This window comes from Dendronephthya gigantea, unplaced genomic scaffold, assembly GCF_004324835.1.
Source record: "Dendronephthya gigantea isolate DGI-Jeju-01 unplaced genomic scaffold, DenGig_1.0 000043F, whole genome shotgun sequence".
Lineage (NCBI taxonomy): Eukaryota > Metazoa > Cnidaria > Anthozoa > Malacalcyonacea > Nephtheidae > Dendronephthya > Dendronephthya gigantea.
Genome location: NW_021163053.1, coordinates 905,031 through 1,353,909, shown reverse-complemented (window position 1 = coordinate 1,353,909; position 448,879 = coordinate 905,031). Strand labels below are relative to the sequence as shown.

Sequence of the window (448,879 nt, the reverse complement as noted above, 5' to 3'; positions counted from 1 at the left end):
CTACGACTGCTACGCTTGCTACGACTGCTACGCTTGCTACGACTGCTACGCTTGCTACGACTGCTACGCTTGCTACGACTGCTACGCTTGCTACGACTGCTACGCTTGCTACGCTTGCTACGACTGCTACGCTTGCTACGCTTGCTACGCTTGCTACGACTGCTACGCTTAATACGCTTGCTACGCTTTTTGCTACGCTTGCTACGCTTGCTACGACTGCTACGCTTGCTACGCTTGCTACGACTGCTACGCTTGCTACGCTTGCTACGCTTGCTACGCTTGCTACGCTTGCTACGCTTGCTACGCTTGCTACGCTTGCTACGCTTGCTACGCTTGCTACGCTTGCTACGCTTGCTACGCTTGCTACGCTTGCTACGCTTTCTACGCTTGCTACGCTTTCTACGACTGTTACGCTTGCTACGCTTGCTACGACTGCTACGCTTGCTAGGCTTGCTACGACTGCTACGCTTGCTACGCTTGAAAAGCTTGCTACGCTTGCAACGCTTGCTACGACTGCTACGCTTGCTAAACTCGCTATGTTAGTGCTGTAAAAACATTTACGCCTATCTTATAGTATTTAAAACCCGGCAATAAACAAGTGTGACAAAACAGTCTGACAAAATATTTGCAGCGAAGATTCATTTTGAACGACCTCTTGTATAATTCAATTTTTCATAATTAGCATCTATTAATTATTAACAAGTGTTAGACCAATCACGAAAGACTTTCTGAGCACTGCGAGCTGACTCGTGGTTGGACACGCCCACTTAATCTAATCATGACGTCACATCCAGTTGGCGGGGCTTATTTCGCTACCTCCTTACCCTTTGACTTTCAACTTCTGATTTTTTGTGGGCGTGGTCGGAAACGCCCACTGAATGTAACTATGACGTCACTTCTGGTAGGTGGGGCTTATTTCGCTACTTCCTTATGCTTTAACTTTCAACTTCGATTTTTTTTGGGCATAGTCAGACACGCCCACTTAACCTAATTATGACTTCACTTTTGGTAGGCGGAGCTTAATTCGCTACTTCCTTACGCTTTGACTTTCACCTTCCGATTTTTTGTGGGCTTGGTTAGACACACCCACTGAATCTAAATATGACGTCACTTCCCGTAGTGTCAGGGCTTATTTCGCTACTTCCTTACGCTTTGACTTTCAACTTCCGATTTTTTGTGGCCGTGATCAGACACGCCCACTGAATCCAATTATGACGTCACTTCCAGTAGGCGGGGCTTATTTCGCTACTTTTTTACGCTTTTCAGTTTTTTTCTCCACATTCAGATTCAGAATCACTTTTTTCCAGAGATTCATTCTTGGAAGGATTCACTTTTTTCTCGAGATTCATTTTGGATTCAGTTTTTTTCTCCACATTTAGATTCAGAATCACTTTTTTCTGGAGATTCATTCTTGGAAGGATTCACTTTTTTTCTCTAGATTCATTTTTGGATTCACTTTTTTCTCAAGATTCAAATTGGGATTGGAAATTTTTCTCGAGATTCATTTTGGATTCAGTTATTTTCTCCAAATTCAGATTCGGAATCACTTTTTTCTCGAGATTCATTCTCGGAAGGACTCACTTTTTTCTCGAGATTCATTTTTGGATTCACTTTTTTCTCGAGATTCATTTTTGGATTCACTTTTTTCTCAAGATTCAAATTGGGATTGGAAATTTTTCTTGAGATTCATTTTGGATTCAGTTATTTTCTCCACATTCAGATTCGGAATCACTTTTTTCTCGAGATTCATTCTCGGAAGGATTCACTTTTTTCTCGAGATTCATTTCTGGATTAACTTTTTTCTCCAGATTCAAATTGGGATTCAATTTTTTCTCGAGATTCATTTTCGGTTTCACTTTTTTCTCCAGATTCATTTTCAGATTCGAATTTTTTCTCGAGATTCATTTTGGATTCAGTTTTTTTCTCCGATTCATTTTTGGATTCACTTTTTTCTCAAGATTCATTTTTGGATTCACTTTTTTCTCGAGATTCATTTTTGGATTCACTTTTTTCTCAAGATTCATTTTTGGATTCACTTTTTTCTCGAGATTCATTTTTGGATTCACTTTTTTCTCAAGATTCAAATTGGGATTGGAAATTTTTCTCAAGATTCATTTTTGGATTCACTTTTTTCTCAAGATTCAAATTGGGATTGGAAATTTTTCTCAAGATTCAAATTGGGATTGGAAATTTTTCTTGAGATTCATTTTGGATTCAGTTATTTTCTCCACATTCAGATTCGGAATCACTTTTTTCTCGAGATTCATTCTCGGAAGGATTCACTTTTTTCTCGAGATTCATTTCTGGATTAACTTTTTTCTCCAGATTCAAATTGGGATTCAATTTTTTCTCGAGATTCATTTTCGGTTTCACTTTTTTCTCCAGATTCATTTTCAGATTCGAATTTTTTCTCGAGATTCATTTTGGATTCAGTTTTTTTCTCCAATTCAGATTCAGAATCACTTTTTTCTCGAGATTCATTCTCGGAAGGATTCACTTTTTTCTCGAGATTCATTTTTGGATTCACTTTTTTCTCTAGATTCAAATTGGGATTGGAAATTTTTCTCGAGATTCATTTTGGATTCAGTTATTTTCTCCAATTCAGATTCGGAATCACTTTTTTCTCGAGATTCATTCTCGGAAGGATTCACTTTTTTCTCGAGATTCATTTTGGATTCAGTTTTTTTCTCCACATTTAGATTCGGAATTACTTTTTTATCCAGATTCATGCTCGGAAGGATTCACTTTTTTCTCGAGATTCATTTTTAGATTCACTTTTTTCTCCACATTCGGATTCGGAATCACTTTTTTCCCGAGATTCATTCTCGGAAGGATTCAATTTTTTCTCAAGATTCATTTTCGGTTACACTTTTTCTCCAGATTCATTTTCAGATTCGAATTTTTTCTCGAGATTCATTTTGGATTCAGTTTTTTTCTCCACATTTAGATTCGGAATTACTTTTTTATCCAGATTCATGCTCGGAAGGATTCACTTTTTTCTCGAGATTCATTTTTGGATTCACTTTTTTTCTCCACATTCAGATTCGGAAAAATTTTTTTCCTGAGATTCATTCTTGGAAGGATTCATTTTTTTCTCGAGATTTTTCTCCAGATTCAAATTGGGATTCAATTTTTTCTCGAGATTCATTTTCGGTTTCACTTTTTTCTCCAGATTCATTTTCAAATTCGAATTTTTTCTCGAGATTCATTTTTGGAAGGATTCGCTTTTTTCTCGAGATTCATTTTTGTATTCACTTTTTTTCTCCAGATTCAAATTGGGATTCACTTTTATATCGAGATTCATTTTTGGATTAAATTTTTTTTCTCCAGATTCAAATTTTGATTAAATTTTTCTCGAGATTCATTTTCGGTTTCACTTTTTTCTCCAGATTCATTTTCAGATTCGAAATTTTTCTTGAGATTCATCTTTGATTCAGTTTTTTTCTCCAAGAATGAATCTCGGGAAAATTTTTTTTCCGAATCTGAATTGGAGAAAAAAAGTGAATCAAAAAATGAATCTCGAGAAAAAAGTGAATCCCTCCAAGAATGAATTTCGTTAAAAAAATTATTCCGATTCTGAATTGGAAAAAAAAACTGAATCGAAAATGAATCTCAAGAAAAAATTCGAATCTTAAAATGAATCCGGAGAAAAAAGTGAAACCAAAAATGAATCTCGAGAAAAATTTAATCAAAGTTTGAATCTGGAGAAAAAAAGTAGATTAAGTGGAGTGTCTGACCACGCCCACAAAAAATCGGAGGTTGAAAGTCAAAGCTAAGGAAGTAGAGAAATAAGCGCCGTCCCCCAGAAATGACGTCATAATTAGTTCAGTTCTGATTTTTGTATAGTTCACTAACAGTTCAGTTCTGATTTTCATACAGCTCTCACAGTTCAGTTCTGATTTTCGTACAGTTCACACAGTTCAGCTCTTATTTTCGTACAGCTCAAACACAGTTGAGTTCTGATTTTTGTACACTTCACACAATTCAGTTCTGATTTTCGTACAGTTCAACACAGTTCAGTTCTGATTTTTGTATAGTTCACTAATAGTTAAGTTCTGATTTTCGTACATTTCACACACAGTTCAGTTCTGATTTTCGTACAGTTCACACACAGTTCAGTTCTGATTTTCGTACAGTTCAACACAGTTCAGTTCTGATTTTTGTATAGTTCACTAACAGTTCAGTTCTGATTTTCGTACAGTTCACACACAGTTCAGTTCTGATTTTTGTATAGTTCACTCACAAATCAGTTCTGATTTTCGTACAGTTCACATACAGTTCAGTTCTGATTTTTGTATAGTTCACTCACAGTTCAGTTCTGATTTTCGTACAGTTCACATACAGTTCAGTTCTGATTTTTGTATAGTTCACTCACTGTTCAGTTCTGATTTTCGTACAGTTCACACACAGTTCAGTTCTGATTTTCGTACAGTTCGCACAGTTCAGCTCTTATTTTCGTATAGTTCACTAACAGTTCAGTTCTGATTTTTGTACAGTTCACACACAGTTCAGTTCTGATTTTCGTACAGTTCACTAACAGTTCAGTTCTGATTTTCGTACAGTTCACACACAGTTCAGTTCTGATTTTCGTACAGTTCACACAGTTCAGTCTTACCATTTTGACCGCTTTTGGATTGTTCCAAAAACCAACTAAATGTGCTTAAAATGAACAATATTAATCTTAGGAAGCCATTTTCAGCATCTTAAAACAGTTTTTGAAAAGTTCAGAAAGTGGTCAAAATTGACTAAAATGGTAAGGTCGCCCAGTATATTTCACTTTCATTGACCGTGCCTCTTAACTCAAATACTTTTACATAACTTACTACTTCTAAACATGCTGAATCTGAATCCGAGAGTTCCCGCTCCTTAGACCCGCAGTATTTTTGTAAAATTCTTGTTTATTTGACGAAATTTCAAAAATCGCCCGCCATTTTGTTTATTATTCCCAGTGAACTCTTATAAGAGTTCTCTGATAAGAGTCTTTTTAGAGTTCACTGATTATTCCTCGATGCTTTGCATTAAATTCCATCCCTCAAATGTGTGTTTACTCTTTTCCATTCCCTTCAATTTTCGGCCGCGTTGTCATTTAGAACGATGACAAGGTATTTTTAGGTGGGAGTAATATAAATTAAAAAAAATCCAAGATGGAAAGCACTTACAGTGCTGGTAGTGATGTTTTGCATCGAGTATGTGTCATTCATTTCGACGGTAAAGACGGAGAGCTTAAAGAATTAACTAGTGAAACCGTGAAAAAAATTTTGGAAAGAAGAAAGGAGTGGTTAAGTCTGCCATCCTCGTATAAAGCGTTCACTGAAGTCGCCAAAAAGTCGCTCGAGTTCATTCATGACGATTTAAACCCGGAAAATATTGCGAAAACATATTGCTTTCATTCTGCCTGTTATCAAAGTTTCACAGACAAAAGTAAACTCGATAGGGCCAAAACTACGTTGATTAATGCTGCCATCGCAGCGTGTGGCCGATGACAATACTCAGAACTGTCCAAGACCAGAAAAAGTGACCCGAACTACTCGACAATCTTTTCCTGCTCGATCATCAAATGTATTGCCCGAGATTTGTCTAATATGTAAACGGCATGGGCCGATCTACATCACAGACAAGGTATATATAGTTTTAAGTGTTTTTGTTATATTATTTTATTTACTCCAAAGTACTTTCATTAAATAGTGTCTCTTAAAAACACGATACAGTACGGTTGTGAGGCTCGGAGACAGGATTTGAGGGGATTAAGGCTTAAGAATGCGTCCTCAGTTTTTCCGTCACTTCAATTTTTTCCCGAATACATACTGAATTGAGGAACATCGGGGGGGGGGGTCGAGTTTTGGTTATTTTCTCAAATCCCCACTAACAAAATTCTCATCAGACTCAAATACTCATATTTGCAGGTAACAAAAAAACGTGTTAAACAGGAGTTAACATTGGCTCAAACTGTGACGGCTGGAAGATTGGAGGAGGCGGCGTTGTTAAGGAATGACGAAAGCATTCTCATTCATATCCGTGGGAGAGACTGTGTTGCTATTGAAGCAAGGTACCACAAACGTTGTTACCTGACGTACACGACATGCCTTTTAAAAAAAAAGGTAATCGTTGGCCCAACCTTGTATGACAAAGCATTTGATGAGTTTTGCTTAGAAGTAATCGACAAGAGAATTATCAAGAATAAAGAAGTTCTTTTACTTGGCAATTTGTTAAAGAGATTTATCTGCTGTGTACAAGAAATTGAAAAAGTTGATGTGCCCTACAAAGCTTCTAGGCTTAGAAAGAGAATCGAAAGGCGTTACCCATACCTAGTTTTCCATCGCTCGAAAACTATGAATAAAGGGACTCTGGTCTACGATGATAGTCTGACGGCAGGTGATGTAGCGGATGACATGACGACAAGACAGAGTGATTCTGATACCGAAGAAGATGAAGAAGATGATTACGATAATGACGGTGAAAATGACCACAGCAAACTCGGAAAAGATGGTGAACATGAAGATGAAAGAACGACACCTTCACTACCAAGCTGTTCTCTACAGATATTGTTCACTGTCGCCTTGGAAATTAGAAAGCTTCTGGATGAATGTAAAGGCGTAGATTCTGATTGGCCGCCCGACTCTCATGACCTGACTTTAGCGTTAGCAACTGCATCAATTCCAGTAAAGCTTCACAATTTTTTAGCGTGGTGTCTCCGGTTCTCGTGCGAACCGGTTGAAAATGAAACGGTAACAATCAGTCCTATCGAGAGAGCGAAAATTGTATCAATAGCACAAGACATGGTATATGCGGAAGCAAAAGGAAGGAAACAAACCCACAAGTCATTAGCCCTTGGAATTGCAGTGCGACAGATAACCGGGTCAATTCAACTACTCAGAATACTACACGGTTTGGGACATACCACATCAACATCCACCGTCTACAAACACGACACTGCGCTAGCTTTAGCCAGTAGCAAAGGGCAGGAAATTATAATACCACGGAATATCACCCCGGAAATATTTGCCACTCTCGTTTGGGACAACAATGATTTCAACGAAGAAACAGTTTCAGGTAAAGGAACTACGCACGTTGCAAATGGAATTATTTTGCAGAATGCAGACGTCAGATTGGGGGATAAAGTCACAGTGAGTAAGAAGAACCGCACCGTTAAAGCACCAGAAACCAATATCATTCCTTACACTAGCCGTGAGAAAGGAACTATATCCCTTCGAAGTCACAGTTCCGACATTTCACTTGAAGAAGAAAGCTATCGACATGAGCAAGACGCGGCAAGGAATGCTGATTTTGTGCACATGTTAGCTAGAAAGTACGCCTCTGACCAAGGGGGTAATCTACCAGGCTGGACAGGATTCAACACACAAGTTCTTAAAGATGTCCCAAAGGTTACCAAAATTGGCTACTTGCCAGTCATCGATGCACCAGTTACTGACATAGCAACAGTTAACACCATACTCCGACACAGTGTTTCTATCTGCACACGCCTACAACTGCCTGAAATCGTGTTAGTATTCGACGAAGCCCTATATGCCAAAGCTCAACAGATAAGATGGAAGGATGAAGAGTTAAATAATCGACTTGTAATTCGACTTGGTGACTTCCACACAATAATGTCATTTTGCAGTGCTATAGCTAAAATTTTCCAAGACGCAGGACTACAAGTAAGTTTCAGTTACGTTTTCACTTGTCCCTATTTGTCAGCATGTGTGCATGTATGTGTTTCTGTTGGTGTGTCTTTGTAAGTAAATGTGTCAGTCATATTTGGGTCAAATATATCCAATGATGTCATTTTATGTTGGTACAATTTCAGGACATTATGATCGAATCAGAGCTGGTTGCATCGGGATCTGTGAATGGCGTGCTGTCTGGAAAACATTACAACCGTTCTATAAGGGCTCATAAAATCATCTATGAGGCGATGGAAAGGTTACGTTTTCAAGCCTTTGAGAAATCTTTACCAACTACAGAAGATAGTCCACTCCACGCGATTGGTGTTAGTGTGCAAGAAGATTCGGAAAGGGAGATGTTTATGGATATCTGCACCAGTAATATTGTCATCGATGCAAAAACGAAGTACGAGCTGTTCATTAAGAAGCGAAGCAAAGAAAATCCGCTGTTTGCATTCTGGTCTAAATATATCGACATGGTACAGCTGCTTCTACTTTACATCCGAGCGACTAGAACATCAGACTGGACACTACATCTCAGTTCTTTAAGATCTATGATCCCCTGGTTTTTCGCCGCAGATCGCGTTAATTATTCCCGGTATGCACCATGCTATTGGCTAGAAATGATGTGCCTCGAGGAAACTCACCCATGTAAGTGTATCTATTTTTATGTTGCATTTTAAACAATTTGTCTTATCTGATGAGCTGCAGCTTTTGTCGCAAATAATGTATTTTGTACCCCCATATAGTATAATAAGTAAGTGGACTGCAAATCGCAAATGTCAGTGTGTCTTAGTCGTTCAATGTCTGTGTATTTTGTCTTTCAATTTTTGTTTTGTATTACCTCTTTGGTAGATGTGGCCGCAAACATTAAAGATAATTGGACCGTTCAAAGACAAGAGGCATATGCATTCTCAGGCGTAGCATGTGATCAAACTATTGAACAGACCCTGAACAGGTTAGAATTCTTCACATATAAAACAGAGAAAATTTTTTAATTTTGAAGGCTACATTTCTTTTGTGCAGGGATTCGAAAATGAAAGGTGGTTTAGTAGGAATGACGTTGAACAAAGGAGCTGTGCATCGTTGGCTAATGGGACAAGCAGAGAGGAGTGCAATTACCAGAGAGTGTGAAGCCATGGCAAATGTAACAAAATTTAAAAGGTAACTTAATATTTCAATGTTGCATTACTATTGTCTTAACATGCTCACCTCGTTTTTTTCCTCTCCGAGTGATTTAGCCACTAAATTTACTTACATGAATTTATTTTATTATGACATGAATTTTACAAATATATTTATAATTACTCTTTTTTACCCACGACTAGAAAAGATTTGGACAAAACAAGGATAGAAGCAAGTGAAAAAGCGGTACTGGATGTAACCCTAACGATTGAAGCCATGATAAACCCCTTCGAGGACGACCACGGTGTATTATTGCATTTAGCAAGCGGAACTGTTGCCACATCTGCAGTAGCGAATGACATGGGATCTAGTAAGCCTTACCATTTTGGTCAATTTTGACCACTTTTTCAACTTTTCAAAAAGTGTCTCAAAATGCTCTAAAATGACACAGTTCAGTTCTGATTTTCGTACAGTTCACACAGTTCAGCTCTTATTTTCGTACAGCTCGAACACAGTTGAGTTCTGATTTTGTGAGGAGTCAAACACAAAAAACAATTGTGTTACATGCATAAAAAACTGTGAATATATATACTTCTCACAGTAACATGCATTGTGACTATTAGGTTCACCGTCATAATCTAAAACGTCTGAGAGTTCATTTCGACATGTTGAAGTAAAATTCATTGCATAAAAACCACGACTCACGCAGCACAAGAAACGTCTTCGGAGAAACCACCGTTTGAATCAACACGAAAAAAATGGCCATATTGATCTGTAAGATACAATTGAGAAAAGAATGAATATTTACCACAACACATCAATACTGCTTTACACAGTGAGACAAGAATAACGTTTATTATACTTATTTTTGAGTAAACTAATATAGCAAGTTCAGTGGTTCTTACTACTTGAGGGTGTCAACCTTGGAATCTGGAATCTCGAGTCTTGAATCCATTTTCTTCTTGGGTATTGTATTTCAAACCTCTTCCCAATAAAAAGACTTCACTGCAGCTCATTCTATACGCTTCTCTGGAATAAATCTCTTTCTTCGCCTCGGGGGTGGCCATAGACTAGGCTTTAATCAGAATTTTTTTTCTATTTCGAGTCTTGCTTTGGCTCCTATTTGTCGGCATCACAGAAATCAATATGAAAAAGATGTTAGTAACCTTACCTTGAGGCTAATCATCACCCCTGAAACGAGACAAAAGTAGTATGACATAGGGAGTTAGTAACCCTAAAAAAGAATTGTTAGTAAGACTATAAACTACCCTAGAAAAGAGACAAAAATAGTATGAAATAAGTTAGTACCCTAAATAAGAGAACAGATGTGTTAGTGTTCTAAAAGAGAAAAATGGAATTAGTATTTTAAAAGAGGAAATGGAGTTAGCATTCTAAAAAAAAAATGAAGTTAGTATATCCTAAAAAAGAAAATGGAGTTAGCATTCTAAAAAAGAAAATGAAGTTAGTATTCTATAAAAAGAAAATGGAGTTAATATTCTAAAAAAGAAAATGGAGTTAGTATATCCTAAAAAAGAAAATGGAGTTAGCATTCTAAAAAAGAAAATGGAGTTAGCATTCTAAAAAAGAAAATGGAGTTAGCATTCTAAAAAAGAAAATGGAGTTAGTATTCTAAAAAAGAAAATGGAGTTAGTATTCTAAAAAAGAAAATGGAGTTAATATCCTAAAAAAGAGAAAAGAGGTGTTAGTTGAAGAAGTTAGCCACGATCGAAGTTTGTGCCATCCATCTTCATAGCTTCAGCATCCTTAAACTACGCTTGTTTTACTTTATATTAACAAGGTTTATATGCATATGTCCAGTTGCCTGGATCGTTTGTCTACATTTTGACTACCCTGAAAAAAAGGTGCGTTACTAACTACCCTGAAATGGAAAGTCCTAGTTATTTCTAGTTACATTTTTGTTTTAAGAAGCCATATCCTATAAAATTATAGCTTTCTTTTTTAACTACAGTATTTCTATTAACAGCAATTTTTCATTTACAAAAACCTTTATCACTTACTTGCAATAGATTCTTTTTTACTTACCACAAAATATTTTGCTATATGGATTTTTAACATTTTTTTTCATTTTTCCTCCTTTTTTCTCTTATGTCATAAAAGCTTTGGTATATCCATCCATTCCTCCTTTAAAAAACACTATCTCATCACAACTTAAATCAAGGCAAGCTTCTATTTACTTTATATTTACAACGTTTATGTAACTGTCCTGGCTTATGTTTTATATTCCAATCTTATTTTATATATTTACAATTGTTCATGAAGTTAGCCATATTTCTTATAATCCGAAAGACTTTTATTCTTGTATTTACTTTATATTTACAATGTTCATGAAGTTAGCAATATTTTCTAGACTACGAAATTCATGGGGCCCAACCCTTCATGCCTATGTATGATAGCCGCGCTTATTGTACGTTTGACTATATTTATTATAGTCCGAAAGAGATTTATTCTTGTATTTACTTTATATTTACAATGGTCGTGAAATTAGCAATATTTCTTACAGTCCGAAATTCATGGGGCCCAACCCTTCATGCCTATATATATTAATATGATAGCTGCGTATTGTACGTTTGACTATATTTCTTATAGTCCGAAAGAAACTTATTCTTGTATTTACTTTATATTTACAAATGAATGTTCATGAAGTTAGTAATATTTCTTACAGTCCGAAATTCATGGGGCCCAACCCTTCATGCCTATATATAACCGCTCATTGACCGAACCGCTTATTGACCGAAGTCACCGGTACCGAACTGCGTTTGACCGCCGCTTATCGACCGAACTGCGTTTGACCGAACTAATTCCGCTTTTAAGAATTCCTAAGGGGCCCCCACAAATACAAATAAACACAAACTTTGAAAGCCAGGTCATCTACTTCGTAGTCGCACTGTAATCATCGTTTTTTTTTGCATAGCGTTGCTGTTGGTCGGCGTTGCTGTTGGTCGTCGTTTCTGCTGTTCGTCGTCGTGCGGTCGTCGTTCACATATCGCTTTTCGTAGATAATATTTTATCCTCGCGTTTTTTGCATAACATTGCGGTTGGTCGTAGGCAATACCCTCGTTCTTTGCATAGCATAGCGATGCTGTTTGCATGGTCATCCTTTTGTACGCTGTTCGGTTGTCGTTTTTATATTTAGGATCCACCGTCTTTCTCAATTAAACGTCGTCTCTTTGACTCAGACGAACTCAGACGACACTCTACGAGTCGCTTCGGACCTCGTGTTTTAAAACTGTTCGATTATAAAGTCAGTTTATATCCTTTATCAAATTCGATTGTAAGTCAAATTACGTTGTATCGACTGGGTATAATTGCATCCATGTTTTTGGAATTGGTCTGCTCAATGGTCTGGTTTGGCTAAGATGAAGTCACAAAAAGTTCACGTTTGATGCATGTGCAAACTGCAAACCTGCAAAAGAATAGGAAAATAGCTATATTTAGCTCTTAAATCAAATTCTCCTTTCTACATTCTTTTATACTTCGCAGGCTGGTCAGAACTTAGTATAATGATGTAAACAGGGGTTTGGTCTGCCCCATGAAATTACCCATGCATGCATTTTTTATTATTTGGAACATTTTACAATCCATTTCAATCCTGGGTAATTTCAGAAAGTCCGTTATCCCTTTCTAGTATTTCGTATTTAGGTGTTGCCAGTTTATGCTTTTACGTCCTTATTTTTCACTTTAATCTAACCCCAGGACATTTTTTATCTTTTTAACTAAAGCGATAAGGGTCGAAATTTGTAAAACATGCAGACCGGCCTTTTTCATTTTGATAGTGCAACAATCTTGCCGGCCAAAATTGCCGTACATATAGTCCTGTCTCGTGTTTTAGCAGATGGGTTTTGACTAGTGCTTGTTTTATTAATATACGCAAAATCTGGCCTGAATCTGGTTCGAAAGCGAACATTAGGGAGCGGCATAGCTTAATTTAGTTCTCAAGTTGGATCAAACCATCAACAACTTTAAATATACTTACATCAGTAAAATAGCGGCGACGTCCTTTGTTGAGATTCCAGGAGGCGATCTCGAATGGTTGTTTAATTTTTAAGCACATCCTTATTTTGAAAGTCACCTTAACAAGCAGCTTCGCTGTCAGATTTCAAACGAGCAATCGTCTATTAAGAGAAAACGTAAATTGAATATAAAGAATACAGGAAAAATACAGGTGCGAATAAGGATCTAACTACTATAAAACATCTATAACAGACCTAACAAAGATGAAATACTCACCAGTTCATTTGAAGATTTCCCTGGAGAAGAGAGATAGCAGTTCTCAAACCCATCACAGCGCGCATTTCAAAAACGCCTGTTCCTTGCAATGTACTCTTGTCAAGTGAATAAACTTGACTTTGGGAATTAGAATTCAGTATGCATGTATGCATGGAGGGTCTGGAATGTGTGCATTTCATTGGCTAAGCAGCATCATCGGTGAAAATGAACGCAGGTGGTTGGTTGGATATTTAAAATTGACCAATCGACGGAGTGAAGTCAACTCGATCGAGGCTAACGATATTAGCTATTGTCAAAATGAATAAACAACAACTAAGAAATTAGAGCGCATTTAAAACAATAGGTAATGAGAGATCTGAAGAGATTATGATAGATTATCTATTGTTCTTATTCTATTATCTATTGTTCTCATTCGGCTCATAATTGAAGCACGATGCTTAAAAAAGGCTTACTCATGCCAATTGCATACAATCTAAAAAGATTATAAACAGCATAGAATAGTCCGTTACAATCATACTAACGTTATATTTCATCCCTGTTTAGACAATCGATTGATTGGTACACCACAGATAAAATTGCTACCCATACCCAATTTTATCCATGGTCAGGCTACCAATACGAAAGCCGAGCATGGATTTTACCTACGCCGCATCAATAAATTGAGTGTAGTGTAAACAGATGTAAATTAAGTAGCTAATTCAATGACCACTTGGCAAATATGATAAAATTTGGCAAATACAGGGTGTCTCAAAAAAAACGCAACCACTTAAATATGCAGGAACATTAATACAGCTCTAAAGCGCAATAGATAAGCACCTCTGGGAATTGAAAATGGCTCTTAATCCTTCATTTAAAATGCTAAAAGTAATTTTAGCTGAACTATGGTGCAAACCCGAACAATATTAATATTCTTGCATATTTAAGTGGTTGCGTTTTTTTTGAGATACCCTGTAAAATAAAATTTGCCAAAATGTTTTGATCAAATTCAATTCCGATTATCGTTGACATATAGAATATGACTAAGAGTGTCTGACTCGTCCCCAGTCGTTTACCTAAGGCGCGGTTGATGATGGGGCGCGATCCTTTGCGTCATTAATTTTCATCCCTTTGTTACGGACTGTGGAAGAGTCAGTGAGAGTGTCATCTACAGCACAAGAGTAGAACAAATATTTCGCAAATACATGTACGCTTACGAACCTATTTTTCCTTGGAATTTTTTTGTGTTCAAATGTATTTTCATTAAGGAATGTAAATTCACTATTTGAACCAAATTTTGAAATGTCGACAAATTGACAAAAATTACTATCTTTCCTTTGGTTCCCCTGTTATCAATTTTACTGAATTTTTTTTCATATAAAGTAAAATATTAAATGAATTGATAAAGTCCTACTCAACAATTGGCAACGTGAGACAAGTTTCAAATTAACTCAAAATTATTCCAAAATTTTAAATTGCATTATTTCATGAAAACAGTGCATTTAAATAGGATAAAATCATTTAAAATCTGGATAAAGTCGGTTTTGTGCGACAAAAAGAAAAGTCGTCATTTTCCTTTCACAGCAAAAATTCCAAAGGATCTTAAAAAAAATTAGATCGAAGGTCCTGATTTCAAATCCTTTGATCTCCTGGTTAACCGTAATGATTTTAGGTCGAGTAAATCATTTGACCACGACATATTAGAGATCATTACTATATAATAAACGAACTAAACTATGAAATTAATTTGGAAAGTCTCGCAGTCAGGCGGTTGTCTGACCTGCAACGTTGAGACGACTAAATTCCTAAAGATAGGTTCATCCCATCACGTCCTGAACATCACAAGTCAAGGAGAGAGATTTGTGAGAAAATCGGAAATCTTTGCAGCTTTGCACCCCCTTCCTAAACTTAACTTTCGCCAGTGTCAAGGTTGACCCAGCTTTAGTGAATTAGTGGGAAAGAAAGCTGGGAAAGAAGCATTTTTCATAATTTTCAACTCACCATGATGAGAACTTGCGTGAACCGGTGAACGCACGTTTGTCAATCACTGGCATATACTATCTAGTACAGGTCGGTGGACTGAGACACTTATTGAATAAAGAAGAAACCGGAGTTTGACACATAAAGATGAGGTGTAAATGTTAAAAAAAAGATAATTTAACAAATCACAATACTTCATAACAACTACATGTTATAATACAAACAACAATTATTAAGTTCAATTTAGTTTGTCTATATTAAGATACAAGTTTTGAAGAAGTGAAGGGATTAAAACCATCTGTCATATAAACCCTTAGAGCTTTTTAAATGCTAAAATGAATGATACACCGATTCCCTAGTCTCTAGAACCCCAAGATTTGTAGATGATCCCACAATTCATATGGGGAAAAACAATTGATTTAGAAAAAAATATAGCAAAAATGCTAACATGAAAATGGTTTAGAGTATTGAAGAGTAAACATGTCAGGCAACGTACATCAATTATGTATTTCCCTGACAGAATTTCTGATTTCCCTGACAGAACTTCAGACTTCTGCATGTTACTCTAATACTCAGTGCTGTTAACAAACAAAATAACTAAAAGTGCTTTAAATTTCTTTTAACAAAAGAAAAACACTTTAAAAACTTTTTAGCCCCCTAAAAATAGACAAACTTAATTATGCTTAACCCTCTTTGTCCATAATAATTTCAATGTACTAATTATGTTGAGAAAAAGTTTTCTAAAACTGTTCTTTAGACTACAAACTAGTTTCTTTCAAACATTCCCAGTTTAGATTTTCCAAGCATTTCTCATCATCAAGTCGAAGTAGACATCCTCATCTATTGATGCACTAACACCACTGTAATAATTCAGAAATTCTTCACTGGTCACCTGGAATAAGATTTTAAAATGCATGTTATATCACTTATATATATATATATATAAATATATATATATATATATATATATATATAATATATATATTATATATATATATATTTTTTTTTTTTTAAACCTGCATTGTTAAATGAACTATTTTCATATATTAATAAACAAGTACATCATAAAGTATACAAAAACTGGTAGAAATTTAAAGAATTACCTTTCCATCCTTTTCTTCAGGTGCTTCAAAAGTGCTTAGGAAATGTTTAAAACATTCTGCTTCAGTCCACTCTCCATTGATAAACTTTGGATGTTTTCTGGCATTGTACACACTGCAATTTGATATGAAATAAAGGAATATCAGCCTAAGACAATTCAAGTTGATAAGTTCACTGCAACTACTTGTAGGTATATAATCAATTGCAATTATCACTACTCTGGTCAACACTTGCAGTATAGTGTCTTCATCAGGGGTAATCATGAAAATTCAGAGTAAACCTGTCTATGAACTTACCCCTTTAGGTCGTCAACAGTAATTACTCCATCTCCAGTCTTATCTAATTTCGCAAATGCTTGCTTTACTATATTCAACCGGCTTTCACTCATTGGAGGCTAAATTAAAAGTATCATATCAGAGTTAGTGTCACAATACACTAATTTAAATATGGCTTTGCCAAATGCTAGTCACTGCCACCTAATAATATTGCTATACCATACTAGTAACAGTCAGAAATTTACAGTTTTAAATACTACTCTTGCAAATCAAAATAATGCTAATGCTAAAATGCAGCTTTGTGGCATTAACTATTAATTTTAGGTTCTGGACAAAAACATTGGCTGAATATTATGATGTACTCACAATTTACTCACTACCATACATTATTTTATGGTTGTCAATATTGGTGAAATATTGCCATGTGCTTTATTACCTCCCTCAGAGGAGTAAGGACAACCAATTTACTTACATAGGAAAACAAAATTTCCTGCAGACTTGTGATAACAAAGATCAAACTTAGATAGGGTTTTATAAAACCTCTTTGTGTTTTCAAATGCAAGTACTATCTTAAATATTAAATATGCTGATTATATATAATAAATGCTGGCCATTTCAAAAAACAAAATTGAAAAGTGAGTAAAAATTTGCGTTTAAATGTAAACTTATTCATTATATTATTATTTTATTATTACAGTGAGGACCACGAAATGCAAGAAATAGTTACAAAATATTACGCTTCGTAAAATATCTGGAATGAAAGCCACGCTAGCAATAATAAGCCATTAAATCTCTTGATGCTGAACATCTTTTCAAATGTTAATGAGCATTTAGCTTAAAAAATAGGGCGTAACATTGTGGCAAGACATAATATATTGAAATAAAGACACGGAAAATGCCTAAGTTTTTAGCTTACTCTTAATGCCAAGAGGAACTCGTTTATATCCACACTTCCACTTCCATCTTTATCAAATGCTGCAAAAGCTTGTTGCGCGTGCTGTTAAAAATTGCAAAACAAAATATTTGACAATTATCTTTTGCCTTCTCTTGCTGTGTTGCATGGACAAATAGACTTTTCGTAACGACCTTACGGTTACCTCTTTGTCCAAAGCAACGCCATAGTCGTGTAATCCTTTCTCAAACTCGTCAAAGTTCAGAGATTTGCTTCCATCATCATCCATAATCCTAAAAGTTCTATTTTAAAAGCAAACACGAGAATTCCATTTATCATCTTCGAATAAAATATACAAAGTAGTTTCACAACAGCAATACCTACCTTCCTAATCCTTTGATACCAGACGAACCTCTCGATAGGCAGGCATACCGTAGCTTTTCAACAGGATCCGTTGTTTCAATAACCAACTGACGATATTTTCTTCGCATTTCTTCCTCGGGATCATCGTGTGCACCTCTGCGACGCGCCATATTATCTTTGTAGTTATTCACGAGTATGTATGCGGATACTGCAGTGTAAACTCTGCAGTGCTTTGCGTAATGAGTAACCTCACACGTATCAAACACAGCAAACCCAAGACACGACCCTGACTTAGAATCTGCACTGATCTGCAATTTAACTGGATGGCACATACAATAGTTCATTTTGTTTTACAACTGACTTTGGAATACCATATCGTCGAAATATCACCAGAATTCTGCGCCTGTCTTTCATGATCTAATAAATGCAACAGCACCTCAAAATTCATCAATTGTGTCATCAATTTGCGAAAAGATCAGGTATCACTGGGACGCTGCACCAGGAAACCTACATCTTTGAACATTACCTGTTATAAAGTGGAGCTGGACGATGCAATTGATAGATAAAAAGATATAAATCTACGACTATAAAGATATAAAAAAATATCTACGAATAGGATTTTAAAGATTTTAAAAAGTTGATTGCACAAAAAGACTGCGACATAAGTGTCGTTTTTGGACGCTTCTAAGTGTATTTTTAAAAATTAAAATTGATGTTTTCACAAATGGACAGTGGTATTAAAAAATACCACTGTAATCATTATACATTTCAATCTGGAGCTGGGAGTTTTCCTGCAAGATACTAATAACGTGGATCGGTATAAGGGCAAAAAATCAAATAAATAATCTCTGTTCCATAACGAAGTATAATTTTTTTCATAAGATTTAAAATTAATGCATTAATTGTAATATCATAGTTTAGAATACTGTATATATTTACATACGTGCTGCCAAAAACGCAATAAAAAGCCAATGATGCAATATGTACGTACAGAAGCGATATTCCCTACTGTTTAGTTTCCAATATCCCCATACCATGCATGCAGCAGACATTACGTAAAGTCGTGACTAGTCTGAGACCTTTCATTTATATAATGCTCATTTCTATGCTGCGAATTTGTCTGAAAAAAAAAGTGAAAACTGAGAACCTCGCTGTCCTCGCGTTTGTCCAAAATTCTCACATTTTTCTTCAAGCGAATACTGGGACACGACACCAGACGGCCCAGAGCATTGAACTGTCCAGAGTGACCAATGACTATACAGACATACACTCATATAGTGACAATACAGTGACTACACTGTTGTGTATATTCAACATAGCCCCACAGACACAGTCTATCAATAGCCAAACTCGCAAGTCAAATTCTCCGTGCTGAAATTTGTCGAGTGCAGGCTTCAGGACAAATATGAAATATCTAAAATCTAAATTCTAAAAGCATGTGTCGTAGGCACTCAGAAACTAGCGAAGACCTTTCCTACTCTTTACTTTAGCAACTTTAGCAGCATCATTTATTGCCTGCATCAAACAAACTCGTTACCATGTAACATGAGTGTGTGATTGACTATCTTACGTATCTTATCTGATCTGGTTAATATACCCTGAGTGTTTTATTTCTGACCTCGCGAATTGCAAAAGTACATTACTGTTTCTGGATGCAATAGATATAAAGGTCCTAAGAAGTAATAGATAAGATATATATATACTGTACATCATATATTAGTAAATTTGTTATATTGGTATCCCTAGCTTATCTTGAGCTTTCCTGAAATCCCCTACCAATTAATTAACAGACTAGAGTATGCAGTGGGACCAGGAACATTTGGTAGTTGAATTGTCTTTCATAATCTATTTAAGTTTGTAAGCATTCCTCATCATAAGATCAAAGTAAGCATCATTGTCAATAGAAGCACTGACACCACTGTAATAGTTGAGAAATTCATCCATTGTGATCTACATTAGGAAACATATATATATGCATTTTTATCATATTGGATTTATATCAGATTTCTAAGGGCAAATTATATATATTACATAGATGCAACCTGGCATAACTTTAACTCAATTTTACCAAACATAAATTATTCTTCAGGGCTATTGAATATTTGGTCTAATTCCTCCAGAGCATGAGGTTTTCCCCAATCTTAAATCTTAAGCCTGTAATACAAACTAAGAATTCACAGGGGGATTACTTATTTTGGATACTTAAGGCACTGTGGGAACTGAAAGCCAATATAGGGACCAAAAAAGGAATTACCAGTGTGCATGCAGTACTCACCCGTCCATCTTTATCATCTGGAGTATCAAAACTGTCTAAGAATGTTCTGAAGCATTGTTCTTCAGTCCATTCTCCATTTCGGTACTTAGGATGATGTTTGACATTATAGACACTGTGAAATAAGATCATGGTTGGTAAGTAAGCTCTTGGAACAATATCTATTTTTATATATGATAATTATGATTTACCCTCGAAGATCTTCAATGGTGATATTTCCATCCCCTGTTTTATCTAACTTCTTAAATGCTTCATTGATTACTCTTTTCCGAGCATTACTCATTGGCGGCTGAAAAATATTGGCAAAAAATAAGATCTAATAGGATATTCATATTTTCATAGATAATTTAATGTTGATTACTTTACTATTGTGTAAAAATCATAGCTTTTACTTACCCTGAGTGTTACAAGAAATTCGTCAAAATCTAGACTACCACTTCCATCTTTGTCAAAAGCCTCAAACACACCCTTAACTTCCTAAAAATAAATAAAAAGTCACATATAAAGAGTATTACATGAAATTATTTCATTTATCCATTACGTTGTGTGAAGTGTACAACATATGTAACATCAAAACTTTACATTTCCAAACTGTACCTTTGGTTCAAGATAAAGGCCATAATCTCTCAATCCCTTCTTAAATTCATTGAAATCCAATGTTCTACTACCATCATCGTCCATAATTTTAAATACCCTGTCAAAATTGTCACACAACGCGTCAGGTGTTGTAAACACGCTGTCTTTGAGAAAATTATCGTACTATATTCTTTCATACACCGAGATATCAGACACTCAACTCAAAATCGAAAATGCGCACGTATATCTTATATTTGTACAAAAGAAATATGAGCTACCTTCCCAAACCTTTAATACCGCATGAACCACGAGATAAACAAGCAAGTCTTAATTTTTCAATTGGATCCGCCGCCGTTTCATAAGCCTTTTTTGCTTTACTTAACATTTCTCGCTCATGCCTGTTCGTGCTCGCCATTTTGCCTTATTTTCAAAATAGCAAGATCAATAGTTGGCGTCATTGTTACCATGACAGCAGTGCATTGTTTATGTCATGGGTCATGGGGAGCCTCATGGCTGCATGCACAGGACATATATTGTGTCCGATATAAGGACACAATACATTTGACAAAGGATGTTTCATTCTAGAAATGTGTGAAGATAACCGAAAACAACGCTCTTAAAAGCCGTGCCATAACGGAAGAGAAGAAACTCGGCTATTACCTTTTACAGCGGGTTTGGCGAACAAAACGTTTTCGTTTTACTGATTTTTCCATTTAGGCCCCTGTTTACACTATACCAGATTGCTTCCAGAGGGGGTCAAATTTTGTAGCTATCAAAGATAGTAAAACATTTTACTCTCAGAGTTCGAAATAAATATACCAAATCTATCAAAATAATAAGCACTTGCTTCTAACCATTGCCCTTTAAAGGCAAACGAAGATATCGTGACAAGCGAAACCGGTACAGTGTAAAAGGGCCTAATTATACTGCATCACAGTGAAACCGAACCAGCGAAAATCATAACTAGATTTTTTTAAATTGACCTCGACTTATTTAGAGTCCGTGTATCAGACGCATTGCATTCATCGCAAAAGCTGTAACGTTCTTTAGATGATTTTTATAAGAAATTTCATTTTTTAAAACACGTTTTTAGAAACCACGCCCAAACTATACCCGTGCTGCAAAGGATTTGTGGGCAAAACATAGTCTCGTTCTTCCGCAGTTGCGGTAATTTCAGTCTTATTTGCTTTATATTAGTTGTTCTTCATCAAGAGGAGAGTACTTTACAGAAAGACGAGTGCAGTGTTTACATGCATGGACACATCATTTGGCAAAATAACATACGTTTTTACAGTTCTGAGGACACGCAAAAGCTACCTTTTTTGCCTTTACAAGGCGCTCCAAAAACAGCTTACCTTCCTAAACCCATAATGCCAGAAGATCCTCTAGACAAACATTGCAACCGTAATGTTTCGATAGGACATTCAACAGCACCTGATTGCAAAGCTTGTTGGGACTTTCTCTTCAAAGCCTCATCTGCTCGCGATGTGTGAGGCATAACTATTTAATAACACTACGGGCCAATGTAAATTATTTGTATCACAATCTTTTCTGTATAAATGAGATTCTGAAGTCGCAGTAGATTCTGAAGTCGCAGTAGCTATATACAGTTTCTATGACAAAGCAGGTGCAATATTTATAAACAATCCATCAAACACCTGTACAAACGCGAAATGAAGAAAATACTGTCGCTGCCACTGGAATAGGATGCAAAACAATAGAATAGAATGAAACCATTAATTTTCATTTGCAGTTTTTATGGTTACGTGCCATTTCCACCTGATCTTCGAGTTCGTATCCAGGATCTAAATCTTCCTAATATGAAAATCACTACCTACACTATAGCATAATTATGATACCGGAACTCCTATAGAGCTCATTAATATAGACGAACGCCAAGCTAATTTTCACATTAAATTCAATTACACTGCTCATTAAAAATATTTACATCGCCACAACTTTTCATTTGACAATTATAATTTTATATCTGTAATTTTATCTTTGTTATCTTTGCCTTTGGTGTTACCCTGAATACACTTTTTGCGCGTTCTATTAAATGGCTAAGGTCATGAGATTTTTGAATTGCCACAAATTTATCTTTTTTATAAAAATTCCTATTAAATTTGAACGATCTGACCGTATTATTGGAAAGCGCTCTAGAATAAAAACCCACTTAACACGATGTTATTTGTTGTATTAAACGAGTGCTGACAACCAAGTTTGAGATCAAACGCCTGTATAGAGGCTCTCACCAACTCATCGCAAAAACTAACGAGTAATTTCGTCCAATCACAATTCTCTACAGTTTGTTTAAATTAGATGCAAATACTGAGTTGGTTTTCAGATGTGTGGAAAAGAGACTTCACTCATAAAATTTAAGTTATTCTTTGATATAAAAAATAACATATGCCAGGATAAGAGCTATGTTAACACTTGTATTGTGTGATTCTCCCTCCAACCCAATGTTTATTTTAAGTCTTTATGCCTCCAGCCAACAGTCTTTATTGCTAGAATCTGTACAGCAAAATATTTTTTATAGGATTTCTATCAGTGAACTGGTGATGTAGCCCTGTGTGTCATGAAATAGCATTGAAGAACATTGTAACAACAACACAGCAATAATTCCTCCATGTTATAAATCTTTTCTACCAATTTGTACCAGGGTTTTTGAGCAATGTACACCAGTTTATATGAACAAAATACATCAAGTTTATTTACAACTTTGATCACCAAACACTTGTTGTATTGTCCTATTGGTTTGCTGATTCACAAGCATCTATCCAATCACTATATACATCCACAGGCTCTGAAAGATCTTTTTTAACCAATTAAAGAAAAGTGTGAATACTCTGAGAGAATTTATTGTTAATTGGAATTTGCCTTTCCTGCTAACATACAACTTTAACAATTTTTATACTAAAGGATACATGTTATTGACGTTTGAAAATCCTCAAGACAAACCCGACAGGCAATCCTTGCTGTGTTACGAGGACGATCCCTATAGAAAAAAGTTATTTGTTATTGTTTTGAGTATGCAAGTAAGATCCAATGCAAGTGTCCACTAAGGATATAGTGTGTCAAATTTAACCCTTTTTTAAAATATTGTATTTAATAGACTAATAGTTTATTAAATTATGTGGTACGTATGGTAGTTTACTCTCACTTGATATTTTGAAAATTGATTAAACTGTTTATTTATTATTCATCATTTTAGCTGTAGTTGAAAAATGACAGCTTTCATTTGTCATTATCCATCATGAAATATTGAAATTATCAAAATTTAATGCACACGCTTAAGATCCATGTGGGCAACTGATAGTAATCTGATACCTTAATACCAACTGCCTTAGGGCCTCTTGAATCCAATTCACTTCTGATGGATGTTTTATAGTCTGGTAATTCGAAATGTATATGGGCAGCAAATCAACTCAAGCCAATGCAGTACTGCTTTATCAACAACAGACTTCATTTCATATGTCAGAAGTGAATTGGATCTGACAAAATTGGATTGTGGATATAGGCTTTTGTATCCAGCACTTCCAACTTCCTAGTGATGTTTAAAATTTCACAGGGACAATTTTAATCTCCTGGGATTCCAACGGCCTAAGCTGCAAAGACCAACCTCTTTAGCATTTTTTTTTGTTTATAAAGTGATTTTATTTGTTAGTGGTAGTCATTACAATTTTGAGTGCATGACTAACAAATATTCATATGAAGATACAAAAAACCCGACGACTGAGTGAGTCTGAGTCAGTCTACGACTCCACATGGCAGTCTCAAGTTCTCAACGTGTCGTACATAATCTTTGACTATCTTCAGCACTTACATTTTTACATCGCAAGACCTTTCATGGTTACAAAACGGACAATTAAACTGGCTTTCCAATGGATCATTTTTCTTTTTTGATGGAGCTTTTCGTTTTGATCGTCGTCTTCCCATAGTATGCTATAAATACTAGAATGAATCACCGTCTCTAGATTAACAAAATGGCTCACACATCGCGCAATTCATAGCGTCCTGGGATCGAAATGTTTAGTCAGCAAACTTTTCAGTGACGTCAAAAGGTGCATTTCGTGCAAGGAAAACGAATGGTCTGGCTACGATCTTTGAAGCAGTCTGGGCTGTTCTCCATTTTTAAACTTTCCATAGCGTATATGACTACTCTGTAAACAAGGAAATACGCTATGCTTTTACTTTTAGTTCAATGCTTTGCGACCGAGTCACGCGCAGCCAGGATTGCTATTGCAGCTGGTCAGATTTTGTAGATATTGAAGGGTCTGTGAAGATTTGTATTTTCTTACTAATTTGTAATTTATTCCTAATGCCAAATGAAACGTCGTGACCCGCTAACCAAGTATAGTGTAATCGAGGCCTAACGCTGTATTTTGCGCATTTGTATCAATGCATTTGTATCATTCACCTTAGGCGGGGCAGTTTTCGTGGCGCGCAGTTAGGCAATTGCCGTGTAATTAAATAACTGAAAACTACAAATGCCACCTTTTAATTCTTTCTTTATAATGTTCCGTTTCATTGACAGGAAAAACGCACGTGAATCACCACAAAGTGCATGCTTAAACAGTAATGTGTATTGAAACAGTGTCGTGATTTGGTGGGATTGTGAAGCTTTATACTGATCGATTTATTCACCCAACACTGAGGTGTGGTTGCTGGCCCCTCCCACCCCTGGTCCTGAACATTGATGAATACTTTGGCGACGAAATAATTATACCTTTATTTTTCTATTATTATACGATTATTAAACCAAAATTATTTTCAACGTTCATTAATCAAAACATGCTCGTCTCCATATAGGTCCATTTTAAAATATAATATTCTTAAAAGTTTTACTATTTCAGTATTATTATAGTCTTTATTAGAATCATTCAAAATGAAATATATAACCTTGACGTTTATTACAATTATGCTTTATGTGGAAATATAGGTAAGCACGAATATTTGTACGAATTAAATGTCCGGTGCGAATCGGTGTAATGAAATTAATTATTGCCAGGTTATGACAAATTTGTCAACAAGGCTCAAATTTAATGCCCCAAGGCCTAGAATTTTTGAAGATGAATCGTAGTTAAATGGCGTTTGTTTTCCATTGACTGATACTTGACTTGGTTTCGGCATCACTCCAAGAATGGTAACATTGCCGACTTTAGCCAAAGGAGAATATCCCGCCAGTGTTGGTGAAGAGGTGAGAGTTCTCGACTGGACTGTAAATTTAACCAGTAAAGTCTCCTTAGTATCTAGGCTTTCACCATCATCAAGGTAAAGATCACCAACTGCATCACCAGAAGAACTTAAAGCAACTTTAAGAGAGTAGGGATTCTTACGACTTGCTGCGGTTGTTGTTGATGGATCCTGCATTGGGATAACATAGCCTCCTCTAATATGCAAATTAATTTTATCAATAGGCGCGTCCAGTGTAACGTGTTGCCCTCGAACCGTTAAAGCTTTTCCAGTATAAAAATCATACCACACGTCATCGGGGAAGTAGGCATCGACTTGAACGGAGGACTGTGTGAGGACAGGTGAGATTAATAGCGCAGGTCCCCAGAGGAACTGAGACTGAATGAGATAAGTATTTGGGTCTTTCGGGTATTCAAACACCAGTGAGCGGGCGACAGTGCTTCCTTGGACATGGGCTTTGTAGAATAAGGTATAAAGATAGGGTAGAAGACTGTAACGAATTAAGAACGTTTTGCGAGCAATTGCTGCTACATCTGGACCTAACGAGGCAGGATCCTGAGCAGTTGCACCTTTTGTGTTGTGATTTCGTGAAAACGGATAGAACGCTCCAAGCTGTAACCATCGCGTACACAATTCTTTCTGGGTGTTTCCATTAAAACCACAAATATCAGCGCCAACCATAGGAATACCAAAGAGATTAAAATCTAGTATACCTGGTATAGAGTAGCTCATGTCGGGCCATTGACTGTTGTTATCTCCTAACCAATGTCCTCCGTATTTTCCGCTACTCGGAAATGTTGAACGCGAGATTACCAAAGTCCGTTTCTTCAAAATATTCTGAAGACCTTTCGCAGTGGCTTCCAATTCAGAATGTCCATATAGACTGTGCAAATTGTAATGTATGCCAATTGCGTGTTTTGCTCCCATGCATATTGTTTTAGCCGTCAAATGACCTCCCATAATACCCGGAACGTATGGTGGTGCTTCGTATGACGATTTAGGACAGGATGGATTTGAGATGGAACCGTCCACGAAATTAGAAGGTTCGTTCATGTCTATCCATAGACCATCAATCTTCACCTTATCGTGAAAACTCTGTAACTGATCTTGCCAATACTGGATTGTTTTCGTGTTGAAAAAGTCAGGGAAGACCGTATTTCCAGGCCAGACCTTTCCCACCAAGGGATCATCGCTGTTCGGCTTCAAAACAAATGCTCCGACTTTAAGACCATCACTATAAGGGGCATAATTAGGATCAGAATTTGGAATCCCTGGGTCTGTAATAGGGATATAGTGCTGATTGTGTTCATGGAGATCATTGACAAGGTCTGGAAGGCCAGCAAATCTTTTAGGATCTATCGTGAAATCAAAATGATTATTCATATAATCAATGTCGTTCCACTGCACATCTTGGGGGATGCCATACTGCCGCATTTTGTTCACAATTGCTTGAGTTTGATTTGAGGTTTCATATCCCCAACGGCAGAGATGGAATCCAAGAGACCAATATGGAGGCAGGAATGGACGTCCGATCACTTCGGTGTATTGTTGGACGACAGAATCCGGTTCTGGACCTAGAAATATATAGAAGTCTAAAATTCCACCGATAGTACGGTATGTCAGTGCTGGTGTTGGCTGCAAGACGATTTCCATAGCATTGCTGTTAAGTAAGAATACTCCGTGGGCGTTTCCATCGGGTTCAATATTAACATAAAATGGATGAACACCATACAAGTTGATTCCACCGTATGGTGTTCCACCATCACGAGCAAACATAACCAGTTTTTGCCACGTTGTGTTTAGCTTAAAACTGTCAACATGTTCACCAAGACCATAAATATTAGTTGATGGAAGGAAAGTAGACAGTTGTAAAAACTGATCTTCAAAAATCATCGCTCCAGCTGTAGAGTTGAAGAGCACGCGACCGGTCGACTTTCTGGTGACTGCAAAACCAAATGGATAATGAGTAAAACTGATGAGATAGTCCTGTTCAGAACTTTTCTTTGTGATCTTTGGTGTTTCCACGGGAACTTCGTAACGCTGATTGTTGGGATCATAGATCTGAAACAGCACGATTAAAATAAAGAAAAATAAGAGCAATTGACTTCTACAGTAACTACACATACAAGTAGAACAATGAACTATGGATAATTTAAACTGCATGGGAGCAATTAAAGAATTTCCAGCTGGTTATTGTACAAAATGTTGTCCGTGGCGGATCCAAAGTTACACAAATAATTTCAAATTTAAAATACATTAATAACAAATAATGCTATGGGATTTCTAAAGAATATTTTAAATAAAAAACTACCAATGTAATTTTAAGTTATATAGAGATATAGTGATTTATTCTGCATTAATTACCATAGATTTGCTACCGAACTGTCTAACTAAAAAATGCATCCCTAACATCCTTGAATTACAAATTCCCCAATTAAAGCTTTATATTCTATAAGGAAGAATTTTCATTTTTCACTGCATTATAGAGGTAATTAAGCATTTAAACAGTTCGATAGCGAAGATTAGAGTTATCATAACTCTGTAAATAAGTTTCATTCTTTTCAATGCTAGTGAGGCCCAACAATAGTGGGCCCTAGGACAATTTTTTGAACACAGACCCTATACACCTCACAATAATGCAATCAACAAGGGTATCCCTAGCTACTTACTTGCAAGAGATTTTAAGCCCCCCTAAAGTTGCAGGAAATCATTATTAAAAATAATAATCTAAATATTCTATTGATATTTTAAGTAAACTTACACATGTATTGTTCAGCAATATTCATGCATGTCCTATTAGTTCTAGTTATGTACTGCATGAACTTTAGTTATATACTTCATGCAAATTAAGTTGCAAATCAAATTTTGAAATACATTGTGTCAACAAACTTTAAATTGACATAGACACAAAAAGCTTGCAGGAACATTTAGAAAGCTAGGTATCTATTATATATTAGCGTTAATAGAATTCTTCCAAGTAATATGTAGTATTAAAAGCAGGGTATCAAAACAGGCTCCTTGATCAACAAGCACTTGTAACCTTAAGGATATTCTGATAATCATGTGACTTTATATATTGGGTATCAAAATAAATACGCTTCTGACCTTAGGAGCTGCACAACAGGAGCAGGACACGCCTAATGCAAGTTTTGTTACTTAATTAAGTCACATGTCTGGCCTATGGTCAATAAAGGTAGACTATTCACACCAATATTCCCGAACGAACTGCACCTATTGAACCGATATTAGAATTTCATAGAATAGAATAAGCACTTTACCTTAACATGAACACGATATTCCGTTTCTAAGCGAACATCAACTTTAAGATTCACAACATCTCCACCATATGGTCCGTGCTGTTGCATTTGAAGGTCAAGTAGAAATCCTGTGTCGGTTTCTTGTTGATTCACAAGCTCATAACCAAAGTTTTTTGGGTAAAAACAATATGGTACGTTGAGAGGAACCTTTCCTCCGTATAACGCATTGCTTGCGTCTTTCCAACAGCATCCACGATCCTGACATTTGTCTTCGGAGGCTCCAATGTCAGGATAGCAATCAAACCGCTTCGAATCTTCATCGCGTGTACAGTCTGGTGAGCTGTGACAATACACAAAAGCGAAGAAGATAACAACTAAAATCCGGAATTCCAATATAAGGACTTTCATGGCTGATCGACTACTGGCTAGCGACTACTGACACCTGCCTTGTAGCCTGATTTTATTTTAATGAAGTAGGAGTCGTGTCGTGACAAGACTTGGTCATGGGACCGGACACTTTACAAATCAGTCTGTGGAAAAATTCAAGTTTGTTTGTGAAGTGTCAACATGGTTCTTTAATTATCATAAAGTAAAGCGACTCTATTCGATCAGACGATTAAGAAGCATTTACGCAGAATTTTTGTAAATTCCATAGAAAAAGAAAGATAGATAGAAGCACCAACCAACCATTCGTCTAACCAGTGCTAGACTAGTACGTACTGCCAACAACCAGTACGCCAGTACGGCCTATATGCAGAGTGCAGACTATATGGATTGGAAGGCCTGTCCTTGACCGAGAACGGCTGCATGGTGTTTTATTTTTGTTTAATTTTTCTATTTTAAGAAGGGGTCCTAAAAACTCTAAGTAATCGTGTTTGCGTAATTTCGAGTTCATAGCATTTGCACCTTCCATACACCCCCCCGGGTCTAAAATAGAACCAGACACAGAGATACGAGTAAATGAAAGTAAAAGAAGTAAATGTCATTTTAAGCATGGACGTGGAGCCAATTCTTTCCGAAAGCCCTGGATTGAATGTTGGTTTGATTGCAAAAACATGATTAAAATACATTCAAAACCTGTGACTAATTAAATTAGGCTTAATATAAATAAATCACGAGTTTACTCATATTCAATTGCGGTAGGTAAAGTACGCCTATGAATCTTATACCTAATAGTAGCCTGAACACAGACCTCATCTTCGTTTTGAAAAGGTTAATCTTTTTTTAAGACGCCGAAACTTGTACTGGAACATGCGACGGCACCAGCACAAAATATTGAATTGTGCACTTTATGAAGATGAGGGAATTATTACTTAATTATTACTGGCCTTTTTCCCGATAACTGGTTTTTGTCAAAATTATACAAGAAAACATCCTCAGGAAAGATTTAAGTTCACGACTGAAAAGACCGCTGTATTAAAAAATTCATTATGGTGCCTGTTACAGATTTATGATATGTAATTTAAATGTACCTACAAAATAGCCAAATTTCCTTTGTGTTATTTTATACACCTATTATTTATTTTCCATTAGCAGTGTTGACATTTCAGGAATAGTGAAATAAGCACTATAAACAGTGCAGAAAACACGAAAGGCCGAAAGCACTGTAGAAGAATGTAGTAAGTAAATGCAATACCACATGTTACGATCACCGCTCACCGAAGCAACTTGTTTATGACCTACAAATAATCATTCTCTTTGTTACCAATCTTGTACCCAGCTGGAGTCATGGAATATGAGGCTGCCTCGTGATCGCCACGCCGCCCGGCCACCGTCACTTTGAATTTGGCCGCGCCAAGACTGTGGAGAGTATTCGGGGTTAATTAAGGTGGTTCGGTTATTCGATATAAATTTTTATTAGAACCATATCCGTTCCATACATGTTTAATAACAGTGTTTTTTGTATGTAAAAGAAAACTTGGAAAGAACGAAAATAAATTTTTGGAAAGAACGTAAAAAAAACAAAAAAGATCATTGAGCTCTATTCATTGAGATGAATAAACCACTATTAAGCACTATAAACCACTATTGGTTTATTCATCCCAATGGCTCAATGCCACTCGCTGACAGCAATGCCGCAGGGGCATGCGAAGACTGGCGAACCAGTTGCGATATACATAGATTAAACAAATGGGACTCGATGTGAGCCCTGGAGAACAGCACGAAATCCCAGAGTCTCGTGGGTGAAACACGAGAGCTGGTAGCTGTGTGTGTACGCCTACAACCATGCTGAGTCACTCAGCCTGAGTGGTCCAACGTTGCATTATATATAATTATTGCGTTGCATTAAAACCATTCAACGTTGCATTACTGCGTTGCATTAAAACCTTTTCATGACGTATGGTTATTAGTCTTGAAGCAAATTGAAGTACGAAATTCTTCTAGTCCTTAATTAAATTTGTTCCTTCTCTTGTCCAGACTGCTTGTGGTTGAATACTTGAGTGGGGATATATGTTCATATATTCCTGATTGCATATAGCGTAGGAACAATAGCTTTCAAAAGGAATTAGCAGGGCATAAGACGAATACTTGCATTAATATGCAGCCCCCAACTTCTAGCCCTGATCGTGAATGTGATATGCTGGTGCAAATACTATGAAAAGATTTGGTTTACGAAAAGCAAAGAAATGTTCGTTCAAACTGAACCACCGCATCTCATCGGTGTGTTTGAGAATTTTTTAGTAGGTATGTACAGAGGTACAGATTGATATGGAAAATTCAGTTTATCAGTACGGGCAGTAAATGAAAAAAAGTTATTTAGATAACAAAAATTAGGATTGAATGGTTTCGACTTACCTGACAAAAAACATCATTTAGATAAGAAAAAAATTGGATAAGAGAAACGTCGAGAATGCATACATTGTTTCACGTCCTCACTCCTACGTTTAAATCAGGGTCATCATCAGTTGTCATCACATGCACTGGGCTTGTGTGGTTGTTACTTGTTACGACACTAACGACCGGCAGGTGCACGAAAACGAGTTTTCAGTTGTTAACTATACCTATCGCCTAGTTATATGGATCTGAATTAAAACCAAAAGGCATGCTTATCTCGCTATTCTTTCGAAGTGACTGGAGCACTTTGTGAAGTAATTAATCCCCAGGAGGTACACCGTATAAGGTCAGGACGAAAAAGCCGATGTTTTTGAGGTTTCTCAGTTGATTTATACTTTGATAAAAAATTTGAATATTGTACTTTCTGCCACGAAGATGTCGGCAAGGTGTTCTGAATGTCTACACTAATTTATGAGAGATTGCTTTAAATTGATTCAGGTTGACCACATACAAATTAGAGCCTATATATTAATAAAATTGGTAAAGCTATTGCCTAAAATATGATAATGAATTTCTTACATGAAAACCCAAAGAATACTTTTTAATGTAATTGATAATCTCTGATAGGCTTGCATTGAAGTATAACCCCGCAGTACTCTGCAGCACCCTGTTTTGTTTCCGCATTTCTGGATGGTTAGTCTGTTCTAGTGCATAAATCAGTTAAACTGTTAGAAAACTGATTGACAAGTAAATCAGTAAACTGTTAGAAAATTGATTTGTGGATTCTCAACATTCACAACTCACAGGCTTAAGGTAACCAGCATTTAAAAAACTGACCCATTTAGAGAAAAGTGAAATTTCCATGTTTGAAAGCCGAAAGACCACACCGATGAAAAAAGAATGCGCTTTTTTTTTCAAAAAATGTGTTAAATTAAACAATTAATACATAGTCACTCTAACTTGCAACAATACTTCTTTAATGGACCAATATAAATTCTTGCATGCATGCTCATTGCTTCTATAGAACTGGTAGAATCTGCTGGATAATACAGATTTCCAATTAAAGAAATCATAACATTCCAATGACCTATACTGTATACGCAGTATGCAAAACGCTACTTCGAAAATACGTCATTTGGCATTGCAGCCTCGATCGCGTAAGCCAATCGCCATGCACTCTTCACAATTATCAAGATTACGCATGCATTGCCATATACTTGTTGTTAAATATTGAAGTCAGTAAGTACAACGCCTAGGCAAAGAGAGTGCGACTGATAAATTTAACGAGCTGTTCGGTAAGTTAACATTAAAACTACATTGTATAAATAAAATGTGAGCAGTGTTTATACTCTAACTTTTATGACTGTTTTGATGAATTGAATCACTTTAATTTCCTATCGTATGAATCTCATATATAGCTATATAATAATGAAATCGAGTCTTCGTGTGTCCCTACGGACAAATTCTGCGCGATCGACCCTGATTCGTACGTTTTTTCAGTAGTTCGGTGGCATTCGGCAAAAAAACAACATATAGAATAAAGAGATTGAATCTAATTTGGAGCGATATGATTGACATTGATTGCACATTTTCATATATTGCAAATTGATATAATTTTTTCTTACTTAATTTTGCATTTATTTTTCAATAACTTTTTATGATTTAATCACTCGATCCTTGCAACGACATGTGTCTGTACAGCGGATTGGACGTTGCACATATATTTTTTGGTCGTGTGATAAGTAAGTTATGGTGTTTTTTTGGGAGTAACTCGCCAGTAACTATAGACTGATTTATTACATAAGTTGTACCGCTGTAAATGTGAATTCGGTCGGCAATTATATATATGGAGATCTGTATCGCAATTATTTAGTCCATTGAATCCCCCAGTATATCTAGGTATTGCTTCCGTTAACCTTGTGTGTTGCTTGCTAATATTCAGTTGCTTAAGTATCGCCTTACATGTTTATTTAGTACGAAATTTTAGCAATCTATACTTTAAACGCAGCATTTGCACCAGAAATTGCATTGGAGACGTGTCACTTAAAATTATGAAAAGAATGCAGGGTGGGTACGGAATAAAACAAGACAAGGATGATTCGCGATATTTCGATTTTATTGCAAAATCATCATCAGACTAAAGCTACAATATATACACTAATATATAAGCCTTTTTTAAAGTGCACAGTTCACCTCAAATACTTTCAATCCGTGATGTCTTCGCCGGAATAGTTGTGGATATGCCTTTATAAAAAAGCGTTCGATATTCGTATTTATCTAACTTAGTTTAAGATGAAGGAAGTAGCAATTGACCATTATTTGTTTTGTTGACTTTGCGCGAAAAATTTTGATTCTTCTTCTTTATGATGCTTAATTAGTATTCATGGTAGTTCTAATGATTGAGACCCCGTGGCGCAGGATCAAAAACAAACACGATTGTGGATAGTATGTGATCTGTGGCGTCTAAGCTATGGAGGGCCTTTTTGGCATATTGCACGTGAGATTGAAAATATTTCCTGCTATATATTAGATATTACATCGATATTATGACTCTCTGTCAATCAGCATTCCAATCTTAAAGCTAGTGTTGTGCAAATTACCTTACGTTTCAGTTGTTTCAGTGGGAATATGTGAAAAGTTCACCTTCAGTTGGCCTGTTGTTTTTCACGGACTGGTATAAACTGGACTAACTGACTTTCACCTAATGACTGGATGACCCATAGCTATATGCAGGCCCGATCCTATCTAGTCAACTCCCCGATTGCATTTCACCGATTTTATATGTGTAGCGACTAACACAGCACAAGAACATATATTTTCAGCGTCCTTCTAGAATGTGCACGCAAACTTCTCCACCAGGGTTGCATACATACATGGAGTGCTGCTAATATTTGGCAGCTTGCCAGCTGTTACTGACATAATGACCATTTTCGTATAATGATAACGTGGGAAAAAAAGCAATTTCAAGTTTTTGGGTTTGTCTTCAGTGTTCAGAAGTGTGTAATGTATAGTGCTGCGTGCTTGGAATGAGATCGATCAATCACATATCCGGTTCATATTCTCTTTGACAATAATCAGAGTTCACAGTAATCAAATGTTCAAAAATAACCAGGGAGCAGCGAACTTCTCATCAAATGTGGTATAACAACTGCCTAAAATAGGCTAAACACTTTTTCACGTAAGCTAAGGGCGCTTTTCGTCGTCTAGGACCAAGAGCAAATATTTTGAATCTATTGAATTTTCTTGAACTTTTGTCATATACATCGTAGTGCTTGCATCCGTCTTAATTTTTTATCATAAAAATCGATATACGACATACAATCAATTGGTTGTTGTATAAGAAAAGCCCGGCTGTTGTTCTAGTTTTTGTGATGCTAAAAATGTTTCATCGCATTATCCATTAACCCAACACAGTAGCTACATGAAAACCATTTTATTCAAACAAGCTATATAGTGCTATAGTGCATTGTCCAATTGAGTGAATTGACGTAAAATTGTAAGTTAGGGTTGCAACAACTACAAGTGCTTGAAATACACACCGCATAAAGAGCCCCCTGTAGCGCTGTTATATACAGAGAAAATGCCACATAGATTAGTTTCCTGTGGTTATGATGTGACCTAAGGCTGACTTGGTCAGTAACCGGCCTGGCAACCCAAAGTCTGTACGAATCTATATGCACGTAAAAGTATAAAACCTATTTTTTATACAAAACCTAAATGAGACGATGTACATTTTTTATTCGGTTGTTAAAGGCCCTTTTCAATTACATTCGCTTTACCCACGGTGAAGAAAAAGCCCTCGAAAATCTTAAATTGTCTTAGGCAATTAAAGACACACACACGTCTTCCAAATTTTCAACTATTGTTTTTTCTCACGAATAACGTTGTTCCTCCTCGTCTGTGAAGTATGTATTTGGTCTTTTGTATAGTGTAAAACAAGCTTTGAAACAAAATGGCATCAATCAAAGGTTTATTGATAGGACTACCAGTTCTGGTCTGCTGCTTTCTGACAGGTAAATTATTTACTGCACATTTCTAGCCGATATGAAGGTCTTATTGAGACGTCTTTTAGGCGACACCAAACACGTACAACTCGGCTTCGTCTCGTGTTCATTTTGTAAAAATTGCAAATAATAAAATACCCAAAAAAATTCCCGTTGATAGAAGGAAAGCTCAGTTTGATTTCAAAATATCTTGACTCAGACGACAGATTTGAATACTTTTCTAACAATTTACACTCCATATTTCCAGTTCTCTCAGCCCATGTTAGCATACATAGTTTTCATCAATATTATGTGGTTTCGAACTAAACAAACGTGGCTGAATCCATAACTTCACCCTCATAACGTCTTCCAATTTAATTTAGTTTCCCCCCTGTTTGGATTTAGTTTGTTTTTGTTTGTATGAAGATATAGTGAACTGCACGAGTATTACTGCGTGGTTTCGTTTTTCTGTCTATAGCATCAAGCCTGACGTGTTATAAATGTGAAGGAGACAACACTCCCCCGATGTGTAATGAGACTGAAATATGTTCAACGGGCAACACTCAGTGTCTGTCTCAAGTTGAGAAAGATGGTGATGGGAAGATGAGCTATAAACGAGGTTGCACAATTCCTGCATCTTGTTCCGCAAAAAAAACCGCCTGTCTTGTAGAAGAAAAATTGGGTCGAATAGACGACTGCTCCTACGAATGTTGTGACACAGACAATTGCAATGATAAATTCCCAGCTCTTGGTTCTGGTGTTCAAGTCACATCTGGTATAGTCGCCATTGCTGCAACATTGTTCTTTGCTCTTTTTGTCATGTGAACACTTTAGTTGTAAACTTTTTTATTGGCCAACTATGTCGCTCATACACATGGTCAAATTTAATTATTTAAAACTGCAACCGTATTGAAAAACTTTATAGAATATAGATCATTTTTGCTTTACACCGTATATTTTAATTTAAACCGTTTTAATTTACCAATCAATTTAGAGTTGTAATTTTAAATCTTAATGTTTCAATTTCAAAGATTTTTTGGGAATGTCACTAGTTATTATAATTGTGTCGTGTATCTTTTATGTATACTGCACTTTGTCAATTATTGCACAACTTTCTTATCCATTTTTAAAAATACAATATTTCCGTCAACTATAAACGATAACGTTTTCAGTCTGTACTGTCTAAGCTCCCCCCTGGGAGACATTACAGAAGAGCCACATTCTTGCTCATTTCATTTCACAAAAATAATACTTGTCTCGAAAACTATAATACAAGAAAACTATAAATATGAATTTCATGCTTATGACAGTCCCGGCCCTCTCGGTACGGTACAGAATCATAAAAAACTTACATAATCGACATGAAGATATAGTGAACTGCACGAGTATTACTGCGTGGTTTCGTTTTTCTGTCTATAGCATCAAGCCTAACGTGTTATAAATGTGAAGGAGACAACACTCCCCCGATGTGTAATGAGACTGAAATATGTTCAACGAGCAACACGCAGTGTCTGTCTCAAGTTGAAAAAGATAATGATGGGAAGATGAGCTATAAACGAGGTTGCACAATTCCTGGAACTTGTACCTCAAAAAAAGCCGTCTGTCTTGTAGAAGAGAAATTGGGTCGAATAGACGACTGTTCCTACGAATGTTGTGACACAGACAATTGCAATGATAAATTCCCAGCTCTTGGTTCTGGTTTTCAAGTCACATCTGGTATAGTCGCCATTGCTGCAACATTGTCCTTTGCGCTTTTCGTTATGTGAACCCCATAGTTGTAAACTTTTATATTCGCTATGTCGCTCATACACATAGTCAAATTACTGCATGGTTTCGTTTTTCTGTTTATAGCATCAAGCCTGACGTGTTATAAATGTGAAGGAGACAACACTCCCCCGATGTGTAATGAGACCGAAAAATGTTCAACGGGCAACACTCAGTGTCTGTCTCAAGTTGAGAAAGATGATGATGGGAAGATGAGCTATAAACGAGGTTGCACAATTCCTGGATCTTGTTTCGCAAAAAAAACCGCCTTCGCTTTACAAAAAAAATTGGGTCGAATAGACGACTGCTTCTACGAATGTTGTGACACAGACAATTGCAATGATAAATTCCCAGCTCTTGGTTCTGGTGTTCAAGTGACATCTGGTATAGTCGCCATTGCTGCAACATTGTCCTTTGCTCTTTTCGTCATATGAACACTTTAGTTGTAAACTTTTTTATTCGCCAACTATGTCGCACATAAAACTCACAAATTGCAAAAGTAAACGGCCTTTATATGTTGCCGTAGAACAAACAACAATTTTCTTTTAATTTTATTTTTACGTATAAATTCTATCTACCATAATCTCATATTTACCAAGAGTGTTAATTCCGATATCATCACTATATTAATACAATAAACTTTTATTGAAACCTGTTTTCCACGGTCGTGACAGTTGCAACTGCAGAAATGTTCGGAAATTTAAGTTATCGGGTCGTGAAAAGTAAATTCTTGGGAATAGGTTTCAAGCGCTTTGAACACAAAGATTTTATCTGAGTCAAAATTTCCTATTGCCATGATTCGACCATGGGAAATAAGTTTAAAATCATGATTAGTGTTTTATATATAAACTATCGGTTGATTCAAATATTGTTCAACAAGTCCACAACGCCTGGTTTACAATGACGCACACTTAATGCTTTATCGCTTTGATCTGATCATTCTGATAAAATTTTGGTTTTCATTCGCGCATGCGTCACGAGAACCAGAACTTACTGCCAGGACTTCATTTTGATTCAAAATCAATTTAGGTCGCATATAATGACTTTTAAGGCTGCTTTTCAGTTAACCGCTTTTCTTATACGCACGTACACCAAAGCAAAAATTCAAATGCTTCTAAATTTTTATTATGTAACATCTAGGTAAACAAATCCATATTAAAATATGTAGAAAACTAATTTCGTTCGATTTATACACTTAGTTTTAAGGATAACATATATAAGGATTTGGACTTGCACGTACGTGCGTATGAAAAACGCGCAAGTGGAAAGCATCCCTGACGACCATTTGCCTTAAAATCATAGCTTTTTTAAATCTATGTAAAACATGAATTTCCACAACATATTTTCTACCAACTTATGAAAACCCTATGAATCGGTGTATAAACAATGAAAGATTTAGTATTGCTAAAATACTATAATGTGATTATTCTATTACCGCGCATATTTATTCCAGGGGGGGATATTTGGTTTACAACGACGAACGGGCATACGTAAGGTTGTTGCAAGGCCACTGTTGTGTATCTGAAGGGATACACGATGGTAATATTCGACAAGGCTTTGTATTGTTGGGTGATTGTTAAAACCCTCAGCAAAACCAAATCCTTCAGGACTTTCTTCGATACAAAAATGCTTGATTGCATTATTGAACCTTAAAACAAATTGCACTAATTTTTAGCAATTCCATGCAGTGATGGATGAAGATAAAATGAAATAAAATCACACTTGATTTACATTCAAACTATGGATAATTTACAAACAGTTTTTATTAGTTAGTATGCACAATGTCAATAGAGAAACATATCGAAAAGCGACGACTTAAGGCCCTGTTACACGGTGCAATTTTTCTTGCAACTTGCAATGCAATTCTACTTTTGAGAGATGTAAATTTGGCCACTACGAAACTTTTATGTTTATTACACTCCATTGCAAGTTGCAAGAAAAATTGCACCGTGTAACGTGGCCTTTATTTAGTTAGGAAAAAATTATGAATGAGACAAGCATTAGATTGGAAAAAAGCAAAATAATTTCATGGGTGATGTCAATATTGAAAGACATACTTCGGATCTTGGGCTTACTCATGATTTCAACCTATTTCCTACTACATGGGAACATCATAGGCACAAGAAGACTATAAATATTTTCATGCATATGTCACCCTGCCTTCTCTGTATTACAGAATCAAAAAAAACTTACATAATCGACACGGCTTTCATTCCACGGTTTTTACTCTCTCGGACCAAGAAAGTACCGTCTGGAGTTTCGTGTAAATAACTTTTGACTGTATCCCTAATGAGAATAAATCAAAGAACACTAAATCAAAGACATCAAATGTGGAGCTGAATTGGATCAACCAATAGATCTTTCCAGTAGCTAATTACGTTCTAAATATAACTGTTTAGATACACAAAATCAGTCTTTTTCCTAAAATAAAGTATATATTATTGCATGATTCTTTTAATTACCGAAATGGTCAATACTACGAGCTGACATTCCACGCTATTTCCACCCTAAATTCTGCGTTGTTTACGTGCGCAATCTCGCGGACTTGAAGATGCAATAGTTATTAAAATTTCGTATACTCATCGACTTAAACTCCAGACTTCGACCGCAGCTAAAGGAAATAGACCTTTTTCATAATGACGTCAAACGCGGAAAGTATGATGTTACAAGAAATTTGATTGGCTCGATAGTTTTGTGGACTCAATCAAATTTCGTGTAACATCACACTTTCCGCGTTTGACGTCATTATAAGAAAGGTCTATTTCCTTGAATCGTGCTATACGACTGCTGTCAACTGGCACGTGGGAATAAAGAGTGCCGTTGTTGCTGCACGAGGTAGACAAAACACACAGAGATCTGGAAGTAGTTATCACACTCAAGTTTTCAAGCGGAAAGACAAAAATACGTCGAAAAAAGTTACCGGTCTAAGACGCCAAATAGCCAATATTCGGGAGAAAGATTTACTGACGCTTCTTCTTCAGTCATTGGGAACTCATAAATCCTGTGCAAGGAAAAAAGTATGAGACCATTTAGGAGGAAGTAAACATAATGTGCATGAGATAACTTGTTGTGATATAAAAATTAATACAGTACTTGAAGTCCGTGTTTCCAGCTAAAAGTTCCACTTCTTCCCTCTTCATATCTTTCTCTTCTAAAAACCTTGAACGGAAAATATATTGATATGTAAGAGGTCATGTTTCGCGTCTTGGACCTTACATCTTGGTCCAGTTGTATAAGACGTTAATGTAATAAAAATCCATCGTATAATCAAGGATTTCAGACCGTTGCATGCATGGATTAATGTACATCACAACACTTACAGCATATATTTCTCTTTTTTATGCTGAAGTTCCCAAAGATCTGGTTTTATTCTATTCATTTCTTTCTCTATCTGCCGACGTTTTTCTGATTTCTCTAAACACTCGTGTTCCAAAGTATTCAGTCCATCTTGTTGTTGGCCAAGTCGTTCAGCGAGAAGTTGATAATTGACGTCCAAACTAAAAACAAGAAAGAAGATAAGAAAGTCATGAGAAAACAACTAGCTTGAATGTAGGTCAACTCCTTCATATCAAAGCATTTTTATGAGCTCCCTCAACAACAAATTTCTATGATTTAGGATATTTGGCAAACAAAGGACATATCCAATCGATCGAGGAAAAGTTGAATTAAAGGAAATACTTTGGCTAGCTTGAAATACATCGGTGCCTCAATAACAAATTTTTCAAATGATTCAGACTAAATTTAAGGACTGTATGATAAAGAAAATGGTGTATTAAGTTTATGCATATCACTGATATACGTAAATTTTATGAAGCACACCTTGCTCGTTCACCAGATGGAGCTTCTCTTCTAAAATTAATGTGTATTTTGACCTGTTCTTCAAGGAAAGAAATTAACTCCTTTTGCGCAGATATCGCTTCTTCAAGAGAGGCTACTTCCTACCGCCAAAAGAAACACATAAAATATTATAATCAAAACTCATTTGAACTTTTTTTTCAAAGACATTCGGATCTAGTCCGCTCGGGTATGTCACGTGGATGTTGATGAAACGACCAGATCTCGATATCAATTACATTGTGGTTGGAAGTAATGAAAAACATGTCACGATGATTAAAAGTTATTCAGACAAAATGGATAAAGTAAAGCCAACCTGTTCACAATCAAAACATTGCTCTGATAATTCTTCATATCTGGAGGATTTTTCATTAAATAATTCTCCCTGCTTTCCTCAGTATGTTGGCTGCTCTTTTCACTTCGGAGACCTCTTGCTAGAAATATTAACAGAATTGCAATCAGCCGATGGTCTATATCTAGTTCTAATTAATTTTGAATGAATTTACAGAATGAATTCTGTTTAATCTCAGACACCTGTACGAGGAAACCACTGCATCCTTACCTCGCGACAAACTGGATACAATAACATGATATCCAATGCTGAACTATACTCTTTGAGCGAATGCGTGCGATAGAATTCAATCAGTTCTGGGACTGAGTTATATTCACAAGGTTCGGCAAAACCAAATTTGCCGTGTTTTTGTTCGATGCGAATCTGCCTATTTCCTCCATCTTTCCTAAATGCGTCAAAATGTTGAATATAAGGATTTCAAAGAGGTTGATTGAGCATAATGATATTACTTTGAAAATCTGCTGTCTATTGTGATCCGAACATTTAATTGCAAACAAAAAGCTCTTACTTCAGTATCAAGACGTAACTATCTTGGATTCGCCGACTATTCCGCACAAGAAAACTCCCGTCTCTACAACCAGCCAATTTTTCGCTCTCTTTCTCCCTGCAATAAAAAAAATAGTGTAAACGAATAAAGAAATGACGGGAAATGTCGAGAACCGTTGCATGGACATATATAATATCTGATATAGACAATATCTGATAATAAAGTCGACAGTAAACGTTCAGTTGATATACTGTATTGATAGTAAAGTCAACATCATACATGACCGTACCCTTTAAGCTCTCCCCAGTACCACTCGACTTTTTCGATCTCCTGTACAACTCCCTTAGCAGCGTGAGGTCGGGGTGGTACTGGAAATTAGCAAAACAACAAAATGAAATGAAATAAAGAGTAGAGTTGGCAGAGTAGACATTGCTTAAGATACAGTAAATTGAAAAGCTTAAGGTAAGACCCACCAGGTGGTATTGGCAAAACATCATTTTCCTCAAGCTCACTGTCAGCTTCATTACTTGTATTCCTTAAAGCTGTCAATAATTTTATGATAATCCTTGTGTGGGCACCCAAATGTTTCGCCATTAATCTACATAAGAATACGAACAGGTATTGCATTCGAACAGTCCAGATTCAATTCAAAGTCCTAGTGGTCAGTTATTTTAACCAGCCTCCTCCCTTCACGTCAAGAATGATGCCCGTGCTATACCCGTAAGAACTTCTTCTAGCCGTAACACGAACTTCTAACACGCAACTCATTAGGTAGAATGTTGACCACGTGATTTTCAAATACATGTAAGGTGCCGCACATGCAGACAAACATATCATATGATTGTACAGTTTTATACAATTTTTTAACATTTCCATGCATTCTAATGCCCTTATCAACTACATACGTTAGATTTTCATGTCGTGGTCTCAATATTAACGAACCAAATATTTCTCCAATGGCTACTTCTGATATTCCGTTGTCTGCCATAATCACCCTTAGAAAAACAAGAGTTCACATGTTTTTCGATATCATAATGCAATTCCAGCCCACGTATCCTCGTGGATTTCCAGCCCTTGGGTTACGCACCAAAAGCCACGGTACCTTTCTGTTTCGAGTTACTCGACTTTTTAGAGGAATGATTAATTTTAGCCCAGCAAAAAAACAGAAACAGAAACACAGTGCTAAAAATTTACCTACGCATGCATGTAACTATAATATATACCATTAATGCCACAATCGCAGAGTAGAATAAGTAAACTTGCTGACTTGAAAAGTTGTTACAGCACTTGAACATTGTGAATAACCCGAGACCCGATTTTACTATCCGATTTTCTCCTTTTGATAGATGTGAACGAGTGATTTAAGTTACTGATTTTTAAATAAGAGCTTTTATACATCAGACCATTCATAACTGGTCACTTGTTCACATCTATCAAAAGAAGAATATCGCAGCAAAAACGGGCTTGTAAACCAAGCTGCCAAATTCTAGTTGCTATACCATGCATCACCTCGTATCTTGTTCCTCATTCTAATGTACATCCCTAATGCTCATACTTACTGATTCAAATGAGCTAAGATAAGATTTAAAATCTCTCCATTCGCAGGCGGTAAAGCATCCAACACGCCAGAATTATTTCCATTTGGCGATTCTAAAATGAAAAAAGCTGTAACATTCGAAATGGATTCGAAACAGTAAATCGTATTCCTATTCAAGGAAAGAAAATACCCGGGTGAAAGTTTGACATAATTTGAAAATCCTGCAATACATACCTGCAAACTCTATAAATTTCTCGTACATGTCGGAAGGTAAGAGAGAATCAGGAAGTTCATTAAGGTAACCCAACAAAACAGCTGATGGAAATAAAGGATCAATCCATTCTTCAGCTTTCATGTCAACATCCTCCTCGTCTAAGTAACGTTTAAGTGGCTGATAAAGTTTTTTTGCCGTAAAATACATAAAGTCATCTTTATATATTCACACCATTCTTTTTTGTAGTCTTTCTCACCATATTATTTGACATAAGGAAAATAACGTTCATGATAAAGAGAGTACCATTCACCTTTATACAGTGCCTCTCTTAGAGCATATTTCGATCCCCAATCTTCGGGTTCCCTTTTATAGATATTTCTTATATTGAGGCCTCTACTTTCAACAGCGCCAATACACTTTTTAACAACAGTTGGGACTCCATTATCTTGCGGTAACGGAATGTATACGGGATCTAAAAAACAGAACAAATCCCGCACTCGTTAGTTTGTTTGTTTGTTTGTTTGTTTTTCACCGGTCCACATTTGCAATTCTTGTTGTCATTTTTGTCTTCTGATCGATACAAATACTCACTCGATGATCCTGTTGGAGGTTTTTCCATACAAACACGTAAAATTCTATAATGTGTGCACTTTCGATGAATAACTAACTCACATTCTAGATTAAGAAAACCCATGTTAGCGATTATTTTCTTCCAGAAATATCGTGATTATTTTTTTTTAAATGTCAGGGGTGGATCCAGCACTAGTGCACTAATTTGCATGACACAAGAAAACTGCTAAAAATAACCATTTTGTTTTGTAATGCAACTTAGTGCACTAGTGCTGGATCCACCCCTGCTAAATGTTGTTTGGTACACCAGCAATTCATGTTCACGATAAATAAAAAATATCTTACTTGTACACTGGAGACCTTGTCTCACAAGACCAAATAAAACCTGTCCACATTCGTGGCACCATGTAATTGCTGTGAATGTCTGCACTACAAATGAATGGGTGTCAATTGAACCTAAAAGAAATAATCACAATATGAAATACCTGGATTGCTTCAGGTATGATAATATGGTTATAGACAGACTGGTTTGGTCGCTCAATTAACGAAAGAGTGAAGGAAATTTTCAAATTTGAAAATCACATTTACTTCAGTGTCATCAGTTGTATTATATAAACAGCATGTACAGGTATGTAGACAATCTTCAGACAATTAGGTTCAAAATGAAAGGAAAAGATAAAGTAAACATGAAATGTAGAAACGTGCGATGAAAAGCTACAGTGCTGAACTGTAGTGCCGAAAAACAGGCATAAGTCCTTAGCTCTCCCTCAATCCAAAAATTGCTTCACAATCTCTGCAAAACTGTAATCTATCAAACCATTAAATGTACCTTTTTTACCAATTTTCATACCAGGATATTTTCGAGCTCTCCTCTAATTTTGAAGAATAAAAACGAAATTACCATCATGAAATGATATGATCAGCCAGAATGGTTGATGAGAAATCTAGAGAACTAGTTTACTAGAATTACAAATTGTAAGCAAAATGCTGCGAGGGAGTTTATCAGATGTATAGTGGACCAGTTGTTCAGAGATACTCAGATACATATGGTGGGCTGGTTGATCAGAAGTACAGTTGGCTGGTTGAATAGATGTATGATGGAATGGTTCATCATAGGAATGGAGGGCTGGGTGATCAGAAGACTTATGGTGCGCTGATTGATCAGATGGTGGCCTACAGTAGATGACTAGTCAGGTATAGTAAACTATTGCATAATATGAAAATAATTCATTAACTTACAGTTTCAGAATTGCCAATTAACCCATCAATACATGTCAAAATCATCTTGATGTGAAATTCATCATGAATTCCTAAACCTTCTAGCTTGCCAGCATCTAAAGCCAACAATATTCTGCCACTGATCTTGTGCGACAAAAACAGGTGTGCATATTGAAACAGATTACTTGCAGCCATCCAGAATATAACATCTTCAACAGACCATTCATCTGGGCCCTTGAATAAAAATACAAGTAAAATTTAAACAAACATATTACAGTATACTACACACTTTCACATTTTGTATTTATTTTGAGTAGAAGTTCAATTAGCCTTTTTCAAAATGACGAATGTGCTGCTATTTTTGAAGTACGTTTTTTTTCAAATTGGGAGTGCATGGCATTGTCAGGGCGGCTGTCTTTAATTTTAGGCCTAATTTATTATTCAAATGGTCTATTGACTCTTAAAAAATGCTTCTTACATTGCTATTATTGTTAAACGCATTTGAGAAAGTTGAAAGTACCCCAATCCAGTATTTGCCAGTATTTGTCATCGTGAGAAAGGCTAATTGGTCAACATAATGCTCAAATCAACAACTTCAGATATCATTTACAGTAACTATGTAAATATCAGTCAGTATTCTGTGCACAGCATAGTGGTTAACTATGTTACTAATCTCTACGAATAGGCAATAAAATTTTAACTTCACACTGTACCTTAGCTAACGTATCATAGGGACTTTCATCCTCATTACTTTTTTGAATTCCCGGACATTTATCACTGTCCTTAGCACACAATAAGTGGAATGATTTACTGCATGCTGCAAAAAAGTGTGTAGTACGATTAGCAATTTGTCATAGGCCACAAAAATGATAAGTAGGAAAATGTGCAGGGAAACATATTTCTATATATTGTTTATACATCTATATCTATAGTTGAAACTTACTGAGACATTGATAAAGTAACTTGTGTTTTCCCCAGATGTAATCTAAACCTATATTTGTTCAATAAAGGAAAATGAAATGAGAATTGTTTCACGAACATGATTAATGTGTGTGTTACATATACACAATAATTATCAGTGGTGATTTAATAAATAATAATAATTATTGAATTTGCTTACAATAACCACAGCAAACAGGAGCTGAGCGAGTAATTTTTTGTAATCCATGTTCATTGTGAGTTAGAGATTCAGGAAATTCTAGAAAATGAATACAAATAACTATACTTATTCCATTATTTTCCTCTCATGTTAGTCCACCAACATGTTCAATAATTGCATACACATGAAAGTAGAGTGTATGATAGGAATAAAGAACATAATGCAATTAGGCAGAAATAATGGACCTAACCCCATTAAAAACCCATGTTTCAAAAACAGCTAGCTGATATAATACAGGCAAAATACAAGCAAATATCAGAATTTTTTCACTAGTTTCCCAATTTGTACCAGTCTATGTTAGCTGATGGTATCAATCATAGGTAGTAACATGAAACTCTCTAATAAGCAGGGTTCTTAAATTAAAGACTAATTTATTTAGAATAGTTTATTTAGAATAATTTCTATCAGTGATCTGGAACAAACAAGAACCAATGTTTCTGTCGGCTGCAGCTGCATTCAAAAACATGTTTTATGGAAAGGAGCTTCCTATACAATAGATCAGTAATAACAGAGAAAGTGTCAGAAAAAGAAAAATACCTAATTTATGCAATGACTTTGTGATGATGTAGATAGTTTAGAAATGCTATTATTATCACAATGCAGTACTTAATATGCCAATGGAATATATTGAGAAGATTGTTTATAGTATTGTATTCAAAATTGAAAAAATACTTGTAATAAAACAATCATCTTAGCAATGATGTAAAATTGAGAAAATATGCAGAGGATGCATTTGTCTGTTAAAACACAGTGTGAAATCATGCATATCAATGTAGAAACAAGGAAGTGATATAGAGGAAGGAGGGAATATCATTTAAGATAAAACACTTTACCCAGTGTGTCATATTTCATGTGTAATAATACTTATATATACAAGATCATTCAAGTAAATGAATAATGATGACTCATGTTATAAATTGTGAATTTGTCTTTGTAAATGCATAAAGATCAGTTAAGATGCTTGTAACTAAAAACCAAATCAACTCCAAAAGGCAAAGTTTAAAGTATGTGGAAAGCTAATTAAGATTAAATTTCAAAATTAATCTTAATACGTCGGATGAGTTATAATAATTCAACAAATAGACACTTAAACCTTTTATTTATAATGGAAAATAATGAACTTATCTTGCATAATCTGTGGCTTGATATACAAAACCGTAATATAAACATTATAGCGTTCGGATTAATACTTCCTCACACAAGAAATAAGGATAGACTGCACTACACCTTCACCTTTGCAAACACGGAAGGATAAGACGAATATTTAAATGCTTCCACTCACTTCCTAAATCACTATCCGCCATACCTACTAGCTCTTTCAAATAATTGCCAGGAATCTGTCCACGCTGTTTAGTTCGTTGATTCTCCCCTTCTATCCAGTCCACAATGTTAAATGGTCTCTTAACGAGAACAATGTCTCCAACCCTTAATTCTATCTCGCCAAAATGCTCAGGTTTGAAGTTATATAATGCCGTGAACGATGCATACCCACTCGCCATAACCGCATAAACAAGGCCTGAAGATTTACATTTTCTATTTATTTCGATCATAAAATAATTCACATAGCCGCAACTGACGGAAATCGCGACAAAACATATCAAAATTGAACATGTTGTCCTTTTACCATAAGAGAAGTTCTTCTTGAACTTAGTCCTTTACACCGGGGATTGTTTCCACTTGGAAAAACAAGCGGGAAAAAGCAGGAAGTGTTTTTTTTTTACATTGCAAAATTCCTTGCAGTAACTTTCTAGGATTTAATACCTCCAAGTTATAAAAGAAAGATTTTCTCATTTTCTCTGAAATTTAATGAAATGTCCGGATTTGACTTGAGAAATCCAAAGCAGACTCCAGAAGAATACGTGGACCAACTGAGAACAATATTGGAACATGACTGTCTTGGGGCTAGAAAAAAAGAATGTTTGTAAAAAAAAATTATATATACATTACTTTAAATAATTTCTTCAAACATAAATGATATATAATATAAAATAAATAATTTTGTCCATTTATTTTAATGAAATAGGCTACTTCTTGACATTGATCAAATATTAATATTTTTTATGTGCTGTATATATACTTCTATAGCTTGCCACCAACTGGGTGAATTCTACCAAGCTGTAGAACGAAACAATTCAAAAGCAAGAGATATTTTCAAGAAAAATTGCGAAGAGCTAGATTTTCCACAAAGTTGCTTCTCTCTAGGGATTATACACCTAACTAATAAAGGTTGTTAATATTAATCTAATATTTAGCAATTAAAGTTAGGTATATGAAGTTACCAGATTATTTGGACTCATGGTACATATTTTTATATATGTCCCAATTTAATAAATGTTTTGTTTCAGGGCAATTCAATAAATGCAAAGGTTGGAGTACAAGCATTAGTTCATTCAATAACCATACTTAGAGATATCTCTCAGAATGGTTCTTGAAATCTAGAATTTACTACCAACGCCAGTAAGAGGTTGTAGGCCCCAAAATAGTTTGCAGGACCTGAAAATTAGCTGGGAATGCCTTTCCTGAATGCAATGGCCAGGGTTGTCTTTACACGTTTGTCTTGGGACCCTTAGTTATCTCCCACTGACCTTGACTAAAACTCCATGCATCCTCTATAACCAGCCTTAAAAAGTACAAGAATATTTTAAGAGTGGAACCTTTTACTAATCGTTTTTGGCTGAAAATTTCTCTCGTTTATATATTAATTATTTGTTAACAGATGATAGAAAGCCACTTGATGCTCTAATGTTGTTTAACAAAGCATGTGAAAGAAATGTTTGGGGTGCCTGTAATAATGCTGGACTGCTTTATCAAAAAGGAGAGAAACACTTTCATGTACCAAGGGATATGGAAAAAGCTTTGCACTCCTTCAATAAAGCATGCGATGGTAACTTTCGTAATGGATGTTTTAACCTAAGTGTGGTATATTTAACTGGAAATCATGGTATAGAGAAGGACATGGTTAAAGCATTGGAATATTCTGTAAAAAGTTGCAAGTTGGGACATTCATGGGGTTGTATAAATGCAAGCCAGATATATTCACAAGGAGATGGAGTGGAAGTTGATTTGGAGAAGGCAAAATTGTTTAAAAATCTTGCAAAGGAATGTAATGGAAAGGGGTGAAATGGTAGGGTAGACAGCCATGTATTGCCTGTTCAGGCAAGTATCAAATGGATCAGTTTTCTAAACCAACCTTCACTGTAATGTTGTTAGCTTGCGTGCAGTCCTAAATAAATAGGGCAAAAGAATTTTCTCACATTGAGCCTCATCTCAAGAAAGCTAATGATGACTTTCTGTTCCACTGCTAATGATTTAATAAATACAAATACACATGGACTTTTCTTCTTTTACCTATAATTAATAACAGTGTATACAGTACTTTGAGACACTGCTAAAACCAACATAATAATAAATTAATAATATACAAATGCCTCAAACTATTTACAATAAAGTATGCTTTGCACCACACCCTGTTGTTAATGCTCTAAGAACCATCATGATTTTTTTTTTAAAATTTAATTTTGATCATCTGATTCTCTGAGACCAAGTTCCTGCAGGAAATGTTTCTCCATTTCCAAGTAGTTTTGATATTCCTAAGGTGGAAAAATAAATATTTTGTTATAATATATGCCTCAATTTTATTGAACTATAAAAGCACAATGTGAAACAATAACAGCATCATATGAACCTAACACAGCACGTGCAGCATAAAACAATATATACCTGACGTGCTTTGGCCTCCCATTCAGCTTCCTGTTCTTCTATAAGTTTTTTCCCATCCACCTAAAGACAAATGTTTTAGTATATCTATCAGCAAAAATGCAAACAGGGGCACTGGAAGGATGTAAACAGTTTAACTATTACAGGTTAGCTGAGGTGTCCTCCTGGTAAAAGTCATGGAGGAGACCATGCAGGTTCCCCCTAGCTCTCTGGCATAATACTTGGTTAAATGTGAGCAATATAGGTTTGAAATATATATATTAGTATTATAAGATTGAAGAAATAAAAAGGTCTTATTGTTATGGTCTATACAGTGGTTTACTGGATAAGACTGGACAAGCTTGATCAAGAGGTGTAGGTTTACTGTACGTTCTGGATTAGAGAGTAATAACACGATTTCCATGCTCTTGCACTATTAAGTCTTGTCCAAGTACAGATGAAACAAAATAGTGATTGCCTACCTGTACTTTTTCTTTAGGTTTCTCAACATCTTTTTTCACAGTCTCCATTGCTCTGATCTTTCTTCGCTCTTCAACAAATTTTAATCTTGATACTTCACGTTCGAAAAAGTTCTCGATTATATTTTTCTGTGAATAAAATAATTTATCATGTACAATTTTTAAAAAACTCCAAATATGAATCAAGGATAATAATACTTTTCCGCATGTCTTAGGTATACTTTTTGGGGATCAAGAAACTGAAATGGGGATTTAAGAACCATGGAATGGGCCAACATTTACCCAATTAAGCATCTAAATTACAATACAACCTTCTAAATAGACTAGTTTGGGATTTGGAACACAAGTGATGCCCATGCAGAATTAGAATGATTGTTATATGCACCTCATTGACAGAAGGTCGTCGTAAATTCCAGGGCACCTCCATGATGTGAAGAGTTCCCACATTATCACCAATCGACAGCAACTGTTGCTTACCTATGGAGAAAATATGAAATATGAATACTTTGGGACCAGCGGAACCTTTTTCCCTGCAAAACCCAAGATACAGTATTTCTGCTTCTTGATAAATGTGAAAAAAAAATTAGGTTCGTTCTGCTGACAGACTTTTTTATTTTTTTGTACGTATACGCGTCTTCAGAAGAAATCCGTCAGGCAGAACTGATATTTGAATATGCATCTCCCAAATTGTCGCTATAGTTTCGTTCAAGGAAAAATGTTTCATTGGCTGGATGGTACTAACTTGAGACTTGATATGGATTTATACTAGTTATGGCAGCTGACGTCACATTTTGTGTTAGTGATGGTTCATGTGATCTGTGAAAAAAAGTAACATGCTGGTAGTTTTTAGTCAACATAGGGCGACAGAGAACCACGACTTTCATTAGTAAAATGTAATCTGCAACGATACTTGCAATTTGTCAGTGCAACGAATTTTGTGATGGCACAAATTACTGATTGAAATTTAGAATCTTACTTATCAAGTAAATCCCAAACGTCAACATTTCCATCAGCTCTCGTTACAAAAAATACTCCTGGAAAACAATTAATGGATTTAATAATTAACATATCAGCAGCTACAGTACATGTGCAACAAGGTTGGTAATGTTTTTTTGGTGTTATTCCAATGCAAAATATCTTTTCATAAGGAGAACAACCGTTAATTCATTTGGACAGAATTATGAATCTAACCAGCATGCATAAGGAAATAAGAGTTAATTTAAACTCAGATCATTTTTTCGCATCTTTGTACAAAATAATCACATTCTTTTTTATAACAATCAAATAAATTTGCGAAATGTCGGGTCGTTGTTCACCGCAATTCACACCATTTCTAACAAAATTCCAGGTCTGATGATCCCGCGGAAGAAGAAAAATAATTATTGAAAGCTGTACTACATTTTTAGTCCAGTTTAAATGGTTTCTACAAATGGTGATTTTTTTCTATATATAGCACGCAGTGCCACCAACCTGGTCTAGTTGGACTCCAGGTTCCCGCGGTTAATCTCACTTGGAATGATGCCGACTCCAAAATAGGCCCTGTCTATTAAAAGATAAGTTAATACATTCCACTACGTTTTCTTACATATCTCACTATAAGAAGTTATTTCCGGTAATCCGGTTAGTAGAGATGAGATCCCGACCAACAATTTGCTCTGTCAAAAGGTGCAGAGTTTAGGTTTAGGTGAACATACCGTGACGCCTTCTTTCCAAATCGCAAACGTCCATCCACCAATCGATAACAGAATGTCTTTAAAGAAAGGTGAGCGTTGTAGAACGCAGACAAGTCCTTCGTGAGCAGCCAGGACCAATTCAGGTTTACTAGCTATAATTTGAAAAAAAAGTACTTGAGTTTTGTTGATAAAATATTGTTTATGCAGAAGAGGTATGTAGGTAAATATAAGAAGTACGCGGAAACACCAGTGATAAATACCTGAAAATTTCCCACTATCCGAGTCTTTAGACAACTTCCAATCCATGTAAACAACATCACCACTCTTAAACAAACAATAAACGAAGACATGGTAAGTGCAATAAATATCACCGTGCATTCATTCATGTGAAAATCATCTGTTTTAAAACGAAATGGGCCAAAGTCAAAGTCAAAGTGAAAGACTGCTTTAATAAAGATCCAGGTTTACCTCTGTACCGACAAACAACATGGTTGCAATGTTCTCCAATATTTTTCCTTGATCTTTTTTACTTGTCATAGAAATTGTTCTGCTCAAATGTCCAGCGTCCTTATCGTTGTCTGGTTGGTTAACTACACATGAAGGGTTTTAGAAATACTATGAAATAAACTGCAATGCTTGTACGTATCTACAGGGCTAAATGAAGCTCGTGCGTTTGGAAATAAGCCTAAAATTATCTACAATCTATAGTACGTCACTAAAGTCAACGTACTTGATGATCTGTCCCCATGTCTCTCCGCAAGACTAAATTTTGTTGGTCCAAATTCCCCAGAGCCAGTAATATGACTCACAGATACCTAATCAAACAGATAAAAGATGTTTTGGATTTAATCCACGAGAGATTGATGTGACAAACGTAAATTATCATTACCTTTAGGATAGGTTTCCATGTGAGATCAAGTTGTTTCAGTGGATTGGATACAGGTTGGGTGGTAGGTTTATTTACCGATGTCATCTGGCTTTGATGAGCTGATTTTGTCGGTCTGGTATCCCAGTACAATATACTTCTGTAAAACAAAATCGATGCTCCAAAATATAACAAACGAATACACTTCTTCTTTCAACAATGTTCACTGGCAGGTTAAACTTTAGTGTGGTGGGCTTTGGTTGGTTTAAAAGCTCACTGTTTGTTAATGAATATTAATTATAGCTATAGTTTCATGATTTGACCCACCTCCCCCCCCCCATAAAGATTGAGGCAACGCTCGTACATTTCTGTCCTGGCAAAATATAGAAATTGAGGAAATAAATAGCTCACCCGTCCGCGGCACATGTTATTAACTGATGACAATAGCTTGATTTATTTTCAACAACAACACCCATCCTCCCAATCTAAATAAAGTTCGGTGTTTTAAATGAGTCTCACACATGATAAAAATACAGTAAACGAATATTTGTTTATTAACATTTTAATAACAAATCAATGAAACCGAACAAACGCTCTTTAGATCAACATAATTGTCCGGGATGAGGCTAAATAGCTAATTGTAACCTTTTCTATAATTCCTGATTGATCACTATATGCCAAAATTTTAACCTTTTTAATAATACCCAAATAGCTTAAAATTGAAAAAACTATTATTTATTCCTGATTGCTGGGCGACGCACAATTTACCTCCATGTGATCTGGAATCCACTGTAAATCGGAAACAGCACTTTTATGACTGTGTTCAATAGCGGAGACTGCACAGTAACGAACAATCGGAGTATGATCTGTGTTCGAATCATCTTCAAAACCAGGCTGAAAACACATCACAAGACTTCGTAACATGTACTGTATGACGTGACAGGTAAAGAGTTATGTACCTCTTTTCAATTAGATTTTGTCATCTGTTAGGGTTAGCCTTTTCTAAATAGATTTTGTCCTTATAAAACAACTGCAGTACTGCTCAGAAGTAACTTAACACTGAGTTCCGAACGCATTCCAAAATGCGTTCTTTGCGTTCCATGAAATATTTGGAACGCGTTTCTCGGTTGATTTGAAACCGCGTTCCTACTTTTCGGAAATTTCCGAGTTGAATGGTGTTGATCCCGATCGGAATACACTATAGCGATCCTGGTCAAACATGTTTTTGGATAAAGCGGCAAAACATGTTGATCAAAAAATCACTGAACTAAGTCCAGACAATAGATGGCTTCGTTTCGCACATAGCTAGCTACATACTGTGATCAACATGTGTCTGTATGTCTATGGTCAATGTGAGCTAGTATAAGACTCAAGGTTCTTGTTTCTACGCATGCATGCAGTAGCATAATACTAACACAACTTACCAACGAGGTCATCGTATTCTTCTTTGCTTTAGCAGCTTGCCGGTGACTGAGAAGGCGATCATTCCAACTGCTGATGTCCCATAAGACGACCTGTTTATGACATATAACGTAATTCACCCTAACATCTCATTTTAACTATTCTCTATGCATGGTTACAGAGTTCATTGTTCAAAAGTATTAGATATTAGTCGTGGCTGAAGCGGTGGTTACTGACCGACAAGTATTCCTTTCCTAAATTTTCAGTGCCCTGAATTGCTGCATTTCCACTGCAAATATTTTCATCACAAAAAATACAGAGTGGGAGGGCAGGAGCCAGTCGTAGAATTTATTAAAGAACATCAAAGTTCAATTTAAATGGTACCGATTTACAATTGATCGACTTAAAAAACAACTACGCGATGGAAAGCGCCATCTGACCGGTCCTTGTGTAACTAGTCCCAGAAAGATATATCTCAAAACTTCATGAATTTTAGTTTTTAAAGACGTTAAACCTCCAATGAAACACAAAAATATAACAACAAGTGATGAAATGTAAATCCAACCTGTCCATTAACACATCCTCCAGCGATTATGGTTGGCTCAGATGGGTTGAATTTAAAACTGAAGATATCATCAGGAGCTTCCAACAAGAGCTTTAAAGAAAAAACAACGGCTATTGTGTTTAGGTCTATGAATATAGTTTGAATATATAAAATAATATCTATGGGAGCCGCCATGAAATAACATGTGTACGGTTAAGAAGACAGTAAAGGGGTCACCTGTGGATGTATTGGATCAGAGAAACTCCATATTAATATCAGTGACGGTGTCATGATAATTCTTGAAGCATTGTCCACTCTTTCATCAAACGACATCTGCTCAGCACAGGACACTGCGATAATACCTAAGACGGTAAAGAAATAAATTATTGTCATTTGTATTCACCATCAATATCAAATTATACCGCGGGCATTCCTTTGTCACGCTCCCCCTATAGTGTGAGGTTGGCACAATAGCACGGGACCCGTGCAGCGCGTCTTCTCCCGAAAAGCAAGTCCGTTATACTCTATTCTTATGCATGTCTGATACACTAGCTCTATATCATAACGGGAGGAAAAACGGATAAACATTTTCTGTATCAGCTCCTGCTAGGGGATGGAGAAGATGCTGAATTATGGGTGAGGATTTAATCCGCGACTGAATAACTGATGTGAAGAATGGGAATTCCGTATTACAAATTTAACGTATCAATGAAAAGTCTGAAAAAGTATCAATCAAGGACTCTAATCTTTAAGTCAGAGATCAGAAGTCCTCTGCGTACCAATTACCTTTAGGTTAGAAAGAAAAATTAAACAAACGCACCGGGCGAATAATCAGGTTGTTCTAAAAGTAGTATTTGTACCTTTAGCAGTCGGATGCCATTCAGTATTTGTTACCACTTTCTCTTTACTGTACAACAAATCAGTAAATGACTGATACTCCTGCAAAGTACACAAGACGTAGCTATAATAAAGCTAGACGGTTCATCATTCATTAAAGCAAGTCGAAGCCGTCGAGAATGGTATGTTTGGAGTACCAAGATGACGATGAGTCTAGTTTCAATCCAGTTTTCCAGAGAGCATAATCTCGACAGGTTTTCTTGTGTCGCATATGCTTGCATGCTAGGGGCTTGTCGTTTTGTTACTTAACCATTGAAGTAACGTATTACTGACCTTGAGGTAGTTGTCAGATTTCGAACCGAACGTGCTATCTTCATCCGCCAAAGACAGATAATCGTCGTAAAATACATCCATGATTTCATTCTGCTGTAAAGCCAGCTCAAATCTAAATGGAAGAAAGATGAATCTATAATCGTCCAGAAATACTGAGCTCATGAATGATATCTAAAGGAATACGTATATTACTGTACATATATGTATATTTGTCGATATCATTTTAAAATTTGCTTTGATATCCTAACGAAAAAAATGATAGCCTAATAATGAGGCAGACATTTCTTGCATTTAGACTAGTCTTTTTGTTACGGCCCCGGGAGATCTGTTCTTAAACCAGATTGCTTGTCATATATCACGTGTTCGTTTGACCTCAACACCAACCTTGGAGTAACTTTTTGTAAAAATTCCAGCAAACTAGGAGCTTCTTCCGCCTCAACTTTCTTTTCTTCTGGTAAAAATCTGGGTTCGTATTGCACGCAAGCATTCCTGGGCTTCTTCCTACACCAAAATATAACAAAAATCTCAACTCAAATATACTCAAATCATATCTCAATATCAATCAAATGTCATCTAGGAGGTCGTTCAACGCTCGTTCAACGATAACCCTGGGCCGACTGATCCTAACACATCACATCAGACTATTCTTTTTATGTGTCTTGCATGCGTAATTTATTTAAAAGTACTTTTTAAAAATAAAACATCGATTGATTCGGACAATTTATAACCTAGGATTAATTCATGCATGTGACCGCGTTTGACCCCGATATGAATATATGGTATTATATTAGGCTTGCAGGCTGCAGCAACCTACCATTCCGTCTGTGATCCTCTCTCCTCTCTGGCTTGGACTACCTGCATGAAAAACCAGCGGGCAATCATATGCATGCATGCATCATGCAGTGATGTAATTCTTCACAAAAATACCAACAAATTTAATTGTTACAAAAGGCTTGCATCCTAACTTTTCAAGAAGTGCATTTGTCATATTGTGACTACTTTCTAAAGTGAAGCAGTGGAAATTGAAAATCTACTCATGGAAAGATTGTTTCACATACGTGTAACTAAAGAGTAAGGGCTGCTTTCCAGTTACGCGTTTTTTATACGCACTTACACGCACGGTAATTTCTAAATGGTTCTAAATTTTTATTATTCAACATCTAGGTCTACAAGTGAATACTAAAACATGCGGAAAACTAAGTTCTTTCGATTTATTTACTTAGTTTTTCCAAAGATAACATCTATAAGGATTTAGACGTTTACGTGCGTGTACGTGCGTATGAAAAACGCGTAATTGTCGCGTTTTAGCACGTACGTACACGCACGTACACGCACGTACACGCACGTAAAAGCCTAGTTTTTATTATTTAACATCTAGGTCAGCAAATGCATACTAAACTACGCGGAAAACTAAGTTCTTTCGATTCATTCACTTCGTTTTTTTTAAGATAACTTATACAAGCATTTAGACTTTTACGTGCGTGTACGTGCGTGCCATTGCGTATAAAAAAGGCGAAAGTGGAAAACAGTCCTAACATCGAAGAAAACTAAAGTCATTAACAATTTGCCCAGCTTAACATGTTGTCTTACGAAATTCTTTTAGTCGACTTCGCTGGACTCTAAGACTAAGAATCTTTCATGCGGTAGATATAATACAGTTGTTTGTACCTGAATACCAATATGAAGCTCTAATTTCTTCAAACTATAAGTTTCATCTTCGAACGGAAGGCATTCTACTGTGGAATCTTTCACTGTTTTCTCGCTTTGATCAGCAAATTTTACAGGAGCACCGAATTCACATCGTTTTCGTGAAATACAGATCTTTATCTACGGCAATACAGTAATCAAGATAACTATGGTTTTATGGCGACAGTCAACTTGCAGTAGTCTTCTCACCATAAAAAATTACTCGGTCCAATAACAATATGATGATTTTATTTTAGTCTAATTATTCAGTTTTTAATGTACCAACTCTGAATGTAACTATATAAAGGCGCCGTTACGCTATGCAACTTTCCTTGCAACTTGCAATGCAATTCTACTCCTGAGGCATCTTAAGTTGTCAAATACGAACATTTCTTATGATCTGCTAACGTTTTCTTAGCATTTTGAACACTTTTTACAAATTAACACCCCTCAAATTCATAATTGCATTGCAAGTTGCAAGGAAAATTGCACACATAGTTTGTATATGATATACAAAAATTACCTTGGCTCGGTTCTCAACAGTTTTTTCATCGTCGACATCTACCTCGCTCCCTAATGATTCCCAAGGTCTGGGTGAAACAGGTCCTTTCCATACAACAATTTCTTCTTCTGTTGTTGTACCTTCTGTTTGCTCTGTATCTGCCTGTTCACCAACGTCTGCCGACTCAGGCTAAAGTAAGAATATTTTCAATGTGCGAAAAGACAAGATACGATCATTTTCTTGCCCTAATTTCATTTTTGACGTAATTTCAAATTTTATTATTACATCACTAATTGTCAACCTTAAACGATTTTTTGCGTCACAAATTAAATTTTACAGCATAAATTTCACGCGCTATGTTAATTGTCAAGCAAATGATATAATAGTCTGTGTAGCAACCGGATTTTACTTTCAACGTCATTGAATAAAGTTAATGTCAATGATATGATATGATAATTATGGTTAGCATTGCTGTTCCTTTCTTGATAAAATTAATCGCACGTTCACACGGACTGGACGAATTTGTAACCGTAAAAAAAATTAAATAATATATTTTTAAAAAAATTAATTTTGGCCAGTTCTATGAAAACTTAACGAATTTGGGAACGGTCCCAAATCATTCCAAATCCGTCCAGTCCCGTGTGACGGTGGCCTTCATTTCATGAGAAACTATACACGTCAGGATTAAATTTAAGCCATATATTTTAATATATATTATAATTTAATATTTTAATATATTTTAATCGGTTGCTCACATGTAAAATGCTTTCTTTACATTCTTCTGTGGTGCAAAGATAAAAATTTTGCCCATATTTGAAATCCGCATCATACACAACTAACAATTCCTCACCAGAATAATCCTATAAAAACAAACAAAGATTAACAGTTTAACACATAATTGAAAAAGCTAATAACTATGTAATATTCTCAAAACAGGGCTGACACAATTAAAGGAAATTTACTGCAAGAATGACAAGCAAGAGGGTTCTATGTTGATATGATCTATTGTCCATTCTTTTCAAGTCTTTCTTAATTGCATTTGTCATTGCTACCCCCTGCCCTCTCCTTCTCTTCTCCTTGAAGTTTATTCCAGCAAAAAACAGGGGTGTATTCATCTCAAAAAAGAATATCATTAATTAGCTAGGACACTTTTACTCTAAAAAAGTGCACACTGCAAAATGGGGTAGCTGGCAGCCTGGCCCAGTTAAGGTCCTCAGTAACAGGATTGAAGTAAATTACTAGCTATTACATTGTCTGAGCAATTTAATTTTCCCATGTCAACAGTAACAAGAGAGATTGAGAGCTAGAATTAAACCCAAGAAACTAAGGGACAAGGCCATATAGATTTATCTATATATATTATATATATATTATATTATTATATTTATTATATATTATTATATTGTAATTCTTAGTCGATCTTAAACAAAAAAGTGAACTTTTCAAGGAATGTGTGCATGTGCGCAAGTTCCTGCTGGAAGTTTAAACGAACACATTAGCAATATAGCGCGGTAGTAATTGTGACATCTTAACTGTATCTTAGTTGCCTGATGATTGCTTGTTGCTGAAACTTGAAGTAGCAACTTATTCTTTAAAAAATTGTAATGAAACATTAAATTAATTATTATATATATTAATTCAACAGCCTCCACTCCACAGCTCATATATACTTGAAGCAATTTTGCCCAACAACGCCGATATCAATAATATAAAATATGCAATGTTCATTCGTTAGATTCGTTTACTGCACTCACCAAAACAATTTTTTTAGCCGGTGAAATCCGAGACTGCTGCTCTGTCCTTAAAATCTTGTAAAATAGTTTCTTTCTGAATAAGTTTGTACGGATTTTCTGCATTCACGTCTTCATCAGCTATGCATCCAAATATTTGTTGCGTTTTGCTGGTAAAGAACAGTGGTAATATATCTTGTGGAGCAGCCAAGCTGCCATCTCCACCCTGATTTGTTGTTTTCATCGACATTCTGCTTACCTGGCTACAAATAGATTATTTAAATTCCATGTACAGGACAAAAGGCTTATAAGCATTCAAACGGTAAAAAGCCAAAGAAGTTAACTGCCCGCCATATTTCTTTCTTCGCGACCTTGTTGCCAAGGAAACGTTAACAAGGAGTATGATGACCTAAAAAATCAACTGGACAACGACAGCAGGCACTAAGTACAGCCACAGCGGCAGTGTATATTATTTTAGTCATAACTTTGCTATAATTGACATTACATTTAATACTATATTTAACCTATTCGCGGGTGAAATCGTTGGTTGAAATCGTTGTATATTATAAAAGGGTATATTTTGCTGTTGGTACAATGATGATTGGTTACGTCACATTCAACGTGAATAAAAATTCTGGGAGAGATCATTTCCACACTACATTAATCTGATCGGGCATAACTACTCAATAGTCACAAAACAAAATAAAGATCGCAAATACAGTAAGTGCAAAAAAACTCACAAGATATGTAAATGCAATTATGAAAATTTTATGTCTAAATATACACGCAGTGCACTAAAGTCTAAAACTATGTCATGAATATTAGGCCCCGTCCACACGTATCCGAATAAAAAAATCTGCGTCGACACGTTGTCGTTTAGAACCATAAGATACATATGCAAAGTACTAATAAAACAAGACGCTGTGGTAAGAGTTATACGCCCTTATTCTAGAAGCTCACTCGCACTCAAACTCATTAAGTGGGAGATCTCAATCTTCTTATAACGTTTCAATGGCGTTAGTTTCAATCTAATAAGAGCTTGGTTTTCAGTGTTTCACCTAAGGTGTTTCTATTGAATAAGAAAGAACTTTTTCATCAGTAATAATAAAAAATTTCTATGACACACTCAATGAGTGCAAGTGTGAGCTATGGTGTGAGTGAGCTTTTTGAACACAGGCGTTAGTATTAAAGTAATTTAGCTTGTAGGTACACCACGTAAGTATTTAATACTGCAAAGCTTTCGGTCCGTTAACCCGGGCCTTCATCAGTGCAATTACAAAAAAAAAGCTTTGCAGTATTAAATACTTACGCGGTGTACCTACAAGCTAAATTACTTATCGACTGTGACCATGCAAACATACAAGAATATTATTACAGGCGTTAGTGGGGCCTGGGGCTATGGAAATATAGAGCTTTTCTGACTATTACTTGTATTAGCAATTGGAATATTAAAGTTAAAGTTCACTGTTTTCATGTCGTTGAAGTTGCATTGAAATATATCCATTTTCCTTAATATCGTGACCGACGTAACGTAGCCATCATGGAAATTTGTGTCAACGGAGATCTGCGAAAAATACGTACCGAAACCTAGAGTCGCTTTGACTAATTAGTTTTAATTTTACGAAATAATGTTTAAAAGTCGTCTTGCTCAACCGGTTTCTCAACCCACTTTCCTAACTCCTTTGTTTCAAATTCCTTTTTGAAAACGAGTAAAGCACGCTTGTAGTCTTCAGCACTTTGTTTGGCTTCATGGTAATTGGTTGGTGTTGCAACATTACGTTTCATCTTCTTCCAAATGGCCAGAAAGTGTTGAAAGAACAAACTTTTGCAAAGTCGCGAAGCTTCCCCGTTTTCCAACTTGCCAGTACTTGCACTAACGCACTCCAACCCATCATTCCCCCAAGACCAGTTTAAACTAGAATTGGGGCTCTTTTCCGTTGCACGAGCTTCGGGCAGAGAAATACCATTGACTAGGTGGTAATTATGGCGGTATGAGCCAGGAAGACCGGTAAGAACACCCAAACGCTTGTACAATGCACGAGTAAGATGGTGGAAGTTGTATAAACTACCGAGAACAACTGATGTGAGGTAGATGGGCTCAATGAAATGGCTAAGCAAAGCGCCTTGGAGGCCTACAACATTCCACTTGGCAATTTTGTCACTGCAAGACATAGTGAGAAGTCGTTCACCCATAAGTACTCCGTCCCATGTCTGCAATACGCCTCCAACACGAACCGGCACTGTACCTGATACAAAATAAACTCAATTACATTGAGAACTAAGGACAAGGGGAAATTTTGATCAATTTTGTTATCTTTTTCAAATGCCAAACCAAAATTTTTATAAAGTTAAAATAAAGAGACTATTCAGTATTAGAATATGGCCTCCAAAAAACTTTTCAATCTGTTTTGAGTTCTGAAACAAATTATTTTAATGTTGCTGAATCAAATAGAATATGGGTTGAAATCTCAAGACCTCTAATTCTTTAATAAAAATCATGTTATTGATAATCATTCCTACAAAGATACAGTAGCTTTCACCCAACCGAATCAGTTATCATTTAATACTCACAACCTAATTTTTATAGACTTCAGTAACAGCACAGTAACACTTGTGGAATCCACATTATAATTACACCTACAAATTATTAGGCCAAGCTGATGACTTACTTGGGATGTATCTAGATAGGTCCTTAGCTTTCCAATAATACTTTTTTGTACCACTGTACTATTTGCATTCAAGCATTACACTGCCCTACAAATAGAGGTTGTTTTCAGTTTTTGCAACAAAGTTATGATTGGAAAGATGGATGTTTCATAGTCATGACACAGCCTTTTTATATTTGACATTTGAATGTTAAATTATCCAAAGATAACTTTGCTGCAAAACTTGAAAACAGCTTTTTAATTAATAGTGCAATCTAATGCTTGAATGCAAATGGTAAAATCATTGCAACCAGAAATGACCACATACGTAATTTGCTTTGACTAAAAATTACCATAAAAACAGAACAATTCAGGAACAGTAAACAAGAACATTAATAATGAGACAGCCCTTCCTATTTTTGCAATCCTCTTAAAGGTGGGTTACAGTCTGTATCTTTTTCAAATATGCTATCTTTTTTAATCCAAAATTTGTGTAAAGCTAAAATAAAGAGACTATTTAGTATAAGAATATCGTCTCTAACTAACTTTTCAATCTATTTTGAGTTCTGAAACAAATAATTAAATAGATCTAAGTAACCAAACACTGCATGTTATCACAAAAATTTGTTTTCTGTACAAAATTGCTGTCAACAATTTCACCTATAATTTGTTGTTGAAAACTGCAAGAGCTGTTGAAATGGCCACTAAAGAATATGACCAAGAGTTTAGACTTTTCGCTTCTATGAAATTTTATCTGACAAACTTACCCTCCCCATTTTCAATTTTGGTTCTGAGTAACCCCCTTGTCTTCCGCTGAGGGTGTCGATCATCTGGCTCATCAACTATTTTCTCTTTGGGTGAAAATATTCTGCCATCTCCACATGGTGAAGTGCTGATGTAAAGATGGAATGCAACACCATCTTTGAGAGCATACAGACCACTCTTTTTCTTTGTAAAGCAAGACACCTTTACCTTTCCTTTTAGAGCCAAATCTAGCTGCTCATAAAGATAGTGGCAGAATCCACGTCTAGCAATCACCTCTCCATGACAATCATTCAGTGCAAGGCCTGAATTGCTAATGTTCCCACCAGAAATGCACTTGGTTCCGGTACCAAGACTAATCACATCCATCTCAACAACTTCTTCACCTTTTTGAACCGTCTTCACAATTCCAGCTAAAACTTTACGCCTCAGGTTTGGTGTATCATTTGACTCAGACAGCTGTGCCAACTTTTGAAGAACCATTTCTCCAATTTTATCTGCAAGCGGTTGTGGTACAAGGAACTGTAGGTCAGTAGGTGCAGAGACATCTTCATTGTTTGTGCAATGAATGACACCATAAAGCTGAAACAGAGCTCTAGCTGCTGCACAAATATTTGCAGCTTTTTTATTACTGCCATTTCCAAGGTATGTTTTATCATTTAAAGTCAGCTCGCTGGTAAAGACTTTACTATGAGATTTGCCAACCTCACCAACAATTGTGAACTTAGCCTCTGGATGATACTGATTGACAACAGACACTGCATTTCTTCCTTCAGTGACGGCTTGCACTATCATTGCTTCCCGGGTCGGTTTCTTCACCTGATCAGCAGTTGAGGACAGAATCATTCCATCTACATTTTCCTGGTCTACGTTTTCCAAGCCGTGTTGAACCGGCCATAAACTCTTACTTCGTAGTATACTCTCAGCTACTTTCTGTTTGGCATCTTTCTTAGATCTCGCCCGACCTTCGTACTTCACACCATCTAATGAAACAGACATTACAAACTCTGGATCATGGCTAGGACCACTTGAACTTTCCAAAATGAACTCTGTCGCTGGAAAAGTTTCATTAAACAACATCAAAGGGCTTTTATCAATATCGTTCTTGTGCTTCTTGATTTTCTTTCTTTTCGGCCCGCTTGTGTTCGCTGTGTTGGTCGCCAGCGCATTATCGGTTTCCATTTTAGCATCATCTGTTGAAACCTCGTGGATCGTACGTTTTTCTGCAGATTTCGGTAGATTGCTGTCCATTTTTAAAATACTGAGAGCTAGCAAATTCTCAAAATAAATAAACAGATGTTTGAGAGTAAAATTTTCATTTTTGATATGATCAAGTATTCTCAGTCTATCACGCATGCTCAGGGTCAGCCTAGAAATTATACAAAAAGTTACTATTGCAAGGGAAGTGCTGCCTTATCTATTCGTCAACGCATATATTTGCCAAAGAAGCACTTTCACATTTACTTTCATCATGGATAGTTAAAAGACTGGGGCCAGTTGTATGAAAGCCGGATAGCACTATCCACCGGATGGTGGTTTTTTTCAATCTCCTCAAAATCGCCCGTTGTTTGGTATAACTTCGATTAAATCTTAGTATTCCTAAATTAAGGATCCTCTTTAACGATTGTTGGTTCCAAAGCTGAAATTTTATTGCTCTTCAAGCATCTTTAGAACGGTTGAAAAATCACTATCCGGTGGATAGCGTTATCCAGCTTTGATACAACCGACCCCAGGATAGGAAACTCATGGCGTCAGCATTTTAACCCATTTTAACCTTGTTGAAAATCGTGACGTCACGCACGATATAGCTTGCGTCAATTTGCGTTAGCTTGCGTTAAGTTGCATCAGGTTTTCTTGCAATATACTGAACAACTTATTGATTTTTTTAATTTAAAATAAGATTTACTTAAAATTTTGAAAAAATGGAAGTAGAAGATATTTTTGAAGAATGGGATGACAGTAATTTGATGGAGATGGTAGAAATAAGTGAAGCCCTAGACGATGAGGAAAATGCGATTGATGAATGCGAGAAAAGCAATGAAAGCGAGGAAGAAGCGCACTCGGAAAGTGAGGACGAAAATGTGAACTTATTGCGTTGCAAGAAATGTAGAAAGATATATCGTTCAAAAATATGGTTTGTCAAACATCAAAACACCTGTGACGGCTCAGCCTCAGATAAGAAAAAACGCAGAAAGCATCGCCCTATGACCGAGCACCAGATAAAAACAAGAGAAGTTCTAGCTGGCCTCGGAGCGTTGGACTACTTTGCAAATGGTGGATTACAGACTGTGTCAAAACTCCTCGGCGGAATTTCCACTACTTCATCCGATCTAGCTTTACTTAGGGGAACCCGGTTTGCTAATTTAAAGCTTCAGGCCATTCAACCATGGTCGTATATTTGCCATTTTCCGGCGAATATATGACCATGGTCGTATATTTGCCATTTTCCGGCGAATATATGACCATAGTCGTATTAGTTTGCCATTTTCCGGCGAATATATGACCATGGTCGTATATTTGCCATTTTCCGGCGAATATATGACCATGGTCGTATTAGTTTGCCATTTTCCGGCGAATATATGACCATGGTCGTATATTTGCCATTTTCCGGCGAATATATGACCATGGTCGTATATTTGCCATTTTCCAGCGAATATATGACCATGGTCGTATTTGCGATTTTCGTATTTGTCAACTTCAAAGTTTATAAACTACGAGTCGTTCCTATTTCACCAACTGTTGTTTCTGTGCTGTGATGATCTTTAAATCTTTTATTATTGTTTTAATATTTGACTACATGATTTCATTTTATATTTTTAAAAAATTATAGTTTGCAAAATGACGGTTAAAATGCTGACGCTCTCAAGGATGCTCTCTTTTTGTCTTAGCTAATCAGCAAGTTGTAGACGACCGTTCTTTCTTCGTTCGAATTTCGCGCATGCGCACAACTACCATGACCATTGAACGTCCATGACATTTGGGCAACTTTGGATTCGCCTGTGTTCTGTCAGAATACTCGGGTGTAATTCCTAATCTCCGGGCGGAAAAACATAAGGAAATCAATCATACTTACATAAATATTCGCGATCCGTGACATCAGATTTTTCAACAAGGTTTCAGCCATTTTAAAAACATGAAAAACGCATTTCGACCAATCAAAATGTCCCTAAGCACCCCACGTGACTATAGTTTCCTATCCAGTGATTTTATTATCCATGCTTTCATATTGTTAGTTGGCTACATAGGTTACAAAATATCTTTTATTGGCTAATTTACTAACTTTCAAGCGTGTGTGACAGCCTAATAAATATTTTCGTAATAATTTGATCCATGTCCTGAATCGAGAAATATTTACTTTTAAATGTCGGTCTAATTTTCTGCTGATCGGTCTTTTTAAAGTTCCGTCTAGTTTTCCGGCGATTTATCAAAATATTTTCCCCGCCTATGTGGGTTGTTGATTCAGTCAGGGTCACAGATTGAATCCAAGTTGCAACGCAGAGGCTAGAGTATGGTGGCCGAGAGCTGCCATTTCGAAATAATGTTTGAAAAGCGTTTTATTGTGGATTAGAAATATTTTATTTCAGATTGATTTTAAATTTAAAATATAATTCATATTTAATGCAACTTGAACTCTTTCAAATTAATTTGGGGACATTACGGAACAGTAAGGAACGAGTATATTTACATGGCCACGTGAATATGGTGGCCGAGAGCTGTCACATCGAAATAATGTTTCAAAAGCGTTTTATTGTGGATTAGAAATGTTTTATTTCAGATCAATTTAGAATTTTAAATCTATTTTCAGTGCAATTTAAACGCTTTCAAATTAATTTGGGGGTATTACGGAACGGTTAGGAACAAGTATATTTGGCCACGTGAATATGGTGGCTGAGAGCTGCCATTTTGAAATAATGTTTGAAAAGCGTCTTATTGTGGATAGTCAAATTAATTGCACTAAAAATGAATTTAAAATTTAAAATTAATCTGAAATAAAATATTTCTAACCCACAATAAAACGCTTTTCAACAATTATTTCTACGTGGCAGCTCTCGGCCACCATAGTCTTCTTAAAAGCCTGAAAATGAAGAAAGTCAGTGGGAAAAAATTTTTCAAAATTTCTCGCTTTTAAAAAACTCATGTTTACTTACCTTAATTTTTTTTCACGAAAATTTGACAGGGTGATTTTCTCGAGACTGAAAAAATTCACATTTTTTCACTTTTTTTAAATTCTCGGAGATTTTTTTAACGAAGAAGTATTTTGTCTTGGGCTACTGTGTCTGTCTTGGGCTACTGCATGTGTCTGTCTTGGACTACTGTGTCTGTCTTGGGTTACTGTGTCTGGCTCGACACAGTAGACCAAGACAAAATTCAAATTTTCAGGTACTTTTGAACGCGATAATTTTTTTTAGCTTTTCAGTTTATTTCAAATTTTTTGTCAATTTGAGGCCGAGAGATTGTAAACCTTCCAAAACACACCGAAATTTTTCAGGCTAATTTTGTTGCATTGCATTACATTCATCACTGAAAACAACGCAATTTAAGAGAGGAAAAATTTTTTGAAATTGGACGTTTGTACACGCTGTATATTGTTTGAAAAGACGTGTTTCAGGATAAAAACTAAATGTATACGACTATGCCATGGAGGTAATGTTACGAAGTGTCCGTCGACACTTTTACGGAACTGATTCTTACCCTGGTATTGCCAGGACTGATAGGATCAGTGCTGTCTTTTTGTCTCTGTCGGCAAAATATGATAAAGCTACTCACAGTAAGTCTGAAATCAGTCTACTCACAATCAGTTTGATATTGTTATGATTTCACTAGTTTTAGAGTGTTCTAGAGATTTTGAATCACAGCATCCGGCGACATCATCATCGGCATCTGATGCAAAATTATTGATCAAGTGGTTTAAGTAGGATTGCCGACATAAGAAACTTGAACTTGGAGGGACAAAACAATAAACTGTTTGTATCAATGCAGATGTATTTTATAGCGCCACAAGTTGACTTTTTGGGTTTATATCTGCATGTTAAAAGTCGTGTTTGTGATCATCATGCGATGATTGCGGTCATCATGGATTATGGTGCATTACGGTATATTGACCACACACTGAAACGCAACACAACTATAGAGACAGTGAAATATTGCTGACAAGTGGTTCTGAGATACTCAGTCTTGAATTGCTACTTGTATTCATGAAAAAATCAACTGATTTCACAAAATTAAGTATAGCCAGGCGGCAAATGCAAGAAGAACATTACCGCAGTCCGCAGTACGACACAATACTGGACATGCAGTACAATCTAAGTACAATGAAGTACAATGCAAAATGTTACTTTCAGTCACCCACTGCAGGAAAGATTGTATTTGCTACAATGACATATTAAAACATGCATAAGGGGAACATAAACTACCGCTAGCATGCTACAATAACAACCTGTTGTGGGTTTGTGTCCGAGAGACACGTGTCTCAGCCACATGCGAATATTAATGAAGAGGGTTATTCGAAAGTATTTTTCATTTTTTACATGTAGTTTTGACCCTAAACCATGGCCGTTTATTATTTAAATATCCTTTTACAAAAAAGGTTAAATCAACTAGACATTTTCCAGTCTTTAGTATGAATATTTTTGGTCATTAGTCGCAGCTCGTTATATTACGCATGTTAGTGAAACAGATTAGCATATGCAAAAGTGTTTGTGAATCGCCTGATCTGGCTGTTTCAAACACACACTTGTTATTATTATCCATAGAAATTGATAAGACGGACAGCTGCGTCAAGGTAGCAGGTGGTATACACATGTAAGACAAAACAGGGGTCAGTTAGGTATACATTCTGTCGCAAATCTACAGCTACAACACGGTTTTTATGATATTTTATAACCCTATAAATGTATATCGATTTTAATATCAACACACACTCACAGTCACATTGTAAGTGAACACAAGGTCAATGTCATTACAAATGTTGCCACGGAAGTTACCGTGAGTCGGGCGAATATTATAATAACACTTATAACAGGTTGACTTGAATGCAAAATGCGTGATCGGCGAGTCGTCTCATGTAATTCCCAACAAGTACTTGTCGTAAAAGTGCGGTTAGTATAATCTTACGACACCCGGTAGTCATTGCACAATTTGCCGCCTTCTTCTGATAAGATGGCCATATAGCAGCCCTCTATTTTGCAGTTAGAGTGTTGCCTTATTTATATATATATGTATACAATAGGAAACATTTTGAAGGCGTCAATCTCAATGTAAATTGAGCTAGCTTACACATACACACTCATTTTCATTCTGTTACAATTTTTACGTTTCACCTGTACAAGTGAGCTGCAGTGCAAGTGCAACAGTTGAAAACTCGACACTTCAATAAATTACGAAATTTTTAACGAAATCTTATTAAATTCCGATCGAGTTTGCTAGAAAAGCAATACAGTGGGAAAAGATCAACTAATGTTTGCTATCAAAATGTAGACCAACTGTGATAACTTGGGTTAGGAAAATTTTATTGAAGCGCTAATGTCTGTGAGAATTGATGCGTTAAGAGCCCCTCGTCACGGCGCGCGTGTAACTTAATTAACTCTTCTGTGATTGGTTGAGAGAACAGTATAATGTACACTGACAAAGAGGCCACATGTCCTTTTGTGTCGTGCTCAATAATTTAAAATGCATTTGAAAACGCGGTCATTTTATATGCTGATTGCTCAACGCGGTAGTTGAGGACAAAGCACTGTACAGTAAACAAAGCACGCGGTGACACACGACAGTTGACTAGAAACGGCGCCAAAACTGCACTGCCGTAACTTTGTTTCGTAGGAAGACTCACGTAACGCTTGCTCTCGAAAATTTGCGGTATTTTGCAGCTGCAACAATTTGCTGACAAATTATATACATAGCTTTGAAACAAATTATATAGCATTGACGGAAGAAGTTAGGATGGGTGATGAAATGTTGACGTTGTTTTACGATAAAGAGATCTTGAGCTACACGAAAGCTGCAGAAGGAAAGAATATCTCAGAATACGAAAAAGAAGCAGAGTTTCGACTATTTCGAGATTATTTCGGCCTCATCCATTTGATTCAGAGCTGCGAGGCTGGAGCTGCTGCTACTCAGCAGCGTGGATACGGAGAAATGTTAGGATATTCGACAGAAAGGAATAGATTGGATAGCGTTGATTCTGATATATGGAGCGATACATCAAGCGGAGGTCGTGATTTTGATACATCATTGGACGGTGTGCAACAAAGTTCAACTGTACCTCAAACCAGCCCTTCACTAGCACCAGGGTTCTCCCCATCGAGAAATATAATCTTACGAGACGGGGCTGATACAGCATTGCGAGGGCGTCCTGTATTGGCAGAAGTTAGCAAAATTGCCGTGGGAAGACGTAATCAAAATGTTTGTGTGTTTTGTCGTAACAACGGTGAAAGCAAGAAGGTTTACTCGAGTCATGTCCTGAAGGATCCGCAAGGCAACACCGTGTGCCCAATTCTACGAGCCTATACCTGTCCACTGTGCAAGGCAAGCGGTGATGAATCGCACACCATCAAATATTGCCCTAAAAACAAGAATAACCGTTTGGACAAATAAGCAGAGGAACTTATATCTTGTGCGAACTACAATGAATATTGTGCAACTTAGACAATATATTCTGAACGCCATTGAAATGTATATAGAGTAAGTTATTTGCGATAGTGTCATGATTGCTAGCACGACTCAGTATGTTTATAGTGTGATTTGATCCTAGCAACAAGAATCGCGCGACCGTAACCGTTAAATTTCAAGTAGTATAATTTCATGTTGAAAGTTATTATTAATGGCTTTCGCTATTAGGAAAATTACTAGCCGTTATGACCTTAGCAACCGACACGAAACCTTTAGTAAGGATGTGAGGTTAAGATTTTTTCTATCTTGCACGGTGTGTTAGGTTAAATATAAAGCAAGCAAGCAAGCGTAGCATTTCGACTTTTACGCGTTTCAAGACTTGGCGAGGATAATATTTTCATTCAAAGCTAAATTTCCAATTCTGCACTGTTATATAGCCGTGCATATAACCAGATATATCTATTTAATTCAAAATTTTTAATTTCCGTAAAAAAATCAGATAAGGACCCAAGTTTTTAATGCGAATAAATTGCATGGGTTCACTAGTCTATATATATATACGCGGGACTCAAAATGTAGCAGTTTTTATTAATATTTAGGGTGTCTAAGTATACAATAATTTGACCAGTTTATAGGAAGTAATCCAAAGATGTTATATATCATCCTTTTGTATCAAAAATTTTATATATAGCCTATGTAATTGCATGCGATGAATTCAGAGTGTGAAACTGATGCGAATTAAATCATTTTTATTTTCTAGAATGACGTAGTTAAAAAACAGATCAAAAATCTAATTTTTGCAATAATCGCGTTGCATGACTCCATGCATGCATATATACGTGAGATATATATATAATATAGTCGTATATTACAGTTGTGTTGCTGTGGATAATATTGACAATATAAACAGCGTTTAAATTCTTGATCTAAAATTTCAATTTGTGTATATATGATTGTAGAAACATAGAATTAATGAATTCGAGGTTGTGGTGCCTAGATAATGTTTACAGCCTATAAGTATAGGCCTCATATTATTATATTAAAATTTTATGATGAATCATTCAGATATTGTGTACTTGTATTGTGTCTATATTTAGAGTTGCATGCACAAACCATAAGTGTATACAACCGAGAAAGACTTCAAGGTTTACTATGCGTCTTTTCTTGTGACACAACTCAGGAAATAAACTTCTCTACAGTTTTCCGTGTCTCTTTATCCTATTTTCCTGTGCGGCGCGTAATGATACCGTCCACAAACCACGGGAAACGAATACATGCGGTTCCTTTGTGAAAACCCGTTAGCTTTGAAACAGGCCGCTTTTTATGCAGGAACATTTCAAAGCATAGACTTTGAATGAACTTTATTTATAATAATTCACTGAAGACATTTCGTTAAGTAAGACTGAGAAAAGTCTTGTGTACAGGATGGTCAAAGCCGGAGCATTCCTAACAAGATTTTTAATCCCGGGAAAGATATGAGAAAGATACAGGGATTTCGGCAAGTTTACATAGGAATTAAGCACGAAGATAAAGATTAAAAGTTTGAATAGGGTGTTTAAACATTAGGGGAGTCATTAATAAAAGAAAAAAGAATAGAGCGAGACATTCTGCCAACACTAGATTAATGAAGTACACACAGATACTAAAGACAAGATTAAAGTGAAAATATGAGGCTACATTTTTTAATCACTGCACACTCTCCAGCAGTCTCGTGAATACATACAAAATTGTATAAGCATGCCATTTTGAAACGTCCATCAAAATCCCCTCGTGTAAACATACAGTTAACAAGATTTACGGTCAGCTGAAATACACTTCGTTAGTTGAAGAAAAGATGAGAAAAGTGATGTCACGCACTATTACTCCTTTACATGCATCCAATTCATGTAATGTGTATAATTAACGAGTATATATATAATTTATATTTTCTCTTCATTGAAATAAACAGATACAATTTATATAAAATACATCAATGTGATTTTAATTTCATTAAAGAAATACTATATAAACACGTTACTAATGCACATGTACTATAAGTCTATATATATTGCTCGCTGATTTATGATCATACGAATTTCGCCTTTTCTATTCATGCACATGTTTTAGGGAGGAGGTTAATAATGAGGTGTGCAAGCCGATATAGATATATATCTCGATCCTTTCCAGAAAAGTAAGCTATATAAACTTGGTATTAGGCCAATGATTCGTACGTGTCGCCCCATGTAGAACCCTCCTTTTCAATATTGCGGATCCTGTGCGAAAGTTTTGGCGACACACACGCATGCACGTTTTATGTTGTAAAGGCCATAATAATAGCCAACTATAACTATATATTATCACTGAAACTATACATATTATCACTGAATTAATTCGCATGCACGAGCGAAGTGTACAAGTACACTTGAAAATTGAAATTGCACTACAGTAAAATTAAGTTGCTCTATACAAAGAAACAACTGCAATTTAAATTTTAAAATTGACGCACACTGCATGCATGCATGTAGTCAATTAGCATTGAAAACGTTTTTGCATCCGTACATTCTTATAGCCGCGGTTTATGCCGGGACATGGTATCGCTTGCCTGCAGTTTTTTTTGCGTGGATTTTGAGTTCGAGTCTGAATTCATATATAGGTTATAGGTTCGGCTTCTGTAAACACGCCCTTAGTGCCAGTGTTGATGCACAATATCAGAAAAACACGCAATAATATATAGCCGATGATGGAAAAAGAGATGACTAATCTATGGCTAGTTTTCTTCAAACCCCGCGTTGGATTATGTTTTGTGAAACAAGCTTTCAGCCAAAGTTTACTCAAATCATAGACAAGAACTATACCATACGATAGAACTATACTTTACAACCATGAGCTCTTAGAGCGGTATCGTCGGTGTGTTTCAACAATTTTCTTTAAATCTTTAACAATCCATGTTGGAATCATATAAAGGTTACCATGACGATATATGCATGTAACGCCGACCACTTGACGGTGCAATATTGCCAAATTAGCCGATAATTGCCAGGATATATGAAATCAAGATGGGTTGACCACAAAACTTTTGTCTTTCGAATGCAGCTACTTCAAAAAATATGTAGACTACAACACTACGGGTACTTTTGAACTAAAGTATAGATGGCTACTGACCACAGCTGCTGTTATATTGTACTGCTTTTGTATCAGGATCATATATATATATATATTGCGCCAAAAATCGAGCCAAAAATAGTCTTTCAGTTCAAGTGTTGAATTCGTGCAAATTGACTATAGTATTGACTATTGAGCATTTTAGCAAACCGTATCTTAATATCACTCTCAGTATTCTATATCCGGTAGCGAATATAGCGATTCAAACTAATGCATGGCTGTTGAGTGTTGTAGCTCGCTGCAGTGGCGAGCGAACTGTATTACTTCACACCACTTTACAACTCTGCAATTTATACGATAATATATAGAGACTATATAGTTGGAGGAAGCCTTGGCCGTAAGCTACCTGGGAGAATTAATATTATTCGACTGAGAGTTAGTAGTCAAAGTTCTGTTCATTAATTTGACTGTTTTTAGTGGATAGGAAGTTATTGGTATCATATATGTCATAAATGAGCGCAGCGCTTGCCAATTCCCATATCTGTGTCGGTAGCGCACGCGCTCGCCGTGCTGGCCCGTGCACGCATTAGCGTCGAATTACCCCGAGATATACGAGAGGCGAGAAGTTATGAAATTATCCCTTCATCGGCATGTGGCTGGTAAATGTTTTGTGTCATGAGGTGTACGTATCGATACAATCAGTCACAGATACAAGTGGTACTCAAGAACGCGTCAACAATATGGAATTTTGTAATGAAAATCAACCCTCCCGCTGGGGATGATGGGTTGCCAGGTGACGATTGCCGAAAAAGGAATAAGGTTATATTATATTATTACTTAATAATACGCAGAATATATTGCAGACTTGTTCTAAAATATTGGGAAATGACCTACAAAAATCGTGTATAGGGAGCTTGAAATTGCAACATTATCAGAAACCATACAATTTTCTTAAAGTGGACATATTTCCGTTATTAAATACTTCACGATTCGCATGTGCGGTTTTTGAGAAAACGGCTTCATTAATATGTAACTTACAAGGTCATGAGAGGCTTTCAATATGCATAGCTAGATTTTACCGATACTATTCATTCAAGAAATTTTAGACTCATGGCCATGCAATCAAAATTTTTATCAGAATCAATCAAATCATAATTTAAAAGAGGCGTTATTTCTTAACGCAGTATCGCCAGTTAATGAGATCATTTAAGAAACCATGAGCGAGTAAGGGTAAAGAGAAACCTCCTTTTCAAAGTCGGACATTCAAGAAGGCAGCAACTTTATATACATAGTAATATCCTGGTCAGTTCCTGGTGCGCGAAACTCTCTCCGCAATAGCATTCCATTATGTGAAAGAAAACACAAGTAAAGCCGTTGCAGCGGACTTTCCAGTAAACTGAGTTTATTCGGATAAGACCGCATGCTGGACATTTTCGCCCCTGAAACACTTTTGATTCAGCATTCTTATAGGTTTTGCCACTGACATTTTGTTACGTTTAGCTGTACTAAAGTCTAAACACTTGTAGTAAACCAAATTTAAACTGGGAGGGAAAGGAACTAAGTTAAAATCCAGCAATAAAGTGAATTCCCACGCATGGAAATGCATGTAAGCCGAAGTTGTCTCTTGCCGAAGTTGTCTATCGACGAATAAGGGCAGCCAGTTTCCATTTTCATCGAATCGCAGCGACACGTAGCGTTACTATAGCGTTGTATCATTCTTTCCTGAGCATTCGGATAGAACTAATGACTTTTAAACAGAGGAATACCCTACGATCCGGTTGAAGTGGAAAACAGGCCTTATATTTGTTTGATAATGTCGTCAGACAAGCGTTTTCTACGAATATAACACACGCCCATCTCTGCATGTCGAACTGTGAAATCAGATCACGGAGTTCAGAGCAGCCGCGATGACGCGATCTCGTTTGACCCTTTCTAGTTACTTTTCTAGGTCAAATCATATAAAACTGGAATTCACTTGCCTATGAACGAAGGATTAACGCGTCGCAGATAAAAAGCATGATCGAATTTGACATCGCGAGGCTGGGCTCAGTCAAAGTACGTTGACACAAAACGATTTGTCGGCGGAAATCATAAGTAGATTTAATGATATTTGGAATAACTAAATGACTAATGTCAGCAAGGCAATATACCAACCACAAATATCATTGTAACGTTTTGCAAATTGCACCCGAGAATTCAGGATTTTGTAGCACATTTCTTTGCACTGGCTTTTAGAACCATATATATATGTGCTCTGTGCATGGAGAAATCCCAAAGTAACCTCCCCCTGGAAGTTATGGGTGATGCAATCTTTAAACGCTGACCGTTATTTTTAATCCCTGCAGGATTAGTAAAGTTGCTATATATAGCAACAGCTACGCACTAGGCAATCCTAAAAGGAATTAAAAAAAGAAAATTCATTTAATGAATCACTATACACTGGTTTAATCACGGTTAGGGGCAAATGCAATTTCAAAATATTTACTTTGTAGTAGGTTTAGTTACTACGTCAACTACAAGTTTACAACACTCAACAGTATACAAACATTTGAAATGAAAAGAAATGTTGTCAACAAGTTTTCCCAAACAGTGTTAAAAGTTGTGGAGTTAAATCTTCAAACTAAATCACAACAACAATTGGAATCCCATGCAGTATAAGGATGATAAAGTGATAAACATTTCCGCTGGAAAATAGCGAAAAAGAAAAAATAATTATATTGCCTACACTACGTACGTTTCTCAGATCTTCAAAGTTGAGTGTTTTCAGCTAGTATAGCGGTTGTTTCTTTGCTGCATTAACAGCCTTTTACGTCGAACACCAGAATAGTCCAGTCATCCAGGCAGAATAAGGGCCATATACATAAATTATATTGATATAGAAGACAACGCATCGAAAAGCAAGACAAAGACTTTGAATGGGTTCGAGAAGAAAATCCTTATTTGCTTTGGAGAATCCAGTACTAGATCACGGGATATCTGTAGTATGTCATGCTGATCATCCTAGAAATGAGCACTTTGGAAATACAAAACTGATGAACATACAGGAAGATGAGATACTTGAGGATTCCTTGTTTAATGACGATATAGTTAGACACCTTATAAGAGAAGTCTTTGAATACCGTTTGAATGGGATAGAATATCGTAAGAAGGAAAGTGATGAACTGTGTAAACACATTATCACAGACATTCAAAAGAAGATCGCAGTTCTTGATTATAGATGTTACAAGATAATATGTACATGTGTTTTAAGCGCCACAGATAAACCGCCCATTTGGTTGGAGAGTCGTTCAACTTGGAATAGCGAGTTGACAAGTGCAGATAAAGATCGGTTTGTTGAACTCATCTTTAAGAACAAGGAGTTTTACGCTATCGCAACTGTATTTGGGGTATATAATAACAAAGACTTCAGAAGACGAACGCAGAGAGCATCATTGTTTTGTAAAAACTATTGAACGTGATTGTGTGAGACAATTTTGAGTAAGGGTAATGAAGAAGTCACATTCCTATATAACATACAGAGAATACACGGCTCATATTTTATATATAGTCTTAATATTTATCTCCCTTTGGCAACTTGAACATGTAAATAGATATCCTGTAAATATAATACAATTCCGAGCACGGATGAAATTGGTACAGGTATATATTGGAAATTTAGCCGTGCAGAGTGTAGTGACTAGTGTAACAGGGCTTATATCTACATGTATCCTGAAAAACTATATTATGTAAAGTATATATATTTCAAAACTAGTTCTCTAGTTTTACTATGGAGAAAGCAGGAATATTTTCTTAAAAATAAAAAATATTCATTTATTGTATATATACTACGCGTTTTTCCACGTTTGTACACAACACTAGGGATCGAAGAGGATAGAAGAGGATAAAAAATTCTGTAAAATTTGTTACCAAAGAACCGCAGTGCAATATCCCACCAAGAATATTTATTTAGGACAGTTTAAAGGGGATTGTCAGAAACAGGTAGGGGGGACGTGAACAACATGAAGAGGGGTGAGGGTGGTATGTGATAGAAAGTTGAAAGCAGGTTCACAGACGATAGTCCAAAAACTTTTGAAAGGCATACCATGCAAGAATAAGAAAAAAGTATTATTTATCGAGCAAAAAATATAATTTCAAAGTTGACCAAGATTTTGCCGGTCGCATTTGAGTAAACTACAAAAAAAATCGTGAATGTCTTTTATTATAATAAAGGTATAAGTTTTTCATAATATAATTATAGGTAGATATAGGGAAGGTATACTTAACTTACAATTATACCAAATGAATTTTTGCGTTGCTGACTGCTGTGGATATGATTTGTGCATATGGCAGCACACCCAGCCAGGGAAATGCGGGCTTTAGAACTTCACAATTCCAACGCACCCTCTTCCTAGTTAATTTCTCAGGAGGATTTTGAAGGTTAAATGAAAGGCTATTAGAACTTATGCAATGGACTCTTTGAGATAATAATGATTCCAATCAAAGCGCTTTTATCCCACTGCATGTCGCATGGAGTAAATTTTGTTATTACTTCAAGCTGATATTTTTCTGCAGGAGGTAACAAAGAAGTGAATGGTAAAGAAACTTCATTTCGTTTGTATAGTTATTAGAAAATGAAGTTACGAAGATTAGAAGAAGTCATTAAACCAATTCCTAATTTGATTAACGTGCCTATGTAATATCTATATAGGTTGGTGAATATAGAACTGCGACGAATTATCAGTCTGAAAGAACTTTAGCAAAGAAAAGATAACGAAGTACTCTACTCCTACAGGTGAAGTTATAGTCAGTAGTCAGGTTCGTTTTGCGAAGTGATTTCCTGACAATCCTTTTGCGAAGTGATTTCCTCACAAGAAGTAAACGTGATGCATCAACCATGGTGTTTCTCACTTCAACCAGGCAAATCTAGAAGAAACTTAAGTAAATATTCATTATACCAACGCAAGTTATTAGCCAAACACATTTATATCATCTAATATTAAATACACTTTACCTAAGCTAGTGTATTTATACATCCAAGCTGCTCAATACCAAAACAAACAAACAAAAATTGCATGTTCCATCACTAAAAGCTTAGGTAAATACTACAGCTGAGCTTAGATTATCACAAATCACATATCACAAGTAATTAAGGCGAGTATATAGTAGTCATAACCAGCGAATGTTGGAAAAATAAACCTGTAAGTAAACTATGAACATAGCTTATAAATTTAATATCAAATAATTAAAGGAGGTAACAAATACTCCTACACACAAACTGCAGTAATGCTCACACGCTAAGATTCAAAGATGACTAAAGAATTCTTAATTAAATACTATGTAAATCCAGGTATAAATTAATCAAAACCGACCTAAGCCTGGGTGATAAATGTTTATACCCAACTTAGATTCATTTGCGTAGAAACGTTTCCTTGTGATATATAGGTAAAAAAAATGAGTCGTAATTTAGCCCTTGATAGCCGAAGATCGTCTATAAGTGACGGTGGGAGTCACTTACAGGATAGAAGGGTATCTATTACTACTTCAGGGGATACACACGGTACACGAAGGCCATCTATTTGCTCCATAACAGGGCCACCAAATCTCACCAAACGCAGGTCAACTATTCATCGTAAATCAAGCCTGCTTGACAATCATCCTGCCCAACTAGCATTCCGACCACGACTAGCCAACACATACCAGATGGAACCAGAAAGAAAGTTTAAACCTACAGAGATCCAGAAACTTGTGTATAATGTTCTAGAAGAGAGACTCGAAGACACAAGTTATGATCCTGACAAATGTCGTTTTCTCGTGGTTTCTCTCGCAAATGAAATACGGCATAGGGTAAAACAGATGGGGTTTGCTCGGTATAAGATAGTTTGCACTGTTGACATGGGATCGATTGCAGAACAAGGATTACGAGTTGCTAGTCGTTGTCTTTGGGATAAAGTTCAAGATAGTTTGGGAACAGCAACATATAAGAACGAGAGCTTGTTTGCAGTTGGAACTGTGTTTGGAGTATACCATGAGTGATACTTTGAAGGCCTTATTTTGCAAACTCACAACAAGATCAATAAAAACTAATGAATTAACTGCATGCGCTCATATATAATGTGGGAGTTGTAAAATCAAAAACATTGGAATTGTAATTTGCACATTGTGACTAATAATACCAGACTCTATGAGTAACAAATACAGTTATATAGGAAGACGATCTTATCAAGGCATGCATCGGTTTGACGCAACAGTCAGTTTAAACCGTCAGCTGCATGCACGAACCCATTACCCATATCAGCCAATACCATACTATTATCAGAAGACTTTTTCATCAAACACATTGCTCTAAAAGCCTGAGTTATAGCACTATATAGGGTATAAGTTCGTATGAATTATAAGCTAACAAAGGCGCTATATATATGTGCGCAGTAGGCAGTGTGTTTTATAGCGATTGTAAATTTTCCCACCCACCTACAGCTTATCTGAAAAAGAACAAGGAACTACTAACATGAATTTCCATATGGCGCCTAATTAAAAATACCGACTGTCGTTTATAGACATCATAATGATACATAATTTGCAACGATATCAACGCATAATCTATATTTATGTTAACAGTAGTTCACGTCCATAGACTTCCAATTAATCAAATCAAATTTCGAATTGACTGCCTGTTTACAGTTTATCAGATCATCAAGTTCATATCTAACAGGTCTAACAGGGAGAATGTAAACCAAGACACCTGGAATGATAATAATCTTGGGAAGAACGAGTCTTCTCCTAATGCCTTTCCCCTAATGGGAAGAACGAGTCTTCTCCTAATGGGAAGAATAATTCCATGGAATGATAGATTTGGGTGAGTGCTTAATCCCCGGCCATTCTGCCCACAAAAACACTTGTGATCATTCGCGCATTGCTAATTGAAGTTGAATGATTTCGTCTTTAGCAAAAATGATCTATATACACACGTCTACGGAATGTGTCCTCACAAGTGCAGTAATATAAGTGTGATTTCAAAAAAATTGCAGACTGGAATGATGGATGTGGAGAAAAATATTCAAATTAATCATAACACGATGACAAACATGCCACTAGTGAACTGCGCGTAACCGACGATTTGACGAAGCTGATCTTGTAAAAGGATCCCAGCGTGTGCATCTAGATGCATATATATCAATTCTTCTTCGCCAAAAAAGGTTTCTTAGACAATTTCCTGGAATTTCCTTCAAGATCATTTCCTCAATTTGTCAAATTCCTTTCAAAAGAAAATGTGCTTCAAAATGGAAGCACTAGCTGACCTGTCCTTACGATTGATTAGTTTGTCTCCTAAAAACTCGAACAGCAGTTCCCGGTGTTGCTAGTTTGCATCACGTTTTGCGGTCTGACCAAAATAATTAATATACGTTGACGGAGAAGCTATTAAATTTCTGGACGTATTCAACTTTAAACAAGTTTGTCTTGAAGAGCAAGACTCGTTTCCCTTCTGACGTTTACAATCGAAGACAACAATGCAAAATTACACTCATTAACCTCACATTATCGCCATTGACTACACCATTCTACATTACTTCCAATGCATCTACAGTAATGAAATGCAATACTAAACATGACAGACACAAATTAGGCCATACATAAACAATTAAACGGCAATTATTATGACTAACGTCCTTGCTTATCTTATGTGTCATAAATGCTTCCCCTCCATTTACAGGAGTCATAGAGAAATTAAAATAAACATACATGGAGTAAATTTTCCCCGCAAGTTGTGATTATATAGTTTCAAGTCAGTCATGTGCCACGTTCGTGGTTGCAAAAAGCATACCAACGGCAAAGATATGGGCTGACTTAAAGTTGCCAGAGGCAAATGCATCTTGAGTTGGATCAAATAGACATTGACTTGCTACTTCAATTCCATCTTCACGAACCTCGCCAATGAATACAGATGAAACAAGCTTTGTATTACAACAAACCACTCTTCTTGCTTTAGTACTGATCACTTTTGCCAACATAGCACTTTTCTCAACAAATTCCTCACTCGACTTCAAACCTGTTTCGTTTTCAAGCTGATCACTCAATTCTTCTGTTATAATTTTGCAAAATGTCTCTTTTAAACTAGGGACGGTACTCGAAGTGATAGACGACAAATCTTTCTCTTGACTGATTTGTTTCACCTGTAGGGCTGCCCCATGCCAGGTTGAAGATCTCTTTCTTCCACGAAGACCACCGACTCCCGAGACAACTGAACGCATGGAGGAAACAACCAGATTAGGTCGCTTAGACGAAGAAACATCTTCATTCTCAATCAGCGTGTCATAAGCCCCGATTGTGGAGGAACGATCCTTCGTTGAACAGTTAGATGGCCATGCCAAAGCCATAATAATACAGTCTGACAACAAATAATAATATATACAGTCCCTTGTACTTTAGTAAGTCACTACAACCAACTCTGATTAACACAAAGATACTTCGCACTTAATAACCAACCATTCGGGAACTATTCTCGCACATTAAGCGAAATATTGCTATTACTTATATTGCTGTCTCACAACACATTTTCCTTCATTCGAAGTTGCAACAATACACGCGACACAGGTCATTTAACTTCGAGATTCATATCAATTATACAGGAAGTAGGCACGTGAACTAGGTGCGATAATATTTTAATAGTTTGCTAAAAATATAACCGCATCATTCCCACAACAGAAACTGAACAAACACAGTAAGGTACAGATGCCCAGTTGTGTGGTAAAATCTAGAACTTATGAGATATCGACATTTTTAGGTCGAAAATTATAGGTATACGTTGCAAAATCCAAGCTCGCTTGGTAATTGATGAATTCATTCCTTGGATTTAAAACTCGATTTCTCAATAGTCGCCATAATGCTATTATTCATTGAACTCAATCGTTTTTTATGATATGACTTATGTATATACCAGCTACGAGATATACCACACAAGAGTGTGTACCAATATTATATGCAAACCTATACATCATGCGTAGGAATACAAAGCAGGGGTTGCAGGGCATAAACTATGGGAAAAGAAAATTGTCAAGCTCTGGGTATAATTGAACTTAAATATGACTTCATGGTTGAAAAAAGTCAAGTACATATTTCAAAAATGGTTAAAAAAACGTTAGAACTTGGATTGGTAAAGCGATTATTGTTCTAAAGTATTTAAGCGGTATATCGTCATCATAATTACAAGGATTTGGAAATAGTATGAATAGTTTTAATCGTAATCGTAAGTATTTCAAATTAGTACATCATCTTAGAACTTAGAACGCAAGAAAGATTTATTAACCGTCTATGCAGTTGTTAGGTGATAAAAAAAACGCAACTTGTCTAAACGAACGAAATGCGACGCAATCGTTCCCATAAACGCTAATGACACTACCTGTTCCCAAGATTGCTTCTTTGCAACTAACCAAATATAAATATAAACTTCTTACATGCATGTATTTCTTACCGTCCGTGTCATAAATGCAGAAACCTGTTTGTTAGAAATACTTTTGAAGAGACTCTCCAAGCACTTCTTCCATTTCACTGATTACTTGCTGACATTTTTGTTCCACTTCAAAAGATTCATCTATATTAATTACAACGAATATATAAACTAGTTCAAACTGGGAATAAAACTTTCCTGACACATTGTAAACAAGTTTATTAGTGTGCGCAAACAGATTATAGATTTAAGTCGTTATAATGCCTCATTCCAAAGGGCCAATTATTCGTCTCAGGGATTTTAGTTGATGAAAACAAGTGTCATGGTTTTTTTCGTTATGAAATAACATGTAAAGATGTTTTGTAGTAAACACAACACAAGTAAACACAATTGAAATAACATGCAAAGATGTTTTGTAGTAAACAAACCATACTACATACGTCAGACATAGTAGATAAAGGTCGGATATTTAGACATAGGTAAATATTAAGGTAGATATCAATGTAAACATACAGACATGGCGACAGTTAAATAGCGAGTATATCACGTATATCCTCTTACCAATACGTGCAGCTGAGGTTTGTTTTCATGCACGGTAGCACGTTCCGAATGATCCAATCAAAATAAGACAGTACCAATTATCTTGAAATAATGAGCATGTTTACGTACCTTCCATAAGTTCTGCAAGGAAAGGGATAATCTCTGGCAATAGAGCGAGGTACTCTTCCCCAAGCTTTTGATTCAGTTCTTGTAACACTTTTAACGCCGCTAAACGCACCTGAAGAAAAAGCAAAATTCAAACGGGGCTTGAGTATTTCAAAAAAAATATTACAACAGAATATACGCACTCGTTAAACTCGATAAACTGTTTCAACTTTAACAGAAAGTTCCGCGAAAAATTTAGCGAATATTGAAAGTCAAGTTTGTTTACCACCCTGGGGTAATAACATGAGCCACACGCACCCGGGGAAAGCATAACAGGTTTGGGATGAACTTCTCTAACATGTGGAAAAGCAAAGGAATAAGGGGTAATTATTGTCTCAAAATCTCACCAAATCACAAAAGAAATTTCATTGCAAAGCAAAAATATTTGAGTTCATGTTTTTGAACAAATGTTTTTGTCTGTACCTGTGGTGAAGAATGTCTTGTTTTCAAACAAATTTGATGATTCATTGTTTTCCAGTAAGTCTCGTCACCAGCCGCCACTGCAAATTGCGCAATACATGGAGCCAAGTGGTCAGATATTCTGTTATTAAACACCTCTGCGTTTCCAATCTGATTTTCTATCTGAATGTATAATTTTTGGTTGTTTAGTATCAGGTTACTTCACTTGTTTTCACCCTTAACTTTTAAAAGAAGCTCAAGATATGGGTCAAATTGTGCTCAAGATATGGGTCAAATTGTGAAAATAATTCCTCTTACGTTTCATTAATAGTGTTTCAACCAATGCAAATATAAATGTCTTCTATATCTGTATATTCATGGAATGGAGTAACAGTCAAATTGTGGAAGAATATAAACTAACCTGATCAACTAAAGGTTGAAGCAGTCGATCGAATCGTTCTTTATTGACAAACCGTTGATTGTCATAGAGAAAACATTTATAGAAGCAATCCAAAACATAACCAAGTAGCTGATCGGATTTCTCAGTTGCTTCATCGTCCCAATATTCACCAGAAAAGAACGATTCTTCTGAAAAACAAATTCACAGATTATGAACCTGGGCATGAGGTTGGTTTCAACGTCGTTATCTGGGATCATAGATGATATGGTTAAATTACGAACAAAATTATCATCTTTTTCTACCTGTTTTCGTAATATTAGTGGAATCAAGAATACTGGCGGTGTTTTTAACGAGATATCCAGCGAAAAGGACAAAAAGACCTTTCAGTTTGTCCGCCATCCTAAACAGAAATTCATAACGATAGTTTGTTTGATAGATATTATGCTATATATTCATGAATTTAAACCATCATAATTCGCATATTAATAGTAGTTGATCAGAGTAAGTGCATGCAGATTACCTTTGTGAGGGATTTTGCGATTACCATTTTATCGTTCACACATTTCCTTTTCGGGTTTCAGTCAATTAACCCGCGATTTCATGCTCGAAAAACGAACCACAGACACAATCTTACCTGTCAGCCAAATGATAAAACACCAATTGTCGTGACTTAGCAGCTGACGATCTTGTTGCCCAGTCAACTAGCTGAAAGAAAACAATATAAGATAGAAATAAGTATTAGGTATAGGAATTGATTTGAATCAAGCAAGCAGGAGAAGTATCAATATACCTTCAAAAACATTGGTCTAAATAACGACTCGGAAAGTCTCATAATCAAACTAATAAAAGCCCCAATAATCGTTTCTTCTGTCTTCAGTACTTTTTCTTCTGGAACTCCCTGGAAAATTCGTCCGATAAAGTTTAAGTTGAAAACTGCATTGATAAAATAATATTGGAATGCGCAAATAGAACTCCATACTAATGAGTGCGACGCATGCACGCGCAGAGTGAGACGGAATATTATTAAATTGATATATTTGCGTGGGCTTAGGAAGGGTGCATGTACAAAGATGTACAAAAACTCACCTGTGCATGTTGTGAACGATAGTCCAAAGCGGAAACAAACAAGGACAACAGTTCATTATGGTAATTATTTACATCATCCTTTGTCATGTGTGTTATACAGCTGTCAAGAATTTCGTATAGAGCATTCAATGATTCCTACAAAAGGAAACAGAATAATGCACCGAAGTCTCTTACAGAAGCTTGGAAAATTCGGAAAACAAGTACGTCTGTATTCTCCGTTGTTCCTTGTACTCCTTTCTGTTTTAGAAACACTCAACTAACAGACATATATACTGTAAGTTCCACAGCTTTAGAAATAACTTATAGTGTCTCATTCTTGTTCGTTGTTTCCTCGTTTAGTCATTTTTATTTCATTAAAAGTTCGTAGGCCTTTATATTAGTAACACTTACATTGTTTTTATTTACAACGATTTCCTCATAGCATTGAGAAACATTAGGAATCAGGATACGCGGTTTGACCAAAACAGCAATGTCAGTTCTAACAATGAATATAATCCATCAGACATGTTTTGATTACGGTGCACACAATACTACAAACACGACACAAATATCATTAAAGTAGCAGTTATAGCATATATTTAACCAAACTTCATGGAATAATAAACTCAGAATAGATTGATATACATAACGTTCATCGACATGCTTGGAACATCGACCATGCATGTTTTACACTGAAAGGTACTGTAACATTAGTCAAGATCATTCTGCAAAGAACATACCTTAGACTAGCACCCAGGTCAACAATCTGCTTGTTCCAATGCGAGTTTGCATTTGTCATATCTTCATCAATTGATATAAACGCAGGTGATACCAACTAAAGAGAAAATGTGAAAACGTACCTTGTTATTTTAAAAAGATATACTCTTTTGAAACTGACAACGCCAATTTAATTCTTAATGATTATTATCCCTGAAATGGTCATTTCCTTCTCACACCCCTGCTCGATTCCTTACGCTTCTGTTTTTGATGGTTTATGCAATCAAGGATAACGATTTTGCTCATGTTTCGTCAAAATTCACTGCATCGTTTAACAAAGAATTACCTGAAGAATCATAATCTTGAGATAAGGACTCAGGAAATTCGGCAGAGACTTAACGACTTTTTGTAGAACGGTCAGAGCATTCAGCGACAACAAGTCGGATCTGGTAAGGAGAAAACAATATTACCGAAAAGGAGATTTTATGCACTTAAATTATATTTAACAGTTATTCTGCGAACTCGAGTCGTAACAAACTTTGTCGCCCTTTCAGTGCATTTTGGTGTGCTATTATCAACTAAAGCTTGGATTTCTATTTCACTCAACTCCCCAAATCTTTCGGCCATTTTGTTTACTTTCTTCTACTAGACATATATGAGCTAATATCTGTTTAGTAGCCAACCAATGAAATCGCAGCATACCTCATATCTGGCGCTTGTGTATATAATAATAGTTTTTAATATTCTTGAACAAACTATGTACCCTTAAATGTATTTTATACCAAGACTGAACAAAACCTAGACTCCCTGGTTTTTTCACCAATAAAATTCCATCCACTTAAAACGTTTTAAGGGAAATATGTACCTCTTCTCGATGCCTTTTGTTTCCAGTATTTGTAAAACAAGCGGAAGAAATTTAGGCAGGAATGGTATTGAATGAACTTTAAGAACAGAACATAACTCGGCGAGGCAATGTAATGCACTTGAGGCAACCTGTAACGGCAGACATATCACATGTGAATGCAAAATACTTGATGTTTTTCAAGAAAATTTTGGCGGGTACAGGATTTGCTTAGCTCATATTAATATTTCTGAAGTTGGTTATGAAAAACGACGTAATAACATTTGAACACGAGAAAGATGCTTAACGTCGAGAGACTGGAACTATGTACGAATCGTTTATGTCTCATAAATTAATCTATATTGAATAAGCTCACCTGTGCCTTCACATTGCTGCAGGATATAACTTCAACTGCCACAGGAAACATCTTAAATTGTTAAAACAAGTATTATAAACACGTGTACGGATGCAGACTCAGGGAAGTTTTACAATCAGTCTTCGAAATGTACCAGGCTATCACGGGATTTATGGCGCGTCGTCCGCCATTTTTGCTATATGGAGAGTTATATGTCATGTCAATACACCATGAATTGTTTGATTTTTTTAAAAGTTACAGATGTATAAGCACGCGTGAGTTGAAAATTTCAATTAAAGCATATATACCTTATACCTTAGCTAGATTATTAAATGATACCTTTTTCAATGGAAGATTATGATTTTCGTTTAACAGCTTCGATAGCACCACAACTGTATTAAAAGCTGACTGTATATTGACATCTGGTTCGTCCGTATTTTGTATCAAGGGCATTATAGCATCAAGAAACGATAGCAATACCCCAACCTAAATAAAGTGTGTATGAAATCGATATGAAAAGAATACTTGATTGATATCAACTTGCATCGATGATCTATTTATTCTGATTTGTAAATCAGACAATCGCGCAATAGGAGATTGTTTTATGACATGTAAAATAACTTTACCTCTTCTGCTGAACAATGACCGCTATGTTTTGCCATTCTCTTGTTAAAAAGATCCATTGATTTTTTTCTGATCAATGAATTCTTGCCCTGCACAAGCTGAGAGACAATACTCACAAATGCTGCTCTCGGGAGAAGGTCACATACCTCAAAAATAAAAAAATTTGTGTGAAAACCCCCACAAAGATTTAATTTTGGTTGCTTGCCTTTAAGAATTGTAGTCGCTTTGTTTAATGATTCTTGTTGCAACACAATACCAGCTGCTACAAAGCGAACTTATAAATTGTCATTTAGTGCAATCTGCAAAAGCATACCTTTTCAACAATATGATAAACCTTGTGAAGTAACACGCGTAAATATTTCACTGTCGTTTCTTGAACGTTGCTTTCTAGTGCCCGTGAAATAAAGGTGATGTACTTCAGGGATTCCTCCAGTAAACTAAAATATGATGGACAGGTGAAATAAACAGGTGATTAACCAATCCAACACGTCACAAGCGTATAGTGAAACAATTAATGTAACCATTAAACCATGAAACGTAAATTTTTCATGAATTTCCAGTGTTTACGTAGAGATTTTCATATTTCTGTAATCAACCCTGATTTACCTGAGATAAAAATTCTCAGCAGAATCATCTTTCTCTTCAGTAATATTTTCAGTCTAAATACGTAAAAGCATGAAAAAATGTTTAAAGAAGCTGAAAGAACCTACTTTGAATACTTTCATTTTACTTGCTTCATTTACATGTATCGTATCAGATATTTTTTGTCAAGAAATTGCCAATAACTACGTACCTTATTCAACAGATTGTCTGTTCCAAGAACGCTTAAAATTACTTCAATGGCACAAAATTTAAACTGATGTAATTCTTTTCCGGAATGGGTATTCAAATCAAACACAATGCCAGATGAATCAGCGTAACGTTTCCTATTTTTTCCTGAATAAAATTGGAAATTTAATGAGAGAAACGTATAAAGAAACATGCAGGAATCAGGATCACAAAATATAACTTACACGGCAATTGTTTAACATATCATACGTTCCAACACGAATCACCTGCACAGTTCAAAATGACATTTAAAAGGCGTTACAAACCTTCCGGTTTTTCTTCAGGAAGCATTGCAAGGTATTTTAGAAGATTGATCAAAGAAAGCATCTGAAATAGAACATGGAATTAATGATTTAACTAACCTACAGCGTTGGGCTTTAATGAAGCAGTAAACATATATACAAAAGGTTTTCTTTAAAGAACCTTCAAGAATTGATAAAATAATTACCTGAATCTCAGGAGAAAACTCACAGCATAAGAAGTTACAAAATACTAATCCGGATTCCTTTTTATCAATCTATCAAAAAAATAACATTAATGTTTACAACCAAATCTCTATCTTAAATCCAGTCCAGAAAATCGCATAATTTATAATCATTGACTACTGTATGTATGTACCTTTGTTTCTTTGTTTGATATTTTCTCAAGAAGTAAAGCTAAGCAAATATGAAGATAACGCGAAGCTCCAAGTGTTGTTAGAAGATGACTAAACACTGGTAAACGACGGTGCTCAGGCACATGAGGAAATGCATCAACAAATACTCGCATTACTTTTGTCACCAAAGACTCCAAGTTTCTTTCATTTTTCTCAGCCTGGTTAGAAAAAACACTTAGAGTAAATAACACAAATCGCTGAATCGTCGTATCTATGTACATGTAAATAACCGTCTTTTAAACAATAGACGAACTAAAAATTAGCTGACAATGCCTGCTGTTGATACAGGAGTGGTTGACCTAAAGATGTAACTAAAGATTAACACTCTATATTTACTCAAACTGTGGCAAGTTTTCAAACCTGTATAAGTGCTGGAATGATGGATTCAACTGTCCTCTTAATAACTTGGAAGCTATATGTATCGTCCTGGCGCAGAACACTCATTCCCATGAATGTAAATATGGACATAACATTATGAAGAACTTTTTCCTAGAAAGAAGATGGGATGATATTCGACATGCTCTGAGTTCTAATGAAGATGAATTTATTTGTACGTATATATGTTACCCTAAGCGACCAAGCATACAGAAATAACATACAGGGAAAAGCTGTGCTCCGATAGCCAACAACGACAGGGCATGGTGATGAGTTTGAGGATTTTCAGACACACGAATACAGCGAATGACTTGTTCAACGCTAAAGTGAGATTCACTTAGGACACCTGTGACATAAACAGCGAGAATTGAGTATTTTTATAGGAAAGATATACATAACAGGCATGTAACAGGCCATCTACGTATGATAATTCAAGAAGCTGCATGAACAAGCTTATAAATCAATAATTATCCCATATAAGATTCGTAAGTCTCACCTTTTTTCTGATCAACATGAGCTTGGCAAATCCTGAACATTGTAGAGAGAAGCAATTGCTTGATATAATCTGCAGATACTTCGGGTGACATTTCAAGACACCTAAAACACACAAATGCCGTACGTAGGTTTACAAACATAACATCAAAGTAACACCAAAGTGTCTATAAAATTCGGCTTGTGGACTGGCGGACATCGTTCGAACATTGCGATGAGCCTAGTGTACTACAGTGGCAGTCTAGTGCATGCATGAATGTAATCATAATCGATTAATAGAAAAATAGACGTACATTGAGAGTAATTTAAAAAGAATGGGAAGCAAACTTTCAACTTGATCAACGTCATCTTTCGATTGTAACACTTCGATGATAGCAATGACTCTCTGCCATAATGGACCAAACGAAGTGGACCAAACTGCAACGTCTTCAGGCTTAGTTCTATAAAAACAAGGTAAAAAGTTTACAAAACGATCCACAACAAAGCAGAGACAACTATCGTGCACAGTGCTCAAGAACAGGAAGAATACTAACTTGGATTCCTTCATTTTTGGCTTCTCTTCTCCCAATAATTTACTTATTTCATTTTGTATTTGATCAGCAGTTATCGGTAGCTAAATATAAAAAAATAAAGGGTATAGACTTTTATAGAAGGGTATAGGGTATACACACTCGCTGATCTCGGAGGGAGAATTCGTCTATATCTCCATGCGTGTTATATTCATCACATATCTTTCACGGACGTTCTTTTTGCCACCATGCACTAGCTCTGAATTGTATAGGAAGAGCACATTAATCATATGCATGGTGCATGAGTACAGTAAATGGGCATATACCAATGAGCCAGTACAGACAATTAATAAGTTCAATATCGCTTCTACTCCATAAAGATGAAGGAATATAGAAAGACATGTGTACCTGTTTTAAAACGTCCTTGATCTTAGCTGACATTTTATGGTCGCTCGTTTCTGTAAGCACGTCAATCAATTCGCCCAACACTCGACTTTGTATATTTTCATCGTCAATTGCTTCAAAGAATTCCGTAGTGATCTGTAGAAATGTATGTAGAAATGAGGCAAAATAAAGGTGAATTGCTAATTATATTATACAAAGTGGTTTAGGACACGTGTCGATTACTTTTACCTGGTTAAGAACGGCTTCCTGCGGCGTCTTGAGACCAGGAAATAAAGGTTTTGAAAGGCGTAGAAGTTGTAGCAAAATCTCAAGCAGCCTGGGCTCGGATTTAAGAATACCAGCAGTGCGAGGGGTAAACTTTTGAATATAGTAGAGCAGCATTTGACTGTCATCAACTGAATAATCTGTGTAGAAACAAAAATCACAAGTTATTTCACGCATGCAGACCATTCAGTAGCTATTGAACAAAAATGGTCACCGTTCGCAAACCTGCTGACTTCAAGACGTTTCCTACTCTTTGTTTCATGGTACCGTGACATACGATGAGAATATCCTATAGAAAGATATATAAACATCATACAGACATCTTATCGAAAGGAAATGTAATATAAGTGTAGGTGTAAGGTATAAGGAAGAAATACGTAACGTTCATGGACATGGACTAACCAACATTTACGTGCTTTTAATTTCTATATCATGCAAACAATAATAACTCAAGCGAGTTGTATGAACGTTGTTTATTTTAAGAAGAAGTCAGATGTACTTATCGTACAACTATATATAGCCTTGTGTCGAGTTGATGTTACGCATACCTCGCTATCAACTTTGTTGAGTGTTGCTATAAGAGCTCGAGAAACATATATAGGGGTCGCTTTTTCAACTATGTGGTCCAGGAGATAATGGAGCATGTTTTGTGCAGTTGAGTGTTTCTTTGACTTGGATTTTCGTCGGCCACTGCTGTCAGAAGATTTACTATCGAGCGTCAAAGACCTTTGAAACACACTAAATACAAAAGAAAAGTATCATCATAATTCGGAGGTTTTTTGGAATTGATATCGTTATCTCTTTATAGCGTTTTCACCATTTATAATCATGTTTCTTCATTCAAAGATATATCTTCATTCAAACTTACGCGTAACTGTGACACCCCTTATACAACTTAACTAAGACACGCAAGAGTTTTTGAGCTGGATTGTTGGAAATTACTTGCTCAGGACTACAACCATAACTCACGAAGTCACATGTTTCTCAAAATGTTTACTGAAATTTCACCTGGCGACAAACGTTCTGTCAGCGATAATCTCTTCCGACGACTCACAGACAATGTTCCCGAGATGAACTGAGGCGGTTTTATTAGTCGAGCGAGACATAATTAATGAGAGGACTTCCACAGCACTCTGGCGAATTGCCGTAATTGGACTAGTCAAACACACCAACAACGATGGAAGCACTACAAAAGATTTTCACCGGGATGAATAAATGAACCAAAATAGGGCAACATGCATGCAAAGAAGACAAACAGATCTAGCGACTAATTCTTATCGCATACACAATAACGAGGTTCATGCAGATTTGACTCCAGCTATACATACAGTACTACCGCTAACGTTCGTATACATGCAGTACTGTACTCGTGATTTGTACCGAATTTGATTGGCTAATCTGATAAAACCCGCATTCTATAGTAGAATAGTGCAACATCGCAATTTTAGATAAAATAACACGCACATTTAAAGCAGTACTACAATGCTTCGCACCTATATCGAGAAACTTGACAATCTTAGTATTGCAACATATATACACACTGATTCAAAAAGCCGTACCTTGAGATTTCTCTGATGTTATTTCCTCTATATTTTGTTCATTTAAAGACGGTATTAAAAACTTTGCTACATTAAGACTCTGCACAACAACTATAGCACTGGGAACAGGAAGGTCGCTGGGATCACTTGATGATTTCTGCCAGCTGGTACTCGACCATAACAATGTAAGAAATTTTAGAAACTGCAGTCTGTGGGAAAATTGTGCCTGAAATAGAGGACGGATTATGCCTTAACAACACCGAAGAGGCTGAATATAAAAAGGCTTTAACAAACGTCCGTCCTACCACTGAATTACGGTAAGATCTTTACACCCACGGCCACACGTACATCTGGGATAATACTGTATCTGCTATACATTTATATGAATAAGATATATTACGCGCGTTTTAGTACCTTCACGATTGTCTCGAAACAGCTCTTGAATTCGTCATGAAGTAAAAACTGCTGTCCTTCGACTAGTCCTTTGAACATGACATCGACGACAGACACAAGAGTCTAGGAATGTGAATAAAGAGAATGTATAATTTTTGTCATTACATCAATTACAAATGGCCAGAGGAAATATTCTCTTTTGTTCAATTGCTGGTCAGATCGACAGGACTCCAGGGTGAAACTGTAAATTCTCTCATTTTTATACGCCCTTTTTATGTAAATATAAATAGTTCGAATCCCTCTGAATTAAATGAAAGAAATTAGTCTCCGGTCCTTCATTGCTCACAGTACAGTACAGTGGAATAATGGAGTGCATGCAGTAAATAAAATATTGCTTGACGCATGATGGGACGTTTACCATAATAGTGACTGAAGACAGTCAAAGATACATAGCAAAGACGTATACATGCAATAACATAACGAACCATGGTGTACTGCTCCTCATTAACATCAGTAATTTTCCACCAAATTGACGATTGTTGTTGAGCTTGAGGAAGACACTTGACAGCATTTTCAAGAACGTAAAGATACATTTTTGATGTAACATAAAGCAGCTTCCTTTCTTTTTTCCGTTTCAACACATGAAGATAATTTGTCAGTAAGCCGATAGGAACAATACCACAATCTTCTTGCGAAGTCACCACACTGTCTGAATCCTAATAATTTGATTTCAAATTTCGATAAATACTCGATACTAACATTCGGTGTTGTTGTTTTAAGGATTCAGTGGATCAGACGTGGGGAAAATTGACCATTGGAAAATGGCGTTATATATGAACACCCTTAGATACAGTGCTTCACATGCATATAAAGATCTCCCGTCATGTCGTCAGCAGGAAAATAGTTCATCAAAAAGATTAAAGATACAGTAAAAAATAATGTTTAGCTACAAATATACATATAAAATGATGACTATAAACCCACCGTAACAGATTTGGTGATTTTGTCATTTTGTGTCACCGAAGCAACCAGTGTTAGCAATCCAGGAAGAAACAGGAAAATAACTGCAAATCTTTGATCCTCATCTTTGCAATTATTTACATATTGGCAACATATCATCAGAAACATTATGACAAAAGTTTGGTTTTGCGTTTGGTTTGCATGGTCTTGCATTTCTTTTATCTAGAGTTGAGTGGAGTTAATTATTATTATTAAGCGGCAAATAAAGAGGAAAAGTATATATTTTCAAAACAGCTCAAACTGCTTTTATTTGTAGCAATCCTGTGCCCAAATCACTTTATTAAGTTGAAATCTCTGTGATACGGACTATTACGAAATGCAAAGTGTATACATATTACCATTTCAAAAGCAGATGGATTATTCAGAATATTCATTCCTTCCACGAGAACATATATGATCTTGGCATTTGTAGTTGCAAGCTCTTGAAGAGTCGAGTCTGCAGTATATTTTCCAACTTCTGTAAAAATAAAGGTGGGGGAATCAAATGTCACAACGTCATTTTTAATTGGTATTTTTCCGTGAGTCGATCAGGACTAACAACTTATCCTGGTCGGCGTTAAGAAGATGTATTATATCTATAGGTACATGTGAATATAGGTACGAAGAAATAATAAAAATACGAAGAAATCGACAACTATACGTCTACAGTACATGTCAGCCTTCCTGTGTCAGATACTATCTAGTGCTTGTTTATCACGTCCACAGTGTGGCTCATACAAGATATTATACATCATTCACAGGTTACTATATAACGTCAATATCACAAGCATTTTTATCCACAATGCATACAGATGAGTCTGTAAAGAGTCTGTAAAGAGCAACCAACTGTATGCACTCCAGGCTATGAAATTATGAGTCACCAACTACGTATTCAACTAATGTATGTCAGAGTGTATGTAAATTTGTCTTTATTTTTGCATTCAAATCAGTAGTTTTTGATTGTACACAAATAAAAATATTCTATCACTTCAGCTACACCTTAACATGCCCACGACACTTACGACAAATGGAAACAGGCATTAATCATCAATCGTCTGGTGCATGATTCCATATTATTAATATCTACCTACCTTCAATCAAACGTTTCTTTCGTAAACTCTTCACCATACATTGCGCTTTTAACTGAGATTTCAACAAACGATCAAGAGCAATTTTTGCACGATCTAAACTATTTTTCTTTAAAAACAGAAACGGCAGAACGTAAAACAAAATTGCATCTTTGGTACATGACAATCTTTTAAACATTTCATCACTCAAAAAAACATCGATTGCTTTTTCAAATACGTCTGACCTAAAAAATAAAACGGGAAATGGGATGTAATACTACAAGAATACAAGATTACTATATACAGCCCTTTAAATTTGCTTTTCAGATTTCCCTGTGTCAGATACTATCTAGTGCTTGTTTTATATCATAACCACATTGTGATTCTTTCAAGACATTTCATCATTCACAGGGAAACGTCTTAACACAAAGTCAAGTTGAACCTGGCTCCTCTTTGAGCAGGGCACCCAGGGTCATCTTTATGCATAAAACCTTATCTATTCAACGCGATTTATTCTCGTGATATAAATTAGGTTTTTCCTTCGCACAAAATTTGCGTGACTCACCATTTTCGTGAGGACTTCTCCATTAACTTAACTAACGGGGAAATCAGAAGATCGCCACCACAAACATTGATTAGTCCCTAAAATACACGAAACAAATGTGTTGTCATGTTGTGATAAATTGAGAAAATTTTCAACATACCGTAGCAATAGAAAGGGAACACAGATTTTTGAATTACATTTCCAAAAAATACCTCATTCAACTCCAATACAGCTGAGACGACGCTAGGATCATCGTCGTGTAACTTGACTAACAGTGATTCTTTCAAAAAATTGTAATCTTCAACGTCACGCTTGAGAAAAATTTTATATATAAATTTTAATTTTTTTCTGATCAAGTGCCTGGGTGTATAATCTTCTACACTTCCCGTGCTTGAAGGGGGGAGGGAGATTGACAACTCAAAGGAAAGAGTTGGAAACACTCATATAAACCAAAAATTTTGGAAGATGAAGAAAGGTAGAGGGGAAATACACCGATTAATTTTGTAGATACACCGATTAAATTCAAGTAAAACTTGTACCAGCAAAGTATAATCTAACAATTTTAGTTTGAAAACACAAAAGACATATGATACTAAAATTAGTATAATTGCATTATAATTGCATATGTACTCCATTTTCGGAAACCTCCTTTTCCGTTTTGTCGCCTTAATCTAAAGTTGGTCTATTATGCAAGTGGTCCTTTGCAGTAACATGAATCTTACCATGGGTTCTTTTAAAATATCTGAGACTTTCTTAAGAGCAAGTTTACGATATTCAGCCTCAGGATGATGCAATGCTATTAACAGAGTTGAGCCAGAATCACACACAACCTTGAATAAAGACAACATAATTTTTCATTAATGACATTAAAATGCTATATATTTCTATTAATTTATTAATACAAGTCAGTTACTTTTTTGCGCAATATAATTTTTCATTGGGACAATTACAGCATTCACAATTATTAGGAATTAAGCTTGATTACCTACCTGACTGCCAATATTTGACAATGCCATTGAAACAAAGTCTTGAGTCCATTGCAGATATTGCTTCTTGTCATTTTTTGACATTTCCTCATTTTGCAAACTAACCAAGTAGTCTTGAATTGTCTTGTCCATTTCTTCTTGCCATCTAAGGAAGTTCAATAAAATGCATATAAATTTGTTTCCATCTGTTTATTGCATGTGGAATTGCTACTGTAACTTCCATGGTATTCTAGTTTAGGTGTTATTTTCTAAACTATTGATAATACAATTCATGCTTGACTAAATCTAAGCTAAATCAGTTACCTATTTTGAATAATCTTGACCATACTCTTCACACTACATTCAAATTTGGCCACATCAGTTTCTCTTGATCTTCTCTGGATGTATTCATTGAGAAGATGTCTACAGCAAAATTGGTGACCACATCTGTAAGAGGCTGATGCCATGGTTGCATGCACATCAGAACAAACTAAGCAAGCAACTAAGCAAGGTATATAAAATATATTTATTTCTTAGATTGAGAAATTAATCACCCACTTTGGTTTTAGTCAAAATAACATATAAACTCACTGTAACTTTCTTACCTGATGACTTCCATCCTTGTTGTTTTATTCACATCAATATCTTTGAGTAAATTTAACAATTGAGACTCATAAACTGATTCTCCATCCATGGACATTTTTATCAAATGAAAAATAACAACTTTCAAAAATGAATCTATTTCATATCTCTCTGATAAATCTGAAACAAGTGTTCCCATGTTTGGCAGCTTGCATAAAGTTTGATAAACCCTAAAACACCAACATATTTAGGGTTGTAATATATCATTGTTGGCTATAATTATCACAACATAAATTATTGCACAATATTCCTGATTGAATTAGACTCAAAATACAAAAATCCTATACTGTCTGATGATCTTACACTTTTGGGAGTTCCACCAACTTGTGACTTGAGCACAAAATACTGATGCACTCCACCAAAGACTTTGACAGTTGCACACTGGAATTCTGCACAAATTTGGAGAAAAAATGTACAATAGGGGGTTGTAGAGCATTTAGCAAACTGAATATAAGGCAACAAAGTGTTAATTAATTTACATGTAGTTTGGTATCAATTCAAAGTATGATCAAAACAACTAAATACATACTTTACACATAATCTTAAGAAGTGATTTAATAACTGAAGATTCCAATTCGCATTTTGTTGTCAATTGTCCAATGATCATATATGAAGCGGCTTGTAGGTCTGGAACATTTGATTTTAAACCATGAATAATTTGAGCAAGCACTGAGGTCACAATTTCCTCAGAAATCTTGTCAAGTCTGTCCAGAACGCCTATGACAGTTGACATATAAAATGCAGAGAACCCATGAAAGGCTACAAAATTTTGATTAGTATCACTACTTGTTTTACAAACATCAAACACCAAACCAGATATAAATGTGAAGAATGCAGGATTTGAGATACAATGTTGGATGATGGTACTGTGTGGCAATGGACTGCCTGTTTTCTGAACTGATATAAGCCATGACCATTTCGTATCGGTAAGATTTATCAGCTGCACAATGCGTGCAAATAGATTGGTCTTGTGATATGGGAAGACACAGGCCAACAAATCATCAATGTTATACAAATGGACTTGGTAACGACGTATTAACCACTCTAGTGTTTTATGAGCTGGCTTCAGTAGAATATACTGAGACAAGAAACGAAGATAATCCTTTATATTGCTGTCTAACTTGTCATTCAACTCTTGAGACTGTAAACTTCGTTCAAGCAGTTTAGATGACTCGCTAAAAAGCAATGTTTCAAATCTCTCAAATTCCAAATTTACAAGCTTGAGTTCCTCCAGTCCATTTAAAGCCAGTGCAAATACTGTTTCATTATCAATATCAGAAGCCTCTTTCGGGTCAAAAAGAAACGACGTTTTCTTCTTAAATTTCGTAGCTCTTTCCAGTGAACTACTATCTGGAATTCGAAGCCGTTTCAACTGTTTTTCCAAGGACGACATGTTTGCACGTGTTGGTAAAAGTTTACAAACTTTACATATTACAACTTTTCTAACCTTGAGCCTTCGATCTACACTGCAGAAATGAAATACTTTGTGTGAGCCTTATCTGAATACTACGCCTAACCTTACTGCATCAACTGCATCAGCAGGTTAGATTGGTAGGATAAATTGGAAAAATATATAGACTTCATATTTATCTATGATTTGATGATTATTTCCTGCACGCGCCAGCTTGCGGAATAAAAAAATGATGCAGTAATTCTATTACAATATAATAAGTATACAATTCTTTTCGCTACGAGCATCAATTAAATCATTATACATTCAATTTTCGATCATTCGAAAAAACTACGTCTTCTCCTGTAGCATCTGACGTATTATCTGAAAAAAAAATGTTAATGATATTTTATTTCTTCAACTTTTTTCTCATAACTTGAATTCCAGATAGTTAACCGGCCTTTAAATGAATTTATATCGATGATAAAACGTTTCCGGTCTGTAAGAAGGCGGCTGGAAAGTGGAAAAACGTAACGTCCATCCTATCCTCATTTTAATATATTTAAGATTTCTAAGAATACACATTTTCTATGATCAGTCTACTGAAAGTATTTTTTTCCGCCAGTCATGCATTGAAATTAAGTGCACTGAACTACATGGTAAAATATTTTGTCACCTTGTCCTGATCCGCTAGAAGTTTAAATAAAATTCATAATGACATTAAACGTACCTAAACAGACATAGTTGCAACAGGTTCCAGGAACTTTACGATAATTACTGCAGCCTACGTCATCAAACCATGTACAAGTGATAACGTTACACCAAATCTTTCCTCTCCAGCATCGACATTCCTTACAATCATCCACAGTCCATATTTTACCGTCGTTTGTGCACGAATCTGTCAAATCTTGAAAAGTAGGTAATGAACGTGGCATAAGAAGTACTTCAAATTGATACGACTTTTTTGATGGTACAAGACCTGCTAAATCGTAAGCTTTTGCCCTAGAAATAGCTTGAAAATAGATCTAAGTGATCGGAAGAACTAAGTGACTTGTGACCTATGTAGTTGAAACAAATTCGGGAAAGGTGAAAAGTGAAGAATTTTTGAGTTGCAGATAAATGTTTTATATATTTTCAACAAAACATAGATGTCAGTTTGACAAGATAGTAAAGTTTACCTTTTGGCAAAATAGCTGAATATATAGAAGAAAAGAAACAGATGAGAAAGAATGGCTTCATCCACTGTTGCATGTTGATTCTGAAAAGAACACACACACAAATAGTTTGCTTGAGGAATGTTTACCCAACATATGTAGTATTGAAATAATCTGAAACATCGACTGCAAAAGTTTCACGTGTTGAAATAGTAGAAATTCTTAGCTAACTTGACACGATATTGACTGGAGCATTGTTCCACTGAATACCAATGTTATGTGAAGAAGGATAGAAAGGAGAAATAATTTCAAGATACTAAACCCTTTCTCTTTTTATTTCCATGCAAACAGTGAACGGTTATGGTTTTTTATTAATGAATTCCACTAATGGCATGCATAACTCCCTAAATTACTCAAATGCATCGGTAAATATTAAAGGCCAAATTTGAAATAACTTCTGCATGTGATTGATGTGAAGCCTTCTCGTGCACTGATTACGCAAAGCCACGTTCTTTATTCCACCTCATTAAAACTTCCTCTCATGACTAAGCAGGCGTTAGCTTATTACAGATATATGGTGACCAAGGTGATGAGCATACATTCACAGACAGTTAACGTGCGCCAGCCAGCTATAACCTCACAGTTAAGTGTAAAATTATATTACAGAGACCACACAGGACGTCTAGAAACTAGGCTATAAAAATTTCGCACTTGGTGTATGTATAAAAATTATATATATGTCCTTTTCCTGCGCTCAAAAAATCTAATCTTGTGCCTTTGGCAGTGTGAAAAATAAGATCCCTGTGCAGTGATTTCACCGAATCGAGGGTTTAACAGAATTGATTGATATTTTACAGACAGACATGTATGACAGTATCATTTTTTTAAATAGACACAATAGTAAACTTATATACCTTTTGTATCTTTCACAAATCATAACACGACTGGTAGAATATGTTCCAAACGAAAGCTTATTTCGTGACTTTTGGTCAGTATGCATGAAACATCCTTGTTGATACAATGTCGTGATCAGGTGAATTAGAGCAACTTGAAACTACACTGAAAAAACGAATAATGAAAACAGCTTAACTGATCAAATATTTGATAAACGCGCTAGTAGCTATCTATTATAGTACGGAGGAACGCATGCCGCATGCGTACCATACCTTGTTTTAGAGCTGTGCTTTCATGGTGAAAAACGCCATCTTGCAGGGGGTGCAAAGGCAATAGGAAATTCGAAATGCGTGAGAGAATTGACCATTTCGAGAGATTGCTTCTTGCACACCCCCGTATAAAAAAATAATAACTATCGATTTTAATCGATTTTATTAATAATCTATTTTGTCTTTTTTGCCCCCAATAATCTCTAGACTATATATATGTTTAGTCCTAGTTCAGAAGCGTTATATATGCACAAGTGACTAAAATTTTTCAGATTTTTGATGTACTTTGTAGCATAACATTACTTCTAGAGTTCGAGTGTCAAGTTGCGTGTATATCATGCACAGAGAGCATGCAACAACGTGCCTATACGTTTACATATAGCTACCAAGCTACCAAGTTTAACTTTCAATCTGAGTACATGAACATAAAATAAATAAAGGCTAGTGATATAACACCAGTCGAAGACAAAGCAAATGCAATGCATGCATATACATGCGATATGCAAAGATGAGTCTTGACACTGATGAAACTGGACGAATCATGTTTTACTTGCAATAAAGATGACTTCAGTTAGAGGTCACGTTCCAGTTTTACGATAAGAGGCGCAAACAGATAAACACCAGCTAGAGTAACAATGAGAAAGGCGAGGAAGAGATAGAAAAATATTCTATCCATTGTTTTAGAAATTATCTTCCATTCCTGTTGATATTTATCTTCTTTCTTTTCTATCATGCTGATCTGTGCTTGAAGTAAGGCTGTTACGGTAGGTTGTTTTGCTTCAGGATCCAGGTCAGCAGGATCGACCATGGGCTCTGCTTTTGTGCTACTCTTGATACAACACAGACATTTGAGGAAATTGGGCGGTTTAGACGTGTTATGGTGACATTTGAGAACAATGATGGTACCGAGAAAACCCAGAGTGATTTCGATCATCATCAAAACAGACGCTATTGCAAGAAGGGGGATATTTTCTGACGACTCTGGTAAATGTTCACCAATCAAAAGCAGAAACACGCTCATAGACAACAAAGCTGTCGTACACAACCCGATTCTTTCACCACTGTCCACTGGTATTTTAAAACTGAACAGGACCAACAAAGATATGAGAACACTGGGTACAATGAGATACATTATGAAATATATCGGTTTTCGTTCCAGCTTCAATCTATATGTTATTCTGGCAAATTTTTCATCACCATATTCAAGATTTTGGGTATGTTGATCCAGCTTTATTGATGGGATTGTCCAGTCTCCGCTTTCATAACTGGAATCTGATTTTAAAGAAGAATTAAACGGCTAGTTACATTATTCAGTATCCGTGCCTGGTCATCCGAATATTTAAAATTTACCTGAAAAAAGATTACTTTTAACCATTGGTAGCAAAATCATTTTATTCATAGTGAATGTCCAAGAACCAAAAGTCATGTCACAAAGCTGAGTATCGAAGGGGAAGGTTGAAACATCGAAACGACAAGAACTTATGAATGTTGCTGGAGACATCCAAATATTCTCCCCGTTGCTTCTCAATACCACCATTGTTTTGTATTTTGTCCTGGAGCCAGCAAAATCACTCTCAGCACTAAAATGAGGCAATTATAAAACTCGTGAATCGAGGGTGCTGAGTGATGAAAATGTACTACATCTGTGTGCAGGGCACCATAAGTATATGGGGTGGGTTAGGGGCGGATGGGCAGATAGGGGGGGGGAGCTGTTCCCATGCATGCGGAAATATTTGAATCCAGAACTTGATTTCGGCAATTTTGCTGAAATTGCCGGCACTACTCCAGAGAGATAATTTTAAGAGTGTTCGGAAAGATAAAAAGTAAGATGGCAGGCATCAAGCGTTTAACATGAAAGATGGAGAAAATTATTTTTTAGTACTTTTTTCTTCGATCTTTCATCTATTCAAAGTGATGAAATATCTCAATTTTTACGACTCTTACAAATTTTAAAAGATTTTAAAAAAATATTCTTGTTTGGTCATACATAGGAAGCCCAATGATAATTATTCCATAATTGATAGTAGAATTTGCTATTGAAAAGTCACAAGAACTATGTGGACAGATTCAGGTACAGCAGCATTTCTTGCCAGCAGTTGCAATATGATATATGGATACCGCAGGTATATAGAAACGGGGCTGGGGAAACAAAAGAAAAATATATCTCTTTATATACTTACTTATTCACCAATGCTGTATCTGGCACCCAAACATCCTTAGGTTGAGCGTGCAAAGTTTTAATACCACCATATTTTTCTGGATTCCACGTCAAGAATGGATTGGACCATTTCTAAAGAAAGGTGTAAAATAGAGACAGGTTTTGTGTATAGAAACGTTAGAAAGAAAATAGAAAGTTACGTGTTACATTTTTTATCCGACGCCAAATGAGATACGGCAAATGTAACTGCATGTTTAGTTAGTATATATTATTCATACCTGAGTAATCCAGACATCCGTAACAAGTGTCATATCCCTAGAATTCTGAAAACATACAAAAATTACGTTATATATATAACATATGAAAATGTCGATTTTTGAGGCAAACCATATATATAGGCATACATGGAAGCAATCTTTTTTTTCGAGAGCGAAAGGGCTGGGGGCGTAAGCATGTTGAACATTTTCTTTTTTAATTTTTTAAATTAATGATTATCAATCAAAATTAAAGTGGTTCGCCAGTTTGCATCATCCTTCGATCCCCCGCCCGGCCCGTACGGATAGTAATTAGTAATTGAACAACATGACAGCACGTACCACTTTAACAAGTCTGCTCAATTTCATTTGAAATTCCACTTGAACAGGTTTTGTGCTATTTTTAACGGGTCGTACAGAAGACATGTTGTAGCCAAAAAATAATGTTTTCATGAGACGAAACTCATCAGTGTCGGTAAGATTTGGTCGAGGAAGCGATAACGTTCCTTGTATGACTAGAAAGTAAGGAAGAGTTTGATGCTGAGATTCAATAAATTGTACCATAGTAACCCCAAACTTGCAGGATAATCATTTGGACGGAGAAATTATTCGGCAATGTAATGGAATTATGCATGTACCATACATTATCATAAACTGTTAACATATTGCTGAAGAAAAATTTTCCCGTTTAAATTACCTCGCAAATTTGGGTTTTCTGTGATTCTACAGTGCATGGGGTCACTCATGCACGTACCCAAAATGAAGATCATGATTTTTCAAATTAAATCAGCTATTTTCAAATTCACAGGAGCAGACAATTCTGTGTATAAAAAGTATTTCAATTTCCAAAGGTCTTTTTTTCTATAAATATGCACCTCATGAATATTTTACGCACTCGTGGTCTATAGCATACTATGTGCAATTAAAAAGGAATTCAATTTTTAACAATATGGTTGATTTCTAAAGGTCTCTTTTTTTGATACACCCAATAGCTCCATTGTACGGACCTCACAACCCCTAAGAGCTTTTTCTCCAGATGCATGATAACTTAATTGCTTTACTAAAAGGAGTTGTTTGGGCGAGCAGTAAACGGAAAACATTTAATAAAGCAGAGTTTTTTCATTTGTTTGTATTTCCGCATTCTACTGAAACATTATATTTTGCGGAATTAAAGCCTTCTCGTCAATACGTCCAAGTCTTTCCAACAACCGTTCCTAATGCCTATACTGTGAAATCATGTGTTACGGGTCTACACCTACGAAAACTAGAAATTATTACTTTCTTCCGTTCGCTCATATAATTTTAGATATACAAAATTAGCAAAAAACTTGACGCCCTCCATATTTTAATTTGCCGCCGATACCTTTGTGTCCAGCAGGACGCGTATACATGCAGTTAACTACAGTTTTATTATCGTTATCACCCTTAAATAGCATATTTCAATACTTAAACAGCGGTGTGGCGAGAAGCGTGTATATTCGCATGCATTCATGGTATCTTGGGGCACTTTCCTTTATACGGAAAAAACGGCCAGACCGGTCCTGTTGTATTTCAGTACAGACAGATTACTGGTATTTTGGAGTGTTTCAAGATCTCTACATTCACGTTTATCGTTATTTACATCTGCCTAGCACGGGAAGTGTATAGTTTTATCGCTATATATATTTTTAACGAAATACTCTATTTCAATTTAAAATATGACCGCGCGGTCTGACCATTTTGGCTGCTTAATGGAAAGCGCACTTGCTTATATTTATCATGGATTCAAAGGAAATAATTCAGTACAACTACAACACGAAACGAATATGCATGTCACTCGATGTTTCTCCCGTTAATATTTAGGCGTCTATATAGATTCTTTAGCATTTCTCGTTACATGCATTCAACCTCAGTCAAGTTCACACAGACCACTCTTGCCAAAGGCAAAGTCGCTTTTCATCCGCCGAACTCATTAAAAAACAATCGATAATAAGTTGAGATACGTCTTTTTTTTGCACGCTTCTTTTTTTTTAAGCAAACGACAATCTTCATATTTAATTTGACATTTTTTAATAACTATTCTTCATCGTCAGTGGGGGATAAGTATATTCACTTGCATGCAACGATAAGGAGTTGAGATATAGAAAACTTCAAACCATTGCAAACTGTTAAGCAACCACAATTATGAAGATAATAATAAAGCAGCTGGTTTATAGGAAAATATCAATTTAGCAGTATATATATACATATGAGGATATAGTATAGTCTATTAAGTGACAAATATATATATATACGCTAGCTATATATATTCAATTAAGAAATAATTTCTCTGAAAATTGCAATTTGACGATTTATACAATGTCGATCATGCATATTATACATGCATACATGAATTGTGAAATCTTAATTCACATGCAGCATACGGATGTGAATGAAACTCGCTTCGTTTTTACTCACACGTTAACGTTTTCGAGCCGGCGTTTTTATCAGCCAAAACGGTTTCAAACACCGCGTGATCAACATCGTGCGTGATAGAAGTTAAAGCTATAATTGAGCATATCAAGCATATTTCCCCTTGGAACGTGAGGACAATAAATAATCTATATATAAACAATAAAATAGACATAAACGATTTTGAAAACGCTCGAAAACAATGCTCGTGTGCACCTGTAGCCTGACATTTTTTTGGAAAAGAACTTGCGATACACAACTTGTATATAAATTTTTTACATAAATTCAATTAAAAAAACATGTTTTTGGCTTTGCTGCAGCGACCACGAACTTCCTCACACATTTTTTACGCCATGAAGTGATATGCATGTTGGTGAAGTCATGACATCAATTCCACCCCCCCAAAGATAAAAGTATAAAGTGACAATTCTATGTGCGATTAAAAGCCGAATATAGTTGAAGGTATGCACAGATGTGGGGTGATGTCTTTTATAGTTTTGCTGCACAAAACATACATTTATGGTAAACCGCAATGTAAATGAAATGTTGAATCAAACTTTGAAGGTTAATTGGAAGGATTTAGTAAAAATCATAAGTTCAAAAATAGTTTCCAAGAGACACATCAGTATGTATGGAAAACCTGTGATACACTACAGAAAGCCCTATATGCATGTATAGCTATATAGCCACTAATTGCATTAAACACATCGCAAGGCCACGACTGGCAAGAATCAAACATTCCCGTTCCTTTTACAACTCAATATATTCCCACGTTGAAATGATTAAAACAGAAGCAAATTTTTGTAAGAACTGAAAAAAGGACATCACATGCAGTGTAAATATATAGCAATGTTTCAAAAAAACCAAAACTTACAGAAACAAAAAAGGATGAAAAGGAATCCTTGAAAGGCCGTGCAATTGCATTTCAACTCCATAACGTCTAAAAAGATAAAACATCAATTTAAGACATGATTTTCAGAAGCGAAACAATCGCGTATCATCAAACACGCTGATTACATGTGATATATTTACCTTGAAAGTATCTAGATTAGTTGAAGTAATTCCTGTTAAATATGAGAAGTTGTGGCTGCGTTGTTTGATCAATCCACCTTTTAAATCATTACACTTCCCAGCAGGAGACTGGTCCCAAGTAATTAATATAAGAGGCTTGGGGAAATAATTGCACTTGCTTATATTATCTACAGTCTCGTTACAAGGAGAGTGATTAAATATTGACCTCTTTACTGACACACACCGCGAATTTTAGAGATATACGTTTTAAGTTGATCAAAAATTTATAAGGCAGAATGACGATTTGCATGGAGGAAAAATAATTAATATAGAAGCATTTAGTAAAAATATATATTCACACACGGAGGCACTTATGTTTGTGGTTTAACAGCGAGCATCATGTGAAGAGTTCCTGGGTCTCAGACTCTCCAATTAAAGTTATATACATATGCATCAGTGCGCAGACATTCTTGCATGTGAAATTAGGACGCCAAATGCTTGGACGTTTGCAGCCGTTATTGAGAGCTAGACTATTTAATTTATAGACCTTTATGCAAAAGTGACATTTTTTGAGTGAATCTCGAGAATGGCTCTAATTCCCTCATGCTTCTGACGATTTTTGCAAAAGAAGACTTTCGCAATTTGCAATATTTTTATACAATATTGATGAATGCATGTTATATATTATCGCACTGAGCAAATTCTGACTATTTTTTTATTACCACCAACTCCATGCATGAACTCCTGTTGCACTGTTAATAAAATGTGTATGATTTTTTAATTTCTTTTCCAGCTATATATTTCTTTAATTTTGAAAACGATAGGGAGGATTTGTCGGCTGTTTCTATAACTAATGAAAATTCTTTTTTGACATAAGCCGGCATATAATATAAAGAATGACGAAATGTATTGGAACTTTGAAAGAATAAAAGTATTAATTAAAGACATTGCACGGATATCGTCGGCAGAGTATAAACGGATAATTAAACGAAAACAAATATCTATATACCTATACAATTAATTTATCAAGCATATATTAAATTGACTAAAAAAAAAAATTCCGATCAAGGATTGAGAACTGTGTTTCTATAAATAAGAACGCTTTATTATTAAAGACTCAATTATAATTCCTATTAAACCTAGCTATATATAAATTACACATCCATATTCAATAAATCGGGCATCTAGAGTATATAATTAAGATATTAATCCTGTTTAATATCTTTTTCATGAACAGGTGATGTTTCATAAACATAACTCCTGTAACGAAATCTATCAGGTAGTATGTAGAGAGCTAACGTATCCACAATTGTCGCTGTAAGAGTTAACAATCCCATCCCAGATACAAGTTTGATTACAAGAGAGGCCAGAGAGAATTTGCCTAAAATAAAAGGATGATCATAAAAATGTAATCCAATAAGCATGCAATGACCTAATTTCAGCATTCTATTTCGAAAATGTTTAGCACAAAGGACGAAGTGAATGCAGTATACTGCATGACATGCATGCAGGAAGGATACATAAAAAGCGACTCTTAAAACTGTGCACGTGATAAGAACAACGCAGCTGGTGTAACTGATGAAATCTTGAATTTGAAGCATAAAGTGTAAATATACAGCAACGTGCCCCGATGGGGTAGTAGAGAGGTTGTGTCTTCGAGGGAAATCATATGAAGACTATGGAACGATATTGTCAAATTGTCGACGCTCCCACGTGCAATATGATTCAAGCTAGCTAGGGCATAGCCACAAAGTTCAAGGGCATGTTTAGAATATCGCACACAAGCTAACGACCTTTGAAGGAAAGTCGTCAACACCATATGATTCAGGAAATTACAAACTCTAGTTTATTTTTATTACAATCAAAAAAGAATTTAGCCGGTTTTTGTAAACGGAATTTTTTAAACAGAGAAAAATTCTTTGGCTGTTTTTTTTGCATTTTTTTTTCGATTTATCATTATATATAATTACATTTTTTATCATAAAGAAACTACGTATAAAATAAATTTTAATAATTATTATCGCAAAATAGCCACAAATGTCTAAGTGCGGAAAAATTCATCGTCATTTTCACAATGATTTTTTATCCAAATACAAAACTTCGCGTTGAATGAAATATTAATGAAAATCCAAATATTTAAATTTTGAGTGGGAAACTTTTTTATCTGCATGGCGTATTAATGACGTAACGAATCTTCATTAATTGCCTGATGAAAAAGATAATTGATTTAATATGCATGATCGTGATATCAGAGTCTGAAATGACCTGATAAAGAACAAAATAACAATTGGAAGTACGCATGCTCAGCTTCAGGATCAGGTGAAATTAGTGCAAGTTAAGTTAAATATTTGCTGAATCACTGCCAGCCCAGCCAGCAACCGCGCACAGCAGTTCATTTGTACATATTTGACCTTTGTCTCAATGATGAGATTTACATAATGATTATCTCATGCCTAGTTTATGTTTTGTATTTTAGACCAAAAAGAAACAAAAAAATTGTTGTGTTCGCGTGGCTAACCAAAATAGATTACTTTTGCTGCACGGGTAATTATTAGGTTGAATCATAACAAAAAATATAAACTTTCCGCCTCAAAGGCTTCTCGGGAAATTTGTCTAGATTTTCAGTAGCCCAATAAGAAAGCATAAATTTTGACCTCCCGTAAAAAGCCGGTACATTATTTACCATTTCACCGCGAGTTGTTAAAAACTTAGGCATTCTAATTGGCTAAAAATGTAACAGTTTTTTTTCTAATGGCATTTATGATCGAGTTAAGACCTAAATAAGGTAACGACAATCAAATGAAATGTAGGAGATTAGACGTTCTGATTCTTGTCAAGCAGTTCTCGTTCAGAGGCTTCAAACTAAATATATAAATATGGTATCATACAGTCGAAATTCTGACAATCTAACTCTCCGCATAAACACCCGCGTTTAATTTCATGCAAAAAAATACAAACATACAAACCCAGCATTCCGGCTTGATGAAATTCTAACTTGACGCCATATCGTTTGCGAAGAACACGAGATTTTGGTTCTGAGGTATTTTTCTTCATTTGATAAAATATTGGTATCAGCTCGTTGACTCGATAATCAGCGTAAGGTATGCGAGAAACGTGATAACCATATTCGATAGGACTAAAACAGGGGAAAAAAGCTGAAAAAAAGTTCACTTTATTCGTGTTTTCTGAGATGGTGATATAATAGAATAATGATATTTTGAAAAGTACGTTGAAAAAATTAGTATATATCTAACAGCCGTTGATCGTTAATCGATAGCCTTTAGCAAACTTACCCTGTACCAAACCAAGTTCCATGAGTATTTGTGTACTTTATGGTGACATGCAGAACAAGGCCATGGCGGCGATATGCTTTACCTTTCGCATTTAAAGCATCAGAAACTTGCTCAAGGCTATCGACACCTGCTGCAGAGAATAACTCTCGGATTGTTAATTTGTCAGCTCCTTTATTCATCCTATAAATAAAGCATGAAAGAACAGCGATTTCTTTGCTCAGCCTCAGGATAATTTCACTTTCATTTTTTGTATTCAGCTACAGTAGGTTCTGTAGCTACAAAGAGAACCTACTCGCGAATTTTTGATCCACTGACATCATACAACCAACCCCTCATGCTCCTCTGTGACCCAGCTATCGTACCACTTCCACTGTCGGAGTTTCCAAAAAACTTGGTGGCAATAACCGAGTGTTCAACTTTTACAACATACTCTTCAGGTTTTAAGGTGTAAAATTTTTCTTCTCTATACACAACAAAATCAGAAATTTGATTTTGAGTAAAAATACTAAAAATTGCGTTTCTTGCAGAAACGATTTTTGTTTCAATCAGTCGTTATATCATCATTGGACATCACTCGTAGGCAATCAGCGATGTTTTGCGTCCATTATCGTTAACCGATGAAATAGAAATTTCCTGTCTTTCTGTTTGTCTGTCTGCCTGCCTGCCTACTTGCCTGTCTGTCTGTCTGTCTACGAGTGACAAAAACCTTCAAACCAGGTGCATTAGCAACTAACAGACTTATGCAATAAGTTATCTTGATCTAATTTAACATTATCCCATTCTTCTCTTCCTACAAGCTTACAATCTACGTACATTAGCATAAACAAGAAAATTAACAAGTTGCTATTAGTATATACAGCTGAATGGCCCCAAGCCCAGGTCTACTCTTAGTTTTAATCTTATGCAGTCAACAGAAATTTCAAAGCATCAATAAAAAAGGATTAATACCTTAAGGTTATAAATTCTTCTGGATGATCAGGTGACTGCTGATTACTCTGCCATCTTTCTTTACAAAATGTCATAACACTGAGTGTATGAGATTGAATTGGCCATGAAAGTTCTTGTGCATCCATGTAATGACATTGAGATATACATTTTCCATTAGAGGCTAAGTAGAAAGTGATATTAACTCAATACTTATCATAATTAGAAATGGTGCATACATTAATTCCCATATCAATAATACCCATGGTAATCAGTTTGCTATGGTTGAATCATAGGTTATTGAGTGTTGTGTTCAGTTAGTGTTGTGTAGAAAAAGTGATAAATTAATTTGTCAAACAAAAAGTATTCAATGCATGTTTATATGAAATGATGAGATGATACTTCCAAATTCTGTTCAATCTTCTATCTACTACCAAAGACACTTTGATATTTATCTCAATGGAGTGAAATGCTCAATTTATAAAAAATATTGCAAGATTCAATGTTTTAAACATAGCTAGTGCTCTATACCTTTACACTGGATCAAGCTCTATTTTGATGTTGCACTGTTCTATAATATACAAAGAACCATATTCTTACTTTTATTCACACAACATTCAGGTGGTAGTTCATCATGAAAAAAATCATTATCAGGATCAGACAGTATAAGTCTCAGAGTTCCAGATGGGTGAGTATCATACTACAGAAAATTTCACCATAATTATATTCAGATAATTAAGTTAGTATACCGTAGTGATGGTTGTTTGGAAGTTCCAAACAAACTTAAATATTTATATGATGAAGGTTGTATAAGGTGTATGTAGTTGTACCACTGTGGTTGAATGGTAGAAGGGGAACTTAGGTCTACTCATGAGAGCCAAATGACCATTATGAATATCAAAAGTACATTCTCTTTTAATATTGTGAGTGAGAGACTGCGTCAATACATTCTTATTCTGTCTCAAGGCTACTTAATTAACCAGTCATACTATTAAAAACAATGATATGGGAATATACTTTAAAAAATATCATACACGTACCTCTATATATCCCTTGCTAATAAATATTTCCGCCATTGTGAAAGTAATAATAAGCACTGCGGTTAAATAATACCCAACGCCAAGTCTCGAGTCACGAATTGTTACATATTTATATGTTGCATAATGAAAGAACGACATGATTCACGACAAAATTTTACTCCAATCCAAACCACTGCTATATTAAAACTTGAGAAACTGGCTTGCCTTGGTTAGGACACAAAGACCAGGATCAGGATGATTGCAGAATCAGAACGCCTCCAATCCAATCTCGAAATGGCATCTTGCCACTGTGAACTGTAAACAAACTGAAACTCAGGGGCATTAATCTTCAAGCTGAATAGGGATGTTTGTCAGGACTCAGGAGTTATCGTTCCAGTTGTATCGACTATAGAGTTCATTGGTCATACCACACCACACTATTGATGTAATCATGTGATTCATGTCAGCACATTTAAAAACCTCGACCTCGTTCCTGGGCGGAGCCTATTTTTTTCTCGTAATTTCTACCCATTTAGAACCCATTTGGCAATTTGGTTATTTGGCTGTTTCCAAACCAGCAACCAACCCCCGGCCCTACCCCAGTCTTTCTTTGTGCCCCGCCTCCCCTACTCGCCGAGCTCGAGGGTAAAAAACAATGGATTAGATGCTTTTATTTTGCGAGATCTCTTTAATGAAATAGTTCAGTGATTAGAATATTTATAACCGCAATGACGTTCAAAGCTGTGTGTTTATTTTGTAATAAGATGATGAGCGAGGGAAAAAGAAATTAAGCTTTTTGTTTGTGAATTCTGTTTTTTAATTATTGATTCAGCGAACTATAATAAAGCGATTGAAAGTTGTGTGTAATGGAATTCGTTGTTTCAGTTTATTATTAATGGTTCAGTTGTGAACGTCCCTTATCAATATATTGAATTGATGAGGTACGTTTAAAACAATATTATATCCCCCATCCTTGTACTTGGGGGAAATGCGCAAAAGAAACCAAGGCGACCAATGTCCATGTTATGAACGAAACGCATGCTTTGAGGGATATTAGTGATCAAATGTACACTAAAGCCTCGGAAGGTGACTTTCACTTAACCTCTCGCGGTGTGCGGGACATTTAATCACTATAATCACTAATATCCCGCAAAGCATGCGTTTACTTATAATAAAAATATAGCATATAGGAGAGAAAAGGATGGAAAAGATATATTTCATCATGAGGGAGAGGGCCGGAGAGGGAGGACCCAATGGCAATGACGCAATTCTGAAATAGATTATTATCGAAGTTAGAGAAGGACAGGCAACCCTCTTGTCATAGTGATTGTGTCATTTGTTTTTATAACTCGGGTAAATTTATATCTGATTTAGACTTCCTGTACCTAGGGCTTCCTACATTCTCGCCCTCAGAGCGGCAGAGCCTACTTTTGACTTCCTGTATCTATGAATTTCCGCACGGTTTCTAGGAAGTAACATTTTTATTACGTTTGACATTTAACTGCTTGGTTGTCCGCAAGGACGAGGGATTCATAAATCCAATAAAGGTAAGGAAATATTGACTATTCGACTGATCCAAGTAAATTAGAATGAAAAAAGGCCTTGGTACGTGTTTACTCGGTGTCTTCGCGTTGATCTGGCTTTGTATATAACAAACAGTATGTTGTTTAAAATATTATTATATTTGCAATTTACGTCAAATTACTGTATGATGATACATCCACTCATGACCATACTACGAAGCCACCGTAAATATATGGATATTCTACTCGCGGATACAATTACAATTTTGTTATATGTAATTTGTATTTGTATTTAATAAAATTACTTTGCAGCCTAAAGGCGGAATTACGTAATTGTTACAGTTAAAACTATTGCATCATTAGAATTGTAGCTATAACTATTGCTAAGACGCATTAAGATTATTGATATAAGTTAGTAAAATAATTTCATTTTAAAATTAAAATCGAACAGAGAGGTTAACTTTTGTTGACCTTATTACTCATAGCATATATAAAGGAGTTTGATACTCTATTTGTGTGGCTCATTGGAATATCGAAGGTTCTTTCATGTCTTAGATTATTATTAGATTTGTTCCTCTCTGGCAACAAATTATAAATTTTATTGTTTGGATCCAACACAGCAGAATGAAATAGTTTGTTACACAGATGTTCATGATGAACTTTAAAGATGGAATACCAAGTGAGTTTAATGTGCCAGAATAATTTTCTTCAGCTATAACAATGGCCATAGCTCTTTTTTCCGGCCGTTCCAAATCGTTTTTCAAGTATTGAGGTATCGCATTGTAAAAAAACGGGATGGCATAGTCCATGACTGATCTAAGCATGATATGTAGAAGGAGGCCAAGTCTTGACATGGAACACTTTCGCGTTCAAGTTGCTTAAGAAAATAGAGTCTTTTATTGACCTTTTTGACGACTTCGTCTATGTGAGGTTACCATATTAAAGTATTATTAATGGTAAGACCCAAGAGTTTGATTTTATTAACAACTTCTAACTCTTTTCCATTGATTACAATTGGATCGAAAGGTCTCGGCACAGCGTTGAACGAGATTCGTAGTTCTTTACATTTTTCCGGATTAAGTTGCATTCTATTTGCATTGGACCACGTAACCACATTATCTGTAATGTTTTGGGCATTACTAATGGAATCCTTCGTGACAATTTCTGATACTGTCGAATCATCAATGTATTTCCAAAGATCTGCTTGGTTACTGTTAGGTCGTTTATGAGTAAAATGAATAACCAATATACCTAATTTAGTTCCTTGGGGCACACCCGACGGAACTGGCCCCCCATTCTGAATAACAGTTATCTGCAAACTTTACTCGTTGATATCTGTTTGTCAGAAAATCTGATATCCAATTGATGACGCTATATGGTAATTCTAACTCTGATAGTTTTTGGATCAAAATTGAATGATCGATAAGATCAAATGCTTTTCGGTAATCGAAGAGGATTGTTCTTACAACGGCGCCAATACTGTCAGTGGTGGTGGCCAGCGATGGACCATACTGATCTGAGTCGATGACTTTTAAGATTGCTGGTTTAACATAATCAACGACAGTAAATTCCTCAGCGACTTCAGAGATACTGGCGGTAATTGAAATAGCTCTTAAATCTTTCTTTGGATCTTTTACAATTTTTGTCTTTGGCAATGGTGTAATGTTGGCCATTTTCCAAGTGGTAGGTACACGTTGCTCTCGTTATGAGATGTTGAGGATAATTGAGAAGGGCTAGGATATATGAATAGTCCTTTAATACCCAATTAGGTAACTTATCGGGTCCACATGCTCTATTTGTTGGGAGTTTCGATAAAGCTTTTTGCACTCCTATTTCTGATACGTTTAGAAAGGTTGCCATTTCTTCCAACGGAAATTTTGGTAACGGACATTCTAGTCTGTATTCCTCGAGAGGTTCTAGAAATGTTTTGTTAATTTCATTTGCTTGATCTCTTGGTGTAAGGTTAGAAAACGTTTCAACATTGGCTAAATTGGTTTTCGTTCGGTAACAAGGTTAGAGATACGTTTAATTTCAGACCACCATTTCCTCGGGTTTTTTTCGTTCAACCTATGAATATTTAGTTAATAATACTTCGCTCTACATAATTTTCGCTCCCTGTTAACTAAATTCCATAAAACGCATTTTCGCCAACAGGGAGTTTACGATATACAACGCGGTTAGCTCGACGTCGCTAGTCAATTATTTTAATTGAAATAAGCTACAGAGAATTAACTATGCTGCAACGACTCTGAAATAATCATACAAACGTTTAAATTGTGCTAAGAACCTCCTATATTGCAGTTCCATTTAAGCTATCAAACAACTATCACGTTGCCGCTGCTTTCATGTCATCGAGAAGCGGTGAATATTTCACAACGCTGTCATGGGACCACAGGTTATGCATACCCATTATCTCGCGTGTGGAGTTTCTTTGTTTTGCAAGCGCGTCATCGAGCTGGCCACGTCGTGAATCTCAAACTCCCTGATTCCAACTTATCGACTCCTTGTATATGACGTCACATTAGGCAACTGGGCAAGAAAAATTTTAAATGTGGCATAAACTTTACTAAATATGCAAAGTAAACTTTAAAAGTTTAGTAAATAAGTCTTCGGTGAGTGAAATTAGTATCTCGCGGTCCTGTAAAGAAATAGGGTGTTTGTAAAAGAATGAAATACTTTGACCCGTTATAGACAATAACAAAAAAATTGGTCTGATTGTATTTACACGTTTTTAGAACTTTTTGTTTCATCGGTTGAATATCAAAGGAAGACATGCTCTCAATTGAAACGACAGGCGCGTATATTGATGAGACTACTCATGAAGTGTCACTACATGACTTTAATAAGGAGAAAAAATACAAGGAAAAAATACTTAAGCAGATAGTAAATACAGTCTGTGCTATGATGAACAGTTATGGGGGGAAAATTGTGGTGAATATTAATACCGACGACGAGGGCAGTGATATCTCAACATCTCAACTGTCATCGGTGATCCGCATAGTCGAACAACATTTGATCAGTATCATCGGAACAAATATAACTTCGGCTGTTAATTTTAATAAAGATCCTGAAGATAAAAATACCATAATCATTTTTGTTGAAAAATCTTATTCATTAATCACAGTTAATTATCACCTTTGTCTACCCAGTAAAACACAAGTTTTACATTGGCTACCATCGCAACCGCAAGAAAAAACGAAAAACGAGATTATCAACAGAAATGCGATCCATAACCCTGTTCAACTTGAATCACATCGGAAGATGTTTTTAGAAAGTAAGGAATGCGGTCTTACTGAGAGCAAGACAGTTCAGCTTAAGAATGTTAAAGCAGAAGCATCAAATGGTACAAAATTGGCTGATCGTATGACTGGTAAAAGTAATAAATTTAATAAATATGTTTCTGCCTTTGCCAACTATAAAGGCGGTCACATCTACTACGGTATTGATGATGATGGGATTGTTAATGGAGAACTGATTGAAAAGGAAGAGGACAAAGTCGAAGTAATAAAGAAAGTTGAAAAATCCATCAACAAAATGATTTGGCCTGAACAACCGAAACGGAAGGTACACTGGGAAATTTTCTTCGAACCAGTGCTTGACAACAATTCTACGCCTATCCCATCAACCTTTGTGATCGTGATCTACATCGCGACTTGTTTTGGTGGTGTATTCACAGAGGTACCAGAATGTTATGAAATGGTGAAGGGAAAAGTGGTGAAGATGTCATTCACTACTTGGAGGAAGAGGATTTTGCGGTCAGGTCATCGTCATCCACCCATAGCTGATCCAACTGTCATACGCTGCACGTGGGGCTCATCCAGAATTAAAAAAATTTGCAGTAACGCAGATGAACAATTAGTGACAGCCTTGAATAAAGGAAAATCTATCGAGGTAATTGCCGACGATCTGATGATGAAAAATCCAGGCGTCATTGAAGTGCAACTGCTAATTTTGGCGAAGAAGGTGATGGCCAGCTATCGTTCATACTCGTTTGAATCTGCAAGGAAGGTTTTAGGTGAATACGAGATTTCCCTGAAGAAGGCAACCGAATCCTGGATGTTTGATGCAATACGTGTATATTTAGAAACTGCGATATGTGTTGTTCAAGGAGATGTTACAGCCGTAGACAATATTTTGCCTGATGTTTTAATTCAAGCAAAACATATAGAACGTGGTCGAATCTCAGCTGCATTATATTCGCTTGTTGCAATGTATCTTCTTCAACAGAAAGGCGATTCACCGGAAAAATTTGCAATTCTAGCACTTGAGGACATGGAATATATGCAGGATTTACCTAAAGTACGAGCTGACCTGGAACAAAAACTTCACATTATTTTAGCTCTGTTTTACCTGGGCTGCAACAGATTTGGAGTGCCAACAAAGAAAGTTATAGACCTTGAAAAAGTGAAATGCAGCATGACGAAAGTGCATGATTCGATCGACGATGGAAATCCAATGACTTTATATCGCAAAGTTCAATTTAAATTAGTACAGGCTATACTTTATTATCGAAAGTCCGAAGTCGACCCTAAAAAACAAAGGCACTTATTGGAATCAGCCCTCGAAGTTTCCAATGAAGCTCAAATACTCTCGGCTGCCTGTAATTTTGTGGATATAGAGAAATGGTCTCGTGATTGTATCGCTCTGTTCACTGAAAGATTAGAAAGCTGTTTATGTGAACGTACGTAAATCAGTCGTGCAGAATCTGATACATTTGTCTCGATTTAAACTCTTATAGTTAGTTGTTCAACTATTGTCGCTATTTTATTTGCAATTCTGCTGATAAACTGAATACTGATATTTTTATACACCTGCATGAGTGCATGGGGTCGGTTATATCAAGCCCGTTTAACTTAAACGGTGGTTAAGTTCAAAATAGAAAGCAAGTCTATCGTTTTATTCAAGAAGCAAACTAAATGTTTTTAACCTTAATACAAAGATACTGTTTACAACTATATATTCAGTGCATAATATTCAAGTTGACTCATTCAAGAGAGATGTAAGAGTGTTATTTAATTTTGACTTATCCGCCGTTTAAGCAAAACGGGCTTGATACAACAGGCTCCTGGATATCATCCAAACGTTTTCTGACACGGCACAGAGTCACGATATATATTGCACTAGATCCTATATTTACTGCTTTGTAAAAGAAAAAGATCTCATTCACTGGGGGGGGGGGGGAATTAAAAACACATTTTATAGTTAAAAAGCCCTGTGACGTACCCATCGACGTAAGTATAAATTTCGTGAAAATGTAAGTGATTAACTATTTTATTTTGATATACTATTGAAGTAAATGTTGTGTATCATCACATGGATTAGTATAAGATTGTACCGCTTGACTAACAGTGTAGATGTATAGTATTTGACAGTCAGTATATGGTATACGACCTATATAAACTGTGAAAACTTAGACAGATCTAATCGACCTGGCCTGCTTGTCTTTTCCTCCCAAGACAGTTCTTCTTCAGTTAACTAGAAAACAAAACACTCTCATAAATCTCAAAATAAGTCTCAAAAAAGTCAAATTTGTATTTAGCACAAGTTTCAAATTTTGAACCATTATTCGACACTGATCGAAATACCAGGAATGCTGTGCCCATCGAATTTCCAGATCTTCTGCCACGTAAATCAAACTTCTAATAATCTAACTTTGGTTAGCCGGGTATACGTTTTGTACCTGGGAGATATCTCCGACTGAATATCTAGCATTGGGACTGGATTTTGACGGATTGAAACTTTGACCATGTTTACTGGATGATTTTAGTGCGATATAACTATCTTCATTGCTGAAGAAAGAAAACAAATGAAAAATGAAGACTATATACTTGGAAATGTCAACACTTAAACACAACTATATTAAATTATTGTATAAAACATTTTATTACCTATAATTATCTTTCGTTCTGACATCTGTCTTATGTTTACGAACACGGCGGACCTCGTCTTCATCCAGTGAAATTGTTCCAAAATTGACGTGATTCTTCTCATCAACATCATTCAGCCGAGGTATTCTTTGGTCTGATATCTTTCGTTGTTTAGGTTCTTCTACAGATATTTTTCTTTCGTACGTTTTGCTGAACCTTTTTTCCCATGCCAGTTCATCTTCTGACATACTCTAGATATGAATTATTCAGATGGTGTAATTAAGGTTGGTCTATGGTATCCAGAACGGCAAAACATAATCCACGCGACTGGTAACAAACCTTATTGAGTGAACGTTGACTGGTGTAAGCACTGTCTTCCTGAGGGCTGCGTTCTGTCATTGATTGCTTATTCATATGATCCAGGTCACGTTGGGACGAATTGTCACCATTTACGGTGAATGACGATTGCTTATTACTTGGACTTCTTGGCTACAGGTGGAACGAAACAATGCATTAGTAACAAGAAGATGTGTAAAATTTTGACGCCGATTTTTGTAGAAATAATAAAATGTTATTGAGCACAGCCAGAAACATATTTATTTTTTAGAAACATATTTAGCCGGAAAATCTTTTGAACAATATGACAAAAGGCAAAAGATTCAGACATTCGAAAAACCACCGTAAAATCCCTCAGAAAATTTGCTACTCGTAAACTACATATTGCCATTATTCTGAGAAGTCATCAAACTTTACTATTACTATATATAGTAAAGCATCATGCATGTAGAGCTAGTAAAAGCATGTGGAACATTATATGATTTCCTTGAATCATCAGACTGCAATGCGTCAATACATTTTGAATATGCCTGTTAACAAAATCAGGCGCTTACCTTACTTCTGTTTTCAAAGGTTGGACTGGCATTTACAGACAAGTTAGGATTATTCGTATGGCTCTGAGACGAGGCGTTTTGTTCCCATAAACCTAAATTCACCTTTCCAACCCGCTTTCTGTTAAGATAACTATCATCGTGATTAATTGTTTGCTCATCATCCTCGATGATAACAGTATGTTTTATACGTGTCGGCGAGGTAGGATTTGATTTGCTTAATGAGTTACTGTTTTCATCTAGGAACTACAAAGACAAAACATACATGCGTGAGTTACGTCAAATCTTTGCTAAATTGTCTTTTCCACTTCTCCATATGAGTTCAACGACTTTCTTCCTCATGCATCGAGGTATTTGATATATACAGGCAGTAATGACAGATTGGTGTATCGTTATTGGTGTATAAAATCGCACGTTAAAGAAGGGAAAATTCAGCTAAAAATCTAAATTTTAAATAATGCATTAAGATTTTGTGGCACCCCATTCGATGTAGGATAATTACCAAAAGGTTAAAGGGTCTTAATTTTGAGTGGAATACATTACCACTCTAGCAATACATTACTAAATTATATATTTTAATTCATATTAGCTATGCACACATTTTTGCCATAAACTATAATAAAACTCACATTAACTTTTTCTTTGTACTTCAAACTTCTGGGCCTCACTCTTTCTGAAGAAATGTTATCATTCTTTGATTCCAATATGTAAACATCTCCTGCCTTTTTAGGTGACTGATTTCTGTTTATGATCACCACTTCGTCGGCATCCTAAAGAAAAGGGTCCAGTTAAATGTTTTTCGCCGCTTTTTAAAATCATTCTTATTTTGACAACAGCTGATGAGTTAATCATATTGTATTCTTATGTAGTATTCTTATAGTCATATGGCGTTTTTATTTAATATTACTTATAACAGCAATGTGCTAATTTATATCCTCTTGAAATATATTTTAAAATATTAATTCTTACATTCCACGAAGGACTACTCTGTACCGATGCCCTCGTCGTTACTTTCCGTACTGGCTCTTCTGAAATTTCATCTTGCTTAATCAGCTTTCTTAAAGCAGGACTCCGTTCCACATTTATTTCAATCAATCTCTGAGAGATAAATCATTAAAGATTGAAGAGTTGTTTCAGTGAAGTTTAGCTTGCCTTTTTAACAGAACGTACATTAATTTTTATATAATAACTTTTACTGAGTTGACTTACTTCCGACTTCGGCGATGACCTGACATCTGCAGAAAGGTCTTTGACCCTGCAACATTATGTGAATTGTAGACTTAAGTGATTTGTAACGATTTCTCTACTGCATGTGATCTATAGACGGAAACCCAACACTTTAATGAACAACTTGATCACGGAGAGAAATGCAGATCGTTGATTCTAAAGTTTAGCTTCGATTCATCTGAGCTTAATGGTCCAGAAAACGTTTGGTATGAAGATATAATCGATACAAAATCGGGGGATCATGTTTGACTATTATATTTAACAAAATAATTGAATACCTGGATCTTTCTTCTTGTATATAAATGCCAGGTTGTGCTGAAGACGTTGTTCTTACATCACCTTTATCCTCGTTAACAAAATTCAGCCATCTTGTTTCGTCCAAACGTTTCGGACTTAAATGTTTTCTTTCCCATTCTTCTTCTTCCAAACTCAAATGCTAAAAGTGACGTCAATAAATAAATTACTAAAATATCAATATTTTAAAATTCTGCAATCATTTAAAGTGATAGTATACAATTCAATATATTTTTATACCCGATCATGTACGTTCTTATTTTTTCTCAGTGGTTCAAATGAATCATCACTAGCATTCCTTTGTTGGGAGTTTCTTGTATTTTCTTCTTCGACATAGATTGAACTTTCCACAATCGTTACGTCAGTTTCTTTCACTATTTTTTGATAGCCATTATATTGTCTGGGTGGATTTTTAGCTTTGTCTCGGGATTGCTGTCTTAATGGCTTTTCCTTGACTGTTTCTGGAATGTATGACGATTTCGTAAATTCACTAAATCGACATGGGTCCAATCGCCTGGGTGAAAGAATCTCTCTATCACTTCGTTCAAAATTGTCTTGAGTGCGCTGGAATGATAAATACGTCCAAGTTTAGAACTTGTTCCTACCCAAATTTTGAATTTTCATTATGTTAATGATTTAATAGCTGCCACAGTAACTCATCATATATTTACTGGTAATGTATGCATAATATCGGTTCACAGATCAAATTGCACATTGAGGCGAACTTTGTATGAAGGCCAACTTGCTAAGTAACCCTTTGGATAAAATGGAAGAGTAAACTACCCCCACGTACTCCCTATGGCCCATCACTGCACCGTGGGGCTGTATTCTGGCATATACTAGGAGTAAGTTTTTACAATGCATTCTTTTAAAAAGAACAGTTGTGCAGTTGAAGTAAAGGGACATGCACAGATAACATAAGAAAATAAAATATTAATGACAAACAACATATCGACTAATTGTCTAAATAGATAAATTCAGACAATGAAACAGCCAAGAGTTTGCAAATGCATGATATGGGACTCTCAGATTTCAAGCATAGAATAATGAAATTTGAAATTGTAGCGAAACCCAATTGGCAATACAACATTCTGATGAGAAGTAACGACGCTCAACTTTAAGCATATCAAAAACAAACAAACTCTGACCCACAACGGAACGAAACTCACAGTCGGAATCGTGCTGAATCCAATCAATAATTTCCATTTTTTGATAATATTAAAAAAATCAAATAACCCAAATCATGGGCAACCCAAATTATAACTTGTTCCTAAGCAGGAATATTAATAACAAACGTCTGTATATTTTAATATTATTTTAGCTTGCTCTGCAAACACGCGAAACAATGCTATCTATACTTCGTTCACGAACAAACGATATTCATGAAACTTTTTTATCTTCAAATATACTATAGTCATATTCAAATAGCTTATATATATCCATTGAAGTTCCAAAGTGAATTTAAATTATGCTCGAAAGAATGACTGGAATATGTCAGATTATAACTATATGGACTAAATATGGACCAACATCATGCAGTCGCAGTCCTTATATCAGTATAGCCTAGTCCTATATAGCCACGCGAAGGAACGGTCTAATCCCCAGTTTGAGTGCTTGTTATATAAAAGTGAAACAACTTAAATAAATGTATAGAACCACTATAAAAGTACCATAAAACTCATCATCAGGTATATAAGGAACTCGGTAATGACTTATACGTTATTCTAGCACAAGTTTTTCTATCGTGATGATGGCTCCTCACATGCAATCAGCACCCCCAATGAACGGGAGCTTCGTGAAAGTTTGTATTTTTTTCTTCTTTAAAGAGAATCCTTTTCACGTTAGATTTTCAAAGTTAGATACAAGTAGCTACACAGTATAATTAAATTCACTTCGGTCACATGCATAGGAGCAGCTGGTCAACAAGTAAACGACCAGACATGTGTAGTCGTCAAACTCAATGTCTTTCTGTATCGTTTTAATAACTTTTAAAAATGTAATGGAAGAACAAGCCTATAATTTCTAGAATATGCTTGCCGTATATACTAATACATTTGGCACGTTAATAAAACGATCATCTTAAAGTTAGGAAAATTTAAATTGTTTGAATAGCCAATGTTGTCTGTGGACAAAACCGAATATGCTAAATAAAATACATATATCAAATAAGCGGTGTTCAAAAAAATACAGTTTTGTATGTGCAGACAATAGTGTTGTCCACCTTTCATCTATATTAGTAAAATCAAGATAACACTCTTTGGACAAAGCTTATACATGTAGTAAAATGAATATCCCCGAATATTGCATGCATGCGCAAATTTAGTCCCCAGGCATGCAATAAGGCGATAAATACTATCGTTCCCCATAAAGAAGATTTTTAGGTAATACCTAACCTGCATTATTTCAAATTCTCCAATATCCCAACTATAACGTTCTTTACCAAAGTCTTACAAAATAGACGATAGATCGACTCTTAAATCCATTTGTTTACAAACCGCATGCCTGATTCACCATGTTTAAGCTACCGGCAAGATGATATATGCCTTTGAATAGGTTAATCAAAGGCAAATTCGAAGATGAATTATTGCATTATTCAAGGTGGACATTAGTTAAGCACGTTGTCAAGGATACTAAACGCTATGACGTTGATGGGATGACAGTTAGGCTCTTGGCCAAACAAGATTCATTGAGCATATGTAGTTTCTAGTGACTTAAGGCTTAAGCCAGACGGATATTATAACGTTACTAGATCACGCGAAAACAGATCCGTGACATACATTTCAAACATCCATTCATAAGTCCAGGTCACTGTACAGGTGGTACTTTTAACAGTTGTTCCTGTTTTTTTATGGATAATAAGAGGATACCCGTCGCTTATTTAAAAATGGCAAACCCGTGATACATCTTAATACACTGTTTACATTAGGACTTGTGTAGCTTCATTAAAACAAGAGGTTTCGGAAACTATAAGTCAGTGAGGTTGAATGGACTGTCAACATTTAACACCTAAGTTTCTAAGTTTCTTTCATGATCGATCTCAATAAAAATTGGGTTTGTTTCGCAATGCGACCCTAAATACGTTCTTTCATTATTGCTGTATTTTTTGGCACCCGATGCAGCTGAACTGCTGAACCTCACGGATTCTGATCCGTAGCCTGGGGCTAGCCAGCGGTAATGTTATTGTATTCAATAGATCCATAGCAGGTGAAATTAAACTCTTTATTAGTTGGTTTGTGGTTGCATGCTGTTCATTTTTTTAAAAATTATATTTTTTTATTTACCTCATCGATATAATCGTCATCATAATCTTCATTTGCAACATTACCAAAACTGTAGGAATCCTGTCTTTCAGTATCTTGCGAACTAAACATAAATCGAAATAGATTGTGAAGCCTTAAGATCGTCGTGTATAACTGATGATCAATATGTCTTTGTGTGTTTCTCAAGGAGGTTGCATGCAGCAATATTACGATTCAACTGGTCGAAAAGTTTGGACAACTCTATCTATCCTTTTAATCATTTTTTTAGTGACCCAGTAAAGACCTACAGCGCCCTACAGCAGGACCGGGGCAATGAATTAAAAAAGATGATCGTTGCATAAAATTCATAGAACTCTAAGGCTATAAATTATACTCAGACATCAGAATTTCCCAACCCCAAACAGCAAGATTAAAGATATCGTTGATCTTAGTAACAATATTATTTTTCTATATATAGTGACAAGAAAACTTACTCTTTTTCTTTTTCAAACTGAATCATTTCCCAGGGATCTACACCAGTGTCAGTTGAAGCATTATAGTCATGTTTCGTTGGTTTTTCAAATGATGATTGAGGAACTGCTCTGACATTATTCTCCCTGTTTGGAGGTGAAATGCTCTTCACAGAATGACAGCTTGTGTTTGTACCACGTCTTTCTGTATATGAGTCGCTGGATACCTTTGGGTTCACTTCGTAAACCTATAAAATAATACAACATCACTACTGGTTTGATGAAATCATGTATATATAGCAAAGTGGAATCACATGTCCGTATGAAAATTGTGTAATATTTTCGCACCTGTTCGTTTTCAACCTCACTGTCATCTGAACTTCTTTTTTCGACCCATAGATGTTCCTCACTGAATTAAAAAAAATGAATTTCGTGGGAACACTGAACAATTCTTCTTATGTTCTTATGTTTCCCCTGTATGATAACTAAGTACACAGCTAGAGTGCAATATTTACCTTTCAGCAAACTCGCCTTTAATATGTCTACGTTCTGTATCTTTGCTGGGTGATTGGTTTCTTCCTGGCCGACTCCAAGTCACAGAATTGCGCAAACTGTTTCAGCTTCTTCATATTGATTCTCGCTTTCATTTTGCTCTTTGTCAAACATTTTTGACCATTCATCTTTTGGAAATGAGTGTACGTCATTGGAGGGCATCGGATAAACAATTTCTTCGTTCGTCTGCATATGCCACTCTTCTGTTCCACGATCTCTCGCATGCCCTGTGTTACTTATTTTACATTGATCCTTGTAATCACTTTGCTCTTTGTCGAATAATTTTGACCATTCATCTTCCGGAAATGATGACTGCACTTCGTGTGATTGTGAAGCGCATACAATTTCATTTGTCATATTCGAATCAGGAGGATCATTTCTAACGGGCTCTTGTGGCACATGATCATTCGAGTGCTCTGCGCTACTCCAGTCATTCTGCTTGTCGTAATTTCTTTGATTTTTATCAAACAACTTTGACCATTCATCTTCCGGAAATGACTGAACTTCGCTCGATTGCGCCGAATGAACTATTTCTTCTGTCATATGCCCCTCGGGTTTATTTCGAAAAGACTTTTGTTGGTCACCACCGCCTAAATGCTCTGTGTTACCCGAATTATACTGATTTTTGTAATTATCTCGCTCTTTATCAAGCAACTTTGACCATTCATCTTCCGCGAATGTCTCTACTTCGTTTGAATGTGCAGGGTACACGATTTCTTTTGTCATATGCCATCCAGAATTGTTACGAACTGACTTTTGTTGCCCAGAATCGTTGAAATGTTCCTGTGTTGTCCAGATATCTCTTTCAACATTCTGAACAGGCCTTGTTGAAGGAGAATTATCAGTCTCATCCTGGATTTGCGATATTCGTATTGTTTTGACAACCGTACGACCTCCACTTTCGCTATATCGAGATTGCTGATTACTATTCATCTCTTCACCGCTACTTTCTTCACTCGGTGGGTTTTCTTTTCTTTGCTCGGAATCACAGTGACTAAACTCCTCAAAAGCAATGGGCTTTTCCTCCGTTAGTTCAATGTTGCTTTGAAAGAGGTTCGGCTCGGACACAGATCGAAAAAGAGACTGGTTCTTTCTGTAAACTTCGAGCAATGATTTAGTTTCTCTCCGAATCAATTCCTCTTTATCTTCTTCGTCTTCAATGCGTGCTTCAGCAAGATCAATAATTTTCTGGTGTTTCTTTATCTCTCTATTTATCTTCCACCTCTCTCCTTTCGTGCAAAGAGTAAGTTGAAGATTTAAACTCTCTATGCATTCCTCGCTTTGCCTTATGATTTCTTCCTGGGCGTCCAAGCGTTTTGTAAGTCTCTCAAAAGCTTTCTTCACAATATGCTCCTGGTTGGTTTGAATAGCAAACGCTCTCTTCTCTGCTTCAGTTTTAATCTCTTTAGCTCTTGTTTCTTGGTAATTTTTCACGCCTTTATCTAGGATGAAATGGAAAGTAATGTATACTGATACTCACTGCTGCTCTAAATAAAGTTTATCAGTGAAAGCCTTGCTGAGCTCGGCCAATAATTTCAAACGAATGTTGAAAACTGACATGCTTTATGTTTCGTAGCAAGTGTGGGGGTTAAATTTAGAGGTCTTTCAACACAAAATGCCCAAATCAATTTATTTACTAAACAAAGCTAGAACAAAGGTTCCTAAAATAAATTTCGAAGCTTACTTTAATTATTGCATGCAGGGCGTATACATACATTTGCGTCTGAAGATGACTTTGAAAGTCGATGATGATTTTTGTTTAATTCAAATACCTTGAATTTCAAAGTGAATTTTTTCTTTTGGATTTTTCTTTAAATAGATCTATTTATTTAAATAAAAAAACTCCACACGTCTCAAGAATTTTTTGTGGAATGTTATGCAAAGTATAGCGACAGGATTACACAATTATATGGACGGATAGATGAAAATATAAGACCATAATGATACAGATATTTTTACAATTTTCTTCACTATACTATGAAAATATTTGCCTAAATTGAATGTATTATTATTATTATAGGCTATACATCACTTGTTATGAAAAGCCCGTGACATCGCTCGCATGCTTAGGCTTCCTATCATTGATTTGGTGTTGGATCGGCGCGAATTAGTTGTCGAAGTTGTTCTTTTAAAATACTAATTCATTTAGCACGTATAAGCATCGCCCTCATAATTTTAGACAAATTCAGTCAACCAGGTACGTGATATAGGTATGACAAACGAAGAGTACTGTAATCACTTGTCATATTAATATACAACCTCAAACAAAGACTTTTCAATTTGTGAGAATAAAGTTAATTGGATTTATGCTTCAAGCAAGCCAAGGCTAAGGATCCATCCATTTTGTTATTAGGCTAGCTGGTTTCAGCATGCCGTAATAAGTTATTTCCAATACAACCAGGGAGCAGCGTAGCAGCGTCTTCAAACAACTTAGCATCAAATGTGGTTTAACAACTGCCTAAAATTGACAAAACTAGTACTAACTCTCCTGACGGAGGGCCTCAGGTCGAAACGTCGAGAAGTGTTTTGTCTATTTTAGGCAGTTGTTATACCACATTTGATGTTACGTATAATAAGTAATATCTCAATGATACTTTCAACAAAAAATCTTACCACTAGGAGGGAAAATCTCAACCTTACCTGATACATATTTATATGTCCGCTTTGACATGGGGATATTTTTCATTTCATAGGAATTCCATTGCCTCAAAAGTTGATGAAAACAAGGCAAACATACAACTGCTCTACCCAATGTGTCAATTTTCCCTACAGAGGACTGTAAATAAGCTAGCTGGGGAAAATATGGCCCACGTCGCAACTTTCGCGTTGTTTCAACAATCTTCTCAGCGCCATGTATCGTGCTATTGCAAAATGTACAAATTCGTTTCCGATCACCGATAATGCCGTCTACTTTGATAAATAGTTTTGCTTCTTGAGAGTCCAACATTGTAGCGATGGTAGATGTATTGTGGTAATTTTAATCAATTGATAACGTGATCCACAGCCAAAATTAATAATTTACACGTTACCTTAATACTTGCTGTATTAGAGCTGGTATATAGAGTAAATAAACGGCATTATGTCTGGTCTGAGCAAATATATCGCTCTTTTTATTAATAATCACATTCCGTTATCGCTTTATCTTTCAAAACAATGACGAACCCACAAAGTCAATGCCCGTAAGATTGCCTTGTTCACGGCTACCAATGGGAATTGCAATAATTAAGTGCAAAATAGTCGATGCTTTTATTTCTGACGGTCATAAAACCACTAGATGATTCCGACTCTCCTTCACTAGTCATGCAATCAAAGAATCTTTGTTATGATAATAATTTAACAGCCAGGGTCACCGCAATTATGGAGCCATATTTTGCTCAGTTATATAATGTTCACAAAGGAATTCCTAACAAGAAAGTTCATGCACTCTAATTTTAATTTGCTCTTAATTTTTTTTAATGTAGAAGCTATATTTATTCCGTCGACACATCTCGTTTTTAACCTATACACCTAGAGATGGTAGCGTGCAGGTTTACGATTTCCTTTTCAAATACAGATAACGAGCAGTATTATAATAGCTAATTACTATATAATATTTGATCAAATAGGCAAGGAGCGCAGCCGAAGCCTATCGCACAGCATGTAGTTCCCCTGCTGATTGGAATTTTTGTGATGTAGCTGAAGTGGTGGAGAAAGAATGATATAGAACTAATGACAATCAGCAAAAGTATTATAATGTACAGTATAAATTAATAGGTTATATCCTGTTTGAGCTACGCCTATACAGCCGGCGTTTTATTTGTCTGGTTGTTTTCCAGGTCCTCATCTCAACCACTCGAACCGTGCCTATGCACAATGGATTCAGCTGAAGAATATAATGTTTTTCAAACCGCGAAGGATTCTGTGCTAATTATTGAAATTGTTTTCGACTTTTTGCAAGTTTTCAATGACATTTGAGCCCTGTTTACATTACACATAATTTATCGGCACAGCACGGCTCAATGGGCACCCGTACCAATTTCACCCCAAGGCCGACATTTATTTTGGTAGCCTGGACACTAATAAATTTGGTCGTACTGTGGTGCTAAATTGAGTGTAGTGTAATCGGGGCTTGATACAAAGCAGAGGTGTTTAAAATTGGTTTTGAATGATAAACTGCCTTTTATCGCTTCAGAAAATGGATCGCGGAGCAGGTAGAAGGAGGGAGAGGGATGCACTAAGTCTCGAGCTCCACTCAGTTTAATTATCGGATAAAATGGAGTGTGAAAAATCACGTTCAGGTTCACCTCCCCCCCCCCCTCTCTTTAAAACGGCTTCGTGGTTTCTGCATGCATGTAGAAACATTTGCATCTTAATTTAATTAGAGTATACTTTCGTAGTAAATCCACTTCAATACTCTACAATCCACTACAATAATCATAGACGTCCAAGTAGTTTAGAAGGTAAAATAAACAACCAAGACAATTTTTTCTGTATTGGTTCGTGTTTCCATAAAGACGGCTTGAAAATTACATACTAGTCATGATCACAACACACACCTTCTAATAATGCTGAGATTATGGCTTTTAGTATCGATCTTTCTGTAACAATTTTAATACCCTCTATTACCACGCATTTATGCAACACATCAATTATACAGTCAATTGCAAATTAATGGGATTTAGGGTCCACGTGATATTGTTGTTTGGGAAATGCCGGCTGATTGAATACGAACGCTCTTGCAACAGTTCTTATATAAACATTAGTTATTTTAAAGAACTCTTGGCATATTTAATGGTATTCATGAATATTTCCAAATGATAGATCATGGAGTTTCATGAGAAATATAAATCACTGTCTTATAACTCATCAGGCTCGTGTCACTTCTCATTCACAAGATACGACTTAATCAACTCGTGCATCGCGAGATAACTTTGCAAAACTCAAAACTCAATGAAAGAATATCAGAATTCATGACATTCAATACCGAAATCGGCTTGGTCCTGCATATGCATATGAATTATGAATAGGGCCAATATAACATGATGTAAAGATGTTTCCGGCCAAGGCTTACGCTACAGGATTTGCCGAGATATGTACAGCATTAAAGAGTTTAAACACTGTACAGAACAAATCTTGTATTATTTAATTTTGCTTAATAACCAATGTGTGACCATGCTATATAAAATACGACCGGTATTGAACTTACCGTTCGCTATGTCCAGGAGCTGTTTAATCAGCTTCGTAATCCGTTGTACAAACTGAAAATGCTGTCAACGACTTAAGAATACAATACTTTATCTTGTTCGCCTAGAGAAATTATGAAAAACTTGATGTTTCAAGAAGAATATAAAGATTAAAGCTCGATGAAAGAAATACAGACAAATCAAGACGTTCACGATATGGCTTTTTAATTGCCGTTTAAAAAAGATAAACAACGCTGCGATTAGCAGTTGTCAAGCAGGATAACAATGGGTGGCAAATGCTAATAACTAAATTTTCATTTCTTAGTTATTTTCACACAACTTTCTAATGTTTCACAAAGGCATATATGTTTCATGTACTGCCAATGATTAAAATGTTTCTATTACGCTACTTGCTTGGTCAAGAATTACTAGAAACAGTTTGGAATTCAACACATAAATACATATTTCTAAAACTAATTGAATTGCCAAATCATATTTTGGGATTTAATTTTATTTATTTTTTGGAGATTTGACTTGCAAATTCCCCCATAATCAATTTTCCAATATGACATTGTTGTTAAATATTGTAAAAATGAAAACTGAACGACTTAAGCAAGCTTCAACAGTGGGCAAGTTACCTATAAGGGTTGTATACGGAACAAAGTTTTGAGTTCTAAACACTTGCACGCAAGTTGCAAGTCGAAGTAATTCATTGTTACGGGCACTTCGAAATATGAAAACCAAATCGCTACCCGTACGACCTATGAGTTTTGACAAAAAACGACGAAATAGGATATGAAAAAGACACAGCTCATTCAGATGCAAGGGGGGGGGGATGAATTACATGATTATCCTGTCATAATCGCCGTCGTATATTAACTATATTTCGTCGTCAGTATCCATGCAGTTTTCGCCCTGTCGTAACTTGTTGCTAAACTATACTGCATGCCGCATGCGCTAATGCAAACGCCCGAAACGTATTTCATTTCTGATTTCCCTAATTGCCTTTTGGACGCAAGTACTCATTCCACATGCACATGGAGTTTACCGTTCTGCCTACACCCCGTATTATGACTCCTCTCTTAAGATCTAGAGTGATACAATTTCGAGACACTTAAAACATCATCATTGTCATGTAATATTGGCACAGGAAATAACGATAATTAGATATTACCGCTAACGAGGAAAACATTTTGAATACTCTTGTACAATATTTCCAATACTAAGATCTAAGGTTGTAGCCCTTGTCCAAAACTAGTTTTTCAGTATCAAATTAAACGAGAAATAAAATTCACCATGCAATCTCAGGCCAAGGGGCAAAATTTCGATAGATATATCCGGAATCTACCAATAGAGAGAATGCTACTTTATCTTTAAAGCGTAGATTCAGGTTGATCATCTAAAGGCAACGATGTCAATGAGACGTCTATAAACTGGTTTGAAAAAAGTCAAGATTGACAAGTAGTCAGGGCCAATATTTCACAATTTGCAATATTAACACTATTGTCAGTTGAAGCATAATGTTATATTTAGTTTCCTTTTTCACTCGAAGTACAAAGACTTCCTTATATCGTAAAGAAGGTTCACTTGAGTGAATTTTAATGTATACTAAGCAGCAAAATCACTTTGAACGAGACATTCGCCCCCTTGGTACATTAACACACAACTGGACATTTACATCTGAACCCTACGATAACGAAAGGTAAGTTCTATTCTAACAGTGTCCTACAATTATGTAATTTATGTTTTTGTATAAAACTGATAAAATCGTATGAACAAAGAAACGTAAATGCCTTTTATTAATCACAAAAAACATCATAATTTCAACTCTAATGATGCTTATAAAATATAAATGTTTTCTATAAGCCTATATAAGGTGAATCAGTCGTCAATGTCTATGGGATGACTATCTCGCAATCCTCTGCATGTTTTTCAGTTTAGATGTGAAATTACCAGCAACAAATTGAATCTCGCTTTTTTTAAGATTGTTCATGACTAAAGTCAGTTTCGTTTACCGGCGGTTCTATTAACCAAGCTTATAATATGTTTCCTGCTTAGATATACCCTTGACTGGTCTTAATTGAAGCTCTCAACTAATTTCACTACACAAAAAAACTACGCAAACTATTGCGTTAAATGCCAAGTATATAATTGCATGCAACAGACGTTCTTCTTGAATAGAGAAGGCAAAACTCTTTGTAAACACTATTTCGAACTTCAACTCGATATCTATAACTCAGCTATACCAAACGTCAGGAAGTCCTTAATGCATCATAAAATACTTAAACCACAAAGATTTAATAATTTGCGGTTGGCAATATATACCAAAAAATATTTGTGTACAATACATAATTTTCATTGATGATAACGTCACAAATGCTTTTTGGGTTTAAAGCCTCGTTAATTAGACGCGTGTCCATTGACTCGCGTTTCATATAAGCGAGGCTTCCAGCCGATATGATTTACTAATCGAATGAGTATATTGTGATCAATGTTTTTCACATGCTAATACGAATACTAATATCATTATCAATACACTGTTGCTTTTCAAGCTGTGTTTTTTTCAAAACCACGAGCACACACGCTGGTGTGAACTGATCATGACAGACCAGATCCCCAGGGTGTGCGATGAATACAATCAAGTCACAACTATCGTTAAATTGACGACACTTTTATAGTGCATTGAAAAGTAAATTCTAGATAATCTAAGAAATTAGAAGCTGATTTTAATTCTTATCACTATAGAAATCTAGTTAAATAGTATCCAGAAAGCTGCATTTTGATTGGCTGTGGTAATCCCAGCAAGTAGCAAAAAATTGTCTTATTCCTCGCAATTTTTAACGAGTTTTGCACGCTAATAGTTGATGCCTGTATGAAAGGGATCAATCTACTGATGTTGAAAATACACGTTTACGTTCAAAGTTTTAAAATTATCATTTTTCTATTAAGATTATATCTTTGCGAGTATATACTACCTAGAATACCCTTTGCTTATAAAACACCCTTTTTAAGTAATAAAGTTTATCACAAACCAAGAAGAAACAAAATGCCATAAAAATGGATGCCGAATTAATTGTAAACTAGCTAAGTCGATTTTCAGCAGTTCTTGAATTGAAAAGAGCCTCCTGCGGCTGATGTCACGAGTTTATCGAATATTATACCCTTATTTAACAGGAAAGGATCATTAATCGCACTCTACATCTATGGATAGCAAGAAATATCCCATCTTTTATAAAAGTATGGACGACCCTGACGACATCCAGAAAATTGAACATACCAGGCGAGTACGCAGTACAGTTACGGCAAGAGTTATATCAAGACCAGTCCCAAGTACATCATCCGCAAGTAAAACCCGGGAAGTCCTGGGCACTTCTACTCGGCAGCCAAGAACACGATATATTGGTGGAGTTGACAGTCGCCGCGCACAAAGTTCATCACCAGTCCCAAGAGATATGCACACGGCAATGGATGACAAACCATCAGCAGTTGACGAGAACCAGCCTCCATATCACAGTGACCTCAAACGAGCTCAAAGTGAAGGCGATCTGCTGAACGGAGATCCTAAACTGGCCAAGTTGCAGAAAGTTCGAAGCTTGTCGTCTTTGGAAAGACGTGTGCGGTTTAAATCAACGAACAGCGAAGGTTATGGCGTACCAGATGACGAACAAGAGGATAGAAAAAGACGATCCAGATCTTACGATGAATTAAGTTGGAAGAAACCCAACATTGAGGTGAAAAGGAAAGTTCAACTTTTACCGCAGAAAGAACCACGATCAAGGTTGGTTTAAAATGAAATAATTATAACATGAATCCCGTTGTTCACAAATTATGGTCAGTGGTGACTCACTACACGCGCAAACTTGGAGTAAAATTTGAATATGAAAGCCACGTCCGCTCTCATTGAAATTATTGTGAGCTAAACGAATATTTATCTTTCAGAAGCGCGGACTCTGGTCCTCGAAAGGGGATACTGAAGATGAAAAGGATCACGGAAACCAGCAGAATCAGAATCTCTGGAACAGCACCTGTAAGTGATTTGATTGATGAAGGCATAATCCCTCAAGAGAAGATCCCAACACCAGACAAACAACCTACAACACGCACCACACAGGACGATGAGATGGACTGGACACCATATCTAACAAAATCCTCCACAAGCACTGACAGCACCACTTTACCTGAAAAACCCAAAGAGCAAGTGTTTAAACCCCCAACACGTTATCGTGTGCAACAGGATATGGAATTGGAACCTGAGGTCAAACCCAAAAGTATGATCTTCACAAGAAAATGGAAATCTGAACCGTCTTTAGTGACCGAGAAGCCACAAAGGCGTTCAGCATCAGCTGATCGTCTTTCCTCCAAGAAAGAAACAAAGTTGTCTGAAGTTAAAATTGATCTGATAAAGCCCATCGACCTCAAACCACTGAAACCTGCATACTCATTTGGTGATCTACCCTCTCAAACAACTGTTCGTACTGAGACAAAGTTTCATATGAAGCCACAACGTTGGAAGAGCAACCCAGAACTGGCAACACGAGAGAAGCTCGACGAAATACAAAGAAAACCCACACGTGAATTTGAAACAAAAATTGTGCGCGCTCTGCCCGTACATTTGCACCCACTTCACCAACCAAAGCCAGCGAAAGAAACCACGACGGTTAAAACCACCGAAGTTAAAGATGTTTCCATGCAATTTACAAGCTCCCGCGACACAAAAAGCGAAGGAACTCAAGTACGTCTAGATCCTTCCCCACCGCTGACTGTTTCTACTGAACAAGCTTATAAGAGTACACAGACCGTTGACCAACCTCCGCAGCCCATCGTTGTTCAGTATCAAAAAACTGAAGTGCAAGAAAAGAAGCCGAAGGTAAAACCACTTGAAGTAAAAGATATCAGATCATATGACACATCAGAGTACGACATGACGAGGGAGACGAAAGATTTGGCTAAGAAACAGGCATCCGACAAAATTGTCGTAGAGTACGTCAAAGAACCCCGAAAGCCAAAAGTGGAGGAAAGGATGGAAACTAAAATTTATGAAGACCACACAACTCAGGTACGATTCAGGAAAGAACTTGATGAAAGTGAGAAATCGAAGCAAACCATCCATGTTGGTCGTATTGATGACATCGAAATGGACTCCTTAACATCAGAGGTAGGCTACTGATAATCCACTCTCACTAGAAGCTTATAATTCATTAAATAAATTTTGAAAAGAAAAAATATAAAAGCATTTCTTAGTGGAATACTACCATAGAATACTACAGAGGATCCTTAACGGCTAAATTAAAAGAGTCTGGCTTTCGAGGTAGCGGCTAAATCAGTGTAAACTGTCCCATTTTTTAAAAAATTAGGAAGATTATCCCGAGACACGAAGAACGGTGAAGAAGTTAAAAACAACCCATGTTGACTACAGACGATCTGATAAACCAGAAGAGATCAAACCAGGCATACGAGAAGAACCAAAAGAACAACCTGTGCAAGTTACCTACCGTGGAGATGATCTAACATACGGAAGAATAGAGACGACCAGGAAGCTTCCTTCTACCTACAAATCAGAGCAACCAATGGCAGCTGAGCGCATTACTGTTGAAGAAATCACATTTCCAAGAAGAGCCACTAAAGAATCAGAAGAAAAGGAACGCCAGGTAAGATATTTTATGCCTAAACACCCTTAGTCCGAGAAGAGTCTCAAAATATGACTATAATTTATCGGGAGCTAAAATGTCGAAAGATCTTAATGACAGATGAATTTGTCAAATGATTTCAAGACGTGAAAAAGTTCTTTATTTACAGTAGCATATAATATCCAAAATCTTGAAAGGAAAAACTAACACCAAAGTGTAGGATCAACTCTGTATATTCGTTTTTTCCCAGCGTCAACAAGGGCTTAAACGGAAGAAGGACACAATTGAGGTGAAATATGAAAGACCAACCAAGCATGTGACAAAAGTACAAAGGCAAACAACTGAAAAGGCAGATATTGGAAAATTTGTCATAGACGAAACGGTAAAAACACAGAAAGGAGTGAAACGTGAACCACATGTAGGACGCATTGAAGACATAGATGTGGAGGAATTACCGAAAAAAAGCAGAGGTTATCCATTACAACAGCACATTGGTAGTTTACTTGTGACGAGTCCTCCCATTGAACCTAAACGAGAAGAACCGCTGAGAGAAGTTGTCAAAAAGAAAAAACCTGAAGTCCCGACGACAAAACAAGAAGTGGTCGCGACCAGACACGAAGTGATTCCACGAGAATATGTGAAAGAGGAAGTGATCAAAGTGCGTCGAAGTGATCTCGCCTCTATAGACACAAGAAAGGGCGTGGCACAGCAAATCGACAGCGTTGATGGCAGCCAGCAGGTATGTGATAAAACGATAACCTTTTTTATCTTTTTATATTCTGTTTTGATAATTCTGTTGCCACAATGTTACTTTCAGGACGAAGAAAGGACTAAAACCAGAGAAACAACGAGACGTGATATGAAAGAAACTTCAAAACATCAAGTGGAAAAAGCAACGACAAATCTTGGCACATGGCGAACAGAAGAGTTCGAGTTGGCTCCCGAAGAATCAAAAAAATTGGATGAAAGAGTGACAAAATATAAAGAAGGATTGGAAAGATCTCGCAAGGTATAGTAGAAGGTTACGTACGCTTTTAACTAGGTAGTTTCTGGTTGTATTTTATAGATATCAGGTAAGTAGAAAATTTTGTGCTACAACGAGTGATAAAAGTAGAGTATCACATTTAATATTATATAAAAATGAAAATGAACTTGAAATGTTGGAATCAGATCATCTCAATCGCTATTACATAGCGGGTTCTCTAATTCTCTTCTCTATAAATCTATCGTTTTGTAATAAATTCGACACAAGCTTTCCAATGAAATATGGATCTTCAGGGGGGTTTCATGCATCATACTCAGGTTTACTGTACGTGTAACGGAAATATTGACATTTCTCATTGCACGTGGCGTAAGTACGGACAGTCCGTGCCCTTTCTTCAGGTAAATTCAGGTAAATCCAGGTAAATTCAGGTAAAAACGATTGAGTGTCTATTGGCGCTGTCATGATTACAGGTAATATTGATATGAATAAAGGGAATTGAAGGGTGTGATCACAGTTTACATGTTGATTTAAAATTAAAGCTTTATTCAACGATTTTGCCTGAGGATAACTTTTTTAATTCCAAAAAAGAACACAATCTAGTGGAAAAAAAGTTGAATCACATGCCTAATTTATGCTTGGGCATTGTTATTGCACATCTTGTGCACCAAAGAACAGCGCATTAATAACTGAAGATACTACTTTGCTAGCGCGAAGCTAAAGAAGACGCAATCATAGTCTGTAATGCTGATGTGATCCAAAGCGAGAAAACGTTTATGGAATCAAAAAACACGAAAGAAATGGCTGCAGAGTTTACACATGGAAGAAATGGAAAAATGGTAATGGTATGATCAATTGGTACAATATATTATACAATGTAGACTAAATGCTTAGGTTCGAAACCAAACGATAACATTCACCGCAATCAATGAATGATTTGTTACCACAAGTGCAGGATGAGAATTGAAATGATATACAACTACAAGCCATGTATTCGATTTCAAAACCGAAATTGTTTCCCGTGAATTCCTGTCTTTTACCCATGAGCAAAACACACTTATCGCTGAGGAGAAATTTATTATGCTAATGGCAATCCTTTCATTTTTTTTATGCGACCAAATATTAAACATCCATCTGTTTCATTGCACTGCTCGGCTGGTACCATGCGTACCGATATTTCAGGATTTGCATTCAAAATATACCGTGTTTGGAACGTAATAATTTAGTTTATTGCACGTAATGCGTGTAATAAACCACACACTTACCCACGCACTCACTTCTTTATTCCCAGAAAGAGCAAAATCCTCACAATATTATGATTAAGGGTGACCAGGGCGCCCCTGTGACTGTTAAGGTCAACAGAGACTCGTTTCATGAACAAGAAAAGACAAAAAATGCGAGAAAAATTGAAATTGATCGTATAATAATCGAGGAAGGCCTGGAAAAACAAGAACCACCACAGACTAAAATACATCAAACAGAAAACGACGAATCAACAACAATGAATGGAATTGTGAGAGCTGGTACGAATGAAAGTACATTAAAAGTAGGAAAACTTGACGTTACGAAGATAGAACAAAGGGGCGAAGAACGTCAAATCATGGATAAAGAAAGTAGAATATATCCTAAGAAGAAGGTAAAAATATTGTAATTTTTCATCCTCGCGCAACCAAAGGGGGGGGATTTCAAAGGAGATATATTGTCAGGTAACAGCTGTATAAAAAAGCAGTTAAATTTAACCAACCACAATCAGAGATTTTGGAGTAACTATGAAACGTGTAGTTGATTAACCAGAGTATAGTTTTCGCCGGAATATAAGAATGCATATCTCCTTTGACCACTCCATTGTTTTAGTTTCCAACTAGTAGGAAAGAAACGAAATCGCTTTAAATGATAAAGTACTGCTGTCACTGAGCAATGACATGCTTGCCAACCGTTTGTGACTTGATCGTACAATATTTGTATTCAAGGACGGGACTGGGAGAAATAGTACATCAGAAGAATTAGAATGGATCAACAACCTGATCTCAAAGTACACGGATTTTGAAAAAGATTGCCAGGAAATGAACCAAAACAATAAAGAAGGCAAAAAGTCAAAAATACAACGTGTAGACGAGAAAAAATATCCAAATAAATCAGCAACGACCATCCCAAGTAACGACAGAGGGAGAACAAGTGCGAAAGAAAGAACATTGAAAGTTGGAAAACTTGACGTGACGAAGATTGAACAAAGGAACAAACAACCCCAGACAATGGGAAAAGAAAACAGAAGTATGCACAATACGAAAAAGGTAAAGTGCATTAACTTTCTTCCGGGTTTTTGCACGAGCCTGGTTACGGAATAGAATAACTACATCACAGCCCATTTATCTCCTTTGGGGTGACCAGGTGAGATAAGACATATGGGGATGTCTCGATTATAAACTTAAGCTATTGAAATTGTATTTTAGACAGCAGTGGATAGTACGTCAGATGATTTTGAACGGATTGGTTACGCTGGCTCTAAATGCATCGGCGGTGTAAAACTTCATCCACAAAAGAACCAAGGTCTCAACAACATCACGACTGTTGATCAACCAAATACTTCTCAGAATATTATGAACAAAAGATACACAATACGGGAGACGAAAATGAGCAAAATTCGACGAGAAGTTGACATATCGCCAATAACCTACCGATTGCACAGGAATGAAAGAGAAAGTGTGAAAGGAAATGCATTGAAAGTGGGCAAGTTTGATGTGACAAAGATTAATCAAAGGAGTAGAGAACTTCAAACACCCAAGGATAATAAAAGCGTACATAAGATAAAAAAGGTAAATTGGCGAATATCGAATTCATTGTGTGTCTTCAATTGAAGCTAATTTATCGTTTGGCAATGCTCTTTGTTTCAAAGAGAATAATATTTTCAAAATAATACGTGAATCGCTTTTAAATCCATTAATAAACTAAACAATCATGATTTATATAGAAGACAGTGAAACCCGATGATTATTTTGACGATCTAAACATCGAGGAGATGTTAAAGAAACTAGATACAAACAATAAAGATAAAACCAGATACGATCAGAGAAAGATCTTTGAAAGAGACCATTCGAAAGTAGCCTTCAGGCCGAGCGCGGGAGACGTAGAAATCAAGGTCAAGATCATGAATAATGACTTGACTGATGCTGAATCGAAAACACTGGAAGAGAGATATTTTATTCCAATTGAACCTGCAGAAAGTTCTATGATGGCAAGTAAACTAAATTGATTTACTTAAATTCATCACGAGTCCATCTCAGACCATCTGCACAAAATTTAAGCTACTGCGTGACGTCTTCCTGAGCTAAGATACTGCGCGACTGTTCAAGTTTTTTTAGCTGCATGCAGCGTCCTCCAGTCTCCTGTTGAACCGTGAGCATTGCAGATAAAATAGATATTGGATATATCGAGAAGAAAAATTCACTTACCCCAAATTTAACCATTTTAGGATTTCCGCGTTTCGTGTAAGTTCTTGCTTAAATTAGCCACGTTCTGACAGTAAACCATAATAATATCTTCTTTCATTTGTAGAGAAGAAAATTTGTTATCTCGCCTGATGATTTCAACCCAAACCATCACAGGAACCTCAGGTAGACGGAAACACCACCCTTCTGCAAAGAAAACAAAACTTTAACAAACGATTACTTCCGAAGAAAGGTAAAATTCCTTATTGCTACTTAAGCACTAAGAACTTTTATGAAAAGTTTCACAGACAGATTTGGACACCTGTCAACGCTGCAACAATTCAGAGTGTATACGAGTAAAATAGAGGTGTTGAAAACGGTTAACTCGAAAGCTTAAAAAAATAAGGTATACTTTTATCTGTATTTTAGTACATTTAATATAAAGGGATATTGTAATCCCTCTAAACATTCTTATCGTTATAGAGCTATTGGATTAGGCGCAATTAAAAGACCTTTCTCATAATGACTCTCAAACACTCGCCATTTTTATGGTACTTGTGGTACTCAATTTTCTTAAACAGGTTTAAAAATGAAAACAACGTGAAAAGCAATAAAAATAGTAAATTTAGCCTATAAATTGAAAACAGTGAGCGTTATGAGATCTTGCGTCAATTCGTCATCGTGAGATGCGTTAATTGGTCGCCCTCCCCTGTCGAACGTTCCTGCTCTTTTCAATACATGCATACCAATGCAGCCCAACGTATAATCATTACAATAGCATTGTGCATACAATTACAATAGCATTAGAAATGTTACCCTCCAATAAGGCGATGTGCTCGTTTTAAAGTTTTTGAGGAAATCTCCACATTTATACAATTCTTCCTACGTGGCAGTCGTTCTACGTTAGCAGGTTTCGATGTTGGCAGAACTACTCTAAACCTTTCATTCACGCAAATAGCTCACCGGATGTCATATATTGTAAGCATCTTGGCCGTTCAAATGCTCACGTAAACAAAAGGAATCGTCGGGAATATAAGAAAGGAATATAGGGCATTTGAACACTACTAACTTTTGCGGCGATTACCGTCTTTTTTATAGATCCAAACGAGCGAATGGTTTTAAATTATCAGGGGCTTGTTGTTAAATCGTAGTTTAATCGTAGTACTCCAAAATACATCATTCTGATAACCTAATTCTGCAATTTTGCATTTTAATGAAGATAGTTTTCAGTATATTTCAGAATGATGGTGTCGTTATTCAACTGATGTCACACTACTGCTAACTGATGTATAACGGGTAGTTAATAAACTAATAACATTGGCATAATTGGCAATGTTCAGCATTTCAAGTTCATATTTCATGGCAAAGTTCATATTATTAAAAAATATTTTAGATAATTTTCAGTATTATTTCAATTTAAGTATTTTTTCCTTTTAGATAAAAAGGATTGAAGCACCAAGACCACAAAATATTGATCGCATCGAGTTTAAGGGGTTTGGCCAAGACGAGGCAGAAGAGCCAAGGTACACGAAGGATTTAAAAATTGGAAGTATTCTAATTGAAGAATATCCTGAAGAAAGCCGAGATACTTCCAAATCTGAAGTACTCGGAATAAAACACGTCGCACAGTATCCAAAAGACTTCGATGTTGGCCGCCTTATGATTGAAGAATTCTCAGAGGAAAAGAAAGAAATACGTGACGTTAACAAAATTGAAAAGGTACAAAAGAGTGTCGAAGTCTCACTAACCAGACATGAAGAAGAAGAAGATCTCTCTGGTGATTTTATCAAACATGAAGTCATAAAAATCGGAAAACTTGACGTAACTTGTCAGGAAAAGCGCTTCTCGCAGCTCAAATATGAAGAGGAAAGAGCCAAGACATACGCAGATGATGCGCGAAAGGTAAACTAATATTTAGAGCACTTCTTTATAAATTTCAGTCAATGGTGACCTCACGAACGTCTTCGTAACAGTAGTATGAATATAAAATATCATATTTTTACACTGGGTACAAAGGATAAGTAAGACCTTTCTCAAAATTACCACAAGCTTTTAAATCGACTTTATGTTCCAAAAAGTCAACTTTTAACTTTATTTCTTTCTCTAACACTATAACACAGCCCGACGGAAAGGCGATTGATGAATACGTCATTCAAGAAAAAGCACCTGTCGAAAGAAAACGAATAAACCGCAAACACCATTTAAAAAAACAGAGAGAAGAGAAGCATGAATATGTTGATAAACTGGATGTTGGACGTATTATGATTGAAGAAACTCTTGAAAAAACGGAGGAGAGGTCAACAGATTTGGAGAAAGAAAAAGCGAGACCGAAAACTATTGATGCGACTTTGACAGGCCAGGAGTTTGAGAAGACTCCGAGAGAACCGATCAAGGAAGGCATCAAAGTTGGTAAACTTGATGTAACTGATTTTGAAAAACACTCTTTGGTACCAATCACTCCAAAAGAACGAATTATGAGTTATGATGACAAAATACAGACGGTAGACACCGTTGAGAGAGTAGCTATCCATAGTGATAATATGACAGAAAGAGAACAAGAAAAACCAAGATACTCTAGAGATCTTGACATCGGTCGTATTGTAATTGACGAAACTAGTGGACAAAAAGAAGAAATTCCAAAGCGTGAAGTAATTCAATCAAAGAGCACGGAAGTAAAATTCACACAACGCGAAGTTGAAACCCAAAAAAAGGAGAAGCATAAATATGTCAATAAACTGGATGTTGGACGTATTGTGATTGAAGAAACACTTGAAAAAACGGAGGAGAGGCCAACAGATTCAAAGAAAGAAAAAGTGAGACCAAAAAGTATTGAGGTGACTTTGACAGGCCAGGAGTTTGAGAAGACTCCGAAAGAACCGATCAAGGAAAGCATTAAAGTTGGTAAACTTGATGTAACTGATTTTGAAAAACAGTCTTTGGCACCAATCACTCCAAGAGAACGAATTATGAGTTATGATAACAAAATAAAGACCGTAGATACCATTGAGAGAGTAGCTATCCATAGTGATGATATGACAGAAAGAGAACAAGAAAAACCAAAATACTCTAGAGATCTTGACATCGGTCGTATTGTAATCGAAGAAACTTGTGGACCGAAAGAAGAAATTCCAAAGCGTGAAATGATTCAACAAAAGAGCACGGAAGTAAAATTCACACAACTTGAGGTCGAGAAACAAAGAGTAGAGGAGCATAAATATGTTAATAAACTGGATGTTGGACGTATTGTGATTGAAGAAACTTTTGAAAAAACGGAAGAGAGTCCAACAGATTCAAAGAAAGAAAAAGTCAGACCGAAAAGTATTGAGGTGACTTTGACAGGCCAGGAGTTTGAGAATATTCCGAGAAAACCGATCAAGGAAGGCATCAAAGTTGGTAAACTTGATGTAACTGATTTTGAAGAACAGTCTTTGGTACCAATCACTCCAAGAGAACGAATTATGAGTTATGATGACAAAATAAAGACCGTAGATACCGTTGAGAGAGTAGCTATCAATAGTGATGATATGACAGAAAGAATAGAACAAGAAAAACCAAGATACTCTAAAGATCTTGACATCGGTCGTATTGTAATTGACGAAACTTGTGGACAGAAAGAAGAAATTCCAAAGCGTGAAGTAATTCAACCAAAGAGCACGGAAGTAAAATTCACACAACTTGAGGTTGAAACCAAAAAAGAAGAGGAGCATAAATATGTTGATAAACTGGATGTTGGACGTATTATGATTGAAGAAACTCTTGAAAAAACGGAGGAGAGGCCAACAGATTTGAAGAAAGAAAAAGTGAGACCGAAAAGTATTGAGGTGACTTTGACAAGCCAGGAGTTTGAGAAGATTCCGAGAGAACCGATCAAACAAGGCATCAAAGTTGGTAAACTTGATGTAATTGATTTTGAAAAACAGTCTTTGGCACCAATCACTCCAAGGGAACAAATTATGAGTTATGATAACAAAATACAGACGGTAGATACCGTTGAGAGAGTAGCTATCCATAGTGATGATATGACAGAAAGAAGAGAACAAGAAAAACCAAGATACTCTAGAGATCTTGACATCGGTCGTATTGTAATTGACGAAACTTGTGGACCGAAAGAAGAAATTCCAAAGCGTGAAGTAATTCAACCAAAGAGCACGGAAGTAAAATTCACACGCGAGATTGAAACCCAAAAAAAGGAGAAGCATAAATATGTCAATAAACTGGATGTTGGACGTATTGTGATTGAAGAGACTTTTGAAAAAACGGAAGAGAGGCCAACAGATTCAAAGAAAGAAAAAGTCAGACCGAAAAGTATTGAAGTGACTTTGACAAGCCAGGAGTTTGAGAAGATTCCGAGAAAACCGATCAAGGAAAGCATCAAAGTTGGTAAACTTGATGTAATTGATTTTGAAAAACAGTCTTTGGCACCAATCACTCCAAGGAAACAAATTATGAGTTATGATAACAAAATACAGACGGTAGACACCGTTGAGAGAGTAGCTATCCATAGTGATGATATGACAGAAAGAAGACAAGATAAACCAAGATACTCTAGAGATCTTGACATCGGTCGTATTGTAATCGACGAAACTTGTGGACAGAAAGAAATTCCAAAGCGTGAAGTGATTCAACCAAAGAGCACGGAATTAAGATTCACACAACTTGAGGTTGAAAAACAAAGGGAAGACAAGCATAAATATGTCAATAAACTGGATGTTGGACGTATTGTGATTGAAGAAACACTTGAAAAAAGGGAGGAGACACCAACAGATGCAAAGAAAGAAAACGTGAGACCGAAAAGTATTGTGGTGACTTTGACAGGCCAGGAGTTTGAGAAGGTTCCGAGAGAACCGATCAAGGAAAGCATCAAAGTTGGTAAACTTGATGTAACTGATTTTGAAAAACGGTCTTTGGTACCAATCACTCCAAGGGAACGAATTATGAGTTATGATAACAAAATACAGACGGTAGACACTGTTGAGAAAGTAGCTATCCATAGTGATGATATGACAGAAAGAAGAGAACAAGAAAAACCAAGATACTCTAGAGATCTTGACATCGGTCGTATTGTAATTGACGAAACTAGTGGACCGAAAGAAGAAATTCCAAAGCGTGAAGTAATTCAACCAAAGAGCACGGAAGCAAGATTCACACAACTTGATGTTGAAAAACAAAGGGAAGAGAAGCATAAATATGTGAATAAACTGGATGTTGGACGTATTGTGATTGAAGAAACGGAGACCTGGACGGATTTAAAGAAAGAAAAAGTGAGACCGAAAAGTATTGAGGTGACTTTGACAGACACAAAGTCTGAAGATGTTTGCAAGGGTGGAACGAAGGAAGACGTGCTCCAAATTGCTAAATTTGATCTGGAAAAGAAATTTTTTGATGCAAAAGCTGTTAAGGAAAGAATAAAAAGTTACGTTGACGAGCAACCCGTGCATGCAACTATAGAGAAAGTAATGGTAATGCCAAAATATCTCAACGATCGTATTGTAGTTGAAGAGGTTCCCGAAAAGAAAAAAGAAATGGACAGATCCCCTATGCAAGAGATTTCTAAAGTAGGATCTAAACGTAATGTCCCTAAAGTAGAAAAAATAAACGTTACTGAAATCGAAGAAAAAGCCATGGAATCTGAAACTGTTGACAAAATAGTATGTGATCGAATTGATGTAATTCAAAAGGTATTCATCATGTTATTAACTTGCATAAATTTGGGTAATACATTAATAAGGAAACGTTCATGTGCATGATACAAACAAAGAAGGAAGCTACAAAAAGGTATAGCTAGATTATGAATTACATCTTTTGTTTTACAGCCTAGTTACAACCAGCAAGAGAAAATTGTCACCAGTCAACGAGTGACTGATACTAGACTACAAGAGAACATTACAAACGTTGGAAGACTTGATCTTCACGGCCTCGGGGCGAGACAGGTGGAACCAGGACAGAAACCAAAAAAAAGTTTTAAAGAGATTGAAAGTGTTAAATGGTCACGAAAGGCATGTTAAAAAAATTCAGAGGATCTAAAACAATGAACACAATATTTTATTACACCTAAACAACACCGCAGTTCATTATCATTATCTATTTCACAGACATTCGTCCACCATATTGCGATGCTTAATCCAACATTTCAAGTTTGCCCCTAGATATAGATAGATAAAGTAAACATTTATTTCTAGAATGATAAATAATGTTAAAAAATCTCCTTTCCAGGTGACAAGGGACTTCAAGCACGAGAAAAGAGCGCCGGAGGAACCGCGGATTGGACGTATTGTGATTGAAGAAGCTCCAGAGGAAAAAGAAGAAATATTGAAACGTGACGTTGTTAGGAGAGATGAGGTGAAGCCAAGACGTGAGGATATGAAAACTCCGTATGAAGCTGAAAAAGTTCCTGGAGTGCAAATGAGAGAAGAAATTATCAAAGTTGGAAAGCTTGATGTTACTGACTACGAGAAAACACAAAAGGATTCAGAAAGAACTTACGTTGAGCGGTTGAGAAAAGACCAGAAGGTAAGTTGATGGAAAAACCAGAATTGTTAAAAACTCTATCATAGAGTCGTTCTTGATCTTGAAAACATATTGTATCTTACAGCCCAGATATGATAAGAAAAAGGAAGAAAGAATTGATCATTATCGTCCGCAAGGCGAAGAATTTGACAAAGCCTATACCTACGACTACAAATCTCGAACAGATGAAACTGAAATCACTCAGCAACGCGTAACTGCTGAGAAGATTACTGTCAGCAGAGAAGATAGAACTCAAATAGAGGAAACAGAAAAACCACGATATCCCAAAGATCTTGATATTGGACGTATTGTGATTGAAGAAGCTCCAGAGAAAAAAGAAGAAATATTGAAACGTGACGTTGTTAGGAGAGATGAGGTGAAGCCAAGACGTGAGGATATGAAAACTCCGTATGAAGCTGACAAAGTTCCTGGAGTGCAAATGAGAGAAGAAATTATCAAAGTTGGCAAGCTTGATGTTACTGACTACGAGAAAACCCAAAGGATTCAGAAAGAACTTACGTTGAGCGGTTGAGAAAAGACCAGAAGGTAAGTTGATGGAGAAACCAGAATTGTTAAAAACTCTATCATAGGTAGTTCTTGACCTTGAGAACATATTGTATCTTACAGCCCAGATATGATAAGAAAAAGGAAAAAAGAATTGATCATTATCGTCCGCAAGGCGAAGAATTTGACAAAGCCTATACCTACGACTATAAATCTCGAACAGATGACACTGAAATCACTCAGCAACGCGTAACTGCTGAGAAGATTACTGTCAGCAGAGAATGATAACTCAAATAGAGGAAACAGAAAAACCACGATATCCCAAAGATCTTGATATTGGACGTATTGTGATTGAAGAAGCTCCAGAGGAAAAAGAAGAAATATTGAAACGTGACGTTGTTAGGAGAGATGAGGTGAAGCCAAGACGTGAGGATATGAAACTCCGTATGAAGCTGAAAAAGTTCCTGGAGTGCAAATGAGAGAAGAAATTATCAAAGTTGGAAAGCTTGATGTTACTGACTACGAGAAAACCCAAAAGGATTCAGAAAGAACTTACGTTGAGCGGTTGAGAAAAGATCAGAAGGTAAGTTGATGGAAAAACCAGAATTGTTAAAAACTCCATCATAGGCCGTTCTTGATCTTGAAAACATATTGTATCTTACAGCCCAGATATGATAAGAAAAAGGAAGAAAGAATTGATCATTATCGTCCGCAAGGCGAAGAATTTGACAAAGCCTATACCTACGACTATAAATCTCGAACAGATGATACTGAAATCACTCAGCAACGCGTAACTGCTGAGAAGATTACTGTCAGCAGAGAAGATATAGCTCAAATAGAGGAAACAGAAAAACCACGATATCCCAAAGATCTTGATATTGGACGTATTGTGATTGAAGAAGCTCCAGAGGAAAAAGAAGAAATATTGAAACGTGACGTTGTTAAGAAAGATGAGGTGAAGCCAAGGCGTGAGGATATGAAAACTCCGTATAAAGCTGAAAAAGTTCCTGGAGTGCAAATGAGAGAAGAAATTATCAAAGTTGGAAAGCTTGATGTTACTGACTACGAGAAAACCCAAAAGGATTCAGAAAGAACTTACGTTGAGCGGTTGAGAAAAGACCAGAAGGTAAGTTGATGGAAAAACCAGAATTGTTAAAAACTCCATCATAGGTAGTTCTTGACCTTGAGAACATATTGCATCTTACAGCCCAGATATGATAAGAAAAAGGAAGAAAGAATTGATCATTATCGTCCGCAAGGCGAAGAATTTGACAAAGCCTATACCTACGACTATAAATCTCGAACAGATGACACTGAAATCACTCAGCAACGCGTAACTGCTGAGAAGATTACTGTCAGCAGAGAAGATATAACTCAAATAGAGGAAACAGAAAAACCACGATATCCCAAAGATCTTGATATTGGACGTATTGTGATTGAAGAAGCTCCAGAGGAAAAAGAAGAAATATTGAAACGTGACGTTGTTAGGAGAGATGAGGTGAAGCCAAGACGTGAGGATATGAAAACTCCGTATGAAGCTGAAAAAGTTCCTGGAGTGCAAATGAGAGAAGAAATTATCAAAGTTGGAAAGCTTGATGTTACTGACTACGAGAAAACCCAAAAGGATTCAGAAAGAACTTACGTTGAGCGGTTGAGAAAAGATCAGAAGGTAAGTTGATGGAAAACCAGAATTGTTAAAAACTCCATCATAGGCCGTTCTTGATCTTGAAAACATATTGTATCTTACAGCCCAGATATGATAAGAAAAAGGAAGAAAGAATTGATCATTATCGTCCGCAAGGCGAAGAATTTGACAAAGCCTATACCTACGACTAAATCTCGAACAGATGATACTGAAATCACTCAGCAACGCGTAACTGCTGAGAAGATTACTGTCAGCAGAGAAGATATAGCTCAAATAGAGGAAACAGAAAAACCACGATATCCCAAAGATCTTGATATTGGACGTATTGTGATTGAAGAAGCTCCAGAGGAAAAAGAAGAAATATTGAAACGTGACGTTGTTAGGAAGATGAGGTGAAGCCAAGCGTGAGGATATGAAAACTCCGTATGAAGCTGACAAAGTTCCTGGAGTGCAAATGAGAGAAGAAATTATCAAAGTTGGCAAGCTTGATGTTACTGACTACGAGAAAACCCAAAAGGATTCAGAAAGAACTTACGTTGAGCGGTTGAGAAAAGACCAGAAGGTAAGTTGATGGAGAAACCAGAATTGTTAAAAACTCTATCATAGGTAGTTCTTGACCTTGAGAACATATTGTATCTTACAGCCCAGATATGATAAGAAAAAGGAAAAAAGAATTGATCATTATCGTCCGCAAGGCGAAGAATTTGACAAAGCCTATACCTACGACTAAATCTCGAACAGATGACACTGAAATCACTCAGCAACGCGTAACTGCTGAGAAGATTACTGTCAGCAGAGAAGATATAACTCAAATAGAGGAAACAGAAAAACCACGATATCCCAAAGATCTTGATATTGGACGTATTGTGATTGAAGAAGCTCCAGAGAAAAAGAAGAAATATTGAAACGTGACGTTGTTAGGAGAGATGAGGTGAAGCCAAGACGTGAGGATATGAAAACTCCGTATGAAGCTGAAAAAGTTCCTGGAGTGCAAATGAGAGAAGAAATTATCAAAGTTGGAAAGCTTGATGTTACTGACTACGAGAAAACCCAAAAGGATTCAGAAAGAACTTACGTTGAGCGGTTGAGAAAAGACCAGAAGGTAAGTTGATGGAAAAACCAGAATTGTTAAAAACTCCATCATAGGCCGTTCTTGATCTTGAAAACATATTGTATCTTACAGCCCAGATATGATAAGAAAAAGGAAGAAAGAATTGATCATTATCGTCCGCAAGGCGAAGAATTTGACAAAGCCTATACCTACGACTACAAATCTCGAACAGATGACACTGAAATCACTCAGCAACGCGTAACTGCTGAGAAGATTACTGTCAGCAGAGAAGATATAACTCAAATAGAGGAAACAGAAAAACCACGATATCCCAAAGATCTTGATATTGGACGTATTGTGATTGAAGAAGCTCCAGAAGAAACAGAAGAAATATTGAAACGTGACGTTGTTAGGAGAGATGAGGTGAAGCCAAGACGTGAGGATATGAAAACTCCGTATGAAGCTGAAAAAGTTCCTGGAGTGCAAATGAGAGAAGAAATTATCAAAGTTGGAAAGCTTGATGTTATGACTACGAGAAAACCCAAAAGGATTCAGAAAGAACTTACGTTGAGCGGTTGAGAAAAGACCAGAAGGTAAGTTGATGAAAAACCAGAATTGTTAAAAACTCATCATAGGCCGTTCTTGATCTTGAAAACATATTGTATCTTACAGCCCAGATATGATAAGAAAAAGGAAGAAAGAATTGATCATTATCGTCCGCAAGGCGAAGAATTTGACAAAGCCTATACCTACGACTACAAATCTCGAACAGATGACACTGAAATGACTCAGCAACGCGTAACTGCTGAGAAGATTACTGTCAGCAGAGAAGATATAACTCAAATAGAGGAAACAGAAAAACCACGATATCCCAAAGATCTTGATATTGGACGTATTGTGATTGAAGAAGCTCCAGAAGAAAAAGAAGAAATATTGAAACGTGACGTTGTTAGGAGAGATGAGGTGAAGCCAAGACGTGAGGATATGAAAACTCCGTATGAAGCTGAAAAAGTTCCTGGAGTGCAAATGAGAGAAGAAATTATCAAAGTTGGAAAGCTTGATGTTACTGACTACGAGAAAACCCAAAAGGATTCAGAAAGAACTTACGTTGAGCGGTTGAGAAAAGACCAGAAGGTAAGTTGATGGAAAAACCAGAATTGTTAAAAACTCCATCATAGGCCGTTCTTGATCTTGAAAACATATTGTATCTTACAGCCCAGATATGATAAGAAAAAGGAATTCGAAGAAAGAATTGATCATTATCGTCCGAAAGGCGAAGAATTTGACAAAGCCTATACCTACGACTACAAATCTCGAACAGATGACACTGAAATCACTCAGCAACGCGTAACTGCTGAGAAGATTACTGTCAGCAGAGAAGATATAACTCAAATAGAGGAAACAGAAAAACCACGATATCCCAAAGATCTTGATATTGGACGTATTGTGATTGAAGAAGCTCCAGAGGAAAAAGAAGAAATATTGAAACGTGACGTTGTTAAGAGAGATGAGGTGAAGCCAAGGCGTGAGGATATGAAAACTCCGTATGAAGCTGAAAAAGTTCCTGGAGTGCAAATGAGAGAAGAAATTATCAAAGTTGGCAAGCTTGATGTTACTAATTACGAGAAAACCCAAAAGGATTCAGAAAGAACTTACGTTGAGCGATTGAGAAAAGACCAGAAGGTAAGTTAATGCAAAAACCAAAATTGTTAAAAACTCTATCATAGGTCGTTCTTGATTTTAAAAACATATTGTATCTTACAGCCCAGATATGATAAAAAAAAGGAAGAAAGAATTGATCATTATCGTCCGCAAGGCGAAGAATTTGACAAAGCCTATACCTACGACTACAAATCTCGAACAGATGACACTGAAATGACTCAGCAACGCGTAACTGCTGAGAAGATTACTGTCAGCAGAGAAGATATAACTCAAATAGAGGAAACAGAAAAACCACGATATCCCAAAGATCTTGATATTGGACGTATTGTGATTGAAGAAGCTCCAGAAGAAAAAGAAATATTGAAACGTGACGTTGTTAGGAGAGATGAGGTGAAGCCAAGACGTGAGGATATGAAAACTCCGTATGAAGCTGAAAAAGTTCCTGGAGTGCAAATGAGAGAAGAAATTATCAAAGTTGGAAAGCTTGATGTTACTGACTACGAGAAAACCCAAAAGGATTCAGAAAGAACTTACGTTGAGCGGTTGAGAAAAGACCAGAAGGTAAGTTGATGGAAAAACCAGAATTGTTAAAAACTCCATCATAGGCCGTTCTTGATCTTGAAAACATATTGTATCTTACAGCCCAGATATGATAAGAAAAAGGAATTCGAAGAAAGAATTGATCATTATCGTCCGCAAGGCGAAGAATTTGACAAAGCCTATACCTACGACTACAAATCTCGAACAGATGACACTGAAATCACTCAGCAACGCGTAACTGCTGAGAAGATTACTGTCAGCAGAGAAGATATAACTCAAATAGAGGAAACAGAAAAACCACGATATCCCAAAGATCTTGATATTGGACGTATTGTGATTGAAGAAGCTCCAGAGGAAAAAGAAGAAATATTGAAACGTGACGTTGTTAGGAGAGACGAGGTGAAGCCAAGACGTGAGGATATGAAAACTCCGTATGAAGCTGAAAAAGTTCCTGGAGTGCAAATGAGAGAAGAAATTATCAAAGTTGGCAAGCTTGATGTTACTGACTACGAGAAAACCCAAAAGGATTCAGAAAGAACTTACGTTGAGCGGTTGAGAAAAGACCAGAAGGTAAGTTGATGGAAAAACCAGAATTGTTAAAAACTCTATCATAGGCCGTTCTTGATCTTGAAAACATATTGTATCTTACAGCCCAGATATGATAAGAAAAAGGAAGAAAGAATTGATCATTATCGTCCGCAAGGCGAAGAATTTGACAAAGCCTACCTACGACTACAAATCTCGAACAGATGACACTGAAATCACTCAGCAACGCGTAACTGCTGAGAAGATTACTGTCAGCAGAGATATAACTCAAATAGAGGAAACAGAAAAACCACGATATCCCAAAGATCTTGATATTGGACGTATTGTGATTGAAGAAGCTCCAGAAAAAAAGAAGAAATATTGAAACGTGACGTTGTTAGGAGAGATGAAGTGAAGCCAAGACGTGAGGATATGAAAACTCCGTATGAAGCTGAAAAAGTTCCTGGAGTGCAAATGAGAGAAGAAATTATCAAAGTTGGCAAGCTTGATGTTACTGACTACGAGAAAACCCAAAAGGATTCAGAAAGAACTTACGTTGAGCGGTTGAGAAAAGACCAGAAGGTAAGTTGATGGAAAAACCAGAATTGTTAAAAACTCTATCATAGGCCGTTCTTGATCTTGAAAACATATTGTATCTTACAGCCCAGATATGATAAGAAAAAGGAAGAAAGAATTGATCATTATCGTCCGCAAGGCGAAGAATTTGACAAAGCCTATACTTACCACTACAAATCTCGAACGGACGACACTGAAATCACTCAGAAACGCGTAACTGCTGAGAAGATTACTGTCAGCAGGGAGGATATAACTCAAATAGAGGAAACAGAAAAACCACGATATCCCAAAGATTTTGATATTGGACGTATTGTGATTGAAGAAGCTCCAGAAAAAAAAGAAGAAATATTGAAACGTGACGTTGTTAGGAGAGATGAAGTGACGCCAAGACGTGAGGATATGAAAACTCCGTATGAAGCTGAAAAAGTTCCTGGAGTGCAAATGAGAGAAGAAATTATCAAAGTTGGCAAGCTTGATGTTACTGACTACGAGAAAACCCAAAAGGATTCAGAAAGAACTTACGTTGAGCGGTTGAGAAAAGACCAGAAGGTAAGTTGATGGAAAAACCAGAATTGTTAAAAACTCCATCATAGGCCGTTCTTGATCTTAAAAACATATCGTATCTTACAGCCCAGATATGATAAGAAAAAGGAAGAAAGAATTGATCATTATCGTCCGCAAGGCGAAGAATTTGACAAAGCCTATACCTACGACTACAAATCTCGAACAGATGACACTGAAATCACTCAGCAACGCGTAACTGCTGAGAAGATTACTGTCAGCAGAGAAGATATAACTCAAATAGAGGAAACAGAAAAACCACGATATCCCAAAGATCTTGATATTGGACGTATTGTGATTGAAGAAGCTCCAGAGAAAAAAGAAGAAATATTGAAACGTGACGTTGTTAGGAGAGATGAGGTGAAGCCGAGACAAGAGGATATGAAAACTCCGTATGAAGCTGAAAAAGTTCCTGGAGTGCAAATGAGAGAAGAAATTATCAAAGTTGGCAAGTTCGATGTTACTGACTACGAGAAAACACAAAAGGATTTAGAAAGAACTTACGTTGAGCGGTTGAGAAAAGACCAGAAGGTAAGTAATAAGAAAACGAGAATTGTTAAAAACTCTATCATAGGCCGTTCTTGATCTTGAAAACATATTGTATCTTACAGCCCAGATATGATAAGAAAAAGGAAGAAAGAATTGATCATTATCGTCCGCAAGGCGAAGAATTTGACAAAGCCTATACCTACGACTACAAATCTCGAACAGATGAAACTGAAATCACTCACCAACGCGTAACTGCTGAGAAGATTACTGTCAGCAGAGAAGATAGAACTCAAATAGAGGAAACAGAAAAACCACGATATCCCAAAGATCTTGATATTGGACGTATTGTGATTGAAGAAGCTCCAGAGGAAAAAGAAGAAATATTGAAACGTGACGTTGTTAAGAGAGATGACGTGAAGCCAAGGCGTGAGGATATGAAAACTCCGTATAAAGCTGAAAAAGTTCCTGGAGTGCAAATGAGAGAAGAAATTATCAAAGTTGGCAAGCTTGATGTTACTGACTACGAGAAAACCCAAAAGGATTCAGAAAGAACTTACGTTGAGCGGTTGAGAAAAGACCAGAAGGTAAGTTGATGCAGAAACCAGAATTGTTAAAAACTCTATCATAGGTAGTTCTTGACCTTGAGAACATATTGCATCTTACAGCCCAGATATGATAAGAAAAAGGAAGAAAGAATTGATCATTATCGTCCGCAAGGCGAAGAATTTGACAAAGCCTATACCTACGACTACAAATCTCGAACAGATGACACTGAAATCACTCAGCAACGGGTAACTGCTGAGAAGATTACTGTCAGCAGAGAAGATAGAACTCAAATAGAGGAAACAGAAAAACCACGATATCCCAAAGATCTTGATATTGGACGTATTGTGATTGAAGAAGCTCCAGAGGAAAAAGAAGAAATATTGAAACGTGACGTTGTTACGAGAGATGAGGTGAAGCCAAGACGTGAGGATATGAAAACTCCGTATGAAGCTGAAAAAGTTCCTGGAGTGCAAATGAGAGAAGAAATTATCAGAGTTGGCAAGCTTGATGTTACTGAGTACGAGAAAACACAAAAGGATTCAGAAAGAACTTACGTTGAGCGGTTGAGAAAAGACCAGAAGGTAAGTTGATGGAAAAACCAGAATTGTTAAAAACTCTATCATAGGCCGTTATTGATCTAAAAACATTTCTATCTTACAGCCCAATATGAAAGAAAAAGGAAGAAAGAATTGATCATTATCGTCCGCAAGGCGAAGAATTTGACAAACCCTATACCTACGATTACAAATCTCGAACAGATGACACTGAAATCACTCAGCAACGCGTAACTGCTGAGAAGATAACTGTCAGCAGAGAAGATAGAACTCAAATAGAGGAAACAGAAAAACCACGATATCCCAAAGATCTTGATATTGGACGTATTGTGATTGAAGAAGCTCCAGAGAAAAAAGAAGGAATATTGAAACGTGACGTTGTTAGGAGAGATGAGGTGAAGCCAAGACGTGAGGATATGAAAACTCCGTATGAAGCTGAAAAAGTTCCTGGAGTGCAAATGAGAGAAGAAATTATCAAAGTTGGCAAGCTTGATGTTACTGACTACGAGAAAACCCAAAAGGATTCAGAAAGAACTTACGTTGAGCGGTTGAGAAAGACCAGAAGGTAAGTTGATGGAAAAACCAGAATTGTTAAAACTGTATCATAGAGTCGTTCTTGATCTTGAAAACATATTGTATCTTACAGCCCAGATTGATAAGAAAAAAGGAAGAAAGAATTGATCATTATCGTCCGCAAGGCGAAGAATTTGACAAAGCCTATACCTACGACTACAAATCTCGAACGGACGACACTGAAATCGCTCAGAAAAGCGTAACTGCTGAGAAGATTACTGTCAGCAGAGAAGATAGAACTCAAAAAGAGGAAACAGAAAAACCACGATATCCCAAAGATCTTGATATTGGACGTATTGTGATTGAAGAAGCTCCAGAGGAAAAAGAAGAAATATTGAAACGTGACGTTGTTAGGAGAGATGAGGTGAAGCCAAGACGTGAGGATATGAAAACTCCGTATGAAGCTGAAAAAGTTCCTGGAGTGCAAATGAGAGAAGAAATTATCAAAGTTGGCAAGCTTGATGTTACCGACTACGAGAAAACCCAAAAGGATTTAGAAAGAACTTACGTTGAGCGGTTGAGAAAAGACCAGAAGGTAAGTTGATGGAAAAACCAGAATTGTTAAAAAGTCTATCATAGGTCGTTCTTGATCTTGAAAACATATCGTATCTTACAGCCCAGATATGATAAGAAAAAGGAAGAAAGAATTGATCATTATCGTCCGCAAGGCGAAGAATTTGACAAAGCCTATACCTACGACTACAAATCTCGAACAGATGACACTGAAATCACTCAGCAGCAACGCGTAACTGCTGAGAAGATTACTGTCAGCAGAGAAGATATGACTCAAATAGAGGAAACAGAAAAACCACGATATCCTAAAGATCTTGATATTGGACGTATTGTGATTGAAGAAGCTCCAGAGGAAAAAGAAGAAATATTGAAACGTGACGTTGTTAGGACAGATGAGGTGAAGCCAAGACGTGAGGATATGAAAACTCCGTATCCAGCTCAAAAAGTTCCTGGAGTGCAAGTTAAAGAAGAGGTTATCAAAATTGGCAAGCTTGATGTCACCGACTACGAAAGAACGAGAAAAGATGAGATACAAATAGTTGAAAGTCCACGAAAGGCACGTTTAAAAACCGTCCAAACCTCGGGGCAATTTATGTCATTGTCTAACATACACCGTTGCTCATTACGATTACGTGTCTTACTTTGATTTTACGCCGCCATATTCCGATACTGATTCCAACATTTCAATTTTTATCATAGAAATAGATAGGGGAAGATAAATTTATAAAATACAAGATATATAATGTTTCCCACTCTCTTTGTAGGTAAGAAAAGACTTGAAACCCGGTAAAAGTACCGTTGAATTATCTCAAGTGAGTGATATAGATTTTGAAAAGTTGTCAGAGTTTAAGCCTTGTGCGGATGAAATTCCTCGTCAACAGGTGACAACCGAAAGAGTTGTTGTAAGTAGAAGGGATCTTAAACCATCAGAGAAACCAGAGAAACCTAAGTATAAGAAAGATCCGGAAATTGGACGCATTGTGATTGAAGAGATTCCTGAAAAGAAGAAACTCGAGAACGGGAGATTGTTCAGAAGGAGCCAGTCGACCCAAAGAAAATCGACATGACAGTACGTAGACGTGAAGTTGATGAACGACCAAAGACCTATGCTAAAAGAGATGTTAAAGTTGGTAAACTTGATATGACCGAGTTGGAGCGGGAAACTATTGAATTAAGTCGACCATACGAAAGAATAACAAAACCTATTGATAGAGAATCTGAGGTGAGAGAAGTTCATTTCTTTATAGGAATGTACTCGAATTCTTTTGCCCATTAACGCCCTTGACATATAAGTTCTCTAAACTGTTATATGAAATATTTGACACCTGATTATATTTTGTCACAGTTAAGGGGTAAAAAACCAAAGAAAGAGAAAATTGATCAATATCGTCCGCAAGGCGAAGAATTTGACAAAGCCTATACCTACGACTACAAATCTCGAACAGATGACACTGAAATCACTCAGCAACGGGTAACTGCTGAGAAGATTACTGTCAGCAGAGAAGATAGAACTCAAATAGAGGAAACGGAAAAACCACGATATCCCAAAGATCTTGATATTGGACGTATTGTGATTAAAGAAGCTCCAGAGGAAAAAGAAGAAATATTGAAACGTGACGTTGTTAGGAGAGATGAGGTGAAGCCAAGACGTGAGGATATGAAAACTCCGTATGAAGCTGAAAAAGTTCCTGGAGTGCAAATGAGAGAAGAAATTATCAAAGTTGGCAAGCTTGATGTTACTGAGTACGAGAAAACACAAAAGGATTCAGAAAGAACTTACGTTGAGCGGTTGAGAAAAGACCAGAAGGTAAGTTGATGGAAAAACCAGAATTGTTAAAAACTCTATCATAGAGTCGTTCTTGATCTTGAAAACATATTGTATCTTACAGCCCAAATATGATAAGAAAAAGGAAGAAAGAATTGATCATTATCGTCCACAAGGCGAAGAATTTGACAAAGCCTATACCTACGACTACAAATCTCGAACAGATGACACTGAAATCACTCAGCAACGCGTAACTGCTGAGAAGATTACTGTCAGCAGAGAAGATAGAACTCAAATAGAGGAAACAGAAAAACCACGATATCCCAAAGATCTTGATATTGGACGTATTGTGATTGAAGAAGCTCCAGAGGAAAAAGAAGAAATATTGAAACGTGAGGTTGTTAGGAGAGATGAGGTGAAGCCAAGACGTGAGGATATGAAAACTACATATGAGGCTGAAAAAGTTCCTGGAGTGCAAATGAGAAAGAAATTATCAAAGTTGGCAAGCTTGATGTTACTGACTACGAGAAAACACAAAAGGATTCAGAAAGAACTTACGTTGAGCGGTTGAGAAAAGACCAGAAGGTAAGTTGATGAAAAAACCATAATTGTTAAAAACTCTATCATAGAGTCCTTCTTGATCTTGAAAACATTTTGTATCTTACAGCCCAGATATGATAAGAAAAAGGAAGAAAGAATTGATCATTATCGTCCGCAAGGCGAAGAATTTGACAAAGCCTATACCTACGACTACAAATCTCGAAAAGATGACAGTGAAATCACTCAGCAACGCGTAACTGCTGAGAAGATTACTGTCAGCACAGAAGATAGAACTCAAATAGAGGAAACAGAAAAACCACGATATCCTAAAGATCTTGATATTGGACGTATTGTGATTGAAGAAGCTCCAGAGGAAAAAGAAGAGATATTGAAACGTGACGTTGTTAGGAGAGATGAGGTGAAGCCAAGACGTGAGGATATGAAAACTCCGTATCAAGCTCAAAAAGTTCCTGGAGTGCAAGTTAAAGAAGAGGTTATCAAAATTGGCAAGCTTGATGTCACCGACTACGAAAGAACGAGAAAAGATGAGATACAAATAGTTGAAAGTCCACGAAAGGCACGTTTAAAAACCGTCCAAACCTCGGGGCAATTTATGTCATTGTCTAACATACACCGTTGCTCATTATGATTACGTGTCTTACATTGATTTTACGCCGCCATATTCCGATACTGATTCCAACATTTCAATTTTTATCATAGAAATAGATAGAGAAAGATAAATTTATAAAATACAAGATATATAATGTTTCCCACTCTCTTTGTAGGTAAGAAAAGACTTGAAACCCGGTAAAAGTACCGTTGAATTATCTCAAGTGAGTGATGTAGATTTTGAAAAGTTGTCAGAGTTTAAGCCTTGTGCGGATGAAATTCCTCGTCAACAGGTGGCAACCGAAAGAGTTGTTGTAAGTAGAAGGGATCTTAAACCATCAGAGAAACCAGAGAAACCTAAGTATAAGAAAGATCCGGATATTGGACGCATTGTGATTGAAGAGATTCCTGAAAAGGAAGAAACTCGAGAACGGGAGATTGTTCAGAAGGAGCCAGTCGACCCAAAGAAAATCGACATGACAGTACGTAGACGTGAAGTTGATGAACGACCAAAGACCTATGCTAAAAGAGATGTTAAAGTTGGTAAACTTGATATGATCGAGTTGGAGCGGGAAACTATTGAATTAAGTCGACCATACGAAAGAATAACAAAACCTATTGATAGAGAATCTGAGGTGAGAGAAGTTCATTTCTTTATAGGAATGTACTCGAATTCTTTTGCCCATTAACGCCCTTGACATATAAGTTCTCTAAACTGCTATATGAAATATTTGACACCTGATTATATTTTGTCACAGTTGAGGGGTAAAAAACCAAAGAAAGAGAAAATTGATCAATATCGTCCGCAAGGCGAAGAATTTGACAAAGCCTATACCTACGACTACAAATCTCGAACAGATGACACTGAAATCACTCAGCAACGGGTAACTGCTGAGAAGATTACTGTCAGCAGAGAAGATAGAACTCAAATAGAGGAAACAGAAAAACCACGATATCCCAAAGATCTTGATATTGGACGTATTGTGATTGAAGAAGCTCCAGAGGAAAAAGAAGAAATATTGAAACGTGACGTTGTTAGGAGAGATGAGGTGAAGCCAAGACGTGAGGATATGAAAACTCCGTATGAAGCTGAAAAAGTTCCTGGAGTGCAAATGAGAGAAGAAATTATCAGAGTTGGCAAGCTTGATGTTACTGAGTACGAGAAAACACAAAAGGATTCAGAAAGAACTTACGTTGAGCGGTTGAGAAAAGACCAGAAGGTAAGTTGATGGAAAAACCAGAATTGTTAAAAACTCTATCATAGGCCGTTATTGATCTAAAAAACATTTCTATCTTACAGCCCAAATATGAAAAGAAAAAGGAAGAAAGAATTGATCATTATCGTCCGCAAGGCGAAGAATTTGACAAAGCCTATACCTACGACTACAAATCTCGAACAGATGACACTGAAATCACTCAGCAACGCGTAACTGCTGAGAAGATTACTGTCAGCAGAGAAGATATGACTCAAATAGAGGAAACAGAAAAACCACGATATCCTAAAGATCTTGATATTGGACGTATTGTGATTGAAGAAGCTCCAGAGGAAAAAGAAGAAATATTGAAACGTGACGTTGTTAGGACAGATGAGGTGAAGCCAAGACGTGAGGATATGAAAACTCCGTATCCAGCTCAAAAAGTTCCTGGAGTGCAAGTTAAAGAAGAGGTTATCAAAATTGGCAAGCTTGATGTCACCGACTACGAAAGAACGAGAAAAGATGAGATACAAATAGTTGAAAGTCCACGAAAGGCACGTTTAAAAACCGTCCAAACCTCGGGGCAATTTATGTCATTGTCTAACATACACCGTTGCTCATTACGATTACGTGTCTTACTTTGATTTTACGCCGCCATATTCCGATACTGATTCCAACATTTCAATTTTTATCATAGAAATAGATAGGGGAAGATAAATTTATAAAATACAAGATATATAATGTTTCCCACTCTCTTTGTAGGTAAGAAAAGACTTGAAACCCGGTAAAAGTACCGTTGAATTATCTCAAGTGAGTGATATAGATTTTGAAAAGTTGTCAGAGTTTAAGCCTTGTGCGGATGAAATTCCTCGTCAACAGGTGACAACCGAAAGAGTTGTTGTAAGTAGAAGGGATCTTAAACCATCAGAGAAACCAGAGAAACCTAAGTATAAGAAAGATCCGGAAATTGGACGCATTGTGATTGAAGAGATTCCTGAAAAAGAAGAAACTCGAGAACGGGAGATTGTTCAGAAGGAGCCAGTCGACCCAAAGAAAATCGACATGACAGTACGTAGACGTGAAGTTGATGAACGACCAAAGACCTATGCTAAAAGAGATGTTAAAGTTGGTAAACTTGATATGACCGAGTTGGAGCGGGAAACTATTGAATTAAGTCGACCATACGAAAGAATAACAAAACCTATTGATAGAGAATCTGAGGTGAGAGAAGTTCATTTCTTTATAGGAATGTACTCGAATTCTTTTGCCCATTAACGCCCTTGACATATAAGTTCTCTAAACTGTATATGAAATATTTGACACCTGATTATATTTTGTCACAGTTAAGGGGTAAAAAACCAAAGAAAGAGAAAATTGATCAATATCGTCCGCAAGGCGAAGAATTTGACAAAGCCTATACCTACGACTACAAATCTCGAACAGATGACACTGAAATCACTCAGCAACGGGTAACTGCTGAGAAGATTACTGTCAGCAGAGAAGATAGAACTCAAATAGAGGAAACGGAAAAACCACGATATCCCAAAGATCTTGATATTGGACGTATTGTGATTAAAGAAGCTCCAGAGGAAAAAGAAGAAATATTGAAACGTGACGTTGTTAGGAGAGATGAGGTGAAGCCAAGACGTGAGGATATGAAAACTCCGTATGAAGCTGAAAAAGTTCCTGGAGTGCAAATGAGAGAAGAAATTATCAAAGTTGGCAAGCTTGATGTTACTGAGTACGAGAAAACACAAAAGGATTCAGAAAGAACTTACGTTGAGCGGTTGAGAAAAGACCAGAAGGTAAGTTGATGGAAAAACCAGAATTGTTAAAAACTCTATCATAGAGTCGTTCTTGATCTTGAAAACATATTGTATCTTACAGCCCAAATATGATAAGAAAAAGGAAGAAAGAATTGATCATTATCGTCCACAAGGCGAAGAATTTGACAAAGCCTATACCTACGACTACAAATCTCGAACAGATGACACTGAAATCACTCAGCAACGCGTAACTGCTGAGAAGATTACTGTCAGCAGAGAAGATAGAACTCAAATAGAGGAAACAGAAAAACCACGATATCCCAAAGATCTTGATATTGGACGTATTGTGATTGAAGAAGCTCCAGAGGAAAAAGAAGAAATATTGAAACGTGAGGTTGTTAGGAGAGATGAGGTGAAGCCAAGACGTGAGGATATGAAAACTACATATGAGGCTGAAAAAGTTCCTGGAGTGCAAATGAGAAAAGAAATTATCAAAGTTGGCAAGCTTGATGTTACTGACTACGAGAAAACACAAAAGGATTCAGAAAGAACTTACGTTGAGCGGTTGAGAAAAGACCAGAAGGTAAGTTGATGAAAAAACCATAATTGTTAAAAACTCTATCATAGAGTCCTTCTTGATCTTGAAAACATTTGTATCTTACAGCCCAGATATGATAAGAAAAAGGAAGAAAGAATTGATCATTATCGTCCGCAAGGCGAAGAATTTGACAAAGCCTATACCTACGACTACAAATCTCGAAAAGATGACAGTGAAATCACTCAGCAACGCGTAACTGCTGAGAAGATTACTGTCAGCACAGAAGATAGAACTCAAATAGAGGAAACAGAAAAACCACGATATCCTAAAGATCTGATATTGGACGTATTGTGATTGAAGAAGCTCCAGAGGAAAAAGAAGAGATATTGAAACGTGACGTTGTTAGGAGAGATGAGGTGAAGCCAAGACGTGAGGATATGAAAACTCCGTATCAAGCTCAAAAAGTTCCTGGAGTGCAAGTTAAAGAAGAGGTTATCAAAATTGGCAAGCTTGATGTCACCGACTACGAAAGAACGAGAAAAGATGAGATACAAATAGTTGAAAGTCCACGAAAGGCACGTTTAAAAACCGTCCAAACCTCGGGGCAATTTATGTCATTGTCTAACATACACCGTTGCTCATTATGATTACGTGTCTTACATTGATTTTACGCCGCCATATTCCGATACTGATTCCAACATTTCAATTTTTATCATAGAAATAGATAGAGAAAGATAAATTTATAAAATACAAGATATATAATGTTTCCCACTCTCTTTGTAGGTAAAAAGACTTGAAACCCGGTAAAAGTACCGTTGAATTATCTCAAGTGAGTGATGTAGATTTTGAAAAGTTGTCAGAGTTTAAGCCTTGTGCGGATGAAATTCCTCGTCAACAGGTGGCAACCGAAAGAGTTGTTGTAAGTAGAAGGGATCTTAAACCATCAGAGAAACCAGAGAAACCTAAGTATAAGAAAGATCCGGATATTGGACGCATTGTGATTGAAGAGATTCCTGAAAAGGAAGAAACTCGAGAACGGGAGATTGTTCAGAAGGAGCCAGTCGACCCAAAGAAAATCGACATGACAGTACGTAGACGTGAAGTTGATGAACGACCAAAGACCTATGCTAAAAGAGATGTTAAAGTTGGTAAACTTGATATGATCGAGTTGGAGCGGGAAACTATTGAATTAAGTCGACCATACGAAAGAATAACAAAACCTATTGATAGAGAATCTGAGGTGAGAGAAGTTCATTTCTTTATAGGAATGTACTCGAATTCTTTTGCCCATTAACGCCCTTGACATATAAGTTCTCTAAACTGCTATATGAAATATTTGACACCTGATTATATTTTGTCACAGTTGAGGGGTAAAAAACCAAAGAAAGAGAAAATTGATCAATATCGTCCGCAAGGCGAAGAATTTGACAAAGCCTATACCTACGACTACAAATCTCGAACAGATGACACTGAAATCACTCAGCAACGGGTAACTGCTGAGAAGATTACTGTCAGCAGAGAAGATAGAACTCAAATAGAGGAAACAGAAAAACCACGATATCCCAAAGATCTTGATATTGGACGTATTGTGATTGAAGAAGCTCCAGAGGAAAAAGAAGAAATATTGAAACGTGACGTTGTTAGGAGAGATGAGGTGAAGCCAAGACGTGAGGATATGAAAACTCCGTATGAAGCTGAAAAAGTTCCTGGAGTGCAAATGAGAGAAGAAATTATCAGAGTTGGCAAGCTTGATGTTACTGAGTACGAGAAAACACAAAAGGATTCAGAAAGAACTTACGTTGAGCGGTTGAGAAAAGACCAGAAGGTAAGTTGATGGAAAAACCAGAATTGTTAAAAACTCTATCATAGGCCGTTATTGATCTAAAAAACATTTCTATCTTACAGCCCAAATATGAAAAGAAAAAGGAAGAAAGAATTGATCATTATCGTCCGCAAGGCGAAGAATTTGACAAAGCCTATACCTACGACTACAAATCTCGAACAGATGACACTGAAATCACTCAGCAACGCGTAACTGCTGAGAAGATAACTGTCAGCAGAGAAGATAGAACTCAAATAGAGGAAACAGAAAAACCACGATATCCCAAAGATCTTGATATTGGACGTATTGTGATTGAAGAAGCTCCAGAGGAAAAAGAAGGAATATTGAAACGTGACGTTGTTAGGAGAGATGAGGTGAAGCCAAGACGTGAGGATATGAAAACTCCGTATGAAGCTGAAAAAGTTCCTGGAGTGCAAATGAGAGAAGAAATTATCAAAGTTGGCAAGCTTGATGTTACTGACTACGAGAAAACCCAAAAGGATTCAGAAAGAACTTACGTTGAGCGGTTGAGAAAAGACCAGAAGGTAAGTTGATGGAAAAACCAGAATTGTTAAAAACTCTATCATAGAGTCGTTCTTGATCTTGAAAACATATTGTATCTTACAGCCCAGATATGATAAGAAAAAGGAAGAAAGAATTGATCATTATCGTCCGCAAGGCGAAGAATTTGACAAAGCCTATACCTACGACTACAAATCTCGAACGGACGACACTGAAATCGCTCAGAAAAGCGTAACTGCTGAGAAGATTACTGTCAGCAGAGAAGATAGAACTCAAATAGAGGAAACAGAAAAACCACGATATCCCAAAGATCTTGATATTGGACGTATTGTGATTGAAGAAGCTCCAGAGGAAAAAGAAAAAATATTGAAACGTGACGTTGTTAGGAGAGATGAGGTGAAGCCAAGACGTGAGGATATGAAAACTCCGTATGAAGCTGAAAATGTTCCTGGAGTGCAAATGAGAGAAGAAATTATCAAAGTTGGCAAGCTTGATGTTACCGACTACGAGAAAACACAAAAGGATTTAGAAAGAACTTACGTTGAGCGGTTGAGAAAAGACCAGAAGGTAAGTTGATGGAAAAACCAGAATTGTTAAAAACTCTATCATAGGTCGTTCTTGATCTTGAAAACATATCGTATCTTACAGCCCAGATATGATAAGAAAAAGGAAGAAAGAATTGATCATTATCGTCCGCAAGGCGAAGAATTTGACAAAGCCTATACCTACGACTACAAATCTCGAACAGATGACACTGAAATCACTCAGCAACGCGTAACTGCTGAGAAGATTACTGTCAGCAGAGAAGATATGACTCAAATAGAGGAAACAGAAAAACCACGATATCCTAAAGATCTTGATATTGGACGTATTGTGATTGAAGAAGCTCCAGAGGAAAAAGAAGAAATATTGAAACGTGACGTTGTTAGGACAGATGAGGTGAAGCCAAGACGTGAGGATATGAAAACTCCGTATCAAGCTCAAAAAGTTCCTGGAGTGCAAGTTAAAGAAGAGGTTATCAAAATTGGCAAGCTTGATGTCACCGACTACGAAAGAACGAGAAAAGATGAGATACAAATAGTTGAAAGTCCACGAAAGGCACGTTTAAAAACCGTCCAAACCTCGGGGCAATTTATGTCATTGTCTAACATACACCGTTGCTCATTATGATTACGTGTCTTACATTGATTTTACGCCGCCATATTCCGATACTGATTCCAACATTTCAAGTTTTATCATAGAAATAGATAGAGGAAGATAAATTTATAAAATACAAGATATATAATGTTTCTCACTCTCTTTGTAGGTAAGAAAAGACTTGAAACCCAGCGAAAGTACCGTTGAATTATCTCAAGTGAGTGATGTAGATTTTGAAAAGTTGTCAGAGTTTAAGCCTTGTGCGGATGAAATTCCTCGTCAACAGGTGACAACCGAAAGAGTTGTTGTAAGTAGAAGGGATCTTAAACCATCAGAGAAACCAGAGAAACCTAAGTATAAGAAAGATCCGGATATTGGACGCATTGTGATTGAAGAAATTCCTGAAAAGGAAGAAACTCGAGAACGGGAGATTGTTCAGAAGGAGCCAGTCGACCCAAAGAAAATCGACATGACAGTGCGTAGACGTGAAGTTGATGAACGACCAAAGACCTATGCCAAAAGAGATGTTAAAGTTGGTAAACTTGATATGACCGAGTTGGAGCGGGAAACTATTGAATTAAGTCGACCATACGAAAGAATAAAAAAACCCATTGACAGGGAATGTGAGGTGAGAGAAGTTCATTTCTTTATAGGAATGTACTCGAATTATTTTGCCCATTAACGCCCTTGACATATACGTTCTCTAAACTGTTAGATGAAATATTTGACACCTGATTGTATTTTGTCACAGTTGATGGGTAAAAAACCAAAGAAAGAGAAAATTGATCAATATCGTCCGCAAGGCGAAGAATTTGACAAAGCCTATACCTACGACTACAAATCTCGAACAGATGACACTGAAATCACTCAGCAACGCGTAACTGCTGAGAAGATTACTGTCAGCAGAAAAGATAGAACTCAAATAGAGGAAACAGAAAAACCTCGATATCCTAAACATCTTGATATTGGACGCATTGTGATTGAAGAAGCTCCAGAGGAAAAAGAAGAAATATTGAAACGTGACGTTGTTAGGAGGGATGAGGTGAAGCCAAGACGTGAGGATATGAAAACTCCGTATGAAGCTGAAAAAGTTCCTGGAGTGCAAATGAGAGAAGAAGTTATCAAAGTTGGCAAGTTTGATGTAACCGACTACGAGAAAACACTAAAGGATTCGGAGAAAACTGATATTGAGCGGTTATGGAAAGGACAAAAGGTAGATTAGTTTTCCTCGAACGTAATAATTAGTTTTTATGAGTCATTAATGTCTTGGCGAAATGATGGCAGTATCTTGAAAGCATGGTCACATATAGTAATTACCCGAGTTCGTGCTATCACGAACAATAGTATGTTTGGATAGTTGCAAGTGCCTTTCTCCAACGTCAGTATGAAAACATTGTAACGTCAAGAACCTACACGAAAGCCAGTAATAAACACGAACGCCCCCAGAACACCCTGTCTCTTTATTGGTACACGGAACACAATCAGGCAAATCTGAATCACATTCATTGATACGTTTCTGTTACCACAACTGTCATTGCAATTTTATATTTTTCGCTGTAGCCAAAAGAAAAGCCAGACACTCAAACGACACGTCATAGAATCGAAGATGTAAGTTACGATAGAGACAGACCATACGACCGTAGATCTGCACGCTATGATGATACCAGATTCTATCATAAAGAAATGGACGAAAGAACAGTTAAAGTTCGTCGAGATGACGAAGCATACCGAGATGGTATACAGCGTGAGAAATATCCCGAAGATAAAGAGGTTATGTCCGAGGAAAAAATCCAGCTAGATATGCCAGGAGATATCTATCGAAAATTGGTAGAACAACCACGAATTACGGAAGTAGCGACTATGCAGTACGACGTTGAAGACGTTGGAAAATCCGACATTAGAGAGTTTGAAAAAAGAGTAGAACCGAAGACTTCCATACAGACAGACAGATTCAGAGAACCGCAAGAGGTTTGTTCATAAAAACGATATAAAAAATTTTTTCATCTTCACATTACATCTTTCGGACGTCTTTATTGGAACCGTATATTTGTTTGACACAATCGAAAATCTTATAATTTAAGGCAAGAAAGGATGAAAAACCAAAGGAGGAAAGGATTGACCATTATCGTCCGCAAGGTGAAGAGTTTGACAAAGCCTACACCTACGACTATAAATCTCGTACAGATGACACTGAAATTCCTGAACAGCAAGTAACCTCAGAGAAAATAACTGTCAGTAGAAGAGATATAACCCGTATGGAAAGGATTGAAGAAACAAGATACCCGAAAGATCTTAATATTGGACGTATTGTGATTGAAGAAACTCCTGAGGAAGAAGAAGAAATATCGAAACGTGACGTTGTCAAGAGGGAGGAAGTGAAACCAAGACGTGACGACGTACAGACAAAGGCTGCCAGAAAGCAAATGAAAGAAGATGTAGTTACATCCAGTAGACTGGATCCAAACAACTACACGATAACAGAGACACAGCCTGGAAAAGAAATGACTATTTATACTGAAAGATTAGGACAAGATCGCAAGGTAATGCAAGTCCTATCAGAATAACAATCCACTTTGATGCGTATTGACTGCACAAAAAAACGATAAACATCAGGATTTGTTGTTAGCGCTAAACAACGAGATGGGGTGTATCTCGTTAATACTTTTGCAGAAACTATTCTACACATTAAATCAAAGGTAATCAAACATAATCTTTTTCTTGCAAAGGGGGACAAAAGACCAAAGGAAGATAGTATCGCCCATTATCGTCCACAAGGGGAGGAATTTGACAAAGCCTATACCTATGACTACAAATCCCGAACAGATGACACTGGTGTAACTCAGCAACAAGTATCCTCAAAAAGAATAACCGTCAGCAGAGAAGATATCACTCGTTTGGAGAAAACTGAAGAACCAAAATATCCTAAAGATCATCATATTGGACGTATTGTTATTGAGGAAATTCCTGAAGAGAAGGAAGAACTTACTAAAGGTGAGCCTAGACGAAGAGACAAGGTTAGGCCAAGAAGTGAAGAGATAAAAACACGTTTTGAAGTTGAAAGAGGCGCAAGACCGCAAATGAGAGAAGACGTTATTAAAGTCGGTAAGATTGATGTCACTGACTACGAGAAAACACAAAGAGAAGTTGAACGAGTTGAAGAAAGAATTGGCTCAACGGATCGTAAGGTAATTTGATGAACTGACATAAACGCATTTGCACAGCCAGCTTTATATTTTAGAGGTGCCAATGTCGGTTTTTATGCCTGTAAACATAACCAATGTTTGAAGATAAAAATTTGCATTGCCTCTACGTATATATTGCACTAGTCTTGGTAGGCCAGTGTTTAAACGATCTCTTATTAAAATTGATATTCCGTCAAACTATAATGATCCTCCAACATTCAATTTATTACATAAACTTACTATTACGGAATCTACATGTCGATATGTCTTCTCTCTTACCAGCCAAGAAAGGAAAAATCATTTGATCCAAAAACGAAAGAAAGTTACTTTGATGAAACATGTGATGCAAGAAAGCCAGACGAACAAAGGCCTCGTTATGACGAAACTGAAATAACTAAAGGAAAGTTCGGAACAGAGAAGGTCAGTGTAATAAGAGCATACGATGATGGAAAAGTAGACAGAATGGAAAGACAGAAGTCGCCAAGAGATCATGAAGTTGGTCGCATTCTCATTGAAGAAACAGTCGAAGAAGTACCTAAAGAGTCGAGACAAATAACTGACAAATCTCAAGAAGAAACTACAACCTTCCGTAAATCTGCAACGGATATTCAAAGAAAAGGTGTGAAAGATATTAAGGAAACGCACATTTACAAAGAAGAAAAACGATTTGGGCCACGAGGACCTGAAGAGCAGTTCCTACCGGAGACAGAAAGACTGGATCATGTGAGAAAGGTAAGGTTGGCTGTAAGAAAAAAATGTTCAAAATGTACTTTCCTTATTAAGCGTGTTAGTTTCGTTTGACTATATTTCCACCTCTCAATATTCTCTAATCTGTGGACAGTAAAGATTTCGTTTTTCGTCAGTTTCTATTTCTTCACTATGAGAGACTCTAAATGGTGCTACTTAGCATAAAATAATTTTATATATTCTATTTTAAGGTTCGTAAAGATGAGACATCTGACGGTACATCTTTTGATCGTCGCGTTCTTGAGGATCTCGATTCACTGTCTCGAAAAGATCCGAAGACCTTTACAGATGATCCATTTGAACAAATGGAACATTTTCCAACTGAACGAATCAGTGTTAGCAGGAAAGATATTGCCAGGACAGAAGAACCAGAAAAACGAAGACTCCCGAAAGATCTCGACATCGGACGTATTGTGATTGAAGAAATTCCTGAGAAAGAAAAACTCCCAAAACGAGACGAACAACAAAGAGACCGCTCAAAACCAACGAAGAGGGGGGCAGTAGAAAAGAAAGAAATAACAAAAATGCCAAGAAAGGAAGTCGTAGAACACGATCCAAAGTTATACAAGGGAAATACACCACTGATTATGAAGAACGCCCTTGGGAAAGACGGTCAGTGGATGAAAGAGTTACAACATATACCGAGAGATTACGTCAGGTAATAAATATGGCAGTTGGCTGACTAGATGAGCGTAAAAGAAGAGATCCGTAAGATGCGGAAAAGAAGAAGTACATCTTAGATTATAATTTTACGGCCCGTTTTCACTAACTCTACGATTTTGGATGTTAATTTCGCCCTTTGATTTCGCCTCATCGCCCCTTGCATTTGTTTGCAAGTATAAACGATGCTTTATATAATCCTAAACTAAGAATCATAAGCACTAAGAATTAAAACATCGTTCACACGAGACCTAGCAAATTCAGAACCGTGCTCTAACTTGTCTGACTGCCTCCTCTGTATCGCATCTTCACAATGTGAATCAATGATCTAATGAATAAACTATTCTTTAGCCAAAACAAGATGACAAGCCAGACAGACGTGATACGGTTCCAAATTATATCGAAGACACAACTTACCTGAAGGAGATTCGTGGTCATCGCGAGCCAGGACGAGATGAACCTCTCGTAACCCAAATATCAACAGAAAAGGTATCCTTTAGCAGAACTGATGGAATCTCAAGAGAAGAGGCTAAACGCCATGATCATCCAAGAGAACAGCAAATTGGTCGCATTGTCATTGATGAAATTCAAGAGGAACCTGAAAGAATTGCAGAACATAAAAAAGTAAGGAACATCATGAAATAAATAACACTTGTTTTTGAAAACCTACTATTTATTTTTGAATAACCATTAAAATCTTTTAGAAAAAAAAACCGGTAGCAAAAGTAACTTACTAATAGGCTTACGGGCAGTTACTGCAGCTACTATAAAATGCACTTGCGAAAAACTGCGATTATATCTAATCACAATTCGTACAATCTTTTGACGGAGCCAGAAAGAAAAAAAACGTTGCCTAATCATTGGTTCCTGCCGGTGCTTCCGCTAAAATGCTTTTATAGACTATTCGACCATGTTGATGTTTTACAAAGCAAAATATGGTTAACCGGATGCAAGAGAAACATCTGAATCATAATCTATATTTTCAGGTGAGAAAAGAAGATCAACCCATGAAACGACAACCATGTCATCTTGAAGTGGAGGATGTTGAAACATTTGATCGACGATATGGCACAGAACCCCAAGAAGATGAAACTCCTCGTAAGCATGTATCTAGTGACAGAGTAACCATCCCCAAGTACGATGCTACCAAACAAGAGAAAACAGAAAGACGGAAACATCCTAAGGATGTTAACATTGGTCGCATTGTGATTGAAGAAGTACCAGAAGAAAAGGAACGCACGCTAATAAAAGAACCCCGAGATACCCAAGTAATGATTTCTCGGAAAGAAGTAAAGGATATCCTCAAAGCCACGAGATGAAACAATCAGGGTTGGTAAACTCGACTTGCGTGATGTTGAAAAAGAGATCTTGGAATCCAGGAAAACAAAGGAAACATTGATAACGCATTCAGAGCGAATAGATCACAGTCGCAAGTTCGTGACAGACCAACACATTGCGGAAGATACTAAGATTGATATCATTGACGAAAGGATGCAGATGGATACACGACCAAAAGATCAAATTAATATCGGCACTCAAAAGGCAACAGAACCTCGTTTGATAACAGATAAGATTGACGGAGGACAGATAATTGACGAAAAACCTGAAGAAAAGAAAATATTTGATCCATCATTGGGTAAGGTTCCCTAAGGCTTTTTTATGTCTAACTTGATTTTTGTCTTCGGATGGTTTTACGAGCAAGATTGACTAGTATGGTTACAGGTTTATTTGAATGCTAAAATTTAAATCAAATATCTTAATAAAGGTCTGGATGCTCCTCGTGGACACGAGTTTGTCACGGATTCTGTTTGGGAAGAAAGCATTAAACCCTTAGAGGAATATCCCAAGGAACCAGAACAAACCGAAAAAAAAGATGTGAAGTCAGAAGCTATCACTATAACCAAAGATGACCGTTCTAAAGTCCAAGAAAACGTCCGTGTATCTTTACAGAAAATGGAGGCGCACGAGAAAAAGGAGGATGTTAAAGTCCGAAGATTCAAAATAGACGAGTCGCGTGACGTTCATGGTGTAAAGAAACTCAAGGAATCTGTGAAAGAAAAACAGAGTAAGGAGAGACCTCAAAAAGCAGAACAAAAGCAGAGAGGAAAACGGGAGGAAAAACCAAGCAGAAAACCAGAGGAAACGAAGCAAGCCAAGCCAAAAGATTTAATCGAAAAGCAAACACAAACAAAGGAAAGAATTGACGAGCGTGACAAGAAAATAGCGTATTATGAAAAGAAGGAAAGAGAACGGTTACAACGAGCACACGAGAAAAGACGATATAAAGAAGAAAGATATCATATGAAAAAAGCTTCATCAGATCCATGGATCCATACCAGAAGACATGAACAACAAGCACCGACTGAAATAACTGCGACACAAGAGATTCGCGAAGACCCGCGAAGGTAGTGTGTTATCGATGATACATACTATATAAAATTTACTAATAAATTATTACATGTTGCACGAAATTCTTTGTAACATGAATATTAGAAAATATTCAGAAACCATAAATAATTTTCATGTTCTCTTCGTCTATTTTAATAGCAGCTATTTTGATGGAAGATACGAAACAGAAGTTCGTGGAAGGTCGGCGACTCTACCTTGGATTGAAATTCGCAAACGAACCGAAGCCGAGAAAGAACGAAGTTTAGTAAGCAGAAAGAGTCGCCATGGCTACCAGTTAACACAAGAATCCACAGGGCGAGATCGTCTCCTTCTTTTAAAAATACCACAGAAGATGTTCATCTCCATGCAAAATGGCGAGCAAAGCAAGGTAAAAGAGATAGATATTCCATGGATGGAGATAGAAGCAACTCCGGATCATGACAGCGAGGCATTACCGTGGGTGGAACTGGAAGCTCATGATCCAAAAACGGGAAGAGATCGTCTCATCATGTTGAAAATACCCAGAGATATGGTCCTCAAAACATCCAAATCATCCAGGAGTTCAGAGCGTGAAATACAACTTCGCTGGAATGATGTCACCAAGTATTTTGAAGAGACTGGTCAAATTCCTCTTGGTTCGTCCGTGCGTATGCGACTTAAACACGAACCTACTGTTAGTATCACGTTACCACGAGAGGCAAACACCAGTCGTTACCAGTCAACCTCGCAGCGCACAGTCTCTCACGAAGGATTACCCACAATTCGCCTGATGATGCCTAAAAAATTTTATGCAACAGGATCATGGCAGGATGGACCGCTGATCAATTACAATCCTGATCGGCGCATCAAGTTGCGAGTCAACCAACAATCTAACTCGAAAACCGTTAATGAAGACGTGCGCACAATTCGTTTGAATGAATACGACAGGAAGACCAATTACACGCCAGTAGCGTTAACACGTGATTCGCCTCGTCGTGTTTTATTGGCTGATGGCACAACTTGGAAACGACTGGATGTTAGTGATCTCCGAGAATTAGACGAAGAGACTGGTCAGTGCAATCCTAGTCGATTCCGTAATGCTTACGAAATTGGAAAAGAATCAGAAGCCCATAGTTTTCCAGATCTGCGTAAGTTCTCTAAAGAAAATGGCGGAACAAGTCGCGAAAATCCGAAAATATTCAGCTTCTTTATTCATGGCAACAGTGACAAAAGGTGATTGGTATAATTTGGAAAGTGTGACTATGAGCATACATCGTCTTTTATGCGTCTTAAAGCCTATTTTGTTTTTTAATCGTACATCATTTACCATGGCATGGCGTATGCATGACTATGGTAGAGTGTTTTAAAAGTTTAGCACATTTATCTAGATAATAACGTATATATATAGATTAAACACATTATATCATACATAACCATATATTTGCCGATTATACAGATTTGTCAGGATTGCGGTGCAACAAACGTTTTACCAATATGAATTAGTACGAATCTGTAATTAACTAAAGAGTGATTATTTAAAAGTAGATAAAGGATAAAATACACCAATAAAAAACAAAAATATTTATGAGTGCGTGATATGAGGACAACGACAAGTTATAGCAGTGTGGATTATGACTTTTTTATGGGATATATCGTGTGTATTACAGGGCATAATGTTATATTTGATGTATTAGAATAAATATTTGGTTTCTAATTAAAGTTTATATCGTACGTTTGGTTGATCTGTTTTCCAAAAAAAGGGAACTTGTGAAATTAAAACAAGATAAATGCGACAGGTAATATTTCGGACCAGGTGCATGACCATTCTAAAAACATAACAATAACTTTGATATTCAAGTGTTTGTTTCATTATAGACTTGAATTAGCTTGGACGATTGTATAGCGTAATTTTATACCGACCTTGCACGATTTTTATTGTTCATTTCATACCGTTCGTGCCGTTCTAAAACAGCTACAGAACCACTTCTACCAAACACACCTCTTCGAGACATTTTTAGGTTTTAACAAGAATGATCAATGTCTACATGTATGATGAATACTGAATATGCCATGCTGTCCCAATATATACTCTTGTCTAGTTTATGATAACAAACTGACAACAATCCTCGGATGCATAGTTATCACTTAATTCACTCACTCATATGCATATACCAATTATTGCAGTTTTAGGTAAAAAAATTTTTAAAAAAAAATAGATAAAAAAATTTTTCTTCCAGAACATTTCAGCAATGAAGCCTGGCTTCATGTAAAAGCAGTAATTATATTAACTGAGTTAAAGTTACTCTCACGCACTTCAAAGACGTGTGGGTTTGAGGAGATGATCAATATATTAGTTTAATTCAAACTTCGAGCAACGGTGATATATAGATACTGATTTAATCACGAGCACATATGCATAAACTACAGGAGTCAAGGATCCAGACTGTTGACATTGTAGAACATAACGTCGGGTCAAATCGACCAAAATGAGATTATGATGCTGAACCATCTATAAAAATCAATACAATTTAACCAAATTTTCTTGTGACTGTAGACATTTTTTGAAAAGTATTTCCGCTTATTTGAAAATCGCCTCGCGAGAACAGAGAGATAATTATCAGGCCGCTAGCTTGTTTCTCATGTAAAACAAACTCCCAGTACACAAAGTATGCTGAATATGCATGTGAATATTCACGAAGACAGTCTCCAGCAGAGAGTGCAGTAAACAGAAATAACGTTAAAACTATCAAACTTTCTCTAATATCAACTTCAAGATTGGAGACTGTATGGACAATAGCACTTTTCAAAAATCCTAGTCAACTAATAGCCTATATTTGACAAGTAGAGTTAGCTAATTTGTTTCGAGTTCGCGTTTCTGTTGCTTTCCTTTCAAACCTTTTGCTTTGTTGTGGAATGGTAATTCGTTTCGCATGATTGTCACTGATATGCAGCGTAATTACAACACAGCGCATTCCAGATTCTGCGAGTCCAAACAAGCGGCATGAACATGTAATGCTATGTAAACCACAACCAATTTTGTCGAATAACATTCAATCATTCTATACCACTGTTTAAAAAGCTACCCGAATGAAGGATACTAATGGTGTCTTAAATTAAGTGACTCTCAAGAGGGTTGAACGAATGACAAGTGTCGCTCTAATGGCTAATTCGTAATTCATCAACTCTTTGTAAGTAAAGACGTTATAAAGTAAAATAGAAACCCAATAATTTTCATTTTTAACTGTCTAATAAAATGATATAGTAATGTCAACTTGACTTGAACGCTCAAACTTTCATTTCAATGAAACAAATACTGTAGTGGATGTAAAGTTTTTGAAATGCAATTATGATTTCCCCGATAAACCCCGATAGGAATGTAGTTCGCACAAACCATTAGTATTACTATTATTATAATATATACTGCTTATATAGAATATTAATTTAGTTACAGAATATGTTTGCCCTCAGAAAACCATTGGCAATGGAGCCGTATCTTAATTCATATATATCTGTATACACACCTAATATAAACTTGTTCTCCATGGACAGCTGTCAAAAACTATATGTATAGATAATGTCAGATTTGAGCGACACCATAAGTGATATAATATAGGAGCTATCGGGTTTTATAGACCTATTTAATTAGAAAAGAGAGTGCATGCATCAAACTATAAGCAATCGTATTATCACTGACAATTCTGCTGGGTGCCTGAGTAATATAGAACGTGCTATTTAAAATAGATATATTTCTCATTTAAAAACTAGACGTATATCTTTATATATATATAATACATCCTTCATCATTTGTATACTGCACACATTTCTACGTTGAGAACGAATTACGAAATTTTGCATGAATATCTTATAGTAAATAACTTACTGCATAAAGTTATTATAATTATATTATATGTTCATCGATAGATGAAACGTCATTTCAATCCCCGCAAAAGAATTAACGCGGTGGTAGAACTAAACTAAATTATTTTTTCCTAAAAACAGGACATTTTGAGCAATAATCAAGTATTGCAAGAAATTTGAAAACATATTTCACAAATGAAATTGTATGGTTTAACAATTACATTAATTGCTATACATAATCAAACAACGATACGTCGGTAGGTTTTCAAAACCAGTTTGATAAATTGTCCTAATTCAATAATTGCATGATTGACGTATACAGAGTCATTTTCATGATGTGCTGTTCCTTTTAAAAATGAAAATCATCAAAATACATCGACCCACTGATACGATGAATGCACCAAAACATTGAATGAACGACAAGGAATTGGAGCAAAATATAGAAATTCGAATATTTAAAAAGTGAAAAACTGAAATTTCTATCAAAAATCACTGAATATCGGTTCTTTTCGACTGAACTGAACTGGTAATACCTGATACATTCAAGTCATGAAAGGTCGCGATAAATACATTAAAGGAATGGAAAATATTTTCCGCGTTATTATACATAAAGTAGATTGTTTTTTCTTTAAGACAAAAGACTGCTCAATCAGCCTCAATGCAAAGAACGTATAATTATATAGTAAACATTAATAAATGCAAACAAAACTCTGAACGTATACGCAATATAGGTATCGCTAGGCTACATACGACTATTGTTTACCAAGCTCTTAGTATTAAACTATTCATGTATACTGGAAGAAGAATAAATAAGCTATAAAAATTTATCTAACATGCAGAGATTTGTAGAAAAATCTGTATTCACTGGAATTCACTGGAATTTAATTTGAACATGCAATAGTTAATTATTTAAGCAAGGGTCTATTGCAGGTCAAAATTTTTATATTGATGATCTAAAAAAAACAAATATGAGCGTTTAGCAACTGACATTTAGGGTATCCTGCTAGGATATTCACATCATCAGATATTCCGTTTCGTTTTCAAATATTTGTTAACCAACCAGTGAAACTGACCGAATGTTTCCAGCATTAACTTGTATTACAAATGATTACATAGGAAGACTGTAATGTCACAACACATTGGGCGTAAATAAAAGTCTGAAATAATGGAAGAATCGGGAAACAAGTTGTCTAAACAAAGACGACGCAGAAAAATTTTAATGCAAAGCGATGACGAAGATGATGGCACGCCGAGCAAAATTCAAAGTCTTATGCCGAGTGAATCGACATCCTTCAGCGAAGTAGAAAGAAGCGAGAGTTCATCTTACACTCAAAGAACAATTTCTAACTTCGCTTCAACGGCGCAAAGTAAAACTACCTCTATCAGCAAGACGTCATTCTCAAGCTTCAGCGAATTTGAAAAATCAAGCTTCACTAGTTCAAGTCACGCTGACAAGCATGAAACAAGCTATGAAAACTTCAGCCAAAGCAACGAAAGCAAAACTGAAAGCTACAGGGACCAAATCATGACCGAAAGCACATTCTCAAGTTACAGTAGAACCGAAAAATCATCGACGGTGCACAAAACTCAAAGTGGTGAACTCCCTGCAACTGGTGTCCTCGAATTAAGTGGTATTGGCGAGACTGGAGGCAGGTTGACTGAGAGGGATATTAAGAGTTTGCGTCCAAGACTAGGCCACATTGACCAAAGAGAGTGTGTTCGTCATGACAATGATAACAGATCCAGAGAAGACAGAGATATTTCCATTGTTGATACTGGAAAATCTCATACTTATCATGACATATCGATTAAAGAAGGGCACTCAAATAAATCTGATGAAGCTTCAAGTGAACACACCCGTTTTAAAACTGATTCAGAAAAGTATTCCTACTCAGACGACGAGAATACAAAAGTTGACTATGATAGAAGTGAGCATCATCAAGTAACAGAACGAAGAGGATTTGTTTCATCAGAAGAGCTACTCTCTATTCTTGGTGAGAACGTTCGTGGGAAAGATAATCTTTCGCAAAGCAATTTCAGGAAACACGAGACACACACTAACCTCGACGAATTATCAGGCAGAGACGTAGAATTAAGTCCTGAGACTGAAGAAGAGACAAAATTCAAACTTCGATCAGATGAGCCAGACGAGATGTCTGAAATGGACGAAGCCAACATCAGAAATCGAATTCTACTTATGCGAGCAGGCACTGGACACCAATATATTGAAACTTACCCTGATGACAATCAATCTCAAACCGTACATTCGGTACACAGTGACCAGGGAGATTTAAGACAACCCGGTATGCCGGCTAAAGCTCAAATGCAAGTCAAAGCAGAGCAACGTTCAGACGAGACTGATGCATTCGCAGATGGCGTTTCGGAGACACCCCGTCGTGACGTTTTTAGGGGGATTGAATCGATAGAAACGAGCGACATTCACAAGAATCGGGAGGAAGACACTGTTCAAGAAGACACAGCTGACGGCGTATACGCAGAAATCGACACAGAGCGAGAAAATGAAGACCAAAAATTCGTAACTTACACCAGTCAAGAAGAAACAGAAACTGCACGTGAAACGCAAGATAGGCGTAGTTCATTTGGTAACACAGAGGATCTTGTTTATGCATCGGATATACCAATTAAACAATCCGAATCTGGCAATGTTTCTGAAGAAATCATAACGATTCAAACAGGAATTGTTACATCTACGGAATTAAGTCAACCTATGGCCCAGACAAAAGAGTCTGACGTTCCCCAAAAAATGGTTGGATCAGACGAAGTAATCATTATTCATGCAGTACCTATTAGGTATGAAACGAGACTACATAATGCCATTTTAACTTGGCCAAATGAACAACGTCAACAAACAGAAGACAAAGAAGTAAAAGCATTTGAAACAACGCCGTATGAAGTTAAACATCACGACACAAAATTTGAAAGATCACCAAAATTCGGAAGCCTGTTGTCTTATGCCCCGCGACCTTATCAAAAACCAGCAAAGGAGACGTCGCTTGAAATTCGGTCACAGTCATACTACATACAGCCTAAAGAAAAGCCACTTAACGTTCAAGCTGAGAGAAAATCGCAGGATATTCCGCAACCTTACGAGACTCCACCACGTGAAGAACCAGACGAACAAAGTTGGTATGAATCTCATCAGAATGAGGATCAGCCAAATTACGATTTACGTCGCTACGAACAGCAACCTGATTTGCCACCAGGGAAAAAACTGGAGGATATGCCACAGTCTTTCGAGACACCGCCACATAAAGAACCAGAGGAACTACCATTGTATGAATCTCACCTTAAAGATCAATCAAAATCAGAGGTGTCTGAAAATTTGCAACGATCCTTCGAGAAACAACAACATGAAGAGCCAGAGGAACTGAGGTTGTACGAATCTCATCCCAACGAAGATCAACCTAACTTCAGCTTACATCTTTCTGAACGGCCACCTGATGTGCAGCTTGAGAAGACGCCCGGAGACATGAAACAAACTTTGGAAACTCAACTACATGTTGAACCAGATGAATTAATGCCGTATGAACATAATCTCGATGAAGAGCAACAAGGAGATGATTACGAACAGCCTGAAGACACACCTGCTGGGCAACCATACGAAAAGCTGGGAAATATTCAACATCCTTATGATACACCACCATATGATGAAGAAGAAGATGAACTGAGGTTGCATTACCCTGATCTTACAGTAAACACTCCACCGTACGGTGCAGAAACATATGACGAACCTTCCAATAAAGACAAACTGGACCCGGAAGAAATAGAGCCGCACGTCAGTTATCCTTATGAATTGCATTCTGAAAAGATGGGCTTTGATGAAACAGATGGCGATCAAGAGGAACCAACCACAACCACAACCTACGAAGTTCTAGCACACGACATACTGCCGATGTTCACCGAAGAAGCTGAAAAAAATTATCTACTTGAATCCCAGCCTCATGAATCAAGTCCATTAAATGAACAACAGATATCACCAGAAATTCCGAAATACGAAGATGACTCACGTGATCGACGTGAAGAAGCAGGTCCACATAAAAGTAATCATGATACTAACATTCAGCCACTTTTGACTGAAAATTTCCAATACTCTGACAAAATACCAGTGAGAGAAATCCCGGATGAAGAACGAACTGACGAGACGACGCCACAAAATACAGAACTATTTGAATTACCGACTAATAAAATTCAACCACTTGAAGACGCAACACAGCAACTGAAGGACACTGAATATGCAGAACAATCAACAAGACATGGAAGTGTCAGGATCGTGGATACCAGCAATGAAAACAAACCCCGATTTGATGAAACCGATCCAGTTTCGGTGCAACTTGGCCAAGCAACAGATGAGGTCGCATATTTTGAACTTGAGGATGCAGATTCGAATGATGAAATGACATTTGAACAGATTTTAGTCTTTGATGAAAAAAATGGGAACATGAATGATGGAGCACATTCCGAGACGGTGCTTGGTACAGAAAATGTTATTGATCCGCAACATACAACGTACAGGGTAACGCAGACAGAGGAGAACGAGCAAGGTCAGGAACAAGCGGAATTTGGGGAAGTCGACAAATGCACGGCAATGGAGGTGGAGCAAACGGAATCTTACAATGTAGAAAGCCATGAAATAAGAACATTTCAAACAATGTCATATGAATCCATACCAGACGATATGCAACAACAGGAATTACAACCATTCGAATCACAGCCAACTGAAGAACAGTCAGATGATGAAAATGATATGCTATCAGAGGACAATTATAGCGCTGGATCTTACAATCTGGAACGTCGTACAATAAGATACTATGAAACAATGCCGTTCAAATCACGAGACATCATCGTACAAGCTCCACAAATACAGTCATTTGAGCCCGAGAAGGTTGAAGTGCAAGATAATGAAGTGCCACCGACAAACATGTCACACGAAACGAAACTTTACCAAGTCGAAAGGAGTGAGATAAGATCTTACGAATCCCAGCCATACAATATACAGACGCAAGAACAACCCTTTTCCGAAAGCCGTCAAATTGAAGCGCAATCAATAAATGACCAGGATCCAGAAGACATTTTAAGTGATACTGAACCTTACGATATCAAAAGATACGAGATAAGATCGTATGAACAAACTTCAAATGAAACAGAACCATCCAGCGTGTACCCGGGTCAAATGAATGCTTTGGGAACTCAGACTAGTGAAAAGGATCAACTGCAAGACAACCACGACAATGACGATGACAGATTGTATGAAACTGAAGCATATGATGTGGAAAAACGTGAAATTAGATCGTTTGAAACAACGCCATATGAAGCACGAACATATGGAATGCAACAAAGTGAATTACAGCATTATGACGTTGATCCACAATCGCAAAAGTACATTGATGATAAATATGTCACTTCAACATCAGATAGCGACGAGCATGACACCAACGCTGAAATCCAATCAATCCCAGAATCACCTTCGCGAAAAAGAAAATATTCCAAAGGTGAAGATCCAAACGATTCTGATGAAGATTCATCGATTGCTCTACACGTGCCAATAAAAAGAAGAATTAGAATAACAACATCCAAACCGTCGCCTGCAATAGCTGAAACACGAGATACGAGGATGGAAAAAAGTGGGTCCAAAAGTGTTTCTCCTACACGTGAAGACAGACCAAAAGAAAGTCAAGTTGAAGAACACATATCTGCCAGCAAAAGAGATGTTCTACATAGCTCGCAAGATCAGCTCGACCAAGTCTTCGATGTAATGGAATATGAAAGCTGTGATAACAAAGAGCAATATCCACAAAAACCACAATCCCAATCCTGTGACGAGTTCACACATCATCATGATACAGACTTAGAAATGCCGGGATATCCAAGCGATACAAACGTCCACAAATACCGAGTTGATTTTCATATCCAATTATCAGCTTTCGAAACCAAGAAACCACTAAAATCTTGGAAATCCGAACCAATTCTGAACGTCGTCGATTCGACTCAAGATGATAATAGTCGAAAACCATGGCGTTCAAAGTCGATGAATTTTGAGAAGAAAATCCCTAAACAAAGCAGCGTCGTTATTGAACTACAAAAGCCTGAAAGACCTCCTCTTGTTCCAGCATATTCCACTGATAATCTTCCGTTTGAAACAGTTATTAGAAATGAAGTGAGTGTAAAACTAAAGAACAAGCGCAGGAGGAGTTTTCCTTCCGCAGAAGTACTTGATGATTACCACGATGATGAACCCGTTGAACCATCCTATCAAAACATAGAAACAGAGGAAATTGAGCGAAATGATGTACAGCTTACAGAATCTTTTGAGACAGTTGATACATTCTTTGCTGAAAATTTCGATGACAAAGTGAAAGAAGATCCTGCATACGACAAAGATAACGAACCTGAGTATGAAGAGCCCATGGAAAATGAACTCGTGAGACCATTACCTAACGGCATGCAAACAGAAGAAATTAAGCGAAATGATGTACAGCTCAGTGAATCTTTTGACACAGTTGATACATTTTTTTCTGAACATTTCGATGACAAAGTGGAAGAAGATCCTGCATACGATAAAGATGTCAAGCCTGAGTATGAAGAGCCCATGGAAAATTCGGACCAATCCCTTCTAAAAAGGAGAAATGTGAGTACCACACATTACTGCCTTAAATTAGGTAACCAGTGTCAAATCACCTAAATACAATTTTTCAGATAATCAATCTCATCTGTGCTCCATGTTAATGACAGATAATCCTATGAACATGACATTGTCCATGACTAACGGAGTGAATTAATCTAGTGACGATGCTATTCTGAGCAAGAAACCGGATAAGCTTAAAAATTAGTTTGACTAAGGCGGCTAGTTTTTCAGCTAATTTTCCAGCTTGCCCGGTTCGTTACTTAGAGTAGTAGCTACTATCATGATCTGCCAATCTGACAAGTTTATAGCGACAAATTACTGCTAATCACTACTGCCGGTATTGACTGTTCATTACTGACCGCAATAAGCAATATTTTAACGATTAAGAAAGTGGTCATCTTAGTATCGTCCACAAAAAAAATCAGATTGGCCATTTTAAAAAAAATTCAATTTCTCGACTTTATCTGGTGAAGTTTCACGTTTCCAGATATATTTTCTTTATTATTCTCGTTAAAAATTTAACTTCCTGCAATAAAAAAATTCTTGGAAGTGAAGGTCAAACTGTCTGACCGGACCAAAACAAAGTGAAACTAATATTCATTTTATATTTTAAAATGGCGAGACTAAACGACTCTTATATTCGTCTAAATGTCGGTGGGAAAGTAATGATTACGGAACGATCAACCTTGTGTCAAATTAAAGGTTCAAAGCTCGCTATGATGTTCGGTGAAGCAGCAGAACACCAACTTGATCACGACGAGAAAAATAACATCTTCCTAGATCTAAACCCAAAGTATTTCGGCATTATATTGAATTATTTACGTGCTAAAATAATACCACAGCGAACAAAGGTACCTTTCCCAAAACTTAAACCGGAAGAGGCCAGATTATTTTTTGATATGGTGAAGCAACTAGGCCTGGATAATGAGTTCTCGTTAAACATAACAAAATTCACGCTGCACGGTACTTGGATAAATATACAGGATAAAAATTCTGTAGCAACACACAGTGGACATAACCGAGGTGTTGGGTATGCCTTGAGTGATATACATCCGAACGGAATCATGCGCTGGGAACTCAAAATAGAAGCTATACAAAGTGAAATGTTTATCGGAGTATTAAAAGCAGATACTGAACCGTATGATAATCGGTCTTATGACATGAAAGGCTCATGTGGATGGTTACTCAAGGTCGGTGATGATGTCATTGGCAGTTCGTGGAGTGATGGAAGAAAAATTTATAACCTGATCAGTGATGTCCGTAATGAAGATGTAGTGGAACTTGTACTGAATAGCGTTGCTGCAAAGTTGTCGCTGTTTCTATCTCCTGTCAGGGAATTTCATATTTTCTTACCAAACTCGCAGGGATGGAGACTGCATGTAAACCTGTTTAAACAAAATGATATGATAAGAATACTACCGACTTAACTCTTGATTATACTCACTAATTGACAAGTCTCGAAACTAGAGCGTGCGATATTTAAATAACCAGCGAGTAAACAGCGTTAACTAACGAGTAATTACGAGTTAGGTTAATTAACCAATAATTATTGTCGAACATTTTCACTATTCTATTCTCAGTCTGAACCGCAGTACAAGAATATACTTCCGGTTATCTTCCAAGAATTTTAACGAATTCGGAGAATTCAGAAATAAGTACATATTGTTAGTATTATTTAAAATTCTGTAGTCTGTATAGATGAATATTGGTTTAATAAACCAAACCTATATCGGCTATATGCCATACAGACTTTTGAATTAAGTTTAAACCTTGTTATAAGTACTGAACTACACAGCTTAAATTCAAAGTGCGTTTCACGACACCGGAATAACAAGACTCTTGACTTGGCGTTGATTTAGGCTCGGTATAAAATAGCCACTGATAATGGCAGAAGAGGATTACATCATATATTTGAACGTCGGTGGTACAAAAATGGCCACTAAAAAGTCCACGTTATGTCACGTTGACGGGTCTTTCCTTGCGTCCATTTTCAGTGGACGTTGGGAGGATAATATTATGCGTGATGAGGATGGTCATGTTTTCTTGGATTATAATCCCAAACTGTTTGCTCTTGTGCTCGACTATCTTCGTGCAAAGAAGAATGAGACGCCAAACAAGCCTGCATTACCACCCCCAGTGTCTTTGGATGACAGCGTGAATTTCAGGAGTCTCGTTGATTACTTGGGCATCGAGTCAAATACCGGGAAAATGTACGCGAACGAAGGTACGGATGGCTGTGACGATGGTCGAAAACAGTTCTGTATGTCCAGCGAAGGTATTGCGCTTAAAGAAGATGGGACTGTTGCCGTGCATGAAACGAGCACAAACTGTCATGAATTTGTTATTGGGAAAGATGTGTTCATTGCTGCTGACGATGAAAACGAAGTTCGATGGCGATTCATTCTTCGGTCTGCGCAAGAAGATTGTAAACTATTTGTTGGTGTGTTAGACACGCAGTACAGGGATAGTGGCGTATCTGAGTCGCTAACACAACGTGCGAATTATACTTACACACCACCAGTATATGAATGGGAAGGATCGTATGGTTGGGTGCTAGGAGAGAATTTGAAGACTTGCTCAAATGGACATGTGTTAAATCCTTCCACCTATGGTGTTCTTGGTAAACAAGGTGACACAATAGAGCTGCATTTGAAAACAACGAAGTCCGACATTTTTTCAAGTACAAAACTTTCATTACATATCCACCCAACGGATGTAAAACGATTTATTTCACTGCCCGATTCTCAATCTTGGCAGTGTGTCATTGGTTCATATTATGCTGGTGACTGTATTCTGCTGAGTTCTTAGAACTAACCTGACAATTGTGATACAGTGAGCCATAATTCCTGGATATATCCAGAGAATGTAGATGTAATAATTGTAGCAGCTTTAACTATTATCAATTAATTATAAAGTTTAATTATTAAAAAATAATAAAAAGTTGCCTTTTTTGTTTCTTTCCTTCATAATATAATATAATGCATATAATCGTTGGACGCTATGTGGTTGATCAATCCGTCACATGAGTCGGTTGGGCAGATTGCGTGGCAATTATTCTCTAGCCTAAGAGTCAGCCCTCCCATAGTTAAAATCATAGGACCAAAATGTTTTCATTCCCAGCGTGAACAAACATAAAGTGGTGCATTCGCTGCTAAATCTGAGCACTGACTTTAACAGGATTGTCAAACTGTCGTGGTTGAAATTAAGTTGAAACTACTACAACAATGGTAGTAGTACAATAGCCTGTTGTCCTTATTACTCAAAGAAGAGGTGTGGTACCATAGTTCGAGGGTAATAGCTTCTATCTAAGGCATTCGCTGAATGGCCAAAAAACGAAGCATGAACAAAAACAAAACTCCGTCTCACTCTCTATAGTGGTAAATATCCAAAACTAGCAATTGATTGCTCAGAATAACTTCGATTGATAACAATATAAAATCCCCAGTGTCATGTAAATTACATGCCTTCGTCCTGATATTTCCATGATAAAATTTCCTATCTTTATATTTGTACAGGATGATCTACCCGCGTTGGATGAAAAGAAGCCTAGAAAATCTCGCCTAAACGTCATACCCTTAACAATCAAACCAAAATTATTTAGGGAAGAACCAACTTATGCAGCCGTGAAACAACAACACTCATCAGATGTTACCTTCAGTCGTTTAGAGTCTGGACCGAGCTATGAATTGCATCATGCTGTAACTTCTGAAAAACCACGAACTGATATTATTATTGAAGAAGCTTTACCAGATCAGACAACTACATGGTCTCCAGAACAACAGCCAAGGCAATTTTCAAAAACAACCGATCATCCTACAAGCACGAATAAGGTAAATATATTCTTTAATAATATTATAGACTACAAATCAGGCGACTTCAAGACTTGAGGCATTACCTTTTTCGTTATAACTTTAGCAATAATGAATAACAATAATGAATATTATAATTTATGGCCAATAATGAATACATTTCTTAATTGAAATAGAGGTTTGAGCTCTACATTGATAAAATAACATGACTGCGTATTGATTAGCCGCATAAAAATTTGATTTTTTCAACTGTAGGAAGAAATCAGTGAAATTGATGATGACTTCAAAGATGAAGCCAAACTAGGCACACAGAGCCAAGAGTATCCAACACCAATTGAACCAGTCCCTGATACATCTGAAAAATTGAAACCCGAAAGATCAAAAAAACGGCGGCACAAAATTCTTGATACAACAGACTTCGACGAATCTACAAATAACGATGAGCTGTTTGCTGCACCTGAAATTGACGCTTTGGAGGACGAACCTAGTCATTCGAATGAAAAGTCAAAACCGTTCAATGTAGCAAGCTATTTGGATGACGACGACACTGACGAGGTATCCAAAGATCAATATTATGGACAACCTGATAGAATTGCTTACCCTAATGAAGGGTTTCGCAAAACTGATCAACCACAAACGTTTTCTCAAAATACCGATGACTTGAACGAACCTCTCGGAGAAAAAGATGAAGATGTTCCTTTAGATGACACTGATGATTTCTTGGCAAAGCAGGAATTGCATTCTCCAATAGATATAAATCAGTATCTAGGAGACACGGAGAAGGTAGAAAAAAGAGCAGACAACGAAGAAATAGAACATTTAGCACCAAATGAAACATATGAAGCAAATGAAGATATAAAAAGGTTGATCGAAAAAGTATCAGATGATGAAGAGGAGCCAGTGAGGCCAATAGTCCCACGACAAACAATCCAGGTTATATTGATTGATGAGACAAAGAAAAAGAAGAAAAAGAAGTCGAAGAAAGAAAAACATCCAGATGTCGAGGTCACTAAAGAACATATGGCAAAGGATGATGAAACACACCAACTCACTATTGTGGAAACGACGCAGCCTGTTGAGGAAAAGAAAGAGCGAGCGACTACAAAAGAAATAGCGGTGCAGACGATGCCTGTCCCGGATGATATTGATAGTGAGGATGATTCTGACCAAGAGATTCTTCAGTACCAGCCTTACCTAAGAGGAGGTTACCTAATACAAACGATACCAGAAGAACAAGAAGATGAAAGTCCAATGTCTACCCCAGTTTACAGCGATCTCACTTCACCCGACGATCAGAGTGATTTCCTATTCAGGGCTATTCGCGATCATGAACAAACTCCTGGTCATCCTTATCAGATGAAAGAAAAACAGACTTACTTTGATGCTTCCGTTTTGCCTGAAAAATACCTTTCAGATCCTGTTATTACCCAAAAGCAAGCAGAGCCGGTAGAATTATCTCCACAGGTTTACGAGGAAACAAGCGACGACATAAGAACAAGAGAGCCGGAACTATGGAAGAGTGAATTCCCGCCAGCGGAATACAGCGAACCTTCTGACGAACACGTCTACTACCCTGACGATGAAGACGTGGGTTTTGAGTTCGACATGTCAAGCGAAGAGACGGAAAGTTTTCCTACAAATGAGACAGAACACCTTTTAAGAACAACGTACAAACCAAGATTCCAGATACAAGATTTTGTGGAGGAAGACAGAAGACGAAACCAACCTGCAATCCAGGCGCCACCAAGTAAGAAGCACAAAATATCATCACCACAGTCGCCATCAGATGATACTCTTTTAGAGGTCGATTTATATCAGAAAGAAGAAACCATCAAAGTTCAAAAGCACTATCCAAATCGTAAAGAAGACGATGTGAGCGAAGGAAAAGATGTTCAACCAGCTTATCATAAGGAATTCCAGACAAGAGCAGATAAGGCAAAAACAAACGATAATGTCGAAGGTCAAGAATCAAGACCGAGGAATGAAATTGTGGATCATAATCGCGAGCCATTGGGAAGGAGTTTTTCGAACCAACCGTTAGAAAGCGTTGAATATCCTGCAGAAAACATCTCTGAATCAATTCGCCTGAAACATGAGCCAGTAGTTGAATTAGTGGAATTGAACTCAAAGGAACAAGAGAGAGTGGACGAGATCGTGACACCAACACATCCTGTGGTCCCAGTTAACCAAATGGTTAAATATCAAATGCCAGGATATCAAATAAAAAGTATTGTTTTAGAAGAAGAAATTAATGGTGATGGAGGATCAGAAACAGATGATTCATTATTCAAAGAGAAAGCGGGGCCTATAACGGCAACATACGACCGAAAAAATGTATTGGATGAAAACGAGACACAACTGGTGCAACCTATACCACAAAAGGAAAATATTCCTTTTCAATCCTCTGACAAAGCGATTATCCCTCCAAGTAGAATAATAGCTCCGGAACACTTTGTAGGGCAAAGGCAGGAACCATTTGAGGAAACTCCTGAACCAAGTTATCAACCGCGATATGAAATACGAGATTTTGTATTAAATGAACAACTAAATAAACCCGAGGAACCATTAGAGGAAACTCCAGAATCAAGTTATCAACCGAGGTATGAAATACGAGATGTCGTATTAAATAAACAACTGGATAAACCCGAGGAACTATTAGAGGAAACTCCTGAACAAAGTTATCAACCGCGGTTTGAAATACGAGATTTTGTATTAAATGAAGAATTGGATAAACCCGAAGAGCCATTAGAGGAAACTCCTGAACCAAGTTATCAACCGCGGTTTGAAATACGAGATTTTGTATTAAATGAAGAATTGGATAAACCTGAAAAGCCATTAGAGGAAACTCTTGAATCAAGTTATCAACCGCGGTTTGAAATACGAGATTTTGTATTAAATGAAAAATTGGATAAACCCGAAGAACCATTAGAGGAAACTCCTGAACCAAGTTATCAACCGAGGTATGAAATACGAGATGTCGTATTAAATGAACAACTGGATAAACCCGAAGAGCCATTAGAGGAAACTCCTCAACCAAGTTATCAAACGAGGTATGAATTACGAGATGTCGTATTATATGAACAACTGGATAAACCCGAAGAACCATTAGAGGAAACTCCTCAACCAAGTTATCAACCGAGGTATGAAATACGAGATTTGGTATTAAACGAAGAATTGGATAAATCCGAAGAACCATTGGAGGAAACTCCTGAACCAAGTTATCAACCGAGGTATGAAATACGAGATGTCATATTAAATGAACAACTGGATAAACCCGAAGAACTATTAGAGGAAACTCCTGAACCAAGTTATCAACCGCGGTTTGAAATACGTGATTTCGTATTAAATGAAGAATTGGATAAACCCGAAGAACCATTGGAGGAAACTCCTCAACCAAGTTATCAACCGAGGTATGAAATACGAGATTTGGTATTAAATAAACAACTGGATAAATCCGAGGAACTATTAGAGGAAACTCCTGAACAAAGTTATCAACCGAGGTATGAAATACAAGATTTCGTATTAAATGAAGAATTGGATAAACCCGAAGAACCATTGGAGGAAACTCCTCAACCAAGTTATCAACCGAGGTATGAAATACGAGATTTGGTATTAAACGAAGAATTGGATAAACCCGAAGAACCATTAGAGGAAACTCCTGAACCAAGTTATCAACCGCGATATGAAATACGAGATGTCCTATTAAATGAACAACTGGATAAACCCGAAGAACTATTAGAGGAAACTCCTGAACCAAGTTATCAACCGAGGTATGAAATACGAGATGTTGTATTAAATGAACAACTGGATAAACCCAAAGAACTATTAGAGGAAACTCCTGAACCAAGTTATCAACCGCGATATGAAATACGAGGTGTCCTATTAAATGAACAACTGGATAAACCCGAAGAACCATTAGAGGAAACTCCTGAACCAAGTTATCAACCGAGGTATGAAATACGAGATGTCGTATTAAATGAAAAATTGGATAAACCCGAGGAACTATTAGAGGAAACTCCTGAACAAAGTTATCAACCGAGGTATGAAATACGAGATGTTGTATTAAATGAACAACTGGATAAACCTGAAGAACCATTAGAGGAAACTCCTCAACCAAGTTATCAACCGAGGTTTGAAATACGAGATGTCGTATTAAATGAAAAATTGGATAAACCCGAGGTACCTGATATTGTTTCATCAGATTTTGAAGAAGAGCCGAGCGCGAAGCGTTCTTTTCGAAGACCAAAGTTTGTGGAAGAACCTCGAAACCAAGATTTTCCAAGTTACTCCAACGTCGTTCCCGAGACTGGAGATGTTCAAAGCTCTCATCGACTACGGAACGAGCCTAAATATGAAATAAGCAATTTTGTACTAATCGAAGATCCCGAAACAGAGTACAAAATGGATGACGATCTTAAACGAACACAAGCTTTGAAAGAAAAGGCAATAAATTCGGAATACGAATCTGAGGGTAACGAGATGCCAGGATATCCACTTGAATATTCTTCTTTGCCAAAAGAAAATGAAATTACTCGGCCATACGATCAGTCAAAATACGTGCTAAGAGACGAATTAGAGAACGAACCTACAGAAAAAATTGGACCTACAGTTGACCAATCGCTAAAGATAAGCATTGTACGCCAGCCAGACGAAACAGATTTTAATAAAGAAGTATATCCATCAAAATATGAAATAAAAGATTTTGTGCTCCCAGAACAACCTTCAACATCCGAACCAATGACTAGACTAGACTCGATTGAACCGGAAAATAAGCCTAAATTTAATTTCGTTGGAGAACCAAAAACGAAAGCAGCAAAAGACTTTCCATCTGGACACCTCGCATCAGATTACAAGGTAAATTTACTTCAAACGAATCAAGAAGATGAAAAATCAACACAATCTGTGTACAGATCAAAGTATAAAATTAATGATTTTGTGCTAATTGAAGAACCCGAAGTTAAACCACCAGAACAACAAGCAGTTGGCTCAGACAAGAAAGCAGATTTACCAACAACATCACCAAGCAAGGAAAAAACAATTCTTATTGGCAATGAGCAGCCAGAGAATGGAAGTTTTACAAACGATTTTCTAACAGGAGGAACAACAAACGTTACTTCCGGTTCAGTCGCTGAAGAAGAGCGAGATCGCACATATACGACTCCACAATCAAGAATGGTCATGAAATTTACTCTAGAAGAAGAACCTGACGTTGAGGCAACGCCCGGTGTTGATATGCGTGCGGAGGAGGAGCCAGAGATAACTCGGTCACAACATCATCAAAACTTTGAAATGCCAGATCTTGTTATTGAAGAAGAACCAAATCGATTAGACAGAGACTTGACACAACCAGAGTATGAACTAAATAGCATTGTTGTCGAAGAACAGCCACAAAATAAAACAACACCAGAATATCCTGTATCAGCAGAAAACGTCGTTTCAGATGAGTCTGGACCAATATACAGCATTTTACAACCCGGAAAAAAATGGAATTTTGTTATAGACGAGGAACCAAAAGGACCACTCGTTGATAAAACAATTGAAGTTGCACCCGTCGAAAACCAAACTGAGATAAACAAGTTTGTACTTGAAGAACATCCGAATAACGCAGATTCACCGATGCTTTATGAAAGGAACGAAAATGATGAACAAGCAATTGCGCCTTTTACTCAAGAAAAAAGAGAAACAACTCCAATAGCTTTTCAGCCAAGATATGAAATTTCTTCGGATGAAAATCAATCCATGCAAGACAAAACCGTGAAAGCGAGTACAGAAACCATGACCGAGGACGAGCCTGACTTTTACAGACCATTTGAGCCCAGGCATGAAGTAAAAGCTTTAACATTGGACGAGGAGCCACTGATAAAACGAGATGGGAAGATAAAGAAATTCGATACAGCTACTGATATGATGGAACCAAACAGTAAAACTAAATATTTTGTTATCGATGAGCAGCCAGAAAAAGAAAGCGTCCCAAAATATCCTCCTGCTATCAGTGAACAGATAGAAGCAAGTACAGAAATTAGGGATGTGGATGAGCAGGATCTTTATAGACCATTTGAACCAGCATATAAAGTGAAAGCTTTAGTACTAAACGAAAAAGTACTCCTTGAGAGAGAAGAACCAAAACAAGATGAGATGATAATTGATGAAGCCCCTGCTGTTTCCAAAGAGCCAGACTTTCCCGCATCCATTAACATTCCTACACATGAAATTCCAGACGTATACAACCAACAAACACATGTAGATGAAACAAAAGCTCATCTTGTCCCTAATAAGCAAGGAATAATGCCAAAAGACAAAATAAGAGTTTTTCTTATCGAAGAGCAGCCAGAGAATGAACGAATTCCAAAAGAACCTCAAACCGACGAAAAACATACAATAACCACGTCTCCAGTTCCAGCTGCTGGAGAAGAACAAGAACCTTCTGATAAAGTTTCTCAACCACAGCAAAGACTCAAATTTGTATTAGAAGAACCTCAGAAAACACAACAAACCCCAATTGATGAAAGCGTCGAAGTAACCGCAGTAAAATTAGTTCAAGAAGAACCCGAGAATTTCGTGCTGGAAAAACAATCCGAAGTTAAGACTCCGGAAGTAATTGTAAATCAGTCACATTATAAGCCTCAGTATGAAGTTAATGATTTCACTTTGGAGGAAAATTCTTTAAGTTCAAATCAACCCACGCAAGATGAAAGGGTGAAAGCGAGTACAGAAACTATGATCGAGGACGAACCTGACATTTACAGTGACTTTTACAAGCCATTTGAATCCAACCATGATGTAAAAGCGTTAGTATTAGACGAGGAACCTCCACTAAAACGAGACGAAATTATACGACCGGAGATAGGCAAGATTTATGAAACTCCTGTTAATTCGGAAGAATCAGATATTATCAGGTCTATCAATATTATCAAATATGAATTTCCAGACTTCGAAACAAACCAACCGAGTCCAACATCTAGTTCATTGAACGAAGACGATACGTTCACAACTAGTCAAGTTGCTTTGACTGAAACAATAACATTAGACAACGATATAGAACACCCAGATGAAAAACAACCTACACAAGAACCAGCAGTGATAGTGTACCCTCTAAACAGACCAGAGGGAATAAAGATTCAACTCATAGATGATATACCAGAGTCTGATAAACCCAACTATGAGGAAACAGTAGCTTATGAAGAGATTGTTGTCGATGAACCTGCAGAATCAGTACCATCAGATATTGTACAGCAACGATTTGTAAAGCAGTTCGATATTCCCACGTCCATTGTAGACGACAAACCACAAGGGATTGACGAAGACGTTTCCTCTACTGTTATCAAAGACGTGGAAGCCCCTAAAATTCACCTTGAGGAAGAGAGACCTATACAAATAGCCTCAGACGATGATGTAAAAAGAGAAGAAGGTGAAAACATGAATATTTCACCAGAAACAAGATCATTGAACGACGACAATACGATCACACCCAGTTATATCTTGCAAGTGGACCCATCCAAAGTTACTAGCACTGAAACAATAACAGTAGAGAACGATATAGAACATGTACACGGTAAACAACCTATGAAAGAACCACCAGTGATAGTGCACGAGGGAATAAAGATTCAACTCATAGATGATATACCAGAGTCTGATAAACCGAACTATGAGGGAACAGTAGCTTATGAAGAGATTGTTGTCGATGAACCTGCAGAATCAGTACCATCAGATATTGTACAGCAACGATTTGTAAAGCAGTTCGATATTCCCACGTCCATGATAGACGACAAACCACGAGAGAATGACGAAGACGTTTCCTCTACTGTTATCAAAGACGTGGAAGCCCCTGAAATTCACCTTGAGGAAGAGGAACCTCCACAAATAGCCTCAGACGATGATGTAAGAAAAGAAGAAGGTGAATACATCAATATTTCAGCAGAAACAAGATCATTGAACGACGACAATACGATCACACCCAGTTATATCTTGCAAGTGGACCCATCCAAAGTTACTAGAACTGAAACAATAACAGTAGAGAACGATATACAACGTGTAGACGGTAAACAACCTATGCAAGAACCACCAGTGATAGTGCACGAGGGAATAAAGATTCAACTCATAGATGATATACCAGAGTCTAATAAACCGAACTATGAGGGAACAGTAGCTGTTGAAGAAATTGTTGTCGATGAACCTGCAGAAATCAAAGAACGAACAATACGTACAAGATCAGAAGAAAACGAATCTGAAATAACAAGTGCAACATTTACTGATTTTGTGGAATCAATACCATCAGATATTGTACAGCAACGATTTGTAAAGCAGTTCGATATTCCCACGTCCATGGTAGACGACAAACCGCGAAAGATTGACGAAGAAATTTCTTTTACTGTTTTCAAAGACGTTGAAGCCCCAAAAATTCACCTTGAAGATGAACAACTTATACAAATAGTCTCAGACGATCATGTAAGAAAAGAAGAAGGTGAATATATCAATATCTCAGCAAGAACTGGATCATTTAACGACGAAGATACGATCACACCCAGTCATGTCTTGCAAGTGGACCCCTCCAAAGTTATTAGAACTGAAACAATAACAGTAGTGAACGATATAGAACATGTAGATGAAAAACAACCTATACAAGAACCAGCATTGATAGTGCACCCTTTAAACAGACCAGAGGGAATAAAGATTCAACTCATAGATGATATACCAGAGTCTGATAAACCGAATTATGAAGGAACAGTAGCTGTAGAAGAAATTGTTGTCGATGAACCTGCAGAAATCAAAGAACAAACAATACGTACAAGATCAGAACAGAACGAATCTGAAATAACAAGTGCAACATTTACTGATTTTGCGGAATCAGTACCATCAGATATTGTACAGCAACGATTTGTAAAGCAGTTCGATATTCCCACGTCCATGATAGACGACAAACCACGAAAGATTGACGAAGACGTGTCCTTTACTGTTATTAAAGACGTGGAAGCCCCTAAAATTCACCTTGAGGACGAGAGACCTACACAAATTGTGTCGGAGATTTCCAACAAGCGAAATAGTCTGATAGAATTTGAAAAAGACGATGAAGTAAGAAAAGATGAAGGTGAATACATCAATATTTCAGCAGAAACAAGATCATTTAACGACGACGATAGGATCACACCCAGTTATATCTTGGAAGTGGACCTATCCAAAGTTACTAGAACTGAAACAATAACAGTAGAGAACGATATAGAATATGCAGATGAAAAACAACCTATAGAAGAACCAACAGTGACAGTGTACCCTGCAAACAGACCAGAGGGTATAAAAATTCAAATCATAGATGATATACCAGAGTCTGATAAACCGAACTATGAGGGAACAGTAGCTGTTGAAGAGATTCTTGTCGATGAACCTGCAGAAATCAAAGAACAAACAATACGTACAAGATCAGAAGAGGATGAATCAGAAATAACCAGTGCGAAATTTACTGATTTTGCGGAATCAACGCCATCAGAGATTGCACAGCAACGATTTGTAAAGCAGTTCGATATTCCCACGTCTATGGTAGACGACAAACCACAACAGATTGCCGAAGAAGTTTCCTTTACTGTTATCAAAGACGTGGAAGCCCCTAAAATTCACCTTGAAGATGAGAACTCTATACAAATAGCCTCAGACGATGATGTAAGAAAAGAAGAAGGTGAATATATCAATATTTCAGCAGAAACAAGATCATTTAACGACGACGATACGATCACACCCAGTTATATCTTGCAAGTGGACCCATCCAAAGTTACTAGAACTGAAACAATAACAGTAAAGAACGACATAGAACATGTAGATGAGAAACAACCTATAGAAGCACCATCAGTAATAGTTCAACCACCAAAAACACCACAAGGAATAACTATTCTACATATACCATCGTCTGCTCAACCAAAATATGACAAAATGACATTAAATGAAGAAATTCAAGTTGACGAACCTGTGGAATTCAAAGAACAAACAATACATATAAGACTTGAAGAGAAAGAACCAGAAATAGCAAGTACAACAAATATTGATATTGCAGAATCAATACCATCAGAGATTGAACAATCAGAGATTGAACAGCAACGATTTGTAAAGCAGTTCGATATTCCTACGTCCATGGTAGACGATAAATTGGAACAGATAAGCGAAACATCTTCCCTTAGTATCGCAGAAGACACGGTGGTCGCCAAAGTTGAAGAAATCAAAGTTGACGAACCTGCGGAATTCAAAGAACAGATCATACAAATAAGACTTGAACAGAAAGAATCAGAAATAACAAGTACAACAAATACTGATATTGTGGAGTCAATACCATCAGAGATTGTACAGCAACGATTTGTAAAGCAGTTTGATATTCCCACGTCCAGGGTAGACGACAAACCGCGAACAATGGACGAAGAAGTTTCCTTTACTGTTATCACAGACGTGGAAGCCCCTAAAATTCACCTTGAAGAAGAACAACCTATAGAAACAGCCTTAGACGATGATGTAAGAAAAGAAGACGGTGAATACATCAATATTTCAGCAGAAACAAGATCATTTAACGACGACGATACGATCACACCCAGTTATGTCTTGCAAGTGGACCCATCCAAAGTTATTAGAACTGAAACAATAACAGTAGAGAGAGATATAGAACATGCAGATGAAAAACAACCTGTACAAGAAGAACCAGAAGTGATAGTTCAACCACCAAAAACACCACCACAAGGAATAACTATTCTACATATACCATCGTCTGCTCAACCAAAATATGACAAAATGATATTACATGAAGAAATTCAAGTTGACGAACCTGTGGAATTCAAAGAACAAACAATACATATAAGACTTGAAGAGAAAGAACCAGAAATAACAAGTACAACAAATATTGATATTGCAGAATCAATACCATCAGAGATTGAACAATCAGAGATTGAACAATCAGAGATTGAACAGCAACGATTTGTAAAGCAGTTCGATATTCCCACGTCCATGGTAGACGATAAATTGGAACAGATCAGCGAAATATCTTCCCTTAGTATCGCAGAAGACACGGTAGTCACCAAAGTTGAAGAAATCAAAGTTGACGAACATGCGGAATTCAAAGAACAGATCATACAAATAAGACTTGAACAGAGAGAATCAGAAATAACAAGTACAACAAATACTGATATTGTGGAGTCAATACCATCAGAGATTGTACAGCAACGATTTGTAAAGCAGTTTGATATTCCCATGTCCAGGGTAGACGACAAACCACAAGAGATTGACGAAGACGTTTCCTTTACTGTTATCAAAGACGTGCAAGCCCCTAAAATTCACCTTGGGGAAGAGAGACCTATACGAATAGTCTCAGACGATGATGTAAGAAAAGAAGAAGGTGAATACATCAATATTTTAGCAGAAACAAGATCATTTAACGACGACGATACGATCACACCCAGTTATGTTTTGCAAGTGGACCCATCCAAAGTTACTAGAACTGAAACAATAACAGTAGAGAGAGATATAGAACATGCAGATAAAAAACAATCTACACAAGAAGAACCAGAAGTGATAGTTCAACCACCAAAAACACCACAAGGAATAACTATTCTACATATACCATCGTCTGCTCAACCAAAATATGACAAAATTGCATCAAATGAAGAAATTCAAGGTGACGAACCTGCGCAATTCAAAGAACAAATCATACATATAAGACTTGAAGAGAAAGAATCAGAAATAACAAGTACAACAAATACTGATATTGCAGAATCAATACCATCAGAGATTGAACAATCAGAGATTAAACAGCAACGATTTGTAAAGCAGTTCGATATTCCCACGTCAATGTTAGACGATAAACTGGAACAGATAAGCGAAACATCTTCCCTTAGTATCGCAGAAGACACGATAGTCGCCAAAGTTGAAGAAATACAAGTTGACGAACCTGCGGAATTCAAAGAACAGATCATACAAATAAGACTTGAACAGAGAGAATCAGAAATAACAAGTACAACAAATACTGATATTGTGGAGTCAATACCATCAGAGATTGTACAGCAACGATTTGTAAAGCAGTTTGATATTCCCACGTCCATGGTAGACGACAAACCACAAGAGATTGACGAAGACGTTTCCTTTACTGTTATCAAAGACGTGGAAGCCCCTAAAATTCACTTTGAGGAAGAGAAACCTATACAAATAGCCTCAGACGATGATGTAAGAAAAGAAGAAGGTGAATACATCAATATTTCAGCAGAAACAAGATCATTGAACGACGACGATACGATCACACCCAGTTATATCATGCAAGTGGACCCATTCAAAGTTATTAGAACTGAAACAATAACAGTAGAGAGAGATATAGAACATGCAGATGAAAAACAACCTGTACAAGAAGAACCACGAGTGATAGTTCAACCACCAAAAACACCACAAGGAATAACTATTCTACATATACCATCGTCTGCTCAACCAAAATATGATAAAATTACATCAAATGAAGAAATTCAAGTTGACGAACCTGTGGAATTCAAAGAAGAAACAATACATATAAGACTTGAAGAGAAAGAATCAGAAATAACAAGTACAACAAATACTGATTTTGTGGAATCAATACCATCAGAGATTGAACCATCAGAGATTGTACAGCAACGATCTGTAAAGCAGTTCGATATTCCCACGTCCATGGTAGACGACAAACCAGAAGAGATCGAAGAAGTTTCCTTTACTGTTATCACAGACGTGGAAGCCCCTAAAATTCACCTTGAAGAAGAACAACCTATAGAAATAGCCTTAGACGATGATGTAAGAAAAGAAGAAGGTGAATACATGAATATTTCAGCAGAAACAAGATCATTGAACGACGACAATACGATCACACCCAGTTATGTCTTGCAAGTGGACCCATCCAAAGTTATTAGAACTGAAACAATAACAGTAGAGAGAGATATAGAACATGCAGATGAAAAACAACCTGTACAAGAAGAACCACGAGTAATAGTTCAACCAGCAAAAACACCACAAGGAATAACCATTCTACATATACCATCGTCTGCTCAACCAAAATATGACAAAATTACATCAAATGAAGAAATTCAAGTTGACGAACCTGCGGAATTCGAAGAACAAACAATACATATAAGACTTGAAGAGAAAGAATCAGAAATAACAAGTACAACAAATACTGATTTTGTGGAGTCAATACCATCAGAGATTGAACCATCAGAGATTGTACAGCAACGATCTGTAAAGCAGTTCGATATTCCCACGCCCATGGTAGACGACAAACCGCGAAAGGTTGACGAAGAAGTTTCCTTTACTGTTATGAAAGACGTGGAAACCCCTGAAATTCATCTTGAAGATGAGAAACCTTTACAAATAGCCTCAGACGATGATGTAAGAAAAGAAGAAGGTGAATACATCAATATTTCAGCAGAAACAAGATCATTTAACGACGACGATACGATCACACCCAGTTACCTCTTGCAAGTGGACCCATCCAAAGTTACTAGAACTGAAACAATAACAGTAGAGAGAGATATAGAACATGCAGATAAAAAACAATCTACACAAGAACCAGAAGTGATAGTTCAACCACTAAAAACACCACCACAAGGAATAAACATTCTACATATACCATGGTCTCCTCAACCAAAATATGACAAAGTGGCATTAAATGAAGAAATTCAAGTTGACGAACCTGTGGAATTCAAAGAACAAACATTACATATAAGACTTGAACAGAACGAATCAGAAATAACAAGTACAACAAATACTGAAATTGCGGAATCAATACCATCATTTGTAGTAACAGGGTTCGATGTTCCTACGTCCATGGAAGACGACAAACCGACTGCGACGGTAACTTCAGAGATCAATCAAGCAAGTGAAACTCTCTCCATTTCGTCTGGAACATCCAGCATTGGTGATGAAGATATGGCTATCAATTTTGTACCCAGTTATCGAAAGCAAACGGATCTTCTGTCCTCGGTGACTCTCGGCGAAGCACTGATAACCGATGACGTGGAAATGAAAACTTCCACTGTGTATAACAAAGAACCTATATATGCTCGGGTTAACAAACAGAGACTAAATTTACATGATGGAGTCGCTAAAAACTCTGTTCAAACGGGATATTCTGTAATCGTCAATCATCAGCCAGGAGCTACCGAAGTTGCTACAGGAGGTAAAGATTCCTTACATGACGACGGAACTAGAGAGCCTCGAGAGGAAACATCGGAAATAGTTGACCAAAGATTGGTGAACGAAAGAAGTACAACAGAAGAAATTACAACTCTAAACAGTGAAATAACAGAAAACACTCAAGGGGTTGTCTGGATGCCCGTTCGCCATAGCAACAGGTTATTTGGCTCAGGCAGCAGTGAAAGAATTATAACACTTCCCATAGTAAGTAGGGCGCCTTCCGAAGACCTCTCCCTAGAGGAAGACATCGATCTTGATTTGGACGAAGATGTTGAAATGTTTAAAATAGCCCACAAAGAACCAAAGTCAGTTGAATACAACATTCCCATCGAAGGACATGAACAAGTCGAAGAAATTTCAAGCGGTAGTGGTGAACTCAAGTCTGATACAGAACTAAAACAAGAATCTCAAGAGGTTGTCTGGATAACCGTTCGCCATAGCAACAAGTTATTTGGCCCAGGAAGTAGTGAAAGAATCGTAACACTTCCCATAGTGAATAACGCGCATTCTGATGACCACTCACCAACAGACGACATCGATCTTGACTTGGAAGAGAACGCTGAAATGTTTGTTAAAGCCCAAAATGGGGAGGAATCGGCAGAGAGTAACGTTTCGTGTACAGTAAGACTTAAACGCTGGGAAAGCGATATACGAGGGGTGAATCATCCAAAACATTCTCGTGGAAAAGAAACTTCGGAACTATCGAGCTCTACGGCAAGTGTTGACGGTAGTTATGGAGACACTTCTAGAACACTAAGTTCAAATTCTGAATTTACCATGAACCTACTTCATACCACTGATCAACGGTACACATTAAAAATGAGGGGTTGCGAAAGGGATATACTGGATGAAAATTTGTCAAAACCATCCCAAGGAAAAGCAGCTTCGGGTCTGTCGAGCTCAGAAGAAAGTGTTGATGGCAGTTATGTAAATATCCATAGAACACCAAGTCCAAATTCTGAATTCTCCATGAACCTGCTCCATACTTCTGATCCGCGATATACTTTAAAAATGAAGGGCTGCGGAAAGGATATACCCGATGAGAGTTGGTTAGAAAATGGTGATTTATGCATACCTTGTACCGGATCTTCCGAGAATTTGCTTCATGCCTTCGAACCATGGATTTCTATTACACGAAAGTGCAAATCAGAGGGTATGCAGCTAATGACGCAACAATATACCTTGAGTTCTGCCAATATGTTGGATTCCTCAGTGGCCACACTTCCTTGGATAGAAACACAAAAGCGAGGTTCCATTAGACAACGTCTAAGCCTTAGAAAACGTGAAAGCACATCAAGAAATGTTTATCACGCAGTTGATAAGAATGATCGTCTTCTTCTTCTGACGATCCCACGCACAATGTTGATGGAAATCGAAAGTGACGAGGAATCAATTGACACAGAAGTAGAAATTCCTTGGATGGAACTTGAGCCTTTACCAGGTGAGTTCAGTTTAAATATTCGTTTAAAATATTTAAAGTCTGCATGTGAGGAGCTTGATATAGTTGTCCAACGAAATTGAATCTCTTCCCTGCCTGTTTTTCATACTCAACTTAGTCGAGTTTTTTTCATTTGATGGACTATATATGATATTTATTGCTTACTTTCTGGAGTTTCTGTTTCTGCGGGAAAAATTTAGAAAATGAACAGTAGAGACATTTTCAAAGAAAATACAGACGACACCCCAAGCGCAAATTGACACAGGTTTATTGAGACATGCCTTCTTCAAAAGAAGACATGACTTCATAGGAAATAAAAAAGCACGAGGGTTTACATAGCACGAGGTAAATTTGGTGAAATGAAAAAGCTTACACAACATTATTTACAAACAGGAGATAATCAAGGACACCTGCCGTGGGTGGAGGTGGCTGGCGAGGCGGAAAACACACAGAATGATCGTATATTGATGTTGAAAATATCCCGACAAATGATCCTGGGAGCTTCCATAAACTCAGAAAATGAAGCCGAAAATGAAATTCTCCTTCCTTGGAAAGATGCTGTGAAATACTGGGAAGAAACCAATCAGATCATCGCCGATTCCGTATCACGAACAAAACGATCAGAGTTGGCAAACATTGCTATTACCTTCCCAAGTGAACAGGAAAGTGAGAGCCAACCACTTCGAAACAAACCCAAACTTCCTGCTATGAGAATAGTTCTACCCAAGAAATACTGCCTGGATGGGTCAATGAGGATGAAACCTATGATAACCGTGAACGAAAAGCGGAACATAAAAGTTCGAATAATGAAGTCAGTGAAGAAAAGACACGATTGGAGCAATCTACTTCGCTTGAGCAAGTCTGAACGCAGAAAAAGGTACTCGCATGTAAGTGGGGGAAGTGAATGGGTTGTTCTTGCAGATGGCACAAAATGGTGGAGAATTCACCAGGATGATATGGATGAATTTAATAAACTACAATCAAGTTCAGATCAACAGAAGTTCGAGAACAACTTTGAAATCAGCAGTGAAGACACGTATGGAAGGGAATCAATTGATTTCAACGAATTCACAAAGGAATCCAGTGGAACTAAAGAACAGAAGCAATTCAGCTTTGTCATAGATCCAAAGAACTATTTAACAAACACAATGTCAATGACCTTTTAATATATCATTTCATATAGTTACATATACCATTATAACCCAAAATAATGCTAAAAATATCATCATTAACATTTGGTAGATTCAACTCGAGACTTGCGATGCAAAATAGACTCATAAATATACTTAATTTAGATTAATCTTAATGACAAAACTCATATATTTATATTCAAATAATCACAAATTACTATAACCTGATCTAGCTTGAGCGTATTCTCCAGATACAAGTGTATAAGTATACATAGAACTTTAGCTATTGGCATACTCACATACCACGCTTTTTATACAAAATCTACTTAAGTCTAACTGATCAGACTGTTCATTTTTGACCTTGTTTTTGTGCGACAGATATTTGCACGAAAGGTTCAAAGAAGACTTTATGGGGTCAACCTTCATGCGCAATTATCCTAACAATGCAAGGCCTTTATAGTCTAAAAGTGAATAAACAGCACATAAGCTCTATCATTATAAAATGTTAAGCTATAAATGGAAAATTGAGGAACATTTTTATGTAACATAAGTAAATGTTTAGCTCTAATTTGTATTACGTACATATTGCGTTCAATACAGGCCTGATACTTATGTAATGTTGTTTCAAACTTGCATTTCTATCACGTGGCATATAGCGTGGAGAAAAGGGTAATCACGAAGGCAAGGTCCAGTCAGGAAACACTGTTTCTCACTTTATCTCCCAAATTAAAATTATGGAGAATGTTGCCAAGAAGCGAAATACAAGACTGCGACGGCGAAGAAGCCAAACGCAACGATTTGCAGGGTTTAAACTTTGACAAAGCATGGCAACGCCCCACTTCTAAAATTCAACTAAGCTCTAACATCCCTGCCTTCAGGCCTGTTCTATGAATTTAATCATATCGAAGACATTATCTTTTTGGCTAATGTTGTTCTGTTTATTCATTAATACTCCATAGTTCATGCAAAGATCCTGATAAAAGTCCTTTGGGTACATGATATTCAATGAATGCATTACTATTGGTGAGTTCTGTGCACTCTTTATCAAACAAAGTTTCATATGAAGATTCAAAATATTCTGAGACATCAGTTTCATTTCTGCCAATTGGTTTTTCTAGTAGCTCCACTAAATCTTTGATCTGTGGATAGTAATGTTGCCGCAAAGTTTCGAGCTCCCATAAAGAACTTTGCAATGCTTCACATTGGCTTGGATCAGCTTCATCTTCTTTATAAGGGTCAGCTAAAATTTTGTTCTTTGACTCAGATAAATCTCCCCCATTTAGATTCTGGCGAGAAAAAAGTACAAAAGAACAATGATAAATGAGATCTATCTCCATTCCTATCACATAGTTACAATACATAGATCACACTTTACGAACCTCTATTTCTCTGTGGATTAAAACTTGACAATTGGGATGTCGACAGATAAGATTTCCCACAAATGTGATTATCAAAGCCACTCCATGAGGTGGAGCACTCAGCCCAAGCCTTGAAAGCCGTTTAATGAAAGCTGCAACCAGATATGCTGGCAAATGAGTTGACATCAAAAACAAATCAGCAAGGTAGAAAAACCGAGCACGATATTTCAGGTGGAAAACTTCTGCATCGAACAAGCTGTACAGTTTTTTATAAAAATCAGGATAATCAAGGTTGTACTTGTGTATTAGGACAAACAAACTGTTTAACGCAAGAATACTGGTCACACCACCAATGTCATAGGAATCAACCAGAAAATCCATCAAAATTTTTGGGTCAACGAGATGAGGTATAACTTTGTCTTCAAGCATGATCAAAACTTGTCGATATAAAGCTTTATCCAGTGGAAGACCAAGGAATGGCACCCAAGCATTAGTAAAAACTTTCTTGTAGGCATTTAGGTTCATTACGTTATGGTTTATGACATTTTGATTGGTTAAAACTGATTCACCTTGGATGACAAATAAGTTATCCAGTTCTTCTTTAAATTGAGGTATGGTAATCAATAGCAAGAGATGGAACACATTTTTAAAAAAATATGACCCACACTCTGATGTACCACTGGAAGATTTTAAGATAATTCTGCTCAAATTCTTCAGCACATAATAACATATATCATTATATTGAAGATATGGTTTCAAAAATGCAACCAAACTATCATTGCTGTACAAGTCGTCTGTTGACTTTTCCACTATTTTCAAAAGTAAATCATTGGCAAAGATAGTGTCCTGTGAATTCTCTTGCATCCTTTGGCTCTCTGCTTTAATGAAAATCATCAAAGTGTGTAAGGCTTTCTCTTTGACTTCAGGAATAGGCGATTGCAGGAGTCCCAGTAACTTATTTACGGTCTGAATATAGTTCTGATTTAACCAACGCTGAAAAATCTCCTCTGGATTGTCAGAAACCTTCCTTTTAGACACTTTTGATACCTTGCTGGTCAATGGGCATGTGCCTGATATGATCCATGTTGAAAACATTTTACCCAAGCCATCAATACATTCCAAAACTACAGACGTATTTTTGCTATCTAGTTCTTCTATAATATCAACAACGTCATTTACTTTACTGGGATTTAAAAGAACGTCCCTTATTTTTTCTTTCAAAGCCATTTCTCTACCGTTTTCTCCACCACAAAAACGTCGTAAAACTAAACACGTGCGTGCGTGCGCATGGATAATATATATAGCTCAGTGGTAATATATGAGTTATGCGAGAAAACTATGGATAAAGGTAGATACAGGGAGGATACGAATAGTAGAACGAAAAGTGGGACGGATAGAAAATAAATTGATAACTGAAAATAATTTTTTTGCGTTTTGCGACACAGAAAAAGTATTTAATCTTTACTATGGCAATGTACGTCAGATATGGAGCCACCTGGAAAAAAAATTATTAATAAAAGTATAAATTTCTAGCATTTTCTTTGATAAACTCCCTATTGTCGCCTAATCACTTTATACAAATTCAAGTCAGCGTACTAGCACAAATGGCAGTTAATTTTACAGGCGGCTTCGGCTCCATATACAACATTTATTCAATAACATGCTGAAAGTGCACATTTATTGGTACATACTAATGAAAAACATAAATTCGCTCCCACTAAAAATGGAATACTTAAGTGCATTCCCAGGTATATTTAATAAACAACATGGTTGAAACTCAGGCAAAACCAACTAAAACATACCTTTTGACTTTTGAGATTGTAGAATGTAAACTCTAAAATCCATTGTAAACAGAGGCAATCAACATAAATCTCGTTCAATATTAGACAATAATTATATTAGACTAGTTACATTCTCGTACCCAGGTTTTGGCTTGTGGTTACCTGTCAGCTGGCTGTATAATTACAATTTCTTGTCAATGAAAGAATTCAGTTTTGAGCATATATTGATATCCCGTTATTGTCTGGAAAATAATTGAGAATGTTAAGTGATTAATGTTCAAATGAACCATAAAAACAAAAGGTAGGGGTAATTTTAAAAAGCCCGGTTACAATTTATTTTAATAACCCTGTGCTTTTGGGACGAATTGTGGCTTGATGATTTAATATTTGTGGTTCGTTATTCAAATATTTTGTTATAAACATAATTACACTTTGAAGAAGGCCCAAATTTCGAAAACTACAATGTCCTACGCATATGTTTTAATAGTTTAATATTCTTTCTAATATTTGACTATCCCTATGATACTGATATCTACTGTCAATCTTCCTAATCCAAAAACTTCAATAATTTTACAAAAATTTTAAACATGTATAGCAATATGTGTTGCATATGACACTGGTGTAAATCAGTAAATGAAATTATTTATGTTTTATCATGTCCTTGATGTCTCGGGGCCAGCATTCTTGCCTGGGGCCAACAATACATTCAATACCATAATGTTTTATATCCACAAATTACAATGAACTTTAATTATATTATGATTGAAGGGTAGATGCTAAGGGAAGTCTTCCCATAGCTCATATATATTAAGAGAGATTTTGAAAACAGTATCTTCTATTTGGAAAATATTCCAGCAGTTTCCTTACTTACCATCTCTTAGGAATAGTTAAACATTGAACATCATATCACCACATACATTACCAAACTACATATACTGGTTACATACTGGTACTTTACAGAAACAACATGGCCATACAGAACCTCAATCTGATGCAGTCTGCTAAATATATCATAAGTGATGTCAATTATATTAAAGTTGGCAATTAAAAATTTGTTAGAGATGGAAGACCAAATGAATGTGAATTACCAGATGCTATTCAAGCTACAGCTGTTGCCTTAAATCTGTGTTTAGCTAATAAGTTCTTGAAAGCCCAGGAAAAGTTACGACCATGGTAAGTCCACTCAGGTATATATAGTGACTTTAGTGAGGAACAGTACTGGTATGTATACAATGTTGAATGTTGATGACATATTTAGTTCAAATTGACCAAAAGTTCTTTGAAGACTATGATAAGTTTTTTGAAGGGCTGTTACTACTAAGATTTGGTAAGGTGATTTATGAAGATGGCAAAGGAACATACAAAGTTATCAAAAAATCTATACAAACAAGTGTATTTCTACAAAGTGTAAATTAAAATCCCAAATGTTACATGATTGATTCTATATTGCAAGAAATGCATATTGGGTTAATTAAAATTTTACTTCTTCTTTTTGTCACTGCTTTGGTTTAGTTCAGATCAGGCTCAATCAAATTATTTATATACAGCTAAATGTAAGAGGAGCTCATTTTTTTAGGGCCAACGAAAGTATGTACCATGCATTGGGTTATGGTACAATAATGTTTTTGCAAGCAATGATGACTTTTGATAAGGTATATGCAGTATCGACCAGTTTATTGATCCAATTTTTATCTGATTATTTAGTCGCTATATATAAGCATGAAGCATATGTTTCTCAATTGTCATGTACATAGTTTTCAAGAGGAGAGTACCCCATATAGAAAATTTGGGGTGAATGTATACTGTGCTTGGAAAATGCTTGGAAAGCAATACAGATATTACTCCAACAAATTTCAGCCAACGTTGAGCTATTTGAAGATCAAAATAGGATTGCTTCAACTGCACCCAGTAGATAAAATCAGCTACAGTATAATACATCCCTGTGACCTTTTTTGCAACTTCTAGACATGTATTGAGGAAGCCAGCCAAAGTATAAAATCAGCCTTGCAAGTTTGTGAAAGGTACTAATACTGTATTTAATAATCCACATGCATTTGTACGTACTGTACATGCATAAGGTGAATTGCGAAAATGGACGCTGATCTCCAAGTCTAACGCTGTTCCTGAAGAAGAGCGGCGGTTTAGCTGCCAACGTCTTTTGGACCAGTGGTACGAGACTGGAGCTTATTTGTGAGAGTACAAAGGTTCACCCCCCTCCTGCTAGATCACTTTGCCACGCCTATTTAGCAAAATACATAAAAATACAGTGGTCATGGATCAACGGTATAGACTAAGGTCATAGGACGTTTAACTGAATATAGATATCGGAGAAAGCATACTTGGTCAGAAACCTTTACGAGCTTCTTATGGAAACCATCCTACGAGGATGCTACAGAAGGTACCTAATATAGAATTCCTGCTATATGCATATACGTAACGTTTTGGGTCATCAAGTCAGCTCGAACCTACTGAAATTTTTTTTTATCAATAACTAGCTTTTTATTTATCGTTATATAGAGGAACTTCATGCAGAACTTTGCTACGCTGAGTGTCTTCTTCAACGAGCTTTACTTAATTTTATCGAGGTTTGATGATATTTTATATTATTTATATTCCATAGTATTTATATTCTCATCGTAAATGTTTCATTATGGTCTTGCATTAATCAATTGAAATTTCTGGAAATGTCAGAATAAAGTTACGACTAACTTCACAGTTATGTATGTAGCTATATAGTATATGTACATACGTACAGTGCACACTTGATATCTGCGTTTTCCATGATATAAATTGAACTGTAGATGCTTTTTTTATTGAAGGACGAAAGTTTGCTATCATTTTTAAGAGGCGGACTGAAAATTAGAAGTTGTTACCACACGTACAAGTATGTACTTAATAAAGTAATTTTGCACATTTTTATATATAGATGCTTTATATTTCTGATTAACACGCGTAATTGGTTGCTTTTGTACAGTATATAGCAGAGTCCTCTACAGATACATAAAAATATACGTTACTTTAAACATGCTAGAGTTTGTTATGACATGATGGAAGATCTTCACAAAGGTGGCAAGGTGTCATCAAGATTCTCTGATTTCAAAGGAGGAGTGAATTTAGGATTAGGTACCTTTAATTTGGTAGGTTTCAAGCAAAGAATGAATTCATAAATCTAGTTTTCTTATAATCTTACTTTTTGCTATTTTTTCTTTGAACTCAAAACTCATGTAAAATCATCATGGCTTTTTTATCGTAAAGAGTTAGTCCTTCATGTACTGTGAGGTTGAAAATATCCCCCGGTGTTCATTGTAATTGACAAATTTTACATTAGTTATACCTTATTACCCCCACATTTAGCTTCTTTCGTTGTTGCCTGCTAAAGTTCTAAGACTGTTGGAGTTTGTTGGCTTTTCTGGTGACAAAGTAAATATTATTTTCATGCTTTGATTGACATAATTACATAAAATACTGCCATTACAATATATACGTAGCAGGTTACATCACATTTATACGAGGATTGCTTCTCGACGAATTCAACGTAGACAATGTAATGTCAATATTTGAAAGAGATCAGTTTTTTGATAATAACTGTAGGCACTTTCTGAATTTTTAGTATTTTGGGTTGGATTTGTTAGACAAAGGTTTTCTTGATGAAGGTCTGCGGTCACCATTGTGTGCGATGGTACTACTTGCTTATCATACTGTTATAACCTACTTTCTTGGTAAGTTTACTAAGTTAGATCACGATAAACACCTAAACGTCATATGATGCCCAAACTCAGGCTACATGAACACGGTGATCGTTTAATCGAGCGTTTTCCTTTGTGGACTATGAATAGGATTTGAACAGAATTTAGGCTGATTTAAGAATGGAGAGTAAAACGTTTTTAAGAACACTTTATAAGGACGCTCGTGTTGAGACTTGAGGTATCAAGGCTAAGTGCGAAAAATACTTTTTGTGCTGTCATGTAATATGGTCATTTTTCATTCACTTTTTTGCCCCATATTCATCACTTTTAAGCCCAATTATACTGTAATGAAGGCTTTTGTTTGGTTTTATGGCTATACAGTAAAACATGCTTGGCTAAATATAACATCTATAATTCAGGCAATGGTGATGGAAACAGCGCGTACGCGGAGAAGATACTGGAACCGTGCATCAAGTTATTTCCTAAGGTAATTAACGTTAATGTGATATTATTGAGATTAAGTGAAGAATTAAAGAATTACAGCATGCAGTTTATGTATGTGCATGTTATAACAGTTAGATTGACTTCAATGGAATATTGCTGGAAAAAAAACAAAACCTGATATAGGCATATAGTACAGTACGTATTTTTTAGTTTTACTTTAGATCGAGGCCTTAGATATTTTGACTTGTCGTTTATATACAGTAATGCCATTGGACTAGATTTATTTTATTTACAAAAATATTTTTCAATAGGGAGCAATTTTCCTGTATTATGGAGGCCGTGTGAAGCATGTTGATGGTCATCTTGATGAGGTACAGTACTGCCTAATGCATGCATTCACTGTATGTTCTTTGTGTAATCTCGATTATTTTGTGAGAACGTGCCTAATCATTGACTGTACACCTTATTTGTCACTAATCATTAATCTAATCTAATCAAACACTAATCCTAAATAGATCCCATTTTATAATCCATTTCAGGCAGTTGTAAAATATCACGAATCAATTGCATCACAGTCAGAATGGAAGCAGTTTCATCACTTGTGCTACTGGGAACTTATGTGGTGTTACTGGTACGACATATGTTTATCTTAGTCGTGTCCTGGTAGATGTCCGATTACATCCATTATGTCTTGCATTATGCATGCAATCAACGCTTTTTATCCATTTTCGCTGCAGCTTTAAACGGGATTGGAAAGAAGCTTATGGTTATGCAAGAAAATTGTTAAAAGAAAGTCGCTGGTCAGCGGTAGGCAACCAGTTCAGACATGTTGCATTAGCTCCTAGAGTGGACGACTGATACAATTTCAACGTTATTTTTGGCTGATAATTTTAACCGTGTTTTTTTTGTTCTAGTGCTCATATATGTATTTCTGTGCAGTGTTTAAGTTAATGGGTAGAATTGACTCCCAATGCGGTGAATTTAACAGTGAAAAGGAAAAAGAGGAAGAAGCTGAAGATTTTATGTTTAGGTTTGTTTGATTTTTGTTGTATGATAAGTTCTGCCCTCACCTTCGACCCACTACTGCAATGTTGTGCGTATATATTCTACATATGGCACTACTCCACGGATGTCATCTTGTGTTTATGATGCGTTGTGTTGTGATAAATATACTTTTGCATGATGTATTAAACTTTTGATGTATCATCATACGAGCTAGGTAATTGTTGTGTATACGATCTAACATGGACCAGGATATTGAGTGATTTGCTAAATCATGAAACGACAAAGTTGAGAAAATTCGATGCTATAACTAATGAAGAGATATTACTGAAATCTTCTCATGTTAAGTGTATTTGTAAGAATTTTATTTTCTTTTATAGAAAAGCTCAGGAACTTAAGCAAAGATTAGCTGGCAAATCGATCCCTTTCGAAAAATTTTCAGTCAGCAGGTGTAAAAATTATTTTGAAAAGGATAAATACCTTTGGTTACCGGGTCTGGTATGAACTCTTTTACCATAATCATTTATATTATTTTACTGTAAAAAGTGAGCTGGCTCAGGTTGCAAACATTGATACATTTTTATGTGCTCATGAAGGAATTGATATTGCTGTGGAATGGATTTCGAATTCTCTATAAAAGACCGGACTTGATAAAAAGTTTGCTGGAACTTGTGCACGACACACAGCGTAAACAGTCGACCACGAGAAGTGATGGTATGAACCGCACATTTTTTATTAGTCATTAGTCATTACGCAGTACGCCAATTCCGGCCAGAATGCATGTGTTACAGAACAGCCAGTGTAGGCAATGTTGCAGCAATGATAAACCGATCTAACGCTTTGGGGCCGGTTGTATGAAAACGTTGTTAACTTTTAACTACAGTTAGTGACAGAATTGACCAATCAGAGTCATGTATTTCTGAGTTAACTACGATTTAACTACGCAAAATGTATATGTAGTTAAGAGGTTTATACAACCGGCCCCTGGACCGGTTGTTTTACGGTGGATGCTTCTGCACTGTTGTTATCAAAATTTTACAAAATAAAACTTCTACTAATAATACACAAAATGTTTTGAAAAGCAAACGATTCATAAACAAACGATAAAAAGAATGAGTAAACGTGCTTTTAAACCACCAGCCCCGACCCGTAAGGCGTAACTGCAAATGAATTCACTGAACCGGCTGATTCTTCTTGGATTGTATAACAATAAAATATGTTGAGGTGTGAAAAAATAAGATGGTTTTGTGAATGTATACACATGCACTACTGTACATACCATAAATATGAATTTTTATTTGATTCAGGGCATGTATACCAAACTGAAGACGTTTGCCTTTTGAAGTTATTAGAGGGAATGTGTGTAAGATGTTTAAACCAAAAGCAGTTGGCTATGGTGTGCTTCCAACAAGTTTTAGCGCAGTAGGTTTTGACAACGATATATTCATTTGTGCATGCGTTTTATTCAATTTTATTACATTCAATTTTATTACATTCAATTATATCAAAATTACTGATTAAGCCTTAATCAGTAATTTTGGTATCATAATCTGTTAAATAAATGAAAGATCAAAAGACCAAAAGCAGTCCTTTTGTGACGGTCGAAAATTGGTCGTTCAATAAACGACGTTTGACGCTGCTAGAGCCTGCATGCATGTATCTCTCTGTATAATTCAATATGCGTGATGATTGTTGGTATTAATGTTGCTATTTTTTCAATAGCGAAGCTGAATTTGCAGAAGGCAGTTATTTAGCGGCGTATACATGTGCTGAGGTTGGTTTCATGCATTTAGACCACGGTGACGTGAGCACGGGCAAAAATTACTTGGAATTAGCCAGGTATGTTTCTCCCCTCTTTCTCCCTCTCATCTACAGACTGTTCATGTTGTAAGTTTTGATGGATTTACTTAGGATTTACTGAACCTGGAATTAATACCAAAATTGTTCATTTCCTTTGGGTTTAACTAGTCCCTATAAATAAGCTAGTAGGTTTATCCTGATCCATTAGATTGTTTGCACCTTATTCCACTTTTACATTTAATTTTCTATTGAAAAATATAGCAAAAAATATCATGGATATCTCCTGGAAAACCGGCTGCGATTCAGGATTCATGGAGCTTTACAGGATTTAGAGTGTGATAAATATAATGTTCCACGGTTCTGTACTTCGGATGAGAATGACGGAAAACAAGTCACTGACCAGTCAACTGCAACCAGCTCTCATGAAACAACCGATGTTAAAACTGTAAACCCTCAGTCTAGTTCTGTGGAGGTAAAAATCTTTAAGGAAACGTCGGTGTGAACGCAACTAACGTTTTATTTGAAACAAAACCCAGCAAAAATTCTTGTTCATTAGTAAGATTTTCACTGCTGCAACTGTTATTTGCCGGTTAAAACGCGGTGAAATGCAAGGCACCCACCCAAAATGGCGAGTCAAATGCCTCAGTAAAAATTTAAAAATAGGTTTCCTGATTAGATATTTTTCATCAATTAATATAGTAGTCCTAATTTTCAGAGAATTGTAATATAACATTAATCTTAACGTCACTAAAAAGGAGTTACATATATATGAAAACAGTGTAATATAGATCTGTAAATGATATTAATATGTATTTATTATCCAAAATTTCGGTAATTAAATTGTGCTGAAATAATCAGCAATTAAGCAGCCTGCGTGCAGGCGTAATACGTAATTAACCTTTGCACGCGGGCTACAGTCTAGCCACGAAAAATAAATTATTAATATATTGTAGTCCTGGTGTTGAATTTTTTGCTGTATTTTAGGATGAAACGTGTCACAATCACTGATAAATAATAGGACTAAATTAGTGCTATGATAAAATCCTGATGAAATGGGAGATGCTCAATGCTCTATTGATATGAATTTTCCGTCATTACCTGTTTAAACGTCGAGTGTTTCATCAGTTTCCAATGAGTTACGTTCCGAATTCAGTTTGCCATGTTTGTTTGTTTGTTTGTTTGTAACTTTGTTTCCCTTAGTTTGAGCATCAAATTCACGTTAATCTGACACTAAAGGGAACAACCGAAACTTTCGTTATCTCAAGCGGGATTTATTTTAGGCCACACATTTGAAGCGATGATGGTGCATATCTCTGAGCATATGCTCTGACTCTGAGACTGAAAGTGTTTTCGTGTTATGCAAGTACGCGTATCAATTCGCGTATCATATTTCTTAAGTTATACCCGGCTAACCGTTGATACCCTATGCTGGCTAAACTATGCGCTAAATCAGCTGCAACATTTGCATATTTGTTCAACTGAGACTAAATGATATACTTTCATTACCTTGGCTAATTCATCGTACATGCAAAAATTGGCAAATTGCATTGGATCGGATGTATTGTTGAGTGGGCATGGTTACTTTATATTGACTTACATAAATTTGGTTTTGAATTAAAATTGGATCAAACAGCTTCCATCTGACATTATTTGCATTTCAAAATAAACTAACGACGCTTAAAGTAAAGAATAGGTGTGGAGGCAGGAGGTCGACTTTCTTAGATCGGAGTCGGAGACGAATTAAGGAGCAATGTCGCGTTTCAAGGTATGATAATAATACTTACTATATTAATCGCTTGTAATCTTTGACTAGACTATATACGCGTGCTGCTTCACGTATCGTTATACTAAAAAGCAAAGCCAAGGATGTTAAAAACATAATCACATTTCAATATATATTCGGGTATTGTATCATATGTCTGTTGAATTCAAGTTTATTTACTCTGTTTGAGTGTAGAAATGAAGTCGCGCGGACTAACTGCAACGAGTCTAGAATATAGTGGAGTTAGTTCGTAACTTTCGTATTCAAAGATAAGATCGGTTATGTGGTATTTTAGTAGGCATACTTTGGTTACGTAACTTTTTTGTATTAATATCATATTGCCACTGTTGATCCATTTAATTGCAATTGTGCTTAGGCATTGCTGACATTTATTTGAGTAATATTTTTAATCAAATGTGCTATTGTGATGTTGGCCTAAGAGGTCATGCTCTCAACATAATAGTGATAATACTGAATTGCGGGAATTTCGGCTGCTTATGTAACATTATAGCGTCCCTGTTTGGCCGGGATAAAAGCAACAAACACGGTTTCCTTGACTCTTGAACTCGTCACTCGAAATTAAACTTGAACAACAACGTTGTATGGATTAAAAACAGTTTATAGACGTTCATCTTGTTTTCGAAACAATTTCTGTTATAAGAATTTTGAGGCGTAACGACTGTATGACGTAACCTGTTTTAAAATATTGTTGTGTTACGAGTTGATGTTGAACGTTGTTTCGTTACTGTAATTAATATTCGAGAACTGTTCTTGTAACTTACAATGTGTATATCGATAAAGTTAGCCTGTATACCGACTGTAAAAATTTAATTAAGGCCAAGCCATCTTCTACTGAATTTAGTCCGTTCATATAGCCATTCATTATAGCGAGTAATTTGAATTTCTAATTAAGTCTATATTTTTATGCAGACTGTGCGATAGCTGCACAGACCCGCCGTCTGTAGAACTTCATTCATCCACGGACGAGCACTATCTAAGGGAAGGAAACCCTGCGGTCTTTGCAAAAGGATAGCGTACTTTCGTAAAACGTGCGCTAGATTGTTGCCAAAAAAAACATTGCCATTGGCAGTTAAATTTAAGAGCGTCTTTGCCCTTCAGAGGCCCCTGCTAGTAAAAACAAAAGAGGAAGATACATCATGCAGTTCAGGCATTCGTGCAGGCATATTAACGATAATTTAAGGTGGCTCCCTGCAGTTTTAGGAATATTGAAAACTGATGATTTGGATTGAAATTTTTAGCAGGAAATTTCTTGCTGAACGAAATGAAATTTTCCAGATATATTAACCAACATTCTAACAGTCGAAAATTGTCATCACGTATGACGTCATTACCGTTGTTATGGTAACAATGGCGATTCAATATGGCCGTTATTTTACCTATTCACGCATTTTACTCGAAAACAAGTTCGGTTACCCCAATTTTTTATTTTATAAAAAGTTTTCTTACAAAAAAATGGGAAATTGGAGCAAGTTTAGAAAAATTCTATAGAGCCAAAAAATTTCTATAACGAGAAATCACGTTTTTCAATTTTTAATAATTTTGGCTCTATAGAATTTTTTTAAACTGGCCCAAATTTTCCATTTTTTTGTAACAAAACCCTTTATAAAATAAAAAATTGGGGTAACCGAACTTGTTTTTGAGTAAAATGCGCGAATAGGTAAAATGTCGGCCATATTGAATCGCCATTGTTACCATAACAACGGTAATGACGTCATGCTTGTGGGCAATTTCTGACTCTTAGAATGTTGGTTGATATATCTGGGGAATTTCTTTTCCTTAGCAAGAAATCTCGTGCTAAAATTTTAAATCAAAACCACAAGTTTTCAATATTTCAAAAAATTGTAGGGAGCCACCTTAACAGATATCCCCGTATATCGATTTCGAACTCGAAGAATGTGAATGCACAGCGCTTGAAATCTAAATTTATCTAATGCTTCCCTCCCAATTATCAAGCTGGCGACTCCACTGCCTAAAGTTTCGGTTTGTAGCCTTCCTTGAATTTTTAAACAAATTTTACGGTTGTTGATCGCTGCTCAGTTCGTCGTTAACTCGTTAACTTAAATAGAGACTTTTCTATTTAATAGAAACGTTTCTTACAACAATTAAGTCAACGGCCTGTCAAAATCGAGTCCACACACGCTTATCTCGGGTTTCATTCTGGCGCGAAACAATATTTTCTATTGCTTATCTTATTTCTTTGTAGCTACAACATCTTTAGCCAATATCTGTTTCCAAGCAGATGGTTGCACCTGCATGGGAACTCTTGACGGAGAACAATAGCAAAATGTCGCAAAAATTAACGTGCGCGCGGACTGGCCCTAGCCGGGTAGCAACGCGGTCGACTGATCCGCTTCTTTCTTTTCAAATGCATAGATGCTTTACGTTTGGTTTTATATTTTATCTCTGGTGATACGACTCCTGGCTGTTTTCGTATATATGTTGTGCAAATATTGCTTGTCAGGTGAAAGTAAATCTCGGGAAAACACAGACCCTCACCTAAACATTACAAAACAGGAATATGGAAAGCGTAAAATCCTTCGCATTTTGCTCTAACATTATTTCTTTTGTAAAATAGATGTTTGCCGTGTATGTGGTTTTCATTTCTTTACTGAATTTGGTAACGAAAACTGAGGTGCGTTAAAAAATGTTGAAATGTTCCTCATACCAGTTGTTTTCCTAATCTTTAGTATTGTAAAGTTATGTCCTGGTTAGTATAATTTGTAACGAAATTGCCGCGTGAATAAGAATAACGTGCATGAGAGTTCCCAATAAACCAGTAGTTTCTTTAAATTATTTTGTATGATAATTGTGATAGCTAATTGGTAAAATGCACTATGCACTTCGTGGCACTTCGGGAGTAACTTACACCATCACTTCAAGTTTAATCACTATCACCTTGATGCCTGCAGTTTTTACGACTAGGAACAACTTTCGTGCCCTTTCAACTTTCGTTTCCATATAGCAAACAGTTACAACGACTGACTGTGGGACAACAAAGGGTTGTTTGCGAGTTCCGGCAGGCTGCGTTAACACGGATTGTAACTTTGTGGCAAAATACAGTTACCAACAAGATCTTGTGGTATTTGAATTGTTTGGAAAAAATTCTGAATGGGTGTCAATTGGTTTTAATGACAAACAGGAAATGGTATGTCTCTATCAAGAACAGTTTAATTAATCTTCTAGTATCCCTAGCTATCGTAATTATCGTCTATGTACGTATACGGCCATTGTCGGTATATGATCACTGCTTTCTATAACTTGACTAATTTTTCTTCACATTTACATGAGATGATTTCTAATTCTAGGTTGGCACTGATTCAGTCATCTGTTACGTCAACAATACTGTTTTTATTAAAAGTGCAGAATTACTGCAAAAGACTTCTCCTACACTCGAAGAGGTGTGTCTATAAAATCAATTCGTTTCAGTGCATATTTTAATTCGGTTCTTCACCGAGGGTTTTTAACTTGTATCGCTTACAAATATATTTAAAAACGGGGAAAAGAAACCTCGCCAACTTAAAATATATGTACCTATGTCAACGCCGTGTAGTCAGCAAATAAGTATTGTACACATGCAAATAAGATCTTGAAATTTTAACTTTAAGGCCGTTTTTTCTTACTTATCTTATAATTTCTCGCCTTCTAACCCTGTCTTATAACTATCTGCAGTGTATTACGCAGAAAAATAGCACATGCATTATATTGTAAATATGGCATGGTTCTGACTGTTGCATGTTGCTTTTGCAGGCAAACGACCTAAACCTCACCTACAGCTCAGGAAACCGTTCAATACACTGCAGGTACAATTGTTCTGAAAATAATTTTTTTCGATAAATTTTAGTTTTAGTTTAGTTGTGAAATCACCCTAATGTGTGTTAAAATACGACATAATGGGATATGTATACTCAATTGGGATATACAGTATGTACACTCAAATGGATTGCCAAAGAACATTACAAAGTATTTCCATCTATCCTCTGTCCCGTAGTCTGCAGTACGTAACTACGTAATGTTTCTTGTAATTATCAAGGTTCACTCATCCTATCCGACCAAATAATGCAAGTAAATTACGAAATCTTGACGCTGAGTTCTACCTCATTTATGCCACAGGTACTGTATGCATGTAGATGAAGAGAGAGCTGATAATATTTTATCAAACTGCAGCTTGTTTATAACATTTACAATTGTTTTGCATTAAGCTCTACCAGCTGGTTTCGTAGATGTTGTTATTACACGATCTATTGAACCTGATCGATGAAGTATAGATTTTTTTTGACCAAAAATATCACCTGATCCACGTTAGAATAACATCATAAAAAAAGCTGATAGCTAGGATTTGCTTAGACGATATTGAAATATACAATCGATGAAGTATAAATTCTTTCGACCAAATGATTATATCTATATCTACCTGACCTACGTTAGAATAACATCATTAATAAGCTAGTAAGATTTGCTTATAGACAATGTGGACAAAGAGTTTGAATTATAAAATGCTATCTTATAATGATTTTTGTAGTATAATACTGTGACTACTATTACCAATACACTACCAATTATTTTCCTGCAGGTGAAATGAAGAATAACGCTCTTGGATTTCATTATACACTGTATGGTGTTTCAACTTACCATGTTAACCTAACAAAAACTAACGAATCTAGAGCAGCGTCAGTAAGTGTGCCACTATTGTTGCATATACTCGAATTTTTTTGACATAACCTACTGTAACATTGCTCTTTATTCCTTTTTTGTTAAATTACTATAAAAAGTCTATATTATAACATTTTTGTAGTCTAGAAGTTTCGCTACATACACAGTGTTCGACATTCAATTATTATTTTTATCACGTCCCTCATGCTCAATAAACATTTAGGATGGAATTGCGACAGACGGTTGTGGTAAAACTATTGGATGTTTACGTTACCCAAAGGGATGTCACGGAACAGATTGCGACTACATGGCAACTTATCGTTACCAAGGCGATCACGTCTTATTTGAAATTTTTGGAAAGGAAGCTTCTTGGGTATCAATTGGTTTTAGTGACAATAATGAGATGGTAAGTCATTATCTTTCTAGCGAATAAGAAACTAAAAAACGATGGCAGTGCTCAACTTATAACGTAACGCTATAATATAATGCAACATCTCAGCGTGTTCTCTTATGGATGTTACCATAACACGATTGTTCTATTTTTCCTTCGGTTTATCAGACAGGAGAGGATATATAGTTGTTACTTTTTTATAAAAAAATGTAGAGTTGGCATAGAAATAACTGGTGCCATTTTTTGTTTCTCCTTTTAGCCTGACACAGACGCTGTTATTTGTCACATTGCAGTCAACCAAACCGCTGTTATAAAGCGTTCAAGAATGACAGAAAGACGTCGCCCTCCTCTTGTGGCAGTAAGTTGTCAAAAAAGACGTATAGCTACGAATATTGAAATATATTTTAGTTTTGTTCAAGTTTGATTGACTGTTGTATTTTCTTCTGTTAAGGCAAGCAATCTTGATCTTACTGGGAGGTCATATTACAGGAAAAATATTCAATGCAGGTACTGTGAATCAGTGAGATCAGTTCATCTATAAAACATCGCCCTACTGTATAACGCCCTCGATAAGTAACATCCTTATCAAGTTTCTATGAATAGCATGCAACTTTCACTTGTCACATGTAAATTTTTTAAAAATTGTACTTTCCAAACTTACAGATTCAGTCATCCATTTACTCCAAATTCTGGAAGTGGATTACGAAATCTTAGTCAAACTGTTTTCTTGCTTTATGCCAAAGGTAAAGCAAGCACGCTATATTTTGTCTTTTTGCTTTAAACTTGAACTGGTGAGTCAGCTAGAGATCAAGTAAAACCTAGCCTGAAAATAGACCCCAGACAATTGGGTTTATAAGAAAACTTAAACCAAAATCCCCCTTTGCACTACGTATGTTGTATAGACCTGAACATGATCTGTTATATTTAAAGGTGACTTTGATTTGAATGATACTGAACCATTTCGATATCATTCAAGCAAAGAATCACATCGCGGTGCTTCCCCAAAACCTGTCGATCTTCAAACAGCAGAAGATATTGCCCTAGGAGAACCAGATAAAGGTGTACAAGAGGTGAGTGCAGTATCGATCATATCGTGTATCATGAACAACCATCCTCAGAAAAGGTGTCTAAGCCTAACTACCTCAAAATAATATTTGAGATAATATTCGGACGTCATGTTATTTTTTCATTTATTTAGGGAATTTCAACTGCTGGCTGTGGAAAAACAATGGAGTGTTTACGTTACCAACCAGGATGTAATGGCAGCAGCTGTGAGTTCGTGGCTACTTACAGTTATCAACCTGCCACCAAAAATGTAACATTTGAGTTGTTTGGGAAAAATGCTGAATGGGTCGCAATTGGGTTTAGTGAAGATGACAGAATGGTACGAAAAAATATGTCCATGTGTACACAGGCGTCGTTTGTGAACGCTTTCAAAAACGATTTCGATTTTTTTTCTGTATAGCCTAATACAGACTCTGTGTTTTGTTACAACTCCGGTGGCAATATTCTCATACGAAGTGGAAGATTGGTATCTCGAAGTTTACCCAGTCTTGAAGAGGTAAAGTTGTTCATGAGAATAGTACTGTGTAACTTCTATTATCAAAAGCATAATTCATTCACCTTCTAACAACGTCCACCATATATTCTCTATATATATTAAAGGATAATGGCTTGGTTCTTCTCAACCAATCAACAGTCGGTGGAATTCGTTGCAAGTATGACTGGATTAAGATACAACTTATTCTGATTAGGAATGTTTTTGTTCTTCGTGTTATTTTCAGGCAAAAACAATGCCAATTGAATATACTCATTCAAATTTCTAATTCATTATAATTATTGTTATTTCTCATCCTTTCTTGTATACGTGTAATTGTAACGAAACTTATATATGACGTGCAATGACATTTTCAGATTTACCCATCCTCTTACACCGGGAAGTACATCTAAACTGCGCAGTCTTGATCAGAAAGTTTATCTTCTCTATGCGAAAGGTGGGTTCTAATATATCAAGATAATAAGAGTCCATGCACGTGTATATTACAAGTTTTCTAATCAGGAAACCATCTCCATTGTTTTTTCGTAAACGTTTTCTGTCACGTTTCGCCAACTCGGCAAATACCATAAAACAAATCCCCCCCCCTGGCTACATGTATATATAGTCCCATTTGAAATATTTTATGTGTTGTATTCAGTGCAACATGGATCGATTTACCAGCAACGCAGAGTTTCTCTTTTTTACAGGGCCTTTCTTAAGGCTGAACTGAACAAAACTTTACGTCCAAACCAACCGTATCTTGTAATATAGGTTCAGTATCAGGCAATCCAAAGCAACACGCTAGGTCGGCGTCAGGACGCGGAGTTTCAGATGGACGTGTTAATGTAACAAATGTAGGAGAGGATGTTGAAAAAGAAAAACCGGATGATAAAGGAGTAATTACATGCAGTTGCGATGAACTTTGTACTTTGACCATCAACGTCATCATGTCTTCATTAGAAAATCTTGGTTTGAAAATTCAACTGTCGATAATATTAGATATATAGTCAGACTTGATGTTATTTTTTCATTTATTTAGGGAATTTCGACTTCTGGCTGTGGAAAAACAGTGGGGTGTTTACGTTACAAATCAGGATGTAGTGGAAGCAGCTGTGAGTTCGTGGCTACTTACAGTTATCAACCTGCCACCAAAATTGTGACATTTGAGTTGTTTGGAAAAGTTGCTGAATGGGTCGCAATTGGGTTTAGTGACGATCAAAAAATGGTATGATCAAAAAATATTATGAGATATCAGTAACTTTACGAAAAGGCAACTCAGGCCATGTGTACACGGGCGTCGTTTGTGGGTGCATTCAGAAATTATTTCGATTCCTTTTATTCGTTTTGACGGATTGTGGAAAAAAATCTGATGCGCTGAATTAGCGCGTAATTGATAGCTTTTACCACAGTTCTTGGGTAAAACTCTAAACTATGTGCACGTAGCCTTAGGTCTTTTGGCTAGAGTGGAATTCACACCCTCTGCATACGTTTCCGTGTGAAGAACCTTCTCTACTAAAGTACAGAGAAACGTTATGCTTCCGAGTGTAGACGAAATCCGATGCTAATCTATGCAACTATAATTTAGAAGAAATCGTTATATAGTTCGTGTAAGCGAGTAAAATAGGTATATCTTAATTAATCAGGTTCTTCACGGTATAATAATAACAATTATTTTGTATAGGCTAATACAGACTCTGTGTTTTGTTACAAATCCAATGGCAACATTCTCATACGAAGTGGAAAATTGGTGTCTCGAAGTTTACCCAGTCTTGAAGAGGTAAAGTTGTTCATGAGAATAGTACTGTGTAGAACTTCTACTATGAAATTGATATTTCATCAAAAGCGTGATATTCGCGTTTTAACGTCCACCATAATACTCTATATATATTATAGGAAAAGGACTTGGTTCTTCTCGAGCAATCAACAGACGGTGGTGGAATTCGTTGCAAGTATGATTGGATTAAGAATCCTTCTTATTGACGTTTTTGTCCTACGTTTAATTTTAAGCAAAAGCAATGCCCATTGAATATATACTCTATTGAATATATTACAAATTTGTAATTAAATATTGTTGTTTCTCACCAGTTTAATCGTAACGGCACTCATATATGGCGTGCAATGACATTTTCAGATTTACCCATCCTCTTACACCGGGAAGTGCAAGTAAACTGCGCAGTCTTGATCAGGAAATTTATCTTCTTTATGCGAAAGGTATAAGTTCCACGGAATATGAAGTTATCAAGAGTCCATAGAAATAGTACAAGGACATGTCACAGTGCTAGTATATATACTATATACTCAGGAAACCCGGCATCTCTATTGTTTTGTGTGGACGTTATCAGTCACGTTTCGCCAGCCCGGCAAATACCTTAAAACGACTTTTCACCCCCAGGCTCGTGTAGCCCCATTTGAACTATTTATCGGTGTAGTGTTCTGTTCCACTTGACTTAATTTACGAGCCTCGGACACTTTTACGCCTTTTCGTTGGATGAACTGAACCAAAACGTTACGTCCTAACCAACCGAATTGTATCTTGTAATATTACTAATATAGGTTTGGTATCAGGAAATCCAAGCCAACACGCTGCGTCGGCGTCAGGACGCGGATTTTCTGAGGAACGTGTTAATGTAACAAAAACAGTCGAGGCTGAAACAACTACTCCAAGTCAGTTGAAAAAGAAAGTGCACGGTATATATACTTTATTCAAATTGTCTTAATATGGGCAGAGATTGAGGGTTCCACAATGAATATCGCTTTGATTTACTATAAATTTATCTGTAAGTGTTTTTCATTTAATCAATTATGATTTTTGGCACTTCACTCGATGTAGGTAAATTAATTCGTAATTGATTTACCCTCACCTATATTCCCGGCATTACCATCATATACACATTAACCATACATGCTTGCTCTTGTCAGCTACCTCTGTAGATCAGTGGCAAGAGCATTGCACCGGCATCGCGCAAAAGCGTAGGTTCGATTACTGCCGAAGGACCGATAGTTGACTAATTTTCCATCAACTGTGCCTGGCTTGAATTTGAATTGTGTGTAATTCCAGTCTGTTTTTCCTTTAGGTTCATTAATGACTGTCGTTTGGATTTTACTTGCATCCTCTGGCTTGTTTTTCGCTCGATACACCAGACAAAATTGGCCAGATACTGAATTACTGGGAACTAAAGTTTGGTTTCAGGTATGTACTTAGTTTTTCATCTTTAAGATACCGTGTCCGCGGGTGGTGTTAAAGCCGTTAAACTGGATGTTCTGTTCCCCACGCAATATTCTCGTCAATATTGAAATGTATATTGAAATGATTACAAGTTCTCTCGCAAGTTGTAACTGTAATTTCTCGGGTTTTTATATGAAAGAAACAGCAAAAAAGAATGTAACTGCGACCGTACTTGAAAATTTCGGTCGTAATTCGAAGCAATTTAAAAAAGTATATTTCGGAACAGAACATCTTTTTCTAGACACTTTCTATACACCTTGTATCGTTCTAGCAAATTGCAATTTTCATCTCATTTTATAAAACATGATGATTATTCAAAACAAGCATTGTCTAAAAAAACATTATTCATATTCAGTCCAGTAAGTGATGACCATACTGAATGACTATCGTTAAACGACGGACCACAGTCACAACATGCAACGATTAACGACAATATATTTCATGCATTCTACTTTATACATGTAGTTCCATCGGGTTTTGATGGCCGTTGTTGTTCTTGGAACAATCGCCTCAATTGTAATAATATTTGTCGATCTGGATGGATTTACGGAGGTAGATATAAACTATTGATTATAGGTCAATACCGAGAAAATGAAATACGGATCTTACACAAGACGCAATAACACTAAACTGAGTAAACGCAGTCAATGCAATAAAGGAGTCGGTCTGTGTGCAGACTACACTTGCAAACGTACATTGGTATAAAATGTGAAATTCCACCCAAATAGGAAAATCCTCTACCACTACGACTACGTGACTAATGTCACTGATTATGAGGATGTTTTAGAATCTGCACCCAATAATAGTTCAACTGTTTTACAGCACGAGGGCACGGTTAAAACACATGCTATAATTGGTTTGGTTGTTTTTCTCCTGGCTGTATTACAGCCCATTGGTGCTTTATTGAGGCCACATCCGGGAACACCAAAGTAAGTATTCGTAAAAACAAGTTCATCCAACACGAAATAGATTTGGCTGAGATATAGTCATTTCATGTTTTTTTTGCCTTATATATATTTAAAGGGATCTGTGGTTGAATATTCTCACATGCATTTTCCTAGGCGACCGTATTTCAACTTCTTTCATCGATCATTAGGCGTTTCTGCCTTCGTAATGAGTGGTGAGTTTTATCTCAGTTTAGAAAGTAAATTAGAAAGTACGTGAATATCTACGAAGATTAGCCACGCATGCATGTATGTTTAATCGAATAGACGATAACTACGATTGATCCATGCAAAATGTATAATTAGGAATTTGATTAATTTGGTCATGGCCAGATAACTCAACGTTAAGATTCATTGGTCTGAACGCGTATCATCGGAACTGTGTGAAAGAACAATGTAAATATTTTCCATACAACCTGACATGGCTTAACCATAACTGGTATTTTTTTAGTCGTGACGATTATACTCGGTCTGGATTTCTTCAAAAAGGATGAAGCATATTACACAGTCATTGGTTATGCTGTTTTTTTGGCTTTTGTTATCGTTATAATGGAGATCTCAAAATTCTTATATGATCGTGCTCAGGAAACAGTCCATGACGGTATACACAATCTTACCTTTCATTTTCCCCACGGATACGATTTGTCGTAAATAATTTGTCTCGAATTAACATAGTTTTTCAGTAGATAAACGGAACGTCGGTTATCACTTTTTTTAAAACCACCAAATGTTTTCTCCCAACAGCAACCGTTCCAGGTGGAATGCAAATGGAAATTAGTATTGTGGAAGGCAGTTCCTTCGTAAGTTCTTTCATGAAATTGATTGTGATAATTCATATAATTGTGATTTTCTAAAAACAACGTTTGGCTCCAACGCAAAACCTCCCACCCCAGTCCCACGCTTCCATAAGAAATATCACGTATACTTCCCGCGCCCCCTCGGTTCTATACGACTGAATATTATTATTGAAAGCCTTACATGAAGCTTCGTTGAAGAATTAGCACGTTGATAGTGTGACAGACTGAATTCTATAGAATGACTGGCTGGTGTTTTGATAGATTCTGTGTATAAACTCTGGTAACGTTCATACCTAGAGTAATGTCTCTGGGTTAACTCAGTTAATTAATTATTCATTTCCTTATTTCATACAGCATCGGACGTTATCAAAGATACTGCTGGGAGTTTTGGATGTTGTTTCTTTGGCTGTAACTATTGTTGTGATTTATTACATCAATAAAGATGACGAGGAGGTTGAGGCTCATACTCATTAATAGAGATGACGATGAAGCTCAAAATTAGCTTAGTTACTGTGTATAGTCGCATAATATGCATGCCTACACGAAGTGCCCCTTTTACACTGTGTTGTACCCTATATGAAGTGACACAATGTCGTAAAATTTATACATTTATGTAAAAACATTTATCAGTTGTTGATGCAAACGAGCGAACAGTCATGGATGCTCTGCTGTGCATTAAGTACTTCTACATTACTTTAAGTTCAATTAAAGAATCGACGCTTGTGTCAGCCTGTGTGAACAATAGCCTCTATTACTAGTATTAGGAATCAATGGCATTTTTGGTAAAGTTTTTCTAAACTTAAAAATTTCGACAAACTTCAATAGCCTATAAAAGCGTTTACTACTTCTTTTACTACAACTCTTAAATAATTTGGAATGAAAAAGACCACGGGTTAGACTACATTTTTGCAAATTTTTGCGGTGATCAGACCACAGTCAATATACGCAATTTACTACGTCATTTAAACGGAGACACCTGACTCTTTAAAATATTAAATATTGTAACCTTATATACCCGCATGTCAACTCAAGATTCACATACCTCCACGACGTCTGTCTATACTATAGAAAGCAACACGAGTACACTTAGACGTTTTTTTAAAGTACGGTATTATGGGGCGACGAATAACTGTGAGTATCGTTCTTTACTGGACAACCCAAGCAATTGTTACAGTTAGTGTTATCGTTACTATTGCTTTATCCCTCAAGAGCTCCCTAGAGTCGGATAAAATTTATCAGAATTTAAGGTAAGGTCTATTAAGTATTTGAGTGTATAGGACTGCTATATATTATATAACTCATGACATGTTTATGATATATTTTATCGTCGAAATGTTTGACACAGGGTTTCTCTTAGTTTCGGGAGTTATTCGACAAATAACGGTATAACGTAAACGCTCATTGTTGGACAGAATGAGAGGCCATATGTCAATGTTTCTTTTAATAACGATGGTATCTTGTTGCTAATAGGAATATATAAGGGCTAATATAAATATGTTTTTGATCCAGAAGGCACAGAAACATATTTAAATGAATTTCATACATAAACTAGCGATCCCAGTCAATATGCGTCCTTGCATGTGTGTGTGATTGCCAAGGCTCGTCAAAACAGACGCAAACAAATTGCTTAAAGATAGGCACGAATGAGTCTAATACAGACACAAAGACTGTCAGGAGGGTCGTTACTGCAGCCTGGAAATTTGTAGCTTAAATATACGACTCTATGGCATATAATAGTAATAGCATAGGGGGGTCGGTCGGTAACTTCATAAGATCCACATGCGGTAAAAAACATAAGTTTATTACTATTTGTATTACATTTAGACTTACAAATTGTGAGTGAAATGCGGCTGTGAGTAAGTACTAAATATTTGGTATTATGTCACTGTAATAACACTAAAAAACAAATAAAACATTGTCTTTTGCGTGAAATTTCACAAAACCGTCCTTTTTTAGCCACGAGTATTAAGTTTATTTCGGAATTGAAATTGCCTAGTTCTTTCTGCGGTAATATAAGAGCGAGAATGAATGCAAACATTCTCCATCGTCTTGTAATCAAATGTGAAGTATGAATAATGACGAGACCGCCGCAGCTGCTGCTCCGCAAAGTTGCAGACCCTACGCAGGACATAGTACAGTGTAGCCATATAGATCAGTGAATGTCATACTTGATGTTTGCTCACTTTGCTGATGAGAAAGCAGAAACGAAGCAGAATCGCCAACACACCCATAAATCCCTGCTCAAAATCATCCCTCTTGAATAAGGTAACCAGAATTATCAGATTACACAAAAAGCTACAGCACACCTAATCTTAGCTAGCGGTAGGTCTACTGTTCCCCGACTTTTGTTCACTGGTACATCTGTGAAATCTTTTGAAAATCAATGCTCCATTCAATGACTGAAGGGAGTAGGTTATATATCAAGCATGGAGTTCCGTAGGTTGGCGTAACGGATTAAGGTTCTAGGTATTGTTCTTTTGCTCTATTGACATTGCTCTTTTGCCGACAAAATCGGCTATCTGAATTTTTTTTGGAAGGTGTCGTCATCTGGTATCCTGTAAATTTTTCGCTAGGCAACTGTCTGCGCGTAACGATGTGAAAACTGATTCGTCATGGTTAATGATTTTTACGCCATAATTTAGCAGTTAGCACACTGATATAAAATTATACCGTTAAGTATATTGACTGGATTTATGCAAGTCCAGGTTATTCATATACAATTACTAAATGGTTTCCGTGTTTGGATGGCCTGATCCAAACACTAGGGAATATTGCAAGAGTTTGGATTAGGCCATCCAAACACGGAAAGCATTAAGTAATTGTTTTATAAAATAACAACGACAAAGCCTGAATTTAAATTTAAATTCTTTAAAACTTTAAATTTCCGTGTTTGGATGGCCTGATCCAAACACGGGCTTCGACCAATCAGAACACGCGTTATATACATGTTATTTTATAATAACATTTTCCTACCGTTCAGTCAGTAAGATGAGTTCTAATTGTTGAAAAATCGTTAGGAAAATCGTTAGGAAATCGATAAAAACGATGCATGTTCATGCGATGCATGTGCGGTAAAACTTTGGAGTGACAGAAAAGTGAGAAAACACTGATGAATACAGAACAATACAGAACAACCCCTTCGGGTCAATGTCAAGAATGTTTTGAATGAGAATTGTTTATGATAGGGACATGTAGATCATGATGAGGAACAGGAATATTGAACTAATAATATTGGCGGTGACATGACGCCATTATTCATTTGCAAATATAAACGGAAAGGGAGTGTCAGAATGCCCAAAATGTTCCGCTTTGCTGTAGAGCGTTGAAAATCAGATTAAAGTTAAGACGTAAGACAAGTTCATTCAGTAAATGAAAAAAATGAGAACCTCAGGTACTTTATCTAATCAAAAAGTGTCCATACGCTGTATATGAATCTCTTGTCCTAATAACTTAAATGCAATACGTCATTTATGAAGACACTTGAAGCTTCATCATTTTTGTAACCAAATACTTATGCGTGACAGCGTGAGATCTATATCATAGCAATTTAGCATACAACTATAGAACTGTATGTAGATGAGACAACTTTACTAAGTTTACTTCACAAAGAGAGAATCATGAGAACAACAATGTCAGCGGCGAACATACTTTACTGGATAATTCAAACTATTGTTACACTTAGTGTCATTCTTGCTATTTCTTTATCGTTCAAAAGCTCGCTAGACTCGGAAAATATTTATCAGAATTTAAGGTAATGTATTGGTCAGAATGCAAACTTTATTATAATTATATAGCCGTACACGTAAATGAAATATTTCCTGAACGTAAAAGTTTTGTTAATGTCACAGAAATTGTTACTTGTTTCAGCAGACTCGAATGTTACGGAATACGGAGTGCCTTAATCAGCTTTGTAATTCCTTTTCATGTTTGAAACAAATTACATTCAGTGTCACGTTGCAATTCATAACAATTCGTCGTGCTGACGTTTCCTGGAATTTTGTCTAAAATTAACTACACAAGATACTCGTGCTCTTTTCAGGAGCAAATTAAATACGCATACTACCCGATAGTGCATCAGTTTAACTCATCTTGTCTGCATAACGATCATAGATAGCCAGTGCGTAGCCAATGCATTTGACTGTCGAATGTATGTCAATCAATTATATTGCATATAACACTACATAGTACATGCTGTACTGTATATGTAATATATAGAAAAATATTGTATAGTCGCTTGTTTATTTCAAGTGTTGCAGAGAAAATTGCAGCGTGAACGTAACCGTGAGAAAATAAGAAAAATGTTCAAATTTCCAAGAAGTCACATAAGCATATATTATACAGGCATTACCCGATTACCGTGTTGTAATACAGGCTGTGCACAGGCTATTTACCAGTTTACTTTATAAACAATTGATACAGAGACTCAAAACCAAAAGGTGAATAAAAAAAATCATTTTCTTTTTCAGAAATGATCAGACTGCAAAGAGTTTACAAACAGGAGGTAAGACACAAGGCTCGTATAGATCAGCAGTCTTGACTGTCTCATGACAAGTATCTAACGGTGAACGGGTGTTTACATCAAAGTTGCAATGGCAAGTTTAACGGAAACTATTTGACGATGCTTTATGATAATCAATGTATTTTGACGGACATTTTGCAATATTTTTAAAGCGTCGTTCACGGCAACAGTGATGGCTATATGTATAGAGATGTTATACAGGGGAAGGGGTAATTTAAATTCGATAGTGAAAATTGCTTTCTTCGGTTTGCAAGATGTGGGAGTATATCATTAGCTTCGTACACCACAGTTTACATGACCAAACGGTCATTTACATGAGCATTATTTTCCGTTGAAACACGAGCATGACCTGTTTTTTGAACAACTTCTCTTGTCTTACGAGAACAAATAAAATCTGTTACGAAACAGGATTTAAACAATTTCATTTTTCATTAATTTTAATAACAGCCCGCTCCACTAAGTAGTAATATGATGCATATGGGCAAGTATGTCGTGCGGTAATCAACCTGTACTCGTTTGATTGATTATCAAATGTTCTTTGCTTTAGTATCGAATAAAAGCTGTCGTTATCCGCTGATTAAAGTTAATGGGTTTTGTCAGCCGCCTTGTAATTGGTCGTTTATGACGTCATCGGAGATGGAGATATATGACAAGATAATGTCCAACTGTTTAAGAATTGCAATGATTTCTGCTGTGATAACATTTTTAACATGGCTGGCTTGTGAACCGCTGTAAGCTAGTTTTTCCTTTTTTGTATTACATTTATTTCTTGCTATAAGCCAACTTCAGAAAATACAAAGCAATGGACACTATGAATACGTTAATTAGACCCATCAAGCACATATTATGTTAACCATCTTCTTCTCCATTGTTAACCTAAGCATTTTCTGACGTATGTACAGTTGCATATTGAACTATTATATGCGTTTCTTCTTGGCCGAGTTTCAAAACGGTTTCCTGGAATTTTTTTAAAACTCAAAAACACGCGTGCTTTAAGGTCAAATTATGGAGCAACGCCTACCTTTTGCAAGCAGCCGTTCTGACTTCCGTCTCGAATCATTTTTCATCTCGTTGTGTATGTAATTTAGCATTTCACCTATAAATAGAGGGATATTTTTATTGAAAGAATGTTTTCATTTACTTAATTTCTGCAGGAGAAAATTTCCACATATTGTTCGATTTTACATCTTGCTGAGCAGCGCCAGTTTTAGTAAGTTTACATTTTGTTTGATAAAGCATTTTTTTGTTCATGTTTTTGGATGAATACAAATCTGCCATTTCAAAACTCGTTGCTTAGGATAGAGAATATAAAGTTATTTGGTTGAATTGTGATTTGATCTCTTTTTTAAGAGAACGATAACTTTTATAATTATGCATTCGAAGTGCCTGGTCTAACAATGATTTCAAATCGGCTGGTTGTCTCTTTTAATCTAACATTGCATTGACGATCTCAACAAAAAGAATTATTGTTCCCATTTCCAGTTTGAACAATTTCCCATACCATAATTATTTAACCATTCATTACCTAATATAGCAATTTATCATATAGCATTTGCAGGAATTTTTCCGTCCAAATTAAGTACAATCAAACAACATATGCATTGCTCCAAAGAAGAGTATTGGACAGCTGTGGGTATTACGTCAAATATGGTAACATTGCAAGGTAATGTAAATGAATAATGCATAGGGATCCTTGTCAGTTGGGGTTTTTACCCCCGGACATATACCAGTTACAGTAATTGGCAACGCCGTAAAACTTATGACCATGGTTACCAGCATCAAGTATAAATGATAGGAAAGGATAGAGAATGAACTTGACATATAAAATCTTAACAAAATTTGGTTATTTGTGCCTGTTCCCAAAAGCTCTAAACAATCTCAAAAGTAACATACTTTGGAAACAATTTTTACAACTCTATTCTCCAACTGAACCACGGTTCACAGATACAAAGATATGTAGTTAAGATAGCTATAAACGAATGACAATGTATGACAATGTATGTTTTATTATAGGGGCAGTTTGTCATTATCTATTGTTGATGCTTTGCTTCTGGTTGTTTTGTTATGTTGCTAATACGTTTCTCTTGATTGTTCTGGAAAAACGCCATATATTTACCAATCCAAAACTTCATGTCATACAGCTTATGTTTTGCACGATTGCACCATCTATTTTTGTGGCTATTTGTCTACTTGTCGAGCAACCTGGCTATCACATGATATTCAAGGACCGCATGGCCATTTTACCGTCGACGTATATTCTTGTATTTGGCACAATCACCCTTCCAATCCTTCTTATGTCTGGTGCATCACTTACAATGTTGATAGCCGTTGTTAGATGCATTAGAAAGGTTTGTCAATACATTATATATGCCACATGCTTATCATGCAGTGTTAAAAGCTGCATCCCATATGAATAAAGATGTATATCAAATCTATACAAATGTTCAAAATCAGCATTGCCCATATGAATAGTGATGTATATCAAGTCTATACAAATGCTCAAAATCATGAAGCACTGCCCTACTTCAGAAGCATTAACTCTTCGACATGCCTTCTTAGGTTAAGGATTGCACATTTCAAGCGAAAGTGCTGTGCCCCTATGAAACGTATGTTTTCATTTAATTAATAGGTTTCTCGGAATTCTACAACAGCAGGTCAGGTGATAAGATCAGATGAAGAAAGACGGTCTTTGAAAAACATTGAACGACACTTCATCTGCATCATATGTCTCTATGCACTGGCTATGATTGCTATATTTGTAGCCGAGGTTTTTCTACAAGACCAGGAAATCGATTATTTGAAAAATATTTTGGCGTATTTTTCCTGTCTTCGGGTATGTTTAGCTGTGTTAGTCTCGTTTCTGATGCAACTCCACATTTGTTCAGAAATTATTTCTACTTATATAGACCGTTATGAGAAGTCTACACGTTATGAAATAGTTTGTTTCTCATTGGCAAATCGCCGCAAATTTGTATTAAATGTGTATAATTAAATGTAAATACATTGAATTCAATGCAGCCATCGCTGCATGGAGTTTTTCAGGGTTCCAAAAAAAGGCGTACACCTCGACCCTTCATAGACAATGTTACAATATGCAACTTTCCTTGCAACTTGCAATGCAATTCTACTCCTGATGCATCTAAAGTTGACAAATACGAATATTTCTTACGATCAATAACGTTTTCTGAGCATTTTTAACACTCTTTACAAATTAACATCCCTCGAAATTATAATTGCATTGCAAGTTGCAAGGAAAGTTGCATAATGTATAACAGCGCCTTCAGCTATATATATGTTTCTTTTTAGACGAACGAGCCATGCAATAAATCTGACAGACCAAAGTTCTTCTTATCAAATATGAAAATATTAACGCCTGGATTTTTTTGCCTCGTTACCTTTTTTCTGCTTTTCTGTACTAATGAAACACGCTCCATCTGGAGGGGCTGGTTGCAGTGGATTTGCTCAAAATTGTCAATTGTTGGGCAATATTTGTTGGGTTGGATAAGAGAATGCAACATGTTTTTAACTAGGAAACATAGTTTACGAATGGCAGATCAAGTAAGGCCAGCAGGCGCCGATGTTAACAGGGTATCTTTTGGTAGTGTCATATCAACAAATGGTTTATTATCGTACGACACACGAGGGACAACGTTGGGCGACGAACATCTTGCCAGGAATAACGATGTAATAATCACACACCTATAGCGTCGGCCATAGCATTCAAATTAAGGATTGAATATACATCAATCGATTAGATTGGGTGGTCTACATCACGAGCGTTCATTTTAGCTAGCGTTTTTTCCTGCACATAAGTTTTGAGCGTTGACATCTAAAATATTTTCACCTGTATGATATGTTAAAGCTGGTTGTGCTGAAGTCATTTAGGTCGCCATCCATCGAACGAAATTTTCACGATTTTTAGGCCACGTTAATTCACAAGGGACCAGACGAATTTGGTGCTGTTCGGTCTCCTCGTGTGCATGAAAAAGAATTTGCATCCATTTTAGCGTGTAAACACCTGCATGAACCGGACGAATTCGAGCGAGGTACCAAATTCGTCCGGTCCCATGTGAACTTATATAGCCTAAGTCACTATTTGCGACAAGTAACTCCAGAAGTCAAGTAAATATATAGAACACCTCGTACTGTGTGATAGGAATGGTAAAAGTTCACATGTTGTAAAAGTTTAATTTTGTATATTAAATAATCGCAAGAACTCACTTTTGACGTTCCTTTAGTCTTCGTAGATTTGAAATACACTGTGGAGGAAGGTAGCCATAAAACGCACATATTTGGTTTTGTTTATTACGTTTCTTGTTTGTACATTACAACCAGGTACGGTGTATTCGCAATCTCTCACTTTTGTAAGAAACAGAGTACGTATTCAAACGTTTGAAGTTTGCAAACGGTTCCCAGCAAATAAACAGCCAACAAGACGCCCAATAGTAAGTTCGCCGAGAGTTGCCTTCGGGCTTTGAGAAATTCAAACCTCATGCCATGAGGTTTGAATTTCTCGAAGCCCGAAGGGCTCATGCTGACTCATTTGCCGAACGGCGAACGCATTCAAAACAATAGTTAATATTGAGGTTCCTCGTTATCTATTGTTTTTATTCATGCCACGTTCAATAATTAGCATTATTTGCATATGAATGCATGCCCTTGTAGTGGGGGTAGGAAGAGTAGGAAAAAAATAGAGAAATAAAGAACTGTTGAAAAGAATGCATATTTAAAGATACCTATCTCTACTGTGTAAATCGTCTGCTTGAGAACAAAGTTGATGTAATGAGTCTTATTGCCATCTAATAATCGCCATCTTCATAACACCATATAAACGTGTACGAAGTAAAATCATACTAGTTCGTTGTCGTTGATCGTTGAGAAATGAGAATCAATGCATTACTTGTCCTTTACGACCAAGGTCTCGTCTTTCGAAAGAAATCTCTGTTCAATTTCTGAAAGGAACAATGTCTACTTCATTATTAGCCTCGAGCATTATGCTGATTATTAAAAAATTCATATGAATCAAGAAATATAGTGGCGTATTTCTGGTTTTCCGTATAAAACCATAGTTTCATGCACTGACAACTTTTGACGACGATTTTCTTCTTTTGGTGTATGTTATTGAGTACATTTAACTAACTATATAGGTTACTTTACTCGCTAATTTAACTGTGCACAATCTTCTCAATGAAAAACGTTATGAAGAGAAAATCGTCGACAAAAATCACCCAAGAAGCAAAGGGTTTGTTTTGACATATACCTTCATCTTGAAAATGGAAACTATTGACCAAATTGCAAATGTTTTTCAAAACTATAAAACAAAAAAACTATATTTTGTCCGGTGTCCGGCAAAAACATGATTCGATATATATAATTGTAAGGTAAGAAAAAAACTGTTCAGAATAATTCTCTTAGTGGCGATAGTGGAGCGGTGCAGTCTATAAATGATCGAAGTGCTGCTCGATCATCACCACAGAATATGATTTGACCGTACACACACTTCCTTTATGGACTGCAGAGCAGGGGGACAGGCCTTACGTGCGTTCTGGTCCTACAATCACCCCCCCTTCACCCCTCCCTGCCACTTTCAAATCTTCAACTAAAAATACCTTCAAGTTCCCTTGACATGAAATGGCAAAGAAGGAACCAGAAAAGGACTTACGTTTAAATTTAAACCTCTGCAGTACGTATCGGCAAAAATCTTTCAGACATGCTTGAGCTTTTTGAAGCCGATATTTAAGCAACCCACCAGATGTTTTAGAGGAGATATCACGTTCAACCTCGTCGTGTAAAGTTGCCTTTATAATGGCAAAGGCTTCTTCTCTGAATATTAAAGGAATATTAGAGAATTTTACAACAAAACTAATAAGTTTTAATACGTTTAGGTAACTTACGATATATTATCGTCATCAGCTTCTTTGAAGGAGATAAAGTCATTTTCGTCGTTTGACACATTCGGAGATTCTGTGAAGGAAACTTTACGTTACGTCAACTGAAATATCTAAATGAGGATAAATATTACTAACTCGCTAATGAATATTACTAAATATTACTAATAATTCTACTCTCTCTAACACTCTCTCGTTTCATTAAATGTTGAGCGGAGAAAAAAACGAAAGACAGTTCTCATTATTATTGATTTTATTATACATTCCTGTAATACCTGCATCTGGCAGTTTGACAGTATCAATGAATTTGCAGAACAATTTTCGAACCACGTCTATAAAAAGAAAGATAAATATGCTGAAAAAATGCAGGTACTTTACTGATGAGCTATTAATCCTTGTGTTTGAATGTTTTTGCTATTGCTAAGTGTACGAGTGTCATTTCCTACATGTACGACTAACATTTGGGGTGGGATGGAGTATTTAGACGTAGGTATAGTGACAGGGGTATTGAAATAAGGTTCCTAAGTAATCTATTCAAGGAAATCGGTAGTAATACATGAGGCTCACGAGCCTTTTAGAGGTACAGTAATAATTTCGATATATACCACTAGTAGAATCTGGCAACCATGCACAAAGACCTCTCAGACATTTCTGAATCGTCGGAAGAGAAGCCGCGATCCGAGCCTTAAGACGACGCAATTTATCAAAAAACCATGGGTCTTGTTTGGATATTTTTAGGACGTCTTTGAATGTAACGCTCAGCAAATCTTTATCTCTAAATTGAAAGAGTATATCAACCATTGAATACACTTTTGGCTTAATTGTACTGCAAGAATATACGCTAAAATACTACGGTTTTACGTGGTTTGTTCTTGGCTGTAGGCTTAGTTTTCAGTCGGTCGTGCATGGTTTGTTGCTGGGTCACGATCATTGTACGGAGGTATAAATCATATCTATACATTCATATCTATACATTGAACTTACCCAACACTTTCTTTATCTTCTTTAGTATCACTTTTTACAGTCTCATAAAACTGGTCTTTAAAATAGCCTAGAGCCGCGGTTTCCTCATGCCCGTGATGGTGTGCAACACCTAGAGACACAGCACAAAAAACTGCGAGCAAAACTGTCCAAAACTTCATAGAGACTGTTAACACAATTAGCTGTCCTGAAACCCTGAAATGATCCAATGGTTTATGCAGCTGTGAACTGGCTACACCGTAATTATAGCGTAGTTGTTTTCAAATGAATTGCAAATTTCACGAATCACAACACCCGAATATGGTTTTTCTGTTAAACCTTGTGAAGGCGTCGTAGAATAGCAGTGTTCTGTGTTCGTTCCAGAAAGGCTAAAAAACTTGAGTAACGGATGTTTTACCTGCTCACCGGAAAAAACGTCATATTTCAATTTCTTCTGCAATCAGATTATCAAGTATAATAAGTCTCCATATCGCAACGTGTTATTAACAGCCAACCTAGCTATACTGCACGCAGGTCCGCGATAAATATTAACGAAAAGTTATCTGCACGAGTATTGTATATGTTCTATTTAAAGAATCAGGTAGAGATATTTGCCCTGTATGCATAGTATGATATAGTAAAATATATTATTATGAATTATTAAATCTCTGATATGCAGATATTGTTTGGCGTTATTATCTCTGGCTTCGAAATTAATTCCGCTTAGAAAAAAATTCAATTCTCATGCAACGGCTGAGTGTCCCAAATTCCCTGTCCCCCGGCCAAATGAAACCTTTTTATTTTCAAGGCAGTTCTATGCACCACCGCCTTTCTTGCTGTTGATCAGGACAAAAGATCCCCGATTCGTAGGAGCCAGTGTGAACCAGCCAACCAAACCAGGCCTAAGACACACGCATAAAAAAGGCCAAGGCTGTCAAGCTACTTTCACTTCGCCAAAAATACATCAAGGGCAAATATTAGGACGTTATCTAAACAAAGGTAGCAGTCACATATGAACACCTGCCATATCATTACTACTTCAACATCCGAAGTTGTAAATATATTACACTGTCAATCGAATTCATTCAAATTCCCAGAGGTGAATCTTGCACCTCCAACGACACGAGAGCGCCATTGTTTCAGGGAACATTATTTTGGGATATCCTGTATGAGAACGCTTTGAATTTCAATCCCTGATTCATTGGGTCTGTGGATAGATTTCGGACAAAATATAGGATAAATTTAAACCGAAAATCAGCCTATAATAAAAACAGGTGAACTTTTGCTTCCTATTTTATTACCCAACACAAAGATTAACATTACAAACGTTGTATATATATTTTAGATACGCATACATATATTACGTGAACGATGTTACTATCGAACCGTTACATCTAAATAGTTTAAAATACATAACATCAATGTAGACCTTGTCCCTTCATGGCATATTAATTCAAATATAATTTACTCTATTAGTGAATCATAAAAATATAAAGGCTTATAACAAAAGTAAGATAATAAAAATAATAATATAGGTTAAGAGTTCTGGCTTGTGGTTAGTTTTGTGTAGTTTTGTGCATACGGAGGATGAAGACGTCCTAAAAATGGAACAAAGGCTTTAGATATCAATTGGTTTTAAATCGTACAAAACGAGGCAGTCTCTGGGAAGTGGGAATTAACTAGCCTTGTGTATATTATTCTTCTAAAGTTGCGATTATACAGTATACATACGTTGTTTGTGATTTTTGCATGCACAGACAGCTATAGAAACTTACCATTTAGGAGCACCTTGCATGTTTGTTTGTTCTACAGATGGTCACCGGTTCAGTCATAAGACTTGGAACACAAACACATTGTCGACAGTGAGACTGGTCTTCATCAATCTGTTTTCCAATTGTCGTTTTCATTGCCTGCTTCAGTAAACTGGTCCAATCTCCGAGCTCCTTTGAATACGCCTTGAGATTGAAGGTTCCACCTTGCGAAGATTCTGCCAACTTGGTGTAGACATTCGATGGTAGCCCAATGGAGCTCCGTCGCGATCTTTCCTTGGAAAAGTCTTTTTTAAGCATCGCTTTGCCCTTCCACAATCCAAGAACATCTCTGTGTTGTTTCTTTTGGAAATAAGGACCAATCACATTAAATATCACTCCTTGCATGTCCAGATCTTTGATGGCCTTCTGTAATGGTGGACTCGCCATCACTTCACGATTTTGATCGGTCATCATGATCACAACCTTACTTGCTCCAGGCAGGAACGGCAGATGAGCAAGATACTCAATAGCTTCAAATGCGTTTGCTGCTCCGGAAGTGAACTTCATGTTAGCAATTGCACTTTTCACATCTTCGATGCCACCAAAGATTTTACCTCCGCCAGTAACGATGTGTGGGCGTCTGAGTACGTCAGACTTACCACCGAAACCAACGACTGCGTATCTTGAGTTATATTTGCTAAGGTCAGTTTGTAGCTCTTTGAGGAAATTAGGTAGATTATTTGCATGGATCTGGAGGTTTAGTGTCTCGGGAATAAGCAAGACCACGTCGACGTTATTATTGCCACCTTCTGTCCATTTTTGCCACGCGCCTTTGGCACCACAGCTCCCTAAAAACAAATTTGAGGTCAAAATGCGAATTGCTCTACATTTGTAATTTGTCCCGATCTTATAATATATTTTGAAATAAATACTCACCACATTCATCCAGTTGTCGTGCCCAGACTCCTTTCTCTCTCAAGAGTGCTGTGTATGCAGCGGTAACATTGCAGAAGCTCTTACTTGCTGGAACATCAGTCTCGCAGTCAGAGGTGTCGAAACGGCATGCATCGTAGAATGGTTTTGGATCAACAGTCGTGAAATATCGAGCCAGAGGAGATGAAGCGCTCATAAAGAGTTGCGCGCATCGTGGAGATGGCGTCTTTCCGCACGTAGGCTGCAATGACAAAAGTGAATTAATTAACAGAACTGTAAACATTCCAAATTCCACTGGTTCTTCCTTCTTTCACAGCACTTGCTGAAAAGTTTATATCCTCTACATCGGTATTATTAAAATCATGCAACCATATTACTTACCTTCACTTCTGTATCGGTTACTTGGCACTCGGGGTCTTTGGTCACTTCCCAAGCATTGGCAAACTCGGCCATTGATTTTGCGATAGTCTTATCCGGCTTCATAAGTTCGTCATACTGTTCATTGTTGTTTGTACCAAGTAATCCTACATTTATAAAAGTTTATTTATATCAAAACTGTTTGTTTCTTCTCGATAATCTCACGGCAGTTTGGTCGTCAAAAGATCATTTTGAAGTTAAGAAAGTATTAAAATTAATATTCTCTCATGAAATTTAGGTATTTGAATATTTTGCCGAGCATGGAATTGCCGAGCATGGAATCGCCAAACAGCATCTTATCTAACTTGGCTTTTGAATCGTTAAAAAGATTCATTATAAAATATTACAAAAATGCATGTTCGGCTGAATCTTATCTCACCTGCTAGTTTTCCGTAATAGAATTTGTCAATGTTGAATGTGCACAAGAAATGTCTAAGATCGCAGATGATATTAAGTCCTGTATCATGCTTGATCTTGATAAACGAGCCTTCTCTCGTTACGGACATTTGCTTCATTTCAACAGGTAGCTCATAATGGGTGGTGCTTCCTTCTTTTCCATCAACATCTTTGGTTACTGTCGCTTCAACCTTTCCACTTTCATGAATCTTGATAAAACCAGCATTGGTGTTGACAATCAAAGCTGTTTCCTGGCTCATAAGAGTGAAGTTGTTATCCCTGAAGTCATGAGCCAAGACATAAGTGCATGATGGTTTCTTATATCCGACAAACTGGTATGAGTGACCGTCGAAGGTGTGCACGTGAGGCTTACCAAATATCATTGCAATACCTTTAATAAAAATACAAAGATAATTTCGGCTTTTAACAATAGGAAAAACTCGCTACAAGTTCTTTATCGGCCCTTTTTTATCTGTAATATGCCTGAACCTCTAGATGGTTTAAAAAGGCTAAACAGACGAAAGGTAATGTTTGTTAACAAAGGCTTCAGATACTTATGACAAGTAAGGGAAAAGAGAGGACTTACTGTTAGATGGAGGCATCCAGTAGAATGGATTTGTCCATTCGTTGACAATTTCCCACAGATCGCTGTATTTCACAATATGTTTGATCACATACAATGCAAACTCGCTGCTTTCCTTGACAAGATTAATTAATCGTCGGCCTTCCATGTAGTAAGATTCTCCCATCTCTACAAGATCACGTACAAAGCTTATGTTGAGGATATCTTCCTTAATCTCGTTGGTCTTATTCTTCAGGTCTTCGACATTATAATACTTATCAATGAACTTTTTGATATCGGTTGAGTTGAACAAGGTTCCAATTCTCCTCTCCATTTCCTTTCGGTTTTCTTCAACGATTTCCACCAAGTCTTCATTTAAACGTACAGCTTTACTTTGCAGCTTCTCGATTCTCAACTTTGTTGTGAGCATCAATCTTGAAACGTGTTTCTTGAGATATTCCACAATTTCTTCGCTTCTTTTCGGGAGCATTTTCAGGTTCTCGTAGACGATTTGCTTTGCTTCAATGGTCGTGTTGTACAAAGCCAAATATTTTACTTTACAGAAGTGTACGACTTCCTGTCGCATTCTCTTGAGTTCCTGGGCAGCCATTTTAGCAGATGCAGATAAGGACGTCAATCTTAGTTGGGTCAACTGACGAAGTTCAGCGAACGTGTACTCACAGAATTTGGTAATATTTTCACGTGTATTTTTCCAGGTTTTCTTCGTATCTTCCACCAAACGGTTCAACATACGCATGCTGCTGTTCTTGTTATCTTGATATAACATGTCAATCTTAGAATATATCATTCTGTAATTTTCTTCAACAGCATTGTATTCAGATCGGAAAAGTTTTCACGAAGTTCATCTAAACGTGGTGGCGTCAATTCAAGTTTACCCGAAACTACAGAGATCTTGGTTTCTCGAATGATTTTGGTGATATTTAAGATCGTGTTCTTAATGAAAGGCAATTCTTCTTTGATGTTTTCCCTTATTGCGGCCAATACATCACTTGTCTCGTTCTTCATCTGGATAAAATGCCTCTTCAAAGTATTTACATTCTCTATGTAGGTCTGAGTCACTTTCAGGAACACTTCGTCTTGAAGATAAAGCTTGCCTTCATCCAACTTGGACACAGCATCATTTATCAGAGTTTTCAAATCACGTTTAATCATATCAAGGATGAGTGGCAATTTACCCAAGGCGTTCTTTACCAAAACTGGGAGTTTGTAGACAATTTCAGTATACTTTGTGACGTTGGTTTCATATTGTGCTTTCAAATTTCTCAAATAAACAAGAATCGTGCCATACCGATTTTGAACCAACCTTTTAGCATCTTCAACGAACTCTTCGCTTATATTAAGGTATTTCTTCGCTACGATTTGTAATTTTTGTAGGTGTTTCGTCTCGCCGAGTTCGGTGATGAATTTAACGAGTTGCGGGAACCTTTTGCGATACGTATAATTTGCTCTAGTGAAAATTCCTTCAATGATGTCTCTAGATTCGTTATATAACTTCATTGCTCTCACTTTACAAATTCGTGTACAGTTGATGAATCGCCGTAGTTGATAACTCGCGAACTGAACGATAGCAGGGCGTGCATTGTATACGGTATCCCCAGATCCATAAAACTTTGTCATAAACACTGTGGTTTCCATAATCTCGGTAGCTAGGAAATGCATTTGATCGCGGGTGTTATTCAGTAATCGTTCAGCTTTCTCTTTCATTATTTGTATCTGTTCTGGGTCAACGTTATTTTTTAATTCTGTCAACATTCGAAGAGAAAGTTGCATCCATCGCACAGTGATTGTTCTTGTTGAATTGTAAAGTTTCTTGGCTTCAACTGGTATTGATCGTAGTCTTTCGATAAGTTGATTTGGCGTCATTTTCACGAACTCCTTGTATGGAACATACTCGACGATAAATCTTCTAACAACAACCATGCACTTATTGGTGCACGTTTCCAATTTCTCTAAGCCATTTAACGACAGGTTTTTAAGCTTTCCAAATTCATTTTGGCTCCAAGTCCATGCACGCATTCCATATTCATTAACATCGGTCGTCACATGTTCGTATCGGTTACGTAGTTTATTCACTTGTTCAAGCATTTCACGATAGCGTTTATCGAGTACTAAAAGTTCAGCGACCACGAGCTCAGACAAATCAGTGTAAGCGGTTTTCATTGGGACGAAAATAGTGTTTAAATATTGACGGATTCTCGTTTCAATATCATGAATACTCATTTCGCCAATGCGCTCGAGAGTTTCTTGTAATTTCATATGTTTTGATTTGTACAAATCACGGGTTTTTTCTACCAGTCTCTCGCCGTGTGATCGAAGTTTGGAGTGACCGACACGAAGTGTTTCGTGGATTTCCTCACGTTTTTCCATGATAGCTTTCTTCATCTCTTCGTTTTTCGCAAGCAGGTCATTCCTGAGCCGTTCTAGTCCAACAAACGTTTTGTCTCTCAACTCGCGAAGTTTAGAGAGCGAATGAGTGTAGTAGTATGTTGGTAGTTCTTTTAACATTTTCTCAGATGTTTTTCTTAATTCTTGGATTCCGACGATCAATTCGTGGTTTAGGATTTCCTGTTGCAGAGCAGGCCATAATTTATGCGTGCGAACTTGATAAAAGAGTGGGAATTTGTTCAGAGATTCGACAATATACTTTAACAAGTCTTTCCGTACGAACTCTAAGCATTCGTTAACACTAAGTGAATAATTTTTCAGTGATCTGGTAAGGAATTGTTTTGACTTCATCAGGAAAGGATATCGTTGTAGGGACGCATTAACCATATCTAAAATTTCATATCTATCCAAATTCGTGCGGATATACTGCACGCATTGCTTCATGAACATTTCAGTCGTATTTTTGTACTCTGTAAGTAAAGTCTTCAACATCTTTCCGTATTTTTCCGTAAATGGCTCGAGTTTCGTCAGGGTCTTATTCATGTGTTTACCAAAGACATTCCTGAGTAGTTTCTCGTATGGCGTAAAGGTCTCAATTGCGTCTTGTTTTACATCTTTATTGACTTGCTTGATTCGTTGAATAATATTCCTTGATTCATTTTTCACTTCAGCTATAAAACCATTTAGTTTTACTTTCATCTCCTTGATTTCCCTCACCAACGCTTTGATTTTCTTTTCACAACACTTTGTCACGTTGAATTCATATTTCAAAAGATAATCCATAACATTTCTGTAGAAATCCCTAAATTTAATGTATTTCACGTGTTCGTACCAAAGCTTCATTTGCTCAAATTTGGCTTGCGAAACATTAAAGTAGTCCAGCAGAGCATATGGAAGATTCTTTTCAAGGTAATACATGGATATTTTTCTTATGGTCTCCATTTTAAAGGCTCCAAATTTCCGTCTAAGGTTCTGGATAACAGCTTTAAACTCCAACCATTTTGTTTCCACCATTCTTTTGTTTCTTTGATACAGTTCCTTAATTTCCATCACCCTTTTATAACTGAACAGTGTTTCGCCAATGATAAATCCAGAAAGCTTGTCGAATATTTCACCCGCCTTTACTTGTAATTTTAGATAAATGTCCTCGAAGGTCATATTTCGGTACAATATAAAAGTGTTGTTGATTTCCATTTTCACATTCTCGACTGTCGTTGCTAGTTTAGTGCGATATTCAGAAATTGCCTGCTTCAGCTTGTTTTGGAACCTTTCCTCCATTTTCACGATTTCTTCCGCCAGATATTTTAAATACGAAATGTCAAAGTCTTTGTTTTTTAATAATTCATACACCTTTGTCATCAGAATTTCTTTCTTCTCCAGCAGATTATCTTTAACTTTCTTCAAATAAATTGATCGCTTTTCGCAGAGATCAACCAACTTCGTTTTGGCCAACTTAACAAACCTAACGATTATTCCTTTTATCTTCAGAAGAACATTCTTGAGTTCACTTGTCATTTTAGGATACAACAAAGTCATATTATTCTTCAATTGGTTCATTGTTGATCGATACAGCTCCACGGCAGATTTGTACGTTTTCCTTGCAGTTTCATCAAGTTTAAGTTTTTTGATTTTATTCATAGCCTGTAATTTCTGTTCTTTCAGATAGTTCATCAACCTCATTGAAAGCAGTTCAAGTTTCTCCTGAGCATCCTGTACAGTCAGGCTTCCATTCATTATATCATTAGCAACGGTATAAATAGTTTTACCAAACTTCTTCACCAGATCAACAATGTCGGAATGACGTTCTAGGCTAGACTCGACCATTTCTGTAACGTTTCTTTTAAGAATTCTCAGGTTCTCTTTCAGCTTCTCGAAGTTAATTTCAGTCTCATTCTTAGCGTATACTTGTAAATCTTCCCAAGACATTCTGTCAAGTTCCTCCAAAAGTTTTCTCAATTTGTGGTAGATGAGCGTAGTTTTCGTCCACAACGAGTCACTGGCTTCGCCAACTTTGTTGAAGAGGTTTGTCTTTACGTTTGTCGCGTACTCCTTAGACTTTTCAATGGTTCTAAAAAGTTCCTTTTGTTGCTCCTTCAGTTTGTTGATGTTCGCGATGTGCTCAATCTTCATTTTTATGGCAAGAGTGGTAGTCTTTAGGAGGTCGAGAACTGGTTGCAGAACTCGCATTGCTCTTTCTCGCAAGCGCTGGTCCTTTATTGTTTTCGACAAATAATTCTCTATTTCTTTGTATGCTAGCGTCATTCGTTCGACAATCTTATTTAAGCGCTCATCAGTCAGGACATGTTTGATATCGTACAGAGAAATTTTACCAGCTAATTTCTTTAGTCGTTCTTGAACATTGCGTTTAGTGCATTCCAGGGTGTAGTTGCAGGTAAACTCTTCTACAGTTTCTTTAACAATTCTTGTGACATTTTCAATTCTCTCGAAAACTGTTGACAATTTTCGACACTCCATCATACCCAACTCAAGATATCTCTGGATATTGTTTCTGACCATCGTGTAGTACAAATGCGTTTTCTCTCTCGTCAAATCAATCATTTCCACAGTAGTCACTCCACAGATGGATACATTCAAATAACGATGGACTGTCCGTAATAACCATTTTCTTAAATCAGCTGTGAACAACTTAGTAGAGGGAGAAAGCTCGAATGAAATATCTTCAATCGACTGCAAGATGTACTTATAAGTATCAATTATTTGAGAACCTTGGAGTTTCATGTCATGGGCAAGCTGAGCTAGAACATCCTCCTTTAATTTCTTCAGTAAATGGGCAGCACGAGCGGAGTACGTTTTGATGGTATTCATCTCCAATGTACGCAAATGGTCTTTCAGGAAAAGTATTTCTTTCTTCACTTTATTCACCAAAGTTAAGAGTTTGTCTCGTCCATCATTACGCAGGAAGTTCACAGTGTAATTTACCAATTCACGAGCCAATTCACCCAATGTGGACAATCTCGCAAGAGTTTTGTTCAAGAGTCTGTCCATGGTGCCATTCATGTTTTTCAACAAGTCTCTTCCCGCTTTAGATTCCCATTGAAGGCGTAATTTGTTTAGATGTTGAAGAGAACTAACTAACAAATCCAAGTCTTCATACATGGTCCCCATGAATTCGTGCTTTAAAACAAGTTGGTATTCATCTTTGTTCAACGCAGTGCCCGTCAACTCAATAGAAAATGCTGAACTTGTTGTCATATTCAACACAAACTGTTTGTTTTCAAACATCTTTCCAAATATTTTAATCGGGATGTTGGGCAGAATATCATAACTTAATTGAAGTTGTTTTGAGGGGTAATCCATGACGAACGTGTTGTTCCAAATCCTATTAAGTGCCATCAATGTATAACCGAAATCGATTCCGTTTTGTCTTCGTAGGTGGCTGGTGAATTCAATCAGTGGACGATCAGAGCCATAAGTCATCTTCAAGGTGAAAAGTCCGTTTTGTTTGCTGTACAAAGCAGAACCATCTATTGGGTAATCCATGATAGTCAAGTTTGATTGCACACTCGTGATTTGATCGTTGTTAATGAATGCCGCGTTGTATGTCATTCCAATACCAGGCAATAACTCATACTTGATAGACAGCTTTCGGTTTGTTTTATGGTACACAATCTTGTTTGTAAGGAATTGTCCAGGAGCAAGCTCCATTTTCGATACGAGGTTGAAGTTTTGGTCGGTGTTGACGAATTGGTAGGTAGATGTGAGGAATTTGTCTTTGGCGTAGTGTAACTTGAAAGTAAGGATATGGTTTGGTTGATCGTTTGTCCCCATGTTACTGTGAGAAACAGAGTATCCGTATTTGTAGTGCGTTGAACGAGCCGTGATAACAACCATGGACGAAAGTTTTCTCTCTAATTTGGATTTTAAGAGAGAAAGATGGTATTCAGCTCCATAATTCATTGCCTTACCACCAATCTTAAATAATTCGTGGTTGGACGATTTCTTATGAAGAAGAGCGAACAATTGACCGATACGTTTGGTTTGATAGATCATGTTCATTTGCACACCTTGCAAAGTTTGCTCACGGACTAACATACTTTCAAACGTTACGAGTTTTCCCTGGACGCTAAGGTCGAGACTAACTGAACGTGCCGATGTTTGATGTTTATACTTGAGCAAGGCTTCGACAGTTTTTTCTTTGACAGTTCCTTTGAGACGTAATCCTGTGTAGGACGGAAGAGTTACAATCCCAGCAAAGAAATCAGAAATTTGAACACGGTTGTAGCTCATCTGAAGTATGGCTCCTTTTGATTCGGTGCTATTGGTCCAACCTGTTTTCATTTCAAATGTTTTCTCAAATCCTTCAAGCACGAAACGTAATGACCTCTCTTGAATATTATTAACAAGCTGGACACATGTTTCCAAACGCCCGACTGGCAAGCCAACGATTGCAGAGCAAAGGTATTTGTCCTGTGGTTTGTAGGTATATACTAAAGAATATGTTTTTTTATTGTAGGTTGCATCAACTCTCAATTCCTTCAAAAGACTATTAGCCGCCCATGTTGATTGTAAGGATAGTTCTTTCTTCATTAATAAAGCAGCAAATTTCACACCAGACACATCCCCAGACAAAATGCTCCATTTAGCTTCTAATTCTCTATTCAGAATATTAGCATAAACGCGCAGTCCTTTTTCGTCGTTGTTTCTGAAAATACCGGTTTGCATCAACACCCGTCTCACTAACAATCCATTCCAATAATGTGCATTCATTTTTAGTCCATTTTCATTGCTTTGACGATAATGAGAGAAGACTAAATGGCATGCCGACTCCCATCCATCAAGTTTAAATGCGACGCTTGTTTCCTGGTCTTTTGTGGCATATTCGAGCCTAACCAATGCCCTCTTCTTGATTTGCGTTTCATTATACGTATGAAGTAAGATTCCCACTTGTTTGTCATTCTCTTCATTCTTATAATGAGCTTCCATTTCGATTGTGTTACGATTCAAATACATACCGATACCTGCCTCTTTCAAAAACATCCCAGCTTTTATGGTATTGTTGTTGAGCGCGCCAGAAAACTCAAGATTACTATTCGACCAAATATTTTTTGAATATTCAATTGATGCGTTAGCCACGTTACCGAATCCTTGAGCGACCCATTCAAGTCTTCTTCCACTGGTAGAACGATGATAACTGGTACGGAATAAGAACGGTCGTTTCATGAATACTCCATTGAACTTCAGTGTATATTCATTCTTCAGTTTCAAAGAACCAAGATAACCATTCAAATATGACGATGAATTAAAATGTGACAGGCGCATGTGATATCCATTTTCTAATAGGTTTGATCTGGGATATGCTTCAAACTGTACCACATTCCAAGATGGTTTCGTTACAATCGTCATGAGTAATTTCTGATTCTTCGCGTTAAGTTTGCCGTCAATTTTCAACTCTTTATTCATGAGATCATTTCCCACCTTGGCATAAAAGCTGCTTCTATCATCTCCAAACTTGCCTGCAAAGAAAAGCCTACTCGTACTGCCGGAATCATCCATTTTCATGAACAAGCTTCTTTTCTCCAACGAAAACTGAGCTTCAGTTGTGATGTGTTTTTCAGGCCAGTATGTCAACTTGCTCTTTACTCCATATCGATCTTTGTGTTTATGGAACGAAAGCACGTCTGTGATGGTAAAGTTATTGTAGGAGGCGTTGATGGAAATTCCGATGTCTTGAATTTTTGTATCGTTGTTTTTAGTGTTAAAGATCTATAATGCATTAATGACACACCGATAAGTTAAGTTCAACCCTCAACACTGCCACACGCGTGGTTTATACATGTATACGATTTTTAATAATTACCTCTGTTTCAACTGTAATTGGTCGTAAAAAGGCCATTTTGGGGGTTGTAAACTTTGTATGGAGTCTGTTTGTTTCATTGTTGTATTTAGCTTCAAATTTACCAAACTTGTAGTCTTGAATACCACCCGATACACTCAGATATTTACCATCGGGCAAGATTTGAAATGAGGAGTTCCCAACCACTTTCCGACCGAATGTTAGACCCGGAACGTGCACATTGAAAATCCAGTCAAAACGATTCTCGTCTTCACTTGTCAACCTGCGTGTTTCCACTTCAAACCTTGCGAGTTTTGGGTTGGTAGTATGGAAGACCATTCCGAATGAGGCATCTCCGCTTAGAGGGAAATATGGTGAATTGTAGTCACGATATGCCATCGGAAGGGAAATGTGTCCACAAAGATTTACACCCAAAAATCTTGTTAGGTTTAGACAGTTCTTGTGCTAAAAAAGGCGAACAGGGGTATTTAAGTCGTATGTCTTGTTAATATTGAACACATGCAATGACTACCCTAAGAATTGCCTCAAATCATACCTCAAATCGCTTTGGAGGACCGGAAATCTTCTCTCTTTTCTCGTTTAAGAAAGTCGCCAAGTTTGACCTGAGGAAAGTCAAATGGAAATCGTCAACAAAATTGTTAAAAAACAATTATTCTTTTCCATATTACCTAAGAATACTTACTTAACATTCACGATGTACATGGGCTTGGACGGCGGTTCAATGCTAAATTTGATTCCTTCCCCTTCCTTGTACGTCGCATTTCCGTTAATTTCAGTTGATGTATAAAGTGATGCATTCACGTGAACACCAGATGTTGCATGAAGTGCGTCCACAGTCATTTTACCCGAAATATCAACAGTTGCGCTGTAAGAGAAGTATTTGAATGGATTTATCCAGTGTCCAATCAATTGTTACTGCATCAATTATTTTCAAAAAGAAAAAATTTACTGCATGGCTTACCTTGGAGTGACAAATCCTCGTACATCAAACTTCTTCTTTCCCCAGAACATATTACGGATATCAAGCTTTCCCTTCAATGTCACCGAACTAACACCCGAGCTATTGACAGCTAACTTGAGCGGAAATCCAAGACCAGTTGGAATCTCATGATCTGCTTCAAGTAACATAAAGCTCTTAGTGTAGGTAACTTTACCACCGCGCGCGATGTTAATTAATGTTTCAATAACGTTGATTTTGTCAGCTTCCCCCTGTAGCCAATCAATGTCCTCAAAATTCAAGAACTGTAACTCATGACCAAATACTTTCAAAGAGAGAGCACCAGTTGGATTTTTTCTTTCAATTTTCATCTAAGTAAGATTGAAACATTTTCAGAAAACGAGGGCCACGTTTGCTTTTCTGTTTCTCAAAAAAGAAATTGATGCACAACAAGCTTGAAGATATCCTTACTAATTATTATACAAATCTGTGATTTGGTAGAAAACGCAGCTCTTATAGATCAATTTTTAGTTTGGAAGTGAGGTTATTTTACTAAAACAGATGAAAATTTTACCTTGTCTTTTAACTGTTCCAGATTTGCCTTAATCTCGTTCATCTCATCTTCAGTAGCACTGCGTTTGTCTCGAGAAATTGCTTCTGTTGGTTTCATCATTAACATTTGCATGAGGCGGTCATCAGGGAAATAGCCTTCGGGTCCAAACATTCGTTCAATTAAAGTTTCAAAACCCTCGAACCTCGCTGACGTCTCGAGCAAATTAACCGACGCTCCCAGCATATCAACTGTGAGGTTTAACTTGGCACTACGTGGGAAATAACTTTCTGGATGGAAAATAACCTGAGCCTGACTTGATCCACCAACATCGTATTTCTCTATAGGGGAAAAGGTATTACTCCAGTTTTAACACTGAGATATGCACAATAGAGATAAACAGAAAATAAAAAGATGAAACTACAAAAAAAAGAATGCAGGAAAAATAAAAGAAGCGGAACTCTAACACCATCATTATTATGACAGCCTATCTCCCCTCATTCGCCTTTCCGCACCAGTATAAAATCTATAGTAAACTCCAGTGAAATTTAAAAACCTACTGTTATAATAGGATGCTGCGTATGCATGAGAAAACCGCAAGTGGTCGAGGTTGAATGGTCGAAGATTTCGTCCTTGGAGTGCTTTGGATATTGCGTCGCGAAGTCTACAAACAAAATCACTGTTTAGCATACAAATGCCAAAAAAAATCACGTTTAATCCTTTCCTTTATCTAAAAGGCATTTTGGCCTTTCACCATGGAACAAATTCGCTATTCCTACAATCACACAATCTTAAATTGATTGCAAGAGGGCATGTTTTTAACAAGATAGCTGACCATTTCAGTTTTAGCTTGCACAAAAAAAGAATTTGGGAAAGTTACTCACGGGATTCCGTATACTGGTTCAGTTGATTTAAGAGCGCTAGTCAAATGTGAATAAACAAACGAGCCAACTTGGTTGTTCTTTTCAGTATCGAGGATATCTGAAATTCTCTGGATGTCGTTCTCTTTGTGGCATCGCATCAATGCTAGGTAACTTTCAATACGAATCTCTGTATCCATTGTTAGATTACTGAAGATATTCGCCAATCCACTAGTCATTTCATCATGGCATGGCATCCGTCGTAGAGCTTGTATAGCATCAATGTTTATGAAAGATGGTCCAGGTTGAACTGCACATTTCAAAATGTTGTCTACTGAAGTGTACGGACGGCCGGCATTACCAATGGCTTTAAGCGCTAAAGTGATTTCCTGAAGTTCTTCTTGAGTTGACGCCTGACAATTTGGAGGAAGCCTTCTTTGCAGAAACCTTTCAGCTCGGTAGATTGCATGATTGTTATTATCCTGAACAAAGGTTGGGAAAAGGTTTCATCGGTTGCAATTATAAATTTGACAGAAGATTATTAGTGCTAACTACGGATGTGTGCTAATATAATGTGTCCAATATTTGTCCTATTTTGAAGTGGCAAGAAAAACGTGAGCTCCGAATTCTAACTTGCAACAGAATACGGAAAAGAAGTGGTAAAACTTACCAGGTTATCACAAGAGTGTTGACTGCAATATTTGTTCATTAACGTGCCCAGGGTAAGGAATGCTGTTCTTGATGGAGATTCTTCACAGAAAAACAGAATGTTTGCAACCATATCTTCACTCGGCATACCAACCAATGCAATACCAGTTAGGAATTGAACTGATACAGGCGTACCAACTTTGCCCTCAGTGATAGTTGTTACCATAAAATTTGCACAATGCAAGGTACCACATTGCGACAATGCTTCGACAATATATTTCCTAGAAAAGGGATCATATCAATTGTCATGATGGAAAATGTTTCCGAATTTATTTATTTATCGAACTTACTGGTTTCTTTCACTTTGTTCCTTGGTACATTTTCCACCCTGCAAACAATCATAATATTCACTCCACATAAAACCCAATCCCTTCAAATTCAATCGTCGGATAGCAAAAATCAGTTTGGTAAACAATCTTGCAGTGTCAGGTTTTACTATCTCCTCTACGTCAAGCTTGGTAAGTATATCCGCTACGTCCTTGATTCTTTTTGTTGTCATTTCAGGATCGTCCACGTGTTCGTACTTCAAACTCGATCTGGTTTCTTGTTATTGTGAAAAAAATTGTGAAGTTACCGGTCGTATAAGCCCTCAACAACAACAACAACAACAACAACAACAACAACAACAACAACAACAATAACAAAAACAACAACCCATTAATTTTAATAGCCCATTAATTTCAAACCTGAATGTTATCTTATTACACCAGCCTACCTGGTACTGATGGGTTTTTACTCGCCTCGCTGTGACCAAGCATTGAAATGCTTTGTCTAAAAACAATTGTCAAGAAAATACGTCAAGATTTTTATGTCATTTTTAAGAGAAATAGATAAATTACATTAAAATAATTATGCAACCTGAAGAAGGTTCTCACTCGCGAAATCTTTCACACGAAGCGAATATTCGCTCAATATTTGCGTTTGCAACTATTAGGAACTCGAGCGATATGGACAAGCAAATAATACAGATTTATGCGCGAAAAAATTGTAGCGGTTGATACAGTAAGAGTAGCAATAGTGGCAATAATAGTTCATTAAAACAACATCAACAAAAAAATTTACAAATCGGTTGCGTCCATTTTTTTCATAGTCTAGAAAATCATAATTCTATGGAGAGTGTAGTAGACACTAGTACCTGACTGTTGTCATTGCTCCTGAAGATGAGTTGTATCCAGCTGAGAAAGGTCGGAACAAGTGCGTTTCTTCACAAAGTACTTTACCAATCTTTTGTTTTGGCGACATTACAAATTTACACAAACTGTTTGATTTCAGTAAACTGAATGGCTAAAATACAGAAGGAAAATTAGCATGCCATTCGTAATCTAAGCCGGTGTTCAAGTTGACAGCATCCATGCAGAGAAAATATATATTCATATACTATATAGCTTAATACATTTGAATTTTAAACTAAATAAACTAGGGGTCAGTAATAGGTCAGTCAGTTTGTATTCTGACTTTGTAGAACTGTGTACTATTGTAATTTAAACTTGTATACGAATGCATGCAAGATTCTCTCTTTGTCAATTGTTTTTTAACTATGCTGCTTCGTGTTTGGTCTTACAAAATTTTCTAACAAAATAACCTTCTGATCAAACATAATTTCTCACAAACCTTGTCGGTGGAATAATGTGTCACTGGGATACCGAGATTGGTTTCAGATCTATCTTTACACAGGCTCAGATCTTTTTGCTTGACAACTATCCTAGTACGACCACTATCGTGGCGAGCTTTGATGTGATAATTTGCGGTGCATTCTCCGTTGACGTCAACCTATGATGAAGAAGCCAAATTAAATCAAAGAATCCACAACAGAAACTTAACTGTGGGCATGTCCGCTACTCACAAAGCGAGCAACCTAGTGTTACTGCTACATGCTATCTTGCACTATTATTTACTCGTGTTGTGGCTACAGGTTACAAATTTCCTCTTTCACCATTCCACACGTTTTATTATGTAAATGGTTGTTTAAGGCCAGTCTGGATATGATTTAGTTAGTTATACACCTTCGGTGTATGCTAAGAAGAATCAAACAGAATTGTCTTGAATAGCATATTTTGCCCGATAGATGCAACTATTTTTCACAGCCTACCACATGGCAGCATCTGTCAATGTTCATCAAAAACCATAGGTCTGAAGACCGAATGCATGCATGGGAAAAGGTCTGCGTTATGAACTGTAATTTACGAACAGTGAATGTTTCTTATGGGCCATCCGGAACACGCATGCTCGAAACTACGTCACAGCTCGAAAATTGTTTATAAAGGTCTTTAATACCAAAGTTACAATACATTAGCAGCGCTTTCTTAAAATTTGTTGTCTCTAAGTTAAACTTTAAGCACGCCTTGAGTTAAACCATGTGCAGCAATTATGATGGAGCTATAGTGCTACTTCGCTGCATGTAGCAATCCAACTGTAATCTACGATTTGTAAAGCTGGTTGCAAAACGAAATGTGAAAGAAATGTGAGAAATAACAGCTTTTCGCTCGAACGCTGTTGGTTTGAAATTTCCTAAGGATATTTTGAAATATAAATCTACCAATGTGATTGTGAGTTGGAGATATATTAACTTATTCTGCCTTACCCTGGATCCTTCACTGTCAGAGTCAAAAAAGTCCTCAAATATACATATAAGTGGTTTTATAGTGAAAGCTTTTATTTCATATGGTTGGAAACAACAGGATGTTATAAGGGGCTACATTTTTGACCTTGAAAGTAGTCTGTTCATACTCAATCATGGTTGCTATACGGGTTTACAATTTAAATCGCTCCCCGAGCCTGTGATCCTGAATAAGATTTCAACTGATTATTCCAATGATTCGGAAGTCAATTTAAAAACGGCGTAAAAATAATATTAGTGTTTGAATGTTTTTAGCGTTTTCACTTTATATTGGGAATACTAATGAGTTATATAGACTCGCTACAACACGTCAACATGCAGTGCTAATATTCCTCCATGCACTTTCCCTGAGCTTCAGTGCTCTGTGCTCCCACCACTAACAATAATTTGTTTGTTAACTAACGTATAAAGTCCTCGTTCGTCGGGAATTGCAAAACCAACTGTTGTTAAAGTTTCAAATTTGTGAAACCTGGAATGAGATTGAAATTCAAAAACGCAAAAATACCCAAATTCTCATTCCGTAGACATAAGTCAAACAGCATTTCCTGACACCCAGGCCATTTTGTGCGCATGCGAGCAGTTTTTTAAATGACGTCTAAACTCTAAAAACGGGTTTCCATAGTTCACCAACAAACAATTTTTTTGTGCAGGAAAAAAATTCCTCAACGAAGCATAAGCATGCGCCTAGAAGACCTATGAGATGCAAAGCTGAAAATTTTCACAAAATAAATAATTTTTTAATCCTCAGACACTTGAGATCTCATCAATAATATAAACCTATGCATTAAATCTCAAAATGCCGAGCAAACAATAACAACTATATTTTAGCCTATTTTTGTTAAGAAAGAAAACTTGCTTTCGAAAGCGGTCTGGGAATAAGTTACATGAAACCGATTCGTTTGATATGAGCGTCAATTGCCAATAGGTATATTTGCGCCTGCGATATATGAAAACGGGCATTGAAACGTTAAGATTAAAATATTCTCATACTTTCGTATAAACAACGTTAAAAAAATTCCAGATATTTCAGCATTTCAAGTGCCTGATATAAACAATGTATCTGGTGCAAGGTCAAAACTAAATATATATCAAGTCATTCAAGTGTCGTCTTCACTCGGCTTTGCAACTTGTATTTCTTCGCCTCTCTCAGGCTTCTCATTAAAAGCTCAAACTCGCTTGTCTCGCCCTCAAGGAGGCGGCCTCTAGCAAGTCTATTGTCGGCCTCGACTGACGACTCTTTCCCGTTTTACCCTTGTGCAACCAATATCACCCGATATACCATAGATTATGAATCAGAATGTTTTATCTCGCTTTGACTGATGGAAGGTTTAGACTTTAGCATGACATTCGGGATGTCCATATAAGGACAATTATTGTCTAATTCGATAATCAGAATGTTTTTCCTTCAAATCATTTGTAACCAAATAGATCGTCATGGGCGACTAATGGAAAAAACTTGACATTTCGTATATATACATAGGTCATCCAACATGAATATATATTGCACTAAAAGTTCTTTACAGCTGTTCAATGTCGCTCATTATGAAAATTCATGATAAGAGCATTAATAACTTTAAGGTCACAAGAACAATGAATCCCTATATCTAGGTTCACAATCTAACGTAAACACCATTATTATTATATACACATACAATAGAGTTTGCTCTTAGAATATACTCAATTTAGTATAGAATTTAAAACATACACTTCATTGAGGACAAGACTGTTACAGTTACAGAAAATACTGGAATTTCTGCGTGCCAAGAGCCGAGTGCCCTTGAATGATACTTGTACATGCCTGTTGATGAGTGGTGACGTATGAAAGAAAACCAGAGTTTTCCCTATCAACGACTCATCAGTATCCTATTAAAAGCAAGGGCGATCTAGGTCGCTCGTGACAGGCGCATGGCATGAGAAACATCTGTTCACTAGTTGGAACAAAAGATTCCTGCTGGAATGAAAATACTTGTTCGCCATAAATAGGCTGAGGATGAAAATAAAACATTGTTTTTAAAAGGAAACGCAGTTTGCAATATATACGTTTTTTTTATATCTTTTTAGGAGCGTATCTATTGCAGGGGAGTGTAACACCTCCGCTTTTCAGGGGAATGATGAAAAATGTGACGCTAAAATTGGGTTAAATTTTTTATCTGTGACTGTACCATTTTTAATAAACAGGATGATTTTGATCAGGTAAAGTAAAAGGCGAGATCAGAATATAAGTTTAGAATTCCACCAACAAAAATTGCAACGTTTTCTTTTTTATAAAATGTTTAATGATATGCGCGCGCACTCCCAGGGTCATTTGAAAACTGACGTCATTTATCTCAACCTGTTGACTTGAAACATTCAGTTGTTCAACATAATCCGTCCGACGTCTAGTAATCTCGTAAATATATCAGACTATTTATAACTTACCTCAGTCAAGTTGCGGTCGTTGGGAACATTAAGTTTCAGTTGAAATGAGCTGAGGATACCACGTTTCATATTCAGAATACGAACTGGTTCTTCAGAATGTGGTCGGATATTTAGAATCAACCCTTCGTGGTTTTCAAAGTACAATTCTCGAGCCTTAAGCTCTCGGCTTAGATCTTCGCTTCCTGAAGAAAGCTTGAAATCTAAAGCATCTTGGTTCTTGCCCTGGCCCTCCAGGAGCTCGGCTTCAAGTATCTAGAATTTGCAAATAAACGCAAAACGAACAGACATTAAAAATCACCAAAAAAACATATTGAATTACATCTAATCAGGAGGGAATCGCATGCACAGGTTCAAGTTCCCCATGTCTACGCTACTGATAATAAAACTGTGTAAATTTGATAAAAGTAACGTGACAAAAAAAAAACTTGATATGCCAGCAAAAGCATTTTAAATTATATTCATGAAACGTGACGTTTCCCTGCGAACAGGACAAGAAAAATATCGAAATGTGAAACCTTTAGATCTTATCAATTCAGGCTCACGGGATAAATCCTTTGATGAATGTTTTGAATTAAATGCGCTTTGGTTTGTGAATACCTAATTAACATGATGTATTTTAATACCTGAAGCATGTACACGCATGGTTGCACGGGTGTTATTTCACATTTTGCTTTCAGTTTGAGCCCAGAACGCACTTCAGAAGTGCCGACTAAACCCGTGATAGTCTCTCCTTCATAGGAGTACATTAGACTCTTTCTCGTGTGAAAATGAGTCGCATCTAAAAATCGAAATACAAACGTGAAAAATAAGTTCCTAAAACAGGAAAGGCGAATTATTAACAGAACTATGTAGTCGTGGAAGGCAAAGTGTCATGTTTCAAATCATATTTATATCAAGTTCAAGGCTAAATTCCTCAGAAAAACGTAAACTTTTTATGCAAATGCAGTGTTTGATAATAATGTTAGCTTTTTTTTGATCGAATACATTAAATTGTCCTAAAAATATGTATAATTCACAATCCAGAGATAGGATTGACATAGTGCAATTTCTTTCCATGGTGCAAGGCGCTGATAATTTGTGACACATGAGCTAAGTCAACGAAGGTCAAAGACTAGCAAAACACAATCTGGTGCGACCAAAGACTGTATAGAAAAAAACACTTACGGCTTCTGCATACTGGTGCGGCTGGTTGATTCAGCACGTTGCTAAACGGCGCTAAAAGAGAAGAAAAGTTTTAACTGGCGTCGTGGATGATTAATGTGTGACAAAAAAAATTTATCCGGTTCAATAAAGGGCGAGGGATACTCAATCCAAAGTCCACTTTAAGTTTTCGCCAGTGATTTTGGACTTTGAAGATGTATATTTTGAAGTTCTTTTATAGAAAAGTTATTATTTCAATATGAAAATGAAAAGCTTGATAATGATTTGATAATTTGGTGAGATCAAGGAATACACAACGCAAGATTTAGCGGTAGACTCAGATTTGTAATTACGATGGTTTATTATTACATGAAATTGAGAATGCACAAATAACGTATAGTCACGTTGCAGAAATGATGCGTGTTTGAAAGGTACAAACTTTTCCGGCATTACATCGCCGACGAAACCGCAGATAAAATGCACTTCATATAGGATAAGCCATAATGTGAATAAATTACGCAAAATAAGTATGTATATTGGGAAGAAATGAGTTAAAATCTTCACCCTACCTGACAGAACACCTGACAAGAAGAAAGTTGCGAAAAGTAATCTCATCTTCGCATTATTTGCTTCTCAGTTCTGAGTTCTCTATTCGTATGAACAAAGTAATGCCTGCCGCCCAATGCGAAAATAATTTTGTCTTGCTTCTAAACAGAGTTTATATCCACATGACCCTAGAAGCTGACATCCAATCAAAATGCTTTCTATATAAAAACCAGTTTAAACAGGTTTTAATTTAATATCCGACGACACGCGGGAACTTGCAAACGTAGGCAAAAACCAAGTCAATATACTAAGGCAATAACAAAATCTTAATTTCATAATTTCACTTTTATGAACTCATGATAAAATTCCCTACAGTATTGCAAATTGATATTAAACAGGTTTTACTTTCTTTCATTTCCCTAAAGTCATTCCCTGGGTCACAATCAATGTAAAAGCATCACTGTGCATGAGCGTAATAAAACGTAGCACTGAGAAGTGAGATGAAATTTTTTTTATTTTATGATATATATTTTTTAGGAAATTTAAGCAAAATTTAATTTTAGGAAATGCTGCTTTATGGGCGCTATTAAAAGACAGGTAAATAGTTCACGTCAAGACAAGTAAATTGTAATAATTTGATATTGATGTGAAATTGTACCTACAAAAGAATCAACAGTATATGTACAGCAACCATGTTTTTAAAAAAACGTGTGGTCACACAATTATTCTTCTATATCGTGTTTCAAACCGGCAGACAATTAAACATCTGTTGAGTAAAATCGCCAGTAACTACGTTCATTTACTATAGATTGCCTCTAAATTTACGAGAATTCCGCCAATAAAAACCAACCAGTGATATTTTTCATTACCAATTTTCCAACATGGTAACTATATGTCCATCATAACAACATGCACAATTGGAATTGAGAATTTTTCGCTTTCACCTAAATTCCTATGCATATGGGGCTGATTATTAAATTTCGCTTCCAGGATGTTTTTAACCATTCATCTGTCCACCATACATATCATATTTAACCGGTATTACTGCGTCTATATTTACATATATACTGATATATGAATTCGCCTATATTTTCATGTCTCAGTCCTAACATTGTAATTTTAGATCGGATCCGTTGCTTCCTTGTTGAAACCGTATTCATGCATAAAATTCGCTGAAGAAAATCTTATACAGAACTCAAACAGATCTCCTGCATGGGTGGTTTTGAATTTATCAGCACATTTTGTCACATGAGATCAAATGCATATAAAGTTTACATACTTTGTCGTTACTTGAGAAGAAAATATAAAACATATATAGCCTCCTACCGAGAATTGATGTTTTTGTATTTCACATGTTAATGTCCTGACGAGCTTAATGGCATATATCAAATTAAATAAATACAAGTCTAAGCCCGTGATTGATATATCTGGGAAAATTGTGCAATTCAGAACTTCAAGCGTATTTTCTTTAAAATTCCTACTCCTATAGCTATTCAATTAGTATGACATTTTGCAGAAGCAATAAAAATGAATCAATTGTATGCACGATAGGATATACACAGGTAAATGTCAGAGGTACATGTCTGTTACTTCAATCTACATGTAATAGGCTTTGTAGAATCAATGGATACATCCACTTGTTCCTATCCTGAACACATTATAAATTGATTAAATTTGGCCGCCTAGTCTCGCATGCAGATACAGCGATTGCGCTACTAAAATATATAAAGTTTGATCATGCGCAAATGGTCACCAGCTGACCCCAAGATTTTGGGATTATTCACACTTGAGTGAACTTGAGAAAACGCCAACAGAACAACGTCACAACTTTCCCTTGACCCCGGGGACTAAGTTGATTATAATGCGTTTGAGAGTGTTGACTGAAGTTTTCTGATTCCGGTTTATGTCACCAGTGGAACCAGGTTATCAAGATGAGGATATTTTTGAAAAATTTAATCAACAAGCTTAAAGAAATTAAATTTAATTCTAATGGAATTTCATAGAGATTTAAAACCTCAAGCTTTATTCATAAAGATCAGTAGAACAACGGAGTGTAAATTCTAACGCCTGCTTTCCATTTAATCGCGAGTGTTGTGAACGTGTCAAGGTGGCTGATGTCACTGCATGTTTCTACGTGTATACATACAGTTAACTAACTATTACTGATTTGAATACAGAAATAAAGACAAATCTACACCCGGACTATTTCTCATTGGTGAAAATCGGACTTGTTCACGACAATAACGACAAAATGGAAAGTAGGTTTGGGAGTTTGTTTTATGCCAAGAACGTCTGACCTCGTTACAACTGTTTTCCTGTTTTTCATACACACCAGTGCACGTATCACGTAACTGGAAGGCGGGTTTATTAAAGCAATTTCTTTCAGCTTATATGCACGCCGCATGCGTTCATGGAAATTATAATACCCTGCGCCTCCTTATCACTGAGGTACTTGGACTTCCACTGATCTATAGTTTTCAGTAAACTGAATATCATGGTAACTGATTGTCATGTTAAAATATTATGTTAAACTACTATACAATTAGATTACGTTCACACGGGAGGGTACGATGGTACGTGCTCGAATTCGTCCGGTTTTCTCGTGTGAACACGTAGAACCGGTCAAATTGTTATTCATTTTCACCATGTGAACACATGAACCGGAGCCGGAGGAATTTGAGTGCGGTCCATGCATCATTCATCCTGTTAGTTTATATGAAAATCAACCTGAAATTACGTTGTCTCGTCTTATAAACCTATTATTTACGTGTATTTATATAGCAGACAATCTTAGCTATATTCATTGTTCACAGTCGAGTTGAATGTGAGGACATATTGGCATTTTCCGGTTTTTGCCAAATTTTAGATCGGTTTTTCGATTTTTGCCCAAATGTGGGTGGTTGATTTTGTACAGTCGGTTTTTGGTTTTTAGAGAAATCTTCTAATGGTTTTGCCTTTGTTTGAGGCACAGTTTGAAGTTAGTATATACCATTTGCCGTGCCACAAAAGCTCTCAAGGTTGCGTTGGTTTGCACCAATATAATTTTCAACGAAATCACGGATGTATGAGACCCGTTTTATTCGCCGCGTATTACACATATGCCATTAAATACATTGAATGACAGTGCATGGTTGATAGCTGTAATGCCTTATTATTTATTGCACACATGCATTGCATTGTTTCGCCAGTTGTGATTTGTGAAATACCGTGGATGAATAGGGGATAACAAACCGTCTAGCGTGACATCATGGCTGACTTTCGGAAATTGATATTCTTATAAACCTTCGTGCATGTTGAAAATAAAAAGGAATGGTTAATTTCAGTAGCATCAGATTTATTGGCATTGCTATAGCCCAAATCATTTTCAATTAACTTCATATCATAATCGCGACATATAAATTCATGCTGATGTAAGCAGCACTGCATGGGTGTGATAAAGCAAATTGTTTCTTACGCAATGACCTAAATATATATTACATAAAGACCACATTTGGCATATGACTCGATTTAGCTCATCCAATATTGATGTTTGAAACAAGTCTTACAGAGTTCCTTCACAGTCAAAGTAATCATTTATTAAATTCATTTTAAATGCGAAACTTTTGCAAAGGAAAAGTAAGCATTGAATTCAAAGAAATTTCTTTAAAAAACTACCTTTTATACATGCACAATTTCACGCAGCGAAACGTTCTCTGTGACTTCAGAGGAAAAAAATTGCGTTTACATGCACTAGGTGCAAGATGACCCGGCGTGTTGAAATGAATTTTCCGGTGGTTATTTGTATAAATACAATCCTTGGACAAGTATAAGCTGGCTCACATTCACGCCTTGTATAATCTATTGCATTTTCTTTATCTTTGTTATACAAAAATATTTCATCATTTCAGTGATGTTTCTTTATCAAGGTTTTGTATAATTCGAGAATTTTATTCCATTAAAGGAATTATCGAGTTTTTTTTCAGACTAAACTAAAATTACTAAATCAGTCGAAATTTTGATAAAAAAAATATTCAATTTCCCGTATATGAACGTCGCAGGAAAGCAACCTCGACAAGTGCCGTAGACTGTCTTATGCCGAACGCATAAAAAACAATAGATGATGCAGTCGAGATCATGTGCTTAGCACATGCATGAGAAGCAAGACGTTTGAAAAGGTATACCTCGTCATATGTTTTATATACAACCTTTACTTTCTGAACCTTCCCAATACAAAAGGATATTTTATTTCGGCAAGTTTTCACTATATTCTATAATTACTTGCGTCTTACAACGCTCCAGGTGTGAATTTGCTAATACAGATTCTTACTGAACAATCTCGTCCGGGCCGGAAGGTCTTTCTTGAAAATATACCACACATTCATCACTTTACTGCATGCAGCGCCAGCGGTTTACGAGTCACGTGGGCACATGCATGACCTTGGATCAGCAAATATACAGTTACAAAGACCAATCAAGGCCACGCATGCAGTCGGGAAAAATAAAGCATGAACGCGTAATCGATATTTGCTTGACACACATGATGACACAGTTGATAAGATAATACTCATAACAATGGAAAATATGCCTTTGTTATCACGACCGAATCGAAACAACAAATTGAATGAATTCTGTCTCTACCCCTTGTCGATATATAAACACGTTTGATGCTTCGTAGTTTAACCTTGAATTGAAATAATATTTAATAATATTTAGACTTCAATCATGCACGCTAAAAAATTAAGAAGATTCTGTCATTTTTAATGAAAAAAATTTCAACGGTGTCAACGAGGATATACCATTAAAAAAAACACACGAAATCGCCGCCAAAAAACATGACCTTCAGAATGACGTTCTGATGACGATTTCAAAACTAAATGCGCTTTTTTTAAGGTTATTGTCAATTGAATATTGTGTCATGTAACGAACGTAAACTACTATAGTGCTTTACTGTATACGCGTATACATCATGGCCATAGGATGAATTACGACAACTGAAAACCAGGCTTTGCGACGTTAAATGTTACAGGTAACATGCATATCATCTATAAATAATTATTGTTCTTAATCTCAGTTTTACAAAAGCTGTAATTCGAAGAATTTTAGTATTAAAATACTGCGAGATCATGGTCGACCTTTATAAGCTTGTTAAACTATGAAAGCAGGAAAATCCCAAAGTTAATGTGGTTTAACCCGATCTCCGATGCGTTCAAAACAACCTCGTACCTCGGGTTTTCGTCCCCGCCCACGAGTAAAGACCCTGGGAACGAGGTTACGTGCAAAACGGGCTGGGGACATTTCCTGTTGTTTAATAACCCCGGATTTTGCTGCGCAGCATTCTGAGTCATAACTGAATAGTATAAAATCAAATCAAAAAAATAAAAACGATGAAGTGAAGTTTTTTATTTCTGCATACGTGGTGATGTCATATAAAGCCTATACTATCTATTTGGGTTATTGTATTGCATGACTATATATTGCAAATGCCTTACATTAACATAAGGTATAAAATATATTTTAAAGTTAACTGGAAAATTTTCAAAATCCATTTTATGCATGGAATAGTATGAATGCTGGTTGAAAATGGTATTGAAATATGATATCAATAAAAAATGTTATTTCCATACTCTAGATATAGAATGAAAACAGTTTGGGCATATCCCCATGAATATCCCCATGAATATTCCCATGCATATCTCCATATCCCCATGAATATCCCCATGAATATCCCCATGAATATCCCCATACCCCAGGCATATTATGGATTTTGAGAAACGGTGTTTCCAGTTGGTGTTTCCCGTCATGCATTCATATATCTATACACTAAAATACTACGAAATTATTTTAATACTAATTACATCCGGTAGCTATGTTACAAATATCGCAACAGGATGTAGAATGTCATTTTGTTACCATATCTAAAACTTAAAATCTTGGTCACGTTTAGATTATAAAACCCAAGATAGCCATATAATACTTCACTAAGCATCGTCTTATATCTTATTACTCGTAAGGACGAGATCTCGCTTCGCTCAGGCGGGATATCTCGGCAGAGCTGGGCTGGCCCAGTTCCATATGAATGCAACTTTACAATCATAGTGATGATATAATATGTGCAGCGACGTCCCGGCACTGCCGTTCTATTCCGGCTCATATGAACAGGTCTTATAAATTAAAGGTTTTAACAAAACATGTTTTATGAACAGGCCTATAAACCGAAACCACGCCCTGTTGATCCGGCGCAATGTTGAACGAGAACATTAACTCACATGAACAAAGTCACAAGCTAAATGGAGTTACATTATATATATTAATATGTATATAGCGAACTCGACGAAGTGGTCTAATATTATTTTCCCTACCTATATATATATAAAATTATGCATCTAATATAAACCACTATAGATGCCATATGTTTCAATTATATGAAATATATATAGATTTATGATTTTTCCACGAAAGCCAGGTGAATGTCATTAGAGTTCTGTCATAGGAGGAACTTGTTTAGAAGAATAGTAGTCTCGCTAAAAAAGACATAATTCCATGAATTTGATAAATTTAAAAATTTAGTAGGCTTCATAAGTTACCGTCGAATAATTTAAAATTTAAATTATGCTTTTAATTGTTATATATTATAAACTACTATATTATTAGTTATTCACAAAGAATCTACTTTGTTAATATATAAAATCGTCAAACCTGATCACTTGATACTGAAATCTTGTCCGAAGGTCTGAAAAATAGGTTTTACCATATCACACTTTTATTCATAGTTATCTAGGTCGAACACTGTAGACAGTATTTTCCGTTAGCTTAGAAAAAGGCTTGTTTGTATGTTACCACACTTTAAATATCTAAACATCTCAGTCATTAGCATCAGCGATTCACTAACATGCGATTGACTAGAAATCTTAACTTCCATACTAAGTTATCGCAGTATGTAGGATATCCTGATTCTGGGATACCCTATAGCCTCTCCTATATTTCACTTTCATGGTGAAGTAATTTATTGGTTCTGTATAGAAATAAAACGCAGGATTACATTGTAATCTAATCCGGTATTTGTAACAGACTATCTATTGGGATTATACACAAAGAAATGGTAAAACATAGTGCTAAAAGGGAATGAAAGTAGTTTCAAAACTATAAACAGCTACTTTAACAATACCTTTGGTTGCGTATAGGAGGGGCAGTTGCATGTTTATTTCTATATCGTTCTTCATCACGAATCACCACAGGTCGCCCAGTATCAACATCGGTAGCAACATCTGACGAGTTCAAAAGTTTATCGAGTGCTGTCCGTCTCTCTGCTGCTGAGGCAGAGTGATGCCGTGGTCCACTGTCATTACGTGGTTTATCATCAACATCAGTGTTCTTGATGCTGGCGATCTTTCGCTCCTCGCTGTAGTTGCCATTATGGTTTCCGCTGTTTGGTGGAGGAGGAGGGGCATGGGAAGGAGGTCTCGATTCACTGTTCTTTTCTAATAGTCTGCGTTCCTTGGCTTTCAGCGGTTTTTCGACAGTCATTGGACGAGCCATCATACTGGTCTCCTTGAATGACTCGACTTTTTTTACTTTATTTCGTAATTTCGCACCTGGACCTAATATAAAGAAGCATGAATTAAAACTACTTGATCTTTTGCAAATCCGAGACCCTCCATGTCTTTACTAATATAGTCAAACTAGATAGAAGTCAGATACTGAAAAGACAACTGTTGTTTAAAACATCGCGATGTATGTACTATAGCGATGTACATATGTTGATTTAACTCCAAAATAGCACCACTCAAATTTCTTTATTTTTGCATGGAGTAGTAAGATAAATGAAATTTTTGTGGTTATGCATCACCGCTAAATCTGATTAAATCACAAGATCTTCAGTTTTTTACAAACCACGATGATAGGTAGAGATATATCATTAAAAACATACCAAAGTAAGTCGGTGGTTTTAATATCCGTAACTGCCTGATGGAATTCCATCCTTTATCTCCATCGTCATAATGGACATAATACTTCTGTCCCTCGATCTTGATGACATTACCAGAGAGGTAAGCAGAGATGGACGACCAATGAGCAATAACTCTCGTATTAATTTGAATATCCTCAGGATTAGGATCCATGTCAAACACAACACAATCATCTGCATCTCTTTCGTGAGCAATTGTGTCTTCATTGTTGAACTTGATGTGAACCTTCTCGCCCAACCCGGTCACAACGCCTTTATAATAATCTCCGTTTAATGCCTTGGCCCAAACTTTGGAACCAACTCGGATATATCCTAAGCAGAATACGAGTCAGTACAAAAGATCACTATATCCAACCATGCAGAATTGCTCTTATTTTTATATCGTTTCATTCTCATCATTTACCTAATACAAATATCTATTCAAAAACTATATTTTGGCTTACCTACAGTTGATCGTTTTGAGTACCTTTCGCTTTGTGTTCTGCACAAAATAAAGTAGGAAAATTTGAACGAATCAAACATTGGTCAGTTCTAAAGTGAGAATTCCTTTGAGGATTTGTGATATAGCTCAGGCATGCAAAGGGTAATAAACTACTGAGTTGAATGTACAAACATGGAAATTCTTTCGCACAATTCTGATGCAATTTTTCACCTCTCAATCCTCATCTGTTTTCTTGCACTTTTCTTTGCCTCGGAATTGACCTGATGTTGGGTTCGTCCACTACATTTTCAAACGTAATATAAGTTAATTCACTCCCCGATGTTTTCTGAGCAAAAATAGAAAAAACTACAAAAACGTAATACCTGAATCTAAACTTGGATCCTCTTCGGAAGAAACTTGCAGTAGATACTGGCCTCTCACCGGTTTTTACCAAACTGCAACAAAAATGAAAATAATGGTAAAATATAATAATGGTTTTTACTACAATATTAGCAGGATCGTTTTACTTTTTACACCTTTCAACATAACATTTTTATATACCAGAGTGGCAAAAGTTCAACTTTCCTCAAAGTTTGGAAAACCTTCCTCAAAACGATTTCACGTTACAGTCTTACTGAGTCAAGTGTCAGCCAGCGTAATGTCATATTGTTTTTTTTTTCGGTACATGCATGTGATTAATTAGAGTGTTCAACTTTGAACCTTCCTCACAAACCTCATTCATAGTAAACCTTCCTCATGGGTAGTACCTGTGTACCCGCAGTTTTTTTTGTATATAAACCAAATTTATAGAGCGGAAGCATAATATTATGCCATGCCTGTTATGCCTTCCTGCTATATAGGCTTACCGGAAGAAAGAATGGTTCTCCACAGCCGCTTTCCACATTTGTTTGCTGGCCTTTGCAGAAGACAACGTGAAGGAAAATGGTTCGTGTACTGATGGAAGCTGAATAGAAAAACGTAGCGATTAAGTTACAGTTACATATTACATCGACAGCAGAGACAATAATCAACAACCCTTTAATTCTTTGTAAAATTTCTATTTTACAAAGTGCACAATGGGACATTAATGTTTGAATTAACCACAAGATATGGTGAAAAATTAGGACGTTATTTGTTACTAACCTCTGCTTTCTCAACGACGATATTAAAACGATTTCTTTTAAAAGACAAACTCGTTATCCTGGGCCTATAAAATAATTCGAAAATACATGTAATTGGTCAATTTAATTGGTATCCTACAAAAAAACTAGTTTCATATTCATTTTCAAGCGCAGAAGACTTCAAAAATCTACTTCAAAAGAGCGTGCATTAAAAGGAATATTTTTTGTCTCACCAAGCATGTGTGGCGGCAACTTGATTATCATCCTGAATAACGATAATTCCTTTGTGCGAAAGACCAATTTTGTATTTGACACGGTTTTTGTCTCCCTATAGAAGGTTTTTCAAAGAAATATTTTATTTTGTATAGTCTTAACGCTTATACTTCCTCCCTTTCTTCCCGAGGAAAGGGAGCCTTGGAGGTCACACGATATGTGGAATTCCAACAAATATTAGATTGGCGTTTGGCTGTGTGTTAGTTTGATCTCAGCAAAAATTACATATAATGTGACTAATAAGGCTGTATGTAGATAGCTTTTATTGTTATGTAGCATTATGTATGCAAATGATGACAAAAAGGTGCGTTGCGTGGTATTTGATCAGTAACTTTTCCCCTGTAAGCAATACCGTAGTCACGTAAATATCTGGGGGATGTAGCTACATATATAATCGACGGTCGTACATATATAAAGCACTGTACGTCTTATATAAAGCATTGTAAACACACGAGCCTTTTATGGTCATAAAAATTGAACATATACTGTATATTGACTACGTAATTCACTGGATTGTTCTGTGGGAATTTAAAAGCTCGCTAAAAGCACTCACCATTACGTCATACTGATGCATGCCATAGGATTCAATAGTTTTTATAATCTTCAAAAAGGCAACTTCACAATCTGCTGGATTCAGTCCACTGAAATTACAGGTATAACAACAGGTCAACATAAGAAAACTAGATTTAAAACTTAAAAAAACGCAATCTCCAAATTTCCAGATATCCACTTAAATATTGAAGCTCGAAAACTTATTTCCCTGGGAACATTAAGGAGCATGCATTATAACTACAACAAACCAGAGCGCTCAAATGGATACGTGAATATTAATTATGCATCCACTTAACCGGAAAAGTACATAACATAATGGAATATAATTAGAAGATCAAAATTTCCAGGAAACTAAAATCTTTTGTGCTTGGAGAACAAAGAAGACATTTTGGGAAATTCCAAAAAAGATTTCTTGCATTTTTTGGAGACGTCTCGTAGTAAAAGCTTATCTAACTCTGCGTAAATATGTGAATAACCGAATGACAATTGGTGCACCTCATTAGTGCATATCATTTGCTTTAATAGCTGCATGATCATACAGCTGTCTGCACGTTTTCATGCAATTGGGTGTTAAATTAGTTAATACGTGACAATATGAAATTACGTACGCGTATTGCCGATGTTTTCGATGTATCTCTTTTTCCAGTTCAGTCGTCTATTTTCAAAAAGAAAAAAAATAAGATCGATCGCCCATTTAAGACTTGCAACGACATATATATTCAGTCCTACAAATCAATATTGCAACCACATATTCACACACACGACTCAACTACGTGATCACAGAGCAACTCGCCATATGTACGTTATATTACATGTACTTACATATGAATTTCTAACAATTTTCGACAAATTATTTTTGCAACTAACAGTACCTGGTCTGGTATGAATTTGAAGTCACTGATGTAATCATGTTCGTGTAATTCCGGATCAAAATCGCCAAGCTCCGCTATATTTTAGAAAAATTCAAATAATCTCAGATATTATTGGTAATATTATAGCTACAATACCATTATCATCATTGCTCTAGTGCTGTAACACATCAAATACATCGCATTTTGCGTCAACAAACTCGATCTTTTTATAAAAAATAAGATTATTACAGCTATAACACTAAGTAGCTTATACACGCAAGTTGCTCAAGAGCTTTATACAGAAGTTATTGCTTACATTGTAAGCTGTATGCTGCCAATTCCACCAATTTCTTTAAAGGAACATTTAACCTTTAATTCGAACATCAAAAGTATTTAAAAAATGAACAAAAAAATAGAGTACAAAAGACAAAGTACGGAAAACTTAGAAGCAAGTGCATGACTTTGGCTATGTGCACACGGTGACGTTTTCAAGCGTTTTCATATTCGTTTTCACGCCAAAACGGTTTCAAACACTGTCAATTTACAATAGAAGTTGAAACTATATGTGGACAGGGCGTTCAAGCAATAAAATAGACAAAAACGATTTTGAAAACGGTCGAAAACGACGCCGGTGTTCACAAAGCTTTTGTATGTAACTTTGAAATTAATAGAGTACAAGTCATACTGTACAGGTAGCAAAGTGCACCAAATACTCAACACAAGTTTCTGCTGACAATGTACTTAGCAAAATACTATAACAACCTGAGCTAGGGGCTGGAATTAATAAAATGACAGTAATGACAATATATATTGACGTGAGGATTGACGAGTGTGTCTTTGAAAGGACACAAAAAACAAAGCAACCGTAATATAACCATTACTGTACGTAGCTGACACATTACATACAATACAGAAACACGCGTGATACCAGTTACGTCAGAAATATGTCACTATTTAGTATTTTATTCATACGTTAGATGATGTTCATGCGACTATATGTTCAATATACCTTTTTGCCAAAATATCTTGCTTTAGTTGTAAAAAGAAATGATATCTACAATTGGAGAGAAACGGTGTAAAATAACGCACAACGAATGTCAGAATGATTCGTTTAATTCTTTAGTATGCCCAAGTCTTCAAATGCAATTCAAACAATAGATAATGTGATAATAAACCTCATTATCATCTCATTATCTATCGTTTGAATTGGTCAACGCGATCGACCAAAATTCCACGTACCCATAACCTAGGCCTTATCTTATACAACTTAGCATCAACTGTGGTATAACAACTGCCTTAAATAGACAAAACACTTCTCTACGTTTCGACCTGAGGGCCTTCGTCAGGGGAGTTAGTATAGTAAACTCCCCTGACGAAGGCCCTCAGGTCGAAACGTCGAGAAGTGTTTTGTCTATTTTAGGCAGTTGTTATACCACATTTGATGCTAAGTTGTTTGAAGACGCTGCCACGCTGCTCCCTGGTTATACTGGAACTTATCTTATTATATAGTATATTATATAATGGCTTATTCAATAAAAACATAATTACACGTTTTTTGATATTATGTAGTTACACACCTTGTTAGTTCCTCACTTAACCCATGAGGTTCTGCAGCATAGAACTTAACACGGAAGTTGAATGTATAAGGCGCATGTCCTAAAATATAAATGGCACTTCAATTCAATAGGATGATCACAGAATTCACATTGAAACTACGATTTTAGAAATGCAGCTATTGGGCTACAAGAATATGACAATTGGTCTCGCAGAAAATTACCAGACACTGAAATGAACTGCGGATGTTTTGCAACTGGTTATCATAGAATGTTATACTTTAGTGAAGAAATACAAGACATGTTTCCATGCATGTACACAATACCTCGCATTTGTTTTTTAATCCTTTTTAATGGATCTAACCAATGCTGCAAAGTTTAAATAAATTGCATTAAACAAAATTAACACTCATCCAACTGACAGGTTGTATGTTAAACACAATGATGTTCCAAGTAGACCAAACTACTAGCAGAGTTTTTCAAAATGATTACATGAAACATTTGGAGGAGTTAAGGAGGATGTAGCAACAATGAATTATTTCAAAAGACAGTGGAGCTTCCATCCAGTTACTGTGATTTCACACTGAAGCACTGAATAAGGCTGGATTTCCTCCACTTTATTTGTATATTTTCTTTTGAAACGAGAACAGTCAAGCTGAATTAATTTATTTATTCTGTCAAAATTCAAAAGAAGATATTCAAATATTTTGTTAGTGAACCATTTCCCTGCAAATTCCACCCTGAAGCACAACAATACAAAAAGTAGCATAACTAATAGGAATGCAGCATTTGGAATATGTCATTTTGCTTATGCTTTTACTAAATATATATAAATTTAACCAAATTAAAACAAACACTTACCGAGACTTTCAGAGAATCAGTAAATTGCAGTCCAAAGTATTCTTTCTCAATTAGATCCAGGTTTTTGTTCACCAGGCTGATTAGCTCTTCCCCAATTGATTTTTTCTTAAAATACATAAATATTTCTTTAGAAGTTATCAAATAAGACTTGGATAAATAAATTGTTCAGATTTCTCAAATATTCATTCCCAGGGAAAGTTGATAAAAATCCTAACACAATATCCAGAGCTTCTCAATCAACTGACAATTGGGAGATTTAAGAGATTTTGATACAGATTGCTGTTGTTTGTCAGGTAAATATAAATTTAAGAAGTGGAAAACAAGAGTATGGCTGCATGTGAGAAATGCAATGATGAACACTTTCATAACACTAGTAACTAGCCATGTTGTATGCTCAAGTAAATGGAATAAAAAATCTAAAATTATTCGTGAGTGCCCCTGTGCCTTGTGGAAGTAGGCTAAAGGGTGATTCTCTGGTCACACATGTGATAATACTATTCTATTTTGTTACATGCAAAATATAAAGCCTGAAAAAACGTGTGTGACCAGATAATAACCCTAAACAGTACTGTACTCAACTACCCACTATTCTTAACTTTAATATAGTTCTTCTCAACTGGTAGTCAGGGGTTAAACACTTTTTCAAGATATATTTGAAATCCATTGATATTTTAAGGTCAGAAAATTTGCAGGAAGGTAATAATTACAAATGCACAATGTCATACAAGTAGCTTGTAAAAGAATTCTTTGTAAGATATCACAACTAAAAATGAATAATAAGTGCAACCTTGGTGAGGCACATAAACAAACGAAAATGGGTAAGTCGTAGTTTCCTTTAGAGGTGGGAGGTTAAGACCTCTTTGTTATTTCTTCACAAAAATAATAATTGAACTCAATTTCACATCTTGAAAACGTTTAACCAATCTATGCCTAACCTTTCCACAGGGATAAATTTGAACCACCCATGGTCATGTTATGGGATTGACCAAAATTTCTATTAGCCTAACAGTAGTTTGAGTCAATGTAATTTTTATCCTACAATAATTTCTAATTTCAAGCAGATGCCTTCAGTCTTCTCATACCAAGTACTGACTAACGCAAACATTGTACAAACAAAAATATTATCATTACTCAATATTCCATTTTCGTTCATAATCATGTTTTATAAGGCGACGAGTGAAATGTTTTTAATCAATGTTGACCTGGGAATTATGTTACATGTTGATCGAGACACAAGCATTTACTATATTGGCTTGTTTTCGTTTACTTTATGCCTGCAACAGGAATTTAGTTAACTCAAGCCCATTACAGTAAAACAGGCATACGGTCATACAGACTAGAATTTGTAAAGATACATGAGCCCTATTTTCTAGTGAGACCTAAAACAAATATAACACTTTCGAAATACTGAAATATTTTGGTGTACGCTATCTTAAACCAGATATTGCGTCGGGAAACTTTTTAGTTGGATAGTTTTGATAAAATAACGGGCAATTCAGAGGCATATTCTGCCACAGCTTTTAAAAACAGATTCTGAAAAGCATTTCAATTTAAAAGGAGGCTAAATTACTAAACAGCATGCAAAATTTTCTTGGAATGTCGTCGGACCATAGCAAATATACTCCCATGTAGACAAACAGATTACAGAAACAATTCACTTGTCTTGCGTTTATCTACATTTTAACAAATATTTTCTTTTAAAACTTACATCTAAATTAAATGATAAAACGTTCCCATCCAACAAATTGACTTTACAAGCAATGCTATCTTTATCCTGACTCTTTCCATCAGAGTAATCCTGTAGTCTTCTTGTCGGCCGACTAGTTCCACGGCGGCTGAACCTTCGACTTAAACGTCGGATTAAAGACATAATAATTAATAAAGAAAGTATTCGTTTATTACTCTGTATTCTGAAGTAAAAGGTTAAAATCTGTTGTTAAATTGGCTTCGAAAAGTCGAGATATCTAAGATATGAAAGCTCTAAAATAAAAACACATGTAAGCTGAGCCCGAGCCGTCTAGTTCTAACTCTAACTATGTGCAATCACAAAATATTTTTATGATCATTTTTGCATTTTTTTGCATTCTAAATTCTGATTTCTAATTATTATAATTTATCGGACGTGTTACGCAGGCGCATAATAAGCATAACATGCGCAGATTTTTTCGGCACTATAAGTAACTATTCAGACTAAGTGCTCAATTGTATTGAGCAAAATAAAAGATGTTTTCGACTTGCTTAGAGTACTGTATGACGGGTTAGATAAAACAATTGAAAGAATAGAATGAATCTTTGGTATGGTTGGGAAGAGAAAAGAAAAATATAATACCGCCTCTGGTGTCATGCAGTGTCATGAGCGGATAGGGGCTCTCTCGCGACAGTTATAAATTACAACTATCGATATGTGTAAACCTTGATTGTTCAAAAACCAAATTTTGAAGGCCGCTTTAATAATTTTGCAGTCCAGTTTTCTCTCATCAGTTTAACTGGACTGGCTATATATCACATTGACCATGGTATATGGAAGATCTACGGTACAGAAAAGTTGCCATTGTAGTATCCCATATTCATTCTAGCCGGGGCCTCATTCAACATATGGACTGAGAGGGGCCCCTCCATGTTGCCCCCAGTTGAGATTGAAGAACCAAAACCCCAGCTCACCCCAAACCCCCATTTCTACAATACGTTTATAGTAATGAAATTGAAGCCCCGTTTACACTACATTCAATTTCTTGGTACAGCACGATTGAAATACCGACCCGTATTAGTATTTTAGCAGTGCCGCATCAATAAATTGACTGTAGTGTAAACGGGGCTTGTGGAGCACAAAAAAGCTCAGATGAAGCGTTGTGCAGGATTCACAAAAAATAAAAAAGCTCAGTTTCAAGTAAAGCGTTGTGCAGGATTAATAAAAGACTGCAGTACGGATTGCTACATTACTACAGCTAAGTTAAAAAAAATCATTATCCGGTAGATAGCGTTATACAGCGTGCGTACAACCGGCCCCTTGAGATGTTCCCACAACCTGGAATTTTTTTGGTTTCTGTACGTTTCAGATTCTTAGCTGTTATGGCCTTAAACAATATGGTCGAAAACTTACTCGTTGTCGGTTGCAATTGTCGAAGTATTGGATGGACTATTAATCGTGTTTGAAACTTTCATTTCTGTATACTGTTGTAAAGAAAAGAGATTGATATCGTAATTAAATATCCACGTACAATCACAGTTAACGCGATCAAGGCGCGAGGCGCGTGGGTGATCGCGCGTGCAGCACGCGCATCACAGCAAGTTGTCATATGTTGCAGTCGAATGTGTAAAAATTAAATATTCAATTTCAATGTGTGATGGAGTGTTAAATTTCACCGCCTACTGTCTAAGTTATGGATTTATGTTGAGTTACTACGCTTCAGCATCGCTCTGGGAATTTTATACAATTCTATACACAATAATATCGTAAACATGTTTAGGTTAATTTAGATACTGAATATGTCTGTTGTAATATCATCACTGAAGCGAAAACGCGACAGTTTCGAAGCAAACGGCGATGTTTCTAGCGGAAAATACGAGGAAGACAACGATGTGCAGGAGCAAACCGGGCTTCTTTCGTCTATCAAAACTTTTTTGTGGTCGAATACACCGTCTAAGGAAAGCAAGAGTCCTCTTCCAGCAGCAAAGAGGCGACGAAAGAGTACTGATGTGAACAACGATTGCATGATTTCTTCATCGCCTCGTATAAACCGACCAAGGAAAATCAAGTGCAACACTAATAGTGATAAATTTGAAAATGACAATGATACTAACGTTGGCGCCTATCCCGAAGACAGTAAAACCGCCGAAACTACAAAACCACGTACCTCCATCCTCGGGACACTCTTCTCGCCCGTCCTGACACTATTCGGCAAAAACGGTGAACTAAAGACCGCTACATCTAGTAGTGGCGAACTTGTTGAATTGCCATCAATAAATGGAGGGAAATTGAACTCAAATTATAACTCTGTTTGCTCATGTGAGTCAACAAACGATGACTGTGAAGTTAATGGCGGGCAAGCGGGAATGAAGGATGAAAATGCCAACATCGAAGAGATCGATTCAAATCACTTGGAAACCGGAGAATGGCCTGACAATGATCCATATTACTTCTTGCGACATTTACCACCTCTCACTGATGCAATTCGTTCTCATTCAACGCCAGTGTTGCCTTTGAGAACACGTAGTACACCGGAGTACACATTGGTCTTGGACCTTGACGAAACGTTAGTGCATTGTAGTCTAAATAGGCTTGAAGATGCAGCCCTAACCTTCCCTGTACTTTATCAAAATATTTCATATCAAGTATTTGTACGTACGAGACCACATCTGCAACAATTTCTCGAGGAAGTCGCCGAATCATTCGAAGTCATTCTTTTCACCGCATCGAAACGGGTTTACGCTGATAAATTGATTAACATTTTGGACCCGAAGAAAAAGATTTTTCGGCATCGATTATTTCGTGAGCACTGCTTGTGTGTACACGGCAATTACATTAAGGATTTGACTATTTTGGGCAGAGATTTGACGAAGACAATGATTGTGGACAATTCACCGCAAGCTTTCGCTTATCAGTTGTTCAACGGCATTCCGATTGAAAGTTGGTTTGCCGATCATTCAGACAGGGAATTACTAGATTTGTTGCCGTTTTTGAATCATTTAGTGGAACAAGGAAGCGACGTACGGCCTGCTATTCGTGATCGTTTTAGGATGCATGAGTTACTTCCCGTGGGCATAGCATGAGGTGAGAAAAAGACAATGTTTATGTAGCTAAAACTGGCGCCAAAATTTACAAACAGTTCACGGAAGCAATGAATATGAAAGTGCTTTGCACTGATGCAAGCACTTGTTTTTATTATATTGATACAGATCTTGACATTAGTTCAGGGAAACCGCCGTTCTTAACAAAATATATGTTCGTATGTTAGTCAAGTTTGGTGGCTCTATGTAAAATAGAAAAGTTGTCCACCTGTTAAAAACAGCATGTTATTCCCGCCATATTATATTTCCATAAAAAGTTGATAATCGCCATGTCACATATTAACAAACGTACTAGATATAATTTAAAAGTAATAACGATATTTTAATGGAGTTTTTAAAGTCACTAACAATGTTAGTTTATATAATCCTTAAATGCATTTAAAGGAATAAATAACCGAAATTATCAACAGAAGTGTCACTCATTTTTAGGAATGGAATATACATAGTTCTGTTTGTCCTGTATCCAACAAGTTTTGAAATTTAGAACCACAAAGATTGCTGTATCATTTCTGGTTTTCTAAACCACTTCTTCCTTGCCCTATTCATCCATGCACAGACCAATCACTTAAATATGATTTTATAAATAACAGGAAAACGGCCATTCTTCATGTCAAATGTGTTTATGGCACATGAAGACAAAAAAAATCCTAATGGTTACAGCATGATATTTGCCCTATTTGACAAATAGCATTGAACAATCTGCCTGATCTTATCACATATTCGATTTCTATGAATGCTGACTGCTGTTCGTACATCAAAAGGCCATTCTTCATTCTGAACCAATTTAAGGTGGCTCTTCTTTTACTGGGTGGCTCACCCAATCAATCTTTCGATAGGAAAATAATTACTTTTTATTGTTGTGAAATATTTATACTTAATGAACATGGTGAGAAAGCAGCCTAAAAGTGTGGCAAATGTACATTTATATATGATGTAGTGCTGGATAGTTATACTTGCCTAAAAATCACATGGAGGTTCAACAGACTGACATACATCAAATTTGGCTAAAAAATTTACTTCATGCATTAGCTTTTTTAAAGATGCCTTATTAAAATTGATATCACATTCTTCCAACTTTGGAATTAATTAATTAAACCTAAGTTTCACCCAATCAATCTTTTTTCACCCATCATGTCATGGGCCAAAGAGAGGACATTTATGTATGAGTCATTTTTAAAAAATTTTTCATTTTTAAAGATTGATCAAGCAATCTCAAATAATCACCTAAGCAGTTCTTTCAAATGGTCAGTTATTTTGTCCTGAATAAAATTCTGCGCGACTGAAAGTGAAAATTCTGCACGAAAGAAGACAATTGGTTTCAAAAGATGCATAGGAATTAGGAAGCACGGTTTTACCCTTTTACAGTCAAAATTACCACCGTGCTCTTAAAACCATAATAAGTTTGCACATTCTCATTGCAGTCTTAATTGAGTTATTTACAATCAACCTCGTTCCCAGATTTACAATTTGGATTAGCAACGTGCTTTTTCACCTTAACTGATTGTCAGTGATTGAAGATTTTTTCCATACAAACGTCGTTCGTGATATTAGGAGGTTCCAAAGCTTAAAGCTAATTTCCAATCGGGTTCCATCAGTTCTGCGCATAATTATGCGGGGTCAAAAACAGGGACGCTAGAGAAGGGGGGCGCGAGGGGGCATTCGTTCCAGTTTCTCTTTGATTTTCACTTCACCAAGTCATGTCCGACATGTCGCCTTTTCGTCTCTGAACGCAAATTTGAAAATTGCCAAAATTTTGCATAGCGTAATATAGCGACACCGCGGAAACTGGTATAGACTTAGCCACAATTCTCAATACTTAGACTTCAAACTTGGTGAGAAAAAGATTTATAAATATTCAAAAAAATATGTCTTGCACAAAAGATTTGAAGCTTGCACCCAGCAAAAACGAATCGTCTGAATTAATAACCTTGTGTATACTTCTCAAAGCTATCAGCCTCACTACTATAAGCCTCAAAATGGCCATTTCACAGCTGTCAGATGTTAATGATAAGCTGTCACAAGATTGCAGAATGCGTATTCAGAAGAAAAATTGAACTTTTGTAAGATATTCAAAAGGTTTCTCTTTGATAGCGGTACAGAAATGCACAATTGTGAACCAGCGATTAGTTTTTCGGGTTGAAACGTCTTCAACAGTCACAATCTCTGCGGTGTCCGTCTGAACAAAGACGTTAGCTCATAGGCATAGCAAACCATATTGTGTGAGATACACAGATATGATAGTTTCAGATATTTCGAGAAATATACCAGTTCAAAATATAAACAAAGCGTTTATTTAAATTACGTCTGGACATCACCTTAAGAATTTTTAAAAATTGTCTCTCGTGAGATTCCTGACTCCCCCCCTCTAGTCATCACCAGCAATATCAATAAAGGTGTTTGTCTTTGGGATTCATTTCATATATTACGCTAGTTTCCTCTTCACTTAGGAAATCGGACTCGATATAGGCAGTGACGTTTTTGTGTATTTAACCTGAAATGATTAGCTGTAAAGGTAAAAGAAACTTTCCTGTTCAAGGGTAATTTGCATGCAGTGAATGTCAGGAATTTATTGAAGTATTTTACCTATATTTTACAGAGTTTACAAACTAGAAACCCCAGATCGAGACATGGACCGCGGAGAAGGGGGTTGGGGGGGGGCGTTTTTTCCAAGCTCCTCACCATTTCCTTGGACAAATAAAATTTTGCGTGGAGTTTAAAATGGCATTAAGTTCTGGTTTTACCCTCCCCCACTTTAAACAAGTTCCTGCATGCTGTAATGCTAGCTAGGCTTGGCGCGGAGATGTGAGAAAATTCCATTCCGTCGTTCTGTCGTAGCCGATCTTTCTCAGAGGTTAAACATTCAAGTGGAAGAAAAATGGACTTGGACTTGTTTATAAATATTTACCTGTGCCTATAGGCATACATTTACATATAACGAAAATGTGTAATATTATGAGTTAATATGGAATATGGGTGATAAAAAGATTGTGATGATAAATGTATGTAATCTGCCATTCAATAAAGATGATCTAAAATGAAAAAAGAGAGAGATTGTAAATTTTTGTTGAACTATAACTTTTTATCTTCTTTCTAAAGCTTTCACCTTCGTTCATTATTCAAATTGTAATTGTTAATTCCGGGCTTCAAGTTAAAGGTTAAATTTTATATTTTGCAATGTTTGAATGCATGACATTTACACGTTTAATCATAATCAACGTTATATAGCTAAAGATGAATCCCGGAATTAACAAATACAATTTGTATAATGTTTTGTAATATACGTATATAAGACTAACTAGAATTAAGGTGGAGCCGAAGTGGAGCTTTCACCAACTAAACCTTTCATCCTTTCTATGGAGGAAAAGACGTTAGGAAAGGATTATCTATATTTACATTCATAATAGTCGTTCGCAGGCCCCCGCGAACAGACTCCTTTATATATGAATTTTATATGTGCTCATTTCTACATAATTTGATTTCTACAATAATATGTATATTTTTACAAAAAAAAACACGAATTTACAATAGCTTATTTTAAAATATTCAGAATGAACATATTGAAGAGTTTCAAATTGCACTAAGAAAATAAAAATGTTGAACCAATGCACGGGGTAAAAAATGGAACAATTCAGTTAAATCAAGTACTCCACCTAAACTGTGCTTAAAAGAAGTACTTTTGCGTGACTGCAGGCACTGGTCAAATGTGGAATCTAAGATTTTTAATATCTTACCTTTTTACAGCCGACGAACTCGGATAGAATTTTTCATCGTTTTCTTCTGTCACTTCTGTTTGTTGACGTGTTGACGTGTTCGTAGGATGATGATGAAATGATGTTGACACTTCGCTCTCCTTTCTACTATTGGATCTTGAGTTTTCAAAATGCTTTTGGCTCTTCTCGGGGTTCATCTTGTATCGTCTAGACCTAAAACATTTTTCGATCAGTATGGCGAACCTAACGTGATTTGTCCAGCATGCTATGCTTGTATTTTTGTGTTCATTGACTGCATGTGAAAACAATGAACTTCTAAAGATTAGAAATGAATATACTTATAGGGACTGTATATGTTGCATGCATGCGGATGTTAATTTCTCAAACATTTCGGTGGCTTTTGCATTTGAAGTAGAATTAATTTAAAAAACTGAAAAGTCAAATTATATTCTTTTAAAAATTGTGAAGTATATTTAATGATTGGCAGTCTTTCCTTTTCAACACCAATTAACCCTAATTTAAAAATTGTCATACATACCTTGGAAGTGTGTCTTTTGCCAAGATATGCCTTGGTTTAAAACCTTTTGACGCCAAAAGATCGATGATGCTCCTTTTTCCCACGAGGTGAGCTAAAAGAAGAGTCTGGGAACTTTAATTAAAGAAAAACAGAAACTACTGCATCTACTGATTTATTTTCCATTAATAAAATGTACATGCCTAGGTAATGACTAATGTAAACATGCGTGCATATATCTTTTACGATTGAGTTATCGATCATCGATCTGTATGATTGCCGGCATGTATGCATGCATGGAGTTCAAAAAAGTATCGCACTATGTCATAGACCTTAAGCGTTTCTTTCGGACTGTTATCTCGCATTTAATCATAATCTTCAATAAAGGCAGTATCTATAGCGTATAATCCAGATCATATTTATTTGTGACTGGACAATATATACTGATGACTATGCATGAAGGCTGTTTTCCACTTACGCGTTTTTTCACACGCACTCGCACGTAGAAGTCTAAATCCTTTTACAAGTTACCTTTGAAAAAACTAAGTGAATAAATCGAAAGAACTTAGTTTTCTGCATATCTTAGTATGCATTAGTTGACCTAGATGTTAAATAATAAAAATTTGAAGGCGTTTAAAATTTTCCATACGTGTACGTGCGTATAAAAAACGCGCGTCAGTGGAGAAGCAGTCTTGAATGAGATAAAATCTGGAGTCGCAGGGAATTGATAAGTTATCAAACTAGTAAAGCAGTGGCTGAATATTTGGTTTGATGATTGATCTGTTTACGTATCACCTTTCCCATTAAATTACCATCTCGTTTGGAAGTTTCAGACTTTAATAGCGGCTCACAAAACAGACATTTTTTGCTCAAAATGTCCAATCGCGGATTCGTGCAGTATTGAATTTAAACGTTGACGCGAATGCCGTCAGGACGTTCGAGATTGGGTTTTGTCCCGCGTCATATATTGAAAGTGGCTAAAAAGCCGCTATAAAAAGAGAGTATAAGGAATTCGCCGGTTTGTGTATTTTGGGAAACCATTTTCTCTGTTGCATTTGATGTGAAATAAATTGGGCAACTTGTTGAATTTTCAATGAGACCCAAATCGCGAACAATGATCAATATGAATCATCTATAAGATATATAGCATACCTGCCCCAATTGTGAAGAATAATCTTCTTTTTTTTCTCTTTCGTTCAAACTTTATTTCTTTGATTATTTTTCTCGCCATTTGTTTATTTCGCCGTAGAAACATTTCTTTTTTCAAGGATTGTTCAAAGTCTTGCAGTGTTTGCCACCGTGACCTTTGCACAGAAGAGGTGTTAATGCTCTCTTTTGAAGAAAACACATATTCGCTGAGGTTTCCGCAGATGTAGTGATATAATAAATCGTTAGTATCTTCTGGTTTATTGTGTTTCTCTTTTTTTTCAATATCATATTTTGTTAATAGTTCGTCCAAATAAACTATTACCTGAAAATAAAAAAAAGAAATTATATTTCATCATGATATATACTGCAAGTAGTATTAGCGAGGTTCAGATTTGACTACCACTACGACTACCACAACCTTTGAGGGAATATAAACCAATCAAATGCGATAGGTCTATCAGACTAACCAATCACGAGCTTAATAGATTAGCAAGAGGTAGCGGTAGTGGTAGTGGTAGTGGAAGCCAAATCTGAACCTCGCTGATCATTGTTTACGATGCGATATGAATTAATGACATTCTCGATAAGTAACATAAGACTAAAGCAAATAGAAAGCGACTAAAGCAAATATTTATGAATACTCAGTGCTGCATGAATTGCGTTTTTTCAATGATACACCCTGTCCCTGTAGATGTATGCAGGCATGCTAAATGTATGTTTGTAGGCCATAGGATATGAATACCATGGTCGAAAATTACAAATAGCTAAGAGGAGCATACCACAAAACGAAACACTCAAAGAGGTGAAGCCCGAGAAAGTTTCTTGTAGGTTTCTAGCCCATTATTATTTTAGAAATTATTTTGTAGTGGTACATAGGGGAATCAATATAATTGCTGCGGAGCGAGCGAGCCTGAAGCGAGCGAGCGTAGCAGCAGTCTAATTTGTGCAGAGAGGGGGTTCTGAACTAAATTTTATTTAGCGCAGGGAATTGTGGTCGTGCGCGTTTTTTATGCGCAGAACACAAATTTTAAACTCGCTCATATCCATGTACTTTTTGATTTCGACGGACAGAATGTCAAATTTTAAATCTTCTGTTCTATTTTGACTATTCAAGGTAAGATATTTTGTCTTTCGTTCATATGTTACGTTTACAGTTGATTACAAATTTAACTTCTATATATTCATGAAACGCTAAAAGCATACAATCGATCGCAGCTAGATTCATACTGTTTATATACGATATACACTATATATACGATATATACTATCCAATGTGCTAACTGCTAATTCGCTTTGCTTGAGCAGTTGAGCCGTCATTGCTGTGCAAATCAAGTCTTACATACAGAAGTCTTTTTATCCATTGGCATTTGTATTCTTTTGCTGATTTCCATATTTTGCATCAAGTGATGTTTCAAGTATGCGGCTTGACGCTTGCGAGTCGTGTTTAATAACATGACACAGTCACAGATAAAATATGCAATTGATCGTCTAAATTGCCTGACTGAATTATTCAGATTCGTGCAATGTTTGACCTATTTTATATTAAAGCATAGGTATATGTTTTTATTCCTATTTTTCAATGAGCTAAATGCCTAAATATTTTTGTTATTTAGTGCTTTTACCGGATCTTCACGTGGTTTCTGATTACACGTCTTCTCGAGCGCGTTCAAAGTTCAAAGTATCAAATGATGTTTTGTTACTCTTCATATGAAGCCAAACATTTACATGGACTCTCACAAGAAGACAAATAGCACATTTCAAAAACAAATATCCATGTTACCAAAAAATGTTCTATTTTGTTAATATTTTACAATATTTTCCGCGCGGAAACTGGAAAGTACAATGCTGTCAACTTTGTTGCGGTGGAAAATGTCGCTACGCGCGCAAAATTCTGCCTAATGTTCCTATTATTCCTATTAATACTGTTGTGATTCGTATATTAAAATATTTTGAAAACTAGCTGCTTCTAAAGACTTTGACTTGAACGAGCCGCAACTCGTATCTCTATCCAACATCGTAGAAGTTGGTATTTATGACATTGAAAAATGGCTATTTCCAGACGATTCGTTTTTGCCGAGTGCAATCTACAAATCCTTTGGGCAGCAAATACTTTGTTGAACATTTATCTTTTTGCTTAGCAAATTTACTCGCGAAATCATAATATAAACCAGCAGCCTATTTCAAAACAATTTCGAGATAAAAGTTCGAACTTGAACAGTTGAACTACACAACGATGTTTTTCATACGAACTACATTACATAGCATATATTGACCTATAATGACGTAATTGACAGAGTGTTCTCGCTAACAGGTATAAATTCATGTACAGCCCCAGCGAGTTAACGCTCAATAGAGGTTCACTTTACGTGTTTTAAACCTGCTATTGCTATTAGTTAAAGCGGATTTAGTTTACTAATATTTCATATAACAATTCACTTGGACCCTAAAATGCTCGCAGCAATCCCTACCTTGCAGGTAACCTAGTATAGTTATGTGCATTGAGTGCAATACTGCCGATACGGATAATGTGGCCTTTCTGGGATGAATATGATATTCTAACAGTCGATATTCTAAGTATCATACCATTAAAGGAACACATCTAAATGAATCATATACGTCATATAAATCAATTAATCATATATCATAGAATAAGGAGATCATCACGTGACCCGGCATTTCGAGAGGAGTTGTTTAAACGCTGAAAAATTGATAATTATCGCGGGTGACATGAGGTAAATAACTGTGAGTAAAGTGGCAGTCAATCATCCCACCATGCAGCCATAGTCAAGTGGATATATAATGGTGACACACAGTATTAGTATTTTTCTACAAGAAATTTGCCCGGACACATGTGGTGTACCATAGATAAGCAAATTAAGAAACGATAAAACTCTTAAGATAAACATTCGGCGCCAATATTTGTAATTAGGTTATTGCTATTTCCTGTTTTAATTCAGATAACCTATGAAATGTCACTAAAAATATTTACGTGACAATTATAAATACCTAAAATATCATTGCTATCACCCAAGTTAATACATTGCTTTATCCATGTTCTATACATACAGTTGTATATATCAGTTATAGCGTTAATTTTCGGTATCAGGAAATGCTGTTTTGATGCCATGAAACATCCCCATTCCCCCCGTCCAACTGCTAGTTCCGGCATTATATTCTCTAATTTCTAAAAACGCACGTCAGAGCAATGATAAGCACAAAAGGTTTGGGTGCACTCTGAAAGGGTGAAGACGCATGTTTCCAGGTAAAATTTAGTCTGAACTTGCATGACATCCGATCCAATGGTTGCATGATCAAACCCCATTTCAAGCAGCAGCTTTTTAATTGTTGCATGTAATCTCTTGAGTGGTTTAACATTATTATTTAATATGATTGGATGAATTTCGCAACTACCACCCAACCCATGGACCTGCATTTCTTTATTTTTTCTGCATGCTTTCTACAAACTGTGGCTTGACTTAGTGCAAGTCAAATAAGATTACACTCTTCACACATCAGATAACACCCATGCACTGAATGCACTGATCTATCTGCTTATCGATAAATCTGTCTTCCGAGAGGATCTATACAAACTTATGAAACGGCTTATCGTCTTCTTTTCGGATTGTTTTAGTATATAATAAAAAATATACCGTATATTGTGCAATGTATAAAGAGCTTTTTGTGAATGCTGTCAGTGTTGTTTCATATTTAGGATTATAGCATTGAGCTATATACAAATATCTTCGTTTAAACTAATTATTATTATACAAAATTAAGCAAAACTAATTGGCTAAACCTGACCTATAGTTTATATCATCTTATAGCGTAAAGTTCGTGCGCGTGCTACTTTATAGACTTAAAATAAATCACACTTTGACTTTGTTCACACATTCGGGAGGTCATGCATTGACGCGTACAATTTTAAAAAAAATCCGTTTTTAATCATCGCCGCCGAGTCGATGCCACAGAAAAAAAGTGACTTTAGTGTATCTGCGTATGTGCAGAACATATATGGAGAACGATCTCCATCATACATAAAGCAATGCGGAAACAACTGCCTGATATAATTTGTTATAAGTAAAGGTTATTAATGTAAAGCTAGCCTCGCAATCAAGACAAAGTTTTCATCAAGCAAGTCATCCTATTTACAACGGTGAAGGAAGAAAACGTTTTCTTCACTTCAGACAAGGTATTTTGTGACTCAACGATCACCAGCTAGGGGCCAGTTGTTTAAAAGACTAGTTAACTTTAACTGCAGTTAAGGACAGAATTGGCAAATCAGAGTTTGTCGGAATTTTGTCCCTGTAGAATAAACAATTTCTTCTTTGTTGATATTAGAGACAACAAAGGCCAACAAAGTCTACAAAGACAATCGTAGAATATTGCCGATTAAATACAACCAGAAGGATTCGTGGTTCTATATTGTCGTCAGTGCGGCATGAGATTTCTAGATATAAAGGCTGCCGCTGGTCTATACAACAATCCTCACTTAAGTGGAAAATCCCAACCACATCATACAACCATTTTAAGATGGTTGACACTCAACAGAACTGAGAGGTCCATTCTGAGTGATTTGCTCAAAAATTTACCACCGCGACTGAGAGAAAGCTCGATAGTTAACAGAAACGGGACACTTTCTCATATGCGCTTGCTTATAGAAATTTAGGAGTTGCATATAATGCATTCTGTCTTATGAAATGTTTCATGTAGTACCTATACAATTGAATGAATTGAAATCATTGAAGTAAGAAGTGGTGCCTTATAATGTGCGAAGTGCATAAGTGTTACATCTGGACATAATTAAATGTCGCCGCCTACTCTGCATTTTTCATGCATGTATGGTTCTTATCATCATCATTATCATTCATACCTCACTTGAATTCAAATTATTCAGTCCACAGTGCTCTTCGGCGCTTTCCAAGTGTCCAATTCTTTTTCCAGCTTTCTCGCCTTTCAAATACATAAACAAATCTAACGAAGGAATGCCTTTCACAAATGATTGTACATATTCTTTCGTAAAAGATGCTAACTGTAAGAGAATCCATATAGGTCGTTTTTCCTGCCAATTTCTGGTCATTCTTTCAAATACATCGTCCGGATTTATGGGTCTCGCTTTGATTTCGTTATCGTTCAACCACTCAGGTATTTGAGATTGAATGTAATTTAAATAGTTTTGCAACTTCCTAAAAACTCGTGATGGTAACACGTCCCGTAGAGTTTGTCTGTTTGGAAGGGATTTACATTTCATCATTGCGATGACATTTTTCGGACTAAACCCAATTTCAAAATATATCTTCCTGCTTGATTTGAAGGCCCTTTTGACATTTCGAGGTATTTTTCGCCAAACTGAGGTATATGGTCGGTGTATGCTACCAAATAAGTACACAGACGGATAGTTTTCGAATGTCCAAAGGTGTGAATTCCTCTCGCCTTCCTGAAGTAATGAAAAATATGGCTCCAATACTCATTTCATAACCATACGGAATCTTATAGGTTATGCAGTTTTAGACCTGCATGCCTTGCCGCAGGAGCAAGACTGGCATAGGCGTACTGGCTTAAATATTGGGGAGCAGGGGGGCAGCGAGCCCGTTAGGGGAGCCCGGGGCATAGCCCCGAAAGCAGGAGAGCAGTAATTAGACTACACTGCTAACACTATTTGAACGGCATTTTTTTGCGGGGGTTTTCGCGTCAAATGTTGTATCACAAAAGCAGTTCTGGGTTTCGAACTATAAGGACCTTCGTCAGAAGGGTTTCTAGGTCCAGAAACGTGGAGAAGTGTTTTTGTTCATTTTATTGGCAAATGTTATACCACATTTGATGCAAAATTGCCGGTTGGAAGATGTTGTCCTACGCTGTCACCCCTTGCATGGTTATATTGGTACGTATCTTTAGGTAGTCTATTTTAAATTATGATGTTACATGAAGTTTTGAAGCGATGCCATACTACCTTCAATGAGGCATTGACAACATAAAATTGACTGAAGTCGGATTATAATGGGGTCTCAAGTATTTTGGGATAATTTTTCAAAGAAGAATAAATCATTCTATCATAGCAATGTTGTCAATGAGATTTCATAACCACGGCTTCCTATATATAACACCGAGCAACATCACTACAGCTAGCTGTTGGAGGCTGCAAGGCTAGACTTCATCGTTTTGCATAAAATCAAGTAGCTACCCTACTATTAGAATATTTCTGAACTAATAGTAGACTAACACTTTCATATGCTATAACTTGGTTGATTTATGGAGACTCCATTTGATTTAGAAGATCATTCGGAGTCCGAGGGAATGATACTAAAGATTCTAAGATCGGAATATGACCAAAAGACTTGACAGAGGAATTTGGATTAAAATAAGCTGGGTCACATTAAAAAAATATTTTCTTGACCTATAATCCGAATGTAAACACCCAATATTATGATATGTTACACAAATTCGATCTTTTAGAATATCTTCTTACGATGAATACGGGGTTCTAAATTGGTCTATATAATCTTTCTTCCGCTAAAACGATATCAGCAACCCGCCTGCCATTAAGAACCTGGTTTTCATTTAGTCTCGTGACTCTCGTCGCTGCCATTGGGCTGTTGTGAGCGAAATACTGTATTGGCATACAACTTGATGAAACTCATTTGCATACAACACGCAAAGGATGAGATAGGTACTCTTTCCCATCGTCGAAAATGACTTGTTCATTACAGACTACAGTAAATGGAAGCAGGCCTAACCGCCTATTTGGGCATGAAATACGTAAAATAATCATTTGACCTGCATATACACCGGTGGTATACTTGAACACTGAACTCAGAAGTCTTTTACTTTCTGTCTATAAAATAGTACGTTTACCTTTGTGTGTCTTGAACAATGTTTCGTCACTGGTTTCTCAGCCTCATTCGATGTCAAATTCAACACAGGTTTAGCAAATAATAAAAGCTGAAATTGAACAAATAGGACTGAAATGAACAATACAACTTCACCTCTATATTTGATAACTATATATCAAAAATGTTTACCAATGACAACGTTACGCAGAGCAGAGCTGATGAAGCCGGTACCATCCTGTCGAAGACCATTGATCAAATGAAGACAAGTTACTCCTGTCAATTGCTCATATGCTCGGTCACTCGGATCATTTTCCCAAACCAATATGACTGAATCATATCTCGAGTCAAATTTCACAGGTGCCAAACAACGATTGTTAGATTGTTATCCCGCGTATGTAGCTTACTTCAACAAACTGTTGAGATGTTTCTTTCATCACTTCAAAACTTTTTTTCTTTTGTGGTGACTCAAAAGGACCACACAAAAATTCGAATCAAGTTTATAAAATAGAATGTTTTCAACTGGATTCAATTTATCGTGTCATTGCCGCGTGCTAACGTGAAGTAGACACTCAAACGTAACGTAAAGGATTCTAATCTTGTCATCAGAATTCCATTTTGTATTCCAGAATGAGGTTAATGGATAGATATTGGACACGGACCATCTGCAGTAATGATTGAATATGTCTCTTACACATCACTTCACTCATATTGACATATCCTTGTAATTACCATCAGCATGTTTTTAATTCGGATTATCTTCAGTTTTATGTATTGCCATGCATGTATTAATCACGCAAATTTGCTTTGTAATTTTAATGATAAAAATTTAAGTTATATATCAGGATACACAAGCTAAACCATCCCCTTGCGTGAACGCTGTTGTAGGAATGTATTATTTATTCTATCCTGTACGTTAAACGAAGAGTACGTTGCAAACGTATAACGTATTTGTAAGCAAAGACCATGCAGACAGATAACAGCAATAATATATAGAGTGTCAAAAACCTTGCCGTTGCCAAAACCCAGAGACGATAAGCACGTAAGTCGATTTCAAAAATTTTTTGTGATGTCAGGTCTAGACCCGAAACATCACGCACTCTTTCATGAGTTATAAGCATTAATGGTCGGTAAAGTTTTCCCATGGTTGATTCAGCATGTGATAGTTATAATTATTTTTAATCGGCCTGACTTAGTTGGCCTTAGGACATTTCCTGTTTGTTCCCGAAGGCGAAACATGGTTTCTAAGCAATCTATATATCACTGTTATAACATTGTCACAGGAAAAATATAGCCTACGTCGTAGAGAAATATAGATAAGTACATATATATATATATAATTATATATTGGGATCGAAATCGTTTGATCAAAGTTATCAATACCATATATGTAGTACGTAAACAATTGCTGAGTGCTTCTGTCGTTTAAAAGTTTTGCTGCTTCGATTGATTCAAGAAAGATTATTTGGAACATTTCCTGAACTGAACATAAGTAAAGTACCCGCAACTTCCTGCAGCTATTTTTCTGTATATGCATATACCGGAATCGTAAACCCGTATTTATTCAGGAAGTGGGAGGAACATTTAAGAAATCTTCATTCGTCGTCATCATCGTCGGCTGGAATGCACTGAAGATAAGTTGTCGAGAGACGGTGAACCACTTACTAATGACATCTTTAAGGGTTTAAAGTGGAGAAATTGGTAAATAATTGCTGGTAGTATGAAAAGGTTAATAGAATATCGACTTATCAAGTGATTTCAATCATGTTTGTTTGTTATTCAGCAGATTATTATTATAAAATCTTTTATTCTGACTTTGCCATTTTCTATTCACGCGCGCGCATGCCCAAACGAAATTGTGCAAGAAAATTTGGAATATCGTGAGTGATTTAATTAGTTGCAAGTTGTTAATTGAACTGACCTGAGATGATTAATGAGCTTTAACAGTACATGAAGTGATTTCAATCACGTTTAAACAATACCGTAATAACCCTACATTGTTAGAAATGAGTCACTGAATAAAAAATAGATGTTGTATTACTAGTACTTGTATATATAATTATATATATAGCATCAAATGTGCATGGTATAACAAGTTAACAACTGAGGAAACGTCGAGAAGTGTTTTGTCTATTTTAGGCAGTTGTTATACCACATATGCATGATGCTAAGTTATTTGAAGACGCTGCCACGCTGCTCCCTGGTTATATTGGATTGTATATATATAGTCGGAAAATACTGATTGATTCACTGATCCAACTCGTCTCGGACTTAAATGAATATCTTACATGTCAAATTAACGGTTAATAATATCCGGTATAGATATGGTTAACTGTTGGAACTTTGAAGTATTACAGAACTATCCTTTCAATCATGATTGTTCTTCCGATCTTTATTATCAATTAAGATTTTGGTAAGCTGGTTGATGTCTTTCACACATTAAAAGGACGATTGTTGCCACAATATTTCGTAACTGACAACAACGCCATGCAGTGGCTATATCCAGTCAATGCAAACCGGAAAAAACTTTTTCAACCTCTCAATAATTTCTTCTGCATTCGTTTTTTAAATCGTCGGTTATCCTGCTTTCAAGGTCAGTGATGTGAAATCTCAAGTTCGATCCAGTGACAGTGAAATTGCCAACGAGAGGCAAACGAAGTAGTGAGGTTGTTGCGGTGCATAAAGCGACTCATGCAGCAATCAATCTTAATTTTATATATGTGGCGCCAATCGGTATATATAACGTGTATGCCGCTTGCACAGCTTGTAAAATTTCAAGTGACAACCGACAATATATACCCACTTCGAATTCTTGAATTTACTTGAGTGCGGTCTGTGCCAACAAAAAGTAGTCGCAAGTGTCTACAGGACGATGATATTACGCCACAAAAGAGAAAGTCTAATCTTAGCGCAACGTTAAACGAAGCGTATTTTCAGGGTTTCTCTCACGAGTTATGGGAAAATGAGAAAACCAATCTCCTTCGAAACATGCGTGAAAAAAATCATCACCATTTTTGACAAATAAACCACAAAAGGAAATAATCTATTCACGAATACGCGGGTCTTATTCGTCATGACTTATGAGCTTCACTTTCGTGTTAAAGCTCATTTTGATAAATACTTATATCAATCGATATAATTTATATAATAAGGAGAAATAGAAAACAGTTTGGATGGCTATTTTCATGGAAAGCGTCGCTAAAAGGTTGCGAAATGCTTAGTAACAATACAAATACTCGTTCGTACGTTCGTAAGGTATCCATAAATATCAATATCACCCACCAAGTGATTTTAACATGCATACATAGCAACTAGAGATTTTGAAAAAACCGATCAAACATATATAAAAATTTCAAGTAGTAAATATTGTTTAGACTATACTTTTTTTTAGTCATAATGAAGAAGTGCATTGACAGCCGAAATATATAACGTAGATAGGTCAAATTCTTTAGGGTTTTAGTGAGCCTTTCAGGATACAAAGTCGCCAGTCTCACTAAAATGTTGACATACAGTGCAAAGTTGATAAATTACGAGTTCTGTTTAGTAGACTGCAAATTTCCCGTGAATATAACTTTGTTGAAAAGTGTACTCAGACAGGCAATATGACGATGATAGGTCAAAATTCCTTTATATCACTCACTAAAATTTTATCGTACTAAAATTTATGGCTTTATCGCTACATATCCATCGTAGTATCACTGTATCCGAAGGAAAAGCAAACACAATTATATAGCATATGAAACAAAATGATAATTATGAGATCAATTTTCCTGTATCGTACACGTTGTTTACCATGAATTTTTTACCATGTATTTTTTACCATGTATTTTATAATTTCCTTGACTAATCAAATTAGCGATATAACGCCCTTATAACGCCGTCTGGTACGAGATACATTTAAATAATGCAATTATAAATTCTCTTCAGATATTCTGCAAATTATCAAATTTGTTTTTTTACTTTCTTATCTCGTTAAACGTGATGTGCAATATTACATTCCAAGAAAAGTAAAATTGACCACAAGACACTTTTATTGCAACAGGTCTCGATCATATGAAACTCTTCAATCAGGTTTGTCTGACACATTCAGCTACTTCCGTGACGGATGGGGTATAGCTCTCAATTTATATAGCTGCATATCTACCGCACGGCACATGCACGTTCTCATGCAATTACTTTAATTAATTAGAACAAATTCAAATTATGCGGTTTTTAAACTTTGACATGCGGACGAGAGATGGGTCTATATTCTCATGAACTATATTCGCGGACAGACGAACAGGGATGGCCAAACTACGGCATGTGGCAGACCGACAAAAATGATGAACGAATATTGACCGTCCGTAATTGACGAACTTTATGGACAAACTAAAAAGAATTGTTAGAGTGTTCACACTTTTATTTACATATAGAATCGTACTGATGTAATCACGGTTGACTTTTTGAAGAAAGACCGCTTATGATGTATGGGAAGTGTTAGCCACATGCATGATCATCCTAAATCTAAAATTTCTAATTTTCTTTCTGACGGGAGTTATTAAAACTATACGATATCGAGCTCATATGCATATAGATCGAGCTCAACCATAGTCAGTTGTTTAACTTCTTTTAAAAAATGACAAAGCGACGTTATTCTTTCGGCTTCAAACTCTAATATATACAAATAAAATATTTTAAATTACTCAGCCATATTCGAGTCTTATTACTGAATTATTTCGCACAAATTAGATGATTAGAATACAGTCTACCATCTTAAACTTCCTCATCACCACCAGTTAAGACAAGATCCAAATGGTTCCAACCTATCAACATTCATTACACATATAGTGAAAATTTCAGTCTGATCGCGATAATAGAGTTTAGTAAAATTTAACGTTTCCAGACAGAGGAACTAATATCAAAACAATAATATTGACAGGAACTGACATGATTGAGCCTGAATTATAAGAAAAGGTCAACATTCCAACATGTATTCAAACCTACTTGGTTGATCTCTTGAGAGGTTAGAAACTAGACTATCCATTGCGTCTCCAACCATACTTGCCGCTGTAAGCAAGTATTGCTGTTGTTCATCTGAGGAGTCAGAGTCTGCTGGTATGAAAAGAAAAAAAATCAAGGACGAATGAACAGTAAATTAGTCATTAGATCGAAGGCAATGCTAATTTGATTTTTTTACCAAAGAATACGGCGTGAATTTCGTGGTTGGGAGGGCTGCTTGAAAAAACTGACGTCTTATAAGCCTAATATTAATTGCGTTTCAGTTACTAAATTCGAAAATCTTTAACGATACGTGATATCTTACCAGCATACGCGGGCAGGGTGCCGGTTTCAGACTCGGCCCTTGAGTCTTTACCAGGACTCTCCCGTTCTAAAAGTTCCTCCATCTGGATTTCAATTGCACGAAGATCCTCGTCCGAGGACATTGAGATACTGGGACGGAGAATCCCATCGTTCGTACCAGATCCAAGTTCATCTTCCGCGCTCTTTGGAACAGCAGATGGTTTAACCGATTTAACCAGATGTGTGGATGGTGGTGGGAGTAATATAGCAGCACGTCCCGTACTCTGTGATTGTCCGCGCAACTCTGGTTTTGGCCGGAGCCTTTCGTAACGGCGTGACGAAGAGTTTAATAACCGCGGCGGGGATGAAACGTGTGAAACATTTTGAGACGTAAAATCATATGTTTGAAGACCACTTGTTTTGTACAAGCTATTGCTGGTGTGAGGTGACTTTTTCTAGAAAAATATTACCGCTTATAATATTGGCAATCAACTTTACATTCAAAATATCTAAAAAAAGTTATGTAACGAATTGAAGTTTATGAGTTCACGGCAACCAGGTATATAATCCATCGTAATTATCGCTATCGTAATAGCGATAATTACGATGGAAAAAGTTATGTTTTTGAATAAAAATATTTGTTTTTCGAAGCTAAACTCACTTCAAATTATATGGTATAATTCATGGGGATGGTTCAACTATAAAATCTGATCCCAATACAATCCAAACCATCATCACAAGATGCCCTTTTATAGTCTTTAAAAATATTTATTAATAGAGTCATTTAATCATTTCTTTTAGTATTTTTCGTCTTCAGCAATATTTTACCTTTAACTATACAATGTTTAAAAATTAAAGCAAAGTTAAGTTTTTTACACCGAATAAAATATCTACACAATATACTGTATTTAGCAACCTCTTTCTCGGATTAATAATTATATAATTATTATTATTATTTAGTACTGCTAAAATTTATATATTATAATATTAAATAAGTTTGAGGTACGTTTAATAATATAATTACAAAACGATTTAAGAATTAACAAATCTAATTATATAACTGACGTCACCGGTCAGGTGATGAAAGTAGAAAGGACTAAGTTTTAAACCTCTGATCCAGAAAGTCTCCTGGAACGATTTTTACGTTTAACGGCTGGTTGACGTGTTATATTCTCTGGAGATAATTCTACCTGGTTTATAAAATGACGTAGTTTTGTAAGCTGTTCTTCAAGACGATTGTTATGGTCTTCTAAAACTTCTTGTCTGGCTTCCAGTCTTTTATTGTATTCCTCTATTACTTCTCGTTCGTCAGACTCAAGAGACTGGTTCAGACGTCTTCCATGCTCTGACGCCTGGATGTCCAAGATCTTTTCTCGTAGATATCTGAGCCATTAATCAACAAAGATTCATGTACTTTAATTATCTTAGTTCTCACTATTTAAATCAAGTCATTATTATTGTCGTACTATAAAATATTTTTATTGCAGAAATTATTATTAAATATAGCAGGCCCAATATCGCAAAGAGAGGAAATTGCAATGAAATTAAAGCTTGCTACAAGCTACTTTTTATATGCATAAATTGGAACGCATCGTTGTTAACACCCAAATTTTTACTTTAACTTTAGAATGAGTTATGAGTACACACCTGTTATCGTCTTCTAAACTCACAATAATTTGTTCCATTTCGCTTACTTGATCTCTCTCCAGTGTGGTCGCCTGCATCGGAGTGCTAGTCTAAAAATATTAACCATATTTCTCTTTGGCGAACTTCACATTCGACAAAATTAACGAAATTGAAGTTACATATAAAAACAGCAAGGCAATTACGTAAAGAGTTGCCCTAGGTCATACCTATACACACTCCTACACATTATATAACACACATTAAACTTACATATATTGAAATACAATGCAAATAGGATAATATCTTTTTCGGGTTGAAATATATTATTTTTGAAATATGTTACAAACGTTCGACTAATAAAACAAGTCTAAGCTTGGCAGGTGTAGATTAACAGTTGAAAAAAAGCTATTTTAAACGAGCTATAAGTTCAGACGATTATGCAAGAAACGCCAGAGGTCACAACGAGATCACGATAAGTGTATCAGGACGAAATAACATTACCGTACTTACCGTTGGTGCTGGAGATTTGTTATTTAAACTGAAATGTGAAAACAATTATATCAATTACAAGCAAACTCGCATCCGTTCAAAACGTTTTGTAGGATGCGAGTTTATATATAATATAAACTTGCATCTTAATATACATGCAAGAGGAAATTGATGTTAATATAGAATCCTAAGGACAAAAAGTAATGACCATGCATAAGAATTAAGATACAAGAGGACAAGAGATGTATAGCACAGTACCGTGAGGTATAGTAAGATATCAATTCGTGTTCATCATCTCTACAAAAATGCAGTACAATACATTACGCGTTTTTAATATACAGAAACGAATGGAATAATAAATAATTAGTTATTGACACTTTCTTGTCACGATGTCAAAAAACCTGTTTGTTGGGAATATCAATATTAGTATGCAACGTGTTGGCTTGTAAAATATACGTATTTTGAGGTAGACGTTTACAAACCGTTTTAATGAAATATTGCAAAACGAAATCAAATTAACAATATAATAAAGTCCGGCCTGGGAAATATGGGAAGATAGAAAAACCCAACGCTTAGTCAGATAATCCACCACTAGTCTGATGTATATGCATGTTAGAAATGTACCAATCAAGATCACTATCTTATGTATTTTGCCGTTAAGTTAGATAAAAACAGCAAAAGTGCTTCCCCACACTAATCCTCAGAGATTTAGGAAGGAAAACGCACTTACACATCAGGACTTGATGTGAGAACCTCTGAGGAAGAATATTGATTATCTTTCTTTGGAATCTCCTTCGCCTCTGATAACCTGTCAAATAAAACAAGACTCAACCCCCACGCATTATTCTCAAGTAAAATTCAAGTCCGAAAAATGAAATTATATACCTTTCTGACTCAATATCGTGGGAATCGAAAGATGTTGTACTTTCATTGTCTGCATAATCAACATTTTCCGTGCTATAAGGAGATAAAACAAGTCCGTGAAATAAAACTGCAGCCGAGAGAAAACATTTAGTCTATACGTTCTTAAACAAGGTGGTTGATAAAAAAATTGTGCCCGAGGTAATTCCTGTTACTAATTTTTAGTGTAAAATTTATACTCGCATGCAAATGGTTAAATGACGTGTAGATGTCGAAGTAATAAAAATAAAAACAAAAACATATTAACTCACTCTTCGTTTGAAGCATAAGTCGTTGCTTCATTCGTGACTGGAAGATATCTTGGTTTCGTTGACTTCTTTTTTTTCTTTCCAACTTTACTTTTTATGACTTTAGCAAAATCTTTTATGTCCTCTTTTTGGGTTGCCTGTGTGATAGGACAGTGAAGAGAGTCAGGCTTTGAATAAGGACCCTGGGTACGACTTGCTTTGGTCGCTGGCCTGATAAACTGAATAAATTTTCTGACATTGATCGATTCCCAAAAAAGGTTTGAGCATATATTGGAAACTCTAATGTTTGTTTCGATCACTGATTACGTTATAGATAACACCTACTGGTAAACAGTATTCTTGCGTTTGGTGACGAAGTTTATGATTTTTTGCCACTCGTCCGGACCAAAAACAATTCTGTGAAAAAGTACAGGAATATCTTTTAGATACTTGGCCCGTGTGGGCCAACTGAATGGCGTTAAAAGCTTACTTAAATCTTTTGACTACAAAACTCTACCTGGCACATGTCAAAATTAAAGCATTTCAAACATCGATACCTTCAAGTAAAACATACTGATCAGTAAGTATATTTTTAAGGACATGAAAAAAAACATACAGGTCAGACCATAGAAATAGTAGACATGTCTATTATACTAAATGAAAAACCATAACGAACGTCACACAAGGGTTCGTCAGTGGACTGCATGGTTAATCTAGTAGATGTCCAGCCATGCCATTTTGGCTTATGTTAGATGTTCAATTGTGGCAAATCGGTAAGTGTAAACGTGAGTCAATCTTTAATTTCTTACCTGAACCCAACGATTGGGAACATCTTACAAATATTGCACTTTCCTTCATGTGTTACTAAAAGATACCATATAATACTGAAAATAATTGTTGCTGTTCCCTCGTGCGGTAATCTTATACAGAATATTATTGAACAGAATAGTTCAGTTACAGTTTCAGTTTGTACCTGTTTCTGACATTGCAAGTCGATGCAAGGTTGGTATCCAAACAAGAGTCTGTGGTTCATCAATCATCCACTCCAAATATTCAAGTTGACTTACTCTGTCGGGGATGAACGCCTTAAAACAGCAATAAATGTTTCATAGTTTTCAAAAGGGATAATAACTGTATCAATCAATGGCTAGCTATTTGCTACTGCAAGTCATGTTACTGCGAAAAATATTTTTTTGTTCTTGTATTTTTACCCGATCAAAGCAACTGTTTACTGTGGGTTCAATACCAGATCTTCCAAACGAATGGTACTCTTTGATATATTTCAAAACCTGAATTGAAATTAATATACCTGATAAATAAACACTGATAAATATATCAAAAAGGCTTGAAGATTGTCTGAGCACTTGTCAATTCATGGTTTTCAGAGACCTCCCACGATGCACGCGTGGAATGCGATGCAGTATCTGTATGGTATAATTATAGTTCTCACCAGTAATGCATCTCTTAAAAACACACGCAGCCGTTTCTTGTCAATAAAACCCTTGCTTGATGAAATCTGATCGAAAAAATCTGAAAATAAGAAATTCAAAATTGCATGATATATAGTTATTCTCGTACTCAGGTTTTACAAAGCGTGGCAGGGTCCTCAGCTTGAAACAAAACCAAATTTCCATTCCATACGTTTCACTTTTCAACCTCGAAAAACTACTCCTTTCAAAGGCAAACCATTTCTTGTTTTATGTGTTGTTATATAACACGTTAACAAAGGCAAATTGATCAATGAATTTACGTTACAGTATCTATGAAATTTTTTATATAATTCTAACTAGGCTCCTACCGCTCGTGCCCTACCAAAGTACGAAAGACCCTGGGTACGAGGTTGCCGCTCGTGGCCGGAATATTTCCCATGATAAGACAGTACATAGGTTTCAGTCTTATCAAGCTGTGAGCACTTACATTTGTACTTTTCCTGAACACTTGCAACTGATAAACAAGCCAGACCAATCTTTGCTGATATAATTCGAATGGATCCACTTCGAGTCCTAACAAACCAAGTATCATTTTGTTGTTTATCATGTTACTACTAATTTCTCACTTTGTCAGATTCAAAACTGGTTGAAGTTAACTTTAACTAGCACTATCCAACAGGAATTTTTCTAAGCTCAATTTTCTAAACTCAAAATGAATCCTGAGGTGTAGAAGTTTTAATATCATATATTATATTTCAGCAACAAAGTTAAATGTTTCTATACGTGTGTACTGTAATAATTAATGCACATGTGACTTCATAGGATGTAAAAGAGAGGTATGGGACAAGCCGCAGATTATTTTGAGACGAAAAACGTTGACGTAATGACGTTGTGACGTCATCTATTCTTACAGTTCTCATTACGCACAGTTCTCAAGCAATTAAATAGTTAGAAATACTTTAGTTGTTATATAAATAGTTATATAGGGACCCTATTCGCCATTTCAGCAAACTTACTGATCGTAAGTATTCAACAGCCAGTTGAGAGTTAGTTCTACACCATTTGCCACGTTCACATCTCCGCCTTTTTCACGTTCGCGAGTAAACATTTCTCTTAATACTTCTTCAAGTTGTTGAACATTAATTTTGTTTTCTGTGAAACCTTCTGCGTATCCAAGATCATTAAATACTGCTCTGATGGTTAGCAAGTTCACTGAATCAACTATAACAAAGTCACAGTTCTGAGTCATAAATACTTCACAAAATCTGCTCAACCACTATATATATAACCTTACCCTGAATTTTCTTTTCAATTGCTCTTAGCTTTACTGCAGTGCGATATGCAGCATACTTTATGTCATCAGCCAATGCTTAAAAAGAAGCAAATTGTGAAAACACCTGTAAAAGCTTTGTTGTTTATGTTTATTATAATTTCATAGAGGTCTATGTCAATGTTGCATTGCCATTAGCTTATAGCAGGACTCGAGCTTGTTATATTGAAACATATTAATACATATAGTAAATGCATCATGAACAATGTCAATGATATAGTGTAATAATGATGATATTAACTGGCTTACACATTTCATTCATCAATAGTGTCATTTCTGGATGGTCCCACTGCGTTGTTTCAGTTGCATGACTGGAAAATATTACAAAGAACATAGTGCATGTAGATCTCCTTTTAGACATTGCTAGCTAGTACATTTCTATTAGGACACTTATGTACAATAACATCTACAGTATATGACACAAGATTTGTCAGTTTGTCATATGCCTTGGACTCCTTGAGAGGAAAGAACCACACTAAGAAACATATCCAGAGAACCAGGGTTTTGGAATTATTCTGACCTCAAAATACTCACAATTGTACTGACAATATTTAATTTAAAACAATTAGTATTACAACAATTCTTCAATCTATTTCACCCAAATCTTCCAGAACTATTTGCAACAAAGTCACTTTATTCAAAAAATGGAAATATTATCTAAATAGTTACTTGACATAATATGGGACGCCAACCAAAGTTTCAGCTCTCTCCCAACCTGATGCAGGGCCTAAAGAAAATAACACAACCACAATTGTTGTCACTACTCACTACACTGTATAAATTCTAAAACTGTCCTGAACACTGTCAGTTACGTTAAATTATTGATTTTGAATTGAACTCAGCACTCATTATCACCATTGCTTGCAACTAAGGATATAGCAATAGTAGTAAAATTTGAGAATAATTGCCTATTTTCAACTGAAATTTCAATGTTTCATGATAATATAAAATCTGCAAATTCTTGTTGGGTGGTATTTTTTTGGACGAACAGTTTCCACGAAATGCACCATGGGAAATTTTTAATAAACAATAGCTTATCTCAGTGACTCGACTTATCGTCATTATTGTGTTATGTGTATATGTAATATAAAATGCTTTCACAGATGGGCCATGTAATGAATGAGAAGTATGGACTCAACCTTCCATCCTTAGTATACTTTTTTATTTCATACAACTATGGTATAGAAAATAAAAAGTAGGACCACTTAGTGATATACTAGTAGACCTCGGTTCACTGGATCAAATTTTGTCATATCTAATTTAATTCCAATGGATTTTTTGTAGCCTCTTGAGTGGTAATGTATATGCAGGGAATCAACTATATAGCAAATTGAGTACTGTCCTATTAATACACAGACATCAGAAGTAAATGGATTCTGACAAAATTGGATTGTGTTAACAGATCGCTATCATATGTCCTCCTTAATATTTTTATGCAATTTACCTCCCAAAACATTGGCAGACAAACCAGTTCATTATGATTTAATATTGACTGTAATTAGCATGTAATTAACTGGCAATGGCCAACAACATAACATTGAGGACACCAACTAGTCAACTACCATCTACCATGTTCTGAAAACTATTGGTTCGTTCTTTATATTCTTCGAGGGTCTTAACTCTTAAGAGTGTCAGAACTATGCTAAATCGACAACCATAAATAGTTTATCGTTATAACTTAAGTTAAGCAAGTCTATATGCTGCTTTATAGTTTATATATAGTACACTATAATATAAAAAATTACAAATTTGATATATAAAAAATGCGTCTCCATCCAACTCTTACCTTTCCTGTCGTTTTCATACATAATCGCTATAAATTCTCACATATTTTAATTATTGTTTAATTGAATTAAAACATTTGCCACTCAACTCAAATGTGTTTCCAAGGACGCTACACGCAATTAAACAATCATGCAAATTGCAGAGTATGATAATTAGCAATTCTGATCTTGCCCGATCTTGACACTGACCTATATATATTTTCTAAATGCTTTCATATAGTGACACTACCTGAAATTTTTACCACTATTTTGTAATATGTAAAATATCACAGGATTTCAAGAGTTTAGAGGCAATACCAAAGATGCTTTTGTTGACGAATCTTCCTCAACTTGGATAGTTTATAATTTTCACCAAGATGAATGAAGTGGTTTTATGAAAAACATGGCAGTGAGGCCATACTTGAATAGAAGTGAGGTTTGGCTGGCTAGTGGGAACTTTCGTGTTGCTTTTAAATTTCCACTTGATTTTCATCCAAGTGCTTTCATTAAGTGGTATCCTGGGCACATGGCGAAAGGTTTGTTGCCTGAAAAGGCTAAAAAATAAACGTCCAAACCATTATGCTTGTTGTAATCCTTGTACCTATCCAGTGTCCCACCTATCAAGTAGCCCCACTGTATGAGGTGTGGTCAGAGAAGGTGAATCTCCAAATTATTCAATTGGCTAAAGCTAGAGTTAAACTAGAAATATTAGTATGTGAGTTGATAATGTACCGGTAGTTAGTTAAATGATAATACCAAAGTTTTCTATCAATAATATATTTAACAGGTAAATCTCTACCTTTAGGGTTACGTATAATGGAAGCAAAAATGGCAAAGTGCGACTGTGTTCTTGAAGTGCATGATGCTAGAGTATGTGTCAGATGCCAATTGCTATTACACTTTAATTTTATGAAAGAAAGATATACAGGATGTTTTAAGGAAACAACACAGATATTGATAAACTGACATTTTTCCAAATTATTTTGTCAATGAATGCAGTTGCCATATAGTGGGAGGAATGAAAAATTTGTGAAGAATTTTGGAGGCCGACCTCATATTCTTGTTTTAAATAAAGCAGATTTGGGTGAAGGAGCAAGAAGAGGGGTAATGTGCCAAAAAAACTCATTGATCTTTGTAAACATAAATTTCTATTTTATGTTTATATTTATGTAAACAAAGTTGTGTCAAAACCACAGCTCAAAACTCTAAAGAATGAGACACTTATTTCTCTTTACAAATTACAATGTTAGCTCAGTAATTCTAGGTACTCTTGCAACATCTGATGTTTTGAATTTTAATATTCTTAGAGTATTTCCAAGTCTTTGGAAAGAAAAGGAATTAGACCAGTATTTTTGAACAGCAAAGACGTTAAACAGAAGCCTATTAAAAAGGTGACAGCAAACCTGGCAACTCACGAAAAAAAAAATTGTTCAATTTTAAAATCAGTTATTCTACTAAAGATATAACTACTACCAGTCAAAAATGATAACAACGTCAAAAGGCAATGAAAATCGTTTTATATATTCATCGTCACATATTTTAGTATGAAACTTTCATGCTAAAATTGTTTGACTGAAAACTCAAAATTATATTTCGCTATTTTAGATAGTCCAGCAGGTTCTTGACTCAATTCAGATTGCTGAATATGAAGGCGTTTTTAGACGCAGGGTTCGTATTACTGTTCCAATACTATATCAATATTATAAAATGCACCCCTATCATCCCTGAATACAGAAGTAAAGTGCAACAAAAGAAATATGTAAGAATGCGCATGTGAAACAGTTAAAAAGCGCTAGTTATTCTATTACTGCTCCGCATCCAGCCCCAGCCAGATAAATCAGGTTTCCCACTGATCTCGTTTTAGAATCCGGACCAGGCTTATCATTTGCTAGTGTGCGGTTTGCCAAACGTCGGAAAATCTTCATTAATAAACGCAATTCGAAGAACTTACCTAAGAAAAGGTATAAAAACGTAAAATCATTTGTGTTTGTGTAATTGATAAAAGAAAATCGAAAGACTGTTAGTAAATCAGAATTTCAAAATGGATGGGAACTAAAAAATCAATCTCTTAATTTTAGGAAAAGCCACGAGAGTAGGCGGTGATCCTGGTATGACTAGATCTGTTATGCAAAAAATTCAGGTATATGTGTATAACTTCAGCCAAACACTGTTACTGCTAACAGGTATAAAACTGGCGTTTATACTGTGACTTAACTGAGATCGAACAAATTTAGATTCAAAATTCACTTAATTCAGCATTCAATTGTGATTTAATTATTCAGATTTGTGACGAACCAAAAATGTATGCACTAGATTCACCAGGTATGTTTGATGTGGTTGCTAAGAGTTCCAGTATACTACCATTTTACCAAAATAATGTCAACTTTAAACGCGTCTATTGCAGGCATTACATCTCATCAAATCGACACGTTTGAGACGGGAATGAAATTGGCTCTTATTGGTACGTCACGTTTGAAATATGCATATGTTAAAAACGAGTTGCAAAATAGCCTTAAGACCTAAGGTGTATCAGAGTTGATGAAATTTTATGTTATAAAGAAACCCTTAGCTGATTTTAATCCGTCACGTCTCTGAATTCTCGTTAATTCTCAGAATAGGTGAATCACGACTGAAACATATAGTGGTCTGAAAATTCGTGGATAAAGGCGTTCATACTGAATAAGCTATGATTTGACTTTTGAGAAGACTACTGCACAAATCTTCCAAAATTTACCTAATGTTATTCCACAGCATAGCAGTCACCCAACGAGATAACGTCCTCACTGACACTGTGCACAAGTTTGTAAATTATAAATAAGATCATACAATGTCTATGATTTTATTAACTACGTTCCCACTTATCCTACAGGTTGTTTTCCAGATCACATGATTGGTCAACATGTTATTGCTGATTACCTTTTATTCACCTTAAATAAATACAATCAGTTCAGGTGAGCGCGTTTAGAATAAACCTTTTGCCGATTAATCACATTCACACTTCCACAAGGAAAACTTGCTTGGCAAATGAAAAATGAGTTGAGGTTAAGATGTGCCGACTATTACCGTATTAAGAGCAATTCTTACGATTATTCATCTACCATTATATTTCTTCAGTTATGTAGATCTTTATGATCTGCCAGACCCGTGCGACGATGTGGATATAGTTCTACGTTATATCGCGTGCAAGATGAAGTACCGAACTGGGGGTACGTCAAAGTATATTCAAAGCAAAATTTTCAAAATTTGTAATTTCTAAGAAATTTTAAGTTCCGTAACTTTTGTGATATTTGTATATAGAAGTTGTTAAGCTTAGAAATCGGCCTTAACCCATCTCTCTAAAAAGTAGCTATATATACTCCTATCACTTTCGGGCTTTAGTTTCTTATTCGCTACTAAGTTTTTTTTTCAAAAAGGAAAAATCCACGTCTCCATATTTTTAAAATATGTAGCTGAATTTTCACAGTATTCTAAATTGTATTGTTCCAGGTGGTTTGCCTGATTATAATGCTGCCGCTGTCAACTTTATCTCAATGTACCGAAAAGGCAAATTAGGAACATTTTATCTTGATCCTTGAGTTGGGCCCTATACGGGGACCATATAGCACACGTTTTTCATACAACTAATGGTCGAAAAACGTCGATATGGCTATTCAATGCAATTCACAATTCTTACATCAATACCATGCATGCTGTGAATTGATTCTGCGTCAATGAAAATTCTCCAAAGACATAGTGAACTTTATCGTCCAACTCGTGCACCGTCATAGTAGCAAAGTTTGCAACTGAGACAGCTATATTAGGGTGCTAATTTTATTTGTAATATTGAAAAAAAAATTGACCTACAAATTACGTATTAAGATGGTGTTATATCTTTTGTGTTCTGTAGTTGTTCCAATGTCGGGAAACTTATTGCAGACTTTTGCAGTACGAACTGAATTTTGGTACTTTTAACCGTACGACAATTTAACTATTTTTCGTCTGATAGATCTGATTGAGAGGAATACGTGTGCCGCATATAGATAGCACAATCCACACGCAGCTACACAGACTCAGGGTACTATGTCGTTGTGATAATTGTGCTGATTAGCTGCACGGGTTGAGCAGCTTCGCACTAAAATCGTTTCTTTGATTATTAAGTATGTGCATCAACCATACTATCTTTGTTAAGTTCCATATAATGAAAGCTAGTTAACCCTGCCACATGTGGCCCTAAAACTGTTGTTGAATTACAAAGTAAGTTTGGTATTAAGTAGCATATTTAAATAACCAGCACAAAAAAACCCCAAAACATTTGTCTTCTTAAACACATTTCTATTCCCAGGCACATTAAAATACACAAGATAGCAAAACTAAGATTAATCCCTTATACAAATTCAGATAAGCTCAATATTTTTTCCAAAAACACCTGAAAACTAAATAATCTAATCATTACTCAAAAATTACATCAAGCCTGATAATCAGTACAGATCTATGAATAGAAACATCAATCTCCTATTATAAAGTAATGTGACTGACACACACCTCATCCTCAAAACTTCTGATTATTCAAATTTCCCATCCTAGGACTTATAGTTGATAATGAAATAAATCAATCTTCAAATTAATCATAAAAGTCTCTTCGGCATTCCTAAATATTGTAAAGCAATGTTTCGCTACAACCTTAGGGCAAATATTTAGATTTGTAATGGTACACATTGGTTCATTAAACAAAAAGACAAGGACTCTGTAAGATTTTATAAGATTCAGTTCTACCAAACATGCCCAGACCAATTTATGTAAGGTTGCTGTTTCTGGAGGGTGATGTTTCTATTTTCTACTATATTCGTATGGTGGCCAAGAATTGGTGAAGTTTTGCTTTTCAAAATCTACATTTAATTATATGTACTGTTCATTCTAGATACTATCTATTTCTATCAGTTTGTCACTCTTTCCTGTTTTTTCTCAATCCAGTAATTACTATTCAGATTTATGTACTTGTACTCTTTGAGCAAAGGCAAAGACGATTCTTGTAATAAGCTGATCAACATGGCATTCAATTTCGTCATACATCTTCTGGTCCTTCCCCATTAGTAATTTCTTTATGAATTTTGATTGAGATGCTCTTTCCGCAATGTGATGTCTGATTTTTTGAAGTGTTTCTTTCAAATCACTGTAGAATTCCGATTGACGAATGAACGCCGAGTCGGCCCCGTTTAAAACTTTGCTGAGACGCTTTGTGATGCTAGAAAATTTCTCTACATACGCTTTATTGTGTTTGGCTTTCACGATGGTGAAATTAATCTCATCGATTATGCCGAGTGGACCAACAGCCGTGTCACTCACATGTGTCGTCTTTGCGTTGCCTTCGTTTGAAGATCTGGCCATCTTTAACGCGTTAAATTTCATTGAAGAACTCTCGTTTCTCATTCTAATACTACCCAATGTAAAGCTAATGTTCTTTCTAAGCTTTCTTTTCACGATTACAACGACAAAATAGCAATATATATATAAAAAAAGTTCGCCTTTCTTAACTTCCTTCGTCGAATACAACTTGCCTCAGTCGGTTTCCAGCTGAACAGAAGGCGTCAAATTTGTAGCCATAAACATCTACCACCAATAAACCATCAAAAGTGTTGATCATAATAGGATTGAGACCAATATGTATGGAAAGCCATAGCTGTCTTAAGTGGTCAATCGTCATTTCAATCGGTGCTTCTAACATTATACGCAGTGCTTCTAGCATTATATGCGGTGCTTCTAACATTATATGCGGTGCTTCTAACATTATATGCGGTGCTTCTAACATTATATGCGGTGCTTCTAACATTATATGTGGTGCTTCTAACATTATATTCTGTGCTTGAAACGTCATACGCGGTGCTTCTAACATTATACCCGGTGCTTCGAGCATTATATGCGGTGCTTCGAACATTATGTGCGGTGCTTCGAACATTATGTGCGGTGCTTTGAACATTATATGCGGTGTTTCGGACATTATACGTGGTGCTTCGAACATATGCTGTGCTTCGAACATTATATGAGGTGCTTCGAACATTATATGCGGTGCTTTTGCATCATTATGTGGTAGTGAGCCAGTATGTTTGGGTAGCGGTGTTAAAACGAAATCCACTATACTTCATGTCTTCTAAAATATATCAATGCTTAGCTCACATGTCCTTTCCGACTCATAGTTCACTGTTCCGACCCGAATTTACATACGGTGCGATAAAAACCTTCATTTTACAAATTACTTATTTTTTAGTAGCGTAATTGTGCTTTAATCTTATATGATGGAAGAGATACTTCGGTCATTAGGTATGGAAACTATTCTTGGTCGTTTTCAAGCGCAAAGAATGGACGCACAAGCTACGTTGGCCGCCTCCGATCAGGAATTAGTTCGTCTCGGAGTGAGTACTATTGGCGATCGCATTCGTCTTCGAGATGCGTGTAAGAGTAAAGTAGACGAAAACTCTGCTTCGACAAGCCAAACTTCAGCAGCTCGCGAAGAACGTCTATCAATTTTTCATCCCCGAAGGCATAACAACCGTAATAGTGCACGTGCTGCGGCCAGAAGTACCACCAGTGGAGCAAGCAAAAGAGCGGTAAAGAGCCATCCATGGACGCCAACGTTTTTCTGTATGGCTGATTCTACAGCGTCAAAAACACCGTCAGCAATGGAGAAGCAAGTTTTGTTTAAAGCTGGTCTGGGCTTGAAAAAAATCAAGTTGGACTTAGAAGATGACGAACAGACAGTGACAAACAAAATTACTTCAGACACCCATGTTGATCGGAATAATCTCATCCAGACAAGCTTTGAAGAGATCGCATTCCTTGGTGAATACAGAAGAACATTGCAAGTTCAATTTTACGGCGAGGTATGTAACAAAGCATTAATAACAAAATGTTAAGCATCCCTTCCACACCACCGGTTTGACACTATTGATTATGTCTTATTAAATACTGTTTTGTGTTGTATGTGACTATTTGTTTATATTACATTTCAATATGCTATCCAAAACTAGGTGGCTGAAGATTATGGAGGACCACGAAAAGAATTCTTTAGATTGATCCTAGGTGAAATTAAAGAGACTTACTTTGACAACGGCCTAAGAGAATTGTTGAGGGAAACATATACAATCATTGGAATAATATTAGGTGAGTTACATACCACAAACTATCAAATTTTATATTTTGATTCAATTACATATTACAAGGACCTTTGGCAGTGAACTAGTTAACTGATTCTTTACATCTTTACATCTTCTGGGGGAGCAAACTAGGGGGAAGACAATAAAATAAGAAAGGGAGACAAATGTCCCACCCCTTGCCACTGATCCCAAGACTTGAATGGCTGCAGGGTTTATGGTATTGCAATGAAAGCTTGTCTTCTCAATAGGATTGAGTATAATTCAAAATGGAAAAATTCCAGTTTTCCTTGGTGAAGACATTGTAAAAAAAGTTTTTTCTGAAACATCATCTGAAGCATGTATTGCTGAACTGCAAGAAGGTTTTAAGAAAGTTGGAATCTACCAGGTGAGTTATCCTATTTTTGTGAATTAATATATTTACCTCCACTATTTTGATTGTTTAGTAAATAATGTTTATAATACTTATATGTGTCTTATAGCTTGGGTGTCTACTACCGACATTTTTGGAAATATTCAAGCGTCCACCATACACTTTGACAGTCAGAAGTTTGGTCAGTTTAATTGAATCCGAGATTTAGTGAGCAAGGTTCTAATCGAAGACGATTTGAGAATGAAGTGTATGCACAATTTATGAAGTATATAAGATTGGTTGCTGGTAAGTGAATACAGTAATGTTTGGTTTCTTATAAGCATGGCCTGAATCACACACAAAATATTGATGATATTTGTTTAATTAAAAAGTGGTCTGGATAATTGGATTATAAGAATGTATAGAAATTAGACAATAGCTGACAAACCTGTTATGGTAGTATTGATTATCAAATTTATGATTTCTTTATTTCTAATTCTAGGTGGAAGGAGGGGTGTGATCAGCTTGGCCCATATTCTCATGTTTGCGACATGTGCTGACGAAGAGCCTATACTAGGCTTTACAGTTAAACCAAGCATCACCTTTGCAGAAGTAGAGAGTATTGGCAAGTTTGTCCCCACTGCAAATACCTGCATATGTTCTTTGGTTATACCTCATGCAACATCCCTTATTCCTTTGCCAGAACCTGACCGACTCTTTAACCTCTTCGATTTTGCATTGCAAATGCCTACTTTGGTAATGCCTAAACTTGAGAGACACTGCAGTGAACATCTGTATAAGTGAAAAAGTCAAAAGTCAGCCGCTCTAACTAATTGTTTTCAAAAATGTTTCATAATATTGTCTTTGTTCTTGACTTTACTGTTATTCATACTGTTTATTTGTTTAAGTGAGATACACTGTGTCTAGAGAAGAATACATGGAATAGCATTAATAGCTCTTTGAAATTATAATACAGCACAACAATGTATCTAAATCTATAAGGCATTTATGAATTGAACTTTTAGACACACAACATAATGTTTACCCAACATAATGTTTACCCAACATAATGGATACCCAGGCATCTCTCCCTTTCCCAATACCCTGTTTAGTGACACATAATGAACTAAGTTTCACTACAATTCTTTCTTGCATTTGGTTAGACATCATGTCTTCTTATAATATTCAACACTTGGACATAGCCATCGATGCCATGATTTGCTGCTGACCAGGTTTGGGAGTTCAGTTCATTCAGACATGCATCTGGCAGTCCAGTCAACAGTGGAAGAAATATAGGCCGATCTCCCTGCAATTGCTCCTCATTCCCATCCTCAAGGTCATTGTCAATATCATTATCATCATCTTGCATTGGGGTAGGAGTGGCGTCAAGCCCCATAGGGTTGTTGATTTGGCCAGTTAACCAAAGTTGTGCAGGTGTCGACCTTGTTGTGCGCATTCGATGGTGAGCCCAAGCTGATTGCCAAAGGTTTAACTTCTTGTTAACAAGTGGCACATAAACAAAATGAAGTGCCATCAGGTGTGACTCATTCAGTATGTCGAGTATACCTTCTTCCTCCATGAAATAGAAAAGTTGGTAGAAAAAGCTTAAAACACCCTCGTAAACATCTCTCCATAAGCGCTCAATTCTCTGATTGTGCGTGCTCTTACCAGCTATCACACTTCCACGATTTGCTCCACGGTTTCGGATCATGAATTCAGCTATACCAACATTTTCCAGACCCTTGTCAGTGCGAACTCTGTTTGGTAGGCCAAACTCATTGACAGCATCCACAAAACATGACAAAACAGTGTCTGCCTTGTTATTGTCAGTGCATTTTAACATGACTGGCAATCGACTGAAGCCATCAATACCACCTATAATAACGAGGTTCCACCGGATTAGTTTGTGATTGGTGTCTATATGCCATAGGTGGTTTGGTCCTTGTACATTATAAACCCTTCTCTGCAAACGCCCTCTCTTTCTTTTGGCAATACCTTCGCTGTCAACTCTATGTAGGCTTTCACGTAACCGCCAGCGTTGAACCTTGATGTTTTTTCCGAGCAGCATCTGCTTTATTAACCCCTCGCCAGAGTGAGGGAATTCCTTGGTAATTTCTCTAACAACTCGATCCAATTCGTCTGCTGAAATACTCGAAAACTCCATCTTACTCAGACCATACTGTCTCATTCGACGATAAATGGTGCTCTCTGAGACTGATAGAATTTTAGAGATATCCTCTATGGTTAGATTTTGCTCAAGGTAACACTCCAAAACAGACCTTGGGATTTCAAACACAGGCGCGCCACATTCGTTTCGCCTATATCTGGGTGGTTTATTCGACCCGTACTTGGAACATTCCATTCGTAATGTCATTATATCATTGCGATTTTGCACTCCCAACTCTTTAAAATCATTTAAAGAAAGCTTTCCAATCAAATCAGGCGTTATTTTCTCACTATTGAATTTTTCTATAAAATAATCCAGTTTTAGCTTGCGTAAAATAGAACCCATTTCGGACGCCATTTTGTAACTCGCGATTGAATGAGAATAAGTTAAATGAAGTAATTGCCTGGACAAAATATTAACCGCTACCCAAACATACTGGCTCACTACCACATAATGATGCAAAAGCACCGCGTATAATGTTCGAAGCACCGCATATGTTCGAAGCACCACGTATAATGTCCGAAACACCGCATATAATGTTCAAAGCACCGCACATAATGTTCGAAGCACCGCACATAATGTTCGAAGCACCACATATAATGCTCGAAGCACCGGGTATAATGTTCGAAGCACCGCGTATAACGTTTCAAGCACAGAATATAATGTTAGAAGCACCGCATATAATGTTAGAAGCACCACATATAATGTTAGAAGCACCGCATATAATGTTAGAAGCACCGCATATAATGCTAGAAGCACCGCATATAATGATAGAAGCACTGCGTATAATGTTAGAAGCACCGATTGAAATGACGATTGATCACTTAAGACAGCTATGGCTTTCCATAAATATGAGAGTTAAAACAGCTAGCTTTTACAAATTAACGAACGATCGATTATAAGAACCTTCTTTTCCGAGTGACCGGTAGAAAGAATGCAATTCGGGGTTGCACCACACGTCATAAATGCATGCAAAGCGCGTCCTTGGATCGAGTTTGAAACCTGCTGAAGCAAGCCAAACCAGAAACCGCATGGAGTATTTGCATATAATATACATGAATAATTTTTTTCAGGCGAAAAATTTGCATACTTACATAGCATAAATTTATCTACGTTCAACCTCAATGATAGACCCCTTATAATCATTGACTTATTAAAGCTAGTTTTATCAGTATAAATGTATAAAAACTAGTCATCTTTCCATCACATCCAATGATCTCATCTGAGTACATCAGGTCAAATCTGGAGCCTTAACTTCACAGATCGTAATACGAAAAATGCACACATTACCGAAACGTATGGTGCATGTCTATTAACTATTATATCTGGTTTTGGCGACAATAAACTGAATAAAGCATTTCAGGTTTCGAGTACACGGCTGCCGTTCCGAACCCAAACAATGCAACAGGTGGGTATATTTACGTCAGTTTCCAGGCAACTGCTGTCTGCAGACACTCTAAACGCTAGAAAAAAATTGAGTTGTATACTTGTGGTGTACCACAGAGTGCAGCACATTACATTGTAATGATTGTATGCATGTTTGAAAAATAGAGCAACATGTGTGTTTGAATGATGAACTTTAATATTATGTTTCCAAGGTAACTTCAGAGTAGTTGGAAAGCAGAAGAAACAAACTCTCGCATACAGCAGCAGTACACACCGTACAGTCAAGTCCACCTACTGGATGTAACAATATATTTTACCGTAATTGTGAGAGATCAGAGATGATTATATTTCTTCTAAGAAAGATACAAATGTTTTTTTGCACATGCATATATATATACAATCATGCAAAACTGCCAAAGATTAAAGATATACGACTATGCATGCAGTAAACAAAATCAGACTAAAATGGACGACCTATAAGGCTGTATATACTACAAGTCTACATTATCACGCATGCATGTACATCTTGCAATAAATTTGTAATGCATTACAATTATACTGTACCACAAAACAATTTAATACGTACAGCAAACATTCTCCTATAGACTATATAGTAGCTATATAGTATAGTTCAGATGGCCTATACGACATACGGCTATGAAACAGTCTGACAAGGAATGTGCTTTTCAAGCTGTACCGAATGGCAAATAAAGCTCAGACATATCATCTATAAAGGTATTTGGAGATTGATCTACAATTGGACAGGTTAGTGTTTAGGATGAGGGAAAAGCGCGAGTCGACTCTGACCCAGCATTTATAACGCAGCTTTCATTCAAACTGCTAAAACACCTTAAAATGATTTGGGTAAAGTCTATACATCGCACCTTTTGACTCATGTGCAGTCACTAGAGATGAGCTGGTGAACTGCAACAGAGCGTAATTAAACATTATTTTAGATACATCTATATGGTACTAATAAAATCCTTCCCGAAAATACCCGTAAATGCATGTATTCCGACAGCAAAACTGTATAATGAATTTTCCCGATCAGAAAAATGTCGAATACTTAAATATGTAATTTACACGGCCTGGTCAAAATTTATCAATATCTGACATACAGTATGTCGTTCGATCTATTACTATGGGATGTACAAATGTATGCACCATTTGTGTGCAACTGTATTCTATGATATAGAAGAGTTCAAAATATATACCGGAGCTGTTTTACGCGGAGCCAGAGGGTATGGTTTGAATCTGTAACTTGGCAATGTTAGCATATATTTTCAGCGCTGGACCTAGTTTGAATTGCAAGGAGGTTACAAGGTCTGTTCGTGACATAAGCATCAAAGAAGGACCATCAATTTCCTGGAAAAAATTATTTTATAAATATATATATATACATACATATATATATATATATATATATATATATATATATATATATATATATATAATATATACGCAGAAACATATAAAAACGAGCACCATGATCGTAAAACAATAAGCACTGTATTTAGCGTATTACACGAGAACGGTATTCGTTCTTACCTGTTCTTCAAATACAGCTGCTTCTTTAGGAAAACCGAGTGATTTAATATATTCAAAAACATCGGTCTTGTTCCAGTTAAATGCACTCTTCGGTCTGTTATAAACTGGCTCTGGTGCGGGTGTAGGAACATCGGTCTTGGCATCTTCTCCTAATAAGAACAATTGAAACCTGTCTTTGTATGTAGAACCTTTCACACATTGAAGTATAGAAAACCTTTTTTATCGTGTCATATATTAAGCCTAAATGCAATTTCCAAGTGCTTTTTTAGAATTTCAATGACAACAACATTTGATCATGCAGTACATGTTGGCAGTCTGTGACATGTTTCATATCAAACCTGAAGCAGTACTAGAAACAATATTTGATTGCTCAACATCACTTTTCACAGGTGAGTTATTTGTGGATGTGTTTGCAGGTATTTGAAGTTGAACATCCTCGATGATCGTCATAGGATCAAGAATTTCACACGAGAGCGGAAAAGTGGAAAGTGGAATTTCAACAGGCTCTGGTTCTGGAAGAAAAACGAAATACATAAATATAGTTCTCTTTAGTTTGTTCTCAGATACACAGTTATTATAATAATTATCACATTAAGAAAAAATATACACTCTTTCAAATCTAAATCTGCAATCTAAATCAATAATAATTCATTTATTTCCTAATATAGTAGATTGAATATCTCTGTAAATTATCATAGCTTGGTTTGCAATATTAATTACCTGTGCCAACAATCTCTGTGGGTGGCTCTGGTAAAATTTCATCACTGCTCAAAGCTACCATATCCATTGGCTCTTCATCATTACAGGCAGAGGTTATTTTTGAAGGAATGAAAGTTGATGGTGCTTGAATACTTGCCATTACTTCCTCTGGGGATAGTGTACTTACACAATTGAAACAAGCCCATTTTCCTAAGCAAAACATACTGGTCATTGGATGCTTTTTATCATTGGTTTCAGACAACCTTCGATGTGGATTAAATGAGATTATCTGTGTCAATTCATACTAAGAGAAATACTTTGTCTTTTGGGAAACCATAATATGTGAATGAAAAATTATACTACACTTAAGGTTTAAGTAAATTACTGTATACCTGTTGGCATTGATTGTAACTTTGGAGTATGACATTGCATATGATAGCCTTTGTCACATGCATCACAAAATAGAAGACTGCTCTAAAAAGTACAGATAAAATGTTGTTTTACAGATGATTTTATAATCCTCTGAAAACAAACAAACAAGTTTTAACAAAGTTTAAATGCTTATAAAAAAATCACAATCTGTTTAGAAAGTTTGTTTACAGATTGTTCAAAATCCAAATCTAAACAAAGTTCACAAAATACTTTTTGTCAAAAGAAAACATCTGTAAAGTTCAATTTACTAGATTATCTACGATGGCTGTGCAGCATCATATGGGAACCATCATGACAACACCAAATATATGTATAAAAAGTGAAAATTGTCTGCAATGAAGAACAGTTGGAGCATATAAATATATTTTGATGACTCACAGGGTCTCCTGAGTCTTGACACATGACACATGCTTTACAATCAATACATTGCCAAGATCCACCATCAGCTCTTATCCTAGCTGTCAACTCTATGGAATAATCCATGCAGGATGGGTGTGCTAAAGTCAATGAGAAAAAATGGGATTGAAATAAACCTCCATAAAATACAATCTAAATGTGCATGTAAGCATTGCCATTCACCCAATTCTAATACACCATACATATCATGTAACCTTGGTATAGAATTATTTCTTTAAGGATTTTTGTTCATGTGAAACAGGCATAAATTTCAACTTCTTTAGATATAAAAAAGGGGGAATGTCATGTGAAAGGTGATGTAACTTGTTTGTTACATATTACATACCTCTGTTTCCACAATCCCTGCATATCAACAAATCCTCAGGTTCACCCTTCCTGTTGCTATCAGCAGTTTGTAGACAAAAGTCACAGACCAAGCTTCTATCAGGAATTTTTCTCTCAGGACTCTTTAAAAAATATATATAGATATTTACCAACAAAAGATTACTGCTGGGCTAGCAATTACACATAATAAAATACAATGTCTTTGCCATATGCCGTACGTACAATATTCTATGAACATTTCCAAAATAGAAATTAACGAAAAACTAAGATAGCTTCATATTATAAAATGACTTTTTAGGAAGATGTGTTGTATTATTGTGCTGTTATGATTCTTTGTACATTTTGTAATGATCAAAATGCAAGAGCATCATGAGTTTGCATGTGATCACTAGATCAGTTTCCTAGAAAAATTTCAGCAAAAATGAAGCAGCTACACAAAAATATAATTGAAAATCTTTAGAAAGCAAAAAGTATTCATTTATTTTGCCATGAACTGATTTTCTTATCATCAATATAATTAGTAGCAAATAGGGGTAAATAAGGTGTTTAAATTTGATCGTTGGCCATGTGCTGTACTATAATTTATGAACAATTAGAAGAACAAACCTCAGCAGTCTCCAAAAGCCGATATTTTCCTTCAGTAATCTGCCAAATCTTGCCTAATTCCAGGTCTTCTTTAAGGGCCCCTTTAATCTTCCCCTTTAAATTGTGATAATACGGGTGACTTGTCATGACCCACTTCTCAATATCCAGCATACATACTCCCTGTCCTGAATCCAACTCTTTTAAAGCTTCATGAATCCATCTTGCCACTCTAGATGATCGTCCTGGTACATGGCTAATACCTCGTCCACTCACATTACGATAAGATATCACTCCTTTGAAAGCTCTACGACTTACTACCCCTTCTTGAACCATTAGTTCTAAATCACTCACAGTATCAGCGTGACTGACCCCATGACACTTGAGCATTATCCTACATATGCGATCTAGGTCTGAGAACGCCGATCTTCGAATTCTAACTAAGTTTATGCACTCGTGTATCCAACTGGCATATTTTGTGCGATTATTGGCCATTATTCTCACATAAAATTATGTTTTTCCACACTTTTTTTAGGCAAACATTGCTGGTTGTTTTTTAAAAACGAGGAAGCCAGCTGTGCTGCTGTGCAGTGTTTCCACATCCAAATTTAAAAAATCCTTCTTTTGATCCCTAAAATTCCTTTTTTTCTGCAGAAATTCCTTGCAGGCACAGATAAAAATTATTGCGCATTTTTCGCTTTTTTACTACACTTTTTACGAATCGGAATCATCCATATTTATGACATGATTAAAATTTAAAATCGTTTGTACTTACAGTGTCAGTGAAGTGGGCAGCGAAAGTGAGTGGACTTTGACCGACCCCCCAACACACTGAACTATATTGAACTATATGCACAATTTGCACACGGGAAAACACGGGAATAATCAGTAAGACCAAGTTAAAGTTACGTGTATTGTGCGTATTAGGATTGTGATTCGTGTTTTTGTTCCGAAAGCCTCTCATATTTACAAAAGCCGGTTTATGTTACTTTACTTTTTTACTATTTTACAAGATATTATGAGTATCCTTGCAATATCCCTAGAGAAGATAATTTTTCCTTGCAAATTCCTTGTGTTTTTCAATTCCTTGCATTTTTCCTTACAAAGGGCTAAAATTCCTTTTGCATGGAAAAATCCATGCAAGTGGAAACGCTGCTGCTGTGGCCTGTGGATCACATATGCGCCCACGGTATTTGGTCTGACTTCCATACTTCATAACTTTTTGCATTTTGGGACAACTCGGAAAACGTTTAGCTGGGAGTTTGCGCCAGCTTTTGGCAATTACAGTCACTTTTATTTGAATTCAGTGGACTTCATAGAAGCAACTACAATAATTTAGTAACGCTCTAAAACTCAGGTACTCTACTTACAAGGTTGTTTTTAACATTGACAACTTTGCGGCGGTCTAAACTATTCCACAAGACGATGTTCAGAACTCGCATATGCATTTTAATATATGCGAAACCTATTCTTCGAAACAACTGCGAGCTTGGGATCAATTTATTGTATCAACCTGATGTGATACAGGGAAGATTGCATGTTGTAAATCATATATATTCTGCGTCAGACGCCCAAAATAACGACGTCTTACCATAATCCAAACGTCATGATAGAGCTGAAATGGTTAACAGATATCTCATTTTGGTGGTCTCATAAACGGCATGAAAATCGATGAAATTGGAAACTGTACGAGTGGCTAGCAAAACTAAAAAAAAATTACCTTCTTTAGTAACTGCAACAGTAGTTCCTCTGTTGGATGAAATAGAGATCACTCGTAATTTTTCTTGAAATTTTACCAAGGTTGGTTCGTGTGTATTATCTTCGCTTCCAGTACCTAGCCTGCCGCGAGCACCTTTTCCCCAGGTATAAATTTCGTTATCTAAATAAAACAAATTTTTTGGAAGTTGTTTATGCAAAGATTCATAAGCAGAAAATGTGCATGTAGCTATAGGACCTGCACGACTTGACATTTTAAGATTATAATTCTCAGGAATTACCTGCAGTTACCGCGACAGTGAAAGCATCACCACAGGCGATGTGACTAACATTCTTCTCTTCAAGTGATTTTACGAGACGCGGGTTTGAATCGGAAACATTCAGTTTTGATAAACCAAGTTGACCAAATGAGTTTGAACCACACGCGTACACTTTCCCTTTTTCTATGAGAAACAAAAGAATCGGTCTATATCTACTCTTAGACAAGGGCGAAGTCAACCTCGTACCCAGGCCCCAATGTGGCGAAGTTCGTTAAATATTTTAAGATCAGTATTTTTCTTACGTAACACCCCGGCTTTAAAACTAGAGCCGAACGTACTGATATAATATACGAGCTATTTAGATGCAGTATAGCCCTGCGTACCTGTTAAGAACGCGGAATGAGATACTCCAAAAGCGACCTCAATGAGAGGCTGCATTTGCACAGGAACTAGATGATCCACTTCGTCAATCTCTGTATCATTATTTGTATTTAATGCAAGCTTATTGAATCTAAGAAAAAAAGAAAAATACATGAACGAGATACAGTTTTTATTATGAAGAACTTTTTTGGCTCAACCGACTTTGAAAACAAATAAAACCATTTTTAGTTTTTTCAATTTTCTTTCAAATACGTATTAAGTGAAACATGCACGAAGAGAATTACTGGATCTTGTTGATCAACAATGAGGAAACCGAATACATACACGCAAAACAATCCAGTGGAACATGTAATTAGTACACACCGAGTAAACTTACCTATTTCCTCCACATGCCAAAACTGTATTTTGACGAGTTAAAACCACTGAGCAATCTGTACCACAGAAACAAGACAGTGCTTCCACATTTTCAGGAAGTGCAACTGCTTCAGGTCTGTTGACCATTTCATTATTACTATGACCAAGTCGTCCTAAATCAATGTTCGATACGTTTTTAAACATATTTAAAAACTGCTGCAGTGCATGTAGTATATAAATAACGAATAATGCAGTACATTATTAGCAAATCGAAATAATGTAACCATATGAAGAATTTCATTTAAATAAAAAAGATGGAGCGTTATCATACCTGAATCTCCTTTTCCCCAAGAAAACACCGAATGATCAGCTAAAATAAGGAATTTAAGAAATAAAAAAGGTAACACGCAAACACATTTATGTGAAATGCTGATACAAGGGATGCTAAAAAACGAGTGCTATACGACAACAAGATGTGTTTTGACCAGGTTAAAAGCAGTTCAGGATGCTAGAACCGAGTTTCTTTTTAACTTCACGTGATTATACATAGTTAGGATAGGTAAATATACCTGTGACAGCCATAACATGCATTGCACCACACGAAACTTTCATCACTTGCTTTCCAATAAGCTTTTCAACTATTTTAGGCTACGAAAATAAATTACATTTACAAAAACAACAGTATTAAACAATGTACACTACACATCACAAAAATAAGAAGAAGCTCTTGGCGGTTGATTTATACCTCTTTTACATCGATTAGATTTCCATGACCAAGACAACCATTTGCACCATTACCGAACGTCATTAGTATGCCAGAATCTAAACCAATGAATTATTAACATAATGAGGAAAACATAAACGAAGTAGAGATGACCCAAAATGTGCCAGCTTATATATAATATCATACATTATATATTATCTTATATATTAGCTTATTATCTTATATATCATTCACATATATACACTAACCAGTAAGACAAGCATTAAACATATCCCCACAGCTAACATGTGAGATAGACACGCCAGTATGGCCATCAATGAATCGTGGGATGGTTGAAATACTGTCTTTACCGTCCTCTTTATGCGCAGCGCTCGGTGCTTCATCACGGCAAACTGATGTCTACATAATCATAGAGGAAAGATTTTGTTTTTAAAAGATTTCATTTTCTGATAGCCAATTCCTCCAGTCTGTCCTCAGCCAGTCCAGTCATTTTCAGAGGAGTTAATTGAAACATTTCGGAGCACACAATAGCCTTCTGAAGTGCTTACGTCACACAGTTTTCTATCTATACAATTTTGTCCCACTTGTTTCCCAGATTGCATTGCAATTCATTGTTCGAGACCGACATGACGTAAGCACCTCAAAGGTCTATTCCCTACAGTTTAACAGAGAAATATCGGGTATGATCAATCGTCACATTTTTCGCCGATTTTTTCGACGGAAAAGACCCACTTATTAACAAATGAACACATGAGAAAGTACACTTAATTTACTAACCTCCCAAACAATAAGGCGACCTTTCGATGTTACTCCAGTTTTATTAGTCCTACCAATCGCAACTTGCGTTACTTCAACGTCAGATTTTCCAGGCAGAGGAAGTGTGGTAGGATTCAACACTCCACCTCCCCATCGATATACAACCGCTGGTAATTCATGTTTAAATACTTCTGCCTCTGGAACAATACATTTTTATTCCGTATTATATGTGCAAGTATGTGGACAGTTGATTCGGTCAAAATTATGCGAACTTGAACAGGGGTCAGTTGTACGAAAGCTGGATAGCGCTAACCAGCCTTCGTAGAACTGGACCCTGTATATATTACCAAGATATGATGATAAAGATGTCAAAGAGGCTTTGCCAGGTCTAGGACGTCCAGGAACTATCGAAGAAACCCCAACACTTGGCGCAGGCACTCTGGAAAGTATTCAAATAAAATATTACTCGCCAAAAAGAGCTCTTGACTGAAATTCACGACTGGTAGTGGTAATTCTAGGGGCGTAAAAACCTAGTAAGTCATTACAGTAACATTCCCAGCCGTCTCCCTATAATAGCTCTGCCTCTGGCCTCAGGAAAAGGTATTTTACGTACAGCGTTTGCCGGGTCTATACCTAATTCCTTTTGGTCTTCCGACGTTCAAAGGTAAATCCATGTGTGTATTGATAAGCAAGGGGTTAGCTAGAACTTCTTTTATTGTTGGTCGCTGTTCGGGATCACGATTCAATAAACTCGTCACCAGTTCTTTGAGATCATCGCTATATTTACCGGTCACTGGAGGAACAGCCGCAGTCAGAATCTTTTTTACCAATGCTGGTAAATTCTGAATTGAAGCATTAATTATTGATTCATTGTCAAAGCCTGCTGCAAAGTGAAAATTGCACTAAAAAGGCGGTAAAAAGCAGGTGTAACAGGACGTTTTAAACTGAGACAAAGTGTATACATACTAGAGCTTCAAAAGCCCTTTTTAGTGTAATCATCTCGTAGAGAATGCAACCTAGTGCCCAAATATCACTTTTCTTATTGTATCTAGATATTGAATGAAGGTAAAAAATGACTTCACAATTGAAAATGCAGACAATGAAGTGATCAGTAAAGAAAAAGGATACGGTTGATTTTCACAAAGTTCAGGAGAAATGTATGATGGGGTACCAATAATCTATAAATAATAGTTTCTCAAATATTATACATGGGAAAACAAATCATAAAGGCCACCAGATGGGGTGGAGGATCTTTTGTGGGCCCTAAATTTTGCAAGACCCCTAAAATACTATGGAAAAAAATTCTTAATTAAACTACATAGCTTCCTATTAAAAAAAAGAAGAAAGGTTGTTGACTTAGCTAGTATATATGAAAAATATGATTTGTGAAAAGTTGACAGCAACTTGGTAGTGTATATTTTCACTCACAGAAAAAGCCTTGCTCTTGTTGGTGTCAAGTATGATGGATATCCCAAAATCTCCAACTTTGACAACATCAAAAGTCTTGTTGAGAAAAATATTTGAGGTTTTCATATCTCTGTGTAAGATACGTTCTGAATGAATAAACCTTAGCGATTCAGCAATTTGTGAGAATAAATGCAGAATTTTCTGAAAAAAGAATAAATTTTTCAATTATTCAAAGGTACACTAGAGATCATCACATGCAACTTTCAGGCTGAAAGAATGGAAGTACTTGACACATTTATCTACCTTTTCATTCATTGTCTTTCCTTTTGCTTTCAATTTTTGAATATAATCCAACAATGTTCCTCCTGCATATCAGTGAATATATTATGAGCAACCTATGGGCTGTATATGCATATTGAAATAAATCTGCAGAACAACTTATCTTTGCAACAGTGGCATTAATTGCCCCCAAATCGTCTTACAATTTACAAAAAACCTGCGTAGAACTTGAAACATGCCTTAACAATAGCTAAAGTTAAAAATTAACACCTGTAGACCAGTACAGGATGAGCTGTGTTTTACAGCATACCTTCAGCATACTCCATAACAATACAGAGTGATGATCCATGAATGAAGCTATCATATAGTGCTATTATGTTTGGGTGGTTTAACTTGTCCAAAATTTTCACTTCTTTCATAGCCGATTCCCTATCATCAGCTTTCATGTCTTCCAGTGGAATCTGCTTCATAATCAGTTCTGCATTGTCGCCATGGCGGTGGCATAGATAAACAGTCCTAAGTTTAATTAAATAATAGAGGTTGATCAATGAGACTAAAATCTAGAGTTTTTCAGGACATCCAGGGGGCGCACATCACATGGCACACCTATAGTGCCCTATATATGCTTTAAAACCCCACTTTTTTACACAAGCTTCTTTGGCAAATTTGCTTTCATATAAAAAATAGCATTTATTTCATAGTTAAATGTATGTGATGTTAAAATGTCTAACAAAATTTGGCAGGGTGGCACATATTCACCACGCAAAATTTATCAAAGAAAATTTGCCCATGAAACCGAGCTTAAACAGGCATAAGTCTCGCATAACAATTTGTTAACAATGCACGTATAACATTTTGAAACAGTTTATAGAGTCAGTGCATTAAACTAAAAAAAACCCATGAAGTATAGAGTATTGCTTTTGAAATAAATTTTATCAACAACTTGGTTTATTGTAGTATAACTAGACAATACACGGTTTTGATAAATAACGTGATTGCGTGCGTTAGTACATAATTATTTTGATATGAATATTATATAATCATGATCATTGTCATGCAAATTTTTTAAATATCAGCTTTTGCATATCATAGTAATCATACCCAAATGCGCCTTGGCCGACAACATGCAACTTGTCATAATCCTCCATTCGACCCGCTTTTACTTGTTCATTCGACATGATACAATATCTGAATTATTCTATCCATATTTCCATTATTTCATTTCAGTCGAGCACAAAAAGTATTAAATTGAAAGCGTTCTGGAATAACATAACTGTTAATTACTCCATCTCGGAATTATAATCCCGGGGATTTTTAAAAAACTTGGATAAATTTCTGGTGGAGAAACCAGTAACTAAAAAAGTAGGAAAAGTTATTTGACAAATGTATATTTCAAAACATCTAAGCCTGGTGGAAAAAAACTTATAATACCAAGTACATGCAGTCAAAAATTTGTGTGCAAATGTGATTCAATGCTGTGTTGTGATCGATGCGAAATACTGAATGCAAATTGAAAATACAAATTTTAGAGCTAAAGAAAATTGCTCTCTGAAAGTGGAAACTTTCTCATAAAGGAAACAAAAACAATCAGCAATCACTTCCAATCACTACCACCAGCAGCAGCAACAACTGGCGGCAAGGTTTGTCTGTATGTTTTGATGGAAAATATCAACATTGGCCTTAAGATTTGCATATTGTAATGTTTAGCTGGAAAGAGAACTTTTCCTTGGTATAGTTGAACAAAATGACTGCAAACCATGCAACACGAATACTTGAGTTACAGAATACAGTCGACTTGGAAAGACAGTTTTTCCGTCTGCAGAAAGGTATCTTTAAAATATTAACCTTTTGCTGCAAGCCGTTTTTATTGAAGCTCTTTTAATATTATACCTGTTCTTTGGTCTTAAATGGGATGCTATATTTCTTATTTTATCGAAGTTTGCTCCTATGTAATTATTGCAAAATATGTCACGTATGTCAGTTACATAAGTTCGTCTAAAACTATTAATGTCTGCATACAAAAAAACTATACCCTCGTCTTCAATGATGCAGTAAAATGTTCTTTTTACCATAAGTTATGTAACAGGACAGATTGTTAACATGCATATTGTTTAACAATTTAATATTGCAAAGGAAGTGACTTGCCTGAAAAGATTATTTAACCCTACACAACGAAAATAAAATTTGAACCTATGAAAATAAAGAAAATTCGTCAATGCACTGAATGCAGCTAGAATATAAATTTAGTGAACTTGAAATGTTTGGTTTTAAACTATTGTAAAAAAAAATTAAATTCCATACATCAGAAGTTAACTCAGTGTGTGAACAGATCTTTAGATATCTAGTTCTCTTAATGCAATATCTAATTATATGAACACTTACATTTCAGTAGTTATAGTTACATAAGAAACACTTGCTGCATCTATCCATCTGTCATTCTGTCTAAAGTCATTCCCACTCCCAACTCTAATATCCTGCCCCAAAACTAACTGCCTAATACCAACTGCATTAATTATATACTCTGGCACTAAAAAGATTGCCTGCCCATAAAGTTAATGGTTATATTTCAGCAAGAACTCTAAATTGCTTTGGGGATTAGTGAAACATATAGTTTTATTTCAATTTAGGTCTGAAGCTCAGGTTCACTTTGAGCCCTTTACTCCAACCTTATCATGGCAAACTGTTCTGTAATCATCCAGATAAAGGAAAGGGATTTAAGCGTAGCCGATATCAGGAATTAGAATGGCAGAGATCTTCCAAGTGCAAGTGTGATGATGGCGACCGTTTTGCAGAACTTGAGACCCATATCCCAGGATCATTTCATTTCTATTTCAAATACTCTAAGGACGGGGGAAAGTAGGTTATGTTTCTTGTAAAGTTGTATTTGGAAATAGCTCAAGATCTCAGTTTATATCAAGAAAATGTTCCCAAAATATCTATTAAACTTACCTCCTTTTGAGGTTGCTCATCTCTTTCACAGACTGTTGTGGTACAGGTTGACACACAGTTTTATTTCTTCCACCACATTTTAAGCACGGTCAGTTATCTCCTCTATATATGGTACAGTGTTGGTTATAGGGTAATAATGACAGACTGATGTGCAAGTAGCCAAGCATTTCATGTGATCTGTTTGTGGTAACTAGGTGTTTACAGCACAGCATTGGTTGTAACCTGATGGAATCACTCTACATGTGCACAGTACATCTACATATGTACATTTCTCCACAATTGAAGAAATGCTTGATTGAAACCATCCAGTTTTTAGTTTTGACTTAATTGTTCTTTTGAGTGCATATATATTTTATTCATCATCGTTACTCCAAACTCGTTGAAGGTTCTTTCTTGAATGTCTCTAAAATAATGGAAGCTTCCAAAATGAGGCACGAACATGATTAGAGAAAAACCCAAGTAATTTCAGGCCAAGCGATCATAAGGCTCACCAGCGACCTGAAATATAAAGATATTATGAGTCACACAGATTAAGAAAGAACAATATATTGTTGGTGAACATTATTCACTTGAAATATGACAGAAATACTGAGAGAAAGTTGAACGGGTGAAAATATATTCACTCACATGCATGCGGTCCAAATGGGACAAAAAAACGATATATGAAATACCAATTTGTTCTTAGATACGGCGTTGACCAACGTTTACTTCAAAGAGCGTATTTAAGCTAAAATAAGATCTAAACCAAACATCTTTTCAAATACTTTTACTCGCTTCTTTGACTGCAGAGGGCTTTGCCCCGAAGTGGCGTTTTCACTTCTTCTACGATTTGCATACCTAACCCTTGCCACGTGCGCTAATTGGCTGCCTATGAAAAAATGCTTTGTTTTGATTGGCTATTTCTAAATGCAACTATTGGTTAGAAAATCCTTTGGGAATTGAATATACCGTGTGTCCTCTCTGACGTACTGTACTGTATGTATATCACAATACCTTGAAATGCTAATTCATTTTTCAAGATTACCATATAAAAGCAAAGCATGCTTCAGGACCATTATTTGTCTGCAGACTACGTCATAGCACAGACTTTTTATAAAGATCTTTAAGTTAAGCTTGGCTTATATTATACAGGGTGAGTCAAAAAAAAGTCCCCCCTATTGAAATGAAGCCTTTGTTGATTTGAATGCATGATCAACGCAGTAGTGTGTAAATAGCATAGTTATTAGGTTGAGGCATTCAAATAAAGCGTCTTGCTTTCAATTGGGTTTATCATAATATTAAGGCAATCAGATTCTAACAAAGGCTTGATTTCAAATAGAGGGGACTTTTTTCTGACTCACCCTGTATATACAGGGTGTCGCGAAAAAACTCTAGTCTTTGAAATTCAAATAAGCCATGTTGCAATGTTCTGGTCGCATATCATTGACTCAACGCATTTTAGAACAATTAGTCCTTAAAATGCGCGGAGTTAATTAATGGTAATTACTAAAACAATGCAATAATAATGTCTTCAATATTTGAATTTGAAAGAGCAGCGAGTTTTTACCCTGTACAGGGTGTCCCAAAAAAATGTCCCCTCTATTGAAATCAAGCCTTTGTTAGAATTTGATTGCCTTAATATTATGATAAACCCAATTGAAAGCAAGACGACCCTTTATTTGAATGCCTCAACCTAATCTATGCTATTTACACACTACTGCGTTGATCATGCATTCAAATTCCAACAAAAGCTTCATTTCAATAGGGGGACTTTTTTTTTGGGACACCCTGTAGATATCCATGCATAAGTCTTTTAAGCCGCGTAATACAAAACCTAATTTTTCTAATTAGAAATGCTGTAACAAAGATTTGCTGACTCTACGTTTTAAAGGCAGAGTTGGGGTTGAAAACCTACAGTATTTGCGAGGAAGGGGGGGGGGCGTATTTTTTCAGTCAGGACGGTTAATAAGTAGTTAGTTAGGCCGGTTGATTGCCTGTTTTAGAAAAGATATAAATTTGATTTTGGGTATCTTTTTTTAGAAAGACCGAAAAAGTTTCGGGATATTTTGTTGTTGATCCAACATTGCGTTTGTCCGATGAAGAGCAATTACCATTGGACTGTGTAGCTTTACAAACGTATTTGGCAAAATGCCTGGGTCCTCTATCAGAGTGGGAAGCACGACTGCGTGTGGCCTACGAAGCAGGGTATAATATGATACATCTAACGCCAGTACAGGAGCTTGGTGGATCAAACTCTTCCTACTCACTACACGATCAACTGAAGCTAAACAGTTCCTTCAATGAACCCAAAATCAAATATGATTTTGATGATCTTAAAAAGAAAATTGAATTCTTTCATAAACAATGGAAGATGTTCTTTATCTGTGACATAGTCCTTAACCACACTGCAAACTGCACACCTTGGTTAAAAGATCATCCAGAATCCGCATACAATCTTTCCAACTCTCCGCATTTACGACCTGCTTATGTCGTCGATGATGCATTATGGAAATTTTCCAGTGATATCGCACGGGGAGCGTATGATTCGCAGGGAATTCCCGTTTTTATTAATCACGAGGAGCAACTTGGTGCTTTGCATAGAATTCTCAGGTAAATCGTGATAATGGTGTTGAATATCAGGTAGTTGTAGCGGGGTGGGTTGGGGGCTGGTAGGCGGGGTGGATTGGGGGCTGGTAGGCTGGGTGAGTTGGGGTTGGTAGGCGGGTGGGTTGGGGTTTGGTAGGCGGGGTGGTTCGGGTGGGTTGGGGTTTGGTAGGCGGGTGAGGGGGTTGGTAGACGGGTGGGTTGGGGTTTGGTAGACGGGTGGGTTGGGGGTTGGTAGGCGGGTGGGTTGGTAGACGGGTGGGTTGGGGGCTGGTAGACGGGTGGGTTGGGGGTTGGTAGGCGGGTGGGTTGGGGTTTGGTAGGCGGGGTGGGTTCAGGGTTGGTAGGTAGGTTGCGAGACCGAAAAATATATGGCCATGCAGTTACAATTATATAGATAGTTTATTACGTAAATTCAAAAGGATTAAATCGTTTCCTCGGTGTGAAGTGTAGACTCTCTCGCTGTTAACGAGCTTGCCAATTAATAAAACCGAGAATTATATTCACAACACTGGCTGTTCAATATTATATTGCGTTGAACTAATAACTTACAGCTTTTATTTTCTCTTTGCAGTGAGCAAATCTTACCTTCGCTGAATTTGTGGGAGTTTTATGGAGTTGATGTTAACAAAGTTGTTGAAGAGCTTAAAGCTGCTTTAGTGGAGAAAGCGAAGGCTTCCAAGAATTCTCAGTCCGCACTTAGCGATTCAAATGTTTCACCTGAGGTTATGATTGTACAGGATCCTGAGTATAGGCGTCTAGGAAGTACAATTGATCTGAAGAAGGCTGTGAACTGGTATATATCATCAAGGTATTGAACTTTGAGACGTTGAAGTTTTTAAACTTAGATAACCATTGGTATTTCAATATAGGAATAACCAGTAGTAGTGTATTACTTTCTTATTCTTCTGTGGACGATGATTTCATTTATATATAAATTTTTCACATAGCTATTGTATGCTGTCTGAGGTTCTCAACAAAGGGGAATTCAGTTATTTTAAGAACGAATCGATTGCTTTTATGTTCTCTATTATATCACTATATGCAGCACCTCCTGATATCTCTGCCAGGTTTGAGTGTCGTATAACATTTCATCCAACATAAACGTTTTGTTATATCCGTGAATTAGAGACACATCACATAATGAAACAGAGTGGATCAATCATTGTTGTTCCTCACTCCGCGTCATTCTGGAAAGTTTAAACAACAAAATAATTCACGAAGTGATTCCTGGTCATATCAGAACTATAACTCATAATATTGTATCAACTGTACGTTATGAACGCCTTGATGAGAAGGGACCGCGTCTTGGATATCTGACGAGAGAACATCCTCTTGTTATTCGGTATGTGTCCTTATAATAAATAAGATCTTAAATAACTTAGCAGCGAGCGCCTGGGCCAGGAACCGTGAACAAATTCAGATTTTGTATTCTTTGTATTGAACTGAAAAGCTGATTGTTAACTTCATGATATGATTAAAGTATTTAAAAAGCAAGACACTATTTCAAACCAACAGCTTTTTCATGTAGCTACGTGTGTTCACTCGACAGGAAAACCGAGGAAATTCGAGCACTGTCCGAAATTCTTCCCGTGCTAATTGCAACCAGATATATGCAAGTCCTTACACTATGTACTTTCAATGCAACACCATGTGTGCGTGGTTTTTAGATATTTTATTGATCTAAGTGAAGAGGAAGAAGATTCAACGGAGTTTAAGGAATCGATAATGTACACATCTCATAGCAAGTACATAGCTGCTCACCCGGGTTGGATCATGGGGGGAAGTGCATTAGATGATTTCGCAGCCCCAGGTTCTTTCGCGTATTTGAGAAGAGAAGTGATTGCCTGGGGCGACAGTGTTAAACTACGTTATGGACAGAGACCTGAGGATTCGCCGTTTCTGTGGGCTCATATGTTGGAATATGTCAAACTTACTGCAAGGTACAGGAAATAAAATAGGGAAAGAGAGGGGTGCTTGAATATGGTTTGCATTTTGATTAAGCCTAACAAGATATGACCATACTTCTCCTACATTAATGGCTGGATAATACCTCGAGATCTACTGTGTATGAAGCAACCAATATGCATGTGCAGTTCTTTCTTTTTAGAATCTTTCATGGTATTCGTTTGGATAACTGTCACAGCACCCCTATACATGTTGCTGAGGTGAGAAAACGAATTATGCTTTTCACTGTAACGCAAAGCCTTTTTTTATAGTTTTTTTATCATCGCGCTTTTCTTTCTTTTTCCAGTACTTCATAGATGAAGCTCGTCAAGTGCGTCCTGATCTCTATGTCATTGCTGAACTATTCACAGAATCTGAATTCACTGATAATGTGTTCGTAAATCGTCTTGGCTTGACCTCACTTATTCGAGGTAGGATTTCACCAGTTAACCTGTGACTTTTTCATGGGACACACCCCAATCTACTGTGCGAGTCACAAGCAAAATAACTCTCTAGTAGACCTAACTATGATCACAATCTATATTCTAACCCCATATTTTATGGTCAACTCCCAGCCACCAGGCTGTCAAACAAAAACAGTCACAGTATGGATACCTTCTTTCACAATTCTTTCAGAGGCAATGTCTGCTCACGACTCGCATGAACAAGGTCGTCTTGTTTATCGTTATGGTGGTGAACCTGTTGGTGCATTCTTTCACCTTTCTGGTAAACCAATGGTAAACGGTGTTGCTCACGCTCTGTACATGGATGTCACACATGATAATCCAAACCCTACTGAGGTTTGTGCGCATCGCCTTAAAAGGATTTTTTTTCAGGCTTTCTTCCTGGGTATAATTTTGAGATATCGTATCAGCACATATAGTGGATCCAGGGAACATACAGAGATCAGAGATATGTAGCTATATTGTACTAATGGAGCCAATCGGTCTAATGCCAGCCAACCCAAAATTGGCAGGACGTTGAAGAATTGAAGGTTTGGTTCAGCTGATCTTTCAATGCTGTTGCACTTTGTCATTTTGTTATAGGTCCGCTCCGTGTTTGACTCGTTCCCCACAGCAGCTTTGGTAAATATGGCTTGCTGTGCAACTGGAAGTACCCGGGGAAATGACGAGTTTGTGCCACATCATGTAAGTAGTAACGCTTGTCAAGTAATGCTTGCACTTGTTGAACACACGTGTAAGAAGGTTATCAACCGATTTGTTGATTTACGAGAATAACTCATCTCATGTCCAACAGGTCCTTTATATTTTGGGATGATATTCTTATGTTCTGTATTCCCTTGTAACAATGACGTTCCTGCATGGTCATCCCTTGTTCATTTCGATCGTTTGTATACATTTGATGTGTTTCTAGGTGAATGTTGTGACAGATAACAGGAAATATTTATCTTGGAAAGATGCTGGTAAAACCTCACCAAGTTCCCTTTCATATTTACCTCTGGACTCTGGCATGGTGTTTGCAAGACGAGCGTTGAATAAACTTCATCGTATGCTGGCAAAAGATGGCTATAGTCAGGTATATGTTTACCACTTAATTTATATAGTCTAAGGAACTTAACACTACATAGACACCATTCCACACAAAACTCCAGAAGCAATATCTGTCTAGCTGAAAGATAGCAATGTTCATGGATTACTTCGTATTTTTGTTGTCTCTAAATTTTTGTGCTCGTCCTTGCCGATCGCAACTATCCATCTTCATGTTAATCAATTATTATTCAGGTTTATGTTGATCAAATGAGTTATGATATTGTGGCTGTGACACGTCATTGTCCTGAAAACCATTCGACAGTTGTTCTCGTTGCTCACACGGCGTTCTCAGCTCCTCCTGGTGACAAAGTTCCTACCACAGAAAATAAACATCTGCAGACATTTGGCATTAAGCCGCTGCACGTGGAAGGTCTGTGTCACTGTTTTAGCAGAAATGGGTGGCACTAACGCTGTGCACCTGTTTTCTCATTAAAAATCTCATAATATAACACATTAAAAATCGTAGCCGAAATGTAAATTTCGAACCTCGATTGGACCCTCCCCACAAGAAGAAGGATTCCCGTTTGATGTCACAGTCTGCCATGTTGGGCATTACCTTAATTTTGAACTAGAGATTGTGACAATTGCATGCAATACAATGTAGTGATTGTGTTTTCCATCAAGTGATGACAATGTGATGTGACTTATCTAAGTCTGGTGTGCTTATCCGTTTAGGAACGATTGATGAGATAATTTTAGAAGGTCGAACTTTAGTGAAAGTTGGTACCGAGGAATATGTTAAAAGTTCAGATTTTATAAATGGGCTTGAGAGTCATGCTGTGGAAATACATGAACATTTACCAGTTGAACAGTCGCAGGTATCATTCAGCCTTTATATTGTATTGTAAAAAACATTAATCGAATATAGCTAGGATCACTCAGAGCCTCTTTTATTGTCCTGTTTTCAGTAGTGTATTCATAAAATAGCATTTGAAGTAGTCTAAATACTGTACTACAAATAACTAATAATATTCTTGTACGTTGGTAGTTTGTACGTGTTGAGCATACTGAAGGAAGCAGAGAGGTTTATTTTGATTCTTTTCCACCTGGAAGTGTTATCGCTTTCAAGATTTCCTTATTTCCACACGTCAAAGAAGCAGTGGATTCTGTGAGGTAATTTTTATTGTCCGTTGTTTTCAGTGCACCGTTTGAAAGCAGACCTCCAACTTCGAACGTGCAATAATTTCTTTCGCGTGCAGGCCTGGTTGCCTGGCCATGAAGATGTCCTGTTTAATTTTGTATGATCATTCATCTTTGTATATTTTATTCAAATAATGAATTAATATCAGGAATGTGATCAGCAATTGTTGTGGTGATGAGGCTAGAGAGTGTGATTCAATATTGGAAACATTAAACCTCGGTGATATGAATCGTATATTATATCGTTGCGATGCTGAAGAAAGAGCCGACGGCTTTGGAGGAGGAGCTTATCACATCCCAAACTACGGGCCTTTTGTTTACTGTGGCATTCAAGGTGATCATAAACTACAACTAACATTGCGACTGCGCGTTTAAGATAAGTATAGATATTTGGACGTTCCATTGATGAATTAGGTGTTTGACAATTGCAATAATGCGTTGAGAAGGGAATAATCGATTTTTGAAACTGGTGAAACCTTTGCATGATTGTGATAATTATTTTTTTTTTCAATTTCCAAAATAGGCTTTATGTCAATGATTTCTCCAATACGTACAAACAATGATCTTGGTCATCCACTGTGTCATAACCTAAGAGAAGGCGACTGGTTAATGGGCTATACCGCACAACGTTTAATGCGCTTTGAGGGTACAAAAAAGGTCCGTTTTATCATCAGTGAAAATACACGATCAAAACACTGGCTAAACACCGAATATTAAAAATATTACATCATCATCGTAACAAACATTTTTCACGCATCGCATTTGCTTTAACCTTTGGGTTCTAAGCGAGTATTTCACATCCACTCCAGCACGCCCACAGGTAGTTCGTTTGAAACATGCCAAGGGGAGTTTTATTTCTACATCTTGTCACAATCGGTCAATAGAAACATCCCAAAGAGTTGCAGTTATTATCATGGTATGCGTGGCATATACAAGCAGTAGACCTATAGACGTGCCATCATAGACACATATGCAGACAGTTAGTTTTTATCTAGTATGCGTGTCACGTGAGGACAGTACAAAAACGGTATATCTAAAAATGCCACAAACCGATACGTATTTGCAATGTTCAGCATTATAACTTCTATCTTAGACCTTGAAGATCTTTCTGCTTGCCTAATGTTATGTGTGTTTGTATAGTTTGCTGTCTGGCTTCAAAGTGTCATTGATCACATTTCAAAGCTTCCTCGCTTTATGGTACCAGGATATTTTGATGTTTTTATATCTGTAGTATACATGCGTCTTACAGAACATGTTTTGGCGCAAATGAACAGGTAGGAACTGCCACGCGGTAAGCAATTATTCCGTTTCAACACGATATTAAGATATAGAGATGTTTCAACAAAACGTTTCGACACTGTATTCACCGGATATTACATTCAACTGATGCTTCTTATTGTACCAACATTTTGTCTTCTATTATTATTCAGCTTCATTCAAAATGGTTCTGTTTTTATACGATCCTTGGCCATGGGTTCTGTACAGCTAGTTGGTTCAACAACTTCTGCTCCACTGCCTGGACTCTCTCCCAAACTCACTAATCAAAAATCCTCTGAAGACTCCTTGCTTCTTACTATATCTGCTGGATTACCGCACTTTTCGGTTGGTCTGTGGAGAAGTTGGGGAAGAGATACATTTATTTCATTACGGGGACTATTACTCGTTACCGGACGTTTTCAAGATGCCAGGTACTTGTTTATAATATCCATCGTTATTGTCGCGACTATCTTCATATCTGGACATCCAGTTGTTTTAGATTTCTAACTTGTTTCTGTATTTCTGTAATGCGCCATGTTCGTGCTCAGTTCTCACAAAGCATCCGCTATTAGTTTACCACTGATAACCCTATTTGTCCCCTTTTCTTCACTCATAGGGACTTGATTCTTGCTTATGGTGGTTGTGTTCGTCATGGTTTAATACCAAACTTACTGAATGGTGGTACTGGTGCTAGATATAACTGTCGTGATGCTACATGGTGGTGGTTGCAAGCTATACAAGATTACTGTAGTATGGCACCAAATGGTCATGAGATATTGAACTGTCCGGTCACCAGAATGTATCCTGACGATGACTCGCCTGCTTTATCTCCTGGGGAAGTCGTAAGTTAGCAAGATAATCTTAGGCCCTAATCCTAACCCTAACCCTTAGGCCCTAAGTAGTACAACTGCAGAATGGTAACCCAATTTCTTCCACGTTCATTCAGGAGCAACCTTTGCATGACGTAATTCAAGAAGTTATGCAGCGTCATTTCTGTGGTATTGAATTCCGGGAACGAAACGCTGGTCCAGATCTCGAGAGAAACTCGCCAGATGAAGCTTTCAATGTGAAAATTGGAGTCGATCGTACCACAGGATTTGTTTTCGGAGGTAATAAATTGAACAACGGCACATGGATGGACAAGGTTGGTGAATCACATACAGCTGGTAATGCTGGTGTACCTGCCACCCCAAGGTAAATCAGCGCTGTTGTTGTTCATCTTTTACCAATTTACCTATAACTAGGATCACAGTCCTTTATTTCGTATCTCGTCTTAATATATTTTCTAGGGATGGAAGTTCAGTTGAGATTGTTGGTCTTTCAAAGTCAACTGTTAGATGGCTTGCCTCCGTGGCTAAAAAGAAAATGTTTCCATATAATGGAGTGAAAGACGATAACACTGGAGGTTAGACACAATTGCAACCTTCATTAAGTGGCTTCGCACATTTGCTGAAGTATATTTATGAACCCTTATTGTTAAAATCGACACATTCCATTAGTTTAGGCTATACGAATTGCTATTTCACCCGAGTTACCTAGCCTTAGAGAATTCCAAATCTCTGACAATGAAAGAACAAAAGTGTGAAAACTTCAGCAATTACCACACATTGATATGTGGGTCCCCCAGTAACTTGTTTTTTGTGCCATCATTTTCACAGAAACCTGGTCGTATGGTGATTGGGAGAAAAAGATACAAAATGCTTTCGAAGAAAAATTTTGGATTTCTGAAAAAGCGAATTTGGACATCGAGGGAGAGGAGACGGGGCTTGTACATAAGAGAGGGATTTATAAAGATTGTTATAAAGCAACACATCGATTTACCGATTATCAACTTAGACCCAATTTTCCCATGGCAATGGCTGTAGTATGTATATTAATTATCTCTTGTCAAGTTGTCAAATATCTTAGACTTTAATCAAATTGACACCTTGCATTTAATCCTATAATTATCCATACTGTAACTGGCTACGGCCCTTGTGTATAAACGTCGTGCCAAAAGAACTGCATGGGGAAATATATTCTTCTCCAATTGCTTTATAGTGACACAGCTATTAATTACCCGCATTAGAACAAAAACCGCATTACCCGCATTAGAACAAAAAAATTACAATAGAACATTAGAACTATGTGTTACATACAGGCACCCGAAATGTTCTCTCCCAAGAACGCTTGGACTGCTCTGGAGATGATAAGAAAACTTTTACTTGGTCCACTTGGAATTGGAACTTTAGATTCCGAGTAAGATTTTTTTCATTGTTGCATGGCCTATTATCTATCACCATAAGCGTCCCGCAGCTGTTATCAGTTTGCATGGCTAGCTTCAAAATAGCGGAAAATATAATGGAAACATGGTATTTGCGGTGCACATTTATATACAAAGGTTTTTAAAACTGCGTTGCTATACATACATGCATCTATGTAATGGATCACGTACCCTAAACCAGATATCTCACACTTGCCACAGATCACTCAAAACAAGTTATTCAAGCCTGACAAATTCTAAACCTGTTTTAATTTTAAGTGAAAAACGGAAGTGTCCCGATTGATATTTTTAGTGACTGGGCCTACGATGGTATGTATGATAATTCACAAGATTCTGACAACTATAAGAATGCTCGGGGATTCAACTATCATCAAGGACCAGTAAGTAGTTTTTCATTATCTCTGCATGCTGGGAGATCAAAGTTTAGGAGCCAATAACCAATATTTAAATAGTCTTAGAAGTGCTTATGCACCAGCAGTGTGAATAATGGAGATTCTTAAATTCCCTTTAATCAAATATGAGATACTGGGAAGTATCAGCTGATGATGTATGTTAGACGTTCGCTTAAGGGATCATAATCTTTATTTTAGGAATGGCTCTGGGTTTTGGGACCATACCTTCGAGCTAGATTACATTTCTCAAAGATGATTGGTGGCAGTAGACAGTTTGGTGTAACATGTGACGAAGTAAAAATAATTCTCTCGAAGCACCATCAACATCTCATCAATTCACCATGGCTTGGTCTGCCAGAGTTGACCAACGTCAATGGCTCCTACTGTAAGGACAGTTGTGAAGATCAAGCTTGGTCCATGAGTTGTCTTTTAGATGTATTTTATGACATGGAGAAAATGATGGAATGAGTTGCTAAATAGGGTTGATTGTTTGTATTCTCACGATATATAATTATATCAAAGAGTGGAGTGCTAACATTTTGGAAACAGTCATGCAAATATTTTGTTAATCAGGGACACGTACATAAGTCATTGGAGGAGGGTGGGATTTCGAGCCAAATTATCCAAAAGGAAGACTTATGAAAGTTTTACGCGCATAAGCACGTTTTCAAATATTGCATAAGATGCATGGCGTCCCACCCCATTCAATACGGCCCTGTTCAGAATATCTGCAAGATCTATATTCTTTCAATCATGTAGACGTTTTAAAGGTTGCTATAGGCCAGTGTTTGATGAGTTTATAGAATTAAGACTTTGATTTTTTAGTATGATTGTAATTTAAACTATTTAAGGAACTTATTGTTCTTAATAAACATATTCTTGTTACAAGAAGTAATTTTATGAATTGCATTGTGTATGATTAGTATAAATTATATAATTTTTACAATCCGTTGGAGTTATTGCTAAACTTTAATAGGGATTTTGTTGTTCCTGATATCATAATACTACGTCTATGTTATAATATGCTTTGTTCACTGCATCACACATGCAATAAAAGCATATTTATCTGAGAACGGTCTCCATTCAGTCTACTTTTATACCTACATATTCAGTAAAATATACACAATTGTAATGGGAGCTTCCTAGGAGTCCTCGTGAATTATATGTTGCATGCAAGACCTAAATTTCTACAAACTATTTTTTTGCTGTTAAGGCCCTTGGTTGAGGACTATGGACTAGACTTTAATATTGCGAGAAATCAATTGATTCAATTCTCAGCCTGTCTCTCCTTCAAAATGAAAAGGCGGGAAATTCTCTTTGTATATATATTTTTGCCGTTTGTCCTGCATGTTGTTATGAAACACATTTTAAATACATCAAAATGTCTTTGACTTTATATTTTGTTTAAATATAAGATTTGGGTTAAATATTTCAACTATTTTACAGTACTTACATGGCGTGGTACACTATTGCGCACATCTGTATACTCTTTGTGTGTGTACAAGGTCTGAAACTATACATACAATAAATAATATACATGTCAATGAATATTTACACAGTTTTCATCAACTCCCATAAAGTTTTGACTAGTTCATCAATAACAACATCGTGAGTATTTGGAATAGTACAACTTTGGGCGATTTCAAGCACTTTGTCTTCTGGAAAGTGCAAGTTGTATATTAAATTATAGTTATTCACAATACGAAGAACATCTCGTGCTTTTAAGGTACCTAAACAATAGAAATATTAAAAGTATTATAATCGTAGGACACAAATGTAAATAAGCAGGCAATCTAATATTCAGGTGTATTTGTGATCGATATATGCATATGTATACACAGAATCGGTTTCAAGTCAATATTTACCTCCACTTAAAAGTTAAAACCCCCTTCCTTTACATACTAGCATAAGTTTAGAGTTAAGTTTATCAGTAATTTTTAGCAGTTTTCATTGTCAAAGAAATGCATATTGGCCAGACTGTGTTACCTCGGACTATCATATATACCATCATCAACAAATCTAGGAAATTCTTTATTATAAAACATAAATCTATCTGTGGAAAACAGCCCTAACTGAGTGTAGTGTATGTACGTACCATCTTTGTCAATATCAGATCTCAACAATGAGGCGGTCAGGTGAGAAAATCTCTCTAACTTTTCATCTAGTGTTTCAGCAGCTTTATCGCTGTCCATCGAGTCAGGTTTCTCACCAGCGTCTGGATGGTTTAAATGCATCACATGTACCGTACCAGCGCTGTCAGAACCTTTTCCACGACCAACTTTCAGCATGTCATAAGATCTGAAAAAATTTCACGATGACATAAAGTATGACATAATTTATTTCAATACACTTTGCGGAGGACATTGAAAACATTACTGATGCACTTTTATTCCAGACTTCACATTATGTATATCCCAGTATCAACTATCAACAATAACGCTACACTCGCTGTTAGACCAAGGTTGGGACAGGTATGTATGATGAATACTTTGCTTCACGTGCACACCCCGGCAGTGAAGAGCAAACAACGGAAAATATAAATTGCTTTTGTCGAAAACATCTAAACCAACTATTTGTCTAACTATAATCTTCATACTTTTCTGAATTGTGTGATGGTTTGACATCAGCATTCAATGTACCAACAGGAACTTCCCACTTCTTTCTCTCGTGCTTCATGACATCATTGTCACGAAATTCTTCTTTGGCCTCTGAATAACGTATATAATATATATATATATATATATATATATATATATATATATATATATATATATATATATATATAGTAGGCACATTTATCAAACAATCTGTTTGCAGTAAAGCCAAAAGGCAAGCTAAGGCTGGGTTAACCTCATCAATCGCTTCCAAAGTCAACAACGTGCATGACGCATTGCAAAATATAAACAGAAATCAGTCAGAAAAAAATAATTGCAGACTTACCAACAAATTCAGATGTCTTTTCTGCGTGTTTTCTCGGTGACACAGAAGCAAGTGGAGCTTTATTTTCCCAAAAAGGCAATGATGACGTTGCACTCATTTTATTAGAATCATCAAAAGAGTTTTGTTGAAGAGACAATGGAATACCCTTTTCCAAGAATTTTGTAAATTCTAAATAGCTGTAAGAGTTGAAATAACTGGTTAACTTCAGTGAAAGCATCTTTTATCATTTGACAAGGTATTTTAAACTTAAACACGTGTTTGTCAATGATGTTGCAGTAATGGAGCAACTAAATTGCTTCTATTACCAACACCTATTACCACACATATTTGCAAGACTGTTATAGAGTAAGTCATTATACAGACTCTGGTCGCAAGTTAACTGTATGTAATTGTTCCTAAACCTAGAACTGACTAACTAAATTGTCTTAATTAACCTAGACAATCCTTCAGCTATAGCAGAGCAATTAACATATTGGGGAGCATTTACTTGAAAATTACTGAATTATTCTACCATGTTTTTTAAAAAGGGCTGTGTATGCATGTATATAATGTATGTAATTGTACTAGCTGTGCTGGTACCAATTAGGAGAAGAATACCATAACAGTAAAGTCCCGCTACTTACTTTATTTTACCATTCTTTTTCACATTAAATCTGTTGATAATTTTTCCCATCAGTGAATGATGCAGAGGAATATGCAGCCAGGAACATGTCCTCTCAATCTTAGAAAATGCAGATATTCTTAATGCGACTAACAACCATATAATGTGAGTAACAACAATAACATAATAAGTAAGATTGTAGAAATTAGCCTAAAATTTACTCAGAGGCTTAGTGTTTGACAACATTGACTTAAATCGAGTATGACATGTGTTTTTTTTTCATGTGTTTTGCTCATTATAGTAGTGTAGTCTGTGGATAAAACTAGCTCAATATATGGATAAATGAATGATCTACTTGGTATATATATTTTTATCAAATTTTAATACCTAAAAATATAATTTAGACAAAGGTAGCACTGAAAAGTGAATTCAGCAAATACCTGATCAGCTTTGACATATTCTGTGCCATTGGCAAGCTGTACAAGATCACTATGGAGCTTTTTTAAAGTTAGCAAAATTTGTGGTCCATTCGTCTTAAATGCTTGCTCAATTTGAACCAATAAATATGCCTCCTCTCTATCATCCATTGCTTTCTTCACTAGACTTCGAGGTGAGACATATGAGGACTGCTCTGATCTAGGACTTGTTGTGTCACTATCGAGGACAGAACGTGGACTGACATGTGGACTGACATGTGGATTGACACGTGGACTGACAGCACCACTGTCACTACCAAGTGTTGAATTATGTTGCACAGTCTTGAGTGAGCTCCCTTTAAGGCTGTATGAAAACAAGTATTTGATGAGATTTTCATAGTTTATCATATTTGTGTTAGACTCGGCTGCAAACTTGTCTGAAAGTTGTTTCAGTAAATTTGAAGGGATTGGTACTTTATGTCTCTTCAATGTCATATCAACTTGATGCTCAGTTATATAACTTGTCAATCGAGGATCAAAGCCAGCCATTTCAGTGTAGATTTCTTTAAATTTTGACGCAGGGAACTGAGATAACAAGCGTGATAGCATAAAATCAACAGCCTCCGTTTCTGATGGGTCGTCTTGTATAATTCTTTTCTTTACTGACTTCTCTTCAACAATTTGGTCTGTTTTTGACCCAGCTTCTTTTTTATGCGATCTATTCGATGATAAACTCGAAATTGATGCTAAATAAGGCTTGTTCGACTTTTTAGTTTCGCCGGGAAAGTCGTCCAAAAACCATGGAGGTCTGCTGGAGTATTTATAAGGTGTCTTTGACAAGTTGTCATAATGTCCTCCATTTGGCCCCTTCACTTCAAGAGCTTTCCCTCCGACGATTTTAACATTTACACTTGGCTGTTCGTCCGTCCCAAATGGAGCTTGTAAAGCCATTTTTAACATGGAAATAAGATACTTCCCCTAATCCAGTTATTTGATCTAGTAGCTTTTAACGAAACATACAATGTATAAACTTCAAAATAAAAACATTCTTGGACGTAATTGACAACACGTCATTACACTTTAAATGTATGTATAAAGCACTATTCCGTAAAAACAAGCTGTTGGAATTATCAACGAAATGTTTGTTAAGCCATTTAGCTTGTTAGTTATCGTTCAAATCCATAGTTACATTGTTTTCCTCGTGAAACTTTAAATATTTAATGAACAGATGCCATAGAGACATTTGTTGCTAAGCAACGTACAAGCTTGTCACGCTGGCTTGTGTCATGTCCACTAATTTGAGGTGCCAAGCCAAGGTCATTATATAACTATATACCTGTTCCAGTAATTAGTACTCAATACTATACAAGAAATGAGGTCATGAACGGGTTTTTTGTAACCTTAATCGAATAAATAACAAATACAAATGTAGTTTCAGCTTTTGTTAATTAAAATCACATCATAATACTTTTTCCAGTCCACAATATGGCTATAGAACCACGCAGAACTAGGTGTCCTCGGCCAAGCCAAATGCATGAGCACAGCCATGGCAAAATGTACTATGTAATTCGCACTTAGCCGGCTGGAAATCTGCCTAAACTATATTGAGAAATTGTAGGGGTATTAAAAGCTTCTAGTTACTAATTGTTTTCACTCTTTGTTTTGGGAAAAATCGTAGTAGATGGAAATGATGGAAAATAGAAAAACATACTTAAGAAAAAGTGTCTATTTTCAGCTGGCAATAAATCTATTTAATAGGGCCTCATTATAGCCTTCATACACTGATTTCCTCGAGATTGATACCGGTCGACTGACTTGGATAAATAGGCTAAATATATTCCCCATCACCTTCGAATTCTAGACTTCTGGACGGTTAGACATGTGATTAGATGATGGCCCATATTTCTTGGAAACTAGGCTGTCATAGATTTTATCATCCAGGATGAGTTTAAAAGCGCCAATACAACTAATCTTAAAATATCCATAGCCAAAACCAGTGAAGCAATTTTATTACCTAATTTTCTATAAAAACCTTCCATATTTTTTTTAATAGATAATACATTGAAACAATGCCTTCAAAATGAAAAATCGCTCTTCTAGCTTTGAAAACATTTCCTCAAACGATATTGACATATACAGTGATAAAAAGAACCTTTATTGTATAAAATGCATGTATTAACTAGACAGGGCCGGGCTCTTGTGGTCTCATGAGTGCACGACTATGCAGTCTTTGATCTCTACCGCATTATATTCATCTTGTGACCGTGCAGGAAAGAAGGATCTCGGGATGATTTGGGATAAAAAAGGCTATCATGAGATAGTTGGGGAGGGATTGACTGGGCACTGTTGCCTGTCTTTTTGGTCTGTTGTCTATGTCTGGAACGGACTTCGCGCAAGTCATCTCATCAATGCGTCAAAAAACACTGTTTTAATTCGTTACTAACAGTAGACGCAGCTTGTTTTACCTTTTATTATGTTCAGCGACGAGTATAAATATGTTTACCTTTTACTATTTTTATTATTTACCGTTCGGGCGAGAGCGAACAATACTAGTACTTCAGAGACATATCAAAGCTCAGGTAAGCATAGCCTTCTGCTTTGCGCATGTATTTCTATACTATATAACTCCGTTAGCGTTTTATTCAAATGAAACAATTTGGACTGTTCAATTTGGAATTTAACGCATAAAACGTTTTAGACATGCTGTGAATTTTAGTCGAAATTTTACACAGTTTATCATAAAATTAAGGAAGCGTGACCCAGGTAATTTTTATATAGCGTGTTTGCTGCTGAAAAATAGAATTAATTCCGTACTTAAAATAGCGCCACCAAAAGTTGCAAGTTGCAAGAAAGATTAGGACAAGAGATCAAACTGTGTACACTTAACCTTAGTTCAGTTACAACTCCGCATTAACAATTTTCACATGGTATTTACATATAGACTTGCATATTATAAATCATACAGGTTAGGTAGATTATTCTTTCCTAATTGCAGTGCCGATAATTTCATAACCAATAAAATTTTGTAGTGTAGTTTCCTTGAAAGTTGCAGCAGGATGTGTCATCTCTTTATGCACAAAGAACATACTAAGCTGTCATTGTTGATTTATTCAATTCTCAGGAAGTGCAGGATATAAATACATGCCATGCCAATACCAGATAACATTAATGTGTCAAAATATGTGTCTTTATATGTCAAAAGGGTGTTATTCAGCCTTCTCCACAGAAATCAACCTGAGCAATTTTAGAAAAAATCTGTGGGCAAAAAATTCATTTTCAGTAATCAAAAATGGCAACTGAGATAACCTTGAATGAGGCAAGGGGATATTGAGATCCAGGTTTATTTTTTTTAGACCAATTTTGGCATTCCTAATGTTTCTAGTGCATGCAGTTATGACACATGTACTTCTTTTCTGCATCAAAAATTAACATTTAATCATTTATTTTTTAGCAACCAAGTTTCAGATGACATCAACACAGCCAATAATGTCAAAAACATATTCACAAATACAATCAAGTAGCCCTTCTGTGTCATCAAAAAGAATCACAAGTAGCCAATCTATTACACAAAGTAATTCACAAACTACACAAGGAATATCAAACAATGATGAAGACAAAATAGAACCCTGGGTCATTGTTGTAATCTCAGCATCAGCTGCTGTAGTTTTGGTTGTTATTTTCATTTTATCTCTTCTTTTCATTTGTAGAAGGTATGTTTCAACTAGTTTAACTTTGGCATGTAATTTTTCACCAGAATGAAAGTTCAACATGTTTATCTAGGTATAATTGTCCTTTGTTTTCAGACGACGTATACAAAGACTTGAAAGAGAGCGAAATTTATCATATACCAATGCAAATTATGAAAGGTAAATTATAATCTATAGATAATACACATATACTGTGGATAAACATATGTTTTTTGATAAATAATTTAATATGTTTTTATTTTGTTCACGAAGTACGGTGAAGTTCAGAGCAGATATGGCTGAACTTGATGATGGTACAACCTTAGAAAGGTAAATAATATGCTCTCAACAAATTGTTGTCTCTCAATACAGAATATATATCATGATCTGCAGAAATTCTTTAAGGAAATGTCCTACACTGATAAGGGGATTATGATTCAACTGAGTATCTACTTGACATCAGAGACTTAGTAATATTTCTTTTTAAGTGACCCATGTCCACAAAGCGCAAACAACAACCCACGCCGGGACGCTGGTTATGAATGTGTTGAACTTCCTAATGAAAAAAGGCCACAATATGAAAATGTCTCTCCACAACATCATCCCAAGATGGATAATGCATCAAGCCCAAATCCACAATATGAAAATGTCACGCCTATGGTTTCATCAGGCAATGATAAAGCTAATGCTCCTGTAGGTCCATATGAGGAGGTCCTTTTAGATTCTCCATTGGAAACAAATGGTAATAAGAAGAACAAAAAGCATTATGAAAATATCGAACTCAAAATCTGATATTTCACTGAATGGACGATTGCAAGACTAAGAGCAGCGTTTGTAGATGGTGATAAGATGATGGTGGTGCGCATGGCATATACTTTGAAAACTATATTTCCATACATTCATCCTACATAATGAGTAAGATGAATTTTTTTGTGGCAAGTGTTTGCTACTTGGACTGTTGGAAAACAACAACTGAATTCTGTAATTAATTGAAAATTATCATCATAATCCTTTGCTATTGCATAAAATATTTAACAACAAAATTGGAAAAGAGAGGAAAAGATAACTAGCTTTAGAAACATTACATTTTCTTGTGGATATAATGTCATCATCTGACTAAATAGTGAATAACACACGAATCATAGGATTTTATTAATTTCATCACATTGACATTACGAGTAGCTACTCTGTTAAAAGTTTTTCTCCTTGAAATCTCAATTAGCTTTCAACTCAGTGCATTTCTATTAGTTATCTCGGAGCTCTGGGCGTCTCGCATTCCGTTGATGTTGTTAAAATTATATGATATCATTGATATGGTAAGGGAACAAGAAAAAGTATTACTATCAGTATGTTTAATATTATGTATGTATATATAATGTTTATAACTCGTAAAGAGGGTAGAATGCAAATTAAACGTTTAAAGGGAACATTTTAAGAGACCATTGCCAGTTAGGTAAAAATTTCACATTTACTGCAGACTACAATAGTCCTGACTTTCACAGTTCGAAATGATTAGCTATGCCTATATTCTTGATTTTAGCTAAAAGTTTAATTAAATAGGTATTCTATACCTCAAAACAATGCTAATGCATTGAATGCACTCAAAATAATGACGTAATTACGACGTACAAACAGGCCTCTCAGATCAAGAGAAAAGGCCAAAAAGGTCAAATATTTTGCGAAAAAACTCATTCGTTATAAAATCGACACCACTGATCAACACTGCGAAAAACGTTTGACAATACGAGTACCGTATCACTGGTTCAATAGTTTTCGTTCAATACTGGTTCACGGCTGATTTTAACCCGTAGGCCGTACTAACAATTTTTTGCTTTCCCGGTTTTTTTACACCAAAAGTTCGCCTCTAGAGAAAATATTAAATCGAACCGTTTCCACTAGACATACATGTAAGCCCCAAGGCTTAACGGGGTTTCGCAACTGAATGATCTCATAGCCCATAGGCATAGGAACTTAGGTTCATAGGAACATAGGTTGCCTTTTAATGATAACCGAATACCGGCGCAATTTATCAAGAGTTATGACTGAATCACACCAAGCTTTGTAATTGATATACTGACAGTCTGACACCAAGATTGACTATGAAAGATTAATATATATGAATCACTCACCAGTCAGTAGGCTTAAACCAGAATGATGGAACATGTTTCAAGAGGAACACGTAGAACGGAATTTGCGATAGCAAAAGTGTAATTAGTTGCACTGTTGTTGCATTGTTGTATTTCAACCAAACATATGTTCAATTTGACTTTTACGAATCTCTCCTATTAAACACCAGGTAAAAAAGTTAATAGCGAACCAATAAAACATTTTAAAGTGGTTGGGCCTCGTGAAAACGATAGAAATCATTAATATGAGCTTACTCTCGAGTCTTGTTGTCCGACGAAGTGTCTTTAAAGTACAGCTAGAATGCTAGATTACAAATTCAGATAATCAGATTAGCTGATTTTTCAAACGTCGCACCTATCATGTACTACCTGTAATAGGTAATGAGGCATTTTCAACTGATAATTCATTGTTCTTAATGAGAAGAACGACAATTGAAATAGCCCTTGGATTATCTAAGAGTTGGCCGTAGGGGATTCAAATGAGATTTGTGAGCGTGGTGATAAAATCTCAACTGAAGTATTTAACATTCAAACTAAATTATAAAGTAGGCTTATCATATAATAATATCTATTGCTTATTTGCATTCGACGCGTCGGAAATGCAACGAAATAGTTGTTACAGCTGTCAAATGATTGACAGCTGTTTAATTAAGAATATATTTGAATTTGACACAGCACACCACACCCTGTGTCCGTCTGACTCGAACATTCTAAGTCTGAGTGGCAGGAAAACATAATTCGTCTGATAATCCATCCTGGTATTCTTCGATGTCCGTATTTTGTTTTTTCAAAGGGATGAACGGTGTCCAGACAGTCCAGTATAAAATGATTGAGCTGTTAATGGTATATAATTATTAGAATAAGGACGCTTGCATGAAGAACTATGGTCAAGACTAAAGTTTTTATAGAGTTTGTCTTCTTCCGGGGTATAATTTGATTTGCGAGGGAGGTTATTTTTAGTTCTATAAGCAAAGTATTTTGTTTTTAATAAGGAGGTTCGCTTAGCAACCAGAGCTTGGCAACCAGGCTAAACCAGCACACAAATGGTCACGCAGGGTAAACCAACCCCGTTGTGAGGTATTTGTCCCTAGAATTAGACGAATGAAGCATAATATAAAACAATGTAAAATACAAAAGATATTATAAAAAGAGCAAATGAACGAGTAAATAAAACTGACTTAAACCTCATAAAATTGTTCATTCATATAAAAGCCTGGACAGTCCATATATTGCTGTATTCTTTTACGGTTGAAAAATGAGCCTAAATATAACAAATTCCGTATTCCCTAATACACGCGGTGCAGTAAAAGCATGCATAATAAGGATAATTTACATACAAATTCATCAAACAAAGAACTTCGTGCAGGAATATTGTCACTTAAATTAAAGGATGTACTTAAAAGGCAATCTTGACTCGCCCCATTTATTAATGGTAATAGAAGATAATCCCATTTACTTGTTGTCACTCAAGAGTCGTCATTCCCACAATTGCGAGAGTTGTTTCACTTTTTTTTCATTTCTTTATTAGTTTGAAACTATATCGGATAATTTTATAAAGTGAAATTTGAGGAGGGCAAAGGGCATGGTGTTGTGGGTTTTCCCAGCGTTTCTGGTACTTGCGGTTTCTCATTTGGCAAATGGAGAAGGTATACACAGCTACTTTACTTTTAGATACGGTTAGTTGTATCAGTCCCGCTGATTGACTATTGATTGGCTGGCGATACTATACAAGTGTAATGGAACATTCGCCCAGCGAATTCCACTACACCGCCCTGGGCGAAACAAGCAGACATCGTGACAACTGGCTAGCTTAAGAAAAAGTTAACGTTTTTATTAAAGTATATTGAGTATTTGCTACGTTCGTTAACAGTAGTAGTTGATTTTGATATAATCGAAGTCCGAAGACTATGCATGCATCATACTCAAACATTATACTCTACCATTTGTACCGTACGGTATAGACGGACATCATGAATCCTGTTTTTACAATGTCCGTTTGCCCGGAAGTTCTTACCCGTCTTCTTTGTAGAAAACCCGCTTTGAGTAAAATTATGGTAGCTCCGTTATGTAATAATTTAAATTTTACCAACATCAATATTGCCTAATGTTAGGCAACTATAAGTAGTCATATATTTTTAATGGTAATAAATAATACTGTTGTTCCGAAATAAGCGTCAAATGCATTCAGATCACAATACTTTTTTCATTACTCTACTGAGGTGTATTAATTGATGGCACTTAAAAAATATCAAAGACTTGTTAAAAGTTTTCTTTTTTATAAGCCGGAAAGCGTTTGGATAAAAGTGGCAAAAATTTAATAAAAGTGGCCAAAGTTTAATTTGGTATGCATGATAAATAAAAAAGCTATTAGGAATTATTGCTAAGGCCTTCATAAGTCTCCATAGATATCAATAGGCAGTTCCATAGACATCCATGCATACGCGGCCATACGCCTTTATAAGGCCTCCATAGACATTCATAGATCGGAGTAGGCTTCCATATAGATCGAATTAGCCATTTCCCAATCGAGCAGGGTACTGCATGGGTCAAGTCGCCCACCGCAAACGGAAAATATGTACGGTTCGCGACTAGACCTAGTACCCTGCTCGATTGGGGAAATGGCTAATATACCATGTCGAATATACCACTTTCCGGTATATCAGTCGACCGTGGTCGAGAATACTGGTAAACAATAGAAATCATTCTCCTGTTTCATGCGTAATGTTTATTTTTACTTAATTACATTTCGTCCTTTCGTACTTCATGAGTATAATATGGAACTTGCATTCAACTTTTATTTCAGTAATCTGGCCGTATGGTACGTACGGTATGCCCAAACCTAAAACAGGATGTCCAGATAAAAATACATGGAAAGAAGGATGGAGACAACAGGATTTAGAGAAAGAAACAAATACTTCATCTTTTATTCATATGGATGTACAACTTCAGGGTTTTGGTAACATTAACAGAAGTTTTTGTATGAAAACCGTCCCAGATACTGGGAAAACCAAATGGCCACGAGGTGAGTGATGTGCGACTAAGCATTTAGAGTTATATGACCATGTTTACAACTCAGAGGGCGGTTGTATAAAAGTCTTTAACTACATTTTGTCGCATAGTTAAATCCTGGTTAATTCAAAAATACACGACTCTGATTGGTCAATTCTGTCCCCAACTACAGTTTCAAGTTAACTAGTCTTTTATACAACTGGCCCCTGCTGTTATTTGCACATGGAATTGTAATACTGTAGTCTGTATGTCTGGTTGATCAGCAATATATGCTGTTTCTATTCATATAGGGTTCTACTGTATATATAAACAAAGAAACAGTTTCTGTCCCTCAGGAATGATCCAAGGTGATGTAACATGGGACGATGTAAATATATTTAACGTCAATAAACACGGTGGAACATTACCGGACGGTGTTTATGACTCTAACACCAAGATATACTCTTGTTGTCAAAATATGGGAAAATGGTTTGAATCAATTGAGCTGCCAATACATCGTCCATTCTACCTCCTACCCCATAACAATTTTTCAACACCCCGTCCAAGATGCCAGCTTGTTAAGTGGGCAACAAGTTTGATGGAGTACATTGATTATGACTCAGTGGAGATAAAACCAGATGCATTCAATGGTAATCACGTGTTTCTTCAAACCATTCGTTCCAAATCTGGGAACCAGTTACTTCGAGTGCATTATTGTTATTATGAAGGTATTTAAAGTGATCTTAAGCATTTAGATAAATAGATGACAAAATATAGTCAGAAGGATGCATGGAAGACTTCCATCAGAAAACTAACTGAGAGAAAATTATTAACTGAAACCAAAATAAAAAGAATAAACTTCACGATGTGAAATCGCAAATTGAGAAAAAAACTCAATTCCGCAAGTCCGAGCACTATGGCACATTTGAGGGACCGGGACAACTTATATGCATGCATGCACCTTCCCGCTCCTATTTAATAGAAGTTTATAACTTGGATTTCGTCTGGATAGGTACTAGGTAGACACCCTACGGGTTTCCCTACGATTTTCCCTGCAGAATTATTGCTTCTTATAGGGGGGGGGGTAGAGGATACCTATGAGTATTTTGTAGGGGTACGTAGGGAGTTTCTTCCATTTTCTTCGGTAACCTTATACCAAGAACAAATATACCATATTCCGGTATATTGGACCTTAACAAAGTCGAATATACTATATTCCAGTATAGTTGATTCTACCAAGGTAGCCAAGTATATGTGTAACGAATTTGCTTGAGACGTAGGGGAAGTGAGGAATTTTTGGGCGCATTATAGTGAAATTAGGTACGTTATTCACTCTCTAAAGTCTTGCGGGTTGTTCCACGTCAGTCAAGTCGCCAAATTTAATTCGAAGGCTTCTCGACAAAACCAGAGCGACACGGCGACGCAACTTCTGCTTCTGGCCTGTTCTTAATCCCATACTAATAGAATCTACTTTGTTATACGAAACTTTCTTTCCAGATATATAAAACGCCGGAATTTTTCAAATAACGTCATCAATGAGCATAAAAACACAATACAAAAGGCATGATTCGGAAGGTGCGTGCCCTAAGTCAGGTTCGATTTAATCGTTCGTTTCATGGGTGTTTACACAATTCTTGGGCACGTTTTTTAAGCATTATTATCACGCCACCTTAAATTCCTGTTAGTTACAAATAGTCTTTTCGGCTCGAGCGACTTTTTAATAGAAAAGTTTCCTATAGTGTTTTATGCCATGTATTTTAGGTTGTCGTTACGAAATTAATGGTAACAGAGGTGTGTTTGCGGGCACAATAAATGGCAGTATGCAGTTTGACAAATGCTCATGGTTGATTGAAGTGGAGAAACCTCAAGTGATTTCAATTAAATTTAGCCAACTTCTGCTACCAGAATGCAAAGAAAGTTATTTGGCCGTCTATGATGGCTCTAATGAGGAGGCAGTATTGCTAGCCAAATATTGTGGCTCTAGAACTGAAACAAACATGATTGTTTCATCTGGAAACCAGCTCATTATAATCCTTAAATCTCTTACACCAAAAGAAGGGTTTAGTAGAAAACCAAAGTTTGAAGTGATTTACGCACAGAAGACTGATACAAGTGAGTATAAATTCTATGTGATTGACTTTGATCGTAACGATTAAAGAATTTTCACTAAGATCTAGGAATTAATGTCACTTAATGAAGAACTTAACTTAATCATGATTCATGCATGATGCATATGATTAGAAAGTAAGTGTTTTGTTTTCCTTCCGTTTCTCTTTCACCTTATACTAAACCGCTATAGGTTCCAGCGGGATATTTGCACCAAAAAACAAAATAAAACAATACTTTTTAACTCTATAACCACAGGCCATTCCTTAAGCTTTGGCTTCATTTCTGTTCTCTTTCTCTTTTGTGCATTATGTTCGATTGAATCCAACTGACTCCTATAATTCATTTTCAGTTTGAAATCATTCTCGTTTTTCATTGAGATTCTGAGTTTTCCATCCTGAACATATATCGCTGTATTTCTCAATCATACAATTTCTTATTTATATTTTAACGTAGATTTTACTTTGACCACGAGACCAAAGATGAGACCGTCGCAAAGTGCGACACACTCTTCAAACACTACAACCGATCCTGACACCAAAACTAGTTTGATACTTTCTCTCGTGTTTGCCCTGACTTTCGTCCTTATTATTGTACTGCTTCTCGTTATATTTCGGGCAAAAATCACTTGTGTGGAAAAGCTTTGCAACAAAGCTAATGAACAAACTGAAGAACAAACAGTGGAGCAAAATGAACATGCAGTCGTAATTGTTCCCATCTACGTTAACGATATCAATGCAACAGAACAGAACATAAATGAAAACATCTATACAGAATTAAATGTTGTTAATCCTGAACCTGAGAACATTTATCAGCCGTTGAAACACAACACAAGAGAGAAAGAAACAGGAACAGATCAATATATGGACGGGATATATGAAGATGTGAATTGACTGAACCCGAAATAAACCCAGTCACCCTGTTTTAATAGTTTCATCTCATAAATTAAGATATTTTAATAAATAGGATTTGGATACATAGTTGAACGTTGTTTTTTAGATAACATAGAGTTTGGTCCTGTTTTCATAGTAGGAAGCCTGACTTCTCGGTGATATTTCTTTCTCCTGAATTAGGTTTCATGCAGTGAAAGTGGCTATTCACTGTTTAAATTTTAAAATGCTCTCACTAGCAAATGTGAACTTTCAACATCTTGGTTCAATAATAATAATTGTACTTTGGCAATCCTCGTAGCCAGCAACAGAGAATGAGGAAACTCGCTGGAAAATAAGAAAAAAACATGTAGAAATGGGAACCGAGACAGAAACAGGAAGAACTGACTAGAATCGATTCGTTAAAACTGGGAATATGAAAGCCGAAACTAGTAAACTTTACTTCCTTGATGCCACCGATGACTACCTAGTTACATTTCTCCTGATGCAAGCACCGTGTAGCTTCGATCTTAAGTAAAATTTTATGTGATGAAACTCGTCGTCAGCTGCAGTATGAAAATAACAAATATGTAATGACAAGCAGGTAACTTGAGATGGCAAAACGTCCGTATGTAATAAGATATTTATATTTTAAGTGTTCGATATTAGTGACCTCATTAATAATCCCAGCATTCTTTTAAGATCAGATAGAGCAATGGCGTTAAAATCTTGGTGTAACTCTTCCTTCCTGCCCTTTTCTCGCAGAATGTCAATATAATCATCAATATGTTGTCGATAGTTTTACTGTTTGGTTTTATCGAGACTGTTTCTGGAAATAGCACAATAATTCACCCAAGTAAGTACATCTTCATTCTAATATACATGTTGTTCTACATAATATAGACTGTTTGGTATATAGTTATAAATAATCTCGATGTGTTCCGATCTTTCTGTATTATTTATAAAACGTTTAAAATTGAAACCATTCTTAACGGTATGTATACTGTCACTTATACCTTATATAGTATTTTCTGTTATTGTTTCAAAACCAGCGGATACAAATAATTGACTGTACTTTGTGCGTTTTATATGCCACAATGTATGAGTCATGACTCTATAGATATCGACTTATCGCACGGAGCTTAGTCTTAGACTTATTGTTTAAAAATTATTTTCGGAGCCTGGCTGAACGGAACCTTTTTGATTTAGCCCGCGACTGTTTCTGTGTTTAATTTTTGCGATGATTTTATGTGCAAAATAGAGTGATAGAAATATTTATTAAACGCGTTTTTTTAATGCGGAACAGGAGCATGTATTGTTTTTACATTCCTCATTCCTAAATTCATTTTACAAAATAGAAGACTTCGCGAGATTGGAATATCATATATATTATATATATAGCCAATATAGGTATCCAGCAGTTAATCTATGAGAAGATATCATTACGTAGCTTTCTTGGATCAATGCTTTTAGTAATTTACTTTTCAAAATCTAAAATTCTTCGATGTTTAATTCCTTCGTTTCAAAGCCTTCCTGTGGTTCAACCTTCATGACATGTTAACTGTAATTTGTGTACTTTGTACTTGCGTATTTTGTACTTCAGTGCGGCGAAGCATGTCTGCACAATTACAAAAACGTTTATTTTGGTAGATTAATCGTTTCATGAATGTCGCAGAGTTTCTATATGATAATTTTCTATTTTATTTCACTATATCCGTCAGCTATTTACATACTTTTAATACTTGTGATTCGAAAGGCATAGTCATAAGAATTTTGTTTCGTATATTTTTAAAATTTCTTTTATACAGATAGCATTATGTCTCCTCTCGGAGGGTAATGTCGGCACTTCAATGTGACGACATACGATTATCGCAATACATTCCATTTGCATTGTCGACTGTTTTGAAAATAAGTACTTAGTCAAGCCTTAGCAACGATGCCATGTGATTCGCGTGTGCTTCAGGCTAGAATGGTGTAGAAGCCTCTATGAAAATTCAATATTTAAAAAATTGCTAACTTTCGGCAAGGAATCTTGCCCTCGCTTCTTGGATGTGGCTGGCATGTCAAGCATTTTAATTTTCTCTGTGTTACTGAATCATATTTTCTTAGGTGTGGCTGCGAGATCAAAGTCATCATCAAGTTTAACCTTTATATATATCACCAGAGTAACGACGAGCACAAGTTTTATCAATTCGTCTGTTATAAACCAACTTGAAGGTAATGGGAGTCGGATCCAGCAGGCGAAAAATACCTCAATGACGACGCAATTCTTATCTCCTACCACCTCAACACAAATACAGAAGACAGAAACAATGACAAGAACATCGGACAAATATAACAGTCGTAGTGCAATTATTGCAGCACAAATTTCTCGCCATTCATCATCAGCAAAGATGACTAAAAAAATGACCATTTCATCAGATCCTACCAATTTCATTCCATCATCAACAGCCGCTGAAAAATCTCGTCACACTGTCACATCAATTGTTCCTGGTTCATCAAGAGCAAGGTTGAAAACGACACCAACAGCAAAAACATGTACAAACAAAGAAAAAGTTTTTGGGTTGCATGTAAAACCTGGTATGTCGGATATAGTGGTGGCTCAACAACCACACACACTTGATTCATGGACCACGGGCAGGGGGGGGGGGCTACCAACATCTCTCTACTTTTTCCTCGGAAAAAATTATAGGATAAAATTATGCGTGGGGTGCGGGGTCCTGACACCGCCAATTTGGCGTTGTCTCGCAAACATAGGATTCGAGCTCTTTGAACTTATACGAGTCAGTTAGACAAACTGCTCAATACCCCAGAGAAATTAGAAATACTAACGGCAATTAATGTGTTTCTCTGCAAATCAACTAATCATTACGTCTTGAGATGAAATGTCTTTGAAAAATTTAGCCATCATATTTTTAGCATTGAAAATTCAGTAAAAAATCGACCTGCAAGTTTTTTTTAGTTTTTTATTAATTTTTTAACAAGTGCTCACGTGGTCATTCAATTTTTTTTAACAACAAAACTTCCGTAGCAACGCTAGGAAATTTGTAATATTGAATATAGTTTACGATTTTGGGGAAAAGGAAAATCGGTTCAATAGAAAATTTCATTGCTGCTTGAAAAAAAGCTGCCAATCAGTGTGAAGAACACCGTGGACTGGTTTTTGGAAACCAAACGCCTGTTGTTATAGTTTGATTTGTATATTTGCATGCATTAACACAGGGTTATTCAGAATGTCTGCATGGCTTACCACTGGAATCAATCGATGAGCGGGCAATTTTTTAGTCCGGGCATTTCAAGGAAAAAACACAATTCAGGGGGAAACTATAACGTACTCTCATAGTGAATGTTAGCTTGTAGTCTGTATATAATTTTATAGTTTCTGTCAGTTGGGGATTAATTGTAAATTTGTCTTCAGAATACTTTGTGCCCTGAACAAAGTACATGTGCCCAGGCCCCATTTTACTACCCCGTTCCCCCACCCTCTCGACGCTACTGATTCTAACTAGCGTAATCCTTGGGCAGCTAGTTTTATCAATTAAATTTTTGAACAGAATTCTACACGTTATAATTACACGTTTTAATCAAATGAAGTCGGAAGATCTTCTTTCCCTCAGTGGCTGTACGTTGTTATATTAACGACGATAGCTGTCTTAATACTTGAAATGCCTGATTCTATGAAATGATTTTTATTCTTAGCGACATTGGTAGATGTGTTTTATGGAACTTTTGCAGTAGCACTATCGTGCATTATCATCCTTATCATTGTCTGTTGCTGTTGGAAAAGACAAATGAAAACGCAGAAACAAAGGCAAAACACAACGTTGTTTAACCCGTATGCGAATCACGTCGTAGGTTTTCCTTCGCCACTTCAACTCGACACGTTTAAACCTGAATCACCTTACGACACACCGGAGCTCCTGGACTCCCTTCCGGATGTTTCCTATGTCACTGTGGTGGATGGAAACGAGTCAGACCCCCAATATGCAGCAGTAAAAAACGGAACCGTTCAAAGTCTTGGGGATGGTGAGTCACGTGATGAACCACAACCATCACCAGCTTACACAAATGCTAGTGTGTTTCAAATAGAACCGTACCAAGAACTAATGGCAAATAATCGCGTCAATGAAGACCACTACACTTCGTTAATCAAAACAGACAAAAATGAAAAAAATGAAGACGACGTATCTGTTTAAAACACATGATTTTAGAAAAGCGAACAATATTGATACATAAATTGATACATATTTGCTCTAGTTAACGTCAAGACTAAAAGACGTCTTAGAAAGTTCCTTGCGAATACTGTAAATAATCGGTTCGGCCACAACAGTTGTTGATGAACGGGAAGGTCGATTTCACTGCCGGTCTACCAATATGAGAAAATACAAACTTACAAAATTTTTGCTTGTTTGGTGCATTCATGCGTGATGTATCGAGAGGTGTTCATAATCGTTAATGATGATCAGCGATAATCAATATTATATATAAAGAAAAGTCGGAATTATAATATTCTTGAGGTATTTTTATGCGAATTCTACAGCGTAATTTTTGGCACAGAGTCGTGTTAGTTAAAGAATATATTATGACAAATTATGAGCAAGATTAAAGTTATACTTCGACGATATTATTCTTTTCTAAGGCAAGATGAACGGTGAAATATTATACTGATCTAGTTTTCCTCGTATTCAATACGAACATTTAGTGATACGGTCCACGCAAGATTTTACTACGGAGAAATGAATTGTATTGTAAGTGCAAAACATTAATTAAATAATATGAAATACGATAATAAATGTATTCTTCATTTATCGATAAAAGAACGGGTGAAGGAAGGCAAATAGTTCACAAGAGTAATTTTATTGGTTAAATATTCAAGTAAATTCTTTCGGTTTTAAGGACGATAAATCTGGTTTTAACTTCTTATATGCAATTCAAATGCTCTGCACGGCTGTGGAATTACTTGTACGGAATATAGCTACTCCTTTATTTTTTGCCGGTTTTGGCTTTTTTGCGTGCAAATTTTATATTAATTGTGGGTTCCATCGATATTAGGTTAACTTTGATCCACAACCATGTCCTTTAATTTGTATTACTTTATCGCCTAGCGGTAAAATATTCGGTATAATTTGTTTTTTATACCAACTTTTCTGACAAGTGCAGCGGGGACAGCATAGAATTACATTATATAGCGAAATTCTGATCAGGCACCAGAAAAAATGCAGTTCATGCATGCACTTGCTATACAGTCAAGTAATTTTTACATTATAACACTGTCGGTATATCCAGTTAGGCGGATTCTATAGCAGGCTGCTGTCGTTCTTTCCAGTTGGTGGGTTAGCAGGGAAATATGCTGACATCAGGGGGATCACAGGTGGTACATGTGAAGGATTTTTGGGGAGAGATTTTGTTTGTAATGGGGGTCTTGGTGGATCTGTTTTCTTGCTTGGTTTAGTTAAATATTTTGGGTCAATCAAAGGATTATTATTTTCTTTCCCAGTTTGTGAAGGAGCTGACACAATATTCGGTGATGTTGTCTTCAATCTTTCCTCAGGAATACTTGGAGTATTTGCATCAATTCTATGGCCCGGTCGATACACGACCTGAGAAAATTTATAATGCATTTTTATGTTATAGAAATATCATAATTCAAGACTAGAAAAATTAGGTTTACGAGACGTGGCAGATTTTAATACTTCATTTATTCCCCCATGATGAACAAATCAAACTTAATTCAACTATTTATTTTCTTAATAAAAAGTGGAACAATTATGAATTAATCTTACCTGTGCTTGTGAGGTGTACCGGGGAATATATGCATGGATAGGATGAGCCGCAGAACCAACAGAAAGCGGAGTGCTGTGAGGCTGTATCATTTTCAAATATAACATTTACAAAAATCTCTTACGACACAGGATATAATTATTCTTACGTTTGCATTATTGGAATTTCATTAAAAAATAACTTACCATTGCGAGATTACTGTAACTCGAACGAGATCCGATATTTGAACTTGCAGAATTAACGTTTGCTGTTCCAAACTTTGGCTGGTTTAAACACTGGTCATTGATTTGCTTGTTCAACCAGTTGATAACTATAACAAATAATGTAAGAAAACAGGATTTGGATAGGCTTATCAATGTGGCATTTGGATCATTATTGATCATTGATCATTGTTGGTTGATCATCGTCGTTATTGGTTAACCTAATAGAGATATCGTATTTGATTAGTTAATCTAATAGAGATATCGTATTTGATTGGTTAATCTAATAGAGATATCGTATTTGATTAGTTAATCTAATAGAGATATCGTATTTGATTAGTTAATCTAATAGAGATATCGTATTTGATTAGTTAATCTAATAGAGATATCGTATTTGATTAGTTAATCTAATAGAGATATCGTATTTGATTAGTTAATCTAATAGAGATATCGTATTTGATTGGTTAATCTAATAGAGATATCGTATTTGATTAGTTAATCTAATAGAGATATCGTATTTGATTAGTTAATCTAATAGAGATATCGTATTTGATTAGTTAATCTAATAGAGATATCGTATTTGATTGGTTAATCTAATAGAGATATCGTATTTGATTGGTTAATCTAATAGAGATATCGTATTTGATTGGTTAATCTAATAGAGATATCGTATTTGATTGGTTAATCTAATAGAGATATCGTATTTGATTGGTTAATCTAATAGAGATATCGTATTTGATTGGTTAATCTAATAGAGATATCGTATTTGATTGGTTAATCTAATAGAGATATCGTATTTGATTGGTTAATCTAATAGAGATATCGTATTTGATTGGTTTCCTTACTGGCGGAAGTAGTAGTGCTATATATTTACCGACCACTATATACGCACCGTTTTCATTTGTTTTTAACAATTGTTTATTTTCTTCCAACTTTTCATTTGCCGATGCTAACGATTCGGTCAATGTTTTGATCTAAATCACCAGGAGTAAGAAGGACAAAATAAATGGAAGTTTGAAAATAAAATAATCGATCGACCATGTGCAAATCATATGCTTGCTATCTGAAATAACTTGCTATCTGAAAAACTGAAGTTAGCTGAGGTTACTTCAGTGTCTTTGTTTTTTGCATCCGTTGATATCGTCTTTAATTCTTCATTTTGTTTCTCGAGAGTTGAAATCTATATGAAAAACAATCATAATTTGAACATTTTATGCGATCATGATATTTTAAAGGCCATCATGCTAATAATCTTCACAGAGTGAAGAGAAAAGTATCAATATCACTTTAGACTCAAGCGAAACCTTTATTATTGATAGTGATATATATATCAAACCCCAGTATATATCAACTGTATTTAGATCTGTTACATTACGTCATTCACCTTTTCTGCAAGGACCTTCTCTTGTTGCGTAATAACAGTCGCATTCAATTTGCTCTGAACAAAAATGTTATATCGCAGTAACACTAAGCGACGGTTAATGGTAAGAGTACTTGGTGTAGTATCGACATGTCAACTGCGCAATTGTCGCAGAGAGGGAGGGGAGGGGGGGGGAGGGGGTATGGTGACAGTGAGGTTTACAGTATTTTACCTTGGCTTTAGCATTTCGCAATTCCTTTTGAAGTCTGTGAATAATTTCATTTCCCTATAGTTAAAACAAATAACTAAATGCTAAAAACTCGAGTTGTTTTCTTCAATCGAAGCCGTTGATATTATACATATATACCTTAATCAATTCATCTGAAATTGATTTGACGGTTTTTTCGGACTTGTTCAGTTGTTGCTGACGTTCTACAATCGTTTCTTCGCATTTTCTCTTTTGTTCATTAGCAGCCTCCAACAGTTCTCTCGTTCTTGTAATCACCTTCCGGTAAGATTGGGATTAAAGCAAAGATTTAATAGATTTACAGATGAAAAATAGGATATAGAGTTGAGATTAAGGGCTACTAAACCGCATGAATTCGGATTATACACTGGTTATGATATGGTTACAATGGTTTCTGTGAAAGATTTGTGGATCAGGGTCTGAGTGTATAAGTTGAACTAGCTGCAATTAATTAGAGTTTGGATTAGAGGGCGTGAAAATGACCGACTTTTCCCAACCACTTTTTAAAAAACATTCATCCTACCTCCTGATTATCTTTGTTTTCTTGTTCAAGAACAGCGATCCTCGTTCGAAGATGATTTAAAGTTTTATCTCTTTCATGTCGTTCAACATCCAAGCTTGTGTTATCTCTTCGCAGCTTCGTAACTTCCACTTTCGAGCGCTGTAACGCCTTCGACAAATACGAATAAAAGCATATTTATTGTGTTCTATTAAATGTTTAGTTTTCAGCACGTACAAAGTAGGGCTCTTTTTAATTCTCTCGATTGGGCGCTTCACACAATGATATATACAGCAAGACAAATGTAATTGTTGTTACATAGCTATTCGTGGGTAGGACCAGTCTAGTAATTTCATCAGGTTATAAAAATATAACTTCCGGTGAGTCTACTGTACAGGTGTTGTCTACTCTCGATCTTTATGGTAAAGCAAAGTAATCACCTCTTCAACAAAGGACAGTTTGTTCTTTAGATCACCACAACTTGATTCTGACCGAAACTTTCCTTCACTTAATTCCTGAAGGGAAATGTCTTAAAACCATTAACATTGAAACTCATTGTAACATACAATTGTTATCCCACATCCAACAATTGACCCTCACCGTGACGCACGTTAAAGCTGGATGAACTCATTGAACTGTACGTTCATGATGAGGTGTTCATGCAGGGTGAATTAATGTTTTAAAATCTTTTTCCATAAAAGCAAGGTGGTGCATCAACGGGATGCATTGAGAGATTGACACAAGCGAGTTTAAAAATCACTCACGTTATTTGCAGCTGTGAGTTTGGAAAGCTTATTTTGCATCTCAAGAACAAATGCTTTATGCGATGATTCTAACTCCTTCTTTTCCTCGTCGAATCTTTTCTGTGAAGACGTTTGCATCTAAAGACATGCACCACGAACCTGATGAATAATCATTCATTTCTCGATCTCTGTTTAACGAAAGAAAAGCAAATAGGATGCTGTACCTGCAACGCTTTCTCCCTTTCCGTCGCCAAATCATGGGAATGTTTACTGATGATTGAGGAGGATTTCGCACTGAATTCATCTCTAAGTTGACTCAATTCTTTATTTCTAGCAGCAAGAGCCTGAATACATAAAAATTGTTAACCATTTTCAGCAATAAGTTTTGGTTAGCGAAAACAATTTTTTGAGAACTTTTCCATCAACTACGTCACAGCCGTAGAAATACTAAAACAAATATCAAATGCAAGCATCGTCTCGTTTTAAAACTATCATATTCAGGGCATTACAATATCCCAGTAGATGGCTGGTTATAATGTGGTTGACAATGCATCGAGTGTCTGTTTTGGGGAAGTTAACAATAAACTCGTCCTAAAAAGCAGCCACCTAATGCATTGTCAATATTGTTATTGTACAAGTTTTAATTGTAATCTTAATCACCTCTTGTGATCTTGCCAGCCGACTGGTAAGTTCTGTTTCCGTTGTCTCCAATTCCTTCTTCAAGCTACGATTTTCATCCTAACATAACAGGAAAGTGAACACAATGTCTTCTTTTCGTAGCCTTGATTACAGTAAAATATAAATAATTCTATTTCTGTCAATAATTGCATACCTTTAATGACGTGAGACAACCAGCCAAATATTTCTTCACGTCAACATCATTGCCCAGCAGAAATTTTAATGATAAATGCGTCAGATGTTTAAAAGAATTTGTCTCGACAATATTAAGATGGGATACTCCACAATCATGTTCTGATATAGTAAACGTCAATAAAAACCTATAACGATAATTTATAATGTACATTGAGTGCTGGTCATTGAAATAAATTTGTATTTCTTAACTAGTCCCAGTTCTTTTCTGTAATTTAAAATAATATGGAAATTATAAACCCCTTACAAAGACAGTTATGATTGGTTGCATTAATTCAATAAAAATAGTAAGCACTGTACATATATCTTACACATAATACAGTATATATCAGTCTTACTTTGGGAAATCTTTGGATTCTTCTTCAAGGCAAAAGCCAAAGAGATCCATCAAGTTTTGAGGAAATGCTCCAAAATCAACCAGTAATCCTTGTTGACTTTTTAAACTAGATTCATTTTGGATTAAAAAAATGTATAAGAATTAGTACATTTTTTGGTATATATCTTTCCCGCTAAAAATATACTACCTATTATTTGTTGGAAATAGTTCAGCAGTTCTAAAACTGCTGTTCCGCAGTTCAGTAGGTGCAAAACAATACCTTACTGTCTACTATAATGGCACCTATACTCTAGGAGACAAATGCCTAAAGTTCTAAATGATAATTCATATTAGGCAATTACCCTTGGAAATCATCTTCACCAAGTTGTAAAGTGAAAAGAAAGAAAGGATCTTCATCATCTGTCAGTTGTACGTGTAACTCCTTCAATAATAGGTATTGTTTCAGCTCAATACATTAAACACATTATAATTAATTAGTTAGGGTTTATTATAGAAAATGCATGGCCAAGGCCATAGTGTGGACACCAATTACCAATACAATATGCATACAATTAGTTTCCAAACACTAGTATGGGCATTGCCAGACATTTCCTCTTCAGTGTTCTGGAGAAGATGGTACAGCATGGAGTTATACAATTAATTTTTTTGTATTTATCATCACCAAGTCTGGAAAGTGTGGTCACAACGACTGTGGGTCACAATTTGCATACTTTCCAGTCTGATGTCTCACCACGTACATGGAGTTGTTATATTTAATATGATTGTATTATTATATATTCATATATTTATATAAGCTCCTTTCATCATAGATATTGCATGACAAGTAACACAACACCTTTCCTCTCGCTTGCTTTGACTGAATAGCAACTGAAACTCTTAGCCGAACACGTCTATTAAAATGTGAAATAAAATAAACGTTAGCAAGTGAACAGTAATTCAAAAAGAGGCACATACAATGTTTATTATTATTTCCCTTTTTCGCACGAACCTTTCCTCGCGCGATGAGTTTCGTAGTGATACAAGAAGCAATTTATTGAAGAGTTCCTCCATCCTTCGTTTGTTCACAGTTTAATGATATACAGTTATGGAACTCGCGGCGGAACCCTTTGATGTTGCTGTCCCTCTGCCTACGCCATTCCACGCGCCACGCAAATTGCTCTGGCAAGTGTATTTTGACTCTGAAGTAAGGGAAAAAGGTGTTCGAAAGACGAAAAATGTTAATATTTTAAAGCTGGCTCTATCGATCTCCATTTTTGCGCCTAAATTTTAAAAACAAACGGTAAATGGTTGTTTTTTTGTAAAAAAATATATGCGTTAGGTTAAAGAAGTAAGAAATACAAGCCCGAATGATTTTCTTTATAAATATCAAGTTGATTGCCAACATCGTCGCCGATTATAAATTAGGCAGTTATTTTTCCATCCAGAAAACATCTGAGCTGATCTTAAACAAGCATGATTGATGTGTCATTTCTACAATTCAAAACACACGAAAAAATTTCTTTAAAAATAATTTATTTTGCCATAAAACTAGCAAAAACTACATGTTTTTTATTCGAATCTTGAACTTGAATTCAAAGGATTTACAATAAACAAATACAACTTTTACCTATATAATTATACAATACTTTTTACACGAGTATAAATCCAACTTTACACACAAATGGTAAATGCTAACAGATATTAATTTCAGTTCATACATGATTGTAATATTCATGAAGGACATGCAAATCAATTTCCAATCTAATCTATGCAATTCTGTGTGGCTTCTATGAGAAGATTGAAAGCTATTTTCCAATTTTTAGATGTGAATATAATGAAAAATATAAATATTTTTGCTCTGAAACTATAATATGGTGATGAACTCAATGTGTCCTAACCTTCCCTTAATCCCTTTTACATTTTCCATTGCATGGATAGATTCAAAAACAAGGCTTTTTGTTGAGATTAATTACATGAATGAATTTAGACCAAGCCTATATAATTTGAGCAGTTAATGCATAAGAATGGTAATATAAAAGCTTACCTATATATGAATAACATAAATTTCTTATACTAATATGCAAGCTATAATTCTATAACCATTGTCTAACCTTGCTGCTGCTGCTAGATAATTCAGTACTAGAATTTCCATTGGTGCCAGCCCAAAGAGGGCCGAAGAGTCCAAAGTGAAATAATAATACACATAGGAGATATAATAGGGTTCATAAATATCAGTAAACTGCGTATACGTTGTAAACCTTTTTTAATAGCTATCTAACTTGCTATCTTCTTGAACAGTAGAAGTCAGTGTCTGTATATGTCGTCTGCTCAAAAGTTAACTGACTTTGAGAAGATTGTTTCGCCATCTTGAAAAAAATACGACTGCATGTTGGCGAAATATTGTCAGATAGACCTACATTTATTAGATGAAATACAAAACTTTGAATTTTTACCTGGCAGTTCTAGAAGCTTCGTGTGAAAATCGCACTCCTCGTAGTTGTATTTCCCGTTTTTTCCCGTTTTAATTCGTATTATCGCAGTCATTTTTAATCCAAAAGGAGCAATGTCGGATGGATAAATAAAATTTGTCAAAAAAACGAAGAGCAAAAGATCCTTGGCTTTAAAATTGCATTTTTTCTGCTAAAAAATCGAATTTTCCTTATTAAAAAGTTCAAAAACACTTGCCAGAGCCTAGCGCATGCGCATTAAAAACAGGGGGACAAGATTTGCCGCGAGTTCCACCTCTGTGTAGTACTCTGTGGTTTGTTGCTTTCAAAAAATGGCGCTTATCTTCATCTTGCGAGCCCGCATCAACCAGGTGCGTGCGGTCGTGTCAATTGTGTTTATCATCTTCTAGCGCTTTCAGCGCGAAGAAATCCTGAAATTTGAAAAAAAGACAATTTTATCATATTTTTTCTGGAGGAAATTGATATTAGCAGCGAAATCTAATGGCGCTGGAGGAAGAATCGTATTTCATGTGGGGGGAGAGAAGTTTGGAAGACAGTACGAACAATAAATCAAAGCGACGCTCAAGATCGGAAAAATGTATCACCAAGTACTCGTGAGTACATATACGTACAATTATTTTATTGTAATTCGTCAGTTTGTTGTTGTGATTATTTTAGTTGTATTTCCAACATCTAGATCACATAGTATAGGTTCTTGGCTGCGTGGATTAGTGTTCATATGTCAAATTATTGACGTAAAGTTTATGTGTAAAGTTTGAAGTCATATGATCGAAATTTTCCACAGTGGTAGTTACTGCATGTACTACTCTCCTGCTCGTATAAGATTATCTCTACTTCTACTTCAAATTTATCGTGGTGCTTTTTCCATGGACATGTTAACTTCATGATGAAATATTTTATTCAGGACTTGTTATATCAACAATAAATTAATATCAATTGGAGATGATGTCATTATTGATATTGAAAATGAAATGGATGCTGTGGGTCTGATACAAGAGCTTTACAATGATACTTCTCAGGAAGAACCTTGTAGAGCTGTCATTCATTGGTACTTTAAAAAACATGAATTACCTACAAAAGTGCAGGAAAAAATTGGCACATTCCTGTCTGAAGATTACGAGTTATTCTGGCCGGAAGATAAAAGTGGTAATTTACGAGGATGTGTTGAAGACATTGATGCTGAAACCATTCGAGAAAAGTGTTGGGTGGTTTTGCTACCATCTTGTAAAAGTAATCACGAAACATTTGGTGGGAAATTTTGTATCCGTTATGGTTTCACTTTTGATAATAAATTGATTTCAGACTCAGAACTTTCTGTCTATATTTCAAATTTTGGTAAGTCACACCCAGTAGGAAAACAAGAATTGACTCAAGGTATTATAGAATCTGGGTTACTGTAGATTGGCCAGGTATTATAAGCATGCATGCAGGAATGATTACCTGTTCACTAATATTATCCTGGCACATCCCATAACAGGCTTCGTGGAAGCCTGTAAACATACAGTAACCTGCATTAGGAGCACAGCAAGCTATGCCACACACAATATATATTTCCCCTGACAAATTCATAGCTGTTTTTATTTACAATGTATCTGAAACCTGAAGAGTACGCAGAAGAGTATGCAATATGCAATTTCTTTCTGTATATAGCCGCTTGAAACATGCGTTTATTCATATTGTCATTAAAATCAGCGTAAATTGCTTGACAGCTATTGCCATGGCTTACAAAATGTGATACAGGGGGAGCAACCCAGCCCAGCTCATGCGATATGCGTGTTGTGTATAGTGAAATTCATCTTCTATCATTTTAGTTAAAAAGAACAACATGCTTTTGAGGTCCGCTTCAAAGCGTAAAGCAAGTAAGAGTATTCCTGACGAGACTGAAGTTAAAAGCAAATTTAAAAGATGTTTAGCTGATTCAAGGAAATATGGACAATTTGGTAATAAATTAAGAATATTGTGCGCATGCATGGGAAGGATATCTGAAATTTAAGTAATCCTTTACCGTTCTCATGCTGTGTAGTATGTTTAACTGTTCTTTACTTTCTTCACTCCAGCAACAACTGAAGTGATTCAAATTATATCAGATGACAATGTGTTTCAAGACGATAATAAATCTGAAGCATCTTCGCATGTCAGCAGTATCAATGAGGAACAGAATTCAGATGGTGGTACAAAAGTGTTGAAGAGCAACAAAAGAACGTCTCGGGGTAACCGGCTTTGCTGAGTTCACATCCAGTTACCGTATCAGTGAGTATTCATTAGTTTGCCTTTTGTCATGGGAAGTACTGCTTCCTTTTTTTCAGGAAACCGTAAGCAATCTGAAGAGAGGTTGAATAGAAGATCTACAAGAAATAAAGGCGATAAAGCAAATGAAAACAAGAGCAGGGAATGTATTGAGATCGAAGATGATGATTTTGAAGAGAAAAACAACGTCCGTAGAAGTACTAGGAAAACGCCAAAATCAAAACCTCGAGTAACCCGGGAGACACCGAAGAATGAAGTTAAAACACCTGGGAAAATACCACAAAGAGGTGGGTTGCTAATTATAAGGTTAATTACATGATTTACATCCACTTAAAATTTGGTTTTCCTTGTAAACTGGATCTACACAATGCTTCACCGTAAGGGTCGGTTGTACATACGACGCAAATTGGTTAGCCTAAAAATTGCATAGGGACTTCCAAGTTTCATATTATTTCGCCTTTTTCAGCCTAAACCACCGTAGTACAGCCTGACTCAAGTATTTCTTCAATAAATACTCGAGCATACAGTAGATTGTTGTCATTACTCATTCAGCAGATTTTGTTTCAATGTTTTCACTTTAACCATATCGATTAACCGAGGGAGCTTATGGCCCTCGATGTAAACTTGTCGTGGAAACCAACCAACTGAGAAACGTTCCTTGCGTTTTAACAGAAAAGAAAACAAGTAAAAAAGAAACGCAATCGACGCAGAAGAAATCTATAAGCATCGCCACCGAAAAGAAAAACAAAAAGAATAAAAAGAAAAATAACAAGAGCGACAGTGATAGTGGAGAGAATTATAATCCAGCCGTAGAGGAAGAAAGTGAGACGGAAGATGAAGATGAATCAGGTGGAAGTGAAGACGAAGTGTCTGAGGAAGAGGAATATAGTATGATATAAATGATATTCCAGTTTTATTTTGAGACCGTTGGTTCTTTATTTTCTTTATGCTTTATTGTCAATTATTTGTCTTGTGTGATCTGCCACTCGTTAGATCGAAGCGATTCTGGACGAAACTCGACAAGGAAATCAAAGAAAACCCCGATTCGTTCGGTTAAAAGTAGCACAACCAAGCGAAAACAACAAGCAAATACGCCAAAAAGAAGGAATATGTCTTCCCCGAAAACTCCCAAATCTAGAAGAAAAAGTCGACTGTCTTTTGCAACACCATGTATTCCAGTGAGGGCTAAGAGCTGTAAAACACCAGTTACACCACTAGAGAAAACTAGAGCTAGGTATCTGTCTTGTCAGCCATAAATCCCCTTTATTAAGCTTCATTCTTTTAACAATCTCCTTCATTGACTTGATTCTCAATTCTTACCTTCCCCACACCTCACAGGAAGATAACCATTAAGCCCTTATCCTTGTGTGCTTAGTAGAATTATTATTTCCTAAAAGTTCATTTTTTTAACCAAACGATTTGTTAAGCTATCTTAGTAATCTTTTTTATCGATCTTTCAGCTTACATGTTTCAGCGGTTCCTTCATCCCTACCATGTCGAGAACAGCAGTTTGAGGATATCTGCTCCTTTGTTGAAGGAAAATTGTCAGATGACACAGGAGGGTAATATTAGTAACATAAATGAGTGAACATTTCTTTACGGTCTAGTTTGAATTAATATTTAATCATTTATTCCCAGTTGTATGTATATATCTGGCGTGCCAGGCACTGGGAAAACAGCAACAGTTCATGAAGTCATGCGATCTTTGGAGGAAATGAGAAGCAATGAGCAGGTTGAAGATTTCAAATTTTACGAAATAAATGGCATGAAAGTCACTCAACCTAATCAAGTTTATGTTATGTTCTACAAGGTATGTTGAATATTTTGTTGACTGTGCCCGTGACACACTTATGAAATAGATCAGCCCCCCATGCAGTTTTAAATTTATACATTCTAGTCCTGTAAATCTATCATTCTAGTATACTTTTTTGTTGTGTTCTAGTTTCTAACGGCAGAAAAAGTGACTGCAGACCATGCATCGTCTTTGCTCGACAAGTATTTTAACAATTCTGCTAAAAGAAAAGAACATATTATCCTGCTGGTTGACGAGGTTGGTCATTCATCGGTTAATTTTGAGTTCAACCGTCTTCGTCCCCTGTCGACCCGAAAGCTATGTTATTTCGCTACATGCCGGTGTTACACAGAATGTAGCATGTATAGCTATGTATTAATTGTTTATGTTTAAAACTCATCTCATTTATTCTTCCAAATGCTTGAAAGCTTGATCAACTCTGGACAAGAAAACAAGATGTGATGTATCATTTATTTGACTGGCCGACACGTCGTCGTTCCAAATTGATCGTCATTGCTATTGCTAATACTATGGACTTGCCCGAGAGAATGATGATTAACCGAGTGTCCAGTAGACTGGTAAGATGCATGGTCAAATCAATTCATATACCAAAAAGCCAAAAATAATTGACCTTTTTATGCACATAAAAATTTCTTCCAAATGGATGTAGAAATGCACGCACATGCAGCCGTTTGCTTTAGTAAAGTGTTCTAAACCATATTAAACCTTTCACATTTCAGTCTTTTTTCGTGGTTATATGATAAATGAACACCGATCTTCTATAAACCATATTTTAGGGCCTGACGCGAATGACATTTCAACCATACACGTATTCACAACTACAGGAGATAGTGACGTCACGAATTAGAGAATTGGACGCTTTTGAACAAGAAGCTGCTCAACTTGTTGCAAGAAAGGTGTGTAGCAAACTCATGCATAAGTACATTTTCGTTTCTAGAAATAGGTATCGATTTGCCTTTAAACGTGATGGAAGACGCAGCTATCATAAGTCAGAAACAATCGATGCTTTCTGAAAAGTATTGACGGGTATTTATACTTCATAAACTACCACTGCATGATTTACCACAAGGTTGCTGCATTATCTGGAGACGCCAGAAGGTGTTTAGATATTTGCCGTCGTGCTGTTGAAATCGCAGAACAAGAAGCTATAAGTTCAAAGACGAAACAACAATTGGTTGGCATGCCTCATGTTGAGAAAGCTTTGAATGAAATGTTTTCATCTCCAAAAATATTGGCTATGAAGTAAGTGACATCCGGGTGTGTTGTTGATAAGGTTGAATGCCATTTCTTCATTGGCGCTGCAGAATTGGTATAGACAATTTAATTCACAGAGGTTTACGCGCACATGCTCAATTCTGCTACAGTTCTACAGTAATTCAGTTTGTGAAAATACACTTTTAGGAATTTGTCCATGATGGAAGGATATTTATTAAAATCAGTTCTAGCAGAATTCAGAAGAACTGGGTTGGAAGAAGCATCGTTTTCTGGCGTAAGTAATTCGCCCAAGGTCATGTGGGCTTTTATTATGCTTGACATGCGTGTTTAGACTATTTAGCTTTTTATAGGGGCGGGGATATATATATATAAAAAGGCATCGACCACAGTGAAAAATCAGCTTTTCGAAAAATCGGCAATCTTGTTTTGCAAATCTGTCCACGGATTTTCGGTTTGAGAGCATTCAAATGAGAGCATTCAAATGCATGCGTGATCATATATATGACACTCTTTTCGACGCTTGCTTGTCATCGTGAGATGTTAATATAGTTAAGCCGGTCCGTACATCCATATATTCTTGTTTTAACATACACTAATATATTGCCCATGCACACTCGATTGTGTGCACTTTTCATCTTTACAGGTTTATTCCCAGCTGGTTGAATTATGCCGACTTGAAGGTATATAAATTTATGGAATAGTACTTGAAGTGCTTTAGGTCTCGAACGTGCATGCACGACTGCACGTAAATGACGTTTTGGCATCACGAATACGATTCAAGCCACTATTAAAAAAACGAAATATACTTTGAGATGCGATTTGAAATCTTTTTGTATGATTTGTATGATTTTAATTTGTATAGGAGTTTCCACGCCATTATCATCTCTTGCATCAGCCATTTGCAGTCGTCTGGGAGCCACAAGACTTCTCCTTGTCGACTCTGGAAAATGTGACATAAAACAACGGATACGATTGAACGTCAACAAGGACGATATTTTATTTGCTCTCAAAGCAGCTAAGAAAGAAACCAGTAAATGACCATATTAGAACACTGACTTAGAAGTAGATTGAGATGCTTACTCAGATTGAAATTTCCTGGCAAGTTCACGGAGGAGATGTTTCATGCCTTATATTCTATTAGGTCAACAAAACAGTCATTCGCCGTTCATGTATGCACCATTGATTTTCGTGGTGCATGTACGTAATTTATTGTACAAAATGTATAAATGTGAAATTTGTAATATTATATACAGACTAGCTATATACAGAAGTGGATGCGCCTTTGTGAATATTAGATGAGATGATACAAAACTAAACTGAAGTTTCAACGAAGGTTTCCATTCAGAGGCATGTTATTTCCCAAACTTAACTAGAGTTCCACAAACTAACAATCTCTTGTGAACAGTATTTTTGAAATATAACCTTATAGTTTTTCAATCATTTTTTCACTTTTCTGTCTTCACTATATTCTCTACTAAACTCTACGAATTCATCTTCTCAATACTGCACAGTATAGTAAAAATTCAGTTCCAGTTATTGCTTTCATAACTATAAAGGTATAGTAACGTTCACAAAAAACAAAAGCCAAGGACTTTCTGCGTTTTTTAACATAATACAAATTATGCTAAGAAAATTTGTCGGATTCTCCAGATACAAACACCACCAGTAAAGTATAAAAAACCGGCGTCGTTTACAGCGCAGTAATGAACCAGGCAAAAAGTGTTGTCACAGCTGCAAACAGCTGTTTAACAGCTGTTTATACTTTGAATAGCGGAAGTATTTACTATCTGGTTGAAGGAAGGTTATTAAAATACAAATGTTACATTTAGCAATTAAAATTCAACTTTACAAAACTTGAATGAAAAGCCCCGAAACCTTGCGTTATATATTACCGAGGGTCTGCGTGAATGATCTAAAGTAAAGCTAAATTGCATGAGAATATATCGGTCATGCAAAAATGGTTCGTACCATTTTAGTCAACAAATCAACTTGAAATTTTTCAGGAGTATAAAGCGCACAGTAATTCCAAAAGGGTTAAAACTATAAAATATAAATTTATAATATAAGAAAGAAAGCTGTACAAACCACTATTTTATGTGGTTAGATGCTATTTCAAATTACAGAATGCTCTAATATGTAAATATGTTTTTTTTTGCTTTGTTTGGTATAGTCTAACGACATGAAATTTAAAGCTCATTGGCAAATATTGGTAATTTCGTAATGTTGACTCGTTTTTTCATAAACGCGTAATAAGATCACTGAATGTGTTCAGCTGCTACATTTTAGTGCTTTTGTGTCCTGTTTTAACTTATATAGCTCATGTCTTAGATCGGCAAGATTTCTTTGTTTATCCGAGTGTGGTTTGTTATGCATGCATGGCCAAGCATAACTTGCATGGTCGACAATAGCACACATTGATATGACATGGCGTATAATCGTAGTTCAAGGTACCCAAAAGGCATTTACGTTTAACCACAGACTGACTGTTTAATGGGAAGTTTATTGGGAAGAAAAAATATACATTAAATTCAATATTTAGCACGGCGATATGTTAAATCAATATTAGTTTAGTTACTTATTACATGAAAAAACGTGCCTGCATTGCAATAAATCAGTTATACCGTGCGCAAACCTAATAACTTGTCTAAACCTCTAATAATTTCTCCATGCACGCCCATTAGTTGCAGTTAAGAGCAATTGTATTATTCTTACATCTATAGATACAAAATCAGAATTTAGGTCGTGAGGAATAGACACCGTTCATACCATGGAGGGAAAGATATATATATAATTTATATATATATATATATATATATATATATATATATATATATATATATATATATATATCTTCTTTCATTATAGAAAAAAGCTGGCAACTTTGTGTCGCATGCAAATTAATCGTACTTCGTACTGTAACACAGATATCAACAATCTGTTACATCGCGGTCAACGTTACATGTGTCGAATTAGCGAAGAGTGTCGAAAGCTAATAAGTCCACATGTAGCTTTTTATGTATTTTTACATCCATGTAATGGCTAGATATAACTTGCTGATATATATTGCTTGGCTTCAGGCAAGTTAGCCTTAACCGAAACAGTCGTGCATGCACGCAAAATAATTGCTTTTTTTTCATTTAAGCCGGGAGATTTTGAAGGCATCTGTTGTTATTTTCTCTCATTCACAAGAATTCTTCAGAACTTTCCTGACAAGTGACAATGTAGCATTATTTAACCCTGGTAAAACATCTCCGGCGTGAAAAACGCTTTGGCCGTTTGGGATATGCAAGAACGCACTGCGAGTTGAACATTCTGTGGATTCTTTTAAACAATTTTTTTGAGCAATTTTTTAATACATGTTAAAAACTCAATATTTCTTTTCTCCACCCAAAGGACATTACAGTATGCTTCCCAAGCAACCGAAAATGCTCGCATGCTTGTCCTGCATGACAAAAATGCCCGCCGACTGAGTATAAATTGCTCCAATTTTAATATTTTTGGGTTTGCTCATTAAATGTTGCCATGCAGCGAGAGTTATTTACAACCAAAATGTTTACCAAAAACCAACGCAATAAAATTGTGTTGGATTCAGCTGGTTTTAGTTTACATTTCCAATTACCAACACAGTTTATGAGCATTTCATGCAGGGTATAAAAGAGGGCTGTCGCCGCTATCAACTTCACAAAATACTTTGCGAGTATAACAAGACTATATGAATATGAGGACTTTAGCGTTGTTAATTCTCTTGGTTGGATTCTGTGCTTTTGTAAGCGCAGAAGAAGACTACGAATTCAGTCTCGATGAAGTTGAGGAGGAATTTGATGAAGAGTACGAAGATGCGAAAAATCCCAAAAAAAAGGTACGGTAAATAAATGTTGTACATTTGCACATGCAGCCTCACAAAGCCACATTGCACCACCTTAAAACGGAACAAATTCTCTTCAAATTGTATTTTCATCTAAACTCTAACTTGTAACATTTTACAGCTGGTACGTCTTGCAATAAAGAAAGCTATCAAAAAGGTAAATATAGTACCCTCGAAGCCCTTCTCGCCCATTCTTGCAGCATTGTCTGTATGTGAATAAACTTATATAGAAATCTAACAATTCATACATCATTGCAGATCTGTGGCGGAGATGATAAACCTGACGTCTGCGAAAAGATCAAGCAGGTAATAGACAGGCCGCGCAACTCGCAAGTGTGATTTCTATCAATGGCTCTAAAGTTGCATTGCAAGAAGTTGCCCATTTCACTGAGACCTTGACTTTATGCATGCAATATTGAAATTGCCATATTGAAACGTCAGCGGGTAAATCAGCAAACCGTTTTGACACAATGCATGTCGGTAAATGGCAATCTTCTCGATCTTAAACTGAGGGGTTTTTTCAGGGGGGAGCGATATTCTATATTCATGTTCTGCATTATCAATTTCTTTTGTATTAATATACCCCCCCCCCAATTATCGATGCTAGCTACGCCACTGCAGAGATTAGGTTTTTCGTGCAATAACAGCATTTTCACTGACTTTTTCTAGTGCAAACGCCACCCTAAATGTGCAAAAAAACTTTTGGTAAGTTAAAGAATACCTTATTAAAAAGATATGCAAGTAAAATATACACGAACTGCGGGCACGCATTCATAGCAAAATGTTTGTGTAACACACAAGGTTTTCCGCGTTTGATTTCAGTATGGGAAGAAAGGTCTAAACTTTTTGCACTAGCCGTATAAAAAGATGTTTTGATAGCAGTTTGGTACAATTCGCTTGCATGGTTAAATAAATTCATATTCTTCTATTTTTAGTGCAAATTTAAACCGGATTTGAAGATATGCAAGGCCAAGGTAGAAAGAAATTTTTATTCTGAGGAGAAATCTGTGCCATCTCAAAATTTTAGCCACAATTTAGCAATTTCCCTGAACCCTGGTAACTAAATGATATTAGGTAGATATTTAACCCAGTACTGCCCGGGTAATTCATTTAATTCCAAATTAAGCCAGGTGACATCATCAGAATATTTAGGGTTTGCCTTCCTTGGAAAATTAACCTCAGTCCTAAAACAGGAAGGTTTCTTTCCTAGAACAGAAAGGTCTACCAGTGACCAGTAAATGCCAGAGGGGTTTCGGTTAGGGAACTATCGGCCTCCGGCGAGAATTCTCTACGTTACGTTACGGAGAATCACGCAGGAACTGCCAAAACCGAGCGTGAGAGTCTTGTAAATAAAATACAAAAGTGATTCATGACGATGGCTGATAGTTGCTCTGATATTTTCTAACACTCAAATGATGTTTAATTTTTTTCGCGGACCCTGAATAGAAGGAAAGTGCCAAGGAGGAAGACGAAGAACAAACAGCCACTGAAACACCCAGTCGAGGACCAAGACCCAGTGGAAGACCAAGACCCAGTGGAAAACCCTGTCGAAGACCAAGACCCAGTGGACGACCAAGACCCAGTGGACGACCAAGACCCAGTTGGCGACCAAGACCCAGTGGACGACCAAGACCCAGTGGACGACCAAGACCCACTGGAGAACCAAGACCTACTGGAGAACCAAGAACAAACCCTTCTGAAGACTAGTTCAGTATCAATGGTATCCCCAATTAAACAGGTTTGTGCACATATATAGCCATATTATACACATCTTGAAAAAATCATCGTAGGCAAAGCAAATTCCTATTTTACAAAGCAGCGCCAAAACTATTTTTAAATTACTTTTATTTTATTTGTCTTGACACAAAATGGAATATCGCACAGTTAATTAGATCGGTTGATAAATGTTTTGGTTATGTAAAACGTGTTACATTTGGAGATCTAGTGCTATCGTCAGCGTCATACGAGCAAAAATTGCTCGTGTATGCATGAATATAAGCTACTCACTTTGTATTCCGTTTAAATGGACCACTTGCATAATAGACTTACTTTTGATTTAGGCGACAAAAAGGGAATTTCAAAATTGCCTAGTTTAGCTGCAAAATATTGTAAAGTACCGAAAATATATCCAAGCGTTCAGAGAAAAGTTTAACAAATATTCAAGTTCATCTTTGTACATGAAATTATTCTCTTTCTACAGGCAAAGAAATAATAAAGACGAAAAATATCAAAGAGAAGCATAGAAAATAACAAAAAAAATGTAGTTGAAAAAGAAATAAATCTTACTGAGCATTAAATACATTGTCATCGACTTTTGTGATTCACTTAAGATATATTGGCGTCATTTCATCCACACACTTACTGTATATTTTTAGTGCAGGACATGTGTGTTAAAAATGTCATGGGTGTAATTATACTGGACAATATGTTTACCTTAAGGTCTGAATTTAGTCCGCGGCGATGGAAATCCACCCAAAAAAACACAAAAGCCGTTTCTAACAAGTTTTAAAGACCATTTTTCAAAACTGTTGATTTTTCAAAACGGTATTTCCTCCGGCATGCCATCCATTTATACCTGGGGTTGGTGACCAAAGATTGTGAAGTTTCACCAGACCATGCATATCACCTTACTTATTTACCTTAAGGTGGATTATTAAAGAGCTTATTATCATTATGACATTTAATAGCATATTTAATACTTCTACTAGGACCATGACGCTTTACCAGAATCATGGCTAATTGCAGGATAATACTTGCATAAGGGTTGAATCTAATGGAACTACCCAACGGGAGAAGTTTATTCTACAATTTTAACTTTTGAAAATGAATTACCTTATATTACCTGCTTATACATTACCTTCCCATTTTCAAACGCACCTAGCTATAGCTCTTCGTTTTATCCTCAGAAAATTAGCCATGACAACATATGACAGAATTTTCAAGATTCTACAAATAAAAAATAAATATAATTTTGGTACAATGAAAATATTTCGATTTATGCATGTGACCGTTTTGACCATTTGGACTTAGGGTCACCAAGAAGACCCTGGGGATCAGGTTGGAAAAGCGGCCTTTGATGAAGAAAATTTGAGGCCTGATTGGGGCAATCTCAAACGCTGGGCTAGCAATTCCCTGGGAGGCAATCCCCTGGATTGCTTAGTCAACACATTTTGGCGAATGGTGCCAAATCAATAAACGGCTCATATACTAGTGTCTAAAGTTGCATATATATGCATTGCTCGTTATTCAGTCAGGTATAACATTTTGTACATATATATTTGACCGTTCCTATAATATAGACCAGTTCATTCTAGCAAAGTTCGACTTTCTATTTCAATAAAATGTCCATCTCTCTCCCTCGCTGCCCTTGGCTAAGTTGGCGTTGTGATTCCATGCATACACTGGTAACAACGCTTGTTCCCTAGATTCAACAATTTGTGTTAAACCCACTGCATGGTCTCCACAAACATGGATGCCAATATTGTTACAGCTTGTATTGAAAAAAACATGCCTGCATGTTTTAGGTGCAGCAATTAACATCGCTCATAAACGGTCTCTTCGTTCCATTAGCCACAAACAACTCAAGCGTTTTTAAAAGAAACTACAAAATTATGTTTCTCTTTTCCTCACCGCCGACTGAATCAATTTACTGGTTGTGGGAGGTTGTTAACATACATCAGACGAATATATTGAACGGGAACAGTATGGGAGAACTTTTGAATGCGCGCTTACAAATTTTTGTAGCAAACTTTGAAATATATCTGAAATATTTCGCTTGTGAAAAGCCATCTTGACAAGCGGGTATATTTGCCGGCACTGTTTCGCGTGCATAGCTATATGCAGCGTATACTCATTCACCGAAACTTGCCGGAACATATTTCCTTGACCAAGCCCAAGCCATACTAGTTAATGACAAAGTAAAGAAAGCCAGCAAATGCTATTTAAGCTATAAACGTAGAGATTGAGACCGCTAAATTTGAACATCGACAATTTGTTTTAGAAGAGTTTTAGGACTAACCAACTATTGGTAAACAGGTTTAGGGGCTTCAAAAGTTTTACTAATTTACAGAGGTACGTATCTTCCTTTTTTTTTCCATTCAAGAAGCTATGTTTACGCTCCACTATGTGCGATCATATTTTCCTAATAGATAAATAGACCTTTTGCATTATAGACTACTTTTTGATCAATGGAAGGTAATGCAATCAAATCACAAAAGGTCTATTGCGCAACACTTTGGGTAAATGTGATCAAGGCTTTATGTAGAAATATATCTCTTACCGGCAACATGACGGAATCCCTTTTCTTCGCATTGCCATGCAGCATATATTTGTGTATACGAGACTTCATAAATTCTGTCTAATCTTTTACCAAACAAAATATATTAAGGTCTTTTCCACATCGCTTGTTTTGATGCAGATGCAAAAGTTTTTTAACAATTTTTTTTCTGTTCCAATTTACTTTTATTGCAATGTTAGAAAAGCTTGTGACGGACTAATATAGAGTGCGTAACGTGCAAAAGTGATACTATAAGTTCATGGGCAAACACAAGTGCTATTTTTTTTATTATAACTTCTAGAACAAGTGCTATTCTTTCATTAATATCATTTTAGTGAACATTTAATGGCAGCCAAATGTCAACCCACGGTGTTCGTGTTTTAAAAAACATGCAAAGTGACTTTTTTTATGATGCGTGACCGACACGGCTCCTCGAGGACATGCAGGACAGTGTGCAATTGAGAAAAACAGTTTTTGCCCAATGAGAATCGAGAAAAACCGTCGATATTCATGTTCAATAATAATGGACATGCATGAAAAAATGGCACATTCACTAAAGAAGTGTAGCCAATGGAAATAGCGAATTTGAAGCACCAAAATGGCGGCGAATATAGTTACCAGGACATGTTCTGATTCTGCTGGCAGCATAGGTACACTCCAACGAAATCGTTACCAAGGTCTATACTTGCATTGTTTTTTAGGTCAATCATTAAAGAGGGTTAGGCAGAACACCAGAAGATAATTTCATCAGATGTAATGCAACTATATACGTGCATACTTAAGATCAGTCTATATTTAAAACACCATCAAATAATTTCTTGATGATGTAAAAGCTAAACACGCCAATTATATTCTTGCACGATTCTTCTAACAGTTGTCATGCCGAACGATGGATTCAGAGATCCTTAGAATGCAAGCAATGATTGCATGGTAAATACAATGATAAATAACCATTCTTTAATAAGAAAGCCATCTTCCATGCAAAGATGCTAGGTTGGAGGTTACCCATATTCTCCTCCTCCACCTTGATGGCCAATGACGCCATTTCTCGAGCACAGCAACGATAAACACTGCATGGACATGGTAGAGAAAGTAGAAAGAGTCATTGAGAATATAAATGCGGAGAATCGACTGCCAACTAGGTCGCATAATGTACTTTCTTCTAATCAAAGTACGGCGAAGTAAAGGTTAAAGTCATTCTTGTGTCAATTTTAAGAGAACCATTTGTTTTTTTTACTATAACGCAAGATTGGTCTATTTATAAGCGTTTGAAAATTGCAGACAGGACAAAAAATACTCAAGATCTTACCTTTTAATAGCACGACACGGGATATTCTCATTTAAAATGGAGCACACTCTCGATCATGTGTATAAGAAGGCTGGCTGCATCAGCGACATTATTTAACTTGTTTATTCATTTTAAAGCAAAAGAGGGATCCTTTAGAACTGAATCCTGAGAGAGGTGGGTGCTTTCACGAATAACCATATGCCTATTATATTTGAACTGCCTGTACTTAAATTCGTCCGTTTGCCTTCATATTTAAAAAGCATCAAATTTTTCAACGGTAAACTTGTTTCAGAACGAATGGGATCTTGGTCACGATTTAAATGCTAAAGGACTCAAACAATAGATAATGAGATGTTAATAAGGTTACTATCTTATTATCTATTGTTTGATTTGCATTCGACGCGACCAAAATGCGACGTATAACCTTGGCCAAAGGCCCTTAATTCGTTAGAGAAAATTCAGCAGTTACTTCGAAAATCGCAAAGTAAAAGCGTTTATTATATTCAATATTACGTGAACTTCTGTCGTGTTGGTCGAAACAAAACTAAACGCGTGGAAACAATTTAAAATCGATCTATTAATCGGATATTACATCAATTATGAAAATTATACGAAATCGCAAAACCTTGCAAAATTGATTTACCATTTTCTAAAACGTATAATGCACATGAATGACAAATAAAATTCACGATACTATTGTATCACGCTTTACAAGATATATAGAAATCTCTTTAGCTAAAAGTAACCAAATACATGGCTAATAAAATAAAATGACGCTCAAACATTTGTTGTATTCGTCGGAACATTGTCAAATGGAATATATGAAAAGGGAAAACTCAATAATACTCTAAACACAACGACAACTAGAGCTAGTCAGAGTTGATCAGTTTCTCTGTACACAAAGAATTTGGTTAAGAAAGAGCTTGTATCCTAGTATCGCGGACGCTTACTCTGAGGTCCCTCCATGGGGTAACGTGCAGGCTCACGCGGCGGCAAATCACGTCCATAACGAGAATCTTGCTCTCCTCGATATGGTGGATAATCACCTCTTGAATCATGTGGCCCTGGTCCCATTGATCTTTCAAAACGGGCTCGGTCCAACGCCTCTCGTGAGGAGGACTGGTAACGAGATGGGGAATTATCGTACGGAAAAGGTTCACGTTGGTTGTCAAGATCACGAATATAGGGATCACGTGCTGATCTATCATCACGTGGGGGCATACCACGTGGGGGGAAATCGTGTGAAGAAACATCATGAGGAAAATCACGCGGTGGAAAGTTACGGGGTGATGCATCACGTGGTGGAAAGTTACGGGGTGATGCATCACGTGGTGGAAAGTTACGGGGTGATGCATCACGTGGTGGGAAGTTACGGGGTGATGCATCACGTGGTGGAAAGTTACGGGGTGATGCGTCACGTGGTGGCAAGTTACGCGGTGATGCGTCACGTGGTGGCAAGTTACGAGGTAATATATCGTGAGGTGGCAAATTGCGGGAGGAGACGTCACGTGGAGGTAAATCACGTTGCAAGTGGTCACGTGGTGGTCTGTCACGTGGTGGTAAGTTCTCACGCACGTTTGGAGAATTATCACGTGGTGGCAATATATCACGAAGAGATGCCACATTACGTGGGGGAACTGTGTCACGGGTTGAACGCATTTCACGATGAGAGTCTCGTGATTCTACTGGACCACGCGACTGAAAAGTATCATACGGAGCTTTCATATCTCTCTGAGGTGGAGCATCCTGTCTAGGATGTAAATCAGAACGCGGTCTTGGATATGTTTGTTTTTGGTTCTTCTTGTTGCTGCTGCTGCTTCATCATTTCCTCGTGCATGTGGTAACCGTTCAGGTAAAGTGTACCGCGACCGCAGGTTGCTTTGTGATGGAGCCTGATTTTCTCTCACATTGACAGGCGAACGTTTTAATTCATAATCTCGACCATCTGTATTCTGATATTGCTGCGTGGAAAATTTGTCAGATAATATAGTTATGAATATGCGTGTAGTGGCGGCAAAACGTTTTACGTCTTGGTGTTCCCGCCTTGCACTCTGGGAATTTTAAATTTGTAGGAATACTTTGGTTAGTATAATCATGATTTAAAATGGTTGTTTATGAACATTGACTACATTTTGAAATGGGATGACTCAGAGAACACGGCTGTTTTGAAGCAACAAAGTAATTCAAAAAGTTACAACATTTGTTGTCCTGAAGTACTTAATCATAACTGCAATCAATTTGCAAAAATAGCGAGATGATAATTGCTTAAAAATAAAAACATGCGAAACGTCAGTTCGAGTTTCTGGAGCTGGAATAATTAAATCTTATTGATGTATGGTGATATTGTTTTAAATATTTTTTGACTTATTGTTAATATATTTGATAGAACATATCAAGACATTGACTATATCGTAACGTTACCAGAGGGACTCTAGAATATTAAATTCACCATATGAGGTTTGTTTTTTAATGAATGATACAGTATCTGCCTTAATGTCTCGCTATCATGTTATACATTTTTGTGTAAACAATATTGACAATATTGAAATTAATAATGGCGAGTTTGCCCCCAAAACCAGACGTTTATAGCCTTGCCTAAAATTCTATCCAAACTGCCATTGGGTGTATATTTATTAAGCGAACTTTGACGAAACTGATTTTCATCCTTTCCTTTGTAAAATGCCTTTCACGAAAGCCTTTACATGCACAATTGCAGTTGCATGATTGTTATCAATAGTTGTATCTAAAAATCTATATAATATAACATCTATATTGACCAGTATGTACTTAAAACCAAGCGATATTCTATGCAAAACCAATAATAGTTATGCGAACATATTCATGTATTCATACATTATGCAACTGTGGAGAAAATTGGGATGTCATTGCATGTTTGGAATCATGCAAATCATTCAAGTAAACTTACAAAACAAAATTCAAGTGGCACACTTGAAAGAAATGCTCAAAGTAACTACATAATTCACTGTATAATACTAATAAATCAGCTATAATATCTATTTTGTGAAATGCTTTATAAAGTTTTAGAAAAGACTTCAACTTAACCATGGATAGTTAAAAGACTTCAGTTAGAAGTGATTTTATAATCAATGACTTAACTTAATAGTTAAACATTAAATCTACAGAACAATTAAATTAATAACCAACATTTATTTCACGTAGTACAAGAAATTGATCTTGTGGCAATACATTTTTGCATGAATCAAGCAGTTCAAGGAAAAATCTGAATGTCTGTAACGGAACGTGAAAGATAAGATGGTATACATTGTTACCGATTTTACTACCATTGTCACTCACACGCTAATATAAAAAAATATATTAAGTGGATGACCAGCTTAATTGCAGCTCGTGCAGTCATCCTAATATTGCATGTATCTATTCACTGACAATATGTGATGCTTAAATTGAACCACTATATAGGCACTTTTAAGTTGAATTCAAGAGTAAACGCATGTAACTCTTCGACTTACGATGCTTTTTTTATATATATAGTAGTCGCAAAAGAACATAAATACGCGGTATTAAATGGAAGTCAAGAAACAATATGTAATACATTGTCACTGCAATTTGGGACTAAGAACTAGAACACAAGGACGGTCAATGAGAGTTGACGAACGAGGATATTAACGAATATTCACAAAACATTCACCATGCACTTAAACCAACAAGGATAAAGAAACACACAAAATAAACAAATGCAGAAATACATCATGAAGACAGCATAAAGAATCCACGATTACTATATAAAATCCGCTTCAACCAATGAAAACGGTTCCGTTAAACTGCAGCGTTACCCTGAAGAAGGTACAAAGATGCCTACATAAAGGTACACATAGGTATACACGTAGGTACATAAGACCAAATTCATCCGCATGAAGTAAATAGATTTTCTGGAATATGTTGAGTAATTTAACTTTGTAGTAATGTAACTTTACAGTCGATCACATAACGTTATGAAGTTTCCAAGTACTTTCTCCCCAAGTACCTTCTACATTATTGAAGATCACCAGAGAACTGAATGTCAGACGAAACGTTATAACAAAGCTTCCACGTGTTGTGAGATATATAGAAGATGTACGACTTACATGATTGTACAACTTACATAATTGAGTATCATGCATCATGTCTGGAGTAGAACGGACATTTTCACACTTGAATATGGTGTGTTATTACTACATGAGATGTTAGTTTGTTTGTAAGTATTAATGGTAACGTGTTTTGATTGGTAGCTACGCGTTGTCACTTTTGAGGTAAAATGTTTCGTCTAAGCATTGCAAACAAGTGACATTTTTAAATAATATAATTATGTTAGGACAATACGTGTAATTAAGAGAGATTATTAGAACGTTTTTCACGGAATGTAGCTATATGTATGAGCCTATGGAATTATTTTTCAAAAAATGTTTTTGAATTTTCATACTCTGCCTACTCTCAGGAGAATTAATTTTTGAGAGGATTTGATGCCTTTTGGTTCCTTAAATACAACTAAATACAAAAAAAAGAGAACGTATCTCCATGATATGAGTTTGGAAATGAAAAAAGGAAAAGTGAAAAGAACATTTTAACGGGAAAGTGAAAGGTACATGCGATAAGAATACTGTACATTTTTTGACTGAGTTGCAGTTTGATGGTAGAATCACATATGTGTGTAAGAAAAGAAGCAAAACGAGTATCTCGTTCATTAAATCAAACTTATCTTTGAGATATTAGCACCAAATGTGGTATAACAACTGCCTAAAATAGACAAAACCACTTCCCAACGTTTCGACCCGAGGGTTTTCGTCAGGAGAGTTAGATGTGCTAATTTGTTTGAAGACGCTGCCACGCTGCCTATCTTTGGGATATTTTAGTAAGGATGAACTTGAAGAATTGAAGGATATGAAGGATACGACTACAGTGAATATGCTATGTCTTATACAAATGAATAATCATCGATAGATACTGTAAGTAATATAAGTGTCGGGATGAAAGAATATAAGAGACAGCGTGGACTATGGAGTGTTTTCAAAAACGTCCATCCGTGATATATTGAGAAACAACACTGAGAGATATATCATTCTTTCTATTCTTCTCTGGGCGATTAGAGTTCAAGCTTGTGGTATAATGAAAATTTATTATTCTTAACAAGAATAAACTTATAAGTATTGCAATCTACTATCGTGAAAACCTTGACCTAGACATGATATAGTACATTTATACTGTATCACAGAATTCTTCTCGTGTCTCGTGAAAATCAAACATGAATATTCCAGTGATCATTTTGTGCTCTGGTACATCCAGATTTATATATAGTGCTATACCTGCCATGCTTTATTGTCATCAAAACCCTATTGGTGTATATTCTAACGTCTAAAATCTAAAATTTAACTATGGATTGCTGAAACTATATGAACACATACGTAAAAAAAACGAGTTGCAGGCTGGAGGCTTGGTTTGCTTAAAAAACGTCTATGAAGTTAATAAGTTTACTTATATATCTTTGTTCTTTTTAAATGATATCATGACTTAATTGCCTTCAAATCTAATTGCTTTGCTAGGATGAATTCTAATTCATGTAATCGTAACGTACATAGTTGCTATGCATAAATTAACCCCCCAAAAAGCTTATATCAAGTATCGCTGCGTAGACAATATAGAAAATACATATCCGCATCTAAAAAAGCGGACGGTGAGCAGACAGTAAAATGCAGTTCTGTGGTTGAGAGCTGGGAGTCGTACTTCAGCTAAATGCACCATATGTAAGTCAACATTACCTGTGGTCCGAACCTCGGTAAATGTATTGATTGTAAAATGACATAAATATTTCATCGAGCTTGCATGCGTACATTTTTGTTTTAAACGGCAACACAGTAATACAAGATCATTTTCCAAAGAAATAATATTGACAACTCGCTAAAACAAAGATAAAAGCATACCTTATCGTAACCATACTTGGAATGCTGACGTGGCGATTGTGCATCACGGGACATTTCACTGGAAGATGAATTCGATTTTCCACCAATTTGATAAGAACTTTCATGAGGACTGCGAGAGTCGGCCTGGAATTAGAAATATTAACGACGGGCTTTAGATAAATACGTCAAAGCATTCATAACAATTAAACAAAGTAGTGAAATTTTGTTTTAAAAATTCATGAAAAGTCTACAAGTGGCTAATGCTCTTGCAGCTATATGAGAAAAAATGTTACAATTAAAATATACAGTGAATCACAAATCTCTCCTACCTTGCTTGTGTTAGTTTGTTGTCCACCTCCATGGTTGTCTAAAGATAAACATTTGAAGGGTTTAGTTAGAAATTTGATAGTTCGGGCATATTTTAATGAATGTCAACTGCATGCATGTTAAATCCAACATAGCTACTGCGTGTACCTTGTGCGCTGGGGAATTTTCCACCAAATAGTTTTTGTAAAAGGTTTGCAGCAATTGAAGGTTTTGGTGGCAGTGGAAGATGAACCGGTGATGACGACGGGCTATCATTTCGTGACACAGAGGAAGCCTAGATGTGAATACAGACAATGATTAATAAATCTACGTATCTTGTACTCGCATAGTCGTACTCGTAGTCACTGCTAAAGCTTCTTATTAAGAGTATACTTACGGTCTTTGAATCCTGGTAAGAGTTCCGGTCATTATGGTTCTTCTCCTCCCGTTCATAAGACCCGGCAGATTTTATGGACTTTTGGTTCTCCGCTTGGAATCTTTGTTGAGGCTGAGAAGGCCGTTGATAGGAATTGTGGGGTGGTTTTGTTGGTCTTTCTTGACGCTGGGCTGGTTGCTGGGTTGATTGTGTTGGTCTTGCTGACGTTTTGGTTGTCACTGGTGATGATTTGGATACAACCGAAGTAGATTTTGATGCTCCCGAGAAAGGTTTGAATGTCGGTGAAGAATGTTTGTCCGATACAGACGACGACATGCCGAACGAGGAAGACAGCTTAATGGGGGCGGGCGACGGCTTCACGGATAGCGGTTTATTGAGTGCCGGCTGAATGGGCGACGGCTTTACTGCCGCTGTTGACAAGGGTGAAGCTTTGGAGGAGGGGGAAAGAAACTTGCTAGCTGCTGAAGACAGTTTTGTTTCTGGTTCTGATTGTCCGGATAATTGTTTAGACACCACTCCTTGTTTCTGTGGTTTTGAGGGATCATGTGACTGCTTTGACTCCACTGAAGACTTGGAAGACTCACTTGACTGTGATGCTGTCTTCTGGTTTTCTTCATTTGCTACCTTTACAAGGTTTTCCACAGAAACTGGCTTTGAATCTCCTGATTTCTAATTTAAACAAAGCAATAAATAGTTCAATCATTCAGCGGTTACGTCCTGTATTTGGCAATGTAGCGAGTGTGTGGTTCCACTTCAAAGAAATTGTATCAGATTTTATCCGAGTTTCAAGAAACAAAATACCCGTGTTACCTCGGCCTCTTTTTGTTTTTTCATAAGCTCTTGAAATTGTCTGAATTGTTTTAACTGTTCTGTATCCATAAACACCACAGGTTGAAGATCTAAAACATTTCAATTGATAATGAAGAATAAGGATAAAATCAATATCGTCAATCCAGTAAAGTTGGAGTTCTTCAAACTACAAATGCGTCGTCGGGTAGCCCGTTCACAAGACACATGTTAGATAAGCTTGACTACCTTTAAACAGATCTCATTATTTAGCAAAAAATCCAATATAAGACATCAACTACATTTCAGTCTATATTGATACCTTTCTCAGCATCTTCCGAAGGCTGAGTCGTCGTTGCTGTGACGGCGCTTTCACTACGTTTCTGTTCCGCACTTTCTGAATCAGGAATGGAGATTTTGGGCTGTTCAAATGAATAGGACAATTATTAGTTCAATGTTTATGCCGGTACCTTCAAATTCCTGTACCGTAAGTGAACAATAAATAACGTAATCACAAAGCGATGCTGCACATTTTGTAAACAAAAAAGAGTGCGTTTATCAAACGCGAGTATTTTTGAAACTCATTCTATATAGACTTCCGCATTATTATTTAGTTAAAAGCCACAAATAATAATTTCTTAACTGAAATAACTATAGCATCGGAATATAAAGACTTTAGTTGCCTTGCCTTTTTTTCAGCTAATTTATACATAAATAAAGAAGAACTCGCGGACAACGTACCTTTTCCTCTTGTTTTGTTTGTCCATCTTCAGCTTTCTTTGCTTCTGGTTGTTGATTCCCAGAAACTTTCTCAGAAACTTTCGACGTCTCTTTGGTAACATTCTTCTCTACAGCAGGATCTTTCTTTTTATCGTTTGTGACTTCTTTTTCTTTTGTGGCTGACTGGCCTGTTTTACTACCAGGCTTTTTACCAGGCCGAGGTGTGGCCAAACCAGGTCTAGTGTTAGGCCGGTTCTTTCTCACTCCTTGTCCAGGCTTAAATGTTAAACAAGTTATTTCAGTTTATCACCTCAATAAAACCTTATGACTAGCTCAAAAATAAATGGCTGCATCTTTATAGGAGTAAAAATCTAATACGATGGATCGATAAAACAAGACGAGCAAGTTCCATACAACGCACTGGGAAGCGTGTAAAACGACATCTTTCAAGAATAACAAAAAAATCCACTGACCTACATATACTAGGCACATAATAATGATAATATATGCTTGTATAGGTCAGTGAAAATGTTTCCTTCATTGGGTTTAGTGGAAATTTCATGGTGTGCAATAGACGAAGACGAAGATGCTTTCACAAACATCCGTAAGGAAATTGACGGGCAATTTTTACTTCTGTATGAGTACTCACCTTTACACCTGGATGCCCGTTACGAATACCCGGGCCACGCAGGAGTGACTGACCAAGAGGAACTCTGAGTTGTGGGCCTGGACCTGCATAAAAATAGACGTTACGTCCCATTGCATCACGTGAGGCACGAGTGATGCCATTAAAAACGTTCAAAGATTAATATAATGATTAGTTTGTCATCTAAGAGGTCAAACAGTCTTTTTGATTATCTTTTATATTTAAACTGCGAAAAAGGACAGTAGCTAGCATTCAACGATGTCATTTATTTAACGAATAAGCATGTATGGTAAAAAACGTACCCAACAACAGAGGTCTTGGTCGCATTAGTTGCATTCTTGGCATGCCAGGTAGACCGCCAATACCAAAAGGTGTACGTAAAGGTCCCTGGCAAAAGATAATCCATCAAAATTTATTATTATCCTGAAACTGAACTGAACAAATAAACGCTGAAATTATCTTCCGTCTTTGTAAATTCGCTGCAGACAAATTCCTAACTACATGGGCTTAACACGCGTTTGCCAAAGAGCATTGGGACTGATCGGCAACATACCGGTGGTGGAAATCCGGGTCTTCCGCCGACACCTCCCATGTTTAGGAAAGGTGCTGGGTTTCTAGGAATTAAACTTGGCAATCTAGGACCACGAGGACCACCCATTCCTGGTCGAACTGGGTGTAACTGACCACGGCCACCGCCAGAATGACGATTGTTCTAACAAAAATATTTCAGAAATATCTTGATTTATAGTTTAAGATTTAGATATGAAGGAATCACTACCACTTGGAACTTGTTCAAAGTTTCTTGTTAGAAAACAGAATTCTTCCAAGCAACATCATAAGAGATGAAAATTGTCATCTTCCAACACATTTTATTTGAAAGAAATCCATTTCAGGGTAGATGTATTTGATATTATCAAGTCTATGACAGCAGCTTACCGGAGTATCAAATTTAGAAAATTTTTCTTCAGCAGTTTTTCCAGGAGGACAAAAAGAGACACGTATATTTGAATCACCAACTTTAGCTCCATCAAGTTGCTCTTGACCTTTTTCCGCATCCACAACAGTCTTGTAATCTACCAAAGCATATCCACGAGGCTGTCCTTCCTTGGACCTTGCAATCTGAAATTATTATCACAACATGCACATGATAAGTACACAATCAATTGCCAGCATGTATTGTAAATTATTACTACACCATGTGATAAGTATGCAATTGCCTGTGTTTTATTCTTGCAAACTTCATGACTTTAAAACTAAAATACTAGAAAGTAGAAAAGCCTGGCTTGCAAAGTTAGAGCAAATGTCTGTGTAGTTACTGGACTATTCCAATTAATTATGAATTTTCTTTATTTTTTGACAAAACCTGCAGTGTTAGCCTGTTGCATTAGAAAGGCCATTCTAGCCGTGCATAATAAAATGGGCAATCCACGCTCCAATTTTACTCTATTTACTAATTCATGTTCCAACTGAGTAGCTCTGTCTAGACATTTGCTCTTACAATTCCAAAGGTTAAACTTAATTTTGAAATACTTGCCTTACAATAAGTGACATTGCCTGCTGTACTGAATAGATTCATAATTTCTTCATCATCGCCAAATGACTTTGGTAGTTTATCAACAAAGAGAGAGCGCGAATGTTTAGCCTCACCAGTAGTTACATTTGCTGATACTGATTCAATACGTATCGCCCTTCCATCAATATATTTTGCATCCGTTTTCTTAAAATGTTCTCTTGCACGAGTAGCGCTTGCCATCTGAGTAAATTCAACAAATCCATATCCTTTACTTTTCTTTGATATTTTACCCCGAACAAGGAATGCATTCTTAATTTCACCATGTGGTTTCATTAAGTCTTTAAACTGCTTTTCAGTGAAGTCAAATGAAAGATTTCCAACCAAGAGAAAAGGAGTAAGGGAACCTGATGATGGGGCTGGTTTTTGAGAAGGCGGAGCTTCAATAACTGAGATTCTTATGCCTCGAAATAATTGTCCATTGATGAGTTTAGCAGCCCTCTTTGCCTCGTTTGCATTTGCCAATGTTACAATGGCTTTAAAGAATAAGATTAATATAAATCATTTACACCTCATAAAAAATGTCCTCTTTTATGTTAATGCTGACAGTACTGCAGAAGTATCAAGCATATTTTGAGTAAGGTTCCTTCATATTAGAGAAGTTCCATTTTATAGTTACAGTATTCCTCAACTAGATTCACATGCCATTTAAATGATTTATAAAAATACTCTCTGTAGATTCACATAGTTTTTCAAAAAATTATGGAAGACACCGATCTTAAATTATATATTTATATGCACTTGGATAGTTATATTAACACTGCTGAACCACATGTGGGTATATTTTTGAGTTGTTACACAATAGCATATGTGATTGTGTGTGGATAGAAATTAGGTAACTCTACAATTACAAGAACACAATTGTAATAGATTAGGTAAATACCTGATGATCCATGAAAATCTATATCATTGTACTTAAAATTCTGGGATTTGAAAAGCTCTTGAATAATTTCCTAATAAAAAAATAATTGTAGAACACATTTCACATTAGGATCAAGACATAAATAACCAAGGAGCAGGATTGCATATTTTTCAAAAAAAGTCCTCATCAGATGTCACCTCAAACATCCCAAAGGTCATCATTTGGACCAAAGGGTTTCTGAATAACAACCATCCTGACAAAGCCCAAAAGGTTAAAACATTGAGAGTTTTTTGTATATTAAACCCACATTCACAATTACATTTATATGTTTACTAGCAGTCTAGGTTATCAAATGAGATATTATTTAGCAGATTTTTCAATGTTGCAATGTTTGTAGATGAAGTCAAGTGGGAACAGCTGCAAAAAAATTCAATTCTGTACTAATTCAATTCGGTGCAACTTCCATTAGCATGTTACTCAATGGATGAGAAATTGAAATGGTGGGAATTTTCAATGATACATAATGAAATGGTGGAAATTTTCAATAATAAATTATGAAATGGTGGAAATTTCCTGACCAAATTGGGAAACCCCTGCAAAAAATGCTTGTTAAAATTGCAGGGCTACTTCATTCAACAAATACTGAGCATTATAACTTTTAGGGATAAGAAATATCCTATCATTCAGACAGCTATTTACGTTGTATGGAAATTTTCAATTTTGCACGTAATATAGCGATTAAACTAACACAGGTATAAACGTAAATCCAGAATACTTACATTAGAAGTAGTGTTTTGAGGTAGATTCGATATTAGCACTTTTCGACTGTTAGCTATGTTATTCGATGCCATTTTTCGTAGTAGCAGAAGTGGACAAAAGTGGCAAAATTTGCTCTCCAGATATGACTAAATGTTAGCATACATCGACGGGTACGACGATAGATTTTCACAGGGGTTGTTTTCGTGCGGTGTAGTTAAGGTTTTTCCTTCTAAAAGCCAGCCGTAAAATACCTTTTTTCTCCCAGAAAGCTTTGAAGAAGCACGCGGTGAAAAACTCTTATCTTGTCAAGAAGGTACTGTTTGTAAACTGGAATCCGAAATGCGAGCAGGCGGTAAAACTGACCTGCGGATGTCCCTTCCTTCACAACTTATACTTTATATAACAAAATAAATTTGAAATTTGAATTTTGAAAACTAAAACATGGATCAACCACGGTGATCAACAAGTTTGTTTTATTCTTCTAAATTTAATATACTACAATAAGAAATTAATTCAATAAAATAAAATAAATTAATTTATTACTACGTATGTATTGTCACAATAAATATATTTATGGCTTATAAATCTATAATGTTATTTCATCCTCCTCTACAAATGACATTTTAAAATAATCCTTATAGGCTCATAAACAGCACTGATTAAAATAAAAATTGAAATAAAATAATGTAATTCATTATTATGAATGTATTGTCACAAAAACCAATCTATAAAAATACCTCTTATAAATCTATAATAATGTTATTATTTCATTCCCCCTCCCCCATATTTTTGGTAAACTTCAATAGATCCAACTGTCATGGACATCTATATTTTAGCACCAAAATAATCCTTGAGTGACACCTCATGAGCAGGCCCAAATGTGTCAAGGACATGGATGTTACTTATTACAAGTTTTGCAAAAAAGAACTCTAAAAAGTAAAGTACCAAGATTAACAAGATTTAGCTCCTATGTTCCTCAATTAAACTCAGCTAAGCAATCCATATAACATTACAAAATTGTCAATAAAGAAGTCCCAACAGAGTTAAAAAGATTTGGTGTAAACAATCTTGTGTATTTGACATACAATTGCACGCTTGCATGCATCTCTCACTAATAAAATTGAAGCCCCTAAAGTACAAATATTCTGAACAGAACTATTTATTATAATCACATTCTTCTGTTCTTTATTCACAACATATCAATTATAACATTCAACAATTAAACTTACTATGAGAGGGTGGCCAATATTTCATGACTGGATGTCTAGAGAACAACGCTTCTTTTGCAAATGGGATTTCATCTGCTGTAAGTTTCACAACCTGCAACAAATTTTTTGAGCAAGATTTTTTTACATTTTTCAAATTTTGGCAGGCCAGCTAAGCTACATAGACCAGTGGCTAGACGCCAGAGATACTACCTTGCCAAGTAAAACCAATCGTGCGCATCTCGGATCTTCTGGGTCATAAGAATTTCTTGAACAATAATCACTCATTGCTTCAGAAAAAGTAAATGATGATGATCCATTCTTTTTGAGATCACTGGCTGATGGGGCTGCAGGCGCTATATAAATATATGGCACGCCTGTACTGTTATTAACTGGACCATCTGAAATGGAGATTGGAACTCCAAAAGGAATGCCATGGTACTGGATAGAAATTGTTGACATTACACACCAGTCCATGTAATGTGCAATGTAACGAGCTAAATAAATATGAGAAGATTATTAGAAAAGATTGTGTATAACAATGAAAATGGAGTAAAGCATTGCAAAATAACATAGCTATACCATAGGCAGCCCAGAAATCTGTTTATACTCAGTCTTTGACTGCAATGTTTACGCACGCAGTCAGCTTCTACTGTCTGAACTAATTACTGTAATATATATTGATATCAATATATAATACAGTAATTAGTACAGACAATAGAAGCTGACCGTGCGTGTAAACAATGCAGTCAAAGACTGAGTATAAACAGATTTCTGGGCTGCCTATGGCTATACCTGTCTTTGCAAGGTCAGCACGAGGTGGTGGATTAAATGAAGGTTTGTTGTTGTTGTATTTTGTGTTTTGCAACTCTACAAAAATGGGAATATATCAAGAAATTCAACAGGAACAGAACATAGGTCCCAATTGAGATTGTATTACTAATATATTTTTGAAGAGAGTGTAGACTACTATATTGTATTATAAAAATATTTATTTAACAATTCAAAAAAAAAGTATTCAGCATGTATGGGCATGCATGGGCAACATGCAGCATTTGCTTTAGCAACATGCAAAACAACCCCAAAATTTTGGTGTTCATTGACTGTGGAAACAATTAAATTTCCAAAAAAAAAGAATAATTAAAATATAAACAATGTCACTGATCTCTTTATTATTCACACAATTCCATGAGACAGTTGTTGGAAAATTGAAAAATTTCATATTAGATGATAAACAGACCCCACACACAAAAAAGATTAGTGACTGTTGTTTTTGTGGTCTTGTCCTGACATTTGTGTCATGCCAGCACAGTGTCATGTGACAACATGCTTTGGACTTCACAAAAATTTACTTCAGATTTTTTTATCCATATACACATACATTACATATATATACATATAGAATGGTTCTGAAACAATTTCCAAGTAAGTTAAGGTTACTGTAAATATTAAATTAATTTACCAAATGTCTGTTGTGAAACGAATATTGGGACATAGTTTTACTTACTCCATGACAAATATGCGCAACCTGTGGCAACCACCACGATCAAAATCACAAAGACAAAAATTACAAACGATGACTGCTTTTTCTCAAGTCTCGCTTTTGTTGTTTTGATGTACGCTGTCTCCGCTTCGACAAGCGGAAGTTTCTCACTTCGCGAAGCCATTCTATTTGCGCGCAGGTTGTTTTGCGCAAGTCATTTGTGTCGTTCGTGTGTGTTGTTTACGTCTATTGCTATCAAATTTCAGTCAATCAAGGTTAATTAAACTTAATAGTCTTGTAAACAACGGTGTGTTGAAAGGACAAGCTCAGTTTGGTAGCTGCGAAATTATCTATGTTAGTAAAGTTGCTGATGTTCTTCAAGACACATCTAATAGTTTAATGATGAGTATGGTATTCCTCAGACCGTCAATGTAAACTCTACCTCTACTGACAAAGGCCACCGGCCGAAACGTCGATAAGTGCAAAAGAATTTGTCAGAGAACGCTGGTGCTATCACGCTGCTCCGTGCCCTTGGACCTGGGTTATGTTGGAACGTATCATATTACAGCAGATGCGTCATGTCGTTTATATGCAGTTCTCACAACATGATATATGAAGTAGTATAGGAAAGTTGTTACTATCTTAGTGATATAAATTTACTTATATTGGGGGACTTTTCACTTACTGCATATCCAATATGCACCTGTTGTAATCAACACGATCAAAAGTGAAAAGAAAACAACGATTGTAATTGATGTTTTTCTCCCTTCACATTTTCTCTTAGTTGTGGTTGTTTTCGTGCCAATCGTGCGATCTGCTTCAACAAGCGGAAAATCATCACTTTGGGAATCCATTTATATTTACAATTTTGTTTATATTTGAATACTGAACAGTGCCGTTTCTTGTTTTTACCAGTTCAATGGTTTACACTCATGAGTCATGACTGCTCATGACATAGATGAACACAGATGTGCTCATGAGATCAGTGCTTGCAATCTCACTATTTTCCATCTTTCACACTGACGTAATTTTTCGACGTGTAATACGAAAACAATTTACAAAAGGTCTTGTAAAGTGAATTCCACATTTGCTATTACCTCAACTTTACCGTATCACCTTTCGTTAGCCTAATACTAATACTATAATAATATAATAAGAAAAGTAGGTAACTTTATGGATCCACAGTTAATAGAAGAGAGATCGTATTGCAGGAAGCTGACACCGTGGTGCAACGTCGTACCCAGGAATGATTTTTATTGTCGGTTTGATAGATGGAAAAATCTTGCAGAAGTTCGTCCCAGTATAAATAGGTATAACAAAAAATATCTTAATCTTTTGGAAAATATGGATGATACACAGACACATCAAACTGATCTAGCGCAAAACAATTCTGCTTCATCTAGTGCAGAAAATGAAACGGGTCTATTTAGTTTTCCTCAGAGTCAGACCGAAGAGGAAATGAGGTTTTGCAAACACTGTCAATATCAAGCTGAAGATTGGCCTGTAAGTTCTTTAGCTCTAGTTTTCAACATTTATTAACTCTAGTTTTCAACAAAAATTACTAGGTACATGTATAATGATATGAGGATTACTACCCTCTATTTCAGCAATCTTAGTGTAAACTTTCAACCACAATAAACTATTAAAATCTGTATTCATTTGCAGATCTTGAAGGAAGGAGAGCATGTATATAATTGCCAGATCAGTTGAAATCAAATGAAGCTTGAAAAGCCCCCAAATAACTCTAATTATTATTATTATTTAATTAATCAACATTTTATTTATGTACTATTGTATATACCATATGTCCATGGTTATGTATGTATGTAACATGGTATACATTTTTGTCCATTAAATAGGCTTTTTCAAAGCATGCATTTACATCAAGTCATCTCCAGAAAATTGCAGAAGCGTATAGAATTCGGCTGTCCGCAGACCCTGTTTCAAATACTTTTACTTGTGATGTAAGTGTCGTCCATATGACATATGTAAATTAATATACATCATAAAACATCCAAACTTAACATTTATTTAGCAGATAATAATGTATTCACATCTTTGTGTCTACTCCTGAATCATACATGCAGTGCAATATGTCTATACAATGTTAATGCTGATGGTTTCTAATTTGAGAATTTTTTTTCTTGATGCCAACCATAGGAGCACCTTTCATACATGTTGGTGTCTCTGAGGTAGTTTTACCATATGTAGCACCACTAGTCACCTTGTACCAAAAGTTTGTTCTGTGGCTCGCTGTGCCTTTTGATGGCTTGACCAATAATATGAAGTAATTATTAACCTTACTATGTTCTTATTTAGACCTGTGTTGTTGAATGCATTGGACGCCAAAGTTGGGTTACGCACTTGTTAGGGATAAAGCATAGGAAGGTTGATTTTATTATTTTATGTTAGATGTTGAGTGGGGTCCAGAGTGTTTCTAACATGGGATGGACTCAAAACATATGTAAAAGTAAATACAAGTCCAGTCTAGATATTTTTTGCAATGCTAAACCAGGACGTACTAAATATTGAACCAGCCAGAAACGATCATGAATGGCTGCAAGAATACTACAACAGTACAAAGAATTTTTTTCTTAATTTGAAACATTAAAAATTTTGAACTTAAGCACAATTATCTATAGAAATTAGTCCTAACTCAATAACATCTTACCGATTCTCACCGATTTTTTTTCCTCTGTAGGCTTTAGAACAGATATCTATTGCCAAAGCAGAAGTGAAATCTGAAATGGAAAAGTCAGCAGGTAGTGAATGGTTGAGTTGCAAAACTTTTTTACAATGGGGGAAAAGGGCTAAAAAATGTATTGTGATAATGTCATATATTGCTGAGTATTGGACAGCAGGTTTTTTTTACTTAGTACACTGTATACATGAAGTACTTTTGTATACATGAAGCTTTTGTTAAACAAATCATATGCATTTTCTCCTTTTTTAATAAATGTTAAAAAACACAGATGGAACACAGACGTTATGCAGCATTCATCTTTTTATAATTTTTTTTCTTAGCAGGTCCAATGAGGAATATTAACCAGTTTGGAAATATGAGATATAACCAGTTTGAAAACAGGAAACCATATGATAGGATGCAAAGACCCAGTTTTGTTCCTTCAGTTGCAGCACAAGATTTTGCCCGATACCCAGAACCACTCATAGGTATGGTAGCACAACTGTTATGGACAGTTTTTTTCTTTAAAGAGTAGCATTGCTGTCCAGATCTTGATATTGTTAGATTATGATTTTGATATTTATTGTTGCTGCTATTGTCATGCAGTTCATGTCAGTTTTACATCATGCACTAAAATCATTAACATTAATAAATAATAAGTGAACTATTAATAATAGGGTGAAACATTTGGTGCCATGCAACCCTTTGAATGGGCATGCAGTTAACAGGAGAATATAAGAAAGAAGGTTGCCAGGAAGCTTGCATATCCTTCACTCTCCATTGCAGGGCAGGATTCTGGCCCTGGGTACGAGGTTGGATCTGGCAAGCCAATCATATTTTCAAAGAGAAAATATGATACTTGTGTTTATTCCATGACATAGTTGCCATTTCAATAGCCTAACATTGTAGTTTTGCCATGTAAATACTGCTGTGATTTTCAAACAAAAATGGCAAGATTCATGCATTAACACATCAATCAGGAAGTCCGCAAATCATGGGATTTTACAACAGCACACACTAGAGTGTTTTAAAGGCAACTTACAGAGTTCCCAGGATTATATATATTAGGCTCATGCAAAATTCAGCATGTGCGTCATAATTTTTACTCGTAAAATGCTGTGACTTGTGGACTTCTAAACCTTGCAAGAACACATTACGTTCATCGTTTTTGCAATTTCTTTTTTAACCATTAATGGTGAAAATTCATTTTTAATTGTTATAACATGCCATCTTTTGATGCAAAAGTTCACTAGATATTTTGGACGTTTTGCAGACATCCAAAAGTCTGCAGAATGTCTGTGAAATATGAACTTTTTATTTGTAAATTTCCTATTATACACGTTCAAAATTCATCATCAATTCATCATTGATGAAGCCATCTTTCATCCCTGCACTCCTTTCTCGTGCAGTCCACGCACTGAGCTATATGGAATTATAATATAGCTCAGTGAGTCAACGCAAAAACGTAATTTTCATCTTCCTGTGTCGGTTACAGTGTGGTTACAGCGAAAATAAATGAAATAATTTTCACCTGAACTGTGGTGAAAATAAAATATTTGTTTTCCAGTAAAATGTGATCATTGCTATAATTTAAACCTAAAAACAGGCCTGGAATACCTGACAGAGATCCAGGTTGCTGGACAAAATCCGCGCTATGAATGCTCTCTTTGTTACGCGAAATTTGATCATAATCTCAAGTTCCCTCACTTGGTTGGACAGAAACATCGGCTAAATGTTTTGGTAAGTATTGGTTCATCTTCATGCTTTGACATGTATGTGTTTCAAAGTATAAAGATGCTTTCTTCTTCTGTTAATTGTTTGTAAGTAACAATTAACAGTTGTTATAATAGTGAAAAATAACAATAATTTGCAAAAACTCTTCTAATGATAGAAGTAATTGTTTGGAACAAAACTATATCCGAAGCCAAGAACGTTTTAATTGTTGCCATTTCTAACTCTATTGTGCATACTCAACATTTGAAAAAGCCTTCAAAGAATGGCTATCCTAAGAATGTTATTAACATTTTTACAAGGAACGTTGCAACAACTTTAATTGAGAACTTTTTAAATGGAGGTATGAAATGATTGTTTTCCAACAATATTCGGCAAGGTTTACAACAAATTACAAACCTTGTATTAAAACCAATGCAACATGTTTTTTTCGAATGTTGTATATATAATGTGCAGTTTTGTAAATTATTGCATGTGACAAGTTTTGATACAATGTTATTGATCATAAACCTCAACTACTTTTCAACTACACGTTCGCAGTTAAATTGTAGTTACCTCGAATCACCCGATTGTTGATTGTTTTTAAAGCTAATTGCCAAATTATTTTTTTATGCAACTGACGGTTCGCGTAACAACATTGTAACGAATCTTTAACATTGTAGCAAATCTTGAAACAAATCTATGCCGCGTATATATCAATAAAATACGCATGCAACATGTTAAAATGTTCATTTAATACTGAAAGACAATAATTCGTTCGATTTATTTTAACAAACGTTAGAATTTGTCGATATTCTTGCAAACTTATATCATAATGCTGTAACAAATCTATGATAAAAACTTGCTTTCACTCGCTCATCTCACGTCGGGTGATGCTCCCTACGCGTAGTTTTTCTGCTAAAACCTCGAAAAACTACAAGGCATGAGCTCCACTTTCTCTTCACTAATTCCAGGTTTCCAAGTTGACTGCTCTGATATTGCGAGATCAGTGTTGCAATAAACCTGTATAACAAATATTTCAACTGTGTTTTCAGAAACGAAAGAGACCTGGTGCTATTAAGGGAGTAGCGAGTAAGAAACGCTCTGAAATCACTTCAATACTCATCCGGGAATCAACTAGTTTGGAGCGCGAGGAAGGACGACAGCAAGTGAAAACCAAAGTTCAACAGCCATCTCCTAATGCACACAGTACTCTTTCAGGTTGGTTGTTGTGACATTCTATATACATGCAAAAAAAGATGCTGTTTGAAGACATGCAACTAACTTGACGATGTATTAATATACGGCAAGAATAATATAGTTGTAGTTTCCTTCCGTTATTGTATTTCGTTACTATATATATATAATAGAGAACATGCCGTACAATGTTAGCAGTATAGCTGAGGCTAAAATTTACTTTTATTCAAGGTCAGAGCCGCAATACTAGAGGAGTTACTCTAAGCGAGACATGGAACAATCGAGGAGCATCAAGAGGAGGAAAGGTCGGTCGAGGAAACGCAAGTTATGCATCCAGAGGAGCTTGGAACAAGAGAGCAGTGTCACATCCTAGAGGAGGATATAACAGCGGACGGGTAGAATCATTGGAAGCACATTCTCATTCATATACGGGGCCTAGTGGCCCGTATAATCACAATACATTTCATGATTCTTATGCCTACCAGTCCTATGGTATGAACAGCTCCAGTTTTACCAACACCTCCAATTTTAACAACACCTCCAGTTTTAACAACACCTCCAGTTTTAACAACACCTCCAGTTTTACCAATCCTGGTTTTGATCGTTCCAGTCACAGCGGAGGTTATAGTCAAAGGTTTGTCTATTGAATATATCGCGCGTGGATCTAATGATTTTTGAAATTATTTAGTAGGTGCCCAGGTTTTCGAGAGTTTCTTTTGTACGTATATGCGTTTTCCGTTAAGCAGAACAGAATATTTGAATATTCACCCCCCTCCCATAAATTATAGCTCTACTTTAGGCCCCTTAGAAGCGTCCTGATAATGATTTTTTGGTGGACATATTGTGTCAATGTAAAGCATGAGAGTGGAATAGAGTGAGAGTCCTTTATGACCATCATGTTTTTTTCTGTCTCAGCAGTGTCCAAACACATTCAGGACAAGCATACTCTGACAATGCCCCTCAGTATCCCGGCACTGGGTTTGGTTATTCGGCACCCCCACCTCCAGAGAATCCACAGTTAGAAAGTAAAAGCACGCCTCCTAAGCAGGGAGTTGAAACTCCCAAGAAGGTAACGTGGAAGCTTTATTCCTAACATTCACTGCATGTCTTGATATATAGTTCAATCGTTGGCTTTGAGTGATTTTTTTATACAAGAAAGTTAACAGCATTTTGTGTAACAATATTGTAGGAAGGAATATCCACGGGTTTAGCTGGTGTTCTTGGTGATTTGGTAAGATTTTCCTGAAATTATCGATGGTGGTGTAATATTAAAACAACGCCAGCACTAACTGATAACATCCGTATAAAAATAAGAAAATCCTTGCAAATTTAACCTTTTCATGCATATACGTTGTAAATTATTACTTTATCATTTATGAATATAATATTGATGTTCACTTTTCACCAGTCAAAACTTGTCCAAAATGAGGACGATGCCTCCGTGGCTCTCCACGTCTCAAACGCTTTGACGCAAGCACTGTTGCAGTATAGAATGGGAAATGAAGATAAGGTAAAAGAAATAAATTTGGTAATTTACAATAATTTATTTAGACAATATGGTAGTGTGGATCAAGCTGAATACAAGTATTTTTCAAGCCTTCCTCCCCCCGACATCTGCGCCAACTTAACTTCTTCAACGCTCGAAATAAATTCCTTATTTCCAAGCAACCATGTAATATTCTGTATTTCTTTTATACACTTTTAGGGCGAAAATTAATCTTTTCAACAGAAATTGTTGCGTGAACATTTGTTTGTCTTTATAACCAAAACATCTACCAATGTAGTTATACTTAGTTTTGTAAATATTTTAATAAATGCTATACATTTTCGAAACGTTTTTACACATTTTTTTATTCATGCAAATGTCGAACGAGTCGCTGGAAATTAAATTCGAGCATTTGTTATGGCCTTAAGCTTGTTAACTTTTGTGACATATGTATTTTATTTATTATTTTGATGTAATTGTTCCATTGTCAATCACATGCAGTTCTTTCATGAATGTATTTCTATTCATGATTTATATGCAGGGCAGAGCTACATGATCCTCCCCATCTGCCTTGCCATATGAAACTCCTTTTGCTATATGTGTGAGAAAACTATACATGTGAGAAATAGTTGCATAGTGGAAATAACGATTGGTCTCTATATCCAGAACTCCTGTTGCAAATATCGTATATAGTCACAAGTTACAGAGTTGCAGCAGCGGGTTCATCGGCCAGTGGCGATTGCGGCAATGTACGAAAGGCGTATAGATGCATGAAAAAGACTATATATAAAGTTAATTGGTTCTATAATAAACAAATGCAGGAAGCTTTTTTGAGCTTTAATTACACAAATACATCGTAAGTAAATTGCGTAGGAACGATATTTATTGTCTCAGATCCCTAGGCATTATAACCCTTTGTTGTAATGATGTAAAAGATAATGCCATTGTTTCATTGCAAAATAGAAAAGTACCCAACTTACTCCTACATGATATATTTCATGTCAGAAATACTTAAAAGCTGTCACAATGAATTATTGTTTACTGTATATGTGGATAATATAAAAGCAAACGCTTAATACCTAGACTGGAAGTATAGACAAGTCATTTTTGAGGTAAAGTTATCAACTCGAGAGTCCCAAAGATAAGGAAAGATGAAGTCTTTGCTGTTTTTTGCCTTGGTTTTCCAAGCTCTTTATGGTGGGTAAAAACCTGTTATATACTCTACGCTAAACAATCAAATAACATACATGATTCAGCATAGTTTGCAGATATCTTTCGTCGAAATGCATGTAGCGTATACATCCGGAAAGAAATTTATTACACATGACATGTCAGTAGATTTTCATGAGATCTTCCAGCCCGTTAAATCCCTGGGCAAGCTGATTTCCATTCTGACACATGTTGAAATTATTATAGTAATATATTCGAAATCGTTTTGTTTCATATAGCATTCAGTTCTGCTGCGATTCCCAGCTTGTGTTCGGAGAAACCTGAATCAGGGATTTGTATGGCTTATTTCCCGAGATACTTCTACAACTCCACGTCAGGGGAGTGCGAACATTTCGTTTATGGTGGTTGCCAAGGAAATGAAAACAACTTTCAAACCCTTAACGAATGCGAGCAAACCTGCACAGGTAGCTATATATATATACTCTGGTTTCTGTGCAATATTCAGGATGCAAAATAAAAACGTTTTCATCCACATCAAAATAATTTTGCATGCATCAAAATCTTTTCATACCATAACAACTTCACCTTCCCTGTTCTAAAGCCACTTTTCCTCTCCTTATCCTAGCTCTGCTAGAAACATCTCTTGAAATATTATTAGAACCGATGACGTTTCGCGTTGTTTGTGAAACCATGTCTTTGCAATCGAAAACGCTCAGCCCATGCAAGCAGAAACACGAACCAAAATCATTCCTTTGTTCCTGTAAATTTTCCTCCGGATTCTTTTTTTAGATATCTGCTTACTTCCCAAAGAACCAGGCTTATGTTTGGGTTACTTCCAAAACTATTACTACAACGCTGAATCTGGATCATGCGAAATGTTCGTGTACGGAGGCTGTATGGGAAACAGAAACAACTTTGAAACTCTCGAGGACTGCGAAACTCACTGCCCGTGACATTGACATGGTTGGTCTGGCATTGACACACTCACACTAAATATATACTCACTCCCACTTATATATAGTGCGATTGTAGCACCTCTTTTCACACATGAATTTTTATTTCTACACAAAGTTATACTGATTCAGTTTCATGCACATCTTCCAGTAAAATAAGGCTTGAATGCGCGATTGCTTAAGAAACCACATATTTAAATTAATACATCATAATTCATATATTTTATTTTATATTATGCATTTATTTTAAATTTATATATTTTTATTTTATTTTCTCTCTATAGTTTAACGGACTTGTCCTATGTATAACCAGGTCAAAGCCAAGGAAACGAAAAAAACCCCAATATAGACTGATGATTAGTGTTGATTTTTTGAAAATGTTGTTAGCCATTTACTTTCTTAGGTTTCATAAGCTAGAAATATCGCAGTTTTTATTGTTCAATCAATCGAAATAAAGAGGTCACAAATAAACAATGTTATCGAGTCATATATATTCATTGTGAAAGTACTAAAACAGTGATATTAATTATGCAGTGATTATGTCATGGGTTTTTCTTCGTGAACTTTCTCTGCTGCCACCAACATCGATCCTTATTAATATTCAAAACAATGACTCCGTGTTATTTTTGTGGTATTTAAACTGCGACGACACAAAACTGCAGTCGCGCAAAGAGGACCTAGTTAACTCATTGCATGTGAAAGTATATTATTCTGTGTCTCTGAGTTTTCTGTCAAGTCAGTTCAAATTGCAGTAGGCTGTAGTATACTAAACAGATTGCCAACAGATTATACTCAAAAGAGTTGTGTTAAAGCTGTATTAGGGCTGGTTCAAAGTGTATCGCGAAACAGCAAGCGAGAGGTCTGGGATTTGGAATTAAGTTGTAAAGTTATTCCTTCATGCATTGCTCCTTTAATCTAGGAAGAAATCAATGATCAGACTGCGGCGTTGAAATCTCTGTCTAAAAGCAAAAGGCTTAAAATTCTTTGGGAAACTCAAATGAAAATCAAAATTTTCATCCTCAAACTACTAAATGTGACCTTAGGCGCCTAATATATCAATGAATTCCAAAATGTTCGTTCATTTGTGTCCTAATTGCCTTCAATAAATCACCTCGTTTAAAAGGCGTTCCCAATTGGAGATCACATTAAATATTGGTAAAACTGAATTTCACTAAAGATATAATCATCTTTGACGCATTAAAATAATAAAATGTCATCTTACCTTGATTTATTATTGGTCAATGTTTAAATTTGGTGTGTTGAAATGGTTCATCAAACGACAAAAGCTAATGCATGTTTGATGAAACAGATTCAGCTAGAAGACATATTTCCGGCAGACCAAATTATCATGCAGAATCAAGGCGTCAGTTTGTGGGAAGAAGCATGCCTCCTTTCTTGATTGTGTTCGGGATGAAGTTTGATTCATTCCTACTTATTTCCGCTCTCGGCATTCTTTACCCGCGCGTGGCTAAGACACAGCATTTCCCCGTTAAATCTATATATATGTTGTAAAGATTACGCAACTTGTGCGTCTGCCCACGTTGTGGATTAAGAGGATCAGAGATTTATTTGCAGGTTCGATTGAATATAGTCAAATTTATATGCAACTATTGTTTAAGTTTACGATTGCTCAACTATTTATAGAAATTGGCTGTGCTTGTTGATTTTATCGAGCTTTTTTCTTGTTTGGTTTTGCAAAGCTCTTTAATCGTGTTGTCAACGGCTAAAGTTTAAATAAATCAATAGACAATACTCGTTTTTTGCTAGAATATTGGTTTAATATATTTAAATGCTAATGTTTTTCGTTGTTTTAAAATAAAAATTAAAAAAAAGATGATAATCGTAAACCTAAACCTATAAAGTCGACTTTAACACGATCATACCTGATCACTTGTGTCGTATCTGCGCTAAATCCGCTCTTAAATTCAGCTCCAGCCTTCAGGGAAACGCTTCGTATAATTTCTTTTAAATCGAACGTCGTCGTCTTATTTTTTGACACCTCACTGGTTCACGAACTGTGAATTGCTAAATCAACATGCATCTCACTTGATTTACAAAAGGCTGTTTTATAGGTTTAGGCAAAACCCCAGCTGAAGACACCAGGCTTAACGTAATCGCAAACATAGTTAATATCCATTGTTATATTCAGGCGTGGGTTGAGATACATCAAGTTTATAAGTTTGTTTAATTTGTGCATATTATTTTTGCTTGAAAACTAAATATTGGCTTTTTTTGCTTAAAAACAATTATGTCTTAATCTCTGTATGAAAAAGCATTGCCTACGCATATGCATGTAGCTAGATATGTTATTTCGTAACAAAAATTATATCCTTTTTTACGTGATAATTGATTATGAATATATATATTTCCGTACTAACTCTCCTGACGAAGGCCCTCAGGTCGAAACGTCGAGAAAAGCGTTTGGTCTATTTTAGGCAGTTGTTATTCCACATTTGATGCTAAGTTATTTCCATATACGCTATAGTTATAGCTAAACTTTAGTACACATATATAGGGATCATTATTCCACTATATCTTTTTCTGGGTCATGCCATCAATCAAGATTGTCCTTCCGCGGAACCGTAAAACCTAACTGCGCAAGGAATGACTCGTGATTTATTGTTTACCTATATAGTATACAGAAGGCATGCATGCATACTTGCTCCAAAGATAGTTCGGACTTTAAAAGCTTAAAGTTCAGTATCGCTGGTAAATTGTTTAAAAAACGATCGCTGCAAAAACGTGTTCACATTCAAAGGGCATAATTCCCTCTTTTGTCCGTCTTTGTAAAAGGCGAGGAGGGAGGGAGGGGGCGTGCCCTTAGTTACGAGGTCTCTGGAAATTTTCAAGTGAGCGTAAGATGACTTTGACTGAACGGGAATTAAGTTTATATTTGTGCAATCCTCATTGTATACGCAACTTATTCCTCTCTGGCCTCTGCATGCTTCCGTCGTCGATGACAGAGTTTATAGTCATTTTGTCTTTGTTGGGCTGACATTTTCCCGACAACATTCGGTCGAATGGACTAATTGACAAACTGTTCTTTGCTGAACGCGCAATTGGCAGAAAAGAATCCCCACTAACCACGTGAAATTTTTTTTTAAATCCTAACATATCAATTCTCTTTGCATACAATTGATTAGCTAGGAACATCAACTCAGAAAATATTCAATAACCGAAAATAATTAGTACTCAAAATACAATTATGAATACAAACACGGACGAACACTCTCAAAAATTGTTGTTTATCAAATAAATACTTGTCGCGGAAATAAATGCTTTGATCCGTTAGAAAGGCATTAATGTCAACATGATTAATGTTTTGTGTTAAGCAACACATTAGCTTTCTTATATAAGCGAGATCCATCTTCAGTTATTGATACATCCAGTTTTCACAAGAGATAATAAGGAGGGAAAAATAACTGAAGAAACTGAAGATAACTTGTTACTAGGATTCTCAGCACCAAGAACAAAATGAACGTTTGTTTGATATTAGTCTTGTTAGTGCACAGCTTGTATGGTACGTAGTCCGCATCCTTTTTTGTATAATTACGACGTTTCTTAATCTTTCAAGTGCTGTAGCTTGTACATGTATGTAGCTAAACTATCATACATTACTCATTATTATATACATCATACATAATAATAATTGTATTTAGGAAATACAAGAGAATTTTTTCATGCCACATATAATATGCATATCTCTTATCATATATTTCATGCATGAATATGACATAAACGATATGAGCGGCTTGCTGCACGACGTCAAGATCCAAAACGTCAGAATAGTCACCAAAACCCCAAAACGTTTGTTTAAAAGTGTTAATTAAAAAGAGACTTTTTTCAGTTCAAGTTAAATTCTGAATTGAAATACAATAATATACATGCAGTTATACTACTTGTACGCCCAGATTCTCTCTACCAAAACATTTTTAAGTTAGCTATATCTAGGATATTTCTCTCTTTCATGACAATTAACACTTTCAGCAACAAGCAGTGCAAGAAGCCTTGAACCTTCAGTGTGCAAGTTGCAGAAGATGACCGGACCATGCCGAGCAAGGATACAAATGTATTATTATGATCAACATGCTGGAAAGTGTCTGTCGTTCTTTTATGGTGGTTGTAGAGGAAACAAGAATCGATTTCAGACACTTGAAGACTGTAAGAAACAATGTGGTAAGTATTTTGAACAGGAAATTGCTTTCTTCGAAAACTCTATGACTAAGTATCAATTTTTTGCCAGCTATACTCTACCATATGGTCCCAAGCTCGCTGTTTCTTATTAAGTACATCTGTGTAATCAGGTATACCGTTATAGGCCTGGAGAAGCAACTGCATATCGGATAGGTAATTAAGCCCTAGACCTAGGGCTCTGGCACCGGGCACTTTTTAAACGGAGAAATTTAAACTGGACAGGAAAGCGCACTTCTAGTACTCGTAGATCATACTGGGCAAAGGGCGTATGATGTTTCTTTCCAGCTACATTTAAAAATTCTAACTGTGTTACAACCGCTGCTAAATTTGAAATAGAAAGAAGTTGTGACCGTCCTTGCCCTTTCATATACATGCCGGTGTGTGGAACTGATGGTGAAACATATCCTAATGAATGCGTGTTGGATATCGCTGCTTGTAAGAGCAATGGAAAAACCAAGAGAGATCATGATGGAGAATGTGGTTAGTAAAGTCATCTATCTCTAACATTGTCATCATATATTGACTCGTATAATGCAAATGATGCCGTAATACTTAGTAATTTCTACATGGATTCCTTTTTCTATAATTGATCATTCATACACACGGACTAACAAGGGGGAGGGGGGAGGGGTGATATTATATTTAAATAAAGACATGTTCAGGTAATTTACTCATGCGGTGACAATTAACAAAGCACGTGTATAGTCATTTCTATACAATAAAAATCAAACTCTTTCTCCAGAGCCAAAGTGTCCGAAGGTATGCACAATGGAATACAATCCACAATGTGGTTCAGACGACAAGACATACAGTAATCCATGCGAATTGAAGATTGCTTCTTGCGAAAGTAGCAATAAAATAACCCTGGCGCATGAAGGAAAGTGTGGTAAGAAAAGTTAGTTGTCCTACATACGCTTATTGAAAGTCCCTCGCTGAAATGATGCTGCTCGTCAGACGTTATTTAAACACAAATTATCGTGCTTTACTGTATTCACTGTACAACTCTTTCTCTAGAGCCAAAGTGTCCGAAGGTATGCACAATGGAATACAATCCACAATGTGGTTCAGACGGCAAAACATACAGTAATCCATGCGAACTGAAGATTGCTTCTTGTGAAAATAACAATAAAATAACCCTGGCGCATGAAGGAAAGTGTGGTAAGAAAAGTTAGTTGTCCTACATACGCTTATTGAAAGTCCCTCGCTGAATTGATGCCGCTCGTCAGACGTTATTTAAACCCTAATTATCCTGCTTTGCTGTATTCACTGTAAGTTTGTAACCATATTAGCATGGTAGTATGTTGCAATATGTTCGCACTGCATACCTGTTTCTTACGTTCTCGCTACTCCAAGACACCAGCAGCAAAATCCAAGTCCCTCATTCCATCCAATAAATTATAAATCATAAATTATTATAAATTATATACAATTAGAAAAGGATTGTATCCGACCTTGTCCTATGATATACCAACCAACGTGTGGATCAGACGGGAAGACATACTCCAGTGTGTGTGATTTGCAAGTGGCTTCTTGTATCGCTAGAAAAACTATTAAGAAGGTTCATGATGGAGAATGCGGTAAGTAATTTCTACCAGGACTACTTTTTTCAACAAGCACAACTGCTCACTATTTCTTGCTGATTAATTTCTGAATGAATTCAGATGTTTGTTCGATGGAAAAAATCGTGGGGCCGTGCCGTGCGGCTTTTCCGAGATACTATTACAACAGTGTCTCCAAAAAATGCGAAAGTTTCATTTATGGAGGATGTCACGGAAATAGGAACAATTTTGTGAAAATTGAAGACTGCCAAAAGAAATGTGGTAAGCTTGAAAAAAGTTATGTTAAAACAATTGCGTTACCGGAAGTAACTAGACTGATCTCATTCATGTAGTTTTGTTTTTGAACACGAAAAGCATCTTAAAACCTACAAATGTGGCTGACTTCCTTCTATTTAGATGTTTGTTCTTTAAAGCAAGATCCAGGATTCTGCAGAGGATACTTCCCGCGATATTTCTACAACTCTAAGTCACGAGCTTGCGAGAAGTTCATATATGGAGGTTGTCAAGGAAACGGGAACAACTTTGAGACTCTCGAGGCTTGTCAAGACAAATGTCATTGACATGGTACGATGTTTGTTTGAGTCCTAACAATGAATACAAGTTCAGTCGTAACTACCACGTCTCCTGTAAACTTCATGCAAGACAATTATATATACGTTTTGTTTTTTTAGACCATTTTTTTGGGACCATCATGCTTTCTGGCGACGAAAAAACAAGAAGTGATTGATGTTATGATTATTTAGTGTGATTTCATGTCCATGCTGTATACGTTTTCGAATAATAAATGAGGATTTTCTTATCTAAATATTACCGATGTTTTCTGATTTCTGTGTGCAATCCAATCTTGTTTACAAATATATTCTTAACTGTATAATCAACACGAAAATACATGCTTGCAAAATACCCTCACTTAATTAATTCTGCGCACCAAACGTTATCGTGCTTTGCTGCATGTGTTCGCTGTATATACATTGCAATATGTTCGCTATCGTGCCTACTTTTACGTTCTAACTATTCCAAAGGCAAAATTTAAATTTCTCATTGCATCCAATATTCTTTCAATCTTTCCACAGTTGACTGTTGAAATTCGTTAACGTTTAAACTTATTATGCTTATTACTCGTTATAACGGTCATGCAGTACTAGTGAAGAGGGCATGAATGAGGGCATTGTTTTTTGTCCGCTTGGTCAGTCAGACAAACCACTCGGAACTCGTGATTATAACAATATCATTTGCGACATACATTTACAATTGGCCTTTTCTCGTTACCAATATAAATACTTGATATAAATACTTGATGATTTTATTCAAATACAGCCTAATGGTTTGATTCCGTTGAAAATAGCTTTGTGGAATTCAAACTGTCTTAGAGAACATTTGCCATTCCACGCAATACTATAGAAGCGAGGTACTGATTGCTCAACAACTAGGACTAGAACCATGATGCTTCGCCGAAAGTTGCAAAAATAGGATCTCATAACGTTTGCTATACTGTACATTGCCAGGAATTTTGATCATTAATTATTCAAATCCATTGTGGCCTTGCCATGGAATAACAAGAGGACTACATGCAGGGTGTCTAAAAAAACCCGAAAACTTTTGAATGCCAAAGAACTCTGTTGGGACCCACAAGTGTATAAATGTTTGCCATAAGCATTTTTATGCATGATACAGTAAAATTTGTGCGTACCCAAAAACTATTTATTAGCAATATCTACAATTTGTCTTGGTCGACCTTTGTCGAAAGGCGTTTCTTACGCGTATAATTTATCACGATAAACACTCGTTGTTCCGCGGTCAGCTGCACCATTTTCTTTGGAAGCAATAACGCAATAACAAGGCTAATTTAAATTCAATCATATTCACAATTTCAAAATTTTCGTATTTAGCATTTTATAAGTTGCATTAAATCGCCACGGGCTAAAATTCATGAACACGGCATTCAAATTTTGACAACGAGTGATTTCAATAGTTTTCATTTTTTTCAGACACGCTGTAGAAGGGCCATTTGAGTCGGGAACCATTATATGCATGTATGGTCACATTTTTGTACCGGGAAACGAGGACACTTTGTTGGTAAAAATTCTACTTCATTAAATGAAAAGGAATCAAAATCGGACTGACATATGTCCAACTATAAATTTCAAGTCTATTTACAAGCCTATATACAGTAGGTAAATAGAACCATGCACAAATTTGCATAAATAAAATCACAAAGTGTACGTTTACTGCCGTAAAATGCATCACGAGCCTTGCACTTCGAGTCTGCTTTAAGAATGAGGTAAATTAGCCTTTCTCACGATGACGTTTTTGGGGTACTACAAAAATACATCAGCTGTTTGTATTGAACTATATAGGATCCATCTCTGATGACCATTTATATACTCGGGAAATAATAACTTGTTATCATTGTTCAATCATGACACATGTGTCACTAAACTGCTCTAATCATACAGATGGATTGGTGTAGGTAGTATTAAGTGAACTAGTGCATTTCTTCCAACAAATTTTATGTGATTATTGGGACAACCTTGCTACAAGGCTTAATGTGTATTTTACTGATATAACAGTGCGATGCGTGTGAACTTTATATTGACGTCGGTGATTTTTCATTTTCAGCTAACAGGTTAGACTGGCAAAAATTATGATAAATGAATTCATCATTTCTTTAGAAGGTTCCACTGTGATACATTTGACATTTGGCGTTTTGAACCGCCGGAAGTTAAACGAATTACACAAGGCTTTTTTTTGGCTAAAGCCCAAGCCCTTTCAGGCATTTAGGTCACATCTTGTTAGGAATATCCCATTGTGGACTGCGCATGCATGGGTACGTCGAATGATTTCATGAGTGTAGGACGCACACACTTGGGTACGCTTCTTGATTTGATCCATGTTTTAAGTACGTATGACACGGATCTTGAAATTCAGGAGTTGTTTTTGCCAACAATGTACTCCTTCGTGCGTAACACGCGCAGTTATAACGGAGCGGAAAGTCGGTTGATCATCATTAACGGATGAAACTCGCTAAGAGAAGTAACAGAATGGATATCGCTTTCACAATACTATTCTTGTTTCTATCATCGTGGATCGTTTCTGGCGACAGTAAGCTTAAAAATACTACGTTCTCATGTGATAAATCATATACTTTTAAAATTATTTTACATTCTGACTATTGTACATAGCTAGTTTCTTACTTGTTCGTTCCATTTTAGGAAGGTCTAGTAAAAAAGAATCAGACATATGCTTCAGGAGGTGCGCAAAAATTTTTTCTCCTGTTTGCGGATCAAATGACAGGACTTACCCGAATGAATGTCTTCTGAAAGTGGATATCTGTAGAAGTGGAGGAACAATATCCAAAGCATACTATGGACCATGTTGTAAGTTCACATGAGTTTTTCGAGTATCATAATTTTTTAATATTCCTTTGATATAGTTATGCATGTTCGTTTAGAATATACTCATACATGCATATGATGACTTCGTAAAAAGGATTTTGTAATTAATCAAAGCATTTTGAGTCCGCGCCCGTGCCTGTGGTAATTCGTTAATGCATTGTAATGCATGTTGATGCAACACAGCATGATTTAGAACGTGACTTTTCTCTTTCTAGTGAAAAACACAGCGTGTCCAGCATTCTGTCCTTCAGAATATAATCCAGTATGTGGATCAAATGGAAAAACTTATGCTAATTATTGCAGCTTACGCTTTGCTGATTGTGAATTTGAGACCGACGAGGAAATAACATTAAAACATAACGGAACATGTAAAGGTAAATTCCCTATAGAATTTCAAACTTGTATAGTTATATGTGAATCTCTAAAATTTATCAGACGATTGAAATGGTATATGGTGCTAGAACAGTTTCTATTTTTCTATAGTTTATAGTCTATAATAGGTGTGCGACCTTATGTACTATATAGACTTATGTTGCACCAGATGACATTACTACTCATTTCTATACAAAGAAAAGTGTCGAGAATTTTGCTATCTTCTCGACGCTCCAGTATGTGGATCAGATGGCAAAACATACTCCAATAAATGCGAGCTAAGAGCGACTGCTTGTAATGCATGTTGATGCAACACAGCATGATTTAGGACGTGACTTTTTTCTTTCTAGTGGAAAACACATCGTGTCCAGCATTCTGTTCTTCAGAATATAATCCAGTATGTGGATCAAATGGAAAAACCTATGCTAATTATTGCAGCCTACGCTTTGCTGATTGTGAATTTGAGACCGACGAGGAAATAACATTAAAACATAACGGAACATGTAAAGGTGAATTCCCCTATAGAATTTCAAACTTGTAGTTATATGTGAATCTCTAAAATTTATCAGACGATTGAAATAGTATGGTGCTAGAACAGTTTCTATTTTTCTATAGTTTATAGTCTATAATAGGTGTACGACCATATGTACTATATATAGACTTACGTTGCGCCAGATGACATTATTATTCATTTTTATACAAAGAAAAGTGTCAAGAATTTTGCTATCTACTCTACGCTCCAGTATGTGGATCAGATGGCAAAACATATTCCAATGAATGTGAGCTAAGACGAACTGCTTGTAAGAATGAAGAAAATATAACAGTGGTCCACCATGGACGGTGCAGTAAGTGAAGTGTCTGTAACTTGTTTTAAAAATGTCAGCTGATGTATCTAAAACTAAGTTGTTGTATAATTTATTTTGACGCTAAATCCGCCACTCTGACTCTAGTTCTATAATCTACATTAGAAGTATAGGATTATTTGTACTATATGGACCTATGAGAGTTGCGCTATATGACATTATTATTTATTTTTTATAAAAAAGAACCAAATTGTCCAGATGTCTGCTTTCTAATATACGCTCCAGTATGTGGATCAGATGGAAAAACATATTCTAATTTATGTCATCTGAGGGTTGCTGCTTGTAAGAATGAAGAAAATATCACGGCAGTCCACGATGGACCGTGCAGTGAGTTAATATAGTTTTTGTAGAGTGATTTCTCATCTTCTTAGTTTTAAGAAGAGCCGTGAACTCTTCATATAGCCTTTCATTTTATCATTGTTTTATGCAATAGAACCCAGTTGTCCATCAATATGCCCTGCAGTATACGCTCCAGTGTGTGGCTCAGATGGAGAAACATATCCCAATGAATGTGTGTTGCACGTGACTGCTTGTAAGAATGAAGAAAATATCACTGTAGTTCACGCCGGAATGTGCAGTGAGTAAATCTATAGTTTATAGTGAAAAAGTTTAACTTTATTGCGAAATGTTTTGCATTTGATAAATAGTTCCTTGTTAAAGTTCTGTCATGTCCACCAGTACAGTCGGCCGTACGAAAGTTGGATAACTTTATCAAGCTTTGTACAATCGACGCCATTCATGCATTTCAAACTTTTTTTTTTATCTCAGACAACTTTTATTCTATCATTATTCTATACAAAAGAACCGAAGTGTCAAGAAATTTGTCCAGAAATATACACTCCAGTATGTGGTTCAGATGGAAAAACATATTCCAATGAATGTGAGCTAAAGTTGGCTGCCTGTAAGAACCAAGAAAATATCACGATTCTCCACGACGGACCATGCAGTAAGTGGAAACAATGCAAAGGGTAAAAATGCAACATGTATATATATGTTGATTTACATAAAGATTTACTTTTTTACTGTCCTCGAAGAAGTGTATATCGATTTTTCATTTCACAGCAATTAACGATTTAAAAATTCTATTCAAATTTTTCATTGTTTTGATTTGAAAGAACCAGAGTGCCCAGAAATTTGTCCTGTAATACTCGCTCCAGTATGTGGTTCAGATGGGGAAACATATCCCAATGAATGCATTTTGAGCGTGACCGCTTGTAAGAATGATGAGAATCTCAGAATTGTTCACCGAGGACCTTGCAGTAAGTCGAGAAATCTATGTATATTCAACTGTTCAAACAATTATTATTAATTTTTTCTAGAAGTTGTGAAAAGTCGATCGAGTTCACACAGTGTGTTTATAATAGTTTAGTTTAAGTATTGTGTTGATTATAATAACGATATATATTCTACTTAGAATAATAATTTAATAACGATATCCTATTTATAACCCACTCGACATTGACTCTTCTATCCGCAGGGTGCACTCTCTCACTCACTCCCCTAATCTCTCCCGGAATTAGCCTCTTCGGGTAAATAGTGTGAGGTCGAAGTGTGGTCGTTAAGTGATTACATCAGCGATGTCTATCTGAATCTCATTTTCTTTTTATATCGTGTTTAAAGGACCAGAATGCCCAAAGCTTTGCCCTCTGATATACGCTCCAGTATGTGGATCAGATGGGAAGACGTACTCAAATAAATGCCAGTTTAATGCAACGGCTTGTAAAAGTGAGGCCGACATTTTCATTGCTTACCCGGGAGCTTGCAGTGAGTAAAGTTGCTTTGTTTCCATGTCAGTTCATGTCTTTTTAGATCTTACCTGCATGGTGAAATGAAACAGACCATTTTATTTACAAATATTTGCCATTACATTTAAGGGCCCAACGAGTGTCCAGAGTCTTGCGAATTAAAATTCTCGCCCGTGTGTGGCTCAGATGGAAATACTTATCCTAATGAATGTGTGTTGGAATCAACTGCTTGTAAAAGGGGAGAAGATATTACCTTCGTTCGTAATGGGACTTGTAGTAAGTCATGATAGATCATTGTTAACCTCTTCACTAGAAATATTTTATCATAAACAATTATTGCTTCAGCTGAGTAAAGATAATTATTTATGGACCTTTTATTTCTCGCAGAGTAACCAAGGAATGAAAATTTAGTTACTGCATGCAATTTGCAATTCTGTCTGAGATCGTTTTATAAAACATCAGTTTTGCATTTTGATGTGTGGAATAATTCGTTTAGAGTAATATTTTTATTTCATTTAGGTCCTTTATAGAGTGGGAAAACGACGTGATGACTGATAAAGATCATAAAGTCTTGACAAATGCAATTGGTACATTCATTTTTGTAATAATATACTGCATGTAGACAATCGTATAGCTAAATAGTTTTTGTTATACAACAAACTTTAATGTCCATAAGATGCGGAAATTTAGTGATGTGATGTGGTTTTGTGGTTATGTAAAATATCATTAGCATTTAGCATGCATGCCCATTGGAGCATGGTAATTGTTAAATAAAATGTTGCTACCATGCACATGCAGGATGTTGTGTGATTTGTGTGATTGAATCCTTTGCGTCAATTACAAAGTGCAAGTCTCCATATCACGTACGTTGCTGTATCTGTTTGTTTCTCGTAGTTTCTACTTTGAAAAACTGCTACACATGCACAATCATTCGATCAACCATGCATACGCGGATATAGCTATAGATATGCGAAAATGGTTGAAAAATGCCAAGAATTAGCTCTAATTTCAAATATTTTTTCAAAACATTAAAAATATGTCATACACACGTATACGTTGCCATGCAATGCGTTTGTTGTAGTTTATTACATATTAAGCGAATTAGCTTCGCATATGGTTCATTTGTTTAGCGGGTGGGTTTTAATATAAATGCAAAATATTGTTAACATAGCCGTGATTAACTGACGCAAATTATTACGCTCAAGCTATATGACTAAATGATGCAGTAAAAATAAAATTACCAGGTTAAAATGGTCAAATTTTATTTTACTTCAACCTAAATACATTGATGGATGACTTGCACAATAACCTCGCAATTTGTTTTTTCCAGTCCATCATTATAGCCTAATAAAAGTTAATTGTGTTACTATAGTTATACACCCGTGTGCATGTAGCAACCAGCATTAATTTTTTCGATCAGTGTTAGCTGGAGGTCTATTCAGTAAAAAGTAAAGCCTTTAAACTCGCTCTTTGATTTTGAAAAATATGTTAAAATAATTGTTCTGTTGATTCCTTGTCAACATTTCATAAATTATATCGCCTAGGCGGTTATTAAAAATTTTTAAAAAAACATTTGGTTAATATGTTTGGGTTAATCATGTTGACAAATCTGCCTGGTCGATCTGAGTTATTAAAATTGACAGAACCGTCGTATATAAAGACAAAATTACGTCCAAAGAAATATAGATTGAAGTGTTAACTTTGACGTACATTTGGACATTGTATCTTCGTACGGTGAACCTGAGACCTCTGAACAGAAAAAAATGAATCAGTTACTGATATTCTTGTCGTTAGTGGTGGCTGGGTTTGCAGGTGAATTAAACTTTTAACAGTCTCTAGTCATGCATGTGTCCTTATCGTGTCATCGTCTGACGAAATTCAACATTTTCTACTTTTTCTACATTTTCAACAAGCTACTTATAGTGTAAAATCCATGCAGTGGCCTTTCATTTTGGTTGAAGCCAAAAGTGCAGCAAATATGACGGCTTCAAAAATAGCGCAGTTGCTTGACGTCCAATTATTAGAAATCCCCAGACATTAAAATCATCTACAAAGATAAAACACGATGAGATTGTGCATGCTATATACCTATGCAAATTTAGTTAATAATTTTATACAATTAATGAACGTTTCTATTTCTACGTTAGCTATGGACGACTGCCCAAAAATCTGTACCCTGATCTATAATCCAGTCTGTGGTTCCGACGGAAAAACATATCCTAGCCCATGCAATCTCAAGGCGAAGGCGTGTGCTGCTGGGAAGAAAATTACCATTGAACATAGAGGAAAGTGTAACGACAAGGGTAAGTAAAATCCCAAATTCATGTACCACTGTTGTCAGCCATTGTATAATAACACAGCGTAAGATTTTGTCTTCCTTGAAAATACAGTTATATAATTTCAGTTATAACTCCAGAGGAAAAATGTCTTAAGCCTTGCCCAAGGAATTATCACACAGTTTTGAGTTTAACTCTATGATGGTCGTTATACAGCGTTACTATAGCTATGGCCCGCTAAATGGCTAATGCAATTATCAATATTTTATAAAAAATATAAAGACATGCTAGCATCAAAATTAAGAGGCAGCATTTTTCAATTTTAGGTTGCACAAAAGTGTGTCCTTATATTTATAAATCAGTGTGTGCAATTAACGTTATATTTCTACGTTAGCTGTGGATGACTGCCCAAAAATCTGTCCCCTGATCTATAGTCCAGTCTGTGGTTCCGACGGTAAAACATATCCTAGCCCATGCAATCTGAAGGCGAGTGCGTGTGCTGCTGGGAAGAAAATTACCATTGAACATAGAGGAAAGTGTAAGGACAAGGGTAAGTAAAATCCGCAAATTCATGTACAACTGTTGTCAGCCATTGTGTGTTTTTTGACATCCCTAATAACACAGCGTAAGATTTTGTCTTCCTTGAAAATACGGTTTTATAATTTCAGTTATAACTCCGGAGAAAAAATGTTTTAAGCCTTGCCCAAGGAATTATCAACCAGTCTGTGGTTCCGATGGTAATACTTACAGTAACACTTGTGTGATGGAAGTGGAAGCATGTCTCCAGGATAAAGATATTTCCGTGGCATATGAAGGAAGATGTGGTAAGTTAAGGTGGAAGGTTTGGGATTGCGTATCAATCAATGGTATTATTGCATTTTGCATATGTGTGTATCATTTTATAATATTTTTTACTAATTATACAATTAACGCTTAATTACCTCAGCTAATAAAAATTAGTAAAAATGTTTAACATAAGAATAGACAACGTTTTATTGCGACTATTTGCGTTTTAAATAATGAGAATAGGTAATGTTTTGGCCTAACTTCCTTCACCACCGGAAATTGATCGCAAAGCTTTTGAATTATTGAAATGTGGCTTTTGAAATGATTACCATTTCGGATGCATTGTGGCCCATAGTCCGACAATTTTTATTATAAGGTTAAGAAAATTGGGGAAAGGTTAATACAATTGTCTTTTAAGAATAGTGTTCTATATCAATATGAAAAATAAAGTGGACAGCAAACATAGGAATCACAGCCTCATCCACTCACCAATTTTCTAAAAGTCACGGCCGCAAGTCAGGTTGGTCGAGGGACTAAGCCTTCACACCTCTTCCCTGACACGTTTCTAATGGTCGTCGCTTATTTTCAATGAACATAAAATTATTTTCTTACATATAGATTATTTGATATTATTTAATATATTTGATATACAAATTATTTGAAGACGTAAAGCCGTAAAGGAAATGTTTGTCCTATATATTCAGTTAGTATACGTCATTCGATATATGCGCACGCCGTGCTCTCTTTTCCACCCGCTCGCAGTTGAGCTAAAGCTCCCTATTACGCCTGTGGCGGAGGTAGGATAGCAGCGGATAGCACCTGCATGCCCATATTAATACAATTATTCTATTGCAGCTGATTAAATTGCCTTGCAGATCATCGGTGTAAAAACGACGCAAACACTATCCCATATACCGTCTTTTGTGATATTTATTTCTTTTTATAGAAGATGAAAAGAACTAATAAGAAAAGACACATGTATCCAAGCTTCAGGAACTTAATTAATTAGTTACTGTTGCTGTTTGATTAGTAAGAATGAAATAAAATGCTCCAGTCGGCTTGCATTATAATTATCATGTGCAGTGTTTTTGTGTCTGATTCTATGACCTGTTCCAAGAAGATTTTTTATTGCTGCATGTTTATCTTATGAACTTCCAATGAAAAATGGCGTATTCGACCATGGTCGAGTCCGCCGGAAAACGGGGTATTCGACTATGGTCGAGTGTACCAACAACATTTTTTAAGGTGCTTTAATTTTAGGTTCTTTCAGTTGGGGGCCCCTTCAGGTTTGGGGCCCGGGGCAAAATACCCCCCTGCCCCCCCCTCTCAGCGGCCCAGTGTACAATGCTTCTTGCTGTCCTCGCTTTGAGCGAACACAACGCTATATATATAGAACTTATTCATTGAGTTGTTATTGTTGTACCCAAACTAACACCTAAAAAGGGTATCAAGTTAACGGAAAATTAATTTTGAAGCAATTTTTTGTGATATACGATTTACGTCAACTCTATGACAATCTAAACCCCTTGCCTCTGTTATATGTTGTATAGCCACCTGACGCTCTTTTTTTAATTAAAACTATGGGTATGGCATGGCAATGTGAAGAGAATAAAAATCTTTATGTTTTTCTTTTTTACCTTTATTGATTCATTATTGAATTTTGGCGGTTTTATTTTCCGAACCGTATCTCAGTTCTATACTCATTATATTTCATTAAATCTGCATTCTCAATATATTTTACTAAGTCACAATTAAAAAATTATAGCGTCAGTCAAATGTGGCTTTTGTCTTTGTGTTCCTTAATTTAAACGTTTGTTATGTCTGCAACTGCAACTTATTTGTTTGGTTCATGAAAACAGCTGATGCTTTATTTGCAGGATCAGTTAACTTTTTAACAACTAAAACCGCGCAATAAATACATGTGTTATCATATCATGAAAATCCTTGCTGGGTTTCTCCATGTAAAATACGAAATATTTTTCTAGTTAACTCCATAAGCGAGTGTCCATAATGTGTCAGAAACTGTGCTAATTGCATGACTCGCCGTGCAATTTGGTACGCATTAGTTTGGACAAAATTTGACCGTTTCCTTTAAAATCATCGTTATTTATAGAAAAGAAAATGTATAATATACCATGCATAGTGTCGGTTAATGCCCATCCGTTGATGATTAAAAAAGTCGGTTTGTCCAAAGCTAAGTTTTGTCTAATTGTTTTTTTCTAATGATGCAATTGTCAAAATTTAATTTACAAATCGTGACATAGCCGCGAATTTTATTGAGACTCAATTTTTTTACGAAATTGAGTAAATAGCATTATTGTCAATACAATAGCTATACCGCCTATACGTATACTGATTGTTTTCTATAAAAGGCGATAAAAGGCAAAGTTTGGAGAAAGTTTCATCTATAATCAGACGCGTCTGAACAATCTTTGGCTTGAGTTGTTTTTGCTACGATTATGAAGATGAACTTAAATGTTTCCTTTTCGTTATTTCTTGCAGTTATTTTAGGTAAGTAAAAAATTATTTCTGAAGCAACTAAAGGAAACATGGTGTGTTTTCGTTTACAACATACTGTGACACCAATAAGGGGGGTATTTATACTGTTGAATTAGTTCAGTTGCTGGAAAGGACTTGTACATGTTTGATGTGAATCGTTCGATCGCAAAATACCTGAAATGTTTTAGAGACTAAATGTTAAACAGTTGCTTCCATATACCCTCGCTCCTCCCTAGCCCATAGACCCAGAGAAAAAAGTTTGGCAACCGTAAATTACTAACAATGACTGCATGACTGCACTTTGTAGTTAGTTGCTGACGAACATCAATCACCAAAAGAAACAGGATCCTCCTCATATTTTGAAGGAGGAAAATGATTTCAAACTATGTTATTTAATTATTTATCTTTAGTTATTGGCGATGCAAGATGGGTTCCAGATTCAGACATTTGCTTGCTGCCGGGGAGAACAGGATCTTGTCGTGCCGGATTTCCACGTTATTATTACAACGCCGAGCAACAAAGATGTCTCATGTTTACTTATGGAGGTTGTGGCGGCAACAGAAATAATTTCAGAAATGTAGCAGAATGTAAACGAGCTTGTGGTAAGTCTATGATGGTCGTTATACAGCATTATATGGCCCGCTAGATGGCTAATGTAATTATCAGTATTTTATAAAGACATGCTAGCTAGTACTCAAAATTAAGAGGCAGCATTTTTCAATTTTAGGTTGCACAAAAGTGTGTCCTTATATTTATAAACCAGTGTGTGCAACCAACGGGGAAACATATTCCAACCAGTGTTCTTTGGATATTGCTACTTGTAAAACTAATGGTCAAGTGTCATTTGGTTACAATGGAGAGTGTGGTAAGTTATAGTGGAGCGGTGTAGCAAGAAAGTACGTGTTCGACTGGGTGAATTAGGGTCGGACTATTGGAGCTTTGTTGGATTTCTTCAAACTTCCAAGCTGTGATCGGGGTTTACTTCGCTTTGTCAATAAAACTTTATCATTTTTAGATTAAATAGAAACGTTCCAGGCAAGTACGCAGGAAAACAACTCGGTGTGGAATTATCAATTCACTCATTTTAGATGTTCTTTGTAAATCGTTTTGATGTTTTGATTCGTGTATTAATTTAGCTTACTAAAAGGTCCAATAATACAATATACTGTTATGCACAACAACTGTTATACTAGTATTAAGTATTGCTACTGCTGCCATTACTTCCACTAGCCCCATATACCACAAACTCTAAAACTGTCCCTGTCATTATATCTTCCCACCGCCCTCCTATCACGGCCAGGTTTCATTTAAAAGGCTACACAAGTTCACGTAAACTACGTTTAGAAGGCTACACAAATTCACTATGATTTATTTGTTTAAAAAATCCACTACAACAATTATATATGCGATTTTTCTTTCCGATAATATATATAAGCTACCGAGTCTATCTCAGTCTGAGTGTTATTTATCATCGTTATCCTCCTCTTGTTCGTCTGATGACGATTCCTTGGGTGCACTGGAATAGACCAACTCGGTACAACGCCATGTTGGCTCCTGTTCAGTTTCTAACATGCCATTTTTCCTCACAAAAACATCAGTCAAAACATATTCCCCATGTTGCTGACATCCATTGAACGACATGGTGCCCGGTCCATAGGGATTGTTGTTTTTGAAATATCCATGATAGGTGAAATGATTGTTCATCATACCTCCATAACCTTCCCGTATTCCCGCTGACCACATTCCTATAAAAATAGGCAGCGAAAATTGCAACTTGGCAATGGCAAACCTGAAAGGTTCAACTTGCGTCGTAACACTAAACCGGAAAAGTTTATTCGGAGAATTTTATTTTTTTCACCTGGTCAACTGCTTCTTAGACGCTTTACTCAGACTTGTTAGATAATAGCCCAGTATGTCACTGACTTATCAGGCCTATATTTAACCACGCTGCTTGTAGGTACTGCGCTCTTTACTCAATAAATTTTTCTGCCAATTTTATCTGGCCGGCAACTATTTGGATTGCTTTTCTGCAATTCAGGTCCTAGTCTTAGGCAAACAAGTGTTCACTAACGAAATGCTGTCGGATCAACGAGGGCTTTATAACGTTATGGGAAAATTGGTTCACTAAATGAAAGTACATAGTAATTTTCTGTTAGAAATCAATTCAAAAGTTGTCATTGTCATATCTTAGACTAGGAAATATGGGTGTATTTTAAAATCTAGTATATCAATGAATTAATTAGATATGTATGAGTATCATTTGAATAGAAAACTATAGACACCTGTATATTTGGCCTCAGTTTCGCTATGATAATACACCCCATGTCCTTCTTTAGTGTTGTGTTTCCATGATCCATCATACCAATCACCATTCACGTAGGTATACTTTCCCAACCCGTCTCGAATACCTGCCTTCCATTCTCCTTCGTATTTTGAACCATCTGGGTAGATAAATGTTCCCATTCCGTCCTTCACACCTTTACAATATTCACCTTCAAACCTTTGAATTTAGATAAACAATAACGCAGGTAGGATATCCACAAGTTGTTATACAGTAACTGTTTTCAAATTTCAATTCGTAAAAGCAGAAAAAAGGTCAGAAAAAAGCAGGACGATCGTTTACTGATAGTTCAGAAGCTTCTTTCTCATGCATGTATTAGTTTATTTTAATATTACTGTTATTTAATAGTGGCGCGTTTTTTACTTACCTTGCTTTATTCCTAAACTTGTACTTTCCAAAGCCATGTCGCTTGCCAGTTTCGTACCCACCACAATATTTATCTCCATTTTTATGCGATGCTTCCCCATAGCCCTGTCTTTGGCCCTCAGAATCCCGACCTCCTTCGTACCATCCTTTACGTTCTTTACCCAACTCTTCTAAATCGCCTTCAATGCTATCATAATCCGACATCTTCTCGCAATTAAAGCAGTTTCTCAAATGCGTTAAAATAGATTGTGACGTTACAATTAATTAATTTAGTTAATTAGTGATCGCGTGAACACGCGTGCTATACACACAATGGATCTCTGTGAAAGACCTCTATGACAACACGTTGAGTAGCTCGTTTAAAGCCAACGAACGGGACAAGAAACGACATTACAACCAACAGATTGTTGAAGTCGAGGATGGATTTTATTCCAAGAATCCATAGTATTACATCGGATGATTTTTATTGGACAGAAATTATCATTAGTCTGATCCCCATCTGAAGAGATGAAACGTTTTCAGTCTAAAAAGATTTTTCAAGGAAGCGCTTCTAAACAAAAACATAGCGAATTCTTCGCTCGAGGAAGTGTGGTAGGGCAAATGCAAGCAAGCAAAGCACGTTTTAATTCACACTGAAGTCCAAGAATGATGAATGATATTTGATCTATCATCCATTGTACTGATGGGCGTCGTCGTCGCGCACCAATAAACGTAAAAGCACTGTACTTAGGGCTGCCACTCTGAATAACCTATTTTCACCTATAGAGGGCTGTGGGTATGAGGGTATCCCTACGCCCTACAAGAAGTAATAGTGCAGCCCTGACTGTACTGTCTGCATTTTTGACATTAATAACATTAATAACATAAAGTATTGGTCCATAATTGATCGCAGACACGAATATTTCCAAGATGGCGGAACTATTGTATAATTTTCATTTTATAAACAAAGTTGTTTTACCTGGAAGTATTGTTGGGGAGAAGATAAAGAATAGGCAAGATGTCGATAAAAAGATAAAGCTAAAGCTTGGACCTGGACTGAAAGTAGACAAGGATAATATAATAGCTTATAAATGTGGTGTGTTAAGAGAAAAGGAAAACACAACGTTTTGGATTGATACGGACCAGAAAAGAGTAATTATTCCATTTTATTCTATTCTCTGTGTGTAGTATAAGAAATTATACTGAGAACGAAAACGTGCATGTTCAAATATAAATTATTACATTAAATATGGAATAATCAGATATAATTAACTGTAGAGATCAGAATTATGAATTCAAATAACTCTCTTCCCCTTTTCACGTGTCATTCATTCAAAAAATTACAAATATAATCGATGTTTTTAGTACATTCCTGTGAAGAACGAGAAAGTTGTTGGAATAATAACTAACAGAGGTAGCGAAAGTTATCAAGTTGATGTAGGAAGTAGTATGGCAGCTTCTTTGCCATTTCTAGCATTTGAAGGAGCAACAAAGAAAAACAGACCTCAACTAAAGGTAGCATAATATATTTGATTTAGATCATCTAAAAAAATCTCTATAAGTATTTTAGTCATTGAGATTGTATTAAAAGTCTTATTTTTGGATAATGTATAATCATAATGCATTTTTATAATTAATGAAATTAAGTTGTCATGTTATCTATGTCTTAGATTGGAGATTTAGTGTATGGTCGTTTAGCTGTTGCCAATAAAGATATGGAAGCTGAAATGGTATGCACAGATGGAAATGGTAAATCCAATGGAATGGGTCCTTTAGAGAATGGGTTTCTTTTTTCACATTCATTGGGATTAAGTAGAAAGTAAGGATTAATAATAAACCACGTCACTGTTCTTCCTTTTCTTACCTGAGTCACAAACACCCTGATACATCTAATTTACACATGAATAAAAAATCCATTCTCCTCTTAGATTGGTCTGTGTCAAGTCTCCTTTATAAAAGACAAGTACTTGTATACGTACTTGTTTTTGAAACTTCTTTTTTATCATTTAGATTGCTCAATCCAGATGGTGCTATTCTTAAAACTCTTGGAAAAGTATTTCCTTTTGAATCAACAATAGGAATGAATGGAAGAACGTGGGTGAACTCTAAAAGTATTGATCATACGATTCTTATAGTGAATGCAATTGAACAGTCAGAGTATATGACACTATCACAAATCAAACAGAATATACATAAGCTAGCAAATGAAATGCGTGAGTGAACACTTATACATCAATAATAATTTGATACATCTTATACGTGGGTAATATTTCCATCATACTAAAGACTTTGTAGATCAAAACCTTCCTTAAGGCTCGAGGCAATACACACAAAGCCAATGGCAATCGGTCTTCATTGAAGACCTTCACTTCAACTGTGTCACTAGCATTTTTTCTCTACTTAAGGCCCTGTTACACGATGCAATTTTTCTTACAACTTGCAATGCAATTCTACTTTAAATAGATTTAATTAGAGAAGAGTGTTCAAAATGTAAGTGTAAGAAACGTCCATGGAGTGTAAAATCACAAAAGTTCGGTAGTTGCCAAATTTTCATCTCTCAAAAGTGAAATTGCATCGCGAGTTGCAAGTAGATTGCACTGTGTAACAGGGCCAGTTTTTGCTTGTTGAGAACTTCAATGAATATGAACCTCTTGCGCTATATGAATTAGGCTTAAGAATTCGAGTCGCCCATCATACTACATGTTGCTATCTTGTAGTGAATTATATCTATGACCATTCTTGTGCCTTATCAGTGACAGCGTGTATGTCCTGGTATGTCCTCACTAACCCAAGATGGTGGATTAAAGGAATACCAAATGATTTTCCGTGCAGGATTGCGTGATCCATGCACGCGGGATGTTGCGAGACTTTCGGAAAGCGTGAAAATACACGAGCCGTAGGCGAGTGTATTTTCACGCTTTCCGAAAGTCGAGCAACATCCCAAGTGCATGGATCACGCAATCCTGCACGGAAAATCATTTGGTAATTGTTTTATAAAATAACTGTAGTGAAACAACGGTTAACTTTATTAAAATTAAATTTCGCGTGCAGGATTGTCTAAAACGCGTGCAGGATTGTCTGATCCTGCACGGCTATTGACCAATCACATTGCGTGTTTCACTATAGTTATTATATAAACGTTATTGCTTTTCAGTCAAAATGATAGAAAAACGTAGCAAGATTTTAGAGATCAGTTTAAACTATTGCTTGAACGAGATAAATCTTCTGCCCCAATTTTCTTTTAATATAACATAGGACAAAATTGTCAGCAAGTGTAAACAAGCGATGTTGCTCACTAATTTGGTGAAATATTGAAAGAATCAGAATTCCAGAAAGTCTGTGTATGTGCGTTGCTAGGGCGAATAATAATAAAATAATTTCCTATTGTGTCAGGTTAACAATATATAAAGGGCCTTTTGTTTTTCCCTGCTGTGCATAACGATATGACACAAAAATAACGAAGCCTTTGTCAGGGGTTGCCATGCAAGTTTTATTATTTACAATTTGTCAAGTGTGATAAAAAAAGATGATGCAACACGGGGTGCATCAAACAAAGTTGTCCTCAAGAAATGTCTATAAGCACAAGTTTCTCACTTTCACTTTTCCTCTTTTACAGTGGAAATTTGACCCGGATGTATAACTTAGCTTTTAGCTCTCAAACGGAACACAATGTGTTACATAACGCCCTGCTCTCAACAAATAAAAATACGCAAACCACCTTGATGACCATATATATATACATTTGTGACAACGGGGATTTCCCCATGCATACCACTGCAAACAACTTATTACGTATCGAGTCATCACGTATCCAAGCATTAAAGTCCTGGTCTCGTTCACCGAAACATTGTTATTTTATAACTCCGTATTTCAATTGAAAATCTCACGTTTTACAATGGCAAATCAATTTCGACTACTACTAAACCAGATCAGTTCCCAACTAAGTGAAAACGAATTACGAAATTTGGTGCATATGTGGGATATTCCTGAAGGATTGCGGTCTGGTATGAAAGATGGAATAAGTCTGTTTGATAATCTCATAAAAAGAGACATTATTAATGATCACAAACTAGACAAGCTCAAAATGATGTTTAAAAGTCTAAGTCCCAAACGACGAGATATAATCAAAGAAATTGAAAACTTCGAGAACGGAACATACTCACAAGATGATAAATCTTCTACAATGACGAGTGCTTGGTCCGTGAAATCTACTCTGACGGCTCTCGCTCATCCCAGATCTGATATCGGGAAACCGACCAAAATTTGTTGTAAACTTGACTGTCCGTGTTTGACGATAATCTTTAAGAAGTTTCGCTGCAAAATACCTTGTTCATATATCGTTCTGACGACATTATTTCTCCTTAACTTGTTAATCGTCACTCTATTTTGGTATGCTAGAGTACCCCAAATTACCGAGTTCATCGAATCTCATAAACATTTAAAAGAAGCCGGTCCATTCATACTTATTGGTATCATTGTCGTGTATGTTATCTGCTTGTTTCCAACGCGATATTGGAGAAAACGTAGAAGCCGTCGATCCAATCAAAGGGCTAAACTTGAAGATGGAATGAAGGAATTTCGAACAAAACGCTCCGGCAAACACCCATGGAACAGCGCTGGTTCAGCCAAAGTTGAAAACAATTGCCCTTCCGCTAGTACAAACTTTGGATTTTCGATCGATGAGAACACATCTATTGTTGATTTTGATACTAACACCAAAAATGAAGATGCTGTGCCGCGCACATCTTAATTACGTTTAGATTAAAGCTACCATTATTATTCCTGGTCATTATTTGATGTAGTAAACTCTATAAAAGTTTAAACAATTTTAAGTAATATAGACAGTTGAAACAATCATCACGCAGTTATGTCAATTTGTATCGCAAGCAGTGCCAAGTACGTCACTTGCTGTGCTGTAAGTTTATGAATTTCTTGCATTGCGAATCAAGTACTAGTGTTCATTCAAAGTCGTTAATGAACTTTCAACCGACACCGTCTGTAATATAAGCGTTCGCTATTGCCATTGACATTGGGCAAGTGAAACATTTCAACATACGCTGAAGGGGAAAAATATATAATCAGACGTTAAGACATAATCAGTTATTGGGAGACATATAAGTTATTGGGAGAAATAATGTACAATACATGTGACAACTGTGAATTTGTATCATCATTATGGCATATTAAAAGCATATTATAAGCACACTAAAATATCGATATAAGAAATATAGCGAATTTAGTCTGCAATCACGAAAATTACAATCACGATGATATTCTTGTATTTTTTGATGGCATAATACGATATAATTGGCCATATACAGGGTGTCTCAAAAAATACGAAAACTATTGAAATCACCCATAACAATGTAATTGTTAGAGTTTGAATGCCTAAGCACTCTGTTGGGATGATATCACAAAAAACACTCGTTCCGCAGTCAGCTGTACCATTTTCTTTCGAAGGAATAACAAGGCTAATTCAAATTTATGCGTATTCACTATTTCAAATTTTTCGTATTTAGCATTTTATAAGTTGCATTAAATCCCCACGGGCTGAAATTCGTGAACACGGCATTCAAATTTAACAATGAGTGATTTCAATAGTTTTCGTTTTTTTTGAGACACCCTGTAGACCTTGCATTATTTACAAAAGTCTTTTTTGGGTGTTTCTAATTGCCAAAAACGTTTAAAGCAATAGTTAATCAATGCGGATGCCTCTTTATTTATTGTTGTTTATGCGTTCTGGACATGAGAAGCACGACGTTTGAAATAGACCTCACTGTTAAGTGTCATGGATGCCTACGTGCATTGTCGTTGGAATGTTTTTTCCAGGTAATAAAAAGCGGTTGAATTTGAGAAGAAAGTCAGACTTACTGTGGTTTTGAAAAAGGAAGAACTATCACTAGAAGAAGTATAGGGAAAAGTTGGGAGAATCTTTGCTGAGATACATGGTCATGGTTCATGGTTGGTTGAGAGAATCTGTTGGATTGATTTTTGACTGTGCAAATAATTAATCCATCGCTGTGTTGATTTAAATACCCAAAAGACATTAGGTCATTAGCGACTTGAGGCATGTCCTTGCTGATTTTCTCTGCTATATCTTATGTATATTTCGGTTGAAAATATGAAATTTGAAATGCAATTGAACTGATAACTTGATTAGGTTTTTCCTTGCTTTTTTCATTTTAGAACGAACTACGGCGCCGAAAGATCGAGAAAGCTTGCTCGCAGCAAATAACAAGTATTGTTCTATTAATACGTATAATTTATGCATGTATCTTGCATTTGTGACTTGAAACAACACGTTTATACACGGTGGCCGAAACTAGAAATAGTTAGTTTAATAGAACTTTTTTGAGACTTTATCCTAATTTTTCCCGAGAAATGGTTACCCGACTGGTGCAACGCGTTTCAGTCAGACACGTACTGTTGTGTCCGTCCGTATAATCGTCCGTCAGCACCTTATGTTGGTTTAGACCGGTAAATTGGTATATGTACGTAATTTATACTTGACTTGACATGTGCTGAGTTATTTCAGCCTGTCTATTGTAGTTTTTTACTTTCGAAGTATCTTATCGTGCTGTTGTGGATTCCTTTGCGTCCCATGTCAATTAGTTTGACCAAATACCCGGAAAGCAAGTCACTTTAACTAGCCCTCATATGCCCGTGAATTTTTCTGTTTTACCGAGGTTTTCTAATTTCTTTTTTTAGAAAGAATCGTCGGAGTCAATAGATATCGAAGCCTGCCTTGGGACATTTATGCACGCAAATACAAAACTCGATTTCGATGAAAATATGCGTAAAATATGCATGGGATTTCGCTTTTAGCTGAGATATGCTGAACACTCATCTGTTTCCCTCCTTAAATTTTCAACTTTTCGGATTGTAGTTTTTGCATGAGTTAACCTGGTCGTGTCAAGCGCATGTGGAGTTAATACAAGTGATTCTGGGGCCCCAATCACTTGTATTTTCTCCATCTTGAACGACAATAGTCCGGACAACTAAAAAAATACAATAATGCATGAGAAATTGTATTTTTAAAAGGAGATAACAGTCGAGTGTTCTAGTCTTCTCGAAAAAAACGATGATTATTTCCTACAAAACCTGCATAATATTTTGTATTCGCGTGCGCAATGCGAAGACCTTGGACGAGTGGCGTAGGAGATATTGTAGGTCTATAGTCTGGTTTTGAGTGCTTATCTTGAATACTTTATACATAAGTGATATTTCTCTTTTGAAAATAATGATATCATATTTTTGTATCAGACTAAGGGATCAGACTCATGATGAAGGATCGTCACATGACCAGATGATAAAGGATCGTCGCTGGATCAGGTGTCGAAGGATTGTGGCAGGATCAGATGATGGACTACGAGAAGGGTGTACAAGTGAAAGCTAGTTAAGGTACATACTATTATTATATATAGGCATACTAATTAGAGCAATGCATAGTTAAAGTTGCGTGTGAACGACTTAACAGCTGCGGAAGATGCATGATGGCTTTAAAGCGTTGAAATGAAACTAAGAAAATGTAATTATCATGGCTGACGCGCACGCAAGGAGAAAATATTATTGAATTCGTATTGGCCTAATTTTAGATCAATACGAATCAAGGTAATCCAGAGTACTTATATGATTATATAAGTTCTCTATTTAGCCTGTTATAATGCGACCGTTTCGAAGTACTGTCTGTCAGTGGCATCAAAAATTATACTTCAGTCTTTGAACATGTAAGTTCGAATTATTAAACTTTGAAATGAACAGCAAATGGCTTTGGATGTTTCGACATTAACACCTTCTGTTTCCCCAGCTTGTTGGTATTAATTTTTCGGATTGCTCGATAAGCTCTGAAAATCCACTTAATCTCAAACATGGAGGAAATAAACGTAATCTAATTTTGACCAACTTGATGTGAACAAAAAGAAAAATACACTTCCTCTATTACATGATATGTTACATCGCATGATAACTGGACTTGTATAATGGGGTTATCTGGGGTATAGTAGTGATTCAATTGTAGGTTAATACTGTTAATATACTAGTACCCTCTTGTCTGAAAAGCTAACGTTTAAAAAAAACCCTTTGCATTTTGACACACTTACTATGATTTTAACTTTCTTGCACGCCCACCGTCGAGAATCGAGATGTTGTTGGAGAAGAACACAACTGTTTGGAATGGAGCAGTGACGCAAATGCACATGGAATTCGGTACATTGTTTACCGTAAGGTAATGATTATACGGTGCCAAAGGTAAGAGTCATTGATTAGCCATATTGCATGAGTGAGTTGCATGTTGAGCCCGATTACGTTTATTTCCTCCATTTTCGGTCAGCCATAAGAGTATAAAAAGAGATAAAAGGATGCATACGAGGTACATGTATTAAGAAGGGGTAGTAGAAGAGTGTTGTTGTCTACATCGGTTTGAGATAAAAAAATTGCATGCAAGTCGTGTATTTCTTTATTAGAAATGAACATTTGAATAATTGAAATAATTTTTGTTGCCATTGTCAGACAAAGCGCCGTTAATTTCTAAGAGCTCGCGTTTTGCAGCGGACAATATGCGCACGTGTTAGACCACCAGCAGGTTCGAATTAACGAAGCTCAAGAATTGCATGGCAACTCCTGGGACTCGGTTCGGATGAGCGGAACTGAAACGGTGAACTATATATAGATAAAAACTGAACTGTCATTGAGGCTATTTCTAACGAAATACCAAAATTCAGACCGCTGATCAGGTAACCTGAAATTCAGGTTACCTTTGGAGGGTTTTTCTCCGGGCACTCCGGTTTCCCTCCTTTTCGTTTGGCTTTAAAAAACAGTGTCCATGCCTGGGGCCAAACCAAAACGTGTTTGTTGAAAGTGATGAAAATGCGTGCGTGGCTTCTGGGTTCGATTCCCAGAACACTGTCGTAAAAGAATTTTAAAAACGTAATTGTGGACTCATTACGTATATTTAGCTACTTCTCCATGTTTAGAAATTTCTAGCAATCAGATTTAGCATGCAATATGGGGCAGAGGCGTAGCCAGCCTGACGATTTTGTCCCGCTATGTAAATTTCGAGTTATTATAATCATTCGTGTCTTTAGAAATCTATTGTTTTCACGATCAGTGAACACGAAAATATTAGCATAGCGGGACAAATCGACAGGCTGGCTACGCTACTGATATGGGGTTAACCTCGTGAATGGTCCTCCTGCAAGAACATTGGTCACTTTACTTTTCCAACAATTTCCATAAGAGAAAGGCACTTCGTTAAATTACATAAAATACCTAAAAGCGAGTTCCCCCAGTTGCCCCGCAGCCCTGATGATGACTAGAAGGTTTTATAAGAAGGTAAATGGCTTTGTATAGTGGGACTTGGGTGTTTTTTTGCCGCTCTCTTTGGAGCGAGTTATCCCGGCTTAGCGAGGTGAAAACTGCATATGAAAGACTAATCAGGTTGAGCCTTTGATGTGATGCGCTTTTTACCTCGCCTAGCTGTGACAACTCGCTCCATTTGAGCCATTTGACTGAATTAGTAATTAGTATTGCTGTATCAACAACAGACTACATTCCATACGTGGACCGTATGAACAGACTTTTATGCTAAAGCCACCCTCAAATTCCTGGCTGGCCAGTTGCCATTGACTCAGATTGAAGTTTGCTCGTCCACAATACCAGGTTGGGTCTTCGTCGAGTAGTTCCGCGCCCCGTGAACACAGAAGACCCTGGGTACGAGGTTGCAATCCAGGTTGCAGGCTAAGCCAGTGAACTCAAATAAAACTGGAACGCTCTCACTCTATGACTTTCCCTCATTGATGAGTGAAGCCAAGATGGCGGATCATGATGCCTTTCTTGTAGGTATGATCCAGGCCTCTGGCGCGGAAACTTCAAAGGAAAAATCAGAATTCCCGACAAAATTTCCGCGTGGAGGCCTAGATCATACCTACAAGAAAGGCTTCATGATCCGCCATCTTGGCTTCAAACTTCCGGCAGAGTGAGCGTTCCAGTTTTATTTCAGTTCACTGGGCTAAGCTCTGTGGTCCAGGTCTAGTGTTGGGTCAGTGGGGACTACCAAGAAGGACACTAATTTCGTTAATGAAGTTATAAAACTCGACTCTAAAGATTTTGGATTTCGGTATTTTTACATATGCTTCAATAGCTTCATTCTGCAATTTGTTTCGTTACTAGTATTAAATAACTATTTACAAGTTAGATGGATAGCTTTGTCACACGTAGACCGAGAAGTCCACGGGATAAAAAGCCCACCAAACGAAAAGAATCAAAATTAAAACAAGTTACCATTGAGTCACTTTCAGTAAGTATGTTTTAATGAAAGAAATATGTGGTGGAATTGGTTAGTCAATTTATTCTAAGCTGTCAGTTTTCAGTACTACCTGGTGCCTTTGTAGTTGTGTTAGGGGGGGAGGAGGGATGCAGCATAATTACCTAGATATTGTACTATAAATGAATGGTATAAAATATACCATAAAAATTTTAATAGTAATACAATATATGTTGTATGATATTGAACTAGGTTATTTGAATTATTTCATTCTAGAGAGTAGTTGTTATAGAAGACATTCTACATTTAAAATCAGCATTAGAAAACCATAAGGATGATGTATTTGAAGATAAACTATTAGAAATTTTACAAAAACTAAAGTCTATGAACCCATCAACAAAAGTATTAAAGGACACAAAGATTGGTCAATCTGTGAATAAGCTTCGGAAATCAGAACATAAATCAGTTAAAGAATTAGCAAGATGTATTGTAAGAAGTTGGAAGAGAATAGTTATAGAGGAAAACACTAAAAGGGAATGTGTTGATGTACAATGTGATGCCAAGACTGAAATATTGAGATGTAAAGCAAGGAAATTGATCAGTGATGGTTTAAATACCACTGTAAGTTAATTTGCCAATTTATTTTTCAGCAGAATCAAATGAGATGCAAGTCAATCACAAATTTTGACTGTGTTGTTGACTATGACTATGTTGCATTAATTTTAATATGCTGTTTGTAAGCTTATGATCGAATGATGCATTGCAGCAATTATATTAAAATATCACCTAATACTTGCAAAGCATTATGCATTATTTGTCTTAAAGTAGAGATAGATCATGTCATAATCTCTTAACAACTTTATTACTTTAATATCTTCTCTAGTATAGGATGGTAGTACATGCTAATTTGCAGAGGTTTTAATACACACTTCAAATTCAAACTAGGAACAGTTGATGGAAAAATGAGTCAACTATAGGTCCTCCAGTAGGAATCAAACCTATGCTTTTGCGATGCCGGTGCAATGCTCTTGCCACTGAGCTACAGAGGTAGCTGACAAAAGCGAGCGTGGTTAATGTGTATAGGTTGGTAATGCTGGGAATAGGTGAGGGTAAAAGCGTAGGTTTGATTCCTGTCAGAGGACCTATAGTTGACTCATTTTTCCATCAACTGTTCCTGGCTTGTGTATAATTCCTAATTCCACTCGAAATTAAGACCATTTAAAACCTCTAGGATTTACCTGCATGGAGTGAAGTGCCAAAAATCATAATCGATTTACCCATGCTAATTTCCTATTAATTTTAATCTTTAATGCCAAAAGGAAGTTATAATAACTTATTATCTCCATAAGATATGAATAATCTTTATGATATTATGGTATATCATGACTTGTAAAACTGGTCATAGTTCCTAAAGCTTGTGGTATTAGGTCAGTATGTTATATGTAGGAGAGAATTGACATACATCAGTCAGTGCAACCTCATACCCAGAGCATTTCCCTTTTTGTCATTGGGAAAAATGCCCTGGAAACGAGGTTGCAGTCAGTGAAGCATATTAGGGACCTTAAGCATGTAGGACGGCAACACGACGACGACGCGGTTGAAATACTCCTTTAAATAAATGCTATATGGCAAAGTTGTTGTTGTATATTATTAATTGTACCGATTTAGTGAGTATAAGGCGTTAAGAACATTGTGTTTATGTTCAAGGACAATTCTGTAGAGCGGAATTCGAGGTAGCGCTCCCTGGGTCATGAAATGCACCCGTTCTAGGCAAGACGTAAAAAACCACGTTTTCCCGTTGTAAACAGAACGAAGACGACTTCTAAAACCCATCATGGGTCTTTAATTATTCATTTCTTTTCAATGACGCATTGTATTGATAGCCGTCGTCGTCGCATTTGCGTCATACTTGCTTAAGGTCGCTATTAGTGTAATTACCACAGAGCTTTCAACCTGCTGCATCTGCCAATATCTCCATGCTTTTAGTGAAGACTTGCATCTCATTTTATCCCATGTTGAAGATTAGATCTAAGGTTAAATGGAAAAGACTAAAAATCATTTTTCACTCATTAATTTTATTGCTACTCGTTCTCCCACAGTTAACTGACCCTACGACGGAAGTGCTTGAGAAAAGGTTATTCGAAAAATGCGAACGGAGGGTTGACAACAGATACAAACGGAGTGTGCGTTCAATTGTTTTTTGTATAAAAAGTGACAAAAATGTACAAAAGAACGTTAGACAGGGGACAATGACACCTGACCATATCCTTTCAAAATGTCTATACACAGAAAGTAAAAAGTAACATAACAATTATGAACTTCTATATGTAGTTCTATAACGATTTACCAGAACGATGTGTTTCAAGCAAAAGAACTGAAAAAAAATGATAAGAACTGAACAAATTGATAAGCTATGTTTCGTGATCTGTGATCGTTTTTAGCGTGGTTTCAGTTTTGAATTTTTGTTCGCAATCGTTGTGCAGGACATAGTTGTGACCAGGCCCACCTGTCCCGATGATAGATCGTGAAGAGAAACGACTATAATCTTGTAATAAAAATTATGTAATTCAATTTTATTAAAAACCTGTTATTTTTGTAGAGATGTGGTTGTGGTTGGATGAAATAATTATTTGTACTTCCCCAGCTGCTAATAGATCGTTTATAGTAATTCTATACTTCTGATAAAGGCCTGTGATTAAACGCGGCAAGAAAGTTTCTTGTGACTTGTCTATTTTAGCTAGCTGTTAAAACTATTTCGTGATTTCATTTAGGCAAAGGCATAATGTTACCTGTTCTCACTGAATGGAATTAGTTTAGATTACATTAGAGTATTTTAATTACAGAAATTCCCACATCATTTGGTATTTGTATAGATAACAGTATAGAATATAGTATAGACATAGTTTCGGATCCCTATTGTCTTTGTCTTTGTCTTTGTCAAATTGTCTTTGAAGATGTTTGATGTTTATGAATGATTTCTGGTATTGTACTATTGTTTAATTCATAGACTCAGCCATGCAGAGACTGGGGAGAGTATTCAGGGGTTAATTAAGGTGGTTTTTAGTCGATGTTAATTTTTTTTTCAAACCCTATCCGTTCTATATATGTTTAATAACAGTATTTTTTTGTATGTAAAAGAAAAATTTGGAAAGTTTGCCAAAAAAAAAAATTGGGGAAAAACACCCAAAAGAGATCATCCAGCCTATGCCACAATCTAACCTGGTTATACAACCGGCTGCAATATTCAGCATAGTTACAACTACGAAAGGTGCAGGGCGGTTGCTATAGGAAGAACTCCCCCCCATAACTCACATCTTAACGGCCGTCTAAGGGGGAGATGCACTACGGCCCCCAGACCATGATGTATGTGCACCTAACCGTTACGTCTCAGTGAGAAACAGAGTATGCATCGCCACAAGCGTAGCGCGTCATAGACGAATCAGCTACAGTGGCTAGCCCTGAGAGCGAAGGTAAATTTAACGTATTTAAGCTTTTCCTGGTCTCGGGGGGGCGGTCCCTAACAAGTATATGCTGCATAAAACGACTAATAAGGCACACGCTTGGAAATGACAAGATTTAAACGCCTAAACGTTTTTAAGTGTTTTTAGCGAGAAATTTTAGTGTTTTGAATCTTTTAGTGTTTTGAAACAATGGGGTTTTTTAACGTTAGAATAATCGTCATTCTCAAAAAGGAAACTCAATATAAGTGACTGAACGGCTTAGGTTGCTGAAATGTTTTGTTAATTTCGTGTTTAGTGAGTCGCCGGTACACTTTGGCCTAAATTGTATGTATTTATTTCACAAGTTTTTATTGTTTATCTTCGCTGATTCTGTTCTTTTCGGGGAATATTTAAGTCCGATCTTTCTTCTTTATTTCTTTACTGACTATCCATGATATGACGGTGTTGGGCTTTTGGTTGGATCTCTCCCTGGCCTGGCCTCCCCCCAGCCTCCCCTTTCAAAGGAAAAGTGCTGACTCAGTTGTCCCAATTCAAGATGGGGCAAAGTGCAATTCCATCTTCCAACAGCTAGTGTCAGAATTGAAGTTGTCGTTTGTGGAACATTTGAGCAAGAACCGACTTCAAAGAGCAGGGAAACAGGGTCAACAGTAAATATCGATAGAAGATCTGTTCAATTGATCTTTAATCCGTTATGTTTGCGCTCTTTATATCTTCTTAAATTGTCTTTGAAAAGTCTCAAGAGATCTGAAAACTTAACACGAGTTCCGTGATGGATCTGAGCGTGAAAGATCATAAAATCATCAAGACTGTTATCCAGTTTATAGTAGCATTGGGTATTTGTCCCAGCCTTTTCGAAGGAGTAGTTGCAGCCTTTAAACAAAGAACTGGTTTCGGTGATGCTTTGTGTGCTGAGCAAGACATCAAGCGTCCAAAATGTTTGTATAAGTGTGTATAATGGTCTTGGTTAATTGTCTTGACAAGCCTTCATTAAGCGGAGAGATGTTGAAAAGCACCCCCATGTGCTGATGTCAAGTTTGGCTAACTCTGGCTTCAGTGTATAATACCTGCGTGGTTCGATTCATTGTGGCAAGGAATAAAATGGTCGCAGTACGTTTGTCCACTTTCTCTACGAGTGCCGTCCCACACTTCGAAGTTATGTATTTGAAATTAAATCAAAGTTGGATTTTATATGCAGTCAATTGGGAATAACAATTGAATGTGCTCCTAAAATGGCCATAAACATGCTGTGTTTCTTGTTGTGGAATGAAAATTTAGCTACAGAAGAATTCAGGGTGATTCATTGAGATTATGGTCTACCATTGGGATATAACCTGGATTACCATACTGCACTGGTATACCCAACAATGGTGAAGTCTTTGTTCAAACTATCTCAGGATCAGTATTAATGAAAAAAACGAAGTACACAATTATTAGAAAACCTTGAGTTGTTTTCAATGTCAGATATTTTGAAATATGAATTTGATAACTCACAGGGAAAGCCAGGTGATTTATCCAGACTTTTGATTGACACTTCCCGGGCTGAAAGCACTAACGAGAACGCAGAGTTGACTTTCTGAATGTCTTTGTCGCTGTTTTACTGCTGGAAGGTTGATGAAGATGTTTGATGTTTATGAATGATTTCTGGTATTGTACTATTGTTTAATTCAGAGACTCAGCCATGCAGAGACTGGGGAGAGTATTCAGGGGTTAATTAAGGTGGTTTTTAGTCGATGTTAATTTTTTTTTCAAACCCTATCCGTTCTATATATGTTTAATAACAGTATTTTTTTGTATGTAAAAGAAAAATTTGGAAAGTTTGCCAAAAAAAAAATTGGGGGAAAAACACCCAAAAGAGATCATCCAGCCTATGCCACAATCTAACCTGGTTATACAACCGGCTGCAATATTCAGCATAGTTACAACTACGAAAGGTGCAGGGCGGTTGCTATAGGAAGAACTCCCCCCCATAACTCACATCTTAACGGCCGTCTAAGGGGGAGATGCACTACGGCCCCCAGACCATGATGTATGTGCACCTAACCGTTACGTCTCAGTGAGAAACAGAGTATGCATCGCCACAAGCGTAGCGCGTCATAGACGAATCAGCTACAGTGGCTAGCCCTGAGAGCCAAGGTAAATTTAACGTATTTAAGCTTTTCCTGGTCTCGGGGGGGCGGTCCCTAACAAGTATATGCATAGAAAACGACTAATAAGGCACACGCTTGGAAATGACAAGATTTAAACGCCTAAACGTTTTTTAAGTGTTTTTAGCGAGAAATTTTAGTGTTTTGATATTCTTTTAGTGTTTTGAAACAATCCTTGTTGGTTTTTAACGTTAGAATAATCGTCATTCTCAAAAGGAAACTCAATATAAGTGACTGAACGGCTTAGTTTGCTGAAATGTTTTGTTAATTTCGTGTTTAGTATAGTCGCCGGTACACTTTGGGCCTAAATTGTATGTATTTATTTCACAAGTTTTTATTGTTTATCTTCGCTGATTCTGTTCTGTTTTCGGGGAATATTTAAGTCCGATCTTTCTTCTTTATTTCTTTTACTGACTATCCATGATATGACGGTGTTGGTTTTGGTTGGATCTCTCCCTGGCCTGGCCTCCCCTCCCAGCCTCCCCTTTCAAAGGAAAAGTGCTGACTCAGTTGTCCCAATTCAAGATGGCGGACAAAGTGCAATTCCATCTTCCAACAGCTAGTGTCAGGAATTGAAGTTGTCGTTTTGTGGAACATTTGAGCAAGAACCGACTTCAAAGAGCAGGGAAACAGGGTCAACAGTAAATATCGATAGAAGATCTGTTCAATTGATCTTTAATCGGTTATGTTTGCGCTCTTTATATCTTCTTAAATTGTCTTTGAAAAGTCTCAAGAGATCTGAAAACTTAACACGAGTTTCCGTGATGGATCTGAGCGTGAAAGATCATAAAATCATCAAGACTGTTATCCAGTTTATTGTAGCATTGGGTATTTGTCCCAGCCTTTTCGAAGGAGTAGTTGCAGCCTTTAAACAAAGAACTGGTTTCGGTGATGCTTTGTGTGCTGAGCAAGACATCAAGCGTCCAAAATGTTTGTATAAGTGTGTATAATGGTCTTGGTTAATTGTCTTGACAAGCCTTCATTTAGCGGAGAGATGTTGAAAAGCACCCCCATGTGCTGATGTTAAGTTTGGCTAACTCTGGCTTCAGTGTATAATACCTGCGTGGTTCGATTCATTGTGGCGAGGAATAAAATGGTCGCAGTACGTTTGTCCACTTTCTCTACGAGTGCCGTCCCACACTTCGAAGTTATGTATTTGAAATTAAATCAAAGTTGGATTTTATATGCAGTCAATTGGAAATAACAATTGAATGTGCTCCTAAAATGGCCATAAACATGCTGTGTTTCTTGTTGTGGAATGAAAATTTAGCTACAGAAGAATTCAGGGTGATTCATTGAGATTATGGTCTACCATTGGGATATAACCTGGATTACCATACTGCACTGGTATACCCAACTATGGTGAAGTCTTTGTTCAAACTATCTCAGGATCAGTATTAATGAAAAAAACGAAGTACACAATTATTAGAAAATCTTGAGTTGTTTTCAATGTCAGATATTTTGAAATATGAATTTGAAAACTCGCAGGGAAAGCCAGGTGATTTATCCAGACTTTTGATTGACACTTCCCGGGCTGAAAGCACTAACGAGAACGCAGAGTTGACTTTCTGAATGTCTTTGTCGCTGTTTTACTGCTGGAAGGTTGATGAAGATGTTTGATGTTTATGAATGATTTCTGGTATTGTACTATTGTTTAATTCAGAGACTCAGCCATGCAGAGACTGGGGAGAGTATTCAGGGGTTAATTAAGGTGGTTTTTAGTCGATGTTAATTTTTTTTTCAAACCCTATCCGTTCTATATATGTTTAATAACAGTATTTTTTTGTATGTAAAAGAAAAATTTGGAAAGTTTGCCAAAAAAAAAATTGGGGGAAAAACACCCAAAAGAGATCATCCAGCCTATGCCACAATCTAACCTGGTTATACAACCGGCTGCAATATTCAGCATAGTTACAACTACGAAAGGTGCAGGGCGGTTGCTATAGGAAGAACTCCCCCCCATAACTCACATCTTAACGGCCGTCTAAGGGGGAGATGCACTACGGCCCCCAGACCATGATGTATGTGCACCTAACCGTTACGTCTCAGTGAGAAACAGAGTATGCATCGCCACAAGCGTAGCGCGTCATAGACGAATCAGCTACAGTGGCTAGCCCTGAGAGCCAAGGTAAATTTAACGTATTTAAGCTTTTCCTGGTCTCGGGGGGGCGGTCCCTAACAAGTATATGCATAGAAAACGACTAATAAGGCACACGCTTGGAAATGACAAGATTTAAACGCCTAAACGTTTTTTAAGTGTTTTTAGCGAGAAATTTTAGTGTTTTGATATTCTTTTAGTGTTTTGAAACAATCCTTGTTGGTTTTCAACGTTAGAATAATCGTCATTCTCAAAAGGAAACTCAATATAAGTGACTGAACGGCTTAGTTTGCTGAAATGTTTTGTTAATTTCGTGTTTAGTATAGCCGCTTTATTCGCCGGTACACTTTGGGCCTAAATTGTATGTATTTATTTCACAAGGTTTTATTGTTTATCTTCGCTTATTCTGCTCTATTTTCGGGGAATATTTAAGTCCGATCTTTCTTCTTTATGGATCCCTCCCTGGTCTGGCCTCCCCTCTCAGCCTCCCCTTTCAAAGGAAAAGTGCTGACTCAGTTCAGTTGTCCCAATTCAATACGGCGGAAAAAGTGCAATTCCATCTTCCAACTGCTAGTAGTGGGGATTGGGAATCTGGATTTGAAGGGAATAATTTCAATATTCCAGATTTTATCCAACACCAATCGAAGTAAAGCTACAGGCATGCACTGACCGCAACCAAGTCTAATGATTTGTTAGCGTTGAATGTATGTTTGCGTTTAATGGCGAGCTTTAGAAACGGAGGAACATTGGAGATCATTGATAAACTTACACGACAGTGTTAACTCGTCACGAGTGAAGTAAACCTACACGATAAACGAAGAGCAACGGATAAACCTACACGATGCCAGTGACATATATATATACCGAAAGTACCAATGACTCATATATATGCACACAAAGTACGCGGAGTGCATGTATAAAATACTCTCAAGTGCTTTTATTTGGCTTCTATGTCCCCTGAAAAATTGATTTAAATCTTACAGACCCGCAAATATATATAAAAATAAATTTCGGACCTTAATTTTCATGTTTCTATAAGACGAAATTTGAAACAAAAAATCACACTTTCGAAATTTTCTTTTATTATGGTTGCAGATTTTCACCATTTTTTAATTTATTCTATAAACGGTGTTTGTACAAAATTAAAAATGCAATCAATTTTCAATTTGTGTTTTCGCGGAAAAAAATCGAAAATTGATTGCACTTCTGGTAGCAAACTTGACACTGAAATTGAATGCAATTGAAATTGAATGCAATTTTCAATTTTCAACGCCCAGA

General features: G+C 36.3%; 57 protein-coding genes and 4 long non-coding RNA genes across 93 annotated transcripts; 34 read left to right on the top strand and 27 right to left on the bottom strand.

Annotated features, from left to right (window-relative positions):
* Positions 1–15,184: 15,184 nt before the first annotated feature.
* Positions 15,185–17,863, bottom strand: LOC114527289 (calcyphosin-like protein). The gene is made up of 6 exons (XM_028548950.1): positions 17,646–17,863; positions 17,467–17,563; positions 17,286–17,366; positions 16,391–16,488; positions 16,097–16,208; positions 15,185–15,885 (listed from the first exon to the last, which is right to left on the bottom strand). The coding sequence occupies exons 1-6, from the start codon at positions 17,792–17,794 to the stop codon at positions 15,784–15,786; spliced, it is 639 nt and encodes a 212-aa protein (XP_028404751.1). The 5' UTR covers positions 17,795–17,863; the 3' UTR covers positions 15,185–15,783.
* Positions 17,864–18,505: 642 nt separating this feature from the next.
* Positions 18,506–22,057, bottom strand: LOC114527290 (calcyphosin-like protein). 2 transcript variants are annotated; one of them, XM_028548951.1, is made up of 6 exons: positions 21,828–22,057; positions 20,494–20,590; positions 20,293–20,373; positions 20,088–20,185; positions 19,900–20,011; positions 18,506–19,574 (listed from the first exon to the last, which is right to left on the bottom strand). In XM_028548951.1, the coding sequence occupies exons 1-6, from the start codon at positions 21,968–21,970 to the stop codon at positions 19,470–19,472; spliced, it is 636 nt and encodes a 211-aa protein (XP_028404752.1). In that variant the 5' UTR covers positions 21,971–22,057; the 3' UTR covers positions 18,506–19,469. The 2 variants fall into 2 exon arrangements, with proteins under 2 accessions (XP_028404752.1, XP_028404753.1); XM_028548952.1 differs by lacking the exon at positions 21,828–22,057 and adding an exon at positions 20,751–20,892 and having other exon boundaries at positions 18,507–19,574.
* Positions 22,058–22,373: 316 nt separating this feature from the next.
* Positions 22,374–24,480, bottom strand: LOC114527294 (transcription elongation factor 1 homolog). The gene is made up of 3 exons (XM_028548955.1): positions 24,299–24,480; positions 23,400–23,470; positions 22,374–23,287 (listed from the first exon to the last, which is right to left on the bottom strand). The coding sequence occupies exons 1-3, from the start codon at positions 24,409–24,411 to the stop codon at positions 23,223–23,225; spliced, it is 249 nt and encodes an 82-aa protein (XP_028404756.1). The 5' UTR covers positions 24,412–24,480; the 3' UTR covers positions 22,374–23,222.
* Positions 24,481–25,134: 654 nt separating this feature from the next.
* On the bottom strand, positions 25,135–29,420 carry LOC114527280 (lysosomal alpha-glucosidase-like). Its single transcript, XM_028548938.1, has 2 exons — positions 28,947–29,420; positions 25,135–27,729 (listed from the first exon to the last, which is right to left on the bottom strand). Exons 1-2 carry the CDS (start codon positions 29,331–29,333, stop codon positions 25,474–25,476), a joined length of 2,643 nt encoding a protein of 880 aa, XP_028404739.1. The 5' UTR covers positions 29,334–29,420; the 3' UTR covers positions 25,135–25,473.
* Positions 29,421–32,924: 3,504 nt separating this feature from the next.
* LOC114527293 (probable weak neurotoxin NNAM2) lies at positions 32,925–36,662 on the top strand. Its single transcript, XM_028548954.1, has 3 exons — positions 32,925–32,995; positions 35,630–35,713; positions 36,162–36,662. The coding sequence occupies exons 2-3, from the start codon at positions 35,653–35,655 to the stop codon at positions 36,506–36,508; spliced, it is 408 nt and encodes a 135-aa protein (XP_028404755.1). The 5' UTR covers positions 32,925–32,995; positions 35,630–35,652; the 3' UTR covers positions 36,509–36,662.
* Positions 36,663–37,114: 452 nt separating this feature from the next.
* LOC114527292 (uncharacterized skeletal organic matrix protein 2-like) lies at positions 37,115–38,245 on the top strand. The gene is made up of 2 exons (XM_028548953.1): positions 37,115–37,399; positions 37,535–38,245. Exons 1-2 carry the CDS (start codon positions 37,150–37,152, stop codon positions 37,879–37,881), a joined length of 597 nt encoding a protein of 198 aa, XP_028404754.1. The 5' UTR covers positions 37,115–37,149; the 3' UTR covers positions 37,882–38,245.
* Positions 38,233–48,459, bottom strand: LOC114527321 (phosphatidylinositol 3-kinase regulatory subunit alpha-like). Its single transcript, XM_028548981.1, has 22 exons — positions 48,125–48,459; positions 46,780–46,857; positions 46,603–46,650; positions 46,373–46,476; positions 45,681–45,893; positions 45,271–45,313; positions 44,787–44,897; positions 44,463–44,546; positions 44,182–44,343; positions 43,892–44,029; positions 43,680–43,770; positions 43,026–43,115; positions 42,594–42,718; positions 42,410–42,488; positions 42,142–42,237; positions 41,844–42,018; positions 41,267–41,385; positions 40,768–40,944; positions 40,541–40,606; positions 40,368–40,448; positions 39,641–39,733; positions 38,233–39,095 (listed from the first exon to the last, which is right to left on the bottom strand). The coding sequence occupies exons 1-22, from the start codon at positions 48,366–48,368 to the stop codon at positions 38,879–38,881; spliced, it is 2,634 nt and encodes an 877-aa protein (XP_028404782.1). The 5' UTR covers positions 48,369–48,459; the 3' UTR covers positions 38,233–38,878.
* A 75-nt stretch (positions 48,460–48,534) lies between these two features.
* LOC114527288 (cytochrome c oxidase assembly factor 7-like) lies at positions 48,535–50,232 on the top strand. The gene is made up of 3 exons (XM_028548949.1): positions 48,535–48,735; positions 48,904–49,044; positions 49,535–50,232. Exons 1-3 carry the CDS (start codon positions 48,630–48,632, stop codon positions 49,936–49,938), a joined length of 651 nt encoding a protein of 216 aa, XP_028404750.1. The 5' UTR covers positions 48,535–48,629; the 3' UTR covers positions 49,939–50,232.
* Positions 50,233–50,242: 10 nt separating this feature from the next.
* On the bottom strand, positions 50,243–60,925 carry LOC114527281 (WD repeat-containing protein 63-like). The gene is given in 26 exon segments (XM_028548939.1): positions 50,243–50,408; positions 50,539–50,598; positions 50,997–51,122; positions 51,379–51,470; positions 51,736–51,809; positions 51,970–52,027; positions 52,464–52,536; positions 52,688–52,818; positions 52,927–52,990; positions 53,135–53,256; positions 53,397–53,481; positions 53,556–53,691; positions 53,943–54,016; positions 54,300–54,425; positions 54,956–55,045; positions 55,498–55,587; positions 55,714–55,838; positions 56,337–56,415; positions 56,647–56,758; positions 57,031–57,147; positions 57,461–57,501; positions 58,315–58,473; positions 58,856–59,023; positions 59,590–59,694; positions 60,589–60,610; positions 60,612–60,925. Coding segments are annotated over 26 exon segments (2,610 nt in total). The 5' UTR covers positions 60,815–60,925; the 3' UTR covers positions 50,243–50,330.
* A 952-nt stretch (positions 60,926–61,877) lies between these two features.
* On the bottom strand, positions 61,878–65,292 carry LOC114527196 (double-stranded RNA-specific editase 1-like). 2 transcript variants are annotated; one of them, XM_028548841.1, is made up of 2 exons: positions 63,977–65,292; positions 61,878–62,810 (listed from the first exon to the last, which is right to left on the bottom strand). In XM_028548841.1, exons 1-2 carry the CDS (start codon positions 65,220–65,222, stop codon positions 62,197–62,199), a joined length of 1,860 nt encoding a protein of 619 aa, XP_028404642.1. In that variant the 5' UTR covers positions 65,223–65,292; the 3' UTR covers positions 61,878–62,196. The 2 variants fall into 2 exon arrangements, with proteins under 2 accessions (XP_028404642.1, XP_028404643.1); XM_028548842.1 differs by lacking the exon at positions 61,878–62,810 and adding an exon at positions 63,234–63,551.
* A 5,156-nt stretch (positions 65,293–70,448) lies between these two features.
* On the top strand, positions 70,449–72,504 carry LOC114527246. Its single transcript, XM_028548899.1, has one exon. It carries the CDS (start codon positions 70,911–70,913, stop codon positions 71,562–71,564), a length of 654 nt encoding a protein of 217 aa, XP_028404700.1. The 5' UTR covers positions 70,449–70,910; the 3' UTR covers positions 71,565–72,504.
* Positions 72,505–79,490: 6,986 nt separating this feature from the next.
* Positions 79,491–100,274, bottom strand: LOC114527050 (HEAT repeat-containing protein 1-like). Of its 4 annotated transcripts, none has more exons than XM_028548634.1 (46): positions 99,393–100,274; positions 99,167–99,252; positions 98,827–99,033; positions 98,546–98,644; positions 98,246–98,387; positions 97,979–98,086; positions 97,469–97,567; positions 97,278–97,354; positions 96,737–96,957; positions 96,005–96,123; positions 95,631–95,828; positions 95,132–95,362; positions 94,668–94,769; positions 94,275–94,479; positions 93,724–93,901; positions 93,264–93,453; positions 92,941–93,004; positions 92,680–92,855; positions 92,455–92,586; positions 92,071–92,150; positions 91,831–91,977; positions 91,542–91,642; positions 91,270–91,391; positions 91,031–91,159; positions 90,634–90,828; positions 90,464–90,532; positions 90,282–90,342; positions 89,981–90,123; positions 89,794–89,846; positions 89,501–89,624; positions 89,190–89,333; positions 88,903–89,049; positions 88,585–88,635; positions 88,233–88,360; positions 87,714–87,813; positions 87,391–87,485; positions 87,062–87,149; positions 86,672–86,806; positions 86,376–86,483; positions 86,220–86,290; positions 85,888–85,985; positions 85,607–85,773; positions 85,210–85,368; positions 84,751–84,859; positions 84,106–84,225; positions 79,491–79,562 (listed from the first exon to the last, which is right to left on the bottom strand). In XM_028548634.1, the coding sequence occupies exons 1-45, from the start codon at positions 100,254–100,256 to the stop codon at positions 84,137–84,139; spliced, it is 6,411 nt and encodes a 2,136-aa protein (XP_028404435.1). In that variant the 5' UTR covers positions 100,257–100,274; the 3' UTR covers positions 79,491–79,562; positions 84,106–84,136. The 4 variants fall into 4 exon arrangements, with proteins under 4 accessions (XP_028404435.1, XP_028404434.1, XP_028404433.1 ...); XM_028548633.1 differs by lacking the exon at positions 79,491–79,562 and adding an exon at positions 82,936–83,022; XM_028548632.1 differs by lacking the exon at positions 79,491–79,562 and having other exon boundaries at positions 83,029–84,225.
* Positions 80,091–80,672, top strand: LOC114527319 (tctex1 domain-containing protein 1-B-like). The gene has a single exon (XM_028548980.1). The coding sequence runs from the start codon at positions 80,091–80,093 to the stop codon at positions 80,670–80,672; it is 582 nt and encodes a 193-aa protein (XP_028404781.1).
* A 276-nt stretch (positions 100,275–100,550) lies between the features above and the next one.
* On the bottom strand, positions 100,551–101,513 carry LOC114527061. Its single transcript, XR_003687389.1, has 3 exons — positions 101,432–101,513; positions 100,984–101,160; positions 100,551–100,637 (listed from the first exon to the last, which is right to left on the bottom strand). It is a non-coding gene; the product is annotated as an uncharacterized LOC114527061 (long non-coding RNA).
* A 1,234-nt stretch (positions 101,514–102,747) lies between these two features.
* Positions 102,748–108,958, bottom strand: LOC114527176 (neuronal acetylcholine receptor subunit beta-3-like). Of its 3 annotated transcripts, XM_028548811.1 has the most exons (7): positions 108,445–108,957; positions 108,287–108,352; positions 105,325–105,497; positions 105,007–105,051; positions 104,751–104,860; positions 103,921–104,150; positions 102,748–103,842 (listed from the first exon to the last, which is right to left on the bottom strand). In XM_028548811.1, exons 2-7 carry the CDS (start codon positions 108,345–108,347, stop codon positions 103,142–103,144), a joined length of 1,320 nt encoding a protein of 439 aa, XP_028404612.1. In that variant the 5' UTR covers positions 108,348–108,352; positions 108,445–108,957; the 3' UTR covers positions 102,748–103,141. The 3 variants fall into 3 exon arrangements, with proteins under 3 accessions (XP_028404612.1, XP_028404611.1, XP_028404613.1); XM_028548810.1 differs by having other exon boundaries at positions 108,287–108,958; XM_028548812.1 differs by lacking the exons at positions 105,325–105,497; positions 108,445–108,957 and having other exon boundaries at positions 108,287–108,351.
* Positions 108,959–109,544: 586 nt separating this feature from the next.
* LOC114527177 (P2X receptor E-like) lies at positions 109,545–114,102 on the bottom strand. The gene is made up of 7 exons (XM_028548813.1): positions 113,681–114,102; positions 113,241–113,340; positions 112,665–112,824; positions 112,009–112,179; positions 111,717–111,896; positions 111,390–111,559; positions 109,545–109,804 (listed from the first exon to the last, which is right to left on the bottom strand). Exons 1-7 carry the CDS (start codon positions 113,816–113,818, stop codon positions 109,629–109,631), a joined length of 1,095 nt encoding a protein of 364 aa, XP_028404614.1. The 5' UTR covers positions 113,819–114,102; the 3' UTR covers positions 109,545–109,628.
* Positions 114,103–120,174: 6,072 nt separating this feature from the next.
* On the bottom strand, positions 120,175–133,129 carry LOC114527115. 3 transcript variants are annotated; one of them, XM_028548725.1, is made up of 15 exons: positions 132,904–133,129; positions 127,682–129,160; positions 127,515–127,575; positions 127,191–127,414; positions 126,739–126,820; positions 123,698–124,021; positions 123,442–123,599; positions 123,146–123,191; positions 122,906–123,034; positions 122,566–122,706; positions 121,940–122,182; positions 121,389–121,538; positions 121,071–121,300; positions 120,863–120,971; positions 120,175–120,657 (listed from the first exon to the last, which is right to left on the bottom strand). In XM_028548725.1, exons 4-15 carry the CDS (start codon positions 127,214–127,216, stop codon positions 120,574–120,576), a joined length of 1,722 nt encoding a protein of 573 aa, XP_028404526.1. In that variant the 5' UTR covers positions 127,217–127,414; positions 127,515–127,575; positions 127,682–129,160; positions 132,904–133,129; the 3' UTR covers positions 120,175–120,573. The 3 variants fall into 3 exon arrangements, with proteins under 3 accessions (XP_028404526.1, XP_028404527.1, XP_028404528.1); XM_028548726.1 differs by lacking the exon at positions 132,904–133,129 and adding an exon at positions 130,359–130,442; XM_028548727.1 differs by lacking the exons at positions 126,739–126,820; positions 127,191–127,414; positions 127,515–127,575; positions 127,682–129,160; positions 132,904–133,129 and adding an exon at positions 125,851–126,022.
* Positions 133,130–134,440: 1,311 nt separating this feature from the next.
* On the top strand, positions 134,441–148,957 carry LOC114527277 (titin-like). Of its 2 annotated transcripts, none has more exons than XM_028548934.1 (9): positions 134,441–134,582; positions 136,055–136,658; positions 136,820–138,035; positions 138,235–138,528; positions 138,758–139,246; positions 139,325–139,516; positions 144,352–144,816; positions 145,035–148,592; positions 148,728–148,957. In XM_028548934.1, the coding sequence occupies exons 2-9, from the start codon at positions 136,084–136,086 to the stop codon at positions 148,917–148,919; spliced, it is 6,981 nt and encodes a 2,326-aa protein (XP_028404735.1). In that variant the 5' UTR covers positions 134,441–134,582; positions 136,055–136,083; the 3' UTR covers positions 148,920–148,957. The 2 variants fall into 2 exon arrangements, with proteins under 2 accessions (XP_028404735.1, XP_028404734.1); XM_028548933.1 differs by having other exon boundaries at positions 139,319–139,516.
* A 1,411-nt stretch (positions 148,958–150,368) lies between these two features.
* LOC114527278 (neurofilament heavy polypeptide-like) lies at positions 150,369–151,949 on the top strand. Its single transcript, XM_028548935.1, has 4 exons — positions 150,369–150,508; positions 150,590–151,051; positions 151,133–151,594; positions 151,675–151,949. Exons 1-4 carry the CDS (start codon positions 150,401–150,403, stop codon positions 151,759–151,761), a joined length of 1,119 nt encoding a protein of 372 aa, XP_028404736.1. The 5' UTR covers positions 150,369–150,400; the 3' UTR covers positions 151,762–151,949.
* A 1,203-nt stretch (positions 151,950–153,152) lies between these two features.
* On the top strand, positions 153,153–155,576 carry LOC114527318 (glutactin-like). The gene is made up of 6 exons (XM_028548979.1): positions 153,153–153,214; positions 153,294–153,755; positions 153,837–154,304; positions 154,386–154,844; positions 154,926–155,393; positions 155,475–155,576. The coding sequence occupies exons 2-6, from the start codon at positions 153,405–153,407 to the stop codon at positions 155,574–155,576; spliced, it is 1,848 nt and encodes a 615-aa protein (XP_028404780.1). The 5' UTR covers positions 153,153–153,214; positions 153,294–153,404.
* Positions 155,577–155,653: 77 nt separating this feature from the next.
* LOC114527317 (trichohyalin-like) lies at positions 155,654–160,227 on the top strand. Its single transcript, XM_028548978.1, has 7 exons — positions 155,654–155,930; positions 156,012–156,473; positions 156,555–157,016; positions 157,097–157,558; positions 157,640–158,101; positions 159,264–159,716; positions 159,925–160,227. Exons 1-7 carry the CDS (start codon positions 155,781–155,783, stop codon positions 160,225–160,227), a joined length of 2,754 nt encoding a protein of 917 aa, XP_028404779.1. The 5' UTR covers positions 155,654–155,780.
* LOC114527316 (trichohyalin-like) lies at positions 160,224–165,928 on the top strand. The gene is made up of 12 exons (XM_028548977.1): positions 160,224–160,382; positions 160,506–160,967; positions 161,050–161,340; positions 161,409–161,510; positions 161,593–162,042; positions 162,251–162,709; positions 162,833–163,294; positions 163,375–163,824; positions 164,033–164,491; positions 164,614–165,075; positions 165,158–165,619; positions 165,701–165,928. Exons 1-12 carry the CDS (start codon positions 160,224–160,226, stop codon positions 165,926–165,928), a joined length of 4,446 nt encoding a protein of 1,481 aa, XP_028404778.1.
* Positions 165,929–166,369: 441 nt separating this feature from the next.
* LOC114527119 (trichohyalin-like) lies at positions 166,370–175,120 on the top strand. Its single transcript, XM_028548736.1, has 14 exons — positions 166,370–166,814; positions 166,938–167,399; positions 167,480–167,941; positions 168,024–168,485; positions 168,567–169,016; positions 169,225–169,683; positions 169,807–170,268; positions 170,616–171,023; positions 171,137–171,595; positions 171,782–172,240; positions 172,520–172,969; positions 173,176–173,642; positions 173,996–174,268; positions 174,631–175,120. Exons 1-13 carry the CDS (start codon positions 166,656–166,658, stop codon positions 174,063–174,065), a joined length of 5,229 nt encoding a protein of 1,742 aa, XP_028404537.1. The 5' UTR covers positions 166,370–166,655; the 3' UTR covers positions 174,066–174,268; positions 174,631–175,120.
* On the top strand, positions 174,652–177,248 carry LOC114527315 (titin-like). Its single transcript, XM_028548976.1, has 4 exons — positions 174,652–174,861; positions 174,953–175,280; positions 175,410–176,049; positions 176,192–177,248. The coding sequence occupies exons 1-4, from the start codon at positions 174,652–174,654 to the stop codon at positions 177,246–177,248; spliced, it is 2,235 nt and encodes a 744-aa protein (XP_028404777.1).
* A 1,717-nt stretch (positions 177,249–178,965) lies between these two features.
* LOC114527110 (titin-like) lies at positions 178,966–207,654 on the top strand. 7 transcript variants are annotated; one of them, XM_028548719.1, is made up of 6 exons: positions 178,966–179,199; positions 180,986–186,515; positions 190,028–190,342; positions 190,577–199,207; positions 202,958–205,934; positions 206,325–207,654. In XM_028548719.1, the coding sequence occupies exons 2-6, from the start codon at positions 181,035–181,037 to the stop codon at positions 207,095–207,097; spliced, it is 18,177 nt and encodes a 6,058-aa protein (XP_028404520.1). In that variant the 5' UTR covers positions 178,966–179,199; positions 180,986–181,034; the 3' UTR covers positions 207,098–207,654. The 7 variants fall into 7 exon arrangements, with proteins under 7 accessions (XP_028404520.1, XP_028404521.1, XP_028404518.1 ...); XM_028548720.1 differs by having other exon boundaries at positions 190,577–199,406; positions 203,703–205,934; XM_028548717.1 differs by having other exon boundaries at positions 190,577–197,923; positions 198,992–205,934; positions 206,325–207,653.
* A 1-nt stretch (position 207,655) lies between these two features.
* On the bottom strand, positions 207,656–209,820 carry LOC114527112 (nucleolar complex protein 4 homolog B-like). The gene is made up of 2 exons (XM_028548721.1): positions 208,441–209,820; positions 207,656–208,347 (listed from the first exon to the last, which is right to left on the bottom strand). Exons 1-2 carry the CDS (start codon positions 209,644–209,646, stop codon positions 208,000–208,002), a joined length of 1,554 nt encoding a protein of 517 aa, XP_028404522.1. The 5' UTR covers positions 209,647–209,820; the 3' UTR covers positions 207,656–207,999.
* Positions 209,821–210,357: 537 nt separating this feature from the next.
* LOC114527245 (tetratricopeptide repeat protein 39B-like) lies at positions 210,358–218,068 on the top strand. The gene is made up of 20 exons (XM_028548897.1): positions 210,358–210,501; positions 211,260–211,373; positions 211,777–211,852; positions 212,166–212,221; positions 212,522–212,598; positions 212,718–212,785; positions 213,020–213,084; positions 213,232–213,337; positions 213,555–213,620; positions 213,811–213,919; positions 214,306–214,373; positions 214,642–214,701; positions 214,870–214,961; positions 215,068–215,137; positions 215,245–215,360; positions 215,713–215,830; positions 215,929–216,046; positions 216,640–216,754; positions 217,055–217,171; positions 217,394–218,068. Exons 1-20 carry the CDS (start codon positions 210,482–210,484, stop codon positions 217,632–217,634), a joined length of 1,872 nt encoding a protein of 623 aa, XP_028404698.1. The 5' UTR covers positions 210,358–210,481; the 3' UTR covers positions 217,635–218,068.
* A 482-nt stretch (positions 218,069–218,550) lies between these two features.
* LOC114527093 (ferric-chelate reductase 1-like) lies at positions 218,551–231,221 on the top strand. Of its 2 annotated transcripts, XM_028548690.1 has the most exons (29): positions 218,551–218,897; positions 221,491–221,547; positions 221,878–222,060; positions 222,221–222,313; positions 222,663–222,715; positions 222,946–223,025; positions 223,486–223,586; positions 223,789–223,971; positions 224,216–224,314; positions 224,408–224,463; positions 224,620–224,699; positions 224,887–225,026; positions 225,155–225,340; positions 225,422–225,517; positions 225,622–225,674; positions 225,871–225,950; positions 226,265–226,389; positions 226,533–226,718; positions 227,175–227,270; positions 227,387–227,442; positions 227,625–227,704; positions 228,047–228,181; positions 228,568–228,683; positions 229,185–229,271; positions 229,542–229,648; positions 229,781–229,839; positions 230,115–230,264; positions 230,408–230,463; positions 230,815–231,221. In XM_028548690.1, the coding sequence occupies exons 1-29, from the start codon at positions 218,883–218,885 to the stop codon at positions 230,932–230,934; spliced, it is 2,928 nt and encodes a 975-aa protein (XP_028404491.1). In that variant the 5' UTR covers positions 218,551–218,882; the 3' UTR covers positions 230,935–231,221. The 2 variants fall into 2 exon arrangements, with proteins under 2 accessions (XP_028404491.1, XP_028404492.1); XM_028548691.1 differs by lacking the exons at positions 225,622–225,674; positions 225,871–225,950; positions 226,265–226,389; positions 226,533–226,718; positions 227,175–227,270 and having other exon boundaries at positions 230,815–231,220.
* A 158-nt stretch (positions 231,222–231,379) lies between these two features.
* On the top strand, positions 231,380–239,112 carry LOC114527094. 4 transcript variants are annotated; one of them, XM_028548695.1, is made up of 9 exons: positions 231,628–231,707; positions 232,285–232,316; positions 234,927–234,961; positions 235,527–235,710; positions 236,134–236,189; positions 236,529–236,642; positions 236,993–237,327; positions 237,609–237,812; positions 238,286–239,112. In XM_028548695.1, the coding sequence occupies exons 4-9, from the start codon at positions 235,601–235,603 to the stop codon at positions 238,682–238,684; spliced, it is 1,218 nt and encodes a 405-aa protein (XP_028404496.1). In that variant the 5' UTR covers positions 231,628–231,707; positions 232,285–232,316; positions 234,927–234,961; positions 235,527–235,600; the 3' UTR covers positions 238,685–239,112. The 4 variants fall into 4 exon arrangements, with proteins under 4 accessions (XP_028404495.1, XP_028404493.1, XP_028404496.1 ...); XM_028548694.1 differs by lacking the exon at positions 232,285–232,316 and having other exon boundaries at positions 231,380–231,707; positions 236,538–236,642; XM_028548692.1 differs by lacking the exon at positions 232,285–232,316 and having other exon boundaries at positions 231,380–231,707.
* Positions 239,113–239,793: 681 nt separating this feature from the next.
* LOC114527063 lies at positions 239,794–240,767 on the bottom strand. Its single transcript, XR_003687390.1, has 3 exons — positions 240,642–240,767; positions 240,240–240,290; positions 239,794–239,931 (listed from the first exon to the last, which is right to left on the bottom strand). It is a non-coding gene; the product is annotated as an uncharacterized LOC114527063 (long non-coding RNA).
* A 106-nt stretch (positions 240,768–240,873) lies between these two features.
* Positions 240,874–241,554, bottom strand: LOC114527087. Its single transcript, XR_003687391.1, has 3 exons — positions 241,473–241,554; positions 241,143–241,199; positions 240,874–240,943 (listed from the first exon to the last, which is right to left on the bottom strand). It is a non-coding gene; the product is annotated as an uncharacterized LOC114527087 (long non-coding RNA).
* Positions 241,555–243,104: 1,550 nt separating this feature from the next.
* LOC114527219 (apolipophorins-like) lies at positions 243,105–246,688 on the bottom strand. The gene is made up of 6 exons (XM_028548865.1): positions 245,911–246,688; positions 245,308–245,715; positions 244,893–245,035; positions 244,515–244,752; positions 243,603–244,426; positions 243,105–243,425 (listed from the first exon to the last, which is right to left on the bottom strand). The coding sequence occupies exons 1-5, from the start codon at positions 246,671–246,673 to the stop codon at positions 243,606–243,608; spliced, it is 2,373 nt and encodes a 790-aa protein (XP_028404666.1). The 5' UTR covers positions 246,674–246,688; the 3' UTR covers positions 243,105–243,425; positions 243,603–243,605.
* LOC114527217 lies at positions 246,673–264,025 on the bottom strand. Its single transcript, XM_028548864.1, has 17 exons — positions 263,907–264,025; positions 263,362–263,412; positions 262,821–262,975; positions 262,198–262,449; positions 258,774–258,932; positions 258,298–258,446; positions 257,878–257,933; positions 257,453–257,705; positions 257,125–257,383; positions 256,479–256,936; positions 256,155–256,258; positions 255,619–255,935; positions 255,069–255,415; positions 254,790–254,972; positions 254,643–254,709; positions 254,111–254,551; positions 246,673–254,016 (listed from the first exon to the last, which is right to left on the bottom strand). The coding sequence occupies exons 1-17, from the start codon at positions 263,950–263,952 to the stop codon at positions 246,691–246,693; spliced, it is 10,623 nt and encodes a 3,540-aa protein (XP_028404665.1). The 5' UTR covers positions 263,953–264,025; the 3' UTR covers positions 246,673–246,690.
* A 5,248-nt stretch (positions 264,026–269,273) lies between these two features.
* On the bottom strand, positions 269,274–280,627 carry LOC114527113 (band 4.1-like protein 5). The gene is made up of 20 exons (XM_028548722.1): positions 280,558–280,627; positions 279,166–279,304; positions 277,458–277,562; positions 276,923–276,965; positions 276,621–276,699; positions 276,053–276,097; positions 275,360–275,412; positions 275,065–275,138; positions 274,801–274,847; positions 274,194–274,281; positions 273,601–273,695; positions 273,390–273,453; positions 273,113–273,210; positions 272,630–272,701; positions 272,478–272,546; positions 272,269–272,306; positions 271,790–272,137; positions 271,028–271,460; positions 270,559–270,592; positions 269,274–270,383 (listed from the first exon to the last, which is right to left on the bottom strand). The coding sequence occupies exons 1-20, from the start codon at positions 280,617–280,619 to the stop codon at positions 270,336–270,338; spliced, it is 2,034 nt and encodes a 677-aa protein (XP_028404523.1). The 5' UTR covers positions 280,620–280,627; the 3' UTR covers positions 269,274–270,335.
* On the top strand, positions 280,554–282,989 carry LOC114527114 (CTD small phosphatase-like protein 3). The gene has a single exon (XM_028548723.1). It carries the CDS (start codon positions 280,944–280,946, stop codon positions 282,225–282,227), a length of 1,284 nt encoding a protein of 427 aa, XP_028404524.1. The 5' UTR covers positions 280,554–280,943; the 3' UTR covers positions 282,228–282,989.
* A 1,619-nt stretch (positions 282,990–284,608) lies between these two features.
* LOC114527191 (metalloprotease TIKI2-like) lies at positions 284,609–294,794 on the bottom strand. The gene is made up of 7 exons (XM_028548835.1): positions 294,635–294,794; positions 294,468–294,554; positions 292,489–293,052; positions 287,622–287,940; positions 286,494–286,584; positions 285,977–286,168; positions 284,609–285,274 (listed from the first exon to the last, which is right to left on the bottom strand). Exons 1-7 carry the CDS (start codon positions 294,692–294,694, stop codon positions 285,196–285,198), a joined length of 1,392 nt encoding a protein of 463 aa, XP_028404636.1. The 5' UTR covers positions 294,695–294,794; the 3' UTR covers positions 284,609–285,195.
* A 4,037-nt stretch (positions 294,795–298,831) lies between these two features.
* On the bottom strand, positions 298,832–307,641 carry LOC114527252 (dystrophin-like). Of its 3 annotated transcripts, none has more exons than XM_028548904.1 (22): positions 307,532–307,641; positions 306,415–306,472; positions 305,995–306,056; positions 305,710–305,784; positions 305,432–305,636; positions 304,903–304,988; positions 304,436–304,515; positions 304,197–304,274; positions 303,959–304,070; positions 303,795–303,849; positions 303,503–303,542; positions 303,331–303,402; positions 303,010–303,143; positions 302,723–302,794; positions 302,568–302,645; positions 302,096–302,134; positions 301,859–301,886; positions 301,370–301,458; positions 300,913–301,105; positions 299,745–300,177; positions 299,426–299,533; positions 298,832–299,244 (listed from the first exon to the last, which is right to left on the bottom strand). In XM_028548904.1, exons 1-22 carry the CDS (start codon positions 307,551–307,553, stop codon positions 299,195–299,197), a joined length of 2,169 nt encoding a protein of 722 aa, XP_028404705.1. In that variant the 5' UTR covers positions 307,554–307,641; the 3' UTR covers positions 298,832–299,194. The 3 variants fall into 3 exon arrangements, with proteins under 3 accessions (XP_028404705.1, XP_028404706.1, XP_028404708.1); XM_028548905.1 differs by having other exon boundaries at positions 299,426–299,530; XM_028548907.1 differs by lacking the exon at positions 307,532–307,641 and adding an exon at positions 306,885–306,891.
* Positions 307,642–307,732: 91 nt separating this feature from the next.
* On the top strand, positions 307,733–311,424 carry LOC114527108 (mitochondrial ribosome-associated GTPase 1-like). Of its 2 annotated transcripts, none has more exons than XM_028548712.1 (12): positions 307,733–308,044; positions 308,314–308,378; positions 308,508–308,612; positions 308,816–308,899; positions 309,114–309,176; positions 309,373–309,469; positions 309,587–309,648; positions 309,791–309,830; positions 309,913–309,969; positions 310,378–310,459; positions 310,623–310,714; positions 310,995–311,423. In XM_028548712.1, exons 1-12 carry the CDS (start codon positions 307,903–307,905, stop codon positions 311,081–311,083), a joined length of 978 nt encoding a protein of 325 aa, XP_028404513.1. In that variant the 5' UTR covers positions 307,733–307,902; the 3' UTR covers positions 311,084–311,423. The 2 variants fall into 2 exon arrangements, with proteins under 2 accessions (XP_028404513.1, XP_028404514.1); XM_028548713.1 differs by lacking the exon at positions 307,733–308,044 and adding an exon at positions 308,059–308,165 and having other exon boundaries at positions 310,995–311,424.
* A 2,849-nt stretch (positions 311,425–314,273) lies between these two features.
* LOC114527109 lies at positions 314,274–315,194 on the top strand. Of its 2 annotated transcripts, XR_003687393.1 has the most exons (4): positions 314,274–314,362; positions 314,510–314,642; positions 314,884–315,020; positions 315,115–315,194. It is a non-coding gene; the product is annotated as an uncharacterized LOC114527109 (long non-coding RNA). The 2 variants fall into 2 exon arrangements; XR_003687392.1 differs by having other exon boundaries at positions 314,274–314,642.
* A 3,668-nt stretch (positions 315,195–318,862) lies between these two features.
* Positions 318,863–323,121, bottom strand: LOC114527265 (histone acetyltransferase KAT6A-like). The gene is made up of 8 exons (XM_028548922.1): positions 322,564–323,121; positions 321,959–322,079; positions 321,595–321,713; positions 321,177–321,258; positions 320,806–320,994; positions 320,424–320,597; positions 320,086–320,234; positions 318,863–319,902 (listed from the first exon to the last, which is right to left on the bottom strand). Exons 1-8 carry the CDS (start codon positions 323,032–323,034, stop codon positions 319,762–319,764), a joined length of 1,446 nt encoding a protein of 481 aa, XP_028404723.1. The 5' UTR covers positions 323,035–323,121; the 3' UTR covers positions 318,863–319,761.
* Positions 323,122–323,698: 577 nt separating this feature from the next.
* Positions 323,699–331,874, bottom strand: LOC114527263 (serine/threonine-protein kinase Nek8-like). Of its 2 annotated transcripts, none has more exons than XM_028548920.1 (18): positions 331,366–331,874; positions 328,727–328,932; positions 328,441–328,502; positions 328,159–328,338; positions 327,859–327,908; positions 327,697–327,778; positions 327,364–327,572; positions 327,078–327,169; positions 326,752–326,927; positions 326,223–326,373; positions 325,996–326,072; positions 325,820–325,898; positions 325,582–325,620; positions 325,273–325,423; positions 324,899–325,026; positions 324,537–324,698; positions 324,260–324,418; positions 323,699–324,154 (listed from the first exon to the last, which is right to left on the bottom strand). In XM_028548920.1, exons 1-18 carry the CDS (start codon positions 331,383–331,385, stop codon positions 324,144–324,146), a joined length of 2,034 nt encoding a protein of 677 aa, XP_028404721.1. In that variant the 5' UTR covers positions 331,386–331,874; the 3' UTR covers positions 323,699–324,143. The 2 variants fall into 2 exon arrangements, with proteins under 2 accessions (XP_028404721.1, XP_028404720.1); XM_028548919.1 differs by lacking the exon at positions 331,366–331,874 and adding an exon at positions 329,518–329,697.
* On the top strand, positions 329,919–343,398 carry LOC114527262 (glycogen debranching enzyme-like). The gene is made up of 25 exons (XM_028548916.1): positions 329,919–330,242; positions 331,044–331,272; positions 333,385–333,954; positions 334,523–334,759; positions 335,078–335,293; positions 335,619–335,891; positions 336,059–336,116; positions 336,203–336,326; positions 336,532–336,695; positions 336,942–337,043; positions 337,270–337,431; positions 337,638–337,815; positions 338,121–338,263; positions 338,434–338,558; positions 338,735–338,919; positions 339,109–339,242; positions 339,726–339,859; positions 340,016–340,273; positions 340,459–340,684; positions 340,789–341,036; positions 341,132–341,247; positions 341,501–341,706; positions 341,983–342,080; positions 342,398–342,485; positions 342,696–343,398. The coding sequence occupies exons 1-25, from the start codon at positions 330,161–330,163 to the stop codon at positions 342,963–342,965; spliced, it is 4,626 nt and encodes a 1,541-aa protein (XP_028404717.1). The 5' UTR covers positions 329,919–330,160; the 3' UTR covers positions 342,966–343,398.
* Positions 343,399–343,484: 86 nt separating this feature from the next.
* On the bottom strand, positions 343,485–347,718 carry LOC114527264. The gene is made up of 6 exons (XM_028548921.1): positions 346,479–347,718; positions 346,061–346,158; positions 345,438–345,613; positions 345,094–345,205; positions 344,593–344,795; positions 343,485–344,227 (listed from the first exon to the last, which is right to left on the bottom strand). The coding sequence occupies exons 1-6, from the start codon at positions 347,412–347,414 to the stop codon at positions 344,049–344,051; spliced, it is 1,704 nt and encodes a 567-aa protein (XP_028404722.1). The 5' UTR covers positions 347,415–347,718; the 3' UTR covers positions 343,485–344,048.
* A 1,000-nt stretch (positions 347,719–348,718) lies between these two features.
* LOC114527163 lies at positions 348,719–351,585 on the top strand. The gene is made up of 5 exons (XM_028548796.1): positions 348,719–349,033; positions 349,906–350,164; positions 350,258–350,320; positions 350,414–350,470; positions 350,629–351,585. The coding sequence occupies exons 1-5, from the start codon at positions 348,928–348,930 to the stop codon at positions 350,930–350,932; spliced, it is 789 nt and encodes a 262-aa protein (XP_028404597.1). The 5' UTR covers positions 348,719–348,927; the 3' UTR covers positions 350,933–351,585.
* A 2,169-nt stretch (positions 351,586–353,754) lies between these two features.
* Positions 353,755–358,267, top strand: LOC114527212. The gene is made up of 5 exons (XM_028548858.1): positions 353,755–353,912; positions 355,070–355,288; positions 355,566–355,982; positions 357,016–357,366; positions 357,817–358,267. The coding sequence occupies exons 1-5, from the start codon at positions 353,849–353,851 to the stop codon at positions 358,251–358,253; spliced, it is 1,488 nt and encodes a 495-aa protein (XP_028404659.1). The 5' UTR covers positions 353,755–353,848; the 3' UTR covers positions 358,254–358,267.
* Positions 358,268–358,932: 665 nt separating this feature from the next.
* On the top strand, positions 358,933–362,957 carry LOC114527159. Its single transcript, XM_028548791.1, has 3 exons — positions 358,933–359,085; positions 360,339–360,809; positions 361,929–362,957. Exons 1-3 carry the CDS (start codon positions 359,016–359,018, stop codon positions 362,423–362,425), a joined length of 1,038 nt encoding a protein of 345 aa, XP_028404592.1. The 5' UTR covers positions 358,933–359,015; the 3' UTR covers positions 362,426–362,957.
* A 102-nt stretch (positions 362,958–363,059) lies between these two features.
* Positions 363,060–371,076, bottom strand: LOC114527098 (spindle assembly abnormal protein 6 homolog). Its single transcript, XM_028548699.1, has 19 exons — positions 371,007–371,076; positions 369,255–369,321; positions 369,102–369,156; positions 368,608–368,687; positions 368,268–368,372; positions 367,892–368,057; positions 367,720–367,797; positions 367,284–367,403; positions 367,081–367,197; positions 366,757–366,831; positions 366,341–366,487; positions 365,938–366,075; positions 365,803–365,856; positions 365,595–365,648; positions 365,319–365,390; positions 365,103–365,184; positions 364,196–364,320; positions 364,013–364,093; positions 363,060–363,829 (listed from the first exon to the last, which is right to left on the bottom strand). Exons 2-19 carry the CDS (start codon positions 369,314–369,316, stop codon positions 363,527–363,529), a joined length of 1,914 nt encoding a protein of 637 aa, XP_028404500.1. The 5' UTR covers positions 369,317–369,321; positions 371,007–371,076; the 3' UTR covers positions 363,060–363,526.
* A 44-nt stretch (positions 371,077–371,120) lies between these two features.
* LOC114527097 (origin recognition complex subunit 1-like) lies at positions 371,121–377,404 on the top strand. Its single transcript, XM_028548698.1, has 16 exons — positions 371,121–371,306; positions 371,618–372,048; positions 372,525–372,653; positions 372,771–372,923; positions 373,020–373,247; positions 373,633–373,848; positions 373,954–374,194; positions 374,421–374,522; positions 374,599–374,770; positions 374,903–375,010; positions 375,181–375,330; positions 375,550–375,669; positions 375,843–376,015; positions 376,175–376,262; positions 376,632–376,668; positions 376,851–377,404. Exons 1-16 carry the CDS (start codon positions 371,194–371,196, stop codon positions 377,024–377,026), a joined length of 2,637 nt encoding a protein of 878 aa, XP_028404499.1. The 5' UTR covers positions 371,121–371,193; the 3' UTR covers positions 377,027–377,404.
* Positions 377,405–379,670: 2,266 nt separating this feature from the next.
* Positions 379,671–382,126, top strand: LOC114527081 (keratinocyte proline-rich protein-like). Of its 2 annotated transcripts, XM_028548673.1 has the most exons (7): positions 379,671–379,847; positions 379,975–380,010; positions 380,112–380,159; positions 380,523–380,558; positions 380,789–380,827; positions 381,300–381,591; positions 382,054–382,126. In XM_028548673.1, exons 1-6 carry the CDS (start codon positions 379,701–379,703, stop codon positions 381,558–381,560), a joined length of 567 nt encoding a protein of 188 aa, XP_028404474.1. In that variant the 5' UTR covers positions 379,671–379,700; the 3' UTR covers positions 381,561–381,591; positions 382,054–382,126. The 2 variants fall into 2 exon arrangements, with proteins under 2 accessions (XP_028404474.1, XP_028404475.1); XM_028548674.1 differs by lacking the exon at positions 382,054–382,126 and having other exon boundaries at positions 381,300–381,592.
* A 106-nt stretch (positions 382,127–382,232) lies between these two features.
* On the bottom strand, positions 382,233–397,686 carry LOC114527079. 2 transcript variants are annotated; one of them, XM_028548672.1, is made up of 16 exons: positions 397,396–397,686; positions 396,638–396,707; positions 395,719–396,230; positions 395,121–395,303; positions 394,738–394,896; positions 394,487–394,571; positions 394,188–394,270; positions 393,560–393,814; positions 393,141–393,240; positions 392,843–392,931; positions 392,033–392,701; positions 391,804–391,930; positions 391,659–391,696; positions 391,351–391,473; positions 382,731–382,799; positions 382,233–382,492 (listed from the first exon to the last, which is right to left on the bottom strand). In XM_028548672.1, the coding sequence occupies exons 1-15, from the start codon at positions 397,465–397,467 to the stop codon at positions 382,764–382,766; spliced, it is 2,601 nt and encodes an 866-aa protein (XP_028404473.1). In that variant the 5' UTR covers positions 397,468–397,686; the 3' UTR covers positions 382,233–382,492; positions 382,731–382,763. The 2 variants fall into 2 exon arrangements, with proteins under 2 accessions (XP_028404473.1, XP_028404472.1); XM_028548671.1 differs by having other exon boundaries at positions 382,233–382,799.
* Positions 397,687–397,899: 213 nt separating this feature from the next.
* On the bottom strand, positions 397,900–401,015 carry LOC114527117 (protein CREG1-like). 2 transcript variants are annotated; one of them, XM_028548732.1, is made up of 5 exons: positions 400,749–401,015; positions 399,376–399,450; positions 398,794–399,077; positions 398,605–398,695; positions 397,900–398,304 (listed from the first exon to the last, which is right to left on the bottom strand). In XM_028548732.1, the coding sequence occupies exons 1-5, from the start codon at positions 400,915–400,917 to the stop codon at positions 398,201–398,203; spliced, it is 723 nt and encodes a 240-aa protein (XP_028404533.1). In that variant the 5' UTR covers positions 400,918–401,015; the 3' UTR covers positions 397,900–398,200. The 2 variants fall into 2 exon arrangements, with proteins under 2 accessions (XP_028404533.1, XP_028404534.1); XM_028548733.1 differs by lacking the exon at positions 400,749–401,015 and adding an exon at positions 400,088–400,534 and having other exon boundaries at positions 397,901–398,304.
* A 109-nt stretch (positions 401,016–401,124) lies between these two features.
* LOC114527116 lies at positions 401,125–407,732 on the top strand. Of its 4 annotated transcripts, XM_028548731.1 has the most exons (13): positions 401,125–401,373; positions 401,467–401,566; positions 401,923–402,027; positions 402,383–402,451; positions 402,765–402,825; positions 403,088–403,234; positions 404,353–404,486; positions 405,512–405,677; positions 405,885–406,287; positions 406,569–406,722; positions 406,843–406,884; positions 407,062–407,163; positions 407,359–407,731. In XM_028548731.1, exons 1-13 carry the CDS (start codon positions 401,237–401,239, stop codon positions 407,368–407,370), a joined length of 1,632 nt encoding a protein of 543 aa, XP_028404532.1. In that variant the 5' UTR covers positions 401,125–401,236; the 3' UTR covers positions 407,371–407,731. The 4 variants fall into 4 exon arrangements, with proteins under 4 accessions (XP_028404532.1, XP_028404531.1, XP_028404529.1 ...); XM_028548730.1 differs by having other exon boundaries at positions 401,125–401,566; positions 403,091–403,234; positions 407,359–407,732; XM_028548728.1 differs by having other exon boundaries at positions 401,125–401,566; positions 407,359–407,725.
* A 478-nt stretch (positions 407,733–408,210) lies between these two features.
* LOC114527209 (PI-stichotoxin-Hcr2e-like) lies at positions 408,211–409,730 on the top strand. Its single transcript, XM_028548853.1, has 4 exons — positions 408,211–408,336; positions 408,588–408,773; positions 409,099–409,272; positions 409,547–409,730. The coding sequence occupies exons 1-3, from the start codon at positions 408,291–408,293 to the stop codon at positions 409,260–409,262; spliced, it is 396 nt and encodes a 131-aa protein (XP_028404654.1). The 5' UTR covers positions 408,211–408,290; the 3' UTR covers positions 409,263–409,272; positions 409,547–409,730.
* Positions 409,731–412,651: 2,921 nt separating this feature from the next.
* LOC114527214 (four-domain proteases inhibitor-like) lies at positions 412,652–415,720 on the top strand. Of its 2 annotated transcripts, XM_028548860.1 has the most exons (9): positions 412,652–412,782; positions 413,250–413,438; positions 413,793–413,936; positions 414,199–414,342; positions 414,471–414,614; positions 414,890–415,033; positions 415,118–415,276; positions 415,412–415,579; positions 415,687–415,720. In XM_028548860.1, the coding sequence occupies exons 1-8, from the start codon at positions 412,737–412,739 to the stop codon at positions 415,573–415,575; spliced, it is 1,134 nt and encodes a 377-aa protein (XP_028404661.1). In that variant the 5' UTR covers positions 412,652–412,736; the 3' UTR covers positions 415,576–415,579; positions 415,687–415,720. The 2 variants fall into 2 exon arrangements, with proteins under 2 accessions (XP_028404661.1, XP_028404662.1); XM_028548861.1 differs by lacking the exon at positions 414,471–414,614.
* Positions 415,721–418,056: 2,336 nt separating this feature from the next.
* Positions 418,057–422,127, top strand: LOC114527314 (agrin-like). The gene is made up of 12 exons (XM_028548975.1): positions 418,057–418,117; positions 418,228–418,392; positions 418,626–418,784; positions 419,133–419,291; positions 419,487–419,627; positions 419,829–419,972; positions 420,079–420,222; positions 420,448–420,591; positions 420,761–420,904; positions 421,266–421,409; positions 421,520–421,666; positions 421,910–422,127. Exons 1-12 carry the CDS (start codon positions 418,057–418,059, stop codon positions 421,918–421,920), a joined length of 1,563 nt encoding a protein of 520 aa, XP_028404776.1. The 3' UTR covers positions 421,921–422,127.
* A 934-nt stretch (positions 422,128–423,061) lies between these two features.
* Positions 423,062–425,522, top strand: LOC114527215 (four-domain proteases inhibitor-like). The gene is made up of 5 exons (XM_028548862.1): positions 423,062–423,202; positions 423,538–423,693; positions 424,061–424,216; positions 424,335–424,490; positions 425,399–425,522. Exons 1-5 carry the CDS (start codon positions 423,154–423,156, stop codon positions 425,413–425,415), a joined length of 534 nt encoding a protein of 177 aa, XP_028404663.1. The 5' UTR covers positions 423,062–423,153; the 3' UTR covers positions 425,416–425,522.
* Positions 425,523–426,808: 1,286 nt separating this feature from the next.
* LOC114527216 (U-actitoxin-Avd3l-like) lies at positions 426,809–428,331 on the top strand. The gene is made up of 4 exons (XM_028548863.1): positions 426,809–426,963; positions 427,362–427,553; positions 427,679–427,816; positions 427,967–428,331. The coding sequence occupies exons 1-4, from the start codon at positions 426,912–426,914 to the stop codon at positions 427,969–427,971; spliced, it is 387 nt and encodes a 128-aa protein (XP_028404664.1). The 5' UTR covers positions 426,809–426,911; the 3' UTR covers positions 427,972–428,331.
* On the bottom strand, positions 428,304–429,862 carry LOC114527313 (radial spoke head 1 homolog). The gene is made up of 4 exons (XM_028548974.1): positions 429,660–429,862; positions 429,234–429,451; positions 429,019–429,075; positions 428,304–428,696 (listed from the first exon to the last, which is right to left on the bottom strand). The coding sequence occupies exons 1-4, from the start codon at positions 429,860–429,862 to the stop codon at positions 428,413–428,415; spliced, it is 762 nt and encodes a 253-aa protein (XP_028404775.1). The 3' UTR covers positions 428,304–428,412.
* Positions 429,863–430,533: 671 nt separating this feature from the next.
* On the top strand, positions 430,534–432,781 carry LOC114527168 (exosome complex component RRP40-like). Its single transcript, XM_028548800.1, has 4 exons — positions 430,534–430,789; positions 431,003–431,152; positions 431,308–431,456; positions 431,648–432,781. Exons 1-4 carry the CDS (start codon positions 430,568–430,570, stop codon positions 431,856–431,858), a joined length of 732 nt encoding a protein of 243 aa, XP_028404601.1. The 5' UTR covers positions 430,534–430,567; the 3' UTR covers positions 431,859–432,781.
* A 702-nt stretch (positions 432,782–433,483) lies between these two features.
* On the top strand, positions 433,484–434,810 carry LOC114527234. Its single transcript, XM_028548882.1, has one exon. The coding sequence runs from the start codon at positions 433,533–433,535 to the stop codon at positions 434,385–434,387; it is 855 nt and encodes a 284-aa protein (XP_028404683.1). The 5' UTR covers positions 433,484–433,532; the 3' UTR covers positions 434,388–434,810.
* Positions 434,811–439,685: 4,875 nt separating this feature from the next.
* Positions 439,686–442,479, top strand: LOC114527236 (transcription elongation factor A N-terminal and central domain-containing protein 2-like). Its single transcript, XM_028548883.1, has 3 exons — positions 439,686–439,931; positions 440,175–440,519; positions 441,998–442,479. The coding sequence occupies exons 1-3, from the start codon at positions 439,830–439,832 to the stop codon at positions 442,199–442,201; spliced, it is 651 nt and encodes a 216-aa protein (XP_028404684.1). The 5' UTR covers positions 439,686–439,829; the 3' UTR covers positions 442,202–442,479.
* The last annotated feature ends 6,400 nt before the right edge of the window (positions 442,480–448,879 follow it).

Coding starts and splice junctions, on each gene's coding strand:
- LOC114527318 (XM_028548979.1), top strand. CDS start 153,405: ATGACTCAGCAACGCGTAACTGCTGAGAAGATTACTGTCAGCAGAGAA. Junction 154,305..154,385: donor GATTGAGAAAAGACCAGAAG/GTAAGTTAATGC, acceptor TGTATCTTACAG/CCCAGATATGATAAAAAAAA. Junction 155,394..155,474: donor GGTTGAGAAAAGACCAGAAG/GTAAGTTGATGG, acceptor TGTATCTTACAG/CCCAGATATGATAAGAAAAA.
- LOC114527098 (XM_028548699.1), bottom strand. CDS start 369,316: ATGGAGGAACTCTTCAATAAATTGCTTCTTGTATCACTACGAAACTCA. Junction 365,857..365,937: donor TTTCAGATGAATTGATTAAG/GTATATATGTAT, acceptor TTTTAACTATAG/GGAAATGAAATTATTCACAG. Junction 365,185..365,318: donor CAAAAAACAAAGACACTGAA/GTAACCTCAGCT, acceptor CTGGTGATTTAG/ATCAAAACATTGACCGAATC.
- LOC114527288 (XM_028548949.1), top strand. CDS start 48,630: ATGTCCGGATTTGACTTGAGAAATCCAAAGCAGACTCCAGAAGAATAC. Junction 48,736..48,903: donor TGGGGCTAGAAAAAAAGAAT/GTTTGTAAAAAA, acceptor ATACTTCTATAG/CTTGCCACCAACTGGGTGAA. Junction 49,045..49,534: donor TATACACCTAACTAATAAAG/GTTGTTAATATT, acceptor ATTTGTTAACAG/ATGATAGAAAGCCACTTGAT.
- LOC114527079 (XM_028548671.1), bottom strand. CDS start 397,467: ATGGCATCGAATAACATAGCTAACAGTCGAAAAGTGCTAATATCGAAT. Junction 394,271..394,486: donor ACCAAGACCTCTGTTGTTGG/GTACGTTTTTTA, acceptor ATTTTTATGCAG/GTCCAGGCCCACAACTCAGA. Junction 391,697..391,803: donor AAAATTCCCCAGCGCACAAG/GTACACGCAGTA, acceptor GTTTATCTTTAG/ACAACCATGGAGGTGGACAA.
- LOC114527293 (XM_028548954.1), top strand. CDS start 35,653: ATGGCATCAATCAAAGGTTTATTGATAGGACTACCAGTTCTGGTCTGC. Junction 35,714..36,161: donor GGTCTGCTGCTTTCTGACAG/GTAAATTATTTA, acceptor TTCTGTCTATAG/CATCAAGCCTGACGTGTTAT.
- LOC114527316 (XM_028548977.1), top strand. CDS start 160,224: ATGACAGTACGTAGACGTGAAGTTGATGAACGACCAAAGACCTATGCT. Junction 160,383..160,505: donor CTATTGATAGAGAATCTGAG/GTGAGAGAAGTT, acceptor ATTTTGTCACAG/TTAAGGGGTAAAAAACCAAA. Junction 161,341..161,408: donor AGGTTGTTAGGAGAGATGAG/GTGAAGCCAAGA, acceptor AGTGCAAATGAG/AAAGAAATTATCAAAGTTGG.
- LOC114527321 (XM_028548981.1), bottom strand. CDS start 48,368: ATGATCGAAATAAATAGAAAATGTAAATCTTCAGGCCTTGTTTATGCG. Junction 46,651..46,779: donor TCCTGTTTGCTGTGGTTATT/GTAAGCAAATTC, acceptor GAACAAATATAG/GTTTAGATTACATCTGGGGA. Junction 45,314..45,680: donor TAATTGGCAATTCTGAAACT/GTAAGTTAATGA, acceptor CTTCAAAATTAG/AGGAGAGCTCGAAAATATCC.
- LOC114527163 (XM_028548796.1), top strand. CDS start 348,928: ATGTTCAGCGACGAGTATAAATATGTTTACCTTTTACTATTTTTATTA. Junction 350,321..350,413: donor ACCAATGCAAATTATGAAAG/GTAAATTATAAT, acceptor TTGTTCACGAAG/TACGGTGAAGTTCAGAGCAG. Junction 350,471..350,628: donor GATGGTACAACCTTAGAAAG/GTAAATAATATG, acceptor TTTCTTTTTAAG/TGACCCATGTCCACAAAGCG.
- LOC114527314 (XM_028548975.1), top strand. CDS start 418,057: ATGGATATCGCTTTCACAATACTATTCTTGTTTCTATCATCGTGGATC. Junction 418,785..419,132: donor ACATAACGGAACATGTAAAG/GTAAATTCCCTA, acceptor TTTTCTTTCTAG/TGGAAAACACATCGTGTCCA. Junction 420,223..420,447: donor AGTTCACGCCGGAATGTGCA/GTGAGTAAATCT, acceptor TCTATACAAAAG/AACCGAAGTGTCAAGAAATT.
- LOC114527294 (XM_028548955.1), bottom strand. CDS start 24,411: ATGGGAAGACGACGATCAAAACGAAAAGCTCCATCAAAAAAGAAAAAT. Junction 23,471..24,298: donor AGGTCTTGCGATGTAAAAAT/GTAAGTGCTGAA, acceptor TTTTTTCTATAG/GGATCGTCCTCGTAACACAG. Junction 23,288..23,399: donor TTTTCAAACGTCAATAACAT/GTATCCTTTAGT, acceptor TGGTTAAAAAAG/ATCTTTCAGAGCCTGTGGAT.
- LOC114527108 (XM_028548712.1), top strand. CDS start 307,903: ATGAAAAACATGGCAGTGAGGCCATACTTGAATAGAAGTGAGGTTTGG. Junction 308,045..308,313: donor TCCTGGGCACATGGCGAAAG/GTTTGTTGCCTG, acceptor CTCTACCTTTAG/GGTTACGTATAATGGAAGCA. Junction 310,715..310,994: donor GATGAAGTACCGAACTGGGG/GTACGTCAAAGT, acceptor GTATTGTTCCAG/GTGGTTTGCCTGATTATAAT.
- LOC114527319 (XM_028548980.1), top strand. CDS start 80,091: ATGAGTCGTAATTTAGCCCTTGATAGCCGAAGATCGTCTATAAGTGAC.
- LOC114527191 (XM_028548835.1), bottom strand. CDS start 294,694: ATGGTCTTCGACAGGATGGTACCGGCTTCATCAGCTCTGCTCTGCGTA. Junction 294,555..294,634: donor TCTGCGTAACGTTGTCATTG/GTAAACATTTTT, acceptor GTTCAATTTCAG/CTTTTATTATTTGCTAAACC. Junction 286,585..287,621: donor ATTCTTCACAATTGGGGCAG/GTATGCTATATA, acceptor CTCTTCTTTTAG/CTCACCTCGTGGGAAAAAGG.
- LOC114527315 (XM_028548976.1), top strand. CDS start 174,652: ATGAAACGACAACCATGTCATCTTGAAGTGGAGGATGTTGAAACATTT. Junction 174,862..174,952: donor GTCGCATTGTGATTGAAGAA/GTACCAGAAGAA, acceptor ATATCCTCAAAG/CCACGAGATGAAACAATCAG. Junction 175,281..175,409: donor AATATTTGATCCATCATTGG/GTAAGGTTCCCT, acceptor ATCTTAATAAAG/GTCTGGATGCTCCTCGTGGA.
- LOC114527196 (XM_028548841.1), bottom strand. CDS start 65,222: ATGGACAGCAATCTACCGAAATCTGCAGAAAAACGTACGATCCACGAG. Junction 62,811..63,976: donor CAAAATTGAAAATGGGGAGG/GTAAGTTTGTCA, acceptor ATTTTGTATCAG/GTACAGTGCCGGTTCGTGTT.
- LOC114527236 (XM_028548883.1), top strand. CDS start 439,830: ATGGATAGCTTTGTCACACGTAGACCGAGAAGTCCACGGGATAAAAAG. Junction 439,932..440,174: donor TTACCATTGAGTCACTTTCA/GTAAGTATGTTT, acceptor ATTTCATTCTAG/AGAGTAGTTGTTATAGAAGA. Junction 440,520..441,997: donor GTGATGGTTTAAATACCACT/GTAAGTTAATTT, acceptor GTTCTCCCACAG/TTAACTGACCCTACGACGGA.
- LOC114527234 (XM_028548882.1), top strand. CDS start 433,533: ATGGCAAATCAATTTCGACTACTACTAAACCAGATCAGTTCCCAACTA.
- LOC114527159 (XM_028548791.1), top strand. CDS start 359,016: ATGTTGTCGATAGTTTTACTGTTTGGTTTTATCGAGACTGTTTCTGGA. Junction 359,086..360,338: donor TAGCACAATAATTCACCCAA/GTAAGTACATCT, acceptor ATATTTTCTTAG/GTGTGGCTGCGAGATCAAAG. Junction 360,810..361,928: donor TGGGTTGCATGTAAAACCTG/GTATGTCGGATA, acceptor TTTTATTCTTAG/CGACATTGGTAGATGTGTTT.
- LOC114527292 (XM_028548953.1), top strand. CDS start 37,150: ATGTGTAATGAGACTGAAATATGTTCAACGAGCAACACGCAGTGTCTG. Junction 37,400..37,534: donor TGGTTTTCAAGTCACATCTG/GTATAGTCGCCA, acceptor TTCTGTTTATAG/CATCAAGCCTGACGTGTTAT.
- LOC114527177 (XM_028548813.1), bottom strand. CDS start 113,818: ATGTCGTTCTTTCATTATGCAACATATAAATATGTAACAATTCGTGAC. Junction 111,897..112,008: donor AGTGGATCAAAAATTCGCGA/GTAGGTTCTCTT, acceptor CTTTATTTATAG/GATGAATAAAGGAGCTGACA. Junction 111,560..111,716: donor GGAACTTGGTTTGGTACAGG/GTAAGTTTGCTA, acceptor CCCCTGTTTTAG/TCCTATCGAATATGGTTATC.
- LOC114527050 (XM_028548634.1), bottom strand. CDS start 100,256: ATGTCGTCCTTGGAAAAACAGTTGAAACGGCTTCGAATTCCAGATAGT. Junction 97,355..97,468: donor CTGTATTGGAGTTGAATGAG/GTATTTTTTGGA, acceptor CGTGTATTTTAG/GGACTAATCAATGTTTGTGG. Junction 88,636..88,902: donor ATAATCTTCCATTGAAAAAG/GTATCATTTAAT, acceptor TAACAATTTAAG/ATGTTTCCTGTGGCAGTTGA.
- LOC114527317 (XM_028548978.1), top strand. CDS start 155,781: ATGAAAACTCCGTATGAAGCTGAAAAAGTTCCTGGAGTGCAAATGAGA. Junction 156,474..156,554: donor GGTTGAGAAAAGACCAGAAG/GTAAGTTGATGG, acceptor CGTATCTTACAG/CCCAGATATGATAAGAAAAA. Junction 157,017..157,096: donor GGTTGAGAAAAGACCAGAAG/GTAAGTAATAAG, acceptor TGTATCTTACAG/CCCAGATATGATAAGAAAAA.
- LOC114527245 (XM_028548897.1), top strand. CDS start 210,482: ATGAACCATAAAAACAAAAG. Junction 214,374..214,641: donor GCATCAAGTTATTTCCTAAG/GTAATTAACGTT, acceptor ATTTTTCAATAG/GGAGCAATTTTCCTGTATTA. Junction 215,361..215,712: donor GCTGAAGATTTTATGTTTAG/GTTTGTTTGATT, acceptor TTTCTTTTATAG/AAAAGCTCAGGAACTTAAGC.
- LOC114527115 (XM_028548725.1), bottom strand. CDS start 127,216: ATGATTCAGTTTGAAAAAGAAAAAGA. Junction 123,600..123,697: donor ATAAGAACGTACATGATCGG/GTATAAAAATAT, acceptor CGTCACTTTTAG/CATTTGAGTTTGGAAGAAGA. Junction 123,035..123,145: donor GGTCATCGCCGAAGTCGGAA/GTAAGTCAACTC, acceptor TTTATCTCTCAG/AGATTGATTGAAATAAATGT.
- LOC114527219 (XM_028548865.1), bottom strand. CDS start 246,673: ATGTTATATCAAGATAACAAGAACAGCAGCATGCGTATGTTGAACCGT. Junction 245,036..245,307: donor CTATTACGGAAAACTAGCAG/GTGAGATAAGAT, acceptor TTATAAATGTAG/GATTACTTGGTACAAACAAC. Junction 244,753..244,892: donor TAACCGATACAGAAGTGAAG/GTAAGTAATATG, acceptor TTGTCATTGCAG/CCTACGTGCGGAAAGACGCC.
- LOC114527081 (XM_028548673.1), top strand. CDS start 379,701: ATGAATATGAGGACTTTAGCGTTGTTAATTCTCTTGGTTGGATTCTGT. Junction 379,848..379,974: donor CGAAAAATCCCAAAAAAAAG/GTACGGTAAATA, acceptor AACATTTTACAG/CTGGTACGTCTTGCAATAAA. Junction 380,160..380,522: donor TCTGCGAAAAGATCAAGCAG/GTAATAGACAGG, acceptor GACTTTTTCTAG/TGCAAACGCCACCCTAAATG.
- LOC114527217 (XM_028548864.1), bottom strand. CDS start 263,952: ATGAGATTACTTTTCGCAACTTTCTTCTTGTCAGGTGTTCTGTCAG. Junction 255,416..255,618: donor TGGAACAGTTAAAAGACAAG/GTAAAATTTTCA, acceptor AATCTTACTTAG/ATGAAAATTGAAAGAAAAAA. Junction 254,710..254,789: donor ATGTACATCGTGAATGTTAA/GTAAGTATTCTT, acceptor GACTTTCCTCAG/GTCAAACTTGGCGACTTTCT.
- LOC114527262 (XM_028548916.1), top strand. CDS start 330,161: ATGACTGCAAACCATGCAACACGAATACTTGAGTTACAGAATACAGTC. Junction 336,327..336,531: donor CTTGACCTCACTTATTCGAG/GTAGGATTTCAC, acceptor CAATTCTTTCAG/AGGCAATGTCTGCTCACGAC. Junction 337,044..337,269: donor ACGAGTTTGTGCCACATCAT/GTAAGTAGTAAC, acceptor ATGTGTTTCTAG/GTGAATGTTGTGACAGATAA.
- LOC114527114 (XM_028548723.1), top strand. CDS start 280,944: ATGTCTGTTGTAATATCATCACTGAAGCGAAAACGCGACAGTTTCGAA.
- LOC114527264 (XM_028548921.1), bottom strand. CDS start 347,414: ATGTTAAAAATGGCTTTACAAGCTCCATTTGGGACGGACGAACAGCCA. Junction 345,206..345,437: donor AAAGACATCTGAATTTGTTG/GTAAGTCTGCAA, acceptor TACGTTATTCAG/AGGCCAAAGAAGAATTTCGT. Junction 344,228..344,592: donor ATCTGATATTGACAAAGATG/GTACGTACATAC, acceptor TCTATTGTTTAG/GTACCTTAAAAGCACGAGAT.
- LOC114527112 (XM_028548721.1), bottom strand. CDS start 209,646: ATGGCTTTGAAAGAAAAAATAAGGGACGTTCTTTTAAATCCCAGTAAA. Junction 208,348..208,440: donor TAATCCACAGAGAAATAGAG/GTTCGTAAAGTG, acceptor TTTTCTCGCCAG/AATCTAAATGGGGGAGATTT.
- LOC114527214 (XM_028548860.1), top strand. CDS start 412,737: ATGAACGTTTGTTTGATATTAGTCTTGTTAGTGCACAGCTTGTATG. Junction 414,615..414,889: donor GGCGCATGAAGGAAAGTGTG/GTAAGAAAAGTT, acceptor ATATACAATTAG/AAAAGGATTGTATCCGACCT. Junction 415,034..415,117: donor GGTTCATGATGGAGAATGCG/GTAAGTAATTTC, acceptor GAATGAATTCAG/ATGTTTGTTCGATGGAAAAA.
- LOC114527313 (XM_028548974.1), bottom strand. CDS start 429,862: ATGTCGGATTATGATAGCATTGAAGGCGATTTAGAAGAGTTGGGTAAA. Junction 429,076..429,233: donor AACTGAGGCCAAATATACAG/GTGTCTATAGTT, acceptor ACTTTCATTTAG/TGAACCAATTTTCCCATAAC. Junction 428,697..429,018: donor GATCCGACAGCATTTCGTTA/GTGAACACTTGT, acceptor CTATTTTTATAG/GAATGTGGTCAGCGGGAATA.
- LOC114527097 (XM_028548698.1), top strand. CDS start 371,194: ATGGCGCTGGAGGAAGAATCGTATTTCATGTGGGGGGAGAGAAGTTTG. Junction 372,049..372,524: donor TGTCTATATTTCAAATTTTG/GTAAGTCACACC, acceptor CTATCATTTTAG/TTAAAAAGAACAACATGCTT. Junction 374,771..374,902: donor TTTATGTTATGTTCTACAAG/GTATGTTGAATA, acceptor GTTGTGTTCTAG/TTTCTAACGGCAGAAAAAGT.
- LOC114527168 (XM_028548800.1), top strand. CDS start 430,568: ATGGCGGAACTATTGTATAATTTTCATTTTATAAACAAAGTTGTTTTA. Junction 430,790..431,002: donor TTGATACGGACCAGAAAAGA/GTAATTATTCCA, acceptor CGATGTTTTTAG/TACATTCCTGTGAAGAACGA. Junction 431,153..431,307: donor AAAACAGACCTCAACTAAAG/GTAGCATAATAT, acceptor TCTATGTCTTAG/ATTGGAGATTTAGTGTATGG.
- LOC114527110 (XM_028548714.1), top strand. CDS start 181,035: ATGGAAGAATCGGGAAACAAGTTGTCTAAACAAAGACGACGCAGAAAA. Junction 190,343..190,576: donor ATCCTACAAGCACGAATAAG/GTAAATATATTC, acceptor TTTCAACTGTAG/GAAGAAATCAGTGAAATTGA. Junction 205,935..206,324: donor GGAACTTGAGCCTTTACCAG/GTGAGTTCAGTT, acceptor ATTTACAAACAG/GAGATAATCAAGGACACCTG.
- LOC114527277 (XM_028548933.1), top strand. CDS start 136,084: ATGGATAGCAAGAAATATCCCATCTTTTATAAAAGTATGGACGACCCT. Junction 139,247..139,318: donor GCGTTGATGGCAGCCAGCAG/GTATGTGATAAA, acceptor CCACAATGTTAC/TTTCAGGACGAAGAAAGGAC. Junction 144,817..145,034: donor ACGCAGATGATGCGCGAAAG/GTAAACTAATAT, acceptor ACTATAACACAG/CCCGACGGAAAGGCGATTGA.
- LOC114527290 (XM_028548951.1), bottom strand. CDS start 21,970: ATGCCTCACACATCGCGAGCAGATGAGGCTTTGAAGAGAAAGTCCCAA. Junction 20,374..20,493: donor GCCTTTATCTTGAACCAAAG/GTACAGTTTGGA, acceptor ATTTATTTTTAG/GAAGTTAAGGGTGTGTTTGA. Junction 20,012..20,087: donor ACCATTGAAGATCTTCGAGG/GTAAATCATAAT, acceptor CTTATTTCACAG/TGTCTATAATGTCAAACATC.
- LOC114527209 (XM_028548853.1), top strand. CDS start 408,291: ATGAAGTCTTTGCTGTTTTTTGCCTTGGTTTTCCAAGCTCTTTATG. Junction 408,337..408,587: donor GGTTTTCCAAGCTCTTTATG/GTGGGTAAAAAC, acceptor TGTTTCATATAG/CATTCAGTTCTGCTGCGATT. Junction 408,774..409,098: donor ATGCGAGCAAACCTGCACAG/GTAGCTATATAT, acceptor TTCTTTTTTTAG/ATATCTGCTTACTTCCCAAA.
- LOC114527215 (XM_028548862.1), top strand. CDS start 423,154: ATGAATCAGTTACTGATATTCTTGTCGTTAGTGGTGGCTGGGTTTGCA. Junction 423,203..423,537: donor AGTGGTGGCTGGGTTTGCAG/GTGAATTAAACT, acceptor TTTCTACGTTAG/CTATGGACGACTGCCCAAAA. Junction 424,217..424,334: donor AGGAAAGTGTAAGGACAAGG/GTAAGTAAAATC, acceptor TTATAATTTCAG/TTATAACTCCGGAGAAAAAA.
- LOC114527117 (XM_028548732.1), bottom strand. CDS start 400,917: ATGGATTCCCAAAGTGATGATTTTCCGCTTGTTGAAGCAGATCGCACG. Junction 399,451..400,748: donor AGGTGCATATTGGATATGCA/GTAAGTGAAAAG, acceptor CCATTTTTGTAG/AGTTGCAAAACACAAAATAC. Junction 398,305..398,604: donor ATATTGGCCACCCTCTCATA/GTAAGTTTAATT, acceptor TTTACTTTTTAG/AGTTCTTTTTTGCAAAACTT.
- LOC114527263 (XM_028548919.1), bottom strand. CDS start 329,594: ATGTCGAATGAACAAGTAAAAGCGGGTCGAATGGAGGATTATGACAAG. Junction 328,503..328,726: donor TGTTATGGAGTATGCTGAAG/GTATGCTGTAAA, acceptor ACTGATATGCAG/GAGGAACATTGTTGGATTAT. Junction 325,621..325,819: donor GCATGTTATGGCTGTCACAG/GTATATTTACCT, acceptor TCCTTATTTTAG/CTGATCATTCGGTGTTTTCT.
- LOC114527216 (XM_028548863.1), top strand. CDS start 426,912: ATGAAGATGAACTTAAATGTTTCCTTTTCGTTATTTCTTGCAGTTATT. Junction 426,964..427,361: donor ATTTCTTGCAGTTATTTTAG/GTAAGTAAAAAA, acceptor ATTTATCTTTAG/TTATTGGCGATGCAAGATGG. Junction 427,554..427,678: donor AGAATGTAAACGAGCTTGTG/GTAAGTCTATGA, acceptor TTTCAATTTTAG/GTTGCACAAAAGTGTGTCCT.
- LOC114527119 (XM_028548736.1), top strand. CDS start 166,656: ATGACAGTACGTAGACGTGAAGTTGATGAACGACCAAAGACCTATGCT. Junction 170,269..170,615: donor GGTTATGGAAAGGACAAAAG/GTAGATTAGTTT, acceptor TTTTCGCTGTAG/CCAAAAGAAAAGCCAGACAC. Junction 173,643..173,995: donor ATACCGAGAGATTACGTCAG/GTAATAAATATG, acceptor ACTATTCTTTAG/CCAAAACAAGATGACAAGCC.
- LOC114527278 (XM_028548935.1), top strand. CDS start 150,401: ATGAGAGAAGAAATTATCAAAGTTGGAAAGCTTGATGTTACTGACTAC. Junction 150,509..150,589: donor GGTTGAGAAAAGATCAGAAG/GTAAGTTGATGG, acceptor TGTATCTTACAG/CCCAGATATGATAAGAAAAA. Junction 151,595..151,674: donor GGTTGAGAAAAGATCAGAAG/GTAAGTTGATGG, acceptor TGTATCTTACAG/CCCAGATATGATAAGAAAAA.
- LOC114527212 (XM_028548858.1), top strand. CDS start 353,849: ATGGTGTTGTGGGTTTTCCCAGCGTTTCTGGTACTTGCGGTTTCTCAT. Junction 355,289..355,565: donor GAAAACCAAATGGCCACGAG/GTGAGTGATGTG, acceptor CTATTCATATAG/GGTTCTACTGTATATATAAA. Junction 357,367..357,816: donor CGCACAGAAGACTGATACAA/GTGAGTATAAAT, acceptor ATTTTAACGTAG/ATTTTACTTTGACCACGAGA.
- LOC114527093 (XM_028548690.1), top strand. Junction 224,315..224,407: donor GTCGCCCTCCTCTTGTGGCA/GTAAGTTGTCAA, acceptor TCTTCTGTTAAG/GCAAGCAATCTTGATCTTAC. Junction 225,675..225,870: donor GTCGGTGGAATTCGTTGCAA/GTATGACTGGAT, acceptor TGACATTTTCAG/ATTTACCCATCCTCTTACAC.
- LOC114527289 (XM_028548950.1), bottom strand. CDS start 17,794: ATGGCGCGTCGCAGAGGTGCACACGATGATCCCGAGGAAGAAATGCGA. Junction 17,367..17,466: donor GCGTTGCTTTGGACAAAGAG/GTAACCGTAAGG, acceptor AATTTTTAACAG/CACGCGCAACAAGCTTTTGC. Junction 16,489..17,285: donor AGTTCCTCTTGGCATTAAGA/GTAAGCTAAAAA, acceptor CTTTTAATTTAG/CCTCCAATGAGTGAAAGCCG.
- LOC114527252 (XM_028548904.1), bottom strand. CDS start 307,553: ATGTATGAAAACGACAGGAAAG. Junction 304,071..304,196: donor TAAACAGTTGCTTTGATCGG/GTAAAAATACAA, acceptor TGCTGTTTTAAG/GCGTTCATCCCCGACAGAGT. Junction 302,646..302,722: donor CACGATATTGAGTCAGAAAG/GTATATAATTTC, acceptor TTTATTTGACAG/GTTATCAGAGGCGAAGGAGA.
- LOC114527246 (XM_028548899.1), top strand. CDS start 70,911: ATGGGTGATGAAATGTTGACGTTGTTTTACGATAAAGAGATCTTGAGC.
- LOC114527176 (XM_028548810.1), bottom strand. CDS start 108,347: ATGGAGTTGAAATGCAATTGCACGGCCTTTCAAGGATTCCTTTTCATC. Junction 105,498..108,286: donor TTTCATCCTTTTTTGTTTCT/GTAAGTTTTGGT, acceptor CTTACTTTCTAG/TCATACAAGGAACGTTATCG. Junction 103,843..103,920: donor TAAAAGTAATCTTTTTTCAG/GTAAATTTTAAA, acceptor CTTTAAAATCAG/ATTCCAGTTATGAAAGCGGA.
- LOC114527265 (XM_028548922.1), bottom strand. CDS start 323,034: ATGGCCAATAATCGCACAAAATATGCCAGTTGGATACACGAGTGCATA. Junction 321,714..321,958: donor CAGGGATTGTGGAAACAGAG/GTATGTAATATG, acceptor CATTGACTTTAG/CACACCCATCCTGCATGGAT. Junction 319,903..320,085: donor CAGCTGTATTTGAAGAACAG/GTAAGAACGAAT, acceptor AATTTTTTCCAG/GAAATTGATGGTCCTTCTTT.
- LOC114527094 (XM_028548692.1), top strand. CDS start 231,574: ATGGGGCGACGAATAACTGTGAGTATCGTTCTTTACTGGACAACCCAA. Junction 231,708..234,926: donor AAAATTTATCAGAATTTAAG/GTAAGGTCTATT, acceptor TTTCTTTTTCAG/AAATGATCAGACTGCAAAGA. Junction 236,190..236,528: donor GCTGAGCAGCGCCAGTTTTA/GTAAGTTTACAT, acceptor TTTATCATATAG/CATTTGCAGGAATTTTTCCG.
- LOC114527113 (XM_028548722.1), bottom strand. CDS start 280,619: ATGAAAGTTTCAAACACGATTAATAGTCCATCCAATACTTCGACAATT. Junction 275,413..276,052: donor CAAGATATTTTGGCAAAAAG/GTATATTGAACA, acceptor TTCGAATTAAAG/GTTAAATGTTCCTTTAAAGA. Junction 272,138..272,268: donor CTCAAAACGATCAACTGTAG/GTAAGCCAAAAT, acceptor TATTCTGCTTAG/GATATATCCGAGTTGGTTCC.
- LOC114527280 (XM_028548938.1), bottom strand. CDS start 29,333: ATGAAAGTCCTTATATTGGAATTCCGGATTTTAGTTGTTATCTTCTTC. Junction 27,730..28,946: donor AATATCGTGTTCATGTTAAG/GTAAAGTGCTTA, acceptor GTGCTGTTTCAG/ATCTATGATCCCAACAATCA.
- LOC114527116 (XM_028548728.1), top strand. CDS start 401,237: ATGGATCCACAGTTAATAGAAGAGAGATCGTATTGCAGGAAGCTGACA. Junction 403,235..404,352: donor ATACCCAGAACCACTCATAG/GTATGGTAGCAC, acceptor ACCTAAAAACAG/GCCTGGAATACCTGACAGAG. Junction 406,723..406,842: donor GAGTTGAAACTCCCAAGAAG/GTAACGTGGAAG, acceptor ACAATATTGTAG/GAAGGAATATCCACGGGTTT.